The following is a 576716-nucleotide window of genomic DNA, read 5'->3' as shown; positions in this document are numbered from 1 at the left end:
GAGCAGTATCTTTACAACAGTTATGATGGTTATGATTGGTTTAATGTAGAGCTGTATCATCATAACAGTTATATGATACAGCTCTACATTAAACTTCACAAACTTTTTCATCATACCCTGAAGAAGGTAGTAAAAATTACCGAAACGTTGGTATAAAACAAAAAATTTGTATTTATTGATGACCGCACCTCGATATTCCCCAAAAATCATCCATCAACAACGGTCGAAAAAAACCAAAACCATCATTACTTTACTATAAATTTCTCATATGATTGCAACCGTTTCCAAACGATTCTAACCGTTCGGCTATCATGACGCCACAAACTAAGATGGATGGATGTTGAATCTAATATGATAGATGGAATGTGGATTCCCGGTTTAGGTCTTAGTGTATACTATTATTTGTTGTTGTAAATTATAAATACACAATATTTGCTGTATGGCAAAAGTAAATATTGAGCCAGGAGTTGACGCTGTTACAAAGATTCAGCTTTCTTAAATAGAGTAGGGAATTCTAACATTCTGTTAATTTATTCTCAATTTTATAATTTAAGAAGAGCCTAATATAACTATATTAGTTTCCATTTTGCTTAAAAATTAGTCTGAAGTAGAGCTGAATTTTTAGGTATTTATGAAAGCATTTTTGAATTATTTTTTTGTTATTTAAAGGCATTGGATTGAAAGATAATGCAATGGTGCAAATCTGCTACTTGAACTCTCATTTCAAATAGACCAAACGGTTTGCTATTCAAACGTCGAATCAACGTCAGGCACAGTTGAAAAAAAAAGCCCTCTCGGACAAGCAGGGCATTGGTTGGTATGGTAGGGGGGATTTCTCGGTGAGAACACAAAAATGCGATTGCAAGTGCACACTCATGTACACCAGACCGACAGACATATGGACAAGGGATATCATATAAAAAAAAAATTGTTGATCATTTTTTTTCCCCTCTTGTTGGAGGAGAAGCGCGTATTTATGTGTAATGGAGGACGCTAGGGTATTGTCAAAGTGGAAAAAGAGCAGCTGAGTGTTGAATCTGCGAATATGCAAACCTGCCATCCAACAAGAGTGGACTCCTTTGTGCACGTAATGGTCAGCCATCTATTGACTGTGCTCCGGACAATAATTCTCTTCGGATAGCCAGTGTACTGTTACAGACCACTACTTTGCATCGAGCTTTCTCCTTTCTACCAAACACCTCCATTCCTCTTCTTATACTTTGGAGTTCCTTTTAGTGAAGAATGATTTGCTTTTTCAACCCTCTGCTTTATTAAAAAATAGCCTCTTTTATAATCAGAATTTTTTATTTAATATGAACACAATCCCTCCAGCCTGGAAACCAATCAACTTTATCTTCCTCAAATGACTGATGATCCAATGAATAAGAGCAATGCCCGGATGGGAGTCCGGAATAAGGATATTCCTTATTAGAGCTCTTGATGATGCAAGGTACAAGTAAAAGAGTTCAATGTAAAATAATCATAAGAATGTATCTTATCCTTCGCTGAAAAAAATCAGCATATTCGACCAGTACAGATGGCCAATAGGTGGTAACTTTGTGCTTTCGTGTTAAGTATTGAAGAAACGTCTTATTTACTGTTTTATCTTCAGCTGCCATCTCTGAATAATAACTGAGATTGCTTTGTTCTATTAAAAGAAAGGGGGAATACCACTTCAATACCAAGATGTGGAATTAACAGATTTTATAATTTCTAACGAAGTAAATGAATCCAAAAAATTGTAAATCAGTAAAATCTGGTTTACTATACTCAAATAATTATAGAATAATTACAAACAATCGTGTAGCTTTGGAATGGAAAGCTATAGCTACAGCTAAAGCTATAAGATAGCTTTGGAATCGATCAAGGTACTGTCCTTGAAAATAAATTAAAGATGGATACACTAACTAGCATTGAAAAAAAGTATCGCATAAAAGAAGCTGATTATGATTTCCGCTTTGTAAATAATTTTGTTTCCTGATTTAATAATAATAATAAGGGAAGAGATTAGCTGTGCGGTTAGCGTACTGGACTCCCACGCGGAGGTCCCGGGTTCGAATCTAGCTGCTGACTCTTAGATTTTCTTTTCCTAGGAGCTTCTTACAGCTCACTGTCCGGTGATGGACAGTGTTGTCTGTAATAGGAGAAAAAAGCTCCGGGCGCCAATAACCTTAGATGTGGACGCGCCTTAAATCATTAAAAAAATAATAATAATAATAATAAATAAAATTAAAAACAACGTAAAGAATGAAATAATTTGGCAACAGTGGAAAGAATGAGGGATTTTCTAATACCAAAATGATGCACATGTGATGCTAATGATTTGGTTTAAGGTTACCAGCTACTTTATTATTTTTATTAAAAAATTGTTGTGATTCCAAATAATTCCTTGTAAGAACTTTATGGACTCATCGTACTGGAGTTATGCAGCGTCTTCTATCCAGTAGAACTAGGCAAGGAAGTAAAAAGCAAGACTGGCCTAAGATCACAAACTTCTGCTGTGAAATAAAATATATAATTTGTGTTTAGAAATAAAGCATCCTAAACATATATGTAATAATTACTATTCATTATTTTTGGTGACTGAATCATAGTTTCAATAGGATGAAAAATTAATGCCAGTTTCAGTCATTATAAACTTTATTATGCCGAGCTTTCGACCTAGGGACTAGGTCATCTTCAGGGCTGTGGAACATATTTACAGTGCGTTAGAAATGAAATACATATCTAAGACAGAAAGCAGTCTAAATTTCAAAAACTGACACCAACAATTTAAACAACATATACGCCAACTTACTACAAAAATACTTGACAATTGGCAACACTGACTTCCACACAACCTAACACATATCACACATAGACCGATCACATTCAGTCCATGAACAGACAAGACAGAAGACACACCAACCCTCTAATGATGTAAAACAGTATATTATAAATTAGGTAAATATTTCTGTAAATTTTCGTTACATTATACATATTCATTATAATATAATTATTGTTAACACACTAAATATGTTCCACAGCCCTGAAGATGACCTAGTCCCTAGGTCGAAAGCTCGGCATAATAAAGTTTATAATGACTGAAACTCGCATTAATTTTTTCATCATATGTAATAAGTTAAATAACTAAATGATAGAATTTATATAAAACGTAGAAGAACTAAATGTACGTTTGAGTTGATATTTTTTCTTTTAAATTTAATTTAGTACATTTTTATAATTTTACTTGGTATGTATAAAACGGGTTAGAAAACCAAACCACATTTACAAAATAAAAGGATAAAATGGAGAGGTCTCATTAATCCATATATATGTTTGGATTTGTTAGTGTGGTGAAAACTGCAAAGGGGTATTGAAGAGAAGGATTGTCGCCGCCGTCAGTTCCCGGAGTATACTGGGGCGGAGAGCAGCTTATGGTGTCCCATTTCACCTGGAGAGATTCATTCCGTTGATTGTTGTTTGCCTTAGATTGGGATTGTGTATTAGACGACGGTGTTAAAGGAGAAAGGGAGGGGGGATGAAGGTTTTCATTAGAGGGCGGTGTTGGTTGCTGACTATTGCAGAGAGCTTGGGGGCGGCAGCGAGAAAGAGAGAGAGAGACACTCGGGTCTCTGGGAGCTTTTCATTCTCCCTTCCACGATCTCTATATTGACTTAGGCGCTGATTGGATTTGTGTTCCCAAGCCTATTGTCTCGGCAGTCGGCAATGAGCCGGCTAATAGACTGTCAACGCCAGGCAGCCACTCCACGTCCGCGTTGAATTTAAAAAAAAAAAAGTAAAAAAAACAAGAAAAAATGGAGGGATAAAAGACAATCCGTTGCCAAACTTCATTTCCCGTCAGAATTACTGGTCGCACTTGAACATATCACTTCATTATTTTTAGTGGATAATAATTATATAATAATAATTCATTGAAATATCAAATAATTAGACAAGCATTTTATTTAACAAGTAATAATAGCGTATTAAATAATTTATGTTGCTGAATTAGCAGATTTGTAAATAAGTCTGCTACGTAATTTATGTGACAAGCAGAAATAATAAGTTTATATTTTATCTTTAGAAAATCATGGCTTGTATATTGCAATCATCTTGAAATAATTTTTATTACTATTATTATTTAGTTATTTTTTTTGCGTTTATTTATGCTACAATCAGCGCGTTAGCGCTATAAGTAACAATGATACAATAGAGTAGTAAATGATAAGGTAACGAGTGGAGAAGTTACTCAGTGGTAACACTCCAAAACATTATATGGTTAGTCACTCTCTTCACTAGAGAGGTGATCACGAGGCCACTGTCTCTTAAGACGTCTTGTCGGGTTATCAGGAAGAGTTATTGAAGAAAGAATTTGAACTAGAGGATTTATATGAGATTGCAGGCTGAAGTGGAGAGTTTTCTGTATCGTGTTTTAGCAACTTTTGTGACAAAATGAATGTTAAGGTCAGTGTGTATAGTCAGGTTGGAGACATAAAATGGAGCGTGTACATTAGTTGGAAGTATTTTAGATTGTAGCGATTGAATCCTATGGAGATTGGAGCGTTTGGTTGAACCCCACAGCTCTATTCCATACGCCCAGATGGGTTTCAAAATTATTTAGTTAAATTTAAAACGAAAATATTGTTTTATTTTCATTTTTACCTCTACCAATGCCCCTAGTGAAAGAGAAGTACATTCATCTATCTCTTCGGAAGCCATGTACTGGAATAAAAAAAGTAATCGCCTATAGTTTCAAGCGGGGCTTAACCGTCCAACTACCAATTAGATGTCACGGCCGGGTCGGAAGCACATACTTTACTATTAACATTTTTTCCTAACACGCGGGATTCGATCTGGGAATCGCCCACTTACAAACCCACGCTTTATAATCACTAGACCTAACTACGCCACCGCAATCCTAATAAAAAATTAATGCAAACAAAAAAAATGGTCGTGAGTTATTTAAAAATATTACAAAATGAAGAACCACGCTGTAATATCTGAAGAACAAAACTAAGCTAGTTGAAATTGTGCGATGTATCAATTGTTTACTTGCAAAAACAAATGGATGGACACAATATAATATTTCCATTTTGGGCAGTATGAATTATTTCACAATTGATGAGTAGCGATGTTGAGAGAGAGAGAGAGCAGAGATGCTGCGATATTCATATAAGATCTCCATTACATTGTTTCGTCGTCCATTCAAATAGAGAGAGAAAGGATGCCTAAATGTACTTGATATAATACGTTGAGAACAAGTATAAATAGAAATGAATGAGAGAATTTATAGACACTAGCTGTATTATTTCTATTGTTACAATATAGGACTCGCTTTATTGTAAATTCAGTTTAGTAACAATACTTCTGGTTAAAGCAATAACAAATGTGTATGCATGTACGTGAATGGAATTCAAGCATTCGGTGAAAGAGTGGTGAAATTCGGTATCGTAAAGTAATCGAGCCGTATGAGTGGATTTACCAAACAGACAAGCCGTGGTACAGAATGAAATACTCCTAAACAAGAATCAGAGCTACGTTTATCCAGTTAATCCAGTTTAACGGCAATGCAATCACTTTGTCTGAACTTCGGCCAAACTGTACTAATATTTTTTTCCCCATTTATAACTAAGAACTCTCCTTATTCTGCTGGATAAACGTACAATTGATGCCGCCAACTAAATGGATTTGTTCTTTACTATTAGTGAAACATGTCTACAAAGTTTTATCAGTAGCTTTTCCCTGTTTGATACGCAACAGCTTAAAAATAGACAAAAAGGAAAAAAAAATAAATAAAAGAATGTAAAAGTGGTAATCCCTCTAAATCCATCTTTCGCCTCGATGAACAAGGGCGTTTACAATCAGAAGAGATACGTATATACTTGCATCCCTCGTTAGAGGAGGATCTACTATTCACTAAAACCTCTGTACTGACAGACTTTGATATCTACAAACAAGTACTTTTAGTAACTGCTCAAGATTGTTGAGTATTTTTGCGTGAAAGCGACTTAAAATGCTACTTAGTTTAGTATTGCTACTTGACATTCAACTATTCCAATGATTTCTATTGAAAACATTTTGAAAGGAAGTAAGAGGTTTATCTCAAACAAATAAAGCATTCCCTACTTTGCTCTTTAATTTCCAAATTGTACGACAAAACTTTCTTTCTTCGTCTACTGCCAAAACAGACCTCATTTTAGCATTTATCTTTCAAATATCTTTGAATCTATCATGAGCACTATTTTCTCAAAACAAACAATCCATCATAGCTCCTAAGGAAGGAAAACAATGGTGAAACAATTGTGTTGAAACCTCCAACAATAAGGTTAGGTTGGCCAAATCTGTATCTTCTAATTCGGCCCAATTTTTTGTTTTATTTTAGCATGTCTTTTAAATGCGGCAAAAGAAAAAGGTTATTTAACAAAACCTTTAACAGCGGTTAACTGTTTTACGCATGTATATCTTTAATGCTTTTATGATGTTTTCCTTTTAAATGCCAACTTCAATTAGTAGTTTGTTGAACAGAGTGTGTAATGTTGTAAATCGATGAAACAAGGACAGTACCAACTGATATCATTAATTTGGCTCTCGAAGACGTTAAAGAAGTTTTTGATTTCTTCTTTTAGTGAAAGGTTGTTGAAGAATTGCTCGTAATGTTTTGAAATGAGGATCATATTGTTGATTTAACTTTAGAAATCACCAAACAACCAGAAAACTAAAATGAAGCACAAGGAAGAATCTCCAATATCTTAGCTAAAATAATTGGATATTACCCAAACTTCTTCTTGGTTATAAGTTGGAAAAATATTTTCTTAATAAAGATCCGCATTGCAAATGAGTCATTAAATTCCCAGTTGATTTAAAGAATTGTTTTTGAGGTTATTATGTACTAAACAATACATTAAATCGGCTGGCTAAGTAGAGTTTACTTACAGACTTTGTAAAGAAAATAAACTAGAAAATGAGCTAATTCCATTTCTTCGAGTTCAAACTCTAGCTTGAATTGGGCAGCCACTAATTGGTATCTAAAATATACTACTGATTGAAGAGAAGATGGCCTCGTGATCTTCTCTTATCTTAAGCACGTTACTGGAGTGGCACCACTGGGTGCCTTTTCCAATCATGATTTCCCGTTATTTCTTTTCTCTTTCACCGTATTTGCTTGTTGCAACAACTGTTGCAGTGGTAAATTGCAATAAAAGATTTTAAAAAAAAAAAAATATATACTACTAATATTTTGTCAAATCCAATTTTGGAAATTCCAAAAAGTTGGAATCCAATCAACTATTGCTAGGTAAACATAACTTTACGCAATCCCCGAGTGGTACAAGTTCTCTATTTTAACATGTTCAAACAGTATTCGAGAAGTAGCCGAATTGAAAGGTTTATCTTTCTTGTTACACAAACTCTAGAGACTATTTATATTGCAACAGATTCAGCAAGCCAGCTTTTATGTTCATCGCAAAAATATTGTGCTATCTAACAAATAAATTATTTGCTGAGTCAAAATAAAATTATCTAACTCATGAATTTGTGAATTGACTTCTGCTAGGGCTCATACAATTTGATTCTATGCGAATATACATTACATTTATTTGGAAACTGTTTTAAATGAAATATCTGTTCGCCTTACAGAAAGTTTTAACGAATGTAGAAAACATTTGACATATAAAATGTACAAACTTTGTTTCGTATTTACTGTAAAATAAAACATATTTAAACAGAGATAATATTATATCATTTAAATATAGTATGAAAGTTAGGTGATTTGAATGTGTAGAGAAATGAAGTGTTGTATGTTGTAGAACTGAAGTATATTAAGGGTAAATAAAGAAGCGAATTCTGGTGCTACAATCGTACATGAGGAGTGGAGGTCCGCTACAGTCCCTTCAGTTAGGTATTGACTTTCTTTCTTGGAAGACGTCTACAATAGGACAAGTCGCTATTGTCGTTCATAGCTTTGTTATCAAGCTTGTGATTGTTATCGACTTGGAAAAGGCGGACCAATTTGAGACCGTACCTCCGCAACTCCAGTCCTACTATTTCCAAATACACAACACAACTCACACCCAACTGCTACTCTACAATCTATTACAACCTTTTTCCTCATTCGGCAACACCTCACGTGGCTTGACTCTTGTTGTCACTAACTTGTTCAGACTTGCTCTTGTACTATTTCCTTCAATTCACATTATATATACTTAGTGAACAGGTTCGCTATTAAGAAAAGTGTTAGAACATTTTATACGTTATTATTAAACCACAATGGGAATGCTAGAATGTTTCTTACAACACTTTTTTATACCTCATTTTTGTGAATTTAGAGAATTAGGTTTATACGTATTATGACAGTAAAATGGTTTTGAATCATTCCACTGTTGACGTATTTATAAACTAGATATTTCTATTTGAAAGAGTAAATTATGTTTTTTTTAAAAGGTGTTCAACACCTAAGGTCCTTCGCAAAAGAGTAAATTAGTTGAAACTTAAGCATGGGTAACAGAGTAAAGGCAAAAATATGCAATTTCATCAAACAAGTAATTCGATCGAATAAAACAGTTTTATTAAATTATTGGTCAGTAATATAAGTAGGTAATTAAAAGCAGTTATTAAAGCCAGAAAATCACTGATCATCTATTCGTTCTTCAGCGACTGCTGGAGAGTCATCAGGATAAAGGCGTCAATTGAACACGATCTGAAAGGGCTAATGGTGGACTAAATTCATAGTTGTGGTAGGTTTTCCAGATTGCAGGCATAAGTCAGCCCTTGTTAAACATTGTAGGGCAAATCTACCTTGAAAACAAATTGATAGAATCAAGAATCCTATGGGGAAAAGGAAGTTTCGATAAGTAAAGGCCTCAAGCAGGTGAAGGTGAATGTCACAACGGTCCTGTACAAAATGTACCTTGACGACAACTTGACGGAATGGACCCGAAAATGCGCAAAAAAAAAAAATGAATTACTTTAGAGAGGAACTCCTAAAAGTTTTCAATTTGCTCTTCTCAGGCAACCTGAGAAAATTATCCTGGCTGGGCGTGATGAAGAGGATATTAATTACTTGTTTAGGAAAGCAGAGAAGGAATATGGTAAGTGGAGCTTAGAAATCAATAACGAGAAATCCGTCAATTGTTGGGCAAACGTTGAATAAGGTAACAAGTTTTAAATACTTGGGTTCCTGACTCTAAAAATATGGTACGTCAAAGCAGCATTGATACAAAAAACTTTTGTGCAAACTATAAAAACTGAATCATCAGCAAAAATATTCAAGTCAGAATTGCCGAAATCGTATACTGTTGTCGTTCAGCAGGAATATTGTCTCAGATAAAAAATAAGGAAGGAATATATTAGAAGACTGATTGAGCTTAGTCCTCGATGGAATAGAATGCTTCAGCCGTTGTGTCCTTAGATCCTTAATTCTTAACTATACCCTCGTCAAGTAGTCAGTTCAAAAGTAAGCATGAATATCAAAGTAATGCCCGTCAGTGAACATTATATATACTTCAAACATTGTCTTTTGAGATCTTAGTAAGAAAGTTATACTATTAAAGGTCGGCTATCATGAGACTAGTCTTACAGGAAGTTATCGAGTTAATTCCAATCACTTTTATTTGCTACAGATCTGTGATTGTCCGAAGAACAAGAGCCACCATTACAGAGAGGGAGAGAAATACTACAAAGATTTCCACTAGTTACAGCCAAACACATACATAGAAATTTAAATTTAATAGATTAGTTAATTTTTTTGCACGTACATTATCTTGTTTCAATTAACTAAACCGCCAGTGGCTCCAAAGATCTCCTTCTTGACTAAATAATATTGTGGGCATCACTGGAGAATTCTATCGATGGTTAGTTTCTCTCCTCCTGCAATTCAAGTCCAACAGATTCCACCATTCATCTGATTTACTAATTGGGTCCTTACCTACAGGAAATTTAAATTTCTGCAAAAATAAAAATAATGAGTTTAGTCCATTAAATGGAATTTTGTTTGGATAACCTGTTTAGAAAAGTCGAAAAAATATGTTGATTGTATCCCTGACCAGTTCTGGATTTCCCATCCTTCTTCATAGAGAATCTGACCTCACTTGAGGTTCCAAACTCGTATTAAAATTCTGACTCTTAATACGAATACTTAAAAAACGTCGGGTCCATTTTTTCTTTCTTTTGTCGCCCTCAAAGACGCACAAACTATGCCCTTACACAGGGCACCTCAAAAAATGTATTTCGGGTAGAAATTCGATGCCAAAATTTTGACATGATTCCAATACTTCTAGTTTAACATGAAAGTGAAAGTAAGAATCGAAATTAGATAAGAATTGTTGATTTTTAATCGCAGATTCTGCCAGTTTTAGATCTAAACATTCTGAAGTTTCGATATCTTATTTCGCTTCGAGTGATAACAAATGATTTCTGTGACATCAGCAACTTATAGCCTCCAATTTTTTGTCTACTCTTAACGGGTTACATTGCTGTGGTAGAAATACAGATTTTGTTCGCACAGAATTGGTGTGTTCCTTTTTTTGTATCGCATCTTCCGCTCCTTTCAGTTTTATTTTATCCTTTTCTTTTCAATTCTTTGTGTAGTTCATTTGATCAAAAGCTAAACTTTTAAAGTTTAATCTCCTGCAATAGTTTGAAAAAAAATCAGAATGACGTTAAAGCGTTTGGAAAACAGGGTTTCTATTGTGCGTGGGAATTAAGAGGGTTCATAAAGGGATGCTGGCTACCCCAAGCGCAACTTTGACCGTCTCACAGTCATTGTAACACCCACTAAAGCCGGTCGCTATATCCCAGGCACAAATTATACTGGCATTAAATCAACACCGTCGGTTTGACTCTTTTTTTTTTTTTATTGTCATTATTATTATTCTTCTTCTTCTTCTTGAAGCAAAGCGAAACCCAAAAAACACACACAAGGACAAGAGAATTAAAGAATGGCTGAGGGTAGGTAGACACCCATTCAAGTTGGACTTTTGGAAACTTGAGGAGGAGGGCATCTCTGTAGCAGAGATGAATGGGCAGGTGTAAGCGTCTGAGAGGCAGCCAGAATAGAAACTATTAGCAACTGTTTAAGGCTCCATTGTGAGCTTGTGACGAAGGTCTTCCCAAGGACAACACCGCACTAAAACATACCTTGCACCAGGCACACCTGAGTCTTCAAAACCATACTATCACTTATTTAAATAATTATCTTACTCATGTAACAAATTTAATCAGAACCACGACCTTACATTTAAATATTAAAAGATTTTTTACAAAATGTGAAATTTATTGCTCTACGTGATTCTGAAATGTCGCTCGCTTAAGGGCATTCATATAAATTTCATTACATCTGATGTTCTATTTTCATTATGGAAAAAATTAAAATTTTTAACAAAACAAAATAACCAAAAAAAAAGTAATAAATAACTAAAAATTGAGAAAAAGAAAATGGATCTGATCAATATAAACAAAGAATGATATTGGATACTTAAAAGAGTTTGATTTTTTTTTGTTTAAAAGAGAATAAAATATTATAAGTAATAATTCGAGCGATGGCAGAGTGATTATGAGCTGAACATTCACCCTGGGAAGTTCCCATTCCAGCTACCGTGAGAAGAGAAGTGAAGTAGGACTGAAACTACCCAGCACTTCCTAAAGGATATAGTTGATGATAATCTTCAGTCCTCAAGGAAGCCACGGGACCACTGGCAATCCAGTCGTCGTGATGTATTGTCAGGAATGGTAGGAGATGCGAGAGACTGGTGTAAAAGATCAGAGAAAGTGGAAAGATTAGTACGGAAGTAGCTATATATTGTCTTGGCGAGTTGTGGAAAGGTGGGATGTTGAGGTCGTTGTGAAGAGTAGGGTTTGTCACGTAGAAAGAAGCGTCAACTATCCGGAGTAGTTTTGATTAGACCAAGGGGCCGCCAAACTTTTTTGCTCCTCGACCCCTAAAAATGTGCTAATTCTCCTATATACTTCGTCTATAAAAAATTGTTTAAAAAAACTTTTGCGTTTCTTAAATGATTTAATTTATTTTGATAAAATCAAATTTATACACAAATCAATGAAAAGGATATGCTTGATGACGTTCGGCAAGATTAGCGATATGTCAATAAATTTGCGATTGAATAGCATTGGTCTTCATCGACCCATAAATCGACCCCCTAGATCGGATCGACCCCAAATTATTTATCGACCACTTTGATGATCCCTAGATTAGAATGTTTGTACTGCCCTGTATGTTTGTTGGTTTGGCTGAACCCCACAGCTCTAGTCTGTAAGTCCACATAGGTGGATAGTATTAATTATACGTTTGAGTTTTACGAGAAAATTTGGAGCATCATCCAAGAAGTCTGTTAGTCAGGTTCGCACGTTTAGTCATTGCTTGCCTTTCAAGTTTTTTATGCAGATGCTAATTTTTTTTATAAACTGTATTTATTACGTAGTATTTACTAATCTATTACATCATTAGTGCTAGAATTTCCTATCCTAAGTTTTCAAATGTTGCACCGTAAGTACTATTAATCATTTGCAATATGAAAACCACGAACTTGCACAAATGCAATAAAAATTAGTTTAAATTAGTGTTTTGGTAAACGTCACGTCTCCTCTATGCATCAATTTTGTTTTTATATACTTTTTATCAATTTTAACGTTAAATTTATTTTGTTTCTAGGTTAGGTTGCACGAACTCGCTATAAAAGTTTTCATCAGAACTTGCACTCTCATTCCAATCAATCCTCTTGTCCGCCATTTATCATCTCATCACCATCCAGATCATCCTCCCAGATGACAACGCCAGTGGCCTCGCGATTTTCTCTCTTCTGAGGAGAGTAGCTAATCCTAGAGACGACTTAAGGAGTGTTATCACTGGGTAACTTCTCCCCTCAATTAGTGAGTTTGTAGTGGTGTCAGTTATTGTCATTGTTACTTATGGCGTATCTAGAGCTGGTCTAACTTAATAAATAAATTAAAAAAAATTATTTTCATACATATTATTACGTACAAGCGAGGATATATTTTAAAGAAAATTTGAGTAGTTTATTTTAAATCTCACCGTCAATTTTTTTTTTGGTAGTCAGAATGTTTCGGAGACTTCCTGTACAGGGTGACCATGGTTACAGGCTCCACCCACTTTTTTTTTAACGGCGGGAAATTTCGAAAAAATAAAAAACACGTATTTAATCATTTTTAGTCTAGTTTATTTTCAGTGATTGGCCCATTTTGTTAAACCCCTGTATCTCGAGATAACTTTGTTTTTTCAAATAGAACGTTATATTTTTTTTGCATATTGTTATCGTAATTGAGCTCCTAAATAAAACAAAAAAAAAATTTGAAATCGGTTAGGTCTTTCAAAAGTTATGGTAACTTGAAATATGAAAAACAAATTTCAGTTTATTGTCCAAATTACGTTATTTTTTTTAAAGAATCTGTTCAAACTGGGCACAATCAACGGATAGGCAAGCCAAAACTCTGGACTCCCACGCTTTGATGGTAGCAGCACTTATGGTGGCGAAGTCAAGATCTAGGCAGGCTAGAAGTATTCGACGTTCAGGTTGTTTTTTCAACAAACGTTTGGTGTGGAATTTTAGAAAATCAACTAATCGGCCCATACTTCTACAGAGAGAACTTAATTGCTAACTTTTTTTAAAGAAATTTTTTACTAGTTCTGCTTAAAGATGTTTCTCTACAACGTCGGCTAGATATGTAACATATTTTTAATAAGATGGTTGCCCGGTACATAATGCGAGAGTTGTTCGAGGTTACCTGGGCAGAAATTTCCATTAAAAGTGCTTAAGGACTCATTGTCCCATCCAATGGCCACCTCGATCTCCGGACTTAACCCAAATGGACTATATTTTGTGGGGATACCTAAAAAAAATAAAGTGTAAAGTATCCTTAATCCCGTGGCTTCAGTCGATGATCTGAAACGTCGAATTACTCTAGCCTGCCTAGATCTTGACTTTGCCACCATAAGTGCTGCTACAAGCAAAGCGTGGGAGTCCAGAGTCTTGGCTTGCCTATCCGTTGGTTGTGCCCAGTTTGAATAGATTCTTTAAAAAAAATAACGTAATTTTGACAGAAAACTGAAATTTGTTTTTCATATTTTAAATTACCATAACTTTTGAAAAACCTAACCGATTTCAAAAAAAATTTTTTGTTTTTTTTAGGAGTTCAAATACTACAAAAATATGCAACAAAAAATATAACGTTCCATTTGAAAAACAAAAGTTTGATGCTGTATCTCGAGATACAGGGGTTTAAAAAAATGGGTCAATCACTGAAAATAAACTAGACTAAAAATGATTAAATATGTTTTTTATTTTTTCAAAATTTCCCGCCGTTAAAAAAAAGTGGGTGGAGCATATAACTTTGGTCACCCTGTATACATAGTCCCTACCCTCATGTAAAGAGTATTGTAGACTACAACTTAAGTTCTCTTAATTATAAAAAATACAAGCACAAAAGGCTAAAGCTTATCTTGCTTTAATTAACTCTATGTAGTAAGGTTTTTTGCCTTAGTATGTAAGTTTGGATAGATTTACCAATGTAAATATTAAGGTTGTGGAGAGTACATAGACACTGTAGCCTGAAACCTCCTTTCTATTATTTGTACTTGAGTTCTATTTTAAACTGTAATTAAAGTTTTCCAATTCAATTCAATTGTTTATCTTTTATAGGAAAAGAGGACAAAATTGGGCGTTTTCAAACATTTCAACCGTTTTTGATGATGTAGCCTTCCTTATACGAGTACAACTGTCATACCGGACTTTTTAATAAACCCATCCAACCAACAAATAAATTAAATTCGACAGGTATACGCAGGCAAATTCTACCCTTCTTTTCTGGCCAAACTTAATCAAACCAAAATAATATACATTTCATTTCTTGCACTACCCCACAGTGAATGACTTACCTTGAATTTGCCGTTTACCTACATGCACATTAAAATAATAATGCAACATATGTTCGAGCCACCCGTAAGTGTGCTTTGATAATGTATTCCTCAAGAAGTTTAAATAAAATGTAACTTACACTGCATTAGCATATCATCGTACATCGCACGAGCTGATTTGAATTATTTATAGAGGGCCCAGAAATATATACTGTAAATAAAGGAACACGTGGTCCGGTAGTTGGAATGTGTCTGTTGATAATAGCGTTGGATAAGAGGGATGAATTCATTATCAAGAAATCTATTGGCCCGAGCCAATACTTAGTAAGAACCCTTACATATTTCCGTAATGAATGTAAGTGCAGATTCTGTCACAGCTGATTTGTATTTAGCTTATTACATTGGTTTGGTAATGAAGAAAAGCTTGAAGCAGTTTTAAAAAAAACATTGAACAGGCTTATTTATGAAAAACCGTGATTTTTCCAGCTCTGCGGAAATGTGGGTTTTCATATTGGTTTCATATTAGTTCTTGCCTTATTGATATAGTGATTAATAGTAGTTCCAAGCACGTGTGTACGTTAAATTTAAATTTTAATGGTAAGTGTATAAATTTCTTCTCTTAATAAAAACGTTTAGTAATAGCATGACAATGATAGAAATTGCCATTAAGTGTACAACTGCACTTCGCAGCTTTTGGATTGATTTATGTGAATAATTCTCAAAATTTGCAGTTCATTGTAGCTTTGCATTTTTGTCATGTCCAACACCAGTCTCTGCGAGAAGGATATCGACGTTCAATTATGCGGAATGGCCAGCATTTGAATGAGAGAAAAATACTGCCACTTTTTAAACATGCGAACAATAAAATAACAAATAGAAAATAAAGTTTCCGAGGTCATGAATGTCAATAACCACTCATTTGTCAAGGAAAGATAACTGTTAACGATAAATGCCATTTAATTCGGCGAAGCGCTCATTGCGTGTAATCAAATAAGTTTGGAACTTCAGTATACGAACAAGAAAATATTAGGTTTAAATATATGTGAGAGATCTCAGCTTGAACCTTTTGGCTGAACTACTTGGTTTTTGGAAGTAGAAGAATCATAGTAGCTCTTCTAGATTTCGAAACACTGAGAACATCTTCAGTAAATTAAGGGAAACCATAAGAAATACAAATTAGGCGCCACGGTAGCCGAGCGGTTAGAGGCGTGGCCTGCAAAGCTAATATGTGTTGTGGTACTGGGTTCGATTCCCGGTCTAGGCCTTGGATTTTATTTTATGGTTAATAAAAGAAATTTACAGTAAAGTATGTTTGCTAGTCGCCTCCGTCCACGACACCTAATTTGGTAGTTGGACGTTAAGCCCGCCTGAAAAAATAGGGTATTACTTTACTTTACAAATTCTTGGCTGCCAAAGGAAAAATGTAAGGTCCGGCCTAGAGGTTGAATGTTTTCAGTCGCACACTAGTTTATATAAACCCTGGAATTTGGGTTGGAGAATTTTTACAATTTGTGAGAATTTAAAATGCCATTTCAATACCATTTCTCTATCTGTCACTTTAGAAAATTGAAAATTACAGTAAAAAAGTTTCAAATGAATATCTTGAATATTCAATAGCTTGTCGAAATTGCCTCCAACAGCTCGGTTACCTTGGCTTCTTAATTAGTATTTGTTAGATTGTATAGTTCATAATTTTTTAAGAAAATAAAACTTTCTACGAATATTCGTTCTTGAAAACAGTAAAAGGTTTCAAAAAAATTTTAGGAGCCATTTTGAGAAAATTTCAAAATACTGAAAACTCTACTCATTAAATGGCACGTCCGGTCTTGGATTTTTTTTTTAATTTGGAAATATAGTTTCGCATTTGATTTTATTGATGTAATATAGGTAGCAAGTCAGTATAATGAACAGTAATCGAACTCTAGAGGGTAGTTCTAACCACCGTTAGAGCTCATTTCTTCAATAGGAAATTCTCTTCGTACAATTTTGCTGGAGATTGTTTCAAATAAAAGTTCATGAAGTTTCAATGTTGTTTCAATGTAATGTTTCAATTAGTTCATTAAGTTTTAATGGTATTTGGAGATATACCTCAACATCCAAATATCTTTCCACCTTACCTGACGATACTGCAATTTTATCTCCACATTCCAATCCTCTTATCGCTACACGAGCTCTTCAAACGCACATCAACCACTTACAGGACTGGCTTATCAAATGGAGAATCAAAACTAACGTTACGAAGTAAAAGATTATAGTATTTACTCTCAGACGAAAATCCTACATCCCATCATCATGAACCAAACTTCTGTACCAACTGTGGACAAAGTACGCTACCTTGGGACTGTACCTAGACAAACGGTTGCCATGGAATAGCCATACTAGACTGAAAAGACAAGAAACTAACCAACGCTACAAACTTCTTGCCAGACTACTTCGAAACTTAACCTACATAACAAAAGACTCCTATACCTACTGCTACTGCGACCTATTTGGTCATACGGCGTCGAAGTATGGGGATCGATTAAGCGTTCCAACTCACTACGCCTCCAGACATTACAATCAAAAATACTACGAAAATTTCTTATCGCTCCGTTCTATGTATCTAACCTCACTATCCATAATGACCTCAAAATCCCTTTCATTAAAGATCTTGCTAACACTCGTTTTCTCAAATTTCATTCCTCTACAGCAGCTCATCCTAACCCTCTCATAGAACACCTATCTTCCTCCACATTACCAGATAATCCTCTAAGGAGATTGAAGAGAAGATGGCCTCGTGATCTTCTCTTATGGTGAGAGCAAAGCAAGTTACTGGAGTGACACCACTGGGTGCCTTCTCCACTCGTGATTTTATTATTATTTTTATTTTTATCAGGTACCACAATTGCTTGTTGCAACATCGTTGCAGTTGTAAATTCCAATAAAAGATTTTTAAAAAAAGTTTTAAGCAAATCGTTAGAGCTGTTTTTGAGTAAATCTTAAAATCTGGAAAATTGATTTAGAAAATGGTACTTAAAGTTGGACAATTTTTAACAAAAGCTTATTTTGGTATCCTTGGTAACCACCTAAGCGAAATATCTCGTCGGAACATTCTGCGATTATTCGTTCCTGAGTTTGTAGCGGATATTCACAGATTATGATATGAGCTTCGATCCAACAATGCACAGAAATGCTTCAACGTTTTCATTCTTGATGATATCAAATTACATGTAGATCTCGAACAACGAGATAAGATTCATTTAGACTTATAAAACAGACTTTTTTTTTTCTGAAATTTGTAACGACTACGGTTGCCTAAGTATCGAACCGGTTTTTTACAACAATGTGGCACTTGATACCAGAAAAGGGAAGTGCATCTTTTGCCAAATGATGGGAAAAGATTGTCCAAACCTGCAGCTACATAGTCAGATAAAGAAAAAAAAAAAAAAACTAGGAGACTGTTTGTAATCATGTAAGGTTTCCGTTAGAGAATAGGTAGTAACAACGAATGTCAAGGTCGACTTACAAGTTGACAATGGTGTAGAGAAAGAGGAGAACCAAGGAGTTTACAATAGAGAGCTGATTAAAGATGAAGAAGAGCTGAACTAGAATAGGAATAAGAAGAGAGTAAAAGACTCCTGCGCGAGGAAGACACTAAATAAGAACATTATAAGGGGAACTATAGACAACCGGAATTTACTACGACTACATCTAGATGAGGGGCAATCATTTTTTTTTTTTTTTTAGTTGCACGACTTTGGGAATATCACCCTCTGTAATGGTCTCCCTATCAATGTAGGCCGTGGGGTACACTAGTTCTGCATATGTAGAGCATGGACTAACACTTGAAATTACTGTTCCCATGACACAGGTATGTAGTTGCATTACAACTCTGTTTATTAACCGTATTCAATAACAGTCCAGAGAAAAAAACACTTAGAATTTAAAGATAATGAAGCAACATAAAGAAACTGCTTAATGTAAATTAAGGTCGACTTATAAGTTATATCGACATGCTTAAAAGTTATGCTTCCAAACTGCAGGATGCCGCTCCTGAAAAGGCACAAGGCAAGAGGAACTCTCAACTTTATCATTAAACAGCAATATCTTAACATCAAAATATCCAATAACATCAAAAATAAGCAATCAGACCTTGATGTTATAGAAAATATTTGAAACTTAACTATCTTATATAGAGCTTGTGTAATTTGTATATTGAATAGAGACATTAACAATTAAAAATAAAACTTTAAGTACACATCCCTACAATAGGGTGTTGGCCTACCTATTGGTAATGAGAGTGGCTTTGTACGTGAGAGATTCCCAGTTCGAATCCCGCGTATAGCTTTTATTTGTTAGAAATAAAAGGCGATTACTTTACTTTTTTACTTTACAAATCTTAGATCAGCTTCATTCTAGTTACAAAATCGTGGGCAAAGAATTGACGAATTGAAATGAACCCACAGAAATGCCAGCATGCCACGTTTACTCTCCGGCGGGGCTCCTGTTCTTCTGTCTTCTACAACAGCAATTCTGTTCCTCGCACAGACCTTTCTTGGACACTTCATCGATAAATATCTTACGCGGAAACCACATAAAACACTAAAAAGACAAGCAATGAGTAATCGTGCCTGTACTGCTCTACAGACTACTTGGACGATACTCCAAATTTCCTATAGAACTTAAACGATTGATTTTATGATACTATCATCACACCTATGTGGACTTACGGATCAGAGCTGTGGGGTTAATCCCATCCTACAAATTACGGACTGTACAGTCGGCCAATCAAAGCTACTCCGGACAGTTGGCGCACCTTTCTACATGACTAACCTTACTCTTCTCAACGGCCTCAACATCCCGTTCGAACAACTAACTAAGACAAAATATCGCAAGTTCCATATTGTTTCTACGAGGGGCACTATTTATATTTTGAGCCTAATAATAAAAAAACAGTAATTTGTCATTAAAAATGACTTTATTGTTTTTCAAAATATTCTCCTTTATGATCTATACAATTCTGCATGCGTTCGAACCACTTGTCAAAGCATTTTTTCCATTCCGCTTGAGACACCTCCAAAACATGGTTTTTGAATGCATCAACGGCTTCTTCTGCCGACGAAAATCGTAGTCCACGTAATTTATTCTTGACGTTCGGAAACAAAAAGAAGTCATTGGTGCCAAATCAGGTCTGTACGGCGGATGACCCATTAATTTGATTTTTTGAGTGCTCAAATAGTCGGTTGTTAGACGAGATGTGTGACAGCTGGCCATTGTCTTGATGAAGAATGATCCGACGGCGCTTGTTGGTTTTCCTTATTTCATCGAAGACTTCCGGCAAACAAATGGTTGTGTACCATTCAGAATTGACCGCTCTACGTTCCTCTAAAGGCACTGTTGCCACATGACCAGTTTTTCTGAAAAAACAGGCGACTATTTGTTTCGAAGTGCTTCGAGCGCGAACAACTTTTGTTGGATTTGGTTCATCTTGAAACACCCATACTGTTGTTGACTGCTGTCAAGTTTCTGGCTCATACGCATATATCCATGATTCGTCACCTGTTACAATCTTATACACGTCTTTTGAAGCACCGACATTATATTTCTTAAGCATTTGTTTGCTCCAATCGACAAGAGCATCTTTGTCAGATTATGTGGGATCCAACGAGAACAAACCTTTTTCACGGCTAAATGATCATGCAGTATTTTATATATGCTGGTGGAACTAATGCCTAAGGTTGCCTCAATCTCACAGTATGTCACATGACGATCTTGCATTATTAGTTTTTGCACAGCATCAATGTTTTCTGACACAACAACTGATTTTGGACAACCTTCACGACTTTCGTCGGTCAGCGAACGACGACCACGATTGAATTCGTTATACCAGCGTTTCACAGTGGCAAAGAATGGGGCTTTATCGCCAAAAGTGGAAGTAAGTTGCTCCTGTCTTGATAATCCACGTCAAAAGTCGTAATAAATCATTGCACGAAAATTTTCACGAGCTAATTCCATTTTTTCGCTGAGACACAATTTTCAAGTGACGGTAAACAACACAAATCGCGCTCAAATAACAAAATGTTGTGAAGAAGGTTATGGTCAAAAATGTCAAACTTTCAAGTGGAAACGTCAGATAGCACCTGACAACACTCAGTGTTGCCAAGGCTCAAAATATAACGTATTAAGACATAAAAAAAATCCTATAAAATGAAAAATTGAAAAATATAAAAGGAAATATAAGTAGGTTTGTGGATTTTCGAAAACAAGAATATTTAAAAAAATCCTAAAAATATATGCTTTTTTTTATATGCTATTAATGTAAATAATTATTATATTGTTATAATAACATTTAATTAATTTTTGATGTACGTTTATATAAGTATTTGTTTAGCCCTGAATATGGTGAAAAGATACCGGAACGTTGGGAAAAGAAATTATAAAGAATTGAGGCCAGAAAATAAGGTTATTTTCAACATCCCAAAACATGTAAGCGATTGTGCGTGAGTTAGTCTAATATGTCGCTAAACCATGGCAGATACAGTTAACGAATTAATATTTAAACTTGTTTTGATTCCTTCCGGTAACATCAATTCATTAAATATTATCTACAGTATTACATTTAGTTCCGGTTAAAGAAGGAAATAACCTTACTTCCCTTTGTAGACATAGCAGAAATAATTCAAACGACAAGCAATTGAAAATATATCAGGGCTGTTTGTATCTCTTTTCCCTGCAGTTCTGAAGGATTATTCGGGTGTTATCATCCCCTATAACCCGGGGACATATAAAGGAGTAAAAAAAGGAAATAATAAAAGAAGTTGCAGCAGGTAGTTATGACACGACTCTTAGTTACACAACTCACTGGAGAGGCGCGTACTTCTTTTAATTGTTAAATAACTCAGTCGGTTACGACAATCGAAAAGGGAGGGTAAAATACGAAAAGATAGGGTTGTCCTCCTAATTGAAGGGCAAGGGCGACCCAATCCTCGGGGACCACACCCTTCCAATATTAATATTATCCTGGGAAGCGATGAATAACAATACTGCCTAAGCAGTAAGAGAGTTTGAGGGAACTTGCGCACCTATTGTAACCTTAATCAAGATTGGCAGCCGCATCTTCACTGTGTACCACACAGACAGGCCGATGTAACTGTGCGCTCTGCTACACATCATTGCAATAAACCCTTACTTGAGAGACCAGCTCCCTTAACCCAGTTCTACCCTCATGAACACCTTGTCTCTACTGATATATTTACGACTACCTGATGCTCCATATTGTCCGATTTATGGAGCGAGTAAAGTTTTCACTATCCCACATTGCGCAAGGAGACTCAGAGAAAGAAACTGCGTTCAAAAAGTCATAAAAACAGCAACACATCAAATTCAATTTATAAAGTACGACCTGTGTGCAGTCGCATTGAAAATTAAGTGTGAGATTATTTATTTTCCGTTTCAACAAAGTAACTAGCATTGAAGTATTAGGGTTAGCATTATTTCAGATTTTAATTTCACAAAGACATAAAAAGAAAAATATGGTTGCAGTAAATCTCTAAAATACCCTTTAACCGTTATTCTGATTTATTTGAATGAAGTCAGATTCATGCCAGCATTTCTATGATTTAAACATTGATAAGTGATTCAAAATCACACGACAATGTAAATATTTTCAAAGAACTTTTTGAGAAATTCTTCTCTATAACTTAAAGAAGCATTTTTCTACGAAAAGATCTACATTTTTGTAATTAGCGAACGTGGGCCAGAAATTAATTGTAGTGTGGAACTGATTCAAAATAACAAATTACAACTTGCTGCTCTTTTTGCTTTTAGACTTACGCAGAACATAAGCCCAAGCCAAATCGAACTTCTCGATCGCATTATTAGAGAATATATTAGTAAATACATACATACTTATGGGTATCAATGGAAACCTCAGTAAACTCTGCTTTTAGTTATTGCAAAAATATTGAATAATCTGCGCGCATTTTCTTTAAAATCCAAAAATTAAAAAAAAAGAATGAAATCGATACGACTAAGGAAACCAGTACCTTAAGTCGTACCACCTACTGCTTAAGTAGTACGTCAAGCTAAAATTAAATAATTATGCTTATTTTCAAATAAATATATTTGGACGTGGAACTGGAGCCAGCAAATTTAAATTAGCCTTTTATTCTCTCGAAGTCCTACGTGATAGGTTGGAGGCTGAATGTGAGACAATAATATCGACAGCAAGTGTTTCAATTTCTGTATTTGTCACGACTTGGGTAGGTGTTGTCTCTAGAGTCGATGGAAGCGCTGATGGACTTAAAGTTTCTTCAATTTCAGTATTCTATTCTGGAATTGGTTTGGACGATGAGTCTTCATTATTTATCATTGAAGCAGAGAAGTCTTTATCCCGAAAGACATGTCCATGATTGCAATCCTGTAGATTTAAAGCCGTTTATGGCGATATCCGTACAAACAGATTATGGGTATAGTTTATCCAATAACTCCGAAACGCTACTTCGTTTAATTGTTTCGCCAGGATTTGTTCTTACCAAATTGATGAGGCTTCGTAATAATAACTCTTAAGTGATTAAAAACAAAGATCGCTCCAATGGTTGAAGACTGTGTGCTAATCTATCTAGCCCAGGGGTCGGCAACCTATTTTAAGTAGAGAGCCATTTCTCCTTAAATAATTTTAATAAATCTTACCAAAAGCCGCAAGGATGATAGTGTAAACAAACTCTGTAGATCATTTGAATTCACAAATTATTATTTTATGATGTTCAATAACATTTAAATGCTTTAAAAGTATCCGGTAGGACAGTGATAAAAGGGTTGATCGTCAAAAACTGCACGAAAAGGCGTAACGTTGAAAAAACATCCAACTTTGACTATTTTATATATTTATTTTCACATATTGCAAAGTAAATAAACGAATAAATAATAACTAAACCTGTATTTGAATGAAAATGGCGACAGTCCTATATATTACGTACTGTATTTTAATATAATTCTATTCAATTTCAAACCTATCACATTTAAAATTATTTTTGAAAAAATATCTTTACTTTAATAAATGAAATTTTAATTTGTTTCAATAAAATTGAAATATACAATCCCAATCTAGCCCAATAGTTAATGAAAATGTATTTTAAGAAACACGCCAGAAAACTAAGCTTAAAACTCCTTGCGGCCGGGTCCTAAGTCTTACCACCGGTATGTAAGTGGGTAAGTGGGCACAGACACCGAGTGCAGTCGGTTCATAAAACCCCCAAAATTATTTTGAAAAAATCTTTCACAAAACTAAAAGAGGCAAACAAATCACTAATAGATATATAACTTCTACTAAAAAAGGTAAAAATGTATTTAACTAGTGATTTCTTGCCTTAGGAGCTTCCACACACCAGATGGAAATTACACTCAATTGGCTATAAATGAATTCGTTTACCAAAAACAGTCTTAATTCATTGAAAACGCATTTTTACCATTTGTATGGCGGCAAAAGTACTTTTGAAATCATTGAGGTGCGATTTTAGCACCGATACGACTTAGACGACTCTCCCCTAATACACTTTCTTATAACGATTCATTACTTTGAACAAGAAGGAAACTAACGACCATCACTCCCAGCGCTGCCCTAAAACGTATTTTCCCATTAAATCGCTGTTTTAAACATAGCTCAAGTTTTCCTAAACAATTGCATAAATATTAACTACATGGGTTTTTATCAAATTTCACTTCTAGGCTTATCAAACTAACAAACAAACAGAAGTTAAAACAAAGTTAAACTAAACATAAGCTCGCTTTTGCTGAAGTTCTTCTGCATTATTTAAAGACATTTTAAAGCCGACGAAAATACAATATTGTACTAAAAAGAAAAGAATAAGTTAAACTTAGATCAATGGGAAAAAACCTACTAGACGAACAATAAGTTAAGAACAGGATTAAAGGTATAGGATTTGGAATTTTACTAGAAGATTAAACTTTCTATTCTTAACGAACAAAAAAGTAAAATAAAAGATAGACCAATACTGTCTCCCAATAAAAGAAATCTGAAAATAAAAGAAAGACTCAGGTACGCATAAAAGAATTCCAAGTTCAGTTACCTGTAAAGTAAAAGGATTTCCGGCAAAAGAAGGCGATCAAAGCCTTAAGCGAAAATTAATACAGCCTATTTATTATTGCACAAAGTAAGACCTTAAACAGACCAGAATCATAAATTATGGCTTAAAGATTAAATTTGAACTATCCTAACGGTTTATTCATTAACTTAATTGACAGACTTTAACTCCCAGGATGGAAACTGCAGCCCCTCTGGCCACACTGCAAAAACAACTACGTCTTTTTGTCAACGTTTCGGCAAATTTATTTCCTTTTTCAGGACATGGCCATGCGGCTCGGCTGAGTTGATTATCAATTGCAATTATACAATTGGAATTAATTAATAATTTATTTTTAATATTTTTTTTTTTTTTGCATATCATAAACAAAAAAGCCTTCCCTGATTTGCGATGAAATTCGACTCCGATAACCTAATTTGATTTATTACTTCAGTCGGCTTGTAAGAGATAAATAACACGCCATAAGGGTCTAGACTCTTGAGAATAGGGTTAGAGTTGTTACTGAAAGGGAGATTAGGAACAAGAAAAGAAACTAACGATTTCTTAATGAAGCAATTACACACACATGAATAATTAATTGTTCTTTTATGATTATTATATTGGTGTTGTTCATCCAGTGATGAATGTATAATGAAGGGTTAAATTTGTTAAAAAATAATGTAAGGGTTTGCAGATGAACCGGATTTGAAGCTCTTATTCCATTTCCTTCATAGCCTATAGCTCCGTTTTACCTTCCCATTTTAGAGCAATGCATTGGGTAATTATTAGCTTTATCGGCTGTATGACTCTAGTAATTTTCTTGTAGCCCTTCAAAATTGACTTGCTTACTTAAAGTTCCTTAAATTAATTTCGCTTAGGTAAGCAAAGTACAATATTTCGCAATCGTGTCGAAATTTTGGATTTTTCCCTGAGTCCCCTCCCCAATTCTGTCGTCTAATTTCCCAACAACTGAAGTACAGGATGCTTTAAATGCTATTGTGATCTCTTGGGGAGTTGAATATAACAACGATTATATTTCTCCAAAACTTATTTCCGTCTTTAAGTAATAGATGCATAACTTCTTTGAGACTTTCTCAAAAATTGTTCCAAAGATTTCCTTTAACACTATTTTTTTTATTGGTCAACCACTCTCTTTAAAATTTTTCTTACAAGAAAATGAGATTAAGGAGTCTTCTTGTGGTTAGAAGGGTTCAAGTTTGCACAATAAAGTGCGATTTGATTTCGGTTATACAACATATTGCACAGTTGAGTTATTGGTACGGCTAAATTTTGAGTTTGTTGACAATTTTATTAGCGGAAGTAGGTACCACCTGAATGATTTTTGAAAGATTTCCTTGAAGTGGTCCCTTTTTTTAAACTGCAATTGCACCAATGTTGTTCTAAAACTTTTATTTGCGAGTACTACGCACTCACATACAGAGGGGTTAAATGAATTGCCGAATAAAATGAATGAATGCCAAGATAATAGAAAATTCCTAAAACTGGAATTACCAATTTATTTTATGGATTGGTTTTATGGATGTTCTATTTTTATGGATTTTGCACTTTTCTGCTACTAAACCAAACTGATCTGTGCTCACCTTGAAGGATAAAATCAATTCTGGTATACTTTCTGGCAAGACTACTCCCCCTTATTCACCAGATTGGGAAATACTGTACAGAACAATCTCCTCAAAGTGGTCATCAAGCTGATAATACTCTACACCTGCTCTTCCTGGAGCCTGACCTGCAGTAGCAACATCATGAAACTCCAGACAACACAGAACAAATTTCTGAGACTTGCGACAGACTCTGAAATCTACTGGAATCCATGAGATTGCTTCCCTAATCTCTGTACACTCTTAATCCAAACCCGTCAGCTGAAACTTCTTTCTACTTTAAATTGCCATCCTAACCCACTTTGCTGCGAAATAGCCACCCACACACGATCCTTCCATTCCTAACAGACACAAAAGAATTAATCATGGCGTTCTCTAACTTTCCTATCCTTTCTTTCCTTTTCCCCTGTAACTTTGTCCCATCCTAAATGTTCCCTAAACTATGTTATGAACCAATTACTATATTTTTTATAGTCCAATAATAAAAGTTAAGTAATCGCCTATTTTTTCTGGTGGAGCTTAACGGACCAATTACCGATTAGGTATCATGGACGGGCTCGGAAGCTTTTACTTCACTACTAATTTTTGTTTTTCTTACAATTAAAAAATATAGCTACATACGGGATTCGAACTGGGGAACTCTCACTTACGAATCCAACGTTTTTGACCACTACACTAACTACCGCCTCAAATATAATTAGTCCAAATGTAATGCACACTCTAAGATGGTCTATTAAGCAGCCTCATTATGCCGTATACTTCAGTGAAGTGCATGATTCAATGAAATAAAGTAGGTCTTTCTATTCAAAATATTGTACATCTGACCACGTTGAAATCTTTTGTAATACTATAGAATGGTACTTGTAATATTTACACATGTTTTATACTTTTGTAAAAGTAGTATTAAAATAGAATAAGGACTTAATCTGGGCTAGGAAAAACTTGTTTACCCATTCAAAGATGAGAACTTTGTACATGAGAAGGAGATGGAGTATTTAGAATGTATTTAAAACCTAAATGTGTTGCATTATAACCGTGTGTAGTAAGGGGGGTGCAGGATGTGGGAGAGAGAAAGAAGCGGACTGAAGGATAAATAAATAGAAGTGGAAAAAAATGTAAAAGAAGGATCTCCAGGTGTGTAGGTTCACCACCCTCTGCTCCTTCCTCACTAATCCTTCCAAAGGACCCCGCTCCGGCCATCTTAGTACAAACCCAGCGGGCGGCCTAACTCATTTGAATCCACCTCATTATGTTATATGAACTCAAATATATTATCCTCACAGCAAACCAGCTAGATAAGAACAATCATGTTGAGGAATAGCCGTAGAAGATGAAAATGAAAAGAATGGAGACAGATATAAAAAGATGTACTATAATGGAGGAAATTAGCAACAATATTTTAAAGAGTAAAATGTCAAATAAACTGAATTAGCTGAGATATATTTAGATATATTTGTCAATTAAATTAGATTTCATTTATATTATCTAATTCACGAATTGCACGTTCCCTTAATAAAACGCATAATAAAGAATCACAGTAAACAATCTTATATGTATTTTATTACAATCAAGATGCAGCTAGAAACATAATTTGAACTTTATCCACAAAGAATTTCGATAATTTTCTATTTGTCCGAATGCTCTAAATAACCTCCGAGTATCGTATTGTACCATAATCGGCAGTTTTGGTAATCACTCGGAGTGATACCAATTGCGCTTCTGGCAAAAAAGCGAAAGGCGATTTACTTCTGAAAGGCGGAGGTCGGAAAAAGTATTATTGATAAAGATGGTAGTTTTCATAGGGTGAAGAATAGTGTTGGGACTGCGATGCTCGTTAATTGTATTCAGGCTTGGACAGAGAGGTCTCTTGGGGATGTCTTCTTTCATTTCGCTTAGTTCTGAAGTAGGGAAAGATTCTCCCGGCCTAACTAAGAAGAATTAGGAAAGCAGAAGCAAAGGATTGCCTTTATCCTTTATTGCTTTTAAGTCAGTTAGAGAGAGGTTGCTTAAATCATTTTTTCCTGTAGTTGTTCGACTCAAAATCTTCTCTAATCATTTTCTTGAATATTTGAAATTCCAGGTGTGTTCCGGCTTATCTCCAGACGCAGCAAAGCATCTAGTGTGCATTTTGGAATTAAAACTGTCCGATAGGACAGTTCTAAAAGGGTTGATCATCAAAAAATGCAGGAAAAAGCGTAACGGTGAAAAACACCCTACTTTGACAATTTTTTTCTCTTTTTCTATAAAAGATAAAATTCCCAAATTTTCTTTAAAATATAGGGAAAATCCTCCTTTATGACTGTAATTTTTTTGCAACAACATACCTAGATTAAATAGATTCGAAGAAGAGACATTAATTTATTATTAGTATAACTTCTATTTTTGGGAAATGCTTCATTTGTAAAATGGCGATTGTGATTGATTTTTGTAACGCAGAAAATATTTTATTGAGAATATTATAATGATATTTTTTAAACAACATCTGCATTATTGTTTTCCAACTATTTATAGTTTGTTACATACTGGATCTGATAGTATTCATGCATCACCTCTCATGTGTGCTTATTTTTGAATAACTATCAGATAAAATAAGAACACACAATAAGTTTAGCAAACTGGAGTACCCCATGAAACCAATTAAAGCTTATCGTGAGCAGTGAAGAGCGATCTGTTTAATCCAGAGATTTAACGCTAGAACGAGCCACAATAAAATTGGAGTTAAGTATTTGACAAAAGGTTTGTTCACTATTTGAGTGAGTGGAGGGGGAGTTGGTCGACCAGTTTCAGGTGACCCTGTATCGACATCACATATTGTGACAGTGAAGAAACGCGCCCGGTAGGAACCTATACTTTTATAAGCTCGTATATTCGTGTGTGTGTGTGTGTGTGTGTGTGATACAATAGTTTGAGGCACGTTTTTACAATCGGTAACAATTGATTTTCAACTAGCTAGGGCATTGTATGACCTGCCCTGCAGGAGGCTATGCACTAAATTTCACCCGCTTCTCCTTCATCAATTTCTTTTTTCTTTTTTTTAAACTTAGGATTTCACTGTTTTGAATGTTCTCTTAATAAGAAAGTTTAGTTCTATGCGTAAACATACATGGATATATCTATACCAGACATTTGTTGACACAGAGCTTTAAAGAGGTGATGATATTGAAATATAATATAAACACGAGTTGGTCTATTATTTCAACAGAGTATCTTTGTGAAGGTATTCACAGTGCAGGTGGGAATATAGACACTTGGTACTGACTCACTCACCGACCAGTCGGACTAGGAGAGGTGTGCTGACTCGGCAGTTAGCAGTCTGGCTCTGTCAGTCTCATCTCTGCAACTGGAATAGAATCTATACAAGCGTGAACACTTCACTCTTCCTTCGCTACAAATCTCTATGTCTATACGAAAAATTGGTTGGTTTTTAATGTAAGTTCAATTTAGAATAAGTAGAATTTCGAGGGAACCTCTTCTTAAGAACAAATGTTCAAGAATCCCAAAATTTGGAATTTTTATTAATTATTTTATTCGTATCAATGATAATGAAGGATAATTCAAATGTGCTTTTAGGCAGTAAACCCAAGATATCCTCACAAAATTATTCCCATTCCTAATGAAAATTCTATAAATAAAAATAAGATCTTATTTAGCCAATAGGGACCCTCTTGATGTCCTGCTACGCGAAAGGTGCAGTGATGTGGCCATCTTGAGTGAAACATGGTTTAAGTCTAACCAAAATTTAGAGTTGCAAAGATAACACGTAGTCAGAGACAATCGTGAGGATGGGTATGGAGGAAGTGCCATATTCATCAGTAAAACATTGTCTTCTGATCCTGTAGTGCTGAATGATCCATTAAGGGACAGATATGTGAGGCTAGAATTCTATTTAGGAGCGTCAGTATTACGGTTCTTGGCACTTACTGCCGTCCTGGGTATAAAGCTACAGTGAAGGAATGGAGTAACGTACTAAATTAGGTTTCGGGTTTCCAAAGAAGAAGACATGGAAGGACGAGCTCTAGCAGAGTTAATAGATTCGTACAATCTGTGTACACTAAACGATGGGTCACCCACTATGATTCCCCGTCGGGGGGCTCGAGCTCAGCCTGTGGATATAACTTTATGTTCTCCAGATCTGATGTCTGAGCTTAGTTAGGAAGTAATACAAGAGCCCTTGTGAAGCCTCTCTTTACATTTAAAAGGGCACTTTATTGGAAAGCTCCTACTCTCTCTCCCAGAAGTAATGAAAATTAAAGATCTATATGTTTGCAGTGAGCTCCTTCTATATTTACCTCTAACTTAAGAGATTACCCGGGGTTCTGCAGAGCACGAACAACTTCCTTGGCCTACATCGTCTGACTGCAATTCACGCGTGGAAAACGTAATTCTATCCATGAAAAAACAGTCTTCGATTGTAGAGCAGGACCTCCAGGAATACCAAGCTGATGACCAAACTGTTTAAATGAGCACTGCATTTAGACTAATACTCAAAAAAATCTTCTACATACCATAACGAAAAAGGCTATGAAAGAAAATCTTGAAAACTGGATGATAGAATAAGAAACATCACAAAGTCACCCACATCCTCTGAAACACTGACCTTGAAACACATGAAAATAATTAAGACATATTTAATGTCAGATTTACGCTTACAGAAGAATCAAGGTGGTGAAACTTTAAAAAACGACAGAGCTCCTGCAATGTAAGCGACGCTAGTAATATAGCCAATGTAAGCAACGCACACTTGTTTCAATGGCACTTATTTCTAATTTGGAAATTTATACACTTCTTTGTTTTAGACATATTAACTAGAAAAGGAAGAAAGAATATTGCCAACTTCTGTCATAATTTTCTGACTTTTTCGCCAAGTTTTCGGCCTAGCCTGAAGATGACCTAGTCCCTAGTTTAAAAACATGGCAAAATATAAAAATTTATGACAGAAATTGGCAATATTCTTTCTTACTTCTGGATTAATGAATCAATCACCAAAAACGATGAAAAATACCCAAATTTATTACCAAATGGGGGGCAAACATTCACGATAGAGAGATACTAACTATAACAACTCCTTTTCGAGATCCGGGGTACTTAAAATTTTGTTGTAAACAATGGTAAAGATAGCATTACTTCTCTAACGATCGGTAAGTGGAACTAAAAACGAAAATTATCGTAACTGGGACTGTTTCCCGAATCGAGTGTTCACTAGAAATGAATATTACTTAAATACAATAGTTTTAGCTTATCTAAACGTGTACTTGAGATTTCATTCTTTAATAATAATAATAATAATACGAGGGTCGTTTGAAAAGTCCGTGCAAAGTCAGAGAGATAGCACTACTGGCGCGTATCGAGGTTATGTTTAGTTAGTAGCATCTCTTGGAAGAACACACACCAAGTTTCAGCCAGATCAGTCTATTTCTTTGTGTTTGGCATTCGTTTGAATCGAGGTCGAGTGATTTTCAAAAAATGGACGAAAAAGAATTTCGTGTGTTGATTAAACACTACTTTATGAAAGGCAAAACGCCTCAGGAGACTAAAGAGAAGCTTGATAAACATTATGGTGACTCTGCACCTTCGATTAGAACAGTTTATAAGTGGTTTCAAAATTTTCGGAGTGGCCATATGGGCACAAGTGACGCTGAACGTTCTGGACGCCCTGTTGAGGTTACTACTCCAGAAATCATTGATAAAATCCATGATATGGTGATGGATGACAGAAGAGTGAAGGTGCGTGAGATTGCTAGTGATGTGGGCATCTCGAATGAACGGGTACATAATATTTTGCATCAACATTTGGACATGTCAAAGCTATCCGCAAGATGGGTGCCGCGATTGCTCACGCTTGACCAAAAACGAAATCGTGTGAAGTGTTGCAAGGACGGTTTGCAGCTGTTCGAGAAGAATCCGCAGGACTTTAAGCGTCGTTTCGTCACTGTGGATGAAACATGGATACATCACTACACTCCTGAGACCAAAGAACAATCTAAATAATGGGTTACCAAGGGGGAATCTGCGCCAAAAAAGGCGAAGACCGTTCCTTCGGCCGGAAAGATTATGGCGACTGTCTTTTGGGATTCGCAAGGAATAATCCTCATCGAATATCTGGAAAAGGGTAAAACTATTACAGGTGCATATTATTCATCGTTATTGGACCGTTTGAAAACCGAGCTGCAAGAAAAACGCCCACGATTGGCCCACAAAAAAGTCCTTTTCCATCACGACAACGCACCAGCTCACATCTCAGCAGTTGTGGTCGCAAAAGTAATGGAAATAGGGTTCCAACTCGTTTCACAACCCCCCTATTCTCCAGACTTGGCTCCCTCGGACTACTATTTGTTCCCCAATATGAAGAAATGGCTGGCGGGAAAAAGATTTTATTCAAACGAGGAGGTGATTGCAGAAACGAATGGCTATTTTTCAGACTTGGACAAATCCTATTATTCGGAAGGGATCAACAAACTAGAGCAGCGTTGGACGAAGTGTATAAGCCTACAAGGAGACTATGTTGAAAAATAAAAAAAAGGTTTACCCCAAAAAATTAAGTAGTTTTTATTTTTGCACGGACTTTTCAAACGACCCTCGTATAATACATTAACAAAAAAAAAGTATTTAACGACAGACCATACTCTTGGTCATAAGACCGTCAGAGGGCATTGTTTTTTACTCCTTAAACTAAGACCTAGTCTGAAACATATTGGATCGTTCCACGGTAGGAGAACAGTCCTTGCTTAAGAAATAAAATGAGAAAAAGATATGTGAGACGAAGGAATGTATTTATTGTAAAAGTTTTGACAGCGTGGATAATTGTCATAGCGGTCCATTATCAGCGTCAAACTTCTCATACCATCGGCTCTTGTCTGTTCACCCACCATCTACCAGGAAATCGCAAGGAGCATGGACAGTTTACTGGAAATAAAAGAAAAAAAAAATGTGCAACTATGTGTAGCTATGCCTAGTATTATAGAAACAGTGTTCGTTCTAAAAATAAAAAAGAAGTATTTTATATACTTGTAACGGTTATACTGAGGAGAGCAATGTGTATTTATATAAAGGATGGCCGCTTGAAACATATTTTTATATTGCTATGGTGCAATGTGCATCCTACAGACAAGGTCGTTATTCCGCTGCAATAGCGAACAACCTTCAATGATGATTTACTCAAACATTCTGCTTTCAATTTCTGTAATAAAATCTAAATTTCTCTTATTTCGGGAGATTTTGTTATCGTTCTTGGATCTGCAATCACTCATTGTGCTAGAAGCAATAAATTTATTATAATTTATGTATATATTCTTCAGTTTACTTGTAATCACCCTAACTTATTACATGAATCTAGAAAAGACCGTTGCATCCTTCATTTCTATAGTATAATGCTGGAAAACAAATTTATTTGTGATAAAATCGTTTTCTAAGATATATCATATCTAAGAGCTTACTTGAGATTTCATACTTTCATAATAATAATAAGCCAATATTATATGTGGAAAAAATACTATCATAATACATTAACAAAAAACACAACGCAGTGGAAGTTAGCACCAATTACGCTTCTCTTCGTTGCGTGCCAAGCGTAGGCAATCAAGTGACGCGTGATGTCAGGCTCGTCTACCGCAATATGGTTGACAGAACGAAATTCTAGACCAATTCTTCAGGGAAACTGTTCCCTAAGCTGCTTTTGATTTGCTGATTAGATTTGCACCATAGCGCCGAAAACAATATTACGTGATTACTGAAGAGAGAAAGAAAAAAAAACTGTTTGCTTTGAGAAGATGAACTGGTGTAGAAACAAATAGGTCCTACTAGATATGCCGACATAATGGCAGCTGACGGTGAAAGTCCAGCCCGATGATCTTGGATTCTACACTGAGCTTTGAGGTGCACGATCTTGAACAAGAGAAACAAGAACAAATAGAACAGAGAGCCCCAACAAAAAGTGTGGCTCCTTCATTCAGGAGAAGTTCCTCGAAGAGTTCAGAGTGGTAAATTTCGTGGCAATCGGCTATTACTTCTCTAGAGGAGCAATCCCGAAAGGTTATTTCGACGATCTAGGTATCGACAGGAAACATCTGACACTGATTGCAGAGCAAACTATTGAGGATTCGTTAGGAATAATCTATAATCAGAAGAATAGCTCGTGACTCCGAAGCTAATGCCATTTATTGTATTTATTAATTTTCGTATGTCTTAACCCGACTCGCACTGAATAATCATGCGATTTTATTTTTTGAAATTTGTCGAACTGCTGATATCCCCATCAAACCTCCTACTTTTCTATTCATTTATGCATGATCGCAGTACACCCTCTTGCTATAGGAATATTGAATCATAAGATATATTATATAATAATATACTTTATAAACGTACTATTTAATTCTTATTGACATTTTTTTTTTAATAACCTAATAATAATACTAATAAACCTAGTCATAAATAAAACAAAACCTGCTTAAAAAACCAAAAATTTAAAATTCCTTCTAATTAACAATAATAATATCCCCTCCAATTTTTGTGTACAAAATGTACAGTTTTCACTTCATCTTCTCATTTTTCAGAATAGGCAAGCGTAAAATACCTAAATCTCCTACTTGGGTGCTTAACAATTAGCTGTATTTGTTCTTTTTACACGAATAACGGGACATAACGGTACTTGGGATAATCCCTATCTTTGAGGGATATATGGAGGTAAAGCTTATTTTGTTCAAAAAGCTATAACTGTAAAAGCTTTTCTTCTAAAATAATTGGAACATAGTGTGGATAGCCAGTAAACCGGAAATAATAGTGTTTCCATGAAAAAGAAGAAAATTTTAGTCAAAGAAATCTAGGGTTGTGATATTAAATATTTTATTTTCACTTTTGTTTGGTGCGAATAGTACTACTAGGTGATAACATTTTCGAAAACTAGTTTTGACAGAAAATATCCTTTTGAAAATAACAAGTGTGGAAAGTAGTACTTTTCCTCACACGAGGAAGGGTTTGCACGCACGAGGCGAGTGCAAGTGCAAATTGCCGAGTGTGAGGAAAATACTTAACACTCGAGTTAAATATTATAATTTTTCTGCAACCATTAGGGTTATTAACTAAAAAAAAAAACTAAACAGGAATCACTAGAATCCATTATAAATTTCTATAAGGTAACACTATAATCTTTTTAACTGTTATAATTAAAAATATCTAATTATTTATTAAAGTATTATTTTTATTTCTATATTCCTTTCAATTTTTATTTTATTTTTTTAATATTCCTTTTTTTTAATTATTTAGTTACGTTAAATAAGCTTGTTAAAGTTTTACAGAAAATATTTAATAACAAAACTTCTTATATCAAAGAAGCACAATAAAGTTTTATCACTCACTAGTGAGGAAAGTGACACTAATGGGAATTTTCCCCACTAGTGAGGTAAAGTTAGGCATTACACAGCTGATTTTAATTGAGTAATGAGAACATTCCTACATGGTTGCAGAAAAAATATCTTTAAATATGTGAGGTTGTTTGTATTAACTATCTGACCGCGCACTGAGTAATTCAACGAAATGTTAAGGATTATTGACCGGATCCTCACAAATATAAATCCACTCAATTACCATTATTATTATATCTAATAGCCGTGCTTGCAAACATCATTGCAGCAAGATAGCTAATAAATAATTTAAAGAAGGCTGTTATAATGAAAGAAAACTATCTGTACACAATTAGCTATTATTAGAAAAATGTATTGTATTTTACAACAATAACATTTGTATTATTTAATAAAAGAAACTATTTTGTTATCTTGAAAAGAAAGTTATTGTTTGCTGTTTTATTAACTTGAATTTTTTAAAAAATTTAAAAAGGTATTATTGTGAAATAAAATTATGTATTGTTTCATTGCAGCACAAGACTGCTTTGTAAGTTTTTTAACTGAAATTAATTCTAAACTTTTTTAAATGTACATGTATTTTTTACATGTATACACTTGTCTTTGTCATTAATTTATTATTTTAACATAATTTGTAATTCAATAAGAATTAGATTAAAATTACAGGATTAGTTTATAATAATTACCTCTACGAAAGCATTCAGCAGTGAATATACATAATATTTACAGTAACAAATCAACACAGTTCACTTTTTTTCCCCTTAAAGTTGTGGGCTATTGTGTTAATTTCTGACAAGTGGTTTAGAAATCAAAATTACAAAGCCGCTTGCGAGTATAACTGAAAAACTGTAAAAAAAACTTTACAAAAAGTGGCACTTTGGGTCAGTTGATTTTTTCCAAATTTGGAGATTCAGGCCCACAATTGATTTTTATAAATATTATTCAGGTGGCAAGTGGGCACAATAAAAAGTAAGACCATTTTAGAGAAAAGCCATCCTTTTCAATAGATTTTTCATAGAATAATGTTCGAAATTAAAGTTATACATTTAATGTAAATTATTAGACTTACCTAAATGGGGCTAACTCCTCTTCCATTCAATGTACAGCGTCGTCTAGGTGCTTATCACTGGAATATCACTCACTCTCCATTCTTACCTATAAATACATTTGCTTCACACATCCATCCCTCTACTATATACAACTATAGTACATACAAACTTACTTACATGAATGGATGGATCAGTACTCTATATTCCTGCCATTCTTATAGCTTAACCGAAATTAAAATAACGTAATCCTTCTCTAATCATTTTCTTCCATTCATTCTATAACTATTAAATACATTCATATTTCATTGCTAGCTCTGCTATAGAATTAAGCACATATATGTTGGTGGAGAATATTATGTCTTCGTAGCGAAATGGTGCATCTAAATACCTGTATATGTCGTCAAACATTCGTTTCCTTTCTACCACATAACTTGGACATATCATTATTATTTGCTTGAAATCTTCCTCCTCATTGCAATCTACGCAAAGTGGAGAGGACCTTTTGTTGATCCTGTGTAGATATGATCCGCACACCGCGTGGTTCGCTCGCAGCCTGCTTATTGTCGTAACAACCCATTTATTAGTGAAGTTGTCAATTTGGTTGTAAAATTTTAACCAAAATCATATTGTGGCATCCTCTTTTGGCACCAAAATAAATATTAAATTTGAACTTTCTGCTAATGTTTTGTTTTGGTTTTAGAGTTAAAGTGGTCAAGTACACACACACACAAACCACTTTTCTGAACTCAGGGAACCTCGAAATTGAAAACAGATATTTTTGGTAATATCGCAAAATCTGTACGATTTAAACTTTTTTTTTTTTTAATTTTAACTGCGGGGATTAAAAGCACGTAAAAATCGTTCTAGAATTTTCTCTTGAGGATCAAGTGAATTTCTTCAACCAGGATGGAAAACTTTTGTCCTTCCTTTTCCAGATACATGCTAGAGCCAGGTGTCCAAACTTGCCAGAAGTACCTACTTGATATCTTCTCTTTTCACTCTCCGTAAGCCCTTTTTTTAATTCTTATTAAGAAAAATCAATCCTAAAGAACTCGTTTTTGGGAGATAATATTCACACCTTACATCTTAGAAAAATCAATTTTAAAATGCACTCGAATGATAAGCAATAATTGATTGTGTTATTCTCTAAGAGGTAGAATTTATTATCAGCTATGTTTCCCTTTTTCTATGTACATTGAGCAAGTATTGGGTTTAATAATTTAAGAATAGTTTGAATTGTTAACCTGAGCTTTCAAGCAGGAATGCTAAAGCCCTTATGATGTAGGGCCGACTATTAGGGAAATTGACCTGTTATTTAAAAGTTTAAGAGAAAATATCTTTGAAAGAGTATATCAATGTCGTATAATATTTAGATTTCAAAAGGTTCTCATGGAAGAACAGTGGGCTGCTATTCTGAAAGAATGAGATGGAGTCCCTAAAGTAAACAAAAAAAGAGTTAAAAAATACATTATTTTTTAAAATAATATTTTGATAAGAGTGGGAGGGAGATTTCAGAAGCAAAAAAAGTAATAAGAGACGAGAACGTGCGTCCGTGAGCAAGGCAAAGGCTATTATTTGAAGTAAGCCCCTGTTTATATAGGTGTTGCTTTTTGAATAGGCGCTGCCTACTGACAACGCAGTAGAAACTTCTATTATCAATAATAACAGAGAGCTCACAGCTCCCTGAAATAGATGTCTCCCTTTTCTATCCTCTTTTTTTGCCCTTTACAGATTCTTCACTAACACACATCTCAGTCAGTCTTACACATTATATATATATATATAAAATCTTTCTCTCTGGCTGAATTGTGAAAAGAGGACAAAAGATGTGTGATAGCACAAACGGACTGGTCTCCTGGATTGCCCAACCTAATCTAAATTGCGATCCAGTTTCAAATGCGCCCGCCTCACATACTAACACCAAAATAACATTTACACATACAGCGCAGCGCGAACTAGACTTGGCTGTGAGGCTGTGATTGTGTGAGCTCTAGACTACTACACCTTGAATGCAAAGAGTTCTAAGAGAGTTAGGTACTGTTTCTAATATTTATTCAGCTCTTATATAGAGTTTACACAACCATTCTATTTAGTAACAAAGCATGAGCATATACAGTAACCATAACTTCTCTTTAGAAAAGATTCATGAAATATAAAATATAATATATTCGTACAATATTAAGGAATCTCCTGTTTATTTCCAGTTTCACTAGCAGCATATTTATTTATTAAATTTACAGTCTTTTGTAACAATTTAATTTTTGCAATAAGAGTAACAACAATGAAATCTTCTTATTTATCATAATTTTCTACCTTTTTTTTTATCTTTAGAAAACTTTAACAGATCCGATTATGTTGGATTTTTTATCTATTTTTTGAGAACATTTAGTTGTTTTTGTTTGAATTCATATGTAGCTTCATTGAACATTAAATAAGAAAAAATGGGAGAGCCAATGAAAGTGCTTATATACATACAGGTAAGTGACTGAATAATCGAAGGGATATTTACGAGGGTCGTTTGAAAAGTCCGTGCAAAAATAAAAACTACTTAATTTTTTGGGGTAAACCTTTTTTATTTTTCAACATAGTCTCCTTTTAGGCTTATACACTTCGTCCAACGCTGCTCTAGTTTGTTGATCCCTTCCGAATAATAGGACTTGTCCAAGTCTGAAAAATAGCCATTCGTTTCTGCAATCACCTCCTCGTTTGAATAAAATCTTTTTCCCGCCAGCCATTTCTTCATATTGGGGAACAAATAGTAGTCCGAGGGAGCCAAGTCTGGAGAGTAGGGGGGATATGAAACGAGTTGGAACCCTATTTCCATTAATTTTGCGACCACATCTGCTGAGGTGTGAGCTGGTGCGTTGTCGTGATGGAAAAGGACTTTTTTCTGGGCCAATCGTGGGCGTTTTTCTTGCAGCTCGGTTTTCAAACGGTCCAATAACGATGAATAATATGCACCTGTAATAGTTTTACCCTTTTCCAGATATTCGATGAGGATTATTCCTTGCGAATCCCAAAAGGCAGTCGCCATAATCTTTCCGGCCGAAGGAACGGTCTTCGCCTTTTTTGGCGCAGATTCCCCCTTGGTAACCCATTGTTTAGATTGTTCTTTGGTCTCAGGAGTGTAGTTATGTATCCATGTTTCATCCACAGTGACGAAACGACGCTTAAAGTCCTGCGGATTCTTCTGGAACAGCTGCAAACCGTCCTTACACGATTTCGTTTTTGGTCAAGCGTGAGCAATCGCGGCACCCATCATGCGGATAGCTTTGTCATGTCCAAATGTTGATGCAAAATATTATGTACCCGTTCATTCGAGATGCCCACAGCACTAGCAATCTCACGCACCTTCACTCTTCTGTCATCCATCACCATATCATGGATTTTATCAATGATTTCTGGAGTAGTAACCTCAACAGGGCGTCCAGAACGTTCAGCGTCACTTGTACCCATATGGCCACTCCGAAAATTTTGAAACCACTTATAAACTGTTCTAATCGAAGGTGCAGAGTCACCATAATGTTTATCAAGCTTCTCTTTAGTCTCCTGAGGCGTTTTGCCTTTCATAAAGTAGTGTTTAATCAACACACGAAATTCTTTTTCGTCCATTTTTTGAAAATCACTCGACTTCCTCGATTCAAACGAATGCCAAACACAAAGAAATAGACCGATCTGGCTGGAACTTGGTGTGTGTTCTTCCAAGAGATGCTACTAACTAAACATAACCTCGATACGCGCCAGTGGTGCTATCTCTCTGACTTTGCACGGACTTTTCAAACGACCCTCGTAATAGTTTCTCTTGATAGTACCTAAAAAAATAATTATGTTGCGCGTGAAGAGTTATATTCACAAATGTTCATTTTCAATGCTACGAGATAAACTGATAAAGACTGAATTTTATGCAGATAAAGTGATTATTAGTTAATACATATTTTCTGTAATTAATACATAGATCCTGTATTAATTATAGAAACAACTTTTATATTCAGCTGCATAAATTACTCTTACTTTGATTGTTTCATATACATTAATTGGCAAATGACCCAGAAACTTAGCATCCGCTTCACGTGTAACTGGAGAAGCCGATTACTCATATGATCTATCGTTTTTTAGCCAATTGAAAGTAGTGTGGACGATGGAGATTAGTTTCGCCGCTAACCTTTCCTTATTTGGAAAACAAAAACACTTTTAGGGGATCGATAAGATAGCAAATTTTTAGGTGTCGAGGATCAAAAACGTACTGCACCATATACGAAACACCAAGGAAAACAAACGCACATTGCATTTGCATTAATGTATTTTTATTTTTCATGCGAGTTAATCGCAAAGGTACAGTCAGTGTGGAAATAGATTTTTTTGAATTAAAATCAAATTATGCGTTCAACAAACAGTGGAAAAAGTAAGATTCCGGCCTATTTCACTGAAAAAAGTGACTTTCATTATCAAATAACCATTTACTAGAGCAGGGCTGTAAGTTATAGACTGTGTCGTCGTTACTTCTTAATACGCGTCCAATAAACAGTGGAAAAAGTATAATTCCGGCCTACGTTCACTGAAAGAAGTGGTTATCAATCTCAAATAACAACTTACTAGAGCGAGTTAAGCATTGAATGGTCCTTACAGTGGAAATATCGCAGGACTCTACTGAGTTATATTGCTCTTTACTTGGTATTGTCCGCCTTGATCTTAGAATCACTGAATGAGCGGGAATGCTTTTAGTCGATTACCAGTGTGATTTTCAACATTAAGTTCCATATTTTTGCAGCGTAAGGGTTAAAAAGGAAAGATTAGCAGATTCTCTCGTATGACATTGATGAAAAAAGCTGCCCGAATTTGAAAACCATTCCAGTGTTACAGGTAACGTGGGTCTACGGCGCGGTAATCTGATGTACCCAGAGGAGTTCAGGTTAGTGTTTGAAGCGACATTCCCACAAATAACTGAATAACCTACTGAATCCCTGATACGATCTTAAGAGATCCAAACAAGAAGTAAAAGTAAAATCCAGTTATAACGTTTTAAAGTAATTTGACTCAATTTCCAAACAGAATTGAATTTTTGTATTAATTAATAAATAACTCAGGAGTACCTCAACTTTAATAATAATTTCAATAGTATTTTGAATACAACTGTAACCAAAGAAAAAATCATTGCTTCAATTAACTCATACATCGACAGGAGTCATAAACCGCTTTCCAATTCTCCCTCTTGAGTTGTCCTTAAAAAATATCGCTACAGAAGTCCAATGTATGAAACTGGTACAAAATGTATGAAACAAGAGCATTTGAAATGAGCCCCATTCAAATAGTAAGATGAAAATTAGTTTCAAACAAAAAAGAGAATTATCTATTATAAAATACATATCCTACAAAACACAGCTTCTTCTTGTCGCATCATTTGCCGTAGAGAAGTTCATTAATTTAAGAAAAATAGTAAATAGGTACAGGTGGGGGAGGATTGTATATTATGATTGGTGAAGAACATATTGAAGGCGTGGCTGGTTTAGTTGGAGTGGGGAGGTTTACCGGCTCAATCCACTCTGGTTGTCTGAAGCACCAGTCCCTTGTATTGTGTTCGCGTATTAACGTGTAGAACTATGTTGTCCAAGTGTAATCGGTTGTTTATATAAACATTCTATTTAATACTTTGTTTTAATTATTTTTTAGAACGTGATTTTAGATATTAATTACGTAGACTATTATTGTCAGAAAATAACTAGTAAAACAATCGTCAAAAGAATATGGACATTCTGCCACAGCAACTGTACATGAGGTAAATTTCTTAAATTATTAGAATAAAACTTGAAACTTTAGTATAAAGTACTAAATTATTCATAAAAAACACATCTTAATGGAGTAATGTTGCGAAACTCAATTAGATTTATTATAAATCTTATTATTGATCGTACATTAAATATATTTATGTATTTTTTACTTTTCCTAAATAAGTTATTCGAGGGAATCGAGTACCGCTAACCAATGAACTATCCTGTTCAGAGCTCGTCATTTAAAACCTCAGTTACCTAATTCAACTAGATTTTATTTCTCTAAAATTTAAAAAAACGCCTTACAGTTTCTTAAACCATTAAGTAACTAAAATTTATGACGTGACAGTTTTACAACTTAAAAAGGGGTTTTTATTCTTATTGCATTCTTCCATCAAACAACTTCAGGTAGACATCGTCTGCAGTTCTTTTTTTTTTCTTCTTCTTTTCTTTGCAAACTTTGGCAAAGCATATTTATTCCTAAATTTACTTTCTGCAATTTTGTTTACTTATTTAATGATTTGTCTTTTACCTGATAATGTTTATTTATTTTATTAAGTGCTACTTCATGTTTTTAAATATAAGACAGAAAATAATTTATTTTTTCAATAATTTGTATTATCTTTTATTTTACTTATAATTGAAATTTTTATTGCATTAACTATAAAAAACAAAATGTTGTTTATACTCAATCTACTTTTCTTGTAACCATTCTCAAGGTCCTAATTTAGATTTATTTTTATCTTTAACTTAAAATTTAGTTTTTTACAAACCAAATACAGTTATAGTGCGCCAGGATAGAACATTGTGAGAAACACAAAGTACCTTTCATTTTTAAATTTTTTACGAAAATACTTTCAAAGTTATAGCTTTGTAAGATCACTTCCGGAACAGCCATTTTTTTATTCTCCAAATTGTAGCACAAGAAATGGCCTAAACTTACTCTTTTTTTTCGTTGGGGAATGTTTCAAATTAAAGTGAGAGATCCATTGTACTCAAAGATTCGAAATATGGAGCAAATTTTAAAGAATGGGTAATATCGATTCAGTAATGGCCCAAATGAGGGTTTCAGTTAAATTGATAGTTTAATTGTGAATTTTATTAACCCAACTTAATCCGCGATTATATTATTGTAGGGACAGCAATCAAATTGTTTGTCTATTTTTGTTCTTTAAGTGATCTTCACCCTTAAATAGCCGAGTAAGGAATTCAAATCTAATCCTACTTGAGTTTACGAACATAGCAATACTAATGGAATATGACCTGAAGTAATTTGTAATGTTTATTTTTTTTAGATGTATTTAAAATAAACTCCTGCTGGACTACCATTACTTATTTAACCCATATTTCGAACAAAACTATGAAATTTGATGGTGTTAGTTCATGTGAATAGTTATGTAATTTTTGTGCAAATTCTAAATGCAGAACTTATCAGCTTAATCTCTCGGTAACTGTCTCCTTAAGAGGACCTACCTTCCGTTATGGGCAGAATGGTGTAGTGGTTTATGAGGGTGGACCTCAGTTTTTGGCCTACGTAAGCCCTAAATTTTTATTCTTAAGAAAAATAGTACGTGGTTAGCGTACTCGATTCCCACGCGGAGGTCCCGGGTTCGAATCCAGCTGCTAACCCTTAGATTTTCTCTTCCTAGGAGCTTCTTACAGCTCACTGTCCGGTGATGGACAGTGTTGTCTGTAACGAGAGAACACTGTCCGGAGGCCGGCAGTGCACTGAAAAAAGCTCCGAGCGCTAATAACCTCAGCTGTTGATGCGCAAAAAAAAAAATACTAGAAGATTCCACTCCTAACCTGTGACTTAATCTGCAGTTGTATACTAGCCCTTTGGAAAATAAGCGATTGTTTCTAAACAGATTAGATTACTTCTAAGCCATTAATGTCGTCCTCTTTGATAAAGTACCCTAAAGATTATACTGGTATCTATTTTCTACGATTTCCAATGGGAGGTTCTTTGATGTTCTGCTATGTATCTTCTCATAGAATCTTTAATTCATCTTTCTACACAAAAGTTTATCCGCAGTTTTTAGGATTTACTCGAAAAGAAATTTTCTTTCAGCTTCTAGATTAATCCAGTTTAATGATTTTCATTCAAGTTTGCTGCTACAGTAAACTAAATCACACGAAAGCATTAATTCTTTAAGCGTATTTTAGCTAAGTACCGGTAAAGCTACCAATAAGTTTGATTCAACAACATTGCAACATCTACTAACTCTTAATCAATGCATTTAATTTTTGGTTAGCCTTCGGAAAAAGGGGTCTTCATGCGTAATTTTTATCTTTGTTTTTCTTGACTCGAAAGTAATTAAATGCAAATTATTTTTATTTTTTTGAGGATAAATCAAACAGTAGAGTAATGTATTAAAACTGTCCGGTAGGACAGTTGTATAAGGGTTGACCATCAAAAACTGCACGAAAAAGTGTAACGTTGAAAAACACCCAACTTTGACAATTTTTTTCTATTTTTCTATAAAAGATAAAATTCCCAAATTTTCTTTATAATATAGGGCAAATCCTCCTTTATAACTGTAATTTTTTTGCAACCACCCAGATCTAATAGGTTTCGAGAAAAAAGTTGCCGAAAATGAGCAAAAACGGCTTTTTCAAAAAATGTTCTTGTTCTTGTTCTTCTTCTTCTTCTTCTTGTTGTTGTTGTTCTTGTTACCTTTTTTGTAAACAACGTAGCGCCTAAACGCGTGAACCGATTTTCATGAATGAGGTGTCATTCGATTCGGAATTTTATGTAGATGTGCCTTTTGGGGGTCTCGGCCCTGTACATCGCATGGGAGAGGAGTTAGCCCCCTTTATGTAAGGCCCCCTCCAAAATTATTATTACTAATTACTCTGTGAATCTTGGCCCGATTTTGAAAAAATTTGGTAGGATGATAGGGTTAGGGCTCCCCTACCTAACAATAAAGCGACGATCTGCTCTTACACTTGTTAAGGGGAAGTATAGCAATCGTTTCAAATTATCGACACGTGAACCGATTTTCATGAATGAAGTGTCATTCGAATCGAAATTTTGTACAGATTTGTACTTTAAAAGTCTCGACGCTATGCCTCATAAGGAGGGGAGTTCGCCCCACCCAAATAAGGCCCTTTCTAAAACTATTATTACCAATATTTCTACAAAGCTTAGTCCGATTTTGATAAAATTTAGCTCAAATAAGTGGTTAAAGCTCCTCTACGTGGCTGTGAAGTGCCATCATGCTCTTACACCTACTAAGAGGAAGTACTGCAATCGTTAAAATTATCAATGAGTGAACCGATTTACATCAATGAATTGTCGTTCGATTCAAAATCTTTGCCTTTTAGGGAGAAGTACTGTAATCGCAGTTTATTTTTCTTGCTCCTCTTAAAAGGAAGTACTGAAATCGCAGTTTAATTTTGCTATTTACGTACAAATACCTTCCTATTTTATTCAAAACGCTTTCTCAAAAAAATGGTTATTGAGGATGGTTTGGGGACCGCAACTATAATCATTCTTTAAAAAGATCTCTCCAGTGGTAGTTACGGTTCCGATTTAACACCTTATCAGGTTATAATGATAGAATAGCTTATTCCAAATTTTAAAAAATCTGTAAAGCAGACGTAACTTTGCAAATAGACAAAAAGGAAAATCTATCCAAAAGGTACAAAAATCTCCTTAACAAAAACTTACAGTTTTAAAAGTTAAGTATAAGGGTTGATTAAACGCCAAAAGGTACACAAATCAGCAGTTCCCAACATTTCATTAATACTTCATTGATATAATTTAAGTAATTTTACTGCATTAACTTTTCCTTCACATTTTTTAGAATTTATTAGATGTCACAGACCCTTATGCTGGCCAGTTCATTCATAATATTTTTTTATTATAATTATGATGAAATGAGTGATGAATTATTCTGAGTAGTCACATATACATGCATGTTAAAATAGAAAAAAACAAAGTTAGAGTCGGCCACTTTTTAAATTTCAATCACGGAGGATTCAAAACAATATTTCAGTCTTAAATTCGTCTTACCGAAATATTCGTGAGCACAAATAACATACATTTAATAACAAGTAGATTATTCAACAATATTTACTCATTTCTCAATTGTAATTTAATTTAGTCCCCCTAATTTTACTTATGGTAAAATACTGGAATAATTAGCTGTCCTAAAAATATGCATATCTTTATTTTCTTTATTTTATATTACATATATATAACATTGTGGGAAGAACACCTAGATTGAGAATGTAATTGAAGAAAACTATATTATTTGCGATAAAGCCAGATTATTTATTACTTATTATTACAAACGTTTGACTACAACATAAAATAACAATTACTTTAATCGAAGAATGAACTTAAACCAATGATTTTTATTTAAAAATAAAAATAAATGCATAAAATCATTGATGTAAAAAAAGTTTATGAATTTTTTAGCCTCTTATTTTTTTTATATTTTTTATAACGTTTTCTTTTTCACCTGTGATTAATAGTTTGATTATTATAGATAAATAGATATTACAGTCAATCTAAGTTAAATGGTGTGCTACTTGAGTAAATATTTTGTAGACGAAAATGGCCAGCATAAGGGTCTGTGACATCTAATAAATTCTAAAAAATGTGAAGGAAAAGTTAATGCAGTAAAATTACTTAAATTATATCAATGAAGTATTAATGAAATGTTGGGAACTGCTGATTTGTGTACCTTTTGGCGTTTAATCAACCCTTATACTTAACTTTTAAAACTGTAAGTTTTTGTTAAGGAGTAGCTTGAATAAATTACCTTGAATGCTTTGAAAAGGGTCTCAGATCTCCCTTCCAAACTTTGTATGTAAATTTTTTGTCTCTGACCCTTCTAGTTAAAAGTAATAGTACAAGTATGCTTATTGATTTTTTTCACCCCCTTTCTAGGAAGTTAACTGAATATAGTAGTGTTGTTTTCTTGCTAGAAATAGAGATTCTATTGCTCTTACCATTTTGGGTATTAAATGTAGCCAATAAGTTTGTCTAGTTATTTGGAGAAAAGTTTGGCAAGCAGGAACATGAACAGTGGCTACCGAGAGGGATCTATTGTTAACCATTGTTGGCTATCCTAGTGACAATGTGTTCAGACCTAGCCCCTCTAGCTTCATGACAGTATTGTCCATTCTGCGAGCAGAATTTGAACATCACACAGGATGCTGTATAGGGAGAGCGAGGGAGATATATTGATGGTCCAAGTGAGAGGGCATACAGCACACTGGTATTGTCACATTTTTACAATAGATTAGCCATATAATGTTTACATTTATTTCTTTTTTGACTGCTTTCCAATCACGTGCTTGTTTTTCACAATTTACTAGAATATTTAATGTAATATTTCTTTTTTATTTTCAAAATAGCAGTTTATTTTTAATTATTAATATTAGCGATGAGAGTTTAAAACTAGTTTACTTTAGCCGGGTCAATTTCGGACTTTTAAACTGGACGAAACAATAGTTGGAAATCTTCAAATCACATAAAGAAGGCCTATCAAACTGTCATACAGCTCTATTCTCTAAGTAATCGTCGAACACATCTGAAACATCACTGTTCTATAAACAGTCAGGCATTTTACTGAACTAAGCTTGTCCCGTTTACATGACGCTAGTAAGACTGCGTAAAATAAGTGGCAAGTTTTCCGAAATAAAGTGCTGCGTGATTCGCTTTTTAGAGCACTATGGGTCATACGTAAAAACAAATCCATTGAGTGGATCTCGAACCCATTACCACAGTACTATCTTTGCGGGTCTCGTCTCTAACCGTTCGGCTACCCTGTTTTTTTTAGGCCTTTTGGCTATAAGTTTAAAGTCTAGTTCTTATCAGCTAAATTTCTGGTAGAGAGGTCGAAATGTTCTCGTAAATTCTTACACGAGCATGTGAATGCTCGCGAATAAATATATCGCTTAATTGAATACGAGAGTGGATGCTGTAAATACCCACAATAAAAGACTTCATGGACCAGAAACCCTTCGCACTAAAGAGGCTGGGCACCACCAACTCGTAGAGAAAACGGTCCGACAACTATCAGTAAAATTTAAACTGACACCGGGCGTACTTCCAAACTTAAAAAGTAGATAGTGATAATTAAACTAAAAAATATTGTTCAAATTTACCTCTAGCATGTTTTATTTTTAGTTCCCAGTTGAGTTTGTAGTTCAATAAAGTTTTTATTGTTGATTCATTCTTCGGTCCATGTGTTGAGAATATCCTTCCATCGAGTGCAGCAGGTATGCATGGCAGGCTAAAATTGCATTCTATAATTTATAATTTAGTAAATTTTGCTAATAGCTTGAGCGAATGTATTAACACTGGGCAGGAACACCGGCACTGTATCCAATTTAAACCGGGCAGTTCAGTTTGAAATGTCTTCATTTTGTAGTTAACGCTCCGGTAAAATCCAAAAATCTATTTTAGCTTGCATTTGAAATTTATTTTTTTCACATCAGGCGCTTCAACGTACTCTCTCATGGTCTTTAAGCGCGATATACTTTGGCCTTAGCTGCTTGACTCCCCAGAAATTGTAAATAAACTTCGATCTTATTCAATGATTAACAAAATATTGCTGTTAATATGCGGTCATATTAGACAAATCTTGATTCACTATCAACATCCTTAGCAGAAACCTTAGGAAACTATAAATATATATATATTTATATACCCTTTATGGAACTTCGTGAGCCTTTTGTCTAGAGCAAATGCCGGATGGTATTAGAGCAGACTTTGGTCTTAAAAACACCGCTACGTAGTCCGACTTTTTTGCTTTTTCACTTTCTCTTAATTGGCGAAGAAATTATTGAGACATACCTACTACGTAAATTATATTAAATTGAATTATATGAATAGTACAAGGACAATTATACGATTATAATTATATTATACAATTATTCGTACTTCTGAAGTTACCACTTTGGTGAATGATTTTTTTTATCTTTTTGAGACTTTTTCAAAAAACTCGCATGATTTTTGTTCTAATCTTCATTACAAATTCATAGATATAATACTTTTAGAATTAATTTTCAATTTAAGAAAATAATAATTCCTTTAAAGCCAAAAAGAACTAGTAGAACAGGTGGGTCTGGCTTTGCTCTTAAATTATCCTTTCTGTGTAACGTAATTTCATGTTACTAGTGTAAGGTAGTAAGAACTAAATTTAATTAAAAAAATTTATGGTTTGAAGAAAATTTATGAATTTTTACTCCAGATTTTTGTAAATCTTGATTGAGTTACCATGTCTCAATTGTTGAAGATATTCTTTGTTTATTCGGACGATTCTATTTAGTCATCTAATCGATTGAATGATCACCAGCTTTCTCTGTCAATGAATGGCCATTAGCTTTTCGACTCCTGCGATCTACTCTTTCTTTGGTTGGTTTCTTGTCCTTCTAGTTTAAGGAATACAATGTAGGGCTCCCTCAGACCATCAGTTTTCAGGCATCCGCTAGATATGACCCCATCAACTTAAACTGCTTCGACTATTTTACCTACTACATCACGGCTGACTCTTAGCTCATTTCTTATGCATTCATCGCTTAATTCAAGCAATGGGCGGCATTTGCTTCTTTTCTAGATATCCATCTGCGGCGTCATTAGTTTTATGACGCTGCTTATTTTGTAAGTGACCATGCCTTGCAACTATACTTTCAACGGTAACTGAGTAAACAACCTTTTTTTCCACCTTGGGAAGTACTAATTTCCAGTTACATTTCTTCTTTCTGGTGCTGTAAAATTACACAAACTAAACTATTATACAGATGGCCATTTGAATTAGCAGAAATCATTTCTAATAATTTGCTAAGGATAATAATAATACTGGAAAATTATTGTTATTTAAGGCGCGTCAACATCTGAGATTATTGGCGCCAGGAGCTTTTTACAGCGCACTTCTGGCCACTCGTTACAGACAACAATGTCCATCACCGGACAGTAGGCTGTAAGAAGCTCCTAGGAAGAGAAAATCTAAGGGTCCAGCAACTGGATTAGAACCCGCGATCTCCGCGTTGGTATTCGCTAACCACTCAGCTTTCCCTAGCGGAAAATTATTATTATTATTTAATTTATTTAGTAATTAATAATCTGAATATAAGTATCTAAAACAAGGAAATATTAAGTGTGAAAATGTAAGTTGTGCGTGAAGAGCAGGTGGTTAGAATCCACCCGTCGGTATCACTCTTTTCAGCTACAGGATATCGATGATGATGATTTTCAGAACTCAAGTAAGTAATGGATTCAGTCGGTTTGATGGATTGTCAGGAATGATAGGAGAGGCCAAAGACTGTACAAAAGGATTAGAACAATAAGAGAGAGCAGTTATGGAACTGGTGATATTTTGTCTTAGCAAGGGATGTTGAGGTCGTTGGTTTGTCACGTTGAAAGAAGCGTCAGCTATCTGGAGTAGTTTTGATTGGAATGTCTGTACAGTCTATAAGTTTGTAGGTCTGGCTGAACCCCACAGCTCTAGTCCGTAAGTCCACATTGGTTTGAGGATAGTGTTGTATATTAAGCGTTTCGAGTTCTATGGGCAATTTGGAGCGTCTTCCAAGTTCTGTAAAGAAGTTCTGCACGTTTTGTCATTGCTTCTCTTTTATTTTTTCACTGAATTCTATTTAAAGTGGGTATGTAACTGGAATGAAGCTGTTCCCTACAGCTCTGGCCGGTAAACCCATTCAGAAGACGGAAAATCAGTTTTATTAGCGGCGGTAATCAGGAACTAAAAACACCCTAATGAGGTGATAATTAGAGGATCAGATTAAATAAAATTAAAATTCATTTTCACGAAGACTCACAACATTCACGCAGCTAATGATAGCAACGTATGACAAGTTGGAGTTATTTAATTCAAAATAAAATTGTGTATTAGGGGTTAAGTTAGGAGTTGAAGTCCCTTGTTCGTGGTGTGCAACAGTGCGTGGAGGAACTGGATGAGACATGGTGTGTAAAACAGCATCACCTCCACATCTCCCTGTTCAGTAGAGAGGGTGGAATGTTGTATATGAGACAAGAGAGCTCTAAACCCGGGAACAATGGTTTTAGGCCGCCCTGTTTAGAATCAGTGTCACGATAGATTGAACAGGCCCAAGCAAAAAGCACACGGCCATATGTTTGCTTCAGTTCTGCTTCCCCACTCCACTAAAATCTTGCTGTCTCTTACCAGTTAGTTCCCTCTTAATGCTGTCTCTATGTTCTCTCTCAGTTCGTCAATTCTACTCTTCATCTTTCTGTCCCCGTATTCATTTCGGATGTCATACTCTCGCCAATATTGTACAGTTTAGACACGCCTCAATGACACTTCATTCACATAAACTTTATTATTTCTAATCTACTTTCTATTAAACCTATTCTCCTAATAGAAATATAGATTTTTGATTTCATTTTCAACAGATTCTATTACGGATAAAGAACTCTTTATTTTTCTAGCTAATTGAAATGGTGTTATTGCAATGAGTTTATTTTTTTTAAATTTTTTTATTGCTTTCAAGTTTTCACCATAGCAAGGGGGTGAGCATACAAAGCTGATAACATACGAAACATTACAAAATATTAATCTGACACTAGTGCTGGGTTCTTTGAAATCCTGTAAAATAGCGAAATTTACATAAAAAATACATATGCGTATAAAAAAAACCTTATTTAGACAATATAGATCTTAACATATAGATAAATGACAATAATTATAATGATATTTTGAAGAAATGAATGTTATGTCAGAGAATAATTCAAACACAAAAGTACAAAAGATACTACAATAGTACATGTTTAAACCCTACAATAATATTGATCTTACTCTTAATCCCTCGATAGTAAATTTACAAATATTGTTTGCTTTGATATCATCTACGCACAATAATTTTTCAACTTGGACTAAGTTAGAAACCTGCTCCTCTTGAAATTGAAATAGTAAGAATTTATCTCTCAGTCAATCTAAAATTTAACATTCTGTAAAGAAATGACAAAGATCATCCTTAGAACTAGCCTCATTACACAATTTACATTGGCTTTCAGGAAAAAATGTGTGTTTCAGTCCACTAATAAATAATCGAACAGATCTTTTAGAAGCTGGTCTAATCTGAGAAATAATTCTGATTTGACTGATTTGAGGAATAGAATTCTGGTAAGTTTCTTGGCCACCCAATAAACTAAGATTTCTGTAGAACAAATTAAAAGTTGAATTTATAGCAAAATCTATATCTTTGCTCAACAAGTGGTTGCTGAATGCGCTAATACAGTCTTTTTTACATTTTATAATGATATTATGGTCCTACAGTTCCAAAGATGTTCTTTACCAATACTAGCTAGATAACTTTTTAGTTTTAGAGCCCAGTTATACGGTATGGAAGGACAGTCGGTAAGAGCTTTCAATCTTCGAAAGGCAATATAAGGGAACCTGTTTCGAGCTAATTTCAAAATTCGTAACCACCAACCAATCATTCTGGAGGACACTTTTAATTTTAAGTGAGATCGCCCTGTCTCAAGCCGAATTAGAGCATTCGCGGTAGCAATGAGTTAAATTTAATTATTTTTGACTCGAAAAGAATTTTCTGCCTGCCAAAAATGAATGTGAATCAAATTTAACACAAAGAAATGTCAACCAATTATTTTCACTCTACTACTTGTATCGTCCTTCCATCAGGCTAAATTCAATCCCTCACGTTAACTTGGGTCTCTCGCTTCCTTAGCAAGTTGATCGACAAGACACCCTGGTGGTAAAAAAACACACAACCCACATACAAATAAAGAACACTTTTTTTTAACTTAAGGTTCTCAAGTAGTTTTTCACGAATATCGGGCCCAAATATGTACGGGGTTATTAAATGCAAAGTTGATTTGCTAGATGTCTACCACAAATTGATTTGTTCGCGTAAAATAATTGACCCTAAGCTGGTAACTAATTCTAGTCACAGTGGTTACCAAATCCTTTTGTTTTACGCCGGCGTACTATTTTTCAAATTTCTAAATTCTGCTTTATATTCTTAAATATAAAAGCTCATGATGAAAGTGACTTTTGAGCGTTAGATGATATAGAAAATAAAAAGCCCGTAATTCAAGGAATTGTTGGACAAGAATCGATAGATACAAATCTACGGCAGAAGATTAATATGGACGATCATTTATTGCAGCAGCTTCACAGAAAGAATCCCAAATTTATGTAAAATAACCTGCGGCTAAGCCTACACAACTTCTCAGTGGTTACAACAACATCTGTTGTCTTTCATTAAAACACAGAACAAGAAATATTCTTAAGAAACTAGACGTTTGAACATCATTACATTTTATGATATCTAGCTTCTGTTCTGACCTGTTGTTTGTTGCCTCCACCTTGAATCACCAGGTACTGGAACTTTATAAAATGAAACTTTATTGGTGCTAGTAGAACTAGCGCGTTACTAACGGTAGAAATCTGTAAATATTTTTTTTTTCAAGTAAAGTTATTCAAGATAGTCTAACTGTTCAAGCGATGGAATGAAATACATGAATTTGAATAAAGAATGGAATTACTTTACACACGATTGTAATAGATAGATCGATATAAACGTGGTTACAATAAATTTGGAATCTGTCCTCTTTAATCCTCTATACATATAGTCAAGCTGAGAATTGGAAACGGCTTTCCGAAAGAGAGAATGTCACAGAATTAAATGGATCTAATAAGAAAGTGATTTATATTGAGGTCTTCTAGTGGAAATTGTCTCAAAAAATGATCAGACGTGTTAAAGTTCAGACGCAGATACATATCTTCTACAACCATTAATTTTCTGTCATGAATTTAATTTCTTTGGACGTTTAAATTAGATTAACTTCAGTGGATGGCAGTCTAAGCAGGTTATCCATTGCCAGGCCTATCAGTCTGACGAAGGTAGCAATGTCTCGCGTGTCCGAATGATATCTCTGCCTTATTGGAGTAATGCGTAGTAAAATTATGGGTCCTTTTCCAACTCTCAGTCTCTGGTCTCTAGTTTTTCACGACCCTCCGTTACATATTCCAAATATTCATCAGAATGCCTACCCCTGGCAGACAAATTTAAAGTTTTTACAGTAACTGCTGGAATTAATAATTTAATTTCTCTTACTACGAGAGTAAGAGGACGTTTTGCGGTCAAGTCAAATTTTCTACATCAGTTGTTCAACTGTTCTGAGGCCCCTTAAATAAAGTGTGTTTTTTTTTTTTAATTTATTTGCTATTCACAATCTAGAAAGAATAAAATGTAATAAGTGAATACGATAAAAGAAGTCTTCATGACAGGATCAGCTTGAGGAGAGAAGCTGCCCACCGGCAACACTCTCGCTGGAGTTTCTTGTACTATTGAAGCTGGTCACGAGGCCAACAGCGTTTCAATCGTCGTGGAGGACGATCTGGAATCGTTTTAGAGGCGAGATTTCGAACAAGAGGATTGGTACAGAGTGGAAGAGAGTCAAAGAATTTTCTATATTTAGATTTAGATTCGTCAGTTACGTATGAGATTTTGTTTTGAGATCGTTATGGAGGGTAGAGTTAGAGACATAAAATGGAGAATTTGTAATCTGACGGAGTATTTTGGATTGGAAGGACTGGATCTTTTGTGAATTGGAAAGTTTGGCTGAACTCCACAGTTCGAGTCCGTAAGTCCAGATCGGTTTGAGTACACAGTTGTATATTAGTCTTTTATGTTCCAGTGGCAGCTTAGATTGTCTGCCAATTAGTCGCAGTAGTAAAATAAAGTGTGTTAAAATAAAAAATTGAACATTTACCTCAAAAAAGAAACTCCTGGAGTCTCCATATTTATGAATATTTTGTTTACATATGTGAGGCCTGAAACTCACTTTACTTTAGAGATCAAAACCGAAAGTGCCCATTTAAAATAAGTATTTTCTACTTTTTTGAAAATAAATTAACGATTTTCCAGATTAGAAACTGCACACAATTCCGGGGTTTCACTTTTACGTAACTACTCATAGCCACACTCAAAATACAATAAAGCTAATGTTCTATAGATCTACTTGTAGTATAGAAAATCAGAAAAATCATTTTCATAAATGTCCCAGAAAAATGAGAAATCCAATGATTAAAGTGGGTAATTACAGTTGTTGAATTTTCTTCATGCTCAGAATTTTGGCAACAGATTTTCAATAAAATGCACAACACCAGGAGTGCGTTATGTTGAAATAGTATTTTATAGAAAAACTGTAAAGATCCTGGTTCTTGATCAATTTTTATCTGGATAGAATTTTCGAATTATGTTATTGAGGTTACAACTTGTAGATAAAGTCTAAAAAAAAGAGAGAAAAAGTATTGTTGGCTCTGTTTTTGAGAAAATGACAACAGTAAATCTGTTTTTCTAGTCGTAGGCTTTAATTCACTGAGTTACAGAAGCGTTTCCCCCAAATAAAACCAAAATTTAAAGTTTCTCATTAACCATTTTTAAGAACTATTTTTTTAAGACTTGACAGAATTTAAAACGGATATTCCTAATAAAATTTGACATGGTCGCCATATTTAGTAAAAGAACGTAATAATTGGGTAAGCCATTCATAGAGGCCACAAACTATTAAAAAAATAAAATAGTTACAGTAGGTTAAAGGTTTAATAGCCCTTTTCATTAAAATTCTATTTTAATAGTAAAGATTATAAGAAAAGGTTCCGCAATATCTGTCAAAATGGGGTCGGTATCATTGAATATTGTGGTTGTAACTATAAATAATTCAAAGTTGTCAACTGCGTAGCTCTGGCTATGAGCGCACGCCTAGTAAGATGGCTTTGCCTGAACATACAACATTGCGTACACCATTGTGGTGTAGTACCGCACATGTCCTATTTATGCTAATGAGATTGCGCCAATAACAAGTTGTAAAGTGAACTACTACAGTATGTGAATATATCACTGTTACACTATTTTAATGTTAACCAAACCCTTTTATTTACTTCCAATGTTGCTTCATTTTTATGAACGAATACTTTTATTATCAAATTGTTATTGTTAAGAGTTAAAAAGGTAATCTAGCCAAGCTATACCAAAGTACAACTAAACAAGTAACAGTAGGGTGATATTATTTCTTTATAAAAAAAAAACACCTGCTTTTTACGTTATAAATTTTATTCAGAAGTTTTGTAGTTACATGTGTGCCTATATCGGGAGAATATAAGAGAAACAGATGATGCTTGCTGATACTGACCCCTTGTGGTACAAGATTTAGGGAGATCTCAATACTGAGGTCTTGTCTGCGATTGCTACAGAGAGATCATGTTCTTCTGTATTGTCACTTTGGGAAAAATTAAATTGTCAATGTTGCTTGACAAATGAAAAAATGAAACAAAAAATTTGCCAACACTTTTTTCGCTCCCTAAACAGGAACAAACATATTTAAAGTCGCACATTAAAACCATTTTTGTTTATTTTTTTACATTGGCTGATAATATTTCAACAAATAATTGACCCGAGTCTCGATCTTTTGTCAATTACGCCTCTTGGACAAGGAAAACATATTTTAGTTATGCAATTATCAGTATTTTGGCCATTTTCGGTAATTTTTATGGATTCTTTTTTGTATTTTTCAATTGCAAAAGAGAGAGAGAGAGAGAGAGAGAGAGAATCGATTGTAAAACAAAACAAAGGGTGCTGCCCAAATAGATCGGGTTGCTAGACACACAGCGTACCAATCAGTCAATCAAGATATATAGACAAAGTGGAAAAAAAAAGAAAGAAGTCAACACCAATACTACACAATTGAGAGATCTTCAATTCGTCAGGCAAAAAAAGAAAAACGAAAATCGTTCCTAACACTAATACAATATGTCAACAAAATAAAATAAAATAAACCAAACCAGCAACAGAAACATCCAAATCAGAATAACAACATATCATAATCATACAATACCAACAAATAAGCGGGCAGAACAATCAAACTCATGCCCCGTAGATGTGGAGGTGGATAATGCCAATCGAGTCCACAATGATAGACTCCGCCAAGGCCTCCAACTCCCTCAGATCAATCCCTAGCTCCTGAAGGAAGCTGAAAGTCAGCTTAGGGATGACACCTCGGGCACCGAACCAGAGACCCCGAACCCGAAACTCTCGGTCACCGAAGTCATGGAACCTCTCTTTCAAGAAGGGGACACAACTCTCATATATACCTTTTTTTTTCCAAGTCCACCTTCTCGATTTTGGTCATTGCTCTCGAATCTCACGGTCGGGTCGAGGACTAGGGCCGATCTGTCGCGGTCATGAAGGGCGACTATATCAGCATACCTCGTCGATCCCGCTGAGAGCGAACCACGCGGTGTGCGGATCGTATCTACACAGGATCAACAAAAGGTCCTCTCCTCTTTGCGTAGATTGCAATGAGGAGGAAGATTTCAAACATGTAATAATGATATGTCCACGTTATGTGGTAGAAAGGAAACGAATGTTTGACGATATATACAGGTATTTAGATGCACCATTTCGCTACGAAGACATTATATTCTCCACCAACATTTATGTGCTTAAGTCGATAGCAGGGCTAGCAATGAAATATGAATGTATTTAGAAGCTATAGCCGAATTAGAATGAATGGAACAAAATGCTTAGAGAAGGATTACGTGATTTTAATTTTGGTTAAGCGAGAAGGATGGCAGGAGCACAGAGTGCTGCTCCATCCATTAGCAGTAGTTTATGTAAATAGCGGTATATAGTAGAATGATGAATGTGTGAAGCGAATTTATTTGTAGGTAAGAACGGAGAGTAAGTGATATTCTAGTGATAAGCACCTAGACGATGCTGGCTGTATGGCGGAAGCCAATGCCAAAAAAAGAAAACAAAAAAAAAAAAAACTGGGTAATTTAGTATTTTGAGTAGACTTACAAACAAATTTTAAGAATCAGAAACTTCATTCCCGCTGTTGAAAAGACCGAATAAAGGACTAAGTTACCACAAAGTAAACAATTATTTACTAATAATTGGTAATTTCTCTTTGTACTTTAAACTCGACTGAGACTGGACTACACACATTACACAGAAATTAAGGCAGGCTAACCAAACTCTCGTGCTGTTCTATATCCACTAACTTTTCTGAAACCTCTAGTATTCATCTGCACTCTGACTCAGATGTTTACGCACCTTAAATAAAACAAAAAAAAATTATTTAAACTTTTTTTTTAATTGGTGCTATCTCATTTCTTCAGACATTTTAATATTTAATAAGAATATCGTCTCAACGGGTGCAGATGTGCCTAATGCATCCTAATTATATTTTACATCATGTCGTATTTAGCGTTAAGCGTATATTTGGGATTATTGATTTTTATCGGATAACCGGGACAAAATGGTACATTGACTGGGACGCCAGGACCGTATCTATTCTTAAACGGGACAGTGCCAGTCAAAACAGGATGTAGGTAAGCCTATTCGAGGATATTCCAAATTATTCTTGTTGCTTACATCGCGATGTGCGCATTTTTCTTATAAAAAAATAAACTGGATTTAATTTAGCGAGACTTGTAAAATACTAAATGAAATATTAGGTATCCTTCATTATTTTTTCTATTTCAAATATATACCAAATCAAACGTACGGTTTAGCTGCTACATGTTATCTCTTCTTTTAAGTTCCACTTCCTACATTTTGTCTCTTTATACCGAACATTAGCCTTATCTAACGGTGGATCAGAGTACAGTTGACAATATGTTTCATAAATAGCATTGTAATTTATTAATTTATAATAATACTAAATTTTGTTTATTGCAGAGGAGAGATGGGAGAGAATTACCTGTTAGGTCATCATGGTCTGTCCCCAGCTGCCATGTCGGGCCTTTCGCAGCAGACCAGTCCACTGTTACTGTCTCCACCACATTCACACAGCGTGCCTATGGTGTCTGCGTCTCCAATCTCCACACCGTCGCCAAGCCACCATCCCGGCTCGGCGCCGTCACCACATAGCAGCACCACTACACCCAATAGCAGTATCAAAAAGGGTGAAGATCATATCAAAAGACCGATGAACGCATTTATGGTTTGGTCTAGATTGCAACGTAGGAAAATTGCGCAAGATAATCCCAAAATGCATAATTCTGAAATCTCTAAAAGGCTCGGTAAGTGCTCATTTTGTATTTATATAAGTTATTTTTTAATTATTTTTTTAAATACGTAAACCCTTTTCTACCGATAAATGTGGAGTTGGCTCTCTTAAGTGACGGATTTAGCACCTTTAGAAATACGATGCAAGTGTGAATGAGTTACTGTTTGTGTGCGTTGATGACGATGAGCTAGAGTTGGTCTGTGGGTTCTGTAAACCCAAATAATCTATGATGGGGTGTGATTCGTTGGGAGTATCATATAAGTATTGTAAGAAAACGATACCAACAGAAACGCTAAGAACCAGCAAGAAGACCTTTCTGGAGAACAAAAAATTGTATTCCGAACATTTATAATGAAGGAGAGAGAGTGCGCAAGAATATGTTTATTTATTTATTTTTTTTTAAAGCTTACAAAAATAATGAACATTTAACAATAATAATTATAATAAAATCAATTTAAAATTTGACTAAAAAAAAGATGATATAACTTAACGTACGTCTTGCCCGAAAGAAGCTGAATAAATCTTGCCCTTTTTCCGTAACAGAATTTGCTTGATAGTAAATCATTTTATATTATACTAGTCTATTTATTTTCGTAGTTTAACTTCCTTACTAACAACAAACTAAATTTGTATTTAGTAATAACGGGTGTCAGGTAATGTAGCAGCTGTCCTAACTGAAACAACCCATTGCAGGATTCTTTACCGATGTTTAAGCCGGATGGATTACGGTCCCTTTTTTTTCTAAAACCTAAACATTGCCAGCTTCTCTAAAATGATGTTTAGCAAAGAATTCAATAGAAAAAATATATTGGTTAGTAAAGTTAAATATATTTCTTTCAGATTCTAAAACAGGAAATAGCTGAAGGTAGTTATTGTTCATTGCGTAGGATGATCTGTGATGACCATTCCAAAGCAGTTAAACATTATTCTAAGCAACTTGCTTTTTTACACAAAACGAGAAATCTTCAAATTAATCTCAAAATTTAAATAAGATAATATTTTAAAAAGAAAGAGTCTTCCCTAAGATAAAAATAAAAATCTTGCAATAAACAATTAAGAAGATTCTTTTAACAAACAAATGATCTTTTTTTTGGTGTCTTTCTTTGTTAGCATAATTTCTAGAACCCCTGCGATCGATGAATGAGTTTTAGGATAAGTGTGCTTGAAACTAGATCTAAAAAAGTCTGTTATAATATAAAGATGGACCCAATACCATTTCCTAAAATGTCCAAAGTGTAAGTAACTTATAAATTTAGTTACGAAATAAGAAGTGAAGAGTATTGCATAATAACAGATCAATAATAATATTATAATAAAAATTATACAGAAATAAGCGTTGGAGAGTTAGGGCGGACCGACTGTAGTCGCACCTGCAGACTCTCCAAACACAACTTTGGCCTTCATTCGACTTTGTGTTTGTTACAATAAACCATCGTCCTCTATCATACAGTTTGACTCCCAGATCTGGACAGAATGCATATTGAGAATCCCCTCCATTTCTACAAAGCCTATTCTCTTTCAGTAATATTAAAGAATTACATCTGGCATACAATATGCCCACATCCCTCTTTAGGATACTCTAACGTTTCTTTATATACAATTGAAACACAAAAGTTCCAATATTTTTTTCCAACTGTTAACAGAGAATAATAACAGTTAATGTTATATCCTTTTTTATATTTAGTTTAAAAGGTAAAACCCTTTTTAATCGTTGGAATTATTACGCCCCATTGAATTATTGTTATTTTCTTTTTTTGATTTTTTTAAAATGATTTAAGGAGCGTCAGCTTCTGAGGTTATTAGCGTCCGGAGCTTTCTGCAGTGTACTGCCGGCTTTTGGAACGTGTTCTCTCGTTACAGACACCACTGTCCATCACAGGACAGTGAACTGTAAGAAGCTCCTAGGAAGAGAATTGGAATTAGGATCCGGGGTCTCCGCGTGGAAATCCAATACGCTAACCGCATAGCTAACCCCTTCCCTAAAAATTATTATATTATTATTATTATTAGTATTAGTTTTTCATTCCATTTCTACATATTTCCAAAATACTTTTACACTCTGATGAACAAATATAAAGTATCCACAGCAAAAATATATTTATTAATTTTTCTTACTCTCCTAAGAAGAAATATTGTAAGTGTACAAATTTTCGTTTTTCGAGCTTTGACCAAAATATTGTTTTAATGTTTCATGAGTCCCAAAAAGTGGTTTTTACAAATTTGTTTCACTGTGTGTGTTTGTGTCCACCTACCGCAACTCAAATACTACAAATGACAAAAAGTTCAAATTTGATATTTAAATTGGGAAGTAAAACTTTATTAAGTCAATTTTTCAATTTTTTGTAAAAGATTTTCGCCAAAAACATTTACTCAAAACGTAGTGGTCTAGTTCACTGCACAAATCGATTAACTCCACTTTTAATAATAATATTATAATAAAAATTATACAGAAATAAGAGTTGGAGAGTTAGGGCGGACCCACTGTAGTCTTAATTTTACAGGTGCATATTATTCATCGTTATTGGACCGTTTGAAAACCGAGCTGCAAGAAAAACGCCCACGATTGGCCCAGAAAAAAGTCCTTTTCCATCACGACAACGCACCAGCTCACACCTCAGCAGTTGTGGTCGCAAAATTAATGGAAATAGGGTTCCAACTCGTTTCACATCCCCCCTATTCTCCAGACTTGGCTCCCTCGGACAACTATTTGTTCCCCAATATGAAGAAATGGCTGGCGGGAAAAAGATTTTATTCAAACGAGGAGGTGATTGCAGAAACGAATGGCTATTTTTCAGATTTGGACAAATCCTATTATTCGGAAGGGATCAACAAACTAGAGCAGCGTTGGACGAAGTGTATAAGCCTAAAAGGAGACTATGTTGAAAAATAAAAAAGGTTTACCCCAAAAAATTAAGTATTTTTTATTTTTGCACGGACTTTTCTAACGATCCTCGTACATGTTTTAGTGGAATTGTGAAGAATCTCTTAGTCTTCATAATGAAGTTGTAATCATCCGGATCTCTCGTTTAGCAGCCCTGAACAGAAAAATTGGCGTTAAGATATTTTATTTATAAAGTGATCCAAACTCAAGAATCTTCAGATGTCGTAGTAGAAATAGTTCATTAGAATTCTTTGCCCTTTTGTTTAAACTAGGTAATCCTCAACGAATTGTTAAATTTTTTCGTCTTAATATATGTAGAAGTAAATTCAATAGACTTAAACATCTTCATATTTAATTTACATTTTACTTTTTTAACCAATTACTCGTACTTTCGATTCTTATCCATTAAAGCTATATTTTTTACTTATAAATATTCACGGTTTGTTTTATACAAAATTTTCTCTCTACAAGATTTAAACAATTCTTATTTCTACTTGCTTATTAGTCCAAATACGGTTTTATTTTTAGTCTAATTACTTTTTTTTAAGAAAATCTGCAAAAATCAAGGCACTGCTCAAAGAAGACTACATTTGATTAATTTAAGTAGTTCACTAACTTCTAAAATGGACTTCTTGTGACTGTAGAATATTAAAATGCTAAAGAGAAACGATACTCGACTTCAGGACAAGTCAGTCCCGTTTGCTACCTACTTCACTCAACAAAAAGCAAAAAAAGAAGTTAATTATGATTGATAATGGCTGCAATGACACAAACAAATATGGCCGTATCAACCCCTTACACCAATCCCCTCACATCGTGTACTTTACCTTTTTATTACCTTGATGACGTCATACTAGCACAAATAACTTGATGAAACCTAGTTAAGGTTGTGCGTATAATGTAGGTATTTCTGGCAATAGAGGCCATATCTGTGCGTTGGCTTTGTGCAGCAAAAAGGATTACTTTACGCTTCAGCGTATGTAATATGGCCAGGTAACGGTAGATATAAGACCATCATTGTTTTCCATTGAAGAGAAAAGCCGCCCATTACATGTATGCACGTGCATGACACGTGTCTCTTCTTCCGGCAATTTATTACGCTCTGCCAACTTTTATCAACTAATACAGTCATAAAGGATTTAATAGTTGAATTAATTTTTATTTGCTATGGTAATTTCTTGTCGTAGAAAATATATTATACAGTTTATTATATAATAAGGGAATTAGATGTTCTTGAGGCTCTTTATTAATAGGTCAATTAATTGCTAGGTTATTTCTCTAATCAGGGGAACTAGTTTAATCTTTACAAATTCTCTTACTTAGCTAGGAAAGAATTGTGTTCATGTCAAAGACACGATTTCGTGTTTGATGGCCAGGTGATGACCTCGAGGTCGTCTAATTCCACGATTGAAAAGAATATCTTTCGAATTTTAAACAACTCATGATGGTTGGCCATTAAACGATTCTTTGAAGCCAATTTTTGTTGAGTAGCATGTGAACTAATTTTTTGTTGCTGATTGGCAGTTGTAATATACATAAATTAGATATTAACTTATTTGGGCTATTTGTGCGGTAAGTGATTTTTAACAAAAGTAAGAAAACACTTCCAAACACTAGTTACGCGTTCACAACAAGCATCACTTGGTCTCAGTATCCGTACAATATTAATAGCCATTAAATTTGTAAATAATATTTCGAATTTGAAGAGAAGCAAAGTGCTACCCTTCAGCAAACTGTATTTTTAATTCACCAATAAATCGCTAAGCATTTTGTGCGCTTGTTTCAGGAGCTGAATGGAAACTGTTGAGTGAAAATGAGAAGCGCCCATTCATAGACGAAGCGAAACGATTGAGAGCAATGCACATGAAAGAGCATCCAGACTACAAATATAGGCCAAGGAGGAAGCCTAAAGTACAAACAAGGAAAGAAGGTTATCCTTACACAATGCCTTATCAGTCGGTGCCCATTGATGCCCTTAGAGCAGGTTAGATTTTTTTTTTTTTCTTAATGTTTTAATTTTGACCGTAGAATTGTCTTTGTATATTTTTTTTTAAAGTTATCTTACATTTCATTATAATCGTCTGTGATATATGAGGAGGTGATAGAGCAAGCACAACTGAACTGTGACTGACTTTATTTGTAATAATGGTGATACAATAATATGCAGAGTGGAGAGGGAAACTAACACTAATTTATTAAGACGTACATTACATCGTCCAGAATTTCTTTGCAGTTTTAACCGTAAATATCTGTTTTAAGAATGATAGATCTCAAAGTGGTTTCCACAAATAGGTTTAGAGTCAATCTAAAGAGCTAATGGCCTGCAAAGAAACCAAAAACTGCATAGAAAAAATTTCAAATTTAATATTTCTTTTTAGTTACCACCGTAAGAGCTAACGTTAGCCTTTTGGACGAAATTAGACTAATGAAAGTCCCATTTTACTGCATGAATTTTTCAGTTTTTGAGGATTAACTGAAAGCTGAGCTGCAGGAGAAAATTAAGAGAAAATCTGAGGACGACTATTTCTGGATTTGATTCCTGAACTCCGGTAGGCTAGTTCAGCGCGTTTCCACCAAATTCAGAATATCCTTTTCTTATATTAAGATTACTAGTACGATTAATTAAAATCCAACGCGATACTTTTAGTATATGCTACTAAATACAAACAACACCATCTAAAAACTCGCTTTAATTATAGTTTTTTTTTTGTTTGAACGCTTGACTACTAAATAAAGTAACAATTGCTTTAATCGAATTACGAACTTAAACCGAAGATTTTTATTTAAAAATAAAAATAAATAAATAAAATAAACAAAATCATTGATGAATGTTGGTGCAAGCATTTTTGAAAAAAGTTTTTGAATTTTTTAACCTCATATTTTTTTTTATAAAGTTTTTTTTTTTAACCTGTGATTAATAGTTTGTTGATTAGATATTACAGTCAATCTAAGAAATAGTGTTCTATTTGAACAAATATTTTGTAGACGAAAATGGCCAGCATAAGGGTCTGTGACCTCTAATAAATTCAAAAAAATAAATGAAATTTAATGCAGTAAAATTACTTAAATATTAATGAAGTATTAATGAAATGTTGGGTACTTGCTGATTTGTGTACCTTTTGGCGTTTAATCAACCCTTATACTTAACATTTTAAACTGTAAGTTTTTGTTAAGGAGATTTTGGGACTTTTTGGATAGATTTTCCTTTTTGTCTGTTTTGCAAAGTTACATATCTGCTTTACAGATTTTATTAAAATTTGGAATAATAAATTCTACCATTATAACCTAAAAAGGTGTTAAGTCCGAACCGTAACTACCACTGGAGCGATCTTTTTAAAGAATGATTATAGTTGCGGTCCCCCAAACCATCCTCAATAACAATTTTTTTGAGAAAGCGTTTTGAATAAAATAGGAAGGTATTTGTACGTAAATAGCAAAATTAAAAAGCGATTTCAGTACTTCCTTTTAAGAGGAGTAAGAAAAATAAACTGCGATTACAGTACTTCTCCCTAAAAGGCAAATATTTTGAATCGAATTCATTGATGTAAATAGGTTCACTCATTGATAATTTTAACGATTGCAGTACTTCCTCTTAGTAGGTGTAAGAGCATGGTGGCACTTCACAGCCACGTAGAGGAGCTTTAACCACTTCTTCGTGTTAAATTTTATCCAAATCGAACTAAGCGTAATAGAAATATTGGTAATAATAGTATTAGAAAAGGCCTTACTTGGGTGGGGCAAACTCCCCTCCTTATGAGTCATAGCGACGAGACTTTTAAAGTGCAAATCTGTACAAAATTTCGATTCGAATGACACTTTATTCATGAAAATCGGTTCACGTTTCGATAATTTGAAACGATTACCATACTTCCCCCTAATAAGGGTAAGAGCAGAACGTCGTTTAAATGTTACGTAGGAGTGCCCTAAACCTTTTATCCTGCCAAATTTTATTAAAATCGGGTTAACATTTTCAGAGTTATTAGTAATAATAATTTTGAGAAGGGGCCTCACATATATGGGGCTAACTCCTCCCCCATTTGATGTACAGCGTCGAGACCCCCAACAGGCACATCTACATAAAATTCCGAAACGAATGACACCTTATTCATGAAAATCGGTTCACGCGTTTAGGCGCTACGTTGTTTACAAAAAAGGTAACAACAAGAAGAAGAACAACAACAACAACAACAAGAACAAGACCAATTTTTGAAAATGCCGTTTTTGCTCATTTTCAGTAACTTTTTTCTCGTAATATATTAAATCTGGGTTTTGACAAAAAAATTACAGTTATAAAGGAGGACTTGCCCTATAATTTAAAGAAAATTTGGGAATTTTATCTTTTATAGAAAAAGAGAAAGAAATTGTCAAAGTTGGGTGCTTTTCAACGTTACACTTTTTCGTGCAGTTTTTGATGATCAACCCTTATACAACTGTCCTACCGGACAGTTTTAATAAATATGTTAAATATTAAATTAAAATATATTTTATCAATTCATTTTTTTTTTTTTATACTGAAGCTCAAGTTAATTCAATTCTACATGTTCAATGAACTTCCGAATCTTCAGCGTGTAGCGTGTTCTAAGATGAGAGTTTATCTTCTGAATTTTTAATACGTTGGCAAATAAATAAAGAAATACATCAAAAATAGAATTGAACACTTGGGAAAGATATTGAAGTGAAGTAAAATATACTTTTCTTACCTGTTCAGTAAACATTCCAAAAAGAAATGCCAATCGCAGCCAAAATTAAGTGTAGATCAATTATCAAGATAGTGCATCTTCCCCAAATGGGTCTTATTCGTTGCAAGGAGTGCAAGAAAATATTGGTGGCGTGCTGCAATGCCTTTGTGATCAGCTAACAGTTATCTAAGAGCGAGCCCACTTTCTGCCCATCCTATAACAAATAACAGAATTATAAATCTGTAGACCAGAAATAAGTAATTAAAAAGATGACAAAATATAAAAGCGTGCCAACAAAAATTGTATTTAATTAAATCCTCTCGACTTTCCGCCTAATTGAGTAGAATGAAATTATTAAATAAAAAAGAAGAGCTTAAATCACTTTTCACGGTTTATTTTACGCTTTAAAACACTCGTAGTAAAGTACACTTGTACCGGAAACAATTGAGAGGGATAAAGAGTTGGGGGGGAATTGAGTATTCCAACTCAACAATCGAGTGCGAGAGAGAAAAGTAAATGAATAAAATTTGCATTCATAAATTAGTAACGGAGAAGTTATGATTTTAGGAATGGCTGGCAAAGGGCGAGGAGATGTATGATGGAAATATAGAACTGGAATGAGAAGAATCCATTGTTGACAATGTTCAGCCGCTATAATGATGGTATGTTGAGGGTGTAGTGGGTTTTTTAGTGTGGCAGAGCCTACAATGAACGGCACTGGCGGTCCAGATCAAGCAATATAGTTCTGGTCGCCCCCTTTTTATATTTTATTGGACATGTGAAATATGACGCCGCTCAAAATATAGCGCTCCCATTCTCTAGATGTTAGGTGAAGGGAGGGTTTTCAAAATATCTGTGCCAAAATGAGGGACAGAGGAAATATTCCAGCCCTAAAATAACGAATGCGATGATTGTCGTCGTACCAATCGGTATGGGAATTAGGGCGACAAGAGTGGCTGTACTGACAAAGTGGCTTTGCCCCGGAACCCAATGTACACGCACCACTTGAGCAATAATTAATTGGCTGCCCTATTAGAGGTAGAAAGAGGGCGAGAAGTGGCTAGCTGGCTGACATGACAAGCGCTCTAAATGTGAGATACGATAGATTGAATCCAAAATGGTTTTGTTGACAAGGTGTCTAACAGCAAAAATCTCTAGATCCATCACGGCTTACTGACAATAACCTACTATCTACGTTTAAATATCGGTAAAATTTTGGTCATACCTAGAATTATATTCACCCGATAATTTCATTTCTGTTTTTTAGTTGTTCTATTTTTAGAAAGTTAATTAATGCGTCCATACAAAATGGAAAAAGAGGTCTTTAAGTGGAAGTTTCGAGTGGGCACTTTGGTTGACAAGTCGAGCCGTCTCTTTTTTTTTGACTTTCAGCGTGCGATCATTTTTGTTTTATCTTTGTCCAGTGATTATTCCGTTCACTGAACAGTATCAATGAATGTTATACGCTTCTCTTGTATTCATTCAAACATTGGCACCATTAAACAAAGCAAAATCCGGAGTAAAGCACAAATATACAGACGACTTCTTTACCTTCATGGCATTTAATAAATATTCGAATATTCGGTTAAGATGAGCAGAATAAGAATGCAGAGAAAAAGGAAAGGAAAAACCTGCAGCTAAAGAAAATTCGATTTTCCGAGAATTACTGTAAGAGAAAGTCTTGTGAGTTTTAAAACCAAGTTATTATTTTATCTTACTATAAAAGAAAATTATTAAAACTACGCTAATTTTCTTTATTTAGGAATTTTTCCTGAAAATCTCTGTATTGAGGATCCCTCAAAACGAAGAAATGCTGAATTTACAAAATGGTGTCTGCGAAGATTAAATTTTATATATCCGTTTTATCACATCCGGTGGTTCAATAGATAACTTAAGGAATAATAATAATAAAAAAATTTCCGCAGATGGTGCGAACGATTTTTCTTTAAACTTACTAAGGTTATTGTAATGTTATAGTAATAAACTAAATCTTTTTGTATCATTTTGCCAATGAAATTTGATAAAGTGAAGGCCTTTCTTTAAAGTACTGTTTAAGTATAATTCACGGCCCTATGTCCTTTACATTAGAAAGGGAGAGTTAAATGTGATGAGAAACTCCTCAATTTGAATTTAAATAAATCAACAACTGAAAAGATCATTTACTAAACTGTATTTTTTTTTGGAGAAGTGTATCATATTGTGCGGTGTCAAAAGGCGCATCTACATAAAATTTCGAATCGAATGACACGTCGATTAATGAAAATCGATTCAGGCGCTTAGCTAACTACTTCATCAAGATCAAGAACAATTTCTGAAAAGGCTGCTTATGCTCATTTCAGCGCTGGTTAACTCGAAATATATTTGATCTATGGTGTTCCAAAAAAATTACTCTTGTAAACAGGGATATTAGATTAGATTCAGCTAGGGCGGCCTTAAGGCCTCCGCCACTGCAACCCCTTTGGATCTATTGTGGCTCCCCTCACTGTAAAGATCGCCCTCCAGACCTGTGCGTTTGATCAAACTCTTAATTGTGGAGAGCAACTCCTGGGTAAAGCTCACAGACCTTGGTTTTTTTTCTCCCCGAGAAGTAACATCCTTAGCCAGAGACAAGCCTCTCACACAGACCCAACACGTGCAGTGCCGTTTCCTCCTCTTCTTGACAGAACCTTCAAAGGCTATCATCTGCCAGGCCAATGCGATGCATATGTTTTCTGAGCCTGCAGTGGCCAGTCAATAGGCCTACAATTATCCTTATAGCCCCTTGACCTTGACGGATTAATTCTGCAGTCAGCAAACAGGGATATGCCCTATATTATAAAGAAAATTTGGGTATTTCATCTTTCATAAAAAAAGAGAACAAAATTGTCAAATTCGAGTGTTTTTCAACGTTACGCTTTTTCGTGCACTTTTTGACGATCATTCCTACCGGTCAGTTTTAATATTTTAGATTCATTACTTGGATTACTTTTACTTGAGTGAATGTTCTAGCAGAATTTTCTTCATTATTAGGAGGAATGACGGATGAGGTTAGTTATATTTGAAGGATCATCCGGTGCAATGTGCAGTTTTACAATGTAGATGAAGTTTAAGAGTTGTGAATATGTTTGAAAAGTTTGAAAAAGTGCATTTAATTAGAAATTTGAAGTGTTTTAAAGGGAACGTCGTGTGATTAATTCTCTTTTCAGAGTCTATCTCTCATAGATTGCTGTTTTCTTGTCGCAGTAATTCTTAGATTTTAAAGCGGTCTCTCTTATCTTCTATTTAGTTCCTTTCTCTTTTGAAAAATAGGAAAGCTTAGAAGAAGGATATAATAAAAACGAAAAAGATGCACATAATCGACTGCGACAAAAAAAAAGTTTGGTAACAGGGTTTCACAAGGGGTTTGTCACACCTTAGGTGTGTGGGATACCGCGCCTCCTGCAGGGTGGGTGGCATGTGACACAGGGTTTTGTACTACCTAGCTGTTTTAACTGAAAGGAGATTCGTGAAGGACCATTGAAACTGGAAGCTATAATGATCACCAGGTGCAATCCTAGTATTTCTTTCTTTAACATCTACGAGGGGGTACCCAAAAATAACCGGAATTGCGTTGCCGCGCATGGAGCTTATGTAGTACGCATTTCTGCCGCTAGACGTGTATAGCGCAATTCCTTGCCAGTTCAGTCCTGCCTGTGTTGTCTGCCTGGCTTGTTCTGTTCATCTGCAGTGATTGTTTTTACCAGCGCTGTTTTGTTCTTTTTTCGTTTTTTATGATGGCAAGTTTAAGTGAACAACGTGCAGCTCTGAAATTTTGTTTTCTACTCGGCAAAAATGCTGCTGAAAGTGTTTTAATGTTGAAAACAGCTTACAAGGATGACGCTATGGGAAAAACTCAAGTATACGAGTGGTTTACTCGGTTTAAAAATGTCGATTGATGACAAACCTCGTTCTGGACGTCCATCAACTGCCCGAATCGACGAAAATGTTGAAAAAATTCGAGAGCTGGTGTTCACAGACCGTCGACAGACAATTGATCAACTGTCAGAAAGTAGTGGGTTATCTTGGAGCTCGGTTCAGCGAATTTTAACGGAAGATTTGGGGATGAAAAGGGTTGCTGCCAAGTTTGTTCCTCGAGTTCTGACTGACAATCAAAAAGAACATCGAGTTGAAACATGTCGTGCTTTGAAACAACAGCTTGAAACTGATCCAGACTTTCTGTCAAAGGTCATTCATTACTGGTGATGAGTCATGGTGCTATGGTTATGACCCAGAAACAAAGCAACAGTCGAGCCAATGGAAGACGTCATCTTCACCCCGACCAAAAAAATGTCGTCAAGTCAAGTCAAACATCAAAACAATGCTGATTTGCTTTTTTGATGCCAAAGGCGTAGTCCATTCAGAGTTTGTCCCCCCAGGTCAGACCGTCAATCAAACCTTGTATTTGGAAGTTTTGAAAAGATTGCGCAATAGTGTTCGCCAAAAAAGACCCGATTTGTGGCAAACAGGAGACTGGTTCTTCCACCACGACAATGCACCTGCACACACAGCCATCTCTGTTACACAGTTTTTGGCTAAAAATGGCATGGTTCCGCTGCCCCACGCACCTTACTCGCCTGACCTGGCTCCGTGTGACTTTTTCTTATTTCCACGCATGAAAAAGGGCATGAAAAGTCACCGATTTGACAACATTGAAGAGGTCAAGAAAAAAACGAAGAAGGAGCTGTCAGCCATTTCTAAAGATGACTACAAAAAATGTTTCGAACAGTGGAAGCACCGGTGGGACAAATGTATTAGTTGTAATGGAGAGTATTTTGAAGGGGATAAGGTTGTTCTGTAAAAAATTTGTAAATAAATAGCTTTTAAAAAATAATTCCGGTTTTTTTTGGGTACCCCCTCGTAAGAACAATGCTTAGGTTCCTCTCGTTGAAAATGTAACAATGCTCTCGAAATAATTCTTCAAAGTCTTTTCACTTTTCTAGAATATTTCCTTTTACCATCTAATAATCGCAGAAGTGACTGCAGTTACCAATTAATGGATTCACTTTCACGAATTTTCTTATAATTTCTAATAATTGACAGGAGCTCTTAATTTTCTTTACAAACAATATTTATTTTATCATTCACATTTACATGTGAGTGTAAATTACTTAAACGTACCGAACTAACCAAACGATACAAACTTCTATCCAGACTACTCGACAAACGCTCAAAACTCTCACTACAGAACAAACGACGACTCTATACAGCTCTATGACTTACGGACTCGAACTTTACAGAACAGCTAAAAACTCAAACATCAATAGACTGCAAACATTCCAATCCAAAATATTCCGCCGCATAGTAAGACGCTCCATTCTTATGTTAGCAACCACACAATACATACAGATCTCCGAATTCCACTCATCTCCGAACTTGCCAAAATCCGATATAAAAATTTTCATCTAAAACTCCCATTTCATCCCAACCCTTTAGCTGCTAACTTATCTTCAATTACGCTACCCTCCAATCCTCGAAGACGGCTGAGGTGCCGTTGGCCCCATGACCAACTGGGTGACTAATGGCGGCCATTACTGGATGACCGTCATTCACGTCTGCCACGTTATTTATTTATACCTATCTCATTTATTTATTGTACCCTGTGGGTACCGGTGTAAATTTCAATGAAAGGATATTAAAAAAATAAATTGCTTTCATAAATTAAAAATTATTTCAATTTTTGAAATGAAACATACGTTACTTTTTGCATGTTTTATAATTTCGGTTTATGTTCTCGACTGCGAAACAATACAAAAGCACGCAGTAGGATGATTATATTGCGTCCAATTAACTAAAACAAAGAGCAATTAAACAAACTTACTCCTCTTCAGCTCCAAGAAAATTAATTTTTGAATGCAGTGAATATAAGCCTAATGATTAATAATAACCAACTATAGAAGGATATTGATTGACAAATTATGACTAATTTAAAGTTGTTTAAGTTTGATGACCGATAAGGAATTTCCACAGTTTACAGTTTTAAGCAATATTTTTGGATAATGATGTCGGCGATATTACCTTTCTAAACAATAATAAAACCCATTGCTTCCAACTTGTTCCCAGGAAATTGAATCCAGACAAGTTGTGCGGCTTAGATTTCGCTTTAAGTATCGTGAAAATGATGTTGCCTAATGGGTTTCCAATAGAACGGCTTCTCTCAAACTGATATCGTGATTAATGCAAATTGATTTTTTTAGCAAATTTACATTTTATTTCTATCACATTGGATTAAGAACTGAGGGTCCTGTTATAAAACGACTGTTTTTAAAAACATCATTTTTAATATTTTGTATATATTTTTACTACACCACAATTTTAATTTTTTTTTTCAAAAATATTCTTCCCATGAATAATTTTATTACTTTTAGGGCGTGAGAGGGTTCGCGTGGGATTGAGAAAAAGACGTCCTGAATGATCCCCTTAGTTGGGGCATTTCTGTCTTAAGTAAAAACATTTTGACTTTTACTGTACTTAGAAATAGATTAATAAAACACCCACAAATTTTATATATCGCCGAAATTTTGTCAAATTTGTATTTTCAGGAAGAGAATAGAACTTAGTTGGTTGAATTTAGCGTTATAATAAGTATAATAATGCTGTATCTCTACAACAGGGACGACCAAACTTATAGACATGGGGGCGATTATGGTTTTTATATGCAAGTGGACGACTACATTTTTAGACATAGTGAATATTGGTGACCTTTTTAAAGCTAGCTGAAATTAGAGAATAACTGCTAGACATAACTATTTTAAAATACTTATTTTCTCCTTGAATTAAATATTTACCTAAATAGTTTTAGAGTTGTATTAAATTGTATTAAATGCAAAATTTAAGAAAGAAAAAAAATCAATTTGATGACAGGTGACTTTGATGCATGGTTCTAAAAAGTTCATTAAAATTTAGCTTGTTTAACTAATTCCAAATTTAGACCCGATAATTGAGAGTATACTTCCGTCTTTATCGCTGGAAAACGCTGATTCTAAAATTTGGATATTTGTAACAACCTTTTAACGACCAAAAGTGCCATCTAATTCATTTTTAATATATTTATCATATTCAAATCAGATTCGTTTTTGTTGTTAATTATTTTTGATGACTGATTCATAGTTTCAATAGGATGAAAAAATAATTGCCATTTCAGTCGTGATACATTTATTCTGCCGAGCTTTCGACCTAGGGACTAGGTCATCTTCAGGACTGTGGAACATATTTACAGATTGTTAACAATAATTCTATTAAAATGAATATGTATAATAAAACGAAATTTATCTAGTTTAGAAAGTAATATTTTACATTACAGGGTTGGTGTGTCTTCTGTGTTGTCTGTTCATGGACTGAGTGTGAACGGTCTATGTGTGATTGTGTTTGGTTGTAAGGAAGTCAGTGTTGCCAATTGTCAAGTATTTTGACTGTTTTGAAATTTAAACTGTTTTCTGTCTTAAATATGTATATCATTTCTATGAAGATGACCTAGTCCCTAGGTCGAAAGCTTGGCAGAATAAATATATCATGACTGAAATGGCAATTATTTTTTCATCAGATTTGTTTTTGTTATTTTGTAATTTAAGGCGCGACAACAAAAGAGGTCATTGGCGCCCAGAGCTTTTTTTTTTAGTGCACTGCTAGTTTTCGGACAGTGTTCGTTCGTTGCAGGCAACACTGTCAATCATGGGACTGTGAACTAAAAAGAAGCTTCTAGGTAGAAACAATTTAAGGGGCCAGTTGCTGAATTCGAACCCAAATCAGATTTGAATTTATCACTATAATTGTCTAACCTCACTCTTCACAACGACCTCAACATTCCCTTCATAGACCAACTCGCCAAGACTAAATACCAAAATTTCCATACTACTCTCTTTACTTGCTCTAATCCTCTTGTACTGTCTCTCTCCTCCTCTGACATCCCTAAAAATCCTCCCCGCCGACTGAATGGCCCCACGACTTCCTCGCAGTCTGAAGACCTAAACGTCATTCTTCTCATATAGAGAGTGCTACTGCTGGGTAGTTTCTCTCCTCCTGCTCTTCTCCCGCACCAGTTCATCATACTCATCATATTTACTGATTGTACACATGTATACAGATTGTAAATTACACAATAAATTAAAACAAAAAATCACTATAATTTGCCAATATTCATGTTAGCTTCCTGGACGAGTCCCAGAGAACTCTTGGTTACCCATCCCTGATTTATAGTATCTTGTACTTGATTACCCTTCTTCCTATTTAATTGCTATCAATATGGAAGAATAATCGCAATATTACAAAGATTTTACTTTGAGTGATTCAATTTAATAGGAGAAAAGGGGAAAACAGTTAAATAGTTTTGGCCCCCACCAAATACTATAAATAAACATAAATCCAAAATAAAGTACTTATTTTAGGTTACACTATTTCCTGGTTAAGGTTCAACTAGAGTTACAACATATTTACTTCCCTTCTGATGATATAAAATTGAAAATCGATGATTGAAGTTTATTCAACTGTAAGTTACTGGCCGACATGATTTTATGTGAACATATGTTTTCTAGGAGTATTTTTTCTGTGGACTTCCTCCCTCGTGCTGGCACCATTCTTCTGTGACATGAGAAAACAGCTTACCCATTCTACCAACCCTTTTGTAAATGTGACATTTTGTACAGTCAATTAGGGAACAAAACAGTTAGGTACTGAGTACGTGTGTCCGCCTTTACTTAACCCAATGGGTTTCTATCCCCTTCGGGTTTTCCCATTAAAAAAAAAGGGAAAAAAAGTTTTCTTTCTTTAGTAAAAAAAAACTCATGGGCATTATTATTGCAGGAGAGCTAGTGTTATTTCTTTATTTATTTGCAAGAAGTGTTGTAATCAATCAAAGTTTCCATTTTGAGTTTAAGGAAAAATCTTGAATCCCAAATTATGATTTTTACTAATTTTTGTTATTAAGCAGGGACCTTAATAAACTAGTATAACGATCCAAATATTATTACAGTGGAGTCTCGGTTATCCGTCACCCTTTTATCCGTCTATTCCAGTGATGGGCAAAGTACGGCCCGCGGGCTAACTCCGGCCCGCGAAGGTATTTAATCCGGCCCGCCGAGGGTCCATCGGCATGGATAGTATATGGCCCGCTATAATTACGTTTTGACGGTCGAGAAGTATAAAGTAGATTCTACTTAGTAGAATAATAGATGCATAACCTATAGGTGAAGCTAAACTAGCCGCGTAGTTACACAAGTGTGTAATGCTGTAATGTTTTTATAATATTATGATTAAAAGCTTTAACACAAAATGCATTTTTTCTATAATTCTGGCCCTCCTCTAGAATTTCTTAAACTTTGTGGCCCCCCATTAAAAAAGTTTGCCCACCACTGGTCTATTCCAATTAACCGTCACTGTCCTCAGTATTTAAAAATTTAAAAAAACCCAAAACATTATTTTAAAAAGAAAACTTTTTAAAAATTTATTTTAAGTGTACAGAAATTTTAAAGAGTCCTTTAGCCTTAAAAAAAGAGTCCTTTTGTCTTAAAAAAAAAATCTGAGGTTTACCCCATTTGATACAGTACATAAAAGCAAATACATTCAACGCAGAGTGTGAATATTTTTTTTTGAGATTTTTTCCTTCGTCTTTTAGGTACATACTCGTGTCCATCATTCGACAGTTTGTGGGTTTTTTCCCTAAAAAGATCAACCACAAACAAAACCGCCCACAAAACCGATTAGATGTCGCAGACATTGTATTCATTAATTTTAATACACAATAGAATGAATTGAATAATGAAAGATAGCTGACCTTTAAGGCTTAAGCCTATAAACGTATAAAATATGTATACCAGTTAATACGAAGTTTTATACACGTTAAACAAAAGAATCTGGAAATTTTCCTGCTTTTTTCCATTATCCGTCTATTCGACTATCCGTCACGTGTCCGGTCCCGGTCATGACGGATAACCGAGACTCCACTGTAGTTACTTTGAATTTGAAGGCATTTTTTTTGGTTCTATTTGTGCAAAAAGTTAAACTAGCTAAAAACTAAGCAACTGTTAAGTGCGTACGCAGCGTAACTCAATAACCAAAAGTAGCTGGAAGTTAAATTTTGATATTTGATTTTGGTGCCACCATCGGAGTTGACAATAAGTTTTTGAACAAAATTAGCCAACTACTAACATTCCCAATTACTCAATGAATTTACCAGTTTTTCTTTTGTAATTTTTTCAAAAATTGCTCTTACAATTTTCTCTAAACATGGCTACTTATTGCTCTTACGTAAGCATTTACCACAACTTTTATTTGGACAATTTTTCATGAAAATTCGAATACAAGAACGTCTTGGAAAGAGAGGTTGCTTTTTTTCACGAAAGTGCAATCTCTTTAAATTTTTGGAATATTGCCTATTTAATATTAATCAGAAGAAAATAGGCGCCACGGTAGCCGAGCGGTTAAGAGGCGAGACCTGCAAAGCTAATATGCATTGTGGTACTGGGTTCGATTCCCTGTCTTAGGCCTTGGATTTTATTAAATGGTTAAATGAGAAATAGTAAATTACGTTTGCTATTCGCCTCCGTCCGCGACACCTAGTAAATGGTAGTTGGACGTTAAGCCTCGCCTGAAAAAATAGGCGATTACTTTACTACTTTACTTTAAGAAAATATGCAGCTAAAATTTAAAATTTGAAGAAAGTTTTTGTTTTTAGGAAATGATGTTTCAAAAAATTTTTTATTGTTTTTAGTAATTTACTTTTGTTTTGGCTCGTGGAAACGCAGCATAACTTAAAAACCAAATTTGTTATCTGGTCTAGGTACAATACTTCAGCAATCAACCATCTAAAAGTGGTAGTTATAGCCTGCTAATAATTCAGTTCTACATACAAGCCACCTCCTTTCAATCCTTTCAAATTAGACAATAATCTGAAAATGGGTGTAGCCTAACTCTTATACTATTAGCCTCCTTCGGCCTACCATCCTGAACATATACGAGGGTCGTTTGAAAAGTCCGTGCAAAAATAAAAACTACTTAATTTTTGGGGGTAAACCTTTTTTATTTTTCAACATAGTCTCCTTTTAGGCTTATACACTTCGTCCAGCGCTGCTCTAGTTTGTTGATCCTTTCCGAATAATAGGATTTGACCAAGTCTGAAAAATAGCCATTTGTTTCTGCAATCACCTCCTCGTTTGAATAAAATCTTTTTCCCGCCAGCCATTTCTTCATATTGGGGAACAAATAGTAGTCCGAGGGAGCCAAGTCTGGAGAATAGGGGGGATGTGAAACGAGTTGAAACCCTATTTCCATTAATTTTGCGAACACAACTGCTGAAGTGTGAGCTGGTGCGTTGTCGTGATGGAAAAGGGCGTTTTTGTGGGCCAATCGTGGGCGTTTTTCTTGCAGCTCGGTTTTCAAACGGTCCAATAACGAAGAATAATATGCACCTGTAATAGTTTTACCCTTTTCCAGATAGTCGATGAGGATTACTCCTTGCGAATCCCAAAAGACAGTCACCATAATCTTTCCGGCCGAAGGAACGGTCTTCGCCTTTTTTGGCGCAGATTCCCCCTTGGTAACCCATTGTTTAGATTGTTCTTTGGTCTCAGGAGTGTAGTGATGTATCCATGTTTCATCCACAGTGACGAAAGTCCTGCGAATTCTTCTGGAACAGCTGCAAACCGTCCTTGCAACACTTCACACGATTTCGTTTTTGGACAAGCGTGAGCAATCGCGGCATCCATCTTGCGGATAGCTTTGTCATGTCCAAATGTTGATGCAAAATATTATGTACCCGTTCATTCGAGATGCCCACAGCACTAGCAATCTCACGCACCTTCACTCTTCTGTCATCCATCACCATATCATGGATTTTATCAATGATTTCTGGAGTAGTAACCTCAACAGGGCGTCCAGAACGTTCAGCGTCACTTGTGCCCATATGGCCACTCCAAAAATTTTGAAACCACTTATAAACTGTTCTAATGGAAGGTGCAGAGTCACCATAATGTTTATCAAGCTTCTCTTTAGTCTCCTGAGGCGTTTTGCCTTTCATAAAGTAGTGAAATTCTTTTTCATCCATTTTTTGAAAATCACTCGACTTCCTCAATTCAAACGAATGCCAAACACAAAGAAATAGACCGATCTGGCTGAAACTAGGTGTGTGTTCTTCCAAGAGATGCCACTAACTAAACATAACCTCGATACGCGCCAGTGGTGCTATCTCTCTGACTTTGCACGGACTTTTCAAACGACCCTCGTATTCTACCTTCTAATCATCGATCATTAGAAAACGTTTCTTTACTCAACTGACAGTCTCTCAGAAACAGTATCTGTTTCAATGTCTATTTTTCTTTTTCAGCTTCAAGCAACCCAATAATATAAGATTCCTGTAACCACAATGCCTATTAGTATAGAGCAGGAGTCTGTGGCAAGACTTTGTCTGAACTTTTAATCAGCATTTTAGGCTGCTAATAAACTATTCAGCTCTTCCATAAAGAAAAGTGCAATGAAACTGCACTCGAAGCTTCACTAAATTTGTGTGAGATAGTACGTATACAGAGGTATACAAAAAAAGGAGAGTACTGACTTTTTGAGGAGCTTGGAGACTCTCCTCAATTCACTAATCTGAAATACTACTCTGACTAGAATAGTTTCTGTTTTCTAGTTTTTTTAGTTGAACACCTTTTGCTGGAACTGTTAAATTATAATGCGTGAACGTTGTATTTATTAGTTTAGATAAATCATTCAACGGTGACAAATATTCTAATAAAAAATTGTGAAAGACAAATGTTTAAAAAGAAAAACAGTTCAAAAATCGAACTAAAAAAACAGCTTTTTAAATTTTGTAAATATAAAGCGTTGTTAAGAATATGAAACGTGTGTATAGCCCGGTAGCTGTTTCTTAGGAAGGCGGTCCACCGTCACGTTTACAGCAGGACACCCTGCTGGTAGCACAAGCTGTCCAAATGTAAATTAGATACAGAAGAACCTCTATGAGCGGCTTCTTCAGATCGTGCAACCTTCCTAGAGATATGGGCACAGCGGTCGGTACTAGAAGATAGTCGGATAACCTTCTTACCTCCAAACCAACTAAACTACACAAGTTACAGCAATAAAACTTGTTCTCCTCTACTGTAGAATTAATATTTTCCTCCTCAAAAAAATAAGTTTAAATATTATTATAAACAAATGAAACTCGCTACTTTTATAATGTGATAAACTGGCCTAGAAGTTTGATTTATTGCAGTAAAAAGGTAATTATTTCTGTTATTTTCTTAAGTTTTCTTTATACTGCACAATAGGACGGCAATAAATGTTTTGACTCTTTAAGAGGGACGTTTTTATTTTTATTGGAGAAAGTGAGAAAAATTAGAATATGTTCAGGTTAAGAAAATAATAGAACAAGGAAGGGATTATTAGATCAGTTAAAGGAGCACTCTTTATTATAGTACGAGGGTCGTTTGAAAAGTCCATGCAAAAATAAAAACTACTTAATTTTTTGGGGTAAACCTTTTTTATTTTTCAACATAGTCTCCTTTTAGGCTTATACACTTTGTCCAACGCTACTCTAGTTTGTTGATCCCTTCCGAATAATAGGATTTGTCCAAGTCTGAAAAATAGCCATTCGTTTCTGCAATCACCTCCTCGTTTGAATAATATCTTTTTCCCGCCAGCCATTTCTTCATATTGGGGAACAAATAGCAGTCCGAGGGAGCCAAGTCTGGAGAATAGGGGGGATGTGAAACGAGTTGGAACCCTATTTCCATTAATTTTGCGACCACAACTGCTGAGGTGTGAGCTGGTGCGTTGTCGTGATGGAAAAGGACTTTTTTGTGGGCCAATCGTGGGCGTTTTTCTTGCAGCTCGGTTTTCAAACGGTCCAATAACGATGAATAATATGCACCTGTAATAGTTTTACCCTTTTCCAGTTAGTCGATGAGGATTATTCCTTGCGTATCCCAAAAGACAGTCGCCATAATCTTTCCGGCCGAAGGAACGGTCTTCGCCTTTTTTGGCGCAGATTCCCCCTTGGTAACCCATTGTTTAGATTGTTCTTTGGTCTCAGGAGTGTAGTGATGTATCCATGTTTCATCCACAGTGACGAAAGTCCTGCGAATTCTTCTGGAACAGCTGCAAACCGTCCTTGCAACACTTCACACGATTTCGTTTTTGGACAAGCGTGAGCAATCGCGGCATCCATCTTGCGGATAGCTTTGTCATGTCCAAATGTTGATGCAAAATATTATGTACCCGTTCATTCGAGATGCCCACAGCACTAGCAATCTCACGCACCTTCACTCTTCTGTCATCCATCACCATATCATGGATTTTATCAATGATTTCTGGAGTAGTAACCTCAACAGGGCGTCCAGAACGTTCAGCGTCACTTGTGCCCATATGGCCACTCCAAAAATTTTGAAACCACTTATAAACTGTTCTAATGGAAGGTGCAGAGTCACCATAATGTTTATCAAGCTTCTCTTTAGTCTCCTGAGGCGTTTTGCCTTTCATAAAGTAGTGTTTAATCAATACACGAAATTCTTTTTCATCCATTTTTTGAAAATCACTCGACTTCCTCAATTCAAACGAATGCCAAACACAAAGAAATAGACCGATCTGGCTGAAACTAGGTGTGTGTTCTTCCAAGAGATGCCACTAACTAAACATAACCTCGATACGCGCCAGTGGTGCAATCTCTCTGACTTTGCACGGACTTTTCAAACGACCCTCGTATAATTTTCGTGGATAGGCCAAAGAACAAGGTCTTGTTTTGGCCCTTGCATCGTCCTCTTCAATATGGTGGCAGTTTCGGTGGAACGAATTTAACCACAATTTTATTGTGTCGTCCCCTATTGAAACTTAAGAGTTGAATCAAATTTAAACTTCCGATTTTTGGGGTTGGTGAGGGGAATACAACAGCTTCTCTAACTAGTAATAAGTAATATTTAAGCTAAAGTAAGCAGTTTGAACTAAGTATTAAAAAGTAGCTTTTCCAAAAGCCTGGTATGCCGATTAAGGAACTATGCTCGTCACCTTTTCTTCAACAATTAACCTACAGAATCACCCACATTGTATTTAGAGGTACTTAAGTTTGGTCGTTGAAGACATTTTAAAGTAATATCTGCCGACTCTACCTCCAAAAACCTCTAAATATTAAATTTTTACGATCCAAAATTACAAACGAAAGAACTTAACTTTCTTGTACAGGACCTTCTATCCATTATAAAGATCCTGCCAATTGAAAGAGGGAGGCTAGTCCTATTTCCCTGCAGGAAAGATAGAACTTGAAAAAAATTTAATTCCTCAAAAGAGAAGTTTTAAAAATGTTTAGCTATTAGTTTTAATTAACTGAAACAACTCAGTAAAGTGTTGATTACAGAATGTAGATTTAGATAAACGATTAGAGATGTTCATTTAAATTAATGACATCTGAAAACCTGATTTACAACTTCATCTGAACAAACACAAATTCTAATCAATTACTATTTCAGTGAATTAAATCACAATAATTAAAAATCAAAAATAAATTTGAAGCAACAACTTTTCATTTAAAATGCACATCGTAAATCCGTGCAAATCACATTGACTTATAAATATATTCTCTACAGAATATATTTAATACATCTGCTCCAGTGAGTTTAAACTGGTTAAGCTAGTTTTTTTTTTGTATTTATAAAGCTTGTATGTGTTGACCATTTGGATAAGTGTCTTGATCTGTTCGGATTTAATTGTGTTCGGATTAAAGAATTTAACGAATGATATTTAATTTAATCGATTCCATTTAATACTTTTTTTTTATAATATTTAGAAGTAAATAAGTTAGCTTTCCTTTACTATATTAACCTGCTTTTTTTTTTTTTTTATAAAAAAAGTAAAAATCATGAATGTCATTGCACTTGCGTTTTATTAATCTAGAGACCGATAGCTTTAATGATTTTATTTATTTTATATTTTTTTCATTTTTTTATATTATTTATCAGCTGCAAATTCGAGCGAATTGGCTAAAAGAGGAAGCTGATTTGAATACGCTTAAGATAAAGTAGCCATTACCACCTTCCTGGACAGGTTTCTCCACTTCCTCTGAGAGGAAGACTTTGGCCCAATGGGTTTCAGACTTTTGGGAGAATTCTCAGAAATTTTCAGAGAGGATTCTTTGGTTATTCGTAGGTAGCTGAGTTGGTCTAATTGCAAAATATTTGCTAAGTTGTTGTGTTAGATCAGAAAGTCATTCATTGATAAATACATAATGATCTTAGTCGCAGATTTTTTTGCTGGAAAATTATCAAGTATATCTGGGATCTGGGACTAATAGCCATGGGATTATATCCACAATCCAAAGAGATAACCTTAACAGCCACAGACTTAGTAAAGTGCCCTTGGTTCAGGTATCAAATTTTACGTAAGAAAGCAGTTGGAGTTATCTTCATGTTGCGATTGAACTGAGGCTTTTGCTAATATTATTCATTAAAAAAGGCAAATAAAGTAGATCAAATTTACCCTTATGATCCTAGAATAGTGTTTCTCAGCGTTTTGCCTTGCGACCCAATATATTTCATTGAATGTCGTACTGCGACCAATTTATTAATTTTCTAATTTATAATACAAAATAAAAGCGGTATCATAGCAATTCGATAATGCATTTACTCGGATCTACTTGACAGTAGTTACTTATACTTATAATTAACATGAATCTAACAGCTATAATTCAAAACAGTTCCCAGCAGCCTATTCAGTATAAACTATCCTCTCTCAGACAATTGAAAAACAGATTGAAGACCATTCCTCTTTCATCGACTAATTATGAGCAGGAACTTTACACTATGTGCACAATAGCCACAATTAACAGTAATACCAACATTATTCATAAATTACTAAGTACAAGCAAATATTGCCCAAACCAAGACCAAAACAATAACCTATACCTACATATTCGCCGTTTTTACTTACATTGGAAACGAGACTTACAAACTATGTTAAGTTTTTTTGAAAGATAAACCTTTAAACCGCGTACAGAACCAATAGTAATAGCTTTCCTTCCATAAATTTCTGGTAAAATAAATTGAGAGTTAATCCATTGATCAGAGCAAAAGGAAAAATAATAAACAGTCACCAATCTATTTCAACTTATGTCTGAAATACGTCATTATGTTCTGCTTATCATGCTTCAGTCTTTCTGTGAACATTGTTTTTTTCTTACCCCTTCGCGAACCATTTAAAATTGAATGCGACCTGAAAGGTTGAGATATGCTGTTTTTAAACATATCGTTGTAAGAAATATGAACCAGCTAGAAAGAGCAAGCGTGTATCTTAAATTTTCACGACAAATAACCTTTTAGTCTCAATTTGTTAGAATTAAAAGATGTAAAACAAAGATAATCGAGTTTTTAACTAACATAAATGTACAAGTGTGGGTGAAATTATGACTTCTATTTGAAAAGAAGGAATTGGGTGTGGCTAAATGCTAAAGTCGAAAAAATTGTTATTCTATTTCGAATGATGCTGATGAACGATATTATTTCACAATTTTGGCGATCAATTCTGGTGCCCGCCTTCGTTAAATCATATCTGTACTATCACTAATCAAAACTAGAATTAGCCAAAACAGTGACGGAGTAAAATATTCTATTTTACAAAGCAATGTAAATAAACTTTAGTAATAATAAAATATTGTAAGCCTGTAAATCACTGTAGCTGATGGACACGATTCTGTTGGAGGTACGCTCGTAAACGTTATGTCAAGGTAATAAAGAAACGGTCCTAAACGAGCGACAGCCTGTAAAAGGTTGTATTGTTCTGCTTGGTGTGATGATGCTTTGTATGACAAATATTTATCTTTCCACCGTCTGACCTCTACACCTTAACCACTTTATTTATTTATTTCCAATAACATTAACTCGAAACATCCACTCACATTTCGTTATCAGTATGAGATTATTAAAAAGTCAAAGTTCTTATTCGAGTAAAATGCTTCACACGAAGCTTTTTAAGTCCTATTTGATCTTTTGTAACTGTTCTGGGTAATCTCTAATTGGACATGATTAGTAATCTGACGTGAAAAACTCTTGAAAAAATAGGTATTTCTTTGCTTTATAATATTAAGTGGGCCGTGGATTGAAAATCCATTGCGGAACACTCCGCACATGTTAGTACGTCTAGCATACAGAGGAAAGAACTCTCATATAATTTATTTTATTATTATTAATTTTTGTTTTAATTAAAGTAAAATTTTACTTTAATTTTTATTAAAGTATCCGAAGTCAAATCTTGTTTTAACTTTATTTTAGTGAATCTAACTTGGGCAACACTGATATCTAGGAGCATGAATTTTATTTTAATTTTGTTAATTCAACATTTGAGTTCATTTTGGCACCTAGAACTATTTCAGTGCAATCTGGCCATCGGATAGTGTTCACTTTTTATAGACAATCTGTCCATCACCGGACAGTGAGCAGTAAAAGGCTCTTAGAAAGAGAAAAATATGGTCTACGATCTACTTTTACATATTTCTGTTTGCTCAGACTGCCGTTTTGCCTCACAGTTTTTTTTAAAAATATCTTGCAGTTTTTCCAGTCTTGATTTCAGGACCTCTTTTGCAGGTTTATAAAATTCATGTTGCCATGTAATGGGTAGGTTTCAAATACAAATCTGTGGTTTGTTACCAGAAAAAAACTTTTAACAGTAATTAAGTGTCTTAAGTCTTATGAACGAAGTGAGGTTATTACTAATGATTCCTCATCACATTAAATACTTTGTGTTCTCACTTGTCTTTTTCTATGTTCATATAATTTGTATGAAGGGTGAAAGATAAGGCTTAGTGGAAACCCTTCATAACACTGTAATGAATAGCAGATATCTGACAATGAAAAGAATAAAGGCGCCTTTTAGGAGGTTATAGCTTGGATAAAAGGTGGAATGGAGTACGGATTGTCGCTGCAGGAAGGGAAATGTGACGTATACTGTATGAAGCAGCGGTGAAGCATGCACATTATACACAAACACAGGGCGAGAATGTTAGTGTAGTAGTAGCGGATTGATTGGAATTGAATAATAAATGATGGATTGTCGTTGGTTGCCGTCAATAGTCATTAGCGTCCGCTTCACAATAGTTATTTATCTCTGGGCCATTCCTACAGAGCCTCCTAGTGCTTGAACAAACAGCCATTGTCCTCTATTGGTACATTACAGCGGGGCGAGAAGGGGTTTCGAACCCCCAGGATGAGAGCTGGCCTCTCTCTTTCCGCGCAGCACTGAGTCCCCACTACCTTCTGTACAAAACTGATAATAATTTACACATCTGCACACAGATAACTTGTTTGTTTATATCATTATTGTCCATTGACGATGGCAACACTATTGTATATCACCACACTCGTTCCCTCGTTGCATCCATTACTGGTTCTTAGAAAATTACAACAACAACGGTTACATATACGTTATGGATAAATGTACACAAAATTTACTACCCACCTGTTCAAATATCGGACCAAAGTTTATCATACAGTCTTTTAGTATCACTGTTGAATTAAATCCTGTTTGTTTAACTATAGAAATTAGGTATTGCATTCATCTGCGCTTATGCAGTATACCAAAGAGTTTAATAAATTTTTAATACTACTTATGGGGATATAATCCTGTAAATTTTGTTCAGTATTTTTTCGTGAAATTCAAATGTAAAATAAAAGCTTCTTGGATCAGCTTATGTTTTGAATAATAATAGAATATGAGAGTGCCAGATTGATAGGAAAAACCATTTCAGTTTCGGGGTTTCAAACAAAATGGGTACTTATACTGTAATTTCCCGAAATCTATTTGATCTGAGTTGTTGCGAAAAAAAAATTACAGTCATAACCGAGGATTTGCCCTATTTATTAAAAGAAAATTTGGGAATTTGATTATCTTTTATAGGAAAAGAGAAAAAAAATTCAAAGTTGGGGCTTTTGTGTGCAGTTTTTGACGATCAACCCTTATACAAATGTCCTACCGGACAGTTTTAATAATTTTTTTTTTTTTTTTAAGAAAGGAGGTGAAATGCTTTTTACGCACAGAGTGCCGGAATCCCAACTAAATGCTAAAACACCCCTTTATCGCTGGACCTAGCCTGGATTCACTTGTGCAGCATTACATCAGGCTAGGCCCCCAAACCTGACCCGCTAATTACGGATTCGCATCCTCCTCATCCAACTCCTTTTTTTTTACTTATTAACACTTCTCTGGCAAAAGTTGTGACCACTCTCCAATTCGCTCTGCTTGTGAGCATTGTATTTTGGAATCGGTCAGGAGTCCACCGGCCGACGCTCCCCTCCAAATCCCTTCTGAGACGACCCCATCTTCCACACTGAAAAAAGGTGTGATGGGCATCGTCCCTCATCCCTATACAATGGGGGCAGTCCCCTCCCGGCCCTTGCCCATTTTCCGCAAATAGTCTCGGAAGTAGCCGTGACCAGTGAGGAGCTGGGTGAGATAGTAATCTACCTCACCGAAAGACCTCCCGGTCCAACTGTTCACGTCCGAGACTAACTCCGCAGTCCACCTTCCTCTGGTCTCCTCCAGCCATGCAGCCTGCCATTCCGACATAGTACGCAGCCGCTCCTCTCGAGTGACTGCTGCCTTGTCCACTTCCCTCCTTCACCCGAAGAAATGATGATAATAATAATAATAATAGCATATACTGTATTCCAACGTGGAAATGGTGGGTTTGAATCCAGCAGCTGGCCCTTAGATTTTCTCTTCCTAGGAGCTTCTCTCTGGACCGTTGATTAACATTGTTTTCTGTAACAAGTGAACACTGTTTAATAGTATTAAATAGAAGACTTAGTTGACAAATGTGACGAAGAACTTTAGTTTGGAGCAGATTGGGTTTTCTGCATGTTTGAGTGCTTTGCGGAGCTTCAGAGTTCGGCTCCATAAGTCCAGATCGTTCGTCTCAGAATTGTTTATTGTTGATTGTCTCAGAGTTGTCTAGAGCAGATAATAAAATAAAATTATTAGTTTAATTCGTTATTTACAGATTACTTAGTTGTAATATTTAGTTTTTACAAGTTAAGGTTATCTTTATTAATTTACATTTTTTTATAATGAGATTTATATTTAAATTGTGTTTCATTTTTATTTGCTCTTAATTAATCGTATTGATTAAATATTTTAATTTGAAAACGTTAAATTGTTTTACAAATATACATTTATTGTACATTTTTTTATAAAATTACTTTTTTGAAATTTGCATTTTATAATATGTGTATATGTACTTATACAAATTTCATAAACTGTCTAAATCTAGTAAAATCTTAGTAAAGTATCTAAGCAATAACTTGCTACGCTTGTGCATTCTACCAGTTTTATATACTTCGTTCTCTTACTGTACTTAAATCCTTGAAATTGAGTTTTTCCTAGAAATAACGGTGTGAAGGTCCCCCTAAGTCCAAATAAAAGGTTGTTTTTTAAACTAAATGGTCAGTTAGTGCGTATGTTTGGTGTGATTTGTTTGGTGCATAACTTAAAACGAAAACTCACAGTGAAGTCAGACAACTGGAAGTTAATAAAATCGTTTTATTTTTTTATATCAGTGGGAGGTTTTCTCAAAAATGGTTTCCACGATTTCCTTTAAACTGATGTACTATTTGCTTATAATCTTTTAAAAACATTGTCCCAGGCGTCTTCCTTCCTAAAGCGTCACGTAAGTGCAATGAGTGGCAACATGTACTGTGTAATATTGATAGATACTAAATATGTTAACAACATTCCAGATTTGATGAAAGTTCCACATTGCTGAGTAAAAATCGTCTTATTTAGATGCAATTTTTGTGAACAAACTTTGAAAATTACTTACGTAAATCGTGATAAGTTAAATTCTTGTATTTTTCTCACATCAGATTTGTAATATTTCTTAAATATATTGTGCTTTTTAAAATATTTTATAAAATACGAAATCATTCGTACATGTCATACTTAAAAGACGATAACTGGGCTTTTATTCAACGTCTTTTGTTCCATATTGTTGGACCTTTTGGAGACTGGACTTTCTCTTTACGATAAACAGGCCAATAGCAGAATAGAGGACAATGCTAGCAGGAAACTTAGGGAATAGGGAACCAATAAAGCGACGGCACGCGGCGAACCCACCACCACATTCATGTGTATAAAAGGGGGATACAATAGAAGAAAAGTGAGGCAATAGACAAACAGAAGCATGAAGATAGGAATATCAACGCACTATGGGTCTATGCGCATGTATATATATGCTAGTGTGTATGGAGCTGTGGAGGATTCATCTGTGAGTCAGAACACATTAGGAGTTGGGACAATGGACACTTAGTCCGTACCATTTACTATATAAGCTACCACTACAACAAATAAGACTGTGGACGTATGTTGTTGTATCTGGTGTATGAATGGGCGTAAATTAGTATTCTTTCTTCGGGCTGCTAGTAACCCGTCCATTGTTTGTTAGCATTGTTTTCTACAAACAAGACAGCGGAGATGGAAGGCCCCGTAAGTCAAAACCATATCTAGACAAAGACTCGTTAGAGTAACGTTATGGGAGATCATTGTAATCCTGGTCATATAACTTTGCCGTAAATGTGTGGGAGGTCGAACTCTGTATTTGAACAAATTATATACATATATAAGTGTATTCTTATGCAAATATTTATGTTATCTTAATGTGTTTAGTGATGCTTTAGAATGTGAACTGTGCAAATTTTTCAAAATAAAGTAAAATCTGGCTAGAACACTCAGTCGCAAGACATTTCCTTCCTGCTCTTCTTGTAATTAACTTTTTTTGAAACGTTCACTTTAAAGGAACGATTTCATTTAAACCAATTTAAGCTAACTGGGCCTACATAGATTTAGATTTAGATTTTAAAAGCGGGACGGGACCCCTATGCACCAAGGCACTGCAGCCACCAAGAGGCTTATTGTGTCTTTCCCTTTAAGTCTAATAGATGAAACCTCCCCTTCTAAGAAGGTTGAGGACTTTCCCTACTGCGCTAAGATCTCCTTTGGCCTCAAAGTTCCAAAGATATTGTAGCACAGCCTCTCGAAAGCAACGCAATCGAATATTCAAGTGAAAGGCCGAGCTAATAAGCCCTATCTTGTGCAGGTGCTTCCTGAACCTTCCATGGCCTGTGAATAGGCCTGTAGCCAGAGTAATCTGATTTCTGCCCAAGCCCAGAGTCTCTTTGGCTGTTTGTTTACACAGCAAGGGCATGACACTCTGGCCGTGTTTGACCCCAGGAAGCATCACCCAGTTCTTTTCATGTTCTGTCCAGATCCAATCTATGAGAGCTGCACGAACTGCAACCTTAGTGATCCCCAGGACTGGTTCCGGGCCAATGAAAGGAAAGGAATACTAGCTCTGTTCCTGGCCAGTTGATCAGCTAATTCATTCCCCTTAATCCCCACATGACCCGGCACCCATTCCAGCCGAACTTTATTGTACCGAGCCAGTTGTTCTAGGGCCGTTTTACATTCCCAGACCAGGGAAGAGGTGGTTCTGAAGGAAATCAGGGCCTTCAGTGCAGCTTGACTGTCCGAAATGGTTCTACATAACTCTTGATAATTTTTAATTTAAACATTCCTCTGGGAAAGTTCGATTAAGGATACTCCTCAGAAAGGAACTTAGGCATTTTTTGAAAAGTGCCATTACTACTATTGTTATGGCTTGCCTCCCTTTATTAAAGGATCTAGAGCAAGGGTGGCCAACACGTCGACCGCAAAGGTTTTTAAAGTAGCCCACGAAGCTAAAGCTGAACAACTTGCTTTCAATTAAATTAATGTTTGAGTTTCTTAATTCGATAATTTATTTATTTATTTTTTTTTTTGGCGCATCGACTGCTGAGGTCATTAGCGCCCCTCATCATTTTAATCTTCTCTCTTCTTTTAGCCACTCGAGCTGGGTCGATAATTTATTTATTTATTTTTTTTTTTTTTTTTTTGGCGCATCGACTGCTGAGGTCATTAGCGCCCCTCATCATTTTAATCTTCTCTCTTCTTTTAGCCACTCGAGCTGGGTCGATAATTTATTCTTACAAAAATTGTAATTATTATTTTTTTCTTTATTTGCTAAAAATTTTTGGGAATTTATTTCTTTACATTGTATTTTTTTTTATTTAATTCCTAGTGGTGGTAATTTGGAACCCTGTTCTACACTCGCAATAGAAAAATTTCATGGGGTTCCATATTTCATTACAAGCAAATCACTTATCTTTCAGGGGATAGAAGAAAAAGAATCTAAAATGGGGCTAAAAAAGCTGCAAATTCATTGTACCTAAACCCACTGTATGGCGAGTTGAATAATAATATTAAGGTGTTCCATATTACCCGCACCTCAAGTCAGAGGCACCACTTCCACTTTTTCCATAAAATTGAAGGTTGCTCATCTGGTGGTTGGAGGAGAGTAAATTTGAAGACAATAGTGCAAGACTAATAATTACTAATAATATAAAGCTAATAATTACCAGAGAAAGCAATACAATTCTTTGTAATGTCCTAGCATTGGCAAGTCAAAAACAAAGAAGGATTCCATATTACCACCACTTCCTCTGTTGTGCTTCATAAAATAAAAGAATTATAATTATTTGTTTTCTTTATTTGACATATTTTTTTAATTAAACGTTTTGTTAACTATTTATTAAAATATCTATGAAAAACGGGGAAAATCCTAAAATTGTTTGCCCATATTTACAGTCGCCCGCAGACTATATTTTACAGAATATGTAGCCCATAAGGGATGAAAGTTTGGCCACTCCTGAACTAGAGGGATAAGATTCCCAAACTTGAGGATTATCCGCTGTTGGGTAGTACCTCTTTTCTGAATAGAATTTTCCGTCCATTACGATTTTCTTGCATACTTATACTACGATTTATTTTCTACTGTGATTACAAACACATAAATCTACAACTTTTTACAAGAAAAATTTACCCGAAATTTGATTAGAGGTACTACTTCTATGAGATTTGGGTAGATTCCTTCTGAAGTAATATGAATTAAACACGGAGATCGAAGGAAATTCGTGAGTTAGGACGTTAAGTCGTGTGAGTGTTCTCATCCGAATACTTTTTTGTGCTTTGGCGTTTGTGCATAATCAGAACTGACTCTATTAGAATCTTACAAAAAATCAACCCTTATACAACTGTCCAACCGGGCAGTTTCTATAATTTTAAAATAATAAGTATTTATTCACTAATGATAAAAAATAAATTGTTTTAACAGGTATGAGCAGTACGCAGATGCCTTCGTATTATAATCCGGCAGCTTATAATTCTCTAAGTGCAGCTAGCATTGCGGCAGCCGCAGCTGCAGCAGCTCAACAGTCGGCGGCAGCTGGCATGTCACCGCCAACTTCATCTGTAAGTACTACTTCTTAAATAATTAATTCCGCATAAATTAATAAATTCAGCGTGAATTACCAAAGCTAATGTTTCATTATTGTTATTGTACTCCTAAGTTGAGATTATACATATTTAATATTTACAAAGTGTACCGCTGTGTAAACAATGAGAACAAGCAATCTGGGCGGGCTCTTTCTCTATTATTGAAACAACTCTTATTGACGAAGTGTTTTGTACTTATCAGGTTACTGTACTGTTACATATATCATCGCCAAAATACCCTTGCACAATGTTTCATTCTTTCCAATTACTCTTGCCACCCAATTATCTAAACCTGTGTAGCTGTCAAGATGCGTACTGTTCATGTTAGCTTAGTTCTGCCACCAACAGCACACTTATGTGTTTAATTTTTAGCTGCATCCCTGAGTTGTTTGCAATGTCCAAATATCCATTTAATTTATTTTGATGCTAAAAACCAAAGAATGTAACCTCGATTCATTAAGCTTTGTTTTCAACTGTCGTCTTGTAGCGTACAAATTGATCTGCGTTTGGAGTTGTGCAGGCGTAAGTTTAAAGACTTTCCAATAGAAGCGTGCCGGTATGCGAGCACTTCGTGTGAATGCACTTTTAATTTTTCCTAACCACTTTGAAATGTTGCATAAATTACAATAATTAGTTCATTCTTGCCGTACATTATGTTTGCAATTCACTCTTTAATTCCTATAGAGATTGTATAAAATGTGTGTAGTAACGTGAGGTTGCAAGTCCTTTTTATGCATCAAGAGTGACTTGAATAGAAATAAATCTGGTGCATGCTCACCTCATTCCATGTTAGGTCATTCTCACGGAAATTCTGACGTAGGATTTTACCCTTAGCTAAGGCGCCTTCACTTCGATTACTTTTCATCTATTTTGATCTGTTTATATAACAAATTCTTGAGACCGCATTGAGAATCAGAGTCAGTACATACTATTATGTTGTCTCATTTCTTTTGTGCCTATTTGATCAATTATTAAAAGTTCTAAGTAAATTATTAAAATAATTAATTTAAATCTGATGGAGGTAAATCTTTCAAATTAAATAAATGCATTAACAGTAAAGAAATGGTTTTTGTACAGTTGTAGTATTTATTATTAATTAACTATACTCATTCTGAACTATACCATACCAAACCGTAATGCACGTATGTAATTCAAACGGCAACTTGGGTCTAATATGATTCATAATCTTTCTACATTCCATTTTTTTGAAAAACATAGCCCAAGGGTTTTTGCTCCAGAAGTAATATTCCGGTCTGCCAGAAAGGGATAGATATCCTTGAGCATCTAATCTCCCCGAGCATGCCTTTGAGAGGGTAACTCTTCTGAACAAAGTAATTCTAAGTACTGGCAAACCGAGCATCCTTGTCCTAGTTAATATGCTTTGGATTTTGTTTTTCGTAGTTCGCATTTTATATATATATTCCAGACCAGATTCGGATATTCTTTCTCTATCATAGATTATAATTTAATCAGTTTGGTTGAATGACTGACGCTACAAGAGTCAGCGAATGTCGAATTAGATGAAAACTTAGTCAAATTCTCTACACCAATTAATTAATGAATCTCTAATGGTGGATGAAAATCCGACACCGGTCTGGAATATACAAAAAAAACACATGCAGGCTACGTCAGCGATATTATTTAGCATATTAACACTTTTTTATACTAAGTAATGTTGCATCATATCCCCTTGTCTTAATTCAGGACTTTTTTCCTCTCTTATTTTGTGTAGATGTCCGGACAACCACGTTCAGTCAACAAGTCTACCTCAAAATTCTTTGTAGTATCCTACTAAGAGAAAAAATACGTATTCTTTAATTGTCCAAAAATCCAAAATGAAATCAGGTTCTGAATAGGTACTAAATCGAATTGGCTGTTTCTATTAGTTACCAAAGACTTTATCCTGACAAAAGTTAATGTCCGCCTCCATTTTCTGGGTTTACAGAAGCTTTCACATCTTTCTTGAGAACAATAATGGCGTACTAGTAGTAAATCTTTCTAGGATGCTCACTAGCAGCATATCTGATATTTTTATTTTACTCTTTTTTAAAGATCAGTTAGAGAGAGTGTAAAGTAATTTAAATTTATGATTATCATTTTAAAATTTTACTGATAATCTTCTATAAATATTTCAGAATTCCCATAATTCGTTTGTTCACAATATTACAGCAGGGGTTGTTGGTTTTTGAATAAAAATGAGTCGCGATTACTCTACTAAAATCTGGACATCTAACTATTCATGGTTGTGATCTGGATACTCGTTATGCAAATGCTGTAAAAAAAAGGTCGCGTGGGCTCTGTTCAGTTGCAGTTCATTTTAAGGTTTTAGTTTTTGTTGTCAGGTTAAGGTAATCAAATTAGCTTTAACCACCATTTATTTTGTAAAATGAAAAAGTTAGGCGTTGAAAAAATTACCCCAAGGCCATCTCTTTTTTTTTCTTCTTATTTAGAGAATAACTTTTTTCATTAATAATATCCTTAATCCCTTAAAATTTATGTTTGGCTGCCGTGACTCCTTTAGATCACGGAGAATATACCCTATTAAACATAAATTTTAACAATGTCTTGGAAGTCAATGTGAGGATTCCCCCTGGCTTGTTTGATTAACAGAGAGATCGGTACCGCTAAGATTTACAGAGTATGACTTCCCGTCGCGTGACTTCCAGCCGACACAGTCAGTAGAGAAAGAAAGCAAAGGAAGGACAGAATGGGCTGTTTGAAAGCAAAAGAGGAAGAGGGTGAGGCAGGTTTATGCGCCGTAGGACACGCCCACGGTGCCTCACAGATATAACCGCCATCTTGAATATATTTATTTAGAGAAAAAACAGTTCCCCCGGTGTCCTCCTTCACCTTCTACCACTGCTGTATAAAGTCAGTGTGACATTAAAAACGAAAATAGAGGCAAAAGTTCAGCCAAGCGTTCTCTTTAAATTACATTCTTTAAGGCGCTAACAGAGGATGTATGAATGAAAAGATGGGCAAAGATTTCCCTTTATGAACAAGACATGTGCACTTGTTTTGGCCAGTATCCAAATAAGAACAATGTTCTCATTATCGTCTCCAGCTAATTACAATTTTTAATATTAAAGATATTCTACCATTGTTATTCATTTGCTTTTTTGGTAGTTTAGGAAATATAGAACGTAGGGCAGTGGTACGGAATCAATTGTTATTTGAAAGTTAAAAACAGCCATGAGCAAACTATTTTTTTAAAGTTTGGCAGATCAATAGAATGTAGCAATAAACACAATGGAATTGGTTCTGGTATTTCAGTAAGTTCCTTATAATCTGGATAGAACTGGGATGTTCTTACTGAATAGTCCACGCAGTAAAGTTAAATGCTGACCTTTCAGTCGGTTTTTAGCACAACTTTTTCGTAGTTTCATTGTAGAAAACAACTTAAGCTAGAAAGCATAATTGACTCGCAAACGTTTAATGTGGTTCAAGTAAGTTTAGGGAAACAATCTGCTTCATTTGGTTCATTTTTTTCATACGCTAGTTTTTCACACATTAAAATTGAAAATTTCTATACTATTGTTCAGATGTACAGAGTTAAAACAGTAGGTCTAAAGTTTGGTTGACCGTCTTCAGAACTTCGCAGTTCTGCAGTTTTCAGAAGTTCTCCATAGATTGCTTTACCAGTCTTCTGCAGTGGCGTAGCTACTGATCCGGCTCCTTTATGTCTGATCTTACCCAAAACATTTTTCGGAAAAAAAACAGTATATCTATTTCTTTTATTATTGTTTCGTTTCTAACTTAAGTTTTTATTTTTATTTTCATTTTTTATAAGGGAATAAAGCTTTATGAAAATTCTTTAAGTATGAAGCTAACACGAAAATCCTTTTTTTCTTTACATGATGGTAACTAAATTGCGGTTACAATTCACAGCATATTCACTCATAAAGAAGTTATTAAAAGAAAAAGATACATCATGGACCCTGTACATTATATATCCTTACTCCTTTACTGAAACAGTTTTAAAAATTGAGAATAAGGGTTGATTAAACGCCAAAAGGTACACAAATCAGCAACTACCCAACATTTCATTCATACTTCAGCTTGTTTAGAATCTATTAGAAGTCACAAACCCTTATGCTGGACATTTTCAAAAAAATTTGTTCAGTAAACCGTTTTTGTATCTCCCGTTTATTTTTATTTTTTTATAGAAAAGGGTGTTTTTCAACGTTACGCTTTTTCGTGCAGTTTTTGATTTGAGTACGCTACCGGACAATTTTAATTAGATGTCCTGAAATAAGTAAACATAATGTCTGTAAATTAACTTGAGTTGAATTTTTTTTACAGGTTGCTAGCAGCAGCAACAGTACCAGCGTTTCTGCCGTGGACGCCATGAAGTATTCTGTCGAAGAGAAATATCGAAGCGCCTACGTAACGGCTGGCCAACATCCACCATATCCTGACCCAAAATATACTCAGTCAACAATGGCAGCGGCTGCTGCAGCCGGTTATGGTGCTTATTTTGATCATGCACAGTTAACGAAAGCTTATTTTGATACTGCTAGGCTTTATCCATCAGTGTCTGCAGCATCAGCCACAGCAGTTGGTGATCCACTGTATGTACAACCACCTATGTTGGAGCTAGGCAAACCAACCTATCAAGATATTGAACCATTAAAAAATAGTCAGAGTAATCCAACCACATCCACACAGGATGTACAACCAAAGATAGAGCCAGAAACATCTTCTTCCTCTTCATCCAGCGCGGGATCTCCTGCATCCTCATCCTTGTACTACCACAGGCCACCAGGTATTCCACCTTACCCACCAGTTAGTTCTGAATATCATCGGCCTTTGACGGTAATCTTCTGACCTCATCGGCCCTGACAGTCACCTTCTTCACCACCGCATCCGCCTCAAACCTCTTATGCTAATTGATTTGTATAATTTTGGATATGACGTGTACATAGATTTCGTATAGTGCCATCTTTCGTTTTCTATTGTATGTAAAGTTAATTGTAATTATTAAAATATATATATATTTACTGTGATTCATCCCATAATTCTAATAGGAATTATTTAGTTTTTAAATTATGTGATGTTCCTACAGGTAAAATTTTATTTTGAATAAACCGTTTATAGGTTTATTGTTTATTTACTAGAAAACATTTTATATTTAGTTTATTCTTTTAACCCAGGAATTTACGATTATACAGTACATGGGTTAATAATTATGTTCCTAATTAAGAAGTAAATAAAAATTTATTGTTTTGCAAGTTTTAGCTTTGGTTCCACTAAATCTTTTATATTCCACTGCCTTCCTTATCAAAATTTTCTCAGAATTCGTAACGAACTGAGAATCTCTTGGCAGAGTATGTGGAGAAGGATAAGACAGCCAAGAAAATATTCTCTTGTCAGGGAAAGACCAAGAGGTTGTCCAAAGAAGAGATGAAAGTACGTCGTACTTCAAGAATAGCAAGACATTAAAAAAAATAAAAATAAATGTAGAGCAGGCCCAAAATAGATCCAGATGGTTGACAATTGTTGAGTAGACCAAAGGCAGCTGTAATGCCTGTTGCGCCATTGAAAGAAGAAGAACTACATCTAAATTAACATATCCATTTACAGAAGGCATTAGCATATGTAGCGAGAATATAAATATTAAATTTCTTAACTAAACATTTTAGAATTAAGTAGCGAACTAATTTACCCAATCATTTAATGGGGGTCTTCTGCTGCCAAATAAATTATCAATTTTGATGACAATATTTTCTCTAACCATTCTGAAATCTGAGGCCAAAAAGCAGTAATCGTAAGCGCTACAAATGATTTACATAACAAAAACAGAGAACTGTTTCATTTTATAAACAAATAAGTGAAATAATAATTGCTGAATAAGTGACTAGTCCACTTCTCCGTACAGAATAAGGGTGTTAAAGGGTTAGTCACTATTTCCGGCCCTTCGTTCACGTCCTTCTTCAGAATTTTTACCTCGAGAGTAAGTAGTAATTACATTATAGACAGGCTGGGCCTCCGAAGAATTTCAGAGACATCAAAATTTTAATATTAGAATTAAGGAGGTCGCATAAAGTTGTCTATAATGGTATGCCAGCATTCATTTTAACATCAACGATAAGCGCACTTTAGGCATTATGTTTGAAAATTGTTAATTAGAGAAAAGATTTGTCAAAACATGAGTCTTATAGCGTTTTAATAGAACAGAAGATAATAAGGTGAATAGCGGGTAAAACTGGCCACAAAAGTAGCGTTGTTTTGAAAATTGAAATGTTAATAATTTCAAGAAGAGAAGATCGCGCAAGTCTCACGACAAATTTGTTTTATGGAATGGTTACTTTGAAAATCCACCGTCCACGACACCTAATTGGTAGTTGGATGCTAAGCCCTGCCTAAAAAAAATAGCCCGATTACTTTACTTACGGTAGCCCAATCTATGCTAATACTTTATTTTAAAAATTTGATAACATTTTTACAGCCCTCAAGAGTGAGTAAAAATACAAGCAACTATAAACTAACAAAAGCTACACATAAATCGATGAACTTAATGTTTTGAGAAGAAGGAATATTGTTTCTTCTGCTAGGGGGAGACGTATTTTGTGAACAGGTTAAAGGGAAAGGGTATTTCTGCTGTAGTAGCAGGCAGGCGGACCAGGTTGGGGCCATTGTCAAGCCCTTCTGCGGCACTCTGCTAGGCAAGCACCTCCGATCGACCCCTTTTGTCTGATTAATTAACTTGTCACTATCGCGTGGAGAGCACTTCTAGAACACCAGGAATACACCACGTGCTTAATAATTCCCTTTACGTTTTGATTTCTTTTAAGTAAGAACACTTATTTCCCTCTTTCTTATTTCTCTAATCCGTTGGATGAGAAAAATTGTTTACTTATTAATCGGAAATTTACCATTCAGGTAGCTCCTTGGGTGACTTCTCAAATACAGTAATTGTGATTGATCTTTAATGCCGTAGAAATAGTTTTGCCATTGTCGCTTCAGTCGCCCAATAGAGTTGTCGATGAAAAGAAGGAAGGTAATGACTAGAGGATTTAGATGTAGAGAGAGCAAGGCTTTATTTTTATTTTTTTAATGCATTTGATTAAGTTGCTTCAACATCTAAGGTCGTTTAAGCCTGGAGCTTTTCTCAGTACTCTTCTTGTCTCCGGACAGAGTATTTTCTATAATGATGCTTTAGAGTAGAGGTTCTCAAGCTTATTTCGTCTACCACCCACTTTGAGAATCAATTATTTTCTAGCGCCTCGTAAAATGTTTAACTTCGCTACAAAAATCACAGTCATTACTCTAATTTAATTATAACTTGCCATTTGAGTCTTATCCTGTTTCTGAGTTCGAACTTACATTTTAAATGAGACTGTTCTCAAGAGAGCACTGAAATGCAATTTTATAAATAATATTAAGAAAAAACTTTTATTCAAATTAAAACAAATATTTCAATTTAAATTTAAAAACCAATCTAATGTGAAGGATGAAACTGATGATTTTTAACAAGTTTGTTAATACCTGGCCTGAATTAACTCAAAACAGCTGTAAGTCCCCGCGTTCGGTAAGATGCAAACGATTTTTCTTTCTAGGTAGCAGTGTTGCCACAACACTAAATCCACGTTCACACAAATAAGACGATGGCAATGCGATCAAAAATCGTTGAACAATCGACCATAATCCAGGGTACCATTACGGGATTGGCTTTTGTAGCCAAAATTAAAGAAAAAACGTAGTACAAAACAACGAATTAATCGATGTAGTGTAGTAGGTAGGTTTTGACGTTAGTTCAAAATAGAAAAATGTTGTCTCCTCCCTTTTGGGACCAAAAGGAAAACACAAGAAAACTCAAACGACAACCTTTATTACACATAGTAAAACTCTTCACAAATCAAAACAGAAAAATGCACAATATCTCTTTTTTTTTAATTATATGCCATATTACACACAGTAAGAAACTCGTACACTCTGTCTCAAACAGTGTAACACGAATAAAAATAGAAAAACCGCTTCAACCCCCCCAATTTTCTGTGGTCACTTTGCCACCCCCTGCAGGCCATCAGCGCCCACAAGGGGGCGTTATCGCCCACTTTGAGAAAGATTGCTTTAGAGGAAATCTGAACCACTCTACTCGCCTACAACTCTTTTCGAATTCAGGAAAATGCTTCAAATTTTGAAGAATAATGTGCAATGTGAAAGAATGGTAATCTGATAGTGGCACCACATATCAAGTTTGATATTAGTTAGGTTTGTAGTTTTAGAGTGATGTTTGCCACACACTCTAGGTTAGTCATATAATCACAGAAAATTTATGTAAAATCCACTTTTTTGGGCTCAAGGGATCTCAAACTAGATCTAGGTATTTTCATTTTAAACTCGATTTCAAAAATTGGAAACAGAGGCAACTCGTTTTACTAAATGTAAATAAGATAAATTCTAAATTGATGAATGTTTGGCATGTTTACAATATAAGCTGGAGTAACTACGTAGAATACTTTAGCAGAGCTAGCAATGAAATATGAATATATTTAAAAGTTATAGCCGATTAGAATGAATGCAAGAAAATGATTAGAGAAGGATTACGTGATTTTAATTTAGGTTAAGCTATAAGGATTCAGGAATATAGAGTACTGATCCATCCATTAGCTGTAGTTCATGTAAATAGTTGTATATAGTAGAAGGATGAATGAGTGAAGCGAATGTATTTATAATTAAGAATGGAGAGTGAGTGATATTCTAGTGATAAGCACCTAGACGATGCTGGCTGTATGGCGAAAGCCAATGGCAAAAAAAAATACGTAGAAAAAAAAGTTGTATTTTCGTCTATTGAAAACTTGAAGTCAAAGCAATTTTCCCGCGGTTCTTAACATGTTGAAAGAATTAAGACTGTGCGTTAAAATCTTCAGAATAATTTATGAGGTACTGTTCCAAATTTTATGTCAACTTTATTTACAAGTGTTGTTTGTTGGAGTAATTGAACAAAAAAGCTTTATCAACCAGATAAACGCAGAGGGATGGAAGATGTCAAGTCAATATTGCTTTTTCATGCTTCTCTCCATCATGCTTCTCGCGTCCTCATTCCACTAGCTAGCAACCCTGTACAACATAACAAAAGAATATCAGATTGATAACAGACGAGTTAAGAGACACAACCAACAATATACGTCGAATATGATATGAGGCAGGCTGTGGAAAATACTCACGCCCTGATCGTGGTTTTCTTTTCAGGGATTGTCAGCGACTAGGGGAAGGAGATCCATTGAGGGGACGAGGGACAGAGTGAGAGGGTACGAGTGAGACTGGAAAAATGAGATCGTGTGTAATAGATATGACAATGGGCCGTAATTGACGTATATTGTCAGTCGTTAATTTTTAAGAGAGAACCTCCCCAACTATTACTGCTGGGTACACATATATCGAACGTACTGTAATGACAGGTGTTATGTGATCATTAATAATAACAACAGATATAAATACCAACAACAACGAGAACATGACATTCAACAAGCGCTATTAAAAAACTAAATTGTGTTCACTTTGTGCTACCCCTTGTCACCAAATTTTGTATCTCAGGAGTTTTTAATAAAGGGAACATAAAAGAATTTACAAATCTGTTAAATCTTTATGTTCTTTGTTTATTCTCTTCCGATAACATTTGAAGAATTTCTAAAGGTGCATTACATCAAGCGAACTTCTAATCGCACCATAAAGAAATTTTTCTCAATTCAGAAAAATTTCAATTTTTCCTCATTCAGAGCAATCTAGAAAATGTCTAATTAGAAGTCAATTTTGTGTTTTTCACGTGTTTTTTACTTTTTAAATTCCAAATGAAGGCTACCCTTGATGTTCATTCCATTAATGTCCTTAACTCTCGTTAACTGTGACAAAAACAGCATCTTTCTGATCGAATTAGAAGTCAATTTTGTGTTTTTCACGTGTTTTTTACTTTTTAAATTCCAAATAAAGGCTACCCTTGGTTCCATTACTGGCCTTAACTCTCGTTAACTGTGACAAAAACAGCATCATTCTGGTTGAATTAGAAGTCAATTCTGTGTTTTTCCCGTGTTTTGTACTTTTAAATTCCAAATGAGGGCTACCCTTGATGTTCATTCCATTAATGTCCTTAACTCTCGTTAACTGTGACAAAAACAGCATCTTTCTGGTTGAATTAGAAGTCAATTTTGTGTTTTTCACGTGTTTTTTACTTTTTAAATTCCAAATGAGGGCTACCCTTTATGTTCATTCCATTACTGGCCTTAATTCTCGCTAAGTGTTGTTTACTCCATATCTATGAGAATTTCGAGGAGGCGTTGACAACGGATGGCCAGAGAAAATTCAGAGTTTAGTCTCAGTGCTCAATGTTCAGTGAAATTTAAACAATTCTACGGAGTTCCTCCACTGAAAGAATCTCCTCTCATGTCTCTCATGTCATGTTCATCTCAGTATCCGCACAATTATTTGTGGGTTACAAGCAGTTGTAAACAAAAAAAAATCCTAGAGTAGAGTTGTTTAAGGTAGTTGATTTGTGCAGTTTTTTTAAAAATAATATTTAGAAATAGTACAGCATATACAATAGTCTGAAAGGGTTTCTTGCAAGAAATAAATAATTAATTAGTAAAGTTATAGTAAAAAAAAACAATATTTTTGGAATTAAAAAAAAAATAGAAAAAGACCCTCGTTACATTTATTACAGTTTTATTTCCCAACACAATCCTTGCAGTCAGGGCAAATATTTATAAGGGTTCCCTTCGCATACGAAGAAGAATAAAAACACAGAGGTCACATATAAAGGGAAAAGCCGTAGGAGGCTCATTAAATCACTGACGTAGTTAGGCTATGTTTTGTTAGGCAACCACAATAGTATGTATACTTAGGGCTGTTGAAAGCTTCAGAAAAAGCTTACAAGAACGTGCTAATTGTCATTGTACAGTCTGTCTCGTTATAACAGGCCTACTGCGACAATGCTTCTCTGAATAACTTCTTTTTTCTTCTTTTTCACTTTTCCTTAGAAATGACTTTTCTACTTTTTTGTTTATACTTAAGGGAGAAAAGTTTCATTGTTAGAGCTGCGGAAAATGCCACTGGCAACTAGATGATGAGTGTAATGTGATTAAATTTTCAAAAAAATTGGAATTAATTTCTGCCTTTTGCAATTGTCTATCATTAAGCTGCAAATTAGGAGATGATAGTTATATGCTTCAATGAAATCAAATGAGTTGGATTTAAAAGCTTTAGTGAGTCTTGTATTTAAATTTAGTGTCAATTCAGTTCATTCAGCTATAGTGTATCAATAAGTGTTCCCTGTAGTCTATTTGTAAGTTGGAGCGAGATAGTACCTTTATAGTCCCAAGAGTGCACAAATTTTGAAGTTTGAAGGCCAAAATGGTATATAGAAGTTAGATGAAGGACTGCACTATTGCACCTCCACAGGCCTAAATAAGCCTTTTTCTCACAAGATCATTTATTACTGTAATAAAAATTACAGATGGTGAAATAATTTATATAAATCCTACAAATTAATAACTGATGTCAGTTTTTTCACAGTAAAAAAGCAAATATTGCTAAAAATAATAAACGTAAAACGTCAAATAATGGCAACGAAAAATTCTTTATATTATCGTACGTTACCACGCAACTTGTAGTAGGTTTATCGATAATTAGCAGTTATTGGTATTCAGAAGAAACCTTTTTCTTTGTAATTAGTGGCTTGGTTTTTGTCCATGATGAGTAACTAAGTGAGAAAAGTGATAAAATAATGGCTGTTTAATTTTAATTGAAATTTCTCAAAGTTTTTCGTTTTAATGGATTTACGTGTACCACTAGAAAACAAAAAATCAATTTTGGAATGTTTACTTTGATTGGATTTACAACAAGTTAAAGTTTGCTGCTGCCATATGGCAACAAAGAGCCCTTGTGCTACATCCACTTCTTTTATTTTAGGCCAAGTTGAAGTTACGACGGTGAGTTGTTCCCCAACTAAATTCTTGTTGAACCCCCCAGTGCCTTCTGTTTTGATAGACGAAGAATCAGGCGATGAAGAGGAGAAGGGGATAACCCATTTACCCGGTAGTCAGTTTGCTAGCTCCTGCTGAATTAATTTTTCGACATTCAGTTAGCTATGACCAAATGGTGCATTTTGTAGCGCAAACGGAAGGCAAAAAGAAAAGGAGATGTGCAGCCACCGGAAGTAAATCAATTATCCGCACAATGTGCAAAATATGTTATGTCGGTCTATGTGTTGATGGTTTTGCAGAGTTCCATGCATTTTAATTTTCATTCTCAAATAGGTAATTAATGATATTCGTGTAAATAGTAATTAAATTAGGTCTTATTGTACAATAAAATAATTATTCCTATAAAAGAAATAAGGTTCTTTGTACTCCTATGTCTATTTGTTGCCATTTGGCAACATTGAGAAAAACATACTTTTTCCAAAAATAAATGTTTTTAAACATTTTTCCTATGTATTTTTCACCATTTTAAAGCATCCTACAAAATATCATTAAAACAAAATTGTACAAAATAGTTACGGTTCTTTATGGGTATGATATGAATCTGGCGAGCAACACTCACTTCAAGTGAAGCCTAAGTTCAAATGAAACCTCTTTAGAAATTCTCTTAAAATTTAATAAAAACTTCGATGGATCAATTTTCTTCCTACTCATGAAAATGCGGTGACAGATCCTGCAATCAAAAATATTATAAGATCAAAATCCATGAAGTACAGAAAAACAGTATACAGAAGAGCTCAACTTTATTCTCGCTTGCGCCACAAGCTTACAATAAGTTTACTGAAGAAGTTTTTAAAATAAAAGAATTAGATTTATTAACTGGATTTATGCTGTAACTTTCAATCCTTAACAACGCTCAGATTCCGTAAATCAAAAATCGGTGAGGAATTTGTTGCAAACGAGAGCAAGTTCACACTGTTACCACTTCGATGATTTTATTCGTCGTAACACGCGCGTATCCCTAACAGGATTCGAAACATATACTGTTGTTTTTATATTGAAAATAAATATAAACTATTTTGCACTTATCTTACTGTTAGCGTACCGCTAAATTGTGAAATTGTTAAAAGTGTCCCGCGACAACAAAAAAAGGTTTTGAATCACTGCCTTCTGAATCTTATCGTGTATAATAATCAGGAGTCTCATAATCTGGAGTAGATTAATCAGTTTGGTGTAGAGAATTCGACTTCAATTATGAGTATCGATCTCAAACTATGCTCGCTGTCTCCTTGTTTGATAGAACGACTGGTACGGTTGATAAAATCTGGCACTGTGGATCTCTAACCATTTTTTCAACTTTTACAATTAATTAATAATAAGTAAAATTGGATATATATTTATTAATTAGAATTACAGTGACAAGACTAAAGTAATGAAGGTTGCTTAGAAATCCATAATCTAATGTTGAAATGTTTTGAAATAAACACTGAACAGTTTACAACATTAAGTGTTGGGTCGATGAGTACCATCTGTAGCGGCTTGCTTGTACGCTATGTTGACAGACCACCCTAATAAGAGGTTATACTCGGTCCCAGTTATTATATTGGGAACTGCGTACAATAGATCTAGCAGGAACTGTTACCAGTTCGGTAACAAGCACTAAAGTGAGGGAGTATTTGGTATAAAGGAATGTTTGTTACACGATGACAGAACATATTCTTGTATAACAATGACTATGCCAAAAACCATACCACTGCTACTATTCAACTTATAACAAAGTATAGGTCTGTATGCGCTACTATAGAACAACAATACAATAGAGAAGAAAGTAATAAGGAAAGAGGCTCTGGTGTTGGTGTTAATTAAGAAGAAAACTGAGCCTGAATGTTTTCATCATAATCAAGGGGTAATGAAAGATTTTTTATAATACTTATTCCGTGCAGAATAAATTTTCTCTCCTAAATACGAGACATTTATAAATCATTTTATCGTAGAATGTCAACATTATTTCCCAACGGTCTTGCAGAAAATCGATTTTTACCACATGTTCTTCTACCCCGACCGACATTGTAAAGAGTTTTAAAGAACTTCTGCGCGACATAATCCAAATCGTAGGAATATCTGTTCTAAGGTGTAAAGATGAAGCCTTCTTTATATTTGACAGCTAACCCTTTATTTAAAATTAAAATTGGCTGACAATATCAAAGTTTCTTATGATTCAGTAACATTAAATTTTAAGAACAGAATTAGTAATTGTGCGACTAGTGCTGCATGTGATTCTTTTGAGAATGAAAAACATTTCTGCACTTCAACAGGTTCAACATTACAGGGCATACGTATAATCTATTCCTCTAGCCAAATGTACGCGTATGCGGATGATATATGCCTGGTAGCAAGAAACATCCGCTCATTAAGAGAAGTGTTTCAACTATTAAAAGCCGAGGGCGATAAAATAGGGCTGACCGTGAATGAAAGTAAAACTAAGTACATGAATGTCAGTCCGAATGGTAATGCAGTAATAACCCAAGATTTGGAAGTGGAAGGATATCGTTTTGAAAAGGTAAAGTCGTTTACTTACTTGGGGGCTGAGCTCAATTGTGAGAATAAGATTATCTCTGAGGTAGATAAAAGGATTATGGCCGGTAACCGCGCTTACTTCGCTAATATTAAACTCTTCCGTTCCACCTTATTGTCACGAAAAGTAAAAGTAAATTTGTACAAAACATTAATAAGACCAGTCGTGATTTACACCTCCGAAACATGTACGGTTACCATAAAAATGTTGAGTCTTCGAAAGAAAAATGCTGAGGAAGATATAAGGACCCGTATGTGAGGGAGGTGAATGGAGGATAAGAAATTGAGCTATATGAGCTGTATTGTGCGATGTTGTTAAGTTTATTAAAGCTAGAAGAATAGAATGGTTAGGCCATATTAGTAAGAATGCCGGACTAAAGAATGCCGAAGAAAATCTTTTTATTCGCTATGCAAGGCAAAAGAGGACGTCCAAGAAGACGTTGGGCTCAGGATATCGAAAACGACCTGAATATATTGGGCGTCACAAAGTGGAAAAGGAAAGCCGAGTGCTGAGAGAGCAATGGATTGATGTTGTCAAGGAAGCCAAGGCCCACCCCGGGCTGTAGTGCTGTGTAGTAAGTAAATAATAATAGGTCGTACTTGATTTACTGTCACTGTTTTGAGGTAGTAATGATTTTTTCGTAGTAAATACATTTAAATTTTAAATTAAATTTGTCGCTTTGTATTTTACAGAAAAGAAGAATTTAGGAGATAACAGTAGTGAATCGCAGGCCTCTTATATTTACAAACAACTGGACATGATAGAGAGGTAACAAACACAAAGTGGCTGTTATCTCCCTCTTATATATACGGGCGGATAAAGTTTAGCTGGTTGGGTGTCACGCTGCTTGCCCATTTGAGTGGACCCTTTGAGTTAGCGTCGCCGCTACATTACTAAAGACCACATACTCCAACTCTAAGTAATTGCACTACTTGAAACACCCCTTATCACAACTTCCAAAACTCCTTTCTCTCCCCTCTTTTCAACGTCTATAAAATCTCTCTCCCTACATAGTTTCTTTAGTATTAAAGTAGAACTTTTTAAGTCTCTTATTTTTTTATTTATTTTTATTCTTGCTAAGTTAGTTTTACGCTTCCTTACTGAAAAAATGATTATATATTATCTGAAAAATAAGATTCCAAAAATGTACTGTATATAAAAACCTAGATATGAGTCAGATGCCAATATTATCACTTTTTTATTATTATCTTTAAAAAAAGAATAAAACAAACGCATGTAAACGAGGCAGCAAAAATACGAAATGTACTCGTAAATGTAAGTGACTTCAGGCTCCACCTCCAAGTGACAATAAACAGGGTTCTCTTAGCATTCCTAGGCCAATTACTTTTTAGCTCGACTGCAGATTAGTGATTAAGTCAATGGACATGAAGTCTTGGAACGAGCCCTACAACTTCCCTTCGCTTTTCCTTACCTGAAGCCTCTGACGATTATCAAAAGCAGATTCCTTTCGCTGAAGGTACAGAACCTTCTTCCTTCTTAGGAAGAATTCGACAATGTAATGTTTTCTGTGAAAAACAATAAGACGCCCGGGGAAGAGCTTCTATGTAGAGATGTTGAAATATGGATGAGAAGAAAGAAGTTTATGAATTGGGTTTTGGATTTGAAGTTGCTGGAAGGCATGTCCAAGATCTGGGCCGCTGCAATAATATGATAAATTGCTGGGCAGCTGATTAAAGTTCTCTAATTTTCGTCTAGTTAGGATCAATAGTCACTTGGATGCCAATCTAATCATCAAAGAAGAGCAGTTTGGGTTTAGGTCAGGTTTATCCACTACCGCCCAACTAGCCAGAGTTGTAGACGATGTCACCGAGGCCTTTACTCAACGCAAACACACTGGCATGATTCTGATGGACATCCACAAGGCGTTTGACACTGTCTGGCACGCCGGAATAATGGACAGGCTGATCGAATACAACTTCCCTCCTTACATTACAAAAACTATTCACTCCTACCTAAACAATAGAAAGTTCTGCGTCTCCATAAACTCATCCTTATCCCTTCCTCATGAAGCAACCGCTGGAGTGCCTCAGGGCTCAATAATAGGACCGGTCTTATTTCTCCTTTATTTCAACCCAATGCCTCGACCAAAGGATGTTCGACTGGCCTTATATGCTGATGATGTCGCTGTCTATGCTTCGTCCTGGAGATTAGACACGATAGTCGGCAGACTTACTAGGGCCATGTCATGTATGGATCGATTTTTCACCAAGTGGAAAATAAAAATTAATCCCTTAAAGACAGAGGCTATCCTTTTCACTAAGCGCAGGCCGATCTTGTATCGACATGTCCACTTCGGGGGACGGATTATGCCGTGGGCTGCCACTATCAGGTACCTTGGAGTAATAATGGATCGTGGGCTGACCTTTACCCCCCACATAAAGGACAGAGTAAATAAAGGTAAGGCAGCCATTCGGGTACTATTCCCACTGTTCTGCAGGGACTCTAAACTGTCCCCAGAGAATAAACTCCTGCTGTACAGGGTAGTGGTCAGGCCCATGTTACTTTATGCCTGTCCCTCTTGGAGTCTGACATGTCGATCCAATATCGCCTCGCTGCAAATCATACAAAATAAATTCCTCAGACTGGTGACAACTTCCCCCCGCTACACGCGTATTATAGACTTACACTCTAACACCAACATGGACTATGTAGAACACTACATCAAGTACCTCGCTGCTGGTTTCTTCAGCAAGTGTGAATCGAGTCACAACCACCTATGTAGACTTATAGGGGACTATAGTTTGGACACGGTGCACAGGCACAGAAGAGTTAGGGACTCCCTGAAATAAAAGCTTTCCTTAAAGGCTGAGGGTTTTTAATTGTTTTTCCCCTCAATATTTATTTGTGCTTTTTATTTTTTATTTGATTTTGTAATAATAGATTGGAGGTTATAGTATTTACTGGAACTCCTTATGTACACATGTATATACTTAAAATGTTAATAAAGTTTATTCTATTCTATTCTATTCTAATTTTCGTGGAGTTTCTCTGCTAAGTATGATTTTACAAAATGATGGCGATTTTTATCCGGAAACAATAAAAAATATAGAAGAAGAAGTGCTTAGAGCTTAGAATGGTTACAAGTGTGGGTTCCGGAATGGGAGATTATCAACAGACGACATCTTTACCATGAGATTGGATATCTTCATTGGGCCTTCACCAGCTTTACATTGAATTGTAAATGGCTTAAGACATTTCACGAGTAATAGTTGACTAAAATACCAACAGGAGAACAATCAAGTGAATAAGGGCTCTATGATACAAGGTGATGTGTTCCAGAAACAAGAAAGCTCTAGCCTCAACCATCCACTTTAGCTTGGTGCTGAAAATGGGAGTGAAGAAAATAACATTCAATGCTGGTGGCCATATTCTTACAACACCATGGCCTACAATCTATCCTACAAAGATAATATGGTGCTGCACAAAAAATGCATCCACTGGCTTAGAAGAAGGAGTGGCTAGTCTTGGGCTTCGAGCCAATGAGGATAAATCAACATACGAGGGTCGTTTGAAAAGTCCGTGCAAAGTCAGAGAGATAGCACCACTGGCGCGTATCGAGGTTATATTTAGTTAGTAGCATCTCTTGGAAGAACACACACCAAGTATCAGCCAGATCGGTCTATTTCTTTGTGTTTGGCATTCGTTTGAATCGAGGAAGTCGAGTGATTTTCAAAAAATGGACGAAAAAGAATTTCGTGTGTTGATTAAACACTACTTTATGAAAGGCAAAACGCCTCAGGAGACTAAAGAGAAGCTTGATAAACATTATGGTGACTCTGCACCTTCGATTAGAACAGTTTATAAGTGGTTTCAAAATTTTCGGAGTGGCCATATGGGCACAAGTGACGCTGAACGTTCTGGACGCCCTGTTTAGGTTACTACTCCAGAAATCATTGATAAAATCCATGATATGGTGATGGATGACAGAAAAGTGAAGGTGCGTGAGATTGCTAGTGCTGTGGGCATCTCGAATGAACGGGTACATAATATTTTGCATCAACATTTGGATATGACAAAGCTATCCGCAAGATGGGTGCCGCGATTGCTCACGCTTGACCAAAAACAAAATCGTGTGAAGTGTTGCAAGGACGGTTTGCAGCTGTTCCAGAAGAATCCGCAGGACTTTAAGCGTCGTTTCGTCACTGTGGATAAAACATGGATACATCACTACACTCCTGAGACCAAAGAACAATCTAAACAGTGGGTTACCAACGGGGAATCTGCGCCAAAAAAGGCGAAGACCGTTCCTTCGGCCGGAAAGATTATGGCGACTGTCTTTTGGGATTCGCAAGGAATAATCCTCATCGACTAACTGGAAAAGGGTAAAACTATTACAGGTGCATATTATTCATCGTTATTGGACCGTTTGAAAACCGAGCTGCAAGAAAAACGCCCACGATTGGCCCACAAAAAAGTCCTTTTCCATCACGACAACGCACCAGCTCACACCTCAGCAGTTGTGGTCGCAAAATTAATGGAAATAGGGTTCCAACTCGTTTCACATCCCCCCTATTCTCCAGACTTGGCTCCCTCGGACTACTATTTGTTCCCCAATATGAAGAAATGGCTGGCGGGAATAAGATTTTATTCAAACGAGGAGGTGATTGCAGAAACGAATGGCTATTTTTCAGACTTGGACAAATCCTATTATTCGGAAGGGATCAACAAACTAGAGCAGCGTTGGACGAAGTGTATAAGCCTAAAAGGAGACTATGTTGAAAAATAAAAAAGGTTTACCCCAAAAAATTAAGTAGTTTTTATTTTTGCACGGACTTTTCAAACGACCCTCGTATATGGTCACTAACGGGAGGCTGCAACGTTTTGATAATTTAAGGGAATTCCATGATCTAGGAGCAGCAATTAAGGTAAAAAATGATGTCATCAGGGTCATTAGAATAAGAATTTCAGCCGTTAACAAATATCTGGGAAGTCAAAGATCGAATGTCCGCAATAAATAAGTCTTCAGGCAGAATAAAAAAAAAAAAAACGTATTTAAAGCATTCTTCAGATCCACAGTTATGGCTCTGAGTAGCCGATGAACTTACCTCCAGAGATTTGACCAGTCTTCTGGTGAAGACTTTAGTGACCTGAGGTGGGGCATGGTCTTCAGCTACAGTCTCCTTGAGAGGGGCAGAAGCTGTAAGATGAAAGAAGGATAGTTACAGGGATGGGATGGCCAGTCTCCAAACTTCAACTCCTCTCAAGACACTTGGTGAACCACATTTTTTCGTTTCGTTATTGAAATAAAACTTCACAAGAACGATTTTAGCTAAGTTTAATGATGACTTAAATGTAGTTTTAATTTCATTTATCTATAATTTCATCTTTGTTTTATTTCTTTTTAAATTATCTTAGGGAACAACCCTCAAAATATACAATAATTTAAAGACAAATTTATTAATAAACGAATTAAACAATAATAATCATAATAATCAAATTGTGATGGCAGATGGCAACCATTTCGTAAAAATTAGTTTTAACAACCCTCAAAATTGATATTACCGTCGAATAATTTTATCAAAAATTTGGTGCTAAAATACTCCATTAAAATACTGCATTTTACCTGGAACTAAAAATAATATTTTTCGAACACTTCTTTAAAATCAACAAAATGGTGTGAAACCTTCTTCTTTCGAGACTTTCTTCAACAAAAACACAAAAAAGAAAAATACAAAAACAAAATAGAAGAAAAAAAAAGATGAAAAGGAATGGAAGAAAACAAAAATCGCATTTAATCTTCAGAAGTGTGAAAGAGCACAGAGAAGCGTGTGTTGGCTGGTTTTCTTTCAAACACCAACTGGACAAAGGAAGAAGCCGACATTCAGATCTTAGTGAATGCTGTGCTGTGGCAAGGTGTCGGAAGTTTTCTTTAGTACCTTGCATGTATAGAGAACTTGTAACACGTCATACTTCTCAGAGAAGCAGATGCAAAGACAACCTTCAAGTGTTGCGAGCTTACAGCACTATGCACATGCATTGTGCTCAGAATGCACCGCATTTAACACAGAAATCCTATATTTCAATTAGTATCAAACTTCAACTAAAAATTAAGTCAACTGTTAAATACTTTACCCCTATTCAAAAAAAAAGATGTATAAAACATTCTGCAACAGTTACGTACCTTAATTTTTGTATGTATTCATCCGCGTGTAAATGTTTATTCGAGCATAAAGGTATTTTACAAGTTTAGTGAATAAGGGTGTAGTAACACGTCCTTACAATGAACCTTTATTTACCTTATTTGCACCACTGTAGTAAGGATTGAATAAATTGAGAAATAATTACACCCCCAACTGCGGTACAGAAAGAATTTACTCGAGAGAAATCTAAGGACGAATTTACTAATCGGCCATATACAGAGGGTCACAATCTTTTGTCACAATTGGGGAGAAATGTAACGCCCAAAACTACAAATATGTTAGTTCGGCCAGGCACTCACTATCCAACTGTGCAATTAGTCGCTGAAATGGTGGGTGGAAATCACAGGCTAGTAATAGGCAAGCAAGTTCATCGTTAGCTACTCCTGCAACGATTTCTACTATTCCTACAAGGCGAGAAAATTCATGAAATCGCTTGCTCCTGACAATGGGTAGCCTATTTAGGTTTTGTGAGGAATTCGAGAAGGGAGAAATGAGGAGCCGAATTCGGTTGTTTGAAAAAGGAAAACTGATGCTATCTAGCTGTTTCTGGGACTTCCTTAAGATTTTCATGAGTCAAGCAGACAGTAATGGAGATATAAGTCTTACGGTGACCCTTTGTGCCAAGTAGAGAAGTGAAGCAAACTTCCATGGAATCTAATCCTGCCACGAATTCACTTAATTTTGTATTAGTCTTACAAAAAGTATATTTAAAATACAGGTTCGACGGTTTAAGGTGCAATCAAGCTCCGACAGAAATGATGAAAAAATTAACAGAACACTTAACTATTTTTGATATAAGAAGACCCATATGTATGCTATATTTAAACGAAATCGGAACATCGACTAAGACCGTGTAAGATACCTAAAAAGTATTCATGCACATAATGCATTAATTTAAATTGGGCTATTCACTCAATTAATGAAAGAGGAAAGACTATTGCCAACTCCAGTCATAATTTTTTCATTGCTTTTTGCCACGCTTTCGACCAACAGACTAGGACATCTTCAGGGGTTATGCTATCTTTTTGAATCAATTATTGAATCACCAAAACTATGAACAATATTCTTCGATTAATAAAATTCAACTTTTCATGTAAAGTGATTCATTAGAATGAGTTAAACCGTTTAACATGTGCGAAATAAATTTAAGATGGTTAACAATTGTTGACTAGTCGTTGATAAGATATTTTTCTAAGGAATCTCAATTTTTGGCAATTATTAAATAAAAAATCTTTTCTCTAACGTTTAGAACAATTAGTTAACCATCAGGGATACAAAACAATAACGAGAGATATGGGCATTCACAATATCTTCATGAGGACTAAGGCATTATTCGCAGTACAAATTAAACATAATTAATCGGAAAAGTAAATAGTAAATCAAAACTTATTCTGCTGTATTTGGCAAAGAAGTGGCGGATTAAAATGAACCCACAGAAATGCCAGCATGCCACGTTTACTCTCCGGCGGGGCTCCTGTCCACCTGTCCTCTTCAACTGCAATCTTCTTCCTTAGACAAAAGACTCACGTGGAACCCACATATTAGACTAAAAAGACAAGCAATGACGAAACGTGCGTAACTGCTTTACAGACTACTTGGACGACGCTCTAAATTGCCCATTGGACTCAAACTTTTAATATACAACACTATCCTCAAACCTACGTGGACTTATGGACTAGAGCTGTGGGGTTCAGCCAAACCTAGAAACATACGGACAGTACAAATATTTCAGTCAAAACTCCTCCGACAGATAGCTGACGCCCCTTTCTACGTGACTAAGCTCACTCTTCACACCGACCTCAACATTCCCTTCATAGACCAATTCGCCAAGACTAAATATCAAAAATTCCATACTGCTCTCTGTACTTGCTCAAATCCTCTTTTGTACAGTCTCCCGCCTCCTCTGACATCCCTAATACTCCTCGCCGACTGAATCGCCAGTGGCCCCACGACTTCCTTACAGTCTGAAGAACTAAATCTCTCCTCTCTCCTACTCATATTCTCCTCTTTACATTCCCCTCTCTCCTATAGAGAGTGCTACCGCTGGGTAGTTTCTCTCCTCTTGCTCTCCTCCTGCACCAGTTCATCTCATTCACCTCCTATTTACTTATTGTATATGTTTATACAGATTGTAAATTACAAAATAAATAAATAAAAAAAAGCATTCTGCTGTATTTAAAGTAAATGGTATTTTTCCAGTACATAGTTACATATAATTCGTATTATTAACTTAAAACAAGTGATAATCATTTTTAAATTCTCCTAATTATCAGCATACATTGACTGAACATGACGTGACCTTAGGCTATTTAAATAGTGTTTTAATGGAGAGACTTTCTTTGCAGTCTCCCATATAAATAGAAATATTATCATTTATTTAGGGACAAATCAGAAGTGTATTTAGATGCATTTTCATATTTTTAGGACCATTTAAAATTTTGGGATAACCTAGCTGGGTTCCAATTTTTCTTTATTTTGGGGACCACTATTAAATGAAAATATTTCCCGAAAAACAGTTTCTAATATAAGAATCAATAGGCATCCTACAAAAGTGCAAGCTAGCCTATTGTTAACTATTAATGGTAACAACACTCGTTTTGTCAGTTACAAAGAGGTCAATGCCGATACGGAAATGTAATTGTAGCGGATGTGTACATACAATAGTTATTCGAGTAGGCGGAGAATGTAACAAAAACTTGAATGCTTAACAGCTGTTTCCTGTAACATCCTTTTGTAACAATAGATGCTTAACCTAGTTTTCAAATAGCTGTTTCTAATTTTATTTTTCAAATTATTTATATTTGAATATTATTTAATTGTTTGTACAATTTGTTTGTAACGTTATATGTAAAAGGTACATGAATATTCTTAGTAATGTTTTAAGAGTTTTATTCGTGAAATTTTAATTGTAATTCTGCTTGTTAGAAAATGAGAAACAAATTCAAATCGAATAGCTATACATGTCTGCAATTAATATTCAGATTATTTAATAGATCTTCTATTAATTTACCCATTGCTGACACTCTATTCCATTTCATTGCACAGAGTGGGTTTGTATGAAATAGTTGCTCAGAAAGGTTGGTGGATCAAAAAATTAAAATGACGTGCGAGGATGTTAGACAAATTTGCTTCAGCGCTTTCTGGTTAGGTCGCTAATTAATCGGAAAGATCTTCAATTTGGAAATGTTACAATGGGCAATTATTTTGAATTGCAGAATTTAGAGGCAGTAAATGCTGAAACTCTTCTAAATGTAGATTAGTACTTCGATGTTTAAAGTGTCTGGCCAATGTCTATTGAATAAGAAGGCCTCGTTTCAGACGTCTGTATTCTAGAACAACCGCTGTCTCTTCTTAGATTCGATCTATAAGTTTAGTGCCTATAACTTTAAAAATTGTTTTAAAATAATAAAACTTCTTTATTTAAATGTAGAGCGTGTTACAGATTAAAGGTCATAACAAATGTTAATTGCGTCAAACAAGTGTCACCTCCGATCACCCCAACTTGGCGATGGGAAAAAGCCCTTCTGTCTAAAGGCAGATTTAGTGGGACATCCTTGCTATTAACCTCTCATTTGATACAGATTTCTTTTATTCTAATTTTATCAAATATTTTTTTATTTAAGACATATTTAACTGGTTGGTTTTATCATGCTTCGTGTAATGATTAATCCTATGCGGTATTTATATAGTACCCGTTTGATATTTGACTAGTAAACGTTAGTTTAATAAATTCTTATTGCACAAGTCTCGCTCTCCCTAAACACCTACATATTATCTCCAAATTTTACTTAGCTCCAGAGAATTTGACTCCTTTATAACAATATTTGGAGAGCTCCTGAAAGACCTGCAAACGAATATTTCTAAGTGTTTCGCAAATCTTCATTTAATAAAAAAATGAGAAACTTTTTTTCTACTGCATCTTTGTAAAGTATGTCCTGTAGCAACGGAAAGTTCCCAAGATTGTCGGTCTCCACTACATTTCTCGCTAGGGTAACTTGGGAATGAATGATTTGATTGATCAAAAATACCTTCGGGATAAGTAAATCTAAAGACCAAATCCTATCTTGCAAAATGTAAAAACTAATTGCATTTAAAGAAATCAAGCATTATAAAAATTGTAATTACTGTGGGAGACCCCACAGTACCGAGGGAACAAATTTTTAATAATTAAAGATTAATTAAAATTTAAAATAAATATTTAAATGAAAAAATAAAATAAGTCTAATATCTATATCAATGTCTGCACTTCTTTTTCAGTATCTCCAAGAGACATCCAATTGGCCTGTGGACCAACTCGATTAAGAACACCTCCACATGGCTTGGAGGATTCTCTTCTTAACTTGTATGGAGATTACTGAACCACCAGCAACATTCTTCATCTTGACCGCCCCTCTGTGGATTTGCATTGCTTTGCAACTATTCAACTCGTGATTAATCTAGCCTAAATAGTTAAAATGATTTTACTGCCCATATCCTGTCAGTGATTGGAAGCAGAATGTTATCCTGCGTTCCTTTACCAACAACAAAAAAAAACTCTTGTTTTTTTATTCTTATCCTCGAATGATTCCCTCATGAAACCCTCGTCGTGTTTTGAGCACGTACTTTGTCCGTTGGCAACTGTAGAGATTCTGGAAAATTGTGAGTATTAACGCCAGAATTTATTTTTCTCTGAGTGGGACCCTGCGTTTTCATTTCTAGTTAATTATTGATCCCTTCCACGTAGCAGTAAAGTATGTAAAACGTTAAAAGCCAATGTATGAAGTTAAATTCATCAAGAATCTATTTTATATTAGGATACTATACAGGAATATCTGTATTCGAACAATGAATTGCTAGTAACATTAGCAGAAGTTGTGAAATAATGAACGACATCAATGACAAAGACAAGTGGTATTATTAAGATGCGCAATAAGACAGAATGACGGAGTTGTGAGACAGAATGAGGAAATAATGCCAAGACTTGTTGTAAGCGATTCGAACGCCCTGTCAGTGACTACAAAAGCAAGGTTCGTATCGATCTAGTTTTGTCGTTAACTCGTGACCCAGCATGACTCTCTTAACAAGATGCGGTCTATCACTCAACACTAATACCACTAAGAGAACCCCTCCATAGTGGTAGTAAGTTCTACTACGGTTTTTACATATAACAAACAAACACACGAACGCACATAGTATGCATGTATAATACATATGGCTCCCCATGTAGTGTGCCAATATTAAACGATTTACCAAACCCACCATGAAAATGTCACCCCCTCAATATTCACTCGCACCCCACCCCACACTCTCAATTCCTTTTACTTGTTAGACTTCTCCTAATTGGTATTTAGCTCTTGAAAATATATTCCTCTTTCACTCCTGTTCACCATCTCCCTCATTGGCTCCTGTTCGTTCCTGTTAATCCTTGAAGAACCAACTCACTCCTAGCTACCCCTACACTTAGTCCACCCAATTCCATTCGTAACGACAAAAGACCAGTCTCTCGTGTAATCTACATCAGAATACATCTCTTGTCACCCGTTATTCCTGACAAAGTTTACCTCCTCACCAAACATCCTCTCTAATTTTAATTACAGCAATAAGTTAATCGGACCATGAATTACTTTACAAAATAATTCTCACTTACTCTATTATATCCTCTTGTAATTCACCTTCTCTCAATAGTGAAATTAATAAAATCTTTCTTGAGCTACAGTCGGTTGTATAAGTTTACAAACAGGTTTATATTCTATATAAACACAAATTAGATTAATTAAAAAAATTATTAGATAATTCCCTCGTCAAACCCTCGTCTTTTACGATCCGTAATAGATACAATTAATTGTGGAGAGCTGTTCATCAATATTTTGTGACTGATACATTCAAGGGGGAGAAAGATTATTGACCGTTTCAGTCATAATCTATTTTATTAATTAATTATTTTATTTTATTTTTTTGCATCAATGTCAAGCTTTCTAGCTAATGTCTAGGCCTGGTTCAGGGGTAGGTCATTTTACAGTACCTAATTATATTACCCATTGGTTTGGTGGGAATCTTTTTCTCTAAAATATGTTCCACAGGTCTGAATATGACGTAGTTTCTAGATCGAAAGTTTGGCAGTAAAAAAAAAAAAAGGGAAATAATCTTCACCTTAAAATAAATTTAAAATAAATAGTATAAATAATTAAATGAATTAATAAATAGCAATAATAACTTAGAAAAACTTCAATCACGACTAAAGACTAAATCTCATGACTAAATTAGTCACAGACCGATTACGCTGGTTTTAATCATGAGACTAAATTTAGTCGTTGAGCTGGAAACTTTAATGGAATTATTTTTTCTTTATTGCTCTGAGAACAAGGTCCTTCACGCTAAAGACGAAAGAAGGGACGAAGGAAGAAGGAAGGGAACGAAGGAATTCCCGGAAGGGGTTTATCGAGGAGAAAAAGGAAGTTGTCAGCTCGAATCTCTCAGTGAGAACTAATCAATGTAGAAGGGTTCAACTCGGAACCAGATTGCTAGTGTTTGTTTTAGTTTGATAGAGCTATAAATTGTTCCAGCGTTTATAAAACATTTTTTTCATTATTATTATTTTTTATTTTTCATATGATAAAGCTAGTTTAATTTTTATTTAATTTAGTTTGGACTGCTAAATATTATTTGTAAAACAAATTAGTTCTATTTTTATTCGTACTTTGGCCATATTTTGTTTTCAATCTAATTTCACCTGTAGAGCCGGGGCTAATTATTTTATACACCTGTTCATTTTAAGACGGCTCAAATAGATTTCATGCTTAAACGGTTGATCTGAGCGAAAAATGGTAGAGGAAAAATTTGTTGCCCGTCACCTCTAGTTTCAGAATATGTGACTTGATTTTAGATTACTGCCCGCATTCGCGGCAGACGCGTGACCAAAAGTGAGGGTTTACAGTTGACCCCCATTTTCATATACACAGTTTGAAAGAGTATAAAAAGTAATAAAAGCAACCGGAAACCGCAATTCGATATCTTTAAAACTAAAGGTGCTAGGTCATTTCAAAATTTGGTATTTATTAATTATATTTCAATTTTTTAACTCGTTATCAAAGAGAAAGAAGAGCACGCGATAGGTCATTTCTATGTATTTTTTCATCCCCTTTCTACTAAAAATATTGCCAAGGCAGTAAAGCTAGTATTTTTGTTAATATCGGAAAATAAGTAGTTTTCCGAGTGATTTTTCTAAGAAAAATCAAATGTTAAGAGCTTTAGATGTTCTCAAGCATACACAAAATGACTAAAAATTAATTTTACATCTGTTATAAACAAGAAGGTATAATAATTATTTGGTAATTTTGGGAGAGTTGCGTTTAATTACCAAAAACATAGGAAACCTCCTGCCACATATCTAAGAAAATATTGGGAACTATTATAACCTTGAATCTTGCTTTTTTGATCTCTTCAAAAAAGGTATCGAAGATTGTCACGTTGAAATATACGAGTATGTACTCTGAGTTAGGAAATAAGCTTGAGAAAAGTTGGATCTTGTTTGGATGATGTTAACTTGTTGAGTTGGGGCGGATAATTGTTGCGACTTATAAAAAAAACAAGAATTCGCAAAAATAAATGTAGCATAGGAAGACTTTGGAAACGTTGGAAATCTACTGCTAGTGACTCACGGCTATTTTTGAGTAAATTCGAGCCTGTTATTAACAAACTTGTTAAAAATCATCAGATTCATGCTTCACATTTAAAATTTAAATTGAAATGTTTAATGCGGTAGACGAAATAAGTTTGAGTGCCTCTGCCTTAAACAGATTTCAGTAGAAATTTTAGAATAAGAAGTTATCTAAACCTTGTAGTAGCAGTTTGAACTTATAGACTGTTCGGAAGCACTAAAACTATACCTAAGTTGGCTTATGCAGTATTATTTCTCTAGAGCACAGCTACATCAAAAATTATACAAAAGCCTAATCAGTCATTAAAAAAAAAAAAAAAAGAAGATGTATATAGTTCGATGAATATGTTTAGTTCGCTTGCCTTTCAGAACATATTGAATTGTGCACTTTACAAAATAGCCTGGATAAAGGCTAAGTGAGATGTTACTTGTAAATATAATGAATGGAAATTGTTGTTCCTTAAAAAAAAGGCATACCTGTAGCCTACAGGCTGTAGGAAGGAAGTACTTGGCACAAGTGCTGTCATTATAGGTTTGAATATTTCTTTTTCAAAACGTTTATGATCCTGAAACACTGATACAACATGACAATAAAAGGAAGTAAGCTATTATCGTCATAGAAGATCAAGCAGTCTTCATAGAATCGTTAACTGTAGTAATAAACGTTTTCACAATGGCTTTTATACGTAAATAGCAAGAAACAAACTTGCAAAAATCAAATGAACCATGAAGGATGTATCTACTTATAAGGGATTATATTTACAGATCATTGAATCCATAGTTCGATTTAATTCAAGTATACAATTTTGTACACAACGGTTATTTGTACATTGTCAAAACATATAACATGGGGCCATTGTATGAAAACAAGAATATATACATTTATGTAGCTGCTAAGAAAATTGTGTCCGCCATTTTAACCATGTCTTTCTTACGAAAAGTTATTTTATAATAATTCAATTAAGAGAACAGAACAAAATCTCATTATTGGATTCAATCATTAGAAAGTCGTCTGAATAATTAATTAATTAGAAAGTTATAATGAACTTCGATTAATCAACCATCTTAATTATTCAATCGGTTTGAACGGGCCCCCAAACTCTCAGACAGCCTGTAATGAACTGACGAGCAATTTCAGAAACAACTTGTTTATTTTTATTTTTGACTTTCTGTCTGAGTAGATTAGCCAGAGATGTAACTAATGTATTATTTAATAATATGTATTATGAATATATAGGCTTCGTGACCGTAAATTATTAAACTAAGGATTCAAGATTGGCGAGGAATCGGTCAAATAAAAAACAACTCGTCTTTTTGCCAACGTTTCGACAAATATATTGTCTTCTTCAGGGCCTGGATATTACAAATACAAAAATACAAACAATTTAGAGAATCAGTAACATAGAAAATCAGTAAAAAAAACAGTTATATAAAAATAAAATAAAATAAAAAAATAAAGTACAATAAATTCTTTATAATTATTGAAAACTTACGTTGCTATGCGGATTGGTTCAGTTACGGAAACTAAGAGCCAGAACTGGAGAACAGGTATATACAGGGTGACCAAAGTTATATGCTCCACCCACTTTTTGTTTTTAACGGCGGGAAATTTCGAAAAAATAAAAAACACGTATTTAATCATTTTTAGTCTAGTTTATTTTCAGCGAATGACCCATTTTTTTTAAACCCTTGTATCTCGAGATACAGCATCCAACTTTTGTTTTTCAAATAGAACGTTATATTTTTTGTTGCGTATTTTTGTAGTATTTGATCTCCTAAAAACAACAAAAAAAAGTTTTTTGAAATCGGTTAGGTTTTTCAAAAGTTATGGGTATTTAAAATATGAAAAACAAATTTAGTTTACTGTCAAAATTACGTTATTTTTTTTAAAGAATCTATTCAAACTGGACACAACCAACGGATAGGCAAGCCAAAACTCTGGACTCCGACGCTTTGCTTGTAGCAGCACTTATCGTGGCGAAGTCAAGATCTAGGCAGGCTAGAAGTATTCGACGTTCAGGTTGTTTTTTCTACAAACGTTTAGGTGGAGTTATAGGAAATCAACTAATCGGCCCATACTTCTACAGAGAGAACTAAACTGGTGAAAGGTATCCAACTTTTTTTTCAGAGACATTTTGCCAGTTCCGCTTGAAGATGTTCATCTACAACGTCGGCTAGATATGTATTTTCAACAAGATGGTTGCTTGGCACATAATGCGAGAGTGGTTCGAGGTTACCTGGACAGAAATTTCCATTAAAAGTGCTTAGGGACTCATTGTCTCATCCAATGACCACCTCGACTTTACCCAAATGGACTATTTTTTGTGGGGATACCTAAAAAATAAAGTGTAAAGTATCCTTAATCCCGTGGCTTCAGTCGATGATCTGAAACGTCGAATTACTCTAGCCTGCCTAGATCTTGACTTCGCCACCGTAAGTGCTGCTACAAGCAAAGCGTGGGAATCCAGAGTTTTGGCTTGCCTATCCGTTGGTTGTGCCCAGTTTGAACAGATTCTTTAAAAAAAATTACGTAATTTTGACAGTAAACTGAAATTTGTTTTCCATATTTTAAATTACCATAACTTTTGAAAAACCTAACCGATTTCAAAAACAAATTTTTTGTTGTTTTTAGGAGCTCAAATACTCCAAAAATATGCAACAAAAAATATAACGTTCCATTTGAAAAACAAAAGTTGGATGCTGTATCTCGAGATACAGGGGTATAAAAAAATGGGTCAATCACTGAAAATAAACTAGACTAAAAATGATTAAATACGTGTTTTTTATTTTTTCGAAATTTCCCTCCGTTAAAAAAAAAAGTGGGTAGAGCATATAACTTTGGTCACCCGGTATACAGATATAGCGGATCTCACACGAGAATTTTGGTAATAACAATAAAGAGATGGGACAGATACAATAGAATAATAACAATGTTCAAGTTTGACAAAAGAGTACATAAAATAGATATTGGGAAATTTCTTTTAATACAAAAACGTTAAATACAAACATAGGAAAAACCAAAAAAACCCTTGTGAATTAAATAACATAAGAACCAAATGATTAGAAGTAAATTTTAAAAAACACAGCAATAATTATGTACAGAAATTAGGTATCTATTTCTTTTTTAATGATAAAATTGTAGCAATTGGCTAAATTCGACGTGTCTGTCCTAAAGTTTACTGTGTTGTTCTGTTTCACTATGTGGCACATTTCTAGAAAATTACGTTTGTACTAGTTCTTTTCCCTATCGAGTACTGTCACATTCTGGAAGTCAAAATTGTGTTTGTTTTCAATGTGGTGTCTAAGTAGCGCGGTGGAACTGTCGTCTTTTTTCGTCTTACAATCATATTGATGCTGGTACAAGCTTGCCTTAATATACTGACTGATATGTATTATGGGTTCTATTGTTATTTTTGATTTAGTTACAATTATTTTTTAATTTTTATTTTCAAATTTTGGTTTTATTCTTTGCTATGAAGTGGAAAATAGCCAAATATAATATTCGAGTATTGGTTTTGAGAGGATGGTATGCAGAGGTTGGCAGGAAGTGGACATTTTGCTTTTATAACAGCATTCCACAGTGACCTCTTGTTTAAGCCACACTAATTTACGCTTCTTCGTTTGCTTGAATAAATGAAAGGTTTTCCAAAATCAAATGTTGGATATCGCCTTGGGTATACCATGGTACCTACTGAATGAACAGCTCCACAGGAAAGTGCCCACAACAGAAGAATTTATGGACAGGTTAATACACATATTTCTAGAGAATCTAGGTAGTACCAAGGCTGCTCCTACATGTGGAGAAAACAGATGGCCGATGGTTGAAACCACCGCAAGGTAAACCTCCAGGTTAATAATCAGACAGTAATAATTTTAAATGAACACTTTAAAAAGGATATTTACGAAAGAAAGCTCAGCGACATTGAGTGACAAGAGCTTAATTCCCGGAGAAACACGTTGATGTTTTAATTTATGCTATAGATGGGTAATATATGAGTAAAATATTTAATAAACAGTCTGGAATATTGGTTTTTCCACAAATTTGTTGTCTAGGTCAATTAAATTGTTTCTTAATAAAAAAAAAAAATTAATGGTAATTAAGTACAATCAACACCAGCTGACGGAGAACCCAAGATGGTCCGAAACGTAATTATAAAAGAAAGAATAAAAGAGGATTAATACTTGAATATGGCTTTATTACAATCTACAGAAAAAAAAAAAAAAAAATATATATAATTTTGTCTCAAACAAGTTATAAGTTTACAATAAATCTTTAGTTTCAAACAGTGCTAAAAACGAAACCATCCAAGGGGCGAAATATCTAAATTTAATTTTATAGGAACAAAGCGTTTGTGCGAAATAAAACGTGATACCTTTTTTTGACGATTGTTTTTAACTTTACATAGAAATTTCAACATTTATTGTAGAATAAAGAAAGCTCTCTAGCATTGTGAACAGCGACAATAAAGGTCACGAAATTCTTTAACTAAGGGACTAAGAAATACTGGAATTAATTGCGAAGTTGTATCCCATTTCGACATTGAATCTTATCCTTATTGAAGTTTTGAAAATAAAGGTTTGTGAAACTGAAAGAAGGGTGTCGTTAGGAGTGGTGGGCGTTCTATATAGCCGAGAATACTGAGAGATCAACTCGAAGACAATTTAAAGGTTGAAAAGAAACTGACTGGCAAGGGGGCGGCCTTATTGTTCGCAATCCCTTGCTCTCTTTTCAATCCGTTAGTCTCAGTACGGAGCCGAATAGGCTCTCTCCATTGCTCACTTTATCCTACCTCTCTTTGGCGCCTATTATTTTTCTCTTGTTTAATACTTTCTCTCGCTCCGAGTGAGAGAATAAGGGTGGAGGCGGCGCTGACACAATGCCACCCTCAACCCACTGTCGTCCACCTTCAAAAGTGTACAGAAGAAAGTTTTCCTCTGAAAAGGGTTGAACAAAGCCAGAAATAGAAAGAAAGCAGAATAAAGGGGCGCTTTGGGGAGCCAAGGGGAGCAGGGGCCAGCTGGTGCTCCACGCCAACCTTTTCTTTACTTTTTCTTTTGACCCCTTTTATTCTCTCAAGATCGGAGGAACCTTTTCTGCGGGCGTGCCGTCCCCACTACAACACTGCAGTACAGCCAATCATAGGTCGACCCTAGCGCGCCCTACCACCACAGTTAGAACAACCAACCGGCTCCACCTTCTGTACTACACAGCACATATTATAGATTTATACTAACACACATACAATGTATTGTTTCAATGGCTTCCTATTGTGCAGTTCTAACGAAAAGCACACTCCCGTCTCGCGCCGCTATTCGGCGCTGTTGTTAGTGACAAACTATAACATCATTGTTAGTGATAGACTACCCTGTTGGAACAATGTTGCATTGGGTATTATGCAACCTACAATACGCGAACAATAGAATTTGTTTTATTTTTTAAATAGAGCGGTATTTTGTTATTTATAATGGTTTCATTAATGAATGCGTAATTTCCATCACTCCTAGTTGCGCGTTGAGATTAATTAACCTACAATTTTTTCTACGATCTAATGAGAATCTAATACAAACTGAATATACGCCAGATAGCAATAAGAAAAGTAAAATCCAACTACCAATTATGGTGTCGTGGTCAGAGGCAGAAACCAATACTGTATATCTTCCCCACCACAATAAAAGTAACTAGGTTATCTTCGAATTGGACATCAACAAGTCTACTCCCATAACCACCGTATTAAACCCTCCAATTTTTACTTTTAAATAAGATCCAAGGTTTGGAAACTAAGAATTGGAACCCATTATCACACAACATCTTAGCTATGAAGTGCTCGCCTTTAACCACCTTAACTGAAATTCTTTAACCCAGGAGCAGTGACCACAGCATGTATTGTTGGAAAAAGGTATCACAACTGCAAAAATGTATTAATTAAAATTATTTCAATTTTGAGAGCTAAATGTACAAATTATCTGGCAATAAGTTACAAATCCATGTGCAGACTTATTATATAAATTATCCACTTTAAGTACATTTGTTTTAGACGTTACCACTCTATTATTCAGCAATGTCATCGAGTAGTATACATAATTGCATCCTCTCTTGAGAAGAAAGAATGTTGTTCGGGAGATGTCCTTGATGTACAGCAGGCCTTCGACAGAGTATGACACACTGGCCTCTTGTGGAAGCTTGAGAATATTTTACCTCCCACGTTTTATTTAATCCTAAAATATTACTAGTCCGACAGATACTTCCGAGTGCAAACAGGATCTTCTTTCTCCCCACTTAAACATATCGACGTTGGAGTTCCACAGGGCAGCATTCTAGGTCCTATTCTTCATTCCATTTACAGTTCAGACATACCACCAACTGATCCTAACACCATACTTCTCACATACGCAAATGACACCACCTTACTGTCCACCAATCTAGATCCTGTTCTTGCTCACAGAAATCTACAGTCACATCTCTCCTCATTGGAACAATGGCTCAAGAAATGGGCTACTAAGCTCAATGAAACTAAGTCTCAAAACATCAACTTCACTCTTCGTCGCTCTATTCCTCCTCCAGTCTTCTATAACCTAATAGCCCTACCAGTAGTGAACGTTTGGACTTTACTTAGACCGAAGACTTTTTTGGAACCACCACTCTAGACTTAAAGGAACTAAACTAAACAGACGCTATCGACTACTTAAAAGACTCTTAGACCATAGATCAAAACTCTCTCTGGACAACAAAAGACTAATTTATACTTCTATTTTAAAACCCATCTGGGCGTATGGAATAGAGCTGTGGGGTTCAACCAAAAGCTCCAATCTCCAAAGGATTCAAACTCTTCAAATACTTCGAATTATTGTAAACGCTCCATTTTATGTCTCCAACCTGATTATACATACTGACCTTAACATTCTTTTTGTCCCATAAGTCGCGTAGAAAACTCCATTTTAACCTGCAATCTCATATAAATCCTCTAGCTCAAAATCTTTCTTCTAAAACTCTTCCTGACAACCCGAAAAGATGTCTTAAAAGACTGAGGCCTCGTGATCTCCTCTCAAGTGAAGAGAGAGTCAAATGTTTTGCAATGTCACCACTAGGTAAAATCTCCACTCGTTTGCTTCATTTGTTACTCTGTTATCATTGTTATTTATAGCCTATCGCGCTGATTGTAGCCCAAATAAACGCAAAAAAAAGTGCATACGGGTTGTGATCGTATGTGTTGTGATCAATGCTATGAGGTAGCAGTGAGTGAAATTTAGCCCAAGAAATGATGGGATAAGATCCTCCTGAAGTGTCATTTAGATGCATTGTGCAGTTTTAAAATACAGAAAGTGTTAGTAGTTTGTAAATTTAGCAGTTAACATAGTGATTCAGCTAGAGGCTGGAGCATTGCAATGAGAAACAGAAGGTCCAGAGAGTGTTTACACCAGGTTCTCTATGTGACTAGGGTTAAGAATAGAAGCACATTGAACATGACAAAATTGTCTCTAAACAAACAGTTGACATATTTAACTTATTAGTGAATATCAAGTAGAATGTGATGATTCAATTAGTTAGAGTGCTTGGCTCAGTTTGTATGCTAGCGTGTGCTTGAGAGGGGACTTAATTAGAGGGACACGCGACCCAAAAACCTTGGACTCGTCACCCACAGTGCCTCTACTCATTTCCTAGTTGTCAGAGTGCATCTGGTTAGTTTAATGTCCTACATAAATAAATTTATAAGTAATAGACAGTGTTATTATTTATGACGAGGCTACTAAATATTTTATTCATGAATCATCACTGAAGGCATAACACTTCGATAATGAGTCAGTAAAAAGTATTAAAATAGTATCTTATACTATTGGATTAGCAAGTGGCTATAAGCTAAATCCACTGCGACCTAAATAAAGTGATGCTGTACGATATTAGTATACGCTTAAACATTTTCTTTTTGCATTTGTAAATTAATTGCATAATGGCCATACTATATCAACGTAATGCATTTATACATAACAACGGACTTTCTGTCCTAACTTCTACGTTTTTGGTTTCTGTTATTATGTTCATTTTTCGTTGGTCTTATATAATGTCTGCTCTTCTGGATAAAAAACTCGCGCATTTGGCAACAAAAGAAGATTTTAAGGAGTTACGTGAAGAATATCGTTTAATAAGAGAAGAAAACAAATTATTAAAAGAAAATATTGAGCATTTAAAAGAAGCAAACAGTAGAAATGAAAAACTTTTAGAAGAATTAGACAAAAAAGCTCGTCGAAACAATTTGGTATTCAGGGGTGTTATAAACGCTTTTAAGTCGACTAGTAGCTATTCTGGAAATGTTTCAAAATTCTGTGAGGAGCTTCTTCATGTGAAAATTAACGTCGAAAATATTCATGCATTTGTTTTGGGCAATCAACAAACTTCGAACCCTCCTTTATTGGTGACTTTTAGTCGTTTTCATGATAAACTAGCTATTCTTGCCGCCTCAAAGAACCTAAATAATACTGGTTTTGCTATACATCAAGACCTCCCGGATACGACCAGAAAGAAAAGAATGAAACTCTTGTTAGTACGTAAGGAGTTGTCTAGACTTAGCAAAACTCTTAAAGTATCTCTGAGAAGCGATAACTTAATTGTAGAGGGTCATCTTTTCTCATGGTGTCAAATGATTGGTCTGTGCTATAAAAATCAGGATGGTCTTCAAAGATTACGTGAAATTACTGGCCTGGATCTTAGCGGTTTTATTTCTGCCGTAACTAAGTATAGCCTTCCTAGGGATTACTTCAGGCAACAACCTACCACCACTGCACTTGATCCTCCACCGGTATTACCATCTATTCCGATTGTGCGATCATCCTGAGATAGGTCTACATGTTGGAATTCTTCAACAAACTTCAAATCTACATTTAGTAATTACAGTAATATTATCTTATAATGTTGCAGGCTTAAAAGGTAAAGTAACCGACTCTTATTTTATGAATTCTCTCACTAATCACCAAGTATTTTGTTTATTTAAATCTTATCTTTTAAAGGGTAGTTTCAGTTATTTTTCACAATCTTTCAAAAATTATAAATTAATGGGGATACCTGCAATTAAATCATCTAAATCTAGGCGTGCTAATGGGGGGATATTAATTTGTATACGTCCTAATATCTTAAAAAAAGTTTTTAGTTTTGTAAGAGTCAATAAAAGAGTGGTAATATCTTTTAGTAAGCAAAATTTTGATATGTTAATAGTTCTAGTACATTTAAATCCTTCGAAATGGCAAGATGATTTCTTCTGTTTATCTAATTTTTTATCTGGAATATCGAATACAAATGTAATTCTTCTAGGTAACTTTAATGTGATTATTTCTGATTCGCAATCTCTGCCTGAAGGCCTAGGACTGTAGACTAAAGCACCTCAATTATTGCTTATGTATATGGTATATAAGTATGTTTAGTTTATTTTTCCAGAGAAGAATTGGTAACCTTTTTGAACAACTTACTTTTTATTCTTATTCTCTGAGTATCTTTTATTTTTTTCATTTTGTATTTTGTAATTGTTTACTGTTTCTTAGTTTGTTTGTTTTGTTTCTTCTCTCTCTTTCTTTCTCTGTTCTTATTAATGTATCAATAATATTGACATAAATATCCTTGCCATTCATTTATCTGAATTTATTAATTTTTTGTTTTCTATAAGCAGCAACTCCAGCAGACGGCATTTGCCATGCTGTATACCTTTTGTTTTTGTTACATTTGTATAATTGTATTTAGTTAAATAAAGGTCATAATAATAATAATAATAATTATTATTATTATTAATTTAAACCGCGTCGATATCTGTAGTTATTGGCGCCCAGAGCATTTTATCAGTGCTCTGCCTTATTACGTACTGTGTACTCACGTTAATGACAGTAAGGAGCTCCCAGGAAGAGAAGCCACCAACGGCCAGCAGCTGGATTCGAACCAGGGATCTCCTTGTCGGAAACCAGTATCCTGAGGTAATTCCTTTCTTCACTATTATTATTTATTTATTTTTTCTGCTCATTTATATTTTTGTGAAATGTAGAGTGATATCGAGAGTAACAATGTAGTGCAGTTTGCTTTGTTAATACTCGTATGCCCTAACTTAACAAGTCTATATTTCCTCAACAATTTGACAAAGTAATAAGAGTAATATGGGCAGCTAAAAACTACTTGCTGTGAGTTTTACATTGCAGGATAGATGAAAATGTATATTGATACAGGGCAAGCAGCTCGTATGCAACATCCATCGTACTCTAGCAACATGCAACACAGTATACATTTAACAAATCAAGTCAAACCTTTGCCTCATATCTAAACAATGAGTGATAATAAAATACACTCAATTGCAACTTGGGAATACTTGGCTTAAAAAAAATGTACTTGGAAAACGTAGAGTAACCGTGCAAACATTTGGTTGGCTCGTTGAGGGTTTTAATGTTATTTCGCAGTATAAACAAAGCTACATTAAATAGAACAGAAGTTATTTGAAAACAATAATCAGACAATGGCTTTCAAAATTATGACAAATTAAGTTTACATTAAAAAAAAAAGTTAATTCTTAAACTGCAAGTTATTGCCACAACTATGTTATAATGGTTAGATTTGATCTAAGCAATTGAAGTCAGTCAGATTAGACAGATTACATATTTCAGAAATAAAACAAAAATAAAATATAATTGGGAAAAAATTTGTAAGAAAAAATTTAATAGTAACTTTTTTAAAGGTTTATTGTTTACGACTGATACACCTTGTAGTCGGCGATGGGAAGAGCTAAAACTGAATTCAAGAGTGAGCTGCCTACTTAAGTTTTGGGCTAATATAGGTCGGAAGAGTATTCATAAAAGTATTTATTGAATTTTGTATTCGAAAATTTGACTTTCATCACAATGCTTTCCTCTTAATAACATAAAAAGTAAGCAAAAGATGGTCTAGGGGTGAATAAGGTAGAACGTATTTCTGAGTGTCAAAGATAATTGAAGATTTAATGAAAAAGAAAACCACATTAGACACCTTCTGGGTCGAAAGAACTATCTAGGTCTACATATGGTGGAAGTTGGAAGCCGGAATGGTGAGCTAGTTTGATCATTTACAGAACTAGAGAGACTAAGTACCAATTGCATTCTCACGTCTTTTATTCAGAAGAGTCCGTCAAGTGTTTTCTTCTTTAATTTCTCTTACATTCGTAAGAGAAAGGAATATAATCGGCAGATTTCCCATTTTGAGTTTTCACTGGTAATTAATTTGGATAAGATTAAGATTTGAACCGGGACGGGACCCACGCCCCATGGCACCGCAGCCAAAAGAGGGCTTATTGTGCGTTCACAATTGGATCTAGTAGACGAAACCTCCCCTACTAAAGAGGTGGAGGACTTTCCCTACTAGTTCCTTTTTGCGCTACTACCTCCTTTGGTCTCAAGGTTCCAAAGGATTCATAGCGCAACCGCTCGATTGCTACACAATCGAACAACAGGTGAAAGGCCGTCTCCACCTCTTCCTAACACAATCTGCACAACGGTTCCGAGCTGATAAGCCCTACCTTGTGCAGATGCTTCCTGAACCTACCGTGCCTCGTAAATAGGCCAGAAATCAGAGTAATCTGATTTCTATCCAAACACAGAGTCTCTTTCTCACTTTGCTTACACAGCCAAGGCATAATAGTCTTGCTGTGTTTAACCGCAGGACACATAACCCAGTTCTTTTCGTGCTTCCTCCAGATCCAATCTCTGAGAGCAGTACAAACCGAACCCTTGGTGATACCCAGGACAGGCTCCGGGCTGATGAAAAGAGTGTTACTGGCCAATCGATCAGCTAATTCATTCCTCTTGATCCCCACATTACCCGGCACCCATTCCAGCCGAACTTTATTGTGCCGATCCTGAATAGTTCTAGGGCCTTTCCGCATTTCCAGACCAGGGAAGAGGTCATTCTAAAGGAAACCAGGGCAGGAAGAAAAAGCCTGGTTGTCCGAAAAGATGCAGATCTCCCTATTTCTAGAATCCATCCGCAGGTTTTCCTCAGCACATATTCTGATTGCAAAACAAATGACTCCCTTCCGGCACTTTTCCGTTAATTCCGTTAATTCCTCCATTCCGTTAATTTAGTTGCGCGTCCTCTCATTTTTACAGGTGCCCTACCAGACCCTTTATTTCATACACAAGTACATTCTTTTCACTTGAATAAGCGTAATAATTTTTTGAATCGTCTCTGTAACGTTTTGGACCTATTTTGAAACCATTGAAAGAAATTGCATGAGATTGCTCTCGCAAGCAATGGTTCTTTAAAAAAAAACAAACTAAGATTTAGTAAAAAACAATGTTTCATTCTTAAAAATAAGAAAATTTGCTTTAAAATAGATTACTAACAAACTGTAGTCAGAAAACATTTTATCCAAAAAACATTTTAATTGTTTGAAAATGAAACAATAGCCGCGAAATTCACCTTCCAAGTTAGTAAAAGCCCAGTTAAGGTGTTGTAAATCTTGTCAATTAGGAGAAGCCGTGCTCTCAGAGAAAAGAAAAAAGAAACTGAAGCAATGAATTCTCAAGCAGATTATCTTCATAATCCCTTGATTTAGTTGCACGCCCCCTCATTCATACAGGTGCCCCAACTAGACCCTTTATCTCCTATACAAGAACATACTTTACACTCAAATATCCATACGAGCATTTTAGGATCTTTTTTCTTTCCTAATTTATCATACTACTCCTCGAAGTTAAAAAATAAATATATATATAAAAAAAAAATGAAAATAAATAAAAAGACGGGACTAATAAAAAGTGGATAAATAGAAAGGAACTCTTTGTCAAAGTGTATATTCCTTACGCGCTTTCCAGAATGGAGTACCGCTTTACCATTGTAAACCATTATAAATCCGACGAGGGTCGTTAAAGGAGTATTTCTCCTTCTCCTAACATAGTTCGAGGCCGGTTTTTGTGGAAATATACGTCGGCCTCTTGGGGGAATAGTAATGTCCTTTCACCGCTTTGTCGGCCTTGCTACCCAGCGCTCTTGCTTCCACACTCTCTATCCTCTATTATATGTACATTTGTGTGTGAGGTTTAGCATATATGTGTATATACGGAACTACCACATACATACTGCCAACAACAAACCAAATCCCTATTTGTGTACATCAAATGGGACACGTTTTTTCTTTTGGTAAAGAAGGGCCCTTTTTTTAAATGGGACGGTCTACAATAGGAGCTGTGTGCAGGGTAGAAAAAAGGGCGTTATATTTTATCCGTAGTTTAGTGGGTGCTCGGAGGCGGCAGTGACTACTGGCTGCCTCCCTCTTCTACACACAAAATCGCATTTGCATACAGAAAACCTAGTCCCTTAAGACTTACCATCGAGTCGTGTTCAGCTATACTTGTACAACTCTGGACACGATTTACTCGTCTGTTTTCTATCAGATCCTATTGTATGTATACATTTATCTTAATGCACCCTTTGTGCATAATTTAGCAATAAATTAAGTTTACTGCTTCATTTCACTATAACCAATGAGAGAAGTTTATACAATATTTTACTAAATAATAAATCTAACTCCAAATTATTAATATACATATATATTATAAATTTATACCTATATATTTAGACAAGTGAAATTTGAGGATTGGCTCCCAGCCTTATAGTGAGTTGCGAGATTCTCTCATTGTTCTCTTATTAGAGAGGGCACGATAACGAGGTGTTGAGACTGCCAGATACGTCCAGATAAGCCTTGAGTTGAATAACGCATAGCGTTACCACCATAAACAAAGCAAAAGTTGATTTGCGCAAAATTACGGTCGATACTGAGTTATCGTTGCAATACGCATTCTATTGGTTGAAATCATTGAAATGATAAAATCAGATTTGCTGTTGTATTTGTGAGTGAAATTGCCTTTGCTATAATTGGAGCTTTTTATCAATCTTAAACATTCAAAAATTTAAGAGGCATCAAAGGGAAAAAAATGTGGTTTACTTGTTTATTAAGAATAATGACAAATAATTATGTCCGTGAATTACATCGCTTTCTATAATTAAAAACAATATTGTGCTTTTGACAACATATGTCAAATTGCAAAATTCGGTTTACCGACTTGAATAGAAGAATTTCAAAGGATTCTTTGTTTATCAGAATGAATCATTGTTTCTCATTCATCAACATCTGTTTGCAGATGAAGGAATTTTATGTTATTTTTATTGATTTTAGCTTTAGTGGGAAGAAAGTTTTTACATTTTATGAAAAAACAAAAAAGAAATCAGGGATAAAAAAAGCATTGATTTGTGGACAGTAGAAAACATTGCGCAGTCCCTAACCAAATCTCCCGTTAATATGGTACAAGTGATCATAGCCAAGTTCAATGCTATGTAACGTAATTATAATGAGCATTATCCAGGTCGTTAGTAGAATATTAAGTACAAGTTTTACGATTAATTAGGTACATGTTGTCTAGTGGTTAGATCTTATTTGTTTCTATAAGACAGATTTCAGTTTTGCTAGATATTTTAGTCTTGTAAGTGATTTTCCATTTTCATATTGTGAACACTGTTTTGTATTATCTATTTGTAGGATGGTATTATCGATATGCATTCTTCTTTCATGATAGATTCCCTGATGTAGAAACTTGCTGCTATTATACATTTTACATTCAGTCTATACAGGGTGAACCATTAAGTAATGTCCATAGGCCTACTGTGTGTAGTACATCTAAAGTGGAGTTCAATGACGTATTGGTCAACTTCATATTTTCCACTGTTCTTGAGTGACGTCACTTTTAATTTTTTTTCTAAAATCATTACTTTTTTCCAATAAAAATGTTATTACTCAGAAAGTTTTAGTCCGAATTCGATTCTGATGACACGATTAGAAAGACAGATAAATTTTCTAAAAATTGATACCATTTCGAAGCATAAGTTATTCTCCAAACAGCCTCAATCTTCCTCCGGATGCTGGAAAAATAAAAGTAATCGAAATTTTTAAGAAAACTCATTAGACCCTTATTTTTTTTTTTTTATTTTATAAAAATAGTACTTTTTTAACTTATTTCCTAACATTTTCTCAAATATTTCAGAGTTTAGATTTTTTTTTAATTTTTTTTATTTATTTATTTTATTTTATTTCTTTTTAAGTGCAATTTGTAACCTTTGACTTCCTTATTTAAAGACAGCCTACATTAAAATTGACTATTGGTCCATCCAAAAGAGTTTTCATTGACTTAAACAACTTGATAAACTAACACTGTTGAGTGCTTGTGAACACGTTTTCTTGTAAAACAAACGTAATTTCTCATACAAAGATAAAAGGAATCCTGGAAAATGATATACCGTTTGAAAGCCCATTAAACAAGGAAACTTTTATAAAAAGTGCCAGCACCTAGGTCTGATAATGATCACATAAGGGCCTAATGAGATTTCTTAAAAATTTCGATTACTTTTATTTTTCCAGCATTCGGAGGAAGATTGAAGCTGTTCGGAGAATAACCTTATGCTTTGAAATGGTATCCATTTTTAGAAAATTGATTTGTCTTATTAACCACGTCATCAGAATCGAATTCGGACTAAAACTTTCTGAGTAATAACATTTTTATTGGAAAAAAGTAATGATTTTAGAAAAAAAAATTAAAAGTGACGTCACTCAAGAACAGTGGAAAATATGAAGTTGGCCAATACGTCATTGAACTCCACTTTAGATGTACTACACACACTAGGCCTATGGACAATACTTACTGGTTCACCCTGTATATTTTAAACTGAACCATACTGTGACAAAGTAAGGGGATCATCAGGAGGAGATCAACAGTTTAATCACAAGAGATAAATACATATTGCAACAGCATAATTCACATCCGCGACAAGAACCCTGAAAACAAAAAAACAAAAAAATTCGTATTGTCTGGATTATGAAGCTTGGAATTTGAGATTTGCGATTCCCCTATAAAATAAGATGCTTCAGAAATGAATATAAATTATTGACACCTAAATTTATATAAAATTATTAAGAAATATTTCTCAAAATAACCACTGCGTGTTGTAAAATTCAGTTACCATGGTTACATTTTTTTCTGTAATAAATTTACAAAATTTGAGTCTAAACAGAGTGAAATAGAAGGTAATAAATTTCAGGTTAAAAGATTCTAAAAGAAGAAAGAAGTTATTAGCCATAGCTACAAATTTAGTTAACAATAGCTTTAGATTTATTTATTTATCTTTAGGAATGAATGCAAGATAAGATCGCATCTTTTCAGATATTTATAAAATACCTTATTTGACACAAAACATACACATGAATAAAGGAGTTACATTAAGACTCTAATAACTAAATCAGGATTCATACTTATGCCAAACTTGTTCAAATAAAAAACCAAATTTGTATGTAAAATTTATAAAGCTAACTCCTACTTAAGGTATAACCAAAAGAATATACACATATTTGAATTGATCCAAAAAAATAAATAAAATAAAGGAAGGAACACCTCTGGATGGTTGAGCAACGAGAACAACCTATAAACAGATAAAAGGTCTAAAAACGAAATCCTTATTTAGATGACACACACTCCAGTTTAACGTCTACTTTAGGTATCTAAGTTTATAACCCGTCTTATATGAATGAGACATCTACTAAACCACTTAGTACCTACCTGTATACTAGTATTAAGTACTCAAGTCAATAACACACACAAACAAAAACACTAATTTCCATTCTTAAAAATATTTGAAAAGAGAAAAGGCTAAATTTTGACTATTTCTATTGAGAATAGCATTAAGAAATGTTCCAATCTATTCAATACATTGGTACCCAAAAACTGTCTCTTTTCTTTCATTTTTAAGGTTAACTGGATGACAAATTTAATTTTGCATTTTGCGAGTAAATCCGTTGTCAGAAACAGACATACATGTACAAACAGAGATGCCCAGCTTTGCTTAAAAAATAGTTTTATAAAAAAACAAACAGCTGCTAAATTCTTTGTTATTAACTAAATTTGAATAATATAATTATAAAATGGTAAGCAATCAAAACTATCCTTCTTGATAGTTTCTTTTAGTACTAACTAAGGGTAGTATTGTGATAATTTCAAGTTTAAACCAGGAATATCCGTTTTGAAGTTCACTTCAAAAAAAGTGGTTTTAGGAAAAGAAGTTGAAATTGTATATGATTTGGTCCTTCCAGTGGACCTGATTGTAATTTAGCGATTGACATATAGCCACCGGAAACAGAATCTATTCTTTACAGAATATTGGTTCTCTCATTTTAACCCTCTAACGGGCTCAATAGGTTTGTAACACCGTAGGGCGCAACTAATCTGTGAGATTAATGACCCAATAACTGTTAATTTAATTAAAATGTCTTGGAAAAGTACGAAAAATTTCAGTTTAAAGTTTTTCTTTTAAAAAAAAAAACTCGTAAAGTGGAACAGAACATTAATGTGAATAGAGAAATCAGATCATCCCTAATTTTGAGGTGCACATTTATGAATGAATGTGTGAGATGGTTTATTAGCATTATCCAAGAAATGTTTTACGCATTGATGCCCGCCTGTGTTCAGAAGAGCGAAAGAATGACCATGAACCATCTCCGAACATTTCTGTCGACGTTGTCACCAACTATACCAGGCAAACGCCATAAAATATTATGTAACATACTCCCTCGTCTAACACTAGAAGTAGGTTTCTTATCCGACAATTTGGTTACTTTATCTGTACATACGCACTCAAAATCATCCACATCTTGATCTTCTAAAAATTAAAAAAAAAAGCTTGTTTAGTGTCCGAATGCCCTTCTCTTTCTTCTATTCAATATTCAATATTGAATAAAGACACTCGTTGCAAAAATAATCAATAAATAGAAAACTGTCTTTTAAATGATATGTACTTTATAAGAGTTTTTGATAAGAAAACTTGAAAAATTTCAATACCCAAAGAATAAGACCATCTAATCGCAACTAATCTGACAGATTACGCGGACGCTAAGTAACACCACATAACTCAGAGTAAAACACCGACAGGCCGTTTGGTTAGAAGAAGGTAAAAGAGGAAGCTACTGAGGACCATGGCTCATTCAAAGAGATACCTGAGTTGCTATCAATAAGAAAATGCCCTCTTCATCTCACAGATTAAATGCGCCCGATGGAGGGTTAAATAAATTGATGAACAACTTTAATTTTAAATAGTAATCAAACAGGATAGACTGCCTTTGAACAGTTATCTAATTAGCAGAAATGTTAATTTTGCAATTATGAACTCGTAATATTTATATTGTAAAGAAATTAGCTACTGAGATTAAAAGAACCTTAATTGTCATGTTATGCTTCAATTTGGCCAGAAATTAGAGTAATCGCGAAACTAAGAGTAATCAGCAAATAATTTGGTTGAATAGCCATTGGTAAAGAGAGTTCTGTTATTTTCTCTTTCTCTAAATAAAAAGACGACTTAATTTTTTTTCTTTTACTTTTTGCCCAATTTTTCCAATCTGAGAGAAATACCTGAGTGACTACAGGAATTGCAATTATTGTGAAGAAGAATTAGTTTGCTTGGAAAGCATTAATAAAAAAATGTGAGTATCTAAACGATTTGTTTTTGAAACAAGTAAAAATTTGCTTCTTAGTGCTGTAGAAAAGTAATCTAATTAATAGAAAGATGAATTAGAATTTGGTTTGCATTCATTTACGAAATTTAGCAAACATCTTGTAACTGTTTTTCTTAAGTTTTGTAATTATTTAAAAGAATTACTTTTGACTATTTTCGTTTTGACGATATATTAATTGTATTTCTACAAATTGTATCCGACACTTATTTAATTTCATGTTATCTGAAGAATTTTTATTTTCTTAGTGCAAAGAAATAAATTTCTACGAAATAGTCAATAAATTCTGTACAACTTTGGGTTACTTTGTGTGTAGAGTGTTTGAATAATTTCCCACAGGAGGCATAAGGCAAAACAGGCAACTGGAGCCTGGATTGAAAAAGATTGTTTGGCGAAAGCAAAACACTTAGGCTATTGTTTTGGATATGGAAGTTGAAGGTTGCCTGCTGAAAGAGAGCAGAAAGGCTGACACTCAGTGCTAGGTAACAGTGGAGACGTTCAGTTCTTGGATATTGAAGTGTTGGTGTGAGAAATTCATTTACAAATGGAACAGGGCGCTGAACAGGGCACTACGCTGTGAAAGGGGTACAGAGCATTGTATTGAAAATAAAGTGGAGGGGTGCCGCTAGTAGATCGATGTAAGAGTGCCAGCGTACGGGTGCGCCCTCTATTGCGCATAATATGATACATATATATTAATACTCTAGTTCCTTCTGCGAGTGAGAGCAAACAGAAGGAAAAAACCTGGCGATAGAGGAGAAAGAAATTGAATAAGAAAGTACAGTTGGAGAAATAAAATACATGGTTGAATTGGGAGAGAAACATATTGTGCGGTATGCGATTCCATCAGCACTCACCATGTCTCCAAGCATCATAATATACCACAGTACACACGCCATCGACCGCCACAACCAACCTACAACTATACATCTTAACCTGACACTTCAATTCATATATATCTGCTTAACAAAACCTAACCCGCAATACGTTTTCTGCCAAACTTTCCTTCTTCATTCTTATTTAGCTCCTAGAATTGAATTCAGATGGAATCATGTTCGCAGTAATCTGTTCCATTTGAAAATAGACAATAATCTATTGTAAAACTGGTAGCTTTGAAAACACTTTTGTAGCAAAAATTAAACGGGTTAGAGATTTTACCAGCAGTTTCCTTCTAGTTCATAATAAAAGATCGCCCACCCTGGATTTTTGTTTTAATAGTTCAATTTTATTATACGAGGTGTGGCTATTAAATAACGAGACAATTGCTGTAAAACATTTTATTTTAAATTTAAGCATATTTAGTTGTTATCACTTTCAACATACACCCCTCTCCTATCCCTTCAACGCTCCATGCGAATTTACCATTGTTCGAAACAGTGCTGGAAGTCTTTTTCTGTGAGCTCCTGCATGACGCGTGCCGCTTTCTCTTTCACAGCTCCAACAGACTGAAATCGTGTTCCTTTTAATGCAGATTTGACTTTGGGGAACAGATAAAAGTCACATAGGGCCAGGTCAAGCGAATAAGGCGGATGGCCTAAAACTTGGATGTTGTACTTGGCTAGAAACGTCTTGACAGCAATGAAGTGTGAACCGGCGCGTTGTCTTGATGGAGAATCCATGACTTGTTCTTCCACAAATCGGGTCGTTTTTTCCTTACTCTTTCACGGAGTTGAGCAAGCACCTCACGGTAGTAATGTTGATTAATTATAATCGATATTTTCATCCGTTTTGGACGTGGAAGGGCGACCCGGGCGGTCATCATCTCCGACGTCTTCTCGGCCATCACGCACCAACATATCTCATCCACTTTCTAATTTACTTATTGTATATGTGTATACAGATTGTAACCTGAAACCACTCAAAAACTTGCGCACGTGATAAACATTCATCGCCATAAACTTCTTTTAATAAAAGATAAGTTTCAGTAGCGGTTTTACCCAGTTTCATGTGAAATTTCACGATAATTCGTTGTACTACTACATGTGTAGTGTTCATGTTTTCGGCTAAAAGAAAACTAACACCTCTTACACAAACGACGGTTCTGGACAGACTGATTTCTCTACAAACAAGTGAGACGCTGCAATCGAAAGAGAAGGCTTTACGCTGCACAGCTATCGGTAGTTAGGATTTGGCACATGCATATGTTAGTTCTTCTATAGCAGCATCAGTCTCGTTATTTAATAGCCACACCTCGTATTACTTTCGGGGCTCCTGTCTACCTGTCCTCTTTAACAGAATACTCTCGTACTGTCTCCTCCTCTGACATTCCTGACAATCCATCTAGCATGCGAATCGTCAAAGGCCCAGAGATCTTCTTGAGGTCTTCATACCTCGTAATCGGACCTAATAACCTCCTTATACTTCAGACCTAACAACCTCCTGCTCATCACGCACCAACATATCTCATCCACCTTCTAATTTACTTATTGTATATGTGTACACAGATTGTAAATAACTAAATAAATTAAAAAAAAAAAATTATATTACTTTAACAATACAGTGGTATAACTTAAATTTTGTGGCAATGATTCGCAGCGTTTTTGAATGCTACCAGAAGCCAGCTTCCATCATTTTGGTTGGTCACGAAATTTACTGTTTTGACTTTTCATCTTCTTTTTGTGTTTGAGCCAGATGGATGGATCTTCTAGAACGCTGATCGTTTTCTAAAAACCACTTTTTCGGACACATGGGACCTCAAAGGAAGTGTCACTTAGGTGGTATTTTTGTTCCGGCTTGCAATTAAGTTCTGCGAAGGTAGATCGGAGAACTTGATAAATGTAGTTCCAAAGAAAATCGTATGTTTTGTTAAAAAGAATAAAAAATTGCTTCAGTGACATAGTACTACCGGATGATCAATTTAAAACCCTATGATGGTATCAAGGTATTGCAAAGAAGAATCAAATGTGAACTTTTTGATGTTCTATTTTTAGAACGTTTTGCTGAATTTACTCGTTGAAAGATACGTGTACAACAAACACACGCACCAATCTCTAAAAAAACACTTTTGCTGAAAGCTCAAGATTGATGGCAACTATACCCTTAAAAAGAATTGAAGTAAAAAAAAAAAATCAACCTCTAATTCACGGTAAAAGATTAATATTTAATGTTTTTAAATCTGTTTACACTAAAATACCCACTTCATTTAGAAATATAAACGCAAGATAATTTTCATATGGCAATAACAAACCTCAGTTAATGAAGTGAGAGTAGAGGAGTAGGTAGATAGCATTCCCTAAGGGACGGACCTTGTGCTGCTTTGGGAATAGGGAAGGGTCCCGCTTTAATCAGAGTTTGACATAGGGTTGTCTTTATTATTCAGAACTTTTACTGTAAAGGGTCGCCCTAAAGTTGGAGAAAAGAATTCACCAACAGGATATCGTTCTGAATACCGAGCTAAATCCACTGGTCAACAAATATATCTATTCTTACAAAACTGCATAACTGAGTTAGCAAATATTCAAAATGAATCCGAAATTCTATTTGAAATTTGTAATTTGAGGTCTAACCAGTGCTAATATCTATTTTTTCGAAAATATCTTGGAAAAGTGAAAAATCCATTCAGAAAAGGTGGTACTTTTGGGGTGAGTGATGCTAATCGCTAAGTGGTCCTCTGGTGGGCTCCAGTCGAAATATTCTGTTTTGACATTCAATCTTCTTTTTATGTTTGAACAAGATGGATCTTCCAGAACACCTGAATCTTTTCTAAAAAACTACTTTTTCGGACACATGGGATCTCAAAGAATATTTGTACTGAAATCTAAGCATCGAAAATTTGTAAAACTGTCGCAATACTTTCTTTACCGTGATACAGAGATTTGACACTTTGAGAGTCAATTACTTTCTAGCGCCAGCTAAAATTTTTAATATTACCACATCTTAAAAATCACAATCGCAATCATTACTTTAATTTAATTATAGCTTGCTATTTGAGTCTTACACTGTTTCTGAGTTCAAACTTACATTTTAAATGAGGCTGTTCTAATAAGTGCAATAAAATGAAATTTTTTAAATAATATTTAGAAAAAACTTTTATTCAAATTAAAACAAACATTTCAATTTAAATTTTAAAACTAATCTAATGTGAAGGATGAATCTGATGATTTTTAACAAGTTTGTTAATATCTGGCCTGAATTTACTCAAAAACAGCTGTAGTCCCCCCGCGTTCGGTAAGATGCAAACGATTTCTATTTTTAGATAGCGTTGACACAGCAATTAATTCACGATCACACAAATACGACGATAAGGATGCTATCAAAAATCGTTGAACCATCGACCAGGGTACAATTGCTGGATTTGCTTTTGTAGCCAAAATTAAGGAAAAAATGAAATAAAAATCAACGAAATAATCGATGTAGTGTAGTAGGTAGGTTTTGATTTTAGTTTAGAATATTAGAAAAACACGAATCAGCCATCGCCTCCCTAAACCGCTTCAACACCCCCCATTTTCTCTGGGCTCTTCACCGCCTCCAGTAGGCCACCAGCGCCTACAGGGGGGCGTTATCGCCCACTTTGAGAAAGGCTGCCGTAATAGTTGTTCATCGATTAATTAATTAATTTTTTTAATACAAGTTGCAGGACTTAACGTAAGCAAATTATTCAGAAAAAGCAATAAACAAATTGGCTATACACCAATGAAAGTTGGGTTCGATTTAAACTCGATGGTATTATTAATTTTGGCTTTCGGCGATGCTTCGGGAGTGACTGAGGTAGGCTTCCCTGTAAGTTTACATTCTGGGTAATGTACGTACGGTTTATATATTATAAATATAACTTAAAATAACCAAAATGTTTGGAATTTAATAAAGTAATTATAAGTTCTTGAGAATTAAGGTTAGCAATTGGATTCCTACGTGGAAATTCCAAGTTCGAATGAAGATGTCTTCGCTTAGATTTCTCTTCCTTGGAGCTTCTTTGTGCTTACCGTCCGGTGATGGATAGAGTACACTATAACAAGAGGAAACGGTTCGGAGTAGTGCACTGAAAAAAAAGGCTGCAGTTGCCAATGGTCTCAGATGTAGACGCATCTAAATAAATTAAATAAAAATGGTAGGCAAATTTTGTAGGAGTGTTCACAGCAATTATTTCTTTATTCAAGTATTTGTAAAAAAAATTGATTGAGTCAGAAGAGAAGAATTTATATAAGCAGACGTCAAAAATCACACAAAGAAAAGTGCAGACATAATATTGTTGTGGGAAATGTGCCATAAAGTGGTACATTAAGTAATTAGGAAATATTTATCCACTACCACAAACTGTTCTCTAAGTCCCCCCTAAGGCTTACATAAATCATAAAGACCATTGAGGAAGTAGCGGAGATTACGGAAGTGCTTTTAAGGGACACCCCTAACTTCCCTCGCCAAGCAGTTAGTCCCTTATCCCACCATTAAGCACTTCTCCACAGACTATTTTCGCTTAGCTTCTGTTTATACTTCATATTTTATGAACTTTTTACTAATGATTTATTTTTCTTTTGTTTCTATTTACGTTATGTGACAGATTCGTAATAATTGTACAAATATTAAAGTGATTTATCTTAATATATTTATAGCTTACGATGAATAAAATGGAAAAAAACTCGTTTGAGCTGATTTTGGTCTGTATACATTGCGTCGGTCCCTCGGGGCGTCCTGTGATTTTTACCTGGTTTGAAAACCATGCATTCTTTTGTTTATAAATTGTTCTTCAACCCTAAAAGCAATCTAAGCGATCACACTTGGAGCATGTGACTTGGCAGCAAACTGGACGTTCCAAAATCAATCGTTAACAAAGCTGTACCTGTTAAATGCCGCTAGTGCCAAACTAAGGAGCTTTTTGTAAAGCATTCACACAGCAAAACTGCAATGGAATAACAAATTTTTAAACACTACACAGCCATGTAATTCAATGAATAAAACGCGCAAAATAAAAAAAAGCACCACGGAATACTATTTGGTAAATAAAAGTGTACAACCAAGTAAATACTGACTCCCGGATGTCAAGAGTAATTTGAGATAATCGGAAATTACGATCCGGTCATTAAAAGCTCAGTATTTTCTCGGAAGGAAGAATGTTGCTGAGAAAGCCTTTGCCCCCTACAAGTTGTAGAACTGTGCATTAAGTAAGAGTAGAACTTATTTAGCAGGCCTGGAGGAATCTCATTTTCGAGAGGGGATCAAGGCATTGGAACATCGCTGGACCAAATGCATTAGTCTACAGAGAGACTATGTTGAAAAATAAAAGCAGTTCCACCGAAGTAGGACACTTCTTTCTAGTACATTCCGAGAACTTTTCAAACCACCCTCGTATAATTTACTTTGTGTAAGCTTGAAGTATTTTAGAACAGCCAATTGTTGTAGCAAGAGTGAACAATTTATTTAAAGAATTAGATTTAGCACCTTGAGGTACACTTGAAATAACTAATTTAATAACTAGGACAGAGCGAACAATTTACAAATGTATAAAACTATTGAACTAGATTACAATTATTAATATATAAATATCTGAACAATCGGATAGCGAAACAGAATGGTTAATCGTTGAAGGTTGATTCTTCCGTCTACTGACGAAGCCCCTTATTTACACACAAGCTGGTTCATTATCCCTCTTCGTTTTAGTTAACCTGTTGGTAAACCAAACGTTGTTGCGTAAAATCACTTTTGGCCTTTAACCTCTAATACTTACCAATCGCAACAAAGCTTTGTATAACTTAAGTATTTAGCAATTTTTTAATTACTTTTAATTCCTGAAATCTTAGTTCGAATTCTTCGCTCATTGTGTGGTCCTGCATTCATTGCAGTAGATCCACAAAAATATAATAAATGTCATTAAACAATCCTTAAAACTGAATGTACCACCAGATATTTTTAAAAATAAATATTATTGTTTTAATTGAAGAAGTAGATAAAAAGAAACATAACAATAATAGGTGATTGTTGTAGAAAAAAGGGGAAAAATGGAGATAAAATGAAAAACCTTATCTAATTCCATAATCAGCTGTGGTCGGGAGAGGTAGGTCCTCTTTCATTCTTTCCTACATCGATTGCCGATATTGCAAACAGTTGCCCAACCCCCTGTCTTTAGAATTCAATTATTATACTGTCCAGATAAGGCTTTCACCGTCTATTCCCCTTTCTATGGACGGAGCGTCGTGCAATAGTAAGAAAGGCAACATTGCCCACTCCATTGGGGACTTGCCTTAATTATTCTGATGGACATCTTGGATGGGCATTCTACGAAGGCAAATGATGGTCGGTGGGACTCTCAACTCCCAATAACAAACTCTCTTTCCTCTAAACTACAAAACAGGGTCGAGACCCGCTCACTACAATAGTCTAACAACAATAACAGAACAAGGACAACTCTGTTGAACCATTGTCTCAGTCTGAGTTCGCAGTTGTTTGGCACTATTGTTGTAACCTTATAATGGGCTCGTTTCAAAGTCTACTCTTCTACAACATCCAATTTCCAGACTGCCTATCAGAGGATTCTCTTTTCATTCAGACATCATCTTTTCGTATTTCTCTCTAACCATTCTCCATCCTTTATTATGCTTTTACTCTTAGTTCTTATATTCTTCTTCATTACGTCCCTATTTCGTCTAGTCATGTAATTGCCGAGATTACAATTCCACAGTGAGAGGAGAATGTTTTTCATTGTTCACAAATGCTCACTCAAATTAATTGTTAATCTTTGCAAAACAAAGCGCAAAAAAACATTGATTGGTACGAGTATTCTTTTTCTTAGAGTGGTAAAAAACAAAAAATATAGTTGTTATTAAACAGCAAATACTTGAGTGAAATTTAAATATTCTGAAGGCTTAACTCTAATTATTCTCCCAAATAAGATAATGATTATTGTTTATTTCGGTGGCAGAGTCCTTTACTTTTCTATTTGGATATTTGAACATTCAGGAAAAGATGTCTCCTAATTCCGAAAATATATCAATTCGTTTCGTCCTTTTCAGCTCGAGACTGGAAAGTGTCATTCAATTCCTAACTTTCTTAACCTCCAAACTGAAAGCCATTAATAGAGTTTCCAAGATAATAATGATCAAATAAATGGGCATACCCCTTTCTTTAAGAATTATTAAAGAAGTGGTTAAGTACATGAACAAGGAATTAGGAAAAAAGAGAGACTAGAATATTTGTCTCTTTAGCTTGGATCTGCAAAAAATCGCCAGGCTTTTACAGTCAGGAATTGTCTAAAGCTAGAATAATAGTTCCATTTGTTTATACACCATTCAGGATTCAAATGTGCGCAATCCATTATTCCAACAATGTTAAGGGAATGGAAGCAAAAAGCAGTACCCTACGTACAATCAAAGAATGAAGGAAATATGAACGTACCTAAATAGATAATAATAAAATAAAAGTAAACAAAGTTGGTAGGAAAACATAGAGACATTGTGAGCAGCTGGCCGTGACGAGTCGACTTGGAGCACAGCACTCCTGGAGAAGAAAGAAGGTTCTTCGCTATAAAAAGAGAAGATGAATAGGAGAAATGATATTGTATTAGCCAGAAGCCAACAGGACATTATCCGCCAGGACTCATAGATCTGCACAGGAAGGAAGTGCTTCCCCGCCTACTAGACAAGTACAACCATGAAAAATGGGTTTAGAACCTCTTCGTCGCCACTTCTTCGCCACTATTAATCCCAGCCCTCTGCTTCCAGCTCAAGAGTAATGTATACTAACGTTCTAGTATTAGAGCGTATATGGCAGCCGGCTCTCTAACAAAATATACAAATACATCAAACTGGGCTCAACTGATTTATGGCATATTTCTTTTTCCTTTTCAGTTTTTCTTATACTGAAGTACGTCTAATGCTTTCCTAACTTGTATGTGTGTGAGTTATAGGACGGTTTGTTTATCATCCAATATGGTTACAAATAATATTATAATTTTAACCAAATACATTAATAAATCAAAATTTTTATTTAAATTTTAATTTCCTCTTACTAACAATCATTTTCTATTCATACTATAATCAGAGGACCAAGGATTCCAAGTTTCGAGTACCAAATATCCAAATTCAAGAAAATTTCAAAGGAATTGCATACTTTAAGGTCCTCTAGATTAAAAATTAACAATTTTTACGCTAATTTTATCAAAAAATGAAAATAAACCACAAAGAATTCCATTTTCTTTAATCACTATACATATAATGATCCCATTATTTTACTAAATTCAGCGAATTAAGTTCTAATTCCAAATCACTGCTTTGTGCAATATTCCTAAGTGTGGTTAATTGGTGAGTTAACATTTTTACATTAATCATACAAACAATAATGTAGGTAATAGATTGTTTTTTTTAATCTTTTATTGTAATTTACCACTGCAACAGTTGTTGCAACAAGCAAATATGGTAAAAGAAAAAAGAAATAGAAGAAAATCATGAGTGGAGAAGGCACCCAGTGGTGCTACTCCAGTAACGTGCTTTGCTCTCACGATAAGAGAAGATCACGAGACCATCTTCTCTTCAATCTCCTTAGAGGATTACCTGGTAATGTGGAGGAAGATAGATGTTCTATGAGAGGGTTAGGATGAGCTGCTGTAGAGGAATGAAATTTGAAGAAACGACTGTTAGCAAGATCTGTAATGAAAGGGATTTTGAGGACATTATGGATAGTGAGGTTAGATACATAGAACGGAGCGTTAAAAAGTTTTCGAAGTATTTTTGACTGTAATGCCTGGAGGCATAGTGAGTTGGAACGCTTAGCCGATCCCCATACTTCGATGCCGTATGACCAAATAGGTCGCAGTAACAGTAGATACGAGGGTCGTTTGAAAAGTCCGTGCAAAGTCAGTGAGATAGCACTACTGGCGCGTAACGAGGTTATGTTTAGTTAGTAGCATCTCTTGGAAGAACACACACCAAGTTTCAGCCAGATCGGTCTATTTCTTTGTGTTTGGCATTCGATACCACGATTGGCCCACAAAAAAGTCCTTTTCCATCACGACAACGCACCAGCTCACACCTCAGCAGTTGAGGTCGCAAAATTAATGGAAATAGGGTTCCAACTCGTTTCACATACCCCCTATTCTCCAGACTTGGCTCCCTCGGAATACTATTTGTTCCCCAATGTGAAGAAATGGCTGGCGGGAAAAAGATTTTATTCAAACGAGGAGATGATTGCAGAAACGAATGGCTATTTTTCAGACTTGGACAAATCCTATTATTCGGAAGGGATCAACAAACTAGAGCAGCATTGGACGAAGTGTATAAGCCTAAAAGGAGACTATGTAGAAAAATAAAAAAGGTTTACCCCAAAAAATTAAGTAGTTTTTATTTTTGCACGGACTTTTCAAACGACCCTCGTATAAGGGTCTTTGTTTTAATTGTTAAATTCAGAATTATTAAATTCAATTTTAAATTATCAATTGAATTGTAAGAAATGAGTATGTTTTTTGTGGAAGGTATTAATTGTTCATTGTTATCTCTACAATGTGACAATAAGTCTGGTTTTACTTGCCAATCGACTGGAATACTTCTAAACTAGGAAGATCTGAACACTTACATTACCTTAGTGACTTATCACTCCGACTTCTTGGCAAATTATTTGAAAATTACTTCTAAATTGACTCAACCCTATCACTCTAAATTTTCAGATCCTTCCATCCCATTATTTCGTCTTTCACAACAACCACTCGTACATCAATGTCAATCACAGACTGGTGACATAACTGTATCACTCGGAAAAGAAGACTTATCGTTCTAGGTTTTTAGATGTGTCTCGCGCTTTAGACAAGGTCTGGTATCCAGGACTTCTCCATAAGCTGAAAGTTTCTACCTTATCATTCCTTCACACTCAACTCATAGGTAGTTCTTTGTGAAAGAAAGAAATCTATTTTCCTGATTCTACCCTATCAAGGCTTGTCCCACAAGGAAGTATCTTGGGATTCACCTTACACTGACCACAAATATAACATACGATTCTCACTAAAACGCTACTGCGAACCTATCAAGTCAATGACAAGATTACAGCGGCTACTCACAGAAACATCTTGATCCCAACCAACAAGGGTGCAGGAAATGGAGAATCAAAATCAACAGCCAGAAATCTACTTAAACTACGAAAACGGTACACGCATGACAGACTACTTCTACCGATCACCAATCTCACAGAAGTATAAAACTCGCTACTCGATTCTTCTGAGACATAAGCCTCACTTGGAGCCCCCAAGACTAGACTTAAAAGACAACCATTAAACAACACAATGACGGAAAACAAAATGGCAACCTCTACAACATGTTACTGATTTGTATGACAGAGCTAAAAGACTGCCAAACCTTTCAACTTCAACAGAAAGCAAAAATTTCAATCTAAACTGAATTTCTCAGCGTAATAGTAACAAATCGCACATTGAGCACACAACCTTTTTTTGTTCCTTCCAAGAATATTTGTTCTTAACGATGTAACTTTCTGTCTACAAATATATTTGTTAATCAAATGTTCAACAGGTTTCAGAACATAGACATTATTAGAAAAGATGATGTCTTCGTAACTAAATGGCGCAGTCAAAGTTTTGTAAAGCGAGCTGAACAGCTCATCTCTTTCTTTCCCTAAACAGTGGACATTCCGTGACGATATGTTTAAAATCTTCTTCTTCCTAACATTTTTCGCACAACGGAGTCCGCTAATAACCAATCTTTTTGTTCATGCCTGTACCTTTAAACCAAGGTCTTTTAGGCAACTGGTCCACCATACTCTTGTAAAATTAACCCTTCGCACTATTACTGTAGTCTGTTTGCCACACTTGTAATGCCGTTTTGGTTATTCTTCCTCTTACTTAGTTCCGACATTGGAACTTTGTTCTCTTCCAATCCTCCGTATTCAGTGACATAAACTCTTTGGAGCCGTTTTCAAGAGACCAAAAAAAGTGTCACTTCCAGTTGGGGACTTGGTATCAATAAGTTACTAACAAGCCTCTTTATATGGGAGCAAATCCATGAATATTTTTTGTTTTTGAATACTTTGTGTACATTAACCATTTTTTGGATTCAGGAGGACTTCAAATCGGGTATTTTAAGTCTAAACTCAATTTCAAGTTTAAAAAAATATGTATAGCAAGGCCGCTATCATACTTGACCTACAAATAGAGCCTAAGAATTATTATTTACATTATTATATTTCTAAAAATGTAGCTGTAGATATTTTAGTAGCAATCACATTCTGGCACCAGGTTGTGTGTGTATTAATTAAATAAGAGAATAATAATAAAGCTGATTATTGTGTAGAGAAGGGAAGTGCGTGCTACGTAGTGTTACATTTGTATATAAGCGGCGGTGAGCACTATGTACAGTTTGAAGGTGTACTGTCTATTGTTCACTGTATCGTCACTCAGAAAGTGCCAGCTGGTGACAAAGCCTATCTCGACACTCGCTTACAATATTGTAATTAATTCAGCTCCTCCGGTCTGAGAGTGAACACTGAGCACTTGTTCTTTCCCAGTTATACTGCTCACTTCTCGACGACAATACTACTCCTACGACGACGTCTCCTTCACTTCTCTTCAAACTCATCCAGTATATATCTTGTTCCCATTCTATCTCAAAATACTCTTTCATTCTCTCATTGGTCTCAACTTTTAACAATGATTAATGAATTATATTCAAAGATAAATTTCTTGCGCCTGACGGAACTGGTTCAACAAGGAATCTCAGTTATATTGTTGTCTTCTTGTATCTTCCCTATCTTCAACTCAATTCATCCCGTTACTCTCCAGTATATTCTATCTTTCTCTTGTACAATCTCTTGTTGCTTCTATTCGCACCTCTTATTCTCTGATGCCATCTCCTTTCACTATTGTTAGACGTGGAATTGTTGTAATGTCCTCCCCAACTTACATAAAATGGCATCCAACAAGAAGATTTAATCAAATTTAACGAGGTACTTTCCAAACACCCCCTCATTTACACCTCTTGAAATAACTTTTTTCCCCTCCTCCTAGAGCTACATTACTTCTTTTTTAATAATAAATACGGATACTTGATAATTATGTTGTAACGAAAACTTTATTCATTTTTATTCTTAATAATAATTCCCAGTTCTTATTCACAATTTGAATATTTTAAAAGAGGAGCAGAATTTGTAGGAACATAACGAAAGCAGGAACATTAGTAATTATGACGTTTGTTACACACAGACTGGCAGACCAACGTTAAATACAAGCGAAAAGGGTTTCTTCTAAGTCGAGTGGTATATAGGGAAGGGAATTAGGTCATCAGCTTTAAGAAGGGTGCTTAATCCAGAGAAGATTTGGACGTGGACATCGTGGTTAAAGAGAGTATACTGCTGGTCTTTCTTTGCACGATCAGGAATTCTTCGAAAGAGTATATATTTTTCTATTGACTTAAAAAAAAAGAAGAGTTTACTATGGATGTCGACTCGCGCTGCCAGATAGCTTGACATTTTCTTTTACACTTATAGTATCGACTGGCATGGTAGCGGCTTCTATTGTAGCTAAATTAGCATCAACGGTTCCTTGGATCCCAGATTGACCAGATATTCATATAAATGATACATTTATCTCTTCCAATCTCAATTTATGGAGTAACATGAGAACGTCTTAGATGATTAGGTGTTTTGAATAGATCTGTGGTAATGATAACAGTGAGCTTATACAATCTGAACATACCGCAATTTTACCCTGAATTCCTCCCATTGTAATTAGTGCTATATAGGATAGCGTACAGATTTGTAACATACGTATCTGCTTGCCGATGGTAACCTTTCAATGGTTATTCAATTAATTAAATATGTTCTTTAGTTTGGAGATATAAGTTTCTGGCTACCGAACTGTAGTTAGGGGAAGTGAGTGCTTACATCAGTGTTATTTTTTAGTAAATTCAAAGTATTATAAAGTTAAAGAGACTGATGCTGCTATAGAAGATCTATGCATGCGCCAAATCCTAACGACAGACAGCTGTGCAGCTTAAAGCCTTCTCTTTCGATTGCAACGCCTCACGTGTTTGTAGAGAAATCTGTCTGACCGGAACCGTCGTTTGTGTAAGAGGTGTTAGTTTCGTTTTGCCGAAAACATGATACTACACTTGTAGCAGAGCAACGAATTGTCGTGAAATTTCACATGAAACTTGGTGAAACCGCTACTGAAACTTATATTTTATTAAAAGAAGTTTATGACGATGAATGTTTATCACGTGCGCAAGTTTTTGAGAGGTTCAAGCGTTTCCAAGATTGCTGAGAAGACGTCGGAGATGATGACCACCCGGGTCGCCCTTCCACGTCCAAAATGGGTGAAAATATCGATTATAATTAATCAACATTACTACCGTGAGGTGCTTGCTCAACTCCGTGAAAGAGTAAGGAAAAAACGACCCGATTTGTGGAAGAACAAGTCATGGATTCTCCATCAAGACAACGCGCCGGTTCACACTTCATTGCTGTCGAGACGTTTCTAACCAAGTACAACATCCCAGTTTTAGGCCATCCGCCTTATTCGCCTGACCTTGCCCCATGTGACTTTTATCTGTTCGCCAAAGTCAAATCTGCATTAAAAGGAGCACGATTTCAGTCCGTTGAAGCTGTGAAAGAAAAAGCGTCATGCAGGTGCTCACAGAAAAAGACTTCCAGCATGGTTTCGAACAATGGTAAATTGGCATGGAGCGTTGTAGGGATAGGGGAGTGGTGTATATTGAAGGTGATAATAACTAAATATGTATAAATTTAAAATAAAATGTTTTACAGCAATAGTCTTGTTATTTAATAGCCACACCTCGTATATCGTTGTTGTAAAAGTTAAATGCTGATATACTCTAATTAATCTGAAAAATTCATTTATTCCTAAATCATTTCCCACCGTAAACAGAGCCTATACTCTGCCATGATACATCCCAAGCATCATTTTATTTTATTTATGAAATTCTTGTTTTACTTTTACTCTGTTTAAACGAGTTTTTAAAAAATAAGAAATGTGTAGCATGTCTAACCCTATTTATGATCCCCTTGGAAAGCAAAAAGGAGAGTAAAGTTTAATCCCCATATTTATGCCCTTGTTTCTGAGTGCGCGCTTGAATATAGGTCCTGTTTATGTAGATGTGTTGGATAGGCTCTGAAAGTGGGAGAAGAACACAGGACGAGGTAAGAAGTAGTAAAGCTGTCCTGGCTTCATTAGCTAAACAGGACTCCGCTCGACTCCATGTCCGACGGCAGAATCTATGTTTTACACTCATTGATAACTGCAGCCCGGCCCGTCCTCCCAGGCTCAATACTCCTATATATAAAACCACTCCTGCCTCCCTTCTGGAACAAATTGTGAATGGAGCGGCTCGCAAGTTCCGTGCCCTGCTATTTATTGTGACTCTAGCTCTCCAAGGAATCATGCACACGTGCACCCCTTAACTAATTTACACAGAATCTAATGATAAAAGTGTTTTAACCTTTAAAATATTAAGTTTATTAAATTAATGTTATTTTAATAGGTAAACGTACGGACAGTAGAAACATTTCACTCAAAACTCCTCCGACAGATAGTTGACGTACCTTTCTGCGTGACTAACCTTACTCTTCACCACGACCTCAACATTCACTTCATAGACCAATTCGCCAAGACTAAATATCAAAAATTCCATACTGCTCCCTCCACTTGCTCCAATCCTCTAGTACAGTCTCTCGCCTCCTCTGACATCCCTAACAATCCTACTCGCCAACTGAATCGCCAGTGGCTCCACGACTTCCTTACAGTCTGTAGAACTAAATCTCTCCTCTCTCTCCTACTCACACTCCCCTCCTCACATTCCCCTATCTCATCTAGAGAATGCTACCGCTGGGTAGCTTCTCTCCTCCTGCTCTTCCCGCACCAGTTCATCTCATTCACCTCTTATTCACTTATTGTATTTATTTATACAGATTGTAAATTACAAATTAAAAAAAAAAAAATTTATAGGTCTAGCCCTAATTACAGGTGACCTAGGCCTCAATTTTGAGGGGAATTAAGGACAGTGACATAAAACGAACAAGTTTTTATTATTTGTTTAAATATTTGCTACGATATTTGAAATGATAAATCCTCAAATCCTCTTTGATTTTCTTTAGAGGGAACATTTACACCCTGGAATGGCTTAGTTGTGGAACAGCTATGAAAAATGTATGATCTGGATTTAAAAACTCCATTACTTCTTCTTAGACAATATTAGGCTCGCCAATGATTCCCAACATTTGCCCGCAATCTGGAACTGAACTGGAGATTAAAGTCCTCAGTTGCCTCTTTCCTTGAACTACACCGAGACTATTCTAAATTAATGAGTAAATGAATACATTTGTTTTTAAATTTTCAGAGTTTGGAGATAATATAGATTAGAACTAAAAGTACTAGCGAGTCATTATATATTTATCAAGGCATGATCAACATTTGAGATCATTAGTGACAAAAAACTTATAAAGTTCAGTGCTGGTTTCAGGAAACTTTTTCTCTCTTAGGGTATTTCATTACCGGGCATTGAGACTTCCAGGATGTGGGAATGTGAGGGAGGACTGGACTCGAACCGGGATCTCCGCATGGGAGTCCCTTGCGCTATCACTCAGATAATGCAACGGAAAGATAAGATGGCTAGCTAATCAAACGAATCATTTTCAGAGGATTGATCGCCGAGAGAGTATCATGAATTTTAATTTCATGTCTTACAATATCTCCCATCAATACTTTAAGGTAGCTTGCAAAATTAATTAGAATATACCCTCTCTAGAACCCTCTCAGAGTCTGAGACTCATAGAATTTGGGAGTTTTTGTCGAGCGTCACTAACGGCAGCGGATCTTGTAGTTGTTGCAAGTTGCAGTGCATTATTTTACTCCTAGGTATAACAAAAAAGATTTAAAACGTGGCTGACACCCACGTCGACGGATGGAAATCTCCAATTTATTGTGGAATTAACGACAATGAAGAGTAGTCATTATAGAAAGAAGAATTTAGGATTTAGGCAGCGGCAAAAAAAAAAAAAAAGGCCAAATACGTAAAGGTAATTTCATTTTTCACCAGGATCCTAAGCGCTGTTCTCATTTAGCTAGGAATTAATGTCCTTATAATTGCCAAGAGCGAAGGTGTCTGTTTACAAAACTGTATTCCTCCCGATTCTAACGTATTCAAGTGAGTCCTGGACCCTTACAACAAGATTGAAGAGCCAAATCCAAGCGATGGAGATGCGCTATTTGAGAAAAGTTATAGGGAAGACTAGAAGAAATAGTGTTAGAAATGCAACAGTAAGAAGAGACTTGGGTGTACAACCGGCCATAGAGACAATTACGAGGGTCGTTTAAAAGTCCGTGCAAAAATAAAAACTACTTAATTTTTTGGGGTAAACCTTTTTTATTTTTCAACATAGTCTCCTTTTAGGCTTATACACTTCGTCCAACGCTGCTCTAGTTTGTTGATCCCTTCCGAATAATAGTATTTGTCCAAGTCTGAAAAATAGCCATTCGTTTCTGCAATCACCTCCTCGTTTGAATAAAATCTTTTTCCCGCCAGCCATTTCTTCATATTGGGGAACAAATAGTAGTTCGAGGGAGCCAAGTCTGGTGAATAGGGGGGATGTGAAACGAGTTGGAACCCTATTTCCATTAATTTTGCAACCCCAACTGCTGAGGTGTGAGCTGGTGCGTTGTCGTGATGGAAAAGGACTTTTTTGTGGGCAAATCGTGGGCGTTTTTCTTGCAGCTCGGTTTTCAAACGGTCCAATAACGATGAATAATATGCACCAGTAATAGTTTTACCCTTTTCCAGATAGTCGATGAGGATTATTCCTTGCGAATCCCAAAAGACAGTCGCCATAATCTTTCCGGCCGAAGGAACGGTCTTCTCCTTTTTTGACGCAGATTCCCCCTTGGTAACCCATTGTTTAGATTGTTCTTTGATCTCAGGAGTGTAGTGATGTATCCATGTTTCATCCACAGTGACGAAACGACGCATAAAGTCCTGCGGATTCTTCTGGAACAGCTGCAAACCGTCCTTGCAACACTTCACACGATTTCGTTTTTGGCCAAGCGTGAGCAATCGCGGCACCCATCTTGCGGATAGCTTTGTCATATCCAAATGTTGATGCAAAATATTATGTACCCGTTCATTCGAGATGCCCACAGCACTAGCAATCTCACGCACCTTCACTTTTCTGTCATCCATCACCATATCATGGATTTTATCAATGATTTCTGGAGTAGTAACCTAAACAGGGCGTCCAGAACGTTCAGCGTCACTTGTGCCCATATGGCCACTCCGAAAATTTTGAAACCACTTATAAACTGTTCTAATCGAAGGTGCAGAGTCACCATAATGTTTATCAAGCTTCTCTTTAGTCTCCTGAGGCGTTTTGCCTTTCATAAAGTAGTGTTGAATCAACACACGAAATTCTTTTTCGTCCATTTTTTGAAAATCACTCGACTTCCTCGATTCAAACGAATGCCAAACACAAAGAAATAGACCGATCTGGCTGATACTTGGTGTGTGTTCTTCCAAGAGATGCTACTAACTAAATATAACCTCGATACGCGCCAGTGGTGCTATCTCTCTGACTTTGCACGGACTTTTCAAACGACCCTCGTATAGCCATGTACTGGAGCTGAAGTGTTAGAGTCAAGGACAAGGTGCTGGAAACCCAAGGACAAGTTATACCCATTATCTTCCAGGTGAAACCATGCAATAAGAACATGCGTTCAGTTTAACTTCGACAGGCAACCAGAAAATTGTTATTCTCTCTGAACTCTAAGGCTGAATTCCTGTCTTATCAGAACAAGGATGGTTTGGGGGGAAAAAAATGCCTGAACAACCTGGGCAGAGATGATACAAACTCTATATTTAGTGCAGGTTGTAAAAGGAAAGGAGATGAGGAAGAGCATGATGCCATGGAGAAGCAAGTCTCTCATTTTTCAGGACCTAAACCCTTCTGCAGGGTAGGCGATGGCTTTTTCTTTTTTTGAGAGGAGTTGAAAAGGGAAGAGAAGGTATGCTGAATCGGTCTTCTTAGTCTGAGACAGCCAAAGAATTGTCTGGGCAACTATAACCAGAACAGATCTGACACTGGCCTCTGTTTAGTAAAAATAAATTCTGTTAGTTGGACTTGCCTCGCAGGACATAGCCAATTCAGTACGCATTTGAAGAAGCCGAGTTTGATAAGTGATGGTACTTATAGATTCTGTGAGTAGATGAAGGAGACTCAATTACACCTGATGACTTACTGCGATGCCATTATCTAAGGAAATAAGATTCTACCCGGGAAGTCACAAGGTGCTAGAAGAAGAGAACTCTCCTTAAAACCACTTGGTTCTTAAGATATCAGAATCTTAAGATCCTGGATCATATGAGATTCGCCTGGAATTAGTAAGTGGAAGAATAGATTAACAAGCAAGAATATTATATTATCAACCTAGACAACGATGGTTTAAGGGAACTGTCACTAATAAATGGGTTGTTACGACAATAAGCAGGCTGAGAGCGAACCACGCGGTGTGTGGATCATATCTACACAGGATCAACAAAAGGTCCTCTCCTCTTTGCGTAGATTGCAATGAGGAGGAGGATTTCAAACATATAATAATGATATGTCCACGTTATGTGGTAGAAAGGAAACGAATGTTTGACGATATATACAGGTATTTAGATGCACCATTTCGCTACGAAGATATTATATTCTCCACCAACAGTTATGTGCTTAAGTCGATAGCAGAGCTAGCAATGAAATATGAATGTATTTAGAAGCTATAGCCGAATTAGAATGAATGGAACAAAATGCTTAGAGAAGGATTACGTGATTTTAATTTTGGTTAAGCGAGAAGGATGGCAGGAGCACAGAGTGCTGCTCCATCCATTAACAGTAGTTTATGTAAATAGCGGTATATAGTAGAATGATGAATGTGTGAAGCGAACGTATTTGTAGGTAAGAATGGAGAGTAAGTGATGTTCTAGTGATAAGCACCTAGACGATGCTGGCTGTATGGCGGAAGCCAATGCCAAAAAAAAGAAAACAAAAAAAAAAAAAAAGAATAGATCTTGAAAGGTCCCAGTACAACTGATATAACCTGGATAAAAGGTTTATTTAAGTGAAAGAAGCTTCTTCCTTGTACAGTAATAAATTGTTATTGCAGCAAAGAATTGTTAAGAGACCAATAAAGCACTGATAAGGCTGCAAGAGCTACTAGATGTTAAAACGAAAAATGAAGTTCGAATTTAATAGAAATTATTACATATTCAACAGCCCTGACAGTCTATAATTATTGTAATAGTATACTATAATTATTTATATGCAATGGTCTGGAAGCAAAATCAAAAATGATATAAAACCATGTTTATGAAGCAAAACTAAATTAAAGTTTATTATTTTATTAATATTATGTTGTGATGCAGTTTGCTTTCAACAAAACAAGTAATTCCAACCACATATAACGCCTACAATAGTTCGAAATATTTCCGCTAGATTGCATACAGTTCCAGCAATTTATTTCCGCAGTTGGTTCTGTGTAATACATCTTGCGCATTCTAACGCTGACATTACGAACTGTCATAACCAACATTAACAAGCAAGAATATTATATTATCAAACATTTTATGTTATTAAGCAACAGTTCATATGGCAAGGCTTTTGTTCTTAATTCTAATAACGTCCTCAGTTTATTTATTTCCTTCAATGACTTTTTTTTAAATTGAAATCTCACACACAATAGGCTTTTACTGTTCATATAATTCATTCTCTAATCAATCTTATTTTATTTTTTGAAAGAAAATATATTCAGTTTCAAGGATCGTTGAATATTTAAAGAACTTTGATGTTAAAATTCTGAAAATGTATGATTTAGGTATGTAAAAATTGAAAATTAAATGTAAACTACATACAAATGTGACCTCATAAAATGTGTTTTTAATAAATAAAATTTGGAAATGTTTCTTGCACTTTTATTTACTTCATTTGTTATTTTATTCACTTTTCTACACCTTTGTTTTCGATTATTACAAATCATTTTTGTTTTACATGATTTAAATTTGTTTACATGACTTTAATTCTTAGTACATGGCTATACTAATCAAATTTGAAACCGAAACGTTGCCACTTCAATACGTAAATGTTGCATTTAGTTGTCTTTTACTGATTAAAATGATTCAGCGTACTCTTTAATAAAGATAACAAATAAATTTCACTAATTTTCCCAGTTACAGGAAATCATTAAGGAAAAAATATATGATATGCATGAAGTGCCAATTATTTCTAAAATTTCTTTAATGATAAATATGATTAAATAAAAGTACTCTACTTCACTTGCCACTATTCTCATAATTGATAAGGTAATATGTTATCGGATTTTTAGAAAAATCAGAATTTAAGCAACTTATTTAATTCTCATAATGGCTGTGCAATAATTTTTGTTAAGAGATAAGGCCTACATTACTTCTCAATGAGTTAGCTCTGAAAAGTTTCAAATAAATGTTTTTACATCCTTGTTTGTAGTAGAGGCATTTACGTGATACTCTCAGATATCAGGAAAAATGGTAACAAGAGAGTAATCATCTTCGGTTTTCAAAAGCGTATTGTCAGGAGCTGTTGTTCAACCTTAACCAAATATTAAATTCGTACTTGATGTAATTTTTCTGCTTTTGAGTTGTGCTTTCATGCGAACGTATCCATCTACATTCACTCGCAAAGAGACAGATAAGAATTCATGCCGACCAATTTGTACTTTCATGTACCTTTTTCCCACTTTGGAAACCTCAAATAGAATACATCCGTGGAAAACTCCAAATTTGAAATTGTGCGCGATTAAAATAATAATTCTTAAGAGGAATAAGAGAAAATATCTTTCATTAACCATCTTTTGTTTATGTGGGCCGGAAAAAAACAACATGGTATCCACAGCTACTGTTAGATTCTAATGCCTTAATTTACCAATACATTGGTGGAAAAACCCATCCCTATCTTTTCCAACATTCAGTTAGTTTAAGGAATAGTTGCTCTGCAGCCTCTTTCACTTCTCTCTTTTCCATGACTGTCATAATCTAACAGTGTCTCTCTTCCACTACTTTTTTCTTCGTGGCTTCCATGATATAAGGATAACAAAGAGCGCTGCATGCCTTCCTAGAAATGACGCAATGGCGACTGAATGTTACTTGTAATTAGTGAACAGAATAATGTAAAGTTTGAGAACTGAAAGTAGAAACTATGTCTCTCTGCTTCGTAAATCGTAAATTTTTATTTTATTTCCTCTAATGAGTTTTTAAATGCTTCGTAGCGCATCTGAATTAATTTACCTAAAATACTTTTAGAGCTAAGTTTTTTTTTTTTTAATTTATTCCTTATTCACAATCTACAAAAAGAATAAAATGTGATAAGTGAATATGATAAAAGAAGACTTCATGATTGGATCAGCTTGAGGAGAGAAGCTGCCCACCGGCTACACTCTCGCTGGAGTTTCTCACACTATTGAAGCTGGTCACGAGGCCAACAGCGTTTCAATCGTCGTGGAGGACGATCTGGAATCGTTGTGGAGGCAATACGCTTTTGAAAACCGAAGATGATTACTCTCTTGTTACCATTTTTCCTGATATCTGAGAGTATCACGTAAATGCCTCTACTACAAACAAGGATGTAAAAACATTTATTTGAAACTTTTCAGAGCTAACTCATTGAGAAGTCATCTTAAAGTAATGTAGGCCTTATCTCTTAACAAAAATTATTGCACAGCCATTATGAGAATTAAATAAGTTGCTTAAATTCTGATTTTACTAAAAATCCGATAACATATTACCTTATCAATTATGAGAATAGTGGCAAGTGAAGTAGAGTGCTTTTATTTAATCATATTTATCATTAAAGAAATTTTAGAAATAATTGGCACTTCATGCATATCATATATTTTTTCCTTAATGATTTCCTGTAACTGGGAAAACTAGTGAAATTTATTTGTTATCTTTATTAAAGAGTACGCTGAATCATTTTAATCAGTAAAAGACAACTAAATGCAACATTTACGTATTTTGAACAAGAGATTTGTAGAGAATGGAAGAGAGTCAAAGAATTTTCTATATTAAGATTTAGATTCGTCGGAATTTTTTGATTGGAAGGACTGGTAGAGCTAAGAGAAAGTAACAAATCTCTTTTGAAGACCATTAAATGGACGTCATAGACATATTCTAGAAATTTGAATGCTTTGTTTAAAAGTGGTGAGGCTGTACATTATACTGACTAGGCACTTTAGAAAAACCCACCCTGTCCTCTCCCAGAAATGCCTTTAAATTAACTTTACTAGGAAAATGTTTAATATAGAAATCGCATCAACAAAAATAAAATTTTTTGAATTAAGAAACGGAAAATTTCTATTTTGAAAAGTTGACAAAATCGCAAGACATCTTCTTCATGGTGCAGTGAATGAAACTAAAAAGTCAGTTCTTAATAAAAACAATTAAATATTAATAATAATAACTTGAAGGACTTGAATGGACCATGACATTAGTCGGTTTATTCTAAGTACTGGTTTGTAAGTTTTGCTCATTCGTCAAGTAGTCTCTTGAGCCTGCCGTTATTCTGGTGTACTTTACGTGGATTCAACAGGAATGTGATTCTGGTTCATTGAAGTGAGAATTTTTCTACTTAGGGTGAAGAATATGCCTTGGGATTGGTTTTCAATGGCCTTTATTTTCCATTCACGGAACCAGAGTTATAGGATAACAAGATGAGCCTGGAGGGATATGTTTGCTGTAACTTAATCGGTATTGTAGGAGAGGATTGAAATTCCTCCTGCGAATTCATTTGCACGAAGGCGTAGGTCAGCCAAATTTAACAAGATATAAAAAGGGATATAATAATTGGCTGAGCTGCAGAGATGAGGTGAATTTAAAAAAGTATAGAACGGCCTCAAGGAAAGTTAAAAAAGAAAGAGGAAAGGCTTTGAAGATCTACTGGGAAAACTCTTGTAAATATATAGACACCTACATCGATGGGCAAAAAACTAGTGAAGCGTGGCGTACCCTTAGGAGAATGAAAGGATCAAAAGTGAGAAACAGCTTTCCAGTAATTAAGGAACAAGAGTGGGTTGATTATTTCTCAGATTTGTTTAGTGAGGACAGACCAGATTTTATTACGAACTCCGACTATTTTACAGAACTGGACGGTGAGGAAATCCCTACGGTTTCTATTGAAGAAGTAGACTCAGCACTTAAGGGAATGAAGAATGGAAAGTCTCCTGGCCCCGGATCTATCTACATAGAACTGATTAAGGCAGGACCAATTAGCTTAAAAACTAAGCTTGCAGAATACATGTCCGAACTCTTGAAAGGAAAAGAAGCTCCAATAGAGTGGAGGATGGGACTTATAACCCCAGTGTTTAAGAAGGGGCAAAGGAAAGACTGCTCCAACTACAGGGGAATCACAGTAACAAGCTCTCTTAGCAGGGTATACGGGCGCATCCTTAACAGCAGACTTGAGGAAGAAGTTAAGGATGTTATTAGCGAAGAGCAGGCAGGTTTTCGAGCTGGTAGATCATGTATCGATCATATCTTCAGCCTCAAAATGCTCATCGAAAAAAGATTAGCCTGTGATCGGGAACTCCACATGATCTTCGTGGATTTGCAGAAGGCCTATGATACTGTGCCACTAGCCAAAGTGTGGGATGCTCTTCATAATGTAGGAGTCAAAAGTTACCTCATTAGAGCAATTCAAGGGCTATATAAGAATGCAAGTGGAGCAGTAAAAGTAGGTGGGCGGATCTCCGCAAGTTTCCCGGTAAATAAGGGACTGAAGCAGGGTTGCTGTTTATCCCCTCTTCTTTTCAACATATATGTAGAACAAGCGCTCAAACACTGGAAAAGATCCTGCTGCAAAATGGGTGTACCTGTTCGTGATAAGTTTATCCACTCCCTCCAATACGCCGATGACCAGGTAATAATAGCGTCAGAGGCAGAGGATGTGAGCTACATGTTTAGGAAGTTAATAGCCGAGTATTCCAGATGGGGACTAAGCGTTAGCAAAAAGAAAACTGAATACATGGTGTTCAATGCTCCTCCCGTTCCGGTAGAGATAGACGGCTGGATGCTATATCCAAGTAAGGAATTTAAATATCTTGGGTACTGGCTGTCATCTTCAGGAACAAGTGAGACAGACATTGAACACAAAGTAAATAATGGCAAGAAAATTATGAATGCATTAAACGCGACCCTCTGGAGCAAGGAAATAGGAATAAAAAAAAAAGGAAAATTTACCACTCATTTGTGGAAAGTGTAGCCACATACGCAGCAGAAAACTGGACGTTGTCCAGAAGAGCTGAAGGTAGCCTGTTAGCCCTGGAAATGGACTTTTGGAGGAGGAGTTGTGGTGTATCCAGGCTCCAGCGAGTTCCCAACTCCGAAATTAGGGAGAAAGCCAAAGTCGAAAAGACCATTCTCTATACAATAGAGACCAAAAGACTGAAATGGTATGGCCACCTAATGCGGATGGATGAAGATCGCTGGCCCAGGAGAATCCACAGCTTCACTCCACAGGAAAGGAGGAAACGGGGCCGACCTAGGAGGCGGTGGATGGAGGGGGTGGAACAGGCGATGGCAGCGAGGGGATTGAGAGAGGGAGACTGGGAAGATAGAGAGCGCTGGCTATTGGGTATCGGGAATATGACCGCATAGGTTGTAAACTACCCGGAATAAAAAAAAAATAAAAAGGGAGCAAGGATACTTGCGAGACTTCAGCGAGGATGCACCATGGTCACTTTAGAAGAAGCAATATGATAGGAGAATTGGAGGATGAGATAATAGATGATAATGAGTAGGACATTCACAATAGGTGAAGCTTTATCCTGAAAAGTCTTTATTTCCTACAGATAAAATAGAAGTCATTATTGATACCGGTGTGGAGACGCCTTGACGCCTAAAGAGTTAAGCGACGACTGAAAAGTAGAGCGGGGAGATTAAGTGAGAAGATTCTGCGCTGTATTTAATAATTAGGAAATGCTACGAGTTCTTAGCGAGAAGGGAATATTTCTCGCCGCAGATAAAGCGATAACGCTGACTCTAAGGAAATTAGCTTATACAATAATTTTACCTACATACACATAATGTACCCTGTTTAACAACAATCTTATCAGAAGTGAACTATACAAGTGTTCAAGCGCTTGCTGGAATATTATAAATCAAATTGTGGAATTGCAGTTTATCATAGTTTATTTCATACACTATATTATTATACAGTTTATAACTATGGAACCTAGGAGGAAATTAACCTTAATAATGTAGAAACGTTAATTATCAATTACATCTTTCGGTGAGTTAACAGTAAATCTTTTTAAATATGCAAGGCTAAACATTATTATTGTATTATCCAATAAAAATTCTTATTTTTCTAATTTCTTTTAAAGAGTAAAAGAGAGATAGTATTTTTATAGTCAGATATAAACTTAAATACCCTCAATTATTTGACAGCCGGCGAAATAAAGCGGTTAAAAAAACTGCCTCCTCAAATGTTCAACGCAGTGCTATGATGACAAAGTGAATTTGGTTTCCTTTAAGACTAGATATAAGAATAATATTCCTTTATTATTATACGTCAGCATTACATAGGGAAATCTTAGAATATAGGATATGCATGGCTTACAGACGTCTGCAGGAGTTGGTACAACATTTACGGGCAAAATATAAGAACATAGATGCATAAAAAAAAATATATATTTTGAGTTATTACAAAAGGGAAATAGAATGTCAGAATACAGAAAAATTAATCCTGAAAAAAATAAATTTCCTAACTGAAAGATGCACCAACCTAAGATTGGAATTCTCTCAACTTTGTGTAAATGAAGGAGAAAATAATTTTATTGGTAAAAAATTTATTCATTAGTGAGAATACATTTCACAATATCAACGATTGTATAAGTAACTATCATGTAAATACTTTTTGGTAACCGTCTAAGACGACTAATTGGTAGTTAAACGTTAAGCCACGCCTGAAAAATAGGCGATTACTTTACTTTACTTTCAGCTATAGTTATTTCAGGGGTGTAGGAATACTTATTAGAGAACTAGACCTCATTAGATTTAAGGTCGGTTAGAACAGGAAAAGAATATTTATAAAAGTACTTCCCCCAAAAGCAAGTAATCTTTAGCCAAAAAACAAAAATTAAAAAGGAACGAGTTGATGCTACCTAATGTATTAGAGGTTGCAAACATGAAAAGTGTATGATCGAATGAAAATAGCAATACTAAAAAACTACTATACTGATAAGATTTATACCCGAAATGCTTAAGTAACCTAAAGGAAAGCACACTAAGAAATTATGGTCCCTCTCGATTTCGATGTTTAAGACGGGATGTATGGAAACAAACCTGAACCCTCCACTCAAACCTTGCTAGTCAAGGTTCTGCGTTGGATGTGCATGGATTGCTAGAACAGTTGACATCCCAATTAGAGTGGCAAAAAGTACAAGAAAAAATGGACACTAGGGGCGCTAATTACCTCAGCTGTCAATGGTCAAAAAACATCTTCGTTTAATTCTCAAATGGGCTTATGTTAAATATTAATTTCTGCACTTCAGATGGACATTTTGAACTTTTCTTGAGATTCGACTCATTTATAGTACTGTTAAAACAAATCACTGCCATGCAAATAACCAGTGCTATTCCAATGAAACTTTCAACCATACTAAAGAACTCCGATATCTTAATTATATATAACATCTGGTAGATAAAGAAACCAATAATAATTAATAATAATACGTTCATTTAGAAAAAATACAAATACATAAGAACACACTGTACTTATTGGACATGGTATAAAGCCGTCTGCCAGAGTTTGAACTGATTTACATTATAAAAAATTAGGAACATAAATATAAAGAATATACTCGTAAAATATAAAGAATTAAAGGGATTATATATGCTTCTTTTTTTTCTTAATATTTTAACCCGAGCACTAGAGCCCCATTAACAAATTTCAATAGCGCTACGAAATGGGCACCCCCTGTAAGTGAGTCCACAACAGTCTCCGGCGACAAAAAACCGTAACCCCAAAGTACTGGCTTCGTAACTCAGAGTACATTGGGCATGTGCACAGAAAATGAAATAGATCTTCACGAACACGGGAGCACATTAAACATATCTCCTTGTTAAACAAACCAATAGTATGAGCTCTAATTTCAAAAACTAGAGGTTTAACTGCATGTGTCTCTCTAAACTATAGTTTAGTTTTAAGCTTTAGTAAGCAATAGTTGGTTTTGCCAGAGAAAGATCCTGCTCTGGACACCTAAACCATTTTTTTAATTCACAGAATCTCCTGTACATACTTGCAGCGAAAAATCAATTTTAAAAATAGTAAGTTTTGAAACGAGTTTATTTTAGTAAAATTAATGATACCTAAACCTTCAAAACCCACGCATCTACCTTCCTCTTACCGCCCTATCAGCCTTCTTTCGATTCTAGGCAAAATTTTTGAGAGACTCCTCCTACCACGCCTTCAAGAAAGTTTTGATGGCCTTGGAATTATCCCAAATCATCAATTTGGTTTTCGCAGTTGCCACTCTACAATCCAGCAGGCCCATCGCGTTGTGGACACCATCGCTACATCACTGGAGCTTAAACATTTCTGCGCTGGAGTATTCTTGGATGTCTCACAGGCCTTTGACCGAGTATGGCACAAGGGTTTGCTATGGAAGCTTAAGGGTATTCTACCAAGCACATACTATCTTATACTCAAATCCTATCTCTCCGACCGATTCTTCCTAGTAACTCAAGGCTCTTCTCGATCATCTATTTTTCCTGTCCTTGCTGGTGTACCACAAGGTAGCGTCTTAGCTCCTCTTCTCTACACAATCTTTACAGCCGACTTACCTTCAAATCCCAACACCTCCATATACACCTTCGCTGACGACACTGCCATTCTCTCCACACATACTGATCCTGTCTTCGCTATCCGCTCTCTACAATCTCACCTTCACTCACTAGAACCCTGGCTACAAAAATGGCGAATAAAAATCAACCCAAACAAATCCAAACACATAGTCTTCACACTCAAACGAACAACTCTTGGACCTGTCTTCTTATATAACACTCCTATCCCACCAGCCGACCATGTGCGGTACCTTGGACTGTACCTAGACAAAAGACTAACTTGGAACCCTCATACGAGACTTAAACGGGCTGAATTACACAAACGATACAAACTCCTTGCTAGACTACTGGACAAACGCTCAAAACTAACATTACAGAACAAGCGTCGACTGTACACTTCCCTTCTTGCTCCAATATGGACTTACGGACTTGAACTTTACGGGACAGCTAAACGATCTAACATCAACAGATTACAAACACTCCAATCTAAAATACTCCGCCGCATTGTAAACGCTCCCTTTTATGTCAGTAACCACTCCATACACACAGACCTCAACATTCCATTTATACCAGAACTTGCCAAAACCCGCTACAACACATTCCACCAAAAACTATCATTTCACCCTAATCCTTTAGCTGCAAACCTATTCTCAACCACACTTCCCTCCAACCCCCGAAGACGGCTGAGGCGCCGTTGGCCCCGTGACCAACTGGTAGACTAATGATGGTCATCACTGGATGATCATCATTCATGATTGCCACGCCATTTTTATTGTACGCACAGCATATTTACTTATTGTACTGCACGAGTGCAGGTGTAAATTTCAAATAAAAGATATAAAAAAAAAAATAAAATTAATATAATTTAATTATAATTAACATAAGCTCTATGAGCATAATTACTAATCAGTAAGAAGTAAACACATTTACCTCCATCAACTCTAAATCTTCGTCATTTTGTCAGAACTCATTATGTATGTATTCTGTTGGTGTGAAGCCTGTCCACTGATTGTGCTTCAGCTGTCTGCCACAGAAGTGGTGTGACTCCAAAGTGCTTCACTTCTATGAAAAGGTTATCTAAATGCAGGATATGCAGATCCACCTTCTTTCCATCACAATTCCAATCTTCCCTTATTTCTGTTCACTGTTTGCTGGCAAAGGGGAGAGAAAAAAAAAATTCACAAATAGCGATTATCCTTGACACGTTAATTTTGTTCACCAAATCTGAGTACCGACAGAAATAGGGTAGCGGGGAAAACAGATTTGTTTTCGTTTTCGTTGAACTCTTTCTTTAGTGGAGGATTAGTCTTTTTTGTTTATGCAAATATGTTTTTTTCTGCCTCTTCATTCCCTAGAAATTTTAATAATCTTTGAATGAATATACCGATATCGGTTGTTGATTTAATTGAATTTCTTGATTGAGTCATATAATTTTTATTCCACTGATTTCTTTTTTTGAATTATTTTTCACTGAAGAAGTAAAATTCTAAGCATTATTCGGAAATAAGAGAGTAATTTTTAAGGAAAATTTATCTTATGTTTCTAGTTTCTCTAAATAGAACAGATCTGCATTTATCTAGTTGTCGTATAGATTCTCCACAACTTAAGTTTTATAGAAAACATTTTCAAATGAAACTGATATTATTGAATAAACAAAGATTGGTTCTACCACTTCATCACTTTCTTTATATCGTTATTAAAATATTTACTGTTATCTCTAAAAATGAAAAAAGTCGATGCTCGTTGTGTAAAAAAAATCATTTGAATTTCTTTGCTGTAATTCACGTAATAGGCAAATATTTTGAGAGAAAAAATAAAATTTGCAACATTGGTGCTTTATTTACGAAGATTTGTTCAATCACATTGTTTGTAAACATCACTTGTCTTTGTCCATTTCATTTACGAGGGTCGTTTGAAAAGTCCGTGCAAAAATAAAAACTACTTAATTTTTTGGGGTAAACCTTTTTTTTTTCAACGTAGTCTCCTTTTAGGCTTATACACATCGTCCAACGCTGCTCTAGTTTGTTGATCCCTTCCGAATAATAGGATTTGTCCAAGTCTGAAAAATAGCCATTCGTTTCTGCAATCACCTCCTCGTTTGAATAAAATCTTTTTCCCGCCAGCCATTTCTTCATATTGGGGAACAAATAGTAGTCCGAGGGTGATCCACAGTGACGAAACGACGCTTAAAGTCCTGCGGATTCTTCTGGTACAGCTGCAAACCGTCCTTGCAACACTTCACACGATTTCGTTTTTGGTCAAGCGTGAGCAATCGCGGCACCCATCTTGCGGATAGCTTTGTCATGTCCAAATGTTGATGCAAAATATTATGTACCCGTTCATTCGAGATGCCCACAGCACTAGCAATCTCATGCACCTTCACTCTTCTGTCATCCATCAACATATCATGGATTTTATCAATGATTTCTGGAGTAGTAACCTCAACAGGGCGTCCAGAACGTTCAGCGTCACTTGTGCCCATATGGCCACGCCGAAAATTTTGAAACCACTTATAAACTGTTCTAATCGAAGGTGCAGAGTCACCATAAAGTTTATCAAGCTTGCCTTTCATAAAGTAGTGTTTAATCAACACACGAAATTCTTTTTCGTCTATTTTTTGAAAATCACTCGACTTCCTCGATTCAAACGAATGCCAAACATAAAGAAATAGACCGATCTGGCTGAAACTTGGTGTGTGTTCTTCCAAGAGATGCTACTAACTAAACATAACCTCGTTACGCGCCAGTAGTGCTATCTCTCTGACTTTGCACGGACTTTTCAAAGGACCCTCGTACTTAAATTTTGTAATTTAATTTATATTAAAATTACAAGTTTATTATTAAATTGTTACATTTAAATTTTAGAGGAAAGCTTCAACCCAGAACTGCTTTAAGAAGCAATTACCTTTGAACAATTTAGAAATAAAGGTTTTAGAGGTAAATGTGCAATAGAACATTCTAAGTTTAGAAAGAATCGAGACTATTTTCGAGAAAAAAACAACTGATTTATCGATTATTGAGCAAAGTGACAACTCTAGTTCAGTTATTCTCGGTGCCCATATGGTTTTACTAACTGCTTGAATCGAAGTACAAAATTTGAACTTTCTGCCCTAATATTTCGTAATAAGCGAAACTAAAAACATTTTAGAATAGAATAACCAACAGAACGAACAGTTTTTCGAAGCTGTTTGGGATTATTCGAAAATAGTTCTAACAATTATCTTTAATCTTCTTAAAACTCATTGCACACATGTAGAAGGGAAATCTTTATTTCAAGCATTACTCAGCTAAAAATGCTTCCTGCCTAAGAACTGCCTAAGTTTCGGAGGAAAGTTAAGCTTAGTTTCTTCGAAAGTATCACTTAAACAAAATGAGAGAGTAAGTGTAACATCAGAAGACATTAACTAAGCAAGTAAAATTCCCAATTTGAAGGCAATCAGTAAGTTAGTGGCTGGATAAATTTTTTAGTTAGTAGCGACTTTTTCGAGCAAAATACAGTCGAACCTCTCAATAACGTACACTGGCGGGGGAAAGCAAAGTGGCCGCTATTTGGAGGTGGTCGTTAGAAGGACTTAGAAGGCATCAAGTTTTTCTTAATTACCAAAAAAAATTATCAAAAAGCTACATATTATTGACTTAATTAATAATTTTTATAATAATCATCACAAAGGCTGACAGTGTCGCACGTGTTGGAAGGGTGTCAGGCACTGCGAATTCAGAGGGAATCAGCAGGCCTGCCACATGACAAACGCGCAATTCTTCGAGAGGGTTCTCCTTATGTAAGGAGGCTATTTGATTTCTTGAAAAACATAAATTATTATAATAAAATTTAGGTATAGATTAGGTTAGTTTAGTTTAGAAATTTTAAAGGGGAAAGGAATATCGAGTACTTTCCCCTTGTATGACTGAGTAGTATGTTGTGTTTAATAGCGTGAGTGTATTTATTGGCGTGAATGTATTTATTGGCATGAATGTATTTATTAGCGTGAGTGTATTTATTGGCATGAATGTATTTATTGGTGTGAATGATTTTATCAGTATAAGTGTATTTATTGCGAGAATGTTGGTACGAATGTTAGATTTAGGCTTTTAATCCGGGGTTGAAAGAAATTTATAAAAGTATTTCAACCCCCCTTAGGTTTAAATTCATTTAGGATTAGGTCCCACTTTTAGAGTGTGCAGGAACATTTGTTAAAAGTACTGCACACTCGAGTTAGATTCTACGGAAATAGCCTCCTTACGATAGACTATACGTATACTTGAAGCGGATAAGGCATCGTGATTATATAGTATATATGTTTAGTTGAAGCTAAACCCAAATAATTTACTTTAATAGATTGATTCTTGACCAAATGTGAGTTTAAGAATTAAGGGATGGTACCATCGGCGAAACCGCATTCCCCCTCGTCGACCAGTTCGATGATGTAAGAGGGGAGCGCGGTCCGATATCCGATAGCCTAGGCTCCACCTTGCCTTGCTATGCAAGATATGTATGTGGTAGCCCGATAGGCCAATAGGTACCATCCCAGCTCTAGTGGCCATTGAATAAGAAAAGAGATAATGTGTGGTGGGCGCTAATGGCCATAGACGTCGATGCGCCGGCAAAAAAAAAAAAAAAAAAAAAAAAAAAAAAAAAAAAAAAAAAATCATCACATTTATTCATAACAATAATAATTTATGGTAAAATTATCATCATACTATCATCTATTATTAGAAAAATAGAACAAACCTTTTGGCAAGCTGACGATGGCTCGATTTGGTTTTTGCAAAATCTTTCAACACATTTATTTTCTCTTCTAGAATTAACCACTTTCGTTTGAGAGACATATCGGAAAAAATAATATTGTTCGTCCAAAGTAATATTGAAAAATGATTAAAATGGTACAAGATGTATGAGCTTATGCAGGAAACTTTAGAGAAAAACCAGAAAAAAAACTAAAACTTGAGAGGGGATAATTATTTTTATCACCGCGTCAAACGAACTTTTAAGAATAAGGTGGTCGTTGGTGGGAGGTGAAACATTTAATCCGTTCCCCAAAATCAATGTCCGCGGTCGTTATGTAGAGTGTCCGTTTGACGGAGTTCTTTTATATAGAAAGTGTATAAGGGTAAAACGGGGAAATACAAAAACTGTCCGTAAATAGAAATGGTCGCTAGTGACAGTATCCTTTATGGGAAGCTCGACTGTATTACCTAAATTTGTTGAGAAAAAGTCACGATTGTTCCCCACAAAACATTTATTTATTTTGTATGAACAATTTTTTTTTTTTAATTTGAGAAGTGAAATAATTCTTTGGAGACATTTAGAAGAGTAAGAAAAATATTAGCAGTTCAGGGTATTAAATGTTGACTGTGGGTATAAAGTAATATTTATGTAAATGATGGAAGGCGAAATGCGATACATCCAGCCTTAGAATAAAGAGGAGAAAGAGGAGAGACGTTGTTAGAAGAATAAAGAGTACGATGGTAGCTGCGGGTTGAGTATTAGTGAGCTGGGTTATACCAGACCCACAGAATGTTGTGTGCTCCCATAGTTTATAATGAAATCAAGATCAAGTCATTTATTTTAAATTATACGAGCACCGCAGGAATAAGGGCGACCGCAGAATGGCACCATGCTCCAAGGCAAGGCAGACACATTGTCTCCTTAAGTTATTACTATCATTATTAGCCCTTCTTTGCTACACTATCGCTAATACTTCCAACCAACTCCTTCTTATCATCATTCTCTGTTTCTACTCTCTTTTTTTTCTTCTCCTCATTTCCTCTCTGGTTGCCTTATTCTCTTAGTAGGGTGCGTTTGGTTAGGGAATAAGGGAGCTCACCACCATCATCTCCTTCATGCAGTTTTACTTCATATTGCTACTGTCGTGTTATCTCACGCCTAACAGACACGCCTTGTAAGCTCCCTAAACGTATTCTCTCTTTTCTTGCCTTTTATATTGCTCCGTATTACTTGTATACTTATTTATTTAGTTATTTTTCCTTAATTGTCGTCAAAATAAATTCCTTTATTCCTGCATTTAACCTGTTTACTTAGTAGAATATTGTTCATTGTTTTTGGTGACTGATTCATTAATCAAAAAGGTAGAAAGAATAATGCTAATTTCAATCGATTTTTTTGCCAAGCTCCCGATCTATGGTACTAGATTATCTTCAGGGCAGTGCAACATATTTTACAGATAAATAATGTACATTAATTTGATATAAAAAATAGTAGCAAAATTATTTGCCTTATTAACAATTATAACAATGTTTTAATATTTCTTTGCCTTAAATTAAGCTAAATCTAAACCAATATAAATTTTTTGATTACATATTTATTCGAAGTATTTTTGAGTGTAATGCCTGGAGGCGTAGTGAGTTGGAACGCTTAGTCTGGCGAGAAGTTTGTAGCGTTGGTTTAGTTCCTTGTCTTTTCAGCCTAGTATGGGGATTCCATGTCAACCGTTTGTCTAGGTGCAGTCCAAGGTAGCATACTCTGTCCACAGTTGGTATAGGAGTTTGGTTCAAGATGATAGGAGATAGGGTTTTCTGTCTGAGAGTAAATACTATAAACTTTGACTTCGTAACGTTGGTTTTGATTCTCCATTTGAAAAGCCAGTCCTGTAAGTGGTTGATGTGTGTTTGTAGAGTTCGTGTAGCGATAGGAGGATCGGGATGAAGAGATAAGATTGCAGTATCGTCAGCAAAGATAGAAATAATGGTATTTGGATGTTGAAGTATATCTGCTGTATATAAGGAGTAAAGAAGAGGACCTAGGACACTGCCCTGAGGAACACCAGCTTCATTCTTTCATAAAATAGCAAATAGCCTTGTTTCATTGAGAAACCTTCTTCTAATTCTGCTCGCAAAGCAAGTGGCAGGCCTGCTTGTCCTCAGGATTGACGCAGTGCTGGACATCCATCAAATACTTGACAAACTGTAAGTCTTTCCCAGAATCACAAGCTCCACAGTTTCCTAGCTCCCATTTGGATGAACCCATACTCATGTGGGCTCAATCTTTAGCCACGTCAGTATCGTTTCTCCCCGCGGGAAGATCTCAGTTGGTTGGTGGCATAATTTCTTTCATTTTTTTTTTTTTCGATTGTACTACCATATGCTGCCATTTGTGAATTTACAAGTCAGTAGGATGTGCAAGGGTGGTGACATCTCAGTGTTTACAAGCGGCACACTTTGCTGCTTTAGTTTGCCAACGTTTCCGGCGAATAAAGCTCCTTACTCACCAGTGCTTAATTGACGCCAATTCCTTAACATAGTTGATCATTCGGTCAGCCAAGAATTAGTCCCAGAGAGCCATTATTATACTTAGTGAATCGGTCAGCACAAGTACTTTATTAATTTTTTTTTTTGAAGATTGAGTATTTACCATGTATACCAGACCGATCTCTATCTTCGACTCGTCTTCAAAGAACGACCTTTTTGGGATACTGACGTCTGAGCTGAAAAACGAAATTGTACATTATTAGGTGATTTCAAGTGGTTCAATTTAAGAAAAATGAAAAGGATATTGATTTAACAGACTTTAATTGAAAAAAATAAGTTGAATAGGATAAATGGAAGGTTTAATACATATAAATGTGTTATTTACAAAGAGTATAAAGGGAGTATTGTTATATTTCATTGCAATGTATGTGATATTTGTGGGTGAACACAATAACTAAGGCAGTGAGTGTGAAGCTACACTGAATGCATGTGTGCTGGTTGGATGTTTGCCGCCTTCCCACCTCCAGGGAACGATATATATATATATATATATATATATATATACCCTTGTGTCAGAGCTCGGGTGTGGAGACGATCGGATGGATGGCAGGGGAAATGTGACAAGAACGTGCTTCACTGTGCCATAAGCTTTTATTGGCAGTCTGAGCCAACAGCCCGAGGCTAGCCACTAGCCTTCTCTTTTATCTAAACGCTCATCAAGATGACGATTTCTACAAAAACCACTTCCCCTTCCTGCTCCTTTATATTAATTGGCTGTGAACTAATTAAATAATAAGTTCCCTAAAGTGTAATAATTGCCTTTTCGTTGGTTTATTTCGTGCACATAAAAAAGTACATACCAAAGTATAAATTTTAAGAGAAACGAACAAATCGCAGATTCATTGTGAGTCTTCGATTTCATTTTATTTTTATTTATTTCTACAACTCTTATCATTTTATTATTTTATATTTCCTGCAATTCATGTTTTAATTGTGTGAGGTCATTATTTAATCTTGGATGATTATTGTAATTCTCAATTCTTTCTTTTTCAAAAATAAACTATACACTTACAATTTTTTTAATATTTTATAGCTATATGTGATTTTTAATTTGTTGCCTTTTGATAGATAGATAAGTATAGCTTTATTCAAAGTATAAATAGCATACAATGGAGTTTTAGTTATATAAAAGTTTCGCAGAAACAAGTGGCACTTTGAAATATTTTTCAGCTTTCTCTCGTTACACTGTCCATCACCCGGACAGTGAGCTGTAAGAAGCTCCTAGGAAGAGAAAATCTAAAGGTCAGCAGCTGGACTCGAACCCGGGACCTCCGCGTGGGAGTCCAGCACGCTAACCGCATAGTTAATCCCCTCCCTTTCACTATTATTTGAAAATAAAGTGAGAGAAACCCCAGGAAAGCCTTACGGACTGTAAGTTATGGCGAATTAAAATACAACTTCTGTTGTTATTATTAAAGTAATTGCCAATTTTTTTCAGGCGGATTTTAACGACCAACTACCAATTAGGTGTCGCAGTCGAGGACGGAAGCTCATACTATTTCCATTTTTTTGACAAACAAAAACTAGTTTCACGCGGTATTCGAATTGGGGGTCTCCCACTTACACATCTTCGCTTTATAACAATTACATTAACACTAGCCCCTTTGAATTCTCCTTAAAATTACATAAGTAATACAGGAACAAATATATTACACTGGAATGGTTCTTTCAGGGAAATCTACTCATCTTTCTTAATTGAAGTTTTCTGAAAAGGAGTGTTCAATAAAAGTTGTAGGCTGTTATTATTACAAAGTTCCAATGTTCTGCTTCCACAGAAAATGTGTCAGATAAAGGAGGAATTCTTCAGGGTTCGAAACATCTCTGAAGTCCTTTAAAGCGGTTATATGACTTTTTTACAACTCGATAAAAAATATATAAAACAAATTATTCAATTTTTTTAAATCTAACTTTTTCAAATTTGAAGTCCTCAACAAAAAATGGAGTATGAGTAATAATAATAATAATAATAATAATATCTTTATTAAGCCAAATTAAAAAAGAAATAAAACAAAACAATCACTGAGAATATAAAGATAATACTCTTGGGTTTTATAAACCATCAGAGGGAGCTGGCATTTAAAAAATAATAATAATAATAATAAACATAAAATAAATAAATAAATAAAAATAAAACAACATTCTGCATATAAATTATAAGATAGTACTTCTGACTTGGATACATTTTGATACTTAACAAACAAAATTAAAAATAAATACTACATTTTATAAACAAAACCAATGAAATACAAATGAAAGGGAACGTATAGGGATTGTTACATTAATGATTAATAATTAAATTCCTGTACTAGGAAATACCTGTACTGCCAGGCCGTTTTGCAGTAATTAATCAATGCTTTAAAATCGGCGCCATTTAAGTAGTTTATTAATTCTTCCCGTGTAAGTACAGCCTTTTTCAACCACTTCACGCGAAACTCTTTTAGGATTGGACAGATTGCAATGAAGTGGTAGATGTCCTCCTGCTGTGAAAGGTTGCAAAGCGAACAGAGGGATGATGCGCTTGTTTCATAACGTTTATAGTTCAAACTAATCAATTCCCCTCTCGCTTTTATTATCCAGGTGAGATCATTTATGGAGGGCCACTCATTTATGAAGTTTAAATCGTATTTTAAATCTTTATAAATTACTGAGGTTTTAGACGAGGTAGCTGCATTTACGCAATCCTCCAGTAATTTGAAACCGATCTGCTTCCTTAATTTAATAAAGCTATTATTAAGAGCTTCTGGATTGACAGCACCCACATCAAATCGAATTCCGTGCGAATGAAACAGTTCATTTTGAATCTTAAACCAATACAAATTTTTTCTGATAGTAAACTGAGCTAGAATTTTCGGATATCTGAAATCAGGCATTTCCAGTACTTTTAGAATATATTTATGATGTAAATTAAGAGTGAAAGTAAATAATGGGCAAAGCTTTGTCTCGAGATATAATAAATAATTTGGAGTATTTACTGGCAATTTAAAGACTTTCTTAATAAAGAATACTAATAATTTTTCCACATCATTAAATTTTTGGCCCCCCCACACTTGAGCTCCATAGCAGATACTTGCTCTAGATATAGAATTAAATATTTTTAATTTACTTTCGAAGCCAATATCTTTGTTTAAAATAAAACTTTTCCAAACGGAATTTAGACAAGACTTTGAACTTTTTAATTTATTTCTAAAATGATTAGTCAGACAAAGGGTTGGCGTGATATTGATTCCAAGATATTTATAATTATTTACAATTTCAATTTGTTCAGCTCCATACCACCACTTGTAATTTGAAGGGATTTTGCCGCCGTTTCTAAAAACAATGATTTTTGATTTTGCAAGATTAACAACCAAATTCCAAGTACTACAATAACCGTGCAATGAATTTATCATTTTTTGTAGTGAAATGGGCGACGATGCAAGCAAGACAATGTCATCGGCGTACGCTAAAAGTTTAACATTAGATGCACCAATATTCACTCCGCCATCTAAATACTCCTCCAGATCATTAATAAATACAGAAAAAAGGAGCGGACTCAAAAGTGCACCCTGTTTAACTCCCATTGCGATTTTAAATGAGTCTGACAAACCTTCCCTACACCATACCCTGCCATAAGTATCATTGTGAAGGCCAAAAATAAGTTTAATTATTTTATAAGAGAGCCCAGTATTGTATAATTTATAAATTAGTCCATGTCGATCAATTCGATCGAATGCCGTACTGAAGTCGACAAAAAAGGCGTACACTTTTTGCCTTTTGACGCTTAATTTGATTTTTACCAGAGAAATTAACGTAAACACATTGTCTATAGTTGAGTAATTACGGCGGAAACCCGCCTGAAATTCTTTTAAAATATCATTTTCTGTGAACCACTGGTTTAATCTTTGCAAAACTAACCCGGAAAATATTTTCCCGACGGTGTTCTCAAAAGAGATCCCCCGGTAATTTTCTACACAATTAGTGTTGCCCTTCTTATGTAAAGGAAATATTATTGCTTCATTAAAACGCTTTGGAATGTTACCATCTTCTAAAATGTTGTTATAAAAATTAAGTAATACATTTAAAAAGTTTTCTGGGGCAAATTTATAGAATTCGTACGGGATTCGATCTGTGCCTGGTGCTTTATCACATTTAGCAGTATCCAAAACTTGTTTTAATTCTGAAAAAGTAAATGGAGCGTCCAAAAACTCATTAGTTATAAAAGGTGGGCTGAAATTAATGCGATTTGCAAGCAAGGGTGGATTATACATATCACTAAAGTACATTAGCCATTGATTCAACGAGATATCCGGTCCTGTGACGTAAGATTTAGTTTTAAAAGATCGAACTATTTCCCAAAATTCTTTGGTATCTTTTATTTCAGAAAACTTTCCAATTATATTTTTATAGTACTCTATACGTTTCCTTTTAAAAATATCTTTAAATTTTTTATTACAAATACAATAATTAATTCTATCATTAATATTATTTGTCTTTCTGTACAATCTAAGAGAACTAAAAGAAATTTTACGAGCTTGAAAACATTCCTTATCAAACCAGGGCTGTTCTTTCATTCTATTGTATTTTATGTTATTATTGTTTGTGTGCAAAAGGTTATTATGTGAAGAGATAAATATTAGATGATAAATAGACTCTAAGTTCGTGGTATTATATTCATAAATAAATTGTTCGGTACTTATTTCAAGTTTAAATTGGTAATCTGATTTGTTTTGAATTTTCCAATTTAGTTTCGGAATTAGATTTAACGACTGGTCGTACTTGAATTGCCTTTTTAATCTGCAAGTAACTATGATGGGCATGTGGTCAGAGTAAATTTGAGAATCAATTTTAAAATCCAAGACAATAGGCAAACATTCTCTAGACACACAGCACAAATCAATTGTAGACGAACCAGTAGGGCCTAAAAATGAAAATTCACCAAATATATCTCCTCGTGATCTACCATTCAATACAATAAAGTCGTAGTTATCAAAAAACTCAATTAGACTTAGCCCGTTTTTATTTGCTACATTGTCTTTACTATTTCTGACTACGTTAATAAATTCAACATTCTCTATTTGCTTACTAGATAATTTATTTTGTAAATCTCCTATTCTTCCATTGAAATCGCCCAATAAGATGAAATTTTCATCTTGATATTCAGTTATTAAATTACTTAACGAAATAAAATCAGCTTCCCATCTGTTACAATTTAAGTACACTGGCAGAACGTATACAGACATATTATCACAGCTACATAAATTAATTGTAAAAAAACCATTAATATTTACATATCTCACTGAATTAAAATTATAAATAGATTTTTTAATGCCAAACAAAAAACCCTCACTGGCTCTGCCGTAATTTGACACGCGAACTGCGGGTATGAACTTGAGCTCATAATCATCAAACAGAGAAACAAAAAACGAAAAACTCCTCCTCAACTAAAAAAGTTTCAAATAAGAGAAAAATTTCATACTTTTTTATGTAATTAAAAAAACCAGAATTAAATTTTTTACTTTTCATACCACAAACATTGTAAGCCAAAATCGTCACCAGAGATCCGTCCAGACTGTTTTTAGATTCTATTTCTTCTCCTCCTTGTTCTTTTCCCCTTGACTCAGTGGACGCTGAGGTCGGCCTCGTAAAAAAGGAAGAATCGAGCTGGAGTCTGAGTTTTTCTTCAAATTCTTCAATTTCCTTTTCTTGCTGCTTTGTGTGGATGCAGTTGAGATGCCCGAAGCATCAGTATCCGGTTCGTCATATTCTGACTCTCTGCCCAGCTCAGCAGTTTCCTTTTGCCCCATAAGGCCCAACTGAAGGGAAATTAAATCATTTTCACTTTTTACAGACTTCACATACGAAGTATCAGATACTCGAACCTTGATACACCCATTTTGAAACCAAACATACTTTATCATAATTTGTTTTTGAAGCTCTTTAACTTTCCTAAATAACTTGTAATGATAAGGAGACATATTTTCGTTTATAAAAATAGGTTTACCAGGTGAGGTAGCACTGAATAATTCGGTGGTTAGTTTAGCTCTATTTATTTTCTTACTTTTCAAGAATTCGTTTTTATCTTTAGTATTCACAAATTTCAAAATAATTGAAGGGCAGACAGTTTCCTCTCTATAACTGGCCGTCAATTTTTTAAAGAATTGACGATAACAGGAACAAATACGCTCCTCCCTTACTTCAAAGCCAATAGCTAGGCCTATTTTTTGTACAATATTATACACATTTTCTTGCTCAGTGTAAGGTACATTATTTATCCTAACAGAGCTATTATATTGTGTAGACTGAATTAGCTCATTTATTTGTAGCTTAACTTCTCCAAGTTCTTTCTGCAGTTTCATGTTAGCTTTTTTAAGCTGACGATTATCGTCGTTACATTGTTTTATTCTCTCATCAATCGCAGAAATGGCTGTGACAATATCGTTTTTACAGGCGTTTACAGATGAGACAACTTCCGCTCGATCAGCTTTTAAATCCCGCAGTTCAGTGAAAATATAATCCAGTCGGGCCAGAATTACGCTACCAGAGTCGGTGCCCCCACTACTCCCCGGCACACTGTCACTCTGCACATCCCCACCAACTGAACTTTGATTCTTACCGTACATAATTTCTTCTAAACTTGATTATTTTTAACAGCAATTATTTTAAGTTTTTCTTAAATTATCAAATGAAGCAAAACAACTTATTTATGAAATTATTATCACTAAAAAGTAGACAAAAAACTGAAAAAACTGATACTTAATTTAACTAAGTTATTCGAATTTAACTCTAAGAAAAACAGAAACTAAGACAGAACAGTAAATTACGTCTGCACTCTACGAATGCTCAATACCAACTCTGGAGTATGAGTATCTAGAAGCCCAAAATGCATTAAACAGTTAATTATGCACTAATTAATAATGAAATTACGACTACCTTGATTTTGCTAATAACGCATTAAATAGAAGACACTGTTAGGCCTATTGTACATACACTTGTACAAATTGTCGCTAAATCAATAATATCTAATATTATACTGATACTGGTTGTTGAATGCAAATTAGGCCCTAGTGTTCAAATGAACGGGTTGGCGAGCCCATTAACAATCTAAACTAATGTTACTACAAATTTGTCCATTCAGCGTCTATCTGAGATATCAATACAGAATTATATTGACAAGTTTCACCAGTATGCTAACTGGGATTACCATCTACCTCATGGTGAATGCTGGTACCCTCTTCTTTGTCCACACATCTGTCACCAATCTTTCTTTAGCAATTACCTAACGTAACCAAATTTTCCTTAAATATATTACAATAGCTATCAATTGATTTTTGATCGCCTTTGTAAGAATATTTATACTTCAATAAACTATCCGATAAAAATGCAATAATTATTAGTAAGTCATTGGGTATGTTAAATAATAATAATAATAATATATTATTATTATTAAAAGGGATTAGCTGTGCGGTTAGCGTCTTGGATTCCCACGCTAAGTCCCGGGTTCGAATCCAGCCTTAGATTTTCTCATCCTAGGAGCTTCTTACAGCTCACTATCTGGTGATTGACATGGTTATCTGTAACGAGAGAACTCTGTGCGGAGGCTGGCAGTGAACTGAAAAAAAGCTCCGGGCGCCAATAACCACTGATGGTGAAGCGCCTTAAATCATAAAAATTAAAAATTAAAAAAATACAATAATAAAATAATAATATAATAGATGGGCTCAATATAAATAGAGTTCGAGCGCTTGATCCATTGGAAAATAAAATGTTCTTTTCTTTTCCCTTTTAAATTTATATTTTCTTTTAATTTTATTTGTTCAAATAATCAAAAATTATTCAATGGTTTAAAATGCAGACGTATGAAGGGAAAATTTGGGCTGTTCCTCTCGCTGTGGTTGAATACATGATGGTAAAGCCAATGGTTGGTCAACTATAGTGACGTGGCTGGGGATAGTGCAATCAAGTTGATAACAGCCTACAAAACCTAGGATTATATCCAACGTCTGTCCTGTTTGAACATGATGGCAATGAAGAACTGACCCAAAACCGGTGTGAAGGTAATTCTCAATCTTACTCTTTCTACACCTTATGATCCAGAGAGGGTGAAGGAAGATATACTCAAAATCTCAAGAGAGGAAAAAGGTTCTTATAGGACCAAAGAATGGGTATTCCTGATTGATTGCTTGCTGTAGACGATATCAGTAGTACATCTTTTTAAGAAAGTAACTACTCCTCAAGGCTGGATACTGGACTACTGTCTCTACGATGTTTTGACCAAGGATCAGGCACTCTGAACCTACAGAAAAATTTCTTAGCGCCTTCCAAATGGAAATCCACGCCATACGAAGGTACATACAGTTTAATTTCTATTGGAAATATCGCGGACCAGGTGATGGTATACGTTTCAGATAGCGCTGGATTCATGTATTAGCCCACCAATGGTTTATGGAATGCCACAGCAAACTCAATGACTTCACGATACTTTAGATACCAGAACTGGTCGTCTTGGACAATGAAGGAGGGAACATCTCCCCAAGGGAGGACGCTACACCCCATTTATGAAGCCCAAACCATACAAGAACCACACAAGTTTCTTGACTTTTTCCTAATAACTGACTGACAAATCACTAATTCATGTAACGCTAATTTCGCAAAAGGTTCATAAGTCAATATTCATTGATTTAGTCAAATTAGTCGAATTATATAGCTGCTATCTATTTCTGTCGGCCGTAACTATAGTTTCAACGCGAGTAAATACAAGACAATAAAAAAATTAGGAATGAAATTATCGTATTTTTGCAATTAATTTCTTTAATTTTTTGAGTGTAATGTAGAAATAAACCAATTGTTTTATATAATATTCGTTTGAAACGAGTTGATTTTATTTAAAAAATAAAATAATCCAATTCTTTCACGACCAAGAAGTGGAAACAATGACATCTTCCACGTGATATAAATTTGACACATTTAAAATAACCCTTTTTCAACGCCAATTTATCTAATCAAGAAAGCCATTGTTATGTTATATAAACGACATCAATTTTCTCAGTATAATATTCATTGTTAATCGTTCAGCATCATTGTGTGCACTTTGATTGATCTTGGACGGATTCATTCAATCATACTTATTGTTATATAAACTTTCCTTTATTTTCAATTTTCTTAGAACAAAAATGAATTTTCTTTTATATTACGAAAACATTCGTGTTGCTTTCAAGTTTTGAATTTTATTAGTAACAAAAATTAAATTCATCTGAAATTTCTCAAAAATTATAATCAATTTATTAGGCTGTTTTAAAGTAAGAAAGGTGTACATAAATTATAGTAAATGATGTTTAATTGGCAAGTATCCCGTATATACCTGATAATTTCATTTTACTGTAAGTTCAGTCTCTAAATGCTTATAGGAAATCGATTCAGCTCTCCTAGATCGCCACAAAGTTAAAGGTAGTGTAAGCACATAAAGTTTAAAGGAATTCATTGAAACCGTATTCGAGAAAATCTTAAAAATCGATTCATGTATCGATTCATATTGGCACTTCCGGTAGCTGTTTACTGGGGCTACTTTAGTGGTAACGATTTGATGTATCAAATTTGAACTTTCTGCTTTTTTTTGTTTTATTTATTTATTTATTTATTTATGATCAAAATACATAAATTGCACAAATAATATTCATTGAATCATATAGCCTAGGGTACAGTGACCGTCAGGCGAGTTCCGCGTTACAGTACAAGTATACAACATATCGTAATTCCCCAAAAATAAACTTATTTAAAAATATCGGATAATTTTTGTTTTATTTATTTATTTTTATCTAAAACGGCAAACATACTCGCACATTTAACCACCCACATACTCAACATAAAAACCACTTTTATGTTGTATAATAAAAGAAATTCATAATTAATTGTGTTAAAAAGATATACATATATTATGCTAGCGCCATCACGGATGTTAGTCCCAAAATAAATAATTTGGGTTATTTTAAGCAAAGAACGAAGGACACCAGAATAAAGAAACTCTAAGTGAGCTAATTTTCTTATTTCTGTAGTAATTTATTAAAAAAATGGAGTCATTACTAAAAACCTGAAAATCTAAATCCCTTTTTTCCATCAAAAATTCGTCAAATTTCATCAAAAATTGATCCATAAAATAATAATTCAACTAAAAATACGTAGGGCGGAAGCTTTGAGGCCATTTTTTAATTGACTTCGCTTTAAACCTCAAAATTATTTTGGAGCTTCCTGAAAAAATTGCGATGGCCGCCGAGTCAGCCATTAGGCCCAGGTTAAGGATCACTGCTCTAGCTCATCACCAGTTAGTTGCTCAATAAATTACATTTTCAATTTGCGGTGGCTACAAATGTTCACAAGAACTTTGATTATCTTGATTCTAAAGGCGAATAGTATGAACCTTAACATATTAAAATTTATACAATTGCAGGTTACCCTAAAATGGCCCTTTAAAAAATGAGGAAGCTCTCCCAGAACCCTCTAAAATTCAAAAAGGAATTTAGTCCTACAATTTAGGTAAAATTTGTTCTAAACTTAATTCTAGTAAAAAGTAATTTAGAGACGTAGTAGTTCCTCCAAGACATAATATCGATGAAAAGGTTATAAATAAGGTTTTTATAGTTACTAGTTCTTAAAAACTAGAAAAATATCATTAAGGTGAGCACATTTCGGAACAATCGGAGCTATTAATTGTGCTTTTTATCTTAGCGCCTTTTAAACCATTCATTCTCTAAAATTTTCTGCTAGACTAAAACTAACCAAGTAGGAAAATAATAACGGACAAGGAAAGTACCTCATACCATAAGTATACATGGGTACTTCAGTCAATAACAAATAAAACGCGTGCTGCTATTGTTTCAATCAGTCGGCTATTCAGTTTGCTTGAATAGCCGTCATCAGCGTCAACGGCCACCAAGAAGGGAGCGATGATAGAAATGAAGAGAGGGACTTCACTGGACTTAGGCACGGTGAAGTCAAGTTATGAATAAACCCTTCACTTCGTGTCGATCTGGCCATCTCTCCGGCTTCTACACACCCCTTCTTTGCACGCTCATGCTCCCTCCAACAGATTCTATATAAATTTCTCTTATACACTAATCACGATTCTCCATATCTTTCTCTTTACTTATTCGTTTAACGTTATATGAATATATTATTCATAAAGTTCAACACACCTTTTCATTTCGCTAATTTACCAACAATATACACGACATAATCTAATTAATACACAATATTCGCACGAAGTATATGTACACTAAAAAGCAGTTTATTCAAAGAAACTGTGAGAATTATGATTATTAGCAATAAACAACCTGAAATAGCTGAGGTTGCTCTTTATATCTGCACCCTCAGGGCTCCACTTTAACGTTCACAAGTAAAATTTGAAATTCACGGACAATCCAGCGTAGTGATGCTTAAGGTAAGTAACTTTACAACGCATGGCGGTTTGTTTCAGTCAAATATTAAGCTCATAAATATTCCTGTTTTTAGTTTTTAAGTGTCCAAATTGTGGAGCAGCCCTCTGCAACTTTGCTTTCTGTTATGAGGAATGATCACCGTGAGGTTGTTTTGAAACGAGTACGGTCTACCTTGCGTTTTACCTTGGAGTAAGCAACTGTACGAGATTAAGACTTGTACTTAAGTTCTACGCTCTCTAGTTAAAATTGAATTGCGATGGGTGTTAAAGTTTAGGAGAGTTAGTGTTTTTGTCTAATTAAAAATCATAGTTTGTGTGGTCGAGATGTATTCCTTCTGTGCTCTCAGCTAAGGGAGGAAACTTTTTTCTTCATGGCTCCTTAATTTCAAAGAAACGTTTTAGGGATGAAAGATGTAGTTGGTTCAGTTTCCTGGGATATAGTGTTTCTTTCTATTGTAGAACAATTTACAATATCATGCATAGTTCAATAGAAAATAATTCTTAGATCTTTTTAATAATTAATAAATGCCACTTTCTGATATAGATTACATTAAACACAATTAATAATTCAATTGTAGTTTTTGAAGTTCCACCGTGATCTTGTTTAACTTAGTGGCCTACCTGATATCAGAATATCAGAATTAACTTTGAATAAATTAATTGATTATTTATTGGATTTGAGTGTCGTACCAAAACCTTCAGAATGCTTTTACCAGATTGGTTGCTTGTTCGCTAAAGAATAATAGAAATGTACGAATAAATGCACATAAATCCATTTTCGGTGCTATTCCTTCACAAACACCATTAGTTTGCAGGACTACATCTCGTTTATAAAAGAGGAAAACAAACTTGAAATCGTTCTAACATTCTTCATATCATTCGATATTCTATTCTTTTCTTCTAAGATCTTATTTATGGAAACTACCATGCAGATGACTCATATTTCTTTCTTGCAGGAATTTCCCTAAAATTTATATTAAGACTGGTGCAGGAACATATGAACAATAGCATTTTCTTGAAAGGCAGAATACGTATCGATTTGTTTTTGACCTAGAATAACCAGTAAAAATTTGTACAAAATTAGATGTGAACACAGCACAACGTCTCCTTGTGAGTCAAGTAACTTTTCGTTTCGATCCTGCCAGTATTCTGCTACGTCAAGAAATCTTCTGCATGGAAAAGCTGATAAACGTGAAGGTTTACTATATAAATCAATTAATGCAAGTTATCAATGTATCATTTCTCGAAAAAGATGTAAAAATTTTAGAAACCTATTCTAGAAAGTCATTTTTCCAGGTAAAGATTATCTTTAAATTGCAAATTCTATCGTTAGTTTTGATATTCTATAAGCAGTATCTTGTTTTAAAGTGGAGTCCCTGGAGAAAGAACCCTTTAAACAAGTAAAACAAACAAAAAATAGTCGGAAAATACGGAAAAACAGAGAAAAAGTTTCAAATAATGAGACTTTATCCAATATCTAGATACTTTATGAAATGTTTTAAGATCATTGTGGGATTCCAAAACCCAGAAAGCTGCATGCACCCCCTGCGGCAAACAACTTACTAGTAAATACAATAATAAAAGAAATTAGTTGATGTTTTGCTTTCGAACAGTGCACATCTATTGTTTTCGCTGCTATTTATTTCAATTTTTTGAAGGTTTTAGTGAAGTTTTTTGATATTTTTTTTTTATATCGTATATCAGTTTTTATCATACTTTTTGGTTTTAATAGTTTCCACGTGATTCAATGTGTTTTTTAGCAGAAAAAAGTGTTTATTTAATCATTCTAGTTTATTAAATAAAAGGTACATTTGGTGTGAATCAGAATTTGGACCCTAATAGTGGGGACTGGCTAGTGGCGAACAGTCTGTAAGTAAATAAGTGCAGTTTAAAATCTTTGAGTGGGAGAACAGTTTCTATCTCACTCACTCTTCTGCTTCTATCTCTATTCACGGGCTTTCTTATTAACTACCTTCTGTTGGCAGCTCTGTATGCAAGTATTCAAATTTAACTTCTAACTGCATCAGAATTAATAATTTTTTGTTTAGTAATTTATTTCTAAAGTTTTATACTATTTCCAGTAGAATTTATTTTTAATAATTTTTCCTTTTTTCCTTCCTTCTACGTTATTCACCTTTTTATGTCGCAAGAGGATTTTACTTCTCTACCTCGTTTTAATAACTCTAGAATTAAACGTGCTAGAAGCTCGCCTGAACTAGAAGTGAAAGTTGCTAAGAAAGAAGCAGTATTCTCCACAATGTCTGATGACTCCCCTCTCCTTTTATCTGGTGTGTCTATGTCACAACTAATGGATTCTATGGCAAAACTTATGAATAGTTTGTTGGATGACAAACTGGCAGCTCTAGCTTCCAAAGAAGAAGTCAATGCCTTACATACTGAGATTGTGTCTCTTAAAGAAGAAAACCAGAAGCTGAGGTGCGAGATGGAGGTTCTAAAAACCTCAAGTAGAAGGAATGTCGATCTCTTGGATAACTTAGACAATCGCTGCCGCAGAAATAACTTGATATTTAGGGGTCTGAAGTACAATCCCGAAGATAATTTAAACAATTTAGTTTCCGAATTCTGTCACCAAGTTTTGCAGGTGGAGATCGTCGTGGAGAATATTCAAGTTTTTTCACTTGGTCCAAGAGGGACCCAAAACAAGCCTCTTTTGGTTACGTTTTCACGTTATAGTGATAAACTGGCAGTTTTGAGATCTACTAAAAGACTGAAAAATTCTGGTTTTATATTACACCAGGACTATTCAGAGAATGTTCGCAGAAAACGATCCAAACTTCTGTTAATTCGCAGAGAACTATTACGTTTGAAAAGTTCATTAAAAGTGACAGTGGTTAATGATCGTCTCTACATCGATTCTCACCGTTTTGATTTTTGTCAGGTGTATGGTTTGAAATTTGGCTCTGAAAATGGTGCGGATAACCTCAAGGATATTGTGGGCTTTGACATTTCCTCTTTCTTGTCTGCAGTTTCTTCGAATACTCTGCCACGTGATTACTTCTCCCGTACTTCTGCTTTGGTGAAGGGAGTTGTTCAACCTAAGGTCACCCCCAGCACTTCTGGAAAAATTGATGGATGAGATTTAACCGTCTGTCGGCATGTCCTGGACTGTATTGTTGAGCATATTCATTCCTTGTCTATTATTTCATACAACATCTGTGGTTTAAAAAGCAAAATTGAAAATGTTGATTTTTTGAATTCATTAAGAACATACGATATTTTTATTCTGCTAGAAACTTTTGTAGAAGAAAAAAAATTTGATTTTTATGAGAAGTTCTTTTCTAATTATAATTTACTTTGGGTTTCTGCTACTAGATCTTCTAAATTCGGAAGACCTATGGGTGGAAGGGTATATGGTATTAAAAATAGCTCTTTTCCTAATACTCTTATTAATTATTGTAAACTAGATGGTGTTGACTTAATACGAATTAAAAACACAAATTTTGAAATATTTTTGTTGCCTGTATATTTGAACGCTTGGGAAGAAGATTTTTCTTACTTGTCTAATTTCCTAGAATTGAATTGTAATCTTAAATTTATCTTAATGGGAGAGTGGGTTCCTCACAGGAATTGCCAGGTGATTTGTTGATTAATAGTCCCAATTGTCGCCATATGAGAAATTCAAAGGATAAAGTTCTTAATGGAAAAGGTTCCAAATTTATAGATCTGTGCAATAGCCTAGATTTAATAATTTTAAATGGGCGATTTCAGGGTGATCTTCAAGGAGATTATACCTTTATTGGAAGTATGGGTTGCTCAGTCAACGATCTGTGTTGTGTCCCCCTGGATTTTATCTCCAATATATTTAATTTCGAAGTATTATCTCTTAATTTCTCAGACCACCTCCCAATAGTTTTATCTCTAACTTTGTCTATCACTGCTAATCATGACACCTTACCTTTACTACCTCAGTTGATCTGGCGCGAGAGAGATGCGGAAATTTTTAAAAAAACGTTGGAAACTAATGTAAATAGTATTTCTTCTTTTCCTAGTTGTAATAATGAATTTTTAACTGTTCTAGTGGATCTAATTAAATGTTCTTATCCTCATATCCCAGGTTGCTCTGATTTCATTAGATCAGTTCGTAAGATGAGTTGGTTTGATGGTAATTGTTTTCGAGCCAGAAAAAAATCCTTTGCTCTTTTAAATTTATTTCGTAACTCTAATTCTGATTTAGTTAGAAAAGCGTATCTGGCTGCTAATTATTCATATAAATTAATCTGTTTAGAAAAGAAAAAAGAATTTTTTAAGTCGCTTACTGAACAGTTTAAATCAGCTAAATGCTCAACAGATTTTTGGAATCTTGTCTCTCACTTTAAACGGAAATCGTTTATTTGTAGTTCTAAAATTTCTGTCACTGAATTAGTTACCCATTTCAAAAGTTTACTTAATCCACCGCCTCCCTCCTCTACTGTATTATATGCCCAACCCTTGATTCATTCTTATGCTCTTGATTCCCCTTTCTCTCTCCAGGAATTAAATGCTGTTATTCAGAACTTAAAAAATAACAAGGCACCCGGTTTCGATCGTGTTACCTATGAGTTTTTCAAAAATTCCCCGGAGGTTTTTCACTCCCAAATGTTATCACTCTTCAATAGAATTTATGATTTTGAAGCTACCCCACCTTCTTTTGGTAGATCGATTATTTTCCCACTCTTCAAGCAGGGTAATGTGAATGAAATAAGTAACTATAGAGGAATCTCTTGCTTAGATGCAGTTGCTAAAATATTCACTGGACTTTTGCTTCGTCGTCTGGAATCGTTTGTTACAGACAACTCCCTTTTAAGTGAATTCCAGTCTGGTTTCAGACGTGGTTACTCCGTGATTGACAACTTGTTTGTTATAACCAATATAATTAAGCTTAAATTTATGCGACCAGGGAATAAGTTGTATTGCTTTTTTGTAGACCTAAAAGCAGCCTTCGATTCTGTAGATCACAATTCACTATTTTTGAAGCTCTTTAATCTTGGGGTTTCGTCCAAATTTATTAATACTTTGAAAAGTTTATATGCCCAGGCGTCTTCTGCTGTTAGGTGCAAAGATGGCATTTCTGACTTTTTCAAAGTCACTAGTGGGGTTCGTCAGGGCTGCCTGCTCAGTCCGTTATTATTCTCGCTTTTCCTGGACGATTTACCTCTGGCCCTTGAAGGTGGTGTTCGTATAGGTGGAGTTGTATTCAAGATATTAATGTATGCCGACGATGTGGTGCTTTTAGCGGATAACCCTACTACTCTCAAAAGAAATATTAAAATTTTAGAATCTTATTGTGATCTCTGGAATTTATCCTTGAATTTAACAAAATCTAAAATTATGGTATTTCGGAAGGGAGGTAGACTTGCTTCTTCTGAACGTTGGCTTTACAAGGGTTCACCCGTGGAAGTTGTTAACCAGTATAAATACCTGGGTGTTTTGCTGTCTACCCGATTGTCTATGACTTCACACTTGAAAGATAGAATCTCTTCGGCCAAATTCGGGCTCAACAGGTTTTGGTCCGATTTCATTGCAAATAATTCAGTCCCGCCTTCGGCTAAATATACTTTTTTTAATGCTGTTTCTCGTACCGTGGTTTGTTATGCATGTCAGGTTTGGGGCTTTCAAAGGTATGAAGAATTAGAAAAGTTTCAAAGATTTTTTATTAAAAAAGTTTTCAGATTGCCTTCAGTGACCCCTAATTATATGCTTCCTATTGAAACGTCCACAACTCTTATTAAGGTTTTTACTTTTTCTTTACATTTTAGCTACTGTCTAAGAGTTCTTAACTTGCCCGATTATCGCCTTCCCAAAATATTGGCTTTGGAGATTATTAAAAATAAAATTTCTTGGTTTAAGCACTGGTCTTCTTTAGCTCAGCGCTACTCTTGTGCATTTGATTCATCCATTGCAAATATGTCTAATTGGCGGACGCAACTAACGGCCATCGTACAAAGAATAGGGGTTCACCATCTTGAGGAGTGTGTGGGGTTGGCTCGTTGCTCTACGAGGTTTTTATTGTATAAAGAGTTGGATTATTCTGTCAAGCCTTGTAGCTTGGTGTCCAACTCAATGAAACTAACGCTTAGTCAACTTGGTTGGCTATTCAGACTTCGTGGTGAGCTACTCTATTTAAATTATACCCCTTGGGTTGAGAGAAGTAACTCCTTGTGCTCTCTGTGTAACTCTCGAGCGAGGGAGGATGTCTGTCATTTTTTGGCAGACTGCTCCATTCTCTCGGAGATACGTAGGCTTTATGTTGGTTGTGGCAAATTATCTAGATCGGAGTTAATATTGATGCTCAATGGCGAAAACTGCATTGGGATTATTAATTTTGCGAGACACGCCTGGCAATATAGATACAATTTGATCATGGAATTTAATTTTGATTAAGCTTTCTTTGTATTACACTATACAGGTTCTTTTTGCTTTAACTAAGTGTACTTAGTTTAGTAGTTCATATATTTAGTATATTATTGTTATTATTATTATTTTTTTTTTTTTTTTTATATTTAGTTTATTTTTTTATTATTATTATTTTTTTTTCTTTTTTATTATTTATTTTATTTTTTTATATTTAGTTTATTTCATGTATTTTTACTTAAAAAGAAAAAGAAGAAGAAAAAAATAGAAAATAAGAATTTATTTTAAGAGAATAACTTTCTTTTCTTTTTTCTGCTTATTATTACTATTTTATTTGTATTATTATTTATTTGTTTTTTTTTTCCTCATCTTTTGTATTCTCTTTTAGCAGTTTTTGTTTTTAATTACTTAGTCAATTTATAAAGCAATTTGTAATTGTTATTTTATATATGTATATCAACCTCCGGCAGACGGTTTTCCATTGCCGTAGAATACTTTTCTTTTCATTTTTTATGTTTGTATTAGAATTTCTTTTCAAATAAAGTATTATTATTATTATTATTATTAATAAAAGAAATTCTGGAAAATGATATACCGTTTGAAAGCCCATTAGACAAGGAAACTTTTATAAAAAGTGCCAGCACCTAGGTCTGATAATGATCACATAAGGGCCTAATGAGGTTTCTTAAAAATTTCGATTACTTTTATTTTTTCAGGATCCGGAGGAAGATTGAAGTTGTTCGGAGAATAACCTTATGCTTTGAAATGGTATCCATTTTTAGAAAATTTATCTGTCTTGTTAACCATGTCATCAGAATCGAATTCGGACTAAAACTTTCTGAGTAATAACATTTTTGTTGCAAAAAAGTAATGATTTTAGAAAAAAAAAAATTAAAGTGACGTCACTCAAGAACAGTGGAAAATATGAAGTTGGCCAATACGTCATTGAACTCCACTTTAGATGTACTACACACAGTAGGCCTATGGACAATACTTACTGGTTCATCCTGTATATACAGGGTGTTCATTTTAAGACGGCTCAAATGCATTTCATTCTTAAACGGTTAATCTGAGCAAAAAATGGTAGAGGAAAAATTTGTTGCCCGTCACCTCTAGTTTCAGAATATGTGACTTGATTTTAGATTCCTGCTCGCATACGCGGCTGACGAGCGACCAAAAGTAAGGGTTTGCAGTTGACCCCCATTTTCATATACACCGTTTTAAAGAGTATAAAAAGTTATGAAAGAAACCGAAAACTGCAATTCGATATCTTTTATATTAAAGGTGCTAGGCCATTTCAAAATCTGGAATATATTAATCATATTTCAATTTTTTAACTTGTTATCGAAGAGAAAGAAGAGCACGCGATAGGTCATTTTTATGTATTTTTTCATCCCCTGTCTACTAATAATATTGCGAAGGCAGTAAAGCTAGTATTTTTCTTAATATCGGGAAATAAGTTGTTTTCCGAGTGATTTTTCTAAGAAAAATGAAATGTTAAGAGCTTTAGATGTTCTCAAGCATACACAAAATGACTAAAAATTAATTTTACATCTGTTTAATAATTATTTGGTAATTTTGGGAGAGTTACGTTTAATTACCAAAAACATAGGAAACCTCCTGCCACATATTTAAGAGATCAATATCTTTCATGTAAAGGATCAAACTTATTCCTTAATCTATCAAATAATGCACTTTACTCAACTTTTGAAGCATGTTCTGTGCCTTCAAAGGTGCCTCCTCTGGTTCTCAAGACAGGTTAGCCAGGGGGTTATCAACTGCTCTCTGTATCTGAGGAGGCACCTTTAAAGGAACAGTACATGCTTCACAAGTTGAGTTAGCTGGTGAGTTATTGACATTCAACTTCCGATTAAATAGTCCTGGTGCCAATAATAATAAAAAACATATTTATGTAAAGTAAAGTAATACCTATTATCTTCAAATTAGGTCTCATGGACGAACGCTATCTAGGAAACTCCAATACTAAATATTTAAACAGATTAACTTTAAAATAAAAACCAAGGCCTAGATCTGGAATCGAACACAGTACCACACAATACATTTTAGCTTTGCGGTATTTGCCTCTAACCGTTCGGCTATCTTGACACCTTGTAAATATAAAATAGTGCAAGAAAAGGGATTAGCTAAGTGATTATCGTACTGGAGAATTACCACGCGGAGATTCGGATTTCGAGCGGTGGCCTTAAGTTTTTCTGTCCTTGAGAGCTTCTTACAGCTCACAGTCAGATATTGTCTGTAACGAGAGAACAGATAAAAGGTCCTAGCTCCTATGATCTCAGAAGTTGCGTCTTAAATTAAAAATTATAATAACTTCCAAGCATAAGGAATTTTAATTGAATCTGAGAGCAATCTCTTAATTAAAAAATAAAAATGAGCTGAATCTTAATATATATAATGAATGAGCTTTCACAATCCGTTAAATGCATAATTAAAGAACTTTGTCGTAATTTTTGCAGAAGTTCAAATTAAACTTCCCGGAAGTTGGGCCATTAAAATGGAATTATATATTTTTTTATTGGACGGTGAGGAAAATAAAAAAAATCTAAGAAGAGTTTTTGATAAAAAAAGGTTGGGGTAAACTTGGTTTTTCTGATATTTATTCTATGGGAAGTGGCCAATTACTCGGCTCGCTGGGGACATTAGCTGGAGGAGCTTTAGTCTGGAGTGTAGCTGGAGACGAGGTGTGAGGAGGCGGTGGTGGTGATACAGCAGCTAATTACTCTGGAAATTACAAAACTTTAGTTAAGAAAAACAAGGATGGTTGTAGCGATGCCAGTGTGTATTTATAAACAGAAGTGAGAAATATTAAAGAAGTATTCTGGTCTTGAGGCGGGGAGGTCGTCCAGCCACTATTGTGTGACTAGAAGTAACATTCTGGCTAGGTGTAGCAGGCTTGTACAGCCTCCTAAAAACACAGCAAAGGTTAACTTGTTGCTGTCGCCATGATGGTAGGGCGCCAATCGTCTCTTTTATACTAGAGTTTGTAGAGGCGGGGCATAATATAAGACACGCCTTCTAAACTAAAACCAAGTGCCTAACCAAAAGCTGAGATTCCCCTACACACTGCACCCTGGGATCTGTGTGCTCTACGTTTTGAAACCCTCCAGTTGAGAAATGACACCGGTCCTTCGTACATCGTGTATTAATATTACTATAAATAACAATAATACGTATACTACGAACAAAAAAACGGTTATTATAAAGATAATTTGTTTTTATTTATTTAATTATTTAAAACAATGATGATGATGACATCACAAAAAATGTCGGAAGCGCATATAAAAAGGCCGATGAATGCGTTTATGGTATGGTCAAGAGGCCAAAGGCGTAAAATGGCACAGGAGAATCCAAAAATGCATAATTCAGAAATATCGAAAAGATTAGGAGCTGAATGGAAATTGTTAACTGAAGCAGAGAAAAGGCCGTTCATTGATGAAGCCAAGAGACTGAGGTAATCTTTATATTAAAACAAATCTAATTCTGTATTTATTTTCAAGGACTTAATACTTAGTTCATTCAGGTTTCTATCGTTTATAAAGAAAAATACATTAGTGTTGGTGGTTGACTTCAACCAAATTTTGTTTAAATAGAAATATTTAAATGTGATTCTTTATTTTATAAATTTATTTTTGTTTTTTAACAACTTAACCAAAATTTCGCGAATTTACAGAAGCCATTTATTTTCTTAATTTCCAATAGATCAGAAAACGTGTAGGTTACAAATCTTCACCTACAGAATTTGGTTACCCAAACTTTCTGCAAATTCCTCGGTTCAATGTTTCAGTAACTCTCTGGAATAAATTGTTAAAGGTTTCGAAATTTTATCTACCTTCAGAGGTAATTTAAAAAATATTCCGTAGAAACGTAGTAAATTTTTCATCACATAGTAGCTACGTAAACAAAAGCAAAATCTCGTTTTACAGACCGAAAGCGGAAGGTCATCCTCATTGACTATTGCAGTACATCTTTTTTAATGCTTTATTAAAAGAAATAAATTAAATTTATTTATTATTATTTTTATTATTTATTTTATTATTATTTTTTTAAAGGAAAATAATTAAATTAATTTGCATTATCACAAGTTTTAAAATTATTATTGTATTTATAAAAACGGCGAGAAATAAAAGTTCTAGAGTATTAGAGAAATGTAAACAGATAATTCCGCTCTTTAATTGATGATCTTAGGCTATTAAGGCTTTTGTTTTCAGTCAAAAGCTATTAAGGCAAAACAATTATGAGCTTATCAGTTCTTTAAAAAAATCTGGTACGAACTGGACAACATAAACTCTATCTTGTCCTTAAAAATTGCACTACATTTGATAAAATTTCTTCAAATTGATGATGCATAAATTCTTTTTATATTATTTATATTTATTATTAAACGTGCGTTTGATCATCAAGGCAGTGTATTCTCAGAACTTTTACAGGAAATCCTTTATTTCATTTTTTTTGCGTCTGTTAAGTACCAAATATAATTTTAATATGTTGTAAAATTACCTGAAATAAAAACTCAGTGTTACGGCCGCAGGCTTTAATTTTTATGAGGTTGTGGGGTGTTAAGTAAATCGCGTTTCTCGTCGCCATAAATTCTGTAAATAAATCAAATTTCACAAAAAAATCAGTCATTTTGAGAATATCAGCACAATTTAGAAATATTTATCTTTGTATTCGTTTAACGCCTCACAAATTCAGAATTCAGCCCAATTTTAGGCAATATATGTCAAATATTTTAAAGATAAGGGTCTGAATTTATTGTTTCTTTAATTTAATATTTTATTTCCACTATTTGACGTTTCGATAGATTTTTTTTTTTTAAACTGTACCTCTTCAAAATTCCCAACATTGAAGATGAAATTCAATGTTAATTGTTTGATCAATGCGAAAAATTGTTTACGCCAACGTTTCAGCGTATTAGAGAATGTTCAGGGAGGATGCAATATGCGAAAGACATAAGTTATTTCAAACAAAACAAAAACCAAAATTTTAGAAAACATAAGTAAAAGATTAATTACAAATTTGCCTTATGAGTTGTTTATTATTATAAAATCATCTAATTGAAAACTTATTGCACTATTATTGCATTTAGTAACTAATAAAGTATTTGTGTTTGTTCAAGGTATATGAGTACATACGAGGGTCGTTTGAAAAGTCCGTGCAAAAATAAAACTTTTTTGGGGTAAACCTTTTTTATTTTTCAACATAGTCTCCTTTTAGGCTTATACACTTCGTCCAACGCTGCTCTAGTTTGTTGATCCCTTCCGAATAATAGGATTTGTCCAAGTCTGAAAAATAGCCATTCGTTTCTGCAATCACCTCCTCGTTTGAATAAAATCTTTTTCCCGCCAGCCATTTCTTCATATTGGGGAACAAATAGTAGTCCAAGGGAGCCAAGTCTGGAGAATAGGGGGGATGTGAAACGAGTTGGAACCCTATTTCCATTAATTTTGCGACCACAACTGCTGAGGTGTGAGCTGGTGCGTTGTTGTGATGGAAAAGGACTTTTTTGTGGGCCAATCGTGGGCGTTTTTCTTGCAGCTCGGTTTTCAAACGGTCCAATAACGATGAATAATATGCACCTGTAATAGTTTTACCCTTTTCCAGATAGTCGATGAGGATTATTCCTTGCGAATCCCAAAAGACAGTCGCCATAATCTTTCCGGCAGAAGGAACGGTCTTCGCCTTTTTTGGCGCAGATTCCCCCTTGGTAACCCATTGTTTAGATGGTTCTTTGGTCTCTGGAGTGTAGTGATGTATCCATGTTCCATCCACAGTGCGAAACGACGCTTAAACTCCTGCGGATTCTTCTGGAACAGCTGCAAACCGTCCTTGCAACACTTCACACGATTTCGTTTTTGGTCAAGCGTGAGCAATCGCGGCACCCATCATGCGGATAGCTTTGTCATGTCCAAATGTTGATGCAAAATTTTATGTACCCGTTCATTCGAGATGCCCACAGCACTAGCAATCCCACGCACCTTCACTCTTCTGTCATCCATCACCATATCATGGATTTTATCAATGATTTCTGGAGTAGTAACCTCAACAGGGCGTCCAGAACGTTCAGCGTCACATGTGCCCATATGGCCACTCCGAAAATTTTGAAACTACTTATAAACTGTTCTAATCGAAGGTGCAGAGTCACCATAATGTTTATCAAGCTTCTCTTTAGTCTCCTGAGGCGTTTTGCCTTTCGTAAAGTAGTGTTTAATCAACACACGAAATTCTTTTTCGTCCATTTTTTGAAAATCACTCGACTTCATCGATTCAAACGAATGCCAAACACAAAGAAATAGACCGATCTGGCTGAAACTTGGTTTGTGTTCTTCCAAGAGATGCTACTAACTAAACATAACCTCGTTACGCGCCAGTAGTGCTATCTCTTTGACTTTGCACGGACTTTTCAAACGACCCTCGTATATGCGACAGTTCAATGTGTACACGCACTGCTCTAAAATACTAGTTATTAGTTATAACAGTTTTCTGTGAGGTACAATAAGTTATAATTAACTTATTTGTATAATTATAAGTAACTGATTAGGTGAATTTGTAATTAATCTCTCATTTATGTTTTTAAAATTTTTTTGTTTTAATTTTTTATTTTATGTGGAAACGTTGGAGTAAAGTTAACAAACATTTTTCTCGTTAACTGCTCTCAAGAACGATACTATTGTTGCTATAGTTATAGTGCAAAGCAATAGGAACCATGTGCTCTAGAATCCAACATAAAGATGGATATCCAATTCCAGGGTTATTATGACAATATTAATCTTTAGTAAAAGTAAAAATGCAAAGTGGGAGAGCATTGGGCATCAGAAATCATGCGAGGTTATGCTCTGATTTAGATTTTAATTATCTCTTTTTACTCCTTCCCCCTAATCTTACACACACTCGCTTATTCATACACGTATTATTTGCAAATAATTCTACAGATATTTTAAACAGAAACGCGATTATTTGAAGAATACTCAAAACGTGCACAATTTTGAGAAATATTCCAAGATAAATGTTAATCCCAAAATAATATGTCGATTAAATGAATTAATGATTAGACCCCTTTGTAATTCCATTAGCCAATCTTATCTACGATTGTGCTGAATAAGGTACGATTAAACGTTAAATTTTCAACTCTAATATTATTTGCAATGCAATATATTTCTTTGTTCTTAAATTACTAAATCCCAATTAATAATTTAACGATAATAATCTAAAATTACTAACATGATTTAGCACGTCGGGGTTTTTATCTCTCACGTCTTATTGCGCATTATATCGCAAACTTTTTGAAGTAAACTTATAAGAAGTGAGGCAGAAGTTTTATTTAAATGTTTGATTCACAGATTAAAATTTGAACTACTAAGTTCATGACACCCATAAAAGTGATTGTGAATCTCCGTGTGAAAAAAAAACAAACTTAAAAACTAATAATTTTTGATTCCTTTGAGTCACACAAGTTGCAAAAATACGTTACAGAAAATTCCATCTTAACATTCAGTCTCATCACAATCCGCTGGTACAACATCTATCTTCAAGAACATTTCCAGACGTCTTAAAAGACAGTGGCCTCGCGATCTCCTCTCTGATGAAGAGAGTCAGTAGAATGTAGAATGTTATTGGGAGTGTTACCGCTGGGTAACTTCTCCACTCTGATATGTGTGATATGTTGCTTATTGTTATTCTTGTTGCATATAACGCAATGCGTTGATTGTAACTAAATAAATGATTAAAATAATAATAATAATAATTTTTGGAAATATTAACCTTGTTAAGGCTGAGCATTCAAAGAACTCGCCACAAATAATACGCCCGCTAAATTTAAATTGTGATTATAGTTATTTGAATTTCATCCTTTTCTAAAACGGTGCCGACGAAATTTACTAGCCTTTTTTTTTAGTAAGTTAACAATATGGAATTCCTGTCAAATTTGAGAATTTAAATTTGAAATGAAATATTTAGTTCTTTTGGGACCTTCTAAAAGAACTATTGTAGTAGATAGATAGATTAGAAAAGGGTCGGCACCTATGCCCACGGGACCGCATTCACAAGAGATTGCCTTCCTTTTTTTGGATCTAGTTGACGAAACCTCCCCTACTAAGAAGGTTGAGGACTTTCCCTACTAGTTCTTTTTTGCGCTAGTATCTCCTTTGGTCTCAAAGTACCACAGGTTTCATAGCGCAACCACTCGATTGTAACGCAATCGAACAACAGGTGAGATGCTGTTTCCTCCTCTTTCTGACACAATCTGCACAACGGTTCCGGTAATAAGCTAATAAGCCCCACCTTGTACAGATGCTATTGCAGTAAATTCTTCCCTTTATTCAGGGCCAAATGCTGCCTCCAAAAAAAGAAAGACAAACCAACTGACAAACAACGAAATCCAGCAACAAAGCTTCATCTGTCTGGCTCAGATTAGCAGAATGTAGACGTACAATAAGTGTTTCATGGGAAGTAAATCTGAAGGTCAGTTCATCAGATATCCACACGAAACTTTTCAAGGCTGAGGGGGCTGAGGAATCAGATTCTAATTAGGATTTGGTTTTTAGGGGCTTATGAATATCGGCAACCTTTAAGTTTAAGATAGAAACTATATTTCACTATTTAGGGTTAGTAAAGAGAAAGCTGAAACGAGTCAATTTCTTTTATTAAGCCGAGGGAATGTAGTAGGGGATTAGCAAATAGTCGCTTTTCCAAGTTCAACTTTCCCAAAAGGGGGAAGACCAGAGCTTGTTGCTCTGAGGGGACTCTTCGTGGATTAAGATAGTCCTGAATTCTTTCAAAGGCGGAACACGAATAAGTTTAAGCAAAAAGAATGTCACATGCTGACAGGTTGTCGTTTTTGAAAGATTGCTCTCCACTATAGTTCATATAAGTCTAGAGAGGCTTTGAATAGCGTAAAGTTAGCGTAAAGATTCCGGATTCAAATCTGTCAAGCAGCTCTTAGATTGTCTTTTCCAAGGAGTTCACCGTCTGGTGATGGACTGTGCTGTCTGTAACGAGAGAAACTGTCCGGAGGCCGTACTGAGAAAAGGCTCCGGTAGCGAATGATCTCAGAAGTTTGCTGGCTGGTTTCTTCATGGGACAGTTTAAACTAGAGAGCATCTGAGAGAAGTTAGGTCCAGAAAATGATGGCTCTTTCAGCTTCATTGTATGAAGATGGTGAAAACTGACGTGCCATTATTCGCAAAGTTTTACCAAACTAACTGAAGAAGAAAAACCAACTTAGCCATAAAGCAATCTCTTACAAATCCAATGGAGTTTAACTCACAGACAATTATTGGCCTTGATAATACGATATTTGTAATATGCAATATGATTATATGGGTCCCATCTAATTAAGATAGTTCTTTGAAAGCTCTATAACTCACTCTAACTTCCCAGTTTGGACTCAATATCGTCGTAACAACCACTCACCTTGGAACCCTTTAATGAAAGATACCAAGACAGGTGTCGAACTCGTCCATAGCCTTTTCTGGCTTAGCGAGAGACACAGGTTCAAAAAGTTCGCAGGATGAGGCTCAATTTAAAATTCATTCAAGGCATTAATTTAATATCTGTAGATTCTTTTCCTTCTTCAAAACAATGTCCTTAAAAAGTGAACTTCTGGCTCATTAAAACTGCTCGGTAGGGTTGATCGTCAAAAACTGCACGAAAAAGCGTAACGTTGAAAAACACCCAACTTTGACAATTTTTTTCTCTTTTTCTATAAAAGATAAAATTCATAAATTTTCTTTTAAATATTATTCATGCCATGTGAAACTAATTAAAACGCGTTTAAACATTTCCACGATTAAAAAGCGGAATTGATTTTATTATTAATATTGTTTTCCTCAACAGATAAACTATAATGTATACCTGAATGGTTCCACTCTCAAAAATCCTCTTGAAGAATCTTAGAACATGCACTTGTCGATGTTGAAGAGAGAATCCGCTCTTCTTTATTACATGAGCAATGACGAGTGCCAGAAAACAATTTGTATTATTAATTTAAGATCCCTAACTTGTACATTAAAAAACAAAAGAGTTTATTAATATTTTCCCTCTTCAAAAAAAAAATAAAAGTATGTAATAATAATTAATTTCGTTCTTAAGTTTTAATTAATTTCAAAATCTTGTTGAACACTTTCAAATATTAAATATAACAATCCCAATTGTTTAAAAGAAAAATCAATCAAAACATTCTTACAAACAACAATTAATTTCAATTCAATAAAAAAATGATCATTACAATAATTATCCAAAATGTTTATCTATACAAAAAACATATAAACAAATAGAGCTTTTCTTCAGCAACATTAAAAAAGATAGCTTAATTTTGTTAGGAGAGAATTATTAGGAGTGTTATTACTTTGATTTTTTAATTAGATGGAATTAAACTGTAAAATCTCCTTAACAAAAACTTACAGTTTAAAATGTTAAGTATAAGGGTTGATTAAACGCCAAAAGGTACACAAATCAGCGAGTACCCAACATTTCATTAATACTTTATTAATAGTTAAGTAATTCTACTGCATTAATTTTCATTAATAAGTTATTTTTTAGAATTTATTAGATGTCACAGACCCTTATGCTGGCCATTTTCGTCTACAAAATATATGTTCAAGTAGCACTGTAGATTGACTGTAATATCTAGTTATTTATAATAATCAAACTGTTAATTACAGGTTAAAAAGAAAAACGTTATAAAAAATAAAAAAAATCTATGAGGCTAAAAAATTCAAAACTTTTTTTTTTATAAAAAAACTTACACCAATGATTTTGTTTATTTTATTTATTTATTTTTATTTTTAAATAAAAATCGTCGGTTTAAGTTCATTCTTCGATTAAAGTAATTGTTATTTTATGTAGTAGTCAAACGTTTATAATAATAGGTAATAATTAATCTGGCTTTATCGCAAATAATATAGTTTTCTTCAATTACATTCTCAATCTAGGTATTCATCCCACAATGTTGTATGTATGTAATATAAAGTAAATAAGATATGCATATTTTTAGGACAGCTAATTATTCCAGGATTTTACTATAAGTAAAATTAGGGGGACTAAATTAAATTACAATTGAGAAATGAATAATTGTTGTTGAATAATCTACTTGTTATTAACTGTGTGTTATTTGTGCTCACGAATATTTCGGTAAGACGAATTCAAGACAGTAGCCTACTCTAACTTTGTCTTTTTCTACTTTAACATGCATGTACATATTTATGTGATTTATCATAATTATAACAAAAAATATTATAAATGAAGTGGCCAGCATAAGGGTCTGTGACATCTAATAAATTCTAAAAAATAACTTATTAATGAAAATTAATGCAGTAGAATTACTTAACTATTAATGAAGTATTAATGAAATGTTGGGTACTCGCTGATTTGTGTACCTTTTGGCGTTTAATCAACCCTTATACTTAACATTTTAAACTGTAAGTTTTTGTTAAGGAGATTTTTGTACCTTTTGGATAGATTTTCCTTTTTGTTTATTTTACAAAGTTACATATCTTCTTTACAGATTTTTTTAAAATTTGGAATAAATAATTCTATCATTATAATCTGATAAGGTGTTAAGTCGGAACCGTAACTACCAATGGAGAGATCTTTTTAAAGAATGATTATAGTTGCGTTCCCCCAAACCATCCTCAATAACAATTTTTTTAAAAAAGCGTTTTGAATAACATAGGAAGGTATTTGTACGTAAATAGCAAAATTAAACTGCGATTTCAGTACTTCCTTTTAAGAGGAGTAAGAAAAATAAACTACGATTGCAGTACTTCTTCCTAAAAGGCAAAGAGGCAAAGATCTTTTAATCGAACGACAATTCATTGATTTAAATCGGTTCACTCATTGATAATTTAAATGATTGCAGTACTTCCTCTTAGTAGGTGCAAGAGCATCAGCAACGTAGAGGAGCTTTAACCACTTATTCGAGCTGAATTTTATCAAAATCGGAATAAGTGTTATAGAAATATTGGTAATATAGTTTTAGAAAGGGCCTTATTTGGGTGGGGCAAACTCCCCTTCTTATGAGGCACGGCGTCGAGACTTTTAAAGTGCAAATCTGTACAAAATTTCGATTCGAATGACCCTTCATTCATGCAAATCGGTTCACGTGTCGATAATTTGCAACGATTGCTATACTTCCCCTTAACAAGTGTAAGAGCAGATCGTCGCTCTATTGTTACGTAGGGGAGCCCTAACCCTATCATCCTACCAAATTTTATCAAAATCGGACCAAGATTTACAGAGTAATTAGTAATAATAATTTTGGAGGGGGCCTTACATAAAGGGGGCTAACTCCTCTTCCATTCAATGTACAGGATCGAGACCCCCAAAAGGCACATCTACATAAAATTCCGAATCGAATGACACCTCATTCATGAAAATCGGTTCACGCGTTTAGGCGCTACGTTGTTTACAAAAAAGGTAACAAGAACAAGAACAAGAACAAGAACAAGAACAAGAACAAGATCCCTTATACAAGATGATCAACCCTTATACAACTGTCCTACCGGACAGTTTTAATATTGAGATTCAGCAAAACTATATATTAAATTTTTATTATTCCATGATAATTATTGTAGAAGTAGCACAGAATTACAGTTTCATCTAGAAATACCGAATGAGATACCAGGAGTTCTATTCACTTATATTCATGATTAAAACTGTCCGGTAGGACAGTTGTATAAGGGTTGATCATCAAAAACTGCACGAAAAAGCGTAACGTTGAAAAACACCCAACTTTGACAATTTTTTTCTCTTTTTCTATAAAAGATAAAATTCCCAAATTTTCTTTAAATTATAGGGCAAACCCTCCTTTATAGCTGTAATTTTTTTGCAACCACCCAGATCTAATAGGTTTCGAGAAAAAAGTTGCCAAAAATGAGCAAAAACGGCTTTTTCAAAAAATGTTCTTGTTCTTGTTCTTGTTCTTGTTCTTGTTCTTGTTCTTGTTCTTGTTCTTGTTACCTTTTTTGTAAACAACGTAGCGCCTAAACGCGTGAACCGATTTTCATGAATGAGGTGTCATTCGATTCGGAATTTTATGTAGATGTGCCTTTTGGGGGTCTCGATCCTGTACATTGAATGGAAGAGGAGTTAGCCCCCTTTATGTAAGGCCCCCTCCAAAATTATTATTACTAATTACTCTGTAAATCTTGGTCCGATTTTGATAAAATTTGGTAGGATGATAGGGTTAGGGCTCCCCTACGTAACAATAGAGCGACGATCTGCTCTTACACTTGTTAAGGGGAAGTATAGCAATCGTTGCAAATTATCGACACGTGAACCGATTTGCATGAATGAAGGGTCATTCGAATCGAAATTTTGTACAGATTTGCACTTTAAAAGTCTCGACGCCGTGCCTCATAAGAAGGGGAGTTTGCCCCACCCAAATAAGGCCCTTTCTAAAACTATATTACCAATATTTCTATAACACTTATTCCGATTTTGATAAAATTCAGCTCGAATAAGTGGTTAAAGCTCCTCTACGTTGCTGATGCTCTTGCACCTACTAAGAGGAAGTACTGCAATCATTTAAATTATCAATGAGTGAACCGATTTAAATCAATGAATTGTCGTTCGATTAAAAGATCTTTGCCTCTTTGCCTTTTAGGAAGAAGTACTGCAATCGTAGTTTATTTTTCTTACTCCTCTTAAAAGGAAGTACTGAAATCGCAGTTTAATTTTGCTATTTACGTACAAATACCTTCCTATGTTATTCAAAACGCTTTTTTAAAAAAATTGTTATTGAGGATGGTTTGGGGGAACGCAACTATAATCATTCTTTAAAAAGATCTCTCCATTGGTAGTTACGGTTCCGACTTAACACCTTATCAGATTATAATGATAGAATTATTTATTCCAAATTTTAAAAAAATCTGTAAAGAAGATATGTAACTTTGTAAAATAAACAAAAAGGAAAATCTATCCAAAAGGTACAAAAATCTCCTTAACAAAAACTTACAGTTTAAAATGTTAAGTATAAGGGTTGATTAAACGCCAAAAGGTACACAAATCAGCGAGTACCCAACATTTCATTAATACTTCATTAATAGTTAAGTAATTCTACTGCATTAATTTTCATTAATAAGTTATTTTTTAGAATTTATTAGATGTCACAGACCCTTATGCTGGCCACTTCATTTATAATATTTTTTGTTATAATTATGATAAATCACATAAATATGTACATGCATGTTAAAGTAGAAAAAGACAAAGTTAGAGTAGGCTACTGTCTTGAATTCGTCTTACCGAAATATTCGTGAGCACAAATAACACACAGTTAATAACAAGTAGATTATTCAACAACAATTATTCATTTCTCAATTGTAATTTAATTTAGTCCCCCTAATTTTACTTACAGTAAAATCCTGGAATAATTAGCTGTCCTAAAAATATGCATATCTTATTTACTTTATATTACATACATACAACATTGTGGGATGAATACCTAGATTGAGAATGTAATTGAAGAAAACTATATTATTTGCGATAAAGCCAGATTAATTATTACCTATTATTATAAACGTTTGACTACTACATAAAATAACAATTACTTTAATCGAAGAATGAACTTAAACCGACGATTTTTATTTAAAAATAAAAATAAATAAATAAAATAAACAAAATCATTGGTGTAAGTTTTTTTATAAAAAAAAAAGTTTTGAATTTTTTAGCCTCATAGATTTTTTTTATTTTTTATAACGTTTTTCTTTTTAACCTGTAATTAACAGTTTGATTATTATAAATAACTAGATATTACAGTCAATCTACAGTGCTACTTGAACATATATTTTGTAGACGAAAATGGCCAGCATAAGGGTCTGTGACATCTAATAAATTCTAAAAAATAACTTATTAATGAAAATTAATGCAGTAGAATTACTTAACTATTAATAAAGTATTAATGAAATGTTGGGTACTCGCTGATTTGTGTACCTTTTGGCGTTTAATCAACCCTTATACTTAACATTTTAAACTGTAAGTTTTTGTTAAGGAGATAAATAGACTATAAACGAGTCAAAAATATGTATTAATAATTAATACATGAAAAACTAAATATGTTATATATTATATTTAAACAATATTAATCACCAAGAAACCGTAATTATTCTTGCGAACATCTTCTCTAATTTGAAAGCGGGCTGTTCAGACCTTGTCTTCATGAGCTGGCTGCTGTGGTCTTGTCTCTTCTTAGCTTTACTTCGTTTCCAGAAGTGAGTACCGGCGAATGAGTTCACGATTTCGACGTGCCGGCTACCTCTACGTGATTAAGATCATGAATTTACTCATATCAAAACTCTATCCAGTACCCATTTATAGGCCTCTGGAGTGAATTTCACTCTTATTGGATCCACTGATGGCAGAATTGTTTACTCTACTTTTCTTGCTGTTAATTATTCTAATCACAACAATTCGCAATCGTTGATTTTTTAAGGAACTGTTTAGAAGTGGTAGTCCTGTACTTAGCGATCTAGAAATTATTCTTCTCCTACTAACCTCAAGATTCCTTTTTCTTTACATTTATTTAAAATTTAAATTTGCATTCTAGCGCCACAAAGAAAAAAAATTCCAGAAGTATGCTTCTAATTCTCAAATTCTCATCGAAGTTCAAATAGTTAAAGAGACTTAACTATCATATTAAAAACATATTAAATATCACGATTTCGACGGTAAATAGTGCTGGCTACCTCTACGGCATAAGATCATGAATTTACTCGTATCAAAACTCTATCCAGTACCCAAAAATATTAAATATTAAAAATATTAAATCATATTAAATACATTTTTATGGAAATAGTTGTAATTTACAGAATTTTCAGTTTTTGGAAAATGACTTTAGCGTTTCCCATAGGAACTTCAATCACTATTTATTAATCAATTTTCCGAGGAAAAGTGATCCTTAAAGGGTTTCTTAGGGATATAACACTTCAAGGATCACTTTAGAGTGCGTCTTCAGAACATGTTACTGCCTACGGACTAAATTTCAAATAGGTATAAGCAATACTAAAAATCTAAGTTTTAAGGGGAATCGATCTAATAAGTAGACTTAATGATTCCATAGATAAAATTATCTCGAAAGGTTTTTAAAGTGAAAAGTGATTTATAATTACCAGTTCAGTATCACTTGTTTGTAAAAAATTGTAGAACATTATTTTTAAAAAAATTATTGCATAGAAATTAATACGTATAAACTTGTGTAAGAATTCAAACAAAAGTTTTTCGTATTCGGTATCTTATTGCCCGGCAGTTTTCAAAGGGACTCAACCTTATTGCGACTTTGCAAAATCCCTTGTGATTGGAGTCATCAGAGAATGGGTAGCAGGACTGCAATCAGTTTCCAATTACCAGTTAGGTTGAATGGGCATTAGTTTGATAGTATGTTTTGTCACATACCAGTGCATAGATTAAAAAGTGGCCCTGGCCTGTGCAGGTTCCGACAGGAATACTCGTAATATGAAAAAGCACTGCTTGTATTGAGTCAGTGCGAAGGGCTAGTTTGTTTGACTCAGGGTTCGGCTCTTAGGAGAAAGGACGTCGAGTAAAGACATGACGTCATACTTTGCTCAGAAGCCTCTCACCAAACTCCTACAAAATCTGATTAAACAGACAAGACTGGAAGATACGTTCAAACTGGTGGGTACTACAATAGACCCTGTGGATGATAAAGACTTTCTGGATAACCTTAAAGAATCTGGTTCTCAAAACAGCAGTGTTTCCAGTACCAATTCAGCTTCGAAACTTTGACACAGTGCAATACTTACACTTACCAGGAGAAATTAAAAGAAACTGTAAAATAAAAATTGAGAAAGCAACAGTATTTAGGAGTTTCCGTTACTCCTGACGCAATTGGTGTGATCCGTGTAAGAAGCACAATTATTGAGGTGGTTAATTGATTAAATATGTTTATTATCATAACGAATATATGCGAATAATAAAATAAACAGGAAATAGCAATGAATAATCAAAAAAGTTTAACGTTGGTCAATTATTTGTTTTGTAATGGAATATATTTGTTTTTGTATTATTGTTAAGCCTGTTCAGTTATCATCACTTCAACTGAAAGGCATTAATTAAATGTAGGGTTTTTTTTGAATAAGATTCAAGCTCAAGGACTTGCGTTTCACGAAAAAACAACCTTCTCTGAAAAAAAAAAAGAATTTGAATGAGAGGAAAAATTTCTAACAAAACTTGTTGTTAACGGTACAGATTCTCCTTTCATTAAAGTGGGTGACACGAAGATCGTACAGGGACTGGTATTTAGAGTTAGGCTTCTAGACTGCGATACTTGTTACCTAATTTTGGGCTAAAGTGGAGGGTACTATTGGATAGTGCTACCTATGTTGGGTGACTAAATGCCCTCATACCTAGCAACGAAGACCTGGCGATCGTTTAGATAGCCTTATGGAAAGGTAAGGCTCTGCTGGTCAAAGCAAATAGCACTGATAACTGTCCGCTGGTCTTCAAACCGGACCAAGCAGAGTTCACATTCCAAGTTAATTTAGCGTCATGACTACTTATAAGACACAATAGGCGCTTAAATGTCTCTTCCAAGGGTCTTCCACGCATTGTGTGTGGATGGGCCCAGTCCTTGTGGGGACCGTGACAGGGAGAGAAGTCGACTAATAAAATTAGTTTGCAGTGTGAGGCCTGTTTTGCTTGAAAACCAGAGGAATTTGCAAAAAACGTCTGGTCGGAAAACTCTAAAGCTTATAAATAGTATAGGTTTTTCCTACTTCATCTACAAAGGATCTCTGCAATGAATCAATCGTAGGAGATTAGATTAGATTAAACTAGGGCGGCCTCAAGGCCTGCGCCACTGCGACCCCTTTGGATCTATTGTGGCTCCCCTCACTCTAAAGCTTACCCTCCAGACCTGTCCTTTTAATCAGACTCTTGATGCTGGAGAGCGGCACTTGGGTAAAGCTCACAAGCCTTGGTTTTTTCCTCCCCGAGAAGTAACATCCTTAGCCACACGAGCCCCTCTCACTGACACCACACGTGCAGTGCAGTTTCCTTTTCTTCCTGACAGAACCTACAGAGGCTATCATCTGCCAGGCCAATGCGATGCATGTGTTTTCTGAGCCTGCGGTGGTCAGTTAATCGTCCTACAATTATCCTTATAGCCCCACGGCCTTGACAGATTAATTCTGCAGTCAGCCTCGGCGAATAGCCTCTAATGAACTCCTTCGCCTGTCTCTGCCCAGTGGTGGCGGACCACCACTCCTGAGACCTGCTCTGCACCAATAAGTTAATGGCCGCAGACTTAACACACTTCGAAACCCCAAAACAGGGCTCCGGGCCAACGAAGTGTCCTGTAGAGCCTTCCCGGGCCAATAAATCTGCCACTTCGTTTCCCTTGTGTCCTGAATGACCAGGTACCCAAACTAGAAAGACCTTATTGTGCTCACTAATTTCCTTCAGGGCACCCAGACAGTCCCATATCAGCCTTGAATTGACCTCGTAGGAACTAATAGCTCGTAGAGCAGCCTGACTGTCCGAGAAGATTACTACCTTAGAGTTAATAATTCCTCGTCTAACCATCTCGGCAGCTCAGAACTTGCTCAGCCTGAAAAACTATAGCTAGTTTCCCTAGGCTAACCGAAAAGCTACATTTCGGCTTCGCCCCGTACACTCCCGCTCCTACCCCCTCATCTGTCTTGGAGCCATCCGTGTACCACATCGAATCCCCAACAACTTGGGGTCCACGTCTCCAAGCCTCTCGATCCCAAATACAGACTTTAAAAGGCTTGTCGAAGTTATATTTGGGAGTCATAAAATCCGAAGGCACGCCCAGAATTGGGTCGGCCTCCACCTCCTCGTATAACTCTTGATACGCTCCTCCATGCCTGACAATAATAGGAGCTTGTCCTTTCATAAGGCTAATGACAATGGCCCTATCAACGCCCTGAATATATATGTGCAATGGGGGCAAATTTAACAAAAACTCCAAGGCGCGCAATCGTAGGAGACATTTTAGAAAGAGATTTTAGAAAAGTAAAAAATTTATTTAGAAAATTAGATTATTTCAGTTGAGCAATTTCTATAAATATCTCGGAATTTCAGCTAGCAAATGTCTATACATAAAAAGAGCCATCTCTTTTATAATATATAATTCTAGAATTTTACTTTAAACAATATTAACATTTATTTTTTGAGGAAAGCACACGTGTCTCCCAAAAGTGTCGTTGATTAAATTCTCTGGAATAAATGTCAATTAAAGGTTGTAGAGTAAAGAGAGGGGCGTGTTTACAAAGTTGAAGAAAAAATATGCACAAAATTAATTACAATTAAAGAAAAATTGCACAACTTAACCTCAGTCTGAGTATTTAATATTTTAAGCAAAGTTATCTTTTTTTAGATTACGACTAACAAATAAAATAATGTAAATAATTTTAAGTTTGATAATTTAATTTCTTTTTCTCAAATTAAAAATTAAATTTTTTTGGGTATTTTCTAAAATTTAAAGACTTAAAATTTAAAGCCAAAATTATTCATAAAATGACTATTTTCCTATTCGGCATTACACGTCTAGGATTATTAGTCTGTTATCTAATCAGCTAGGAGGGAAGGGAATAGCTTAGTGATGATGTAATTCCAACTGGAGATATCGGGATCAGAATCCAACTGGATCCTCTTCCTGTACGGTGATGGACAGCTTTGAGAACATTGACCGGAGATCGGTATTGTTCTGGGGAAAGCTCCGGGCGCCAATGACCTTCGATGTTTTAAATATAGGTCCTATTCTTTACTCCATTTGCACTTCAGACATATCAACTCATCCTAACACCACACTTCTCACATACGCAGACGACACCGCCTTACTGTCTACTAATCATGATCCTGTAATAGCACACAGAAATCTGCAATCTCATCTCTCCTCCATAGAACAGTGGTTCAAGAAATGGGCTATTAAGCTTAATGAAACCAAGTCTCAAAATATCACCTTCACTCTTTGTCGCTTTACTCTTCCTCCAGTCTTCTATAACCTAACACCTCTACCAGTAGTGAACATTGCCCGCTACCTTGGGCTTTACTTAGACCGAAGACTTTCTTGGAATCCCCAAACTAGACTTAAAAGAACAGAACTAAACAGACGCTATCGACTACTTAAAAGACTCTTAGACGATAGATCAAAACTCTCTCTGGACAACAAAAGACTGATTTATACTTCTATTTTGAAGCCCATCTGTGCGTATGGAATAGAGCTGTGGGGTTCAACCAAACGCTCCAATCTCCAAAGGATTCAACCGTTCGAATTTTATTAGACAACTAGACATTAGACAAAATGCCAAACTTGCATATTTTGCCGGAACATAACTACGAAAAGCTATGTGACATTTGCAAACGTTGATGGAGAGGTTTGTGAGGAGAGAGCCGACTGATAGAAGTCTGGCAGTGCACTGGAAAAGACTTCAGGCGCCGATGACCGCCAGATAATGACGCGCCTTAAAACGAAATTAAAAATAAATAAATAAATAAATAAACTTTTTTTTCCCCTATTCATAAATTCTGATTAGTATATTTACTTGATGGCAGTAACTGTTTGATAATGTGAAAAAGGTCGGCGATAACAATAAATTGCGTACTGAAGCGTTAGAAAGTACACCCCCTTTACACACTTGATGTTTATAAATAAATAAATGTTTACTCTTGAAATTTCTGACCTCCTTGATAAGGCTGAAAAAAAGAGGGCGTTTCAGGAAGCTTGCAAACCACCAGCAAAATATTTAAATTCATAAGTACACCGGAGCCATTTCACCGGAGCAGATAACAAATACATTCCTCAATGTGACGTCAATAATTGATAAAAATAAATATTCTAAGGTTGCGGCATTTAAAAGCAAATTGCTTTGATAAGAACTCAGAGACAAATAATTATTTGAACAATTAAATGGCTCTTAAGATAAAAAGATTTTCTTTATGATGAACAAAGGAACGAGAATATTCATGGCTTTTATGAATTGGTACGTCTTAAACAATTATTATAAAATTTACGGAGAAATTATAAAGTTGATTTAAAAAAAATTAAAACAAAAATAAGATGGTTTAAATCACATGAGATAGTTAAAATATGTGAACAACAAATAAGTGTAGATGTGGGGCATTATCTGATAAAAGGGGTGTTTCGAGTAATGTAGGGCCAATCATGGGCCCATTGTACTCGCTAAACTCATCAATCTTGGTCATTCAAGCCCCAAACAATTTCCACACCCTTTACAAACAGAAACATCCATTCTAAATCTGCATTAATTGCTACCAATTTTCGACAAGTCTTTCAAAATCAAATGCAGACTTTTCTCAATGTGTTCCCTTGTTAGCTTTGCCTTACTTTATCTGGTGTGAATGAGTTCTAATATCCTAAACGTCTTATCGTGTCCTTAAATTTATATTAGGTAATATTTATGCTGAAGGAGAGGAGTTTGTCCAAATGCTATTCCACATGGTAGACGATCAAAACTTATTACTTTTTCTTGGAGTTAAAAAAGAATTCAATAACTAAAAAAAATTATTTTAAACAAATCTTGAAATAAATACGTTTTTAAGTAGCTATTAAAGTCTAGTTAAAATCGTTTTTTAGGCTACTTAATAATTTATTTTTTAAAAATGTTTTTGGGAATTTGGACCAGTATTTTTTTTAAATGATTGATTTAAGGGGGTCCTCTTCACCTTATTTCATACAACGTTTACTAATTTTTTATTTTGAGTTGGTTGGTTGGGAAATAACCCGAAATGTGTCAGAATGACTGATATCAAGTAGATTCTTTGTGATTTGGGCTTTGAGTGGTTGTGGACGGAACAGTGTCCACAAACAGTTGAACAATTCAGGCAGAAATTAATAGAAAAGTTTAATGAAACGATCAGGCAAGATGATCAGGATAGGATTCAAACTTCCTCCTATAATGGAACATTTAAAAATATTAAATTAAACATTAATAGGAGTACGAGGGTCGTTTGAAAAGTCCGTGCAAAGTCAGAGAGATAGCACCACTGGCGCGTATCGAGGTTATGTTTAGTTAGTAGCATCTCTTGGAAGAACACACACCAAGTTTCAGCCAGATCGGTCTATTTCTTTGTGTTTGGCATTCGTTTGAATCGAGGAAGTCGAGTGATTTTCAAAAAATGGACGATAAAGAATTTCGTGTGTTGATTAAACACTACTTTATGAAAGGCAAAACGCCTCAGGAGACTAAAGAGCAGCTTGATAAACATTATGGTGACTCTGCACCTTCGATTAGAACAGTTTATAAGTGGTTTCAAAATTTTCGGAGTGGCCATATGGGCACAAGTGACGCTGAACGTTCTGTACGCCCTGTTGAGGTTACTACTCCAGAAATCATTGATAAAATCCATGATATGGTGATTCCAAGGGGGAATCTGCGCCAAAAAAGGCGAAGACCGTTCCTTCGGCCGGAAAGATTATGGCGACTGTCTTTTGGGATTCGCAAGGAATAATCCTCATCGACTATCTGGAAAAGGGTAAAACTATTATTCATCGTTATTGGAAGAAAAACGCCCACGATTGGCCCACAAAATAGTCCTTTTCCATCACGACAACGCACCAGCTCACACCTCAGCAGTTGTGGTCGCAAAATTAATGGAAATAGGGTTCCAACTCGTTTCACATCCCCCCTATTCTCCAGACTTGGCTCCCTCGGACTACTATTTGTTCCCGAATATGAAGAAATGGCTGGCGGGAAAAAGATTTTATTCAAACGAGGAGGTGATTGCAGAAACGAATGGCTATTTTTCAGACTTGGACAAATCCTATTATTCGGAAGGGATCAACAAACTAGAGCAGCGTTGGACGAAGTGTATAAGACTAAAAGGAGACTATGTTGAAAAATAAAAAAGGTTTACCCCAAAAAATTAAGTAGTTTTTATTTTTGCACGGACTTTTCAAACGACCCTCGTACCATTTGTAAAAATAATTAATTAAGGATGGTTAATGAAAAAAGAATTAGTTTATATTATAAACATAATAGATACTATTGGAACGCAGACGATATTTGTACAATGTGTAATACAATGGAGGAAGAGAGTTTAGGACACTTTCTGTTTAATTGTCCACTTTATGGAGCCCTAAGGAAGCCTGTATATTGACAAATATACGCAGAATGGCGATAACAGTGAAAACTTACACACTTACTTACAATTAAAAATGCCCAACATGTAAACGACATTTTCAGTTATTGTTCAGCTGCCCTTAAGTTAAGAACGTAATAATACTAAGAGGAAAGAGAAATTTTTTAAAGGAAAAATAAAAAAAATGAGATTTTGGTTTGTTCATTTCAATATATGGTTTTGCTTTTGATACCCAGCAAAAAGAACAGATTATTTTTATTCTTTATATTTATTATTTGTATAGTTATTATGTTTTGTTTCTACAGATTAATCAAGTGTAATTGTTCCTGCAACTCCCACTGCATGCCGATTGGTTGTAACAGTTGTAAATAAATAAATAAATAAATAAAAATAAATGACTGATATCAAGTATCATAGTCGCTTCACATAACTATATATTTTAATAGGGTGAAAAAATAACTGCCAATTTCAGTCATATTTTGTATTTTTTTTTTTTATTATGCCGAGCTTTCCACCTAGGGAGTAGGTCACCTTCAGGGATAATTGACAATATAATATTTCTTCTTCAGGGTGTGTCTTCTGTCTTGGCCTGCTCGTACACTATTAATAATTTTTTATTTTGAGTTGGTTGGTTGGGAAATAACCCGAAATGTGTCAGAATGACTGATATCAAGTAGATTCTTTGTGATTTGTGCTTTGAGTGGTTGTGGACGGAACAGTGTCCACAAACAGTTGAACAATTCAGGCAGAAAAGCTCGACATAATAAAAAAATACAAAATATAACTGAAATTGGCAATTTTTTCATCCTATTGATATAATGAACCAGTCACCAGAAATAATGAACAGAAAAAAGTAAAACAGTAAAGGTACTAAGTGGTACTAATGATCTCGCAAAGCTTAAGAATGTTGTGCTTAGCTGAACTAATAATCAGAAAAAGTCCTTAAGTGATATTGATAATAGAATGTAAGACGTAAGCTAGCGAAGAATTCTCAATCTTGTAGAGGTTATTACATTTTAATTAGAAGAAGTCAATAAAATACGAACAATTAAATGAGATTATTTGAATAATGAAAACATGTCTGCTAATATACAAAGCCATATGGACAAAATAAAGAAAGAATTCCCGTTAGCCCCTACAATTCAGGCGGAAGTATATGCTCTAATCCTTCATTGCAATATACACTTAAGATCCGCCTGAATGGACATCCCACTTCTTCATAAATACGATCTGTTATGGGGTTTTAATCAAGGACAACACCATTCTATATACATATGGAATTGGTTGGGGAGGTCTGAAAATACGTGTACGCTTGTTGGATTCATCTAGACCCCTCTTTATTCTCTTTTCAGGCCAGCTGATTGCAGCAAAAAAAACAAAAGCCCTCAAAATGGATTTCTACAGATCATTTGTAAATAATCAGGATTTCCAGAGAGAGACGCTTAGAAGCGCGGAGCGCAAGTGTGAGGCGATTCAGTGGAGTACACTCCAAGTCTTCTAAGAAGGGGTTAAAGTTGAGGCTAAACTAAACTGAGCTTTGATATTTCGATTAGCCTAGATAGGCTAGCTATATCCTTTCAGGCGGAGCGAGTTGCGTTATACTTTCGTGTTGCCGATATCTTAAGGCTAGGAATAATATACTCCAGGGTTACCCTTTTAGCGGACAACCAGCGGACATTGCTAGCCAAGTCCTTTGAATGAAGTCTATTCAAACCTTGCGTGGGAAAATAAAGCAAGTATTTTGGTTTTCTTTGTTTTACTTGTTAGTTGTCTCAAGCAACTGTTTCTATCTACTTCAATACAGAACGCAAGTATCTGAGAGTTATTTTCGACTCAAAATGGTCGCGCTGCATATTCAGGTGAAATGATTCAAAGCCTGCAACTGTCAATTAAGCCGTCCTGCTAAAGTCTATTGGGGAATATTAAACTTTTGCACTGTCTGCAGGGTGCAAAGGGTTTAGGAGGACATATTTGAACAAGGTTCGGAGCGTTTAAAGACTATTATTGTTAGGGCTCAAGAAAAGATTGGATAATTTGTTTTGAAGCGTCACTAAAGCAAATGTTTTACCTTTAGAGAGTAAAATAAATTTAATGTGGAATATATAACAGATTTAGCAGCGCTGCAAATCACTGCATTGCTGCAAGTGGAAAAAACAGTGAAGTTATGTCAGTGGATCCATCCCGGGGATGGTATGCCAGAAGTACTGATTCAAGGATATGCAGAATCTACGATTGCAAATCTCTTACTTAATATTGATGGCTGTAAAAAAAAAAAGGACAAAGTAGGATACGCATTCCTTATAATTCAAGATTGATATGTCCTCGTAGAAAGAAAGCATCACCCTGCAGAACATTGCTCGAGTAATCAAGCGAAAGTTCTCTATCAGTACTTAAGTCTCTTGAGCAGCTGAACAATTAAAATTTTAAACTTGTAATTATTAACCCTCTGCCCACAAGGCTGGGGTCGGATACGTCCCAGCTCTTACATTTCTGTGAACTACGCACGTGATACCGTTTTGGCTCCAAAATGTACTCAGGTATCCTTTCTCCCAATATCGATAAACACGTTCAGTAGGTAGGTTATGATTTTAGTATTCTTTTAATTGAGTTCTAATATCATTTTTACAAAAGTTTGTCTCTTGGGGTCTGATAAGACCCCACCTTGTTTATAAAGTGCGAACTTTTTTTTTAAATACAAGTTTCCCAAGACAACTAAATTGTTTTTTAGTCCATCAAAATGAGTAAAAAAAAATTTTTTTCTTGGAGGATGAAGTAAGGGCGGAGTTTTTAAGACATAAGACTGAATCTGATGGCGAATCTGTAAAAGATACATGTTCTGAGAAAGAGGATTGCCTTTTATCAAATGTTGATAATCAGGACCATGTTTTCGATTCAGGAGGTGTGAAAGTAAGTTATAGTTGTGACGACGAAGATAGAGAAGAAAGAAATTTTGTTTTAGGAAAGAATTTGGAAATTACATGGTCTGACAAAACTACCAAAATTTTCCAAATATCTTAAAAGAAATATTTTTACACATCTCCCAGGGCCAAAGGGTGAAGCCAGAGAGCTTTTTGAAGGAGGGAAATTATTCTCTTTGTCCTGGGAAACTTTATAACAGACGAAATGATTGGCGCCTTAATTTGTTGTACAAATATAGAAATAGAAATGAGATGTGAAAAATAGAAGACTAAACAGTGGTTGTAGGAACCATAAACTATATACACAAACTAACATTAATTGATAACACAAATTAACATTAGTTGATATTGTAATGGGTTCAGATGAATTGAAGAGGAGGTTTATGATGCGGGAATTAGTTAGAGATTTTAATGAGTTGATATTCGGAATATGAATTACGAGTTTACGAAAATAAATAAATATATATATTTTAACAATAATTTAGACGTTTGTAGAGATATACTACAATAATTTAAAATGATTTAAATTGTAACTAGAATGCACAACTATAATGACGTTAAATAGATATACATATGTTTAAATACTTAGATAGGGACGCGCTCGCGGTGTAACTCGCTGGTAGAATCTTTATGTTACGCTGGTAAAATACTGAAGAATAATCCTCGACTGATTCCCCACTTCCTGTAGAGAGACCATATATAGCCATCACCACACATTGACAAGTCTTGTAATTACGGGTCACACTCAAACATCTCTTGTAGTGTGTTGACCCTAGTCTTGAATAGGCCGGGTGACAGGCGTTGGAAGTTATCAAAGGGCTGTAGCCAGGTATTCGGTCTTTTGAGTGTTTGTAGCCAGGTGGTCACTGTATACTGACCGTATAATGGCCCTTTTGAAAGCGGTGTGTCTTTGGCGGGCGGTCCCTTTTTGCCCGTGCACTGACCGCGGCACTTGGTCTAAATACTAGCGTCTGACTGGCACCACTAGTTATAATTTTTATAATTAAAAATTATATATTTTTCTTCTGTTATCACTCCTTCTTGTTATCACATCACAATATTTACTTAAAAAAAAGCAAAATGAGAAGCAGGTGAAATAAAAGAATGTACATGGTCGGATCCGACCCCACCTTGTGAAAAAGTGAACGATGATTTACCTTGTGGGCAGAGGGTTAAGATTGACAGCAAAGAAAGTGGCGTTCAATCTTAACGTCAATTGCAACTACCACTTGCTTTTGGGTGTAGAGAATTAGTCAAACACTAGTAAAGATTAAGCAGAACCCTGTTATATGAGAACTTTCGCAAGGTCTTAGACTATGTTGACGAAATGGGCAATAAAAAGCAAAAATTGCAGTAAAAGGAAGTAATGAGAGGACCATACGAGATTTTTTAATTGCATAATAGTACTTAATAATCACTGAACAAATGAGAGAGTGCAAAATAATGACTAAACAAAATATTCTAAAAGAAAAATGCGTTATTTATTTAAAATCTTATAGGTTGACGCAATAAGTTATTACTTGAAAAAATTATATAATAAAGAACTCGTATTTGAAATGTTTATCTTCTTTTGAGTATTCTAAAAATAGAATCCAAGAATTAATAAATGATATAAAACGTCACAAATAATTTCTATTTTATTTGATGCTTTTAATTAAAACTAAAGTAAATAAAAGTTAAACAAATATTGAATTGTCAGTATATTGGAGAATCTCAAAAAGCGTGCTGATGTAAGAGAGTAAAAGTCTGAAAAAAAAAAATGGAAGAAAAAAAATTGACTATAAAAGCGAAACATGAGTGTATTTATTTTTTGACAATGTTCTTCAGATAACATTGATTTGAACTGTATATATATATAAAATGGTGTTATTGTATTGTTGTGTTAGTGGTACAATAATCTGTGGAGAGAGAGACTGTTGGTATAAAAAGAGGACTTGTTGTGCCATTGTTCTGTAATCCTTACTATTGTCACAGTGGCGTTCTGGCTCTTTATCTGACTGGAACACGCCCAGCCAATCTTCCCAGAGTCCTCCTCCCTAACACACGCTGGTTTATATATATGTATATAAAAATTGGAACCAAATCCCTACTGCACTCTTCAATAATTCCAAGGAATAAATTTGGCGTAAACAAATTAAGGGCGTCGATAATAAAAGTAAATATTTAAAGAAGAGGTAAACATTTTCTGGTTTTGTTTTATTAATTAGCATTGTTTTTCGTATTAATTCAGTAATTTACGACGAAGTACAGTTGGTGGCCAAACATCTCTCTGGCTATGTGTAAGATCCGGGCTACGCTGTACAAAACTTTTTATTATATTCATTCAAACTAGGAACATTCTAGGTTTAGGCTGTTATTTAGGCAATTTTTTTTTCGCCTTTATTTATGCTACAATCAGCACGTTAGCGCTATAAGTAACAGTGATAACCGAGTAACAAATGATAAGTAACGAGTGGAGAAGTTACCCCAGTGGTAACACTCCCAAAAATGTTAGATGGTTAGTCACTCACTTCATTGGAGAGGAGATCACGAGGCCACACTGTCTTTTAAAACGTCTTGTCAGGTTGTCAGGTAGAGTTCTAGAAGAAAGATTTTGAACTAGAGGATTTATAAAAGATTGCAGGTTAAAATGAAGTTTTCTGTATCTTATTTTAGCAATTTGGGTGATAAAAGGAATGTTAAGGTCAGTGTGTATAGTCAGATTGGAGACATAAAATGGAGCGTTTACAATAGTTCGAAGTATTTTAGATTGTAGCGGTTGAATCCTTTGGAGATTGTAGCGTTTGATTGAACCCCACAGCTCTATTCCATACGCCCAGATGGGTTTCAAAATAGAAGTATAAATCAGTCTTTTGTTGTCCAGAGAGAGTTTAGATCTATCGTCTAAGAGTCTTTTAAGTAGTCGATAGCGTCTGATTAGTTCTGTTCTTTTAAGTCTAATGTGGGGGTTCCAAGAAAGTATTCGGTCTAAGTAAAGCACAAGGTAGCGGGCAATGTTCACTACTGGCAGAGGTGTTAGGTTATAGAAGACTGGAGGAAGAGTAATGCGACGAAGAGTGAAGGTGATGTTTTGAGACTTGGTTTAATTAAGCTTTATTTATAGCCCATTTCTTGAACCACTGTTCTAAGGAGGAGAAATCAGATTGCAGATTTCTGTGTGCTATTACAGGATCATGATTAGTAGACAGTAAGGCGGTGTCGTCAGGTAGAGTTCTAGAAGAAAGATTTTGAGCTAGAGGATTTATAAAAGATTGCAGGCTAAAGTGGAGTTTTCTGTATCGTGTTTTAGCAACTTGGGTGATAAAAGGAATGTTAAGGACAGTGTGTATAGTCAGGTTGGAGACATAAAATGGAGCGTTTACGATAGTTCGAAGTATTTTAGATTGTAGCGATTGAATCCTTTAGAGATTGGAGCGTTTGGTTGAACCCCTATAGCTCTATTCCATACGCCCAGATGGGTTTCAAAATAGAAGTATAAGTCAGTCTTTTTTTGTGCAGAGAGAGTTTTGATCTATCGTCTTAAGAGTCTTTCAAGTAGGCATTTAGCAAAAATTTTCAGCAACATTTGGTTAAAATTAAATGATTTTTTTTGTTTAAATCAGAAGTTAAATGAGTCAGATAATTTTGCAGCACAATTACAAGAAGGTTATTTTTAGATCATTAAATAATATGAGTATAAAAGTACATATATTATATGAGTATTCATTTTTATTTGAAGCACCTCGCGAAATGTTCTCTGAATTATTATAAAAGTGGAGATATTATTTCCCGTCTTAATATACAGTTCAAATAAATAAAATAATCCCAACAGACACAGTACTTGTATTATACGGTTTTTGAATGAACAGTTGCGTCAAAGAGGGGAAGGCAAGAATTTGTATGACGAATAGGCAATAGTCAAACGACTGTTGGTGGCGTCACTAAATCTACAGGGTAGGGGAAATTGTGACGACAATTTGTTAGTTAAGCTTGCGTGGCACACAGCCTCTTAACCAACACAAAGAACAAAAAAGAAAAAAATCAATTCAGATTAAATCCACAAGCTTGACACGAGTAGAGGAGCTTAAATCTATATATATAGATATATAGATATATATACGATTGTGTATGTTTTGGAAGTTTTATGTGAGGGGTACAATGTGGCCTCCTTTATGGGCCTAATAATATCTTCATTTAATCCCGTAGAGCGGGCACCACGTCTAGAAGTGGGTGATACTGAAGAGGCTGGAGTGGATAAAACTTTGCCGGAGGTTTATAGCCACTAATCAATTGTTACTCTCTTATCTGGAAAACTTCTCCTAGCACTGATATACTCTAGTTCTAAATGTTTTTGAATTTTATTTATCGATTTACTATTTTAATTAAATGTGTTAATTGTTTTGTATTTTTTTTACAACATATTATATATATAAATTAGGGGGAAACAATTAATGAACATTTAGTCGACTAAAAAGAAAATATTCAAGAATACAATTAAAAGGTTTAGAAATCAATTCCAAAAAACATCTTAGGTTACCAAAAATAATAATTTTGAAGTTATAGTCGATTAAAAAGGGAAGTTTAAAGAATGCAACAAAAAAGCTTAGAAAACAATTTGAAGAAAAACAAAAACGCGATCAACTTAAAGTCGATTAAAAATTTAAGATTTAAGAACACATTAAAAAGGTTTAGATATCAATTCCAAAAAAACAATTTGGGGAAACGAAGAAGGAGAATTTTCTTCTTGAAGTCAATAAAAAAGAAAATATTAAAAAAATCTGTCGCTGTGTCATGGACACGGCCGTGTGTTGTACGTGAATACGTTTACGTAACGGGTTATATTTTTTATAATAAAATAATAATAATAATAATATATTATTAAGCAGCGGTAAATGTTTTTCTTTTGTTAGCTTCAATGAGCGCAGAAATCATAGACGATCACACACATCACACTCATGTCCGAATGGATTGTTGATAAACGTCGTTGTGAAACATGCACTAGCTACTGCCCAATGTATCTTCATAATCGACGTTCGAACACAATCTATGCCTATACAGTCCGTTGTCGATGTAGAAGCGATTTCATCATCCACTTGCATAATTTCAACCGCCCCAGCTGCGGATGTACTGACACCGTCGTTGACCGCTCGGCCGCATTCATTCTTTTACGTTCCCGACACAGCTTGACTCGGTCATATGGTGTTTTATTGTTACGATTCGATTGTTCTTGAGAAGCCCTTTCCAACCGTATACGATCTCTGTATTTGGTTTTGGCTTTTCGACGCGTATAGGCTGACATTATTTATTTTTGATAATACTTTTTTATTCTAACCCCTTATTATATTCACTGTCACTATTTTACACTAATGTTTTATATACAATCGATAGATTGTGACGAGAGCTGACGATTAAAACCTAAACGAACATCTTAACTTCTCCGAGTCAAAAGTTATACCATTTGCAAATCTCGATACGCAGCAAAATGATCTCAAAATGGCGGCGCTTTCCCTTCCACCGCGCGCGATGCGTCACAGTCCTCGCATATCGTAATGAATTCTTTGATACTTTAGCTATCCAGTGGTCTAATTTAATTTTGGATGTAGACAATAGATTCGAAACTATAACGCCAAACTGTATCCCCCGATTTTGTTATCATTAGGATTTTTGGATTGCCTCCATATGATAGCAAATTTAAAAACGTATTCACGTCAAAATACATCAAAAAGGCTTATAATACAATTTGGGGAAACAACAACGATATTTTAGAACTTATAGTCCATTAAAAATATAAGTGTACAGAATTAATCAAAGAGATTTAGAAATTAGTTATAATTCAACTTGGGGAAACAATGAATGCTAATTTTGGATCTGTAGCCGATTAAAAAGGAAAGGAATAAAGAATACATTAATAAGGAATGGAAACCCAATCCATAAAACAATTAGGGGAAACAAAGAAAAGTGATATTGAACTTTTAGTCGATTAAAAAGAAAAGATCAAAGGATACATCAAAAAAGGCTCTGAAAACAACTTAAGAAAACAAAAACACTACTGTACAACTTGTAGTCGATTAAAAAGAAACGAATAAAAAATACTTTTAAAAAGTTTAGATCTCAATTCATTGAGAGATAATTTTGAACTTACAGTAGAATAAAAAGGAAATAATAAAGAACAAATTAAAAAGGAATAGAAATCCATTCCAAAAACAATTTGGGGAAACAATGAAAGGTAATAATTTTAAAGGGAGAGACGGCCCTCAACGCTGTTCAGCGCTAAATAAGCTCGTGCTTGAGATGACTGAAAGATTCATTAATGAAGTCTGCTACTCTACTGTAGAAAACTATAGGAATACTATGAAAGAAACTATGAAATACCAGTTTTTGAAGTCCTTAATGGAAGAGAAAAGTAAAAAGTTTTCCACTAGGCTTTAGGTACGTCCAATTGTCAGATTAAGTGCCGTGAAAGGAGACTAGCAAACATACTTTACAATGTATTCTTTTATTAATCATTAAATAAAATCTAAGGCCCAGTCCGGGCATCGAACCCAGTCACCATAATACGTTTTAGCTTTGCAGGCCTCGTCCTCTAAACGCTCGGCTACAGTAATTAGGAGACTTTAACTGGTTACGGTTTGGCTACTGCACAGGGAAGACTGCGTGTTTTATAAACTCTCTCATTCTTGTGTAGGGCATTTGTGTGTGTGTGTTTGTGAGTGGTATTACGTATTTGTGTGGTTAGTGCAACTCAAAAACTGAATCGCTCTCCTTCGAGCTCGCTTAATTTCATTACATGCTTAGTATAGAAATTCCAGCAATAAGTAATATCTCGATCAATTTCTTAATGTAATCGTCTCTAATCGTTTACATAATGGATATTTGCAACCTCATTCGGGTAGCTGGACAGCCATCCAGAGAGCGGAAGTGGCCTAAGTTCTTGCAAAGGCCTCTGACGAGTGGTGAGTTAATACTTCTTACCTATTTGATGAGGAGGCCAAATGAAGTTTTTAATTAATACCAAATTAATTCATACAGTGTAAATCACATTATTTCCAGGTTTATAAATGGTGGAGAAGCCGTACAAATTTACAACAATGAATATTTCTTTCATTAAACAGTTGAGATTCTTACCTAAATATTCATATACAATTGCTAAACACCTGAATTTTCTGGTCTAGATGTTTAGACCAGCATCCCGTAGTATCAAACTTATTTTAGAAAATGGAAGGAGATAATAGTGAAGTTAATAATGGTAACTGTATAATTAGAAAGAGCACGATTATTGGGTTATGTGCTAAGAAAATGCTAACTACAGTAATAATCGCCCAGAGTTGGGGAGTCTTTATAATGATATGGTTTATTAACTTGGCCAATAGTACCGCTTTGCCTAATCCTATAGTCCTTTCTTATCTAAAGACTCAGGCTAACGCCTTGATTTGCTACAAGGATTAAAGCCTGTGCAATTCTCTTTCCCTACTTCAGTCATCTTTCTCTAACGCTTTACCTTCTCTGTTACAAAGTATAGTGGCCAAACAGAGGAGAAATCGTGAATATGGTTTGAGAGGGGGTAGAGAAACCAGTTAAAGTCTCACAATCTAACTTGTCCACCCTCCTTTCCGTAGACCTTATTTTCTGATAAAACCGCTTTATAAAATTATGCACAATTTTAAAACACAGCTATTCTCTCTAGTACGGTGTAGAAATGGGTCTGATTAATACGCCCCTTCTCACTCCAAATTATTATGAGCAGATGATTAAATTAGTTGTGACGTACATTTTTTTTGTTATCAATATTTCTTTAGTTTTAAACTACACTTACAGCGTAATATAAATGTTTAAAAGGAGAAGAGGAATACATAATTCGAAATATCAATCATTTGATGCCTAGATATGTTGCCTCAATGGGACGGATGTTGTTGTAGTGGTCACAAACGGGGCTTAGTAAGAGGAAGATCCCCAGTTCGAATCCTGAGAATAGCTACTTTTTATTTGTTAAAAAAAATTTAGAATAGCTTCCGTCTCCGTCCACAACTTCTAAACGGTAGTTGGACGTTAAGGCCCGCCTGAAATAATAAGAGATTTCACTACTATACTTTATTGTAGGCTCAAATTCTAGACTGAAATACGTTAATAGTTATAGATTTGCCTCCTAAGTTTTATAACACTGTAATTACTTATATCTTATAACATAACAACTAAGAATTCTAATTACTCGTATAAATTCAGAAATTAAAAATTACTAAAAAGAAGATTTCTTCAAGAAACTGCCCTTATAACTTATGCAGATGTTACAGCTATACTTTCTTTTCACATTGATCTAGTAATTTGCTCCCAGAAACCTTGAAACTCATCTCTTTTCTCTTGAGGAATGGTTCAAATCCAGTAATTTGCTCACAGAAACCTTGAAACTCATCTCTTTTCTCTTGAGGAATGGTTCAAATCCAGTAATTTGCTCACAGAAACCTTGAAACTCATCTCTTTTCTCTTGAGAAATGGTTCAAATCCAGTAATTTGCTCACAGAAACCTTGAAACTCATCTCTTTTCTCTTGAGGAATGGTTCAAATCCAGTAATTTGCTTACAGTAACCTTCAAACTCATCTCTTTTCTCTTGAGGAATGGTTCAAAAAAATTGAAAATCAAGTTAAATGAAACCAAATTTCAAAACATTTTTTTCACCATCCGCTGCGTCACTCTTCTTCCGATCTACCATTACTCAATTCCTGTTCCTCCTGCCAATGTTGGCCGTTATCTTGGGCTAGACTATCTTTGTCCGATATCTTGATATTTAGACTATTTCAGGTAAACTTTTAAGAACTTAAATAGGCCATAAAGTAAAGATCAAGAGAACATATTGGATGACGCCTTATGTGGATGGAATTCTCCCCTCCCAAAATAATTTATCGGGAAATTCTAAATATTTTTTAATTTCCTCCCAATAGTACTATAAATGAGAAATTGTTTTTTGAAATGACGCGAACATTTCAATTGACTCTACCTTAATGAAAGATTAGATAGATTTTATACAAAATGGTAGACCACTTAACCGTATAAATTTAATAAACTTGGTACCTCATTCCCAACTAACCAAAACATTGGTCTCTAATTAGCGCAATTATGTAATAGTGTTGTTATCTACACTTGATAGTCCCCATCTGTTGTTTTTTTTTTTTTTGATGGGACACAATTCTACAGAATGCTTTTGTTAAAAAGACAATATCCGTATTGAATTACGACTTATGAATGATACAGGAACGTAAATAACAGTTTATTTCGGAAAACATTAAAAGCAATAAGGTAAATATTATTATCAAAAAATATACTGGACAAAATTATCTTTTAAAGTGGTGACTAAGTACTATACCAACCCACAATTCAGATAGCCTCACAAAACATTATTTATTCTTACAAACAATATAATAGTAAATTATTGTCTGCAATTAATAATTTATGATGAATGTACATTTTTTATATTTTTTTCCTTCACTTGCTGTCAAACAGACTTAAATTCTTACTTTCGTATCTATATTTACACTTGTCCAATGTACGGACAGTAAATTTAATAATTTATTGTTAAATCGGACATTTGAATTTAGTCCGACCTGATGCTATTTGATATAGAAATTGGCATTGTTATTGATGAGCAGTGAGTAATCGCTAAAGGCTGTTCGTAATGATGACATTGGGAGGATTATAAGGCCGATGATTGGGGTTCTTTCTCACTTTATCGAGCCCTGCATACGATGCAAGTGGGGTGCGCCTGTGTAAATACTAGCGTTAATATTATTAATATTTTACAAATATAGATATACAATAAACTTACAAACTAAATTATCTTTTATTGAATTTATCTTTTATTTATCTATGTGACTCTCATGAAAATGTAATTTATAACCTAGATATCTATTTATTACCTCCTAGATATTCTACAACTTTGTTGAAGGAAGGGTCAAATAATTCGTAAAAACTTACAATAACTAAATTAACAAACATGTTAATAAAAAAAAAAATTGATAAACGTCTTAAAAACTTATCGTTCGTCTTTAAATTCCTTTTAACAAGTACCAATTCTAACACATAGAATAAAGAACTTATATTAACCAAACGCCATTGTGGTTGAACTCTTCTGGGCGTTTTATTTAGAAAACGTTTTATTTACTCGCTATCTGCTTTTTGTAATAACTTTTTTCGTGAGCATTGTCTCGAGCGGTATCCTAAATTTTTTATAAAACTTCATAACTATTGCAATTAGTATTCAAGGTTAGAGGACAGCTCTTAGGGTTTTTAAGAGTTGGGAGAAATGAGCAAGAGCATTTATGCAGTTTGTGCAATCTGGGTCAAGTAGACATGTCCAGTTTTAGTAAAGTTCAGAATTAGATGTTTTGAGACAAAGCAGTTAAGTAAACCCCAATTTTTTTAGTTATGGCAGGTAGATATCGGATGTTTATGGTTGAAGAATTTTATATTAGTTACTTCTTTTAAATTTATATATTTTTGTTTTATTTTATTTTTTGTTCTGTACCAAGTTGGAATTTTAGATAAGTGCTACCCTGCTGATAGACGTTGTCCATGCATTTATGTTCTATATTGTAATTTTTCTTCATTGTTATGTTTATCATAAATGAAAAATATACTCTTTATTATTATTTTTATTACTATTGCAATTCCAAAGTTCTATTTTTCATTTTTTTTAAACACTTTAGCTGTAATCGAAAAGTTTTGGGATTATAAAACTCGGTGTAAAGACATTGCTTTGATTACTAGCTGCAATAATTTACTTCCCAAGAAGTATCGACGTTTCATCTAAATGTTATCAGTAATCTTCTTTTTCTAGCCTTTTTGCAAGTCTTGAGAAAATCGTTTTGCCTCAAATTTTGCGGAAAACTTCACAACTATTTAATTTCAATTATCTCATTTTATATTTCCTTATATAATCTAGGTATAAGACGCAGAAAGACAATGTTTGGAATACTTGCTTATATTGTAGTGCTTTACCTTTACCGACTGGGATTATGAAACTGGGATTGGCTGACATTGTACCCTTCTTCAGCACTAGTGTCTGGCTGAAGATTACCCAGAATAAATGATTTCCAGTTTTGAATGTATATTCGGCTATGGAGAGGAAGCTCAGGATTGTATAGACCGACTGTATCCTTACATCGCCAATTTGATTCATGTATCATCTATCAGGCTTGTGCGTTACTTCTTGTAGATACAAGATACTTCTAAAATATTCCCCAAGCAAACGGCTAAATTTGTGAGCAGTTAATAGCTGTTTTTCTCTGCCACAAATGTGACGTAGGGAATAAAACTCCGGCCTATGTTCTTAGATATTCTGCAAACAGTATATTTCTTGAGAAGCGTCAAGAAAAAGTCCGTGACCGAGTTGAGAAAAATAAATATATTGGATGAAAGACAAAGATTTCATTGTCACAAGGTTGAGTACAGCCTCGATTTGATGGCCCTCCATAAAATAAGGAAATTGTAGCCATTGCGAAGTGTGGGAATCCAGCATTGATACTTTAAGGGTGGCGAACAGGCAATAAATTATCATTACTAAAAATTTATAATAATCGTTGTTTCATTTAATAATATTATAACACGCTTTTGCAGGAGAAAATGTAATTGGAGTATTACGCTCAATTTCACGAACAATGATAATAATAAAAATTGAAATCTTTAAAAACAATTTTGTTTGTAGAAGTAATATGCCGAAAGCAAACTAAAGTACTTGAGGGAAAAATAGGCAAGAGTAATTTTAACAAGTGGCGGACCGAAGGGTTCAACAATCATATGGCCAAACTCGGGTGTCTGACTGTGTAATTGTATAATATGTTCATTCACTCACTAACAATGGACGCTATCGCCAATTCAAGCGGCGTTCAACCAACCGTACCCCAATCTCCTACCCTCTCTTTACCGTCCAGTGTGCGCCTTCACCCTTAGCTCTAGCATCCTCAATGACAGCAGCCTCTGACGACAATCAATAGACTGTGGATTATAGTTATATATAAAATGGTCTTGAATAGTTTCTATCCTTGAGAACTATATCACGATTGGCGTTCATTGTAAAGTTTCAAACTTGATTGTTACGCCATGTCCACTCTTAGTGTTGCCACCAGCAAGATCTCACACGAGCATTTTAACATCGACCAACCATATAAGAAATTTAAAATATCAAAGTATTCGAAAATACAACAGCATATAAAAATGAACTCTTTCAGACTCCATAGAAAGTCTGTAATTTTGCTGTTAGTCGTAATAGTTTTCTTTTCCGATAACTCGTTAACATGCATCATTGGACGATACTGAATCTATTAATTGTTAATCTAGTGACTGGGAAGAATACAAGATGTACGATTTCAAAGGGATGTCCTAATATGATGTGATATGAATATAAGAGGATAAATAACATTTAACACTTTTACATAAGACATTGCTACCTAAATACAAACACCGAGCTAACTTATGACTTGATTACAAATATATAATTGTAAAGCAAGTGGTAGACGTCTAATGAACGCTGTAGGTCGCGAAATGAACTGCTGACGCGTTGAATTGGTGGTTAAAATTCATTTAAATGTGAATTCAATCATGTTCTACATCCAAGTCTATACATTTGAAGATGCGGATGACGGCTGGGTGAAAATGTACTTCTTCCCAACCTAGACTCACGGCCAAACTATTTCTTACAGTAGTAAGAGCTGTTCTACCAGAACATTACTTCTTACTTCCCTAGACTGTTATTTATGTCTCTTACAGGCGATTCAGTTTACAATCCTTGAACAAATTTTTATAATGAAAACGATTCACGAATATTTCTTGCATTGTTTGAAACGCTCTTCTCCTCTGAACATTATTCAGCTTTAAAAGAATTAGAGGATTAGCTTAGTTGTTATCGTACTGATCACGGGTTAGAAACTAGCTGCTGACGTTTAGATTTTAGATTTTCTAGGTGCTTCTCACAGCACACTGTCCCAAATTGTACTGAAAAAAGAAACTCCTAGTGCCAATGAGCTCAAATGATGACGTGCATTAAATTAAAATAATTATAAAATGAATTAGGTCTTTCAGTGTTCACTGCTTAAATTTCTTTCGCCCCTTTTTATGGAATATAACTAACTGCAACTTTTCAATTCTAAAACATTGCCCATGCACAAAACATACGAAAATTTCAAGGGCATATTTTTACTGAAATTCACTATTTTTACAAAAATTATTTACTGTTCATTAAAATTTTAAATAACACACATAAACAACGTATAACATTCTTCACTCCTAACAGCAAGTGTAGTGCGAGAAGGTAATATAATTGGAGTAGAATTCTCTACACTAGTTTTTATGACGGTTAAAAGTTCTAAAACCAGTCAATGCCGGTTGTTCTGCGCAAGTTTCTATCTGTGGGAAATGTGGGCACTCCCCGAGCACAACTTGGGAAAGACGGCGTCTCGCTTGAAGCACAACATTGCTCTTTCTGTAATTGTTGAATTTAAAAGTACACTAAGTAAAAAATTTGGGCATTGTAAGCACATTTCCCAGATTTTGCTGACTGTTGAGAATGAGTTTCGAGGGTAAAAACTGAAACGATAAACAAAATACTTAATATTATAAGTTTGTTTCCTGGAGTATACGTGTAAATATTAGCGAACAGACTTCCATTGAACCAGAGTAGATTGAATAGTTGAACAGAAGAAATACAAATAAAACACAACTAGAGCAGCTTTGAGATAGTATAGTTTGACAATAGCTCTATCTGAACGGTATGAGAGTGTTAGTTAGGTTGGGTTTAACGTTATCGATATCCTCTATTGTGTGTTTACATTGATCTACTGGCAAGTTGGAGGAGCTGTCTACTCACTAGACAGCCACTCAGCCGATATCTTCTTAAACTACCCTCTTCCTTATAGACTGGTGCCTCTTTCTAAACAAGTACACTATTGTACCAATATTGTTAGAAGCCCAATATTTAGATAAAAGATTTAGTAAAATTTACTAATATTATCACAAAATTTAACGATTTATTTTTTACAAACACAACACATTTGTTCATACTAAATCTTTTTTTTTTTTTTTCACTTTATTTTTATATTTACAACTGCAACAATTGTTGCACCAAGTAAATCTGATCTTATTGGTTCAGTTCTCTTGGAAAGTCATGGTTGGAGCAATCACCCACTGGCGAAACTCCTTCACAATGATTTAATCACAACAGATCTCTAGGCCATTTTCGCTTCAGTCGACGAGGAGGATTGTCTGGAAGGTTTAGAGAGGAGAGTTGTTGGACAAGAGGATTAGGATGGAGAGCTAGGAGGCTGTGAAATTTACGGTAGCGAGACTTTATTAGGTCAGTGACGAAAGGGATGTGAAGGTCAGTGTGTATTGTAAGGTTAGAAATGTAGTAAGGAGCATTCAGGATTTTCCGTAGGATTTTTGACTGTAGTGTCTGCAGGCGTTTGGAGTTAGAAGGTTTGGTTGAGCCCCACACTTCAGCTCCGTATGTCCATATGGGTCTTAACAGTGTTTTGTAAATTGTCAGTTTGTGGTTCAAGTCGAGTTTGGATCTGCGGTCAAGTAGTCTAGTAAGTAGCTTGTAGCGTCGGTTCACGTCTTGTCGTTTCAGTCGAGTATGTGGGTTCCAGGTGAGTCTCTTGTCAATGTACAGTCCTAAGTATCGTACTACGTCAGCTGGAGGAATCGTTACACCGTTCAGTAGAACTGGTGGACTTGCATATTTTCGTAAAGCAAACGTAATGTGCACTGATTTTTGTTCATTAATTTTTATTTTCCATTTTCGGAACCAGGTTTCAAGAAGATTTAAATGGATTTGACTGTTCTGACTGGCTTGTATCGGATCGGAGTGGGAAGAAAGTATGGCAGTATCGTCAGCGAATGTTGAAACTATTGTATTTTGAGATAGAGGTAAGTCAGCAGTGTATATTAGAAAAAGAAAAGGGCCTAGAACGCTTCCTTGAGGGACTCCAGCTTTTATGGATATAAAGGATGAGAGGGCCTGCCCTTGACGGACGCGGCAGTAGCGATCGGTTAAATAAGATTTTAAGATCAAGTAGTAGGTGAAAGGAAGATGATTTTTAAGTTTGTGCAGTAAGCCCGAGTGCCAGACTCGATCAAAGGCCTGAGCCACATCGAGAAAGACACCCGAACAGTACTGTTTACGCTCCAAGGAAGAGGATATGGTATCTATCACACGGTGCAGCTGTTGAGTTGTTGAATGAAATGCGCGGAAACCAAATTGATGTTCAGGCAGCAATTCCTCTATTATAGGGATTAGACGCCTTAGCAGAAGCTTCTCCAGTATTTTCCCTAAAACAGGTAAAAGGCTTATTGGACGATAGGAGCTAGGTTGCTGTGAAGGTTTATTGGGTTTCAGTATCATTTTCATTATGGAGTATTTCCAGAGCATTGGAAAGTAAGTCGTTCGTAAAACTGCGTTGTAGATGTAAGTTAGAAAGAGAATGCCACTTTTTGGTAAGTTGCGTAAAATGTTACTAGTTATGAGATCATAGCCAGGAGATTTTTTAGTCGGTAGTTGCTTAATAATGTACTTTACGTCTGAGGGATTAAAGGCTTTAGGAGGTAAGGTGAGTTGTAGGGGTGAGTCTAAGTCCTCTTCAATGTTGAGTTCGTGCAGCTGATCGTTCATGTCTGGATGTGGAATAAATACATTAGATAGGTGAGTGGCAAAGAGATTAGCTTTGTCTTGGTCTGTTTTCGCCCAGGTGGAGTTGTCATGCTGTAGAGGAGGAGAACAGTCTTTGTATGCCAGAATTTTGCGAGTACAGAACCAAAGAGATTTGTCTGATGTTGTTAAGGATGATGTGTATTGACTGTAAATGTCTGACTTTAGTTTGTACAATTCCCGTTTGAGAAGTCTCGTTAGTTGATTTAGTCGTCTATGTTCGGATGGATATCGGGTCCGTTGCCATCTTGCTCTAGCTTTCCTTTTCTCTGTCAGTAAAGTCCTTAAGTTTAGAGGCAGTAATATGTTCTGGGGCGCTTTTCTTGGTTTTGGAGGAGAGGTAGCTGTCCAGGCTGCTTGTTGAATAGTTTTAGTAAGTTGGTCGACTGCTACGTCTATGTCTTCTGCAGTTTTTAAGGCCGTGCGTAAATCTATTTGCTTGTCAACGATATTCCTGAAGAGGTCCCAGTTTGTTGGTCCAGTGATAAGTGAAGGAGAACTAGAATTGAAGGTGGGTTGAGAATTTAAAGCCAGTAAAACGGGAGAGTGGTCAGAGGATAGGTCAAATGTAGTAGAAATGTCACAAGAGGAAGAAAGTACTCTAGATGAAATGAAAATGTCTAAAATGTCTGGTGATTTCCGTGGAGATGTAGGCCAATACGTGGAATTAGAAGGTGAAATTACGGAATAGGAAGAGGTTGATAGTGAGTTTAGAAGAGTCCGTCCACGTGGGTTTGTGACACGACATCCCCACTGCTGATGTTTTGCATTGTAGTCCCCGCCCGCTAGAAAGTGAGAACCAAGAGATTGGAAAAAGGAAAGGAAGTCATTTTGAGAAATGGTTTTGTTGGGAGGACAGTATACTGCTGCTATTGTGATTTGGAGAGGTAAGATATTTAAAGAAATGGAGGTAGACATCAAAGAGTTAGTGGGAGAGCTAGGATTCACGTAATGTGATAGAGATCGACGAATGAGAATCGCTGTTCCACCTTGAGGTCGGTCTGCAGGATGGTCTGTTCGGTAGATTATGTAGTCCTTAATGTAAAAGTAAGTCGTACTCGTAAAGTGTGTTTCTGTAATGAGTGCTATGTCTATTCGTTTATTGTGCAGTAAAAGGTCCAGTTCGTCTTTGTGGGCGCTCAAACCATTGGCATTCCAGAGAAGAAAGAGGAGAGACTGTTGTTTTGATGGAGTGTTCATGACATCTTGGGCAGAATTTGGGTGACTACTGTAGTAAGGAGAGTTATCAGTGGGCTGATCATTGTTTTAAAGTCACTGAGGAAAGTGGTTAGAAGTGACGTGATGTCAGTCGCTGCTGGTGGAGGAGGTACAAAGTGAGAAGTCGAAGGTTTATGGCTTTCTGCTGTGGCTTGAGCGTAGGTTTTGGACGAGTGAGCTAATGGGGAAGGAGTTGAAATTTGTTGAGAAGGAGGCTCAGTAATTGGAGGAAAATCGCTTGGCCTGGATGTTGGTGATGGCTGATTTCTTCTGTTTGTGACAGGCGATCCTCTTCTGAGTCGTTGCAGTTCCTTGTGGGTGTTGCATCCGAGGTAGCTTGCAGGATGATTTGCTTGGCAGTTGGCGCACTTTGCTGGTTCCTCTCGGGGTTTAACACATTCAGTGGACCAATGTGGTCCTGCACACTTCACACACCTTGGGAAGTGGTTGCAATAGGATTTGGTATGTCCAAATTCTTGGCATCTCTTGCATTGAGGGATTAGTCGTTTTTTAAAAGGTTCTTCCACCTTGATTCTGGTGTAAAGGAGACTGTGAAGTGAGAAGATCTCTTCATTATTGGGACCTTGATGTAGGTCCACAAAGAACAAAGGTAGAGGAATCTTGGTAGTAGTACTTATGACATTTGTTACATTTTTGACTGAGAAACCTAGTTTCTCCAGTTCCTCCTTAATAATAGTGACGGGTGTGGTATGGTGGAGATGGCGGAGAACCACTCTGAAAGGCTTGTCCTCTTTTAATTGGTACGTATGGTAGTCTGCTTTTTGTGACATTAGGTATTTAACGATTGTTCGGTACCCTTCAACAGTGCAGGCGGTTACCATGGTGTCGCTAGCTCGTGCTTTACAAGAGAAGTTATTATCTCCGACTAAGCTGGTGAGTACTCTACACATTCCCACGTAGTTGGTTATATTTTTAATAAATATTGGAGGCGGTTTTGATGTTTTCTCTTTTTCCTGTTCAATGATATTATTTTCTTCGTCGATATTGATAGCTAATGGTGCAAACGGGTTTGCAGTAATGAAGCAGGGTGACTGTTGTACACCATTGCTTGTTGAGACAGGATGATCATGTACTGGCGCTGAAGCAGCATCAACTGATGAAGGCAAAGTTGGTTTATTGGATGGTTCGCGTATTTTTGTTGATTTAACTTTGCGGCTCTTCTTCTTTTTATTTGGAGGACTGGCATTGAGAGCTGTCCTTTTATGATTGACCTGGGAGGATGCAATTGAAGAGGCGTCATCACTCATGTGAGAGTGACCGTCTTGATCTAGATCACTTAGGCTCATCTTTAATTTAATGAATTAAAGATTTGCTTTACTTCTTTATAAGAAAACACAAAGGATATGATTAAGGTTTTGATTAAGGAATAAAGTAAAGAAAGAAGTTTAATAATAAGAAATAATAATATTAATCAAATGTTTCTTTTTGTTTTTACAAATACAATAATAGAAATAACTAAGATTATATACACAAGTAATTATAAAAAGTTTTAAACAAAGAGTCAAGTTAGGGTTATGTTTATAATAATAGTTTTATAGAAAAATTTAAATTTAAATGAGAGTCTCACATGCTCTTTAGTTTGAATTCCATGTAGGAAAAACACTACAAAGAAAAACTAGTTCACTTTAAGACCGCACTAAGACGATAAAAACTAATTTTTAAATAAATATCTACGAGCAAAATTTTTCGTAATGATTACTAGCACACACATCACAGCTGATTGACTAAATCTTAAATTTGTTATTTTGTTATCAAATAAATTAGTTTATCATATCAATAAATTTAATTTTGTTTTTACTGTGCAAAGGATAAAAATACGTCCCATCGAAGGACGTATGAAGGATGTATGTAGTAATTTGGTATAATTCGAAATATAAAATTTAATAGTCATCTTTCTTTTCGTAATGTAACTCTTCTAAATGTAAGCTCATAAACGCTTTTGAGGTATCACACTTATTTTTTTTCAAAATTCTTAGTAATAAAATAGTCTGATATCGAAGAAGTAGCTGCTAAACAAGAAATTCAGACAATATGAAAGAAGTTGGCAGTGAAAAATTCCTGGCTGGTGATTCATCCCAAACTGACGAGTTACAGACAAAACCTAAGGACTGCCTTTATATTTTCAAATATATAGTCCTTTTTATTTTTATTTTTCCTGTTATAATAATCATAAAGTTGAAGAGTGAATTTCAAATTTGAAGAAATGGCATTTAAAGAACTGATTTTTCAGTAGTTTGAAATTTTCTCAGAAATAACTTCTACGATTTTCTTTAAACTATACTCAGATCTGTCTCCAGAAAGTCCTCAATGCATTGTTCACTTTCTCAAAAATGGGTCCACAATTAATAATGTAACTACAGTCGAGCCTCCCATAAAGGACACTCTCACTAGCGGCCATTTCCATTTACGGACAGTTTCTGGATTTCCCCGGTTTACCCCTATACACTTTCTTGTATAAAAGAACCTCCGGTGTAACGGACACCCTACATAGCGACCGCGGACATTGATTTTGGGGAACGGATTATATGTTTCACCACCCACCAACGACCACCTTATTATTAAAAGTTCGTTTGACGCGGTGATCAAAATAATTATCCCCCTCTCAAGTTTTTCTTTTTTTCTAGTTTTTCCTAAAGTTTCCTACATAAGCTCATACATCTTGTATACCATTTTAATCATTTTTCAATATAACTTTGGACGAATATTATTATTTTTTCCGATATGTCTCTCAAAAGAAAGGGGTTAACTCTAGAAGAGAAAATAAATGTGTTGGAAGATTTTGCAAAAATCAAATCGGATAATTAAGAAAACTTTTATGCATATCGTATAGCTGCAATAATTATGCAATTTTGTACATTTTAAAATCTATTAATAGTAAACAATTTTTAAATAGTTATTTGGAAAAACCCATATTTTCTCATTATGAAACTTGCCTACACTCCTTCTAACGGCCACCTCCAAACAGCGGCCACTTTGCTTTCCCCCGCCAGTGCCGTTATTGAGAGGTTCGTCTGTACATTATTGTATAAAAATTCATTTATATATAATTATTAAAATCACATTGTAAAATATGTTCCACAGCCCTGAATATGACTTAGTCCCTAGCTCGAAAGCTCAGTAAAATAAAATAGAAAATCACGACTGAAATGGCAATTATTTTTTCATCCTATTGAAATAATGAATCAGTCACCAAAAATAATGAACAGTAATAACTTTTTTATACCATTTATCTAGGGTAATCCATTTCAGGCCAGATTTCGGGGATAGGGGTAGGCTTCCTGTAAAGTAATATTTTAGAGAAATGTACGGATACAAATTGTACATCATTGGCAAAAAGTAAATATGACTCCAAAATTGGGAGTTTGAAGCAAATTTGTGGAGTTGGAATCTTGATAATAAAAGCAAGAGAGAGTCGTGCTAGAAGTCACACCAGATATTTTAAATTTTTCTGGCTGATTACGGAGTTTGAAAAGTATAGATGTTAATAATGGCAGTACATCCACAGTTGTTATTAATTGAATTTTAATATATTGTACACAAATGAAATGATAATGTCACTATATTTTTGTTTCAACTATATTGTTATAAGTTTGGAAGGTAACGATAATGGTTACAATGGCCGCTAGGACGTCACAATGCGTCAGTACAAAGTATATGAATAAAGGTGACACAAATATAAACATATATGTATTATATAGGACGGCTGTAGAAATGACTGACATTCTGTGCATAGAACCAGAGCGTGTGATAACACACCCTCTTACAAAGAGTCTCTTGTTACTACCAAACTCTCCAGGATTGCAAGAGTCCAGTCTCCATGGTAAAGAGAAAAACAGGACAATAGAGAAAACACTTGCCCATATAAAATGTGGTGACAGTATGTAGTCTGTTTGGGAACCAGCTAGTAGCTTGTTCCCCTTATCTTCTTCAGTTCGCTTTCTAGAATGTGTCTTTTGTCATTCTTTGAAATGTGACGATCAGTTCTTATGTTTCATGAAATCAATTCTTTGTCATTTAATTATTAGTAAATAAAGTTGCATAAATGTCTCACATGGGGCAATTGAAGTTAAATTCATTTCATGAAAGATTAAATTATGCAATATCATTACTTCATTCCAAATTGGAGAATATTCATTGTTCCTTCACATATGACTTCGTGAACAGCATATTTACAGAACGGTTCCATCCAAGTTAGACACAGTCTTTTGGAAGGAGGGTATGGCAGTGGTCAGCTACCTTTAAGTTTCATTGTGCCCATGTTATTACTAGTGGTAGGCGACCATCTATAATACTGCAGTTGAAGAAATTTCAGGATCTTAAGGGTTCCAGGCTGGGATTGATCTCTTCCAGCACGTGGTATGTTCCCATGTGTTTGAACCAATTTGATTAATGGCTTTTTAGTCAGTTAAGAGGTTTATTCGAGGTTTTTTCCCCCCCATTTATCCACAAAACCTACACGCTCTGGGCCTAACTTCTTCTGGTACCTACTGGGTGGACATTGATCTGTGAGAAAAAACGTCCAACTTTACGGAATTTCCCTTTATTCAGAATAAGCACGCCTCAAATCTTTAACGGTCGGTTACAATACCCAGAAAGACCTTCGTTGTTCTCAGACGAGGGAAGCTTGATAAGATTGTGGCTAAAGGATTCAGGCCTATTGAAGGGGTTTTTGGCGTCTTGCCTCATGCCGACGTGGCGTAAGATAACTGACTTACCCAGTCCATTAATTTTTCTGAGGCATTCTAACTTTGAGCTGACCACACAGACGTTTAGCGCCTTGATGGCAAGAGAAGATGGCAATCTCTATTTCCTGGTGGCCCCAGTCGAAGTTAATGAAAATGCAACAAAGGATGTCGTGAATATGAAGAAGATAGAAACTGCTCCAAGGGTTCGAGTAGTTGGTCCTTGGCCCAAAATCTCCAGCCCCCACTAATCTCCAGTTTTCTCAATCTAGAGGAGTTAAATCGTGTTTTATAAAACCAAATTCCCTGCTCAATTTTTTACTCATGTTTAAAAATCTATTTCTGATTATATATTTTGAACATTCCGTCCTTGGGAGGTTGTTTTTCAGGGCAGCTAGCGTACAGTGATATTCACTCTCTGCAGCCCATGCCAACCTCATTTTACTTCTGTTTCCTGGCCATTCTTCAGGACTTCCCGTTTGCCGAACGTTCAAAAACTAAGTATAAAAGTGTTAGATCAAGAAGCACCTTCAAGGTGTTACTTCTTTTTCCTTTACGTGATCCCCACGTTACCTCAGTCACTGTCAAGATCTTAAGAACTTTCTTTTCTAGCGATTAGTGATCGCCAGTTTCTCTATTCATTTCTATCTTCTTTTAAAGGACTCTCCTGCACCACAGCCTTCATTTCTTTCTAGGGCAACTCTTACTGTCATAGAATCAGTTGCAAAGTTTTTGAAATATCACCGGGTTGCACTAACCCTTCTCTACTCTACAACAATAATAATAGTAATAAATAAATACAGTAAAAGCTCCTTATTCGCGCTTCCTTCATTCGCGTTTTCACTATTCGCGGATTAAAAAAATGCGACCCAATTCCTATATTCGCGGATATTCGCGGAAGTACACTATGATAATAAAAGGATTCCAATAGGTATCCAACCCAATATCCTTTGTAAATGCCGTCAAATGGACTAATAAAAAAAGTAAAATAGATCTTATTACAACTTTGCCTAAAGTATGTTGTTAAATGATATCGCCGAGGACTTTGACATAAGCCGCCTTCGCCGCGATCGGTGATTTTGAGAATGTAAACGCACAGAATGAAAGCAATTGTTCGTGATCCAGCAATAGAAAAAATGGAAGTGGCGTTGTCATTATGGATCGAAGACCGCAATCAAAAAAGGGTACCCCTGAGTGGTCCAATGGTCCGGGAGAAGGCAAAGTATCTTTACGCTCATTTTAAAGAACCTGATGGTAGTTGTAGTGGCAAGTTCAAACTTTGACTGCAAACAAAAGCTTTTAAAAACTGCCAAGCAAGAGAAAATTACAAAATTCTTCAAACCATTGCCGAAGCCTTAAGATAATTAATCAAAATGTTCAAAAACTTCAATTAAATTGATTTTTTTATATATTTGTTTTTTTTTATTTTGTCAGCTAGGAACGTATCCCCTATAATCCCATATAAATTACCATTCCGTATTCACGGTTTCTGTATTCGCTGCATATTTATGGAACATATACCCCGCGAATAAAGAGCTTTTACTGTACATAATTGTTTAGTTTCTCTAGAAGAAATATAAATTAATTATCTAGATATGTTTCATAGATAACTAAAATTTATTTCCTAATTTTTTAATTTATTTATTTTTACATTATTTATTTTTACCCTTTCACCTGTCGCTTCATTCTGGAAAAAAAGAAATGGAAATTTTTGTTTGAATTAAATATATTGAATTTAATAATTAGTAATAATTAAATTTGTTATATAACTCGGGTGCTAAAAGAGACTTTGTGAGTTAGAATCTCGAGAGCTGAGTACCAGAAAGTCGTATGAGTGCCCACGCAAGATTATTCTACTCTCTAACTAAATACCAAAATTCGTTTTCATGTACTTTAAGAAGAGTTTAATGCCCTAGTCTTTCTTATTCGAGATTTCGTTAGTAAATTATTTTATTAACCATTTACGTTAAATTATAACAAAATTTAAACCAATATGAAAAACAACCACTATTCTTTATAATTTCAATTAATAACTATTTTGGTTTTACAGGGCGCTACATATGAAAGAGCACCCAGATTACAAATATCGGCCAAGGAGAAAGCCGAAACCACTAGTGCAGAAAAAGGAATCTGTTAAATTTAGTACCTATCCAGTGGAAGCTGGTAGATCTTTATTAGCGCCGCCTCCACCGCTGCTAGAGACTGGTTCTGAACTAAAGTTGCCTCTTTTACCGCCCTTTCATTACCCTTTATACGACAGCAAGTTAGCCGCCGATCTTGCCCTGCACGCCTTCTACGGCAAATATTTTCCACAGGTGAATAATTATATGTATAATTTATTCATTCTTAATTTTTATATTTTGTTTTTATTTTTTCTTTTAATAGTCGTAAGAATTGGAATTGCGCACGTGCAGATTTTCCATTATAAGGTTCTGTCAGAAATGTTCATTTTGAGATCTCCTTAGTTCAAACAAGTTTAAAAATTCTCACGCGTTTTTATAAATTAGTCTGTAAGTTGTCAATATGATTCAGAAACGGAAAATTGATGAATGTACAAATTTGATATTTAAATCGTTGATAGTTTCTTGAAAATTCAGCCATTTATTACTTATACTTTGCAAATTCGATTTCTGAGTGTTTAAAAACAACATCTTTCCTTTCATTTCTCTTAAACTTGCTAGCTCATTGTAGTCACTTAAATCTATAACTTTTTCCCAAACCTTGAAGATTAGTAAGTTACATTCCCTTTGTAGGGTCCTTTAAATGTAATATACGAGCTCGTATAAGAGCTCATTACTTGTACAATGAGGAAGGAATGCATCATGTTAGAACTAGATAAAGTGGTGGTAATATGGAACCCTTCTTTGTTTTTGACTTACCAATGCTAGACATTCCAAAGAGTTGTATTGCTTTCTCTGGTAATTATTAGCTTTACATATTAGTCTTGCACTATTGTTTTCAAATTCACTCTCCTCCAACCACCAGATGAGCAACCTTCAATTTTTATGAAAAAAGTGAAAGTGGTGCCTCTGAGTTCAGGTGCGGGTATTATAGATTTGAAAAAATCGTTTCTTTACAAAAACTGTAAACCTATGGAAGGTCCAGAAACTTCTCAACAGACTTTATTGAAGTGCTAAGCGACTAAATTGACTAGAAAACTTTCATCTCAAATTCTTTATAATTATTTTAAATATTACCTTTAATACTAACCGTCGTAGTTCATTGTATCCCTATTGGTTTTGGATTTTTAGTCATCATCAGAGTGAGTTTAACCAGTATGGGGTAGAGATTTCTACTTCACTGATGTTTCCATCTCGCACTATACTTGCTGACTGAATGAGGGCGATTACACAATTTGTATCTGTGCGATTCAAAAATGTTAATGAATCTTAAAACATTTTGTAAAAATAATGAAGTCAAAATTAGTGAAACCTAGTAATGCTTTAAGGGTTATGTTCGTTTCGTTTAATGTGATGGAATTATAAAGTTTTAGTTTCATTTTATTCGAGGTGTGCGCATATTTAAGCAAAATAACACGGAATAACATTTATTTTTTTTATCATTTATATTATTTTTCAATTATAATTTTCATTTCAAATTTCTTGGTTACATTCGAATTTTACAGGGAGTTCTACAATCAACTAATTCTCAATGTGTTTTCATGACCTGTGTTTAACCTCAATAGCACAAATAAACACGATATTCGAAAGAAATAGTTAGTTGCAGTTTAACTGAACCCTCTGCTACAACCTACCCAGATAAGCAAAAGAATTTCTTCGTTTCTGTACCTTCGAGCAGCAAAAATGTTTGAATCAGTTTGTTATTTGGCCAGTTTATGTCAGTAAGTGATACTTAAGGCTATTGTTTGTGTAACATGAAGCTATTATTGTACCGTCTGGATAAGGGAGGAATGTTACAGCAGTAGGTACAGGTGGAATAATGTAGGGGACTCATCATTGCCCCTTGAGGCAGTCTCACCAGGGGATGAATATCAATTTTATGGTCTCAAACTTTTCCAAATTAAAAAATTATTACATCTCTGTTCTTAGCGACTAAACGAGCGATGTGAAACGTGACTATTCTGTAAGAGATAAGAGATCTGAAGAAACCAAAAGAAGTTTATGAACTACTTTATAAAATCTCAATAATTTCTAAGAGAGGTTCAAAATCTTCAAAAATTTCAAATTAAACAAAATCTTTGGGACTTATGACAACATCAAATTTTGGATTACATCTGGCTTAAACAGTAAAGGCATTAATTTTTTTTTTATCCAGATTGTAAAGTTTTCTGCAATTTTTCTATATTTCTGTGCAGGCAATGGCAGCTGCAGCGGCCGCAACATGGACATCCCCGTGCGGCTGTAGTCCAACAGCGGGAACAACGTCTCTAGATAGATCAGCCAGTCCTGGACTCCAAGAACATGTGGATAGGCCGCAGCATGTTATATGAAGGCCGCTCCCAGTCCTGCCTGATCAAACGGCCGGACTGGGACCAAGACTATGGCCATGGTGGACTCCATCCAACGGACAGGATGGACATTCACCGCCGTTGCCACCACCCGCTGGGGTACCGCCTCCGCCAAGTATACATTCAGGACATCCTTCGACAACAACACCTCCGACGCCTCCTTCGCCGCCTCCAAACACTGATTGATAATAGTGTTATTTACTTTTTATGTGCAATATTTTGGACACTAGAAAGTGACAAATATCTCTTTGACAATGTTTAGCTGTTGAAATTATTGTAATTAATATTATTACGTTTCATGGTTACTCGTGTGTGTAAATATTTTAAAAATTCGTTTAAATATAGATTATTAAATTATGTTATATAACCAGCGTATATTATTATTATTTTTTTATTTTTCACTCCTTTTTTCTTTCCATTACAACAGCTTTTTTACATTTTAAATCAATTTGGAGCTGAATGAAGCTTCATCAGATGCAATCACTTCTTTTTACTAAATTTTTAAAACAGCACAATATGAAGAAGTCCCGTTGCCTAAAAAAATAATTCTATCCAAAAACAAATTATTTTAACGCCTTACTTTAAAGTCCTCTACTACTCCCGCTCCTGAAGGCGAGTACTATGGTGAATAGGGGAAGAAGAGAGTACTACAACCCTTACTTTCCTGACTCTGTCGACCTTTGTGCTAAAGATATCGATCTGAATCTCAGAAATACGTAAGGCGAGTGCCACTCCAGCTCTGGCGGAATCAGCTCTATTGGTTAATAAAGCTAAGAGGCGCAAATAACCAAAAGGTAATAACCGGGTTTTCAAAATAATTTCAAATATTGCTTTTTTCAATTTATTATTTCGTCATTATTACTTTTATTATTATTGTTAATGTATTTAATGGTCTTTCCTTAAAAACCAGTGCATTAATAGTTTGATAAACATAGGTTATGTATTTTAAGTTTAGGCGACGTTTTATGAGAAGTGGTTTGAGACAAAGAATGGTGCGTTAGTAATGTGTGGGAGTAGTTTTTTTAAGGTTTGGTAGAACCTCAGTCTTCGCAGCCGTACAACTACATTGGACGAATTTTAGTATTTCAAATCAAAATAATGTTGTAGAGACTGTTGATCTGTTTTTTGCCCAGAAATGCGTTTGTAATCTATTGTCAAAGTCCTATCTTCTGAGGCTACTGTGACAGTTTGCAGGTCTTGTGAATGAAGTCCGTGATAACGTGTAAATTTTTTAAGCTAGGAGTAGTATTTAGTCGAAGGAGACCGTTAGCGTCAGGCTAAACGTGTGTTGACTTTGAAGCAATTATTTTCATTGTCTATTTCGCTAGTAGCTGTGGTTTGCACATCGTGTAACCAACGCCATTAGCAAATGTCTTTTTTTATTTATGGGGCGTCAACATCTGGGTTTTTGGCGCCTAGAGCTTTTTTATTACTTCTGACAGTCAACAGAACTGTGTTACAGTGTTACAGACAACACTGTCCATGACCGGACAGTGAACTTTAAGAGAATACCTAAGGGATAACAGCTGGGTTCGAACCCGATATCTACGCGTAGGAATTCCACCAATCACTAAGCTGAACCCTTCCAATGTTAAGGTTGCTCTTCAACTTACGTTTAAGAGTTAAGTAAGTCATGAGTGTAGATTGAAACTTTAGTAAAATGTTACTTTGCAATGAAATACAATAGTAGAATATTTTGTAACTTTTGATCAACCATCATTAATGAACAAGTGATAAAACTGTGGTAGAGAGCACTGTTCAGTACAGCTTTTATTTTTTTTAAATCTATTCCTCCCCAGACTAGACTGAAAAGACAAGAAACCAACCAACGCTACAAACTTCTCGCCAGACTACTTGACAAACGTTAGAAACTTAACCTACACAACAAAAGACTCTTATATCTACTGTTACTACGACCCATTTGGTCATACGGCATCGAAGTATGGGGATCGACTAAGCGTTCCAACTCACTACGCCTCCAGGCATTACAGTCAAAAATACTTCGAAAACTTCTTAACGCTCCGTTCTGTGTATCTAACCTCACTATCCATAATGACCTCAAAATCCCTTTCATTACAGATCTTGCTAACACTCGTTTCTTCAAATTTCATTCCTCTACAGCAGCTCATCCTAACCCTCTCATTGAACACCTATCTTCCTCCACATTACCAGGTAATCCTCTAAGGAGATTGAAGAGAAGATGGCCTCGTGATCTTCTCTTATCGTGAGAGCAAAGCACGTTACAGGAGTGGCACCACTGGGTGCCTTCTCCACTCATGATTTTCTTTTATTTCTTTTTTCTTTTACCATATTTGCTTGCTGTTGCAGTGGTAAATTACAATAAAAGATAAAAAAAAAAAAAAAATATCTATTCCAGGAAGAATTGAACAAAACATGGTAAGACCTTTATGCAGAGTACTGGACACTTAGTTTTCATGATATACAGTCTATTTCCGGTGTAGGTTGCAATATATACCTATATCTGGGTGTCTCCCAGCAAGTGGGCTTCGAAGAGATAGAGGTGGGTACATTACAGTTAATGTGTCTTGGACTTGATAAAGAGCTTTGCCGACAGAAAGTAAAGTCGCTGTGAGAACTCAGCATCTCCTATCCTAGCCAATAAACACTGGTCCAGCCGACCCTCTGCCAACCCACTATTCTAGCCCCTTTCTTTTCTCCATACATACTTCACTTTCTGCCACCCTGTAAGATACTCATCTCTGTATTTCCTATACGTCCCTCTGACCGCAGATTTATACATTCCCTGTAAACGAAGGTCTTTCCTTTCCTTTTTCTGCGGCTAAAAACAGTTTCATCGCCTCTCACTACCTCTCTCTCTAGACTCGCAACTCTAGGAAAGCCGTCGAATACCTTATCTGTGTCCGCCATTCTTGCCCAACCAAGGTCTTTCAGAAATTTATCGTCTCCCCTGGGTAAGAATCGGGATTTTCTCCTTATATTTACACCCTCACTCCTTCACCATATATGATTCAATGCCTTTCTAACTTATTTCTAAGGAAATAATACTGCAATGTCCCATCTCTTTCTTTTAAGCTGAAATGAATTTTTTTTTTCTTCTTCAAGGACCAAAATTTCAACAATAAAAATAACTTTTAAAATGTTTAAATACTTAAACTTTAGTTTTACGAGAGTTCTCGTAGAGAACCGCATTTCTCAACTGTTCAGTAGCGTTAAAATGTTTAATGGGTATGGAAAGCAACAAAAAAAAAAAAATTAATCTGATCTCAAAAATCCAGCACAAAAATAAAGTGTTATTTATGGTTCATAAACCCATAAAAGCACATAATTTAAGTACATTAGCAGAAAAAAAGAAGTTCATTCAATTGTTAAGAAAGTTTAGCTAAAACTTTAATGAAATTCAGAACACTGTCTCAATTTTTGTTACAAAATCAGGATGAATAGGAAGATCTAACTCTGGAGTCGAAATGTAATAAAATTTTTACTTCTAATTGCATCAACTCATTCGATTGAAAGTGAATATTCAACAATTATTATTAGGAAAAGTAAGTTTATAAATCGAACTGATGCTTGTCCAACAATGAGACTAGCTTTATACTGATTCTATAGAAGCAAAAATCGAGAAATTTACTTAATCTAAGCAACAACAACAAACAACATAGCTATTAAATATTTATCTTGCAATGTGTGTTCATAATTCAAAAACCCTTACCTTGACGGCCAGTTTAAATTGTGTTTTCTTATATGTAATTCAAATTAATTTGATTTTCATAATTTTTTAATCACATTTTGGCACAATCTGGACACAATTTATGGTTATAATTTTTGTATTGCAAGTAGTACACAAATGATGTTTTACTTGAAAATTCTTTTTTTGGCAATTAAAAAGAAGAAATACATTTTTAAATTAAAAACATAAAGTTTTAATTAAATAACAAATGCTAACTTAAAATATAAATTGAATGTCCATAACAAGCACTATCAAGTTGATTTAGTACTGATACGAAATGATAGAAAACTTTTTTTTATGTCTAAATTACACAAAACAATCGGGTCGATCACAGTTCGACTTCGAATACGCTGAGTTGCACGACTCAGATTGCTCAGAAATGCTTATACTATAAAATACAAAACAAAACTTAGAAGTTAGAGTAAAACGAACTCCGAACGAATTAATTAAAAAACGAATTTAAAGGAATGAATTTTAAAATAGATGGGGAATCAGCAATAGATACCTGCCTGATAGATTTGTACAAATTAATTTGTGAATAGATTTTCTGCACGAAAGAGTTAATTTTCCAAAACTCTTTCTAGAAATTTTACTTAATTACTCTATGACGTATTTATAATTACAATTTGACTAAAATAACTTGATTGTTCTAAAATCTGCTGGTGATGCTGGTGAATTTCTGCTCCAATAATACAGATAATTTGATTCCAATTTTCCTTATGAAAATAAATTTTGAATAATGCCAATATCAGACAAATTGGCAATATTCTTTCTGCTTTCTGGATTAATGATTCAGTCAGCAAACACTATGAAAAGTATTCTATGAGAGCCAAATCAATTCAATGAAGTGGAAAACATCTTTGGATTCATCACCAAGAAAACAACGGAAAGGTGCTTAGAAGCACACAATAAACTCACCACTGGAAAAGAAGACCTAATATTCCTAATCGAATGTAGAAACGACAGTATATTTCCCAACTTTATAAGCAATAAGTGTAAAATCATCAATAAATACGAGGGTCGTTTGAAAAGTCCGTGCAAAAATAAAAACTACTTAATTTTTTGGGGTAAACCTTTTTTATTTTTCAACATAGTCTCCTTTTAGGCTTATACACTTCGTCCAACGCTGCTCTAGTTTGTTGATCCCTTCCGAATAATAGGATTTGTCCAAGTCTGAAAAATAGCCATTCGTTTCTGCAATCACCTCCTCGTTTCAATAAAATCTTTTTCCCGCCAGCCATTTCTTCATATTGGGGAACAAATAGTAGTCCGAGGGAGCCAAGTCTGGAGAATAGGGGGGATGTGAAACGAGTTGGAACCCTATTTCCATTAATTTTGCGACCACAACTGCTGAGGTGTGAGCTGGTGCGTTGTCGTGATGGAAAAGGACTTTTTTGTGGGCCAATCGTGGGCGTTTTTCTTGCAGCTCGGTTTTCAAACGGTCCAATAACGATGAATAATATGCACCTGTAATAGTTTTACCCTTTTCCAGATAGTCGATGAGGATTATTCCTTGCGAATCCCAATAGACAGTCGCCATAATCTTTCCGGCCGAAGGAACGGTCTTCGCCTTTTTTGGCGCAGATTCCCCCTTGGTAACCCATTTTTTATATTGTTCTTTGGTCTCAGGAGTGTAGTGATGTATCCATGTTTCATCCACAGTGACGAAACGACGCTTAAAGTCCTGCGGATTCTTCTGGAACAGCTGCAAACCGTCTTTACACGATTTCGTTTTTGGTCAAGCGTGAGCAATCGCGGCACCCATCTTGCGGATAGCTTTGTCATGTCCAATTGTTGATGCAAAATATTATGTACCCGTTCATTAGAGATGCCCACAGCACTAGCAATCTCACGCACCTTCACTCTTCTGTCATCCATCACCATATCATGGATTTTATCAATGATTTCTGGAGTAGTAACCTCAACAGGGCGTCCAGAACGTTCAGCGTCACTTGTGCCCATATGGCCACTCCGAAAATTTTGAAACCACTTATAAACTGTTCTAATCGAAGGTGCAGAGTCACCATAATGTTTATCAAGCTTCTCTTTAGTCTCCTGAGGCGTTTTGCCTTTCATAAAGTAGTGTTTAATCAACACACGAAATTCTTTTTCGTCCATTTTTTGAAAATCACTCGACTTCCTCGATTCAAACGAATGCCAAACACAAAGAAATAGACCGATCTGGCTGATACTTGGTGTGTGTTCTTCCAAGAGATGCTACTAACTAAACATAACCTCGATACGCGCCAGTGGTGCTATCTCTCTGACTTTGCACGGACTTTTCAAACGACCCCCGTATATCAGCAACAAATACACTAAACTGCTGCATTCCACAACTGAATATCCACATTATAATCAAACACAGTGACAATCACCAACTCAGTGAATTACCTTCTAAAACAGAAAACAAAATCTCTAATTCCACAAAATCTTGCAACACTTCAAAAAAAAATCAACACCTGCACAGAAACAGTTTGCAACATACTGAAGGATACATTCTTCAAGAGAAGGTGAATGAAATTAGCAATATTCTTTCTACTTTCTGCATTATTGAATCAATCACCAAAAAGTATGAACAATACTTTAAAATAATATTTTTGCCGAACTTATAAACAAAAAAGAAAACACGATGAATATAAAATAGAAATTTAGTGAAAATGGTGATTAAAAAAACAACAAAAAACAATGCTATTGTTTAAACTAAATTCTCCTTGTGAAAATATTCACAACCAAACAATAATTTTAAAATGAAAATCTCTGAATAGAAGAGATTACAGCAACTCCACCAGGAGAAGCTGGACACAAGATTTTGGTGGAGGTAAAATTCGGCACAGTACACAAGTATTGTACGTCCCTTTTGTGCTGGTTACAGAGACAGGGGTATAGAAGTAGGAATTTGTATTGTCCAAGGGGAGTGTAGGATTGAGAGATTTGTTGCAGAGTATTCGCTACATCCAAACAAGACAGGCTATACTGAACGGCACATATAAACTGGTCCAGCAAGGTGTTAGTGTGTCTACTGAAGCCACCACATACACAGAGGCACAGTTCTACAAATGCGATTATGACGGACAATACCACACTCCCTACGTCACCATGTGGACAGGCTCCCTCACCCTGCGCTTTCACCCAATCCCTTAGTATCTTTCTGTGACATAGTTTCGCTGGCCTTACTAAATAAGGAACAAATAAATGCATAGAATATCATAAATATTCTGATTAATTTTGAATGAAGAAAGAATCTGATTCGGTAATTCGCCAGACTTTCTCCTACTGAAATTCTTGAGTTGTTGACTTGAAACATTTTAGCTCACCTCAAAATGTTTAAAACGAATTCTCAGAGAAAAATTGAAATAAAAACGAAGTCTAGAGTATATAAGAGAAAAGAAACCTACAATTGTAAATAAGAATTAATTTTTGTCAAATAATAGTTTATCATATACAGGGCTTGTACTCGCTTCGGCGGTACATATACCTACTAAAATTGGAACGATACAGAGAAGATTAGCATGGCCCTTGCGCAAGGTTTACGCAAAATCGTGAAGCGTTCCACATTTACTTTTTACCAATTATGAACTGGCTGAACTTCTTACTGTGGAATATTTAATGAATGTTAATGATCTGTATTATTAAACTATTGGAGCTTTTAAGTTGCGTCCTTTCATTATTAATGAATAACTTATATTATTACTAAATAAACAGATTGCTTTTAACTGTATTTAATATATAAATGTGTTCAATTTCATTTGTAATACAACAATATCTCTGAGCTGTCTTGGCAAGTAGTATTTATGAAGTTATTTAATAGTTGTAAAGTATATATTTCAGTTATATTTATAATTTTGTTTCAATTTATTACTAGATTTGGTATCTCAGTAGTTTGGCTCTTTATTTTTTGATTTTTATAATTTTTAAATGGTACTGGTTATTATTTTTTTTTCTTTTATCGTAAAATTGAAATTTAATTTACAACTATTTCTGTTTGTAAAAGAATTTCAAACGCAAACTCTTTGCTAAAGGCTCTTGTAACTTTATAAGCAACAAATATATTATTATTATTATTACTATCATATATAGGACTTATTTCCCATTTAAATACACTTCCACATTAAACCACAATCGGAAAGCATTTCTGGATTTTTCAGTGATGCATTTAGATCTCCATTCGGTTAGCATAGATTCCTCTAAAATTAGTAACACTTATCTCTCGATGAATAGGGCAATTCTACGAGTACTTTTGTCTTTACGCAAAAGGAAGCCAGAGAATTCTGACCTCGAAATAACTGTTCCGTTATATTACCCTTCAGAAACTCTAAATGCTTTACTGACATAAATTAAAAAACAGAAATATGTTATAATTAATAAAATGAAATAGTTGTTTTAAATAAATTATTAAGCCTAAAGATATATGTACATCACAGCTGTAAGACTGTAAAGTAAATCTGATGTCATGGACGAAGGCATTCACCTAACAAGCTTTACTTAAATTTCATATTAATACATTAAATGAAATCTAAGACGAGACCGGAATGAATTTCCACAATAATACTTAGTTTAGAGGTCATAAGGCCTTTGTAAGGCTGTAGTTATTAAATAAATTCCGCCGTAATAAAATTAAACATGATTATTTTATTAGATTCATTACAAACAAACTTTATTCGCAACAGTTATTATAAAAAATAACATCTTTAGACCGCAAAAATATTTATATCAAAACGTAATATTATGAAAAGTTGTTCACAGTATTGTTTACATTGTGATGTGAATAGAAGAATATAATTTCTAATAATGTAAAAGTATTACAGTGAGGCCAGAGAGATATGATACAGATAGTGTAAATAAAGGTAATATTTACATTGTCAATATTGTTGGATTGACACTCCCAATATGTGGTTTGTATAGATGTGTATTTATGAAGAACGTATAGTCGGGCCCCCCTATTGATAAAACCAGCTATTTTATCTTATTGGCTAACAAAAGACTCTTTATACCTGGCCATGGTTCACTAAATTGCTATTATTGTATTAACTAAAACAATATAGACATTTTTATATTAATAATATCTTTCAATTCCATTAAAATCTTAAATATTATGTGTGTTTGCAGACAACAAACGTTTATAAATCTCTAGTGGAAAATAAGTGGTAATATCCTTTTGTTTTTAAATACTATTACTGCCTTTTTAAAGTTTAAACTTGTTAACTCAGCTGTTAAATCTAAACCTCTTTAGAAATGGAATTCTAATCTATGTACAAAACAAAGACGCATTTTTAAGGAAGAGACATCAATGAACATTGAGACGAGGCAGGATTCTACAATAGCTTGTTCTATCTGGACTTAGGTCCTCTTCGTCCAGTTTTGTTGGAATAATGTTTGTGGTAAGAGACCTAATACAAAGACCATAAGTTAAACACCAAAACAATCCTTCTCTGAGCAGCGGACACCTGAAGAGCGGAGGTTCTTGAAGTCAGGTTGCTAATAGAAAGGACAGCTGAGGCGCTTGTCTTTTTCATAGGTGAAGGTCATCATTATTCATCCTAAAAGTCTCAGGATCAAATGGATGATGGAGATTTGTTGGTTAAGTCCCTCCAAAGGTTCCACTCTGCCTGCATGAAGCAATTAACCTTCTAGATTAAAAAAAAAGAAAAAGTAAGGGAGATTACAAAATTATTAATGCAATTATTTTTTTGAAGAGGATGACGATTTGTTTAGCCATTCGAAAAGTAATGAAAAATATGGTTGTTTGGAAGAATGGTTATCTTAAGAAGATGAAATGTTTGAGAGGAACAATGTAGACAATAGAAGCTGACATTACGCAGCACAAGAGAGTGCGCCATGAGTTGAGGTTTACAGTGTACGAGGTGTGGCTTTTAAATAACGAGACTGATGCTGTAAAAACATTTTATTTTAAATTTAGACATATTTAGTTATTATCACTTCAATATACACCCCTCCCCTATCCCTACAAAGCTCCATGCGAATTTACTAATTGTTGGAAACAGTGCTGGAAGTCTTTTTCTGTCAGCTCCTGCATGACGCGTGCCACTTTTTCTTTCACAGCTTCAACGGACTGAAATCGTGATCCTTTTAATGCAGATTTGACTTTGGGGAACAGATAAAAATCACATGGGGCCAGGTGAGGCGAATAAGGCGGTTGACCTAAAACTGGGATGTTGCACTTGGCTAGAAACGTCTTCACATACAATACAGGCTACGAGCCGGCGCGTTGTCTTGATGGAGAACCCGTGACTTGTTCTTCCACAAATCGAGTCGTTTTTTCCTTACTCTTTCACGGAGTTGAGCAAGCACCTCACGGTAGTAATGTTGATAAATTATAATCGATATTTTCATCCGTTTTGGATGTGGAAGGGCCACCCGGGAGGTCATGATCTCCGACGTCTTCTCGGCCATCTTGGAAACTTTCATCGCCATAAACTTCATTTAATAAAAGATAAGTTTCAGTAGCGGTTACACCAAGTATCATGTGAAATTTCACGACAATTCGTTGCTCTACTACATGTGTAGTATCATGTTTTCCGCAAAACGAAACTAACACCTCTTACACAAACGACGGTTCCGGTTAGACTGATTTCTCTACAAACACGTGAGACACTGCAATCGAAAGAGAAGGCTTTACGCTGCACAGCTATCGGTCGTTAGGATTTGGCGCATGCATAGTTCTTATGTAGCAGCATCAGTCTCGTTATAATAGCCACACCTCGTATGTTAAGTCAAGAGAGACAAGCTGAAATGTAAAAAAAAAAGCTGCTATTGGCTTAGTCAATATCTATAGCCTCGCAGGAAGAAATGAGAAGTCCTGAGGAAGATGTAGAGGAAAAAAGGCAAGGATATTCCCTACTCGAAAAGCATTCTTATTTTCTTCATTAAACTAACTCATTCAACCACTTCATTCCTTTACTCCACTATATTTGAAGCTTTATTTATGGCAAGTTCGAAACTTAATTGCGACTTTTAGCAATGAAAATAAATTCTTGCATGATGAAGGACTGGCGAGCGTACTTCGCCATCTTAAAGTGTGCTAGTTATGCAACGGTGTTGCTTCAGGCTTCGACTTCTCATTCTTTATAACACAAGTACATTAATTACACTCATAGTTAGAGGTAAAGTTGTTAGAGCATTTTCTAAACCCAAATAGTAGAGGTGTTTCATCGGGTTCGTGTAGTTGGTCAGATGACCCGCAAAGCCACCACATCCTCAAGAGATGGCTAGTCCCACTCCCTCCTGAAAGAAATGTAGCTTAACTGACCGAATAAGTATGTATATACATAAATATATTTGTATTTTTTAAACTCATTAACATATTTCAAATATTATCATTGTTTTACATGATTTATTTATGCTCAGAAATGTTTATTATAGAAAGAAAATTATACAAACACTAACAAAAAGTGCCTATTTTTTGGGTTTTCCATTTCCAGATCAGTAAAATTAATAATAATAACTATTGTAATGATTGGCTTAAGTATTGCCTGTTAAAGTAACACTCAATTTGCCAGTAGAAGAGTGAAAATGAAGTGGTATGAGTGATCCTATTAGAGTGAAAAGGATGCCCCTAGCTGCTGTCAGCCATAATGGGCTTGACTAAGACAATGAAGCTGCTCAATGGGGATTTGTCCCATGAAACGAGCGCATACAATCAACTATATTGCAGACAATGGCCTCATTGTCCGCCCCATTCATGTAACCTTGCCGCCTCTCTTAATTCCTCTACACACACTAACATTATAACCACTTCCTCTTCTGGTCCTTTTAGTCATTACCGCCCTCACTTTCTCGCCTGTGTATCAAACAACGTTTACCATTCTTTCTTCTAGAACTCTTTCTCCTACTTTCAAATATTTACTTTCATGTTTTTATAAATACACAATTTAGGTTGGCTCCGATTATCGTATATTTACTCAGCAAATTATGCAACACAAAAGAAATAAAGATATTATATTTTAGTGGATTTTTTTGGATAGTGCACTAGCTTTGGAAATGCCTGCGCTTGTACAAGGTAAATTGAAGATCTTTTGGAGTAGAGGTAATTCAGAAGAACAAGTATTAAAACAGTATTAATTTAGGTTTTAACAAAAAAAGCAATTTTTCTTTTATTAAAACTTCTCTGGCTATTGCCTAACACCCTTCCTCTTGTAATGTAAATCCTGACCAATGACGAACCAGATCGCAACAAATAGTTCAATCTAAACCGATTTTTTAGAAAAGTAATTATTAGAGTTTTCTTTTTCTTTTGCAATCTTCACGAAAATATGATTCTTACTCTCAAAAATTGGGATACCAGCAGCACAGAGTTCATTCTTTTCTGTTTTTTGAAAGATTTTGTTCAGAATATGAAATTTATGAAAAGTTCTATGTGTCTAAGAGTTTGGCTTAAAATTAAATGTAAGCGATCAAGTCATTCTAAGCCCTACTTTTTGGCTCACCACTTATAATCAATCAATAATATCTATCAATTTATTGAAAATAATTACAAAAAAAAGAAGCTAAATACTAACTGATGAGCGTTTTAAGCAAGGCCTCAGCCGTTAGTTTGAGTTTACTGCAGTTAAACTAACAATAAAACAAATGTAGATACATCTAAAAGTAAAAATAGAACTTATAGTTCTTAGCGCTACTGGTACAGAGAGAGTAAAGAAAGAGAAAAGATGAGAATAAGTCACATGAATTTGAGGAGTAAGTCACGTGAATCTCATCATGATTTTGGGCATTTCTAATTTTTAACCACATTATAAATCCCACGGAAATTGAACTCATACCCGCATTTTGAAGCATTCAGTATTCATCAGATGTTAAAAAAAACGCTTCAACATTCACGGACAGCATGCCTGGACAGCATAACTCGTTAACTCCGTTTGGTTGATTGAAAATTTTACAGCAATCGATTGAAGTGGCAAGCCCCACCTGTGTAGTTTAGAATGAGTTTGGGAAGAACAAAGTATGTAAATTATACTGAATTAGCACTTTAGAGGATAGCCTCTCACTTCAAGTGCTTGTATGAATTTTCCCGGAGAAAATTGAGTCATGAACTTACTAAGGCACAATAAGTAGACCGAGTTTGAAGAAAAACTGAAAAAAAATAACAATTAATTAAAGAGTCACTTTCAGTTGGCTGATTTTGTCCAATTGCTTTCTTTTCAGATTCCATGTACTTAAGGTAAAGTCGGGTGAGATGGCCAATCAGGAGAGATGGCCAACAGCCGAAATTTATCCGAAATGTCGTCCGACGGCGCTGCGTTACCTCTCCAGGGATGAACGTTCATGTCTGATTCCAGTGAGTATATTTTGGTCTGCGTCAAAGCGTTATTAATTAATTCAGAGAATAAAAACATTATCGCCTCAACAAAAAATTTTATGATAGTTGCATACTGCGTGCTGCAGCGAATGTATGTGTCGAAATTTTAGTGTTGTTTTCTACATATTAGGTAAGTTAAAATATACATTAATGAATCCTAACTTCTAAAACTGTTAAACATTATTCGTTGAGTTTAGTTTATCATTATGGCCATCTCTTCCTAGCATTCGGGACAGATGGCCATCAAACAGTAGGGATAGATGGCCAATTATTTTTACTTTTTTTCTGCTATAGTTTGGCTCAGTTTCCAATTCACTGCAGAAAAATGCAAACTCAGCATAAAAGACAGAACACTAACCGCGGAAATTATACTGAAGAAAATTTGAGACCGTTTTAAACCCCACACCCAAACTGTCGTCTCTGCGAGAAAACGAGCCAAGTCTGTTGTCACTTTATTAACTTCTCTCGAGCACATTGCTGTTGTGAAAAACAGAGTTGCAAAGAAATCCAAACCAACAAGAAATACCATCCTCAAAGAGACAATTCTGAAAGAAAGGATTGTCCAAAAAAGAAAACGCTCACCTTCCCCAAGTTCCGATGAAGAGGACGAAACAGGAATCAAATTTGAAGAGGAAAGTGATGCCATTTCAGAAATTGATGAAACTGAATGTACAGGATGTGGGAAAAGCTTCAACAAGACCAGAAATTTCTTTTTTTTGCATACGCTTGCCAAAATTGTAGTAAAAGCGCATTTAAAAAGAAGAATAATAAGTAAATATTAAGTAACCATTCATTGTGTTCGGTTATTTTTACGTTTTACTAGTGCAATTTCATTTACAATAAGTGGCCATCTCTCCCAAGTTACACTGGCCAACTCACCCAACCCCAATAGATGGCCAAATGCTATTTTTTTTTTTTTTTTGTAAGAATAAAAAAATGTTTCCCTTAGCATTTTTCCTGAAATGTTTTCCTTATCTTATGTTTGTGAGCGTATGAGGTTTCCAAAAATAATAATAAAGTAAGCCTAGCCCTTACCAAAATTTTGCAAGCACCCTCCAAATAAAATGGTGGCCATCTCACCCGACTTTACCCTATCTATCTGAACCACTTATTTCAAATTTCAACTTCCTGTAATTGAGTTATTTCAGAATCCAATTTGTAAAAACCCACTTTTTAAAACTCAGGAGACCTCAAGAAGAATATTTCCAGGAATAATTCGAAATCGCAAATCACTCTTACCTACTTCAGTTTAAAAAAAAGAAAATTGCTGCAGACCAGTCGTCTCAATTTGGTTCAATGTTCTTTCTTTAGCGAAATTGAATCTATTGAGGAACTCTTATCGTTTCCTGTGCGACTGCTAACAATTTTAGGCAAATTCCAACCAAGTGCACCTGGAAGTTTATTTGTCAAAGGAAATTGATTTTTTTTTTTTTATGGATTGGTTGAATATGGAATGGAATAAGGATAAAATAAGAATAAAACTCTCCTGTCATACATCCCTTTATGCTAAATCCTTTTTTTATCAAACTAATACTGTGCGTTAAGATCTAAATTTAGCTAGCTCCTTGTTGCTATTCGCGTATCCAGTATAGTAAAGAATGAAATACGGTATCAATATGAAGAAACTAGATGGGGTTGGCGACATTCCCCTTTCTTCGCTTACAACACTGTCGACAGCTAAGTCATGCATACCAGCGGCAAGCAAAGAGTGTCGTATCCAATATGAATATAAGATATGTGCCACATAGTAAAAGAAGGGTAGCTTACTACCGACGGTAAGGATGACGAAATGTAAACCCACAAAAGCGCTGTTCGTTCGTCTAGGTGGTTGGGGAGAATAGCAGTTCCTTTAGCCGCCAATGTCACTATTCTTAACCAAGTATGGGAAGGAGATTGTTGGAAGAAAAGAAGGAAAAGAGAGTGTATAGGAGGCTGGTGAAGAGTGACATCGGTGGTAAAGGGATATAGGGATAAAGGGTAAGGGATATAGAGAACTGGAAACGCCCGTGTATTAGGATGCAGCTCCCGGCTTCTATTCTTCAACTATGAAGTGAATGACAAAAGAGCCACGGGTGTATGAATGTGTGACAGAGCAGTCTCTAGCCACGCACTAACACACACACACGCATGTGTGTAAAATATAAGCACACGATAGTGGTGCAGCCACCCCTTAGTCTGACTAAATATTCAGAATGCGTACAAAGTGTGGTCGGGGGAAGGGCATGTTGGAAATGGCCACAAAGGCTGGCCGAGAAAGGCCGAGATTGCTCTGACCGTTCCCTATACCATCAAAAGGGGCACAAACTGCAATATAATAACAGAGGGATATGCTCGCCAATTGGCAATTGTGAATCAAGGAGTCACACACAACCTGTGGATTTCTATAACTAACAATTCGCACAATATAAATCAAAGTTCACAATAGATATCAACAATTGACGTTTTGTAAAGGCTAAACAATTTAGCTATAAACTAAGCAGTAAATACATAATTAATAGTTTTATGAGTCAAGTGGGTAATAGTTATTTATTTAATAAGTGTGGAAAGTAGTACTTTTCCTCACGCGAGGCAGGGTTTGCACGCACGAGCGAGCGAAGCGAGGCGAGTGCAAGTGCAAATTGCCGAGTGTGAAGAAAATACTTAACACTCGAGTTAAATATTATATTTTTTCTGCAACCATTAGATTTATTAACTAAAAAAATTAAAAATTTCATTTTTACAGTCTACAAAAAGTAATTTATTTGTTATAAACATTTATTGTTATATTACAATTATTTACATTACTTACGTATTTACATTACTTATTACATTTTCTGCTGTTTCTTGGGAGGAGTGTTTTCTAAACAGGAATCACAAGAAACCATTTTAAATTTCTATAAGGTAACACTATAACCTTTTTAACTGTTATAATTAAAAATATCTAATTATTTATTAAAGTATTATTTTTATTTCTATATTCCTTCAATTTTTATTTTATTTTTTAATATTCGTTTTTTAATTATTTAGTTACGTTAAATAAGCTTATTAAAGTTTTACAGAAAATATTTATGTTAATAACAAAACTTCTTATATCAAGGAAGCATAATAAAGTTTTTCCACTCACTAGTGAGGAAAGTGACACTAATGGGAATTTTTCCCCACTAGTGTGGGAAGTTGGGCATTACACAGCTGATTTTAATTGAGTAATGAGAACTTCCCTACATGGTTGCAGAAAAAACAGTATTTTTGCGTGAGTTAGTTTGATAATGAGTCAGGGCGTCCTATTATTTTTTTTAAAAAAACTATTGAATAAGAAAATTTTATTTTAATGTACTTACAAATATGTTTGTCTCCAGTTTAATATAAAATAATTCTAACAAAATTTTGAATTTATAAATCACTTCTGTGCACCAAACCGGCACATTTTAAAACCTACAATAGCACACTATTTTAATTTAAAATGACGATTGAAAAATATATTATTAATTAAATGTTTATAGTGTTAGTAGTTCTTTCGAAAGCCTAGGTATCCCAAGAAGATAAATATTGGTCAGAAGAGAAGCCGGTATCCACTAGTTAAGTAAACTAACAGATGCCTTCTTTTTCAGTAGCTTCTGCTTCTTTTTGGCATCACAAACCTTAAAAGGACCTAGTCTCCTCCACTTCTGAGCAACTCTCCGCCACCTAATCCCAATACTTGAACTTACTTCTTCCAGTGAACATCTTCCACGGAGGTTCTATTCTTCTGTACCCGCTCAAGGAGAGCCAACCTCTTCAATCTCCCACGCTTCACCATTCGTGCAGTCTTTTTTTGTCAAACTGTTCTTTTATTTCCTTATTTCACCTATCCTCCACTTTCGTTTCTCTTAATATGGTTTATTAATGAATGAACCATAAAGCATGAATGTAGTGATAAGTTTGGCCTGTGATTGACGAACGACTTTTCCAACTAATCTTTGAATAGTATTTATATTTAATAATGTTCAAAATTACAGTGTAATTAAAACGCTCCTCATCTCTCTGACAGGCTATCGGAACCTAAATACTTTTAAGAAGCAATCACAAATGGACTAGCGAATTCAGTAAGTGCAGAAAGATGCAAAAAGTGCCAGCCTTGGATGCAATAATTCTGTAGGATTCTAGTTTTATTCGTTAAGTCATAGAGCATGTTATAAAACAAAAATTTTTGCTCGTATTGTCTATTTTTCTGGCGGGATTTACGTCCAGCTACCAAGGTTAGCAATGAGGTTGCGGATAATAAGCAACTGTAAATTCACTTTGAATTTCTTTTATTAACCGCTAAATAAAAATCCAAGGCCTAGACCGGGAATCGAACCCAGTATCACAGTACATACTAGCTTTGTGGGTTTCACCTCTAACCGCTCGGGTAACGTTAATACTTGCATTCTCAAGTATAAGTGGTTATAAAAGATTAACAATTGAAACGTTATCTTTTTCTCAAATAATAAAAATAATAATAATAATAAGGGGAGGGATTAGCTATGTGGTTAGCGTACTCGATTACCACGCGGAGGTCCCGGGTTCGAATCCAGCGGCCACCCCTTAGATTTTCTCTTCATAGGAGCTCCTTACAGCTCACTGTCCGGTGATGGGACAGTGTTGTCTGTAACGAGAGAACACTGTCCGGAGGCCGGCAGTGCACTGGAAAAAGCTCCGAGCGCTAATAACCTCAGCTGTTGATGCGCTTTAAAAAAAAAATAATAATAATAATAAGGGAAGGGATTAGCTATGAAGTTAGCATAATGGACTCCCACGCGGAGGTCCCGTGTTCGAATCCAGCAGCTGACCCTTAGATTTTCTCTTCCTAGGAGCTTCTTACAGCTCACTGTCCGGCGATGGACAATGTCGTCTGTAACGAGAGAACACTGTCCGGAGGCCGGCAGTGCACTGGAAAAAGCTCCGGGCGCCAATAACCTCAGCTGTTGATGCGCAAAAAAAAAAATAAATAAAAAAATAATAATAATAATAATTAATAATAAATAATAATAATGGGTAGGTTCAATTTGGCCCTAAACGGAAGCTACACTGCTGCTTACTTGACCCACAGATCTTAAGGCACCTTTTTCTCTGTCACAATTAATTCGTTGGGTCGTTTAGCGTTGTCAAGTTTTAGTATCGGTCGAGGAGCTGGCCCGACGCGACAACCCCCAACCTGGAGGACCAAGAGCATTTCCTTCCCTAGACAAGTTGCCTTCAACACAACAGTGAGCCTTCTCTTTCCTTGTAGGAAGAAAGATGGAAGATTAGAAAAGGGAAAGAGGACAGAGGATAAGGGAGACTCTGAGAATCACGGACAATGGATTTCAATGGTACTATTTTGGTCGCCTCTTTCGACAAGCAGAGTTTTATTCTGTGGGTGTATTCTTAAACCCCATCCACAGAGGTCCAAAATTATTTCAAAATAGAAAAAAGTTTACAAATTATTACAACACAATTTTCTCATGGCTGAGAGGAACCTGAAAAAGTAGTGGCCTGAGGATAACCTTGGTAATTATCATTGCCAATGGATGTCTTCAATTGATGGCTTCTCCACCCATGATCATCACATCATAGCTTTTTGGCTAGCAAAATAAATATTGTAAAAAACCGTCTACTTAATCAATGTCAAATTAGAGCATTTTCAAACGAGGTGAAAAAGTTCTTGGAGTTCAATAACTGACATACGAGGTGAAAGAAATGATTGTTAAAGTCTGACCTGAAATCAATTTTTGAAAATTGATTTGCTCGTAAAAGTATATTATAGTATATTCTAAGTTTAAGGAAAATACGACAATTAAATAGAAGTGAAGAAAAGTAAATATTGAGGTAAGATATGAGGCAAGTGGAGAAGAGAAATGATAAAACAGCAGGGAGTATTGCACTATTTGGAGAACCAGTTCACCTGTTGATCTAATCTTACATTTCCTCCGAGAGGGTCACAGAGTTGACGCAATGTTCTGCTTACTTTCAATTACACAAAAGGCACAAATATCACAAACAATTTCAATTGTGCAAAAACATCTAAATCTAATAAGAATGAATTTTGTTGTTGCTGTAAAGTGTCCATCGGACTATTTGCCTTTTCGTAAAAGGTGGAGGGAAGTAAGTATTTTTATTCGATCCTTGTTGAAGTACAAAAGTAGCCTCCCCACAGAGCACCCTCTTCTTATTTCAGTAAGACCACTCGTTTCAACGAGCTCAAGCTGTTAAAGCATTACCCAATTTTTACTATAATCTCCCTTTCAATAACATTTTATAGTTATATAATTTAAATAATAAACTAGAATTCCTACAAACATAACTGTCAGCAAATCATGTATAATTCACTAGCCTAGCTTAACCAGAAAGCATACGATACGTTATTAGAACTGTCCGGTAGGACAGCAGTATAAGGGTTCATCCTCAAAAACTGCATGAAAAATAGTAACGTTGAAAAACACCCAAATTTGACAATTTTTTTCTCTTTTTCTATAAAATATAGGGCATAACTGTATAACTGTATTTTTTTTGCAACATAATTACTTTAAGTACAATAATAACTTTCACCTTTTTTAGGCAACATTTCAGTTAAAAACTACTTTCGAAGTCCTTCACTCGTCTTGTTTCGCAATCACATCAATGTGCTATTTCTCTCTCTTCCAAATCATTTAAAGTATATATGTATATAAGAAGTGGTCTTCCTTTTTCTTTGAGGACTGGCTTCGGACAGTCGCTCTCTCACCTTCTGCAAGCATGGCCAAACCATCTTAGCTACATCTTTGACTTTACTCGTCGTTGCAATCATGTTTATCGTATCCCTGACTGGTTCTGGATTCTTTATCAGTGGTATATTAATCAATTTAGTGTAAAAACTTCGACTTCACTTACCTGTCTGTCACACTAGATTTGCTGACATTAAGTGCGAGACGGTAACGTCAGTGAAACCGAAATCTCTACGCTTCACTGATTAATCTAAAGTCCGAAATCGGTCAGGAATACAATTAACATGGATAATTCGACGTACAAAACTAAAGATATTATCCAGCACTGCAACCTAACTACAATTTCAACATCTTAGCACATCTAGAATTCTGTCTTAATCTTGAAATTTCAAAAGCATCCATCAAACTTAATATAAATTGTTACATTAAATGGAATAAACCACTGGAAACAGAGGATTTGATGAAATAGTTTGCGTCAATCTCTTTTCTGCCAACAATTGTAACAAATTCAGCATGAGGATCATGGAAAGTACTGGAGAAGTTGTCTTATAAAAATACAAACAAATTATTCTTAACTAGTAAAACCTAATGAGATGGACCTAAGTAATAGAACCTAGAACATACTTTGTTGAGAATTCTTCACAAGTAACCAAATTTAAGCTTTGTAAATATGTCGATTAAGAATGTATAATTTTTATGGATTCGCAAGCCGCGATAATAGCACTGACTACTTTGGCTGCGGCCGACTCTTACCATATAATTCAATGTCATAAATTAATTAACGAACTCATCGGGAAGAATGTGAGGATGGTTTTACAATGGATCCCCAGCCTCAGCGGGAATGAAGAAGCTAACGGACTCGGTTATGACAGCCTGAAGGGTCTATTCCTTTTGAGACCATAAGACGAATCTACCGGACAAAAGCCAAAAAGAGAACAGCGGAGCTGCACACAACTTTATCAGAGAGCAAACGATGGGTGTCTTAAGGGACAATGTGCTGCCAAATAAACTGCGTCGGAGCTTGATTACCGGATATGATTATTTGCAGGCACACTTTTTTAGGATCGACTCGAACTGTGTGCTTTGCGGGGACGGACCATCTTTTTGTGTGCGAGGACCTGACCCATTTAATTGTGCCACTTACTGACGAGCTCTCTTCAAGAGATAATGGCAAACGTCTATTGGCAGACCAGAAGGTGTTGATGCGAGGTGAAGTTATTCAACTTCAAACCGTATTTTCTATGCAAAATAAAGCAAAATCCTGATACGGAAACGAGAAATTAATTTGGAGTATTTTATCTTCATGTGATGTAAATTTTCTCTTGCAATTCTTTAATGCCATATAAAGTAATTCCGGAAGAATCATGGTATTAAATAATATGAGCTTGGGTTCCCAACTAAGCTGGGTTCTCGTCTTCGAAACAGAGTTGTACTTATTGCGTATAAAAACAATACTATAATATAAAAACAATACAATAATCGTATTTCAGCCGTAATGACGTTCGCTTGATTTAAGGGCTTTTGGTTTATTTTTCAACCTTCCGACAAAAAAGATACGTATTCATGTTAAATGTTAGTTAACAACTTTAATTTTAATTACTTCAAAATAAAGTTCAAATAAATGAACTCTTGACTCCGCTCCTAAATCTGAAAAAAGTCGATACTGACCTACACAGTTGTTTTCTTACATACGGCAATGTCCATTACCAGGGAGCAAACGCTGGAAACTTGTGTCAAAAGAAAACGAATGGTCAGCAAGCTGGATTCGAACCCGGAACATTCTACTGCACTTCCTTATGTTACCGCTTCTGTGAACTTCTTGTGGGTTTGTCCTAGGGTAACTTCTTCCTCGCTTTGTGTTCCTTTTACAAAAACTAAACGTTTTCGCTTGAAGCCTCTTTTAGCTGATAGAAGCTGGTAGACATAAACAATCACAGGACAAGTAAAATCAAATGTTCAGAATGCCATAAAAGTGTTGCAGCTTCCGTAGGGTTGAGAGATCTTAGTTTGATTTAATAAAATGTGGCGCACGCTTTATTGTTGTAAGTTTGATGATTGGTGAATGTCCAGCTTGTACTATTTACTGAAGAGTATAATGTTCGGAGACGGTGGCACACAGAGCTGTCAGCAAGAAAGGAACAAGCGACCCTCAAACCGCTGTACCTCTTCCCCACATACAGCTCACTGTTTATGAAGCCGTCCCCGCGGGTCGAGATAACGCGCGCTTGCCGCTTCGCCCCTCAACTATCGTTTCTTTTCATTTCCTCCTTTTCTTTCTCCGCTCCTTGGCACGCTGATAACCGTCTCTTTCTCTCTTATTCTTTCACTTATACTGTCGCAACACAACACCCTCTTACGGCCATTATTTCGCTTCTACCACCAACAACACAAACTTTCCTCCTCTTCTAACCAAGTAGCGATCCTATTACTGCCACTATCTCTGCTACGTCTGGTCTACCCTTGTGACAATGCCGCATAAATTGGTTGTGTTGGCATGGTTTCCTACATCTCTGCCACCTCCTGGACCTTTTCTACCCCTCCAATCTTTCACAACCACCAACAGCATTGAGATAAAGCCTCTTATACTCGAGAGCTCCCTCTTCTTTAACGTGTTTTATATTATATATCTCTATTATGGGGTCGACAATAAAACCAACCTTCACCCAACCTCAGCTCTTCTTGCCGGCAATTTCTTTTGTATGTTCTCATATTCAGAACGCTGATTTCTTCCCCATTTAGTACAACGGGAAAAACTCATAAAAGAATACCTTTTTCTTTTACTTCTTTCTATTCAATTTTTTATTATATTTTATGATATTCTTAACGTTATAAAAGAAATAATTTTAACATTATTTACTTTATTTTTGTAATATTATGTATTGTACTTGCTATAATGTGCAGATTTCTATTACAATGCCAAACTAATCTACATTCATTTAACTGGCATTAACTCCAAAAAATAATACTAGAATGGAATAATTGTTTTCATAGATATTGTTTCTTCCTGGAGACATATTGGAGTTTACACTCCAAATTTGTAACTAATTTAAACAAATATTCTATTTCTAATTTGTTTTTAAAAAAAACTGAATTTGAGATACTCACTAACCAAAACTTTTGAAGCGAACCTGATTAAAAGACATCCCTTATATATTTTTAAATGTTTATATTCTACTTGTTGTTCATTCTTGTTGGTGACTGATTCATATTTCAATGGGATTGAAAAAATAACTGCCATTTCAGTCTAGAAAAATTTATTTTGCCGAGCTTTCGACCTAGGGACTAGGTCATCTTCAGGGCTAGTTTAGAAAGTAATACTATTACATTTCAGGGTTGGTGTGTCTTCTGTCTTGTCTGTTCATGGACTGAGTGTAAAAGTATTACTTTCTAAACTAGCCCTGAAGATGACCTAGTCCCTAGGTCGAAAGCTCCGCAAAATAAATTTTTCTAGACTGAAATGGCAGTTATTTTTTCAATCCCATTTATATTCTACGTTTGTAGCGGCAGATTACGAGAGTGATTACGAATGTGGGCGTTTGAAACGTTCCCAGTTCTGGGTATATTTGATTCAATTTATTTATTGGGAAAATTGACTGTGTGCTTTAAATGCTTCGGTTTCTCCCGAGACAACTATTTGTAATTTAGAATAAAGCCTGCCTTAAAAAACCAGGCTTTATTTTTCTTTTATTTATATTCTTTTATTTATTTATAATAAAATAAATTACAAAAAAAAATGCTATTCATTTTTATCATTATTATTTTCACTTTATGGTGAAATTGTTTGAAGGCAAATTGGAACTGGATGAGAATGAATATAAGATTTACAAATGACAAGCGAAGCGCGTTATATCCAACGCTGGTGGATGTAACCAGTATAAGCGGTGTTAAATTGAGCATACCTTTATAATACACAATCCCACGGGCGGATGCATCCTGTTCTAGGCGCCGGTTTGTAGTGGTGCTAGGGATCTTGAACGCACGCCCCTCGCTGCCGTCGCCGACAGTGCAGATTGTCATCAACAGCCTGTTAAACGCTCTGACGCGCACCTAACTTAGTTACAAGAATGGCTAACACCTAGCCAACGTTACAAACTGATTGTCTCTTCTCTAGTATAAACACAATCAACAAACCCACGGTTACCACTCTTCCAGCAAGTGTACCGAATAACTCATAACACGCCCGGACACCTTCAATATCCTATTTATCTTCCCTCGAGCTCTATAAATATATATATATATATATTGTCTTCTACTTTAAATCTATTTTGTACATTTTGAACTCTTCTATTTCTTTATTTTCTCTACTGAGAAAGCCGTATTTCTTTAGTGTAAATATGTATCATTTTTGAAACTGTACCTTCAACCGCAATTCAGCCATTCTTTTATTCTTAACAGGTATACACTGCGGCGAAGATAATGAGTACTTGTTCATTTCATGCTTTTCAGGTTACCCCCTCGGAATTTCTGTATACTAAGCTCAAACGCCTCATGAACTGTTTTATAAGATTTATTTTCAGCATTTCCAGAGACTCCCGCATTTCGCACTACTACGATGAGTTGAAGTGGCTTTTTCCTTTCTATCGCCGCCAGTACTTCTTTGGCTTCTTTCCTTTTTCAAGTCATCCAGTCTCAAAGGACATCGTATATTTTTCAACTCTTTAAGTTTAAATCCTCGATCCATTCCCGTAATACTAGATCTCGTTCATCTGATCTCTATATTCCCTCACACCGTACCTCATCCTTTGACAAATCCTTCCTTATACGTGCTACATCTCTCTGGAACTCCTTACCATCATCTGTCCGCCATGTTCCTACCCTATCTATCTATAAATCCCGTCTATTCAGTTATCTCCTTTCTATCCAGCTTCCTCCAAAATTTTAATTGTTTTAATTTATTTCCTTAATTTCTATTGTTATTTTTATTTTCACTTTTTGTAAATACTTACGTATATTTTCTGTTTAATCACAGGCCAAACTATTAAGGCCTCTAATTGTACCCATTTTTATTCTTAGGGAACAATTGTCCCAGAATAATAAATTTATTTTCTATTCTATTCTATACTTGTTTGAAGTAGGCTTCTCAGGTTACATTTAAGCGTAATTTTCAGTTTTACAAACTATAATTTTGGTGCGAATTAAATTTAGCTCAATTATTCCGAGTTTGCAGAATATTAAACATGATAAGCTAGAATTTTTTTTTTAGCTTAATGTTGAAGATGATAATGTCTGAATTTTCCCATGGCGTTGGACTTCTTCAACTGATAATAAAACAAATTTCGTAAGCCAAACTGCGACATTACTGATGATTACTTTTTTAATTATTAATTACATTAATTTTTTTAAGTCTCTTGAAAATCACCTGTCGCGTGTAATTGAGTGAGATAATTATAATTATTTTTGGTTTGTTTTAGCTCTTGAATTCTTTATTATTTCTTTGTAAAAAATAAATGAAAGTAGAGGATGCTCATTTTGCTGGAGTAGTTACTTGTGCGACTATTGAGGATGGTAAAAAATCATTCTTTTCTTTTCGCGTATGAAATAATGTAAGACCAGCCGTATCCCATATCAAAAATTACTGAGCAAACTACCAACAGAACTAGAAGAAAATAACTCAGAAATTTAAAATATTAGAAAATCTATCAAAAGGCAATAAAACAAAAGTTCGCTTTCTACATCCTAATTTCTTTGCACCCTTGAGTTTACATGTTAATGCATTTTATGTCTTAAGATTGCTGCAAATAAATAAATAAATAAATTGAAGACAATTTTTACAAACAATCAAAAAATACTATCAAATTTTGCTGAATTCAGCGAAACTCTGAATCAGTTACAGGATTCAGAATCAATTATTACACAAGTGGAACAAAAGCAGTTCTCGCAATATTAACATTCTTTCTTGGTACGCTGTGTTGACCTCACAGAAAGACGTATTAGAAAAAATTTCACTTCAAGACGAAGAAAAGTATGTCGAACAGTACAACGATCTAACATTCTTGGCTATCAAATATACTGTCGAATAATACAGATGTTACATCGCGTAGTTCCCATTTAATTCAAATTTGTGCTTCCCCTATTACCGCATTACCAGAAAGGGTGTTTTTTCTATTAAAACCTGCCATTCTAGATTGTGAATCATTTGATATTAATCCAGCATCCGCTCACTGAAATCCTGGTTAATTTAATTCTTTAATTGACTTCTAAACCTTCTTTCATACGTTGGGGCTTAAATTCTTAAATTCATAACCAAGCAAATCATCCTCAGTAAGGAGTGGGGTTCCTAATCAGCGTGGACGAACGTTTTTTGGACATTTTTACTCTCCTACTTTAAAAATGTGTTTTCTTCAGTTCAAAGTATTCACTAGAAATCAAAGAGAAGTCAACAAAGCATGGATTGCATTGAGTCTTACGAGACTCGTAATGCTAATGTACCCAATTTGTGATTCTCAAGTGAATCATTCTGCATAACAATCTTAGAGTCAGTCGAAGACCATTAAAACGACTCGTTGAGTCTCCTACGAGGTGTAATCGACGAGATATGTACTCATTCAGAAGAGAATGGTTTTATGTTCCCTCAGAGTTAAGAGATTAACATATACAGTTGGTTTTGTTGTAGCAGTAAATTTCGTGAGATCTCGCCAGGTCCACTTAAAACTGTATATTTAAAGAGTGGCTTAGGGCTTAATCGCAACATAGGCTCTATTTCCACGCCACTGGCTATATTGACGCTTAATGATTGGCAACCCAATTCATCGGCTTTAACCTAACACAGTCTTGTGTCACTTACTATAGAACAATATCTACTAGCGATATTTTAGCCTGAAGGCATGTAAAAAGTAGACTCATTTCTCGGGACACAAAAACTCTCATCCGACCAGTGCTGAGTTATGGTTCCGAAGCGTGGCGATGACCAAGACAGATGAACGGGCCCTTTCGCTTTTTGAACGGAAGGTACTCCGTAGAATCTATGGTCCTACTCGCGAAAGACCGAATTGGAGAAGTAGGAAATATCAAGAATAATTGTACACTCTGTACAAGTATCCTGATGTAGTAAAGATAATAAAGCTAGGTAGACGGCGATGGGCAGGACACGTAGCTAGGATGATTGAAGATGAGGTTCCTAAGAAAGTGCTGGAAGGAAACATGTAAGGATCCAGGAAGGTAGGCAGACCAAAGCTGCGCTGGGAGGATAGTGTGGCCAAGGATGCTGCATCTATGTTAAGATTCCGAAACTGGAGGGCGGCCGCGCAGGAAAGAGACGCCTGGCGGGCACGTCTTGAGGAGGCCAAGATTCTACATGAGTTGTAGCGCCAGTTAAGAAGAAGAAGAAGAAGATATTTTGCCCTGAAGGTAGACAAGAGACTTCCTGAACCTCCCTTACTTTCTAAGATAATTACAGAATGACACCGTTTGTATCTAATCCTTTTTGCTTCGAAATGATGTAAGGAAATCTAAATATAAGATATGGCTAAAACGTCCAATAGATTACAAAGGCTACAATTAAAAAAAACTTCCTCGGATTGTGAATGCTTTTTTTATTGTAAGAACTAACTATTCATAAAGATGCTTCCATTCAATCTTCAAAGACATCTGAGTCGTCGTTGGGTCATCACCCAACTGGTAAAATATTGATAATCATCATTGGTGGCTATCATTTATGCTTTTAATCTCACCACTGGCACCGCTGTAAAACATTCAATACAAAGTTGCATAAATGACAAATAATGAGTGTCAACATCTGAGGGAAATTGGCACCGAGAATCTTCTTTAGGATAAATCAAACTCCAGGCAGAGCCCTTAAACAGGTTCCTTTCAAGAGAACACTTAAGGTAATTTCCATATTTCGAGATTGACCAAAAAGTGAGTCAAAAACTCAAGAATTGTTGTTTCAAAAAGTCATGTGAGTGTTCTGAATGTTTAAACCAGAATTTTTGTTTTATTTTTTATTTAGAGAGCACTTGAGAGATCGTCAGAACAAATTTAGTGAATGTTCCGAGAACGAGTTTGAGTAAGTGTCTGTCGGAAAGGGTAAATATTAATATTTCACAATACTTCTTATAGAGGCGTTAATGACCCTGCAGTCGATGAGTTATAAAACAAAAAGACAAAAAAAAAAAGTAAGAAAAGCAAAATAAAACAACTATCTTATCTACTTTTGACCAACTCCTGCTTTTATTTTATTTAATTCAATAGCCCATATTCATTTTAAGGAACTAAACTGATTAGTGCTTATAACAGCGATATTTCAATGAATACTATTCACAAATAAAAGAATACATCGCTATCTTCCCAACAATATCTAACTTCCACTCACTTCAAGTGAATCATTGCCAAACCGTGACTCACTTAGAATGTAAGTACTTCACAATATTTCAACGATAAAACTTTTATTTATTTATGTTCTAGTTATCATTTTTTTTAACTAATAAGAATATGGAAAAATAAACAATAAATCACGCCATCTTTCTTTAGCTTCACCTTTTGCAAATATTGATTTTTCGCACTGCCTAATACATATATAGTACTTTTTTTTTTTAAATAATTATTAAATACGCATAGCCTCATGTTTAAATTGGTTGAAAAATGCAACTGTTTAATTGTAATTATCTCTTTTTTACACATTATTTATCACCTAAAGCACTTTTCATTTCATTTTTTTTAAGTAGTGAGATAAATATGGCAATTAATATTAAATAATCTCTCCATTACAATTTTTTTCCTCAAATAAAAGGCCTACACGCCTTTTTATTTGCATTGATTTCATACATACAAAAAATATATATATTGGAATAGTAATTTCAATGAACCATCTCTACAATTATTCTTTTTAAAAGTAGAATATTTATTTTCGTCAACACTTAGCGGATTAAAAAGAATTATCAATCAAAATTAAAAATAAATGTGAAAAATTCGAAAGCAACGATTGATTAGTAAATTTGTCAAAACCTTATTTTATTATATCTTTCAAAACTTAATGGAGTTTAAATCAACAGTCCATTTTGGTAACATAGAAGCCGCAATTAAAGTAGAGCTGAGTTGGAGTCTCGCTATGATTCTAACTTTTCTATTGTTCATAAATTGTTTTATTTATGAGATTCAACTGTCCAGATAGATAATGGAGTAATATTAACAACTGTTGACTTTATTTTAAACAGTTTATGTGAGAACTTAGCAGTTGTTCAAATAAGAATTGATATTCATCATTAGTGGCAACTTTTAGAAGTTACGATTCTAGAATATCAAAATTAGTCTTTTGCTATTTAATTATAATAAATAAGTTTTACAAATTCTCTTTTATTCATAATTTCATCAAGATTATATAATAGAAGATGGGAACAAGCAGTTATGTGAACAATAACATCTTTACTTCATTTATATTTTGAAGAATTAGTGATTGCAAAAGAAATGGAAAATGGTAAACAGCAAGAAGAAAAGAGGATGGTGCATTGTGGTAGCGGGGTGAGTTGCCATTGTGACTAAAAGAGTTAGCTGGAACGCCCACTCAGCGGAATACAGAATATTTTCTACGATGAAGCGAGCAGAATGTAAAAGGGAAAAAAAGGGAACTGTTTCTCGATGGAAAAAGAGAAACGTTAAACATGCTGCCACAATGGATAACACAATTAGCGCTGACAACCCTCGACAGACGGCCACTGGTGCTGAACAGAAGTAGTGGATGGTGGTGGTGAAAAATAATAATAAAAAAAAAAGCAAAGGGCTTTGGAAAAAGGGACCAATTAGCCGGTGGATATTGGCTACAAAATGTGCTCAGCCTAGATGCACAATAGCAGCCTAATTCATGTCTCTAACTTTGTTACCTTCCAGTTTGCCTTCTCCGCTCCCTTCAGAGATCTGGACCACCGCTTCTTCACCTCACTTCTCATCCCTTTTCTTCCATTGCCGCCAATTTTCCTTCATGTACATTTACATTTTAATGCCAAGAATGATCGTACTTCACGTCTTCTAAATTCTACCATTCCGTGAATACAGTCTAATTTCTTATAAACTCATCCAGGGGTTTATCTATTTGCTACAACGTCTATAATTTCGTCCGTGCTAGTAAGTAATGTTGCTTGTCGTTTCTAACTCTAAAGTGGAAAACCATATACATGTGTTGAATAACCCAATTGTGGTACACATGTTAAACCCCTAAGGCGAAAAAATCTACAGATAAAGTTGGCGGTTAAGATATCCAACCTGAAATAAATTACCATACCCGCTGTGCTAAAGGAAATAACAAGGCCCAAAAAATAGAAATTCACTTACACTTTATGCACATTTCCTTTAAATCTGTTCTTTATCTTGTTAGGTGCATCCATGTTTTTAAAAACCAAATAGATACATTGTTACTGAGCAAGTGTGGTAACAATACTGCGTGCTCACAAGGTTAAATAATTTTTTTTTTTTTTTTTTTTTTTTTTTTCCGGCGCATCAACAGCCGAGGTCATTAGCGCCCGGAGCTTTTTCCAGTGCACTGCCGGCCTCCGGACAGTGTTCTCTCGTTACAGACAACACTGTCCATCACCGGACAGTGAGGTGTAAGAAGCTCCTAGGAAGAGAAAATCTAAGGGTTAAATAATTTATAATTAAATTAAATTATAAATTATTTTTATGGTTATTCTACATTGCCGCCTTTAATTAGGTCTATTGCGTTCCAAATGAAAACCAGGTGAAAACCTGCAGCACCTCCGGTGATGAAATAACTTACCTAGGTATTCTAAGGAAGCTCCATGAAGAGAAGCGTTCAACCTTCCACCATGGTTCATGAAAAGAAGTCCATGACTCCTGGAAAGATGTAGGAAGTGAGGGGATAACACTTTCCTCAATATTTCCTAGCACATCTTCCCACAAAGTACTCCCAAAATAATATGGATCCCTTCTTTGTTTTTGACTTACCAATGCTAGACATTCCAAAGAATTGTATTGCTTTCTCTGGTAATTATTAGCTTTACATATTAGTCTTGCGCTATTGTTTTCAAATTTACTCTCCTCCAACCTTCAATTTTATGGAAAAAAGTAAAAGTGGTGCCTCTGACTTGAGGTGCGAGCAATACGGAACACTTTAGTATTTTCATTGCAACTCACCATAGTGCCGAGGGTTTAGGTAAAATGAATATTTTTGCAGCTTTTTTTTTAAAACCCCATTTTAGATTCTTCTCCTTTTTTCCCCAGAAATATAAGTGATTTGCTTGTAATGCTTGCAATATGGAACCCCATGAAATTCTTCTACAGTGAGTGTAGAACAGGGTTCCATATTACCAGCACCCTTGGGGTTCCGTATTGCAAGTATCGCTACCTTGGATTTGATATGTCACCAAAAAAAGATTGGGAGACACAAGAACTGATTCACAAATGAAAATCGCTGCAATACATCCCTTTGAAGTAATTTATAGTGCGGATAACTACCACTATTTTGATTGCAAAACAAAAATAACAGTTTGAACTTGCCTTCTTAAAGTTTTCGAGAATCGATAAAATCAAAATTTAAAATTTCAAAATGAACATACAATAGCAATTGAACCAACCACCTGCTTTGCACACTACCGTTATCTAGCTACAGTTTGAGCCGGATACTGTTAACACAAGATCACTTGCTGCCAAAATATTATAGGGTTCCACATTACCACCACTTCCTCTATAGTTTTTTAATCCTAGTCGCTTTGAGAGATTGACTTCGCCACCTTGCATTAAAAACGAATCCGGTAGGACAGTTGTATAAGGATTGTTTATTTATTGCTGCAAAAAAAACCATCATTTTGGTATGCATAATTAGAGTTGGCTTCTAATGCCTCCTTTATTTACCAATGCATTGATGGGAAAAAAACCAGCCCTATCTTTTCCAACATTCGATTAATTTGAGGAAAAGTGGAGCCTCTTTCACTTCCGTCTTCTCCATGATTTCCACGAGGTAACAGTGACTGTCTTCCACTACTTTCTTCTTCTTGGCTTCCATGAGATAAGGATAACTTGAGCGCTGCATACAGGCTTATTCCTTCCTAGAACAATACTCGTGTCTGAATGTGACTTCGCTAAGTTTTATGCGCTTAGAGTGGTGTATTTAGTTGTCAAGTGATGATAGTGTTTGTGTGATTAAAGAAGAACTAAGTTAGGCACTGTGGAGTCTCTCTGCAGCCTATAGTAAAGTAAAGTAATCGCCTATTTTTTCAGGCGGGGCTTAACGTCCAACTACCATTTACTAGGAGTCGTGGACGGAGGCGACTTGCAAACGTACTTTACTATTTCTCATTTAACCATTAAATAAAATCCAAGGCCAAGACCGAGAATCGAACCCAGTACCACAATGCATATTAGCTTTGCAGGTCTTGCCTCTTAACCCGATCGGCTACCGTGGCGCCTCTCTGCAGCCTATATTTTTATTTTATTCTCTCTAATTAACTTGTACAAGCTTCGTAATGCATCAGGATTCATTATAGCTAAAATACTTTTAGCGCTACAGGGAAATCGTACATGTGTTGCCAATTCCTTTAGGAACTAGTCTGTATTTCTGTTATATATCTGCTGAGTATAAGAGTTGATCGTCAAAAAATGCGCGAAAAAGCGTATTAAAATAGTAAGGACCAACATTTTAAAATATGGTACACCAGGAACTATTCCTATGATTCTCTCCTTTATGTCCATATAGCTCTATTTATATAGGTTACTAAGCCATCTTCAATGGTTGGTAAATATTGTAATCCTTTGTTAGCTAATAGTGATAGATTTATGAAAAAGTTGGTTCTTTTCGAGTAGTAACCAACCTTACTGACAGTTTGGACATAAATGGTATTATAAACTTTACAGGAGTTTTGCCAGCACTATGTAAACATGTTTTAGATTATTATAATAATGAGATTGTTAAGAAAAACAAGTGTAAAGATAAAAGCGATAGGTTAGGTTAGCTTTAATCTGGGGAGGTGAAGTGAAACTAAAGTCTCAAGGATACAGTGTTGTAAAACAGAGGCTCTGATTGCCCCTTAATATCGCCAAGGAAGGAAAGGCTGGAGGAAAAGCCACGCCTTCAAGTAAAGATAGCAGGCTAAGTATGTTGGATGCGCGTGTACGATCAATTTGTTAAGTGGGAGATAGGTTAGGAGTAAAGTGGTGAGAAGAGTCTAATGTTCATCGTAACATTAGGGATGGTTTTGTACGACAAGAAGATGTGGAAGTGGTAGAACACTTCTTACTAGAGACCCAAACTAAGTAGAAAGCTGTAGTACAAAATTGGGTATGAACAAACTAATACACAGCCTTAAGTTACAGTCAACCCGCCTTAAACAAACTAAAAACTCCCATTAACGTCTACAAAGTAATAAGAGAGTAATTAACCATGCTAAGAGAAGTTTATGAGGAAGGAATTTACTCTTAGTACGATAGGATGAGGTAGTAGTAGCAACTTAATTGTTTTGCGTCAAAACAATTTATAAGTGGGCGAGAATGAACTACCCTTTACTTTATCAAGACCGGAAACAATATTCTGTTCTCTGTACATTATTTAAAAGGATTATCTAAGGAAATGCAACTTTCTTCTGAAATTAATTGAAATAAGAGTTACCAAAAAAATTTTTTGAAAGCAGATAAAACGTAGTTGAAATATTATTGGTATAATAGTTACTGAACAATGAATAAATTACCCCAGGTAATTACTCGATCAACGTTATGAGTTTTCGTTTTCCAAAAAATAGTCCTCAAAAAACTGATATAATAAAATTATATTATCGCTTGACCAATTTTGACCAAAACCGTATTTTTACAACTGTTGGCATCTGAGTTAAATATCAAATTTGAACATTCTGTGTTTTTTCATATTTAAGTTACGGATGAAATAAATATAAACTAAACCAATTTTGGAATGAACCACTTTATTTTCTCTTGCTATAGTGGAGTAAGAAAAAGCAAAAGCATTTAGTAAAAAGGTGCTTACAGTAGAGGATTCTGTACGCTAATTCACAGTCGGGATCTCTGGTAGGACCAATTCGAAATATGTATTACAAGCCTCAGGCATTTGTGATTTTCCGTTTTTTATTTATTCCGGCTTACGCTAACACACACTTAGAGAGGAAGAGAGGGGGTTTAGCGGGAGAGAGTGTGACAGAAAATCATGGCTTCCTAAAGAGATGAAACCACTGAGGGGTAAGCTAAGGATAAATCTGAAAGGCGTTCTATAAAACAAATGGACTTTGAAGCGTAGAGAAGCTCTAAAAAAAAATACAAATAAAACCTCAAGTTCTAAATGAACACTAAACAGATCATTTTAATGTTCAAGGTCATTTAAGATTCATCAAAATTCTAAGCCATTTTCGATAAAATGATAGAATTCAATAGTTCGCTGCTTCTTCCTGAAGCCACTACAACGATTTTTACCCTCTTCAATTTGTGCCTAAAAAGAGAAGAAATCCGAAAAGTTCGCAAATTGGCATTTTGATCAATTCATAAATCTTAGCCAGAAACGTCTAATTGCTACCATCTCCTGATACATTTAATTGAAGAAAAATCCTTTAAATTTAAAGAAAATATGGATTTATACTGAAATTACTTTTAGAGGAAAGCTTAACTCCACATCACCTCCTGATCTGAAAAAAATGTTTCCTGAGAAAATTTGACAAATAAAAGTTTTAGACCCAAGTGTATATAATTCATATTTGAAATTTTAATAAAATCGATAGAGCTGTTTTTGAAAAAAACTCTAAAAATGAAAAACTATTTAGTGGCTCTTCTGCTTGATCTATTTTAAAATGCTTTCCGTATGCTCAGAAGAAATATAGACAAAAAAATCAACTTTATCCTTCCTTCGATTTTGTATTTTGTGCTGACCACATACGTACCAGAAACTTAGACCAATTTTTGAATAACAAAAAATAAAATCTCATATTTTGAACTCACGGGATTTAAAAACTTTTTTTTTATTTTTAGTATAAACTCTAAATCAAAAGTTAGCGGAATTGAAATCATGCAATGTGCAGTTAGTGTTAATATAGCGTGCGAATCAGCTATCTGATTAACACAAATGCTGTTTTCAAAGAAATTATTTATTTATTTATGTAAACTGTTTTTAGTAAATGTTGTATAGGATTTGGCACCATTTTTTTCTTTGATTTTTTAATTCAATAACCCACCACTTACACATATTACCACTGAAAACTCTGTTGGAAAAATTGTACCAGAATGAAAACTCATTTCTTACTAATGATTAACGGAAGATATAAATCAAAATAAAAGTTAACATTTTGATTCCTATACCATTTTTAGAGTGAAAGATGTATTTGTGCTTTTTGATGACAAGAGGAAAGGTACAATGTAGTGAATATTATAGTAATATCTGATAAGATAATTCAATTCTAAGATATGAATTCATAACTAAGCTCCTAGCAAGTTAAGCGGCAAGTTTGAATAAGCTGACTTTAATGACTGGGAGGCAGCTCGCAATACAAACAGCGCCTTGAAATCGACTTCAACTGTACAAGACTATTAATACTGAACTCACATCCTGATAATAATTATGTCTTAATTACTTTAGTGACATCCTCACGTGTGTTAAGTGATATTACTAATCACCGTATTACCGTTATTTGGTGTCTCCTTATCTGGAAATGGTAACTGGCAAACACAGCGACTAAGATGCCGCAAGCACATCCAATTATCAGCAGAACAACTGTACACATAACGTGCAAATATTACCTTTCTAATTATTATACATATTATGCAGTAAAATAAAATGTAAAATAATGGTAATGAAACAAAAATGTATTCATTTACATTGCAAAGGAGAAGAATTTTTTTAACCGGGCTTAAAAAGTTCATTAATTCTTTTCTGGTTAGTAAATTAAGACAAGAAGATTTCATGGAAAAAGGCTTTTTAAATACCTGCTTTTCAGTCGAAATGTCTCAGGCAACACTGTGCTTTACTTATTCATAAATTTAAAAAAAAGTAAAATTGTGAAACTTATTTCTACTTGTAACTTGTTACTTGCAATAATATTTTTATTTTATTTTTCTTGCGAAACATGAGTTGACAATGAAAATGTAAACAGTTTTTTGATTCTTTTGAAAGGCTTTGACAACTAAAGAATGCTTGAAACTACATTATAATAAAATCAGAGAAGTCTCTAATAACAAACTTTTCCAACAGATTGTGGAAGATATTATGTCCTAATGGCAATATGAAATTTATTGAGCTATTGCAATCTGCCGGAATGAAATTGAACTAGATCACCAACAGAATATTTAAGAGAGAATGATATTGGAATTTGTAGCGAGATGTTTTAAATAATTGAAATGTTTTTTTAAATCTATAATGAATTGTTTTGTCTGAGACCTAATTCGGAGCACTGGTCATTCGGCTACGAATTTCGGACTGCCATGATGAATCGATAAAACTTTATTCAGGAGAATGCATGGCTGACACCAAGTTTTTAAATCCAAATAGGTTGAAGTAATGAGCAGTTGTATGTCATTGCTTTAACGGACAATGTTTGTGTTTAAACGTCTGTCAGTAGCCTACCTAGCGTTTTTATAGTCCTTACCATTTGTCTTTATGCGGATTTCACGTCCTTCACTGTAACAGCGAAGGGAAGTGTAATCTGATTTAGATGAACAATTCAAACGCACGAGAGTAAAAATGTGTTCTGGCCTTTTTTTTTTAATCACTTTGATTTTCCATTTTTTAAACCATTGTTTCAAAAAATTTAGGTACGAGTTGATTTTACAGCATCAAAATGAGAACAGAGAAAATACATCATATGCGTAGATGAATGTTGATTTATTAAGATCTGAAGTCTACAACTTGAAAAGAATAGGTCCAAAAATAATTCCTGAGGAACACCAGTTTCCACAAGATTAAGGAAGATTAGGTCGAGCCCTCATTAATGCAGAAGTATCAATTGTTGATCCATATAAAAATGAAAAATGAATGGTATATTTTCTTCTTTTTTTTATGTTATGAGAAGTATGTTTTACAGAGAACTAAGTTTTGCAAATATATATATAATATATTTTATAAATTATATAAAATAAAATAAGAAATAAAAATAATAATGATGATTATTGATTTTTTTGTGTGGCCCCAACAAGAATAAACTCAAACCACAATTTTCTCACTTTCACAATTCTTAGTTTAGAATTAATATTGATACAGCTCTTAAATACCTACTTTTAAGGGATAAAGTAAATTTTAATTAAAAGAGAGTAAGATAAAAAGACAATAGAACAAGCTGTTTTAGCGATTCCAAAAGGAACTTAACAAAAAGTATTGCACTCAAAACAAATTGCACTCTTTATTTGTTCATTGGTAAAGTCCCAGAATATGTTTTACATTTTCAATGTTAAAGAAGGATTGTTTAATCAGTACCTTAACGAATCCTTCTAAGCACTGTGATAATAGTTGGTTTTTTAACTGGAAAAAACCTGGAGAAGAAAAGTTTCACAACAGATCTACTTCTCTGCACCCTACTCTCCATACTAGCTTTCCTTTTGATAACAAGATTTACAAATAGAAGCGGTGTGCGCTATTTAAAACTCAATTTGGATTCTCATTTCTGATTCGTTAGCCCAAGCTATTAAATCGGCCGGTACTCCCAATCAACATTACTGTTCCCTTCTTCTATTTACCCACTTGACAGTTTCCATAGCAAGAAACCCATCAGTGGGTAATGAGAGGAAACTCCATTTTGATCTTGTTAATCTGTAATTGAAGTGAACCTACTATGCTTTTTTTTTTTTAAAAAAAAAAAAAAAAAACATCAAGCGGTTGCTGTTAAAACGTTGTAACTGAACAAATATCCATTCTCAAAGTCAAAGAATAATTTTCACTTTTTCATTCACAAAAACATTACAAAATGGTTGAATAAATCTTTCAAACAAAATTTAACTTGATTTTTCTAAACCTATAGATAAATAATATTGCTTAAAGCACCAAGAATCAACAATATAAGCAAAATAATAATAATAACAACAATAATTTCTTAAATTTCGACTGTCAAACTTTCTTTAAAATTGAAATGTTTACTATGAACTTATCTTTCATTTTACACCTACGCGATGTAATAGTTCTGTAGTAATGCATAGTTGAAGTAATAGTAATACGAGTATACTTTCATTGTCAGAATACATCCAAGTATGGATTTTTATTGTTGTTTTTTTTGTTTTGTTTTTGTTTTAAACCACACTAAAGATTGTAAAAATGTTACTTCGTAGACATAAAACGTCATAACTATGTATAAATTATTTCTTGGTAGCTGATTTCCTCTGAAAGGTTGGATATCTTTATAAAATTAGTGAGAATTATCTCTTTCTTCTTTCTTTCTTGGCATTACATCCCTTAAAGGACGTTTTCTATTGAGGTTTCGACACGAGTTAAGGTTTTGAAGGGTATGGTTGTTGGCCCTAACCCCGATATAATGGAAGACCTTAGATTTAAAGGGTTTACTCCCTTTGCCAAAGCTATCACCAAGGGAAGGTAGCCGTTGGTTGTGTAGTGCAATGTGCCTTAGTGTGCAGGTAGTGTAAGTGAATTGTATCCCTGTTGTATAGTGAAAGTGCATGGAGTAATGTGCTAGGAACCCGTGGGATTGCAACTCCCTGGAAGCTGCATGCAACAGCGACCCCCTGCGGGAATGAGAATTATCTAGAGTGGAGAATAGCGTGAGTGCAGGAGCCAACTTCTACCATAATTCTTGAACAATTTATGCTACGTTCATTCAAACTGATTATTTTTTTAATCAAAGTATGTTAAACATAGCTAGTTATAAAATGCTAATAAAATCAATGTTTTATTTTTTCCAAAAATATTTTTGGGGGCTCCGCCATGGAGTCTAAAGGCAAAAGGTAGGCCGCCTTATTCTAGCTCCAACAATATTAAATGGTTTAACACATCTACTTTTTAACTTGAGTTACTTTTTCTGTATAGAAACATCTATATAACGGTTGCCTTCATTCTAAAATTATTCTTTAATCTCAAAATTGAAGAAATTTTAGGTTAAACTGGATTCCAAAGGGGTTTGCCAGTCAGCCGTTGCCTCGGCGACTTAGCGGATTAGTTACAGCTCCTCTTGAGTCCCGTCTTTTGATAACTTTTTAGAGTCTAGAGTTATTTGCCCAGTGAACCTACTATGCTTTTTTTTTCTTCCTTTTTTTTTAAAAAAAAAAAAAAAAAACATCAAGCGGTTGCTGTTAAAACGTTGTAACTAAACAAATATCCATTCTCAAAGAATAATTTTCACTTTTCCATTCACAAAAACATTACAAAATGGTTCAATAAATCTTTCAAACAAAATTTAACTTGATTTTTCTAAACCTTTAGATAAATAATATTGCTTAAAGCACCAAGAATCAACAAAATAAGCAAAATAATAATAATAACGACAATAATTTCTTAAATTTCGACTGTCAAACTTTCTTTAAAATTGAAATGTTTACTATGAACTTATCTTTCATTTTACACCTACGCGATGTAATAGTTCTGTAGTAATGCATAGTTGAAGTAATAGTAATACGAGTATACTTTCACTGTCAGAATACATCCAAGTATGGATTTTTGTTGTTGTTTTTTTTGTTTTGTTTTTGTTTTAAACCACACTAAAGATTGTAAAAATGTTACTTCGTAGTCATAAAACATCATAACTATGTATAAATTATTTCTTGGTAGCTGATTTCCTCTGAAAGGTTGGATATCTTTATAATCCATAATAATTATATAAGATTCTTTATAAGATAAAGCTGGAATGCAAGAGTTTTCTTTCTTCTACGGTAAAATTGCAGCCTTTACACTGACCATTTTTTCTTCTTTCTGTTAAATCCACACAGTATAACCGTTTCCCGGCCCATGCAATGAATATGTTTCCAGCAATAGTCCAAATAGCCTTCTGCCCTTACAGAGTAATGCTGTAGCCAGAGTGGCTAATAAGATGCCTAGCTCATGTTTGAGATTTTCATCCACCATGGCAACGACTTTTATGTCTCAAGTGGCTCAAGGGAATCCTTCTTGGCAAACTGCTTTCTCACTACGCTTTTGTCATGAATTCCCGGACACCCAGAAAATACGTACCAATACACATCAGTCAGCTTTGGATATGCCTGGAGGCAGTCTCACACGATTTGATTTGACTTCGTACGACTTGTTAGGTAATAAAGATGCCTGGATGTTCGAACAAAGTACAATTCAGGAATTAATTATCTTTCTCTTTTAAACTCAGCAGCATAAATGTATTACAACTAGCCCAGTCAAGAAAGTAAAATTTTACAGTCTATCAGTTATTACAGTCACTTTTAGTCAGTTCTCCTACATAGCATTATAATAAAAATCAGCACTGCTATAAATGTTAAATTCTGCAGGTTCTACACCATTTTTAACACCTCCATTTAAATATGTTATGCAATTCAACCTCAAACTATAAGAACTACTCTACTCGTGTATCTATGATTGATCAGAAAAACACTTTCAAAGTAATTTCGGTAATCAGATAAAATTTTCAAAATTACGATATGTAAAATTTAAACGATTTACATATTTTAATTCTTATCTCAATATAAAAAATTAAAAAATTATTAACAGAACAGAATGAATCGAATTAAACACGCTTCGAAAATTTGATTGGTCCGAAATGCTTTCTCTTCCTAGAGTACTAGTTGATATTAAATTGGATACAATCATGTTGATAAAAACTCTTAAATTATTATTTAGAATAAAAATTTTATCAAACTTTTATGTGCTCTAATATTTTCTCTGGATAATCAACATAGTAAGGAGGTGGCACTAAATCTATCAGTAAAAGCCCGTAAACCCCTAACACTTTCAAAAAATCAGCAAAGAAGCGATCTAAACTTATATTTGTTCCACAGGAAGAAGGGAAAAAAAGAAATAAAAAATTATATATTAATGTTTTACATATTATGTAATTTATAATTTACATATGGAAGTGTGTGATTGTACAAGCTCCAACACCAAAATCCTAAAGTAGCATCTCTATTTAATCAGCAATAATAAACTTGATTCCAATGTAAATATCTAATCACCAAAATACTGTTCCCTTTACAATGAGCTAAAAATTTTAGTATTGAATTTTGTTTTCTTCAAGCAAAAGTGAGCTTCAATGAAGATATATCCGGAGCAGAAGGATTCTGATAATCCATGTATCTAAACATAAACAAATAAATTAAAATAATATTAAGAAAATCAAATTAGAGTTATTAATTTAGTAATTAAATTAGAATAACTCATTACATTTTTTGAAATTTAAGTCGTTCCATTTGGTTTAGGGATGGCTTGCATTCTTTTAATGCTAAAGATAAGTGCTTCGAATCAACTTTCACAGACCACTTGTTATCCTAAAATATAATGGGGATTATATAAAAAAAATTAAATGTTCAATAATTTATAAATAAAATTACAATTCTCCTCGCTATAATCCAGTGTACTACCTACAGAGCTCTGCCTCTTAATTTTAATAATTATTTTTTACAAGAAAAAAATTTGATAAAGTTGAAAAGTACGGCCAATTCTTCAGTGATAAAGTTAATAGGGTTAAACCCTCACCACGCGAGAGGCCTTCTCTACCAGGCACCCTCCATCAAGTTCTTTTTAGTATTAATATAATAATTCCCAGAGTTGGTACATATTTTCTTGATAATAACTAAAAGACTCTTTTTCGCGTCCCGGACCACTATTAAGAGTTTTTGTAAATATTCTTGTTTCCAAAATGGCTCTTTCTCCACGAAATACAAGAATATGGCTTACTAGTGAATAATATTTTCAAATATTTAATTAATTTAAAGATATTTATTTTTGCAACAAGAAAAACCAGGAAAATTTATTCACTTTATTAACAACTGTCAACTAAATCCGAGGTCTGGCAAACCAGCAAGATAACTCGAATTTTTTACTTTTTTCTTTTGGTCAAAAAAGTGTTTTTGTCCTTTTTTTTTTGTACTTATTATAAAATAAAAAGTAAAGTAATGCCTATTTTTCAGGCAGGCTTCACGTCTAAGAACGAAATCAGGTATCGCGGACGGTGACGACAAGCGAACATACTTAACTACAAATTTCTCATAATAACCATTAAATAAGATACAAGGCCTAGATCAGGAATCGAACCTAGTACCACAATACATCTTAGCTTTGCGGGACTCGTCTCTCACCTCTCGGCTAAATGGCGTTTTTATCATAAAATATGTGTCCTGGTTTTGTAAAATAAATCTAAATTAGCCCTCCAAAAACTTTTCGATCAATTTTTGTTTCAGTAAAGGCATGAAATTTTAAAAATAACTTTAAAAATCTCACCTGTTCCAAAGAGTTAGGTAAAATATTTTCCATATTTATTCCTTCCTCTAAAGATTTTTCAACTACAAAATAGTTAAATATGTACGTAACTAATAATTAAATGACAAGCATATATTATTATCATATTTAAGAAAGAAATTATACATTTTAAATCTTACCAAAGCTATCTATTAATTTGATTTGAGCAGAGGTTAAAAGTCCTTTCAGATCTGCACCAGTATAGCCTTCTGTCTCTTTAGCTATATCAATTAATTTTACATCATCATCTAAGAAAATAGTTTCACTTAGTACTTCAAGAATTGCCAGCCTTTCTTCCTTTTAGTTAAAAAAATATTTGATTACTACAATTTAAAGTGATATACAATTTATAGGTTTTACTATAAACGTGAAAATATCGTATAATTATTCCATTATTTCAAAGGAAATGTCCGCAGCGATCTCGCCAAGAATGCCAGTCTAACATTCAATTAATTTTCTTCTCGTTTAAGGGTTCTATGCTAAACCTTTTACCCTTTTTCAACACGAGTTATGAACTACAGAAAAAAACACTTACATTAGAATTCATTCTCATTGGTTTGGTTTAGCAATCTCTTTTAGTATTTTCATTAATAACATTTGGAGCCTGAACGTTGACTGGTTAACATTTTTTAAAGCCCAATCCACGTTACAATGGTGGCATAAAAGAATATCATCATATTCTTTTACGATCTGTTACGAGTTAAAATTTTTAACAAATTTTCGATTTATAAACAAAATCTTATGGTCGGTCAGCTATCGTTACTTCAATATTCTCTTCAAATAATAGCTTTATCTGTACAATTTGTATAGTGAAATGGTTTAAAAGTTTAATTTAAGAAGCGGTTATTCCTCAAAAGGTTTACATAAACATCCTTTTTCCCATCGTGGGAGTGGATCCCCAGAGTTTTTAAATTCTTGCGAAATTCCTAACTAAGAAAATATATAATTATTAAAATATCAACATCAACAGTCTCACAGACCTTTAAAATTCCATACCCAGGGGTTGTATTCTATAATAATTGGGGTTTTAACGGAACAATGCGCAAATTCTATCTTTCTATTACTGTACACACACTTAAATAGACTTTAAATCAAAATAATAATTTCTTAACTGCACGCTTCCGACATGCAATTATACCTAAGTAAAAGAAAATCCAAATCGCCAATAGATGCCTACTAATTACAAACAATAACTCCTTTTGTGTTAATTTACAGGGAAATAAATACTTCAATAGCATTGCTTTCAAAAACGTCACCTTCAGAACGAATAGTTCATACAAAAATTAATAATTAAAGATTACTTCCCAAACGTACTTTACAGAATCGATTACATTAATTCTGAGGGACAAAAGTGACAAAACAAACCTGATTTGGCAACGGGCAATACACTGACGCTCCAATTCTTCCTGGCCGAAGTAAAGCTTTATCAATGAGATCTGGTCTACTAGTCGCTGCTAGGACAGAAACCCCAGTCAGCGGCTGGACACCATCAAGAGCCGTTAATAGTTGATTAACAACTCTATCAGTAACACCAGTCTGTTCCTGACCTCGTCTGAAAATTGATGAGTTATTTTTACAACTATACGATGAAAAAAGCTGTGTAAATAATGCATATTCTGTAAGTAGAAGAGTTTAAATAGCTGCTTTCATTTTGTTTTTCTCATAAACTTATCTGTTATAAAATAATCATTGGATAATAAATTAAAGATCATCAGATAATACTTTTATACATTCAATTTACGTTTAAAACACATCTAATGTGATTATTAAAGGAAACCTCATTGTTAGGTAATCGCTCACTTTTTCTCTTACAAACCCACATACACACACACAAGCCGCAAATTCTCTTATAACAAAAGATATGACTGGAGTGAAGATTTGATTAACAAAACTGTGGTAAGGTTTCAACTCATCACAGAGAAATGGATGTACTTACTTTGGAGCTAAACTATCAAATTCATCAAAGAATAAGAGACACGGTTTAGCAGTTTGGGCTCTGCAAAAATAAAAAAGAAATATACACATCAGAATGATATGTTTAATGATACGATATTGAAATAAGAATATTTTTCTGTTTAAAAAAAAAAATTACTTCTCAAATATTTTTCTAACTCCCTCTTCGCTTTGTCCAATATATTTAGACATTAGTTCTGGTCCCTAGATTCAAGAAAAAGTAAAATTAATTTCAGCGTTTTGAGTGCATTTATGTATGTTTTTGCATAAATTTAATTTTCTATAAAAATTATTTACAAACGTTACCTTGACTGTAATGAAATTTAACTTACTCTCCCCGGCCACTGCGTTTGCTAACAAAGTTTTACCAGTTCCTGGCATACCGTACAATAAAACAGCATTTTGAGCTTTCAATGGACACTGGTTCATTATCTCTGGATACTAGTAATAAGAATAAAGAATTTAATTTAATTGCAGATTAAAAATAACATTTCTATTTGAAGCTAAGTAAAAGATATTCCAAACAATTGCAAAATTTTCATAAAATTTATATACCAAAATTACTAACCATCAATTGCCACAATATCATCTCCGATAACTTTTCTTTTGCAGCATTTAATCCACCTACATTTGAAAATAAAATTTTGGATTGTTTATTTACATTAATACCATGTAGTAAAGATGGTTTGCTGTTCTTCAACGCAGTGTCTAAATCGTTTTTCCTCAAACATAATATTTCACCTTTCTCTACTGAAACAGATTAATCCAAGACATTATTGGCGATGTATTACGAGAAATAACGCTCATTTCAAAACAGCTTGATGCTACCTTTTCTCTGCCAAGATTCAAATAATGCTTTATCTGTTAATTTAATTAAATCTGCAGCTACGAATCCTGATGTTCGTTTTGAAATTATATTAAGATCTTGACTTTCAAATTGCCTCTGCATATGTGGCATTTTATCATCAATAACTAGTTTCAAAAATTCTAATCTGTCATCCTGAAATAGATTGTTTTTGGACAGATACAATAAGTAATTGTAAAGTAGAAATGGATTTACACTGGTTACGCTATACACTTTGCGACGTTGGAAATCCATGACTATAGTATAATTTTCTTTATAAAATTAAACCCTTTCAAAACTTATTTTATGTTGGTGTGTTGATACGGGCTTTATAGCGTACATTAATCTTGATATCAGTTTACAATGTCTAGAAATTTAAGAAATTCCTTACAATAGAAACATATTTAGGGTAAACGTTTGTAGTGCAGTCCTTTTCCTAAAGCAACTAACTGAACTTAGATCCGCAATGTAGGATGCAAACTTGATTTTATTTGTCACAGCAGGTTTGATTACTTTATTTCTAACAGGGTTACGATTTCTACCAATCGCAGAAGATTGTTTCTTCAGGTTGTAACTCCGGATTAAGAGTGAGACTTTCATTTACAAAGAACATGTCAATAATTACGCTTCTTTGTGATCATGTTAGACTAGCTTTTCGAAATCCTAAATCTGATGAAATCTCTGGATGAAAATTCAAAGAGCTAATTGATTGCTTTATGAAAACTTTATTAATTCTGAATCTTATTACTATTAAGCTTTAGTATTAATAATTAATCCAGCTATACTAGATTCCAACGCGGAGATTCAAGCTGCTGGCCCTTAGATTTTCTCTTCCTAGGAGTTTCTTACAGCTGCTCACTGTCCTGTAATGGATAGAGTTGTCTGTAACGAGAAAACACTGTTCGAGACCGGCAGTGCATGGAAAAAGCTATGGGCGCCAATGACTTCAGATGCTGACGCGCCTTAAATACAAAAAATAATAATAATGTGTTTACCAAAGGCTTCAAAGTGATGAAAATAATAATAATAATTTACCTTTAAGGTAAATTGAAATGTTGTGTTTTATGAATTGTAAATGAACTAAGTTGTTTGAAAGATATCCCAAAAAAATTGACAAGACATATTGTAATCATACATTAATATAAATAATATTTTAAATTAGAAGCTGATTTTATTTTGTAAATTAATAATCGCTTTCATTAAGTTCAAGGGATGATGCTAAAAATTTTTACTTTTTGGCCTGGTTCATAAATGACTAAAGAAAATAATTTGTCTGAACTTTTTATTAGTATTCTACCATTAATAGCATCAACATGTTATTAGTCTTTGGCACACTTCATAAGGAGTTTCTTTGAGATTTAGAGGGCAGTGAGTAAAGTGTATCTCATAACGTCTAATCTAGAATCCTAGGTATTCTTTGCTTTCCCATCATCGTTGTTTTAGAAATCAATTATTTTTTTCCTGAATCGACTTAATGCTGGACTCATACTGAAGTAAAGCGAACTTTAAGTCACTTATAAATGGTACGCGAAAGATCCAAGTTTTACTTTAGGAAATCTTGCACGCTGGTAATTGTAATGTTGCAGATATCCTCGTCTCCAAACATATAGCGTGACCACCATATAATTTTTTGATCTTCAATAATAAAATTATTTAACCTTTGAAAGTTGAGGGATGTCGATGTGGCTAGTAAACAGAGTTTCACCTTTTTGAGAAAACAATCTTGCGTTAACTTTGTCTTCAGATTCTGCCGTTGCTATTAGGGCGATCAGACCAACTCTCTGGTACTCTTCAATAAGATCCACAATTTTAAATGAAATTCTTCAAAACAAAACAAAATTAAAACGATAATTCAAGATCCCACAATGCGCAAAAAAAAAATTTTGATGCTAAAGAATTTCATCCACTTACCTATTCAAGTGAAGTGTGGCTTCGGTACCTTCATGATCAGTTTTAGGCACCCCAGCGATTACATCCAAATTGTCCAAAAAAAGAACAGCAGGTTGTTTGGAATAACAATTGTTCAAAGTTTCTAGTAATTGCTTTCCAAATATTTCTAGACGTTTTCCTTTTTTTATAAACAGAAGATTATAAAAAAATAAAGGAATTGTCTATTAATTTAAAGCGGTGGTTATTTAACGGATGAATAAATTGTGTATTTAGCCGTTGTTACATTGTAATGGTTGGCTGGGGCTAAAGAAGTACAAATTTACACTCTCCCCTAGTTCCTAAAGAATAAATCAAAGCACCATGGATGTCGACACATCAAATTTCTTTAAAGTAACTTTGTATTTCTAGGCCCAGAAAACTATTACATCTTGGATGGCTATTTTTACTATGGAAGATTGCACTAGTTTAACTAAAATATAAATAAAGTAAATGTGAATAATTTTATGTTAACCTGAATAAAATTACCTTTAAGGTGGTAACAATCTATATAAGCTGTAAACAAAAAATTTGGTGGTCCTCTCACTTTTTCTATTAAACATTTGATTAGAGTTGTTTTTCCAGAACCTGAACTACCTGCAAAATAATAATAATAATAATAATAATAATAATAATAATAATAATAATAATAATAATAATAAATAAGAACAATATTTTTAGATGTTGAATCATGATGCGAAGTTATCACATCAAAGTACATACAGTGACTCCCATTAATATTGGGACAGTACATACAGAAGTTCAAAATTGACGAAAATTAAAAGTGGCACCCATTTATTCAAATTTTTATAAATTCATTTCATTTTATAATTACTATTAATTAAATAAAAACTATTTAAATAAGTACATAAAAATGTTTTGGTAGATTAAAAAAAATATATATAATAATAAGTGCAAATTCTACCTCTCATAAATATTGGGACACTATTATAATTTATAGTTTGTCCAAGGTTTTGCCCGAATATTTATACAATTTGTAAATATATACCTTAAGCATATATTCAATATGAAATTAATAATTAAATTAGTTTATATAAATCAAACCAGGTATAACATGTCGCGCAAAAATACAAATACAACGATTGAACAAAGAAAAATTGTAATTTCTTTGCACAAAGACAATAAAAAGTGTTAGAGAGACGGAAAAACTGATCGGACCTAAAACATCTACTGTGTGGAACATCATTCAGCGTTACCAAAAAGAAAAAGAATTGTTTTAATCCCACAAAAAGGCCGTCCTCGACTGCTCTCTGAGAGAGAGCAGCGTTATATATTAAAAGAATTAAAAAAGATCACCGACTTAGTGCTCCAAAACTTCAATGTGAAATTTTTGACATGTTCAGAGAGCAAAAATGGAGTAGAAACTGTTCGGAGAGTGCTAAGAAAACTCGACTATCATGGTAGAGTAGCCTGGAAGAATCCTTTTGTCAGTAAGAGAGTGAAATTTGCCGAAAAATATTCCAATGTAAATAGTGACTTTTGGAATGATATACTCTAGCGATGAATCAAAATTTAATGTTTTCCAGTCAGATGGAACGGTTATGGTCTGGAGGAAAGCGAATGCTGAACTCGAAAAGAAGAATTTACAGCCAACTTTAAAGGGTTTTAAAGCTGCACCACCGGGTGGAGGTGGGTCAGTTATGGTTTGGGGCTGGATGTCCGCATCAGGATTTGGAGAATTAGTGTTTATTGATGCAATGATGCACAAAATGGTTTATAGTAATATATTAAAATATAATTTGAAAAAAGTACCCAAACATTTGGTATTTTAGGGTCTTCTAAATTCTACCAAGATAACGACCCCAAACCTACGGCTTGGGTGATACGTCAGTGACTGTTATACAATTGCCCAAAAGTATTCCAAACCTCTCCGCAGTCACCAGATCATAATCCCATTGAACATTTATGGCAATATTTAGCCAGTGCTTTAAGAAAAACGAATAATATCTAACAAAAATGAATTAAAACGATGTTTCCTGGAAGAATAGGGAAAAAACACCACCTGAATTAACCAAAAACTTGTTTCATCCATGCCTGATCGTTTGAGGGCTATTGTAAGACAAAAAGCAATTATTAAATTATTACCAACCAAATATTAAATAGTAGGAGATTTTAAATATTGAACATTTAAACTCTAGCACTTCTGGTGTCCCAATATTTTTGAGAGCCTTATTTTACACTTTTTCAAAAAGTGCTACCTAACAGTTTGGAATTTCATCGATTTATACTTATATATAATTTCTACAGATGTTGCTAATGTTATTTAAAAAAAAAAAAATTCCAAACTTTTGTATGTTGTTTTCATTTTCCTTTTAAATCATTTTGTAATAGGTGTCCCAATATTAATGGGAGTCACTGTATGTATCTAATTAATAGATTTCCTCTACTTTTGTTACTTACCAGTTATAAGTAAATTATCAAAAAATAATGGATTTCTTTTAGAGTTGTAGACACCAAGTGAAAAAACTATCGACTGTTCAGCCTGATCCAAAACTTTTTTCAAAGCACTTAAAAGATCAAAAAAACAAAATAGGTTAAAATATTCAGTTTAAGAAGTTGGATATACTTTTTTACTTTTTTAAACAGTACTGATTTATAAAAAATGAATATATATTCTTTATATTTTGGAACTGTACTTTGGAACGTGAGAAATTGCAATTTATAATAAAGTAAGCTGAGAACCCAGTCCTCCTGCCGGGAGCCACAATTATTATTATCAAATTTTTACCCAAGTTTTTAAGGAGATTAAAACTTTTTTTCTAGATTTTATTAAAGGCTTCTCTTTTCGTCCAGTTAACCAGTAAAGTAGGACGCTCTTTCAGCAGTCAGCGAAGAATCACTTACAGAATATATAACTCACAATAAAACCCTGCGTGCAGCCGTTATTCCAGCATACAAATTTCCTCCCTTGGACTCCGTGACTACGGAGAAGAAGAAGAAGTTGCTGGAACGGTTTTGGAATTCGATTTCTAGTCTTGGGCAACCGGTACTCAGCGATTCATACATTCTGACCCAAAAGCGAAGGCAGGGTGATTAACATATGTTCGAAGAGTACTTCTTCCAACTCTAAGGCCCATGGAGCGTTTGAACTGGAAAGGGCCAGTATGCGACAAACAAGTAAACTCCACGAGTCTCATTGCGATAGCAGGTTCTGCCAATAAATGGACGTGACCCGGAGCAGGCTGTATGGCCTATCGAATTAATATGCCAAAGAACATGCTAAAAACATAAATGCAGTGTGACCACATTGGACATACCGGTTGGGACAAATTTTTTCTTAAGACAGTTAGAACTGATACCGGAGGAAAAATATAGAAAATGATTTGTAGGAAAATCAAATTTCTAGTTCTAAATGTCGTCGACCTATAAGGCCTATTTTGGCAGCAGTGGTTGTAAATTAGGACACATCACATAACATAATATACAAATAAAATATAAACAAAATCTATCGTCCTATCTAACCTATTACATTAAAATGCAGTAAAAAATAATAAAAATATATATACCTTATCAATGGCGTAGTAGTCGCAGGATTAAATGTAATTTTTTCAGGCCATTCCGCTGGTACATTAGTATATTTATTAATCGAAATTGAGAGATCAGTTAGATCGGTAACTTTAAATATGGCCCAATTTAGATTTAAGGGTCTTAGAGTTAATGCTACAATCCTTCCATCATTTAGAACGAATTCCCCTTTTGTATTAATTAATAAATCGCCATATTTTACTATAGATTCAAAAAGTGATCTATTTACTTTATCTTTAACAAGTTCTTCATTTTCCTTAAAAAAAAAAAAAATACATTATTTCAAATTAAAGATAGGCCATGTGAAATAATTAAAATAAATAACAAGGTTAATGGTTAAACATTAGAGCAGAAATGATTTTTCAACCTGAAAATAAGGAGTAACCAAAAGCCCAGTTGCAGGGCTGTGAAGATCGTCCACGTCTTCTAAAGGCCGTAATAAAACTTTCACACCATTTTCAAGGCTTAATTTATATCGTAAAACTAAGCTAATAAAAAGGGATTTGTAACCAGCAATACTACTGCGACTGTTTGTGTCTTCAATTAGTTTTATTCGCAATTTTATTGGTTCGGATTGATTGTTTTCATCATCATACAATTTTTGAATAGTCCAAAGCACTTTTTTCCCCTGGTCCTTCAACAAGTCGATTGTCCATTCCGGAAGATTTTCAGCTGATAAAGATACTACATAAGGCTGATAATTTGTTGAAAGAATGTCTTCGCCAACGACACATCTGAAAAAGAATCTAGTGTAAATACTCAAACGACTCAACGCAAATTTGTTGGCATATAGGAATATTTTAATGTATTTATTCATAATTTTTAATCCTAAAAATGCTCGAGGCGAATTTCTCAGAAAAACACGAAGTTTGGAGAAAATTTTAAAAGCAGTTTCGGAAAAATCTAATAGAGAAATGAAAAATCATTCAGTAATGTGTTTAAAAACTCTAAATATCTCGTTTCCTATTCGACAGATTTTTTTCGAAATTTTATACAATTATAGACAACAGTTGTCTTCATATACAAATAAAATATAAACAAAATCTATCGAGTAGTTTTCGAGATATTTCAAGTTAATGATTTCACTGTTTCAAACAAAACCAATATTAAAGATTTCATTGTTTCATACAAAACGAAAATTTAACTGTAAATATCTCGTTAACAACTCGACAGATTTTTACGAACTTTTATACAATTATAGGCACAAGTTGTCTTCATATACAGGTGAAATATAAACAAAATCCATCGTGTAGTTTTTGAGATATTTGAAGTTAAAGATCAGGTTTCTTTATTGGCGAACACGGCTCCTACGATTCCTTTAAACTCACCTCGCATACGAGATCTGTAATTTTTATCTAGAACCAATTTCCAGGGAAATTAGATTAAGGTTACTTCTGCGAAAAGAGGGTGTGTAAGACCAGGGCCGGATTTAGATGAAATGAGGCCCTAGGCTATTCCGTTTATAAGGCCCTTTCCCATCCCATTGTTCAGTTTGTAAATTACATGAGAGATAATAAAAAAATCACCACTGTGATATATATCAATATGTTAAATGTAATATATAATAGGTTATGTTTTTAAAATAGTGTAATATTTATTTTGCTAACAATTTGAATCTAGGCCTCTCTTGATCTTGAGGCCCTAGGCTGCAGCCTAGTTAGCCTATAGGAAAATCCGGCCCTTCGTAGGAGCCATTTTCGAGGGTTCAGTAAAGTCGCTTGAAGGATTTTGATAGCAGCTTGCAGTCAAGTCCTCTGGTAGAGTCCAATAATGTATTAGGTTTCTCCGATTTTCAGTTCTTGAGTTATTTCTTTCACACAAAACACACTCACTCACTGCGAGACAATGTGGATTTTAGCAAATAAAACACTTTTTCGGACTCAAAGAACCTCAAAATATACCAGTGAAAACTCAAATTCGAAAATTTGGCATAATTGCAATAATTTCTTATCTAATAAGAGAAAATAATAATTAACAGAATGGTTCCCATGAGATGCATTACGATAAAATAATAATTGCTAATTTAGTTTCAGTAGTTACAGTAAAGAGCCAAAAATTAAATTTGAATTAAATTGTGTAAAAAAATATAAAATGTATATGACAGTAATTGTTGCCATAATTTAAAAGAAAATTAGAAAAGAAGGATAAAGACTCAAAAATAAATTATATGAAAAATATAAATTAAAAAAAGCTGATGTGAATGACTTCAACAACCCTTTCTTACATGCCATAATTAAAATAAGATATGTCCTGTGCACTTTTTTTGTTATCGTGACATATGTACTTGCTCCCCAGAGCCTTCTTACAATCTCTTTTTACTTAATGAATAGTTAAAAAATTGAGTTCGAGCGTTCAAACACTATTCTTCAAAAATATAAGATTAAAAATAATGTTCACTTTTTATTCAGGAAAATTGCGAGGAGGTTACTAATCATTTATCTTCTTCCTTGCAAAGATTTAAAAAAAAAGGTTTCGTTAGCATGTTTGAAATAGTTTATTTAATGCTAGTAAGACATTTTTTATAGCATTGAAGACAACTGAAGGTTGCACAAGTGAATCTCTGTTATCTCAGGTATTTCATAATTATTGTCTATTAATAAATATTGATAACTGAAGTTCATTAAATGGTTTTTTTAGATTTCTTTACAATTTCCAGTGATTATCATTATAAGTATTAAGAGAAATTTTACATTTAATCATTACAATTCGCGTCAAGTCTAATAGAGAATGTACGAGGTAAATGTCATAATTGCTTACACATCTTATTACCAGACCTTTCTTCTTCTTGAACATTTGTAAATTGGGTGAAATTAGCTATTTCTTAAACGTTTCAAATAAATACTTAGGTATTATTTTTCCTATAGATTACATTTTTTCGATTACTCAAATGTCGAGATTATAAAGAGATCATCAAGGGCAACTTTTGAAATGTTTTCTTTTTTAGCACTAAATTCGCATGTGATCTTAGGCTCCAAGCTTTACAGCTTTATCTCTCGCAGGCTCACTCAAGTTTTTTTTTTTTACTATGATTCGCACTTCCTTAGAGCGACCATCCCGCCAACCAGGCTCAAGTATTCCATTTCTGCGTATCTTCTAGTACACAAGTTCATGTAATGCACTTTTAGCAGTTTGTCAAGCTTATCGTATTCTACCAATTTTGAAATAGGCTCCTGGTAAAGAACCTTACCTCCTTATCCTGTTATAGCCACATAAATTTTCCGGACGACTTTCATTTTAAATAACAAAGGGATTTTTGAACCTCATGTCGGGCCATAAGTTAAAACTGGAAGTACTACTGTTCATAAAATTCCTAATCTACATACTCCATAAAAGCACCTGTTGACAAAAAGGATTCTAAAAACCTTTAGCCTATTTTGTTTTAAATTATTATTATTCATTGCTCAGTAGGTAAGCAGAGAAAAATAAATTATGAGTGTTGACATTGATGAAGTTTGTCGCTAACATTTATGAAGTTTAACACTAAGCCGTTTCCAGATTATAAGCTTTGCTTCAAATTTTGACAAATCGCAAATGCATGCTTACCTTGTAGTCTAACAATGGATATCTGTTTCTTGGCAACTCTGTTAACCTAAACAAACTTATGCTGACATACCTAACACTCATACAGCCAGTGAAAGGCTTGCAATGTTTGTTAAAGTGCAAATACTGAGATTAGCGAACATCAGGCTAACGATCCGAACATCATTCACTGAGACATGTAGAACACTTTAAAGATGCCTATAATATCTATGTACTAACACTGTTAGACAAAGAAGTCACAATAGATTTTTTTTTTACGTAGTGGAATAAAAGTCCACGTATACAAGTTCTCGATGCCACTATAATAACAGCTACTATCTTAAATCCCAAGCTTTCTATGTTTATTATAAGGGATCTCTATGTTCAACAAACTAACAAAAAGACATGACTGAGTTCCAGAATGATGACCAGAATACCTATGTATTAAGCTGTCACTCCATTAAAGCCAATACTATTAATCTCCTTCAACGTCTTAGCCTGGAGTCAAATAGCCGTAAGAGTTCCAATATACTGAACTGGTATCAGCTATTACCTCTATTGCAATCCAGATAATTTTTCATATCTGGTGATCCATTCCTGTCCTTATAAGGTCTTTCCATGAGTCTCATATCTTCCACTTTGTTTTCTGAGTACAGTGGTAAAGTGAGCTCGCAGTTTTCTCTGTTGTTGTGAAAGACGATTAAAGAAGAAACTGAAGTTTCACAACTTCCTGAATTTGTCTCTTGGGTCCAGATTTTCAAGGGCTCTTAGAGAAGAAAGTATGGGAACCTGAAATAGGTAGCCCCTCTAATTTAATTTTACACAAGCCAGAAGGCTGAGTGTCAGATTTCTGTTCAGATTACACGAAACACTAATATTATCCTTCAACCATTATTTTCTGCCTTTTCCACTGTAAAATTGATTGTATTACTGGAATATTTATTTTATTATTATATTTGTATTATTTATAATGTTCAATATTATTGGACTATAAAGTAGAGACAATCATAAAACTTTCTCCGGTCTTTTATTAATAAAAGAAAAGTGATTCACTTTAAGCAGTAGTATTCCAAAACTATTTTTAGGTTGAATATTTAAGAAGCTCAAATCCGAGAGTTGAAGCCAATCTTGCCCAGTACGGAGCTATTTTTCAATATTTAATTTAATCATTTATATTATTAGTATTAAATAGAATATAACGTACGAGGGTCGTTTGAAAAGTCCGTGCAAAAATAAAAACTACTTAATTTTGGGGGGTAAACCTTTTTTATTTTTCAACATAGTCTCCTTTTAGGCTTATACACTTCGTCCAACGCTGCTCTAGTTTGTTGATCCCTTCCCAATAATAGGATTTGTCCAAGTCTGAAAAATAGCCATTCGTTTCTGCAATCACCTCCTCGTTTGAATAAAATCTTTTTCCCGCCAGCCTTTTCTTCATATTGGGGAACAAATAGTAGTCCGAGGGAGCCAAGTCTGGAGAATAGGCGGGATGTGAAACGAGTTGGAACCCTATTTCCATTAATTTTGCGACCACAACTGCTGAGGTGTGAGCTGGTGCGTTGTCGTGATGGAAAAGGACTTTTTTGTGGGCCAATCGTGGGCGTTTTTCTTGCAACTCGGTTTTCAAACGGTCCAATAACGATGAATAATATGCACCTGTAATAGTTTTACCCTTTTCCAGATAGTCGATGAGGATTATTCCTTGCGAATCCCAAAAGACAGTCGCCATAATCTTTCCGGCCGAAGGAACGGTCTTCGCCTTTTTTGGCGCAGATTCCCCCTTGGTAACCCATTGTTTAGATTGTTCTTTGGTCTCAGGAGTGTAGTGAATTATCCATGTTTCATCCACAGTGACGAAACGACGCTTACAGTCCTGCGGATTCTTCTGGAACAGCTGCAAACCGTCCTTGCAACACTTCACACGATTTCGTTTTTGGTCAAGCGTGAGCAATCGCGGCACCCATCTTGCGGATAGCTTTGTCATGTCCAAATGTTGATGCAAAATATTATGTACCCGTTCATTCGAGATGCCCACAGTACTAGCAATCTCACGCACCTTCACTTTTCTGTCATCCATCTCCATATCATGGATTTTATCAATGATTTCTGGAGTAGTAACCTCAACAGGGCGTCCAGAACGTTCAGCGTCACTTGTGCCCATATGGCCACTCCGAAAATTTTGAAACCACTTATAAACTGTTCTAATCGAAGGTGCAGAGTCACCATAATGTTTATCAAGCTTCTCTTTAGTCTCCTGAGGCGTTTTGTCTTTCATAAAGTAGTGTTTAATCAACACACGAAATTCTTTTTCGTCCATTTTTTGAAAATCACTCGACTTCCTCGATTCAAACGAATGCCAAACACAAAGAAATAGACCGATTTGGTTGAAACTTGGTGTGTGTTCTTCCAAGAGATGCTACTAACTAGACATAACCTCGATACGCGCCAGTGGTGCTATCTCTCTGACTTTGCACGGACTTTTCAAACGACCCTCGTACATTCCTATGCTTTTAACTCGACTGACCGCTTTGATTTCTAGAAAATAACGTTTTATAAAGGGATCCAATAGTTGTTTCATGCATTACAAAACTTACAAATAAAGAAAAATATCTTTCGCCTCCATACATTTTATTTGCAAAAATAGAAATCGATCGTCTCTGTCTAAAGTCTTTACTTAAGACAATTATAAAATAAATGTCAGCGAATAGAAACTAATAAAATTTAAGAAGCTTCAACATCAGAGCTTCACTTCGTATGAAATAGAAAATTTAAGTGAATATATTTAGAATGGAACCCAAGATCACCGCGAGAGAATCCAATGCACTAAACACTTAGATATCCAATCTCTATGCACGCAGTTAATTCTTTTCCTGCATTTCATTGACAGAAACCGCGACCAGATCCTTATATTTTTTTCAATGATTCACTTTATAGAGGCTGTTCTTGGGCGATCCTAGTCAGAAATAACGTAGCACTCATATTCTTAAGAAATTTTGTAAAGAAGATGAGAATACGTTTCGTGTATCACAATTAAAATTGTAATTTCTCTAATCCAAAAGTGTACATAAGAATATTAATTATAGAATTATCAGAAGGTGAAGCAATTAAATCAAAATAGTAATAGAAATAAAAACCCCTAATATGAGGGAAAAAATGGCTAAGACCATAGACGTCGATGCGCCAGAAAAAAATATAAAAAATAAAAAATGTGAAGGGCACTCTCTAACGTTAATTTAACTCAGTCCTAAACGACTATTTATAATAGACTTTCTTTAAAACTTTGTCTTTTCAAAAAAAAAAAAATTACTTTTTTTATTGTTTATGTCACAGGAATGCTGGTAAGATTACTTAGCACTAACATCACACCTAAATCTAGTTTATCGGGCTCAAACCATCACGTATAAGTAGGTTACAACTGTTATATTAAAACTGTCCGGTAGGACAGTTGTATAAGGGTTGATCGTCAAAAACTGCACGAAAAAGCGTAACGTTGAAAAACACCCAACTTTGACAATTTTTTTCTCTTTTTCTATAAAAGATAAAATTCCCAAATTTTCTTTAAATTATAGGACAAACCCTCCTTTATAACTGAAATTTTTTTGCAAAAACATAGATGTAATAGGTTTCGAGAAAAAAGTTGCCGAAAATGAGCAAAAACGGCATTTTCAGAAATTGTTGTTCTTCTTCTTCTTCTTCTTGTTGTTACCTTTTTTGTAAACCGCGTACCGCCTAAACGCGTGAACCGATTTTCATGAATGAGGTGTCATTCGATTCGGAATTTTTTGTAGATGTGCCTTTTGGGGGTCTCGACGCTGTACATCGAATGGGAGAGGAGTTAGCCCCCTTTATGTCCCCCTCCAAAATTATTATTTCTAATTTCTCTGTAAATCTTGGCCCGATTTTGATAAAATTTGGTAGGATGATAGGGTTAGGGCTTCCCTATGTACCATTAATGCGACGATCTGCTCTTACACTTGTTAAGAGGAAGTATAACAATCTTTCAAATTATCGAGACGTGAACCGATTTTCTTGAATAAAGTGTCATTCGAATCAAAATTTTGTACAGATTTGTACTTTAAAAGTCTCGACGCCATGCCTCATAAGGAGGGGAGTTTGCCCTACCCAAATAAGGCCCTTTCTAAAACTATTATTACCAATATTTCTATAAAGCTTAGTCCGATTTTGATAAAATTTAGCACGAAGAAGTGATTAAAGCTCCTCTACGTGGCTGTGAAGTGCCATCATGCTCTTACGCCTACCAACAGGAAGTACTGCAATCGTTAAAATTATCAATGAGTGAACCGATTTACATCAATGAATTGTCGTTCGATTCAAAATCTTTGCCTTTTAGGGAGAAGTACAGTAATCGCAGTTTATTTTTCTTGCTCCTCTTAAAAGGAAGTACTGAAATCGCAGTTTAATTTTGCTATTTACCTTCCTATTTTATTCAAAACGCTTTCTCAAAAAAATTGTTATTGAGGATGGTTTGGGGACCGCAATTATAATCATTCTTTAAAAAGATCTCTCCAGTAGTTACGGTTCCGACTTAACGCCTTATCAGGTTATAATGATAGAATTGCTTATACCAAATTTTAAAAAAATCTGTAAAGCAGATATGTAACTTTGCAAAATAGACAAAAAGAAAAATCTATCCTAAAGGTACAAAAATCTCCTTAACAAAAACTTACAGTTTAAAAAGTTAAGTATAAGGGTTGATTAAACGCCAAAAGGTACACAAATCAGCAAGTACCCATCATTTCATTTATACTTCATTGATATGATTTAAGTAATTTTACTGCATTAACTTTTCCTTCACATTTTTAGAATTTATTAGATGTCACAGATCCTTATGCTGGCCAGTTCATTCATAATATTTTTTTGTTATAATTATGATAAAATGAGTTCTGAATTATTCTGAGTAGTCACATATACATGCATGTTAAAGTAGAAAAAGACAAAGTCAGAGTCAGCCACTGTTTAAATTTGAATCACGAAGGATTTAAAACAATATTTCAGTCTTGAATTCGTCTTACCGAAATATTCGTGAGCACAAATAACACACAGTTAATAACAAGTAGATTATTCAAGAATAATTATTCATTTCTCAATTGTAATTTAATTTAGTCCCCCTAATTTTACTTATAGTAAAATACTGGAATAATTAGCTGTCCTAAAAATATGCATATCTTATTTATTTTATATTACATATATACAACATTGTGGGAAGAACATCTAGATTGAGAATGTAATTGAAGAAAACTATATTATTTGCGATAAAGCCAGATAATTATTACCTATTATTATAAACGTTTGACTACTTCATACAATAACAATTACTTTAATCGAAGAATGAACTTAAACCGACGATTTTTATTTAAAAATAAAAATAAATAAAATGAAATCATTGATGAATGTTGGTGTAAACTTTTTTTTAAAAAAAGTTTTGAAATCTTTAGCCTAATTTTTTTTTTCTTTTTAACCTGTAATTAATAGTTTGATTATTATAGATAAATAGATATTACAATCTACAGTCTAGAACAAATATTTTGTAGATGAAAATGGCCAGCATAAGGGTCTGTGACATCTAATAAATTCTAAAAATGTGAAGGAAAAGTTAATGCAGTAAAATTACTTAAATCATATCAATGAAGTATAAATGAAATGATGGGTACTTGCTGATTTGTGTACCTTTTGGCGTTTAATCAACCCTTATACTTAACTTTTTAAACTGTAAGTTTTTGTTAAGGAGTATCCAGTGTGTCTCTGTTTTCTTTTCTTATAAGAAGGAGTTACCATGACTCCTTCTATATCAAAAATTCAAATGCATGCTGTAAGTAGTTTTAAAGCTTACATTTATTGAGAAAGAATTATAATTAAATAATTTAAGATCTACGAGAAATTGAGTAGACAATTTATTAAAGAAACTGTCTGTAAATGAATGAACGATCATATGACAGAATGTCGGGATGCACGCTCTCCTAATAGAGTAATTACCGACCACTTTTTTGAATTAAACATTAATATTACCCTGTGAATCAAATAAACTAGCTTCAATTCATAATTCAAACAGAAAAGCAAATTCCTTTTTCTTGTTTATCTCTTTATATACTAAAAATAGAGTTTATAACTTGAAGCATAGTACTAGAAGTATCACCTCGAGCGCTCTGCCAACTTAGAAAAATCAATACTATTGCCTTAGATTCCTAATTTCTAATTAGAATTATTATGAAATAAAAGAGCAAATAAAATGTTATCTATTTTTATTTTTAAGCAGAAGTATAAGTTTTTTTAAACGCAATGTAATTTGATTTGAATTAAATGAACGTTTTTTCGGAAGTTAAATAACAGAAATTTCTATTTATTTTACAGAGGATAATTCACACAGACATATTGACTTTCTTGATGGAAAATTATTTACTATTGATAGAAAATTAGTGAGTAGAAATCAATTTATGAACTAAGGCACTTAACTCTGCAAATGGAGGAATGTCCAAAACTAAGCTAGATGCAATAAATTAAATGTTTAATCTAAGTGAGAAAACTATAATTTGAGAAAGTCTCTAGTTTAAAATAATTCACGTTTGAGTGCTATTGATTTTTTTTGTTATTTCTTACCTTCACAATACTCCTAAAAACAAGTAATTCTTTAATGAAGTAACTAAGTAGCGGAAATAAAAACTGTGCTTGACATCTTTTTTATTTCTTTTAAGAAGAACTAAAATGGATAGTGAATATTACTTAATTAATTAAGTAAAGATAATGCCTCACTTAGATCACAGGAGGAATCTTCGTTTTATTATTATTTTTTTGTTCATTTGGGTAAATGTAAAGAATAGCGCCCGGAGGTGTGGCCTAATTCGAAGTGATTCTAATTCGCTGTTACCATATAACCCGCCAAATTCAAATGTAAATATAAAAATATTTCTTTATTTTATATTTACATTTAAATCTGGCGGGTTATATGGTAACAGCGAATCAGAATCACTTCGAATTAATAATTCAAGATTATTAAACATTTTTCGTGGGGGGCTGTGCCCCCCACACCACCTTTTTGTGGGGGCTTTGCCCCCACACCCCCTGATCTATTTTTTGTTTTTATGGGGGCTTCGCCCCCACACCCCCCTCACTGCCCTACTAATCCACAAACACACAACTCTAATTTCTAATTCAGACACATGGAAAACAAAAGAAAAGAAGCCTACCTTATTCAATGCAATCCCTATCCTTCTGTTTGTACACTTTATTCACTCCCTTAAATAATGCTCTCATTTGATCGCCCATGGAAAAATGACTCCTTTTCATACTTATCTCACTTCCACACTTCGGACCTACATATTACTAATTAAACCAACACTTATTCAAAATGATAAAACTTTCATCTCTTCATCCTCCCTCAGACTACATTCATGCTTTAAATTAAAGAAAAACTGTAAATTCAAAACGCTCATCTTTTATGAAGTTTCGAAAAAAAGTAACCTAAAGTTACACACTGGCACTAGCGGGAAATGACAATACGTTGAAAAAGAAGCATAACTTTAGCAGTTATTGAAGTTTCAAAATGACAAGTTTCACCTAATTATGATTTTAGGACTAAAAAAATGTGTCTAATCGTTTCACTTTCCTATCAAATGGGTCTCTATTCATGGCCTAAACTGCCTAAAAACCCATTTTTTCCTTACTGTGCAGTAAGTGTACTGCGCATGCGCGCTCAACATAAATAGGTAAGAAATTCAAAAAAATTATATACAGCACATTAGCGGGAAGTTGAGAAATTTAAAAAGAATATATTGAACATTGGCGGGAAGTAGTTTAAAAAGTCAACGGTAACTGTGCTGTACTGCGCATGCACCAAAAATAAACAGGCCACACCTCCGGGCGCTATTCTTTACATTAGCCTTCATTTGTAACATTCACTCAATCGAGTCAAATCAAATCAATCAATAATCACAATAACATTCATTATTTTAGTACAAAAATATGGTTGACACTGATTCAATTTAGGATATGTAAACAAAATAATTATTTCACATTTACACAATATTTAAATGGCTTACCCAAATTACTCGATGTTAGATAATTTACCCATTCTGCAGCGTTTCATTGAACGGGATTCGTAAAAATATTGGAAACGAGTCGAAAACTAATATTTATACTTCTATGCATTGATTGAACACACACGGTTTTTTCTTTAGCAGTTATTGAAGTTTCAAAATGACAAGTTTCACCTAATTATGATTTTAGGACTAAAAAAATGTGTCTAATCGTTTTACTTTCCTATCAAATGGGTCTCTATTCATGGCCTAAACTGCCTGAATACCCATTTTTTCCTAAAACTTTACTGTGTTTTTAGAACTTATAACCTTCACCACACCTTTCAAGCTTTGAACGCAATAGCCAACACTATAAATTTTAACACTTCACCTTTTACCTATTAATGTAATTACTAATTTCACATTCTTTTCGTTTATTTTTTAAATATAATTTCAGTTGTTAAATTATTTTCTAACTTGCTCTTAAAATGTGTCTGTAGCTTTATTAGTTTTGTTATTTACTTTCATTTTTTTATTTTTTATTTTTCCTTGTTTGTTTCACTATTACATATCGCGAACATTTGTAACTTCTGTTATCGTTTCCCGGAAGCTGTAATGATCCCTGAATCATAGCACCAGTTGCAATAAAAATATTAATAATTTTTTATGAAGAACTTTTTCTCTGGCCATAGCCGAAAATCTTTCCTCTTAAAAAAATTAAACAATTTAAAAAATAATCTGAACATAACACCGTAAGAGAGAGAGCAGATTTTTTTAGGTCGTCTTAAAAGTGGAAGGCCATGGAAAATTGTATAATAAAGTAATCGGGTGCTTCTGCCCTTTATTACTGGGGTGAAAGATTCTTAAATTGAAAGTTGGTCGTTTAGCCATGAACAAATTCAGCGTTAACTTTACTTTCGTTGTTGTTCATTCCGATTTCAAATGCATTAACCAAAAATCTCAAAATCACTATTTGGAAAGAAAAAAAGTTATTTACGAGATGGACCCTAACCATAATATCCGCCTCCTCTTCTCAAGGAGTTGCCCAGTCAATTTCATTATTTACAAAAAAAGTTTCAACACGTTTCTTTAATAGTATTTTTTACTAAATTATTTTACAATTGACGTTATTGTGTAGTAAATGGAGTCTTTGGATTCGTCACTTTTTTTGAGAGAGAGATAGAATGAGTGAGATAAGGGGAACGTTATCTAATGAAAGTTACAGTTCAGTATTTGAATAGATAAGCAATGCTGTACAAAACCATTGAAAAATCTCATTAATAATTTATACGAATTACATAAAAAATCGGTAGAAAACCGCTTGAAAGTAAAATATTGATTATGAATTCTGTATCAAGTGGGCGGAAACAGCAATCCTCTGGAGGATAACTTATGTGTAAATAATTATGGTTGAAATATCCTTAAAAACCAAGGAAAACGCAATAATCAATCGATTCTAGGAATCGTTGGTAAATTAAAAAAATATCTTAAGTAAATTTTCTTTTGTATTAAGGGTTTTCGCTAACTGCATCAGAATGTCTTAAAAGTGGGTGATGGGTACACTTGTTCTTGGAAAAAAAAAAGTTCGTCATAAAATTTTATCAATAACGAAAGGAGAATCAAGAAGAAAATCTAGAAAAGTTGAGTTTTCTGGAATAATTTTGAAACCACATTGCACGCAGCATTGTGCAGTAGATAGAATTTGCAATTGATAATGTTCGGATTATTGAATTTTGGATGAATTTATGGATCGGTAAACCACCAATAAGGAAATTTTTTATAACTTAATGGGGGTTTATATAAAATAATTTCTCTAACATTAAAAATATACGCCTCATAAGATTGAAAATAAAAACGAAAAATTATAAAAACAAAAATTAACTCAAAATAATATGTGAGGGATGAACATAGTGGTAAATAAAATATCCAACTGCACCTGCAAATTAGAATTTTATCATCCAAATCGCATTCTTCAATACCATCTATAGAATGTGGAGGATTTGAATTGATTTCCTTAGGCATGAGACCCTTTTTTTGAATAGCATCTCCAATTATCACTTCACTATATTCCTCTAACCTACCAAAGGATAAATTTGGATAGACAGTATCTAGAAAAAACAAAACAAAAAAAAAGAGAAAATAATCAAGTTAACACGAATTTTTATTTGTTTCACTTAAAACAGAATTACGAATAACATGTTATTTTACCCTAATGTTATTTTAAATGCAAACGAATTTACAATAATTGAGACACAATTACCGTTCAAGATTTAAAACAAAACATCACTTACAACTATATAATTTATGTGAAATAATTACAGCATTACCAAAACAAAAAAATCAAAAACCATATTTTGCTTGTGTCTGCTTGCGCGTCATTCTGTTGCTAGCCCATTGATTACTTAATTCAAGCTCTTGTTCTCTTGCTTGGGCGGCAAGGAATGTGATTTGATGTTTACGACGTTGTAACGGATCAAATTTAGCTCTTTTAAAGTGTACTTGTTGTGTAGTAAGTTCTTTTGCTAGCCACAATTTAGAATCGCCAACAAGCTCTGCACCACTCACATTCACCATTTCTATTTCACCTGCCAATCTTTTACCTCTACGTCCACATAGTTTTTCTAATGCCTCTTTATCAAGTTCAATATCACTTGTAGATTCAGGCAACATTGGCAAATCATTATTCAAATTATGGGAAAAGCTTTCCGGCTCTTGTTGAATTAAAGGAGCATCATCACATGAGATTGGAGATTCCTTAAATTCATTTACCTTTTCGATAATCTCGACCTCATTTGTGACCGGTAAATTTTTATCTTCTGATAAAAAGAAGAAAGATTGAGGTTCTTCGTCATCGTCGACATCATCTAAAGTTTTATCCAAAGATGAGATTTCTTGTCTACCAGTAACCAATGACCGAAGTGTTTCGGTTTTCTGTAAAGTCCTGGCCAGTTGTTGACTTTTTATAACTTCCTTTTTCTTTTCGGGTTTACGTGCATTCAAAGAAGGAGGTACCAATAAGTGTTGTTTAGGCTTTGGAAGCAAAGCAAACAATCCTGATTTTGAGGATGATGGCTTAAGTTTTGGTTTTGCAATTATCTCCTCATCCTTTTCATCTTCTAAAGATGGAATTGATATTCTTATAGGATGCGTTCTACTTTTGGATAGTAGTTCCCAAGAGATAACATTAAAGTTTGGCTTTATTTCTAAAGGAGGGGGTAGCGAATCGCTTACTTCTTCTTTCGAATCAGTATTGGTTTTGTCACTGTTATCATTTGTTTTAACTTTTCCTGCAGAATTATTTTCATCTTTTTCTTTACTTAATGTAACGTTTGTGACATTATTTTCTAAAACGTCATCTTCGTAATCACTGCTATCGCTGCAATCGTAGGCGACAAGAGCCATAATTGCAATACTGAACATACAAAAATTAACTATTAAACGTAAATAAACCAGAGGAAGTTAATGAATTTACATCATGGTTAATATTACATCATCATGAAAACAATAATAATAAAAAATGAGTATTACCTACAACAAGGGTGACAGCAATGTTGGGAGCAATCCAAGCACAAAACACTTGTTGTGGCCAAACAATTCTCAACTGATTTAAAAGAGAAGTTTCAATGGCATCACTTGCTGAAAGCTACAAAAAATTGAAAATACAGAAACTTAATTGGGAAAACTAATTATGTCATAAGTGATATAAGACCTCTTTCATTCAGACTAAGAGAAACGCTCTTAAAATCATAACAAATAAATTCTTTCGAAACTATTTTTAATATCATTCCATTAATACCCAATTTTTGGAAGAAAAATGTGGTATTAAATACTTGTATTCAGAGTGACAACACTAATTTTACTTTGCTTATCAAGAAAAATTAATTAATTTAGTATAAAAAGATGGTCGTAAACCTAAGTATAAAATTGCAAATATGTTATACAGTTTTTCCTGAATTTAACGCTTAGTTACTTATTTTTGGAAAGAATTAGTTAGATTTATTGACTTTGCCTTTCAAAAAAGAAAATTAAGAACAAGAAAATGCTTTTGTGGATGTCATACCTCAATACTGATATAAAATATTAGCTAATTTATAGCTGTTACAGTTACTTTTTTTGGCAATGTTTTAAAAGACTAGAACGCCTTAACACATAAAATTCATTCTTTACCATATTTTTTATTTTATTTTTACTATTGATATTACAAAAAACCGAACAATGATCATCAATATTATTATAAACCATCAAACTAGCTAAAATCAAAACAAAAACTTACCAAGATTTCAAAATCATCTTCACTAGCAGGAGACACTTGTATCTGCCTCAGAGAACCCAAATTATTTACAGCTGATATAATAACAAAGTCGCCTTCTTTAAAACCGAGAAGTCGAGCGTACAAAGAGCTGATACCAACGAAATCAGATCCAGTTAATGATGAATGAGGTGAAATGCTTGGTGAGAAGTAATAAACTTTTCCATTATTTTCTAATTTTAAGGCACAAACCTGAAAATGTTTATATATATAAAGATGGAACTGACACGATTGGATAATAGAATTGTTTAAATAAAAAACAATAAATGATAATATTAATTAGTTATAGATGTTTATGAGCTGCTGACAACAACAGCTTGAATATAGACAAAAACCAATGCACTAGTTGCTGCTATTGTACTTTTTCAGCAATAAAAGGGTTTACTCTTACATGGAAAAATGAAACGGATTCATTTTTTCGTAAGTTTTGAACTACTCACGTCTATGTGGCAAATGTTACCATATTGGAAAAGAGAAAAATATGAGATATTATTAGAACGAACATAAGATCTAAGGTCTAAGTGGGTTAAATTACTGAGAAATTAATAAATAAACTGGCTATTCATTAGCGTCATTGGTAAATAAATAATTGCTCTCCAATACCAACGTACTTCTCAGCTCTAAGGAGGAGGTACTAAAATTAATTTAACATATTTAAACAGTGAAAAATATCACAGCTGTTTTGGCAAATGATCTAAAGTATATATATTAAAAATATAAAACATTCATTACATACAATAGGTATACTTACAGAAGAACCACAGAAATTGTTGTGAGTTACTTGTGGGAAGTGTAAAAAGCAATTTTTCACATTGATAAACTGTAAGCGCAAAACTTCCTTAGACATAACTTATTTCACATTCATTAGTAAACATAAGCTCCAAGTTAACCACTGGGTTCGTTCAAGTACTTTCTAAACTTCACTAGAGAAACCACCATAATACCTACCTCACAAAACTAACCTTCAAAATTATTTATTCTGTTCAAAATTATTTTTCTGGTAATTTAAAAAAAAATATATATATATATTAAATGATTATGGGTATTACCCAAGAATATCTATATTCACGGGATATTGATGTTTTAGGATAAAATTCTTTTTTGCCATCAATATTACATTAACAAATTATTAACCAATTTTTAGTACATAATTTTTGTTTTGTTTTACTGTATAAATAAATAAAGTGAAATTTAAAAGTTTAAATTTTATATTTTAATTTAGTAGTGATAATAAAGAAGGTTTAGGCTTTTGAGCCAATCAATTCAGGCGATTGTGCAACGTATATGCCCACCACATTAAAGAAGGGGCGTCCAATGGTCATGAGTTCGTAACGGCTTTTTGTTGCATTTCTAACGAACTTTACCCTTAGTTTAGACCATTTAAATGTGTAATCGTAGTTTGTATTAAATTATATTTTAATTAATCAAGACTTGAATACTAGGACATTAGATCATTATGTGAGTATTATTATTGCATTTATAATATAAATTTTAAAAATATTTAAATTTTTTAACGTATCTTCAATAACCGCTGTTGTACAACTTATAAATTATGATTGTATGGATCAAAATTCGTTTGACATGTTGCTTTTTCTTTTATTAGGCATAGTAAATAATCTCTAATAAAAAAAAATTTCTTTTAAGAACTTGAAAAGCATGTATGTAGTTGTCTACTCCAATATCTGAATACACTACATAATCATTTTTTAATGTTGCTTATTTTAGTTCCACTTATCATTTTACCAGATTAATTAGTTTGTAAATATATTTCTTCTTAAAGGTAGATTAAAATTATTTAAAATAATTGCAAAAAACTAAATTGTCGATTTTTTAAATATCGGAAAAATTCCAGACGCTGTCACTCAAATCTATACCATTTAGTAATTATTATTGTATTGAACAGTATTTTGTGTAAAATATGAAGTAATACCCATTAATTTTATTATCCTTCATTTAATACTGTAAAGCAGGGGTGAGCAACCTTTTTAATCAATGGGCCAATTTAAATTTAAATTTTTTTTTTGCGGGCCGCACATAGATTAACTCTTACTAATAATTTACGAAACGTCCGAACAAGTTTCGTTCGTTCAAGTGCATGTTTGAACAAGTCACCGACAAGTAACTCGCCATAAAAAAATATTTCGGTTTAGTATGTACTACCATTTTATTATAATTAATTTTAAAACAATATATTGATGGGAGAAAGTCGATAAAATAAATTCAATTTTAGAAATGCTTGGCGGGCCGCAAGCGATTTTCCCTGTAAAGGAAGTTAAATGTTCAGATTCAATTCGGTTGAGCTAAACACACTTGTAGGAGGTTTTTTTTTTAATTTTTTTTTTATAAAAAATTGGGTTTCATTGAAAGAAATAATTAACTAACAGAATGTAACTATTTAAGCTAAAGCATGTTCAATTGTAGGATGAGATGTGTGGACTTTGGTCTTTATATTTATTATTCCCTTATTTTGATTCAATTCATTTTATTACTATTTGAAAATCTTTCTTTGCAATGCTTCTTTAAAGTAATATCTAGATTTTCAAATAAATTAAAATTCCTAAATATTGAAAACTAAATTACTGAATAATTTTAATTCAATTGTTTACAAATTGAATAGAGAGCTTGATTATATATTAAGGGCAATAGGAACTTGAATTATTTGACCAAAGAATGAGTGATTAATTTTATAATTTTTACTGATACCATCAACAAAACAGCTTTAGCCAGGTCTCACCTGACCATTCTAAGGCAATAACGTAAGCTTAGGATCTTCTTTGAACAACTTTTCTAGAAAAATTTTTTTAGAAGTATTTTTTTCTGAACAAAAATAAAAGTAGGATTGAGAATTAGTCATAACATTATTTTGGTAAATATTTATAAACCTACCAGTCTGCAACCAAGTTTTTATGGCGGTCTCTGTCATTAGTGCCAGTTTTCTTCGTTAAGAAATTTGAACCTTTCTTTCTTGTATTATGATTATCTTTCATAAAAGAATAATTAATTATTCTCTTGTGCCTTTTGTTTTAATAAATATTACGTTCCACTGGTATATTCGTGATCTATGTAGAAATAATGTGGTGTTAACTTTCTCTACAATTCTCAGAGATTTCTTCTACCTGAAAATTGTTACTAAATGTTAGATGGTTCTAGTTTAGGTTCACTTAAATAACAGGAATTTTAAAGGCAGCCTATGACTCAGGTCTGATCCTTTACAGTATAAAATACACACAGAGAGTCGTATATTATTTAGAAATACTACTTTGGAGAGAAGAATTCCCCTTCTTCTAGTAAACTAATCAAAATTTGCCGGAAAAAATTTATCAAATATAAAGTTCACTATTTAACACTAGTGCAACAAGAATAGAAAGTTGAACAAATAGTTGAAGTTATTTTGAAGAAAATCTCAAAGAACGAAATAATATCGTCCGTAAAATGGTACTTTCGGTTGTGGAAGTTTCATTAAAAATTTGGGCAACACATTTAACCCTCCTTTACAATATTTAGCACCCATTTAAATGGAATATTATATATCATTATATTCAAATGACCCTTTAGAGGAGACTCCTCCACCAAAGTACCGTTTATCGAATTTTCCTGTGAATATGTTTCAAATAAAAGATGTAGTCCACCATGAATGAAATGTGAGTGTAGTTGAAAGAAAATGGTTGGTGTCATTTTTTAAGACAATCTCAAGAAAGTTCAAAACCTGTTTAGTGAAGTTATACTTCCGGATAAGGGATTTTAATCTCTGGATGGATCTAATTCATGTATAAAGTTTCAGTTTCTTGTGGTTTTGTTTTTGAGATATTTGTGTTTACAAAAAAAAAAAAAAAAAATCGGTCTCAGGAGGCCTTAATAACTATGAAAACTCAAATCGAAAGTTTGGCGCGATCTCACGTGCATTTGCATTAGTGAGGAAACAGCAGAAATACTTTTTAATGTGTTCCATACTGCTTTCACTAATTGCTCTAATCCATTTGTCGTCTTCCCTGACATTCCAGACCAACATGGCGACTGAATCGTGAATCTCAAAAAACTAAACAATATTTTTTGTGAAAAATGTAATTACTGTTGTTCAATTTTAACCAAAACCTTATAACAGGATCGTTTTGGTGGCACCTAATTATTAAACAAACATTTATTACCTAAAGACCATTTTGTAAAAAATTCATCGTGTTTAGGGTATCCGGTGAATCTGTGTGAATGTAATCATTTCTCTTGCAGTGGGCAAGGAAAGGAAAAAATGAAAGATTTTTATTTTTAATTAAAGGTTTATCAAACTTTTTTAAAGGTTAAATATGAATTAAATTATTTCTGTCGCGGTGCCTTGTACGAGTGCGCACACTGAAAAAAATATGTATTTTTTTTTTGCTAATTAAAAGGAAATAATACGGTTGTTAGGGTTTAAATACCATTCAGTAACATGATTTTTTAAAATTAGTCTTTAGCTTATGTAAAAGAGGTAGCTCTAAAAATCTAAAAATTAAATAATCTAATTAAAATAATAAATCTAAAAACTGCTAGAATATTGTGTAGCGCTTGGGTATCAGGTGCATCTTTCAGATTTATTTTTTTTAGGGTTTCCTTTAAATTTCTTTGTGGTAAACGGACTCACAATTGGTCCTTCTGAATCTTCTGGGGCCCATCTTCCATCTACAAGTTAAAAATTCTTCAAGAGAAGAATATTGTTGTTTAAACCAGAAAATCGTTACTCTAAATTTTCAATTTTTGGCTTATTTCACTTAAAATATCTCAAAATATTTCAGGTGTTTTTAAATTACGAAAATTCAACTTATTTGTTTTCTTTTGGCCCTTCTCAAAAATCATTGAGTTACGTTCTTCTGGTTCTGACATAGAGATGTGTAAGTCATGGTAATTTAAGTCAATACAGTTTACTATTAATGGCTAATGCTACAGTTACCTGGCCTCCCTATGCTACACGATGTATCGAATAAAAATTAAAAAAGTCAAGTAAAATAAAAAATACGTTTTCTATTTATGTTAAACCGTAACTCAATCACCTAAGCATCAACTAATCATAAATACTCTGGCAATTAAGAATAAAATATGTGCCGTTTATTTTGAAAGTGGGGCAAGTCCATTTTTTATTCGAGATATTTAAGGTTTTGCGTTTCAATAAATTTAAAAATATTGGTAAATATTAATTGACATATGTTTTGTATTTTTTGGTGTTAGATAATGTAAGTTTATAATCCAATAGTGTTTATAGTGCTGGCTAAGAAAAATAAAGATTTATTATAACTAAATGGACTTGCCTCACTTTCAAAATTAATGAATTATTGTAATCGTTGATTTAAATGGATAATATTTCAGTCTGATCAGTCTTTTTTTAACAATAAAAACAAAATACTAATCAATAGTTCAACTATTCTTCTTTTTTAATTTTTTTTTTTAATCTTTTTGGTCCGAATTGATTCAGATTCTGATTCCAAGATTCTTCTTTTATTACCGATTGTCATGGGTCTTATTTCTACAAACATAATAAAATTACTTGCAAATGAGGATTTTATTGAAATGGCGTTATTACCCAGAAAAGTATTTTTATTTTATTTTTGTTACCTACCAAATTCACTTTCAGATGCATCAGAGATATAATTACCGTTGTAATTGGTTTCAGCCATTTTTTCTTTTTATAAAATAAACCACAATCCGTTATTAATAACAAATAATGAAACTTTTTTCGTACACCGAGCACAAAACAGCACAACTTACTTGATAGCCGAAAATATAAGATAAGATAAGATGGTAGACGGGACGGGACCTATGCCCCATGGCACTGCAGCCACAAAAGACTTATTGTGCCAGCCCCTTCTTAGTTCTAGTAAGCGAACCCTCCCCTCCTAAAGAGGTTGAGGACCTTCCCTACTAGTTCTTTTTGCGCTACTATCTCCTTCGGCCTCAACGTTCCAAAGGTTTCATAGCGCAAACGTTCGATTGCAACGCAATCGAACAACAGGTGAGAGGCCGTTTCCTCCTCTTCCTGACATAATCTGCACAGCGGCTCCGAGCTGATAAGCCCCACCCTGCACAGATGCTTTTTAAACCTACCGTGCCCCGTGAATAGGCCTGTAATCAGAGTAATCTGATTTCTGCCCAAACACAGGGTCTCTTTGGATCTTTGCTTACACAGCCAAGGCATCCAAGGTCTTGCTGTGTTTAACCCCAGGACACATCACCCAGTTCTTTTCATGCTCCCTCCAGATCCAATCTCTGAGAGCCGCACGAACCGAACCCCTGGTGATCCCCAGGACAGGCTCTGGACCGATGAAAGGAGTGTTAGCTCCATTCCTGGCCAGATAATCAGCTTGCCGAAAATATAAGTCGAATGTTATACAATTTACAGTTTTTCAGAGCCAATAGTAAAATTTCCCGATGTTGGTGTTATTATCGAAACACAAAATTAAGATGTACTTATTAAATAATAATAAATTTTATGAAATATTGTACAATCACCGATTACCAGTATCAAAGAAAGATAGATAAAAACACTACATTATTCAGACATGATGTTAAACCATCACATTTGCTTCACCATACAGCAACCGGAGTTAAATTTTGCTGTACGGTTAAATAATTTCAACCTAAGATGGACTTGCACCATTTTTAAATTAAACATATTTACAATATTGTTAAGAGCTAAAACTTCCATCTCCCAAATATTAGGATTCTGAATTTTTTTGACTCTAAATTGTTTATAGATAAAAAGTTCATACTAAGTTTTATCTATAATTACCATTATCTTCAAAATGGACTTGCCCCACTTTAAAAATAAACGGCTCATATATTAAATATAAATTACTTTTTTGAAATTGTGCACAATCAATGCTACTTTCATAAACGTTAATAAATGTGGTTAACTAATTTACTTTTTTCTAATTTTTAGAAAAGAAATATGGCCCCATTGAAGCAGATACAGAAACAAGTTTCTTTAGCAAATATGGATCGAGGCATCAAAACAAGAAGCCAGCAGATTTTAATGAAGAAAGATGTACTCCCTAAAAGAAAGGCGGACGAATCTCCACTCAAACGAATTACTGTTAAAAGATCTGCAATGGGAGAGGTAAATTGTACACTAAATTAGCCATGTGCTCAACCGTTTTTGTAAATATTTGTCTTGGATATTGGTAATATCCAAGTAATAATAAAATTCTCAAAATTAGAATTACGACAATGCTCACCAATACGTCGAATATTTTGGAAATTATAGAGAAGTTTCCAATAACTTTAAACCTTACTAGAAATTAATTCAAGGATTGTGATTTCAAGTTTCATTTTTGAATTAAGTTGTGTACTTCTTCGCAAAACGTTTGAAAACATAGTTTCAGGAAGGACTGCTTTATCATCAATGATCTTGATCAATCAGAGAATTTGTTTATCGTTTTTTTTTACCGTAAAAAAGTGTTTAAAAATTAAAAAATCAATCGGAATTAATTGTTGGATATTGTCGACGATCCGGAGTTAGTTTCAGGGCAATGTCTATTACTAGGCAGTAAGCTGTAAGACCCTTCTTGTTAGACTAGTTTTTATTATTGTGAATGGTTCAATTTGGTATACACGATAATGGGTAATGTTTCAGAAACAGTCCATAATCCTCGCCTGGATCGTAACGATTTAGATCGGTCCGGTTTCTTTCATTTGACGATTACGTAACCATGATTCTCTTAGAAGGTAGGAGGGTTGGCCTAACCCCTAACTTGGAGGGTCTTTTGTTTAGAGTGCCTTATCCCTAGACCAGTTGTGACCACCACGACTAAAGAAGCTTGCCTCCCTTGGGTTTAATTTCGGAGTGACTCTCTTCTAGCCTTTGAATACCATAAACTCCTACATTGCAAGGCAATATTAGTGTCCTTTTAGGCTGGAAACATAGTGGAGCGGCGCGCAAAGCGGCGATGATAGCGAAGAGCAAAACGGCAAAAACAAAAACTAGAAATAGATAGAGTTGCTCTATCTTCGCTTTGCTCGCCACTATGCGCGGTCCCATATGTTAACTTGTGTTTGATTTCGCCGCTTCGCTCTTCGCTATCATCGCCGCTTTGCTCGCCGCTCCACTATGTTTCCAGCCTTAGTCGCCTTCTACGAGTCCCTGGACGAGTCAGGCCTATGCTTTCCCCCCGAACCTGCAAGGTATGGTCTGGCAATAAATGAGGAAAATACTAAATATATTGTGTCCTCCAGAAGATTGAGGAGATTCGGCGACTTATTATAGATGGTGATCATCTCTTTAAGGCAACGTAAGATTTCAGGTATCTGGGCAGCTTACTAACGTGCAAAAACGACGTAAGCCAGGACATTAAGAGCCTAATGAAGAGCCGGAAGTAGTAGATGTTATGCAGCCCTGTTGCTGACGCTCCAAAGTAAATGTATATCAAGCCTAAGTCATCATATAGGCTAAGGTCATTATAGGGTCCGAAAACTGGACCCTATGGAAGGCAGAAGTTATACCGGGAGTGATAGGTATACCGACGGTATACGGGCTTATCCAGGAAAATAGGATATATCGGATAAGAAAGAATAAGGCACCAAGAGAAATGTATAGGAAGCAGAACCTTGTGACTTCAGTAAAGATAGGCAGACCACACTGGTTGGAACATCTGCACCGTATGGATGCAACTGTGAAGTAAAAAAAAAGGGCATACTTTTTTAAATTGTCAGCGTAGAATTTCATCTTTTAGGAAGCATTTCACTAATGGAAACTGCCTACGGGAGCTGGCAATTAGTGAATGCCTTAATACGTTAATTTTGTTTCAATTCTCTCAGATGCACTTTACAAACCTGATCTTATCTGCTCCTATTTTTATATTTAAAATTTTGTATCTATATATTTTAAATTGTGTTCCAACTAAAGAAGTCATATGGCTTTAAAAACCCATCCTATTATAATTGAGTGTCCATCCTTCTATTCAGTTAAAAATTTCATTTTCTATGTCTACATTTACCATAATATTTTTTCTCAAACAGATACGATTTCAAGTACATACGAGGGTCGTTTGAAAAGTCCGTGCAAAAATAAAAACTACTTAATTTTTTGGGGTAAACCTTTTTTATTTTTCAACATAGTCTCCTTTTAGGCTTATACACTTCGTTCAACGCTGCTCTAGTTTGTTAATCCCTTCCGAATAATAGGATTTGTCCAAGTCTGAAAAATAGCCATTCGTTTCTGCAATCACCTCCTCGTTTGAATAAAATCTTTTTCCCGCCAGCCATTTCTTCATATTGGGGAACAAATAGTAGTCCGAGGGAGCCAAGTCTGGAGAATAGGGGGGATGTGAAACGAGTTGGAACCCTATTTCCATTAATTTTGCGACCACAACTGCTGAGGTGAGAGCTGGTGCGTTGTCGTGATGGAAAAGGACTTTTTTGTGGGCCAATCGTGGGCGTTTTTCTTACAGCTCGGTTTTCAAACGATCCAATAATATGCACCTGTAATAATTTTACCCTTTTCCAGATAGTCGATGAGGATTATTCCTTGCGAATCCCAAAAGACAGTCGCCATAATCTTTCCGGCCGAAGGAACGGTCTTCGCCTTTTTTGGCGCAGATTCCCCCCTTGGTAACCCATTGTTTAGATTGTTCTTTGGTCTCAGGAGTGTAGTGATGTATCCATGTTTCATCCACAGTGACGAAACGACGCTTAAAGTCCTGCGGATTCTTCTGGAACAGCTGCAACACTTCACACGATTTCGTTTTTGGTCAAGCGTGAGCAATCGCGGCACCCATCATGCGGATAGCTTTGTCATATCCAAATGTTGATGCAAAATATTATGTACCCGTTCATTCGAGATGCCCACAGCACTAGCAATCTCACGTACCTTCACTCTTCTGTCATCCATCACCATATCATGGATTTTATCAATGATTTCTGGAGTAGTGACCTCAACGGGGCGTCCAGAACATACAGCGTCACTTGTGCCCATATGGCCACTCCGAAAATTTTGAAACCACTTATAAACTGTTCTAATCGCAGGTGCAGAGTCACCATAATGTTTATCAAGCTTCTCTTTAGTCTCCTGAGGCGTTTTGCCTTTCATAAAGTAGTGTTTAATCAACACACGAAATTCTTTTTCGTCCATTTTTTGAAAATCACTCGACTTCCTCGATTCAAACGAATGCCAATCACAAAGAAATAGACCGATCTGGTTGAAACTTGGTGAGTGTTCTTCCAAGAGATGCTACTAACTAAACATAACCTCGATACGCGCCAGTGGTGCTATCTCTCTGACTTTGCACGGACTTTTCAAACGACCCTCGTATTAAATAGAAAGTAACGCCTCCTACTCCGCAATTTGCCTATAATTTAAATTTAACTATTTAGTGGACTAGTTACCACAATAGCTAAATTTTGTAATAATTTTCAGTAATTCTTAAACTTAACCCTTGACTTACCTTGACTCTACATGTTACGCAGAAATTAGGATTCACCGTTGATGCAGCTCAATTAAGTTTTCTCTGTTAATTTAGTTCATCTACCTTATTCTTCAAACCATATGTTTTATCCATTATTATGAATATCCTTTCAATAGGTGCACAAATGCCTGGAAGGGTAAAAACGTTTTCTGTAATTTACATTTTTAAAAAAAATTGTATCCAATGGGCAAAATGGTGCAATGACCGGGAAATCGTGGCCATACCTTAAACCCGAGACGTTGTACTTTGTCGTTTTCGTAGTGGTTAGGACGTGCCTGCTCAAATTAGAGATTCAAGCATCACAATAATTTTTTTGAGCCGAGCAGATCAAATTATAATATTTATCTTATAGATAATGTCTCTTTCTTTAGATGTAAATTTATGTCGTTTGTTTAAATTTGCTGTCTTAGTCCACTAGTCATTTAAAAGAAGGAGGGACTCCTGGAATTTTTTATAACTGAAGGAAACGATTTATTTTATGAAAGAAATTTTAAAGATTATAAAGGTCATGGTTGAAGATATATTAAGGAGCTTGGATTTTGGATTGTCCCATAATGCACTGCAGACCCTTCTTGAAAAATAACTACCACAGTGAACGTTTAATGCCTTTTTTTATTTATGCAGCCCATTATTTAGATTTGAAGGAAAGGAGAATTATATCATTTATTTTTGATGGGAAGGTTTGAGAAGCTTGGTTAATTCTTTGCTCTTACAGAAACAGTACAAAGTTAATTTTTTTAAGAAACTACGTCAGTCAGGTTTATATTAAGTTTTTATTATTATTATTATTTTTTATTACTACTATCTTTTTGACTGCAATTTTCATTGTTTTGTAGAAAAAGTCGAAACATCTTTAGTGCTCCCAAACTATTAAAATTTAAATTTTTCTTGGAAGAATATTAACATAAAAGCTCTAAATCTTTGTGAGCTTTTTTAGTATACAACATTTAAAGGAAATACTTTTAACTCTTTCTAGGAAAATGGACAGAATTAAAAATTTTTGAATGCAAATTTAAGTTTAACCCATTTTTTAATGTTGAAATTGTTTTAAATGAATCCCTATTATTTAGATAAAGGATTCTGCACAAGGAAGGAAATAAAGAAGTAGAATTATCTCGTCACTGCTCCCCGTAATAACCCTTAAATGCAATTTTTGTTTAAATTTGATAAATATAGTGGATTTCAGTACCAATAATACAATACAATTACCTAATAATTTACGAATAAGATTTGAACATTCAAATACATTTGAAGAAATGGTATTTTTTATTATTATTACTGGTATTATATTGTATTTTGTATGAACCATATTGTTGGTTGTTCCATTTCTTCTGTTATGCAATGCGACATACTTTTCTGCCCTGCATTATTGCTTCGTAAAGTGTGTCAAAAGCACAATAGTATTTTTAATGTCAAAAAAAAAAACTTATTTAATTCCAATTTCGTCTCTTTAATATGACTTATTTACTTACTCAATCATTTCCTCGTATACCCAGCTGTATTATAGAAGCCATAGTCTGAAATTATTGCTTTGAGCAAAAATCTAATTAAAATTTTTTTCTTAAGAGATGTTTTTTTTTCTTTGATTTTTTTTTTAATCACTTTTAGATCTTTACGTTGCCTTTCATGGTCTGAAGTATTCCTACCTAAATAGCATGCCGTTTTTGAAAAAGAATTTTTTTTCCAGTACTTTGAACATATTGATCATATGCTGAAAGTAGAACTGTGCGTAATACTTTTCTGCGTAGTATTATATCATGCGAAATTTAGTGTGTTTGAGAAAATTAAGAGTGAAATTTAAAGAGAAGCCAGTTAATTTTCTTTACTTTGTGGTTTGTCTTGTCTTTTTTTTTTTTCAACTGTTTTGTTTATTTTACTAAATCTCGTTCCTTAATCGAATATCCTTTCAAAAATTTATCAAATAAAAATTTTAGAACTATTAAAATAAAGTGAGCTCTGTTTTCAAAAAAAAACCTTCTTTAAAGTAATTACAGTTAAATAAAAAAAATCATCGCTAAGTTCTTGCCAGGTCCCATGGGGATTGGCAACTTAAACAAAAATTTGGGCTTCCTGAGTTTTATTTTTTGAGCTAGTACAGTATTTAAATCCCATTTTTTTTTTTAACACAAGGAAAACTAGAAACGATAGCGATTCTTTCTTTTACTTTGGAGTAAAAGGGGAGAAAAAATTAAAATACCTGGTAAAACGATGTGTAGTTCTAATATTCTATTCCAGAACGGTCCTCCTGAAGTTGCCAGTATCCAGTCCATTTAACATTAAACTTAACTGTTTTATAAAGTGTTAGTTTTATGATGTCCGGGCCACCTAATTATGGTTTACTCCAGCCGCTAATTTTATTTTACACCACCCAGCACAAAAATGAACATTTTTTTCCTTAAGTTATTTTCCTCAAAACTCTGATTCCACGTGTCTCTCTTTTTTTTTTTTTTAATAGCCCAGTACACATTGTTTCCTAGCAACATTTCAATTTAATGTATGTAAACCTTTATAAAATTGAAGTGACTACTGGAAGAGAACATAATTAAAATAGATATACTGCAGAGTCTAAAGATTAATGTATAATTGCTAGTAAAACAGGCGAATGGGTAATGTCAATGGAATTTTGTTTAATTAGAAAAAAATTCTTTTCTTTTACATCCACTATATTAAGTTGCAGGCAAATGATTATTTTAGGCAGATAGGATACCTGTTAATGAGGGATGAAAATTAGGATTTCATACCTACTTGGTTAAGAAAGTAAATGTGTTTACTTTTCGGTTTTGGTAGGTTATCGCTAGTATTCGTTTCTACCATCAACTTAATGTTAACAATGAAAGATAATTTTTCATGAAAGTAAACTTTTAAAGTTAGAAATTTTGTTTTATTTTTAATTCTCTATTATTTTTATTTATTAATTTTTTTAAATGATTTAAGGCGCGTCAACATCTAAGGTTATTGGCGCCCAGAGCTTTTTTCTGTGCACTGCCGGCCTCCTATTAGTTTTCTCTCGTAACAGGCGACACTGTCCATTACCGAACAGTGAGCTTTAAGAAGCTCCTAGGAAGAGAAAATCTAAGTGTCAATAGAGTGATAGCCCCCCAGCTGGATTAGAACCCGAGACATCCGCGATTTCTCCATTATTAATCGTGGATTGTTATAGTGATTATGATCGCTACTAGTAATAGGAAGGAACCATAGTTGGAATGGCTGATCTTAGTTGCAAATATGCTTGCATGTTTTAATATTTGTTGAAAAGAAATGGAGTGACAGATAGAAATTATTTGTTTCACAAATTAAAAAAAAATAGAGGTTTTTGCCACCTTCTCCCTCCAAACAGCAACACCATTACATTTTATATTCCGCCATCCGAGCCCCCTCCAGGGCTCTCACTGGGTTTTTCTCACACCAAAACTAACTAAACTTGTTGAGTTAAATGAGCTAATCTAAGTTTTACCAAATTCCAAACAAACATGGAGTAACTTAAACTATTAGTCATGATCATTCAAACAAAACTTTCCTCGTTACTAGAAAGAAAAAAGTTGCAAAATTGATAAAATAACAACTGAGCGCACAAATATAAAGTAGGCGGCCATTTTTTTGGCACAAATAAAAGTGGCTTAATGAATGGATTGTATAAATTTTTTTCAGAGTTCGTTTTATTTAAACAGTTACTTTAAATTATGAATTTCTATCCCCTGTTCACAACACCTTATGAACGTTAAGTCCCTAATTTTTTTTTTTTTTAATTAATCTTAATTTAAAATTAGAGTGGTGAGCCAGCTAAGAGTGTCTAGCGACAAAATAATGAGAATATGGTACAGAGCTGGGGGGCTATCACTCTATTGACACTCAATTTGTTTGCAATGTCTGCAATTTAAATAAGTGTGAAGGCCTAGAACACTTTTTACTAGAATGCCCTAATTATAGCCCATTCAGGAAGCGTTATCTATCTGAATTTACTGCCGATAAAACCGGTATTCATTTGCTCTTAAGTATTCAAAATAGGAACCATTTAGACTAAATGTATTTTTTCATTATAGTAGCTCTAAAATTAAGGTCATTTTGTTTAAAAGAATAATAATAAAACATAAATAATAGGAGCAAATTAATTTTATTAAATATGTAAAGAAATTTTTAAGTTCATTGAAAAACTGTGGTCGTTTATTTTTAAGTTTAAGTATTGAGTAAAATTTAAGTAAAATTAATGTATTGAGAATGTTTTATTTGTAATGTTTGTTTTCAATTTGTTTCATTTTATTTTTATTTGTTTTTGTGAAAACTATTACTTTCTTTTATCGCTTGTATTATTATTATTATTCATTTTTATTTTTAAGTTGCCACCACAGTTATTATTATGTTTATTACTTCCATTCATATTATGATTATAATTTTATCAGTTAAACTTTTGTAAATTTATCTCTACTGTCTAACACAGTATCCCTGTAATGTGTATATATACACTAAATACAGAACATTTAGGTAATGAATGGAAGTAATAAACATAATAATAACTGTGGTGGCAACTTAAAAATAAAAATGAATAATAATAATAATACAAGCGATAAAAGAAAGTAATAGTTTCCACAAAAACAAATAAAAATAAAATGAAACAAATTGAAAACAAACATTACAAATAAAACATTCTCAATACATTAATTTTACTTAAATTTTACTCAATACTTAAACTTAAAAATAAAAATAAACGACCACAGTTTTTCAATGAACTTAAAAATTTCTTTACATATTTAATAAAATTAATTTGCTCCTATTATTTATGTTTTATTATTATTCATTTGAACAGAATTACCTTAATTTTAGAGCTACTATATTGAAAAAATAATAATAAATTATCTATCTATCTAATTATTCTTAATTAATGCAATTTAATGATCGGGTTGTTTTATTTTGTTTTATTAAATAATTTTTATTCCCTTTATACAATTATGTAGATAACCTGGCCTTAAAACAAATAAAAAATAAAGAAGCCTGTAGCCTAACTGTCTTGTTATTCGAGGTGAACACACATATTTACATATAATAAATCTGAATTTTGTTAAAGAACCCTTGGGCAGATGCTATTGCCTAGTCTAATTGAATTGAGTATAAGCCTAGACTTGTAACAACTACTCATGATAAAGCCCCTCTGGCCAAGTTGGTTGCTATCTGTCTTTGTCAGGGGTCAGTAACCTTTTCTGGACGGCGGGCCATTTTCAAAAAAATAAAAATAAATTAAGCGGGCCTCACAGTTAGACGTTTCATAATGTTGCGTGTTGCTTAAATAGTTTTTTTTTTTCTCTCTCAACAACTACAAATTTTATCATTCAACAAGAATTTTTCAGCTTGTCCATCACTGATTGCAAATGATTAAAATTTTACATTTTCTGTTAATTATTGCGTTTGTAAAACTGAGATTTAAAACTAAATTACCGTTTGAATTTTTTAATATATTTAAAACTATTTTTCAGATAAATGGTAAAGAGAATGATAGAGCAGAATTAGTTGGGAAAGCAACAGGAAAGCAAGCAATAGTTACATCACGTGAAATTCGAACCCGAAGTTTAAGCAGGACACGTAAACCACTTTCATCAGTTAACTTGGTCAAACCACCTATCCCTCCAGCGGCAAAAGCACAAGTAAAGGATGTACAAATAGCAGAGACCAGTAAACCAAAGATAGCGGTAAAAGCTGTAAAAACAGAATCGACCACAACTGCTGCTGTAAAAGCTGCTGTTGTAGTAAAAACTACGGCAACACTTGGAATTCTTCCCCGACCAACCAAAACTCAAGTTAAAATAATTAAAAAGCAACCTGATCTACCTAAAGTGCCAGCTAAACCAAGAAAATCTGATAGTGACAAATCAGAAAGCAGCCTCTATGTATCTGCTCTAGAGGAACTTAAGTAAGTAATTCTTTTTATTTCTGGTTGTAAACAATAGTTTGCTCGATAAAATTGGCGCCCAGTGAAAATTGAACAATATAAAAAAAAGACAAAATTAAGCTGCTTAATTAAGAAGCGGAGGAATAAAAAGTTTACATACCCACAAACTCTACTGCCTTGAGGAAGAATATGGCTTATTTTACTGACAGCTTTGATTCCTCTTTTGGTATACTCTATTTTAGGTGTAAAAAATCAATACCACTTTGATTAAAATCAATCGAGGTGCATACAGTACTCCCAAGTAGTTATTCCAAGTAGAAGTCAATACACCCAAAGCGTTGTATAGTTCTTGGCAAAATCTGTTTTATTGGTGGAAAATTCTGTCAATTTTAATTCATTCATTTTACCTTTTTACTTTTATGTAAATTGTTTCTAAGACCAATCTGTGCTCAATAAAGTAAAGTAATCGCCTATTTTTTCAGGCGGGGCTTAACGTCTAACTACCAATTAGGTGTCGTGGACGGAGGCGACTAACAAACACACTACTGTAAATTTCTTTTATTAACCATTAAATAAAATCCAAGGCCCAAGACTGGGAATCGAACCCAGTACCACAATTCATATTAGCTTAACTGGTCTCTCCTCTTAACCCGCTCGGCTACCGTGGCGCCTCTGTGCTCAATAATCAGCTATTGAATTTTTTTCTCCCTCTCTGCTCTAATAACTGAATCACTGCCCATATTAGATTTAAATTTCATGATCTCCTCAGGATGAAAAAATAACTGCCTGTTTCAGTCATGATATATTTTTATTATGTCGAGCTAATTTACAATGTAATATTTTACATCATTAAAGGGTTGGTGTGTCTTCTGTCTTGTCTGTTCATGGACTGAGTGTGAACAGACCATACCAAGTACAAGAAGAGGCAAGACAGAAGTTGTGTCTTCACCCTTTATAATGTAAAATATTATTACATTGTAAATTAGCCCTGAAGATGACTTAGTCCCTAGGTCAAAAGCTAGGCATAATAAAAATATATCATGACTGAAACTGGCAGTTATTTTTTCATCCTATTGAAACTATGAATCTCTCTGTCAATGGCACTAGAACCCAGTTAGTTGGGTCCTGGCCTCCTCGATTTTACTCCGCCAGTCGTCCCTCTCTCTTGCAGCCGCCATCCAGTTCTTAGTACGCAATAGCTGCCTGGCATCCTGCGTTACACTCTCAAACCATATTAGCTTTGTTGGTCTCCCAGCTCTCCTTTTGCGGTCAGGGACTTCTTGAAGAAGCTTTTACGGGATCTCTTCGTGGGCCATTCATGCGACATGTCCAGCCCATCTAAGCCTGATTAGCTTAATTATTGCTATAATATTCGCGGCTCTTTCATCAGAGCATACAGCTCTCTGTTTGTTCTGCGACGCCAAGTCGTGTTCTCACGTATTGGGCCGAAGATCTTACGCAGTATTTTCCTTTCGAATATTAAAAGGCGTTGTTCATCTGCTTTCGTGATTGTCCAGGTTTCGGAGACATATACCAGGACAGGGCGAATAAGAGTTTTATAAATTCTTAGCTTGGTTGCCCTGTCCAACAACTTACTTCTCATGTGCCTATAAAAGTTAAAGTAGCACTTATTCGCGGAAATGATCCTCCTGCAGATCTCGCTCGAGACGACACTACTAGCAGTTACTAGAGATCTCAGGTACACAAAGCTGTCGACTCTAAGGGGACCTTCAAACCTTCGATCGTTAGTTAAAAATTTAGTTTTACTGAAACTATGAATCAGTCTCGAAAAATAATGAGTTGTAATTCATGATCTCCGTTTATACTAACACATTAAAAATAAGCTGCATTTTTCTGAAGAAGAATTCAAATCAGTTTAGAACAGCTTTAAAAGTAAAGGCGAGGAGATTTCTATTGAGGTAACCATCTAACCGCATCATTTAGTTTCAATTTAAATTAGTAAAGTTTCTTAAGGATATTCAGCAGTTTTCCACTTATTCTAAAGTTGTACCGTTTTTTCAGAGTTTGGAATTGTTAATACTGTAAAACTCCTTGCGGAAGTCATTAAAAAGTAGGAATTAGATTAGATTCTGGCATGCGGTAAAGTAGAAAAGTAATTTCTAAGTAAAGCATGAATGGATTACCTGCATCACTAATTTAACTACGAAATCCGTCCTGGTATTGGGGAGTAATGATACAGTTTCCAGCCAGAGACCCAGTCTATTACCTAAAATGGGTGTGAATAATTTTGTAAGGTAGCCAACCAGAACATGCTGCAGTTTTAGTTAGACTTTCCTGTGTCTTCTCTTCTGTGCAAAGTGTTCATTAGAACATAGAACCCACTTGTTACTACACATTCAGTTTTCAAGATAACATTAACTGTATGTAGTATGGAGTGCTTCTCAAAAGCAGGGATATACATCACAACTTATTCAATCTATCCTAGGGGATTTAGTAAGTTTAGCTCGGCTTACAAAAAAAATAAGGTCAATTTTAAAAAAAATATTTTTATTTGTAGATCGATTTGGACACTGCATTAAACTACTAGTCTTTTTGGTTTACCATGAATCCCACGTTTGGAGTTACTTTTTATTTGTTTGAAAAAATAGTGAAGTACGAGGGTCGTTTGAAAAGTCCGGGCAAAGTCAGAGAGATAGCACCACTGGCGCGTATCGAGGTTATGTTTAGTTAGTAGCATCTCTTGGAAGAACACACACCAAGTTTCAGCCAGATCGGTCTATTTCTTTGTGTTTGGCATTCGTTTGAATCGAGGAAGTCGAGTGATTTTCAAAAAATGGACGAAAAAGAATTTCGTGTGTTGATTAAACACTACTTTATGGAAGGTAAAACGCCTCAAGAGACTAAAGAGAAGCTTGATAAACATTATGGTGACTCTGCACCTTCGATTAGAACAGTTTATGTGGTTTCAAAATTTTCGGAGTGGCCATATGGGCACAAGTGACGCTGAACGTTCTGGGCGCCCTGTTGAGGTTACTACTCCAGAAATCATTGATAAAATCCATGATATGGTGATGGATGACAGAAGAGTGAAGGTGCGTGAGATTGCTAGTGCTGTGGGCATCTCGAATGAACGGGTGCATAATATTTTGCATCAACATTTGTACATGACAAAGCTATCCGCATGATGGGTGCCGCGATTGCTCACGCTTGACCAAAAACGAAATCGTGTGAAGTGTTGCAAGGACGGTTTGCAGCTGATCCAGAAGAATCCGCAGGACTTTAAGCGTCGTTTCGTCACTGTGGATGAAACATGGATACATCACTACACTCCTGAGACCAAAGAACAATATAAACAATGGGTTCCAAGGGAGAATCTGCGCCAAAAAAGGCGAAGACCGTTCCTTCGGCCGGAAAGATTATGGCGACTGTCTTTTGGGATTCGCAAGGAATAATCCTCATCGACTATCTGGAAAAGGGTAAAACTATTACAGGTGCATATTATTCATCGTTATTGGACCGTTTGAAAACCGAGCTGCAAGAAAAACGCCCACGATTGGCCCACAAAAAAGTCATTTTCCATCACGACAACGCACCAGCTCACACCTCAGCAGTTGTGGTCGCAAAATTAATGGAAATAGGGTTCCAACTCGTTTCACATCCCCCCTATTCTCCAGACTTGGCTCCCTCGGACTACTATTTGTTCCCCAATGAAGAAAGATTTTATTCAAACGAGGAGGTGATTGCAGAAACGAATGGCTATTTTTCAGACTTGGACAAATCCTATTATTCGGAAGGGATCAACAAACTAGAGCAGCGTTGGACGAAGTGTATAAGCCTAAAAGGAGACTATGTTGAAAAATAAAAAAGGTTTACCCCAAAAAATTAAGTAGTTTTTATTTTTGCACGGACTTTTCAAACGACCCTCGTATGTGCTTCCGCCTTTTTTCTACATTCTAATTTGTTTGTTGAGCAATAAACCAACTGAAAAAATGGGCGATTATCAATTTTTTTATTGATAACGATGTTAGATTTTATAATTCATTTTAATGAACAATGTTGGAAAGGTTAGCAGCATTATGAATAATTTCAATAAAAAATAACATAATTGGTCTGATGAAATTTAATGTAATAAATTCGTTTGTCGTTAACAAGGTATTTTGTTCAAACTTCATTTTAAAAGATATTTTTTTTTTAATAATCTAGTTAATTTTTATTTTTTATTGATTTATTTTGTAGTTTGGACGATGTAGTAAAAGATAAGAGTGGGAAATCAACAGTAAAAAAGAAACAACGTAGACCACCTCCTCCTGGTATAGAGGACTTTGATAAAGAAAATATTAACGAACCTAATAGTGTTGCCGTCTACGCTATGGACATTTTTGATTATCTGAAAAGTAGAGAGGTAATAACCTGTTAATTTTTTATCTTTTGTTTATTATTAATCCACTACCTTCCTCTAAGTCGTTCTCTTGTGCATTAATACTATTATTAGCATTATTATTATTTCTCTTTCCGTATCACTGAATCTTAATTAATAAAATCGATTATTATCGAAAAAGGATAAATAATAACGAAATGAAGGATGAAATTGTCGAAAGATTGGAAGATATTAGAAGAGCTACTTTATTAGGTTTCAAAGTCAAGATCATTGGATAAAGTAAATACTGTAGAGGAAGTAATGGAAATAAAGTGAAAAGTTTTGAATTTCTTAAAAGCAATATATGTTTGGGCCTGTCCAACTTATTTCTTGAAATTGGCATTTTTTTGAGAACATGTAAATGATCTATTCGAAAGTAGAGACATTAAATCGCCTGCTACCCATTATACAACTTCTCTGAAGTGATAATTTTCAAGACTTCCTTATCACTGAAGAGACTATCTATAGAGAAATTGTTAGGGGAGCAATGATGGTAGTCGTAACTGACCTCAAGCTTTGCGAATCCAGTCCGCTACTTACTGAAAACAAAGTGATTGATAATTGTTGTACTGTCTCAGTCAGCCTCGGCTTTACGTTTACTAAACCACTTGATAACTTATTCATTCTTGCAATTATTTGTTTACAGAGTCATTTCAAAATTAAGGATTACATGTGTCGCCAACCCGACCTAAACGCTTCAATGCGAGCACTGGTTGTTAACTGGATGGTTGAAGTACAAGAAAATTTCGAATTAAATCATGAGACACTTTATTTAGGAGTTAAACTAGTTGACTTATATCTTTCTAAAGTGCGCATTACTAAGAATAAGTTACAACTTATTGCATGCGCAAGTTTGTTTGTTGCAGCAAAATATGATGTAAGTTTATTTTGAAGTTCCGTTAGTTTTAATTAATTCAGAATTTATTAGGAAGAAAAATTGATTTGTAAGTTTAATCAGTTTCAAATGTCTTGTAGTATGATGTTTCAAAATTAAGGATTATATTTTTGTGTCAGATTTAACGAGAAAATTTGAAAAAAATTTCTTGTTGCTAAAATTTCGACGTATATTATTTTTGTAAAAGTTGCATTTCTTTAAAGAATTTAGTAATCTTCGTGAGCAACTTGATACTGCTCACTTAGTGCTACTTAAACAAAATATTTTGTTATTATATTTTGTTTCCATGAAGAACCCTAATTTCACGTTTTAGTTGCAATTTGTTTTCTGTACAAAATATACATCAAAATGTTCGTGTATGAAAAATTTTTAATTCTGCTCACCATTTCAGCTTAATTTCTTAAGATTCAAATCTGTTCTTACAGTGACAATTTGTTCGCTTTAAATTATCTATATTTTTTTTTTTTTTTTTTTGTAATATCTGACAGGAGAGGTTTCCACCAGTGATAGATGATATGCTGTATGTTTGCGATGGTCTTTACACATCGGAAGACTTAACTGGTATGGAGGTTGAACTGTTAAAAGCAGTTGATTTTCAGCTTGGCATACCTCTCTCCTATCGTTTCCTCAGGCGCTATGCAAGGGTAACTAACTTATTGTACATTAATTAGTGTATAATTTTACGAACAGAATAGGAAGAAGTGGTCTAGGATTTTCTTTAGGGTCATGGAGTTCTTACGAGTATTCCCGGCCAACTCTAACAATACTTAACATGACATCCTCAGACGCACTCCATATTCTTGAAGCCTTTACATGTACTTGCAGTAAAAGAAAATTGTAAATGCGTATCTTTTATTTGATTACATTTCAAAATTTGTTATATAACGTCAAATTATCGAATTGAACATCTCGAAATTTTTGTTATTCAACCAGAGTGGAGGATAAGAAGTTCGAAATAATGTCAACTTTTCTAAGCGGGCTTGTATTCAAATACTAATGATAAGTATCCGAGTACAAAATGGATTACGGTGTACACCGATGGCTTCATAGGCCCTGAAAGAAAAGCCATTAGCTCGTGACACTATTATAAAGCCATGTACGAAGGATCTAACTGGCAAAACAGGATGCTTCCAGACTTGCCAAGTAAGGTCCATATTGTTAACTTCCTCTTCTCATCAGCCATGATTACCGGAGGATCCGCTACACAGCATTGTGATGCAAAATCCCATAATTGCCCATTATGTAATTCGGACTAGGCAGTGGATAGCCAGTATTTAAGAAGTTGTTCGGAACTATCTGTCGTTGCAAATGGTTGCGATTTTCTACTAGAAAATACATATTTCAACGAAGCATCTTTGGATTGGGTAGCTTCCAACCATGCAGGCGTAAGAAGAAATAAAAGATAGCAGTTTTTACTATTCTCGAAATTATAGTCCTTGTTGTTTTCTTTTGTAATCTGTCCGGCCTTAATCTATTTTATGATTTATGATAAGCGCCCCAAACCTGAACCTTTTATTGTGATCTTACCTTCTTGTAAAAGTCGTATGATTATCATCTAAAGCCTTACATTCTCTTGACCAGTGTTTTATTTATAAGTATTACACCACACTCGCAATGAAACTTCCACATTACTGAATAGTCATCTCTTTTACGATTAGCTATTGCTGCTTATTCTTCGCAGGTTTATCCTTTTTATATCATAACTAGCCATGATTTCTGTGGCGTTTCTCAGTCCGAAACTAGAGAAATCACTTGGTCTCAGTGAAGCCTCCAACCAAAAATCGTTGCGTTTCTGTTATTTCTTATTACATTTTAAGGCCAATACTCTTGAAATTTAAAATATTTTAAGTATTATACGTTTGTACATATTTTTTATTCATTTGTTATTGTTTTTGGCAGTGTAATAAGGTTCAGCTGCGTACACTCACCCTAGCTAGATACATTCTTGAGACCAGCTTACTAGATTATTCAACAATAACTTATTCTGATTCAAAATTAGCTTCTGCTGCATTACATCTTGCCCTTATAATGGAAGGTCACAAAGAATGGACGTCCACATTGGAATATTATTCCGGTAAGTTTCATCTAAATTAAATTCAATTAAATTAAATGGCTATTTTTCATTTTTACACAATTATTTTTAGGTTACAAGGCCCAAGAATTCAAAGACATAATGAAACTTTTGAATGATGTGTTGCATAAAAAACAGACAAAAGAGCAAGCCATAAAAACTAAATATTCTCACAAGTAAGTAAAAAATATAAGGTTGGGGTAGAATGAAAGCCATACATTTAACGAATGATGGCGTGCAAGGATGAGATGGGTAAACTAGTGATAAACGGCATCTTAAGCAATAAAACCTTAATTAACGAATTGACAATATTCTATAGTTCATATATTACATAAACAGAACTAAAATAAATAGTTAAATTTCAAAGTATGAGTTATAATGGAATATGTGAAGTAAGAACTAGAGCGAGATTATTGGAAATGTTCGGAATGTTAATTGCCGGTTTTAAGCATTGTTAACGAGGTAACAATAAAATTTACTGCGTATGCCTCGAATGTTAAGAAAATTCTCTTGGGATGCTTTATCCGTGGCTTGCAAAAGGTGATTTATTACTATTTATCTTTTGCTGATTGATTGTAACCCCTCAAGCGTCGACCAACGTGTAAGAGTTTAGATCGCTGCATTGTGTGTATCTAAGTAGCAAATTCTCATCTTTTACCTCGGGTGCCTTCTGCATCATACTTCACTCTGATGGTCACACTTCTCTCGTTTTGCCTCCCTGATTATAAATAGAAAATAAGCACCTATTGATTGAACTACTAGGGCTGTTTCTTGTCACCAATAGAGCTTGGCGAAAGAGAAATTAATTTCAATATTACTTCGAAGGTTTTTTAAAAGGTAGGTTGGAGTAGGTAGTACGTCTCTCATTTGACTTGTACCTCACTAAATGAAATACATTAAAGCTTCGGTTGTCAATGACCTCAAATTACATCTTGACCGTCATAAAAATTAAAAATAAATTAATAAAAATAACTTTTTTTAAAAATATAATTTTAATTGTTTTTTGTTTTTTACAGGGTATTTTTTGAAGTAGCGAAAATTCCATTAGTGAAAAGCTCGGATCTTTGATTTTGATATGTGTTGACTGAACTTTATAAAAATATGAAAACAAAGATTACTTAATATTGTATATATTTAAACCCTAAAGAATCCTTTATTTTATTAATTAAATTTCAATATTTCTAGTTTAATGCTTTGAAAATAATTTTTCTTAAAACATTTAATGATTTTACCTTTCTTTTAAAAAATGAAATAAGGATTTCTGTTAGGTTTATAATTAGTAGATGTTATTGTTGTTGTTACTTTTGTGTAAAGCAATTTTAAATTTTATACAAGTATAATTTATTGTCTTAGATTGATCATATAATTATTTAATTCCTTAGAATTTCGTTAACAAAATAAACAAGTAAAGGAGATGAACGAACGTAGTGTTAAAAAATAATTTCTGTGTGATAACGTGCCTATTTTTTATTATTATTACTTTTTTGTACGGATATATTAATTTTTGTATGTGCAACTTCTATACTTGGAAGTACTTTTAAATTAGGTTATAAAAGATTATGCTAAAACAGTATTAATTTATTCATTTTTAACTGTACAAGGGGGAATTTATAATACTGTAACTAGTAAAATGTAATTTACTTATTTGTGAATATGATTGTAACCTCTTGAAAAACAACCATTTGACAAAGTTAACTCTTTTCTTAGAAAGTCAATGGAAAAAGAATTTGTAAATAAGTACTAAACTTTTTTTTGTTAATTTAATAATGTTTGAATAATAATTACTATTATGATTACTATTTTACTATTTAATTTTTATCAAACAAACAAAAGAATTGTATAATACCAGGAACTTAAAAAAAAACTTTGCTGACGAGTTAATAACCCACTTGATGAGTCTTATATTATTACTACCTTATCCTTAAATAGGGTTGAAACTACATGACCAGTGTGAAGATCTGATTAACTTTTTAATTATTGTAATATGGTAAATTTTACAAATAAAGATGACGAAGGTCCAGAATTAATCCCAGTTTGAGGCATAAACTGTTTATCGTTATAAAAGGAAATTTAAATATCCTGTTGGCATTCCTAAAAATGAATTACACTGTGACACCATTATGGAATATTTTATTTAAAATTGTTTATGAGAAAACAATTGCTATAAAAGGAAGTAAAAATTCTTTGAATAATTTATTAGGATTAGAGAGGTATGGCGATCATGAAGTTAAGGATATTTAAGAAGTTTTTGTTAGATACACTGCTGTAAACTATTAATCATTCGATCAGAATCTCTCTTATCTTCAATAAATTATTTAAGAATTGAATTCAGAGTATTTGTTGGCGATTATGAATATTTATTGACAATGTCTCATCATCAAAGTAAGGCCTCAAGTTCTAAAGTTTGTTGGCCATTTTCGTGAAACTAAAATAAATTAAAAAAAAACTTTGATACTAATTTTTGGTTTTTGAAAAAATTAATCTTTTTTTTCCCCACGCACATTCGTTTTGACCCTGTTCTTGAAGAGGGGGCTGCGGTTGTTAGTAAAAGGAGAGAACTTGTTTGAGAATAAAATATCTCAAAAGCAAAACAAAAAAGACTACATCTTTTCACATTTAAAATAATAATAATCCGTGAGGAGGTCGTTAGATGAGTGGTTAGCAAATACAAGATTCCAACTTGGTGATCTCGGATTTAAATCCAGCTCCCAGACATTAGATTTTCTCTTCTTACAGTTCCCTGTCCGGTGATGGATAGTGCTTTGGGTAACGAAAGAACCCTGTTCAGAGGCCGGAAATGCACTTTAAAAAAATGAGATAATTATTGTCTTATGAACAAAGCAAGGCCTAAAGTTCACAAGTTGACCATTTTCGTGACACTAAAAAAAACTGATACTAATTTTTGGCTTTTGACCAATTTTCGCCAATGACCTCAGATGCTGTGCTTTTTTAAAAACAAAATCGTACTTTGAGTATAATTTGCTAAAACTTGAACTGGATGAGTAATTTTATTCTTTTTAATTTAATGCGCTAAACATCTGAGCTTATTGGCACCCGAAGCTTTTCTCAGTGCACTGTTGGCCTCTGGATAGTGACCATTCGATAGAAACAACACTATCCATCACCGGATAGTGGGCTGTAAGAAGCTCCTAGGAAGAGATTAGAATCTAATGATTATTTTAACATTTTTGAAAGTTGTTTCATCATCCGAGGTAGTCACATTTTTTCCTGCTATTTTCCTACTGCGAATGCAATAATAATAATAATAATCAGCTTATGCTAAAACTTTCAGGAAGCTTTAATGCTGGTCTGTAGATTGCATAAACAATTATTTCCTTTGCCTGTAAAATCGACTGCTTAATAATTATTTGAAGCGTTTTCTTAAGTTTGTTGAAGCTAATATCATTCCAAAGGATAAGCAAATTGAGGTTTTGGGATTATTAAATTGGGTTAAAACGCTATCTCGTTTGAGATAATTTTTAAAGTACTTAAATATAGGTTAAAATAATAATAAAAATTCAAACAAAACATTTGAAACAGAAGAACCATTTTAAATTTAAAAACATTAAATATATTTGTTAAAATGATAACAATAATGCAACTGCATGGCACTTTTAAATAATTTTTTTTTCTGTGAATTAAGTAGGTAACATTATTCCTTTGCATTATTTGAAATATTCTATTTAAATTTCTTGGTATATCTTAATGAACATGGCATTAACGTTGATTAAGTGGTTGGTGTAAATTTTAATAAGGTCTTTTTTAAACTACTACTCCAAAGATGATAATTGAAACTCTTTCGCACATTTATCAAATATCTTGTTTCGTTCAATCAATATTTTTATTTCAAAGGAATTAATTTATAATGAAATTTATGATTTTTACTTTTTCCATAAGGCTGAATTAATACTGCGGGATTACAGCTACAGGTTTTCTCAAGTTAAACAAATAAGTGTAAATAAAGGCCAATTTTCAGGAATACCTGAAAATAAAGCACTATAAAATGTTATAGTGTTTGCAGATTAGTGGTGTTACTGTACAATGGTGCATACCCAGATCTGAGTTTCTCAGGATTATGATATTAAAAAAAAATTCAAGAGATTTTAAATTAACACTGTTAGCCGTTCCCGTTAGCTCACCTAACTACTATATGCTGACTTTAGAGTCACTATCTGAGTCTTTCGGTTCATTTACTCTTGAACTGCTCTAAGAATTTGTCCAAGAATTTTATCTTTGTTTGACCATCTCCTAATCAAAATAGTTGCCATTCAGATAATAAATTCATTTTTTTGTTCAAATATCTTACGACGCTTTCCAGTACTTCCCATAAATAGAACAAGCCTTGGAAATCATAATTGACCTGTATGACTTTTTGGGGGATTGCCCTATGTTTAAAGTGGCTTCTCCTGATAAGCAAGAAATACTTTTCCACAAGCGAAAAAATAGATTACTTGAACATACTTGTGAGCTGTATTCCCTTTTTTTGTATACTCGTATGATATGGCAATTTAGAAATGAATGGATCGTGGATCTCTCCTAGTTTGCATCCTATATTCCTTGCTGTCCGCAGTGCTGACTACTATTTGTTATTGCATGCTAATTGATACCAATCTTTCTTTTCTATTCTGTCTCATTTTTCTTTCTTTAAAGTAAATGGACTTATATTTTTTCTGTGCATCTTCTTTAGATTTATTTATTTTTGCTTTTTATATTTTCCAACCAGCAGTTTTCATTTCATTTTATTTTTTTAAATTATATTCAATGAAGTTTTATTAGTATTGTTCTAAATTATATTGCATCAGTATACATAAATTGCAAAAAGTAAAAGTATATACATAATTTTGAATTTTTCATTATAGGTATGAAAATAATTACTTACAATTTTTTTTTTTTTTTAATTTACAAATACTCGTTGTTATACAACTTTATACAAGTAAAATTTAATTACCTTTATTGGTCAACAACAAAAGGTATTAGTTCTCTCCAAGTTTAAAATTGAGAGTTTCAAATGACAAAAATATAACAATAGCTTATAGAAGTAAATGAATCTTTTTAACTTAAGCCTAGAATTGGGTTGTTACAAAAGAAGAATCTAATACTAAACTACCTAAACTAACTTTTATTTTTTAAAAAAGTTTATTTGAGACGTACATTTTCCTGCTATATAGTTTACTTCCTTTATATGGTCAGTCTGAGTTTTGTATGATGCTTACAATGAAATTTTGCGTGATATTGTAAAAAAAAAAAAAATTTTATATGTTATTTACAAATCTGTTACAACCTTTTTGGTTGGAAGCCTCAGATAGAAGTATACATAATTTACTAAAATAGAAATTGGATAAATAATTTATAGTCTTAAGGCTAGAACTTATTAGAAATTTAAAGTAATGTTAAGAATTTGAATTCATACAAATTTAAATGGCACCACAACATATTTACAGAATTATTTACAATTAACTGGTATAATTAATTATTTAATGCTAAAACATTATTGGTCCTTCGCAACTGAATTGTTACATGAATGAAAGAAAAAAATACTCTTACAATATGAGAGTTTAAAAGTTCCAAATTTTTTTTAAACCTTTTCAATTGTACCAAAATGTTTCACTAGTGATTTTGTACCATTTAAAAATAATTCTGGCAACCTTTTGCAGTTACTTTCATTACATAATGTAAATAAATATGGCATTAGTAATTGAAATTGTATTAAATGTAGCGTGTTAGACGTTTTCAGTGTTGAATAATTACTTGAAAATTATCTAGTATTTTATTTCTTAGATAGTAGTTCATCTATCATTCGAAAAGTTGAGATTAACAGATTCTGCATCAAAAAGTTTTCCTTAAACCCGCTTTTGGGATTAGAAAATGCCAAGTTTACTCTTTAAGCGCGACTATAGACATCATTGTTAGCTGTCCGTTTTCCTTTTATTGTTCTGCAGGAAAAATACTATAAATCAATAATTTTTATTTTTTAAATTTAAAATTAAAAAAAGAAGTTAACCAATTTTTCGAAAACAATTTATCTCCGAATCTGCTTCAGATTCAGAAAGAAAGACAGTGAAGATTTTATTTCTTGCAAAAAATGTGGAAAAAACCTATTAATTTTTTATTATGTTTAACCCTGGAGTGTTAAACGCATTCGTGTCAGCAAAGGTATTAACAACAATGTTCATTAATTCATTTTTTCTGATTTAGAGAGGAAATTTCGTATTAAACTAAAAATAGAAATAATAAAAAAAAAACCTTAAGTAGCAAGCCTTATATCTCTGCAATGATGGCTTTTGCCTATTATACAAGATTCCATTTAAATAAAAACCATTTGATGTTTGAGAGATTGGCTATGACTTCACTGTGGTTTGGATAACTGAACGGCTCTATGAGTGCATGTCATCTAACGTTCGGTTAAAGGTTTGCCAAAGACAATCCCAGGTATCTGATTGAAGGAGAATTTTCGGATTGTCAATGTACACAATATTGGTTGGAAAATTCAATAATATGAATAATAAAAATATCATTCAATAATTCGGAATTCCTTATCTAGGGAGTTATAGTACATTGTACATAATTAACATAAAGGACCCTTTGTTTGGGGCAATTAGGGAATCGCCTTTTTCTAATGAACTTGGAAAATCCTATTAGCAAAGTTAAACATTATGAGGTTGGAGAAGGAACTTGGCAGAAAGATGGATGACGAAACTAGAGTCTAACTTATAAGGAGAAGGTCATTGGTGGTTAAGCGACCAAGTCTTTACAGTTTAGATTCGGACAATCTGTCAAGGACAGAAAGTAATAGATGTTTGGAGAAGTTGGTTAACCGTAATCTTCTGGGAGAACCTGTATTCATTTTCACAGAGAATGGAATTTTCTTGAATTAAAAGAAAATTAATTAAGGTATGAAAGAAAAGAAACTGCAGAGGTATCATGACTTTTAAACCACTTTGGTTTTACAACTCTACATATTGTAACGTTTTTAACTTATGACTGCAACTTGTTAACAATCAGATTGTATTTGATAAAAACTGTCAGACTTTTAATAACCCTTATTTATTACACATCTTTATTAAGTTCTAACATAAAGCTAAACAAGTGCACTAACTCTCACTTAACCTTTACGCTTCGACACAAATCGGGACTGGACTCTGTTTTTTGTATTTCTATAACAATTTCATAAAACCTACCGCCCTTAATGATCAGATCATCGGCAAATTAGGTTCGACACTCACTTCAATACCTGCTATGAAGCATAATAAAACCTTAGAAAGAAAATCTGGACAGAATAAGAGAAATCCCACTGAGAGACCCTAGGTATGCCAAAAATTCAGGTGTTGAAAGACTTCAAAGGCTCGTTCCATATTTATTTATTCTATTCTTTTATAGAATTTTTCTTAAACTACCTACATTCTTTAGTACTATCTCTCCTTCTTGAAGATACTTGGCAGAATCTGAACAACCTTAGAAGTATCTCAATTAAACTCACCCCAAGCTCGGTTAAGTGGTGAACTGGAGATACAGAAATGCTTTTATTTTTTAAAAAAGATGGCATGACCTGTACATAGAAACAATATTTTCAATTTTAATTTCACTAGATTAAAATTCAATATATTTATAAAGATTAATTTATAGCAATATATTTACAAAAAATTAAATACTTTTTTTTTTAATTACAAAAAGAGAGTTAGTGTTCTTAAAAAAAACATTAATACATTTTAGAAAAATTATTTAAAACAGAGAAACCGTCGATTTATCATATAACAAGATGTACAGAAAAAAAAAGTTAATGTTTACATATTACATTGCTTATTTTTGTCGTTTCTATTTCATTAATAAGTTATAATTTGGATACTTCAGTTGAGCTTTTTCATTTTTCTTTGAAATTTGATCACTTTAATGACTTACAGTCTCCAGTTAATAATACCTTCAGTACTTAATTTTTTTGTTATTGTTGATCTAAACTACTGAGACTGTAGTAGTTTCCCTGTGCGAACTGCTAGCCGAGGAAAGTGATGGTCCAGCAACAGTTGATATCGTAATCACAGGTGGTCTTGTAGCTCGTTTACACACTAGCATTCTGTGAAATGCTCGACGAAACTTTGTAGACATTGCATTATATAGGAATGGATTAATTGCACTGCAACAAAATAAATTTTATTAGCTATTAGTGTATCTTAACTTATTTTAAAATTAACTTAATTTTGTGATTTATCTCTTTAAAAGAAAAGAAGATTTATTTTCAGTTGAGAAGGACATTATCAATGTTTTTATTTATTTAATATTAACACCTTTAGTGTGCGAAAAATGAATTTAAACGGTAAGTTTTAATTATCGAGTGTGAATGTAAATGAATTAAATGTGCTGTAAATCTCTAGTGTTAGGGGCCCTGAGGATCACTGATTTATTATAAAGAAAAAACTCTTCGGGCAAGACAAGGGGCAAAAGAGATTTTTTGAGAATGTTCTCCCTGCCTTTAATCTTGCTTTCGCTACCAGCCCCACCATCGTTGTAGATGCTCATTTTTCAATGACGGTGGTCACCGTACTACTAAACTAATTCTCTAATTCTCGCTACAAGGTGAGCTAGATACCCCCTAATTCATCCATTTTCTGATGCAGTAAACTTTATAGGTATACGTTTTAATCCAAGAAATGATGTTTGTTTACTTAAAATGATGTTTCTGTGATAAAGTTGTCATTTGTTCTGAAAAGTTATGTTCGGTAGGTCTTAGGTATTTGTCAAATAGTGAGAAGTTTGTGCCCCTGAGCGACATGTGAATAATGGGCACAGAAGTTTACAAGTAGTAACAGTTTACTCATGTTTGAATTTTGTCAAAACAATTTTGATGTTTGACAAATTACAATCTTCTCCTTCTTGAGGTAATCGCATATATTTGAAGAGAAGTTGCAGATAAAAATATATTATATTGACATTAAAATTATATATCATTTTAATCTAACGATGTTATTTCATACTATAATATCTTTTAACTTTTATATATATTTTTTTACTTAAATCTAGCTCTATCCTTAAATGAATTCTTGTTTATGCTTCAAAAACATGAATAGTCTCGTGGAAGCTTAAATATAAGCTGAAATGTGCAGAACTATTTTTAGTGATAATCCGTCAGGTAAACCTGAGATATCAGAAATCAAAAATAAAGACAGGATGGATGTTATATAGAAAATATTTAAATAAAAGCTAGGCAGTCGTGGCAAAGTACAAAGGTTGTTTCCATGGGAAGATCCATTAAACCAATAAACTGGGTTCCTCAGAAGCACAGGAGGAGTTCATGTCCATAGAGTAATGGAAGAATGGAATAGGAGTGGAGATGGTATGCCGTAATTTGGAGGATGGCGATTGGATAAAGAGATGGGCTGGTTTAGTCAATAAAAGTGGCCACACAAAGTAAAGTAACGTAAGTAATTTAATTTGAGTTTTATGTAACGATTGCAAGTTAGTCTTTTACCTGTGTAGTCCTGTGTGTACCTGTTTCTTTCTCACGCAGTCAAGTTTTGAACATTTTTTTCGTCTACAAAGAAAATCTTGCTTATTTTTTTATATTTTTCTTATTAAGAAGCTATCTAGGCTAAACGTAAAAAATCTCATGAATTGCTCTCAAGAACAGCACCCAGTCATAGGAATGTTGATTAGATGTTCATTGCTCAAGAAAACTGACTTTATTTTTACAACAATATGAACCAAATTCCCTTACCTATTTATATAGACGCATGTTTTAGCAAACATTAAATACCATAAATCCATGAAAGGTGACTTTCCAAATAACGTCATGAAGGAGTTATAGACCAATAGTCCTCTATATGGTAGCCATAATACTGCAAATACTGCAACTACTACTGCCAGCATCTTCACCACCTAAAATATAAACACTAATCAAATATTTGACTGTTATTGTTCACAATGTAAGTAAAGATGATAAGATTATGGCATTTAACCAGTGATAAATTGCAGATTAAAAATATCGAAGGACAAAGTTACTTAAGAAATTGTGGCATAAAAATAAAATGAGCTTCATAAAGCAGAAATCCACCTGTTCACCATCCCGTCGCACGCCTAAATAGTGCGAACGTTAAAAAGTAAATTGCACAAGTATAAAACGGCCAACTGAATACATTACTTCTTTTTTAAAAGTTAATCTTGGACTTATTATTTATTGCTTAAAATTTAAATGAATTATTTTGTATTTATTGGCCCATATAATCTAGCCCACATTTCGCTTTCAATGGACAACGAACGTATATCCATAAAATGTATTTGAAAACTGTACAGTCAAGAGTGAGAATTCTATTTAGTGAAATCTTTTAATTTAGATTCATACAGGATGTCATTGTGAAGCCAATTCACCTGATACTTAAAAGATCTATTGTTGCCCTATCTAACATAAGCTCTCAAGCAGGGGTGTCAAACTCAATTCAAACACGGGCCAATTGGTGCTACAGGCAAGATTCACGCGGGCTACATCACATTTGCAATTTTTGTTAAATTTATATTCTGAAGTGAGGATTCAAGAATATGGATAGGATAATTAAAACACTATATAATTGTGCTTACAAAACGAAAATTATTCTTTTTTACCTCGAAACTTGGCCAGCAATTTCCTCGTACAAGTTTTGCTAAATCTGGATTCAGACTGAGAACTTGTTCTGAGTAAGAATATATTTTGGGAATCCCCACTTCTTTTTCTCTCTTTAAACCGAATCATTCCGAAATTCCATTTAGAGTGGCAGACATATCGCTTCCAAACGTCGCCGGGGACTGAGTCAGCGTGTTTATACACGCCCGCAAGCCTCCAGGTAAGGCGCTGGACGTCGTGTACACTCTTCTACGTAGTTAAAGGGCTAACGAGGGAATTGTGTCTACGGTATTGCCTCGATCTCCTCGAAGCTTTTCTTCATAACAATATTTTCTATTTTCATTTTATTTCAGAACAAGCCACAAAAAATTACTCGGGGGCCCACATGCGGCCCGTGGGCCACCAGTTTGACACCCCTGGTTTAAAGTGTAGGTGATTATGGATGTGTGTGATGAGCAAAGGTAAATTAAGCGTTAAGCAAAATAAGCATGTGCTTAGCGCTCCAAGGAACGAGGGTACCACAGAGATCTGCAAAAAGGTCCTCTAAATTAGAAGAAAAAATTTCATACATATTAACGCCATACTACAAGGCAATCCAGAGAGAAAAGAAGTTCGCCTAGTGTCATGAAGTCAAAGGAAAATTTAGCCTACATTGGTACAATAGTTTTCCCTAAAGTTTAAGTTTGAAAAGGGACAATTGAAGACAAATAATAGAAAAGTTCCAGTTAGAAATTATTCAGTTCGTCCTTTCTATATCATTTCAAAAATATTAACTAAATCCGAATTTAAGTAAAATTGAAAACTATCCTTAATAAGTAAATGTGCAGAAAATAAGTATTTTATTTTTTTATTTGTAGTGTTTCAAAAGATATTATGAAGATTTGAAATTTATGCATCTGAATAGTTCTTTTTCTAGATGATTTGATGCTTTTTGATAACATCAAAACTGTATTAAAGATTGTCTCACTTTTATAGAATGAAGTATCATTCGATTCAGAAATTAATGTGTAAGTGCTTTCCACTAGTTTCATGTGTAAAAAGTTATAGGGTGAGGATTTAGGTCATAGCGGACTTTACATTAAGTTTTGCTGAATAATTATTAAAAAAAAAAAAAATTGTCTAGGCTTTCCAAATGTAGACATTGACTTTCTTACATTTTTAACATTAATGGTCACAGATTCCTAACTGAACATTCACTTTCAAGGTTGTACTTAATTAAAACTTCCAACAACTGTGTAACAAAGCAGGTTTGATGTGTTATCTCTTGTGTACAGAAACAAATGATTAACATAATATTTGTTTTGAGGATCTGAACAAATTCTTTACATATAAAAAAATGTAAGGGAAAACTTTTCAAACATAATGAAGTGGAATAATACACATGCCCCACATGGACATTATTATTATTTTAATGAATTTCATGGCGTCGACTGATATTGCCTTTGACCATTTTCATTTTCGTGTAATTCCATTCAAGAGAATAAGAGCTAAAAAACTAATTTTTTTACACACATTTATTTTTTTTTCAAAATAGTAATCAAGGATATCTGAGCGGAGAGCAAATACTTATTTCTTTGAATTTAGTTTTTTTATAGCATGTTACTACAAAAATAAAGTAATGTTAGGGAAGTTATTCTACCATAAATTGAGAATCGGGAGCCGTAAGATGAATAATTTTAATAATGCCATAAAATTAAGTTATGTCCTAGCCTGGAAGCTGGCGCGCTCAAATAATATAGGGCCTGATATGTTTATGCTCGCTATACGTGATCATACACTAAATGGACGGATTTGTACGATTAATTCTGTTGAAGTCAATAATTAGGTGCTAAGTAGCCAAATGGTTATATGTTAAGCGCGCCCGCAAAGTTAAGTTGTATTGAACTAGGTTGAATTCTCAGATTTAGTATTGAGTTTTACTTAACGTTAAATGTGAAAATAAGGTGAAGTAAGTTAGCTTTCTAACTCTTTCCATGATATTTGATCTGTAAAGTTAGACTAAAATACAATAAAAGGCATTACTTTATCTATTGGAACCCACTGTCACAATAAAATGAACAAAAGTGGTTTAATCAAAGGAATATTTACAGAGACAAAATGATTTCTTATTTATAATCAAATTCATTTCAAACAAAAGGTTTTTCTTATTGGATATAACCACTGTCCTCTTTGTTTAGAGACGTATATCTAATTACTGTTAATAATGCGAAATGTAGTTATAATTAAATAAAACTCTTTGCCATTGCTTGCGCTGCTTAATTTTTATTGAAACTTTAGCAAAGTCAGGAAAATTTCAATAATTATTTCTGCTTTTATATTAGATTACTTCTTTACTGCGAAGCTCTCCTTGTTATCTTCAGTTGCTAATGACTGCTGGAATTATTGTTATGAATTCTACCAATATACGCTGCTTTCATTTTGTATTGGCTTTATTTCAAATTTTCCTTTGTTCTGTACTCGCCATATTTACTAACTATCTCTCTATCTTAGCTATTAACACAGTTTTTGCGAAGTACTTCTCTCTGTACCTTGGAAGGGTGTCATCTGATATTAGTGTCAACAGATTACCACATACACAAACTATGAATGTAAACCCAGCGTTTGTTATACATGAACATTGTAGGTTAATTTTTGGGGAATATCGAGGTGCGGTCATCAATATACAACTTTTTTGCTTTATACCAACGTTTCGGTAATTTTTACTACCTTCAACAATCAACAGTTATGATTGTAGGTTAACTTAAAAACAATTATCAATAATAAACTTGCTTATTTCTGGTGTAAATCCTCTTAGTTATTTAAGTTATTTAATGCTTGTTTTGTGCGCAGGCAATTTTTAGAATTGTAAAATGGAAGTTATTAGAACGCAAGCAGAACTGAATCATCCCTACTAGTTTTTTATATATTTATTGTTATTTTAATTTTTTTCTTGTGTCGGTGAGTTTGGTAAGGAATGCCTTTAAAAGAATGAATGAGAGTTATAGGTTATTTAGTTTTTCACATTGTTTTGATAAATGGCTTTCTGATTGTATATTTTAACTATTTCGAAGATAGTCGCCTTCCTCTGTTTAACTGACTGTAACGGAGTCATTGTGTTGTCAACACTGTTCTGTGAATGTGCTTGATAAGGTGGTTTGCATAAAATATGGCGAAGAATTACAGAGTTATTATTTAATGATAGTTTAAGAGGAGATCTACTTACGTGGAGGCAAACTCCCTTCCGGTTGTGAGTAAGAGCAGTACATCACTCTTATGTTACATAGGAGAACTTTAACCCTATCGTCCTAACAAATTGTACCAAAATTGGTGTAAGATTTACAGTGTTATTAGTGACTCCTTAACAAAAACTTACAGTTTAAAAAGTTAAGTATAAGGGTTGATTAAACGCTTACTCTTTAAATCTTACTCCAAATTCTCCTTTATAACTGTAATTTTTTTGCAACCACCCAGATCTAATAGGTTTCGAGAAAAAAGTTGCCGAAAATGAGCAAAAACGGCTTTTTCAAAAAATGTTCTTGTTCTTGTTCTTCTTCTTCTTCTTCTTCTTCTTCTTCTTGTTCTTGTTACCTTTTTTGTAAACAACGTAGCGCCTAAACGCGTGAACCGATTTTCATGAATGAGGTGTCATTCGATTCGGAATTTTATGTAGATGTGCCTTTTGGGGGTCTCGGCCCTGTACATCGAATGGGAGAGGAGTTAGCCCCCTTTATGTAAGGCCCCCTCCAAAATTATTATTACTAATTACTCTGTAAATCTTGGCCCGATTTTGATAAAATTTGGTAGGATGATAGGGTTAGGGCTCCCCTACCTAACAATAAAGCGACGATCTGCTCTTACACTTGTTAAGGGGAAGTATAGCAATCGTTTCAAATTATCGACACGTGAACCGATTTTCATGAATGAAGTGTCATTCGAATCGAAATTTTGTACAGATTTGTACTTTAAAAGTCTCGACGCTATGCCTCATAAGGAGGGGAGTTCGCCCCACCCAAATAAGGCCCTTTCTAAAACTATTATTACCAATATTTCTACAAAGCTTAGTCCGATTTTGATAAAATTTAGCTCAAATAAAGTGGTTAAAGCTCCTCTACGTGGCTGTGAAGTGCCATCATGCTCTTACACCTACTAAGAGGAAGTACTGCAATCGTTAAAATTATCAATGAGTGAACCGATTTACATCAATGAATTGTCGTTCGATTCAAAATCTTTGCCTTTTAGGGAGAAGTACTGTAATCGCAGTTTATTTTTCTTGCTCCTCTTAAAAGGAAGTACTGAAATCGCAGTTTAATTTTGCTATTTACGTACAAATACCTTCCTATTTTATTCAAAACGCTTTCTCAAAAAAATGGTTATTGAGGATGGTTTGGGGACCGCAACTATAATCATTCTTTAAAAAGATCTCTCCAGTGGTAGTTACGGTTCCGATTTAACACCTTATCAGGTTATAATGATAGAATAGCTTATTCCAAATTTTAAAAAATCTGTAAAGCAGACGTAACTTTGCAAATAGACAAAAAGGAAAATCTATCCAAAAGGTACAAAAATCTCCTTAACAAAAACTTACAGTTTTAAAAGTTAAGTATAAGGGTTGATTAAACGCCAAAAGGTACACAAATCAGCAGTTCCCAACATTTCATTAATACTTCATTGATATAATTTAAGTAATTTTACTGCATTAACTTTTCCTTCACATTTTTTAGAATTTATTAGATGTCACAGACCCTTATGCTGGCCAGTTCATTCATAATATTTTTTTATTATAATTATGATAAAATGAGTGATGAATTATTCTGAGTAGTCACATATACATGCATGTTAAAGTAGAAAAAAACAAAGTTAGAGTCGGCCACTTTTTAAATTTCAATCACGGAGGATTCAAAACAATATTTCAGTCTTAAATTCGTCTTACCGAAATATTCGTGAGCACAAATAACATACATTTAATAACAAGTAGATTATTCAACAATATTTACTCATTTCTCAATTGTAATTTAATTTAGTCCCCCTAATTTTACTTATGGTAAAATACTGGAATAATTAGCTGTCCTAAAAATATGCATATCTTTATTTTCTTTATTTTATGTTACATATATATAACATTGTGGGAAGAACACCTAGATTGAGAATGTAATTGAAGAAAACTATATTATTTGCGATAAAGCCAGATTATTTATTACTTATTATTACAAACGTTTGACTACAACATAAAATAACAATTACTTTAATCGAAGAATGAACTTAAACCAATGATTTTTATTTAAAAATAAAAATAAATGCATAAAATCATTGATGTAAAAAAAGTTTATGAATTTTTTAGCCTCTTATTTTTTTTATATTTTTTATAACGTTTTCTTTTTCACCTGTGATTAATAGTTTGATTATTATAGATAAATAGATATTACAGTCAATCTAAGTTAAATGGTGTGCTACTTGAGTAAATATTTTGTAGACGAAAATGGCCAGCATAAGGGTCTGTGACATCTAATAAATTCTAAAAAATGTGAAGGAAAAGTTAATGCAGTAAAATTACTTAAATTATATAAATGAAGTATTAATGAAATGTTGGGAACTGCTGATTTGTGTACCTTTTGGCGTTTAATCAACCCTTATACTTAACTTTTAAAACTGTAAGTTTTTGTTAAGGAGTAATAATAAGAAGCAAAAGAACAAGAACAATTATTGAAATTGCCGTTTTTGGCAACTTTTTTCTCGAAATCTATTAAATGTACGAAATTCCAATAAAAAAAATACTCTTGTAAACGAATATTGGCCCTCTGTTTGAGGATAATTGAGGAAAAAAATTGTTAAATTTTCATGTTTTCAACATTACACTTTTTAGAGCAGTTTTTGACGATCAACCCTACCGGAGTTTTAATTATTGTTGATTGTTAAATTTGCAATAAATGCCAATAATAATAATAGTAGGTGCCTGGATCGAACCTGGCTGCCAACCTTTAGATTTTTTCTTTATAGGATCCTGTTACAGCTCACTTCCGTGAGAGAACACCGTCTGGTAGTGAAAAAGACTCCAGGCACCAGTTTGTCTCCGTGAGTATGAAACATAAGGTGCTTAAATTGAAATTTTATTATAATGTCTGGGATAATTTTTTTATATGGTACAAATACATGAAACCTAAATTTTGAACAATAAATAATATTCAGCTTTTTTTAGTTCATATAAAGGGATTAACATTTTAATAAAATTTACTCAATTGCATTAAGCTAAAATTAAGTAAAGTAAATTTTACAAACAGATGTTACAGAACAAGTGGGAATCTAGAGTGCTTTAGGGGTGTAAAAAATAAGCAACAAATATTATTAAAACTGTCCGGTAGGACAGTTGTATAAGGGTTGATCATCAAAAACTGCACGAAAAAGCGTAACGTTGAAAAACACCCAACTTTGACAATTTTTTCCTCTTTTTCTATAAAAGATAAAATTCCCAAATTTTCTTTATAATATAGGGCAAATCCTCCTTTATGACTGTAATTTTTTTGCAACAACCTAGATTTGATAGATATTGAGAAAAAAGATGCTGAAAATGAGCAAAAACGGCATTTTCAAAAAATGTTCTTGTTCTTGTTCTTCTTGTTCTTGTTGTTGTTGTTGTTGTTGTTGTTGTTGTTGATGTTGTTGTTGTTACCTTTTTTGTAAACAACGTAGCGCCTAAACGCGTGAACCGATTTTCATGAATGAGATGTCATTCGATTCGGAATTTTATGTAGATGTGCCTTTTGGGGGTCGCGACGCTGTACATGGAATGGGAGAGGAGTTAGCCCCTTTTATGTAAGGCCCCCTCCAAAATTATTATCATTAATTACTCTGTAAATCTTGGCCCGATTTTGATAAAATTTGGTAGGATGACAGGGTTAGGGCTCCCCTACGTAACATTAAAGCGACGATCTGCTCTTACACTTGTTAAGGGGAAGTATAGCAATCGTTTCAAATTATCGAAACGTGAACCGATTTTCATGAATAAAGTGTCATTCGAATCGAAATTTTGTACAGATTTGCACTTTAAAAGTCTCGACGCTGTGCCTCATAAGGAGGGGAGTTTGCCCCACCCAAGTAAGGCCCTTTCTAAAACTATTATTACCAATATTTCTATAACGGTTAGTCCGATTTTGATAAAATTTAGTAAGAAGAAGTGGTTAAAGCTCCTCTACGTGGCTGTGCTCTTATACCTACTAAGAGGAAGTATTGCAATCGTTAAAATTTTCAATGAGTGAACCGATTTTCATCAATGAATTGTAGTTCGATTCAAAATCTTTGCCTCTTTGCCTTTTAGGGAGAAGTACTGTAATCGCAGTTTAATTTTGCTATTTACGTACAAATTACCTTCCTATTTTATTCAAAACGCTTTCTCAAAAAAATTGTTATTGAGGATGGTTTGGGGACCGCAACTATAATCATTCTTTAAAAAGATCTGTCCAGTGGTAGTAACTCCGACTTAACACCTTTTCAGGTTATAATGATAAAATTAAATTTATTATTCCCAATTTTAATAAAATCTGAAAAGCAGATATGTAACTTTTCAAAACATACAAAAAAGAAAATCTATCCAAAAGGTACAAAAATCTCTTTAACAAAAACTTACAGTTTAAAATGTTAAGTATAAGGGTTGATTAAACGCCAAAAGGTACACAAATCAGCTAGTACCCAACATTTCATTGATATTATTTTAAGTAATTTTACTCCATTAATTTTCATTAATATTTTTTTGAATTTATTAGATGTCACAGACCCTTATGCTGGCCAGTTCATTCATTTTCTTTTTCTTTTCTTTTATGATTTAAGTCGCGTCAACATCAAGGTTATTGGCGCCCGGAGCTTTTTTCAGTGCACTGCCGGCCTCCGGACAGTGTTCTCTCGTTACAGACAACTCTGTCCATCACCCGGACAGTGAGCTGTAAGAAGCTCTTAGAAAGAGAAAATCTAAGGGTCAGCAGCTGGATTCGAACCCGGAACCTCCACGTGGGAATCCAATATGCTAACCGCATAGCTAATCCCTTCCCTTTGTTCATTCATATTTTATTTTTTTGTTATAATTATGATAAAATGTACATTATATTTTCGTAATTAAATAGGTACTTTATTTTAGCTTTATTCCAAATTATTCTTCTGATTTATCTTTATTATGCTCTTTATTCTGAATAGTCACATATATCGTATGTATGTACATGCACGTTAAAGTAAAAAAAGACAAAGGCAGAGTCGGCTTCTATTTAAATTTGAATCACGGATTTAAAATAATACTTCAGTCTAGAATTCGTCTTTCCGAAGTATTTGTGAGCACAAATAACGCGTAGGTAATATCAAGTAAATTATTCAACAATAATTATTCATTTCTCAATTGTAATTTAATGTAGTCCCTCTAATTTTACATATAGTAAAATACTGGAATAATTATGTTAGCTGTCATAAAAATATGCATATCTTATTTATCTTATTACAGTCAATCTAAGTTAAATGGTGTTCTACTTGAACAAATATTTTGTAGATTAAAATGGCCAGCATAAGGGTCTGTGACATCTAATAAATTCAAAAAAATATTAATGAAAATTAATGGAGTAAAATTACTTAAAATAATATCAATGAAATGTTGGGTACTAGCTGATTTGTGTACCTTTTGGCGTTTAATCAACCCTTATACTTAACATTTTAAACTGTAAGTTTTTGTTAAAGAGATTTCTATTACGTCTTCCTTTTCAAAGAAGCTTGTATTTTACAAGCTTTGTAAGCATGCACCAACTGTCTCTGCTTACATTACTTTCAACAAACAAATATGGTCATTTATTTTCTGCAAGTCTTTCACAACTAATCTTCTTCCAAAATTATTTATTGCATTTTCTCTGAAAAATTATTCAAATTACGTACTAACATCGATTTAGATTTTATTATTGAGTAAAAACCAGTCGTTAGTGTAGTAAAGTATTGATAAACTCAATAAATTTAAAATAAAATAATTAAAAATAAACCGGTATATCTTAGTTGTTAATTACAAAAGAAGAGACGTAAATATTTTCAGGAAAATATAATCTCTATTTGAAGATGGTAAAACTTATAAAATATATCTGAACGACGAATTTATCCCATTAATAGATATAATTTGAGATTTTTACTTCCGATAATCTATACATTTGCCAGATAACTATAAACATGTGCTACGTTACACAGTAATGCAGTGATAAATCTCAACATGACCGAGCTGTGGCTATTGAATAACGAGACTATTGCTATAAAACATTTTATTTTAAATTTATACATATTTAGTTATTATCACCTTCAATATACACCCCTCCTCTATCCCTACAACGCTCCATGCGAATTTACCATTGTTCGAAACCGTGCTGGAAGTCTTTTTCTGTGAGCTCCTGCATGACGCGTGCCACTTTTTCTTTCACAGCTTCAACGGACTGAAATCGTGTTCGTTTTAATGCAGATTTGACTTTGGGGAACAGATAAAAGTCACATGGGGCCAGGTCAGGCGAATAAGGCGGATGGCCTAAAACTAGGATATTGTACTTGGCTAGAAACGACTTGACAGACAATGCAGTGTGAGCCGGCGCTTTGTCTTGATGAAGAATCCATGACTTGTTCTTCCACAAATCGGGTCGTTTTTTCCTTACTCTTTTACGGAGTTGAGCAAACACCTCGCGGTAGTAATGTTGATTAATTTTAATCGATATTTTCATCCGATTTGGACGTGGAAGGGCGACCCGGGCGGTCATCATCTCCGACGTCTTCTCGGCCATCTTGAAAACGCTTGAACCACTCAAAAACTCGCGCACGTGATAAACATTCATCGCCATAAACTTCTTTTAATAAAAGTTAAGTTTCAGTAGCGGTTTTACCCAGTTTCATGTGAAACTTCACGACAATTCGTTGCTCAACTACATGTGTAGTATCATGTTTTTTTGGCAAAACGAAACTAACACCTCTTACACAACCGACGGTTCCGGTCAGACAGATTTCTCTACAAGCACGTGAGACGCTGCAATCGAAAGAGAAGGCTTTACGCTGCACAGCTGTCGGTCGTTAGGATTTGGCACATGCATAGTTCTTCTGTAGCAGCATCAGTCTCGTTATTTAATAGCCACACCTCGTACTCTTTACTTTTCATTTTACAGATTTCTGTTTTCTTTTCAACTTTATAATAATATAAACAAAAATTTAAACACAGAACTTCCTCCAACTAAACTGTCACAATCATAAATATATTCAACTATTTAACTGTAAATGCATTGAAGGCCGTTTCGCACAGCGCATAGCAAAGGAAAACGTACTTTATATCTGATGGCCATTCAACAGTAGAAGTTGAAAACTCAGCTTTTTATTACCTTATAAAGTTTTAATGAGTTTTCTCTAAATTTTATATGGCTCAGTCATCGGATAGAAATATTTTAAAGTCATACAGCGCTGGTTCTTGAAGTCTAGGTCCACCGTTCAGTTGGTGTGGCGGAGACATGCTCGGTACGGTAACGAAGTACGTAGTTGTTTGTGCAGTGATACATTGGAATGAGGGCAATTAAAATTCTTCGAATATTATTGAAAGTTCTTTATAACTTTCCAGGTGTCTAAATTAGATTAGATTTAGCCGAAAGGATATTGTGTTCTAACTTTTCAAAAGCGATTTAGACTTGTTGAAACCTAATTATGTAGATCCAAAATGAGAAATAGTGCGTTATAAGGCTATTAGAATTAGGACCAAATTTTAAATTATCATTATTTATGCAACTCAGCTTCAGTTTTATGACTAAATTTTATTCAAAAATTTAGTTGCAATTATTTTAATTGCAGCTGCTGCATAAAAATGATATGTCTTTTCACGAAAATAGTAGTTGAAAAGTTTATTTTTATCAAAATTCTTATTTTAACTTCTTTTTTTCATAAACTAAGTGCATTAAAGCCAAAAATGAATTTTATTTATATTTAATTTGTGCAATTGTTTTGTACTCTAATGGGTAATATAATATGTATTTATCTATTTCTAAATGTCTCGATAGAATGTGTGTTCTCAGCCATTGCTGGGTAGATATGGATGTGCTCTTGGAATGGATCGTAAAGCTCAGAAAACCTCTGCATCACTTCAGCCATAAATTGTTTTAAAATGAAGTATCTAGTTATTTCGTTATCAGTGTGTACTGTAAAAGTTCAGCAGACACAATACACAATAAGAAAATTTTAAACAAAGTAAAGATTAGTTTGTTTACTTGATGAAAGAAAGATAAGCCTTCGAAAAAAAGTTGGTAGCTTTTATTTTCTATTCATTTGTCTCCTGAACAGTAGATTTCGTTTTACTTGTCCTAGAATTCCAGTAGTGACAGTCTGCTGTAGTAGCACACCTGAGCTAAATCTAAAGCGGTCGTAAATAGATTTTGTTGGCAAACCTTTTAGTTTGATGTTCAATTAGCGAAATCGCATAATTTGGATCGGTAATGATGTAAGAAGTAATATGAAGAATAAAACAGTATTATTTTAGAACACTTTAACACATAATGATAACTCCTGAGTACTCAGAGGCAATAGGTGCTTGATAGGCAGTTCTCATTGCCGCTCATATTGTGGCGTTTTTTGGCTAGGCACTGCAACCAGCGGTTTGATTTGATAAACACTCTAGATTTTGAATAAATAAATTTATTATACAGCATTATAAATTTCAAATAAAACTGAACAAATTCACTATAGTTCTCTCATTTCATCATCTGTCGCTTAGAGGTAAACAGTTTATAATTTATTTAATGGACTCAGTGTGCTGCTACCTTCTTCTTATTCCGCTTATTCTGCTCAGCTTCTTTCATTGGAATGTTCTAGATAATATTGGTATGGCAAGATTTAATCTGTGGATGTTGCATTAAATAAATGGGCGGTGAAATAATTGAAATCCTCTAAAAACACAAAATTAAAACCATTCGTCGCTACAACAATCTTGGTGATTGCTGGAACGAATTACAGTATGCTATTAAAGCTGTCCATAAAATCAAAAACATTTTTGATGAATGACTGTAAATAAGTTTGTAGCGGTTGTTGTCTGTAAATAATGATTGTATTTCCAATTGATTGATAGCTGGATAGATACGTATTTTACTTTGTTAGTTATGGAATAGATGATGAATTAGACGATGATTTTGTTTGATTTAGTACAAGTTAAAATTTAATATCATTTGAGAATCAAATAATCGTAAAATTAGTTTAAAATGCCTGTCCGTATCCTGCGTTTCTAGTCGCTTGTCAAAATAGGATCCAAGAGACGTAATACAGTGGTTTCCAAACTTTTTGTACCTGCGCCCCCCTTTAAAAAAAATTGTTGCGCCCCCTTAATTTTTCTAACAATCTAATTTCATAAATACTCGACTGATATTATAACTTATTTAATGGGCTACAAAATAATATACAATATTATGTAGAAATATGAAAAAAAATGCTTCTTTTTACTGAAGTTTGGCGCGAGTAAGCACGAGAATACCCGGGATGTTCCGAGTGCTTGTCTCGCCCCGCCGGCGCTCGGCTCCAAACGCTAAAGCGAGATGTTTTCGTTCCAGCAAGAGTATGGATGGATCGTTTTAGCATTTGTACCCGAAAAATTCGCGGCGAGGATTGTGGATTACCTATACCTATTTTGCTGATTCATTTTTTTGACACCTATTCGACTTTTTTGGTTTGTATTCGAAAATGATATTTTGGAAACAGCTGCATGTCCCCCTTGCAATAGTCTCGCGCCCCCCTAGGGAGGCGCGCCCCACAGGTTGGAAACCACTGGACGTAATATTTCTGTTACCGTTTGCTGTAAACGTCAACTAACTTTTAATTGCTTACTAATGTTAGTTAATTTATCAAATTTTGTTTTTTAAATTGACTCATAACTCTTTTTTTTGTTCTAGATATTTATTATTGGTCAAATGTTTCCTATTCCGAGATATTAATACCTTTCCACGGCACCATTTTCTACGGCAGTTTTAGCAAGGCTTAATAATAACCTCATTAATTACTCTTCTAATGAAATAGTTCCTCAGCAGCAGTAAAAAGTAGATTCTTTGATATTGACAATTTTTTGCAGCAAGCAAAAATAAATGTTTTAGAACATAGTTGGAAGTATACCTTGAATTATTAACCAGTTAAGCGTGGAATTTAGTTTTTTAAAAAAAACCCACAGTGTGCGGAATTAAAATCAGACAATGACGTGTATACACGACGAACGCAGGACAAAACAACCAAAAGTTTACAACGTCATAATAGTCACTGCAAGCGACTTTTTCTGCAATTTCTGGGGCTTGAGATTAAAGTGCATTCTGTGCTCATTCAAAATCTTGCAACGCTTCACGCATGCATTGCTCTAGTTAACTAGGAACGCAAGAGTTTTTACAAGGAAGAAAAGAGCTTTGAATTCTGTGCAAAATGAAATCATGCTCGTACTGAGGTCTGAATCTCTATCTAAGGCAAAAACGGCATTGCACAAGGGTTGAGAGCTTCTATTTGGTGTGCGCAATTCCCAATCTCAAATGCGGAGACCAAACATGAACCAACCACTTATCAGTTAGCTGGTAGTTGGTTAAGCTTGGCAGTTCTATTGGTAAGATAAAGGAAACATCCCACCAAATAATATTCTTACTGTATTTTATTAAAATTTCGAGTTTTTATAGTTAATGACAATTTTATATTTTTCACAACGAGTATACACATCGAACGCACCGTAATAAAGATTGGGTTTGACGTGTATACACGTCAAACACGCTTAACTGGAGAAGGAACGCTTGTTTTTTATTCTGATTCACACTCAGCTCTCCACTGTTCTCGTATTATTTGATCAGAAAATATCTCTGTAGTAAGAATTTGTTCCTTATAAGTCATTCTGTTTTCCAATATCTTTAGATGTTTTTCAAATTCTTTACTTATTTTTATTCGAATGAAGGACATCAAAAAATCAAAATTGAGTTTCAAAACTCTCATTGAAAGCAATGCAAAATAGGATGAACATTAAGAGGATAAAATTGAAATTATATTTTCTTAAATAACGTTTTTCGTTATTAGTTCAAAGTTAAAATAAAAGTACTTTATGATCGAATATAAAACTTAAAATACTACTTAACTAACTTATTTAATTAAAAAAGTCCTAAGTAATATTTTTTTAAAGAATTTACACTAATTAGAAAACAATAATTAAAAATGTTCAATTAAACCGATTAAAACCTTGAGACCAGTATTTTGGTAGTTTAATGGAAGAAGTTTCCTGGAATGCAGCCAGAAAGTCAGGCAGAAGCTGGATGAGATGCCTTCACACTTGTGTGATAGAAACTATCAATTTATTAAAAACAAATTAGTGTCTTAGAACAAGAGAGTTAATTAAATCTACAAGAGCACAAAGTTAAGTGGAGTTAATCTTCACTAATATTATCATGAAAGACTTAGAAATAGGGTTAAGGTAATTCCTGTATTTTCATTTACTGACTATTTTTTTTGACTGAATTCTTTTTGAACAACAAGGATTTGTAAAGCTCTTGTGAAATGTGAGATAGATTATGCAAAGAGAGCAGCACCTTTTTTTTGTAAAAATATTAATAATAATTATGGTAATCAAATACCTATTTATTACAGAATTACTTTTCTACATAGAATTACTGTACTTTTCTTCAACATTTTTTGTTACATTTTTCTTTTAAAATTAAAAAGAGAAATCGCTTAAATGTTTCTGTTACAAAATCCGGTTAAGTCATTGACCCACGCGTTTGTCCGCATAAGAAACTTATTTAATTGTTGAATATGTCCATATTTGTAATGATCTGTACAAAAATGTTTAATTTCTATGCGTATTTTTGAAACTGCTAGATCTAAAGACTCCTTCTTTTACAATTTGAAATGTACTTGTACAATTTTTTGTTTGTTTTAATTAAGATGATAACTATAAATTTCCTTTATTGATTTCTATCTTGTGAAATTCTGTTAAATATTCCATTAAGACGAACTCTCCCAGAACCTAGATTCACTTTATTTCCTTCAATTCTTATTCCTCACTAAGACCTTTCTGCTAAAATTAATTAGTTGCTGGTCTATTCAAGGAGGTGTTAGGTAGCCCTTTGCTGGCGGTTAGTTAAAGGTTATTTCATTCCACAGAGAATTAACAACAGATACAATATAATATCATTAACAGATTCAAAATGCTGGTAAGACTGTTTGACGCTCTAAATCGACTTTGTCAAACAAAAGAAAGATGTAACGATACCTTTCACGCTCCTTTATGGACACAGGGGACAGCCAAACGAACTAAACTCAACCGAATAAAACCCTTCATTCCCGAATTCTAAGGACCTAAGTAAACGGTTCTCCTTATGTCTCCAACCTAACCGTCCACAAATACCTAAATATTCTCTGCCACAGAGTCAGCCCAACTTTTAATTTACTCACGGCAAATTAGATTCCCATTACAATCCTCTAATTTGCTCTCTTTCATCCAGAACGTTCTCGACTAACCCTTCCCGGTAAATTCCGGCGTCGATGGCCCAGTGCTTGTTGCATCAATGTATGCAGTTGTGGAATTCGTTGATAAAAGAAAGAAAAAAGAATTATCTCGGGCTGTTAGGGAATCACTGATTTATTATTATTATTATTTTTTTAACCTATATTTATTTATTTATTATATTTATTTTATTATATTTATTTTATTTTATTATATTTATTTTATTATATTTATAGTACATGGCATCCAATATCTGAAAAAAAAATTAATTGTTATTTTTAATAAAAATAACTGCGATTAATACAAATACCCTGGGGGCACCGCAGCTATGAATTGAATGCTGGTTATTAATTTTAGTCAGAGATAAATTTAAAAAAATTTTCGGAGTTATATGATCTCCATTGTTGATAAAAAAAACTGCTATATTTAGAAGCCCTTTGTAACAGTCATTTTGCTAAGTGGACTTTTCTCCTAAAGCGATTGTTTTTTTAAATTTATAGCTAAAACTTTTCTATTTGAGACAATATTATTTCTACTGAAAAACCTTTACGTCCATAACTTTGCAGAAACTTTGTAAAATTTAACTTTGATTGTCTATCTTTCTTTACGCTCCAGATGAACATACGAAGAAAGTTGTTCAATAGTAAATTGTACCAAATTGTTAAATAGTGAATCCGTAATGAGAGGAATTGGAATCAATGTAGTGCAGTGCGAAAACACACCGTTTCCCAAACGGATTTTTGCTTTAGATAGTAATAGTGGAATTTCCTGCTTATAAAAAAGGAGCACTTTGGCAGATGTACATCAATTTAATTTTACATAGTACAGATAATAGCAGCCTTGAAATGTGGACTGTGGCAGCAATATAGTTTGTGCTAGCTGTCACCGTGATAGCAAGTTCTCGATAATTGTTCGATTAACGAACAATAATATAACCTAAAAGTACTACATTTTGCAGTATGCTCTCTTTGTTTGTGAGTAAACGAAGTCCGAATATTTACGACGAGACCGAAAACAGTGTACTGTCCTCAGCCTCTAGCACATGCGTATTCTCTGTTCTCTAAGATGAGCCACGTCTGTTTTGTCATTTAAGTTGGAAACTTCTTTCACTAATTCTGATCATGCACATCGTTGCAGTTTGGTTAATTTTAAAGTATCCAAATCATTTTGCTCGTTATTTCTGCCAGGAAATCGAAAAAATATTGTTCATGTGTTTGCTGGGAGGTGTACTCCTTGTGTTTTTTTAATTAACGTAGAAAATTAATTTAAATTCTCCTTTCTTTCGACCTTTTTGATCATGTATCGTGTATCATAAACACTAGGAATTCTCAGTTTTACCTGTAATAAGAGACTGAAATTTATGCATTATATTTATTTATGCTGACTTCTACCTTCTTGTGGTGCTTCTGTAGAAGAAGGGCTACAGAAACAGTAGGAGGACTTTTCTCTTTGTCAGGATTGAGATGTAGTACGGTAAACCATCTCCACCTGTTATGGCCGTCGTAAGCCCATGCTGATGTCTGGAGGATGCAGAGAAACCGTAGGCTATGTTTATATAGTCAGGCCTATGACCATTTTCGGACGTTAAGCAGGAGGCTTAGTCTTGCAATGTAATGGTAAGATGGGATCGTGAGCCCACTGGAGTTCTGCCTCCAGGTTCACAAGCTGAGGAAAGGTTTCGTGATGGCGAGGTTTCGAAATGATGGTAGTAAAGTATTGTTTGTTTGGTTTATCTTCGGGAAAAGTTCCGCCATTTTCTATTCCTCCATAACAACATGGCAGGATTTAGTTACTCAAACTCCCGTCTCTCTTGCTTCGTTATTTATACTGAATTGGTACTCTAGAAGGAAGTCTATCCACTATACTTATCCCAGGAATGTCCTTAATCTAATTTTTCCTCCTAAAAAAGTAGACTACCTAAAATAGACTAGAATTTGTACGTATACAAAGTAAATCGGTGGAGCCGTGGCCGTGAAAATTTTGAAAAAATAATCCCTTCCAGAGTTGCAGTTGGGTTCCTTGCTGAAAGCCAATCGAAACTTAAAGATTCAACTTCCTACAATTTTTCGTTTTTCAGATATTTTGTACATAATACAGAAGCGGACCATTTTCCATTTTCTTTTCCGGACTCAAAGAACCACGTGAAAGATATCTCTCATGAAACCTTAAAATAAAAAAAATTTAAATGAAACAACACCTCCCCTACTTAATGAGAGAGGGTAAACCAAAGTTTAGTGAAAACTACGAGTTCGAAGGGGGTAAAAATACCTAACATTTAATTAATATGGTTTTGTCAGTTTTCTAAAAAAAAAAAATCATAAAATAAAACCTTTAACTTTTTCCTCTACTTTGGGACTACCATCGGCATTTTAAAAAACTTTTAACATTTCCCTTGAAATGTAACTTCTCAAGTTTCCGGGAAAAACAAAATTGTTAGGGTTGCCTCAAATTATCTTTTCAATTTTTTTTTAAATGAAAGAATTCATTTTGTATTTAATAATAATTTTGCGAACTGTTTTATCGCACCAAAAATGTTAAAGAAACATTTGCAACGAGAGAAAATATTTAATTAAATATTGCACAGGCTGCTATGAGCATTAATCTGATTTTTATTTTACAATAACTTCGTGGTCGTAGAACTTATTTTGCTCTTCCTTTTTTTCCCCATTAATTCTATAAATTTTGAAGTATATTATGAGAGGGATTTAGTCAACCTTTCAGAAAACGTATTTTTAGAACATTTATTTTTCAAGTAGTTAGTTATTTCAATGCTAAGGAATTCGGTTTAGAGATTAACAGAGAAAACACCAAGTATATGGTCAATAAGAGGAGAAGAAGAATATTCCGGAACCTACGGGTGGAGGAATATTCTTTTGATTGGGTGAAAGAATTTAAATACTTGGGAGCAGTTTTAACCTCCAATAACAGTGTTAGGGAAGGTCTATGTGCGAGAATCGCAGCCGGTAATAGATGTATCTGGGCGCTGCAGCCCTGTTTTTAAAAGGAAATGCTTGTCCCGAGCTTCGTATAAAGATAAGAATATACCAGACTATCCTGCGTCCAATCGTTACCTAGGGTTCGGAAGCATGGGTATTAACCAAAGCGGACGAACAAAGGTTGTGCAGGTGGGAAAGAAAAAGTATTAAGAAGAATTTTCGGACCTGTAAGGACGCAGGATGGCTATAGAATCAGGACGAATCGAGAAGCTCTGAACTGTTCGGTGAGCCTGATATAGTAGCCACTGTAAAGTCTGGGTAGACTACGATGGCTGGGACATTTGCACCGAATCGAGGAGACGAGAGGTCCCAGGAAAGCTCTATATGGACACCCTGGTGGAAAAAGGCCGAGAAGTAGGCCTCGACTAGGATGGTTGACCGACGTGCAGGAAGATTTGGAAGCCCTTGGTCAGCAGAGATGGAGATGGTCGGCAAGAGATAGAGAGAGGTGGAGAGCTGTAGTGGCTGAAGCTCGGGTCCTTCATGGACCATTATAGCCCTTGAGTAAGTAAGTAACTTATTTCAATAATAAATAATGGATAGAAAAATAGTTAGTAGGTAATTATAGAATTGCTGGTTATTCATAAAGGCGGTGAAAATACTGCCACCTACGTAACTGGTTGCTAACTCCCGCCCTTCCCCAATCTGAGAAGAGAAATAATAATGAAGATTACCCAGTCTTAAATCATTTCCCGTATCTATTACGTATTTTATTTTAATCTTTAATAATTAATATCATTACACCTAATGCTGCCTCTACAATATCTCATTATTACTTCTATTTTCGTCTACTTTACACAACCAGGTCTTAACTTCCTATTAGTAGTGGGTGTTAAACGTCAGAGCTCTCGAACATGTTGAAATAAGTAGAAGAGGTATGGTACATCTTCAGCCTTACACCTTCATTATGACTTCATTTCACCCCCCCAGACCTGTTAGCGAGGAAAGCCATATCAAGAGAAATGGAAGTGGTTGCTCAAACTTAATCATATTACATAATTATTATTAATTAACAACAATAATCAATCTTGTCTCGAGGATAATTATTCGTACGTAAGATTCTCAATTATTGAGTTGTTTTCCTCAATAAGTTCTAATCCACTTTCCTGTATATAAGCTTTTTTTCTTTCCTGAAACTACTCTAGCAACTTGTGAATAGTTACAGCAGGTTTAATCTAACATTATTATTATTATTATTTTTTTTTTTTATGATTTAAGGCGCGTCAACATCTAAGGTTATTGGCGCCCGGAGCTTTTTTCAGTGCACTGCCGGCCTCCGGACAGTGTTCTCTCGTTACGGACAACACTGTCCATCACCGGACAGTGAGCTGTAAGAAGCTCCTAGGAAGAGAAAATCTAAGGGTCAGCTGCTGGATTCGAACCCGGGACCTCCGCGTGGGAGTCCAGTATGCTAACCTCATAGCTAATCCCTTCCCTAACATTATTATTATTTTTTTTTTTTTTTTTTTTTTTTTTTTTTTTTTTTTTTTTTTTTTTTTTTGGCGCATCAACAGCTGAGGTCATTAGCGCCCGGAGCTTTTTCCAGTGCACTGCCGGCCTCCGGACAGTGTTCTCTCGTTACAGACAACACTGTCCATCACCGGACAGTGAGCTGTAAGAAGCTCCTAGGAAGAGAAAATCTAAGGGTCAGCTGCTGGATTCGAACCCGGGACCTCCGCGTGGGAGTCCAGTATGCTAACCTCATAGCTAATCCCTTCCCTCATTATTATTATTATTATTATTTTTAACCTAAGCTGAATTTACATTACAATTACTGTTGCGAAGGGTGCAGTGTAGTGTACAAGCGCGAGCTACAAGTCAAACTAGTTAGTGCTTTGATAGAGTTTATAGCAGTAATGATGTATTGCAGAAATAATTGTCAAAGTGCAGGCAATACCAGAAATTAGTGAAACACGCCCAACCACTACAAACAAGAAAAATAAAGAAATTACGGAACGAGGTCGCACCAAAATTTGACTTAGAAGATAAACTATTTAGTTTTATTATATTTAATAAATATTATTTATACTATATTCACAAATTGTGTAAACATGAAACAAATATTAACAAATAATTTGATATCAACAAAACTTAAATTAAACAAAAACTTTAATTAAAATCAAGTTATCTTGACTAAGGCTACTACTAACAGTCTTGAGCGTGGGCTTGTAACTGCGAGATATCTAGTTAAATAACTATGATTTAACTGATAAGTTTTTATCTGTTGGAAGACATGTTATGGTAAAGTTTCTGCACCTTTTAGACCGTAATCTCTTCTGAAGGAATGTTATTTCACTTCTTTCAATTAAATTCAAATCTAATAATTCATTTGTTTCAGGGAATAAGACCTTCACAAAGGAATTTGGATGAATTTACAATGAGAAGAGAGTGAAAGAGAAAATTAATAAAAATTAACTAATAAAACCTAAGGAGTACCCTTTATAAAATTAATAAATTTAACAATAAAATAAGCAATAAAGGTTTCTCTGAAAGACAAATTAAATAAATACTAATTTCTCAAATGATTAATATTTCTGTAAAAAAATTAGTTCACAACTTACAGGCCTTTGCAAAATAATTGAATAAATTTTTTAAAATGATTTTATTACCTAGAAAAAACACATTTGTTGACCAATACTATGGTTGTAATATTTAAAAAATATTACATCTTAGCAGCATTTAACAGGACTGTTCAAAATTGTTAAGTGTAAATTTGCAGTGTTGCAGTTACAAATTGTACAGGTGTTATTGATTTTAATAAAATAATTGCCCAAAGTTTTGAGTAGAATATGCTCATTTTCGGCAACTTTTTTCTCGAAATTTTTTAGATCTGGGTTGTTGCAAAAAAAGTTATGGCTACGTGTAAAGGAGAATTTGCTTTATATTATCAAGAATATTTGGAAATATCTTTTATAATAAAAGAGAAAAAAATTGTCAAATTTAGGAGTTTTTCAATGTTACGTTTTTCCTGCACTTTTGAAGATCAACCCTTATTTAGTACAGTACAGTTTTAATAACAAATAGGCATATTTACATTAAGGTAATTCTGAATAATTGAACATTAATATCAATTACAATAGATCTAAAAGTAGAAAGTGCTAACATTCTAAATCCTTACTTTGTAAATAATTTTTGTATTTATTACTAAGACAGACAGAGAAAATTTGTTTTAAACCACTGCTCCATTTTATATTAACTATATTTTCTTGAACAATCTCCTTTTAGAAATCTGATTATTGTTTGAACAACTTATATTTATTATCAAAGTTTACACTCTGCTAGCTCTTGTAATTTGGTGTAACAAATGAATGGGTAAATGTAAATGTCCATTTCTAAAATCTTAACTAAATAAATGTCAGATTTAAAATTCGTAAACTGAAATGGGATGTTCTAGTTTCAAACTAATTACAAAATTAGGAGTATATTCTGTATGTAGTTAAATGTAGGTTGTAAAAGTTAAGGGTGGCATTCATTTACATACCTTTACCTCTAAAACTGCTTTACTATAATAGTGACTTAAAATTAATTCTTCATTCAATATTCTATTGCAATTCCAGGTTTTCAGTTTAGATTATATAAAAAAAAAAATATATCCCAAATGTCTCACTTACAAAATTGGTTTTGGCTACCGCTTTGTCAGCTTGAATTTTAAAAGAACCTGTGTCAGAAAAATGAATATCCATACAATTAAAGTTGAAATCTGTATAATTTTATTAAAATTGAATTATCACCATAAATTTTAATTAAACCGAATTACTCTAAATAAAAAATGTTTCGAACTTCATTTTACTGTTGGAGAACTAAGTGTCTATGTTTACTAAAATCACTTTACTTCTATACATTTAAGAATAAAAGTCTGGAAAGTGACTGAAATCGGTGTAACCATTGCTTTTCAAGGGAGTGAGTTCTTTTTACTTCCATTCTCTAAAATTGTTTGAGTGCCTACTATGTTTCATTTACCACTGTATGTCTAATGTTAGAAATTAAATAATACAAGCGTATAACTGGGCGACTTTTATGTAACAAGTTTATTACATTTATGTGACAGAGAAGTGACACAGTTTGACAGTGACAAAAATAATCATTTCAAAGGAAGGGAAAAGTTTTACTCCTACAATGTTTCTTGATATTTGAATACAAAAGAGGTGAAGAAGGTAAAAATAAAGAAATAAGAATAATAACTCTTCTGTGTCTTTAAAAAATAAAGTATAAAAGTGAATTTAATTTCAAAGGTATAAATTTATTCTATTTCTTAGCAAGAAACTGAAAATATTAAATTTCTCAAAGGTAATGTAACCTTCAATTGATGGAAAACTTCAAGTAACTAGTATAAAATAAAATAAGAGAGAAAAATTATCTGTAAGGTGCATACCACAAATATTTTTTAAAAGCAATAATAAAAAAATAATGATGGGTGAAATTAGAACTCTAACCCATATTGAAGAAGTTTTAACCACAGGAGATTGAAAGCGCCCATTTTGGGCAATCTTTCACTAAAATTATGTGTTAGTTGCTGGAGAGAAAAATGCTGGTTTCAATCTATTCTGGGCGTAACATTTATCTTGCTTGGCAGGAGCGCAACGAGAATTTTTCGTTGGAGGAGAGAGAGAGATTTGGTTTAAGTAGTTGTTCCACAACTTTTTAAAACTATTTTATTCATTTAAGATACCGCAATCACTTTCTTATTGAAACTGTTTCTGGGAATATATTTATAAAAAAAAAATAAGTTACAAAGTTGGGCTTTAATAATTAGTATTCATAGATAATTAAGTAATTTTTTTTTAAACTATGAGGATGTCGGACAGTACCAGCGCAGACGGGGTAAGGAGAACTGGCTTTTCAGACCGAGCAAAGTTGAATTACATTTGATTGTAAGAGATGTTTAATTAATTCTAGAGTCATTATTTCCTCAGATTCTGGATGTCAAATCTTAAGAAGTTAATTCAAGGCAATGTGTAACTTCCTGGATGAAAATACATATTGTCTGTGAGCCCTGCCATTCAGAAAAAAAGAAGCGAAATCAGAAGGCAGTTTAGCGGCAATTTTCCCCATGGCACGCTCAGAGTTATCCAAGCCATTTTCGGCTAAGGAAAATGTTGAAAAACAAATAGTTGTATTAATTGTTGGGTAAATACGATAGACCAGAAAGCAGGCGACTGGTTACTATGACATTACTGTAACATAGACAAAAGGCCAATTTGACGACCATTATAGGCCTTTCAACTGATAGCCGTATGAATGGCTGAAACTTGGGCATTAAAAACTTGCTTTTAAGCTTTAGGTCGTTGTCATCACCCTTCAGACTCTTACTTCAAACCAACCAGTAATGTAGAGGTCCCCCATCTTAAGGGTACCACTACATATCCCTCGCGGAATATGCTTTCTGGCTAACCCCTGAAAAATCTTACCTAATTTAAACATTCATCATAATACGAGGGTGGTTTGAAAAGTTCTCGGAATGTACTAGAAAGAAGTGTCTTACCTCGGTGGAACTGCTTTTATTTTTCAACATAGTCTCTCTGTAGACTAATGCATTTGGTCCAGCGATGATCCAATGCCTAGATCCCATCTCGAAAATGAGATTCCTCCAGGCCTGCAAAATACCTCTCCAAATCGGCTGTCAGTTCTTCCGTTGTAGGAAATCTCCGTCCACCGAGGAAAATTTTCAGCTTGGGGAAGAGATGAAAGTCTGATGGTGCCAAATCAGGTGAATAAGGTGGATGTGGCAACAATTCGTACCTCAGTTCATGAAGTTTTGCCATGGCAATAACACTTGTGTGCGGGCGGGCGTTGTCCTGATGAAAGATTACTTTTTTCCTTGCCAAACCAGGCCTTTTTTCGAGTATCTTTTCCTGTAGTTGGTCTAGCTGGTTTGCATAGTATTGCCCCGTAATTGTTTGGCCAGTAGGAAGATAATCTATCAGCAGAATGCCTTTTGCATCCCAGAAAACTGAGGCCATGACCTTTCCGGCCTTTGCTTTCTTTGGTGGTAGTGACTCAGCATGTTTCCTCTGCTTTGACTGCTGTTTTGTCTCTGGGTTACAGTAGTGGACCCAAGTTTTATACAGGTGTAGGGGTGTAAGTCATTTAATACCTTCTTATAGCTAAAATTTCTTAAATAACGCATGCATTCTAAATTTTTAACAGCACATTATAGGAAATGTTTTATTCTTTCATACTTATATTTTCTGAGGTGAAGGGGGTTCAAAACTAATTTGCACCTTGATGTCTTATGGTACAGTAAGGAACAAGTCATGATAACCCTAGGTACCAACTCTCTGGCGACGTGGAAACGCCTTTCACTAAGAATTCCCGTGCTCATACTAGAAGTTCATCCGCCTAGACTCTAAATGATTCTTCTGAGAGCCTATTTAGTCAAATAAAGAATACATGAAGACCAGTAAAACAGTGGGTAAGATTTACAAATAAAAACAAGGTTGGGCAGAAAGGAAACAACCTTAGGCCATGAATAAATTCGTTACTTCAAAATTAAACATCCCTATCTAAAGGAGCGTAAAAACAACTTTTGCGGCTATATTTTTATTTAGCTGTTCCACTTATTAAATTTCCTGTAGTAACATGTAAAAGTTTTTTTATTTTTATTTTTAACTATATTGCTACTAAGCAAGAATCCCTCTGACGAGCTGATGTTGGCTACACCATAATTTAGTATTACAACTGTATATGGGCCAGATTGTTTGAGGAGAACATTATTTGTTTGCGAGAGCTTGTTCAAATATGGCCTTCTTGCCTTGTTTGTTCAACTGAAGTAGATTAGTTTTAAATTTAAAGTTAGGATGAGGGGCAAAAGGCATACCTATTTACAAGCTTTTTAATATTTTCTTTCACTCTGGTTACTTCGGCTGAATAGCTGCCGTATGTTCATCAGATAATTTGGAAATCTACATTTTAATCCCAGATATTCAATTGTAAACATAATTATTTTTTTTACTCACATTAATGATAAAATAATTTAATATAATGACAACCAATACATACTTAACATAACCATGAGTACTGAACTATTGTTTAAAAATTTGTTCGCAACAATCTAGACTTGGCTCTTCATATAAAAATTATAGGTTAATAATGCAAATTTAAATAATCTTAAAAAAAAACAACAGTTTTTATGTGATGGTTCAACTTATTGTTTTGAATCAAGCGATATGTGCTTAATTTGCAGTAGTGAACCATTTTGGTATTATTCTGCAACAAAATTCTTCTAAATCTGGCGAATTTTACAGTATTTTCACCATCACTTGTCTAATGATTTACGAGGGTCGTTTGAAAAGTCCGTGCAAAAATAAAAACTACTTAATTTTTTGGGGTAAACCTTTTTTATTTTTCAACATAGTCTCCTTTTAGGCTTATACACTTCGTCCAACGCTGCTCTAGTTTGTTGATCCCTTCCGAATAATAGGATTTGTCCAAGTCTGAAAAATAGCCATTCGTTTCTGCAATCACCTCCTCGTTTGAATAAAATCTTTTTCCCGCCAGCCATTTCTTCATATTGGGGAACAAATAGTAGTCCAAGGTAGCCAAGTCTGGAGAATAGGGGGGATGTGAAACGAGTTGGAACCCTATTTCCATTAATTTTGCGACCACAACTGCTGAGGTGTGAGCTGGTGCGTTGTCGTGATGGAAAAGGACTTTTTTGTGGGCCAATCGTGGGCGTTTTTCTTGCAGCTCGGTTTTCAAACGGTCCAATAACGATGAATAATATGCACCTGTAATAGTTTTACCCTTTTCCAGATAGTCGATGAGGATTATTCCTTGCGAATCCCAAAAGACAGTCGCCATAATCTTTCCGGCCGAAGGAACGGTCTTCGCCTTTTTTGGCGCAGATTCCCCCTTGGTAACCCATTGTTTAGATTGTTCTTTGGTCTCAGGAGTGTAGTGATGTTTCATCCACAGTGACGAAACGACGCTTAAAGTCCTGCGGATTCTTCTGGAACAGCTGCAAACCGTCCTTGCAACACTTCACACGATTTCGTTTTTGGTCAAGCGTGAGCAATCGCGGCACCCATCTTGTGGATAGCTTTGTCACGTCCAAATGTTGATGCAAAATATTATGTACCCGTTCATTCGAGATGCCCACAGCACTAGCAATCTCACGCACCTTCATTCTTCTGTCATCCATCACCATATCATGGATTTTATCAATGATTTCTGGAGTAGTAACCTCAACAGGGCGTCCAGAACGTTCAGCGTCACTTGTGCCCATATGGCCACTCCGAAAATTTTGAAACCACTTATAAACTGTTCTAATCGAAGGTGTAGAGTCACCATAATGTTTATCAAGCTTCTCTTTAGTCTCCTGAGGCGTTTTGCCTTTCATAATGTAGTGTTTAATCAACACACGAAATTCTTTTTCGTCCATTATTTGAAAATCACTCGACTTCCTCGATTCAAACGAATGCCAAACACAAAGAAATAGACCGATCTGGCTGAAACTTGGTGTGTGTTCTTCCAAGAGATGCTACTAACTAAACATAACCTCGATACGCGCCAGTAGTGCTATCTCTCTGACTTTGCACGGACTTTTCAAACGACCCTCGTAGCCATAAGCAATTGCAAAGTTGTTACTGAGGCTCAACAGCTTTATACTTCGAATAAGGTTACTTCCTTTAGTTTCTTCACACGTACCGTATTTTACTTAAATTAATTCTAAATTCTGAGAGAGCAACTGCCTTCTAAAAGATTTTATCATTATATTTTATCGGTAATTTATTAAATAAAAGAAATTATTTTTTAAACGAAATTTATAATAACTTGCCGTACAAGTTTTAAATTATCAGAACTGATCCTAATTTTTCTAATTTAAAGCTAACATCAGTAATGCCAATATGAGATAACTTGTCAAATCTTCATTAAGACTTAAACGAAGAACTTAAAAAAAAACGCTACTATTTGATAGACGTTAAAAACTAAAACTGATGCGCAGAGTACAACGAACGGCTTTGTACTGTTAAACTCAGTTTTAACTTATGTACAAGAAGTTTGGAGGACAGTCACTTGTAGCAACATCTTTCGATTGCTTCCAATCACCTTTGCAGTCCAAAATTCTTCGCCGAATTAACTAATGGCTGCATATTATGTTTTAAAAAAAACAGTTCATTATGATCGAATTCGCATTTCGATTCAAAAATTATTACTATCACTCATCTGTTTAGGTCATCTTAATCTGCTTATTCATTAGCTGACATCTCTAACTACATAATGAAAAACGTCTGATGCAGCGTTGGCTGCACGATTTTCTAGGTGATGGAAATCCAAATATTTTTTAGTATATGTATTTGTTGTAAGAGTTTTCTTGTAATAGACTGAAATTATGCAGCATGTGGCTCTTAAAGAAATAAGTCAGCTGGAAAAACACATATTAATTACCGCACAGTAGAAGTTTATAAGTTGTAAGGGACTGGAAACAATCCTCTCTTATTCGTAGAAACCATCCAATTACTTCACAATTATGTAAACATAGGGAACATTGTTTATCTAATGTGGAATAAGAGACACTCAGGATTGTTGTGGGAAATGAAATAGCAGATCAAAAGCCAAGTGGTAAAACCATGCATTCAAGCCGAGACAAAATCACTTACAAAAGCTGACAGCCATTATATATGAAGGTAATAAAACAATGGAGACCCATTTTTGTAGCTACTACTTATTTTTGCAATGGTCATGGAGGCACAATACTTTAAGCAGGACCTTTTTTTGTTTAATTTTCATACTTCGATTCGGACGTAATTATTCTTCACTCCAGTTAGCTGGACATAAACCATAATTATGCACAAAACTAGATGTAAACCATTTACTATTAGTGGTTTTAAGCCTAGAAAGGCAAGATAAGGACTGATCTTCAAGCAGTATTCCCTTATCTCCTATCTACACTCCATCCTTGGGTCCAGTTGACGGCTACCTCTTTTAAAAAAGCAATCTGTTTCATAAGTGCAAGTCCGTTGTTAAAGAATCTACCAAAGGTACATCAAAAATCGTTTATGTAACGAAAAATAAAAAAACATTTGGCTGAACTATTACAAAAGAATCGATTTTGCTTTGCGATAAAGAATTGCTTAATAAAAATAGTTACATTTTTTCAATTTAAAAATTAATAATTTGCTCAAAAAAAGAAAAAAGAAAAAATTAAAAGTATTGCAAAATTAAGATGTGAATTCTAGGAGGAGAGAGGCTACCCAATGTAGCATTCTACGGGAACCAGTTGCGTAAGTCTGTCCCGAAGGAAATCTCTGAGCCTCGGCTGGTTAAAATTAATTAAAATATATATAATAAATTAAAATTATTAAATAAATACTCTACGGATTTTCCTAAATGTTTAAATGAAGTTGAAGATACCAACAGAACTGAATGTCAGTAGCTTTAATATATTTTACTTTAGTTTTAAAGATGGCATTGATTCATACCATTCCACCGCAATTAAATGCCGGAATGTGTACAAAAAATCCTAAAAGCACCAAATTTATTCAGTAATTGGCCACATTACTAAATCTGCTCAACAAATTCTTTTCAAATTTGGAATTTTTCCTAAATTTTGAATTCCAACAAGTATTACGCTAGTAATGGGGCTGCCAATTACACTGAAATGACTGTTCAGAAGTGAGGTACAACCGACATATCCTTCTGTTTATAATGCTAATGTGCCTGGAGATCTAGAGATCTCGGTTGGAGATCAGGGCGATGAGAAATAAGTTAATATTATGAGGCAATCGTAATATCTTACAAAAAAGGAATCGTAAGATCATTAAATATTGAATTAGTATTAAGTAATAATTATTGTTCTTTTTAATTTTTTTACTTATATTTGGAGTACATATACTGAAATGTAAAAAATTACGCTTATAAACAATGATATGCCCTGTATTTTAAAGAAAATTCGTGAAATTTGTGTTGTTTAGTAAAAGAGGAAAAAAAAATGTCGTATGTTTTTCAACGTTACGCTTTTTTGGGCAGTTTTTGACGAATAACCCTTAAATATACAGACACATGAAATCAAGTACTGAATTACTTTTGCGGTTTTGAAGTATGCGGCTATTAATGAGAAAACTTCTTCGCATTGCCCAGCACACTTTCAAACCACTTTAAGGAATTGAATTCTCACTTTTTCATTGGCAGAATCTCTTTTAATTGCATTAAAAACAAATAGAAATAGTTTAGAATTTATGTAGCCATGCTGACAACATTGCTAGTACCAAGAGAAAAGTTATGGAAGAATTATTATTTAATGAATTGGCTGAAACTAAATCAGAAGTAATAATCACGACCTGATTCCTCTATAATTTCTCTTAAATAGGTCTACTGTTTTTTGGCAATTGTTCAGATTGGTCCAGAACTAAAAGGTTTGGTGCTTTTAGACTGATTAATTTTCTAAATACTATGTTTATCTAGTTATTTCCTCATCGATTCTAAAAGAATAAGCCTATTCCCAGAATTGAAATATTTAAGCGAGATAGAGTTATTTCCAATAAATTTGGCTGACTTAGATTTTATGGGGGTGAAATAAGCTAAAACGAAAACAAAAATTAGAAGGGAAATGCAATTAAAAATGAAGAATGACCACTCACACGACCTTTCCTAATTAATATTCTCAAATTTTCAAACACAAATTTCCTTTAAACACCCCAAACAATTGAATTATTTTTACTTCTTAACACTTTAGTAGAAGGATATACCCTCTTCTCATAGAAGAACCCTATAAAATCCAGATTTTTAAGGAAAAATGGTTCAGTAAAAGTTATAGATTTATGTGTTTTTTAATAACTATAGTTTAAATAAAATCGAAGAAGCCGTACGCGAAAATCTAAATACAGAAAACTGTATCAAAGACGATATTCTTCAAATTTAGAAAATATGTCCCACATTTTTTTCTTATTAATATTATTAAGAATAAAAAACAAGTACAATAAGCAGCAACAGTGTTTTAGAGCGCAATCTAACCACCTCATCTCTTTTATTAAAATATCTCAGGACAAATTTTTTGATTGAAAGTTATAAATTTGCATAATTGCTACTAGTGCTAACCAAGCTAAGGAATTCGCTACAAAGCTTAAAGCTTAAAGAAATGATTGGAGCCATTTTTGTAGATGGATAGGTAGTGTTTTTATTTACAAATTTACAAAATACAAACAAAAATTCATATACACATGTAAACTATAGACCAGGGATGGCGAACCTTTTTGAGACGTGGGTCAAATTTTGTTCAATTTTTTTTTTTTAGTACTAGCTCTTGGGTCACTAATGCCCATTTGCACAAGAGTTAAGTTTAAAGATTTTAAACTGAATATTTTCAAAACTAAACATCTTTAAAATTCAGTTGGCTTAACGGGTGAAACGGGACGGAAACAAGTGCTATGGAAGTCTCTTTTTTTACAAACATAACCGAACAAAACCTTACAAAAGTGTGTTTTATCTGAAGAAAAATCTAAATATGGTTATTTGTTTTGGGTTGTCGGATTTTTTTATAAAACAAAATATGAGTAAAATTATACATTTTATTTGATATTTTGTAAACACTTTTGCCTTATTTCAAATACTACAAAAGCATTTGTCGTCATTTGTATTTTAGAACTGTAATGATCAAACTAAAGGTTATAGATAGCATTTAAATTGCTTTTGTGTCAATGCGTGATTGAAAAAAATACAGATAGAATATAAATTATCTACACAATTAGAAAATCTAAATCAACCCGCGAAAAACAAACAAATGGTTGCCTAGCAATTGTGGGTCAGTGAAAAAGCTTGCGCGGGTCAGTGTCTGACCCGCGGGTCATAGGTTCGCCATCACTGCTATAGACAATGGACATTTGTCCATCTGCCAAGTTAACCTCATAAAACAACTGAAAATATTTACTTCTAATTTTAGTAGGTATTATTTAATTAAATAATAATTATACCTTTTTTTTTTTCTTTTTTTTAATGCAACCAAAAATAAAACAAAAATGACGTACTTCAGTAGTAAAAAATTAGAGATAAAATAATTAGTGTGAGATTTGAGATACAAACAGAATAAAATAAATAAAATCCATTAAATTGTGAGATCAGCAAAGCTCTGTAAATGGAAGTGGTCTGTATGTATGTATATGTTACGGTAAAAGTAGATATTGCGGCAAATGTACACCTTTTCCGGTAAATGTGCACATTTTCCTCCTCGTTTGGGTAATGTACATTCAACTAACATTTAAAATTTCAAAGAAGGGAAATGTACATTGAATTCACAATGACCATGTCGTTTTGGTAAATGTGAGCATACAAAATACGAAATCGCAAGTGAAACTTTTTTCATTATGAAATTTCTTATGTTCCTTTATAGTTTTATAAAATTTAACTGTTATTGTCCAGAGAAGTAGGCAGCAAGCCATACTTCAGGAACTTAAAATAAAATGATCTTGTTTTAAAGTATTTATTTAATGTTTTGCTCTTCACTTCTTTCTTCATCTCTACTTTCTTAAGGGGAATTTTCAAAAAACTTATAAACTTTTACCCCTGGCAAATATTTAACAAAATTTTGTTATACTCACGATAAATATTTGCACAGTTATAATAAAGAAAAGTATGTTATTATTATTATTTGTTTGCTTCCCATCGTATTGGTCCTGAAAAACAAGGACGAAAATTGTATTTATGAATATTGGGATCATAACCTACGACATATTATATAATGCAAAGAAAAGTATGTTTTGTTTGTCCTTTACATTTTTTAATTAAAATAATTTTCGTTATTAAAGCCTTTTTTATTATGTTTATTTAAATAAATATTTTTTTACTGCAACAACATTTTTAATTTATTTGTATTCCAACTTTTCTTAAAACGTGAAGGTAAGAGTATACATTTACCAAAACGTGAAGGCAAGAGTACACATTTGCCGGGAAATGTACATATACATTATATTCAGTTCACATATACCTAACTTTTTAGGAAATGTACACATTTTACGGTAAAAGTGTATATTTCCCAAGAGTGTACATTTACCGTAACATATATAATGGGTACCAATCGCCCTTTCCGTTTAAAAACTTATTGGATCATCACTGGTCAACTCTGCCTTGTTAGGCCATCTTACCCTGTACTCCCTCTGGGTACAGGACACACGGCAAGGAAGTGGAAAACACACTCATTGATTTTACTTTTTTGCACTTTTGATTTTACATTTTTGTAGAAATCGTTATACAAAAGTGAAAATTTATTCGCTAAAGTTGTACTTTCAGTTGACTAATTTTTTTTTCTTTTTATAAAAAAATCCTTTTGAGGCATTGATTGTTGGCACTAAGGTGAAATATCAAAAATTGAAATTTAAGGAAAGTTTTTGCAAATGACATTTTTATTCCTTTTGGAAATTGGGTAGCGTAATTTTTCAAAACGCTTAAACTAAAAGAGTTTTGTGTTTTTTGGGAACAATCTAATTAAGCTCATATTTGAAAGATCACGTTGAAATCATTTTTAGGGAATGTTAGATGTTACTAGATATGTTTGATGAGAGCAGCGACCGTCAAGGGTGGTTTTTACCTCTTTTGTCAGATTTCCTCTGTTGGCAATGAGGAAATTCATATCTCAAGTGCCCCAAATTATCTTATAAATAATTTCGGCAAAATAGCAATAAACATTTTACCATACAAATTACAAAAAGGAATAATTAGTTTAATAGAAAAAGGTGAGATATTCGTCAAATTATTGTTTGTATTTATTTAAATTGCCAAACAACTAGAAGTGTACAAATGGGTTTTGTAATTTACAGAAAATATTTCTTCCTCTTATTTATTAATGGGTTAATTATGGCGGTAGACTCCTTTAATATAAATGGTCTTTGAGAGCGTTCTTGCTCAAGAAACTCTCAGACAGATCTATATCTAAAAACATTCATTCTACACTGCACTAGTCTTCTCGGCAAATTAGATATGTAGAAAAAGATTGACGTTTATTTGATCTATGAACATACTCTAAAGGAAATATATATTATATCAGATATATGTATCAGTGGCGTCTTTTACTGTTCAAAGTCGGGCGCTTTTTACCCACTCTCCTTGAAAATACAACTTATTTTGTTTTTTTGATATCCCCTAAAGTAGACTAAACAAAAAACTTCAGTATTTCCTCAATTTTTTCATAAATTACAATAAGCACTACGAGGCCTTAAATTGGAAAAGTATATTCAATTTGAAAACTACGCAAAAGTCATTTTCAAAATTTCATTAGTTATTTTTATAAAATAAAATCCTGAAGTCTCCCGTTACCAGCGTTCATTTAACCCTTTGCGTGAACACCGGGGTGCACGATCGCGCTCCTTCATGCATACTCAAAGAAAACTCAAACTTTTATATTAACCTAAACATCCAAGCTCGAATCCTGCAGGTCCTACTATTGTATGTTCTCAAAATGAATCAGGAATCAATCTCTTTCTCCAGTACATGTGTACCAAACATCATCCATCCGGATTGCAGAAATCTTTGGCAATCAGCACTGTACAATGCGAAACATTGCTGCATAGCGCCCGTTTAAGAACTACGAGGTTAAGAACATCTTATCTACTAACAAAGATCCATTAATAGCTCATAGAAACCTTCAGTCTCACCTCACTCCTTAGAAAAATGGTTCAAAAAATGGGCAAATAAAATCTCAAAACATCACCATCCTCCTGCCTTTTACAATCTAATTCCTTTACCAGCAGTCGACGTAGACCGCTACCTTGACAGAAGACTTACATGGAACCCTCATACTCGACTTAAGAGAACAGAACTTAACAGACGCTTCCGACAACTGAAAAGACTACTCGACAACAGATCAAAACTCACTCTGGACAACAAAAGACTTGTAGATAGATAAGATAGATAGATAAACTTTATTGTATTTAAGCATATAGCTTGTTACAAGTGAGTTGATTGCTGACATGAGTACAATACATAATCACACAAAAAATAAAAAATACTTATTGTAAATAATTTTTTACCATCAAATAAAGAAAATAGTTCATAGAAAGTATAAAGTAATTTTTTTTTTTTTTTTTTCTATTTTAATCGTTTAAAATAGAAGAAGAGCGGACTTTTAGAATGGCAGAGAAGTATTTGTATAAATTAAAAATATTAGCTTTAGAAGCCCGTAGGGGGGAGTGGACTAGCCACTTCTTCAGGGAGCTTGGCGTCCCTGCGGGTATCCCAGTCTAACAACACTTCAATACACACACACTGACACCCCTTAACACTTGCACACTACACTTAGGACCTGCAGAGGTAGTTGCTGTGTGCAGCTACTTGGGTTTAGCGAACCCACAGGTAAACTCGAGCTCCCCACCACACACACTCATTTACACCTTAACATTCACACTATACAGACGCCTACACACACTGCACGAACAAGGACACGCACTCGTCGAGAGCCAGAGTATAAATATCTCTCCCTCGCGTGCCGTGGCGAGGCTTTGGGGCTAGGGTGGAAAAGAGGATCCTGGGCATTGAGGGAGACGTTGACCTGCGGGCAGCTTATCCCAACACATGTCTTTGGCCTCGGCTTCACCCGAGAGCTCCACCTGGAGGATACCCCTACTTCAGGAAATCGGTTAGGGAACACTGTCTCAGACAGGTTCCTAGGGGTAGGAAGGGGGTCGCGGGGGCACGGGTCGGTACCTGGTACCGGAACGTTGTCTTCCGCGGCACCGGTCTATGTCGAAGTGCGATGGTCTACCCGGATAGTAACCGGGTCCACTTGAGCGTCCGAGGAGGCGGGACCACGTACTTTGATGAATTCATATGTATATCAGCATGGATATTCATATTAATTCAGGGCCTAGCCCACCAATTCTCCTCTCCCAAAACCCTAACCCTTCTCCAAATAACCTTCCCACCCAATCAAACCCTAATCCAACCCAAAACCCATCCACTAATCCTCTGACCAATCCCCCACCCCAACCAATTGTCTTTACAGGTTTACGACACGGCATGGAACAGGACAACTCAATGGAACATTCAACATCTGGGATGCAGGTTACACTGCAACCCTTCAGCCCTTCTTCCCCGCCAAGGAAGAAAGCCAAGGGCGGCCACCAGAAAGGTAAGGAAATTTTTAAATTTGTAGATTTTGAATCTGATAATTGGGGAAGATTTTTTGTTATCAAGAGGAAAGAAGGCTCATTCTCAAACGAATGTTCCTTCAAATTACATAAGTTTTTGAAAAGTGTACTGGGCAAAACCAAAAGTATTAGAAAGCTTGGCGATGGCTCCATTTGTGTTGAAGCGGATAACCGCTCCCAAATAGGGGCCATTCTTAACTTGCAAAAATATATGGATGCTGAAATAGAAGCGGGCCCACACAAGCGCCTAAACACCTCTCAGGGTGTGATCACTTGTCGGGATTTTTTGAACAGTGAGTTAGAAGATATTAAAGAGGGTCTGGCTGATCAGGGCGTGTTAGAAGTGAGGCGGATCAAGCGGAGACTGGATGGTTCCTTAGTGGATACCGCCTCCCTTGTCCTCACATTCGACCGCCCGAGGCCGCCACAATCGGTAGAAGCTGCTTTCTACAAGTTGAAAGTACGCCCTTACGTCCCATCTCCTATGAGATGTTTTCAATGTCAGAGGTTTGGACATACCTCCATGAAATGCAAGGCTACCGAAGCGGTGTGCGTGTGTGGGAAACCCAAACATGAGGGCGAATGCACACCGCCGATAAAATGTGTAAACTGTGGCGGAGATCATAATGCCAGATCCTCGGGATGTCCGATCTTAATAAAAGAAAAAGAAATTCAGAAGGTGAAAACAATACAACAATTGCCCTATCATGAGGCAAGGGCTATTGTTGAAAGCAGTTCGTATGTTACGAAAGAACTTTCATATGCAGAGAAACTGAGGATACCCCAGACAGTGGCACCAGACTTCCAACCCCTGCAAACCCACAGGGGCATTTAAAAAATGGCCCTTCCCCGGCCTCAAGGGGAGCTTTTACTGATTTGGGAGAAATCCCACCATTTACTTCCTCCCCTACTTTAAAGGGGACCATTATAAAGGTGGGAGAAATCCCACCACCAAAACAAAACGCCCCTCATGGGGCATCGGTAGCCGAAAGGCTACCATCTATCACTCCCACTACCAGTGGAAGTGACTCAAAGGTGGTGTTACCACCTAAAACCACGCCTTCCTCCAAAGGGGAGTGGAAGGTGGTAAGTCCACCTAAATACTCTACCAGGAGGAAGCGTGTAGGCTTGAAGATGCCTCCTCCTTATCCAGTAGGTATAAGGGGGAAGAGCAGTAAACCTAAAGGACAAACTTCTTCTGGCCAAAATGTCCATTCCCCCAAGCAGCAATGGCAGCTAATGGGGACGGATATTGAGGCCTCTGAATCGGAGGGTGGTAACATCTCCGACCACCCCCCAAGAAGAAGAAAAAGGGGCTGGCCTAAAGGCAAGCCTCGAGATAAGTGTGCCACTGATTGACAAGTGATCATGAGTCTCTCTTCAGCATCCATGTATTTTGTTATTAAAATCTCAGTAAGCATAACGAATTCATTCGGAATTATCCTGCCACGTGTGGTCACATCGAACTATCAAAATGTGTGAGTCTATCATGCAATGGAACATGCGGGGCTACATGAGTAATGTGGAAGGGTTACGCCGAATGGTGGCGGAACACCGACCATTTGGGTTGTGCCTCCAGGAAACTAAGATTAGACCGGGGCAATCCATTCGAATCCCTGGATACAAAGTATACAGCAAAGAGGTGCAACCTGCCCCAGGTGGGAGGGCGCGCGGCGGAGTCGCCGTCTGTGTACGGGATAATATACCCAGCCAGCGGCTATCTCTCCAGACTAATTTGCAAGCAGTTGCCGTGCGCCTTACTACACCACTGCAGATCACATTAGCCAGTATTTACTTGCCAGATATATTCTGGCGAAGAAGTGATCTGGAGAATCTACTCTCGCAGCTGCCTGCCCCAGTGTTGCTGATGGGAGACTTTAACTCTCACAACACTTTATGGGGTTCAGCTAGAACTGATGCACGAGGTAGGGCTCTTGAGGAGATTATAGACAATTCTAATTTGATGCTCCTCAACAGTGGTGAAGCTACACATTTTAACGCACACTCGGGAGGCTTTAGCGCAATTGACCTGAGTGTTGCTACTCCCACCATTGCTGTTCGCTTAAGATGGACCACACTAGATGAACTATACCACAGTGACCACTTCCCTATCTTACTATCAAGCTCCATCTCCAGGACGCCCTTTGTGATACCCTGGAGATACGACATCCAAAATGCAAATTGGCCTGCTTATGCACACAATGTGGTGACTCCACCCCTAACCGGGGATGCCACCCTTGATGCAAAAAGGTTTACAAGATCGCTGGTGCAAGCAGCCGAAGGTACCATTCCTAGGATTGGCGGGAAAGTCGCAAGACTCCCCGTTCCCTGGTGGACTCCGGAATGTAAGGCTGCCAACGCAGCAAAAAAGCAGGCCTTTAATAGATTTAAAAGGTATCCGACAGAACAAAATTTAATTAGTTTTAAAAGATTAAGAGCCAGGGAGAGGCGTTTAATAAGGCATTTAAAAAAGGAAACTCTCACCTCATACGTGTCGACGATTTCCACATCGTCGACTCTGAAGGAGGTGTGGGATAAAATAAGAGCTCTCTCTGGTGGTTGCAAATATCCGTCGATACCAGTTCTAAAACGCAATGATGTCGTCGTCACCGAGCCCAAAGAAGTAGCAGAAGTATTGGCTGGGCACTTTGCACAAGTGTCCAGTTAACAAAATTACCCTGCGGAATTTCTAAGGCGAAAAGGTGACGTGGAGCAGCAGCCACTCGACTTTGAAATCGCCATTGATGAATCCTACAACGCTCTGCTGACCATGCAAGAACTAGAAAACGCTTTAAAGAAATGCAAGAATACAACTCCAGGAGTGGATGGAATCCCATATGCTATGTTAAAAAACTTGAACATAACCGGAAAGGTAAACCTGCTAAAATTATATAACAGCATATGGGAGACCGGACAATACCCTGATGGTTGGCGGGAAGCGATAATTATACCGATCCCTAAAGAAGGAAAAGACCCTAGCGACCCCTCTAGTTATAGGCCCATATCATTGACCACCTGCTTGAGTAAGGTCCTCGAATCTATGGCCAACTATAGATTAGTATATGTGTTAGAAACAAGAGGACTTTACAGCCAGCATCAAGCGGGATTTCGCGGGTATCGTTCCACGTAGGATCAGATGAGCCACCTTGAGGTCTACGTACAAAACGCATTTATGCGTAGGGAGCACGTTCTGGCCGTGTTCTTCGACCTCGAGAAGGCTTATGATACCACGTGGAGACATGCGATCCTGCGGAAGTGTCACGATTGGGGTTTGAGAGGGAACATGCCGAGGTTCCTTCGTGGCTTTTTAGAGTCGCGAAGGTTCCGAGTACGCCTGGGGTCGGTCCTTTCGGACCCACACGATTTAGAAAATGGAATACCTCAGGGGTCGGTATTAAGTGTTACATTGTTCACAATGGTGATAAACAGTCTAGCTGATGTTGTAGCAGATCCGCTTCAAATTTCATTATATGTTGATGATTTGGCAATGTATTTATCAGGAAGGGATCTTTGCGAAGTTGGAGAATCGCTACAACAGGCAGTAGACAGAGTGGCTGCAGAGGCTTCCAGGAACGGATTTAAATTTTCGAAACTTAAGACGGTGTGCCTACATTTTTGTCGCTTAAGGCATGATCATGTCCCTCCAACACTGTTCTTGGAAGGCACACCAATTCATTATAAAGATAGCGTTCGTTTCCTCGGCCTCATTTTTGATAGTAAGCTATCCTGGCAGGAACATATTGAACACACTTCTACAAAAGCAAGGAGAACCCTCGATATCTTGAAATTTCTTGGAAGTTATAAATGGGGGACCGAGCGGGAGATCTTGAAACGAATCTTTATATGTCTTACCCGCTCAAAACTTGAATATGGAGCCCCTGTTTACAGTTCTGCGCGCAAGTCACGCCTGGCGCTATTAGACAGAGTTTATAATGAAGGTATTAGATTATTTACAGGCGCCTTCCGGACCAGTCCTCTACAGAGTCTTTATGTGGAGTCGGGGATGTTGCCTCCTCAGTTAAGAAGAGAGCAGATTACCCTGACTTACACCGCCGGAATATGGGGGAAGCGGTTTCTTACCTTATTCCCTACCATATTCGAGAGCCTACACGATGAAGAGTTTCGTTACCAACGCTCGCGGACGCGACCCCTTAGTATCCGAGCTAAGGAAATCTTAGCTACAGAGGGTATAGAATTAGGAGAAGTTATGGGTTGGGGCTTTGCACCCCACCCTCCATGGTTACTGCCCTCTGCGCGCGTCCGCATGGACCTGGCAATATTCAAAAAAGATGATACACCTCCCGTTGTCTATAGACAAAGACTATTAGAATTAATGAGTGCTTATTATGATTCTAGACCTGTCTTTACGGACGGGTCCAAAACAGACAACGGTGTTGGTAGCGCTGTGTACACCGATGGAGTTTCCCTTAGTTGGACACTCCCTCATTACGCGTCGGTGTACACGGCAGAGACGTATGCACTTTGCCAGGCCCTAAAGTTAATAAAAGATAATCATTATAATAAATCGTTGGTATTGACAGATTCGTTAAGTGCGATAATGGCTCTCCGGGATCAATTCTCGACGGACCCAATGGTCATCACCATCTTTAAACTACTTTTTGAACTTCGTGCACGTGGCCAAGGGGTGACATTCGTCTGGGTGCCAGGGCACATAGGTGTGTCCGGCAATGAAAGAGCAGACCAGGCCGCTAAAGAAGCTACCTCTACTACCTCTGAAAATGTCATCCCTGTACGTCCCACTGATTTACAAGCCTATTTGAAACTTATTATAAATAGAAAGTGGCAAGTTCAGTGGGACAACATTAATGAAAAACTAAAAGATATAAGGCCACGTGTGCTAAATGCTAGAGTCGAGAATTACCCGCGGCATGAATCAGTGATTCTAACAAGGCTAAGGATTGGTCATACACGTCTGACACATGGGTACCTCCTCATTGCCGAAAGAAGGCCGAGGTGCCCGAGATGCCGAGAAAGGCTGACAGTGTCGCACGTGTTGGAAGGGTGTCAGGCACTGCGAACACAGAGAGAAACAGCAGGCCTGCCACATGACAAGCGCGTTATACTTCAAGAGGGTTCTCCTTACATCAGGAGGCTATTTACGTATCTAAAACATATCAATTTATATTTTAAAATTTAGGTTAGTAATTAGGTTAATCTATAGTTTAGTCCTTTTAAAGGGGAAAGGAATATCGAGTACTTTCCCCTAGTGTGAATGCTTAGGATGAGTGTATTGTATATAGGTGAGAATGTATTTATTAGTATGAATGTATTTATTGGTACGAATGTATTTATTGCCGTGAATGTGTTTATTAGTTTGAATGTATTTATTAGCGTGAATGTATTTATTGGCATGAACGTATTTATTGGCGAGAAAGTCGTATGTATGTTTAGGTTAGGTTTTTTATCCCGGGGTTGAAAGAAATTTTATACGAGTATTTCAACCCCATTAGGTTAATTATATTTAGTTCTAGTTTATTTTAGGATGTGCAGGAATATTAGTTCAAAGTACTGCACATCCAGCTACTAGTAGAGTAAATAGCCTCCTCGGATTTAGTATTCAGTAAAGCCCAAGCAAATAGTAAACTTAGAAATTATAATACTTTTGGTTTTGCTTACAATAAATATAATAGAAAACATTTAAAATTAATTATTCAGATTTAGATATGTATTATAAAAGTTAGTTGATTTAAGGGATGACACAATTATATTCCACACTCCCCCTCGTCGACAAGGTCGATGAAATAAGAGGGGATGTGTGGAAACAATTTTGCAGACCCAGGCTCCACCCTACCTTGTTAAGCAAGGTGTTGTGATGGGAAGCCATGGGTCTGCACATGTGTCATCCCAGCTCCAGTAGTATAAGGAAATAAGAAGAACTAAGAAAGTGGGCGCTAATGACCAAGAAGTCGATGCGCCGAAAAAAAAAAAAAAAAAAAAAAAAAAAAATTAGCTTTAGAATAATTGTTTTTGAAGTTAACTATAATTTGATGAGGTGAGTCACTACTGTTAATATTTATTACATCTCTCATATTAGTGTACAAAGTGCAATTTAATAGAATGTGTGTAAGATCTTCCTTTTCATTCAGATTACACAACATACATGTTTTTGTAGGGTCTATTTTGTAAATTATATTATTAATATTAAATTTCATAAAATAATTATTACATAGCCTAAATTCTGCAAAAAATTTAATAAATTTCAGAGGTACATTTAGTTCGAGATATGTTTGACACGTAAGAAAATCTTTAAGAGTATGGATTGAGTATAACTGCTGGGAAAAGCTTGATTTGTACAAACGGTTCAAATCAGCTGTTACTAAGGAAAATTTAATTAAATTTAAAATATTTTTAAAGTTGTCACTAGTACGTAGAAGAACCGTGAGATTACCTAAATGATCAATACATGTTTTTGAAATAATACTTTTAATTTGAGAAAACCAATTGTATTTCAAAGAGTTTTTCTTATTGTTACTGTTTTGGTCATAGTTAATTAACTGATTGAAACAGACTTTTGGCAACCTATGTTCCTCCATAGTTTCTATTTTTGAGATCCAATTAAAAGCTTGTTTTAAAACAGAAAAACTCACATGCAATTCTCCAGTTTCAAGCCTAAGCAAGTGATTAGCGGTATTTCTTGGAAGACATAATAGTCTCTTAAAAAACCGTAATTGAACCGCGTCAGTTTCATTTAAATACTTCAATGCCCAGACTGGAGACGCATACAAAAGACTTGTATATGTAAGTACGATTACCTCGTATTACCGCCCTGAACAGTGCAAATCAATTATCTAAAGAAGAATCAAGATAATTAATTGAAATTGTGAATTTAAAAAAAATATATATAAGAATTATTATTTTATATATTGTGGGAAAAGTGCTCTTTTAGACCGATAGAAAGGTAAACAATGCCGTCAAAAATGTCAAAAAAAGGTCGAGGTTTTGCAGTGAAGGGCTGCGAGAAAAACATCCACTTGTCGGACGGTCGGCGGAGAAATTGGGTAAAAGGAAGGACGAACAATTGTCAACAGAGAGAGGCGGTTAGTTTTCTGTCATTCTTCACTAGGATGCAGTCAAGTTCCCGTGTTTTCTAAGTAAAATTCTATTAAATGACCACGGATATCTAAGTCTGATTTTAATATCTGCTATTTTCATTTTCAATTTAGAGTAAATCCATGTTTTTTTTTTTTCATGATTTAAGGCGCGTCAACATCTAAGGTTATTGGCGCCCGGAGCTTTTTTCAGTGCACTGCCGGCCTCCGGACAGTGTTCTCTCGTTACAGACAACACTGTCCATCACCGGACAGTGAGCTGTAAGAAGCTCCTAGGAAGAGAAAATCTAAGGGTCAGCAGCTGGATTCGAACCCGGGACCTCCGCGTGAAAGACCATTATGCTAACCTCATAGCTAATCCCTTTCCTAAAAATCCATATGTTAAATTAGATATACTGTTTAATTACGCTGCATTGAAATTGAACTGTTCTTTGTACTCACCTTGTATTGCATTATCTTTTCATAACTTTAAATTGCTTGCTGCCAAATCTCGCAGGTGCTTATGAGTACTTATTAAACTGTACAGTTTTTATTTTATTTTTTATTTTTGCCGTAAATGCATTAAAGTATAGAAAAACATTAATTGACGAATTTAATTAATTATTTTTAGTTATTTATTTTTTATTATTATTTTTTAAATAAACGCAATTATTATTATTATTATTAACTGTAAAGTAAGCGGCATAGTAAGAGCATCCAGTAACGCTTGAAAGCCCATTATAACGTAAATTTGGACTCGTCCATCTCCAGATAACCGGTTTAATAAAAAAACGATAGAATTCGAACATAAATGGGGAACACGTCTGAGATATTTTTTTTGTAACAGGTGACTCAAATCTGTTGTTTGACCCACATAATCAGTCCTACAACCATGTTCCTCCATTCCAATTCTGCTCAAATTAATCAACTCTACTCTAACAACCCCTATAATTTGACTTTACAAGAATAAATCATTTAGATTAAACGCAAGTTGAAAGATAGTTCCGTATTCTATTCATCTATTTTTCTTTCCATTCCTGAATTTTGATGTTTAAAAGGCCTGGGCCTACGAACGGCTGGAATGAACCAATCTTCGCCAGCTTGTTTTTCTGTAGCAGGAAATTTCTCATGTCCAGGATTCCTAAAAAAAGCTTCAGTTTCTTATCCTATTTAAGACTTCCTTGCAATCACTTAACATTTTTAATCAACTCTTTGGGCATACTGACTGAGAAAATTATGACTTCTCTGAAATTTTCTAGCTGCATTTATAAATCCATAAATACTGATTCTAATTCATGTTCATTTTCTGCTTCTAATGTTTGTCTTCATCGTCTGTCTTAGTTTACTTTGAATTGCATCGAATTTATCATTTGGTGTAGGCGTGGTATGTATTTATCAAAACACTTCCTAATCTAGAACTACAATCCATTTCTTTCCTTTAACTTGGGAAGAAGTACCAGAGAGATTTGGCTTTATTGATGGATCATGCGCCTGACTCCGTCCACTCTCAAGGTCTGTAGCGTGTAGCGTCAGCTCACTTAATGTACTTAAGTGCTTTCCTTTCAAAAGTTCTACTCCATCATCTATTTGCGCCTACGAGGCCAACCTCTTTAGATGCTCATCCTCTGCCAAACACAAAAGATGTGTTTTCAAGCTACCAGCCTAAAGGAAAACTCCTAGTTTAGATAGAGCAAGCAATTCTCGTATTAAGTGAATTGGCAATCCATTTTCCTAAAGTAGAATTAACTCCATTCCTTCCTAAATATTATAGAAAAGTAATTTACTTATTTTCAAGTAAGTTATCTGCTTAATCCTCATTAATTATGGGGATTTAGAGGAAAAGAGAAGGTAGATATTGTATTAAAAGTTTATAATTTCTACCTAAATATTGACCTTATCTTGAAACAGGACTACACCTTATATTTTGTTACACATTAAGAATTTTTGGAATATATTGACATCCCCGATTATTATATGCATTGACAATTATTTGATGTTCTAAAATTGGATTTACCAAAATTTATTATTGTCAAAATACAACCTTTCAAGCAATTTATGATATAAGCAATCCATCCTCCAAATAATAACTACCTTAATGACACAAAACGGTGCCTAATGAAGATGAAAAGAGAGCTGATTTACCGAGATGAACTACCCAGTGCATGCAACAGAGCAAAGATAATGCTTTTATTTTGGGCGCATTGACGTCTATAGGCATTAGCGCCTACCTAATAATGCTTATTATGCATCTTTAGGTCACAAAGGATATCTTTCATTTTAATGCGATCTTAATTTTTTTTTTTAAAGGATTTGGAACGGTAGCATGTACGTATACTCCAAAAGTAAAAAATAGAGTTGGATGAGTTAATAAAAATTTTGAATGCCTAAAATGATAAAGTGGGTTTAATTTCAATATAAATGTTATAAATTACAGAAAATTCCAACGCAAGAGTTGAATTATTAAGTTCTATTAATTAACTTAATTTTTTGAGATTTTTTCCTAAAAGATATTTTTTCTATTTAACTTTTTCAATGTTCACTTTTTTTTAGTTATTTATTTCAGTTTTTTTTTGTTTATTACAACAAGATGCTAATTTTTATTTTTATGTTTTAACATTAAACTTAAGTATGAAAAACATGGCAATTTTACTCTTGGGATCTCTGGTACTCTGCACACGAACTCAGTCTTCTGGTATACGATCAACCTTGATGAAAGTTGTAAATTGTGTCATCAATGTGTAGAAAATCTACATCATCTTTTTTGGTCGTGTCCCTTCTACGGGCACTTTAGAATTAAATATATTAATAAATACGTCTTCAGAAATGTGAATGAGTTATTATACGAGGGTCGTTTGAAAAGTCCGTGCAAAAATAAAAACTACTTAATTTTTTGGGGTAAACCTTTTTTATTTTTCAACATAGTCTCCTTTTAGGCTTATACACTTCGTCCAACGCTGCTCTAGTTTGTTGATCCCTTCCGAATAATAGGATTTGTCCAAGTCTGAAAAATAGCCATTCGTTTCTGCAATCACCTCCTCGTCTGAATAAAATCTTTTTCCCGCCAGCCATTTCTTCATATTGGGGAACAAATAGTAGTCCGAGGGAGCCAAGTCTGGAGAATAGGGGGATGTGAAACGAGTTGGAACCCTATTTCCATTAATTTTGCGACCACAACTGCTGAGGTGTGAGCTGGTGCGTTGTCGTGATGGAAAATGACTTTTTTGTGGGCCAATCGTGGGCGTTTTTCTTGCAGCTCGGTTTTCAAACGGTCCAATAACGATGAATAATATGCACCTGTAATAGTTTTACCCTTTTCCAGATAGTCGATGAGGATTATTCCTTGCGAATCCCAAAAGACAGTCGCCATAATCTTTCCGGCCGAAGGAACGGTCTTCGCCTTTTTTGGCGCAGATTCCCCCTTGGTAACCCATTGTTTAGATTGTTCTTTGGTCTCAGGAGTGTAGTGATGTATCCATGTTTCATCCACAGTGACGAAACGACGCTTAAAGTCCTGCGGATTCTTCTGGAACAGTTGAAAACCGTCCTTGCAACACTTCACACGATTTCGTTTTTGGTCAAGCGTGAGCAATCGCGGCACCCATATTGCGGATAGCTTTGTCATGTCCAAATGTTGATGCAAAATATTATGTACCCGTTCATTCGAGATGCCCACAGCACTAGCGAACTCACGCACCTTCACTCTTCTGTCATCCATCACCATATCATGGATTTTATCAATGATTTCTGGAGTAGTAACCTCAACAGGGCGTCCAGAACGTTCAGCGTCACTTGTGCCCATATGGCCACTCCGAAAATTTTGAAACCAATTATAAACTGTTCTAATCGAAGGTGCAGAGTCATAATGTTTATCAAGCTTCTCTTTAGTCTCCTGAGGCGTTTTGCCTTTCATAAAGTAGTGTTTAATCAACACACGAAATTCTTTTTCGTCCATTTTTTGAAAATCACTCGACTTCCTCGATTCAAACGAATGCCAAACACAAAGAAATAGACCGATCTGGCTGAAACTTGGTGTGTGTTCTTCCAAGAGATGCTACTAACTAGTGATGGGCTATTTGAGCGGACTCGTTCCATTGGAACGAGTCCGATGGTGGAACGAGTTGATTCAAATCCCTATTTTTAAAAAAAGTGATTCCGCCCCGCCCCAAAAAATTTAGGCAAATCAAAATGAAAATGAGGCAGCAGAAGGTTTGGAACGATTAAACATAAGAACAAATGTCACGCAATTTATTATATTATTATATCATTAAATGTTAGCTTTCCCAGTTAATAACAAAACTATATTTCTTTAACACACATTGAGTACTATCCCTAATTTCCAATTGCTCTGATAAATATAAAATTAACAACGTAATACAAATATTAACACAAAAATAGGCTAGTCAAATATAAATTAAAGCAATGCAGTTTTGTCATTATCTAGCTTGACCACTAGAAGACTGGAGTTAACTTACTTCAAGAGTATTCAAGGTAGAGAAACGGAAATGGGTAGGAAATTATTCCATAAAAATTCTAACCCTTCAAAATTATAATTACTCATAATATTTATTAACTAAGAATTGAATATCAAGCTTTTAAAATATTATCTTATTGTTTTACAAAAAGAAAAAGCTGTGTGCTTAATCTTAAACTTAGCGCTGGACACTCTTACTCTCATCTTCATTGGCGTAAGCTTGAACGTGTACATGTCAGCTAGACGGTCAAAGTAAAACTGGGCCAAAATTTAGTATTACCTAACTGGTTTACTTAGTGTAGTATCCCTCCCACTCTATCACCTATTTCACAAACATTCATCGATTGAAAATATTTTTTAGTTAAATATTCGTTTCATTGGAATACAAAAAACATTATAACGCTTTCTTAAGATGATTTGAATTTTTAAAATTTGTTTTTGTCCATTACTCTTATAAAATACGAAGAATTTCAAATAAAATATAATATACAAACACAGAATGATCTAGTGTGCAGGTGGAGTCAGTCGTAGTTACCATGACAACGGAACCGTTAAACGACTCCGGCCCAGCTCTAGCATTTTCATTGGTTAAATCCACTGGAGTTGGTGGAGTCGAATCCGGAGTGATTTAAATCCTTTTGAAACCGGACTCGTTCCATTTTTTCGTTCACTGAATCTAGCCAATAGAAATTGCTGGAGCTGGAACCGGAGTTGTTTAACGGTTCCATTGCTATGGTAACGAGGACTGACTCCACCTGCATACTAGATCATTGTGTTTGTATATTATATTTTATTTGAAATTCTTCGTATTATATAAGAGTAATGGACAAAAACAAATTTTAAAAATTAAAATCATCTTAAGAAAGCGTTATAATGTTTTTTGTATTCAAATAAAACGAATATTTAACTAAAAATTATTTCCAATCGATGAATGTTTGTGAAATTGGTGATAGAGTGGGAGGGATACTGCAGTAAGTAAACCAATTAGGTAATACTAAATTTTGGCTCAGTGTTACTTTGACTGTCTCACGGTCATGTACACGGTTAAACTTACCCAATGAAGATAAGAATAAGAGTGTCCAGCGCTATGTTAAAGATTAAGCACACAGCTTTTTCTTTTCGTAAGATAATAAGATAATATTTTTAAAGCTTGATATACAAGTCCTAGTAAATAAATATTTCTTTATTTATGAGTAATTATCATTTTGCTTGAAGGGTTAGAATTTTTTTTATGGGAATAATTTCCTACCCATTTCCGTTTCTCTACCTTGGATCCTCTTGAAGCACGTTAACTCCAGTCTTCCAGTGGTCAAGCTAGATAATGACTAAACATCATTGCTTTAATTTTTATAATTGACTAGTCTATTTTTATGTTAATTTTTGTGTTACGTTGTTAATTTTATATTTATCAGTGCAATTGGAAATTAGGGATAGTACTCAATGTGTGTTAAAGAAATATAGTTTTGTTATTAACTGGGAAAGCTAACATTTAATGATATTTTTTAATGAATTGCGTGACATTTTTACTAATGCATAGGGTAAGTACAGAGACCGGAATCGGTGAACGAGTTGTTGGAATCGATTCCAACCCTGGAACTGATTCAAATCCAACGAGTCCAAAGACGGACTCGTTCTGCCCATCACTACTACTAACTAAACATAACCTCGATACGCGTCAGTAGTGCTATCTCTCTGACTTTGCACGGACTTTTCAAACGACCCTCGTATATCTCTAAAGTGGAGCAAATTTATGATATATTCTATTTTGTTTGCAACTTTTTAAAACTGAGGTCATTTTTATTGAATGAATAATACAGTGTTGTAGACTAATTCATAATTATTGTATATTTGGATTTGTAAATCACTTACTGGAAACATTTATGTTCAAAATATTATTGTTATCTTTTTAAATCCATTGCCCTTATTATTTAGTATTATTTTGGTTAAATTCATTTTATTTTATATTGCATTGTACTATTATTATCATTATTTTTATTACATTAATCGCTTTTTCTTTTTTTCTCGTCTGTAAAAGTAATACTTTTCATTTTCAATTTTTCTATTTCTTGTTATTGATTAGTTTGTTTTTGTTTGTCAAACCCACCCCATCTGTATTGTACAACTATGTAAACGGATGTAAAAAATAAATAAATAAAAAAATAAACGAACTCAGTCTTCTGGGCAGTTATGTTTAAGGAAATATTTATTTAGATTTTGATTATATTAACAAAAATGGTTTATTAATTACTAATAATAATTCCTTATACATTATACCTTATTATTATAATAATTCTGCAGCTTATTTCCAAATTCTAATATAATAATATTCTGGAAACATTTCTGTGTCTTACCACATAAATTATGTACAACTTGCCTCTCTCGGTTTACCTTGTATGTAAGTGAGTCTAGGTAACCAAGGTAACTAAACATTTCTTTACCAGTTATGTACTGAACGAACAACTTTTCCAACCCTTTCAGCGTAGAAAGTTGTAAGCCTATTAGTCACACATGCCTTAAGATGAGAATTGTCCTCTTCACCTTGTTATTAGAATGAAATCCATTATTGCAAATCTTCGGGGGATAGCCAGCAATAATTCGTGAAATATCTTGCCTCAGATTTCCGTTGTAACTTCCCCATTAAAGGAAAGATAAAGCCCAATCAGACTACGACGACGATGACTAGTTACATTCATCTGTTTCCCTAGATGAATTACAAGTAGCATGTAACTCCAGCAACTCTTCTAAAATACTTTTAATCACTTTGTAAGCAATTTAGCCTATAATTAAGTTTAGGCTCTATACTTTTTTTAAAGGTATAAAGTGCAAAAAAGAAAAAGATTATTTTAAGGACCATGATTTCACAGGAATCAAACCTTGAATCTGCGCACCAATGTGAGAGCGATTACGGTTAGAGTTATTCTTTAATACTACAGTTACAATGTAAAAAGTCAGTATCCTTAATTGAGGCACCTTCTTCAGGGCAGTGCTCATTCGAAGACCTTCTTTTTTAAAAAAAATCCCAAATACTTAACATTTTAAAAATAAAATAATTTTCAATTAGCCATTTGTACAACTCAGATGAGGAATCTGACACTCAGAATGTTGAAGAAAGAGAGTCGTTTAAAATTCAAGATGTTCATATAAGTGATGGAGAATTTCAAGAGAATTTTTCTGTTTTTTTTGAAAGAAGAAGTATTTTGTATTGTGAAGCAAAATGGTAAATGGTAAAGCTGGCGGTTCTGATGACGTAATCAATAAAGAAATAAAAGCTTGAGGAGACCGTAGTAAAACCGGGAATCTTACAATCAATGACTGAAAACTAAAAATATACCAAGTAGATTGATAGATAATTTTACTTGACTTTAAGTCGGTTAAAATATAAAAAAGTAATTTGCAAGTATTATACAGCATTGAAATAGATCTGTCTGCTGGAGGTCGGTAATAAATTGTCCCCTCTAGTGTTGAGAAAAGGAACATTATGCAAATGATAATTTAATAAAAAGGTTAAGAATAGCATTAAATACAGACAATAGAATGAACATTTCAAGGGAATTGGCGGAGACTTGAAAAACAATAAATACAAAATATGTGGAAAAATGTAATAAAAAGAAAAATTATTACTGAACAAAGTTTCACTTGCCAGAGCGGATATTGAATTCTTAGATAAATTGCTGGCGTTACAAAGAGGCATGTCCGGCTAAGAAAATTGGAAATTGGGGATTCTCTTCGGTGGTAAATATAATAAAATTGGTGAAGATTGTTGTTAAGTTTAATTTCATTGATTTCTGCCTAGCTGGACGTATTTCTAGACCATCCCCAGTCTATACCACTTTTTAAGTTCAGATTTTTTTAACATTTTATTTTAAATTTATACATATTTAGTTATTATCTCCTTCAATATACACCCCTCCCCTATCCCTACAACGCTCTGGTATTAAACTTTGTGGAATTGCCAATTGAAGCGCAACATCGTGATTAATTTCGAAACTATTAAAGTTTCTGTCAGTATTGCACAAATTTTTGATCGCACTTAATAATGTGAGTAAAAATTGAAAATGTGGTCAGGTTCACAGTAATGGTTAATATCGTTGATTTTATCCATCCTAGAGACAGACCCCTTGTTTATTTCATCCCTGATCGGTTTCAAACTTACATCTAATAGAAGTGAAGTCGACACCAAACTGTCTTCCTCTGGTGATGAATTAAAGTTCGAAAACGGCCAGGAATACTACGAATATATACATGCGTGTTACGACGGATAAAATGGATATGTGAATAAGTCTTTTTAAGTATGTAGTCATTTTAAATTCGATTGTGATCCTAAAAATTAAGCAGCAGTAATATAATTCGCTTCAAATACAATAATGTTTTCATATCAGAAGCCGAATAATAGAAGAGGAATTTAGTACGAGGTGTGGCTATTAAATAACGAGACTGATGCTGTAAAACATTTTATTTTAAATGTATACATATTTAGTTATTATCACCTTCAATATACACCACTCCTCTATCCCTACAACGCTCCATGCGAATTTACCATTGTTCGAAACAGTGCTGGAAGTCTTTTTCTGTCAGCTCCTGCATGACGCGTGCCGCTTTTTCTTTCCCAGCTTCAACAGACTGAAATCGTGTTCCTTTTAATGCAGATTTGTCTTTGGGGAACAGATAAAAGTCATATGGGGCCAGGTCAGGCGAATAAGGCGGATGGCCTAAAACTAGGATGTTGTACTTGGCTAGAAACCTCTTGACAGACAGTGTCTTGTTCTTCCACAAATCGGGTCGTTTTTTCCTTATTCTTTCACGGAGTTAAGCAACCACCTCACGATAGTAATGTTGATTAATTATAATCGATATTTTCATCCGATTTGGACGTGGAAGGGCGACCCGGGCGGTCATCATCTCCGACTCTTCTCGGCCATCTTGGAAACGCTTGAACCACTCAAAAACTCGCGCACGTGATAAACATTCATCGCCATAAACTTCTTTTAATAAAAGTTAAGTTTCAGTAGCGGTTTTGCCCAGTTTCATGTGAAACTTCACGACAATTCGTTGCTCAACTACATGTGTAGTATCATGTTTTCGGCATATCGAAACTAACACCTCTTACACAACCGACGGTTTCGGTCAGACAGATTTCTCTACAAGCACGTGAGATGCTGCAATCGAAAGAGAAGGCTTTACGCTGCACAGCTGTCGTTGGGATTTGGCGCATGCATAGTTCTTCTGCAGCAGCATCAGTCTCGTTAATTAATAGCCACACCTCGTATATGCACTGAACAGTGATTAATTTCAATTAGTGCTTAATCAGTTTCTAATTGTATATTAAAGGAAAAATAAAATACCCATTCAAAAAGGTAAAGCACTGAAAACGTTTTTATTTTTATTTAATGAATCATGGAACAATAAAGAAATTATAAACAGTGACGTAATGCGTTACGATAAAAAAATAAAAATATAAAATAAATAAAAACATAAAAAATACCAACAGCTGACTAATCAATTTACACTTTTTCTCATCCACCGAAAAAATAATGTATTTTAATCGGACAAGTTTTCGAACTTTAACATTTAAACTTTAAACTTTAGTTTTACAAGAAGTAATGTAAGTTTATATGTAACTCTCATACTTCTACATCCAGCAATCTTATCTCTCAGAAAGATTCTAGCTGCAGGTTTTTCTCTGTTATATAACCCTTTCATTCTTAGACATGCCTAAACTATGTAGAGAAGGTTGTAATGTTCATACTTCTTCTTGGTACTTCTTTGTTTATCTAAGATACGAATGTATACATTTTCAAATAAAGCTTACATCTATATTTGTTTCAGATAGATTCCTTTAAGTTACAGTAATATTTCCTTTCTCAACAGAGCGGCGGGAGTGTCGCGGGGGAGTATATTTGGCCCTGTTCTCTACACAGTATACACCGCTACACGCTACAAGTACACACCCTAGATCAGCTTCATACAAGTTGCAGACAAACTTACATAAAATAGAATCCTGAGCAAAGAAGTGGCGAATTGAAATGAACCCACAGAAGTGCCAGAGCATGCCACGTTTACTCTCCGGCGGGGCTCCTGTCCACCTGGTCCTCTTCAACAGCAATCCTCTTCCTTGCACAGAGATCTGGTGCGCTATATTGGGCTCTACATAGACAAACGGCTCACGTGGAACTCACACACTAGAGTTAAAAGACGAGCCATTATAAAACATGCGAAACTACTTTACAGACTTCTTAGACGAAGCTCCAAAGTGCCCATATTACTACACTCAAACCTTTTGACATTTGAACTAGGAGCTGTTGGTTTTCAGCCAAACCTACAAACATACAGACTGTACAGACATTCCAATCAAAACCTCCTCCGACAGATAGCCGACGCTCCTTTCTGCGTGACTAACCCCTTACTCTTCACAACGACCTCAACATTCCCTTTACAACAATTCACCCTGATAAAATATCGCGAATTCCACACTGCTCTCTGTACTTGCACAACTCTTTTGTACTGACACTCGCTTGTTCGGCCATTCCCGACAAACTAACGCGCCTACTGAATCACCATTGGCTTTGTCTTCCTTGGTGACTGAAGATCATCAACAATATTCTATACAAAATTCCATGGTCGGGTGGTTTCTCACCTCCTGCCATCTCTTATATTTACCCATTACATATAATTTAGTATATAAATTATATGTAATGGGTAAATAGTTTTCAAAGGACCTTCAAACGTGCTTATAATGTGAAGACTTCCTACCCGTTATTATACTAAAAATGTTTGAAAATATTACCACAATTCCCGATTAGAAGAAAATGGGGCGTTTGGAAGCAGGAATGTTTAGTTATTTGCAATTTTTCGAGAACGGTTAAATTAGATTGATCAAGTATAATATTTACGAGTTAATCAGTTATCTTCTTACAGAAATTATAAGTTTCGATTTCGCAAGTTGCGGTTAGAGAAAATCGCGTTTACACCTTATTTTTAACTACACTAATATTATGTCTGGAAACCATAAAAAAAAAGGACATTGAATTCAATTTTAAATATAAGTTTGTAAATTGCAACCAGTAAATTGAATATTTATAATAATTTTGTTAAGAGAGAATTTTACACCAGATATAAATCTACACCAACACCTAAATTCACTAACCATCTGTGTTAAACTTTATACAGTAAAACTCAACGCTAACAAATCAATACATACTAACTTTACTCTGTGACGGGATACATGCCCTAGAGTGTTCTTAAATAATGAACCACTTCCTACAGCAAACACCGTTCGTAAACAAGAACTGACTATGGACTTACAGCTAATTTGTAATGATCACATACAGTGCAGGAGATGGAATCAAAAGCTGATTAAGAAGATAAACATTTTGTAGGACGGCCATTGACTAACAAATTACAAATCAATTATCACCATACTAACAGTCTACTGGAGGACACTGAAATAGTCTGGAACAAAGTTAATGGAGGCGCTGCTAAAAAGAAAGTTCGTCTTTATTACGTAATGCAAGTCGATTATATGTACTAAAAAAAAAAAAAAATCAAACCATTTGTTTCAAAACTGACTTTAAAAACAGAATTATAAATCCTGTCACTTGTCCTATTACTTCCTTGGGATTTATTTAGACCGAAGACTTTCTTGGAACCCCCACTCTAGACTTAAAAGAACAGAACTAAACAGACACTATCGACTACTTAAAAGACTCTTAGACGATAGATCTAAACTGTCTGTAGACAACAAAAGACTGATTTATACTACTATTTTAAAACCTATCTAGTCTTATGAAAACCAAACGCACAAATCTCCAAAGGATTCAGTCCCTTCAATCTAAAATACTTAACTATTGTAAACGCCCCATTTTATGTCTCCAACCTGACTATACACACTGACCTTAACATTCCTTTTATCACCCAACTTGCTAAAACTAGATACAGAAAACTCCACTTCAACCTGCCATCTCATATAAATCCTCTAGCTCAAAATCATTCTTCAAGAACTCTTCCTGATAACCTGACAAGACGCGTTAAGACAGTGGCCTCATGATCTCCTCTCAAGTGATGAGAGCGACTAACAGTCTAATGAATTTGGAGAGTTATCACTGGGTAACTTCTCCACTCGTTTGCTTCATTTGTTACTCTGTTATCATTGTTACTTACGTATAGGGCGAACGCGCTGATTTTAACAAAAATAAACACAAAAAATAAATCCTGTTACTACGAGCGGAAATAATAGATCACTATCGACGTTTTCATATCCGATTCACTAACCTCCCTTCATGCAGCTCCCCCTCTTCATCCGGATTTAACAACACTTTTACACAATGTGCGACCGATGAAGATCGCAGGGCATCTCCTGTAAACAAACCGTATAAATGGAATTCAGAAACTAATCTCTCCAATAATAATGCGCAGACTAGTATTTTGAAGTTACTCTTGTGTAAATGTAAATCAATAATCAAAACATACGACTTTTTTGGCCGCAATTCACGTTATAATTTGCCTTGGAACTTAGAATTCGTAACAGAAATGTTTAATAATAACTAGGATTACTTCTATTTAGTAACAGTTTAGGCTCTGTTAGAGTTGATTTTTAGCCACTTTTCATAAATTGCCGATTACTATAAATTTTGCGGTCAATTGTAACATATTTTGTGTTTATTTTACTACATTCATTCACGATTCCTCAATTTCCACAAAAACCTATCCTGTCATCCCAATCCAACAGCTCAATCTCTTTCCTCATCATCCCATCCTGACAATCCCCAACGACGTCTGAAACGACGTTGGCCTCGTGATCTCCTAACCTAGACCTTTTCACAACTAGAATTCCCGAGAGTGTCAGCACTGGCTGATTTCTCTCTTCCTGCGTCCTTACGGTTGCGGTGTGCGTCGGCTATGCCGGGCAGTTTTCGCATCCTATACTGCACTTCTACTATTAACAATTTGCCTGGTGTATATTTATTTTTTATACAGGTAGCAAATAAATAAATAAATAAAAAAAAATAAAAAAAAAATTTTACTACTAGTTCCTACGTAATTAATTGGGAAAGTTTAATGTGTACATCACTTACCCCAAGTAAAGTTCCATCTTTGTTGTTTGTTTAGCAATTGTGTTAATAAACAAATAAGTTTTTTTTCAACAAAATCTCGAACTGGTTTGGGATTTACAGAGTATTACGTCTACCTAGTTATTTCAAACTAATTTACAACTAAAAGTAGTTGTTCAAACAGGATTCCGAATAGTTAGAAGGTAGCTGGTAAAACTGTTAGCATATTTTAATAACAGATATTTACAGAATAATTTGCATAAAATAATTAATAAAAATTAGTGTTCAGTTGTATGAAAAATTTACTGATTTATTCATTCCATTAAAACGGAGGTTACAAAATGACAAAATTTGAAAGTGAGATTTTTCATATAGTCGTATAATGTACAAATCTCTGCTGCAAAGCTTTTGCCAATAAAAGAAAACATACAATACCTCAGTGAGAAGGTATTATTTCATGAAAAAGTATTATTAAAAAGTAAGATTGTGACTATAAAAATCTGAGAAAAGTTTGGACAATTAAACAACTTTCCCTTACAGCATTTTACGTAATTTATTTCTCTTGAAACTTAGTATAATACGCGTTAAAAAGTAGTTGAATACAATATTTGAAAACAAAGTAATTTTAAAGGCACGATTTTCGAGAAATCGCTAAAAACTACAAATGTCTATAAAATTATAAAAATTTATTCAGTAAAATCCGATTTTATCCAAATTTGGAATTTTAATCAACATATGGAACTTATATTTGAATTATAAGTAGCAGCAATGTGTCTAAACATTTTACCTGAATGAAACTTTAAAAAGAAGCATATTCCAACCCTTCCCAGAAGTTCTTTAAGAAATATTTTATTAAAAAAAGTTTTAGATTTACTTCTGTGTTCAATGAGCATGTGCAGTTTAAAGAAAATGTGGAAGATATGAAGAAAATTGGTTAGAACCAATTTCAAGAAAATCCCAAAGAATCCAAAGATCGATACAAGTATTCTGGCTTTTCTGCTTGGTTGATTTGGTCCAAATGTTTCATTACTGGGTGGCACTGATTCCAAAAAAAACTAATTTTCCACTATTTAAGGGTGTTGACAAAGCACACACTCAGGCCGATTTGTTATTACCACTTTTTCAAAGGAGACCTCAAAACTGGATATATTCATAACTCGAAATCAGCAAAAACCTGACTGGACGCTCTTAATGAAAGAATGAAAAAGTAAAACAATCCAAACTTTTAAGAAGTTTCGAAAAAAGTGTTCAAAAGAATCAATTACCTGGAGGATAGAAATAAACTTTACCGGTAAGATGATATTTTTGACTGATTTCATTGGTGTAACGGATTTAGTTACTTGCAAAATATAGTGATTCTGCAATGACCAAATGCCACTTTAATAAAGATAACATGAGTTTAATAACGAACAGTAATTATTGTATCGCATGGGAGTACGTATGATTTAGAATTTACTGCTACACCGATTGAAAGAATAATGGAAATAGTGAGTCTTTTAACTTCTCACATAATGATTAAGGCTGTCAATTGTTTAGCAGGGTTATTAGTTTCTTCTTACAGCTCTGTAGGAAGAAGATCCAGTTGTTGGCCATAGGCCTTCTGTCTTTTATGTACAGCTTCCTTCTCTATTTGCTCTTAAAACAGACAATATCGCTAGCAGTACTCTTAATTTTCAATTAATTGCAACGACTGCAATACAATCGCTCCCTACTACATTATGCAACCTCGAATATGTAAGCAAGTTGCTCACAAGTGAAAATATACGTATTTTAATGCAAAGTAAATGATTTTTTTAAAAATTTTTTTAAAATTTAGTTACAATCAACGCATTTGGCGTTATAACAATGAATAATATTCACACATATCAGAGTGGAGAAGTTACCCAGCGGTAACTCTCCAAAAACATTCTAAATTCTACTGACTCTCTTCATCAGACAGGAGATCGCGAGGCCACTGTCTTTTAAGACGTCTGGAAGTGTTGTCTGGAAATGTTCTGGAAGATAGATGTTGTACAACTGGATTGTGATGTGTTTGAATGCTAAGATGGAATTTTCTGTAACGTGTTTTTGCAACTTGTGTGACGAAAGGAATGTTCAAGTCTGTGTGAATGGTTTGATTGGTGACGTAGAAAGGAGCGTTTACTATAGAGCGAAAAATTTTAGACTGCAAGGACTGGATCCTTTGCAGATTAGAGCGTTTGGTTGAACCCCACAGTTCGATGTCATAAGCCCAGACTGGCTTTAATATACTTACATACACAAGTCTTTTGTTGTCTAGAGTCAGTTTTGATCCGTTGTCGAGTATTCTTTTCAGTTGTCGGAAGCGTCTGTTGAGTTCTGTTCTCTTAAGTCGAGTATGAGGGTTCCATGTAAGTCTTCTGTCAGGGTAAAGCCTAAGGTAGCGGACTACGTTGACTATTAAAGGAATTAAATTGTAAAAGACAGGTGGATGAGTGATGCGTCGAAGAGTGAAAGTAATGTTTTGAGATTTTGTTTCGTTCAGTTTGATAGCCCCATTTTTTGAACCATTTTTCTAAGGAGGTGAGGTGAGACTGAAGGTTTTTATGAGCTATTATTGGGTCTTTGTCAGTAGACAAGATGGCAGTATCGTCAGCATAGGTGAGAAGCATAGTTTGAGGATGAGTAGGTATGTCTGAGGAATAGATTGTGTACAGAATGGGGCCTAGTATGCTGCCTTGAGGAACTCCAGCGTCAGCATGGCTGAATGGAGAAAGAATAGTTCCTAGCTTCACTCTAAAATGTCTGTCAGTCAAGTATGATTCCAAAATGAGGAAATAGGTGGCTGGAAGGATGGTCTTGAGCTTCCAGAGAAGTCCAGTATGCCTCACCCAATCGAAAGCCTGCTGCACATCAAGGAACACCCCAGAACAACACTCCTTCTTCTCAAGGGAGGTGGAGATTACATCTAAAAGTTAAATTATCTATTGTATAATTTAATACAATATCTAAAGTATAATTAGAATAATTTATTTCTGTTGTATTTATTGCTTATAAAGACTTGGTCCTATAGCAAGAGTTTGGCCAAACATTACTTAAAAAAAAACTAAGTTCCAAACATAAAACAAAAATAAGAACTCTTTTGTACAAAATTGGAAAAGTTTATAAACTTATATACATTGAAAATCATCATTTTGTTTTTATGTTGAGCATATTTATGCTCATAAATAAGGAACGGATTTTTATGTATTTAAAAATGCCAAATATTTAATTAAAATATGCATTTATGTTCGTCAATTATGTGGAAAATATGTGATTTTCTTAAAATATTTTCTGGAATATTTAAGTAAAATTGACATTTTTTTTAATGAAAATGGAATTTTTTTTTGGGGGGGGGGCAAGTTATAATTATTTATAAAAGAAAAGAACATTTTTACAATTTATAATAATTTATTAGGAACAAAATAATTTGTTTTTACAAGTTATAATGATTTATACAACAAAGAACATTTTTACTATTTATAAAAAGATGTGTTAAATTTTCAATTTTGAAAACTTCACTCTTCGAAATTGTTTGCAACCACATGAAATTTCAAATGTTGGAACGTAAAGTGACGACGATCTGGGCGTAAGATGGACTTGTAACAACTAAAATCCTTTGAAATGAGGATTTTTAAGTTTGTGGAAAGGGATATCTGCTCTAACCAAAGCCCGACACAGATCTGTACTCAGTGTAGACTTACTTGATGATGGAGATGTAAGGAAGGCTTGATAGGACGTCCTCTCTTTCTTTCTGTTTTTATTCTCTATGTGCGATCCGGTGGCAATATGTTGGATGACTTGGGAACGTTGAGAGCAAGAAACGCGCTTGTCACAAACTGTGCAGTACAAAATGTCTCCATCACTTCGAAAAAGTTCTGCTGGAAACTCGCGAAGATATTTAGCAACCAGTTGTTTGTTTGAGGCCGATGTTCGTGGCATTTCACCCAAAAAAGAATACACTAAATGACCGAACGAAATGAATTGGACACTTCAACGAACGAGCTGAAAGAACAGACAACGTCAGACAACTTCAAAGAACTAACAAGTGCCCGTCACTGTTTAGCAGCATTCTGTGTAAATTACAATAACCATTGTACCCACTGTGATTCACAGCCCTACAGTCTGTGGTTCACAGTTCCTGTCAACCACCTCCCAATTATGAAAATATGCCCAAAATGAAAAATATGAAAAAATATGTACATATTTTGATTAAATATGTAGAAATATTTATTTATTTTAATCAAATACGTATAAATATGCGATAACATCCAAATATGTGGAAATATGTGAAATAAAAGTAGACTCAAACGGCTTAAAAAGTGTCAGTATGAATTGTTCTAGTTGAAAAACGTCTGTAAATTGCCTAGAAAAAAATATGTAAATACATACGAATCCGTTCCCTACTCATAAATAATGGAGTAGCGTTGTAGTTAGGATAATCGAGTTACAAAAATCTTAGTACATTAATATTCGATCAAGAATTTTCTTAATTTTTGACGATTAATTATATATACATATATTGTTCAATTCAGTTTCATCATTGATCACTAGCAAAGATTCCATGTGTTTTGAGTGAGATATGTAGCGACATATTTGTGTCTGATTGAGGTAAAAAAAACAGGTAATTCATACTTTATCCCTGATAGAAATAGGCGAGGAGTTTTCTTTATTTGCTAACAGAATTGGCGTCGTAAGCCTTAATTTCTTTATTTGAGAAGAAAACTCAAAATGGGGATCAGTAGAAAAATTTGTTTCTTTTTAGTGAAGGAGTTGATTCACTAAGAGAAATGATGAATTCTTATTCTTTTATTTTATTCTCATCAACATGGGTTAAGGCAGTCAAAAGAACACAACGCTATATGAATATAAAACAAAAACCTCTAGCTTCAATATTTTTTTTACATTCAATATATCACACATATGTTTTATCATCTGTCCGTATTATTATAATTATTTAATAATTAATATGATTTTAACCAATTAAAATATTCGCCCACATTAGTAAATTTTACTTTGCTTGTTTGAGCTAACTTCACGGCTAAATGAACATAATAGGCAAAAACAAACTTTGCATATAGACAAGCAGTGAGATATTTGAAAATGTAAGGTCCATATGGAAATGACATGGCTGAAATGAAAATGCAAAGAGATATTACGTTGGCCATTCCGATACAGAACAGTTTTTCACTTTGTATTTCAACAAAGCAAAAACTCCATCCATTTTTTGTTAATTACATTATTTCTCTTTCTGCTGTTAGTGAAGGTAAAATTATCGACCTTGATTAATAATTGAAAATGAATTTATACTGGAAATATAGATTTAAGATTTACAAAAATGTTAACCTTCAATTTGTTGTATGGTGATTCCTCTTGAACGGAGGGAACGTAACAAAAACCAAAAATTTACCTTCAGCAAGGTGTCGGTGGTCGCTGTTCAGTGATTAAAACTATAGTTGTTCTCAGATTAGAGCGCATACTAATTACCTGCTGTGGTAGTTAAACGTTAATACGAGGGTCGTTTGAAAAGTCCGTGAAAAAATAAAAACTACTTAATTTTTTGGGGTAAACCTTTTTTATTTTTCAACATAGTCTCCTTTTAGGCTTATACACTTCGTCCAACGCTGCTCTAGCTTGTTGATCCCTTCCGAATAATAGGATTTGTCCAAGTCTGAAAAATAGCCATTCGTTTCTGCAATCACCTCCTCGTTTGAATAAAATCTTTTTCCCGCCAGCCATTTCTGCATATTAGGGAACAAATAGTAGTCCGAGGGAGCCATGTCTGGAGAATAGGGGGGATGTGAAACGAGTTGGAACCCTATTTCCATTATTTTTGCGGCCACAACTGCTGAGGTGTGAGCTGGTGCGTCCAAAAACGATGAATAATATGCACCTGTAATAGTTTTACCCTTTTCCAGATAGTCGATGAGGATTATTCCTTGCGAATCCCAAAAGAGAGTCGCCATAATCTTTCCGGCCGAAGGAACGGTCTTCGCCTTTTTTGGCGCAGATTCCCCCTTGGTAACCCATTGTTTAGATTGTTCTTTGGTCTCAGGAGTGTAGTGATGTTTCATCCACAGTGACGAAACGACGCTTAAAGTCCTGCGGATTCTTCTGGAACAGCTGCAAACCGTCCTTGCAACACTTCACACGATTTCGTTTTTGGTCAAGCGTGAGCAATCGCGGCACCCATTTTGCGGATAGCTTTGTCATGTCCAAATGTTGATGCAAAATATTATGTACCCGTTCATTCGAGATGCCCACAACACTAGCAATCTCACGCACCTTCACTCTTCTGTCATCCATCACCATATCATGGATTCTATCAATGATTTCTGGAGTAGTAACCTCAACAGGGCGTCCAGAACGTTCAGCGTCACTTGTGCCCATATGGCCACTCCGAAAATTTTGAAACCACTTATAAACTGTTCTAATCGAAGGTGCAGAGTCACCATAATGTTTATCAAGCTTCTCTTTAGTCTCCTGAGGCGTTTTGCCTTTCATAAAGTAGTGTTTAATCAACACACGAAATTCTTTTTCGTCCATTTTTTGAAAATCACTCGACTTCCTCGATTCAAACGAATGCCAAACACAAAGAAATAGACCAATCTGGCTGAAACTTCGTGTGTGTTCTTCCAAGAGATGCTACTAACTAAACATAACCTCGATACGCGCCAGTAGTGCTATCTCTCTGACTTTGCACGGACTTTTCAAACGACCCTCGTAGAAAACATTGTTTTATTTTTTGGAGTCATTGGCTTGGCAACGCAGTTTTTTTTTTTTTTTACCGAAACGCGAACTCTGAGAAGCTCCTAGGAAGAGACAATATAAGTGCCAGCAGCTGGATTCGAACCCAGGGATCTCCGAGTTGGATTTCAGCCGCTAACCCTTTAGCTAATTTCTTTTCTAAGAAAACCTTATTATTATGAGTTATTTTATTTCTAAATTTATTTTCGGACTTTCTAAACTAAAAGTTTTTGAGGTCTGTTGCAAAATTCATATACTCGTACATAACAAAGCAGAATGTACATACAAATGAAGTAACTACAACTTAATTTATCATTCTAATGAACTAAAATAAAAATAACCTTATTTATTTATATAAATTATTCTTCTCTTGCTTTACATTTATTTGAAATCGTGAACACAAATATCGGAAACAAATCAAATAAAAATATAGATGTAATTTAAACATCTTATTTGTAAATCAGTAGCCACATATATATGAGTAATATATAAGTTTAAATCAGGACATACTCATTTAATGTGGATGAACGTAGTTTCAAAAATATTTGCACAAAAGACAAATAAATTGCTGAAGTGGTTTGTAGACCATAGAGTTGATATTTCAGAGCAGAACGATAGAATGTGAATGCGAATGGAGATATATTGGACTGCATGCAAACAGATCCTCTGTTCCACTTGCAATCTTTTATACGGCTCTATTTGTGTGTAAGTTAACAACGCTTGATGCACTATCTTCCGGATGTTCTCACTCAGGTCAGTTGTTCTGTAAGTTGTAATGATTGTTTAACAAGTCTCTTTTTTCTTTTACTGCTTTTTATTTATTTTCTTTTTTGCTTTACTTTATTATCATTTTACATCAGCCATTTTCAGCTTTTTACTAAATTGTTTTGTGCGACGAAGAAAAATAGACAAGTAAAAAAGGGAATTTAACAAATCAACAATATCATTTCAAAGAAACTTGTCTGAAACACACAAACTTTAAATGAGTTAGAGATGCTCCGCGTTATTAATTTTGAAAATCTTCTTCACTTATTTAAATTACGCAATAATAAAGTAAATAAATTGGGCATTACTCATTTATTTTATTGGTCTCAAAAATAATATCTTACCTATTTACATGTAATTAATTATTACCTTAATAAATAATTAATTGTTTAAATTAAAATTTATCTTATTATATTTGAGGCTAATGAGAAAAATACCAATTTTTACTATTTTATGTACGCATAATTTGTTAAAACTGGAGATTTGTATACATAGGGGAGCTCAGTTATTGGATCCTAAAGGAAATCTACTCAACTAGATCGAAGTAATGCTATTAACTGAAAAGCAGTGATTACATTAGTTGTTATTTGTGAAACTTCAAGCATCTCTTAGAAACCAATTTTCTTTAAAATGAAAATGCAGAGATAGATCTTTTGAAAATGGAAAAAGGATTTTCTGTTTCATAACTATTTTAATTTTCCCATTACTTCTAAGGAAAATTACTGTATCGCAGTAAATGTTTCTAAATTCATTTTTAATCGGAATTACATTGTATCTAAGGTTGTTCTCTGATCAAATCAAATCAAATAACAACAAGTTGTAGATAAGATTTAAAAATGTAGGCAAATCTTTTATTTCAGAAGGCAATTGAATCAAAACTCCTACCGCCACCGTCAGTGACGTGCACAGAAAACCGACAACAGTAAAGTATTAAGCATTAAGCATTGATAGAGTCAACATTTGGCAATAAGAGGTAGAGAATGCAGTTAGCTATAGGATACAGTTTACTAGAAAGCGATGATGGTCAAATATACATATATATTTTTTGTATAAAGGTGCACTAACTTTTTGAAGGCCTTGAATTATAATTATTGGACAGTTAATTGTACAGACATATAGAGGGGTATTTTAGATTAACACAGTCCAGTAGGACAGCTGGATAAGGGTTGATTGACAAAAACTGCACGAAAAAGCGTAATGTTGAAAAACAACCAACTTTGACTTTTTTTTTTCTCTTTTTCTATAGAAGATATAAATTCCCAAATTTTCTTTAAAATATAGGGCAGATCCTTCTTTATAACAATAATTTTTTACAACAACCCATATCTTACAGATAGAAGATTTATGCTGTCCAGCAGTGGTCTACACTCGCAACAACTATCGCTATTTAGCATCAATATTTATTAATGAAATAAATAACTAAATATTAGTTTAATAATTAAGCAATAGCGACGTTTACTGATTGAATAGAATAACAGAACCCTTAGATATCCCTCGTGAGATACTTTAATTTAAAAAAAATAATTAGCATTACTTTTGAGTATCAAATTCATCATGATTGGTTTATTGTCTTACTTTGTTTGGATTAATTGAACCATATTTTTTCACGAAGAATATTATATTTACTATTTCATTTGAATGCAAACTTAATAGCCTTCTAGCAAATAAAAAAATCCAATTATCTTGAAAAAAAAAAATAAAATAATAAAGAAAAGATACGGAAAGTTGAAGCTGGGGAAAAGATATGTGGGTCTTATATTACTGCAAATAAAATGTAACATTACCCAAAACTTTTTTAACATTCCTTGCTAACCTCAGGATACCTGCACAAACCACGAAGAGAGGCAATTTATTGCTGGCTTATTTGTGTATGGTACTGCCGGTAGCTAAAACTTCATAAATATTTCAACCTACCGTACTCTCCGATCTCCACTATTTGGCAAGAAATAAAGTATTGTGTTCAATAAACAGAGAATTTATCACATAAAAGTGATAAAAAGAAAAGAAAGACTTTAGTAAGATCCATGAGAAATAGCTCGCTTTGAGGGAGGTCTTTATTTATCACTAAATGAGCTTCCTCGTCTTCAGAATATAAATGTATGGCTAACTGCAAACCCAGTGGTGTCTCTAGAGGTCCTAATAAAGACAAGAAGACCTTTGATTCTAGGGAGAAACCCCAGTACCTTCCCCACTGTTAGACCTGATATTTTATCTTACTTTTTTCACAAGAACTTTTTACTTTGTCAACTCTACCTTAGGGTTTAATTAAACAGTTATCTTAACATTTAAAACAGAAAATGGTTCCCATTATGGTTAAAGAGTTCTTTGTGAGAGAGAGGTCTTTGAACGTTTTTGTTGCTTTATTTTTGGTTATATCGTTTTGGCAATTCAGCCAACCTTTGAACCTTACAATTGAAATACTAGTGACCTATTAATGTGACGTTTCAATTCGGAAAAACAAAAAGAAAACCTTGTTTTGGCTCCATTTTCCCTCTACTTCTCACCCCTCCCTCTCTCTCGACCCTCTTCTGGATATTCAGGGTGTTCATTTTAAGACGGCACAAATGCATTTCATGCTTAAACGGTTGATCTGAGCAGAAAATTGGTAGAGGAAAAATTTGTTGCCCGTCACCTCTAGTTTCAGAATATGTGACTTGATTTTAGATTCCTGCCCGCATACGCGGCAGACGCGCGTCCAAAAGTAAGAGTTCGTAGTTGACCTCCATTATCATATACACAGTTTTAAAGAGTATAAAAAGTTATGAAAGAACCGTAGTTCAATTTCTTCAAAATTAAAGGTGCTAGGCCATTTTAAAATCTGGTATTTATTAATCATATTTAAATTTTTTAACTTCGTTATCAAAGAGAAAGAAGAGCACGCGATAGGTCATTTTTATGTATTTTTTCATCCCCTTTCTACTAAAAATATTCCCAAGGCAGTAAAGCTAGTATTTTTCTTAATACAGGGAAATAAGTAGTTTTCCGAGTGTTTTTTCTAAGAAAAATCAAATGTTAAGAGCTTTAGATATTTTCAAGATTACACAAAATGGCTAAAAATTAATATTACATCTGTTACAAACAAGAAGATTTAATAATTATTTGGTAATTTTGGGAGAGTTGCGTTTAATTTGCTTCTCAGATATAGAGAGCAGTTGATAACCTCCAGGCTAATCTGGCTTGCAAGCCAGAGGAGGCACCTTGGAAGGCTCAGTGCATGCTTCACAAGTTGAGTAAAGTGCATTATTTGATAAATTAAGGAATAACTTTGATCCTTTACATGAAAGATATTGATCACTTAAATATGTGGCAGGAGGTTTCCAATTTTTTTGGTAATTAAACGCAACTCTCCCAAAATTACCAAATAATTATTAAACCTTCTTGTTTGTAACAGATGTAACAGAACATCAAAAGCTCTTAACATTAGATTTTTCTTAGAAAATCACTCGGAGAACTACTTATTTCCAGATATTAAGAAAAATACTAGCTTTACTGCCTTGGCAATATTTTTAGTAGAAAGGGGATGAAAAAATACATAAAAATGACCTATCGTGTGCTCTTCTTTCTCTTTGATAAGTTAAAAAATTGAAATATGAATAGAAAATATACGATTTTGAAATGGCCTAGCACCTTTAATTTTTGAAGAAATTGAACTGCGGTTTCCGGTTTCTTTCATAACTTTTTATACTCTTTTTATGAAAATGGGGGTCAACAGCAAACTTTTACTTTTGGTCGCACGTATGCGGACAGGAATCTAAAATCAAGTCATATATTCTGAAACTAGAGGTGATGGACAACAAATTTTTCCTCTACTATTTTTTTGCTCAGATCAACCGTTTAAGCATGAAATGCATTTGAGCCGCCTTAAAATGAACACCCTGTATAAAGGAAGCGTTGCGATTGGTCAAATTTTTGATTTTGCGTTTTCAGTAGAAATATCCGTTTTAAGATTCTCTCTGAGTCAGTGAAAGTGGTTTTTAGAAAAAATAAATGAACCAAGTATCTCAAAAGCTAAAAACAGGAGGCTGAAACTTTATATTTAGATTGGGCCCAATTTGCGGAGCTGACTGCACCCAGCTAACAAAACCCCATTACCGGATGTACCGCAGAAAGAATTTATTATTTTAATTGATTGATTGATTTTTTTTAATAACTCCAAAGATTTTTTTGAAGCACTACTTCTATTTCAATCATTTTCCCTTTAAAAATCGTTTAGGAGATCGTACGAGAGAGGGTGGTCGGCTTTCCTTTGAAGGACCACTTGAACATAAGGTACAGTTTTGTGCCAAACACGTTATAAAGAGTTAAATGTACTGAACCAATTTCCGTGTTTCATAAAATTTCTACAAGCTTTTACTGATAGGATAATTTACTTCTTTGATCTTTTCAAAATAACTTTAAATATTTTTTTTTTTAAAACATTCCATTCGACTTTTTTATGACAAATTTTTGCGGCACTCTTCCATTATAAAATCTATTGGGTCGGGCTATTCTTCTCACTAAAGCAGGGGTGTCAAACTCAATTTGAAAACGGGCCGGGCCAATTGGTGCTACAGGCAAGATTCACTTCACAAAGTGACGTCACTCAAGAACAGTCGAAAATATGACGTCCGTCAATACGTCATTGAACTCCACTTTAGATGTACTACACACAGTAGACCTATGGACACTACTTACTGGTTCACCCTGTATAATTGAATTTATGAAATAAAACTTATTATTTTTTACCCGAAACTTGCCAGCGATTTCCCTCGTACAAGTTTTGCTATATCTGGATTCAAAGACTGAGAACGTAAGAATATTATTTTGGGGAATTCCTACTTCTTTTTGTCTTTTAAAACCGAATCATTCTGGAAATCCATTTAGAGTGGCAGACATATCGCTTCCCAAACGTCGCCAGAACTGAGTCATCGTGTAAATACACGCCCGCAGACCTTCCAGGTAAGGCACTGGGCCACGTGTATACTCGTCTTCAGTAGCTAAAGGGTTAACGAGGGAGGGAATTGTGAGTACGATAGTGTCCCAGCTCCCCTAAGCGCTATTTTTGTTCATAACAAGTTTTTCTATTTTCATTTTATTTCAGAACAAAGTTGGCCACAAGAAACTACCTCGCGGGCCGCCAGTTTGACATCCCTGCACTAAAGTACCATTTCAGTCTAATGTACGTCTGCACGTTTTATATTATAAAGGGAGGTTAAAACAACCTTGATCAAATTCTGGGTTCGCCAAAATCTGAAACTACCAGAAGCCAACTCCTCAATAGATTATTCTCGTTTCTCAGATTTATTTAGACGTTTTCTAAATATTTTATCAACTTCATAATTATATCAAGCTTTTATTTGAACATTTTTTTTTCTGCAAAATTTAATTTTGGGCATTTTTGGCGGGTAAAAATGTTCCTATGAATCAACAACTCGCTAATTGTTCAGCAGTAAATAAAAGTTGTAGGAGTATCACACCAGATTTTCGCTCATTTTCTAAAATATTTGTATTTTCATGTTGAACTCCACCTATTAGATGTAGTATTTCAGAAGCATAAGAAATTAGTTATTATGAGGTAAGCCAGATTATTTATATGTGGAAATGGAATGTACATAAAAGCATCTTGAAATGAAAACTTATTACTTATTCCCTTAATAAAAACATCCGGGAAACTCGCTACAAAGATGGTATAAGATATTAAACATTTTTCCCAATAATATTTTCATATGATAAGTACCTGTACATGTGTATTGTGGTTTTGTAAGGATTTAGCGATTCGCGAATATAAGGATTTCAATATATTATGAAAAAGTAAAGGAATGTGGTTAGAAAACAAATTTTTCTCAAATATGAGGTTTTAAAGGAAAAATGGCACCAGATTTAGTTTAATATTTATCACTGTTAAGAACGAAAAAACAGGAATAGTAAATGCCAGATTATTTGCATCATTTTAGTAGTATTTACCTCTTTTTCTATTTGAAAAATTTAACATATCTGCGTATATCTGGTAATAAACTTTGTGGAATTGCCAATTGAAGCGCAACATCGTGATTAATTTCGAAACTATTAAAATTTCTGTCAGTATTGCACAAATTTTTGATCGCACTTAATAATGTGAGTAAAAATTGAAAATGTGGTCAGGTTCACAGTAATGGTTAATATCGTTGATTTTATCCATCCTAGAGACAGACCCCTTGTTTATTTCATCCCTGATCGGTTTCAAACTTACATCTAATATAAGTGAAGTCGACACCAAACTGAGTAATCTTCCTCTGGTGATGAATTAAAGTTCGAAAACGGCCAGGGATACTACGAATATATACATGCGTGTTACGACGGATAAAATGGATATGTGAATAAGTCTTTTTAAGTATGTAGTCATTTTAAATTCGATTGTGATCCTAAAAATTAAACAGCAGTAATATAATTCGCTTCAAATACAATAATGTTTTCATATCAGAAGCCGAATAATAGAAGAGGAATTTAGTACGAGGTGTGGCTATTAAATAACGAGACTGATGCTGTAAAACATTTTATTTTAAATGTATACATATTTAGTTATTATCACCTTCAATATACACCACTCCTCTATCCCTACAACGCTCCATGCGAATTTACCATTGTTCGAAACAGTGCTGGAAGTCTTTTTCTGTGAGCTCCTGCATGACGCGTGCCGCTTTTTCTTTCCCAGCTTCAACAGACTGAAATCGTGTTTCTTTTAATGCAGATTTGACTTTGGGGAACAGATAAAAGTCACATAGAGCCAGGTCAGGCGAATAAGGCGGATGGCCTAAAACTGGGATGTTGTACTCGGCTAGAAACGTCTTGACAGGCAATTCAATGTGAGCCGGCGCGTTGTCTTGATGGAGAACCCATGACTTGTTCTACCACAAATCGGGTCGTTTTTTCCTTCCTCTTTCACGGAGTTGAGCAAGCACCTTACGGTAGTAATGTTGATTAATAATAATCGATATTTTCATCCGTTTTGGATGTGAAAGGGCGACCCGGGCGGTCATCATCTCCGACGTCTTCTCGGCCATCTTGGAAACGCTTGAACCACTCAAAAACTCGCGCACGTGATAAACATTCATCGCCATAAACTTCTTTTAATAAAAGATAAGTTTCAGTAGCGGTTTCACCAAGTTTCATGTGAAATTTCACGACAATTCGTTGCTCTACTACATGTATAGTATCATGTTTTCGGCAAAACGAATCTAACACCTCATACACAAACGATGGTTCCGGTCAGACAGATTTCTCTACAAGCACGTGAGACGCTGCAATCGAAAGAGAAGGCTTTACGCTGCACAGCTGTCGGTCGTTAGGATTTGGCGCATGCATAGTTCTTCTGTAGCAGCATCAGTCTCGTTATTTAACATAATAGCCACACCTCGTACAATAGATTCACTTATTAGAATAAACAACTTAAAATTTATATTTTTTATTGATTTTGATTTAAGAGTGTGCTTGACAACAAATCGGAGTAATGCAAGTAGTCGATAAAATATAGTAAAATAAAGCTTAAATTATTACACTTATGATCCTTAATAATGAAAAAAATAAAATAAGAAATTAAATCCAAAGAAGCTTAACAATAGAACTTTTATAACGCCAATACTGTTTACAGACTTTTATTACCGCTATTTCTTTTTATTATTCATTTATTTATTTGTTTTTCAACTAGAGTTATAATAATATTAATATTACAGAGAAGTTCTCAATTTTAAAGAGTTTTTTAACAGACAACTTTAATATTCAACAGGAGATAATAATTAAAATACTGTGAGTCATCAAAACTGTCTGATAGCTGTATAAGGGTTGGTCGTCATGGACTACATCAATATATGTGCGGATTTATTCACTCTGGTTTCAAATATTATTACGCAAATTTCCCATTTGGCATCCCTTTTACGCATAACTGGTTGTAACACATTATCCAAGCGATCTACCATTCTTTAGCCCATTGACGATTGAATGAAGTAGTGTGGACAATTGACAATAGATGCCAAATCACGTTTTTAGTCATTTGCAATCATTTCTTTAATATGTATTGCGAGTGTAGATGTAAAGATAACCAACTTTTACTATTTAAGTCAGTGATTTATGTTTGTGATAAACTTCTACTGTAGAAGTAGATCCAACTAATCTGGGTTGTAATTTACCTAAAACGTTAAAATTAATTTCTGATCGCGTATCCTTCCAGTTTTTCGTATTCCGAGCGATTTAAACGCTATTATATTATTAATCTGAGGGAACTTTTAACCAAAAACTTTTTTTTAAATAATATTACTTATGTTATCAAAAATCTAAAAGTTTAAATTCGCAATAGTTTTTGCCACATTAAAAAAGAAAAACATTTATTTACTGCAGGAAAGAACAGTACACACAATGAATGTGGTATGTTTAATCAAGTAGTGTCTTGAAAAAATAAAATAAAATAAATAAAAATGTTTAATAAAATTAATGTGCTTTAGAGCTTGTAAACAAAACTTGGAGAAGCATTCTTAAATTCCTATTTGGTTAAAAAAGAAGAAAAAGAATCGAAATGAATTAGAATTCCAGATTTTGTGTAACTAATGCTGCTATCTATTGAACGAATAGTACATTTCTAACACACTTTTATTCCCATGGTTTTTTTCTGTTGCACTTGTCAATAAAATACAAAATGTAGCCATTTTACGTATAATTTATACTGTGGCCTACTTTTTTTGTGGGATTTTACTGAATATTTTATTATCCTTTACACTCCACAATTCATACCCGTTTTGTATTGGTATTTATCTTTTAAATTCGCATCCTTTTCTCACTCTATAGCAATCGCACATCACGTAGAACTTTCAAATAAATATGTATCAAATAAATCATTTTTGCTGGTCTCATGTTATCAATAGCGAAGTGGTCTATTAAAAATTGTAAAAATCTGATGCAATGATGGACCTATGAGATAATAATAAAACTCCTTAACAAAAACTTACAGTTTAAAAAGTTAAGTATAAGGGTTGATTAAACGCCAAAAGGTACACAAATCAGCAGTTCCCAACATTTCATTAATACTTCATTGATATAATTTAAGTAATTTTACTGCATTAACTTTTCCTTCACATTTTTTAGAATTTATTAGATGTCACAGACCCTTATGCTGGCCAGTTCATTCATAATATTATTTTGTTACAATTATGATAAAATGTATATTATATCTTCGTAATTAAATAGGTACTTTATTTTAACTCTATTCCAAATTATTCTTCTGATTTATCTTTAATATGCCCTTTATTCTGAGTAGTCACTTTTACATGCATGTTAAAGTAGAAAAAGACTAAGTTAGAGTCGACTACTGTTTAAATTTGAATCACAGAGGATTCAAAACAATATTTCAGTCTTGAATTCGTCTTACCGAAATATTCGTGAGCACAAATAACACAGTTAATAACAAGTAGATTATTCAACAATATTTACTCATTTCTCAATTGTAATTTAATTTAGTCCCCCTAATTTTACTTATGGTAAAATACTGGAATAATTAGCTGTCCTAAAAATATGCATATCTTTATTTTCTTTATTTTATATTACATATATATAACATTGTGGGAAGAACACCTAGATTGAGAATGTAATTGAAGAAAACTATATTATTTGCGATAAAGCCAGATTATTTATTACTTATTATTACAAACGTTTGACTACTACATAAAATAACAATTACTTTAATCGAAGAATGAACTTAAACCAATGATTTTTATTTAAAAATAAAAATAAATAAATAAAATCATTGATGTAAGTTGGTGTAAGCATTTTTTAAAAAAGTTTATGAATTTTTTAGCCTCTTATTTTTTTTAATATTTATTATAACGTTTTCTTTTTCACCTGTGATTAATAGTTTGATTATTATAGATAAATAGATATTACAGTCAATCTAAGTTAAATGGTGTGCTACTTGAGTAAATATTTTGTAGACGAAAATGGCCAGCATAAGGGTCTGTGACATCTAATAAATTCTAAAAAATGTGAAGGAAAAGTTAATGCAGTAAAATTACTTAAATTATATCAATGAAGTATTAATGAAATGTTGGGAACTGCTGATTTGTGTACCTTTTGGCGTTTAATCAACCCTTATACTTAACTTTTAAAACTGTAAGTTTTTGTTAAGGAGATTTTTGTACCTTTTGGATAGATTTTCCTTTTTGTCTATTTGCAAAGTTACGTCTGCTTTACAGATTTTTTAAAATTTGGAATAAGCTATTCTGTCATTATAACCTGATAAGGTGTTAAATCGGAACCGTAACTACCACTGGAGAGATCTTTTTAAAGAATGATTATAGTTGCGGTCTCCAAACCATCCTCAATAACAATTTTTTTTAGAAAGCGTTTTGAATAAAATAGGAAGGTATTTGTACGTAAATAGCAAAATTAAACTACGATTTCAGTACTTCCTTTTAAGAGGAGCAAGAAAAATAAACTGCGATTACAGTACTTCTCCCTAAAAGGCAAAGATTTTGAATCGAACGACATTTCATTGATGTAAATCGGTTCACTCATTGATAATTTTAACGATTGCAGTACTTCCCTTAGTAGGTGTAAGAGCATGATGGCACTTCACAGCCACGAAGAGGAGCTTTAATCACTTTTTCGTGCTAAATTTTATCAAAATCGGACTAAGCGTTATAGAAATATTGGTAATAATAGTTTTAGAAAGGGCCTTATTTGGGTGGGGCAAACTTCCCTCCTTATGAGGCATAGCGTCGAGACTTTTAAAGTGCAAATCTGTACAAAATTTCGATTCGAATGACACTTCATTCATGAAAATCGGTTCACGTATCGATAATTTGAAACGATTGCTATACTTCCCCTTAACAAGTGTAAGAGCAGATCGTCGCTTTATTGTTACGTAGGGGAGCCCTAACTCTATCATCCTACCAAATTCTATCAAAATCGGGCCAAGATTTTCAGAGTTATTAGTAATAATAATTTTGGAGGGGGCCTTACATAAAGGGGGCTAACTCCTCTCCCATTCGATGTACAGCGTCGAGACCCCCAAAAGGCACATCTACATAAAATTCCGAATCGAATGACACCTCATTCATGAAAATCGGTTCACGCGTTTAGGCGCTACGTTGTTTACAAAAAAGGTAACAACAAGAAGAACAACAAGAAGAACAACAACAAGAAGAACAAGAACAAGAACATTTTTTGAAAAAGCCGTTTTTGCTCATTTTTGGCAACTTTTTTCTCGAAACCTATTAGATCTGGGTGGTTGCAAAAAAATTACAGTTATAAAGGAGGGTTTGGAGTAAGATTTAAAGAAACTTTGGGAATTTTATCTTTTATAGAAAAAGAGAAAAAAATTGTCAAAGTTGGGTGTTTTTCAACGTTACGCTTTTTCGTGCAGTTTTTGATGGTCAACCCTTATACAACTGTCCTACCGGACAGTTTTAATAACTCCGCTCTCGATTTCTTATCAGGAAAAGGAGTAAAGCTAACTTTCGTAAACGACAAGATTTACAATATTTTTACATTTTCTTTAGAATAGAGTACAGATATTTGAAAATATATGGTCACTTTTAGCAAGAGAATGCATTAAACAGAGCATTTACTTCACAGATTAAATTTAGAAGGCCAAAAATTTAGTTATTTAGGCAGCCTACTAGATATTAGAATTATCTGAGCGTTGAAAGTGCTCTTTTGTTTATGTTATCATCCTTGATACTAAACTGACACCTGGTCTCTTTGTAGGCTATCAGAGGCAAATCAGGTTAATGGAGATAGCGTTCGGATGCAGGGTGCGTCCTTTCCAACTGGCCTTTTGTCGTTGAACTACCACAGAATTTTAATCTATCCTGTTTAATATGATTAAACTCCTAAAAAGTTAATTCTATGAAACTTCTTCGCTTTAAACTTATAGTAGAATATAACATTCACTGATATAAAATAAGTAAAAGTTAAAGTTGCAACTTAATATAATAATAATAATGGCCTCCAAAGTTCTAAACATATCCGAGGAATAAAGCATTAAAGTGTCCACTATCAGCAACGTTTAGTTTTAACAAAGATTGTAAAACTTCATATCGTCAAACTAAATTGTCAAAGTCATGAAGTCAAAGTAAGCACCATTTCTCTAATTTACCTGGAAAGCATTACGATCGAGTAAAATTTCGGATTTCGACCTTTTCAGACCAGAAATATCAGTTTGAAGATCCCGTGAGTGTTTTTAGAAGTTCCTTTTGGAAGATGTATTCTTTTCTTAAAAATATCAATTCAGTGGGATAAATGACTTTTCGTATTTTATTATTAAGAATGGTTAATTGTCTTGATTAAATTCCGAGTTGTAACAAAATTTCAAAACCACCGGAAGAACCAAATCATTACTCAATGGATTTTGTTTAAGTTTCAGAAATTTTATTATAGGAAATATTTACGTATTTACGTCAAAAGTTTTTTATTATTATTATAGTCTTTTATTTAACAAAATAAAAAAAAAATTACAAATGATAGCAAAAGTAAAGAAATAAAATTAAAATAATAGACGTACACTTGGTCGAAACCACCAGCGGGGTTGTTGTTATATTCCAAAGTATAAATTTATAGACAACATAAACTAACTTTTTTCAAAATACTTTAAACAGAAAATACTCTTTTATTACAAATATTCTTATTTATTTCGTACACCACGAAAATTTTTAATTGTTCTTACAAATTATATGTATTATCTGCAGAGATCTATAGATTAACTACAGAAATAGAGAGCTCTATTTGGCCAAATTGATCGCTGGTGTAAAGCAAATAACCAAACTCCTGATTGTAATGTGGTAAACTTCAATTTCTGTCATTTAATATTAATCTGGAGAATGGAGTATTAAACCATTGAATTTGTGTTGAATCAACTTGTTTATCTGGAAATAGACATTAACTTCGCAAACTAACTTTCTCATTATACTTAAAAAAAAAGGAGTTCTAAAGTTTCTAGTGAACGTTTATCACACTACTTAAAAACTGTTTCCTAATTAAAAAACTGGTGTACACAGTAACGCGACTTTTTCTTATTATCAAGGTCACAAATATGATTCAAATAACATTTGAGTCATATTTTATTCTTACCAACATATTAAAGTTTACATTTTCTGAACTATGCAGTAAACAGAAGTGAAGATCGATCGACTTTGTTCTTTATGTAATCTTAAACAAATAGAAAAAACCTATCATTTTGTTGGTGTTTGTCCCGTGCTAATTTAGATACATGTGTTTCAAAAGTAAAAGTTTAAATTATCGAGAATTTATTTTGTATTTAAACGGGAAAAATTGACAGGCGTTGTATAAATTTATAATTATCGCGGGTGGTTGGTTACAGACGGTTTATGATAGGAGAATTCAGTTTTTAATTAAGGAATTTTATAAGCAAAAGTAATCTAATTAAAAGAAATATCAGTATAATTTTGTATGTTGAAATAAGTTCTATATTTTGTAAGTATTTATATGTTGTCTATTCCTATTCAGGTTTTGTATTGGTTTGCATTTGATTTGAAATTTAATCATTTACACCTTATAAAAGTATGTAATTTATGTTATATTTGTTTTAATCAAGGTCAACACCTCTGATGGTCTATTGACCAAGAGTCCTGCTTTAATTTACTTTAATTCAATTATGTAATATGGAATTGTATATTTTTATTATTATTATTAATGTTTACATTATTATCTTGCTACATGATGTGAAACCGAATATTATACAGAAATCTTGAAGAGAACCTATGCTAGAACCTAGGCATCTTCGAACATTTCTACAAAAAAGAGGTAAGTACAGTTTGAGAGTGTAAGTAAGTGTTTTTAATGTATATAAAAGTTTGCTGATAATCTTCGAAGCTATTTTCAAAAAAGGGTAAAAGAATTGAACAATACATTGAGTAAAAATGAATAAATTAGATTTTGCAAGAGTTGGCCGACACCATCTTGGTAGTGAAGGTCGTCTATAGTGGTATTACTCAAGTAAAGTTAGAAAAAGTAAAAGAGGAGATAATTAACATCAATAAAGATAGTAATAATAATAGTGGCAATAACGGAACGGATTATCTGAGTGGTTAGCGAATTCTGGTTTCCAACGTGGAGATCTCGGATTCGAATCCAGCTGCTGGCCCTTAAATTTTCTGCGCCTAGGAGCTTCTCACAGCTCACTGTGTTGTTTTTAATAAGAGAACACTGTCTGGAGGCCGGAAGTGCACTGGAAAAAGCTCCGGCTGCCAATAACATCTTGACGCGCCTTAAATTAAAAAAAAAAAATTACTTTGCTGTAGTCAACATTTGCTTAAGTTTCGACACATTGCCTTCGCTATTATTGCTTTAGTTTTCAGTGAGAATTCAGTTTTACAATGTCACTAGAGAGTCAACATAAAAAAAAATAGCTTTTTCAGATTCTACATCGCAATTGTGATAATGATTATGATACAATAAGCAACCTGGGCTTACAAGAAAGAGCTGAATCTACACGCATGCGGTATCTATTGTCACCCAACGGAATTAAGAATATTGATAGCCCTTTTTATGGTCTCCGTTTCTCGGTGGCTGTGACCAAACTTGCAAAACAATAAATGCATTGGTGATAAGTGCTATAAGTTTACAGCATTCGGTGAACAATATATCAATTTTTTTGTAATACGTCAGCAAATGACTTGAAAAATTTGCATTTTGTACAGAATGAGAACAGTTCAGATGAAAAACTTTCACCTTTATTCGCCATTTCATTCTAGAATATTATTTCTCCTGGTTTCTTTTACACCTAGTCTCATACAAGTTGTATAAATTGTTATTTTATAATTAGTGATTCAGTTACAGTTATAAGGTGGAGGAACACAGCCACAGAGAGATGTGGGAAAGCTCACTGTGCAAGCCTGTCTATAGTTTAATGTGTTTTTAGTGGATTCACTTTATTACAGATATGATATTAGGGTAAGTGGTAGGGTTTGTGTGGATTTATGTACTTTGGCTGAGTAGTACTGAGTTTAATGGATAGTTTGTTTATTTGGTAGTTGCTTCTATAAACGATCAGTCAAGATCCGCAGTAATTTTGGATATTCAACGTAAATAAAACTATATCAAGGAATGTAAAAAAAAACAAAAAACAACTAATGTGTTTCTTAAATATTTAATTTATTTTGACCAAATCAAATTATTGTTTAAGTCAATGAGAAGGATGTGCTTGATGACGTTTGGCAAGATTAGCAATGTTTGGCTCGAACTTTGTTAGATTCAGTCTTAAATCGCCTGGAAGCTTCACTTTCAATTTATTTCTCTGCTTTGTTAAAATAGAATTGCTTGGAAATGCAATTAAAAAGGGAAATGGCGCAATACAAAGTTTGGATATTCAATCGTAATATAATACATTGATATTCATCGACCCCTAATCGGCTCCCTAGATCGGATCAATCCCTAATCGACTCCCTAGATCGGATCGACCCCTAATTATATTATATTATCGACCCCTGGGGTCATATCGATCTCTTTGATGATCCCTGCTCTAAAGGATAATTTTTGTACTATATGCAGTTTGTAAATGTATATGTACAGTGTATGTGCTATATATTGTGGGCACTTTTTAAGAGGGTTGTAAGCGTTGCTGAAGTCAAATTTGAAGAAATTTCATCAAGGGGAAGTACCGCTACTCAATGGATAATTGATGTTTTGTATTTATTTGTATTCTCATAATATATACTCCTGTCTAGAAAGATGCAGACCCTGGAATTGCGTCCAGGCATCTGCACTCACTCACAGTACAAGCTTTATTTTTCTTTGCAGCTCATCGGCAATTCGGACCAAAAGGAAGGTAAACGGAAAGAAGTGCACTCGGAGAGGAATCTTTCAGCTGGCCAAGAGGTTTCCTGACAGTACTGCATTCAAAGGTATCCTTTACCATCATATTAATAGGGACAATTCCAGCTACAATTCCATTTAAACTACATATCTGGCACGAATTTCTTCAACGCCCTGTCATACCCTCTTGGTCTCATAATGCTGTAGACTATCATCCATCTTCGAGTATTGGTTGTCTTCAATGTAAAAATATCAGTGTTCAAGGCCATAACAACACATGGATCAGCTTGTTTAGATATCACCATCATATAACAATCAATTTAAATTGTACACTTTTAAGATATAGGTAGAGTATTCATTATTAAGCTATTGTCTAAGACAAGAACTTGCACTCTGAGCGGGGATAGATAGAATTGTTGATACTTAGTTATCTCTGGACTTATTAAGGTTCTGGGTACAATTTGAAAACAATGCAGACGTACAAATAAAAAAGTAAGGCTTTACTGTAAGGAAAAACGCTTGTCCCATTTCTGAAGATTAAAACTTGTATAAATAAATGGTCGAATAAAGTGGGTTTTAAGTGGTGAGTTCATTTCAAGGATTTAAACGGCTTATCTACTAAAAATCTCCGTTCCATCTTTGAAATATATATAATTTTTTGGTAATATTTGAAGTAAGACAATCTATTCCAGATTTTCAACCTTTTGTAACACAAGTAAATATTTAAATAATAAAGAAGATCTTATATCTTTTTCAGATATTTAATTAAAATATATATATTTTTAAATTGAATATAACTTTTGACTGTGACACTTGAAGTGCTATCAATGGAATAAGGGAAACAGACTAATTAATGGCAAAAGTGGTTTTATCTTCTCAATAATTGGCTTTGACCGTTCAAAGACAAAGAACCTGTTAGATTAAACAACAGTGGAAATTCTACTTACCATTAGCATTGTTTTGAAAGTTCTGAGTGATACTGGAGTCACATTATCAAATTAGATCTTTTATGCTGATTCTAACAAAATTAGTTTATCTTTCAATTTTGTTTATTTATGACGTAAACCCGTTGTAATTAATGTGCTTTTTGGTTATTTTGTTCAACGAGCAGCTTCTAAGAAAATTTTATTAATAATGAATTGAAGGAAAAAAGGGAATTAAAAGAGAATCTTTCAAAGTTAGGCTACACCATTCTTATCGACAGTATTACCCTAAAATAGAGCTCTTCCAAGCTATATAGTTTCTTAAGAGAATTTTTGGAAAAAGGATGTTTAGAGTTTGGATTTTGTGGTTTTCCGCACATAAATTTTAAACAAAGCGCACATGAAAAATATTTCGCGCGCACAAATGTTTTTGTAAATTTATGCAGAATGGTTAAAACCAAAAGACAAGAGAGAGAAGTTATTAAATAAATGCCATTAATAAAAATGTAATCCTAAATTCTAAAATTGTTCAATTGTGAATTGTTCTTGTTTGTTTGTTTTGACAAATGTTTTAATTGAAAAAATTATAAGCAGAGAACGCTTTTTACGTTGTAAGTATTTAAATTTTCTTATTTTTCATTTGAATGGAAAAGGGAAGCCACAGTAATCAGCTAAATTCTGTCTTCACGAACTAATGATTTGACTTGATTTTAGGGTAGATTTTTCATTGTGTTCCGTTGTAATGTGTGGTATGCTGTAAGATCGATTCAATGCGTATAAGAAGGTACAAAATTTGGCTGAATATTAATACTGTTCTTGTATTGTCTTTTTTTTTTATTATATGCACTTTTTTAAATTGCAGCACAAAATTTGTTTATTTTGGAAAAACTGCACACACTTAAAAAAGGGAACACTGCCTGCAAAGGATATGAAGATGAAAATATGACGATGGTAAATAGCCCAAAACTAATGCGGCGAACCTTAAATTAGATGCTAGAAAAAGCGAAGTCATCTTGCATCTCAGTGCATCTTGCCTCAATATTCATGCTACAACCCTGCATACCAGAGCATTAGTTTTTTTCCTTAAACCCAGTAGTATTTTTTAGACATGAGTATTTTTATTTAACAGCTCTTTGAAACATGCCAATGTAATATATTGCCAAACTCTTCTTCTTCTCCTTATTTATATTGTGCCTTGAGGCGTGGAGAGAAGCGATCCCATCCATCTTTAGCATTGATTTGTGCCCCGCACCAATCTTATTGTTCCCGCTAGGGATTCTATCCTAATCTTTCATCGTTATTCTCGTAAGGCCTACCTTTAACTCTCTTGTCAGCAAATTTCTCCCCCAATATAATTATCTACTTTTTTTCAGGAACTGTTTATGCTTAAGATCTCGTTCCATTTTCCCTGCTTGGTCATAACTTCAAGTTTAGAACTGTCGTCAAGGATGCCATAAACTAATAGAAGCTCTCGATCAAAAACCAATTAAACCTATTTATCTTTAAATTTCGAACACACACATAAACCTTATTTTATTGTTGGGAAAAACGTTTTTTTTCAAATTTTATGATACTTCAATTTAACTTAACATTGAATTTGGCAGCCTTAATACCATCTGTCATCAATGCTATCTACTTCTAAACATTGTTATTATTTCTGTCAACAAAACAACACAGAGTGGGCATCTTTCTTGAAATTGCCGAAACACTGATTGTATTTAGAGTTCGGTTTTCCTTCCAAACCTTATTAAATCTTCCTTTCTTAAACCATGTGATTTTAACAGATATTTTTGATTATTAAAGATGAAAAATATCATATTTTGTAATAATAGTCAATGTTTATTAAAATTGACAGTATAGATCATCAAATATCAGTACTTAGCTTGCAATTTCTTGCATTAAAAGGATGATAATCAAGGGACTTATCAATTGAAGATCATGAACATAATTAAAAGTGCCAGTTCTTTCCGGTTTCTTTAAATTAAACCGCATTTCCTTCCGCAGATGACGCCTATATTCCAGACTTTTCTATGATAAGTCCGCACTCGTGATTGACCCTCTAAGAAGGACTATAACCCGAGTATTCTCACAGAAACGTTATTGTTGGTTTCCGTTCCGTAATCACTTGGCAGACTAAATTTGTGTACGCAAATTCGTATTTTCTATATTTAGAAGATACCATTATAAGGACAGTTGCAGAAACCTAATGAAACCAATTTGACTTTATAAATTTGAATATCGGATGTCAGCCAAACATTCTATACCATCACTGCCATTTTAACGATCCAAAATTGTTCTTCGATCACCAAATATAGTTATTGACTTGATGACCTCAAACTAACTTTCATTATGAATTTAGTAATCTATTGCCAAAATTGTTTGTTCCCTCCTTTCACTGATATTCTAATATCCTTCTACATCCGCACTCATCTCTAATCCCTTCGCGACGTCATCAGTGGTAGAGGCTGGTAAAATAAATGCTTCTGGAGAGTTCTTGAAGCTAAATTATATTCATTTAACTGGTTTAGAGAAGATTTATTTCACGAATTCAGTTATTACAAATAAAAATCAAGAAATTTTCCAAAATTGATAAATTTTCACCTAATTTGAATCAGAAAATCCTGAATATTCATAAATATAAAGTCGTATTAATTTTAGTTAAACTTAAACACTAGTAACGCATGTATATTAACGTAAATGCGGATTAGCGTGTACTATAAAAGCACTAAAGGAGATCATTTTAAACAAGCTTTTTTTTTTTTTTTTTTAAGTGATTTAAGGCGCGTCAACATCTGAGGTTATTGGCGCCCGGAACTTTTTTCATTGCACTGCCGGCCTCCTATTAGTTATCTTTCATTACAGACAATACTGCCCTTCACCGGACAGTGTAAGAAGCACCTAGGAAGAGAAAATCTAAGGGCCAGCAGCTGGATTCGAACCCGAGACCTCCAGCGTAGGAATCTAATACGCTAACCGCATAGCTAACCCCTTCCCTAACAAGCTTTTCTATAATATATTTTATTAATATTTTGTTTGTAATTTTTATTTTAAACGCACATATTCGGGCTAGAACTCTAGCAATTAAATGGCAATTTGAAAAAATTTTTAACAAGCAAAAGCAATTTTTTCAAAAGTTTAAATTTAAATATACATTTTTCTGCAACCATGTAGGGAAGTTCTCATTACTCAATTAAAATCAGCTGTGTAATGCCCAACTTCCCACACTAGTGGGGGGAAATTCCCATTAGTGTCACTTTCCGCACAAGTGAGTGGAAAAACTTTATTGTGCTTCCTTGATATAAGAAGTTTTGTTATTAACATAAATATTTTCTGTAAAACTCTAATAAGCTTATTTAAATTTATTTTATTTAAATAATTAAAAACGAATAATAAAAAAGAAAATAAAAATTGAAAGGAATATAGAAATAAAAATAATACTTTAATAAATAATTAGATATTTTTAATTATAACAGTTAAAAAGGTTATAGTGTTACCTTATAGAAATTTAAAATGGATTCTAGTGATGCCTGTTTAGAAAACACTCCTCCATCAATAAAAGAAACAGCAGAAAATGTAATAAGTAATGTAAATACGTAGTAATGTAAATAATTGTAATATATCAATAAATGTTTATAATAAATAAATTACTTTACAAAAAGTAATTTATTAGTTAATAAATGGTTGCAGAAAAAATATAATATTTAACTCTAGTGTAAAGTATTTTCCTCACACTCGGCAATTTGCACTTGCACTCGCATCGCTTCGCTCGCTTGTACGTGCAAACCCTGCCTCGCGTGAGGAAAAGTACTACTTTCCACACTTGTTAAATAAATAACTATTTAATTGAATTGATTTTTAAGTTTTGTGTAAAGTAATATGGTTTGTGGTAAGTTTTATCTCAAAAATCTTTTTCTCTGGCAGAATATTTCAAATGAAAGTAATCATTAATTATTCTTTAGCGAGTGAATGAAAGGCAAAATTTACGGAAAATATTTCTGGCTTCATTTTTAGAGAAAATTTGGCTAAAACTTTGTTTCGGTTAAAGGAAATTTTAAGTTTAAGCTCACCGAAATTTATCAAACTGGTAGAATCTAGAATAAAATTTATACGTACCAACTTCGCCGAATACATTCTAAAGTGAAAAATTATTTTACCTTATAAAACTTCACTTCAATTCACTTCACATTAATCATTTACGATTTCAAATGAAGATTTTTTTTTGTCTATGTTTTCTTTAACTTGCAGTTGATTATAGCAACATTATGTTTATTTAATGCATCCTGTCCGAAATATTAACCCTCAAACCACAAGAAGCGGGTCGGATCCGACCCGAGGCGAAAACATATTTCCATTGTTCCCCTCACAATTAACTTTTAGCGATTAGACTCGGTATACCCTTTCTGTGAGTCCTTAGGAAGAGACCAAACTTTTTCCGCCGATTCGGTAAGTGACACTCCGCGCTCAAGGTTTGTATTTGCTTCAGTAAGTCAGATTCTAGGTCGGATCCGACCCGACCTTGGTATTAACGTTATACGTTTCGCCTGTACAAGTGGAATAAAAATGAAGAAAGTTACTCTGGAAATGCACGTTCGACGTTTCTCAAGAATCTTGCGTTTGCCTTGACGCATCTTCTTGTAGAAAAAAGACTGAAAAACGAGCGTTTTCCAAAGGAATTACTCCTTACGATTGGAAAGATGTTGGGAAAAGAAGAAGATTTGGAAAAAGGTACACCTCAGAGGATCCTAAGAGGGAGGCACTATAAGAAAGGAGGAGGTGTGATTTTTGTGACTCCTCACGAGAAAGGGAATGCTTTATGCCTCAATGTGTAAACGCATGTTATGTGGAGAACATAAAATTGTTATATGTCCTACTTGTTCCCACTGATAATGACAAACAATCAAATAATTTTGTTACCACACAACTATTTTACTGTAATTTTCATTCAAGCATTTTGTATACTGTTTTATTTTTATTGAGACAAAGTTCCGTTTTCAAGTCCACTTCTTCATGTCTTAGTCTATTCTAAGAAAATTGTGCCATAAAATTAAACAATTTATTAAAAAATTTATACATTTTGTGTATAAATAAATGTGTTATTTTGAATTATATTTGAGTTTTTCATTGTAAGCAAGAAAATATAGTATCGGGTCGGATTCGACCCTATCTTAGTGTTTGTGTCACGAAAATTCATCTTGTGGTTTGAGGGTTAATATCTGCAACTTACAAATTCTTTATACCGGATAATGAAGTTGTGTTGAAAGGAGATTAAGCCAGAGGTCACATTAGGAGATCACACAGCCATCAACGTTTTCAACGGCGAGATTCAACGTTGTCAGGGTTGGAAGTGAAAAAGGCTTGTGCTAAAAGCTGAAGGATTAGGAAATAAAAGTTTCTTTTAGTACTTTATGGATGGTTTCATTGAAAATATAGACAGGATCATTGACGATTCCTCTGAATATTGCATTCTCTGGAGTTACAAGAATTTGGCAGATCTTCGTAGTTCCACTGCGTACGTCTATAACGATCTTAGAAGTAATTTATGGATTGTCAGTGTTCACTGCGAAGTTCGGGCCAAGTAATCATCTCAGTTGGCTAAATCTCCTGTTCAGTTCTTATGATTAAGGTAACATTAAGGTTATTACTGCACATATGTTATTATTTGTTCAGGTAAAATAATTTCCTGAGTGCAGCAGAGAGAAATTTTTATCCACGTCACGCTTCCCCTCACACCTAGATGTAATATATTAGCCGTCACTTTATTTTCCTATTTCTCAATATCTTTTAGAATACTTTCAAATCGGTTTCATCATTTAAACATTTTAAGGATTTATTTCTTATTCGTTATTTAAGAAAAAAATCTTTTTTGGTTTTTAAAATAAAATGCATCAAAAATGCGATAATAGCGTAGTTCATTTGTTCTCCTAATTTCATTATTGAAAAACCAGTTAGATTTTATCTTATTTAAATAAGATTCGTTTGAACTGTTTTTTTTATTTTTTGAATTTATAATAGCCCAAATATAATTACGACATTCATATTGACTTAGTTCTAGATTAGTTTCTTTTGATTTTGGACAATTTAATTTTTAAACCCCAATGTTAAACATTTTATGGTTATTGTTATTACTAAGTTTTGATAATTATTATATTGGCTTGGCCAATCCGTGATTATTATGGCTTCTTCGTGATATGATGTTATGCTGTGAACATTTATAATAAAAAGATTACTAGAAAACTAGTTGACCGCTATTCTGCAAAGTATTTGGCATTCTACTCAACGGACTTCACCCAGCAGAACTGCGCCATTACCTCTAAATCTACCTTTACACTTGAGAGAACTGATAACGCGCAAACGTCGCGCAAGAGCTCTTTGGCATCGCATCAGATATCTCTCTCACAAAAGACTGTTTAACCAACTTACTAGAGAACTGACAACAAAACTAAGGGACTATTTTAACGACCAATTCTCTGATTATACACAATCACTCACAACTGAAGACAACTCTCTGTGGACAGCAACCAAAAGAATTCTCAAATACAGAAAAACTTCTCACCCACTAAGATGTGCGGACAATTCTTGGGCTAAGTCCGACGAAGAGAGAGCCCAGTACTTTGCCGAACATCTTTCTACAGTCTTCACTCCTCATCCCTACGTACAAGACTTACAACATACTGAAAATATTCTCAAAGAACTGGACTTCCCTCTACAACTTTCACCTCCTCCTAAGCCATTCACTCCTAAAGACATCATGGACATAATCAACTGTCTTCCCAAAAAGAAAAGTCCGGGCTATGATCTGATTACTGCTAACATCCTGTTACAAAAGCAATAGTATTTCTTACTACTCTTTATAATGCTGAACTTCGAACCACTTACTTTCCTAATCTCTACAAATTCTCTTCTGTAACAATGATCCCTAAACCAAATAAACCTTCTCATATCCCAAGCTCTTACCAACCCATCAGCCTTCTACCCATCCTGGGGAAAATCCTCGAAAAACTTCTACTACTCCGCCTCTAAACTGAAATAGCCCCTTTAAATATCATTACTGACCATCAGTTCGGTTTTCGGAGTTGCCACTCGACTGTTCTCCAAGCACATCGAGTGGTGGATGTAATTGCTACTTCCCTTGAATTAAAGCAGTATTGCCCGGGTGTCTTCCTTGACATATCTCAGGCATTTGACAGGGTATGGCACACGGGACTGCTTTATAAACTCAAACGCTTACTGTCTTCTACCTTTTACCTCATTCTTAAGTTTCTTCTTCTCCGACCGTTTCTTCCAAGTCATACAAGGTTCTTCTTCTTCTCCTATCCTTCCAATACTCGCTGGAGTTCCTCAAGGAAGCATTCTAGCCCCCATACATTTTATTCTCTATACTGCCGACTTACCAACTAACCCGACTACAATTACTTTCATATTCGCCGACGACACTGCAATTCTTTCTCCTCATCTAGATCCTGTAATAGCATTCCGTAAACTCCAATCCCACTTAAATCTTCTCGAGCCTTGGCTGCAAAAGTGGAGAATCAAAGTGAACGAATTGAAATCTAAATACATAGTATTCACTCTAAACAAGAAAACTCTCCCTCCTCTTCCCTTCCACAATACTTCTATACCAATTACTAACCAAGTACGATATCTCGGACTACATCTTGACAAATGACTAACATGGAACCCACACACGAGACTCAAACGAATTGACCTCAATCTGAGGTATAAAATGTTGAAAGAACTACTCGACAAACGTTCAAAACTGACCCTGACAAACAAGCGAACACTATATATCGCTCTACTTGCCCCAATATGGACGTACTTCCCAATATGGAAGCGCTAAAAAATCGAACATCAACCGACTTCAGACCTTACAATCAAAAATTCTAAGAAAAATAGTTAACGCTCCCTTCTATGTCTCCAATCACACAGTACACTCTGATCTAAATATTCCTCTCGTCTCTGAAATAACCCAATCTCGATACACAAAACTCCACTCAAATCTACACAATCATTACAACCCTCTGATCCACAACATGTCTACTACAACACTTCCTTCAAATCCACAGCGCAGACTAAAGCGGCGGTGGCCACGCGATCATCTCATCATTTAACGCCGACCTCCTAGGATGGTTGCTGCGTAAGCTTGCCAATCCGGCGAACTAAGGCTTCCATCACATCGTTCACTCCACTCAAGCCGTTGGCGCACATGCATGTTCGCGTATGTGTATGGACATATATATGCGTGCATGTGTATTTGTGCTATCCTATCATTGATCTCTTTTGCTTGCTGTATCTATTGCAGTTGCAAAATAAATAAACAAATAAAAAAAAAAAAAGAAGAAAACTAGTTGTGATATGATGTGACTACTTAAAACATTTTTAACCGAAAAATTTGGTTAAAGAGTTTGGTAAGAAGGGTTAGGTAGATTCCCTCTTAGCTGCCCTTTTCTATAATGTACGGTCCTATCTCTTGTATGTATCGATATGAGAGGGGCTTAAATGTGTTGCTAAAATCGAGTTTGAAGAAAATTTATCGAACCGGAAGTAACTCTCTATTGAATGGATTGTTCAATTTCTTGAAATTGGCTTCTATTTCTAGGCTATTCTGTAAGTTCCATACATGTATAAGACAGATACAAATATCCAGCTTGTATTTTATTTATTATGTGCAACTTATTGCTACTTTTCAGTTGTGACATAAAATTCTACCAAACCTCTAAATTTTGATTTCTGATAATACAACTTGATGACAGTTTTTATTGATGGTCTCTACAGACCTAAATAAAGAGTAAACTGGAGATTTCCTTGTCAAAAGCAAGTATCAATTATAGTTTTAATCAGATTTTGTATCTAGTTTAAGATGTTTTTTAAGGAGTGAGCGCCATCTGGTGTATTGTAGCTGTAATCAATGCTTGCACAAGGGCTGATCTTATACCAAAACGTTTTAGGCGCGGTCGTTGAAGTAGAAAAAATAATGGTATGTATATTACACCATCAGGAGAAGGATTTCCTTGGTTTATCCTCATTGCCGGCGAACAGGTTGTGCTAGACGAAGGAAGCGGAGAGTTAAAGATGGAGGTAATAAACAAATCTAGGTAAGCAAGAAGTGAGTTGTTCTATAAAGTAAAAACAGAAAAGTAATGCCTACTTTTTTTTAGGCTTTACATCCAACTATCAATTAGGCGTCGTGGACGAAGGTGATTAGCAAACATACTTTTCGATAAGGTTCTCATATTAAAGATTAAATAAAATCCAAGCCCTAGACCGGGAATCGAACTCAGTACTACAATACAGATTGTTGCTCTATAACTTGTGGCACTTTCCAATAATAATAAAATCTTTAGCTCTAACTTCGAAGAATTTCAAAGAACTTTTACTACCCTCTCATAGGATTAAAAATTAAGGGCAAAAATTATTTTTTAGCGAAGATCTGCTTAAAAATAAAGACTTGGCAAAGATAAACATGCACAAAATGGAACTATTAGGAAATAAAGGATCTGATGAGTTTGAGAGAAGCTTTTGCTGAGAAACAAGCCATACAAAAGGTATGACAAATCTATTATCGATGCAATAAGTTTTTATCGTAAAATCATTTTGCCTTTTTGTTCTTTGGTAAGAAGATTCTAATCTATTTCTAGGCATTCTTTCTAAGATGCTGGTAACAGATCTTTGCAAACGAAACATTCATTCTTCCACTATTGGTGCTGGACACATAGGGGTTACATATTCACAAGTCTGAGATCATCTGGAATCTCATCTTACCTCTGAATCTAATTGTTGGTTTGCAGATCAAGTTTAAACTCTTGGTTTTAAATTATTCTTTCCCCTTCTCCAGGAGTCTTACCACTCCCTAATTCAATATCTAAATTCCTTAAATTGGAAATGAAGCCTACACTCTCATCAATTTTAAAGCCCAAGTAATTCAGAATAAAATATTGAAATTTGAACAATAATGTGCACAATAATTAGCGAATACATTAAGCTAATATACTTTTAACTTTGTTAAACTATAGTTTAGACAGGAGTTTTAGAAAGTCAGATGACGAAGAGGGTTCCCAGTGTCGATCTGAGTTGCAAACCTCATTAAACTCTCATGAAAGCCATGACCTCAATGTATCTTAATTTACCTGGACGTTTTTCCTTCTACATCCATATTAATTACAACGCTTTGACATTCTGGTATTAATAAGTTTTCTGTGCTACATCTTTTTTCTTGAAGAATAAATATTAATTAGATTTTTTAAAAGGTTAATTTGACAAGAACAATGGAAAATGCTTTAAGGCAGCTTACAAAGGAGTTAATGCAATGTCTAGTCATTTTCAGTCAAATGAAAACTCTTCGAATAAAATAATCAATGCTAAATTAACTTTTGTCGAGAAACTAAATTTTATCAAATTTCAAAGTGTCGTTTTATTTGGCACCAAAACTCTATCTTTCTCTTGTCCCTCATATTGAAAGTGTTGAGTTCTTGTAAATGCACTTAACCAGTTAAGCGCTACTGTACACGTCAAACCAAATCTCTGTTACGGTGCGTTCGACGTGTATACTCTTGGTGAAAAATATAAAATTGCCATTAACAATAAAACTCGAAATTTTGATAAAATACAATAAGAATATTATTTGGTGGAATGTTTCCTTTATCTTACCAATAGAACTGCCAAGTATTTTATACGTAGAGGGTTGGTGGGAGTCAGCTAAATGATAAGTGGTTGGTACATGTTTGGTCTCCGCATTAGAGATTGAAAATTACGCACACAAATAGAAGCTCTCAACCCTTGTGCAATGCCGTTATTTTACCTTAGATAGAGGTTCAGGATTTCATTTTGCACAGAATTCAAAGCTCTTTTCTTCCTTGTAAAAGCTCTTGCGTCTCTAGTTAACTAGAGCAATGCATACGTGAAGCGGTGCAAGATTTTGAATGAGCTCAGAATGCTCTGTAATCTCAAGCCCAAGAAATTGCAGATAAAGTCGCTTGCAGTGAATATTACGACGTTGTAAACTTGTGGTTGTTTTGCCCTGCGTTCGACGTGTATACACGTCATTGTCTAATTTTAATTCCACACACTGTGGGGTTTTTTAAAACTAAATTCCACGCTTAACTGGTTAGTTTCGCTGAACCAAAATATGAATCACCTTGGATTAGACAATATTTTGTCTATTTAGAAATTTATTATAGCCCACTCCGCTTAAAATAGTAATGACTGCCAAGCCTCTAAAACAAATATAAACAAGGAAGGTTACATGAAACATCAATCTTTAAAGAACAATTTAGAAATACTATGTGCAATTCTCTAGAAAACAGTGCAATAGACGTAATTAAAGAAGTAAGGACGATTTCGATGCATCCTTTTTCAATATAATTTTTGGGGAAAGTATGATTGAAACTATCTAATACTGAAACTATCGTAATTACTCATTCTATGCTAAAAAATATTCTTAATGAAATAATTAGGTAGAAACAGAAAATATAGGATTTTAATTTGTTAATTTTGAATCACAAAAACTTAAAAATTGGAAGCTTATTTCACTGATGTGGCGAACTCAGATTTCTTTAAATAAGAGCAGAACTGAAAGACTCTATAAAAGGGGTGGGAGGAATGGTAATAGAATGAGCCAATTGTTTTCAACCTTTTTTTGGAGCTTTAAAGAAATTAAAGGAAAAGCCCTAACCGTAAAGTTGTTATGGCAACGCCATCGCAGATTCAATTACAACAACAATGAGTTTGCATCAATGTTTTTGTCAGTTTAGAGACTCTGCCTGCCGACGATTCGGCCTGGCTTTTTACTTCCACTAACACTACGGACATGGATGATACGTTTTCATTTTATTAAACTCATCTGGGGAAGTTAAGGAAGTGATTAATAGTATGAATATCAAGATATATTATTTAAGGCGCGTTAAAATCTGAGGTTATTGGCGCCCGTAGCTTTTTTTTCATTGCTCTGCTGGCCTACGGACAGTTTCTTTCGTCATAGACAATCGATCACCAGAGCTGTAAGAAGCTCCTAAAACATAAAATCCGAGGCCAGAAGCTGGATTTAAACACGTTAACCATTGAATTTATCCTCTCCCATCCGAACAGTAATCTTCCCTTTTTAATTTTTAAGTGTCCACCATTCTTATCATAACCTTGGATTTAATATTTTATCTGAGTAGATGTTACATTTAGAGTTGCATAAAAGACTAAGCTGAAACCTTAAATGTTTCTGAAATTCTTGTACAATTTGCTAGACAGTTTCAAAAATGCAAGACTGTTTTTCGAGGGTTATTCAAACTTTTTTTTTTTTTTGAAAATAACTTATTTGATTGGACCCTTAGAAGTACCAAAAAGATGAGCATTACGTAAGTGATTTGTCGAAAGAGAACTGCTTCGACCTATAACAACATACAACAATAATAGCGTACTATTACTGACCTATAATAACAATAATAACGACGCTACGTTTGACATTTCTCATTCCTCCTGCGTGTATTCAGCAAGCAGAAACCTTATTAGAAAAGAACCTTTAAAAAGCACCTGGAACAAATCTCTACCTGAAGTAATGGAGATTATTTTCATCAAATAAGTAGATTAACATTTTTATAAAAAATGCTAAAAATAATTCTTTTTTGATATAATTACTTTAGATCTTACAGTTCATCTCTCTGGTTAACTGTTTTTATTGCAACGACAATAGGAAATACGCTATTACCTCTCTAGATAGAACACTTAATTGACCTCTTGTACTCTCGGAGATTCTCTCCTAAATAGAATTGAATTCGTGAGGAAATTCTAAATCCATTAGAAGTGCTAATGGACCTGGGGATCCATTTCAAAGAGTACATTGATGAAAAGAAAGAAGACAACTAAAACTATAAGATTTATATTTGGGCATTGGCAAAGATATTAAAGAGCCATCGTTCAAAAACAATATCTTCGTAATTTTTAGGTTCAATATTAGTACGACTCCATAATTAGGAATTCATACACATCAAGCAAAATAGGGCGGTTAAATAAACTGCTACAAATTAGTCAGCTTTCTGAAATATTTAAGGCAAAGCCATGACGACAAGATAAATTTGAGTTACCTTGAGAATAGGTGAATGAGGAATGAAATAAAAATTTTTTTCAAGATACTAAACAAGGACTTAGACCGTGATGAAATCTTATCCAGTAATAGATTCCACGTACCAACTGTCAGATCCAAAGGCGTTCCTCATTTCTCCTGCGTGTATACAGCACGTAGGAACCGTAAAAATGAGGTACCTAGCTCCTAGACAAATCACTACCTGAAGAAATGGAGATTTTTTCAAATTCATCAAATAAGTAGGATAAAATTTTTATAAAAAATGTAAAAAATAATTTCTTTTTGGATGTAATTATTTTGAGATCGCATAGTTCATCCTTCTGGTTAACTGTTTTTATTGGAATGATTAATAACTAACTGTACATCTATTGGTCGAAAGCTTGGATAAAAAAAAATACTGAAATGGTATAAGTGAAATTGGGAATAACCATTCTAGTTTTTGGATTAATGAATGAGTCACCAAAAACGATGGACATAATTCTATATAATATATAATTATGAATTATATTTTAGAAATTAACCGGCCCATCTTTGAGCTTAGTTCCTATTGCCCCAACTATTCCATCCTTTGCTGAAGTAAGTTCCTCTCCGCGATAAACACCAAATATACCAAATCATTTCTCCGTCTGGTCACTGGCCATTCTTCTTCCGTTTCCATGTAAAGTGTATTCTAATCTGTGAGTATTTGTCCATAACTCTAATCTATTTTAGCTAAATGAACCGCCAAACTTTAAATTAATTTTTGGAAGTGCTCAAATCAGTCTTTAGAAACGTCTATACTCAGCCCTATTCGCTCCTATCTGGACTTACGGACTTGAACTATACGGAACAGCTAAGCGTTCAAACCTAAACAGGATCCAAACCCTCCAAAAATCCTTGGAACCATCACTGGTGCACCCTTCTACGTGAGCAACCATACCATCCACACCGATCTGCGAATCCCATTTGTTTCTGACCTTGCCCAGTCCCCGCTACATCAAATTCCACTCCAAACTTTACCTACACCATAATCCCTTAATCAGCAAGCTGTCCTGCGCTAACCTCCCGTCAAATCCTCCTCGCAGACTGAGGCGCCGATGGCCTCGCGATCACCTGGTCGAACGATAAAATGGTCATCCTTCGTATTCAATCCATTCGGTATTTTACTTTAACCGACTTATGATGGCCATCGTTGGATGGCCCTCATTCAAGTTCTTCCTGAGATTTTATTTTATTTACTTATTTATTTAATATTTTATTTTGGTTTTACTTTATATATTATTTTATTATTATTATTATTATTATTATTTGTTCTATATTTCACATTTATGATGTACTATTTGCTATCAGATTTGCGTGCTGCGTTTATGTGTTACGCAGTTGCGAATTTAAGAATAAAAAAAAAGTCAGTCTTATCCCTTCTTTGGATTGCTCTTATTTTATCTCTCTTTCTAATGCTCTCCAACGCCTTTCAATGGCCCGCGGAAAGGTTATTTAACGAACCAGTAGTAACTGGCCATGTTTGGCATCCACAGGTCGAACAAAGTACACCGTAGCTTTCGAAAACTTACTCCTTTACACCATCTCCATCTTTTTTAACTATAAATTCTAGAATCAACAAATATTTATACATAAATTGTAATATTACGATAACTTTTAATTATCTAATACTTCCACTTTTTCCTGTGATTGTTGCCTGCTTAACTTATTTTATACTCATTAGATTGTATTAATTTTTAATTTGAATGCAACCGTACTTTTGATTCTAATTATTGATATGAACAAAAAAAAAATCTAAGCACAAAGTTGAAAGACCTTAAAGTGTTTGTTTTAATACTTTCCTCGCCTTCTAATTGGAGAGTATATGCAATAAAATATGAAATCGTTATTTATGTAACGTGGGCGTACAATTGATCTACATTAATGCTTTGTTGATTTAACCAGTAAATACACTAGTTAATGAGTACGTGTTTCCAGAGGACAAACACCAATTTCATATTGATTCCTAAATACCACTTCGCCATTGTTATAAAAGTTGGCTCGGAAAATAACCTCTACCTTCTACTTATTATATTTGGAACCTTATTTGCATACCCATTACAAAAGCCCAATTATAGTTATTGTGAGGAATATTGATTTTGCTTCTTTTTTTTTTTTACTCCAAAAAATCCATTTTGTCCCAAAAAGTAGTTTTTACAAAACAAAATTCCTATTACTTCTTGAATTGTATTTCTCTCTTTACAATGCAAGATACTTTTTGTGAATAACTATTGTCACCCGGGGTAACATTTTCACTCAAGAGAGATTGGAGGATAATCCTGGCTGTGACTGCCACTTTTAGAACACCACTGAATCGGTCTAAACACAAATATGTCTTCCATGTTAAGTGTAATAGGTGAGAAGTTCCAAATAGCTGCTCTTGGTGATGTCAAAAAAAATCAACTAATTCTATTTTTTCAAATTTATGAATTGGAACTATAAAATCTCTTAGTTACAACAAGCATAACTAGATCCGCATATTTTCCGGGCCACTGAAATCAACTTCATGGTGATTCAGGATCTCCAGAGAAAAACATTGGATTCCGGGCTGAAAATGAAGATATCGCATTTGCCCTCCTACCTCACTATATGCTATAGTGGATGGTCTCTCCTTTCTAATGAACTTTCGCTTTGTGCTGTGCAGACGCAACCTAATTACGGCTATTCAGTAAATTCCTGGCATCAGCCATCCATCCGTCTATTCATCTTATCGTGTCTATGGCCGCCTCTTCTTGTTCGTAGAATCTGCTCTTCTGATACCTTTGTTTGGAGCCCCAACTTCCCCCATTGTACCCAACTTAGCCTTTTTATTATGATAACATCATCAGTTTTGGTTTGAAGCTACTGTAATGATTGCATCACATTTCTATTTATCAGTTAAGCTGAAAAAAAAACTCAGTTATGAACCCACACGACTTTCTCTCATTCTCAAGGTTCGAACTCATAAATTTTCTTTAAACAACAATATCTGTATTTAATCCTTACCAACATTATAGGTTGCTGCACCTTATACTGAAACTACGGGGAATTTACCCTAAAGTACAGACTTGTATGCATATATTTTGTTGTGTGCAATGTACATATAGGAGGATGGAGAAAATCCTAAGAGTCATTGTCGAGAACATCTCCAAACAGGAAACGATCCATGGAATAAAGACTTACTTCCGGTAAGAGAATTTTCTTCATTCTGGAATCTGAGTAACAATATAAACTCTCCTTATTGTGAGGTAGAACCGTAAATTACACTGTAAATCCAGAGGGAATCTATTTATCTCCCTTTCTGGAATCATCCCTAATTAAGTTTTTCTTGGATAATGTTTCAAACAAAAGTTATAAATCTAAATGTACAATTGAATTTTTAATTTGAAAATTTTATTTACAATTTAAAAATTTTTTATACCAATATATATAAAAGGAGGTTTCAGGCTGCAGTGCCTATATACTCTCCACAATACATATATTAATATTTACATTGGTCGATATAAGTCGAACTTAATACTAAGGCAAAAAACTTTAAAAAAACCTTACTATATACAGTTAATTAAAGCAAGACATGCTTAAACCTTTTATGCTTGTATTTTTTATAATTAAGAGAACTTAAGTTATAGTCAACAATACTCTTTACATGCGGGTAGGGACTATGTACGAGCATATATTATATGCATATAGTATATGCTCGTATATAGGAAGTTACAAAGTTTTCCGTAGCGCTATAGATAAATGTAGATACGCTGGCAACATCAAGTGCTACATGCATGTAGTCTATGGGTGTCCACCCGGGGATATGACCCAACCAGCCTTAAGCATTTGTTTTGAACTCTTTGTAACTTCCCGTAGTTGGTGCAACAAGAATGAGACCACACAGGGGCTGCATATAAGAGTACGGAACGGATATAAAGATTAGTTTTTTGTATTAAGAAAATCTATGCTAGAGTTGCGGTTCAAAAGAGGAAAGAGACTAAATTTACAATTAATACAAGTTGGCCGTTTTCGGAGATATTTCAAAATACTGGAAAATTTAATTTCTGTCAATAACACTCCTTGTTAACAGAGTAAATCAAATATTACCTTTTTGCGAATTTTTTGTTTTCAATTTGGCGGAAACTTAAACAAACACACAAAAACCCATTTGTAAAAACTACTTTTTCGCACTTAGAAGATCTCAAAGCGAATATTTTCTCAAGAGATTCAAACTTTAGCGCCAGGTTTTGTTAGTAGCATTCATGGTAGTTGTTGCGCTTTTTTGCAATTAATGAAATTGATTTATCTTTGGTAAAGTCAATTATATTAGTGGATTTTTAATCGCATAACACACGATAAACTAAACCAAAAAAATTGAAGTCAGAGAATTAATTGGCCAAAACTCAAATTCTTTAATTACATTTTCGAGTGCCTTTTAAAGCAAAATTAGCGCTAATAGGTCACAGATCTGTGAACGTAGATATATGACTAACCAACCATACTAAGTACCTCATACTTACCGTTGGTTCAACCTGGGGACAGGTATCAAGTATTGGAAGAGTTTGCACTAACAGTTTCAAACAGATGTTTGCTCTCTCACGATCTGTTCCGTATTAGATATATGGTTCGTTTTAGAGTTGGTATTGAACCATACTCTGTTGTACATCTGGAGCCAGTCACCTGGTTCATGAAAATACCTCTGGCCAACTCTGGATTTACTACGATCTGTTTTTTGGAAACTCTTTGAACGTTCACAGAACTGCATATGTCTCTTTCAAATTTAATTGGGCCTCACGAATTCTTATTTTCTTAAATTTATCAATTATGAACATATTTTTTGATGTTTCATCAATTTATAACTATAAAAATATTTTTAAAATGCATCACACAAGGCAAAATCATTTTTACGAAGTATTCATATAGCATAGAAGTACCTACAGAATGTACTCGGAGGAGTGGACGAAACTTCAGGAGGTGATTCTGGGCATCATTTGCATAAAAAAGTCTATATTAACTATGGCTCGATTCTGCTCCATTTTATAGATAGTTTTAATTTTTTTTGTTTTTTCAAGGTATTACTGCTTTTTAGTTAACAGTTGTCTATATTTCTCAAACTAGCAATGATAAAGTAATTTCAGTAAGCTCATTAGAAAGAAGGTTAAATTTCCTTTTAAATAAGCTAATTTATATTTAAAAATAATACGATATCAAATGTTTCAATTTGTGGCCCAAACATAAGAAATAGCAAGTTTCTAATTTTTCCCAAAAACTTTGACTTCATTTTCTCAAAAACATTTTATATGAAAAAACCGTGCAGTATTCAGGAAAAACATCTACATACAATCACCTTTCGAAAGGAGTTATTTTAGAAATTGATGCAGAAATTTCTTATTAATTGCAAAAAATAGGAAGATGCATCGTCGGCATATGAAAAGAATTCACGTACCATAAGAATATAATTGATCAGAAACATCAAATCACCATTTAATACCATTTTTTGCAAATGTATAATATAATAATTTATTTAAACTATTTAATACTATAAAACTATACATTTCAACTACGTACAAAGCTACGTTTCATATTTACAAACTACATTTTTCTAGTTTCTGAGGTTTCTGAGGTTTCTGAATTTTCTATTTATTAGCGGTACAGAGATGTGTTACCTAAAGGTTGGTTTTAAATTTATTTCGCAGACATTGAAATTTTGAATTTTGTTTAAAGTCATACTTAAAATAGATAATATAAATTCGTCCGCCTAGACAAAGGATTAAATAAATCATAAGTTAGTAAAAATAAGTTACTTTCAATGATTAAATTTTAAAAAGTAAATTACAAAATTATTTATTAAATTTAGAGAATCATTATTAACTTATAATAAATTAATAATTTTGTAATTTTAAAATTAAAATTAAGAATATCAGCATCAAATTTAGATTTTCATTTTCAAAATAGAGTTCGGCTTCGTTGGAACAGTATTTCATTAATTTAAATAATCGATCCCAAAAATGTATTTAATCAATGCAACTACAAAAAAAAAAAAAAAAAAAATTCAATAAAGTCTTTTGACTATAAAGCTTTAGTAGATTTTTAGAAAATGTGAAGGTTTAATTCAAAATATAAGGGAGATGTGGATAGAATCACGTTAGGATGATATTACAAGACCTAAGTCACGAAAAGTGTAGGAAGGCTTGACAATATTGGAAGATCCTGGCTCAATATCTCCACTAATCCAGATAATCAATGGGGAGGCGCCTCTGGCTCTGTAGGGGGTGCGGCAAATTGGTAGCATGTCATTTCAAACTAATCGCTCCCGATCGGAACTTTCGATCGCTCATTAAATGTTTAACAAGATATTGGAAAATAAATTAAGTGCTACCTCTGTTTGGAATTTCTCAAATTCCCGCCGAGAAATTGACTTCTAATTAGGGCATTATTTAGACCATCCATGTTTCTTGAATTTGGGAACAAGTTTTAAAGATACTATCTTTAGTAAAGTAAAGTAATTGCCTATTTATTCAGGCGGGCTTTACATCAAACTACCACCAATTAGGTGTCGTGGACGGAGGCGACTAGCTAACATCCTTTACTGTAAATTTCTTTTATTAACCATTAAATAAAATCCAAAGCCTCGAGACGGGGAATCGAACCCAGTACCACAATACATATTAGGTCTCGCCTCTAACCGCTCGGCTACCGTGGCACCTTATTATCTTAAGTACGTATAGCATAACATACCCTCAAAAAACGTTTGTTTTTGTAATCCTAAACGATTCCTTATAGTCATACAACTTATTGTTTCAGTTCCCACTTCTGAGAAAGTGGCTCAGAGTGTTCACGTCCATCACCAAAATAAACTACCGAAACCCCAATACACCAGTGAAATTCAAGAGTTCTAAACTATGTACCAAATATGTCCGGTTCTGCAAATGGCAAAATCGCCATCATTTGAAGAGCAAAAGTTTTGGAGAGTTTAAGTTCATTGTTTATTGCCCAGTTGGGTGAGAAACCCGGTACGTACGTGTTAAATGATACTTCATCTGGTTGGGGTGTTAGATTTATTTATGATTATTTGGTAAAAAGATTTTAGTTATTTGATTTTCAACACTAAACCTACCGACATTTGTGTATAACTATTCCTACCGTGACCGGTCAAATGACCGGACTTTAAAATTACTTAAATTTCTTATCGTAGTATCTTATTTGACTATTTTCCGACCACTTGTTCGTGGTCTAATATTTACCATGCTTTTGCAATGGTAATATATAAAGTTTTGCCTTGAAATTTTACTTCCGGTAGTTTTTTTTAATAAAAAATCCCTGGATTTATCCCGGGCCTAAGTCTAGGATATTGAAAACTATTAGTTGAGGCCATCTCCGAGATTTTCCACGGTTATATTTCTTCCACGAGCTGTATACATTGCAGCTAATTTCAGAGCGACCAACTCCCCAAGCGGAACTATAGGTTCTCTGCTTTCACGTTTTCCCAAATATGAAGAGCCTTTTATTACATCGAACGCTAGCCAAAATTTGATACCAAATTTATCCGGTTTATTTGGCATGCACTGAGTAAATCTGCATCTTGACTTTGTTGGGAACAAATATCCTTGGAAGAGATATATGCTCTTGGTTAGAACAGTTTTGACTGTTCTCTACGAATTTGTTCCAAAATCTAGAAATCAAAGTAAATTTATCGGTTTGTAAGCTCTTTGATCCAATCGAATAAACCTCATAATTCCGTCCAAACATTTCTGCTCACAGTGTTTGAGAAGAATGCTCGTCCATATTTTTTAGAAAGAGCAATATCGTACATTTTTTGCCTGATATGCACAACATGCAAACAATAATCCGATAAATGCATTATTAAATTGAGTTTTCGAGAGAATTCTGTTACAAAAAATAAATAAATAAATAAAATAAAATATTATAATAAGTAAATAAAATTCAGCCGGTCAAATGACCGGTCGCGGTAGTTAAGACGTACTACATATTTTTCTCAAAAATCAAATATTAGGAAAAGAAGTGAATATTAAAAAAACAATTGTATGCATATTTTAGGAAAAGTCGTGAAGTTTAACGGAGGAATGATAATGCTATAATTAGAAAACTTAAACCAAATTTAAAAAACGGTCAACTGACCGGTCGTGGTAGGTTTCGTGTTAAAGTACATAGTTATTTGTGATATTAACAGTTTAATAGCTTCTTACACATCTCTGTAATTAGAAAGGTTTTCTGGATGTCTTGGTTTTTAATTAAAAGTTCTTTCTTTTGTTTTAGAATGAGTGGTTCTCACTGGAACTGTAATTGGAAGCTGAATTTTATGAATTAAAATAGGTTTGCTTGGTTTGAAAGATTACTTCGTGGTCTATTTGAGTTTAGCTGGAGAATTAACGTTTTTAATTGTTGATTGAATGGACAAAGTTTATAACTGTTGGTTTGATTGCTGCCGCCGTTTACCAATGATGGATTTTTTTTTGTGTTCTCGTTCGGTGTATAAATGGTTGCTCTACATAATTAGGTTGTAGCTTTATTTTTGGTGTTATCTTCACTTGAACAGCGTACACACTGAGTTACTTACTTAATTACATTGTTTAAATCAACAATCTTTTTGTTTTCGCTAATATTATCAACAGTGATCGACAGTATTGATTGGTTTTTGTTTTTCAGTATTTCAGTCCATCGAAAATTTCCCCTTCTGCCAAAGACGAATGTGAGGGGGGCGCCATGAATAGTAACCTTGAGTTTACTATTTTTTATTGGAAATTATGATAAATTATGTTATCAGTGATGATTATACAGCTTATTACTCTATTTCAAATGAGATTACTACTGGTTTAGTCTTACATCTCTTCTTGTTAGTTTTAACAGTTTGTCTTAATCAGCGTCAACAAATTTGTTGACTCGAGAAATTTTAATTTAATCACTCCGTTTTTGGGTTTTCTAAGTTTCACCAGTTTTTGATAGATAGTTTGATAGTTTCACCAGTATTGATTAAAAGTAGAAATACCTGAAAATCTAACACAGTATTTCTTTTACCATTTTAAGCGAATAAAAATTTATCTTTTCTCTATGTATGTTCGTAACTTACCAATCATTATTTGTTGGAGTGTTAGCGTCCCAAAGCTCTAACAGGTCTGAGTAATTTAGGTGTTTTCGGGGTGTTTTGGTCCATAATTCGAGGTTCTCTCTTTAGTATTGTTAACTCATGATAAAAACTGTTCTATTGGATTAAATAGTTATGTATTAAAATTTATTAATGTAAATTAAAAGCTTTGAATTCAAAGACAAAAATAAAATATAGTTATTTATTTAACAAGCGTGGAAAGTAGTACTTTTCCTCACGCGAGGCAGGGTTTGCACGCACGAGCGAACGAAGCGATGCGAGTGCAAGTGCAAATTGCCGAGTGTGAGGAAAATACTTTACACTAGAGTTAAATATTATATTTTTTCTGCAACCATTTATTAACTAATAAAATTAAAAATTTCATTTTTACAGTTTACAAAAAGTAATTTATTTATTATAAACATTTATTGTTATATTACAATTATTTACATTACTTACGTATTTACATTACTTATTACATTTTCTGCTGTTTCTTTTATTGATGGAGGAGTGTTTTCTAAACAGGAATCACTAGAATCCATTTTAAATTTCTATAAGGTAACACTATAACCTTTTTAACTGTTATAATTAAAAATATCTAATTATTTATTAAAGTATTATTTTTATTTCTATATTCCTTTCAATTTTTATTTTATTTTTTAATATTCGTTTTTTAATTATTTAAATAAAATAAATTTAAATAAGCTTATTAGAGTTTTACAGAAAATATTTATGTTAATAACAAAACTTCTTATATCAAGGAAGCACAATAAAGTTTTTCCACTCACTTGTGCGGAAAGTGACACTAATGGGAATTTCCCCCCACTAGTGTGGGAAGTTGGGCATTACACAGCTGATTTTAATTGAGTAATGAGAACTTCCCTACATGGTTGCAGAAAAATATATTTTTTTCTTGTAGGACAAGATATTAGCTCTCAGAATAAGCTAAATAAAGTAACTAAGCGGTTGTTGTACACATATTCACACTCTTTTCCAGACAGAGGTCAACTGGAATTTATTTAAAAAAAAATAGAATGGTGGTGAATGTTAATCTTCAGTGACCAATAAAACCAAAATTTAACATTTCAATACCCAATACCCAGTGGCGTAACTAGATTTTTTAGGCCCATAAGCAAATTCTAACCATGGGGCCCCTACTAATATTTCTTTTATTTCAACTGTTTATTCAAAGGGAAAATTATTTTTTAACTTAAGAGCAGAGAATGAAATAGGTGCATTAAATGAAACATTTATACATACATTTAAGGATTTTAAATTACATTTAAATACGAGGATTAAACGTTTAAAAGAAAACTGATTACATATAAAAAACAAAACATATTTGAATATAAACAAAGTATAAACAGTTATTTAAATGATTTTTCGTCTAGATTTTGCAGCCGCAAATTTGTCAATTAGAGTCTTCGTGATTAATTGACTTGCTTCTTTATTCTCAATAGCAATCAATGCTAAACATTTCAGACGAGAAACCAATAGATGAGGTTACGTGGATGATTATTTAATAATGTTGTTTTGTAGTTATAATTAATCTTAAATAATAGAAGGTATTTGATATTTCAATACTTCTAAACGATATTTATAAACAAAAAAAAAGTTAATTAAATATATGATTTTTTAAAAATATAAATAGTAAATCAATAAATTTTTAAAGGGGCCCCCGGCTTTAGGGGGCCCCAAGCGTTGCTTCCCTGTAGCTACGCCACTGCCAATACCCCACAAATGAGAATCCTTGGCTGTACATATTTACCGCTGATTGTAAGAGTATAAAGAATATTACTAAGTATCTCCCTTAAATTTAGCAAAAACGACTGACATTGCAAAATTACAATTGTTGACACTAAATCACCGAAAGATTATTAATTCAAATAATATATTTAGCTTTCCAATAAATTACTAAATTAGTAGCCACAGATTAATTTTGAATTTCTAATCTCGTTCTTGTTTGCCAATTTGTAATCATATTCAAATTACTCGTAGTTACTTAGCTAGTTATGTTTGTGGTAAAGTACGTGACTCAAATATATGATTTTGAAATGCAAAATAGCTATAGCATACCTAGGTATTTTTGATAATACTAAATCACTGTAGAGGCAATAAATACTTGGTCAAATTCTAGAAATATAACCCTCAGTTTATTTAGATAGAAAATGGCATTCACAATTGTGGCTTTAACTGAGGTAATTAATAAGACATTTGAAATTTAGCTTTCAAAAATAAAGTATTATTAATATTTATTTCTTACAATAAAGGGCTTAACTATTTTTTAGGAAACTAATCAATCACTATCAACAATCAAATTACGTGCTTCTTTCTGGATAGCTGTTTAAGTTTTATTATTATTTTTAATCTGTGCATTTTAATAGTTTTGAAAAGTTATGCATTTTAATAAGCGCTTATCCATTTGTATGAATAACTAAGTCAATACAATAAATCAAAATGGGTATAGGAAAGAGTAGTTGAGGTGAGCGGTCTACTTGGAACGGTTTTCTGGAAAGAATAACGAAGTGGCTGTTTACCAGCCACCCGTGAGAAGGAAGGCGGAGTATTGAACAAGATTCAGGATATTAGGAGAGAAAAAACAAAGATGGAGATGATGGAGGCTCATGAGAGAGGTGTTCTGGCTGAGGCCCTGCATTGGTTTTCTTGCCAGGAAACAACATGGTAATCTCGTGATTACCTCTTTTTTCTATTATAAAAAGTAAGAAAACATTGGACAGCCTCTTTTATGCCTCGATCTTTCTTCAAATTTGAGAAGAGATTTCTACAGGATTGAAATTATTTAATTAATTTTTTTTTTCATAGAATTTTAAGTCATTCGCCCAACTTCAAGTACTTTAACTTCAAGGTGTTACAGACTCCAAAACTATATTGGTACTTTTCCAAACCTCCCATTCTTACTTACCACATATCAACATTCGAACAACTTACTCACTAACAGAGGTGGAATACTCGATATTCGTCGCTTCTCTAGTAAACTATCTAGTGTAGTAAGTTTCTAAAACATCATGTTCCTTTGTTGTGTACCAAGAAGTTCGTAGTTATTTGGCGGAAGTTTTCCTCTATTTTACATTCCATGGATTTAGGTGACGATCTTGTGGCCAGTGCTGTGCTTGGTACAATCCACAAAACATTATGTGGTGAACCTGCTTATCTCAGTCACTGTACAAGTTTACTTATTTCACATCCTTCCAACCATAGACATTTTTGAAGTTTAGGCAGGTGAGAGGGGGGCACATTTGAACAGTTTTAATTTCTCGCCAAATGTTTTAATTATGATTGGCAATTTTCTCCATATTTTGTGGTCCGAAGGGGAAAGTGGTCCGAACCTACATTAAGAAGCGCAACAAACCGAATATTTTGTTCAATCTTCTTAAACCCATCACTTCGGGTGACCCGAACTGAGTCATTCTAGATTTTTGAACTAGATTTCAGTGGTTTAAAAGAGAAAGTAATGTAGTAGTGAGAGAAATAACTGATAGAAGGTAGATTCAGAGTAAAGTAACATCATTTCTTTCTATTTTATATTGTGTTCAAAGGTACCCCTACTGGTGGGACAGATATTATACAGACAAAAATATAGACGTGTATGTAAAGTACCAACTGTTTATTGATATAGATTTCTTAAGAAGACTTGAAAGTGGTAGAAAACAAAATAAAAAGGTTCAACAATACGATTCTGGTGCACTCGGTAACAGAAACTGTAAATTCTGTTCAAATGTGCCCCCTCTCCACTACTACAATAGTTTGTAGCTAACTGTACGATAAGCAGGCGAAAAAAATTATCAATAATCCACTCCATGCATACTTCCATGGCCATTCTGATAATCTTAATCCTCTATGGGCCCATAAAGATTAAGAAAACACATGCAATGCATGCATGGATCAGGCAGAGAAAAACCTGTATAGGTTCTAACAGAAAGTAGAAGTAACTTTGTGGACATTATATCAGTGCAGAGGGTTGGGTAGCTTTACAGAGAAAGTCTACCTTCATACCTTGCCCAGGAGTCTTCGTTACCGGTATCGTGAATCTGATTAAAAGACGGGACTGGAGCGGATGGCTAACTAGTGAATGTCACAATAGGACGTATGGCTCAGCTATCCAATCAATAGAATCTAATAAAAACTATACAATAGAAAACTTAGTAACCAGTAGAAACTTTCGTTTATGTGTGTAATGAAATGTTACTTTTCCAATTAATTTTTCCCAATCACTGATTAATACACCACAGCTATGAAAATCCTCATCTTTTTATTAATCGGATAAACAAAATAATTTTAAATTCGAGTTAATAAATACAATATAAAATTTATTACCCTTTAATCACTTTAATAACTTGAAAATCTTTTATAAAAATGTATTCAAACCATTTTTAGCTATGTGTCACGGTGTTAAATTCAATATTACTTTGCTCCATATTTCTGACAGAGTACGCTACCTTGATTTACATCTGGACAAACTTCTAACTTAACCAGAATGGAAAGAATGGGGACTAACATTCGGAAGCTTTCAAGAATACTTGACTATCTAAACTTATGTTACAATCCATAAGTTATACAAAACTTTGCTGCGACGTACTTAGTGGAGAGGAGGCACCTTTGAACAGTTTTAATTTCTCGCCAAATATTTAAAACATTTATGGTTGTTAATTTTCTCACATGTTGTGGTAGACCTGTTGTACAATTGACAGAGTTTCCCTTCGTTTTCATTGTTTGGTAAAGTCAGAATTGAGGAATGTTTATATTTTGTAAGCTGGAAGTAAAATTTTTGTTGCAGCTTTGGAAGTGTATTGTGAAGATTGTATAGGATAAGGTGTAAAGTATTGTTAGTCCATATTTATTAGCAAAAGTCTATTTCCTCGCAAAAAGTGTTTCAACATCTCAGTTAAAATGTGCCCCACCGACCTGCAAGTTTGTGACTTTTTTTTTTGTTTAATCGCAGAGAAGGGGAAAGTGGTCCGGACCTACATTAAGAAGCGCAACAAACCGAATATTTTGTTCAAACTTCCTAAACCCATCACACTTCGGGTACAACATCCCGAACTGGGTCTTTCTTGATTTTTGAACTAGATTTAAGTGGTTTAAAAGAGAAATTAATGTAGTAGTGAGAGAAATAACTGATAGAAGGTAGATTCAGAGTAAAGTAATATCATTTCTTTCTATTTTATATGGGTTCAAAGGTACCCCACCAGTGGGGCAGATATTAACATTTGAGACAAAATTTTAAATTAAGAAAATAAACTATGTATGTAAAGTACCGACTGTTCATTGATATAGATCTGATAAGAAGACTTGAAAGTTGTAGAAAACAAAATAAAAAGGTTCAATAATGCGATTCTGTGCACTCTATAACAGAAAATGTAAATTCTGTTCAGATGTCCCCCTCTCCCCTATGTGTACTTACAGATTAGAAGTGTGAGGTTCCGTTAAGGTTTCTTACCTTAAGGTTTCAACCCTTCCAATCCAAAATATATTGAAAAAATGTCAATGCTCCTTATTATGTCTTTAATAAAACCGTACAAGATCTATTCATTCCGTTCGTGTCCGATCTGATAAAATTCCGTAATCTAGGATTCCACAGTTTCTTATCCTATCATCACAATCTTCTTGTAGGACTGCTTTCAAGCCTAGTATTTACCCAATACACTCTTCAGACGATTGAAGTGCCATTGGCCTAGTGATCATCTTCACTAAAGCCATGAAGTGAAACCGCTGGGTATCTTCTTCAAATATCATTCATGTCAATTTACACTAGGTAGACATTTTCCGGTTGTCAATTTATTTACAGCTAAAACGTCAACCTTCTTTGGAACATTTTCGAGGTAAAATCCGAATAAGGGCACTTTTGCGAGAGAGTTGAGTTTCCCCACAAATTTATTAACACTGCATTGCCAATCCGGAGTCAATTTGACTCCAAAAAAATATGAATGGTCTCTGTTTCCCCACATCTCATAGCTATCCCAAAATGCTCTTAGATATGCTATCCCCACTCTCTCACCATTCGATAGTCATGAGCAGAAGACCGTGGAATTCTTAGTTTCTTTTTGCAAATTAGTTTACTTGAATCATAAGAGTCATTTTGACTCCAAATTGGCATTACACGTAAATATACTGGAGTCTTTTCGACTCCTGATTGGTAATATAAGTAGATTTTATGTTATTAACTTGACTCCAGATTATTGCCTAAATGCTTAAGTGATAAATTTACATAATTTTCATAGAAAGTATCAAGGCACAAAATAAAAGCCTCTTTCTAGAACTGATTTTCTGTCCGAATTGCAGCAAAAACTTGTAGCGAATTGGGTAATTTCCGATCCGTGTCAACAGCGCACAGTAATTGAAAAATAGTGAATGTAATTTTTAAAAAAATGAAAAAGTCCCTGATCAGAAGGCAGCCAATCAGGATTCTAGAAAATACTGAAATTACTGCGATCCTAAGTTGAAGTTAATTCCTTCTGCGTGAAATGTTAAAGCCGATTTGTGGACAAAATTTGTTTTTTCGTCCTTAATTCCTATTCTTTCTCATCGTTTAATGCAAATTTTATTATTAAAATTGAAATCAATATTCAAAAAAGATAAAAATAAATTTTGGAGTCAATATGACTCCGTACTGGCAATAACTGACTAAGTTCATGCATTGGCAATGCAGTGTTAAATAGAAATAAATAAGCAACGAAAATTCTAAATAAAGCAAATCAGCTGTCCTGAAATGCTATTAATATTTTTCACTATATTAATAGATTTTATAATTTTCAGCAATTTTTCGCAAAATAGTATCTTTTAAGTAGTGGACATGTACAATATTAATGTGAACTATTTTTAGTTTTAATTTTAAGTTTCAAGAAAATTTGAGTAACTAAATTGCGGTCAGAGAGAGTCGAGTGAGGGTTCCCAACAGATTTTTGACATTAATTTTTACACTTCTAAAGTTTAAGTTATTTCAAATTCTAAATTCAATAATTCATAATCCATTTAACCTTCAGCAGATAGTCTTTTCGTATAAGTTTATAGTTCGTCTTCTAAAATATTGAAACAAATGCACTAAAAATTTAATATTCGATAGGGTATGGCACACGGGACTGCTTTATAAACTCAAACGCTTACTGTCTTCTACCTTTTACCTCATTCTTCAGTCTTATCTCTCCGACCGTTTCTTCCAAGTCAAACAAGGTTCTCCTTCTTCTCCTATCCTTCCAATACTCGTTGGAGTTCCTCAAGGAAGCATTCTAGCCCCCATACATTTTATTCTCTATACTGCCGACTTACCAACTAACCCGACTACAATTACTTTCATATTCGCCGACGACACTGCAATTCTTTCTCCTCATCTAGATCCTGTAATAGCATTCCATAAACTCCAATCCCACTTAAATCTTCTCGAGCCTTGGCTGCAAAAGTGGAGAATCAAAGTGAACGAATTGAAATCTAAATACATAGTATTCACTCTAAACAAGAAAACTCTCCCTCCTCTCTCCTTCCACAATACTTCTATACCAATTACTAACCAAGTACGATATCTCGGACTACATCTTGACAAATGACTAACATGGAACCCACACACGAGACTCAAACGAATTGACCTCAATCTGAGATATAAAATGTTGAAAGGACTACTCGACAAACGTTCAAAACTGACCCTGGCAAACAAGCGAACACTATATATCGCTCTACTTGCCCCAATATGGACGTACTTCCCAATATGGAAGCGCTAAAAAATCGAACATCAACCGACTTCAGACCTTACAATCAAAAATTCTAAGAACAAAAGTGGAGAATCAAAGTGAACGAATTGAAATCTAAATACATAGTATTCACTCTAAACAAGAAAACTCTCCCTCCTCTCTCCTTCCACAATACTTCTATACCAATTACTAACCAAGTAATAGTTAACGCTCCCTTCTACGTCTCCAATCATACTATACACTCTGATCTAAATATTCCTTTCGTCTCTGAAATAGCCCAAACTCGATACACAAAACTCCATTCAAATCTACACAGTCACTACAACCCTCTGATCCACAACTTGTCTACCACAACACTTCCTTCAAATCCACATCGCAGTCTAAAACGGCAGTGGCCACGCGACCAACTCAACACAACGCCGACCTCCTAGGATGGTTGCTGCGTAAGCTTGCCAATCTGGCGAACTAACGGCTTCTATCACTGAATGGTCGTCGTTCACTACACTACATGCATGTGCGCGTGTATGTATGGATATATATATATGTGCGTGCATGTGTATTTGCGCCATCCCTTATCTCCCATCACTTTTGCCTATTGCATTAGATACAGTTGCAAAATTAATTAAGAAATTAAAAAAAAAAAAATTAATATTAGAGATTTAAGTCGAAATGTCTCGTTTAAGAAGCCACACTCACTACGGTCGTATGAACGTTATTATTTGAACTTAGTGTGTAAATAACATATTTCCCTCACTCGAGGAAGAATAAATATTTTCCTCATAAAATAAAACAATAAATTAAAGAAAGAAAAACATCTATCTGTCAATATCATTTTTGTTGGTAACTTTACTTGGGATTTGGTAAGTTAATAAAGAGCTCTCTGGCCTAGGAATGTCAGGAACATAGTGACTAAGCGAGAACCTTTTTTCACCTTCTCCAGCACGCATTGTAATTTTAAAGGTCCTGCTCATGGAAACTTAACTAATATAGATTGTTCTGTTTCCACTTTGTTTGTTTTACTACATGGGTTCTTAGTTTACTTGTCGACAGGATATAATGGGTCCAGACACAATTCATTATTTCGGATCCTACAATTTAGTGCGACATGACTTAATTCTATTTAAGAAGTTCCTTCTAAATTGCCACGTCAGTTCAATAAACTGTCCTAAAACCACAATGCGCAAAGTGTTACGATCTTCTGGTGTAAAACTTATGGAAATGGTTTTGGGAATTTCTTATAAAATGTTCTAAAGATTTTCTAGAAAAAAGTAGCGCACAATCTATTCATGCATTTTTTATATGCACTTATTTTATTTTTAAAGTTTATTCTGAAAATTAGTATGATTAACTCCAAGCTGTCATTTCCAAGTGTCGGAGACTTGATCTTGATGTTGCTTCGATTTTTTCAGAGAATATAATTGTACAAGAAGCGAAGTAGCACGCGATACCTACTTCCTATCGAAATAATTAGTTTTGTTACTATAAATATAATATCCATCTATTTTCTGACATCATATAATGTACATAATTTCCAATAATTGCATATGAGTACCAGATTCTTCTTAACCCATTAAGGACCTTTGTTGCCAAATGGCAACGAAAAATTCTTTATATTATCGAACGTTACCACGCATCTTGTAATAGGTTTATCGATAATTAGCAGTTATTGGTATTCAGAAGAAACCTTTTTCTTTGTAATTAGTGGCTTGGTTTTTGTCCATGACGAGTAACTAAGTGAGAAAAGTGATAAAATAATAGCTGATCTCCAATACCCTCAGCAGCTCCTAGAGTTAGTTATGTATTATTTGTTTACTGCTTTATTTAAGTGAAATTTCTCGAAGTTTTCCGTTTTAGTGGATGTATGTGTACCACTAGAAAAGAAAAAGTTAATTTTGCAATGTTTACATTGAATTTACATGAAGTTAAATTTTGCTGTTGCCGTATGGCAACAAAGTGCCTTTGTGCTACATCCACTTCTTTTATTGTAGGCCAGGTTTTTCTGGTACGATAAAGTTACGACGATGAGTTGTTCCCTGACTAAATTTTTGTTGAACTCCCTGCGCCTTCTGTTTTGACAGACGAAGAATCAGGTGATGAGGAGGAGGAGGAGGGGATATTACCCATTTATTCGATGGTCACTTATTCAGCTCCTGCTGAATTAGTTTTTCGACATTCACTTAGCTAGACCAAATGGGGCATTTTGTAGCGCAAACGGAAGGCAAAAAGAAAAGGAGATGTGCAGCCACCGGAAGTGGCTTTATTTTTCCAAAAATATTTTTTTTAACCTTTTCCTATGCATTTTTCACCATTTAAAGCATCGTTAAATAAAATTGTAAAAAAAAGTTACGGTCTTTAATGGGTTTTAACCTCATAGAACTTTTGTACTCATTTTAACTATATTGCAATGTTAGGAAAAAGGAAAGTGAAATCCGATCTCTGCCGGAAGAATCATTGTTAATATGATGGACAAATATTGTTTTGATTCTTTTGTGCTAACAAATATTGCTGATATTCTATTGCTCAATAATTCTACTAATTAGTGTGGCGTTTAGTGCTAAATTTATTGTGAAGTTTATTCGTTGCATCTTTTATGAACTGTTTCTTCGCACAACTGGCCGCGACTAGTTTAAATAAGGGTACTTTTCACTCTCCTGGGTCCATACTCAATTTTAGTATGATAGTCACCCATCTTGGTGCAGAGTGAGATGTTAGCTAGGCTAGTAAAAGTAAAGAAGTGCTCTGCTAAGGGGTGAATTATGTTTCTCCACCTATTGCACTTCTCCTGCAGCAAGGATATTCAGATATAACGCGATGAATCCGTGAGATACCTACTTTGGGTAACCTGGATATGACCAGAGTTGGTTTTGTAAGTCAGGCTCTAGGCTGAACATATATAAATTTCCAGAGTTAGAACTCATGCTTTCTCCAGCAGTTTGAAGTCTCAAATAAGTCACAAACAGCAGCTGTACCACTACAGAGAAGCCTCAATTGATTCACTCCTTCAAGGTAAAGGTCCATCCTATCCAAACTTCAAATTATTTAATATACATCCCATTGCATAAATGCAAATTGTCCTCACTAAACATCCCGCCTTCTTGACCTACACATTAAACTAAGACTGTTTGAATTTCTCGCCAGATCCACAACGAATACAAAACACATCTTCTCAGTCAATCCATTATAGTCCATGGTAGGTCGCAAAACTATTTTCATAAACGTATTTAACAACTTATAAGATGTATTTTTCATTTTCTTATTATTTCAAACTGTACAGATTCTTGTAAACTTTCTTCCCAAAGAATAATCAAATGTGATTCTTTCAATTAAATAACAAAATACAATAAATATTTTTACTTCATTACGAGGGTCGTTTGAAAAGTCCGTGCAAAGTCAGAGAGATAGCACCACTGGCGCGTATCGAGGTTATGTTTAGTTAGTAGCATCTCTTGGAAGAACACACACCAAGATTCAGCCAGATCGGTCTATTTCTTTGTGTTTGGCATTCGTTTGAATCGAGGAAGTCGAGTGATTTTCAAAAAATGGACGTAAAAGAATTTCGTGTGTTGATTAAACACTACTTTATGAAAGGCAAAACTTCTCAGGAGACTAAAGAGAAGCTTGATAAACATTATTGTGACTCTGCACCTTCGATTAGAACAGTTTATAAGTGGTTTCAAAATTTTCGGAGTGGCCATATGGGCACAAGTGACGCTGAACGTTCTGGACGTCCTGTTGAGGTTACTACTCCAGAAATCATTGATAAAATCCATGATATGGTGATGGATGACAGAAGAGTGAAGGTGCGTGAGATTGCTAGTGCTGTGGGCATCTCGAATGAACGGGTACATAATATTTTGCATCAACATTTGGACATGACAAAGCTATCCGCAAGATGGGTGCCGCGATTGCTCACGCTTGACCAAAAACGAAATCGTGTAAGGACGGTTTGCAGCTGTTCCAGAAGAATCCGCAGGACTTTAAGCGTCGTTTCGTCACTGTGGATGAAACATGGATACATCACTACACTCCTGAGACCAAAGAACAATCTAAACAATGGGTTACCAAGGAGGAATCTGCGCCAAAAAAGGCGAAGACCGTTCCTTTGGCCGGAAAGATTATGGCGACTGTCTTTTGGGATTCGCAAGGAATAATCCTCATCGACTATCTGGAAAAGGGTAAAACTATTACAGGTGCATATTATTCATCGTTATTGGACCGTTTGAAAACCGAGCTGCTAGAAAAACGCCCACGATTGGCCCACAAAAAAGTCCTTTTCCATCACGACAACGCACCAGCTCACACCTCAGCAGTTGTGGTCGCAAAATTAATGGAAATAGGGTTCCAACTCGTTTCACATCCCCCCTATTCTCCAGACTTGGCTCCCTCGGACTACTATTTGTTCCCCAATATGAAGAAATGGCTGGCGGGAAAAAAATTTTATTCAAACGAGGAGGTGATTGCAGAAACGAATGGCTATTTTTCAGACTTGGACAAATCCTATTATTCGGAAGGGATCAACAAACTAGAGCAGCGTTGGACGAAGTGTATATGGCTAAAAGGAGACTATGTTGAAAAATAAAAAAGGTTTACCCCAAATAATTAAGTAGTTTTTATTTTTGCACGGACTTTTCAAACGACCCTCGTATGTAAGCAAATATGTATAAATATTGTATATTTGAAATTAATCTTTTCTCTTAAAACAGTAACAAGCAAGATTTTCTCACTGTCAGTTTGCCGAAGATTGATTGCAACAGCAAAATTAAATTAAATATCATGCTAACATTTAGCGTTTAGTTTAAAATGAAGTGCTTTCTATCTAGAGCGGAAGAAAACGTTTTACCGGAAGCAATTCTGAGGGCAAGACGCAATCAATAACTTCTAATTAGCCGGCCATTCAGCAAGTTTGAACTTTCTTTGAAGTTCTTATTTTATTTTATTTTTTTAATGAGTATAATTATCTCAAAATTACTAATTACTGCAGAACAAACAATCATGCAGTGGCTAGTTAGTTATTATATTAAAATTTAAAGATGATAACGTTTAGGAAGTCTATTCAACCTTTACCATCTGAATTTTAATATCTTCCAGACTTTCGTGGGGCTGCCTCGTGCCCATTTTTAAATTATCCCATGCAACGCAGAATTATTAATTTTATAAATACGAGGTGTGGCTATTAAATAACGAGACTATTGCTGTAAAACATTTTATTTTAAATTTAAACATATTTAGTTATTATCACCTTCAATATACACCCCTCCCCTATCCCTACAACGCTCCATGCGAATTTACCATTGTTCGAAACTGTGCTGGAAGTCTTTTTCTGTCAGCTCCTGCATGACGCGTGCCGCTTTCTCTTTCACAGCTTCAACGGACTGAAATCGTGTTCCTTTTAATGCAGATTTGACTTTGGAGGCGAATAAGGCGGATGGCCTAAAACTGGGATGTTGTACTTGGCTAGAAACGTCTGGACAGACAATGCAGTTTGGCGCGTTGTCTTGGTGGAGAACCCATGAATTGTTCTTCCACAAATCGGGTCGTTTTTTCCTTACTCCTTCACGGTAGTAATGTTGATTAATTACAAGCGATATTTTCATCCGTTTTGGATGTGGAAGGGCGACCCGGGGAGTCATCATCTCCGACGTCTTCTCGGCCATCTTAGAAACGCTTGAACCACTCAAAAAACTTGCGCACGTGATAAACATTCATCGCAATAAACTTCTTTTAATAAAAGATGAGTTTTAGAAGCGTTTTTACCCAGTTCCATTTGAAATTTCACGACAATTCGTTGCTCAACTACATGTGTAGCATCATGTTTTCGGCAAAACGAAACTAACACCTCTTACACATTACGACGTTTCCGGTCAGACTGATTTCTCTACAAACACGTGAGACGCTGCAATCGAAAGAGAAGGCTTTACGCTGCACAGCTGTCGGTCGTTAAGGTTTAGCGCATGCATAGTTCTTCTGAAGCAGCATCAGTCTCGTTATTTAATAACCACACCTCGTATATAGAAATTTATTTTTATTGTTTATTTTATAGCTTAACGAAAACTGGTAGTTATTTCGCATATATTAATCGTCATAACGAGAAAAACAAATTATCAACAAAGTGGTTGCAACTCGGAAAACTATTTCTAGTAAAAAATGGTACCTAACAGGCATTATCGAGAAATAAATATATTACAGTTTTCTGAATAACCATCTAATGAGATGAGGAATACGTATATAAATAAAAATAAGTAACAACTTTATTATTTATTGGGTTCTTCCCATTCAATGACGTGTTTACAAGTCTTTACAGAGCAAAATACTCTATTTGCTTAAACTTAAATTAAATAGAAATAATAATAATAAAATAGAAGTTGCAAGTTTGATATATGATTCCTAGGGGAGCATGAAATATTATTTGTCTTTGGAAATTCCAAAATAAAGTATCGAAGCTTATGTGGATTTGGTTTTTCCACATTTTTAGACGGTCTTTAGCTCAAATATCTTTCTTCTCGAAATTGGGTTTGTTTGAGGGGTGTTATTACCTCAAAAAGGGTATTAATTTATATTTTAATTATTCCTACTATAAACAACTTTGCATTTACAACCATTATTTTTAATTGCAAGATAATATTTTACTAATAATCATTTGTGGGCCAGAACGCTTAGCACATCAATAAAAGTAGAAGTTAAAGAGTGGATAACCACAATTCCTTACCTGCTTTGAATGGTCGGTGATACTGTACGTGGGAAAGTATAATACACTATATCAGCACGTCAATCACTTTAGAAAAGCATCCGCACGGTTGTTAGTCAACCCAACATAAATCATTATTCATCATTCTACAATAAATCATTATTATGGATCCGTTAATAATAAGTTTTGGCGGAATTGGTAATAGTGTTATCCCTGATGTTGATGGAAGCCCATTGAAGTTCCTTCGTGATAGTGAAGTTAAGTTTATTAGCCTTCCTAATAATGTTTGCCGTTGATCAGAATTAATTTGGAATTAATTAATTGATTAAATGATTGATTTGATTGGGAAACTAAAAGCTCGAAGATATTTCAACCAGATAGATTAACGTGATAGTTAATAATACGAACAATCACATTCACGAGAAAACTGATTGAACTAAACTCTTCGTCTAAAAACGCTGAAAATGCAACTTAACATTTGGCTAATGTTCGATATTTTATTCTGACCTTAAAACCACTGTAGTGGTTATACTAGTCTTCTACACCGTTACAGCCTAATTTTTTGCTGGACAGCCATCTCTGCACGTTGCTCAATGATATCCTACCACCATTTCTTTTGTTCCTTATTACCGTCGATGTTTCCTAATGGATTGGTCATTGATACCATGTCCCATATTTTTATTAAAACGCTTATTATAGAAATTTGCCCTTTAATATTTTCTTTTACCCTCTGCTATATCCCTATGCACTTTTAAAGAATCCCCCTTGTAACAATTTGACAAAACCGTGCTAATTGCGTCATCAATGCACCTTACAAAAGTAAATTCTTCACTTTTCTCCAGGTTCCCTCATTTTTAAATATAGTAAAGTAATCGCCTATTTTTTTCAGGCGGTCCTTAACGTCCAACTACCAATAAGGTCATTTATATGTGTATATACAATATATATATATATATATATATATACCGTAATATATATATATAATTACCGTGACAGACCGATATTGGAGAATGTCAAGATTCACTTGGTAAATGTTGAGATTCACATAGTTGCTTGGCGTATGTCCGAAATATTTGCTAAATATTCTTTTATCTTCTGATTCAGTCCCCATTAACTGATAGTGGATAAAAATATTTTTGTTCAACTCACTATCAGTTCATGGTGAATGAATCAGAAAATAAGGATATTTAGCAAATAATTCGGACATGCACCAAGCGACTATGTGAATCTTGACATTCTCTAATTAAAAATAATAATTTTAATTCTCCAATAAAAATATGTTTGTTGCGTTTTTGATACGGACTTTATTATTAAAACATATGACATTTGTGTGTCAAAATAGGAGAATGTGTAACAGCACATGTAAATAAACTGTTGAACTTGAAAAGAACTGTTTATTCTAAATGAGAAAAGAATATAATACCAATAACAATCTTAATTATGTGATTGACGTTATCTTGTTGCAATAATTTAAAGCAATAAACATTCCTTTGTCATAAGTCGTCTAATAATTGTAAATAAAGTTATAATTATATTCGTCTCATAAGTTTGCTCCGTCATAATGTTCAAATGAGCAGTTCATCAGCAATGAATACAGTTTTGGGAAAAGAATTAAAATCCAAAATAAAATAAAGTATTCCATTTTTATTGAAAATTTGGACTAATTAGAAGAATAAAGTGGTTAGATTACCATGCTTGGGTTTCATTTCTTTAGGATGAGACAGATATTATAAGGTTTACTGGGTTGTATTAAGTTATAAAATAAGAAAAAGAATAAGAATCATTGCGGGAGGTTTGGATGGATTAGCGACTTGATAAAGTAGTCCTTTGGAATTTTCTTTTAGTGACAGGTGTGGCATTTAATGAATACACATATGTTAGTTAAGTAAATTTGTTTTTGGTTTTAGTGGTGAATGGAAGCGATAGAAAATGGAGTTCATCACGAATCGATTGTGCTTGATTTCAGGATTATGTAAATCGGAGTGAAGGCTTGAATACTAGGAAATGGTGGTTTGCAAAGCCTATTTTTTTTTTGCACCAAAAGGCAAATGAACCATATAGGAGAAGGTGACACAACCTGTATTAAAGCTTATTTGCAGTCGAAGAGTTTGGGTGTTATACCGGAACTGTTCTCTACCGTGCTCCCTTCCGTTCCAAGGATTTATCCTTGTCATAAATGTTAAATGTGCGCATATATTTGTATGCGCTATTTGATCCTTTACTTCCTCACATTTTTTTTTGGTTCTTCTGTTTTTGTTTTTAAGAGTCGTTTAGCGCCATTTTGTTTAGACTTCGGACATCATTATTGATTTGTTCATTAGTTTTTAGTTTTACGGTAAACATATGCTTTCGCCCCAGTCCACGATACCTAGTTGTTAGCTGGACGGTAAGACACGCCTGAAAAAGTAGGTACAAAAATTACTTATACTTTTTTATGAGGAAAACATTTAAGTTATGAGAATGAATATATAACGACATTTTTCAAAAGTATTGAGGGCTTTATGATTATATATCAGTACTGGTAAGCGAAGTGAATCAGAAAATACTAGGACAGATGTGTTATTGAAAGTTGTTGTGAAAAGAATAATTTTTAAAATGTTTCGTACATGTCGTTCCTCGAGAGCCTGAAAAGGACAGTAAATCAATTTGAGCTCTTTCAAAAGGTGCTTCCTCAAGAGGGCGATACATTATCTTTTATTGGAAAAGTGGAAAAAAAAAAAAAAAATTGGCAAAGTTAGATGTATTTCAACAAAACGTTTTTCCTTGATTTTGAAGTATTCTACGATCAACTTTTTTACCCGAACAGTCCTACCGAACAGTTTTAACGCTTCAAAATTAAATAAAATTTGAACTTTACATGCCTCCTTTCCCGATAATCATAATGTCCCTTCTTTTTTTTACGCCATTTTTTCTCAATATTTTACTCTACTGAGAAATAAGAAAAGTTACTAAATATTGATTTTGATGTGATTTTGAAAAGTTTATTTACAATTTAAGAATTTATACAAATATATTGTATATACGAGGGTCGTTTGAAAAGTCCGTGCAAAGTCAGAGAGATAGCACCACTGGCGCGTATCGAAGTTATGTTTAGTTAGTAGCATCTCTTGGAAGAACACACACCAAGTTTCAGCCAGATCGGTCTATTTCTTTGTGTTTGGCATTCGTTTGAATCGAGGAAGTCGAGTGATTTTCAAAAAATGGACGAAAAAGAATTTCGTGTGTTGATTAAACACTACTTTATGAAATGCAAAACGCCTCAGGAGACTAACGAGAAGCTTGATAAACATTATGGTGACTCTGCACCTTCGATTAGAACAGTTTATAAGTGGTTTCAAAATTTTCGGAGTGGCCATATGGGCACAAGTGACGCTGAACGTTCTGGACGTCCTGTTGAGGTTACTACTCCAGAAATCATTGATAAAATCCATGATATGGTAATGGATGACAGAAGAGTGAAGGTGCGTGAGATTGCTAGTGCTGTGGGCATCTCGAATGAACGGGTACATAATATTTTGCATCAACATTTGGACATGACAAAGCTATCCGCAAGATGGGTGCCGCGATTGCTCACGCTTGACCAAAAACGAAATCGTGTGAAGTGTTGCAAGGACGGTTTGCAGCTGTTCCAGAAGAATCCGCAGGACTTTAAGCGTCGTTTCGTCACTGTGGATGAAAAACATGGATACATCACTACACTCCTGAGACCAAAGAACAATCTAAACAATGGGTTACCAAGGTGGAATCTGCGCCAAAAAAGGCGAAGACCATTCCTTCGGCCGGAAAGATTATGGCGACTGTCTTTTGGGATTCGCAAGGAATAATCCTCATCGACTATCTGGAAAAGGGTAAAACTATTACAGGTGCATATTATTCATCGTTTTTGGACCTTTTGAAAACCGAGCTGCAAGAAAAACGCCCACGATTGGCCCACAAAAAAGTCCTTTTCCATCACGACAACGCACCAGCTCACACCTCAGCAGTTGTGGCCGTAAAATTAATGGAAATAGGGTTCCAACTCGTTTCACATCCCCCCTATTCTCCAGACTTGGCTCCCTCGGACTACTATTTGTTCCCGAATATGAAGAAATGGCTGGCGGGAAAAAGATTTTATTCAAACGAGGAGGTGATTGCAGAAACGAATGGCTATTTTTCAGACTTGGACAAATTCTATTATTCGGAAGGGATCAACAAACTAGAGCAGCGTTGGACGATGTGTATAAGCCTAAAAGGAGACTATGTTGAAAAATAAAAAAGGTTTACCCCAAAAAATTTAGTAGTTTTTATTTTTGCACGGACTTTTCAAACGACCATCGTAAAACGAGGTTTCAGGCTGCAGCGCCTATGTACTCTCCACAACAAAATGATTCTCACTTTGATAAGTAATACAGACTTAATATAAGGCAAAAGTTACTAAATATAAAATTAACTAATTCTGTATAAAAGAAATTATATATAAACGTAAAAAGTATTGGTATGATTTTGAAAACATAAGTTTTTCGAAATGAGCTGAATGTAATTAACAGCCGTATGCCTATAAAGCCAAATTTCAGCTTACATGTATATTTGAAGCAGAATAAGATGAAAAGTTTAAAATTTGATGTACAAAATCAGGAATTGAGCTTTATTACAAAAAGAGAAAAGTAATAATACTAAGGGAAGAGATTAGCTTAGTGGTTAGCGCATTGTTTCTTTCTGGAACCGGCATGCTCTCTGGAAATGATTCCCAGATGTTGAAGAGTCTTTAACAAAAAAAATAATAATAGCTTTTTTAAAAAGGAGAAAAAGTTCTGGAACACAATCTTAATCACATTGCGGTCTTGCAGTCTAAACCATTCCCTGCGAACACTTGAAATATTGATTGATTGATTTTTAACTAGCGTGGGAATCAAGAATCCTCTCAAAATTATTGCCCAAGAGAAACGTTACCATTAAATATTAGATCTTGAAGGAATGGGCAATCAGGTAATTAAATAGTTACCAAGTTTTAAGGAAATCAATGCAACCGTTTTCCACGTAATTCTAAAACACTCCAAGTCAATTGAATAACTTTACTCACTAGATAGTTCAAGTTGCTTCCACACGACCAATTTCCTTAAACTTGGGATTCCAGCACATCTTCAAATATGGTTAAACAAACAGTCCAGAACATAGTTCACAGAGATAGTTTCTTGAATCATAACGCTACACTTCGGATAGAATTGCAATAACAACATAATTGTTTTAAGGTAGATAAAACTATCACATTGTGTAGAAGTGTAACAAAACTTTGATGTGAAGTCACAGTTTGTATTAAATCGTTCTTCCTTCAATTTTAGAGAAAAAGATTAAACACAACAGTTTCCCGAGAAACTCAAGAAAAACTGGTTTCCCCAGAAAGTTGTTAACCATAAAAATGGTAGGTGGGTAAATATTGTACCCACTTTTAAAAGGAAATCGTTGGAACCGTTTTCGAAACAAATCGCCTAAAAGTGAAAACTCACTTCAGAAGAGGTCTTTTTCGGAAACACAGTCTTCGGACTGCCGTTAGTACCTAAACAAATAATTGTTCATTAAAAAATACTATCTTTTTCTTCGAATTTTCACTTTTGAATTATTCTGTTATCATAACTTTTTACATTCTCTAATTACCAGTAAAACAGTAAGGCGGATCAGGTCGAATCTTCATTATTTCTATGTCCCCAGAAATTATTTTTAAAACTTTGCAATCAGATTAAGATCTCGACTAAAATAACATTTACACATCCTCACACCATACCTAAATCCTATTTTTTCCCCTCAAAAATCATTCATTTATAGTAGCTGGCATTTTTTTGAAAAAAATTATGTAAGTAATGCGGTTTGTATTGTAGACATAATTACGTCAATTTCTGTTCATTATTTTTGGTGACTGATTCATAGTTTCAATAGGGTGAAAAAATAATTGCCATTTCAATCGTGATACATTTATTTTGCCGAGCTTTCGACCTAGGGACTAGGTCATCTTCAGGGCTAGTTTACAAAGTAATATTTTACATTACAGGGTTGGTGTGTCTTCTGTCTGTTCATGGACTGTAATGTAATGTAAAATATTACTTTGTAAACTAGCCCTGAAGATGACCTAGTCCCTAGGTCGAAAGCTCGGCAAAATAAATGTATTACGACTGAAATGGCAATTATTTTTTCATCCTACGTGAATTTCATTAAAGTCCAGATTCAGAAAATTATGTTTTTTCACATTCCTGGAGAGTCTCTTGATAATGAAATTCACTAGGTAAATATTTATAATAAATATAATATATTTATTTTAATAAACGGCATATTATGCAGTAAGCATTCAAAATTGCAGAACATTTATCGAGCTATTTAAAAAAAAAAAAAACCAAGGACTGAAAGAGATCATTTTGTAAAATCAGCCTTCCAAGCTTTTCAATTTTATTCTAGCACTTAATGCCTGTTTTAGGATTTTTCCAAACTATTTATAGTCTTATTTCAGTAATTAGCTTCATTCAATAATGAATTCCAATTCTAAAAGCTCGTTTTTTTTTTTTTTTTTTTTTTTTTTTTTAAATTTATTTTGTTATTTACAATCTGTATAATACACTATACAATAAGTAAATAGGGAGATAGAAGTATAGAGGCGTGAAAGGCAGGAGGAAAGAAACTGCCCAGCGGCAGCACTTTCTACAGGATATTAATTTTAGGCCTTCAGACTGCGAGGAGTATTGTCAAGAATGTCAGAGGAGGCGAGAGACTGTACTAGAGGATTGGAGCTAGTCGAGAGAGTAGTGTGGAATTTTTGATATTTAGTCTTGGCTAATTGGTGTACGAAAGGGATGTTGAGGTCGTTGTGTAGAGTGAGGTTAGTTACGTAGAAAGGAGCGTCAGCTATCTGTCGAAGTAGTTTTGATTGAAATGTCTGTACAGTCCGTATGTTTGTAGGTTTGGCTGAACCCCACAGCTCTAGTCCGTAAGTCCACATTGGTTTGAGGATAGTACTGTATATTAATCGTTTGAGTTCAATAGGTAATTTGGAGCGTCGTCCAAGAAGTCTGTAAAGTAGTTTCGCACGTTTTGTCATTGCTTGTCTTTTAAGTCTAGTGTGTGGGTTCCACGTGAGTCTCTTGTCTATGTAGAGCCCAAGGTAGCGCACCAGATCTGTTTAAGGAAGAGGATTGCTGTTGAAGAGGACAGGTGGACAGGAGCACCGCCGGAGAGTAAACGTGGCGTGCTGGCATTTCTGAGAGTTCATTTTAATCCGCCACTTCTTGGCCCAGGATTCTATTTTATGTAAGTGTGTCTGTAATTTGTATGAAGCTGATGTAGGATGTGTACTTGTGGCTAGTATGGCTGTGTCGTCTGCATATGTACAGAGTAGTGTAGAGGGTTGTACAGGTATGTCTGATGTGTATACTGTGTAGAGAACGGGGCCAAAAGCTCAAGTTAATTTTTATTCAAGTAAATCCCAAAAGCGGAATTTATTTAGTTGGTTTATTCACTCACATACGGCACATGGCGCTTGGCGAGTTAGTAAGAATAGAGAACTTGATGAACTCATGGGGCATGAGAATATAGTTAGGTTTGTCAAGTCGAGAAGAAGAGTTGGCTTGGGCATATAGAGAGATTACCAGAGGTACTGATGACAAGAAAAATAATGAAGCAGGCGTTTGATGGAAAAAAAAGAAGAGGGCGTCCCAGAACGAGCTGGTTGAGAGACGTGGAGCAGGACTTGGAGTGACTGCTTGGAGGACGAAGGCGGTAGCTCGGGATACCTGGAACAGGATTGTGCGGAAGGCCAAAGTTCATAACGAACTGTAACGCCGGATAAGTATTCACTCAAGGGTTTAGTTTGAATTTGTTGAAATATCTGATTTTTGAGGAACCTCAAAAAAAAAAAAAAGAAATACATTTATTTCTGACTACTCTGAATTAGGAACTTTTTGATGTGATTGCAATAACTAGTGTTATCAACAGGAGAGAGAAGATGAGCATCTCTGGCCAGGTGAAATTTTAGAAACCAAAATTTTAATTAATTGATTGCTCAAATTTAAGGGTTTTGCTTACATTTTTATAGGTAAAGCCACAACCTAAGCATTGGCAGGTGCCCGTTGAAATGTTTTGTTTAAAAAAAAGTGGTGGGCGTATGAAAATAGGCTTAAGGAGAATCACTATAACGAGCTTCTGGAGGACCAATGACTTCATCTCTGCTCACAACTTCAGAACAAAGCAACGAAGTACACACTGATTGCAATGATTCTAAGTTTCACTCGGACAATTAGAGTAATGGGGCAGTCTTCCAACCACGCAGAAAAAACACTCCTTTTAAATGACTTCATGCACAATTGTTAATGATTTTGTTTAATTAAAGGGTTTAAAATTAACTTTTCAATTAATTAAAATGGCATGCAGTGGTTTAAAATAGTATTTACAACTCTCCCACTTCGCTTTTGATGTGTTTGTTGCTGGTTCATTTTTCTTTCAGATAAAAAGATTATTTTATACCTTCTGATTACTTCAAACATATTAGCTAGACCAGAATATAATCAAAGGAAGCAATTCCCTCCGGCTGCCTTGGAAGTCCATATTTCCTCTGAATTAGAGAAACTCCTGAACTTTCTTGGATTCCTTCGATAACCTAGAAATAATATTGAGATAATCTGTCTCACTAAAGCAGCACTTTGGCACTACAGTAAACACAAGCCTGCACTAACTCAGAGAAATCATGTATTTATTGGACCGTAATTAGATGCAAACTTTTTCTCAGAGATTATTTTAGTTAATTTCATTTATTTTTTTAGTTTTGTGAAAGAGATTTAATACAAAAAAAGATCCGAGCAGCTATTTGGTGTAGATAAAAAACTAAATTTTTTCTTCATCAGTGAACATTAAAAACTTCGTATATGTATAAATATTTAAACAAAGAAAAATAAAACAAAATTAAAACTCTTCAATTTGGCAAAAAAAAACTATAAAAATAAGAGTGAGAGGGAAACATATTACATAAAAAAAGTTTGATCACTTCTACAGCATTCTCTAAAATAAAAAAAAATGAAAACATCCCATAATTAAAAAATCATTTGATCCTGATCTTTTACATGAACTTTGAACAATCAGCTAAATATTTCTGCCTAATTGGGTAAAAAGCTGAACAAATGAACAACATATCGCTGATTTTATCCATCACTGCGAACTTAACCACCACACTTTGAACATATCGGTTATATTTTTAACTCTTCTACACTGTCACCTCACAGAGTTAAATCAAACATTTGGATCAATTAATTCATAATTTTATTATTTTAAATTAGCGACAAGCATAAATGGAAAAAAACAAAAAATGCATTTTTAAGCAAAAAGAAGATGATCCAACTTTAAAGAAATGCAGAGTAATCAGGTTTGTACAAATAGCACACTTTTGGTGGCAGGTTTAGAATGTAACACTCATCCTCTGAAACACATATTCCTCAAATATATACAGGGTGTACCAAGCTATATGGATAACGACTTTTTCTCGGAAACTAAGATAGCTAGAAAAAAACTAAAAAATACGTGTTCCCTTAGTTTTTTGTTAGAAATCCAAATTTACTTTGTAAATTTTTTTCGGTGCTTCCAGAAGCGAGATACAGGCACCAACTTCATTTTTTCAAATGGGGAGGTGGGGTTTTTATTTCAGAAATAGATTCCTCTATTTTTTTAAAGAAAAATTTACTTGAACGGTTTTTTTCTGTGAGCGATATTTTACAAGTTATGAATGAAAACACGATTCTTATAAGAAATTTCAAAATGATAATATTATAACGGTTTTTTGATTGAATAAGAAGAAAAGTACTATTTTATTATAAATTTTACTCCTTATTAATATTACAGATCATGCTCGAACTGGCCTCCACCATTAGGGATGCATAGACATGCTCTTTCCTGCCAATTGTCCCTTACTGCCAAAGAAATAAATTCGGCTTTAACCGAGTTACAGGCATCTATTATTCTTTGCTTTAGTTCATCTACAGTTGCAATTCCGGGTTGATTCTGATACACCTAGATTTAGAAATGCTTTTAGATAAGCAGAAATAAGAAAAAAAAGAAAAAAGTTATGAATAATCACCTTGTATTTCAGGTATCCCCAAAGGAAATAGTCCATAGGTGTCAAATCCGGTGAACGAGGTGGCCACTGAATAGCCCTCGTGATGGATATAACACGCCCATCAAATTGCCTATCGAGATATCTCTTTACATGCCTGATGGTGTTATATCCATCACGAGGGCTATTCAGTGGCCACCTCGTTCACCGGATTTGACACCTATGGACTATTTCCTTTGGGGATACCTGAAAAACAAGGTGATTATTCATAACTTTTTTCTTTTTTTTCTTATTTCTGCTTATCTAAAAGCATTTCTAAATCTAGGTGCATCAGAATCAACCCGGAATTGCAACTGTAGATGAACTAAAGCAAAGAATAATAGATGCCTGTAACTTGGTTAAATTCGAATCTATTTCTTTGGCAGTAAGGGACAATTGGCAGGAAAGAGCATTTCTATGCATCCTCCAATGGCGCAGGCCAAGTCGAGCATGATCTGTAATATTAATGAGGAGTAAAATTTATAATAAAATAATACTTTTCTTCTTATTCAATCAAAAAAACCGTTATAATATTATCATTTTGACATTTCTTATAAGAATCATGTTTTCATTCATAACTTCTAAAATATCGCTCACAGAAAAAAACCGTTCAAGTAAATTTTTCTTTAAAAAAATAGAGGAATCTATTTCTGAAATAAAAACCGCACCTTCCTATTTGAAAAAATGAAGTTGGTGCCTGTATCTCGCTTCTGGAAGCACCGAAAAAAATTTACGAAGTAAATTTGGATTCCTAACAAAAAACTAAGGGAACACGTATTTTTTAGTTTTTTTCTAGCTATCTTAGTTTCCGAGAAAAAGTCGTTATCCATATAGCTTGGGACACCCTGTATATGTTCCATTCTATTACCTCCATTACAACTTGCAATTCGTCACCAAAAGTATGTAATTTTCACTAACATGATTAATGCTTTTAATTAATGTTGGCTTACAACTAAAAGATCTGAAATGTTATAAGCAATTCTCACATTAACTAATATGTGCAGCCTGATTCTCATTAGAACTTAATCTATTCCGTGTAAAAGAAAACAGATTTGTGCTAATTTTACTTTCGAATGGTTTACAAATAAATAATAATTGGCTATACGATTAGGCTATTTTAGTCATGAGGCGACAAATCGTAGAATATTTCGTAGAAAGAATTGCAAATGCTTGTCCATGATTTCTGTTGCTTTCCATCATTCTCTGAGTAAAGTAAAACAAAAGATGAACGATTAGAGAATTACGTAGACATGCGAAGAAGTTGGAGGAAAGTTTTGTTTTCAAAATTGAGGGCCACCCAGACAAATGCGAATGGCAAAAACTTAATGAGGGATGAGAAAAAAAGTACTACACTTCATCCTTTTGCAAGCTTCACCACTAATTCCCAATTCGGAATAAAAATATAATGTAATGTAAATAATTATATTTTGTATAAATTCTTAGACAATAATCTCATTGTACAACACAAACTGTTTTATTTGCGGTTGTTATATTGCTGAGCCTTCGTTTTTTCTGTTAAGTACTGTCAAGTATTTGAAAATGAAAGAAGTAAGTGCGAAAAACATAATCAGCATAATTTTTACTTTCAACACAAATACAGTCGACTCTCGATAATTCGAATTTTTCGATAATTCTACAGCTGCTAACTTCGGTAAATCGCAAAAAATTCAGTGTATTTAGATACGCTCGATAATTCGAAATCCTTTTCTTAACAACAGGGGGAGAGAAGGTTCTATAATTTGAACGCGGCCGCTTCCATTCTTTATAATTCAAATTTTCCCTAGTAATGTTTACTTCTCATTTTCCGCTTATTGTTCATTTCCTGCGTAATGTTTCCCTTCTTTCAGCCCAGTTTAACTTCCTAATAATCTTTCTTAGTTTGTCACGATGGAGTACGTCTCCCTTACTGTGTCCGACAAAAGAAAAATTATCGCGGCCGTGACAAGTGGTTCGAAAAAAAAAGATATCGCCAAAACTTTCAATATTCCACTATCAACGCTCTCTACAATTCTAAGTCAATTGACTAAGTCAAACCACATTGTAACAAAAAACTGTTCTTCATTTTTTTAATTAGATAGATATGTATATTGTTATTTATTGAAATGTTAATATGTACATACGTAATTTTTTTGTTCTTTTTTGTCGTTTTCATTATTTTTACTTTTTTACTTGAGGCTGTATATGTCTAAAACTTAGGTAAGCTCATACGTATTTTCAATATACGTATGTACATACATATATAATACATAATAAAAACTCTTAATAATTCGAATTTTTTTTCTCCTTCTTGATAATTCAAACTTCTTGATAATTCGAAGTCTCGATAATTCGAATTTTTCTTGTAGTCCCTTGGATTTTGATTTATCGAGAGTCGACTGCATTAATAATAAATTTCAATGTGATACTGCTTAATCTAAAATCATTTTCAATATCTAAATATGTATGTTATTTATGTAGCAAAAAAAGTTAAACGTGAGCAAACAGCCAAAATTCGAAAGTGGTCTTTTATGTAATAATTCTGCTACTTTCGTTTTTATGTAATAAAGTTGAAATACTCCGAAATTAGTTTTAACAGCTTTGCAAAGCAAAAAAAAAAAACAATTTGTATCACTTTAGTGGCTTTTGATTTTCAAGAATTATCATAAAAGCGGTATTTATTTATCTTCTTAATTCACTCGATCAGAAGCCATTGTTTAACTTGATTTCTAATAATTTTATTTCACAAAATGTTCAATACCTTACAATTATTAATCTCCAAGTTAAGTATAATTATTGTGCCAAGATCAATTCTTTATTGCTAATTAGTGTTGAGTTGCTCTATAAATTTTCTTTTAGAAGACTCGCTTTGAACGTCTCAATTAGTTTATATAATATTACTTTTTAATTCAAAAGTAATCGCTTGGTGCTTAGCAAACTTTCACTTGATCTTGATCTTGAAAATTGAAGTGGTTAAAGAAGATGGGTAGGACTAACTAGTGAATCGAAGATATTAAAAAAATAATTCTTGGTGCTTTTCAAAAGATCTTATTTGAGGGACCTCATTTAAAAAGATGAATTTTGTAGCTTAACTTCTTCTTCCTTTAGGTGTAAAGCTACCTCAAATTGTACAAAAAAATCAATTATAGACAGAAATAAATATTTAATGAAAATGAAAATGGTATTCTAAACTATCACATCAATATTGTAACTAAATTTGTAGCTTAAAAATTATTATTATCTCAAAATTAAGTTCTGTTTTGAGAGGGTAAGTAATTTTGGTAAGTATTTAGGTCCGCAGAGCTGGATAATATCAGTGATTTTATCAGTCTTTGAACGCATGCTTTTCCGCATTTCTGACCGGTTGCGCGGATTCTCATCTATCACCAAATTTATCAGTTTAACTGAGGACTTATCAGTTTGGTGTAGAAAATTTGAGATACACTATGTTACTGCCATACACTGAACTTGCCGACTGATTCAATGATATTCTATTGGAATGTCTGCTTTATTTTCTGTTAAAGAATGGACCGACAGTCTGGAAGTTGAAAATTGTTACATATACTGCAAAGAAAGTTTTCTGATTTAAAGTATTTGTAATTTTGGTTCCAAACATCAGCCCTAATTTTCATAATTAAGTTGACTGTCACAAGTAGAAGAGTGCTATTAAAAAAATTATTATTTTTCATATTATAATAAATACCTAATATTATAAAATATAATAAATTATTATTAGGGTTAAGTTCTGTTTTGAGGGAGTTTCAGCTGTTCATAAAATTTATAAAACGAATAATGATTAAACGATTCTTTCCAAAGTCTAAAGTTATTGTTGAGATTTAGTGTTTCATTAGCCTCTTGGGTTCGGAAAAAGAGCCCGCCTGAACCTCCGGCAATAAATAATAATAGCGATAAATTCATATTAAATTTTAATGTGTAATCATGAATTTATGTAGCCAAAGTAATATTTTTGTTTTTTGTTTTATGACCTGAAAAGATTGTTTTGTGGGATACTCATCACTTTAGTATTGTACAGTCGACTCTCGATAAATCGAAATCCAAGGGACTGCAAGAAAAATTCGAATTATCGAGACTTCGAATTATCAAGAAGGGAAAAAAAAATTCGAATTATTAAGAGTTTTTATTATGTAAAAATATGTATGTACATACGTATATTGAAAATACGTATGAGCTTACCTAAGTTTTAGACATATACAGCCTCAAGTAAAAAAGTAAAAATAATGAAAACGACAAAAAAGAACAAAAAAATTACATATGTATTAACATTTCAATAAATAATAATATACATATTGTAACGAAGTTGACCTGGGCATAGAAGAAAGGCCTAGATTGTTCTAGGGGTTGAGCGAACAAAGTCAGTAACAGGCCGCCACTGCATAAACAAAAGGGCGGTATCTATCTGAACTAGAAAGGAAAGGGCTAGATTGTTCAAGGAGTTAGTGACCTGTGTAAAAGCCAGCTAAGAGAAAGGCCTCAGTTGGGGTGGTGGCATATGTGTTTTCCCAGCCAGTGATTGACAGGTAGGAGCGAGACAGAGAGTAGGAGGAGGGCGGCCCCTAGCTGAGGTGGTGGCAGTATGTTTTCTCCAGCCAATGAACGTCAGGAGGGCGTGGAAACTTATGCTCAGAGAGTTGGAGGAGGGCAGTCCTAGTTGGAGGGAGGCACGCAGTTAAAAGGAGGCAGACACAGCTGGAGAAATCAGATTTTAAGGAGTTATTAGAGTTATTAATCAGTTAGTTTTGAGTGAGTCTCGGGGAGACGTTAGTTTGGAAAGACACTTTGGAAGTGACAGTTTGAGAGAGTCAGTGTTGCGGAGTGCTTCAGAGATAGCTAGTCAGGCGGTTAGTCAGTTAGTGAGTAGAGCTTTGTTTGTGTAGCAGAGACTAGTGCAATTCGGTGCAGTGCGGACCAGTGGTCAGTCGGGGAACAGTTTTGTGGCGTTACGTAGTGAGTAAGTAACAGTAAACTGTTGTGACTGTTGTAAATGGTGACTGTAATGAATAGCGTTAGTTGCTAGTAAATGTTAATGTGAGTAAAGGTAATGTGTTAATAAATCAGGTTATTACTTACAAATTTAGCGAGTTTTATTATTTAATCAAACCCACATATTTAACGTAACTAGTGGCGGCATTAGTTGTGTAAGTAAAGTTCTTTCTTAGTAAAAGGACAAGAAAAACTTTACAATATGTACCTAATTAAAAAAATGAAGAAAAGTTTTTTGTTTCAATGTGGCTTGACTTAGTCAAGTGGCTTAGAATTGTAGAAAGCGTTGATGGTGGAATATTGAAAGTTTTGGCGATATCTTTTTTCTTCGAACCACTTTTCACGGCTGCGATAATTTTTTTTTGTCGGACATAGTAAGGGAGACGTACTTCCCATCGCGACAAACTAGGAAAGAGAACTGGAAAGTTAAACTGGTCTGAAAGGAGGGAAACATTTCACAGGAAATGAACAATAAGCGGAAAATGAGAAGTAAACATTACTAGGGAAAATTCGAATTATAAAGAGCGGAAGCGGCCTCGTTCGAATTATAGAGCCTTCTCTCCCCCTGTTGTTAAGAAAATGATTTCGAATTATCGAGCGTATCTAAATACACTGAATTTTTTCGATTTACCGAAGTTAGCAGCTGTAGAGTTCGAATTATCGAAAAATTCGAATTATCGAGTTTCGAATTATGGAGAGTCGACTGTAATTATTCTGAAGCTTAATTGTGTATAAAAATATTGATGACTACTTGGTTTCGTAGTTATTTCTGTGATGTTGTTTGTACTGAGAGAATCTAAATAATTTTTTATACGAAAAAACGCAATAACTTCTCTACCTTATTGTACTCCAGTCCTCACAAAACATGGCACCACAACAGAGAATCGACCAAGTGATGATATTGAACATATTTGACTTTATCGAAAATTCTGTTATATTGTTTCCCAGAACATTGTTCTTTATACAATCCCGCCCATTTTTTTTCATTTATGTGTAAACATTTTTTTTGCTGCTAAATGTTCACTCAACAACAAGGTGTATTCCTTGGTATTCATATATTCATTTAAAATATTATAGTTACTTAAATGCAAGTTTCTCTTTAACGAAGTCCTGCTTCCATTTCTCAAAAACCATGAATTCAGGCTTTATATTAATGTTTTTACAATATATATGTTTATCATACCTTGCAATATCTTTCAGTATGAAGTATCAATGGTAATCAGAAGCTAAGTCATCTGCTTATCCTAATCTGTAAGCAATATAAATGCAATTTTCTTGCCAGTTGTAAGCAACGCGTTTACTTTTGAATTATGATGTTCCAATCTCTTAGTAAACTCTGCAAACATTAAACCACTGTGATTCTCAGATTTTAACAGGCGTTTTTATTTATTTATGTAATTATTTTAATATTTAGCCCAACGCAAGTATCAGTGGAGCATGATGTACAAAAACAGCTCATCAATGAGAAAAGTTTAATGATTTCTACCTTACTGAGAACTCATTAATACAAGTTTTTCAAAAAATAAAAATAATGCCACCTACAGATAGACATTTTTATCAGTATCATACTAATCGGCCAATGAGTCTGCTGGCTTTTTCTGAAGTTTTTATTTAATTATCATGGAGTACTTGATGGTACTGTCATTAATATTCACACTATTTACAGCTTAAACATTGAAATAATAATAACATTGTTAGTTATTTGTTCGTCTAATGTCTAATGAAAGATAAATTCTCAAAACCTAGGATTTAATTAATAATTATATGACTTAAAAACAGATAAAGTTCATAAACTTTAAATAAATAATGTTCAATTGTAGACGTTTCCCTTTTTGTCTGATTTTTCGCCCTTATTATTACATATTTGTTTCAAGTCCAAAAGTTTTTCTTTAGGCTTCGTTAAATTTAAGTAGAGTTCTTTGAACTAAAAATGTGCTAAGGAGCTTAGACTTTACCCTGCAAAACTCTATAAATAACAAATGTATTTAAGGAAAAGATGTCTAAAACGAACGTAATAAAGTTGGGGGAACTTCTGGAAGAAGTCACATTAAATACAAATATTGTATGAAGTAGATACTGTTTTCGATCAACTGCAGAAGTACAACAAATCGAAGTTTAAATATTAACAATTATTTAGTGAGAATTAGCTATGCAGTTAGCGTAATGGATTCCCCACACGGAGATCCCAGGTTCAAATCCAGTTGCTGGCCCTTATATTTTCTCTACCTAGGAGCTTCTTACAGCTCACCTTTTCGGTGATGGACAGGGGACTGCTGAACCTTAATTAGAGTGATATCAATAATTATCATCTTTTATCTACAAAATCTACGAGTCATAGGCGATTTCTCAAGGAATTGATGTGTCTTTTTTAAATAAAGATGTTAACGGGCATTTCTTGTGTCACCGAAATGTTGTTATTAGGCTCTAGATAAAATTTAGAGTTAAATTTAAGAGTCTAGGTAGAAAGAATTACACAATAAGTATCATAAGAAGAATTTATTGTACTCAAATTTATTTGTTACATCTAAAACGGTTTACATTTAAATAGCCTTAGATAATACAATTAAAGTAAAGATAAAAATTAACAACCAACTAAATAATAAATTACTTGTAGTAAATGAAATAATTGACAAAGGTGAAATAAAAGAAATCTGCATCAATAAGAGTTGAGGTTAATTCTCCGTAATAACATGGAAGTTCGACTAAATCTGCGTAACACTCTTGTTGACATATTTTATTAGTTGCGATCCTTTACCAAGCTTAACTTAAAAAAAAAAATAACCCTTAGTTTCATCATTTTAAAATATTTCCTCTCAATCCGCAGTACATTTAGGGCAGTAACCAAGGCTGCTTCATGTTAAGTTTGATGTCACTCAACTCCACTAGATGTGGTGTTTCAACACACTATAGAAGGCAAGTAATTGGGTGATTAAATAGGCTTCAAACAAGTAGGTGTCAGGTGGATAGGTCGTTGATCGCTTGGTTTCCAAGGTTTGCCTTCTAAAACATCCTTTACCTTTGAGGGTTTCTAAAGTAGCTCATCTTAGACTGTTGAAACAAATACCCGTTACTCGAAAAAAGTAATTGGATGTTGCCAATCAAATTCGCTACAATTTATAACTCTATTCGTATTTAAAACTATATGATTCGCAAGTTTCCATACTAAATCAAAGAGCAGAGTTTGGGCAGTTTTTATGAGGCATAATTTTACTGTTATAAAACATAATAATGCTAACGATTTTGTTTAGTTTTTGTATCTTGTTAAATAGAAATAAATGTATGTTAGTTTAAATAACTGTAGTAGTTCCTGATCGAATAGGACTTTAAAATTTAAATTTAGAGCTCTTTGGACTAAAACAGTGCTATTTGGGTGAATTGGTAATTAGTTATTTAATGTAATTGTCTGACTAAAAATCAATGCGGTGTTTTTATAATGGACATTGGCACCCCCAAAATCTTTGCCTAAACTACGGTCATTTAAACTGGCCCTTAAATACCAGCTTCTACTTAAATTTCAATCACATTATCAACATAGAACCTGATACACACCCAAACGCGGCATGGCTAGCATTCTTAATGCTTCTGGATAAAACCTTAACATTATTCTCCCTCATTCCTTTTTTTCTGGAATCTCGTTTTGTGCCTTGTTTTTCTTAAACTATTTCGAATTTTGTTTACATTTTTTACTTTATTTGTGTAATAAATAATTAGTATCACTTACAGTCAGTAGTTTGAAAAAGGAATTTAATGCAGACATAAATGTAGCTTCATTACCAACATACAATTCAGTCTTTAAGGTAACTCTCGCGTCTCCCCTTCGTAACTTAGGATGTCTTGTAACTGTGGCGTGACGTAGTCAGAATGGGCGGTGATGTAGATATGAATAAAGCTGGACAAAATTATCTCATTTCTAAATTAAAAAAGAATCCATGAATACTTTTTTATAATGAGGAACTTCATTTTATTTGATGTATTTACTCGTAAAAAGTTTAAATGAGAGTAATTCATTAAATTCTGGAATAAAAGTGTAGGGTTGTTCAAGAAAAAACATTAAAAAATTATATTTTATTCATTATTTCTACATTTAGCAGCATCCATGTTTAAGTCTCCTTAACTTCACTTAGCCTGTTGATAATAGATTAAAAAAAATAAATATAAAAAGTTAAAAAAAGTTTTTCAACAGCTGCTGGAGATACCCCATGTATTTAATGTATAGGGGAGAGGGGGCCCCTTTGAACAGGGGGCACCTTTGAACAGTTTTAATTTCTCGCCAAATATTTAAAACAATTATGATTGGTAATTTTCTCCATATGTTGTGGTAGACCTGTTGTATAATTGACAGAGTTTTCCTTCGTTTTCATTGTTTGGTAAAGTCAGAATTGAGGAATATTTATATTTTGTAAGGTGGAAGTAAAGTTTTTGTTGCAGCTTTGATAGTGTGTTGTGAAGATTGTATTGGATAAGGTGTTAGTCCATATTAACATTTAAAATTCGTATTTTTAAATCTAGTAGTTGCAAAAGTCTATTTTCTCACAAAAAGTGTTGGATATTATATTTTCTTTTATGGAAGGAGAGGAGGCACATTTCAACAACACAGTTAAAAATGTGCCCTACCGACCTGCAAGTTTGTGACTTTTTTTTTGTTTAATCGCAGAGAAGAAGAAAGAGGTCCGAACCTACATTAAGAAGCGCAACACTCCGAATATTTTGTTCAAACTTCCTAAACCCATCACACTTCGGGTACAACATCCCGAACTGAGTCTTTAGACTTGAAAGACTGTTAAGAAGACTTGAATCTTGTAGAAAACAAAATAAAAAGGTCCAATAATACGATTCTGCGCGCTCTGTAACAGAAAATGTAAATTCTGTTCAAATGTGCCCCCTCTCCCATATATTGTATATATATATAAATATATATAGGAAAACAAATCTGTTAACAAGTTCTTTAAAATAATAATTCTGCTTGCTTACTACTTCTAGAACATTTTTAGGTTTAATAGTCTTTTAGAAATATTTTGGTGCCAGGTTTTTGAGCGCTGGAGTTTTTGGGTTTTTATAAATTTCTATTCCTGTACGTAAATCATTTTTATTTCACAAACTAGCAAAGTTTAAATCGTTAGAAAAGTTTAAAACTTTCAACATCTTTTTTCTTTTTAGACACCTTTAAACAATGTGAGAATGGCAAAGGCGAAGAAATTAAAGTTCTTGCTTCTTTAAGTTCTTATTGTTTCCTTAAGCACTCAACTTGCAGCCATTATCTGCAGCTAGAAGCGGATTTAACTTTAAAGGCCTTGCCCTCCTAACGAGCCATTCGTCACCTCAAAAAAAAAAAAAAAATAATAATAATAATAATAAAAGAGAAGAAGGGAAGGGATTAGCTATGAGGTTAGCGTACTGGACTCCCACGCGGAGGTCCCGGGTTCGAAACCAGCTGCTGACCCTTAGATTTTCTCTTCCTAGGAGCTTCTTACAGCTCACTGTCCGGTGATGGACAGTGTTGTCTGTAACGAGAGAACACTGTCCGGAGGCCGGCAGTGCACTGGAAAAAGCTCTGGGCGCCAATAACCTTAGATGTTGACGCGCCTTAAATCATTAAAAATAAATAAAAAGAAAAAATAAAATTAAAAAAACTTTCTCTCGCATTTCTCGAGATACTAATTTGCGGAACACTTTAATTTACCTCAAAATATTCAAAAAAATTCTCCAGAAAAATTGTTCATACAACAATTTTGAATAAAGTTACAACTTTAGTGAACTTCCTTGGAGTCATTTTCGAAAAAACTAATTTATATTAAAAATGCCAACAAAGTCTGTTAAATTTTCGAAAAGTTTCTTCCATGTAATGAGCACAGACCGTAACCTCTTAATTTTTCTTTAAGAGTTAAGATAATATTCCCAACTCCAAAGAGTCACCTTAATCTAATTGTTCTGAAAAACAGATATTGTATTAATAATTTCCTCACCTAGTTAGAGAAAGTACTGTTTTTATTACTTCCATTTCTCAACTTCTTAAATAAGAACAACACTCATCCCAGCTTAGCGTTCGACCTTAAGCATTTTTCGTTTCTTGGCCGCCTAGAAACCATACTAATGCATAAAAATTAAACAAATTGTATTTTGTCCGCCGTTGATAAAATATTTTCCTCATTTTACCCTTCTTTTTCTTACTAATTTTTATCACTTTTCCAGATGCTTAAGGCTGGGAAAAGAGGACTACTCCGGGAAATGATTATAATCTTGCACCTGAGAAATTGTTAAATATATTTAGCAAGAAACTTTCTGAAGAGCATTCATCCGAATCATTATAATAAATCAGAAAAAAAAATGACACAATTCACAGCCTTTATCATAACTTGACTAAATTTTAAGCTATACGAAAGAGATTTTGCAATCCATTTCTTTAAATGTTGCAGACTGTTATTATTTATCGCTTTTTAATTAACTTGAACCCGCTAAAAAGCTAAATCCATTCTCTAAAAAGCTTTTTTTTTAAATTATTATTATTGTTAGAGGTTTCGGATCTCCTGGCATCCATCTTTAATTTCATTTCAGTTCTGTGGTAGCAAAATGTTAATTTAGATTACATTCATGACAAGAAAGGCATAATGGGCTATTTCAAAACCCAAAATTTTGTTATATAATGTTAAAGAAATAAAAATTATGAGAATAACTAACCTACAAAAAATATTTTTGTATTTGTGTATGTGTTAAACTCGAAAGTAAAAAAAGTAAAGTACAAAAGTAATCGCCTATTTTTTCAGGCGGGGCTTACGTCCAACTACCAATTAGGTGTCGTGGACGGAGGCGACTAGCAAACATACTTTACTGCAAATTTCTTTGATTAACCATTAAATAAAATCCAAGGCCTAAGACCGGGAATCGAACCCAGTACCACAATGCATTAATTAGCTTTGCAGGTCTCGTCTCTTAACCCGCTCGGCTGCCGTGGCGCCTACTCGAAAGTACATCTACAGGGTGATCCATTTAAAACGCACCAATCGCTAATAACTTTTTAGGAAAGCGGAATTTCGAAAAACCCACGAAGTAAACTACATGTTTTTTTGGTCTAGTTTCCAAATTTTCCACCCTAGATGCTGTATCTTTATTTATGGAGGAGTTACAGGCAAAAACCTGATTAGGGTATCATAAGGACCACTGGTTTTGACAATGATTATGAAAACTACATAAAAAGTTGTGAAAAAAGACGTTGCCCCCATCTCGATATACCTAATATTTGTTGAGATATTTAAGATCAAAGTTACAATTTTATCTACTCGTGATCGGTTTTCAATATTAATTTTCCACCAGAAATACACGTTTTGGGAGGTGCTCTGACTGTAAAAAAAAATGCTATTTTTGACGCAAAGAATAAAAATAATAATAATTGAAGATTTTAAAAAATGTAGTGTAATTTAATGGTTGTGGGTGAATCAGGATAAATTTGTTTTATCTTCAAATAAAAGTAACCATCACATCATGTTAATGTACCCCCGTATGCAAGACTTCTTGGCCTACGATTAGGGTATAGAATATCTTGCCAGGATGTTTGTCTAGTGATCAAGAGCGCGTGGCTTTGTAAGTGGGAGATCCCCAGTTCGAATCCCGCTTGTGCAGTCATTCACAATATTTAATACATCATAACACTTTTTTAAATAGAATATAATCATACACGGGATTCGAACTGGGTATCCAATTCAGTATTTTTTTAAAAATTTGGTGAGATCTCAAATGAACGGTCCATTTTGTCTCGTGAAATGTCCCTCTCAACCCGCACAGATTAATCTGTTACACAAACATTTTGATAATAATTATTTAATCAAGAATAAAGTACATGAATAAAGTAACTTACATGTTGTCGATTTCAAGACTTGAAACTTTAATGTTTTAATGTTCAAGATATATAAATTTTTAATTTCTTTCAGAGTAGAGCTTCAAATAAGAATTTTTTATTATTGAAAATAATTAATTAATTTAACAATAATAATGAATTATTTTTTTGTTGATAATGGAAATTTATCTAACACGGTTTCTATTTGTTTCCAAAACATTCAAAGTGATTTAAAATCATTTCAATAGCCTTAAGTCTTTTTCAAGTTAAAATAAAACAGAAATATGTTCATCTTTAGTGAGGCACGCCCAGAAATAAGCCTGGATGCGTGTGAATAGTCTAGCGACTGATAGCAACTGGATCGCTGGCACAGCTGAAATATCACAATTATTATCTATTCGCTGTAGCGCGTATCCTTCTTGAATCTCCTGTTTTCTACTCTGCTGTAAACTAGGATGATCATTGCGGAAAATTATGTTGAAATTGACGAGTAAAATTTTGTTGAAAACCTTATCAAAGAAAAGATAAGAAGTATTTGGTCAGTAAGTTTATCAAATCTCTTAGACTGCAAGAGATTTCCTTCTGTCTCCAACGGGAGCAGTAGTACTATATATTACGAAGTTATGTATTCTGAAGGAATCGCGTGTCTGGACTTCTCGCTCTCCAATATAGTAGCAACACTAAACTAATCACAGTCTACACGCGAAATTCCAAAATTTGTTGCATTTAATTTAAATTTTTTTAAATTATTTTTAGAGTCCTTTCAGCTAGTTAGTGATTCAGTAACCCCAGAGGTTACACTAAATGCCCAAGTGCACATTATAGAGGTGGCCAACTAAGCAACAGTGGTATTAGATGGAGAAATTTAAAGTAGAAAAAAAAATATGCATACATAATGAACAATTTGCAATTCAAATTATTAAAAAATTTCTCCTGAAGAAAGGCAAATAAAAAAATGTGTTTTGAACAATCACACGACATTCTTTAACCTAAGTTCTAATTTATTAATATTCTTCAAACACGAAATATTTGACCCATAATTATTCTCTGCAACATTACGGTTGGTAAAACCTTACATTAAATTGAAATGTAACGCAGAGAAGTCTACCGCAACATAGATACGTTTTTATTCCACGGTAGATAGTTTTGTCACTTTTTAAGTTTGTCAGTTATTTTCGTGGATTGGACCTATGATTGCCATTCCTCACTCTTGAGAAATTCTCTCGTTAGTCCATATGTCCCATAGTAGCTGGAATAAACCCGCAAGGGGTGGTTATTGCATGAAGTCACTTGGGGAGCGGCGCCCCCATGGGTTACCACAGCTCAATACAGTACACTACATGCACACGCACAGTACTCACTTAACGCTGCATTGCCAATCTGGAGTCGATTTGACTCCAAAAAAAAGTAGGAATGGTCTCTGTATCCCCACATTTGATAGTCATGAGCTGAAGTCCATGGAATTCTTAGTTTCTTTTTGCAGATTAGTTTACTTGAATCATAGGAGTCATTTTGACTCCAGATTAGGATTAACACGTAAATATATTTTCTGTTGTTAACTTGACTCCAGATTACCAATTTGGTCTCACCATACAGGGAAATTTACTTCTACTTCAAACCCTCTGTTGCCTTCCTCGCGAAGAATTCTGAGATTTTCCTCTTAATGTTTTTGAGTGTCATAAAATGTATATTTCTATAGATTATGAAAATCGAAAGCAAGATTCATTCATCTTTATTCTTTTTTGAGCTAAATGTTACAGCGGTATCGTACAAAGGGAAGCTCAATAAACTGGGTTGCTACACTCATCTTTACATAATGATTCAGTGAATCCAATTTGTGTGCTAATCGTAAAACTTGAAGGTAGTCATTGTGTTCCTTTCTTAATATGATCAACATTTATTGCCTAAATGCTTAAGTGATAAATTTACATATGTAATTTTCATAGAAAGTATCAAGGCACAAAAAAGCCCCTTTCTAGAATTGATTTTCTGTCCGAATTGCAGCAAAAACTTGCACCGAATTAGGTTATTTCCGATCCGTGTTAACAGGGCACAGTAATTGAAAAAATAGTGAATGTAATTAAAAAAGTGAAAAGACAGTCAATCAGGGTTCTGAAAACACTGAAATAACTGCGATCCTAAGTTGAAGTTAATTCCTTCTGCGTGAAATGTTAAAGCCGATTTGTGGACAAAATTTGTTTTTTCGTTCTTAATTCCTATTTTTTCTCATCCTTTATTGCAAATTTTAGTATTAAAATTGAAATCAATATAAAAAAAGATAAAAATAAATTATGGAGTCAATATGACTCCACATTGGCAATAACTGACTAAGTTCGAGCATTGGCAATGCAGTGTTAAACATGAACGCACATCAAATACATACACATACACGAAGACAGAACAGTACACACCATAGGGCTACCTTCCCTATGTTGAATAGGTCATAGTACCAAGGAGTAAACTTAAAAATCCTAGGCCCTCCAAAGAGATGGGGCTGACAACCCAACTTCATTAAACAGCAACTTATTGCGAAGACAGGCAAACTTACCTCAGCTTATTCGCTATATAAGCGAGTAATTTTTTGTCCCATTACGTCTGAGGTTCAAATTAAATTACGTGCATTGTAGTCACCGAGAAATTAGAATTACTTCTTACTGAATTATTATTTCATTTGTGTACGTACAACAGAGATCTATCCTTTAATTGGGGGAAAAAATTATCGGATACGTTATAGTATTTTCGTCACGCTTCACTCTCTAAAAAAATTAAAATTGAAAGATCTAGTAATCCGTCTTTAATGAAACTTGTGGGAAATTTACAGATATTTCCCAAACAGTTTCTTCTATCAATAAACTGAAGAAAATTTTTTTTTAGATTTCTATGGTTACTTAAAATTTTTTAAGGAGTTTGTTTGCAAAAATGGCCGCGGTACAGACAGAAAATAAACTGACATTCCGGGAAGTACTTTAGTACAAGTTTTACTAATGTAAAATTGGAAATTGACTTCGACTTTGCCATGTTCAGTTAAAATAACGGTAGAGAGCTATGATTTTCGAATAAAATGAAATGGATTATTTTACCTGTTATAAAAAAAAAATCCGCAAATCCCTGGAATTCCACCGTAATCCCTTGGTCCGCCAACTCTCATCTCGTAGCTGCATTCCATGTAAACCTCCCAGGCGGTTAAAACGCCACCAGTGGCCTCACGATTCCCTCAACGAGTAGACGAGAGCAATTACATCAGCAGTTGGAAGTGTTACCGCTGGGACACTTCTCCTCTCAGAGCGAGTGCTGCATGTTAATTATGCATTCAATGCTACCAATGTTAGAAATGCTGGCGTGACAAAAAAAAATATTTTGAATAAGATATTGTTTCTTTATCGTTGAACAGTATTTGAAATAGCCAACCAAATCTTTACATAATGAAAATCAATTCATGTAACCCCGTCTTGTTAAACTATTTCACCGAACTGGACTACTACATATAAGCAAAGTTATTCAAGATTACTAAATATCTCAACTATACTAGTGATAAGTTCATTAAACTATTCCCATCCGCGAATGTATCATAAAAAGAAGCTCAGACGCAGACTCAGAAGACATATAATTTAGGTATTTACGGCTTACTTCAAGCTAAACTTACTTACGAAACAGTTGAGTGAATAACTTAAGCGATAGATAGCTTTCATTTACCCCGATTTAGTAAAGGGGTATTTGGTGTAAGTCTTTGACTGGGTTCTAGCTCGGCTCCCAGATCCGTGAAGAAGTGGCTACATTGATTCCATCTACTACTACTTAACACAATCGGCATTCTCAAACAACCGTCGCCTGTTTCACAGTTGACAAAGCTTTCCTTTCTCTGAGCTAGGTCCTCAAACCAGAATATTCAAAGCCATCTTACTGAATTTGAATCATGGTAAAAGCATTGGAAAATGAAATAATAAATACCAACGCAGAGTTTACTCTTCGCCATGATACTTTTAGTTCCATATATTACATAAATATTTCCTAACCTGTTTGCTAACCAATCAACTATCAAATTGTGCCGCGGTTAGAGGCGACTAGCAAACGTACTTTGATATTAAATTTCTCATATTAAATAATTCCATTACCTAGACCTGGAATCGAACCTAGTACCACATTATATCTTAGCTTTGCGGCCCTCGCCTCAAACCTCTCAGCTACTATGACATCTTACTTGTGTATGTCCTTGGGAAAAAGACTCACATGGTACCCTTATACCAAATTGAAACGACAACAGCTATACACACAATACATACTGCTTCTTAGACTGTTAGACAGACGTACCAAGATCTTATTAGTTAACAAGCTATTGATAGATTAAACACGTTTACGAACAATGGGTTGAAGTCACTCCTCCAGGCGAACCAATTCCAAAAAAATCCAATCCTTACTATTAAAAATCCTCCACAAAATCTTCCATAATGCTTACTAAGTATCCTAACTTACCCACCACCATGATCTTAGAGTTCCTTTCATTAAAGAAATAGGATCATCTCGTAAAAATTCATGAATCCTTTAATTCCGGCCTCTTCCTTCCTTGCTGTCTGAAGACGTACATATAAGCAAATATTGTCATCAAATAAAAATAGAAAATGCAACGTTATATGCATTCTTTCGGTAAAGTATAGTCCTTACTGTCAATTATAATCAATTCCAGACTTATCCAGAGCTAAATAAATAAAAGTAACTCGTATTATAGGCTATATTTCCTAATAGTGCAAAGAAGGCTATCCAAACTTGAGAATCCCTTCCGGTTTCCTCACATGTACACTGATCTAGTTCACACAATGCACCAGGATCTTGAAGAGATGAAGGTGCTCCTCGTTAATACCAGGTAAAAAACAAAGACTACTCAAAAGTTGAATGAATGTGAAAGAAGTATGTTAAAACAAAGAATATTAGTTAAACATAGTTTTACTTGTTTTCACTACAGTTAAAATTGTAAAACTTAACATTTTCAACCTTATAACTTAATGTGTAGAAAAATAATTTGACGCAGCAATTTAAAAGAATAAGACAGAAAATTGATGTTATATTGGATTATTTTATTAACGAAATTAAATATAGTTTCTCCCCTGCTAAAAAGATAAAGCAAACTTACACGCATTGAATCCCTGAGTTTTTTGGGAATTGAACAAGTACTTTACACCCCTCCTGGCAGTAACCTGATTGAGAGTTTATTATGTGTCTCAGGGAGAGAGTTAAAAAGATGTGTGATACATAACAAACTAACAGTTCATTCTAAATGAGAAATAATGCCAATAATAAAGTTAATTATGTGAGTGACGTTATAAAATCCTATTTATTGAAACAAACCAAATACGAGTCGTGGCTATTAAATAACGAGACTGATGCTGCTACAGAAGAACTATGCATGGGCCAAATCCTAACGCCTGACAGCTGTGCAGCGTAAAGCCTTCTCCTTCGATTGCAGCGTACTCACGTGATTGTAGAGAAATCTGTCTGACCGGAACCGTAGTTTGTGTAAGAGGTGTTAGTTTCGTTTTGCCGAAAACATGATACTACACATGTAGTAGAGCAACGAATTGTCGTGTAATTGCACATGAAACTTGGTAAAACCGCTACTGAAACTTATCTTTTATTAAAAGAAGTTTGTGGCGATGAATGTTTATCATGTGCGCGAGTTTTTGAGTGGTTCAAGCGTTTCCAAGATGGCCGAAAAGACGTCGGAGATGATGACCGCCCGGGTCGCCCTTCCACGTTCAAAACGGATGAAAAATATCGATTATAATTAATCAACATTACTACCGTGAGGTGTTTGCTCAACTCCGTGAAAGAGTTAGGAAAAAACGCCCCGATTTGTGGAAGAACAAGTCATGGGTTCTCCATCAAGACAACGCGCCGGCTCACACTGCATTGTCTGTCAAGACGTTTCTAGCCAAGTACAATTCGGTTGTATTCGGTCTTTCATCAACTGAGTATGTGAATTTCAACATTCACCAAGTAAATCTTGATATTCTCCAAAATCGGTCTTTCACGGTAACATATACACGAAAATTGCAATGGCACTTGGTGAGAACTGGTGTTCGGTTAATAATATTTGTAGATCCATAAATTTTATAGTTCTTAATGTAACCAACATTTCTTATTTGAAGAAAACTATCTGGTAGCAGTATGACTTTACGAATTTTTTCATCAATATTTGGTATTGCATGAAAAATTATTAGGTAAATTTCGTTTTTCGGTATTAAAAGTTATCTGTGACGTCAAGCTTCTTTGAAGGTGGTTTTCTGGTGGTAGATGACGATGTTTGTAAGCACTAAAGATTTAGTGGAAATAGTTAGTTTAAGCGATATTTATCATTTGTATCTGAAAAAATTACCATGGTAGCAAAAAAAATGGTTATGTGAGATTTTTAATGCTGTTTGGAATGGTTAAATGCATATCAATGAGAGAAGGTTCATTGCCAGTGAAAAATCAACAACAACAAAAACGCAAGTTTATTCAGACAGCAAAAAATGGAAAATCACAAGTTATTGCCCTTTTAAATGGAATACTTCTGTCTGTGTTACAGCTGGCGTTGCTGTTTTTATCCAGAAAATTTACCAGCCTTGATCAAAAGTTTTTCTCTTTATACATTTTTATCGACGATACCATTGGCGTTGCTTCTCTCTGCATTTTATGATTTTCTTCTATACACGCCAAACTGTGTGTCATTTTTTTAAATTTATTTTTATTTTAATTATTTGTGATTTAGGTAAACAGATTACTTTTAGAATTCTATCCCAGTTAGGATCGTTGGGATTCTACATTTGTAGAATAGCTGAAATTGTTTCCTTGTTTAACTATTTGAATTAGTTGATACATACGTACTGTTTGGGAGTCTTAAACTCATTTCTCACTTACAAAAAACATAACAAGTCCTGTTTTTGAACTACATATGTACCATGAATCAAAGAACTTTAAATATTATAAACAAGCGAAGTATTTACTGGCAGTCCTCTTCTTTGCTTTTCTTTCTAAATTATTTACACATATTTCTCTTAAATTTATAATTTATTTTCTTCATAAGTAAGTAATTTAAACAATGTCGGCTTCAGTTTTTAATTAAGTTACAAAAAAGAAGTTAGAGTTGTTAATTTTTCATATCATAGAGCATCTAATAAGAATCTCAAGAATCTAATTTTTGAATAAATTGTAAATTGCACTACCTAAGTTCCAGATTATGCACACTAAAAATTACAATTTAAATCGAATTATTATGAACAAATTTTTTTTACTTAAGTGCATATCTTATGCACTTCAAGATTTGGAATCGAATGATGAAGAATGGTCAGGCAGTTTTTGGGATTAGAATGAGAGTGGTCGTGCACAATAAAATGTGCTTTGATTGTCCCTTACAGCAATATAGCTATAATAAATAGCTATTATCTAGTATATTCTCTATTCTGACAATTGCATGATGACTCAGTATCATTGATACTTTATTCGTATGAATTATCTGCATTAGCAAACACATATTTATTAGTTTTGTTTAATTTTATATTACGAAATAATTTGGAAAAAGTTATATCATTGGTGCCTGTTACGATCTGGAACATTTTCTGACCACCTCCACTTCGACAGCAAGTTTTTATTCTCTTCTGCTGATCGGGTTACTTTTAATTTCAGGTTCTTCAAAGGGGTTTTCCTGTTTTACTTCTTTCTAATCCTATTTCCTTAGGACAGTGCTTCCCAACCTTTTTCTGGTCATGACACATTAGTCAGATACCAAACAGTAAACGGCACACTGGAACTGAAATGCTCCTATTTCATTTTAAAATGACGTATTATGCTCAACTAGTGCTATAATAACAACACTATTACAATCCTACAAAAATACAAGTTTTCGTGGCAGGCTGTAACATTAATAACAAACCCAATCATTCACCCGTCTATACCGTTTTCTGTCAATACAATTAACTACATGTATACAGTAGCAATGAATGGACCGTGAAAGTGTTTCAATTTGAGCGTTAACGTCATTGACACTCGTAAGTCGTTTTCAAGTGCCTGTAAACACCCTCTCTATGTTTTGTTCTGATTAGTGTCATTGCTGAGAATGCCTTCTCACACAGGTAAGTAGTGCCGAAAGGAAGCAGTATTCCGACTGCCTTACTACCTATCAATGTGTATTCTTTTTCAACCATAATCCAAAACTCTACTAAATTCATTTCCAGAAACTTCAATCGCAGTGTACTGTCAGCTGTAACGTCATTAAGCGGTTCCTTTTCCATTAATTGCAGGCCAGACATATCAACTTGGGTATGAAATGGGTTTCTGATCCATTTATAATTAATTTTAATGCAACGCCTTAGCCTTAGGTATTCATTAACCTATTTAAGAAATCAAAATCTTGTTTTTATATACCTAAATGTTTATCTATAAAATTATAAAAGAATATTCCAAAGGACTTTTTTAACTAACAAATAAGGAGTGGATTGCTTTTCTCAAGTAATATCTGTTCTGTCTCGTACCTCTGAAGGATGAAGGAATTATGAACGTCACTTTCCCAAACTGTTAGTGATTTTATGTAATTGAAATAGGTGAAAGAAATAAAAGTAATAGGTCCATGAGAAAAAGTTTCTTCGGTCACCTAGAAACCTGATCGACTATATTATTTTTATTTTTATTTCCTTTTATTTATGGCAGAGAGGAAATTTAATAAATTAATGTCAGAAGACCCTCTTGAGTTAAATTATTCAATTATTACTGTTGAACGAAGAACTGTTAGGTGTAATTGCTATCCCTTTAATAGCGTACCCATTTGGAATTCTTTGACAACAAAGACATTCGGTATTGCTCTCTATATCAGATTTCAATGTGAAAATGGCGCTTGTTAACAAATTAAAAACGGAGTAAATGATTTTATTTTAATATAAATAGGATATTTTTTTAAACTAGAAAAAATTAGTAAAGATTTCTTTACAGCTACTAAGCTTTTATACCTTCTATTTGGCTCAAAATAAGTTCTTTCAACGACCAGAAGCTCAAGATAAACATTTTTATTTTCATGTTTGAGGAAGCAGAGAAGATACTTGATCATTCTCACTCCATTACTCTTCAGAAAATATTATTGGGAGATGATCAGAAAACGCCTCACATTTTACTGAAAAATCAGTTATGAGAGGTGTTGTGAAATGCAGTACAAATTCAGAACGGAACTGCCTTGGGCTCCAACGTATGAAAAAATTGATTCAGGCAAACACCTACTGCTCTTTAAAGGGATTTTCCCTTTCGATATGACGTTTTATTTATAAAATTACAAAAGAATTTTCCAAAGGACCTTTTTAACTAACAAATAAGGAATGGATTGTTTTTCTCAAGTAATATCTGTTCAGTCTCGTACCTCTGAAGGATGAAGGAATTATGAACGTCGTGGTTTGCGCCAAGAATTCTAAAACTATTTTTTTATGACATTAAGTAGATATAAAGTGGGGATCCTGGCACAGGGGCAAATGAGCCAGGCCCCCCAGCCGCCTCTGGTTTACAATATCTTTACCCCTCTCCCTCAACATTGTGCAGGTAGTCCCCCTCTACCCCCACCACCACTCCCAACCCCCAACTCCTCCATCGCAGAGTAGATATAAAGTGGGGATCCTGGCACAGGGGCAAAGGAGCCAGGCCCCCCAGCCGCCTCTGGTTTACAATATCCTTACCCCTCTCCCTCAACATTGTGCAGGTAGTCCCCCTCTACCACCACCACCACTCCCAACCCCAACTCCTCCATCGTTGTAGTAGATATAAAGTGGGGATCCTGGCACAGGGGCAAATGAGCCAGGCCCCCCAGCCGCCTCTGGTTTACAATACCATTACCCCTCTCCCTCAACATTGTGCAGGTAGTCCCCCTCTACCCCACCCCCACTCCCAACCCCCAACTCCTCCATCGTTGTAGTAGATATAAAGTGGGGATCCTGGCACAGGGGCAAATGAGCCAGGCCCCCCAGCCGCCTCTGGTTTACAATATCCTTACCCCTCTCCCTCAACATTGTGCAGGTAGTCCCCCTCTACTCCCACCCCCACTCCCAACCCCCAACTCCTCCATCGTTGTAGTAGATATAAAGTGGGGATCCTGGCACAGGGGCAAATGAGCCAGGCCCCCCAGCCACCTCTGGTTTACAATATCCTTACCCCTCTCCCTCAACATTGTGCAGGTAGTCCCCCTCTACCCCCACCCCCACTCACAACCCCCAACTCCTCCATCGCAGAGTAGATATAAAGTGGGGATCCTGGCACAGGGGCAAATGAGCCAGGCCCCCCAGCCGCCTCTGGTTTACAATATCCTTACCCCTCTCCCTCAACATTGTGCAGGTAGTCCCCCTCTACCCCCACCCCCACTCCCAACCCAAACTCCTCCATCGCAGAGTAGATATAAAGTGGGGATCCTGGCACAGGGGCAAATGAGCCAGGCCCCCCAGCCGCCTCTGGTTTATAATATCCTTACCCCTCTCCCTCAACATTGTGCAGGTAGTCCCCCTCTACCACCAACACCACTCCCAACCACCAACTCCTCCATCGCAGAGTAGATATAAAGTGGGGATCCTGGCACAGGGGCAAATGAGCCAGGCCCCCCAGCCGCCTCTGGTTTACAATATCCTTACCCCTCTCCCTCAACATTGTGCAGGTAGTCCCCTCTACCCCCACCCCCACTCCCAACCACCAACTCCTCCATCGTTGTAGTAGATATAAAGTGGGGATCCTGGCACAGGGGCAAATGAGCCAGGCCCCCCAGCCACCTCTGGTTTACAATATCCTTACCCCTCTCCCTCAACATTGTGCAGGTAGTCCCCCTCTACCCCTCACCCCCTCTTCCAGACAGGGCAAATGAGCTAGTGAGAAATAAAAATTATTTTTATCTGTCGTATTCGATCCGACGACTCTGTGCACCAAAAGCCGACGCTTTACCATCCTTGACCATAGTGGTAGTCTTGTGTATGGTTATGAAAGATGTGAATCTTATGTTTCGCGGTCGGCGGCGGTTCTCTGTGGGGGATTCCAGTTTTGTGCCCGGGGATCCGGTTTTGTAAATGTCAAGGTTACGTAGGCGACAGTTGCTGTTGGCAGGGTTATTCCAGCAGTTATAATTTATAGTTTTGTTTACTTCAAAGTCTTAATTCCTTTACCGGCGAGTATAATAAACAGGATATATTTGGTTAAGATGATAAATATTGGAAGAACTTCAGGTAAATACGACAATTGGAGGAGAGGGGGTCGTTGAAACTGCTTCGTGGATAGCATAGTAATCTAAAATCTTACCTATATGAGATCCGGTTTTGTAAATGTCAATGTTACGTAGGCGACAGTGCTATTGCAGGTGTGCGCGCTGCTGGAACATGTTCGTGCACCGGTGGTGTTGAGATCCGGTTTTTAAATGTTAAGGTTACGTAGGCGACAGTGGCTGTTGGAAGGGTTTTTCCCACCAGTTATAATTTATAGTTTTGTTTACTCCAAACTCTTAATTCCTTTACCGGCGAGAATAATAAACAGGATATATTTATTTTATCTTAAAGAAACATATTTATTATAGTATGGTAGAAACTCTTAGCAATAAATTTGAATCTTACGGCCGTCATGTGGCGATTAGAATTTAAATTGGAAATCGTTGTTACACAGTTTTTTTTTTTTTAAGTGGTTTGCACATCCAACTCTAGAAATGTTGCTCTGGTTGGTTTTTTACTTTTATTCCAAGTCTTAGAGAGGGGGTTCTCCGGTGTGTATAAATAGGCCGGGTTTAGATGGAAGACATTGCACAACACCTGACCACCATACCGGACCATAATGTAAGTAGAAATAATTTTCTTGTTTTTTTTGTTTTTATTGGTTTAATTGTTCAGACATGTATAAAGTTCAATAGTATTTTTTTTTGTGGCTAGGGATCTTTGTCAAGCACTCAATTCTGCGAGCACTAAAGGTGCAGTCTACATAAAACCAGCAGATTTAATAACAGGAAGAAAGTATAGAATAAAGGAGATAGGAGTGCTGGACACCAGGTACGGGAAGTCATTGAGAGTGACTATAGCATACGACCAAGGGATCGCACATCTCTTCCTACCCAAGAGGATTCTTCAGGCAATCGATGAACAGCTAATTAACAGTTATAAAGGTAATCTTAACCTCATTTTCTGGGCGAAAAAGGAGGGTCCCAATTATACAAATTTGTAACTGTGGCTGATAAAGAAACGCAGGCGGGTTTGGAAGAAGAGGAAGAGGAAGAAGAAGAATAATTAGAACGTAATAAGACATGTCTATTGTGGGTGCGTCAAGACACAGAATAGATGTCAAATATAGACGCGTTTAGGAGTGACTCTTTAAGACATGTTTTATAATATACGCGTTTTAGGTGAAGGGTTTTTTTCTATTTTATTCTTGTAAAAATATATATTTTATTCTAGGCACGATTAGGTGAAGGGTTTTTTTTATTCTTATTTACTATTATAAAACAATTATGAATTCAGAGAAATTATTAGAAGTAGATAATTATGTATGTGTTAGGTATAGTGTGTACATAACTAAAAAAGACGGAAACATATGTGAAGATTGCGCAGAATCGTATGATGTTTGTGACCTCTTAGACCTCAAAAGTACTCACATTTTACGTAAACGTTCGAAAAAAAGGGAAAATATAAAATGCTCCTTATGTAAGTCCTTGTTGGCGACAATTCAGTCTGTCCAGTCATGTGCTTTTTGTGATAAGCAATTAGACAAAATGATTTTTGACCGTGCCTCTAAAGAAGGGTGGGTTATTGTTTGTAAACAATAAAATAAAGTCAAAATTAGACAAAATGATTCTTGACCGTGCCTTTAAAGAAAGGTGGACTCTTGTTTTTAAACAATAAAATAAAGTCAAAAAAGTTTTGACCGTCAGTCCTTGGTAAAACATGGAACTTGCAGCAGCAGCAGCAGCTCAATGTGAAGTATGTAAAAAGTCTTTTAGTAGTGGGAAAAATTTAACACGGCATAGACTAACTTGTTCAAAATCCTATACTTGTAAATATTGCAGGAAAAAATTTCTCAGCTATGCAAATGGTATAAGACATGAAACAACTTGTTCTGAGGAACCTAAGAAGAAGAAGTTCCACCTATGGGAACCGAAAAAAGATGAATTATATTCTGATCAACGGGAAGAGATTGAGTATGAAACGGCGTTTAAACATAGATTGAAATCTTGGTTCTTTAGCTGCGTTACGTGTCAAGATCTGCATGAATTTCTCTCAAACATTAGAGGTAAAATTATAGACAAAATTAAAAAACTACTTGAAAGTTATACTGCAATTAAAGTTAACATCATGGTGGAGTGTGTTTTCGTAAATACTCTCGATGAGGAAACTGATAGATCGTTTAGGACGAAAAACAAGCCAGTGTTTCAAGCTACAGATGTAGCAGAGTTTATCGATGAGGAATTTGCCTCAATCATTGTGGAAAAGGAGGAAGCTCAAATGAAGAAAAGCGGATGGTCATTGAAAAAGGTTAATGGCCTGCGGCTACGAATTAACAAGTATTCACCGCTCTCCTTCAAGGGCAGTTCCTACATAGCATTACCGGAAGTGATTGAGAGGAAAAAGGCTTGCATCAATGTTAAAAATAATGACTTTGAGTGTTTTAGATATTCCATACTGGCAAAACTTGTGGGCAAGAATGCTGCACGCATGAGTAAATACAAAAATCTAGTGCATGGCTATAATTTTGATTGCATAACATTTCCAACTCCGCTCTCTAGCATACCGATATTTGAAAAAATGAATAATATCTCCATAAATGTATTCGGTCTTGAAGAGAATAATAGTTTATTCCCTTTAAAGGTTGTGAAAGAGGAACTGGCTGATCATAGGGATTAACTTTTGCTTAGCGACGATGAAGGTAGAACTCATTATGTGTATGTGAAGAATTTTGACAAATTGATACGTTTGCAGAAAACTAGACGGAAATGTGGGATAAAAGTGTGTAAACGGTGTTTCACACATTATCAGACTCTAAATGGAGAGTCGGCTGAGGAAAAACTAAATGAACATTCCAGATTCTGCACTGAACACCAGGTTGCAAGAATAGAGATGCCTGTGAAAAAGCCCTACCTTCAATTTGAACATGTGGAGCGAGTGCTGCGGGTGCCGTACGTCATTTATGCAGATTTTGAGGCAATATTACAACCTGTGATTGGGTGTGATCCTAATCCTCAAGATACGTATACAAACATTTCTAGTAAACATATTCCTATGAGTTTTTGTATTTATGTGAAGGAATCTGCGCAAGTGTGTGACGTACCCTCATCATTACCCAAAAAACCATACATCTATAGAGGTGGAAATGCAGCAGCACATTTTGTTGAATGTTTAAAGAGAATAGCTGAAGAGATATTAAGATTGTATTCACTTCCAAATACTGCCATGGATATAAGTGAAGAAGAGGAATTGTCTTTTCAAAGCGCACACACCTGTCACCTATGCAATCAGCAAATAGAGGAAGGGCAAACAAAGGTGAGGGATCATTGTCATGTAACTTGTAAATATAGAGGTGCTGCGCATGATTATTGCAATTTAAGGATTCAAAATCCCACTTTTATACCCGTCCTGCTGCATAATTTAAGCGGTTATGATAGTCACTTTATAGTTAAAGAGTTGGGCTTTGACGAGGAGACTATTGACTTGATACCAAGTAGATACCAACGGTGGTAGAATAAAACTGCGATTTTTGGACACTTTCCGCTTCATGCCATCCAGTCTAGATTCTCTAGTGAGAAATCTCTCAGAGTTGGAAGAAGTGAATAGATTTTTCCCCTCAAAACATGCAGATTTACTGACTAGAAAAGGTATATTTCCCTATGAATACATAACCGATTGGAACAAACTTGAAGAGACCTCACTTCCGCCTAAAGAAAGTTTCTATAGCAGGCTTAATCAAAGTGGCATTAGCCAAGAGGATTATGAACATGCAGTTAACGTGTGGAATACATTCCAGTTTAAAACTTTGGGACAATATGCAGATCATTACCTTCTCCTAGACACTCTTCAATTATGTTCTGTGTTTGAAAATTTTCGCACAATTACGTTGAAAGATCACAAACTGGACCCATGTCATTACTATACAGCTCCTGGATTAACATTTGATGCAATGCTAAAATTTACAAACGTTCGTCTACAACTGTTGACCGACTACGATATGATACTGCTACTTGAGAGAGGGATCAGAGGTGGTATCTGTCAGGTATCACATAGGTACGCTCGCGCCAACAACCATTACATGACTGATTATGATGCGAATAAGGAGAGTACATTTATATCTTACCAAGACTGTACGAATTTGTATGGAAAAGCTATGACAATGTCTCTACCTTACGGAGGATTTCAATGGGCGCCCCCAGAGACTTTCTCCTTAGAGTCTACAAAAGATGATGATGATGTTGGATATATCCTAGACGTTGATCTGGAATATCCAAGCCAACTACACAAGTTACACAACGATCTACCCTTTCTACCAGAAACTATTACAATTAATAAACACAAGAAGCTAGTTCCACATTTAGGTACGCGTAGTAATTATGTTGTTGATTACGTTACTCTACGACAAGCGTTAGGGCATGGTTTGAAATTGGTGAAAATTAATCGTGTACTAAAGTTTAATCAATCTAAATGGTTAAGTCCGTATGTGGAATTTAATGCCGAGCTTAGAAAGGTGGCTAGAAATGATTTTGAAAAAGACTTTTTCAAATTGATGAATAATGCAATTTTTGGTAAAACAATGGAGAACATACGTAAACGGGTGAACATTCAATTGGTGTCTAGTGCGAGGAAAATTGAACGTTTAGTAGCTAGACCGGATTTCATATAGGTAAGAAATCACCTTGCTATGCTATTCAGCGAAGCGATTTCAGCGACCCCCACTCCTTGCGACCCCCCACTCCTTTACCAACTGGACAGCTGTACTGCACAAATGTAGCAATGATAATATATAAGCTAATCCGATCTTCATGATCGCTCAGTGTATTCGTTTCCGCGAAACAGACAACATGAACTCTCCAGTGCACAATGTTCCACAACTTGTAGGTAATAAAATTAAACCAACGAACGAGCGGTTTGGTTTGTGGCTAATGGTAGAAAATCTTCGAGATAACAACCTGATTAGTGATATAGGAAATATTAATTACACAACAGGAGAGGATCTAATGGCGCAAGACGGTCCAAACCTTGTCCCTATTACCGAACCGTTTTGTGACAACATTATGCTTGTAAAAGTATGCGGGCTAGATGATTGCGAAGAAAAAGAAAACCGTCGTTTTATTATTAAAAAAGAAATGTGCGGCTCATTTAACCTTTACTTGAGAGGTAAATTTTCTAAGTTTGTATCCGCTAAGCATGGAGTCAAGGCTAAGTTGCCTTATTTGCTACATAACGGTTCTACAATGTCGGAAAAATTTTTACAAATAATTGGAAAAGACTTGGAAGAAATTAAGAAAAAATACAAGGATCCAGTTGGTGTACCATACAAAGTTGAGTTGGCGGACGTCCCTATCGAAACTATATTGTTAGAGTTGCCGCAGTTACTGGAGCTATTAAGAAAAGAGCATTTTTATCTTCTGGATTTGGATATTACTCAAGATTTTGCAGGTATTTTTAATAAGAGGGACATGAGCAACTTTCTTAAGGCAAAGTATAATTTCTGCTACCAAGGGGAGTACAAAACAGGCTGCAACGTAATTGTAGATAACGATAAAACAGTCGGCATAGATTGTTTGACATGGGTCAACACGAACGCAAGGATTAAAATATATAATAAGTTTATATGTCAAATAACTTCTCCAGGCGTCAACAAGCAGCTTGGCAACCACATTGTAAATTTTATTAAGTGTCCTGACAAACGGTTACGTGAGACGTTTGCTTCTGACTTGGCTAGAACACATGGAATCACCAGATTGGAGGCCACCATTTATAATTACAACATAGAAAACTATAATTGTACCCAACAAAATCTTAACCCTATTAATGATTGCAAACAGCTACTAGACTCTAGTAAAAAGTATTTCTACGATGCTCCAATATATTCCGTGTCTATATCTAAAATGTGGACGAAGTTGACAGACACCCTACAGAATAGCTTTTGCTTGGTGTTTAACAACCTGTTGCAATATGTTTATTGGGGAAATGGGTATACTAAAAAGTTGACTGGATTGCTAATAAGCCTACCCGATAATGCAAAGTCTCGCAGCAAAATAATTTCTTATGTCATGTCTGCATTCAGTTTTAATTGTTTGCCGCTAAACTATGTGGAAGTTGTGGAGGATAAAGAAGATAATAACAACGTTAGGTTTACGCAAAAATGCTATCTTAAGTGTGGTGAGACCTTTTTCTCACAATCCCACACCGTTTTTTCTACCATCGACAAAGAGATAAACCTGGAAGACCATGGTCTTATACACACTAAAAATTTGATCCCTCAAATTCTACGAAAAAGGACAAACACTAGTAATAGATTAATTCCATACAAATTAAACGAAATAGACCCGTTATGTAGTATTAATGTTTTATCGGCTAAAAAACGTAAAATGGAAGTAGAAGAAAATGATTTAAAACGGAGAAAACTGGAGTTTCTTGCCAACACTGAAGCGTTTAAAAACAATCACCAACATTTGATGGAATTTGAGAAAGAAGTTACAAGGTTGAGTGATTTGTTAATACCATATTTTGAATCACATTGGAAAAATCTAGATACCAGCGGAGCTTATAAAGTTAAAGCGTTTACAGTGAATAATAAAGGCAAATTTCCTTATGTAGGGGTTTTAGCAGAGAAAGATGATTCAAAAAGTGTTTATTACATTAAAGGATTCCACAAAAATGTATTTATTTCTGCAAACAACGCCAGAGAAGATCTTAAGAAAAATGGGTTTATCAAAATCCCTTACGATGACGATATGGACCTGTTTTGTTTGCCACGACAAGAACCATTTTGTCTAATTGAGATGAATGGAATGACCACTTATAAGGGCCACAGTTTTCCAAAAATAGAAAAATTAGAATTTCTCCCTGGAGTTTGGAAAAACTTGGAGGATACTCCCTTTACACAGCAAGAAGCCGTACAATTTAACGAAATCTCAATGTTGGAAATAAAGGGAAAAGTGAAGGTTGGTCAATGTTGTAGATTGGAGCAGTTAAAAGAAGGAGTAGAACTAGTTATTGTGGCAATCAAGGAGATCGTACATCGGGGAAAAATGCGCTACATCTTACAATTCGAAAATGTGGAATCATTATATGTTTCGAACTATTGGTTAGAGAAAGAACTAGACGATTCGGATGTGGATTTAGATTATAAAATAAAGATTAAGTTGGACGTTCTTAAGTATACACCTGTTAGACATAAGGAAAGGGTTGTATTTTGTGTGTAAAAATTTACTATTGTACAAAATTAATTAAGTGTCATACAATATTATGTAGTTTTATTATAATTTACCCACGCCTAACATTGTAGAGATGAAACAGAAAAGCAGGTTTTAAGGTAGGTACATATGTAAGTCGTTGGTAGATAGTACTACAAACTGTAGATATTACCCTTTGCATAATGTTGTGCAATACTGCTGTCCAGTTGGTAAAGGAGTGGGAGTCGCTGAAATCGCTTCGCTGAATAGCATAGCAAGGTGATTTCTTACCTATATGATTGATTGTTCACGTCAATCTGAAGCTATTCGCTCATCCTCTGTTGATATAAGAATTGAGATGGAATGTAGTGAGGCCTTCAAGGCCAACACCACAGCATACGCATTAATTTTGCACGACACATTGGTGGAATACTCCCCTCTACAAGGACTAGTCAGACGTATCTAAAACCAGTTTTTTTTTTTTTTTTTTTGTGGGGTATTGCTGGATATATAATGCGGCTGCTTCCAGAGAGAGTCAGTCAGTCAGTTCATCAGTTACAGCAATGAACGGTGTTGTGATAGATTTTCAAGCTTTTCTTTTCAAGAAAAAGTTTATAGTTAAGGAGGTCACCCTTATCGATCTCCTTAATTACACAGTTATTGCGCATTGGCTACTCAAACCGCCAGAGGAGAAGTTGGAAGAGGGCAGAAGCTACCCAAACAAATGGCTGGAGAGCAATCTCCATGCCATAGAATGGATCAAAGGGGACGTGAGATATGAAGAATTTACTACATTACTCCAACAAGTTAGCCAAGATTTCAGAGCAATATTCGCAAAAGGCTACGACAAGTGTAAACACTTGGGGAATATCCTGGGACGAGATGTTCTAGACTTGGGCGAATTTGGATGTCCGTCCTTACAGAAACTGCCAGGGGCTACATTGTTTGAAATATGCGAGGATACTCATTCCTATAGAACGCAGTATTGCTCGCTAAAGCAAGCAAAACAGTTGGCTTTTTGGATAAATGCAAATCTGGACAAGGTGAACTTGGAGCAAATGGATGCAAGAATTAAAACCTTCAGCAATTATGATGGTGAACTGGATGGAAATCTACTCGCCATCCACGGATATTATCACTATAGGAAAACAGTTACATGCTTCTTTTGTGGCAGTGAAGTCAACATCAAGAGGGGGAGAAGGAGGATGTGCCTCTGCTGCAGCCATTCGCAAGACTGCGAGTGGAAGAAGACCTGTTTATATATTTTTCTTTTTTTTATGTAAATATTTTTTTAATATGTAAATATGTTTTTAAAAAATAAAAAAAATGATTATTTGAAAACTTGTCTTTTTTTTTTTTTTGAGGAGAAAGAAAAACACACTTTTTTTTTTTTAATATTTTATTTTACAAATAATTATGGTGATTATTACATAGATGCCTTATAACCTATGGCTAATGTTTGAACATTGTCTGCAAGGATCTCTCGTTTATCATCAAATGGTGATAAAGATACCTTGTTTATTTCACTAGTATGCACTACATGTTTCATTGACTGTATTACACTCATCAAAGTTTTATGTTCATTTTTAGAGAACAAACAGTCTACATAATCTTGGAAACATATGGTCTTTTGCACAGAACTACTTTTAATTCCTTTCACTTTTTTAATATTTTTTCCCCCCTCTACATCGATGGAATACATTTTGGCTCTAAGCCCTACAAAACCTCTAATTATCTTACCCGCCACTTCATCTTTAAATGTCCCCATAACTTTTCTATTTTTGATGGAATAACAGGGATGGTTGGCGGGATAATCAGATGTGTCCATATAATCTAATAAACTTGACATATCTTTATAAAAATCCTGGGTTTTTAAAAAGTATGTAAAAGAGTCGGTATCGACATAGCAGAGTTTTAATTTCTCTACACCGTATTTAGGTAACATTATGTTATAGTGATAATTATACATTACAGTTTTTGATAGGTCTAAAATGCTCATTCCCACATAAATTGGTTTGTTGAATACAATAGACTTTTTAGCCATGTGAATTGCGGCCAAGTTCTCACCAATTATTGTACGATCAATGAAATCCGGTCTAGCTACTAAACGTTCAATTTTCCTCGCACTAGACACCAATTGAATGTTCACCCGTTTACGTATGTTCTCCATTGTTTTACCAAAAATTGCATTATTCATCAATTTGAAAAAGTCTTTTTCAAAATCATTTCTAGCCACCTTTCTAAGCTCGGCATTAAATTCCACATACGGACTTAACCATTTAGATTGATTAAACTTTAGTACACGATTAATTTTCACCAATTTCAAACCATGCCCTAACGCTTGTCGTAGAGTAACGTAATCAACAACATAATTACTACGCGTACCTAAATGTGGAACTAGCTTCTTGTGTTTATTAATTGTAATAGTTTCTGGTAGAAAGGGTAGATCGTTGTGTAACTTGTGTAGTTGGCTTGGATATTCCAGATCAACGTCTAGGATATATCCAACATCATCATCATCTTTTGTAGACTCTAAGGAGAAAGTCTCTGGGGGCGCCCATTGAAATCCTCCGTAAGGTAGAGACATTGTCATAGCTTTTCCATACAAATTCGTACAGTCTTGGTAAGATATAAATGTACTCTCCTTATTCGCATCATAATCAGTCATGTAATGGTTGTTGGCGCGAGCGTACCTATGTGATACCTGACAGATACCACCTCTGATCCCTCTCTCAAGTAGCAGTATCATATCGTAGTCGGTCAACAGTTGTAGACGAACGTTTGTAAATTTTAGCATTGCATCAAATGTTAATCCAGGAGCTGTATAGTAATGACATGGGTCCAGTTTGTGATCTTTCAACGTAATTGTGCGAAAATTTTCAAACACAGAACATAATTGAAGAGTGTCTAGGAGAAGGTAATGATCTGCATATTGTCCCAAAGTTTTAAACTGGAATGTATTCCACACGTTAACTGCATGTTCATAATCCTCTTGGCTAATGCCACTTTGATTAAGCCTGCTATAGAAACTTTCTTTAGGCGGAAGTGAGGTCTCTTCAAGTTTGTTCCAATCGGTTATGTATTCATAGGGAAATATACCTTTTCTAGTCAGTAAATCTGCATGTTTTGAGGGGAAAAATCTATTCACTTCTTCCAACTCTGAGAGATTTCTCACTAGAGAATCTAGACTGGATGGCATGAAGCGGAAAGTGTCCAAAAATCGCAGTTTTATTCTACCACCGTTGGTATCTACTTGGTATCAAGTCAATAGTCTCCTCGTCAAAGCCCAACTCTTTAACTATAAAGTGACTATCATAACCGCTTAAATTATGCAGCAGGACGGGTATAAAAGTGGGATTTTGAATCCTTAAATTGCAATAATCATGCGCAGCACCTCTATATTTACAAGTTACATGACAATGATCCCTCACCTTTGTTTGCCCTTCCTCTATTTGCTGATTGCATAGGTGACAGGTGTGTGCGCTTTGAAAAGACAATTCCTCTTCTTCACTTATATCCATGGCAGTATTTGGAAGTGAATACAATCTTAATATCTCTTCAGCTATTCTCTTTAAACATTCAACAAAATGTGCTGCTGCATTTCCACCTCTATAGATGTATGGTTTTTTGGGTAATGATGAGGGTACGTCACACACTTGCGCAGATTCCTTCACATAAATACAAAAACTCATAGGAATATGTTTACTAGAAATGTTTGTATACGTATCTTGAGGATTAGGATCACACCCAATCACAGGTTGTAATATTGCCTCAAAATCTGCATAAATGACGTACGGCACCCGCAGCACTCGCTCCACATGTTCAAATTGAAGGTAGGGCTTTTTCACAGGCATCTCTATTCTTGCAACCTGGTGTTCAGTGCAGAATCTGGAATGTTCATTTAGTTTTTCCTCAGCCGACTCTCCATTTAGAGTCTGATAATGTGTGAAACACCGTTTACACACTTTTATCCCACATTTCCGTCTAGTTTTCTGCAAACGTATCAATTTGTCAAAATTCTTCACATACACATAATGAGTTCTACCTTCATCGTCGCTAAGCAAAAGTTAATCCCTATGATCAGCCAGTTCCTCTTTCACAACCTTTAAAGGGAATAAACTATTATTCTCTTCAAGACCGAATACATTTATGGAGATATTATTCATTTTTTCAAATATCGGTATGCTAGAGAGCGGAGTTGGAAATGTTATGCAATCAAAATTATAGCCATGCACTAGATTTTTGTATTTACTCATGCGTGCAGCATTCTTGCCCACAAGTTTTGCCAGTATGGAATATCTAAAACACTCAAAGTCATTATTTTTAACATTGATGCAAGCCTTTTTCCTCTCAATCACTTCCGGTAATGCTATGTAGGAACTGCCCTTGAAGGAGAGCGGTGAATACTTGTTAATTCGTAGCCGCAGGCCATTAACCTTTTTCAATGACCATCCGCTTTTCTTCATTTGAGCTTCCTCCTTTTCCACAATGATTGAGGCAAATTCCTCATCGATAAACTCTGCTACATCTGTAGCTTGAAACACTGGCTTGTTTTTCGTCCTAAACGATCTATCAGTTTCCTCATCGAGAGTATTTACGAAAACACACTCCACCATGATGTTAACTTTAATTGCAGTATAACTTTCAAGTAGTTTTTTAATTTTGTCTATAATTTTACCTCTAATGTTTGAGAGAAATTCATGCAGATCTTGACACGTAACGCAGCTAAAGAACCAAGATTTCAATCTATGTTTAAACGCCGTTTCATACTCAATCTCTTCCCGTTGATCAGAATATAATTCATCTTTTTTCGGTTCCCATAGGTGGAACTTCTTCTTCTTAGGTTCCTCAGAACAAGTTGTTTCATGTCTTATACCATTTGCATAGCTGAGAAATTTTTTCCTGCAATATTTACAAGTATAGGATTTTGAACAAGTTAGTCTATGCCGTGTTAAATTTTTCCCACTACTAAAAGACTTTTTACATACTTCACATTGAGCTGCTGCTGCTGCTGCAAGTTCCATGTTTTACCAAGGACTGACGGTCAAAACTTTTTTGACTTTATTTTATTGTTTAAAAACAAGAGTCCACCTTTCTTTAAAGGCACGGTCAAGAATCATTTTGTCTAATTTTGACTTTATTTTATTGTTTACAAACAATAACCCACCCTTCTTTAGAGGCACGGTCAAAAATCATTTTGTCTAATTGCTTATCACAAAAAGCACATGACTGGACAGACTGAATTGTCGCCAACAAGGACTTACATAAGGAGCATTTTATATTTTCCCTTTTTTTCGAACGTTTACGTAAAATGTGAGTACTTTTGAGGTCTAAGAGGTCACAAACATCATACGATTCTGCGCAATCTTCACATATGTTTCCGTCTTTTTTAGTTATGTACACACTATACCTAACACATACATAATTATCTACTTCTAATAATTTCTCTGAATTCATAATTGTTTTATAATAGTAAATAAGAATAAAAAAAACCCTTCACCTAATCGTGCCTAGAATAAAATATATATTTTTACAAGAATAAAATAGAAAAAAACCCTTCACCTAAAACGCGTATATTATAAAACATGTCTTAAAGAGTCACTCCTAAACGCGTCTATATTTGACATCTATTCTGTGTCTTGACGCACCCACAATAGACATGTCTTATTACGTTCTAATTATTCTTCTTCTTCCTCTTCCTCTTCTTCCAAACCCGCCTGCGTTTCTTTATCAGCCACAGTTACAAATTTGTATAATTGGGACCCTCCTTTTTCGCCCAGAAAATGAGGTTAAGATTACCTTTATAACTGTTAATTAGCTGTTCATCGATTGCCTGAAGAATCCTCTTGGGTAGGAAGAGATGTGCGATCCCTTGGTCGTATGCTATAGTCACTCTCAATGACTTCCCGTACCTGGTGTCCAGCACTCCTATCTCCTTTATTCTATACTTTCTTCCTGTTATTAAATCTGCTGGTTTTATGTAGACTGCACCTTTAGTGCTCGCAGAATTGAGTGCTTGACAAAGATCCCTAGCCACAAAAAAAAATACTATTGAACTTTATACATGTCTGAACAATTAAACCAATAAAAACAAAAAAAACAAGAAAATTATTTCTACTTACATTATGGTCCGGTATGGTGGTCAGGTGTTGTGCAATGTCTTCCATCTAAACCCGGCCTATTTATACACACCGGAGAACCCCCTCTCTAAGACTTGGAATAAAAGTAAAAAACCAACCAGAGCAACATTTCTAGAGTTGGATGTGCAAACCACTTAAAAAAAAAAAAACTGTGTAACAACGATTTCCAATTTAAATTCTAATCGCCACATGACGGCCGTAAGATTCAAATTTATTGCTAAGAGTTTCTACCATACTATAATAAATATGTTTCTTTAAGATAAAATAAATATATCCTGTTTATTATTCTCGCCGGTAAAGGAATTAAGAGTTTGGAGTAAACAAAACTATAAATTATAACTGGTGGGAAAAACCCTTCCAACAGCCACTGTCGCCTACGTAACCTTAACATTTAAAAACCGGATCTCAACACCACCGGTGCACGAACATGTTCCAGCAGCGCGCACACCTGCAATAGCACTGTCGCCTACGTAACATTGACATTTACAAAACCGGATCTCATATAGGTAAGATTTTAGATTACTATGCTATCCACGAAGCAGTTTCAACGACCCCCTCTCCTCCAATTGTCGTATTTACCTGAAGTTCTTCCAATATTTATCATCTTAACCAAATATATCCTGTTTATTATACTCGCCGGTAAAGGAATTAAGACTTTGAAGTAAACAAAACTATAAATTATAACTGCTGGAATAACCCTGCCAACAGCAACTGTCGCCTACGTAACCTTGACATTTACAAAACCGGATCCCCGGGCACAAAACTGGAATCCCCCACAGAGAACCGCCGCCGACCGCGAAACATAAGATTCACATCTTTCATAACCATACACAAGACTACCACTATGGTCAAGGATGGTAAAGCGTCGGCTTTTGGTGCACAGAGTCGTCGGATCGAATACGACAGATAAAAATAATTTTTATTTCTCACTAGCTCATTTGCCCTGTCTGGAAGAGGGGGTGAGGGGTAGAGGGGGACTACCTGCACAATGTTGAGGGAGAGGGGTAAGGATATTGTAAACCAGAGGTGGCTGGGGGGCCTGGCTCATTTGCCCCTGTGCCAGGATCCCCACTTTATATCTACTCTGCGATGGAGGAGTTTGGGTTGGGAGTGGGGGTGGGAGTAGAGGGGGACTACCTTCACAATGTTGAGGGAGAGGGGTAAGGATATTGTAAACCAGAGGCGGCTGGGGGGCCTGGCTCATTTGCCCCTGTGCCAGGATCCCCACTTTATATCTACTCTGCGATGGAGGAGTTGGGGGTTGTGAGTGGGGGTGGGGGTAGAGGGGGACTACCTGCACAATGTTGAGTGAGAGGGGTAAGGATATTGTAAACCAGAGGCGGCTGGGGGGCCTGGCTCATTTGCCCCTGTGCCAGGATCCCCACTTTATATCTACTACAACGATGGAGGAGTTGGTGGTTGTGAGTGGGGGTGGGGTAGAGGGGGACTACCTGCACAATGTTGAGGGAGAGGGGTAAGGATATTGTAAACCAGAGGCGGCTGGGGGGCCTGGCTCATTTGCCCCTGTGCCAGGATCCCCACTTTATATCTACTACAACGATGGAGGAGTTGGGGGTTGGGAGTGGGGGTGGGGTGGAGGGGGACTACCTGCACAATGTTGAGGGGGAGGGGTAATGGTATTGTAAACCAGAGGCGGCTGGGGGGCCTGGCTCATTTGCCCCTGTGCCAGGATCCCCACTTTATATCTACACTGCGATGGAGGAGTTGGGGGTTGGGAGTGGGGGTGGGAGTAGAGAGGGACTACCTGCACAATGTTGATGGAGCGGGGTAAGGATATTGTAAACCAGAGGCGGCTGGGTGGCCTGGCTCATTTGCCCCTGTGCCAGGATCCCCACTTTATATCTACTACAACGATGGAGGAGTTGGGGGTTTTGAGTAGGGGTGGGGGTAGAGGGTAACTACCTGCACAATGTTGAGGGAGAGGGGTAAGGGTATTGTAAACAAGAGGCGGCTGGGGGGCCCGGCTCATTGGCCCTGCGCCAGGATCCCCACTTTATATCTACTCTGCGATGGAGGAGTTGGGGGTTTTGAGTGGGGGTGGGGGTAGAGGGGGACTACCTGCACAATGTTGATGGAGAGGGGTAACGATATTGTAAACCAGAGGCGGCTGGGGGGCCTGGCTCATTTGCCCCTGTTCCAGGATCCCCATTTTATATCTACTCTGCAATGGTGGAGTTGGGGGTTGTGAGTGGGGGTGGGGGTAGAGGGGGACTTCCTGCACAATGTTGAGGGAGAGGTGTAAGGATATTGTAAACCAGAGGTGGCTGGGGTGCCTGGCTCATTTGCCCCTGCGCCAGGATCCCCACTTTATATCTACTCTGCGATGAAGGAGTTGGGGGTTGTGAGTGGGGCTGGGGGTAGAAGAGGACTACCTGCACAATGTTGATGGAGAGGGGTAAGGATATTGTAAACCAGAGTTGGCTGGTGGGCTGCGATGGAGGAGTTGGGGTTTTGGGTGGGGGTGAGGGTAGAGGGGGACTACCTGCACAATGTTGAGGGAGAGGGGTAAGGATATTGTAAACCAGAGGCGGTTGGGGGGCCTGGCTCATTTGCCCCTGTGCCAGGATCCCCACTTTATATCTACTCTGCGATGTAGGAGTTGGTGGTTGGGAGTGGGGGTGAGGGTAGAGGGGGAATACCTGCACAATGTTGATGGAGAAGGGTAAGGATATTGTAAACCAGAGGCGGCTGGGGGGCCTGGCTCATTTGCCCCTGTGCCAGGATCCCCACTTTATATCTACTCTGCGATGGAGGAGTTGGTGGTTGGGAGTGGTGTTGGGGGTAGATGGGGACTACTTGCACAATGTTGATGGAGAGGGGTAAGGATATTGTAAACCAGAGTTGGCTGGTGGGCTGCGATGGAGGAGTTGGGGTTTTGGGTGGAGGTGAGGGTAGAGGGGGACTACCTGCACAATGTTGAGGGAGAGGGGTAAGGATATTGTAAACCAGAGGCGGTTGGGGGGCCTGGCTCATTTGCCCCTGTTCCAGGATCCCCATTTTATATCTACTCTGCAATGGTGGAGTTGGGGGTTGTGAGTGGGGGTGGGGGTAGAGGGGGACTTCCTGCACAATGTTGAGGGAGAGGGGTAAGGATATTGTAAACCAGAGGTGGCTGGGGGGCCTGGCTCATTTGCCCCTGCGCCAGGATCCCCACTTTATATCTACTCTGCGATGAAGGAGTTGGGGGTTGTGAGTGGGGCTGGGGGTAGAAGAGGACTACCTGCACAATGTTGATGGAGAGGGGTAAGGATATTGTAAACCAGAGTTGGCTGGTGGGCTGCGATGGAGGAGTTGGGGTTTTGGGTGGGGGTGAGGGTAGAGGGGGACTACCTGCACAATGTTGAGGGAGAGGGGTAAGGATATTGTAAACCAGAGGCGGTTGGGGGGCCTGGCTCGTTTGCCCCTGTGCCAGGATCCCCACTTTATATCTACTCTGCGATGTAGGAGTTGGTGGTTGGGAGTGGGGGTGAGGGTAGAGGGGGAATACCTGCACAATGTTGATGGAGAAGGGTAAGGATATTGTAAACCAGAGGCGGCTGGGGGGCCTGGCTCATTTGCCCCTGTGCCAGGATCCCCACTTTATATCTACTCTGCGATGGAGGAGTTGGTGGTTGGGAGTGGTGTTGGGGGTAGATGGGGACTACTTGCACAATGTTGATGGAGAGGGGTAAGGATATTGTAAACCAGAGTTGGCTGGTGGGCTGCGATGGAGGAGTTGGGGTTTTGGGTGGAGGTGAGGGTAGAGGGGGACTACCTGCACAATGTTGAGGGAGAGGGGTAAGGATATTGTAAACCAGAGGCGGTTGGGGGGCCTGGCTCATTTGCCCCTGTGCCAGGATCCCCACTTTATATCTACTCTGCGATGTAGGAGTTGGTGGTTGGGAGTGGGGGTGAGGGTAGAGGGGGAATACCTGCACAATGTTGATGGAGAAGGGTAAGGATATTGTAAACCAGAGGCGGCTGGGGGGCCTGGCTCATTTGCCCCTGTGCCAGGATCCCCACTTTATATCTACTCTGCGATGGAGGAGTTGGTGGTTGGGAGTGGTGTTGGGGGTAGATGGGGACTACTTGCACAATGTTGATGGAGAGGGGTAAGGATATTGTAAACCAGAGGCGGCTGGGGGGCCTAGCTCATTTGCCCCTGTGCTAGGATCCCCACTTTATATCTACTACATTAATTAACTAGTAATAATACTGAGTAAAGTTTTATTGTTAATTTAACGATGAATGAGTATGTAAAATAAGCTTAAAAAAAACGAAGAACAATAATGAAAATGAGACAGTTGTGTGAAGAAAAATCATTCAATTAAGTAAAATGAAATGAAAATATTGGTACTGTCACAAACTTCAATAGGAATTGTTATTCTTTCTTGCTACGATGTTCACCAACGAAATGATTCTTCGTTTAAAACTTAATTAAATAACATGTTACTCATTTATTTCCTGCGCCCCATAGGTATAGAGGATTATGTATAGGAATATAATCCCACGTAATGATAAACAGTTTCCCTTCCAGTTCTCCTGCTATTCCAAACTAGAACAAAAACTAATATTAAAAACCACTCTTTCATTGATTGCTGGAAAAACTAGCCTGTAAAAAACTTTTCCAACTTCAACCACACTGATTATAGTTATAATTTAACCAGTGGTCATAAACCACATCTCCTACTGAAATCCAAAAAAAAAATTAATTGAACATGGGGACATGATGTTGCTCAGTTAAAGCACTGAACCAAACTCCAAATAAATTAGCATAAAAAAACTGCAAATTACAAGTTCTTTAGAAGTTCCCAATTTTAAACTATAGAGCACGGCCTATTGAGTTTTTGTGGAACTAACAATGAAAAATTAAACGATTTTGCTGTTGAGATAATATAATATTTCAAGATGATGTGACTTGTAAATTGTTATTTGAACAATATTATTAAATTCAAAATTATATCATACCTGTATTTTAGAAGAATAGAATATATATTCTTTACTTATTTTATGTGGGCGTATGTTGTCCGAAGATTTAATAAATATTACAAATATGGAAAGTTATTGTAAAGTGGGGAAGGGAAATCACAAGATGAGAAATTCATGCGAATATTTCCACCAATTTTGGTTTCATTTAGCTTCTAAACCTCTAAAATCCTTTTCTTTCTTTTTTTGTTTTCCATACAAAAGAAAGAAATAGAACTGTTAGCAGTTTTGTGTCAGGCACAATGGTAACTTCTTTCCTGTCTAGAAGGCTTTGAGGTTAAAAAGAAAAAGAAAAGGTGGAAATAACAAAGGGAATAATTAAACCGACTAAACACCGAGAACAACTAACTTTGTACTTTGATGCTTATTAATTCACGAGTTTTTCATCATATAACAGAAATTCTAAGTTTACTTTGGCTCTTTGATATCTAAGTTTGCCAACTTAATAGAATATCAAATGCCTGCTTGTGGCGATGGTGTTGATCATTGTTTCTTTTAAATAAACCATTTCACTGATTACTCGAATTTCCTCTATTTCATTAAACTCTTTGTATAAACTGCTTCATTATCCAGCATTAAAATTAATACGCTATTTTGTCAGAGATTTCATCTTATAAATTGTTATATCTATTTGTATAAATAACTGGTAGAAAATTAGTGACTTTTGTATTTCTCAGCTTTTGATTAACTACTTACTGGAGCAGCTTATTTTCTATAAGGTCGCTGTAATGCTATGGAATGCTTTTTCTTTGTATTTCTTTTATTCATAATAGTCCAATATGAAAGGAAACTATTTTCGGCTTTCGAACTAACTCGTCTATTACTTCTCGGAGTATCCATAACAACAACACCTTTTGTTCTTCTTGGATTTACAGGAAAGAAGGGCAGAATTTATTGAAAAGCCAAACGTACAACTCCATCTGTTCACCCTTGTACATTAAAAAAAACAACAACTGGTATCTCTTTTTTTATTTTTTCAAAAGACAGATCTTCTTATTATGAGCAAATCGAAACACAGAAAGTGTCCCTGGAGGGAACACCGCAAAAAACAAAAAAGTGTTATGAGAAGAGTGGCGCTGTGAATGAATGTGGCTTTCCTGCAAGCATGCTATTCTTAACCGAATCCGATCCTTAGCATCCAAACTCCTTTAACTTTAAGAACAATAATCTCGAGAGTAGCAGTAATATTAAAGAGATTTTGTTCAAAACCACAACTATATTTCCGATCCTGTAAAAGAAACCTAAGTTCGGCTGACCTTTCTAGTGATTCTCTTTGACAAGGAAAGAAAGAATGAGACCGCTTAATAAAAAAAACTAAAATTGTTATTGTATTATTTAATTATTGATATATTAATGATTATTTTTTGTAATCTGTAGTGCTTAAAGAACATTAAAACATGTATTTCTTAAAAATCTGACGTCACAAGTTTCAAGCGATTACTATATTTTCTCTTACTAAATTAAAGTTTTCCATAAAATGAATCAATGATTTCAAAAATAATATTCGTAGAAAAAAAAAAGCTTTAAAGGATCAACGTCACTTTCACAAATTTCAAAAAAGCTGTCAAACAATTAATGCTTACATATCAAAAACAGTGATGTTATCCAATAAGTGAACGATTTGATTTGCCTGCCCAACCCATCCATTTTTGATTCCTAATATTCAAACTGACAGATAAATCGATGAATCACTATTTGTTCATAACTCTTATCAGGTGACAAATAACTATCCATAAAATTTGAATAGACTGAACTACATTTACAAATTTATTATTTATTTAATAATAATAATGTTTTATTTGTAATAAAAAGAAAGTAAATACCATTAAATAAATAAAAAAAAACATTCTACGGCACGGAAGTTCCGTCTGCCGGAGAGTTAGCGCAAAATTAATAAAGCAAAATAAGCACTACATAAACAGACAGTAGAAAAATTAAATTAGACAGAAAAATAAATAAATAATAATAATAAAAATTAACAGCATAAAAAAAAAATAAAAATAATAACAATAAAAAATGATAAAGAAATAAAACAGAATATCTGATTCATGCTAATCTAAAGAAAATTATATAATACATACTTTGAAAAAAGAAAAGTAAAATACATTCATAAATAAATAGAATAGAAAATAAAAGAAAATTATAGTACTCCGAAGAAAGAAAAGAAAAATAAACTGAAGAATATTCAGAAAATTATACATTGAAAAAAGAAAAGTAAAATACGTACATCAATAAATAGAATAGAAAAAAAAGAAAATTATAGTACTCTGGAAAAAGCAAAGAAAATACATAAATAAATAAAATAGAAAATGAGAAATGCCTACAAGATGGCAAAAATAAAAACATAAAAAATTTAATATAAATATTGAAGTTAATATATTTGAAAAAAATTCACACAAGCCTTGAAGGCAATAATACTATGATGGCGAAATCATACGACGGCGATAATGCCAAGCCAGTCGCGCAAAGTCGATTAAACGTCTGCAATCATTCTCAGAAGAGGCGTTTAGAAAGGGTATCAGCGCAGATGCAGGAAAAGGGCTAAAGCCAAGACACCGCACCCGCAGTTCGCTAAGGGCAGTACACTCGCACAGAAAATGATGCAAATCCTCCCTCACAATCGGGGCACAAAGAGGGCAGTTAGAATTAGGACGGTCAAGCCATGGGGTGAAATTTAAATGTAAAAGCTCTTATTTATTTAATGTAGGGACTTTTTCCAAAAATCTTACAAAAAAAAAAGTGCTGCAATTATGTATGTATGACATTACTAAACAATACTCTAAAATATGAAAATAAATTAATATTATATAAAAAGTTATATTCCATAATATCGTACATATTATGTTTATAAATTTGTTTAATCAAACAAAGATACAAAAAAAAAATCTTTTGAGAGCTATCTTAAAAATGAATGAAGTTAAAACTGGACACAATCAATCTATTATTTATTTAGACAATGTCAAAGATGCGTTCCTCTATAACCACGAGTGATATTAAATATATATATTCTCTCACAATAAAAATCAATATTGGCATTGTGTTAGCTCTTCTCTTGATTCTGTTGAGAGGTTTATTGAAAAGATAATTGTTTCTGTTATAAGAAGATGGAAGAGGTTCTTGTTTCTGAAGGAAGATCGGAATGTTGTAGACGACTTTATTAAATAGGATGGTAGAGGATGGCATTTCTACATAGTAATATAAAGTGCTGATTATTTGGGTCTTCCATTGCAAACAGGTTGCTAAAACCTGTTAATAGAGATGTTAATTAATAGAGAAAAGTTTCAAAATTAATTTAATTCTTTAATTAATGGTTTTGCAAATAGGAATAGAGTTTTATAGCAATTTACTTTTTCTTTTATTGTTGCTTTAATTCAATAGCATTGCTACTTTGCATTTTAATATACATCTTTAAAATTAAAAAACTTACTTAAAACGTTAATACATTGAACTCTTTTTGCATGAAATACGAATGTGGATCGTACAAAATAAACATTAGTACTAATTGTAAATATTAATAAAACTACGAATACATTCTTTCCGAATGGTATCTATTGCAAACAGCCAGAGACGTGGTATTAAATATGGATTTATAAAAAGTTACTCTATTAAGCTTTAGGCACCACGATTTATGACCATGAAGTGCTCCATAGTATCTAATAAGGCACACACTTAGGAGACCTAGATAAATTAAATGGCATCCTTTGATCTTCTCACATTCAAAATTAATCTCATAAAGCATCTTCTGGTATCTATCTAATACAGGATGTCATCTAATGTGATACACGAATAGCGGGAAGCAAAGTCAACTGAAAGAATATTTTTAAGGATTTAATTTAAATTTTCTTCAATTTCTCATTAGCACCGTAAAATAGTTAAATTATGTAGGTCTAGGCAGTCAGACTCAGAAGTTGTGAGTGGAACAGTCCAGTGCACCTACCACTGAGATAATTTCTTCCCACTTTTCGTGTACAGATTTTAAAAACACGACCTAAATTTGCGGAACTCTATAAATAATGCAGATTTATTCTAGATATTTCGCCAAAAGATGTAAAACTACTAATCAGTATAAATTATAATAAACACTATTCATTAAAACAACAATAATAACCCAAAGTTTTGTGTGCTTCATCCAATCTAAGCGGTTTACTTCAAACTTTCACCAAAATAGGGACCAATTAAGACGGATGGTGTTGCTTATTAAGACCTTTAACCAAGTTGTCTAAAACGTATTTGGACTAGATAAGAACATTTAAGAATCCATCAGTAAGGAAGTTACCGACATCCTTCAAAATCTCGGACGAGAGAATGTAGAAGCTTTTGGAGTTAATCAAGAACCTTAGGGAGCATTAAAAACAAAAATAGGTTATGGAAAAAGTTGATATTTGCTAAGGATGAATGGAAGGAGCAGCAATTCCTTCATTAAGTTGGACCATACCGGTGGCGACAGACACATATTGAACTCTCCGCTGGACGGCGACATCTATCAAGAATTAGATAAAAGAATAAAGACCACGTTATCCAAGTACTGGACATACCATCCTAACAGTGGCGGGACCTCACTAGCAATGATGTGGACGATACCTCCTAAGTTTGGAGATCCAAAGTTTGGTGAGCTGGGCAGGTAAAATTTTTGGACAAAGTGCTGGAAACTAGAGGACAGCCTTTTTATGAAGCCGTCGTCTTCGCTGCGTGACCTCGAATTTCCATTGGAATTAACTAAAATGGAAAACAAATCCACGGGGTTGCAGAAATGCCAACGTGTGCTTTTCCCGGTGGAGCTCCCACTTTAATAACCTCATTATTCCTCATTCAAATCCAGCTAGAATGGAATTTTGAGAATCTCACTTTTTTTTAATTACCCAATTTCTTTTAAATTTATTATATAACTTGATTTTTATTTTTGAAAAATCTTCTTTTTTTATTTAAGACGAAACTTCTAATCTCATTGCCTAATCAGAGAAATTCAGAGCCTTATCAGTTCATCGATTGATTTATTTTTATTTTATACATGTAATTACCATCCTTTCTTTAACTAACAACTTTAACTATTTAATGCAACAACTCATTATAATGAATAATTATTCATCGACAAGTATGAAACCTCCTTAAACATTACCTATAAACACAACACTCTATAATTTGCAACTAATATCTGTTAAATGATCTTTATTTTGAAAACAATGAACTCTCCGAGCTAGCTAAATTGTACGTAAATTCCCCTCATATACGTATATTATACATAAATATTAGTGTAACAGTTCCATTTGCAACGGAGATAACAGAAACGTTTGTTATATACACAGTAAATTAGCTAGCAGCATTAATTTACATTAATTGTTAACAATTCGGACAGTTGTATATTAAATGCTTCTTGTCACATGTATACTTGTAGTCTTTTGATTGGAGTAAAAAAGATCAGGGATGATTTCGGGCCGAGTATTTGATTTAATTATACAACAATAGTCGCTAATAATTTAAAAAGATATTTTACTTTGCATTAGTATTTCACTAACCAACCTTAAATTTATCTACTATATTGGATTATTAGTTAAAATAATTTGACTTGAAAAATCTACCATGATACATACAGGGTGATCCATTTAAAACGCACCAATCGCTAATAACTTTTTAGGAAAGCGGAATTTCGAAAAACTCACGAAGTAAACTATATGTTCTATTTTTTCTAGTTTCCAAATTTTCCACCCCCGATGCTGTATCTTCATTTTTGGCGGAGTTACGGCCAAAAACCCGATTAAGATTTCACAAGGGCCACTGGTTTTGAATATGATTATGAAAACTACATACAAAACTGTGAAAAGTGACGTTAATCCCGTTTCGATATCCCTAATATTAGTTGAGATATTTAAGATCAAAATTACAATTTTATCTATTCGTGAACGGTTTTCGATATTAATTTTCCACCAGAAATACACGTTTTGAGAGGTCCTCTGACTGCAAAAAATGTTATTTGCGACGCAAAGTGAAAAAATAATAATAATTTAAGATTTTAAAACATGTAGTGTAATGTAATGGTTATGGGTGAATCAGGATAAATTGGTTTTATCATCAAATAAAGGCAACCAACACATCATTTTAATGCTCCCCATATGCAAGACTTCTTGACCTGTGATTCCGGTAAGAATATCTTGCCAGAGTGTTGGTCTAGTGGGCAAGAGCGTGGCTTTGTAAGTGGGAGATCCCTAGTTCGAATCCCTCGTTTGACTACACTTTATTAAAAAAAGGTATTATGATATTTTAAGTAATAAGAATGACTGCATACGCGTTTTAATGGATCACCCTGTATGTCCAACCATTGTTGAAACATTTCTTAATCATATTCTGCAAATACGTCCGGACAAATTAGCAATTTAATTCAAAAACTGCTTACTTTGAAATTTTTATAAAATGTGTATGTATTGTAAAGTGGTTAACTAGTGATTGCAACTATATAACTGGATTCGATTTAATAATATTCAAGCCAGAGTTTTTTAATCATCAGATTTACTGTACAGCTTTCACATTGGACATATTTCTCGCTTAGGACACTACACTATCAATAACAATCAGTACTAGAGTCTCCCATGGCTTTTTTTCTTTATCTACTGCATACAGAAAATTCTAAAACAAACGTCTCTAGTTGGAATTGAGCTAGAATATTGATAGAAGTTGTAAGAAGAAATGGTGGGACTGATCACACCAGTTTTTCATTATAATTAGTTAAGTTTAAATATATTTTTAAATGACACATTACAGATAAGTGTCCACACAAATTAATCAAATTTCGCTTTACAATTGTTACAAATAAAATTATAGATCTGTAAGTGTAATCACTAGGGAATGGATTCATATGTATTTACATATTTTTTTCTAGGCAATTTACAGACGTTTTTCAACTAGAAGTATTCATACTGACACTTTTTAAGCCGTTTGAGTCTACTTTTATTTCACATATTTCCACATATTTGGATGTTATCGCATATTTATACATATTTGATTAAAATAAATAAATATTTCTACATATTTAATCAAAATATGTACATATTTTTTCATATTTTTCATTTTGGGCATATTTTCATAATTGGGAGGTGGTTGACAGGAACTGTGAACCACAGACTGTAGGGCTGTGAATCACAGTGGGTACAATGGTTATTGTAATTTACACAGAATGCTGCTAAACAGTGACGGGCACTTGTTAGTTCTTTGAAGTTGTCTGTTCTTTCAGCTTGTTCGTTGAAGTGTCCAATTCATTTCGTTCGGTCACTTAGTGTATTCTTTTCTGACAATTGCGTATTTCTTGCACAAGCCATTACCCAACTTGAGTCCCAAAATGTTCGACTGACAGAAAACGTGTCCAACGTTAAAAAAGACATCGAAAAGGTGGAAGGAATACCTGGGAATAAGGGAGATCTGATCAGATCAAAACTGTTAGAAGTACTGAGCAAGAACAAAGGGTGGGAGACCATCTGCCAGATTTCTGATATTATCAGTGGAACAGAAGTCACCTCAGAACATCGTGTACCCTTTACAACCAACGAGATAACTTCTTTCAGCAAGGCACCTATAACATCTGTAGATGTTGATCGATCTTTTAGTCGTTACAAGTCCATCTTACGCCCAGATCGTCGTCACTTTACGTTCCAACATTTGAAATTTGACAAAACATATTAAATAGTAAAAATGTTCTTTGTTGTATCAATCATTATAACTTGTAAAAACAAATTATTTTGTTCCTAATAAATTATTATAAATTGTAAAAATGTTCTTTTCTTGTATAAATAATTATAACTTGCCCCCCCCCAAAAAAAATCCATTTTCATAAAAAAAAATGTCCATTTTACTTAAATATTCCAGAAAATATTTTAAGAAAATCACATATTTTCCACATAATTGACGAAAATAAATGCATATTTTAATTAAATATTTGGCATTTTTAAATACATAATAATCCGTTCCTTAGTAATCACTATATTAATGTTGAAAATAATAAGCTAAGAAATCATTTTAGACAATTGAGCAAATTCAAGAAAATATTGTTTCTTTTTTATTGTTTATTGTATTTTGTTATAGGTAAGCAATTAAAGCTAAAAAAGTGAAATGAAAAAGCACTTAGCGCCAATAACCTTTGAAGGTGAGGCACCTTACATTTATTAAAAAATAGTAAAAAAGTGTTTAATCAATTTTCATAATTTATAAAATTTAAATTGATAATATTGTTAAATAATAGATTAATAATTAGAACAGTATTTACTCGAGGAAAGCGTCTTTCCCTCTTTCTTTATTCAATTTATTAATTTAGTAAATTTATTAAATTTCATAATTTATTCAATCCCTCTTTCGAACCTTATTTCATTATGCATGTTCACCATTTTATTTCTAAATATTTTCTGGGAGAACTGACAGCCCTTGTCAGTTTTTTAAAAATATATATGAATAAAATAACAGCAGGAGATGACAGGAATGTTTTCATTGTGCACCTGACATTCTGAAAGAGAGATCCTTGTTCATTTTAATTATTTATTTGGTGAAAGCATGAGCCTCTTCTCGTTGTACGTCAATTATTTTTTTTTTATCTCTCCCTATTTTGCAGTGAGACGATGTTAGTATCTGCTACTGCAAGGCTATTCTCTTGAACTCTTTCAGCTCCGCATTTCGGCCTTTCGTGACAGATTTTTTAAAGAAAGTCTCATACGCTGATTTGACATTCCTGTTATAATAGTAGATTGTGCCTGAGTCAGTTATACTCTTAATTGTATTGCAACTGAATAAATTGAAATGGAAATCTAAGTTTATTAATTAAGAGCATATCGCCTAGAATTACTTTATCAAGCTACACTGGCCCTCCCTATCTAATTTGAACGCAAATTTTATTCTGTTTAGTCATACGTGGGAAGATTATTCAACTTAGGCTCCAATCATCATCTGCAGATCTTCGCTATCAATAAACAAGAATTTATCCAATCGCTCACAAACTAGATGTCCCTGTATTCAAGGAAATCAATGGACTCGTTAGGGAAGGTATTGCCAACCAGAAAGTTATTCACAAATCGTTGAAAGGTGAAACACCGCTGGTGTGACGGGTATAACTTCCATTTCCAACTCGTTAGATGTTTGGTACGTTGATTTGTGAAACGTGCTGGCTAGCGTTGGTATGTAATAGGATTGGACCCCTTTTTTTAAACTATGCTAGCTATTATTGGCCTAATTTTCGGGAAATTTCTTAACAATACCTTTTTGAAATAATGAATTCACCATTATTATTCACCAACAGTTTTGTAAAAATGTTGATTGGACATTCTTTACTGGCGCAGTGTATAGTGTCATCTAAAAGCTCTGGCGCGACTCTATTAATGGCTTAAATGGAAAGTTAGAGAAGTTTGATGGAGAGCAGTATGAACCTGTGTAAACATCGCTAGCATCATATGTTTCTAATCATTCATACGAAGACTTCGATTTGGATTAAATATCGCCTTCTAGGTACAACAGAGGCGAATAACCGCTAAATAACCATTTCTCACAATAAGTGCAGTTGTTTAAAGTTTCACGTAAGTTTGGAGATCAGACCCCAGAGAATATCCCAATGCACCGAGGAGTGGCTTATTATTCATCTGCATTATATAAGTGACTTCTTGCAGAAATGTAAGATAATCAGAGTTACGGTAGTTAGTCATTAAAAGTAGCAAGGCAATAAAAATCCGCATAATTTTTCAATCCAACACTTTGATCAATTGAATTAGCCAAATATTTTTCATTATTATCTATTTCCAAAAAAAATAAACTCATTGCAGTTATTATTATATTTAAACCACTCCCATGAGCTAAAGGATGTGTTCCCAATTTAACCAGTTAAGCGAGTTTGACGTGTATACTCGTTGTGAAAAATATAAAATTGCCATTAACTATAAAAACTCGAAATTTTAATAAAGTACAATAAGAATATTGTTTGGTGGGATGTTTCCTTTATCTTACCAATAGAACTGCCAAGTATTTCATTCGGAGGGGGTGGTGGGAGACAGCCAAATGATAAGTGGTTGGTACATGTTTGGTCTCCGCATTAGAGATTGGGAATTAGGCACACATATAGAAGCTCTCAACCCTTGTGCAATGCCGCTTTTACCTTAGATAAAGGTTCAAGACCTCAGTACGAGCATGATTTCATTTCGCACAGAATTCAAAGCTCTTTTCTTCCTTGTAAAAAAAGCTCTTGAGTCTCTAGTCAACTAGGAAATGCATACGTGAAGCGGTGCAAGATTTTGAATGAGCCCAGAATGCTCTGTAATCTCAAGCCCCAGAAATTGCAGAAAAAGTGCTTGTCTATGACTATTACGATGTGGTAAACTTTTGGTTGTTTTGCCCTGCGTTCGACGTGTATACACGTCATTATCTGATTTTAATTCCGCACAATGTGGTTTTTTTTTTTATATATATTATTAACTGAATTCCACGCTTAACTGGTTAAATAATTTGTATTCAGTTCTTCAGATGTACACTTCTAATCAAACATATTCCCTTTCCCCAAAATTCCAGGTTTGGATCTAATTACATCTCAATTATTTTGTTTTTACCCCCAAAAAAGCTGTATTATAACTGTGTTTTTGAATAAAAGCAGTTCATAACTCTGTCCTTCGTACCAGTGCTTTCCACCCTGGGAATTTCTATTTCATATGAATCTCACATTCCTAAGAAACCCCAATATCTCTCCACCTCTTAGCTCCCGTCAGTTTATTACCAATTCTACGGAAAACCCCTTACTAAAACAAATCTTCATCTGGAAAAGTTCAAAAGTAATTCCAGATTATCAGTCTGGCTTCTGGTGACATTATTCCACATTTAGCAATACATCGCGTTGTGAACACCCTAGCTTCCTCCCTAGTGCGGAGTGATTGTTCTAGTGTCTTCTTTGATTTGAAACAAACCTTTTTTTTAATGAATGAAAATCTGTTCTGTTCTGGAAGTTGAACCTCCCTTAAATTCTTAAATCAAACCTTCGAATTTATTTTTCATCTTTACTTCTAATCTGCCACTGTAACCGCTACATTCTCACATTTAACAGTCTCCTCACATTCCTATTATAAACAGCTTTCACTTACCGCAGACGGAATTTGATATCTTTCCCCGGTTTGAAGGCAATGATGAATATTTTGCAAGAGGAAGATGTTGCTCCTTTAACAATTTACTTACTTCATTCGTTAAAGAATTTCGTTAGTAGCCTCCGGGACGGTTCTCTCTATGCGGAGTTGAAATTTGTTTTTTTTTTTAAATTCAGCAATTTAAAAAAATGAAATAAAAAAAATTCACTTGTCCATAACTCGGCTTTTAATACCCTTTAAAAAATATGGATCACTGTTAATTCTAATTATAGATACAAATATGTCCTAAATACGAATGAACCTGCTGCTCTAATTATTATATTTTTAACAATGCTTTTATCATGAGAATAATGCTTAATTAAAGCAAGCTTTTACAGACTATAATGCTTTATGATATTCTCACTACTAATTGGCTAACTGATAACTAAGTGGACTGTAATGTGAACTCTAGTAGTCCAGCGAATTTGGGCAGGTAGCCCTGCTGGAGTTTCTTAATAATATAAAAGATCTGAATGAAATATTATTACAAACGCTTTCTCCAAAAGCTTTAAGACTGTGCTGGATTGCTTTTTCATGTCATGCAATGGATTCTTGATCCCTTTGATCCAAAGTTGGATCCACTTTTAGTAAGGATTTAACAAAGCCAGACTTACAACTGGATCAGAATAGGCAGGGAGAGGTTTCCATAATTTATTACAAGGGATTCGTCTTTACTTTGATCCCAGCAGGTAGTACTTCCCTTGTTTTAATAATGGAAGGGAAGTTATTATTCATTTTATTTTATTACTTTGCTTGAGAATCAACTTGGATCAAAAGTTACAAAGTTAATTAATTTTTGAACTAAAAATAATTATGTATTTATCCGCTATTGTTTTGATATACTAAACTGTCAACCTTTTTCATTAAACCTTCAGCGTTCTAGAAGAAAAAACCAAAATGTTTGAGCGTTATACACAATATATTTTTCTCCCTGAGTAACCATAATGACCCAGTTGCTATGCACCGCAACAGTTGACTTCCATTATGACCAACAGGTAGTGTGGTAGTACACAACTTAACAACCAAATGCTAAGGAAGTTCATGGCAGAGTGCGAAGATCGTATACTTACAGGGACATTTAATAGTGCTCCAGCTATCGATAGGTCGCGGTATGTGATCTCCGGCACTCTGAGACCAAAGTAAAAAAAATTGGACGTCTTAAAAAAAAAGAAGAAAAAAAAAGCTCCATCTACTAGAACACCAGAGGGTTTACTTTAGCTGCAATGCCTGAATAGAGCAGTGCCCCCTCCGTAGTCCAGTCTAATTGCTAAGAAAATACTTCGACTTCTCGATTTCCGTTCTTAATTGCTCTTACAATCCAAGGAGTCTGAAAAACTTCTTCGGTGAGCCCACTTGTCCGGTGTTTCTCAGATTTCTTTCTCATCCAATTTAATAATTCTCCTCTAGCAAAATGGTTACCGCTACTGCCCTACTACTTCACCACTCCCAAGGAACTAGAACAGCTAACTGTACTCTTCTGAGAGTGGCCATTAATTCTTCACCAACAATAATTGTTTAATATGGATCCCATTGCTGTTTCTAAAGCACGTTGGCTGACCGGAAATTTTCTCTCATCTCACTGCCACAGAATGTTATTTTTTAGCCCATCAAACAGATAACAGAATTAAATGTCTTAAATTTATTCAGCCTAGTAAAAGGTTCGCCCAAGGCCTTGTTGCTATAGATATAAATTTGTTCAAACCCTGCAACCTAGCTGTAACTCCAGAATAGAAGTATTGCAATTTACTTTTTGAATTTTGGTCTTTCGTGTGTATATATATATATTTTGGATTATTTCATAAGTTGAATTTGTTTATAATTATAGCACCTTTTAATAATTATTTTGTTTCATTGAACAAATCCAAATTAGGGTACGGTTATTTTCGATATCAAGCATGGTAAATTGAAATTGAAACGTTTATTTACAATTTAAAAACAGTTGTACAAATATATAGGTATAAAAAAGGAGATTTCAGGCTGCAGTGCCTAACATATATACTCTCCACAACCATGATTTTTACTTTGATAAATAGTTCAAACTTAATATAAGGCAAAAAAACCTTACTACATAGAGTTAAATTATAGCAGGATATGTTTTAGCCTTTTGTGCTTATATTTTTTATAACTAAGTGAATTTTGGAACTGTGAGGACCATAATATCATTATAAAATATAAAAAAGACTTTACTAGCGCATTCAGAAACCACTTGTTGTGCAAAGATATAGATTTTGCTGTAAATTCAACTTTTAATTTGTTCTACAGAAATCTTAGTTTATTGGGTGGCCAAGAAACGTACCTGAATTCAATTCCTCAAATCAGTCAAATCAGAATTATTTCTCAGATTAGACCAGCTTCTAAAAAATCTGTTCGATTACTTATTAATGGACTGAAACACACATTTTTTCCTGAAAGCCAATGTAAATTGTGTAATGAGGCTAGTTCTAAGGACGATTTTTGTCATTTCTTTACAGAATGTAAAATTTTAGATGGGCTGAGAGATAAATTCTTACTATTTCATTTTCAAGAGGAGCAGGTTTCCAACTTGGTCCTATTTGAAAAATTATTGTGCTTAGATGATATCAAAGCAAACAATATTTGTAAATTTACTATCGAGGGATAAAGAGTAAGATCAATATTAAAACTGTCCTTTAGGGCAGTTGTATAAGGGTCGATCGTCAAAAACTGCACGAAAAAGCGTAACGTTGAAAAACACCCAACTTTGACATTTTTTTTTTTTCTTTTTCTATAAAAGATAAAATTCCCAAATTTTCTTTATAATATAGGGCAAATCCTCCTTTATAACTGTAATTTTTTTGCAACAACGTAGATTAAATAGATTTCGAGAAATAAGTTGCTGAAAATGGGCAAAAACGGCATTTTCAAAAAATGTTCTTGTTCTTGTTCTTCTTCTTCTTCTTGTTACCTTTTTAGTAAACGATGTAGCGCCTAAACGAGTGAACCAATTTTTATGAATCCTTAACAAAAACTTAACTTTTTAAACTTTAAGTTTTTGTTAAGGAGATAATTGTAGGGCTTAAACATGTACTATTGTAGTATCTTTTGTACTTTTCTGTTTGAATTATTCTCTGACATAACATTCATTTCTTCAAAATATCATTATTAATTATTGTCATTTAATTATATGCTGAAGATTTCCATTATATTGTCTAAATAAGGTTTTTTATACCCATATGTAATTTTATGTACATTTCGCTATTTTACAGGATTTCAAAGAACCCAGCACTAGTATCAAATTAATATTTTGTAATGTTTATATGTTATCAGCTTTGTATGCTCACCCCCTTGCTATGGTGAAAACTTGAAAGCTATAAATTTATTATTATTAATATAACTAAGTGAATTTAGCATGGTAGAGTTGTAAGTTCGTACAATTGAACTATATAAAAATCAAAGTTATTTGTTTATTTGCCCGGTGTAACACAAAGAGGTAACAACTCTGAAATATTAATTATTATTTTCTAGCTTTGCATAAATTTAGTTGTGTAAACAACTAAATGTTTAACAACAGTGTTTTAGAATTATTCCATTATTATCTTTAAAAAAACACAGACTGTTAGAAGGCTACATAGCGCTTTCTAATTTTACAAAAACAATGAATAATTGAATTAAACAGAGTGAGATTTTACTGCTGCATAATGAAACATCTTATTTCATTGACGACATTGACTTAAAAAGAGAGTAGAGAGCTGAAAGAGCCATAATTTCTAACATAAAAGAATTTGTTTGCTTTACTTTCGAAAGAGAGGGAGACTTAAAAAGGTTTTGAGTTTAAAGCCATCCTACTTTTGCCGACCAGTCAACTTCTACAGAAAATTACCATGGAAAGCATTCAGAAGTGTCTGTTTCCCTCGTGAGAAGCATCACAAGAAATAGACAATTTCAAGAAGAGAGCTAAGAGAATGTTTAAGACTGAAGGACTATATAAACTCACGGTTATTGAGTATAATACTTTATTCAGAAAGGTTTTAGGTTGCTCTTATGTGTAAACAATAGTGGCTTGTTTAATGCGAAAAGTGAGCCGTGATCACCATAAGGAATCATTTTTTTTAAGAGCTTAACTGTCTATAAACAATCTGCCTAGAAAAGTTATTAAATTTTTCTTAATATTCATTCGTTTAATTTAAATATTTAACTACCTAAGCACTGTTTAAAAAGTGGCTACAATCCCTGCATAGTGATAAATGGTTCAGGTTAGGAAACTATGGAGAAAAACAATTTTACTCTGTTGCAATTAAAAAGTAATATAAAATCTTATTTAAGTTTGAAGTACCAACAATTACATTTAGAATCAATTTAAAAATAAGAGCTTCATCTTCTTTATTTATTCTAAAGCCAAATTGCTTCTTCTTTTTTTCGAAAAATGAAGAAAAATCCAATTATTATAAAAACGGAATGAGGCGTTTAAAAAAAGGCGGAATTCCTATTAGGCTGGCAAATTTAGTTTTTCTGCTTCTTTGCACTTCTTAAAGCAATTCATCTTGAACGGAATGAGTAATAAGCCTACTTCACTACACAAAGAGAAGGATGTTAATTTAAATTATCTTTAACAAACTTGGCGTGAGTGCCTGGATTCCTTGAACTGTGTGGGATAAGACCTGATTAATACCAACATATTGTTATAAATATAAATTCAAGGGGTTACTTTTTATATATTTATTTTTTTAATTTAAGACGCATCAACATCTGAGGATACTGGCGACATAGTTGTCCTCTGCAGCATTTAGTATTATTATTATTTTTTTTCTTCTTTACAGTATTAGTAATTTTGCGACAAAGGTACATTAACCATAGATCTCTTGACGGACTTTCTTAAACTTAAGCCCTAGAGAGCTCTGAAATTCCGAGAGACAATGCTAAGTTCTGGAAGTTATCTTTCATCACTCTGGTGCTTAAACTAAGAAAAATTATTTATTCTCCGTAATATTTTATTACAGAATGTACTACATATGTATTTCAATATACAATTACATTTATTATGTTTTTTAACGATGACAGTAATCAGAATTAAATTTTCTATTTTTATGATCAAATAATTTTTAATTAATCTATGTAATTATTTAGTTAAATCAAAGTATCTTGTTAGTCATATACTTGGTGGGAATTTCTTTTTTGGGGTATTGTATGTTTAAGCATTATTATTAATATTGTTATTATTATTATTATTATTTTTTTTGCGCATCAACATCTAAGGTTATTAGCGCTCGGAGCTTTTTTCAGTGCACTGCCGACCTCCGGACAGTGTTCTCTCGTTACAGACAACACTGTCCATCACCGGACAGTGAGCTGTAAGAAGCTCCTAGGAAGAAAAATCTAAGGGCTAGCTGCTGGATTCGAACCCGGGACCTCCGCGTGGGAATCGAGTACGGTAACCACATAGCTAATCCCTCCCCTTATAATTGTTATTATTATTATTATATTATTCATATCACTCAACCCTTTAAAAGAATTTACAATCCGTTTGTAAAAATTCATATTTTAATTTAAATATTTATCGTAACATTGCAATTAAAATAATAATGAGAACGATCTTAGCAAGGAAATTCAGCACATCATTCATTGTCAGATAATGTAAATTTACATTGTTACTGGTATTAATTTCTGAGTTCGTGATGGAGAGTGACAATGCTTTATTTGGACTTAATTCTATTAAATGTATGATACTATGGTACTATCTCTGTTGATTTCTTTGTCCTTTTTTGCTCCATTATCGAAGTTCACACCGAGTGACCATTTTCTGCTCTGGTTGTTTCATAGCATAAAATTGATAAACTGGCTTGTAAAATTGAAGCAAACATGATGTTACTTTTCTAAAGATAAAAAACCTAGCTTCTTGGCCCTTCCCATCTAATTTTCAAATGTTTAATTTGATATTTAACATTCAAGATTCAAAATTATTTTTACAAAATAATTTGTTGCTGTTACACAATTATCTGGTGATAATAAGTGAATTATAATTGATTGATAATACCATTTTGCCACTTATTTACATTAATTAATGAGCATGCACAATAAAAATTATGCATTCTATTATTGTTATTGATGTTATTACATAAAAATACGTGAAAAATTGCCTGAACTATAGTGATTGACTAGCCGATATTACAAGTCCAATTTGACCAATTCTTACTAGAAGTTACAAAACTGTGTAGTTCTAATACACACTCGTGAATTCAGCGACGGTTCATGCTTAGATTGCATCGTCGCACAACCCCAATTTAAAAAATGAAATGCAAAATTTTGTAAAATTTCATCTTAAGATTTACTCAAATACTGAATATAACAATCTTTACAACGTTATTGATCACCATTCCTTAATAATGATTTGAGAAACCTAATAAAGTTTACTTGCAGAGAAAATCTGAATTTTGAATTGAGTATCGGGTGCGCAGTAACGCTGCAGCTCTCCGTGACTGGTTACGGTACTAACGCTACCAAAAAATAAAATATTTATGTACGGCTACCTTACTTTCCCTGCATAGGTGCTGTGGGCCACTTCATCATTTTGGCCATTCCGACCGGTCGCGGGCTTTCCTTCTCCAATTTCTGAATCCCATTTCCTTTACAATGCCCTCAATCTATCCACCTTTTTCTTGAACGTCCTCTTCATCGCTTTTTTTTGGGGGGGGGGACGTATAACGTACATGTAACAGTTCTCGGAGTTCTTCGTTTTTCCTTATTCTCCAAAGTCTTTCTCTGCAAACAGATCCATATTTCCTTCTGAGTATCTTTTTTTCCCCAAACATTGAACGATTGCTCACTTTTCTTTGTAATTACACAGGTTTCACAATCATAAGTGACAGATATATATATATACCTTAACAAAAACTTACAGTTTAAAATGTTAAGTATAAGGGTTGATTAAACGCCAAAGGTACACAAATCAGCGAGTACCCAACATTAAATTAATATTTCATTAATAGTTAAGTAATTCTACTGCATTAATATAATATAATATGTTATTTTTTAGAATTTATTAGATGTCACAGACCCTTATGCTGGCCATTTTCGTCTACAAAATATATGTTCAAGTAGCATTGTAGATTGACTGTAATATCTATTTATTTATAATAATCAAACTATTAATTACAGGTTAAAAAGAAAAACGTTATAAAAAATATAAAAAAATTATGAGGCTAAAAAATTCAAAACCTTGTTTAAAAAAATGCTTACACCAATGATTTAAAAAAAATTACAGTTATAAAGGAGGGTTTGCCCTATATTTTAAAGAAAATTTGGGAATTTTATCTTTTATAGAAAAAGAGAAAAAAATTGTCAAAGTTGGGTGTTTTTCAACGTTACGCTTTTTCGTGCAGTTTTTGACGATCAACCCTTATACAACTGTCCTACCGGACAGTTTTAATATATACAAACTTTTTCCTTATTTAACCGTAGGCTACCAAGGTTCATCATTAGTGACTCTTTAGCCCAAACAGTGAGCCTTGATCTCCTCCTTCACAAGTTTTTTTTTCTAGCCTTCTCTTTTTTGAGCTACTGTCATCCAATTCCTGATTCCCTAAATATAAGCTGTGACTGTAATTACACCTTCTGACAGTCTCAGAGTTTTGGCACACCTTTTTCCATGTAAACATTCTCTTTCGACTCTTTCTGCGATAACGTCCGCTTCCATTCTTATCAGTTGTCCCACCCAGACTGCTCAATCTTATTATTTTTTCCTAAGTTCAGTGAATTTTCACTAGTCTACTTCTCTGTAAAGAAATTCTCTAGCTCTTGGTTGGTTCTTCTTCTTCAAACGTGGTTCTCACGAACTGCACCATTTTGCAGAAGTAACTTTTTTTGCTTTTTTTGAAGATCAACAAATCTTCTCTTTTTTTGGATCTACATCTGCGTCCCAAATTTTTAAAACTAGGCCTTATTAGGGTTTTATAAAGAACGGTCTTTGAGCTTCCTAAAATAAGATGGCTCTTTAAGTATTGTATTTATGGAGATCAAAAAGTATCTTTTTATTGGCGAGCAGAATTCTCGTTTTCAACGACTGACGAAACATCTTTTAATTGATTGAAACACGCTGTTGGTTTCGCGAACTCAAGCAAATGAAATTGCACAAATTCTGAAGATTCAGGTCTGTCTTTTTGGATTTATTATTTTGTTTATTACTATTTCTTACTAGGGTAATAAAGGGCCGAGTGTTGGTGTAGAGGTTTGAAGTGAGAGATAACCCGTTCAAATCCCGCGTGTAGTTACTTTTTATTAGTTAGATAAAAATTTAGTGGTGAATAAAGTATAAGGTGAGTAAAGTATATAAAGTATGGGCTTCCGCCCCTTCACTACACCTAATCGGTCGTTGGATGATAAGCCCCGCTTGAAAAAATAGGCGATTACTTTGCTTTATTATATATACATATATTTATTATCTGTATACTCATATATGTATACATGTTCAATCTGTCTGGTATTTATTTAAAATTTGGATTCTCTAATTTTTCTTAAAGGATAATTAAGATACTTATTTAGTAATTTCTTTTAAATGTTTATGAGGATTATTTCCATTTGGTATTAACTCGATTTGGCACAAGTATTGATAGAGTTGGCACAAATTTGGGTAACAAAGTTTTGTTTCATTTAAAAAGTTAATTAAGGTTTTTATAATTTAAAAAAAAGAAAACGCACATATTTGTTCACTAGGCTTTGATTGGGTTTCTGGACACAGTTTTGGCAAGTTTTCTGTAGAAAGGTACCTCATCTTGAAAAAGAAAGACGAATGGATTTTCAGTTTGAGAAAGAATCAGCTGAAAAAATTCAGATAAGTCATTAAGAGTCGCCATAAAAATACTGCCTTAATGTTTGAAACAGCAATACCTGAATTTAATTCTCTTTTGCAGGCTGCAACTCTCATATTTTTCTGGCACCATCCAATTGATTTCCATTATTTTCGAAAATGTGACTTTTAAATAATTTGACTTGACAAATGCATTGTAATAAAATAATGAATACATTGTAATTGTAGATAGCTAATTACTCATAAGAAAGTTACTAATGATTAAGGCAATTAGTGGTCCATAACAACAGTCAACCTAACATGTCAGCTTCCATTTCAACAATCATCTGTATTCAAATTTTCTAACAATTAAAACATAATATTGCGTTGAAGATAGCATTTTCTAATTTCTATTTCATTCTTAGCTTCTCTTTAGTAAATAATTTACTTATTTGAACAACTGTATGATTTAAATACATATCTATAAAATTTACAAATACTTGCAACGCTAGTCAATATTTTGATTTAAATAACAATTAGTAAATATGATAAAACTTTTGCCATCAAGAGATAGCTTAGAAGGAAATAGCTAACAAGTTGTGTTAAAAGTTCTGGGAACTTTTCATTGTAGTCTAAAATCAACACTAAGTCTCGACAACTTTGGGAAGTGGTTAAAGGAAAGTCGTATATCCTTCTCGGGTGCTTGAAGTAGCAATATCTACCAATATGACAACCGTTGGGATAAACTATATTATACAGGAAAGCAATTTATTTTCACAGAAAGTTATTTTAAAAGTTCCAAAGATCAGTTCTTTACAAAAGCCTTTTAAAATGGTAAAAAAATAAAGTATTTTACGCCGCTACAGTAACGTAAAACACCTACGTTATTGAATAAGTTCAATCGATAAAAGTAAGTAATGCCTATTTTTTTAGGCGGGGTGAATGTCCAACTACTAAATTAGGTGACTTGGACGAAGAAGACAAGCAAACGTACATTACTATAAATTAAAATCAAAGACCTAAACCGGGAATCGAACCCAGTACCACAATATTAGCAGGCCTCGCCTCTAACCGCTCGGCTACCGTGGCGAAGTTTAATAAAAACATTTTGAAAAATTCAAAATATGTGTACAATTTGCGGAGGAAGTGGATAGGCTGTACTGAGATATTTGAATGCAAGAAAAGATGTCATTATAGTGGAATGGTCAGCATCCATAATCAGCCAAATGTACTAGAAAGACGATAAACTGGAGTGTAAAAGCTATTAATGAATCACTCTCTTAATCGTTGGGTGTAACGTGCTGGCTGCGATAATCCATTAATACCCAACTCGCTGGCCTGAGAAGGTACTCAGAAGGATTATCAGAGAGGGTTCTGAAGCGGTAGGTCCACCGGTAACTACATATTGGAAAAATGCTAATTAAATTATGTAGCCTCTTCAACCATCTGCTATAGGTTCCTGACAGAGAACACTGAGAAATACTATTCAGATATAAAGCCGTTTGGATTCCCAAGAAGTTTATCAACCAGAAAGTAATGACCTTGCCAAACTCGAAATGTTAGGTTAAATTAAAGTACTAAGTTCCAGATCGAAACACTTTTAAGTAGTCCCAGAACCTTCTATTTCTTCCTTTATTCAATATCGTAGTGGAAATGACAGTATGAAGCGACACCACTGATCCTAGTGGTAACGTTTACAACCGCCTGGCTTATGCCGACGACATCGACCACATAGCCCGCAATGTTCGTGGGGTCCTTGGTCCTTTTAAGGATTACCGAGCCATAGAGAGGGTTTATGTGTTAAAACTAAACCTCTTACTTTTCTTTACCAGTTTCTCAAACCAAATCATGCAAATTGCAAGCACCTAAACATCCAAACATGAATTTAGATTAATTAAGTTTAGATCTTTAAATTGAATCTTATGATTTCTTTGGATTTATTATTAATTTAAAGAATAGACACAAGTAGTAAGCAAAAAAATAAAAGCTACTGAAAGTACCTCAGAGGATTGTTTATAAACTCTCTTGAATTAACTTTTCCGGAAAAACTTTGTCAGCAGATGACCTCTACACACGTTTACTGTTAATCTGCACGATGCAATACTTCTTCTAACGGAAAGGAAGTAAGAGGGAAAAATATTTAATAGATTTTTAATTTCAGCATGTTAAATAATTGATTATTCTAATTATTTTGCTCAATCTCCTTAACAAATACTTACAAAGTTAAGTATAAGGGTTGGTTAAATGCCAAAAGGTACACAAGTTTTAGATGATCAACTCTTATACGAACCGAAAAGTTTTATTAAAAATTACTGTATTAAATATACATTTATGTATATAAATTGACCTTAATCTGCTAATAAATTGAGTCCATAATAAGGCTGGTAATTGTGGAATATTATCATATTATTTACATATTTATTGATCAATTTGACATTTATATGCAAAGTACTTGATGATCAACCAATTTAACTGTTAGTCTAATGACTGAGTAGCCTGACCCTCAGTTATTCAGAAAGGTAACCTAATTTGCATAACAAATTAAACAAAAACTAATAAAAAATGTAACAATGTAGTAATTACAATTATTGCATTGGCCAGTTTAATGTGAAAAGCTTTGTTTAAAAATGAATGTCAAACTTACTTCTGAAATCTCTGATCATTTATAAAATGCGGAACTATTTAGAAATAAAGAAAACCATCACGCTACGACGGATCTGATTATAGTTAGATGAAAACTATAACTTAGTTAAAGTAGGGATAACTAAGTTATAGTTTGGAATAAGTATGTTTTAGTTTGGGTTAACAACAGTTCAGCAGTTAATAAAGAGTTTTTAAACTTGATACTTCCTCGCAATATTGTGATTTCAAATAATTAGTAAAATTATTTTTAATTAGATTAGCACATTAAATCTTTATTGATAATAGTGTTATCACTTTAATAATACATTAAATCCAAATAATTATTTATTTGCTGGAGCTGGTCTAGTGGTCAAGAGCATGACTTTGTAAGTGGGAGATTCCCTGTTCGATTCCCGCGTATGACTGCGGTTTGTTTAATAGAAAAAAAAGTTTATAGTACCTAATTTACTACCTAATTGGTAGTTGGACGTTAAGCCCCCCTAAAAAAAATATAGGCGATTACTTATATTTATTTTCTAAAATATTTGTGCTAACGAAGATTTTTTTTTGTTTTTAATTTATTTTATAATTTACAATCTGCATACGATTGTATACAATCAGTAAATGCGGAGAGAGTGATGAACTGGTGCGGGAGGAGAGCAGGAGGAGAGAAACTACCCAGTGGTAGCACTCTCTACAGGAGAGAGGAAAATGTGTCGAGACAGGAGAGAATAATGGCGATTAGGCCTTCAGACTACAAGGAAGTCGCGGGGCCACTGGCAATTCAGTCGGCGAGGAGTATTAGGGATGTCAGAGGAAGCGAGAGACTGTACCAGAGGATTAGTGCTAGTCGAGAGAGTAGTATGAAACTTTTGGTATTTAGTCTTGGCGAGTTGGTCTATGAAGGAAATGTTGAGGTCGTAGTGAAGAGTGAGGTTAGTCACCGTAAAAAGGAGCTTCAGCTATCTGTCGGAGGAGTTTTGACTGAAATGTTTGCACCGTACGTTTGTAGGTTTGGCTGAACCCCACAGCTCTAATCCTTAAGTCCACATTGGTTTGAGGATTGTGTTGTATATTAAGCGTTTGAGTTCTATGGGCATTTTGGAGCGTAGTCCAAGTAGTCTGTCACGCGTTTTGTCATTGCTTGTCTTTTAAGTCTAGTGTGCGGGTCCCACGTGAGTCGTTTGTCTATGTAGAGCTCAATGTAGCGCACCAGATCTGTACAAGGAAGAGGATTGCTGTTGAAGAGGACAGGTGGACAGAAGCCCCGCCGGAGCTAACGAAGATAACGTTATTTTATTCCATGTATTAATGAAATAATTATTAGTTATCTTAACTTTAAAGATGGATACTTATAAGCTCAACAATCCACAGCTTTTGATGGATTTAATTAGAAACAAATAATTTTCAGTTAATCCACCTCGTTAAAATGAAAACGCTTGATAAAACTGCAAATACAACTGACGTTCTTAAATCATTTAAACACCTAGTAATTAATGCCCCTTGGGACTACTTATTAATTAACAAAGAGCTTTTTCATCATATAGACATCATTTTATTATCTGACGAGTTAACTAACAGTAACAGTAAAGAAAAGGCCTCCCAATTTTATCGTAATTTGCATTTCCACAAAATATCTCGTATTGAATATAGACTCAGCTAAATTAATTAAAAATCGGTCCAGAGGGATCAATTAATTGCTGCCCTAACTATTCAATATGATAAAAGAGTTCTTAGATTGATTGGATTCTTCCCAAAGTGAACACTTTTAACACAAGGACACGCACACTTAATACTTTTCACCACTTATATATTCGACTTATTTTTATAATTTTTTTGTTTCATTAACTTTTTTTCTATAATTATTTTTTATTTTTTAATTATGTATTGGCTGTTAATAGCATCTTAACAACTGCAACTGAATTAATGGGACCAGAAAGACGATAATTTTGTTTTTTTGTCAAAAAAATTATTCAAGTCAGTTAACAAAGAGATGAAAACTTTTTATCAGCAATTTTCATAATTATTTCAGTCTTTTCTATGTTAATAATCAATCTGAGTATATCTTTATCTGTAATTTCTTCCCTTGTAATGAGTATTGTTAACTTAAATTAATATTCTTTAGTAAAAAAAAAAAATCTCAAAATTAAAGAGTGAAGCATTTTTTTAATTATTTTTTTTGAATAAAACTTTGATTCCTTGGGATAAACAGTAATAGTAAGTCTAGTGATTGAACCAAATGTTTTTGTAAAATGGCACTGAACTTAATTTGGCCAAGAGCGTCTAAAACCTATTGTAACGAAGTTGAGCTGAGGAGAGAAGAAAGGCCTAGATTGTCCTGGGAGTTGAGCGACCAAAGTCTGTAACGGTTCACCACTGAGTAAACAAAAGGCCAGGCTTTACCTGAGCTGGAAAAGAAAGGGGCTAGATTGTTCAAGGAGTTTAGTGACCGTAGCCTATAACGGTCCACCGCTGTGTAAAAAGCCAGCTAAGGGAGCGGCCCCAGTTGGGTGGTGGCAGTATGTGTTTTTCCCAGCAAGTGAGTGGCAGGTGGGAGTGAGACAGACGGAGTTAAGAGTGAGACAGACGGAGTTAAAGTGGGGCAGTCCCAGTTGGAGTCGGTTTTGAGACACAGTTTGGAAGAGACACAGTTTGAGAGATTCAGTGTTGCGGAGTGCTTCAGAGTTAGCCAGTTGGGCAGTTAGTTAGTTAGTGAGTAGAGCTTTGTTAGTGCAGCTAAGACTAGTGCAATTCAGTGCAGTGCGGTCCAGTAGTCAGTCGTGGAACAGCTTGTGGAGTATTTACGTAGTGAGTAAGAACAGTAAACTGTTGTGACTGTTGTAAATGGTAAATGTAATGAATAGCGATAGTTGCTAGTAAATGTTAATGTGTTAATAAATCAGGTTACTACTTATAAGTTTAGCGAGTTTTATTATTTATCAAACCCACACTTATTATTAAATTAACTAGTGGCAGTCACTAGTTGTTGTTAAAGTTTTTAGTAAAAGGGCAAAAACTTTACACTATTTACATTTACATCCCCGTCAACGACGTTCTAATTCTACTTTAAAAATTCTCGTAGGTACTAAATTCTGGCATAAATTGAAATGTCTTGCCCATTGTTGAATAAAGCACCACATCTGCAAAACACTTCAATCAATCAATCTATGTTACATGCATGCATATTCATTCATAATATTAGAGATACTCGTATGTAGGAAATTGGAACTCTTATGGAAAAGAAAAAGATTAACAAAGATGGTTTGTACAATGGAAAGTTAGGGTTTTTCAATACTGAAAATTATTTTTAGCTGACCTAAAATAACTCACACTTCTGACCATCTTAGAAATATAAATATATCTGAAAAAGAACAAAATAAGTGAGCATGCGGCCATACTTTCTGCAATTTTAAATCTAATTTCAAAGTAGATATTTAATGTTGAAACAAATTACTTTTGAAAATTATTTTATAGGTAGTTTGTTAAAATATGTTGCTTAAGAAACGATAAAGTTTTATGAATATTGAGAAAGTTTTAGTTGTCATTAATATACTGACACATTCACACTTAAATCTGCCAAATAAATTTATACAGTTCCTGATGTTAGTAACTTATTGTAAGAGATGTCTTATAACTTAGTCAAAACAGGCTTTACTTTTCAAGGTGAGTAACCTGCGTGAATTATATTTTATATGAAGTTAATATGCGCCTTTAATATAACTTTAGACTACATCTAAAATATTTATCAGTACTTATGTGATTATTTACAGGTTTCTCAGGTTTTCAATGAACATAGTTACTAAATTTAAAACATTAATTTCCCTCCCACTTAGACCTTTAAAAATTCATTATTTGTTTTTTTTTTAATTTATTATCTACTTTATTTTGGGTACTGGCGTAACCATTTAAACAAATCCAATGTTTTTTTTTACAAATATTGGATAAAATACCTCTTTCTATAATCACTACCTCAAATCTCGAAATAATTATAACAAACGAGTTGTGCTGTGAACGGCTCTTATTTCACAGCTATCAAAAAAAGGTATAACTGTAACAATAACAGAGAGATGGTTAGTATAATGGATTTCTACGCGGAGATCTCTAGTTCAAAACTAGCTGCCGGTCCTTATACTTTTTTTTTTCTGCCCTGAAACCTTCTTACAGCAGTCAGGAGATAACATTGTCCGGAAGATGTTAATGCGCCTTAAAAAAAAAAAAAAAAAATTATAAAAAATAAGAAAAGTAGTGCGTAGCTTGTGAATGAATACAGCAAAAGTCCGCCATTTAGTGCGAGCCAGTTCATTTAGGCTTCTTTTAGCCTGAGGCCTAAACCCGTTTTTGCGAGAGAAAATTGGAAGAAATCTTTTAGGCGCAATCCATTAAACAAAAAAAAAAAAAAAAAACCTTGCGAGCAAGAGAGCCGACATGTTGCTCTAAAGCTGTTAAAGCACTCCCAGGACTTAGACTTCATTAAAACCCGAGAGGATCTTATTCCATCAAGCGATTATTATTTTTGACTAAAACTGGATATAAATTGATAACCAAATCCATTCGAATGTAACAATACATCCGTATTCTTTTCAGCTAAATCGTGTATACACTTTTTGGTTGAAATAAGTTCTTCTTGATTAATCGCTAAAAAGAAGGCAACTTTACTTCAAAACTCCTCTTAGTCGAAGATTTGAATTTTGAGGTTTCCTTTACCCATCTATTGACCTGGCTCCCTCTGATTACCATCTTTTCTACTCCATGACACATTTTTTATCTGGTAAACAATCCATAAATATCAAGTGGATTTGAATCGAGATGTTTTCGACCTTCAAAGACACCTGCTTTTATCAAAAGAATATAACATTATTGGCTCACAAATTGTTGGTTCAAATGAAAGAAAATGATGGCCTACATATGCTTCTTAAATCTTTAAATTCCTTCTGTTCACAGGCTTTGTTGCACCATAGTATTTAGGTTGAGATTATTTTTTAATTTGGGGTTACTATTTTCAAAAGCATAATTTGTATATTACAATGTACGATAATGTCATAAGCTGTGAATGTACATTATGTTTGTGAATGAACTGTAAGTACAAATACGTTTGCATAACCCACGGTTATTTTGCATAAAACTAATATCTATTATTTCATGCCTTAAACAAATGATTACTGGATTATAGTCATTCAATTAGTTTTATGATAACATTAGAATAATTTTTTTATATATGTATGTGTACATAATATGTAACGCCCAGCCTTCTCACTATTTTTACATAACTAAAACTTGATATTATAAATTCAACTAGAATTTTAATTATCGTTTTTAGTCATTTAAAACACTCGGTGTAAAAAATAAAATAAAAACTATGCTGTAGTTTTACTCTTCTTATTTTAATCTGTTCCGATTAATAATTAATTTAAAATCATTTAAATTTTTTACAAAAATCTCTTTTGTGAAACTCAAGAAAAATTCAAATGCGCCACCAAACAGAATTTAAATTCATTTAGTAGAAATGAATCTTTAAATCAGCAATTTGCCATTTTTTTTTTTCTAAGACGCTAAAGTTTTCTCGCTTTTTTTTTTTGACATAAACTTATATTACGCTTATTTATTTATTTATTTTTTTTTGACAAAGTTTTTGACTTTCCTTAAGTTTTTGCAGTTCTTATTTATGGGTTCTGTTAAAAGAGTTGTAAAGAGGAGTATTTAATTTTTGTTTAATTTTCTTCTGTGAAATGAGCTTGCAACTCAAGTAATAACTATTATTTCTTTATTTTTAGTTAAACAGAAAATTACAGTTTGAATCTTTAATTTAAAGACTATTTGACTATCTCTATATCATATTATAATGTCTGTATTAATTTTGGGAAAAATTAAAACTAAAACAAAACCAACTGAGTTTATACTAATAGAAATAATCCAATTGGGTCGCACTCATGTTAATTCTGAGGCACAAGATATTTCTACCTCAGGTGTTGATGCAAGTTGACTCTCTATAAGAAAAATTAATGACAGCATCCAGTTCTCCAAACAATGCATTTTCTAAAGTGTAGGAAAAATAAGTACTTTCTACTAAAAATACTAAAACCTAACAGAAAATGTTTGTCTTCTAGATAATACTAGCGCTAGTTCTGCAAAAGATACAGAGTTTAATCAGAAGAGAAATTTTCTCCCAATCATCCATATGCACTCTTCATGACTCCAGATGATGAAATTCAAATTGAAGAACCTCATCCAACCCACACTAACCTTCTCCTATTTTCGTAAATAACATCATCAGTTATATCAACTTCTGCAAAGCTCTATATCAAGAAATTGAACCCATTTACATGCAAATCCCGCCTAAAAGATATTTATGTATTTATTTATTTATTTACAAGACGGGCAATCACCCAGTTACAAAGAAATATAATTTAAAATAACATTTAATAATAACTCAATATATAATAATTATAGAATATACATATATCATACATTTATACATATATATATCATAGAATAGAAATAAAGATAAAATAGAAATAATATATACACATAATTTACTTAATAGATAAACAAAATACTTCAAAATATGTACTATAAAATATACTTTAAAAATAGAAACTTTACTCAATTAATAAATCTTTATATCACAAATAACCGGTAAGTTTTCCCTAGTACCAATCACCGCAAAATCAGCTATTTAACAAATGTTTCAACTCGATCATGTTGGTGTTGAATATATCAAAATCAGCGGGTAGATGATTAACTTGATCCGCAACTCTTGGAAAATAACTGAACTTACGATAATTGGTACTATGGCACACTTTAGAAAACACTTGTTTTTGTCTAGTACCGTTTGTTGGCACGTGAAAATTTAACAATGATAAAAGTTCAGGGCAGTTTATATTATTATTTAGAATTTTGAAAATAAAATTTAAGTCTGTGGCTTGTCTACGAAACTGTAAAGTACTCAAACCAGTAAATTCCATTACGCCATCGTACGGTACCTCCGTCATGACTTTTGTCTCTCGATACCAGAGCAATCTTAGGAATCTTCTTTGAAGTGATTCAAGTTTGTTGACGTAAGTTTTCTGATAAGGAGACCATAAAGCAGAGCAGTACTCAAGAATGGGTCGCACCATTACTTTGTAAAGGATAATTATGGTTCTGACATCTTTAAAGTTTCGAGTAGATCTAGATATAAAGCCAAGCATTTTATTTGCCTTTGTGACTATGGAGTTCATGTGGAGGTTGAATGAAAGGTTAGCACAGAACGTAACACCAAGGTCCTTCACTACATTAGATCTACTTAGAGTTGAAGCATGAAGAGAATAATCGAAGTTTGTACACGATATAAACAAATACTCAGTAGCTTCGTACAGAGCAACAGTAAAATACTTCCGAGACAAGGGCGATGTCTTTCACACTTACCAACATTAAGAAGACAAGGCTTCCATTAATCAGAAAACCTTGATAAAGCCATTAAAAAAGAAAGAAATAGAACATTTAGGATTTAGAGCACTTTCAAATAATCTTCATCCATAAATTTAAGTACCTCTACCACAGTTTTTTCTAGATCGTGAACCTCATCCCAAAAATCCCGAAATTTTTACAATGTCACACTTACTACATACACTAATAAAAATTGAAGGACCGCACAAAAAACAAAAATTGTCCAGTTCAAACATTGCCAACAGTACGTTCACCCAAAAGGATATGTATTGTTGCCATGTGCCAAGGTGTAAAATCTGCCGTCAACCAACCATCACAATCTGCACTTAATTGAGAGACACGCCACCAACTCATGCATTATCTTACGATGAACACTCTGGATAACCGTAGAGGTTGCATTTTTCATGAGGAACTGAGGAACTGCAAAGATTGTGAAAAACTAGTGATTGCTATCAGTATGAACCCGCATCTACGCCAGCCGTCACAAGAGAACTTTTTTGAACTTTCCACTTCTGCCTCCATCACAGCAGCAGCAATAACTGCAACCAAGACTATGTGCTGCATCCTACGCTCGAGTCGCGGGGTAAGCGCCGTGTCAGAATACATCCATTCCTGCTCCCTCTACTTCATTACTTTCCTCCTTCATCAACGAATTACAGAACTCATGAATCCTCTCTTCACACTTCGGTAGTCACTGAACTCCTCATTGGACTTTCTCGATGATTTCTCCCACCCAGCACCCTCACCATCCTCCTGTGGAATGCCAATGGACTGAAGTCCCTCAGAAAACTGAACAATTTTTACTCGACAGAAGAAATGGCAGACTTACTGCACTTGCAGATCTTACTTAATGACTAATTAATGACTACACTACCGTTATAACTGACTACCCAGACTTAAACGCTCATGGAGGTGCGACTGTTATCATAACGAATGCTCTACCTCATCCTCTTGTTCCTAGCACTCCAACAGACTATCTACAACCTATCGTAATATCCTTGAATTCTCCTTGCTGCAGTACATACCTACATACTGGCCGATTCTCCTTCAAAACTTCCTGACATCTTTGATTTTTTTTTTTTTTAATCACCTCTTAGACCACATCTATTCTCTCAGAAAAATATTCAATAAACGATCTCTCATCCGACCATATTCCAGTTCTTCAAATACTAGACACTGATCCTGTACCAATTGCAGATCTACTCTGAATCCTGGCCATCCTCTCTTAACATTCAGACCCAGTTCAACAACTCTAGACCTAGAGGAATTGTTTCGAAAATGGAAACTGAAAGTAAACTTACAAAAATGTCAGAACATATCCGTCAGTTTCCTTAACAAAACTAAGTAAGTGAGTTGAGAAACTGAGTATTAAAGTATAAAGTACATAAATTTTGAAGTAAGATTATGCGTATATTTAAAAATTACATTTAGTTTTTTAGTTTACGTTTAGTCACTTATTCTACATTTATTGTTCTGGCCTCCATTCAGTAAAATAGCAAAAGAAAAATTAAAAATAACAATCAATAAAACAATACATTGATAACAAGAAGAAAGTTACTAAAGCTACTTACAAAAAAAAAAAAACAAATCGTAATGAACTTTGTAATAGGCTTAAAAACTACTTCATTGCAACCTTTTGAATCGAGTTTGTTAATACTACAGGTGTTGAAACAGGGTATTTTGGAACAAGATGGGAAATTAGCCTTCTAGTGAATGCTTTCCCATGTGATACTTTAAAAATCTAGGCAAATTTCCGAGAACAGAAAAGATTACATACGAGTTTTTCTCGTTATCTCAACGCCGAATTCTCTCACGATTATTCTGAGTGCCTACAATGAAATTTTTTTGATTGGTAAAATAGCCTTTAATTTTTAGGAAAATGCAGATCTTCTTTAGGCAAGATTAGCGGAGTGGTCGCATGACGTAATGTTCAATGAATTTCAAGTGGGATATATTTGTAAGAAAACTTAATTCAGATGTAGAAAATTATGTTATTTCCGAATTAATTATGTTCCCTTATACATATAATGTATTATTTATTAGATAATGTAAAGACAACATAAAGTAAGGGGTTAAACATAGTTTAAACTAGAGACCATTTCACCTTAAAGTCCTATGAATCATGGTTAGTAAGCCTTTATAAATGAATAATTTGGTGTTTGTTTGGGATTGTTCGTTTGGTTAATCTTAGTTACTGTTTTGTGTTAGGTGATGATGTTTCTTTTTTATATTAATATAAAAAAATACTTTTCATAATAATAATACTTTATTATGGTATACATATATTGACCAAGTAATACTTTTAATGCATTAAAACTAGTCAAAGTCCTTCTGAAAAATCGTTGATAGATTATCAACACTTATCAACTTACGTAAATAAGTGCCACGACAGCCGAGAATTTAAAGGCGAAATTAAGATGTATTTGTGATATTGTATTCTCTTTAGGGTTTTGACATATATTATGTCAATGGGTAGTGTAAGTAATTACAGTACAGAATTAATCGCCTTCTAATTACAGTACAGTACTTCTAATGTAGTACACAGACTGAGATTTGGCCTTAAAGATAGGCATTACTTTACTTTTATATTACATTTGTATAATTTCTTATGAATTCATTTTACAATTAAAGCCTTTGAAGAAAAGGATGTAGCTTTTATCCTTTAACATTTATAATATAAGAAGCAAAATAAAAGAAAAATTCCATACTGGTGTTTTGAAGCTATTTGAAACATTTAAAAGAAATTTTGAATTCATGTCTATATGTTATGGAGCCCAAATTTAAAAATTCCTAGAATCCTCTTAAATTTTTACTAAATAGAAATATTATTTCGTAAACGTACCTCTTATTTAGATATTTTTATATTTTGGGGGCATTTTAAAAATATGGGCCACATAAGAACAAATTATGGGCATGGATACTAAATTAAAGTTTTTTTTATAAGTTTGTTGTTATTTCAAAATAAATTCTAAGTTATAGTGATAGATAGTTTTGTTTCAGATTCGGCAAGAGTACCTATATTTCTGAAAAGCAGCTCTTTCAAACTTATTTAAATTGAGTAGAAGGTTCTATATAATTTTAATCATTAATTGCAGGTAATTAAATAAATGTGTTTTATTAAATTATTGAAAATGAGAATTATAATTATCTCATTGGAAAAGTTTTCAGAATCGGAATATTTCCCAGATTATTTTCTGAATCATAATTGTTTTCTTTTATTTGAAATAATTTAAAAAAAAATGCCTGAATAATATTATTGTTCAATTTTGTCACCTATACTTTTAGGTAAAATTACGCTTTAAACGTAGGATTGAAAGTGAACAAAGGAATTGTGGTTAATGCCCATCCAGTTACACATTGTATGAAGCACATTGAATTTGCCAGACAATGTATGCTCACTAATGCCTACTAAACACTTTTAATGTTGTTTGTTGTGATTGTTTTTAGAGACAATTGGATGTAGAATAAAGATTAAATGTTGAAAGTTGATGAAAAAAGAAATAAAAAATGATTATGATTTATTTATACATCTGCTACATTCCATTTAAATTCATTAAATTTTATTTTCTGGATAGTTATTGTTCATTCGCAATCATTAAATTATGCACGAAGGAAAAGAGAATCATTTAAAATTTGAAGAATGATCTCTGATTACACATAATTTAGCCTCAAAATATTTATTTATTATAACAAGTGGTATATTTAAATTAGAAATGAAATTGTACAATAAAACATAAATACCTGACTTTTTGAATGAGTGTTGACTGCTTCCAGCGCAACACTTCCCTTTGGAGCACCCTTCACGGTGACCTTACCTCTCTCATTCAAACTCCTTATGATTAGTGTATACAGTATGCATGAGAGAATCAATGGTATTACGTAGAAAAGTACTAGATCCAAGAAAAAACCGACTAAATATTCTTCTCTTGGTCGTTTGAATATACATTGATGTATTTCCGGATATCCACGGTAATTTACAGGCACTGTCTCTGTTAGAAATAACCATGGTGAACAATAAAATATAGCAAATACCCACATACCAACTGTGATTTTTTTAGCACGTCCAATTGTACAAATTTTATGCGCTTTCATCGGATGACATATGGCTATATATCGTTCTACGGTCAATGTGACCAGACTTAATGACGAGGCATTTATACCAAGATTTTGGCAATAAATCATTAACGAACAACCCACATTACCCCAAATCCACTGATTGCCAACTAAGTAATAGCTAAGTACTTCTTGTGGCACGGAAGCGAGTAGCACAACTGTGTCAGCAATGGCCAGGCTAACTAAATAATAATTTGTTGGTGAATGTAAAGCCATCACTTTTGATACAACTAAGACTACCATAGCATTACCTAAAACTCCAACAATAAATACAATTCCTTGGAATAATGTGCCTACCGTACGATATCTGTAAGAAAAATACTCTGGTTCTTTAAAATTATCAAATACATCGTCACAATCAGTCCATAAAGTCGTCAAATTAAAGCACTCACAGGGGGTGGCGTTCATGACTAGTTGCCCGAGCTGGAGGCGGCAGTACAGTGCGACTACCCCTTAGTGTTCCTCAACAACCATCCCCACCCTTCGGCTATTCATCCCCTCCATTTTCATTCATACTTTACTAAGTAACACAACCCCCAAAAAGTAAATAAACATTGTAAACCCCGATCTATCTCGACATTACTGTTCAGTATTAAAAATGATAAACCAATTATATGTTGCGAATAGAAAATAAATAACCGTTCATCAAATTTACAGTTCAGAAATAAATTGTCTCAAAATGCATGAAAAGTTGAAACAGTTTCTTTCCGAGAAAATTTGTTTACATTGAGAACATCATGCTTGAATATAGTGTAATTTTAAGGTAAAGAAAGGTATGATTGATAGGGGAAATTAATATCTCTCTAGAATAAGTTTATATAAATACACACTGATTTCTTTCTAAGTATTGCATTTCATCAAGTTCAGTGACAGTATTTTCCCGGAAATATATATATTTAAACTATTCGTAAAGCTTTTCAGAATAGGTCTCTTGTCAAAGCTTCCTAAAAAAATGGAACAGTTCAATTAAATGTTACGCTAAAACGTAACCTTACAAAGAAGCCTACCAATACAAAGATTAAAGAAAAACCTAGAAGCTATTTTTAAGGGCATGAACTATCCATAAAATAAAGATGCACTTCCAATTGAAGAATTTACAACAAGCTCGATGTTAGCAATACCTCTTTCAACAGTAAATCAAGATACAGGACTGTGCATTAAAGAAATATGGAAATTTACACCACCATTTTTTCTAGAAGTAAACTTTAATAGAATTTTTCGGACAAATAAGATCTAGATTTATACAGTGTTCATGTATGTAATTGCCTTACAAACTTTAAATAAAATTTTTAGGGAATCTTTTTATAGTTACAAATTAAATATGGTTCACCTTATTAAGAGCTTTATAGATAGTGATACAAAGTCCAAATAGAGTTAAGCTTTACAAAGATGTTGATACAGTCTTGGTTTCAGTGGCGTAGCTACAGGGAACCAACTGGAAACAACGCTTTCGGGCCCCCCAAAGCCAGGGGCCCCTTTAAAAATATATTTATTTACTATTTATATTATAAAAAAATCATATATTTAATTAACTTTTTTTTTGTTTATAAATATCGTTTAGAAGTATTGAAATATCAAATACATTCTATTATTTAAGATTAATTATAACTACAAAACAACATTATTAAATAATCATCCACGTAACCTTATCTATTGGTTTCTCGTCTGAAATATTTAGCATTGATTGCTATTGAGAATAAAGAAGCAAGACAATTAAACACGAAGACTCTGACAAATTTGCGACTGTAAAATCTAGACGAAAAATCATTTAAATAATTTTTTATACTTTGTTTTATTCAAATATGTTTTGGCTTTTAAATTGGGATTTCTTATGATTTTTAGTTGTTGAGTTACGGTGGAGACACACACAGACCAATTGTTAAAAACTTTTTTTTTTTTTTTAACTGAAGGGACCTCAAAACGGATCTTTCCAGTCAAAAATTTCAATCGAAAATCTTCAAGATTTACTACTACCTCCTTTTTCGCAAAAAAAAAAAAACGAAAAAAAAACTGTTCAGAACAAATTGCGAAAAATTGCTAAATTAATCACAAAATTCTACATTTAGTTGGCCAATTGTACATTGTATAAAACTTTTCTAAGATTTATACAGTGCGCTCTATCTGTTGCAATACTTTCGAACTAAATTATTTTTAGGAGATATGAACAGCTAAGGAAGCAAATTTTTAGTCTTCTTTGTGCTTAAAATTACATTTACTTATTTAAAATAAACTCTTCATGCTGTTCAATTTTATTGCTAGTACTCTGCTGAACGCAGAAAGTTAGTTACACAAGAAGCCACATGTTTGCTAATCGAGTGTCTGCGTGGTAGTTTAACTTTTTTCAATTCTTTGTTTTCTATTAAAAATACAACACCTGGTTCGCCAAATTCAATTCCGTAAACAATCCCTTCAGCAACATGATTCGCCCTGGAACATATAAGAAATATATATAAACTAATTCATGTTGTTAATTGCGCAGTAAGTGTTTCAGGGTAGGGTTGAAACCACCAAGTTAGCCCTGGCGTGAGTAGTGTATGTGCTTGGTATCTTTTTTATGTAAGAGTATTTTATCCCTGAAAGTGCTTGGAGTATACTATGTTAGGAACCCGTAGAACTGCAATACTCAAGAAGCTGCATACAACAGCAACCTTCTGAGGGACATTGCAATTGAAGGAATAAAATTATTTTAAAATTTCTACGTGATAAAGCAAATTATATTACTCTTGATCTTCCAATTTCTTCAGAGATTCTTCAGCTTTCATACCCCAATCGGGCGTTAACATTTGTTCGTTGACTTCTTGTAAGCCACGTGTTTTTGTTTTGCCAGGGCAAATGCAAACGAACCGAATTCTGGACTCCTCGAAATGGAAATCATCCTGATAAAAATCATTGCAAATTAATTAAGTAAAACTTGACTTTATTTTTATTATGTAATATTCTTTTTACTTTTATTTATGAAACAGTTATATGAGCATCTAAGATGGTCGCATTTGCAAAAATTATAAACAGAAATATGTGTAATAAGTTTCTTATCTAAAGTCATACAAGTTCCAACACATTCAAAGTCTAGAGCTGCTGTGCACAAGATGTGGCCCATTAGTGTGTTCCCAGTGGGCTGCCACTACATTAGTCAAACACTAGAGCAAATCAGACTTATTTAAAACGTTATTTCTATCTTCTTAGTAAAGGCAAGTATTGCGATAGTTTTATTATTTAACTTTTCGACATTCCGATTTCAACTAGTCAGTGCATGCATCCATTTATCATTGTTGTAGAGTTCGTTGGATTGTCGATGAAATCAAACTGCACTTTTGACAGTTAGGAAGTTGGTCTTTCATTCACAGGCATCTTTCAGGTTCTTGGAACGTTACTTTTCAAGCATTGTGGTTGTCTACATGATGGGGCTCATATTTGACTTATTGCAGTAGTTTAATTGTAATATGTTTTTGAGGAGTAAGAGGCTACCCCTAATGATCTTTGTGAGTAGTTCAGGTAGATTGACACTAGTCTGATAGCTGTGTTAAAGAATTTAAGGTGTCTATTCGGATAATCATTCTCCGAATCGTTCATTTTTACTCGAGTTGAATATTATCCACATTAAATTATCAATTTCCTGATCAACTTTATTTATAAGTTTTGGGAAACCAGTTTTAATTTAAGGGCAATCCGCCATGTTAATATCACAACTTCTTTCCAACCTTTCTACAATCAAGCATTATTTTATTATTATTATTATTTTAGTATTTTAGATTTATTAAATTATTTCTGTGAAAAAAACCGACATCTGCCATTAATTTAAAAGATTTTCCCATGTAAATTATTTTTCATCAATAATTTTATTTTAGTAAATGAAACTGTAGGGAATAGGACGTTGGAAGATTGGAAGACTGTCGAACTCGTTGCAGGCGTTGGAAGGTAGGTATCAAAATATTCAATATTTTTCTTAATTAAAATATTTAAATAGTACTATAAATAAGAGGGCTTTTTCGCTTTACGATGCCATTTAGGACAGAGTTTGTGTTAGCGGTGTGAAAATCGGTTTTTCTAAAGTACTTTGATGAATTGTACTGCTCGCAATCACAAGTATCAAATATATTCAAGAAGATAATAATTGAAGTACAAGAATATTCAGCAATGCCGAACCTCTTTGGGTTGCATTTAATATGAGAGTCATGATACTTCAGTTAGGAGTTGAAAGTTAGAGCAAAGCAGTTTGGACAGCATGAAGTTGATAGTCTTCCGTAACTATAACATGAAAGAAATATTTACAATGGACAAAAAAGAACAATAAATAATTTGACAGCTATGAACCAGGAATCATCAATAATTTTTAGACAGTTCAGATTTTCTAAGAATTTATTGAATGTACTAAAAGTATTTGTTAAGTTCCGTTCAAAAATTTGTTTAATTATATTTCAAATATTTACAGAAAAATAGAGAAATTTACAAATTAACCTTATGACAATATTTACTGCAGTTAATCAATAAAAAAAAAATAATAATAATAATACAGAAATCCTTACGCTAAGAGAACGGTGCAACGCAATAATCGCAGCTTTGGTTGCTGTAAATATTGGTGCATATGGTAAAGTATCAAGACCAATAGCTCCAGCGACGTTAACCACAACTCCTCCTTCGTCTCGTTTTGGAGAACCCATATGGCGCATAGCGTTCAAACATCCTCTAACTACGCCAGTCTGTAAATAGAAGCACCATTTACAACTTCCACTTTCAATCGTAAGTAATAATTTACACCAATCTGTTTGAAACGATAGAAGTTAGAGTGAGGAAAAAATATTTATACTATTAAATAACATCAATATTACTCTAGAAAATTTAAATTATATCATTGCATAGAATCTTTGCCATAAATCTCTTTTTAAAAAAATTGTAATTTTAAATTCTAGACTGTCATTTCTGAACTATATAAAATTAGAAAATTTCACACTAATTGTAGCACTCACGTAATTTACATCAACCTCATATGTCCATTCTCTGTCCCGCATAATTCCAGCATTGTTTATTAAAATGTCAATTCCACCTTTACACTCCATAGCATTGAAAAAATCTACAAAAACAGTAAGATATTATTTAAAGTGTTCCTCAAATTATAATTGTGATATGAATCTCAACTGGAGGTTCTACTCATCAAAAGAAAAGTAATAATTCTGGCAGCTGCTCAAAGAAATATTTCAATTTATGATAACTTCAAACTTTTTCAGTATCCAATAAGTTTTATTTACTTTTCTTTCTTTAAATATACCTATATACCAACTACGATTCAACATTATATTAATCGTCAATCTAAAAAACATAAATTTCATTGATTATATCAATTTTTTTTCTATATTCATATTGACTGAATATTGAATAAGGTGGTCTGTTCCAGCCTTGAGGACACGAACAATCATATTCATACAATCTTAAAAGGATTCAAAACCTGTTTGTAAATGCGGTTGCTTTGTAAAGGAAGCCATCGATGCTAAAATAATTCGAACTAAGCCGACAGGAAGACCAACTTAGGTAGGAGTTGAGTTTCCTCATTCGGAATGCCTTCAGAAAATAGGACTGCAATAGCAGAAGTAGCTGGCAAGGAATATGATGAACTAGTCTTTATTATGCAGAAATTATGCATCCCAGCCGTTTCTTGTGAATGGTCTATGATTAATGCCAATGTTTATTGTCCTTTTCATCAACACTTTTTTTTTTTAATTGCAATCCATTGTTATCAATATTATCAGACAAGATTCCCCGCAAGGGGTGCCTGTTGCATACAGGTACTCGGGGAGCAGCGTCCCCACGTGTTACCACAATCGCTCAGTACACCATGTACCCTCACCAGAACAGTACACAAACATCTACACCATCCACACTCATGCACATCCTACAGGCCAAGGCACTAACAGTATAACGTTCACCCTAGGGCTACCGCCCCGAAAGGGGAGCAAAACAGAATTCTTAATGACATAAATATTGCCTACTTTTCAATCGGGCTTTACGTCCTCTATCTAATTAGAAGTCGCAGACGGAGGCGTCTAGCAAATGTACTATAAACTTCTTTTAAATATTAATTAATTTTAAATATTAATTAAAATTCAAGGCCTAAACTGGGAATCGAACACAAGCAACAAAATACAACATATCTTTGTGGGCCTCGCTATTAACTATACGGATATCGTGAGACCTACCATTTTAAAAAATTCTCACAATTTTATTTCCGAAATCTGATTGCGATTCAGAAATCGATTGAGCAATTTCCCTCATATCAATAACTAATCTAAAATGGTATGACGTACTGATTGTTTCAATTGAAGAAATAAGTATATTCTTGGGAGTTATTACCATCAAAATCGTGGCAGGACGAGACGTCAACATGGTAGTAAGAGCAAGATCCTTCACCATGAAATGCGTTTATTTTCTCCACTATTTCCTCACCTTCACAATCATCTTTACCTGCCAAAATTACATGCTGTAACAAAGGTAAGATAAAAAAAGACATGAATGCATATCACAGAAAAGGCTAAATAATAAATCATATTTCATATCTATTCATGTACATGGATATGAGATAAGCTATTGATGAAGCTACGCTAGCGTTGTCTCAAACTCACTGCATTGAAATTAAGAGCGATTATGTGTTTATGTTGGCAATGGTTTACGCCAAATGACCATTGAAGTATTTAGTTAGTATATTTTCATTTATTTGTTCTAGTGAAGGTCGTAGAACTATAGACCAAGTATTTATTTCTCCTTGTTCTAATGTATCCAGCACCACAATTTCCTGACTCGAAATTTTTTTTTTTAAATTAACTGCATATAATAACATATGCATGAAGCTTAGTTTGGCTTAGAAATCCAACAGAAAATAGACAAACAAGTTTTAATGTTTTTAAGAAGGAAACGTTTGAGAACCTGTCGTAAAAATAAAATCGTTTGTTTTGTAACAGTTGACAAAGAAGTTGAAATACTAATTTAATGGAATATCTTTAATAGAAAAGAAATTACTTAATTAGCTTAAACAAAAATATTTTTGCAATCACCTTAACATGCTTTTTAAGTAATTCTTTCGCTGTAGCTACACCTATGTCACCAGCACCTCCAGTAATGGCCACAAGCTTTCCACACAGATCGATGTACTTTTCTTGGCTGTTAGAATTCATAAAATTGTATTATTATTCTCTCTTTTTTTAATTTATACAATATTATATTTTAAATTTTGCCAATTAAATAAAATAATATTCTTTAAAATAGTAATAACATCAAAAGAGAAAAGGAAAAGGATTCCTACAGGAAAATATTCAGAATCTAGCTGCCTGCTTTTAGATTCTCTCTTCCGTGAAGCTTATTGCTGTTTTTTACAAGAGAACACTATCCGTGACAGGCAGTGCACTGCAAAAAGCTCCTTTGCCTATGATTTTAGATGTTGCCGCTCCTAAAATAAATAAATAAATCTACATTTCGTAGGCCGATACCATGTCTTGCTAGCCCACCTCGATATACCGTAGCTGTCAAGTGAAGGGAATAGCACAAGCTCACAACATAAATTTCTAATAAAAACCACTCCAATCATCCTAAAGTTATTTAAATCTCTACTTAATTTTTGTCTCCTTCTCCTTAGACGTATCGACTTACCTGTTCATTAGCGCCCATAATGAGCCTATAAACTAATAAATAAAAAATATGTAATTGTCTAAATTTAATGTAACAATGATGAAAACATAAGTTACTTCATCAAAACATAAGAAAAAACAAGAAAAAACAAAACCAAAGAAACGATAATTTTTATTAATACAGTAAAAGCTCTTTATTCGCGGGGTATATGTTCCATAAATATGCCGCGAATACAGAAACCGTGAATACGGAATGGTAATTTATATGGGATTATAGGGGATACGTTCCTAACTGACAAAATAAAAAAAAAAACAAATATATAAAAAAATCAATTTAATTGAAGTTTTTGAACATTTTCATTAATTATCTTAAGGCTTAGGCAATGGTTTGAAGAATTTTGTAATTTCCTCTTGCTTGGCAGTTTTTAAAAGCCTTTGTTTGCAGTCAAAGTTTGAACTTGCCACTACAACTACCATCAGGTTCTTTAAAATGAGCGTAAAGATACTTTGCCTTCTCCCGGACCATTGGACCACTCAGGGGCACCCTTTTTTGATTGCGGTCTTCGATCCATAATGACAACGCCACTTCCATTTTTTCTATTGCTGGATCACGAACAATTACTTTCATTCTGTGCGTTTACATTCTCAAAAACACCGATCGCGGTGAAGGCGGCTTATGTCAAAGTCCTCGGCGATATCATTTAACAACATACTTTAGGCAAAGTTGTAATAAGATCTATTTTACTTTTTTTATTAGTCTATTTGACGGCATTTACAAAGGATATTGGGTTGGATACCTATTGGAATCCTTTTATTATCATAGTGTACTTCCGCTAATATCCGCGAATATAGGAATTGGGTCGCATTTTTTTAATCCGCGAATAGTGAAAACGCGAATGAAGGAAGCGCGAATAAGGAGCTTTTACTGTACATTTTCTTAAGTAAAGAGGGATTGGCAAGTTTCATTATTTTTAAATTATGCCTACCACGTATTCGAATCAGGATTAATACAAATTTTACGGATACTCATATTAGATTGAGTAGACAAGACATCCATAGATTGATTTTAATTTAGTTCAGTAATAATAAAAAAATTATGTGATCGGCAAAATGAATGTAAATGTGATACCATTTAAGAATGGTTGTTATTTTGAGTATCTAAAATGCTTTTTATGCTTACAAAAATTAGCAAAAAATATTACTTTTCCAAGTTGAATTGATGGTTAAATAGATATTGCATACAAACGTCCCCTGCCGTCAAATAATAAAATTACATTAAATAATCTAATTGTACTTAATAATTACCATGGACTGCAGTAGTTTTTATTCAGTTTGTCCTTAAACAGACACCTGCACAAGTTATATACTTTACTAAAAAGAAAATTGGTTATATTTGATGTGTTAAAAAAAAAAACAAAAAAAAAAACTGTTTCTCACTTCTTAACTGATAAAAAAGTCCTGATTCTTGAAGCAAATTTGGAATTTAACATCTCACCTTCTTTGCTAGTTTATTCTCTAACTACAAAAATACAACTATAATTGTAACTGAGTATCTATGGAAACAAATTTATCTAATAAGTACTTAGTACATGGTACTTCTGAAATTAAATTACTGGTTCATTATCTTCTCAATAATTAAAACAGCGTCTGCAATTTATCTTAGGCATTTTCTAAATTTGAGCCTAACTATTTTTTGATTTTTTGATAATAACTATGTTTGATTCTTCAATATGTATCAAACATTAATTACATAAAATTGCTTCTATAATTTTTAGTTCTTTTTAATAAAGAATTGCAAAGTTATTTATACATTAATCTATTAAGTCGAGACTTTCTGTATTTAAGAGAATTCTAATAAGACTTTCTTACTACAATTCTAAATAACAAGTTTTCTTAATACTAAGGCCGGAATGTTTGTTCCAATCTTTTATCTCAGCAAACATTTTCATTCTCAGATAAGTAGACAGACCTTACTTATTTTTCCTAATCGCATTCAGTATTCTTTTTCTTTTTCAAAAAAAATGCATTTCGGTTCAATTTTTCGAACTAAAAGTATATTGATGTCTCACATTCCTCTATTTTTCGACTGATACATCAACCACCCTAACTGATTTGGATATTATATTAAATATTGGCAGTCCAGAATAGTTAATACAGTTAAAAAACGCCAATTTTTTTCAGATGCTTTTCGTCCAACTACAAAATTTGGAGAAAAAAAGGAAAAACCCAATCGTTCTTAAATGTTTTTTCCCTATTTACCATCAAATAAAATTCTAGGCTAGTAAACAAACTCAATAAATTTTAGTTTAATTGCCTCTCTTCTAACCGCTTGGCTATCCATCCAGATGTCTACTTAATATGAGTAATGATTATGACAAGAAGTACACTATACTTAGAATTGAAATTACTATTCTTTTTTTGTTTTTTTAATGTAATGTTTATTATATTGGTTTTTTTAAATTTATAAATAGCATGGGCTTCTAGCCAGGCTTATAGTTGGGTATAATCCATTGATAATAAGTTCGGTAAATCGTAGTACACATTTACTGTGTTTCAAAAAAAAGAACGCTTAAGGTATTTATTTAATCCAAACATGCAATCGTTTCACTTATGTCTTTTCTATTTGGTATAAATGTTTTTAAAATCTGAGCACCTTCTACAATCCAAACTGAAGCACTGGGACCATTTCTTATTACATAAAGCACAGCTCTAGCGACGTGATCAGGCCTGAAATGTAAATTTATAAAAAGGTTAATTCAAAAACTATTTACTAAAAGATTTTTCTTGCATTAAAAATGAAGCTATAATGTTTGAGTTTGTATTCATATGAAAATATCATATTCATATCGGCGTGTTGTTGTTGACATTTGTTGGGATAAAATTGAAGTACAATCTTCCATCAATAAAACAACGAATTTAGAAGCAGAAAAATTTTGATTTTTAATTGTTGGATCAATTGTATCAGTCGTAAGAAGAGGGTACACCCAGTAAAAAGATCCAGTTACAAGCCATGTTACGAACTTGCAGAAGAAAACTTTTCTTTTTTAGAAAAATATTTCTTTAAAAAAAAAAAAAAAATCTGCCCGGAATCTTGTAAAATTAAAAAACTAAATAAAGGTAAGTTGTAACATCATTAGCTAAATAAGATTAAATTATAATTATTGTGATAATAATACCTACTGTTGTTTCGGCATATCGTCAATAGCTGAGGATGCTTTAATCCCCCATCTTTTATTAACTTGGTTTTCCTTAATTTTATCAAGCTCATTGGTTACAGTAATTCCTGGGCAAAGTGCAACAACACGAACTTTTGTATCCTGGTAAACTGTACAATCCTGAAATTTAGATTTATTCAAGTTATTAAGAAATTGTCTATAAAAAGTTATAACAATAAATCGTACAATTTGCCTACCCCAACTGATCTACAAAATCCAATAATTCCTGCTTTTGTTCCGGCGTACACGGGTAGATAAGAAAAACCATCCATTCCAAATATAGAAGCTAAATTCACTACAACACCACCGTGGGGTTTATTCGGTCCCATGTACTTTATTGCTAACAAAGTCCCTTGAATTGGTCCTTTCTGTTTTACAAAAAAATAAAATAAAAAATAAACATCACAAAATAAAATCTAACTTATTGGTTTATAGATGAAGTTAATATGGTTGGATAAAAATTGAAAAAAACTAAAAAGTGAACAGATCGTAAATGGGGAAACCTGTCCGAAACACATAGTTTCGAATAGTTGGTTGTTTGGCTTTCAAGTCAACTCCCCAACTAAACATTCAAGCCAATGAATCATGCAGGTGAATAGGTACCAGAAATGGATTCCAGAATGCTTATCCATATTTTTTTTTGAGCGGTGGTCACAAATTGGGTCAAATTTGAGTCCGAAATTTTTTTCCAGTACACTACTCCGGATAGTTTGCCAACAACACTGCCCATCATAGTTATTGGCTAAAAAAAAAGGCTGCTGGGAAGATAAAATGTAAGATTCTGCAATTGAATTTTGAATCCAGGAATACTGCTTGGGAGTACAGTGAATTAACCAATGAAATATTCTCTTTCTACTAAACATGTCTAGTTTTTTTGTTTGTTTTTGTCTTGAAATTGGATTTGGTTGTTTAATATCTTCATGCGGTCCTACTAATGAATTAAGCTTGATAACGTACTTCTCTACTTAAGACCATATTATATATAAAAATCCAATCTTGAAATTATTACAGAGAAGATAAAGCAGGTAATCACTTTCATTTTGGAAAATCTTAAGAAAATAATTTAGGAAAAATATGTTTTCATTTTAGTAAATATCACATGGAATTGAGCTAGACTAGTGAGGCCACTCACCATATTAATGTCAATTTCATAGTCCCAAATTTTATCCCTAATGATCTCTTCACTATTAACTACTATATCGGGTCCTCCATGTTCAATAGATTGTTTAAATACACCTAAAAAATTTGAATCACATTAAAATACTCAAAACGTGAGTTCAATGGAATACATAAAATTAATCAGTATTATTAACTTTAAAAACTATATTACGTATTTTAAAAAAACGAGTCCTAATAGTAACAATCCAAATTTTATTTAAATCCCCTCTTTTTTCTTTTTGAACAGAATGATAGGGTAATAGATTGCTTCAAAAACAGTTTTACCCAACCTGCAGCCTCCGCAACATTTTCGGAACCGATATCGTCAAACATAAAATTAAGTTTGAGAACAGATTAGCTCAGAGGTTAACTTATTGGATTCCCACGCAGAGATCCCAGGTTTGAATCCATTTGCCGTCCCTTAAATTTTCTCTTCCTAGGAGCTTATTGTCTAGTCTAGGACAGTATTTTCTGTAAGACTGAATACTGTCCGGAGGCCGGCTGTGAACTGAAAAAAGCTTCTGATGCCAATGACCTTAGATGCCAACGCAATTAAATTTTAAATAAAAGAAACTGTTTAACAGTTGAATTAAGAAATACTAAAAAACCTCTGTCTATTGTTATTTTTTTTAAACCTCGTAGTACGAGCAAGTTATAGCGATAGTTACAAATTTGCCGAATTAAGATTCAAGCAGAATTCGCAAGTAGTCGCCTCCATTATTCTATACTTGTGATGAATGAATCTGAGAAGTTTGATCTGATCCCTGTTACCCTCTTATCATTGCAAACGGTAATTGGTACATTCGTTCCGACTTTCTCTACTGCTGCAATTCTTTATGGAAAGTGCATCTCTTCCAACGTGCCACTTGAGGAGGTGCAAGGAAAAGAATACATTTTAGTAGCTTATTTGGCGATGCATATTTCAAACAGGAGGGAGGAATCTTGACAGTACTCTTTGGTGTGGCATGATTGGTAGTTCTGGCATCGATTAAACAGTACTTTATTGTTTTGAATGATAAGTTTTTCAACAGAGACAAAGGGGACTTTGGTATTGGGAATTGGTTTATTGATGATTTGATAGAACATCTATAATCGGATACACTTTCAAAATAACAACCAAATTGTGAGTAAAGTAGCAAAATTTAATACAAAGAAGACTCAACTACAGCGAAAATTTTTTTATTTTAATTTATTTATTGAAAAATTTACAACTGCAAAATTACCATCTAGTGAATGTGATGAAGGGTAGAGATGATTACAAGAGAGGAGCAGTTAACCCTCACTTGAATTGAGCGAGATCAGAATAATTAACAAGGTGATAGTGCTGAGAGTTTGACTGAATGAGAAGTGAGAGGGGTATTTACAAACTTACAAAGGAAAAATTATAAATCAATTTTACTCCATCAGCAGATCTCTTGGCCGCCGACGTCTCAGTCTTCTGTTGGGATTCCCAGGAATGGAGTGGGAAGAAAGTTCTTGGTTTAGCGGATTGTAGTGGAGAGAAAGAGAGAAATGTACCGAGATGTGATGAGGTCGCGTACAAAAGGAACATTGAGATCTTTGTGGATGGTCTGCAAAGAATTTTGGATTTAAGAGCCCCACACTTCTATTCCGTAAGTCCATAAAGGTTTCAGTATAGTGTTGTAGATGAGTATTTTATTGTCTAGAGTAAGATGGGAACGTTTGTCGAGAAATTGTGAGAGCAGTTTGTATCGTCGATTTAGTTCCAGTCTCTTAAGTTTAGTATGTACATTTCCAAGTGAGTCTTTTGTCTAAATAGAGTCCTAAGTTGCGAAGTTTATCCACAGGAGGAAGAATTTACCATTTAAAAACACTGGAGATGAGTCGTTCTTCGAAGAGTGAAAATGATTTGATTAAATTTTTCTGTGTTTCTTTTAATTCTCCACTTCTTAATTCATTCATCAATAAGTCTAAGATGGAGTTGAAGCGTTCGAGTCACGATTACCGGATCTTCGTGGGATGTGAGGATGAAAAAAATTAATAAAACATTTTAAGCGTCTTGTTTACCCAATTGCCAAATTTCAGCTTCCCATGCTTATTTTTTACAGATATTTTGTACAAAGGTTAAACGAAGTTGCTAATTTTTGATAATTCCTGATTTCACATTACCTTCATACTGCTGAAAATTTTTTTGATCCAATTTCACAAAGGTTGCTCTCTCTCCATACTTTCTGTTCAACTCTTTTACTGCAGCTTTACCTTCGCAACTGCTTTGACCAGTGACAATAACATGCTGCAAAACATTTTGTATTTAAATTTATATTGTACATCTGAATCTTAGTCATCATACTTTCTTTTTATATCATACTGCTTCTGTCTTAATTATTTTTACTGTTCTTATATCTAACAGCCAGATACACTCTTTCATAAAAATATTACTAATAAACGTCAAACTAACAATTGACTTCTATCAAATTCCTGAGTTAACACTAAAGAAATATAACATACAAAAGAAATAAATTTCTATTATATGTAAATTTATGTTTAAATGGGATAGCAAATGTATGACCGTAAAAACAAAAATCCAGAAATACAATTGGATAAATGGATATAAATTTTCATTTAGACCGTCACACCGTGCAAGAGAGAGAGAGAGAGAGATAGAATTTATTAAAAATTTTTATTCCATTCTAGTGGCCTCGAAACGCGAAATAAGACTTTATTTATTGAGAGGTTCTTTTTGAATGTTTAAAAGAACACTATACTTACAGTAAGGATAGCAGAAAGGGAAAGTATATTTTCTAAGTAACATAATTAATGATAACTAAATCTACTTACTTTAACATTGTTTAGAAGTAACTCATTGGCAATAGCCAAACCTATTCCAGTAGTTCCGCCGATTACAATGGAGACTTTGTTGCAAGGTTCCATCAGCAGCTCGCTAAACATTTAGGTATTAAATTATTTTCACGTTTCTTCGTTATTTTGTAGTTTTATTTATGTAAATGAAATCAGTTTTTTATTTTCATTAATTGTGCCCATTGCTCGACAATTTAAATTACAGCTCCCAAAAAATTATAATAGTACAGTAATTCATTAAATAATAGCGTGTATATCATTATGTCAAAATGTTATTTCCCATGTAAATGGAAATTATAAGTTGATACAATATAACATCTAGAAACATAGAAAAACCTCACAAACTAGAAAACTAGTTTTATAGGAGAAAAGAAATATTTAGACCCATATTCAATCATTACCCTTGCGCGAAGGAAAAGAATGGTTTTGAGAAGCAACGCCCAAAGTTATAATTTATCGAGATTGTAGGAATTAGTCTGTTCCATTGTTTTTTCAACTGCAATTTATTAAACGAACAAAAATTAAAATTATAAAGTAGTAAATAAACAGAGACTCACCATGAATACTTTCTGTTGAAGGTAACTTGAGGCTCGTAGATTTGTATCCTTGAAAACCTACCAAACAATCTATTGTAAGAAATCAATATTTATAATTTCTATTTAAAGTAAAATATTACTAACTTTTCAAATGTATAACATGAAGAACAGCCTATATTTTTCAGGCAGGCAACTACAAATCTTGAACCAGAAACGGCCAGTGTCCACATATTAAATCATGGAATAAAAACTAAAGGACCCAAATGCAGAAATCGAATGACAATCTCAAACCCAGTCTTCTGCCACTCAGCTCAGTGGTGACTTATATAACATAAAACTAAACTTATCTGTGATCATAATATATTAATAAAATGAATGGCAGCTACTTTGAGATAAAATGAATAGTTGTTTCATAGTATAACTTAATGGAAGAAGGTAAAGGAGGTAGCAAGCTAACCTAGCACGTTGTAGATCCTCGATTCGTGTTCGAATTTTGCTCGGTGTTCTCAAGTTTCTAAGATTGCTATCTGTTCACTGATCTGAACACTTCGTTCTGAGGCCTGCAGTGCAATGACCTTATAAAGGTAGGTGGTAGATTTATTTGATGAACTGTTTTGGTGATTCGCTCGGTCTGATGACGCTCAAGTTTGAATTTCTCAGAAAAATCTTTGGAGCTATTTTTGAGAAATCGTAAAAAAAAAAAAACAAAAACACTTGGAAAAAAATTGGTGTGAACCCTCACTGCAAGACACTGAAGTGGCACTCTTGAGGAGAGCCATCCGTACAAATAACTGGCTGTATAAAAAGCAAATGCAAAAGAAGAAAGGAATACAAATAAAATAAACTACTATGTAAGTAAACGAAGTCCATGATTGAAGAATCAGTAACAAATATATATAATGGCTAACAATAGCCAACGAATCAACAACAGTTTCCTCCGAAAGCCTCAATAGAGCACCAGGCTCTTAGTAGAGCTAAGCTGTTCTTAATATCATCACCGAAGTACATCGTTCTTTTTCCAAACTGCTTAGAGAAGAATGTAACGCATTTCTTGAAAATCACACACTTATCCTTGTCTATTTCCTTCGTACGTGAGTCGAAAACTGAACAGGATGTACACGGAAGAGTGGTCGAAACTTCGGGAGGTGATTTAGCAGCTCAAATGCAACAAAAAATATTCTCTTCATTATGGCCTGATTCTCTATAGTGTCCAAGATATTTGCATTTTTAATTTTTCCGTCGATATTCGCGTTTTCACCATAAAAACGGCTGTAACTGATGCAAGGATTTCAGGTTTATTACAAACAAACAAAACTGTCTAGAAACAATTAATTAATACATCCTTTAAAAAGTTAAATATTTACTCACTTGGAAATGTAGTTGATAAAATTCCTCTTAAATAAAGCATTCCTAACTAAAGTCATAGTACAAATTAAAAATAATAATAATAATAGTAATTTACACAATCATTTGTGAAACCAAAATAAACTACTTAATTATCACAACAGCTGTGAATGAGTTTTATAATTTTTATTTCGTCAGTAGATCTCTCAATCATTGTCGACTCAGTTTTCTAATGGGATTTCCAGGTGTGGATTGCGTTGTTGCAATTTTTATTCTGTAGTTAATTCAAAATTCAGAAAGACAAATATGGAAATATGTCAACGAGCCATATGCAATCTTTTGTTGACATTGTAAACACATAAAGATATCAAATGATTTGTATTTCTTACAGGGAGTAAATTTCTATATTTTAAGTTAAATTCAACAATATAGACAAAATTTACCAAATACTTCTATCATCCAAACATAGTGATGGGGTGCACTAACAGGAGGTGAATCACTCAACACCTTGCAACGACGATGACTTCTGAGGAAGCATGACTTCCAACCTATACTGCATGTATGATTCCTATCTCTCTCGAAAGTCGTCTTCGAAGCAAGGTGTTGATCGAAAGAGGTTCAATAGTGATGAGTAAGAAAGGAATCCTGCTTCATCAAAGCATTATGCCCTTCTTCAAACCTTCTTTTACACTTCATAATCATAAGGTGAAAATGGAACCTGTGAAAGGAATAGAAGTTTTCGACAGCAGTTCCGCTATCACCGCTTGTTTTTTGTTTTAATTTATGTATATATTAATTTTGATATTTGTGTGACCAATGCAAGAAGTTCATACGAAAAGGTGCTAAAGTCAATGCGATTCCATATACTGATAATACCTATTGATGCCCTACCTATTGATGTACGGGAGAACTATCGTTTCCTAAATACGACCCAACGATTGATACTGAAGTAAAGCGCTGCTTTGTCCGACTTTTTTCTTATTGTTTTTCTCTCGTAGATATTTCACAAATTATCGAATTTTGAAATGAAAAATATATTTCCTAAAAACATTTCTCGTTCGTTTGACCCAAGAATAAATATTTTTCATAACTGTTATTTCTGATATATACTTCCAATGTTGGCCAAAAGCAGAAAAGTTTTATGCATTGGTTACTTTTTTGAAAAACTAGTAAAAATAAATCGGGCATGTTGTTTAATAAAAATCCATTCTCAGAGTTTATTTTCACATTGCAGTTCATTCAGCAATCATGTATTAGTCAACTAATTAATTCATTATTAACTAAATAATTCTAGAAAAGATGCTGATCGAAGTTCGGAAAATAATATTTTCTACGCTTATTCCGGAGAACTGACTTTTTTCAAAGTATTCTAGAAGGATCATCCAAAAGTTCTAGAAAGCATTGGTTGAACCAAGGCTTATTCTCCTTGATAGCAGGCAAAACATTGCTAGTTTCTTATTTTGTACTTCATAAATTTTGTAGGAATTGCTAGGTTTTAAATTCTTTTATAAAATGAGATTCATAAATCTCAGCCAACTATATATCAAAACCCTAATATCAGAAACTTAAGTTTCGGCAAATAATAAAGGAGCTTTCCACAACAATTTACTGTTTTTAATTACAGAGTTTTAAGTTGTTCAAGTGCTGTCTCATAGGTAGCGCGAGCACCGCTGTTAGAAGCAACTGACTTGCATCACTTGCACATTGAGGCTTACCGCCTTTTTTTTGTACTTTTGGTCCGAAAGGTGCTGTTTTATCTGTTAAATTCTTATTGATTGCCTGACCCGGTCTAAAGATGTAGATAAGTTACTAGTTTTAACTAAATATTAACATTCATCTCTTCAAATATACTTAGTTATTTTCAAGTTTCTCAAGACTGAAATATGATATTATTAGTTAAAAACATGTGTGACGAAAAGTGAGTTAATCCATTAATTGAAATTATTTATTATATTAATTTGAAAAATGCCAATTTTTTGTGCTTGGATGACCAGAGCTTTATCTTGCTCGTGCAAAAGCTCCGTTACATACTCACACTCTAAGCGTACTTAATCTATGCGGGAATATTGTGATGATTCGAAGTCTCTACATCGAAACTCTAACTATAAATAATAAGAATTGGAATTAAAGGTAACTATTTATTACAAAGATTTGCTTTCTTTTTAGCATATACAACAAGCAATGTATATTTTAGTACATATTTTCCTAATTGGTTTTGTTTTATCAATCCACAGAGTTGGATGTAGTCTTTACAGTCTTCTAGAAAAGATTGGTATTTATCTTCTGGAATGTCTCTTTTGAAAGGATTTACAGAGTCAAATATACCTGTAAAAAATAAAATATTAGCTAAAAGGTTGGACCAGTTATTTTGGAAAATGTTATAAATGAGAAAATTTTCATCTACATTGCTTGCTTGATTTAGTCAGTTTGAAGATTGATTCAGGGAACTAGTACTTCTGCTTATAAGCTGGCACTTTGACACCAAACTATCTCAAGAATTATTGAGCTTAAATCAATCTACTGCAACGACAATCTTGCAAACTAACTACATAATAAATTACCTATCGCGTTTAAAATTGTCTTGACTGAAAAATTATTTGGCGCTTAGAAAGCTGTGGTCATTGGACTTCAGTGTACCCTCTTTTGAGAAAACACTGTCCATCAATAAGTAAGACAACTCTAAGGAATAAAAAAAATTTATGGGCCGGCAGCTGGATTCGATCCAGGGTTCTCTGCATGGGAATCCAGTTCGTTTCCGTTGCTACATACATTTATGATATGCCGCAAACGCTTCACTAAGGTAATAAGGGATTTAAACGGTTAGTGAGCTCAAACTGCGTTGGGCACCCTTTCTGGCAAATGGTTAAAAATTTTGGGGATAGCCCGGTTCAACCAACTTTTTCACATAACTTGCTTGTCACAGCTTTGAAAAGTGATAGTTTAACATCCCTATCTTTTCATTGAAACAAGAAATAAAATTAGTTAAAACCCATTTTAGAAGAGAAGTTAACAAAAAGCAGTACCTATTGCTTCATCCAGAGACTCCAGTAGCGATTCCTCAGCTATTACATCGCACTTAATGATTTCAAAGTTATTATTTTCCAAAATATTTATATAATCAATTTTTCTAGCATAATCTGTTTTTTGAAGTTCGCCACAATTGTGCCAGGGCTGAGGAAAATAATATTAATATTTTATATTTTAATAATATTAATATAGTTATAATTAATCCAATATTTTACGAATACCCTTATTATTCTGTAATGGATAATAATCAAGAAAGAATTAAGTTACAGAATAAACACGACCTAACCTTTACAAATTTTTTCCATTTTGTGACTGCTGGAATCAATTCAAATAAGTTAATCAGTGGTTCTGTAAGGAGAGATAAGGATATAACATATCCATTTTCCTTCAACAGGATATTCATATTTTCAGTAACTTGACTAAAAAAAAAAAAAATATATATGCAGAATTCAGTAATTAAATAAAACAATACAATATCCCCAAAAATTTATAGAATTTACACTCACATTAAATTTTTCATCCTGTGAATAGCATAAGAGGAAAAAATTTTATCAAACTTTCCTTTATTTGAATTTATCCACAAATTTGGTTTTTCAAAATCCAATACATTAAATTGATATTTTTCACACCCGTACTTTTTCTGAGCATATTGTACCATTGTCTCAGAGAGGTCGCATCCAATCTGCAAAGTATTATAATGTTTTAAAAAACTGATCAAGTTCAAATAATAGAGAAAGTACATTTTTTTTAAAGTGTTGGTCTTCACGGTGCTATTTTTTAAAAAAAAGGAAAATGCAAATGACAGATTGCTGCATTCTCTGACCAAAATTAATTCTAATTAATTGCTAAATTAAAGTTGATGAATTTGTTTCAAATCTTGCGTTCTTACAAATTACAACAGCTTGACAATAATATCTTCTGTTCTCGCTTGTACATCAGCCGTTCATTTAAGAGTCTAGCTTAAGACTTAGGGTTGTCACTTTTGTCTATGTTTTTAGATTTGGGAACTTAAGTGCTCTGATTTTGAATTTACTACCGGTCTAACTAGATTGGCTAAGGTACGACTTAACTTTCTTTCACATGGAAATATTTCAGCTGAAAGGGAACTACGTTGGTCATTCAGGATAAATAACAACAGAATGTCAAAGCTACCAAAAGCTATTGTTGGATTTTTTTAATAGGTATGAGCTGGAATCGAAGCGTAATTTTTCTATTGTTCTGAGCACTTAAAAGAAGATAAACAGAACCTCCAAAAGCCTAGAATTAAATGCGTCAAAAAAAAAAAAAAAAAAAATGAATACTTACAATAGTAGAAGCCGTTGGAAAGTAGAGAGGTAATATTGAGGTTGTCAGATCTCCTGGGCCACATCCGATATCCAGGATTTTCTCGTTTTCAGAGCAAGATAGTTGGCCCTTAATACTTTCAAGTACATTTCTGGCATCCCTTATTGTTTGGAAGGTGGTACATTTTTCATATTCGACGGGAGAGTGCATCTTCGGTTCTTTTAGTTTTCTTGGATTGACCGGAATCACACAATAATTAATTGTTAATTTAAATCTGGAACATAGTTTTCAAATAATGTTTTTAATTTGTGCTAAATTATTGCGAATCTCTATATTTAATCTAAAGATTTGTTTGCTTGTGCGATAAATAAGTAAGTTGTTAAGTTCACAGTTATGATTTTACTAAAGCACAGCGGTTAGGGCTTCCCTACTAGGGTTTTTGAATCGTCAAGCTTTTCACCACTCTTTAATTACAAGCTTGACTTTTTAGGAGGACTAAAAATTAACTGAGTCAATCTCTGAATTAAGGAGAGTTTTAGGGAGTTTGGAGTACATTCTTCTCCAACATTTGATAACCATCCTGGCACTCAAATCTTCCTGATAGCGGTATCATTGCCATTTAGGAGTTTCATTGGATATTCCTGCGTTTCTTCACAGAATCTACAGATCTATCAAGTTCTAGATTCATCTTTTTCAGGAGTTCTTTCTCCGAGTCGGCAATGCCTTGCAAGTTCGCTCTAAGCTTTGTTCAAACTGAATAAAAATGGGCCTCTGACAGTTTCAGCAGTTCCGTCCCTATAGTTTTCCATTTAACTTTTGAGACAAAATTTGTTCAATAGAACCCAAAAGCTCACACTTTATAAAATAAAATATAAAAATAACAGTTTTAGAAGAGGCTCCATACATGTAGCAAACTCCTCACCAAATAAAATGTAGAAAGAACATCGAGACCTCCAAAAGGCAAATCAACATGAAATTGCGAATCGAATGACAAATCGGTTTGCGCATTTAGGCGCTACGTTGTCTACAAAAAAGGCTAACAACAACAATAATTTTTGAAAATGCAGTTTTTGCTCATTTTCGGGCACTTTTTTTTTTGGAATCTATTATATCTGGGATGTTGCAAAAAATTACAGTTATGCAGAAGGATTTGCTTTATACTAAAAAGATAATTTGGGAATTTTATCTTTTATAGAAAAAGAGAAAAAAATGGTCAAATTTGGGTGTTTTTCAACGTTACTCTTTTTCGTGCAGTTTTTGGCGATCAACCCTTATACAACTGTCCTACCGGACAGTTTTGATAGAGAAAATTTAATTTCGTAGCTTTATTTCTGCATTCCTTTCAACAATACAGCGCCTATTAATGCATAAGCTGATTGAATTGAAAACAAATTAAATTAAACGTAAGAATTATTGTCTTATTAATAATATTAATGAAATCTTCCAGAATAACGCTCAAACTAAATATTCTAATTATGTAGAAAATGGGGTTAGGCCCGCTGTGCTGGTCCAGCACTGTTGGATAACATCTTAGTTTTTAAAATCGTTAAAACCATTGATAGCAGAGGGGTATTGTCGAAAATCAATGATATGTACCGTACATTACTTCCAAATAGCTGGCATTGTTCAAGAGAAAGCTTACTGCTGCAAATCACTGCTTAAAAATTAAATGAGGTCAAGATCGTAATTGTGCGTTTGACGATCGGACCTCTCGCCAACTCATTATTACTTTTTTTTTTCTCATGCAACTGGACAACTTTCTTGCTGGTAGAACCTTCACCATTGAGGACGAGGTGAAATCATCCTTTGAATTCTGTGGATCTTATTTTTACCAGACTTGGGATGATAAATAGAAGTGCAAAAAAATGTGCTAATGCTAATGGTGCTTTTATCGATTTTATTAAACTTATATTAGTTAGTTACTCAATTTTAAAGTGCTCTCTGTGGAACCCATAAACCATTTTTAATAATAAAACAACATTTACAGCTCAAATGAGTTATATTAAGTTAAAAAATTATTAATTTTTAATTACTTACCATCAAGCAGATCTGTGACAGAAGTAACCTTAATCTTTGCAGTACTTTGCTTAAATAGCAAACTAAAAGGAAAACTTTTTGTTTATTCAGTTAATAAAAAATGATATATGAGGATGTAAAAAAACGGAAATAAATGCTGTCGGAAACGAATTAACATTGCCCGGAAGATTTTATATTATATTGTATATGTATGTAAGCTTATTGGTATCAATGATAAATATTACAGTGCAAATTATAATTTTTAATGGCGTAGTTGATATTCCTGGTTAAAAAAATAAACTAAACAAGTTTCTTAAGGTCGATTAAAGAAATTAATTTTATGTAGTGTAGTCAGGAATTCGAATTTCCTAAAGAATTCATAGCTACATAATCTCAACAACGAAACAAGAAATCTCTGAACCGCACTATGTTGGAAAAATTTCAAGTTTGTATAATTTTTAGAATTTATGGCGAAGAATATGATGAAATTTATTTTTAAATGAGGCTCCTTATTGGATTTCAAATGAGTTTTAATTAATAAGGTAAAATTTGAAGAATTTAGTGAAGTAATTAAAACTGTCCGGTAGGACAGTTGTATAAGGGTTGATCGTCAAAAAGTGCACGAAAAAGCGTAACGTTGAAAAACACCAAACTTTGACAATTTTTTTCTCTTTTTCTACTAAACATAAAATTCCCAAATTTTCTTTAAAATATGGGGCAAACCCTCCTTTATAGCTGTAATTTTTTTGCAACAACCCAGATCTAATAGGTTTCGAGAAAAAAGTTGCCGAAAATGAGCAAAAACGGCTTTTTCAAAAAATGTTCTTGTTCTTGTTCTTCTTCATGTTGTTGTTGTTGTTGTTGTTGTTGTTGTTGTTCTTGTTACCTTTTTTGTAAACAACGTACAGCCTAAACGCGCGAACCGATTTTCATGAATGAGGTGTCATTCGATTCGGAATTTTATGTAGATGTGCCTTTTGGAGGTCTCGACCCTGTACTTCAAATGGGAGAGGAGTTAGCCCCCTTTATGTAAGGCCCCCTTCAAAATTATTATTACTAATTACTCTGTAAATCTTAGCCCGATTTTGATAAAATTTGGTAGGATGATAGGGTTAGGGCTCCCCTACGTAACATTAAAGCGGCGATCAGCTCTTACACTTGTTAAGGGGAAGTATAGGAATCGTTTCAAATTATCGACACGTGAACCGATTTTCATGAATGAAATGTCATTCGAATCGAAATTTTGTACAGATTTACACTTTAAAAGTCTCGACGCCGTGCCTCATAAGGAGGGGAGTTTGCCCCACCCAAATAAGGCCCTTTCTAAAACTATTATTACCAATATTTCTGTAACGCTTAGTCCGATTTTGATATAATTCAGCTCGAATAAATGGTTAAAGCTCCTCTACATTGCTGATGCTCTTGCACCTACTAAGAGGAAGTACTGCAATCGTTTAAATTATCAATGAGTGAACCGATTTAAATCAATGAATTGTCGTTCGATTAAAAAATCTTTGCCTCTTTGCCTAGAAGTACTTCAATCGCAGTTTATTTTTCTTACTCCTCTTAAAAGGAAGTAATGAAATCGCAGTTTAATTTTGCTATTTACGCACAAATACCTTCCTATGTTATTCAAAACGCTTTTTCAAAAAAAGTTGTTACTGAGGATGGTTTGGGGGACCTTAACGATAATCATTCTTTAAAAAGATCTCTCTAGTGGTAGTTACGGTTCCGACTTACCATCTTATCAGGTTATAATGATAGAATTGCTTATTCCAAATTTAAAAAAATCTGTAAAGCAGATATGTAACTTTGTAAAATAGACAAAAAGGAAAATCTATCCAAAAGGTACAAAAATCTCTTTAACAAAAACTTACAGTTTTAAATGTTAAGTATAAGGGTTGATTAAACGCCAAAAGGTACACAAATCAGCAAGCACCCAACATTTCATTAATTCTTCATTAATATTTAAGTAATTTTACTGCATTAATATTCATTAATATTTTTTAGAATTTATTAGATGTCACAGACCCTTATGCTGGCCACTTCATTTATAATATTTTTTTGTTATAATTATGAAAAATCACACATATGTACATGCATGTTAAAGTAGAAAAAGACAAAGTTAGAGTAGGCTACTGTCTTGAATTCGTCTTACCGAAATATTCGTGAGCATAAATATCACACAGTTATATCAAGTAGATTATTCAACAACAATTATTGATTTCTCGATTGTAATTTAATTTAGTCCCCCTAATTTTACTTATGGTAAAATACTGGAATAATTAGCTGTCCTAAAAATATACATATCTTATTTACTTTATATTACATATTACATTTTTTTTTATAAAAAAAAGTTTTGAATTTTTTAGCCTCATAATTTTTTTTTTATTTTTTATAACGTTTTTCTTTTTAACCTGTATTTAATAGTTTGATTATTATAAATAACTAGATATTACAGTCAATCTACAGTGCTACTTGAACAAATATTTTGTAGACGAAAATGGCCAGCATAAGGGTCTGTGACATCTAATAAATTCTAAAAAATATTAATGAATATTAATGTAGTAAAATTACTTAAATATTAATGAAGAATTAATGAAATGTTGGGTGCTTGCTGATTTGTGCTTGTGAAATGTTGGGTGCTTTTGGCGTTTAATCAACCCTTATACTTAACATTTAAAACTGTAAGTTTTTGTTAAAGAGATAATTATTTAAAATGTACAAAAACAATTAGAATTTGCGGATAATTGCAATACAAATTCTACTTCTTCGATGTCTTATTTCAATCCAGTGTATCATTTTTACGCTTTAAGCAATATTTCTAACTCTGTGTTCATCGATGACTGCTCTGCAAGAGTTGCAGAATTTCAGGGTACAATCATTTCATTATTACAAGTCATTTCGGTTATTATAGTGTGAGTTTGTTATAAAAGAATACGAATAGAGGATTCGACGGATTACCTTTCTCACTTTAAACTGACAACTTTGGGCTCACCTATTACGCTAAGTAGGTATTATCTTATCCCTCTTACAACAAATACTTGTAATTATTTTTAGCAAGTGTAATTATTTGACTGCATTTACTTCAATAAAAGTCAAGATTTCACACTACATCAAAGAGCATTCTAAACCTCACATCTCTCGACCAATAAAATATTTCTCGCAAGACGTAAAGTGGGAAAGAAATTACATAAATGAAGCAGTTTCAGTTGAGGAATCACAATTGAATCTAGTTAGCATCAAATAATAATCTAGAATTTAACATTTGTAATACGAACTTAATTGATAACAGAAAAGAAGTCTGATATTATTTAATATTTATTTTAATAATTTGATAAGAGCAGGAATTAAAGGTAACTATTTATTATAAAGATTTGCTTTCTTTTTAGCATAGAAAACAAGTAATGTATATTTTATTGCATATTTTCCTAATTGGTTTTGTTTTATCAATCCGCAGAGTTGGATGTAGTCTTTACAGTCTTCTAGAAAAGATTGATATTTATCTTCTGGAATGTCTCTTTTGAAAGGATTAACAGTGTCAAGTATAACTGTAAAAAATAAAATATTATTAACAAATGGCTGGCTATTTTGGAAAGTGTTATATATTTTCCACATTATCTGAAGAATTATTGATATTGTCTCGATCTACTACAACGATAATCTTGTAAACTGACTACATAAGCAAAGGCTTGTTGCGATTCAAATTGTGTCGGATGTAATTATTATTATTTGGCACCTCGTAAACTATAGTCATTAGCCTTCGTATAGTGTTCCCTTATTACTCTACATTACCGGGCAGTGACCTCTAAGAAGCTCCCAGGAAGAGAAAATCTAACCGGGGAATCCTGAGCTAATCCTTTCTCTTATTTTTTTTTAATAACCGTGATTAAAAAGTTCAATTTACGTTTAAAGCAATTTACAAGAATGAATTTTCATTCTCATTTTCATTCATTTTTTTTGTATCTTTATTTTTACAACATCTGAAAGGGAGTTTGCCCCCACTTAAGGAACGCCTCTTTTAAAATATTATCTATAATCATCGCCCGATTTTGATTAAATTTGGCAAGAAGTTGTTCGAGCTTTACTGCATTATACGTATTAAAGTGCTATCATATCTCACAGCTATTGCAGTCGTGCGTATGTAATGATTCATTTCTCTTTGCGTTTTTAGTAAGAAGTACTGTAATCGCAGTTTTTTCTTACTTCTCTTGAAAGGAAGAAATAAAATTGCAGTTTAATTTTGTTATACACGTACAGTTACCTTGCAATTTTATTCGAAACGTTTTCCCAAGAAAACTGTTTTTATGGATTGTTTGGGGAACTCAACTCTAAGCATTCTTTTAAAAGATCTCTCCAGTGGTAGTTACGGTTTCAACTTAATAATGGTAGATATGGATCTGGATATAATGAAACTATTGCTTATTTTAAAGTTAAGAAAATCTTTAAAGCAGAATATAAAAAAAGGAAAATCTATCCAAAAGGTACAAAAATCTCCTTAACAAAAACTTACAGTTTAAAAAGTTAAGTATAAGGGTTGATTAAACGCTAAAAGGTACACAAATCAGCAAGTCCCGATCATTTCATTAATACTTCATTTGTCATTTGAGTAATTTTACTATATTAACTTTTCCTTAATATTTTTTAGAATTTATTAAATGTCGCATACCCTTATACTGACCATTTTGCTCCCTAGTGTCCTGTTGCTACTTTATTAGTTTATTGTATTGGCATCTGGCTATCTTTAGTCGGATTTGTTGGTCTTGAAGCCCCG

The 576716-nt window shown here is 34.3% G+C and overlaps 9 protein-coding genes, 2 long non-coding RNA genes and 1 other non-coding gene across 20 annotated transcripts; 5 read left to right on the top strand and 7 right to left on the bottom strand.

The window, feature by feature from the left end:
• The first annotated feature begins 42487 nt into the window (after positions 1-42487).
• Positions 42488-97880, top strand: LOC141455443 (uncharacterized). The gene is made up of 5 exons (XM_074130520.1): positions 42488-42718; positions 59415-59758; positions 64413-64610; positions 92489-92625; positions 96952-97880. Exons 1-5 carry the CDS (start codon positions 42687-42689, stop codon positions 97474-97476), a joined length of 1236 nt encoding a protein of 411 aa, XP_073986621.1. The 5' UTR covers positions 42488-42686; the 3' UTR covers positions 97477-97880.
• A 97956-nt stretch (positions 97881-195836) lies between these two features.
• Positions 195837-245714, top strand: LOC141455447 (transcription factor SOX-21-like). The gene is made up of 3 exons (XM_074130522.1): positions 195837-196751; positions 242931-243195; positions 245196-245714. The coding sequence occupies exons 1-3, from the start codon at positions 196540-196542 to the stop codon at positions 245328-245330; spliced, it is 612 nt and encodes a 203-aa protein (XP_073986623.1). The 5' UTR covers positions 195837-196539; the 3' UTR covers positions 245331-245714.
• Positions 245715-252507: 6793 nt separating this feature from the next.
• On the top strand, positions 252508-252616 carry LOC141456610 (U6 spliceosomal RNA). The gene has a single exon (XR_012459892.1). It is a non-coding gene; the product is annotated as a U6 spliceosomal RNA (small nuclear RNA).
• Positions 252617-285906: 33290 nt separating this feature from the next.
• On the bottom strand, positions 285907-324312 carry Pex1 (peroxisomal biogenesis factor 1). Of its 4 annotated transcripts, none has more exons than XM_074132259.1 (23): positions 324084-324312; positions 321866-322014; positions 314349-314578; positions 312214-312424; positions 311427-311654; positions 310682-310796; positions 309090-309261; positions 295972-296338; positions 295586-295860; positions 294480-294586; positions 292548-292655; positions 292044-292200; positions 291791-291953; positions 290117-290288; positions 289857-290035; positions 289595-289729; positions 289428-289492; positions 289272-289331; positions 288701-288887; positions 287476-287632; positions 287318-287379; positions 286262-286365; positions 285907-286174 (listed from the first exon to the last, which is right to left on the bottom strand). In XM_074132259.1, exons 4-23 carry the CDS (start codon positions 312307-312309, stop codon positions 286111-286113), a joined length of 2973 nt encoding a protein of 990 aa, XP_073988360.1. In that variant the 5' UTR covers positions 312310-312424; positions 314349-314578; positions 321866-322014; positions 324084-324312; the 3' UTR covers positions 285907-286110. The 4 variants fall into 4 exon arrangements, with proteins under 4 accessions (XP_073988360.1, XP_073988357.1, XP_073988359.1 ...); XM_074132256.1 differs by having other exon boundaries at positions 289857-290038; positions 324084-324311; XM_074132258.1 differs by lacking the exon at positions 324084-324312 and adding an exon at positions 323359-323518 and having other exon boundaries at positions 289857-290038.
• Positions 312750-337566, top strand: CycB3 (cyclin B3). The gene is made up of 9 exons (XM_074132260.1): positions 312750-312920; positions 318367-318543; positions 327352-327785; positions 331962-332127; positions 332789-333019; positions 333526-333681; positions 334937-335111; positions 335182-335284; positions 336125-337566. The coding sequence occupies exons 2-9, from the start codon at positions 318376-318378 to the stop codon at positions 336174-336176; spliced, it is 1485 nt and encodes a 494-aa protein (XP_073988361.1). The 5' UTR covers positions 312750-312920; positions 318367-318375; the 3' UTR covers positions 336177-337566.
• A 1090-nt stretch (positions 337567-338656) lies between these two features.
• LOC141456347 (thyrotropin-releasing hormone receptor-like) lies at positions 338657-549567 on the bottom strand. 2 transcript variants are annotated; one of them, XM_074132263.1, is made up of 4 exons: positions 549325-549347; positions 548561-549239; positions 344815-344975; positions 338657-343236 (listed from the first exon to the last, which is right to left on the bottom strand). In XM_074132263.1, exons 2-4 carry the CDS (start codon positions 549173-549175, stop codon positions 343056-343058), a joined length of 957 nt encoding a protein of 318 aa, XP_073988364.1. In that variant the 5' UTR covers positions 549176-549239; positions 549325-549347; the 3' UTR covers positions 338657-343055. The 2 variants fall into 2 exon arrangements, with proteins under 2 accessions (XP_073988364.1, XP_073988363.1); XM_074132262.1 differs by having other exon boundaries at positions 548561-549567.
• LOC141455734 (uncharacterized) lies at positions 422268-431802 on the top strand. Its single transcript, XR_012459418.1, has 5 exons — positions 422268-422722; positions 422992-423052; positions 425048-425151; positions 426700-426769; positions 426848-431802. It is a non-coding gene; the product is annotated as an uncharacterized lncRNA (long non-coding RNA).
• On the bottom strand, positions 482618-488276 carry LOC141456348 (uncharacterized). Its single transcript, XR_012459735.1, has 4 exons — positions 487968-488276; positions 485441-485520; positions 483555-483834; positions 482618-482909 (listed from the first exon to the last, which is right to left on the bottom strand). It is a non-coding gene; the product is annotated as an uncharacterized lncRNA (long non-coding RNA).
• LOC141455498 (uncharacterized) lies at positions 505208-506638 on the bottom strand. The gene has a single exon (XM_074130607.1). It carries the CDS (start codon positions 506578-506580, stop codon positions 505210-505212), a length of 1371 nt encoding a protein of 456 aa, XP_073986708.1. The 5' UTR covers positions 506581-506638; the 3' UTR covers positions 505208-505209.
• A 1593-nt stretch (positions 549568-551160) lies between the features above and the next one.
• LOC141455681 (alcohol dehydrogenase 1-like) lies at positions 551161-558129 on the bottom strand. 3 transcript variants are annotated; one of them, XM_074130939.1, is made up of 8 exons: positions 557980-558129; positions 557848-557913; positions 555973-556078; positions 555275-555401; positions 553897-554000; positions 553456-553629; positions 551654-551808; positions 551161-551359 (listed from the first exon to the last, which is right to left on the bottom strand). In XM_074130939.1, the coding sequence occupies exons 1-8, from the start codon at positions 558030-558032 to the stop codon at positions 551188-551190; spliced, it is 957 nt and encodes a 318-aa protein (XP_073987040.1). In that variant the 5' UTR covers positions 558033-558129; the 3' UTR covers positions 551161-551187. The 3 variants fall into 3 exon arrangements, with proteins under 3 accessions (XP_073987040.1, XP_073987041.1, XP_073987042.1); XM_074130940.1 differs by having other exon boundaries at positions 557848-557892; positions 557980-558113; XM_074130941.1 differs by lacking the exon at positions 557848-557913 and having other exon boundaries at positions 557980-558100.
• An 831-nt stretch (positions 558130-558960) lies between these two features.
• On the bottom strand, positions 558961-565792 carry LOC141455680 (15-hydroxyprostaglandin dehydrogenase [NAD(+)]-like). 3 transcript variants are annotated; one of them, XM_074130936.1, is made up of 9 exons: positions 565640-565754; positions 565338-565546; positions 564293-564349; positions 563715-563817; positions 563046-563169; positions 560890-560993; positions 559955-560125; positions 559723-559877; positions 558961-559269 (listed from the first exon to the last, which is right to left on the bottom strand). In XM_074130936.1, the coding sequence occupies exons 4-9, from the start codon at positions 563805-563807 to the stop codon at positions 559125-559127; spliced, it is 792 nt and encodes a 263-aa protein (XP_073987037.1). In that variant the 5' UTR covers positions 563808-563817; positions 564293-564349; positions 565338-565546; positions 565640-565754; the 3' UTR covers positions 558961-559124. The 3 variants fall into 3 exon arrangements, with proteins under 3 accessions (XP_073987037.1, XP_073987036.1, XP_073987038.1); XM_074130935.1 differs by lacking the exon at positions 565338-565546 and having other exon boundaries at positions 565640-565792; XM_074130937.1 differs by lacking the exon at positions 565338-565546 and having other exon boundaries at positions 558965-559269; positions 559719-559877; positions 565640-565792.
• A 1942-nt stretch (positions 565793-567734) lies between these two features.
• LOC141455500 (uncharacterized) lies at positions 567735-569061 on the bottom strand. The gene is made up of 3 exons (XM_074130612.1): positions 568929-569061; positions 568639-568786; positions 567735-567940 (listed from the first exon to the last, which is right to left on the bottom strand). The coding sequence occupies exons 1-3, from the start codon at positions 569043-569045 to the stop codon at positions 567750-567752; spliced, it is 456 nt and encodes a 151-aa protein (XP_073986713.1). The 5' UTR covers positions 569046-569061; the 3' UTR covers positions 567735-567749.
• Positions 569062-576716: the final 7655 nt, after the last annotated feature.

Source organism: Rhodnius prolixus, unplaced genomic scaffold (genome assembly GCF_049639745.1).
Source record: "Rhodnius prolixus isolate KJV_2025 unplaced genomic scaffold, Rpr scaffold_4, whole genome shotgun sequence".
Taxonomy (NCBI): domain Eukaryota; kingdom Metazoa; phylum Arthropoda; class Insecta; order Hemiptera; family Reduviidae; genus Rhodnius; species Rhodnius prolixus.
The sequence above is the reverse complement of the archived record's forward strand: the minus strand, read 5'-3'. Positions and strand labels throughout refer to the sequence as shown.

What these genes read in the sequence shown, in the direction of transcription:
- Pex1 (XM_074132256.1), bottom strand. Translation starts at nt 312,309, where the DNA reads ATGTCTAAGGAAGTTTTGCGCTTACAGTTTATCAATGTGAAAAATTGC. An exon ending in TACCTAACTCTTTGGAACAG is followed by an intron (nt 286,366 to 287,317) that starts GTGAGATTTTTA and finishes ATTATATTTTAG; the next exon opens with GATAACAAGTGGTCTGTGAA. An exon ending in CGACTTAAATTTCAAAAAAT is followed by an intron (nt 286,175 to 286,261) that starts GTAATGAGTTAT and finishes GTTTATGTTTAG; the next exon opens with ATACATGGATTATCAGAATC.
- CycB3 (XM_074132260.1), top strand. Translation starts at nt 318,376, where the DNA reads ATGGCCCCATTGAAGCAGATACAGAAACAAGTTTCTTTAGCAAATATG. An exon ending in CACATTGGAATATTATTCCG is followed by an intron (nt 335,112 to 335,181) that starts GTAAGTTTCATC and finishes AATTATTTTTAG; the next exon opens with GTTACAAGGCCCAAGAATTC. An exon ending in AAAACTAAATATTCTCACAA is followed by an intron (nt 335,285 to 336,124) that starts GTAAGTAAAAAA and finishes TGTTTTTTACAG; the next exon opens with GGTATTTTTTGAAGTAGCGA.
- LOC141455498 (XM_074130607.1), bottom strand. Translation starts at nt 506,580, where the DNA reads ATGCTAAAATTTACAAACGTTCGTCTACAACTGTTGACCGACTACGAT.
- LOC141455681 (XM_074130939.1), bottom strand. Translation starts at nt 558,032, where the DNA reads ATGTTAAATTCCAAATTTGCTTCAAGAATCAGGACTTTTTTATCAGTT. An exon ending in GTCCTGCCACGATTTTGATG is followed by an intron (nt 554,001 to 555,274) that starts GTAATAACTCCC and finishes CTGTTTTTGTAG; the next exon opens with ATTTTTTCAATGCTATGGAG. An exon ending in AAGAAATTGGAAGATCAAGA is followed by an intron (nt 551,360 to 551,653) that starts GTAATATAATTT and finishes TATATGTTCCAG; the next exon opens with GGCGAATCATGTTGCTGAAG.
- LOC141455443 (XM_074130520.1), top strand. Translation starts at nt 42,687, where the DNA reads ATGGACATTCTGCCACAGCAACTGTACATGAG. An exon ending in CATTGATGCCCTTAGAGCAG is followed by an intron (nt 64,611 to 92,488) that starts GTTAGATTTTTT and finishes TTGTTTTAACAG; the next exon opens with GTATGAGCAGTACGCAGATG. An exon ending in TGTCACCGCCAACTTCATCT is followed by an intron (nt 92,626 to 96,951) that starts GTAAGTACTACT and finishes TTTTTTTTACAG; the next exon opens with GTTGCTAGCAGCAGCAACAG.
- LOC141455447 (XM_074130522.1), top strand. Translation starts at nt 196,540, where the DNA reads ATGATGATGATGACATCACAAAAAATGTCGGAAGCGCATATAAAAAGG. An exon ending in GATGAAGCCAAGAGACTGAG is followed by an intron (nt 196,752 to 242,930) that starts GTAATCTTTATA and finishes TTGGTTTTACAG; the next exon opens with GGCGCTACATATGAAAGAGC. An exon ending in ACGGCAAATATTTTCCACAG is followed by an intron (nt 243,196 to 245,195) that starts GTGAATAATTAT and finishes ATTTCTGTGCAG; the next exon opens with GCAATGGCAGCTGCAGCGGC.
- LOC141455500 (XM_074130612.1), bottom strand. Translation starts at nt 569,045, where the DNA reads ATGAATATCCTGTTGAAGGAAAATGGATATGTTATATCCTTATCTCTC. An exon ending in AATGGAAAAAATTTGTAAAG is followed by an intron (nt 568,787 to 568,928) that starts GTTAGGTCGTGT and finishes TATTTTCCTCAG; the next exon opens with CCCTGGCACAATTGTGGCGA. An exon ending in GTCTCTGGATGAAGCAATAG is followed by an intron (nt 567,941 to 568,638) that starts GTACTGCTTTTT and finishes TATTTTTTACAG; the next exon opens with GTATATTTGACTCTGTAAAT.
- LOC141456347 (XM_074132262.1), bottom strand. Translation starts at nt 549,340, where the DNA reads ATGAACGCCACCCCCTGTGAGTGCTTTAATTTGACGACTTTATGGACT. An exon ending in ACACTCATTCAAAAAGTCAG is followed by an intron (nt 344,976 to 548,560) that starts GTATTTATGTTT and finishes TTTATATTTTAG; the next exon opens with GTGGTGAAGATGCTGGCAGT. An exon ending in ACATGCGTCTATATAAATAG is followed by an intron (nt 343,237 to 344,814) that starts GTAAGGGAATTT and finishes ATTTTGTTGCAG; the next exon opens with TGCAATTAATCCATTCCTAT.
- LOC141455680 (XM_074130935.1), bottom strand. Translation starts at nt 565,695, where the DNA reads ATGACTTTAGTTAGGAATGCTTTATTTAAGAGGAATTTTATCAACTAC. An exon ending in AAATTTTCAGCAGTATGAAG is followed by an intron (nt 560,994 to 563,045) that starts GTAATGTGAAAT and finishes CAAATTTTTTAG; the next exon opens with GTGTATTTAAACAATCTATT. An exon ending in GATTTTGTAGATCAGTTGGG is followed by an intron (nt 559,878 to 559,954) that starts GTAGGCAAATTG and finishes TCTAAATTTCAG; the next exon opens with GATTGTACAGTTTACCAGGA.